Source organism: Taudactylus pleione, unplaced genomic scaffold (genome assembly GCF_031769625.1).
Source record: "Taudactylus pleione unplaced genomic scaffold, aTauple2 ptg000010l, whole genome shotgun sequence".
NCBI classification, from domain to species: Eukaryota; Metazoa; Chordata; class Amphibia; order Anura; family Myobatrachidae; genus Taudactylus; species Taudactylus pleione.
In genome coordinates, this window is record NW_028284413.1 from 8,688,420 (window position 1) to 9,265,135 (window position 576,716).

General features: G+C 43.7%; 1 protein-coding gene and 1 pseudogene across 1 annotated transcript; both read left to right on the plus strand.

Moving 5' to 3' along the window:
- Window positions 1-42,581: 42,581 nt before the first annotated feature.
- LOC148542678 (solute carrier family 12 member 9-like) lies at window positions 42,582-345,263 on the plus strand. Its single transcript, XM_088467466.1, has 13 exons — window positions 42,582-43,087; window positions 75,305-75,439; window positions 124,150-124,287; window positions 125,965-126,261; window positions 129,623-129,730; window positions 131,007-131,118; window positions 160,695-160,852; window positions 189,115-189,197; window positions 231,836-231,960; window positions 296,965-297,157; window positions 312,453-312,627; window positions 339,501-339,647; window positions 340,757-345,263. The coding sequence occupies exons 1-13, from the start codon at window positions 42,895-42,897 to the stop codon at window positions 341,575-341,577; spliced, it is 2,685 nt and encodes an 894-aa protein (XP_088323592.1). The 5' UTR covers window positions 42,582-42,894; the 3' UTR covers window positions 341,578-345,263.
- Window positions 345,264-450,404: 105,141 nt separating this feature from the next.
- Window positions 450,405-450,527, plus strand: LOC148542679 (U2 spliceosomal RNA; annotated as a pseudogene).
- The last annotated feature ends 126,189 nt before the right edge of the window (window positions 450,528-576,716 follow it).

Sequence of the window (576,716 nt, forward strand, 5' to 3'; positions counted from 1 at the left end):
AAACCCAGCGCATGCGCAGCACTACTTACAGCTGCAGTAATTTTGCGTACCCCCCCCTCCCTCCTCCCCCCCGCTCACCTCTCCCCCGTCCCGCACTTACCTGCCCGCGCAGCAGCCTTCGGATCCGTCCTGCTGGTCTGACATGTGTTCTCCCAGCCGTACAGTATAGAAAAAAAAAAAGTTTTTTTTTGTAAAACTTTATTGTGTTCTGCTGGGAGAACACAGTTGTCCGAGCAACCACCGGAGCCAGAGGAGGGAACAGAGCTCCGGAGGGAGCTGTGGAGGACCTGTCCAGCTGGAAGCAGGTAAGTCTCACATGCTATTCGCCACCTCACAGTGGTGGATAGTACAGTACCTTCATCAAATTCCGAAATTGCATAATTTTCGGAATTTGATGAATACCATAATTCCACATCCCCATACTAATGTATGTGGAGTGTGGAAATTAACGCAGGGGGACTTAGCAAGGAGATGTCAGTGTTATCTCCTGTGCTAAGTGTGTTCATGAATACTAAAATAACGGTAATTAAGGAAAATGTCCTTAAAAACTATTTTAGTGTTGATGAATAGGCCCCACAATGTAAGAAAGCTTTTATAGGTTTAATGATGTTTACATCGTGATAAAGGAGACCATGGAATTAATATCACTTCAAGCCAGTGTCTATGAAGATGCTATTGCTTTAGTTTTCATATGGGAGGTTGTTATTCTCTTGGAATATAGTAATATTTAGGAAGTATTTGCACAGAGGAGTAAAAAGAGGAACTTTAAATCTATATGTATTATTTAAATTTATTATGTAGAATAATAACTGTACTCTTTAAGTAAATATTTTTTCTACTGATATCATTATCCCTACTGTAAGCAATCCATCACAATGTTACATGGTACAATATTGCAGAGTAAGTCGCTGCAGTTATTATTATTAACCTTGTATAGCACCAATATATCACACAAAGCTTTTAAATAGAATGTAATCATTCCCATCAGTCCCTGTAGCTTTCAGTTTATATTCTCTATTAAACACAGTAAAATTAATCCAACATTATGTTTTTAGATGGTGCAAACTTTAGCACCCAGAGGAAATCCATCTAACATGGTGAGAACATATAAACCTCACAATATGTTTCCATGTCAGATTGGAAGCCATTGGTCTAGTGTTGTGAGGCAGCAATGCTAGCCATTGTGCCACAAGAATACATGCCACTGACCATCGATTACATTCTGATTGAATCATTGACTGGCCTGTTAGTAAATATGGCATGATGTTGACCACTATCAGTCTGTGTGTAATCTTCCAGCTATAATAACAGGCCCCAAATGTTCTGATCACAAGGCCCAAGCACCAAACAACTGGCCCTCATTTGGCCACCAACCAGTATGGTTACTTGGGAAACATTGTCTGTTTGCACAATGTTAAGGGGTCAAATCAATTAGGTGCGAGTTTGCGAAAGTTAGTTTGTTTCATGTAACTTGCAGACATCGCACGAATGCACGCACCAGAGATATGTGAGATTCAATTAGAAATGCCAATTATCTGTGCTCACAGCAAGGTTGTGAGACCTTACTACAAAATACAACATGAGAGAAGTGCATTAAAAAGTGGAGAAACTATCTTGGACCCCCAAAAATTGACAACTGGGATAGCAGGACCATGTGGAAGGCTTTTAGTGGTCTTATGGAAAGTACTGGAGGTTCTGTGCCAAATTACTGATTTTTACACCTTTTATTTATGGTTGAAAACTGATAGCGAGCAAGTTTTTCAGTAAATTAAGATCTTTCCAGCATTTTGGGCTACAGAAAAATGTCTGTATAGTATTTTTCAGTGTTCTTATGCACATTTGTAAAAAGTTGGAATAAACACTGTTAGGTCTCATCTGTAAGTTCTAAAACCCATATCCCATCAATACAACATCCTATATACCTGTCCCACATCATTTACACCTCCACATACCTGTCCTGCATCATTTACACCTCCACATACCTTCCCCACATCATTTACATCTCCACATACCTGTCCAACATCATTTACACCTCCACATACCTGTCCCACATCATTTACACCTCAACATACCTGTCCCACATCATTTACACCTCCACATACCTACGGGGGACAAAACATGTAGGGTTCCCCTGTATTTTATGAACCAGCACAGGGCTCTGTGAGCCAGTCCTGGTTTTAAAAAACATGGAAATAAAGGCATGGGGTCCTTGTGTTTTTAAAACCAGCACTGGACTCAAATTAACTGGGGTGTAATGCCACAGCAAGGGGACCCTTTCACTGGGTCACCCCGGCCAAAGCATTAACATTCCAAGCTAGTCAGCCCAGGTTGGGTATCTCAGGGGATATGGGGACCTCCTTAATAAAAGGGTCCGCCCTCTCTTGAGCACCCCAGGCCTAGGCTGAAGCCCAGGGCTCTTCCCTGCACCCCTGGCTGATGGGTGCAGAAGTAATAGTGGGAATAATTGGTCTATTATTGTTTTTTTTACAGTGGGACTACAGGTGCCAGCATGCCTGCCCTTTGGCACTTGTGGAACTACAAGTGCCAGCAGGCAGCTGGCACCCATAGCCACACTGTAAAAAAAATAGTAAAATAATGACAATACTCACACACACACACACCATAGTAAAATTTTATTACATGCTAAGTGCACTCAAACATACTTACCTTCTCCCCTGTGATCGGTCCCCTTGTCCAGTAGAAATCCCAGGGTTTCCCTAAAAAATAAATTAAATACTCACCTACCTCTTCTCCAGTAGAGTCCCGGCCTTGAAGAAATAACAAGCCGAATAGCCCGGACCCCTCGGACACTGTAGAGATGTATGTGTTCCACAAATATCATTACCCCAGTAAATAATGGAGACCGGGTGGTTTTCATCATTTGCCGGGCCACCAGCCAATCAGAGGCCGCTCTAGAGTAAGCAGCCGTTGATTGGCTGTGACCTGCATGGCTGTTGATTTAATTAAACATTTTTAAAACCGAGGCAATACATATATCCATAAAATACAATAATATCCATAATTCTACAATATGTTTATAAAACTATGTTGAAAAAAAATTAATTATTTTAAGTGCATGTGTAATATGGAATTGTAAATACAGTTGTTCTCTTGTGGTAATGGATGTCATATGGACCTTATTGGGTTTTAGACCATTCTCATATTGATGATTTGTAAATAATAAATTGTGGAATAGATCAAACAAATTACCTACAAGACTCTATTATGGAGCACTCTTATAGCCTGTATGAGTATTTGAATAAAATATAACCTTTAATGTCTCAAAAAAATTAATAAAAATTAACTTACAAAACAAAACAAAAATGGTATTTGAGATGTACAGAGGGATTAACCCTCATGGGGCGGTAAAAAAATTACATATACAAACACATATAACACAAAAATAATATAAAATACACCCAGGAGCTGAATATTATAATACTATTGTCACTGCTTTCATGAAAACAGGATAAAAATTAAACTCTATTTCCTCTCTGATGATATCTTTGATGATATTGTTCACACAGGTAAGCACTTAAATAGTACTAGTTGATAAGTAGGAGTGAAAGTCAGGGTGTGAAAGACCTGTATTGCACAGTTCTGCTGCTTCCCATCTTACCTAAGGCACAGGGTGGGGAGTGAGAGACATGTAACCCTCACAAATAACAGCCAGTAACGTATCCCTATTACCGCCATTCGTCTCTACTGTTCAGTGTCTTGCACCAAAGTGCATAGGACAGCGAATGAGAAGACTACTGGGCTGTAGGTGGGAGACGAAAGGAGTATGATAGGTAAGTGGTGTGTGTTCAAGTAAAAGTCCTCTGATGCCAGTATCAACTTGTTACATGCCAGTGCAGATATTCTTATAATCACAAATTTATGATCTTCGTTATCCACCCTACAGTTATGTTGTCAAAGTTTATGCTGAGACAGCTATTTCTCAATAATAAAGTACAATTGTGCATTACCTATAGCAGCAAGTATACAATAACATAAAGTGCACCGTTCAAAGACAGTTATTTAGCAGCAATCTTATTCTTTACATAAAGTGCATTATAAAGAGAAATCTCATGATAATATAGAAAAAAATGTATGCAGTATATATTATCTAAAGGTAAAAGCACATTGCATTAACAGTATAGTGAATGTATTATAGCAACAAGGTCATCTCAGAGTAGAGAGATATTAACATGTGTGCAGCGTTATCAGATAAAGACACAGATGAGTATTCTTTCTTCCTAAATCACTGTGGAGTGAAGCATAGATATTTAAGATATCGGAGAATCTCTAGGCAGTAGGTATCCAGATTTAATGGATTCTATGTCTAGTCTAAATATAACAAATCTGCATTCTAACAGCCAAGAAAAAACTCTCACACTGCTGTCTGTTTTAAAAAACTGACAGTCACTTGATGCAGTTTAAATAACAGATGAAAGCATAGATGTATAACAAAAATTAATTAATCAAGAACATGTGTCCACATATAGCCTGGGTGCAGGGTTGTCCCACACTGCGCAGTTGTGGGGCACCCTGGGGACCGACGCGCATTTCGCCTGCGTGGCCTGATCACTGACAATCAGCTACTGTTGCATGTTATTATGGGCTTGCTTCCATATGGGGACAGGGGTTATGCATTCTTGTAATGGGAAATGTCATTTTGGTATTGACTGGAGTCCTTTGGGGCTGTGTGTATTCTTTTGAACATAGAGGGTCTGGAGAGGACATTTCACAGATGCTGTTTTTTACTTTAAAGTTCCTCAAATGTTCATCCAACAAGCTTCAGAAATTAGTAGGGTATTTTTCCTAATCTCACAAGGCGTTGTCCTCAATACATTTACAAAAGCCCTCTTCGTTTATTTATAAAGACCAATTGTAGATGAACCATAGTTTTGATAGCGAGAGCTGTTTATGTCAATGCGGAACAAGGCTTATCCCCTTTTCATGAGAGGGACATTGGAGAAACACAGGATTAAATGGTGCTATAATTGCAGTTTAGCTGAATTATGCTTCTTCAGTGATTTTGCCATCTGGTAGAAGTTGAGAACTTGCATTCTGTCTACTTGAGTTAGTTAGGTATGCTATGAAATGTGAGTTATTTATAATATTTTTATGAAAACACTACAACCGCGGCAGTGTGTTTATTTCTTTCTGTAGTACAGACTGCACTTACTGCGGTCTGCACTACAGTAACCATCGGCGGGCCACGGGGAATGGCTCAGCGGGCCATGGGTTGAAGACCCCTGTCATAAGGGGTCTATTTATCAAGATGTGAAAAACATGGAGAAGTGGAGCAGTGGAGAAGTTGTCCATAGCAACCAATCAGTTCCTGCCTATTATTTTATAGACTGTTCTTGATAAATGCTGCTTCAAAGTTGATTGGTTGCTATGGGCAACTTCTCCACTGGTCCACTTATCCACACTTTTCACTGCTTGATAAATAGACCTCTCAGTCTCAAAAGCTGACACACAGTAGAATATGAGGAACATACTCAAGATGTTGAAGAGGAACTAAGTGAGTCAGCAGGATCAAGAGGTAATAGAAAGTGAAAGTAGCCCCAGCTTCAACTACAGTGACCCTGCTAAAGTGTGATGATAATATGCAATAAAGTTTTGTGGAACATGGGCCAGAACAGGTTCAGCAGTTTAAATTTCCTAAATATACTAATTAGAGAAGATTTTTAACAAATCATTATAAAAGACTTCCCAATCTATATCAAAGGACTCTGTAGTTTGCTTTTGTTGTAAGTTGTTTGTTAGTTACACAAAGCACCATCATCTCCCTCTGTTAAAGGCTCAAAAGATTGGAAGAACATCACAGTAATTCTATCAATGCATGAAAGAGGTAATGCACATTTGGTTAATTTTCAAAACTGGAAAGAGCTTAAAATACAATTGAAAAAACAAAAAAATCAATTGATTAAGAAAATATATGCCTCATTAAACAAAAGGAAAAATCCTGGCAAATCCTGAAACGTCTGATTGCTTTAGGGCTCTATTTATTAACATTATTTTTACTGAAATAAAGTGAAAAAGGGTGTTTTCACACCCTTTTTACATTATTTTAGTATCACCTATAGTTATTACAGGGCAATTGGAGTAGAATTCGTAAAATTTTACTTCAACCCCTAAGTATCACTTATTTTTAGTAATCAGATCGCATTTCCCATAATTGTAATGGGAAATGTGATCCGACCAAAGTTACTAAAAATAAATTGTAAAAAAATACCGGGGAAAGCCCTGTGATAATAACGCCACCTGGAGGTGGCGTTATCCAGGGTCTCCCTCGGTTACCGGACTGCTGCTCTGCTCTAACAGGCAGAGCAGAGCCCGAAGCCAGTCCCAGTGATCAGCTGTGTGGTCTAAACAGACCACAAGCTGATACACTGAAAAAGAAAAAAAAAAAGTAAAGAAAAAAAATTCACTTACCTGAATCCAGGGACCGGTGGTCGGGGCTCCGGTGATGACTCCCCTCCGGTCAGCTGGTCTCCCATGCTGCACTGCGGCCCGGTCATCAGGTGATCGGGTCCCAGTACAGTATGGGATATCAGCTGACCGGAGGCATGGAAGACATCACCGGAGCACCGATGACTGCAGGAAAGTGCTATTAAGGGAGGGGGGGTCGCAGGGGGGTCCATGAACACAGGGGTGGGGCTTAATGACAGGGGCAGGGCTTAGCGCCAGGGGGTAGCAGCAGCGGCCGGCGCTAGCGCAGGGCACTAGTCACGGTATTTTTTTGCGAAAATATCGTGACTAGTGTGCGGAGGGGATTCGCAGGGACAGGGCTTTCTTGCAAGCTCTGTCCCTGCAAGGGATTTGTAGTAAATCCCTGTGATATTGACTGAATTCGCAATGCGAATTCAGTCGATAATATCACACTACGATCTGCATTACAAATGCGGATTGCAGTAAATAGAGCCCTTAGTGAGAGTTCTTGGTACAGTATGCAAAATCTGGCCTTACGTGGAACCAATGAAATATTGCACACTGCTGGAAACGGAAACTTCTTTAAATTTATATAATACCTTGCTTTGTTCCACCCAGTAAAGGATGAACATATCCGAAAAATAAAAGATTAAGAGTCCCATGTGCACTACCTTGGGAAAGATAGAATGAACTGGTTCAACTTTTATCCAACACCATCAAAGAAGAAATTCTCAAATCTGCTCAGGTTGCAAGTATGTTCCATGTATTATTGATTGTTACCCTGATGTAAGCCATGTTGAACAAATTACCAAGATCCTTCGCTTTGTGAACATAGCTTCATTACCTGATGATTGCGAACCTGTACACATAAAGGAAATTTCTTAGGATTTCTCCCACTAAAGGAAACTAGTGATGCTAGTATGACAGACATTATCCTTCACCAGTTAGAAGAGACGTTATTGCCTGTTGTAATTTATAGGTCAAGGCTATGATTACAAAAGCAATATGAAAGGGAAGGAAAATTGTGTACACAAACAATTATGGATGTTAACAAAAAGAGCATTTTTTGATCCTTGCAATGCACATTCTTTGAATTTAGGGCCTGATTCAGAGCCGGACGCTCTGACAGAACGCTCGCTCTGAATCAGGGCCGGCCTTCTGTTTTTTTAGAGTGGCCTCCTGGCCGCTTGCATAGCTGTGGGTGACCACCCACAGCTATTGCGAGCGGCCAGGAAGATGGTCGCGATGGTCAAGACCATCGTGACCATCGGGCTTGCGACGAGACCCTTGTGGTAGGGTCTCGTTGCCGCAAGCCCCAGAGAGCTTTCAGCTCTAACAGAGCCGAAAGCTCTCCCACTGACATCACTTGTGATGTCAGTGGGGCCGGCCCCAGACGGTAGGCGTTCCCATGGGAACGCCTCCGTCTGGCCAGCCACGCCCCCGGCCCGCCCACCAAAGGGGGCGTGCTGTCACTCAACATCGACAGCACGCCCCCTTTGGTACGAGACCCGGAGCGACGGTTTGCCCGTCGCTATCCGAGTCTCGCGCATGCGCACTGGGCCACCATCGACCTGCTTGTGAGCGCATAGCGCTCGCGAGCGGGTCTGAATCAGGCCCTTAGTGTGAATGATGCTGCCAAGTGGTGTTTGGAGGTCAAATCTTTCTTTAATCTAGTTCAAAATGTTTATATTTATGTGTACATCGCAGCATCCACACTTCAATGGGAAGTTCTTATGTGCCATGGGTAAGCCACTGATTGAAACAACATGGAAAAGTCGAATTCATGCCTTAAAACCTCTTTGCTTTCAGTTTGGTGATATTTATGATGAACTATTTGAGCTCTATTATAACAATACTTTAACAGGAGCATCTGGCAACACCTCAAGATTAGAGGCACAAGTAGAGCGGCCCCGGTACTGGGATGAGGCGTGGCTAACTTGGGGAGGTGTAGCCAGAACCCCTCCTTATAAAAAATAAAATCATACCATGCGTGTGGCCGCACGCACTGCACAGGGGGGCACCAGTGGCAGATCTGGTGGGGGGAGTCTACATTCGCTTCCCCCTGCACATAATGCAGGGAGAGAGAGGACAGACTGCTGCTTTTTCTCTCCCTAGCCCAGCACACAGCAGACTGTGGGAGAGAGGCTGCTGCAGCAGCAGTTAGTCCTCTCTCTTCCTGCCCGGAGTGCCGCATCCTTTTACGGAGGCAGGGGGGGGAAGCTTCAGGGCATGGGTTCCCGCTGGGCTCCTCCAAAAGTCCTAGGCCCGGGTAAAGAGTACCTGCCCCCCTCCCCCCCTCTCAAAGAATTTGACATACACAATGCCATTAAAAACTGAACAAATCAAAGAAGTTTCTTGCAGATAAAGGGTTCTCGAAAGTACTGGATGAGGCCCGTTAATGTACTGAAGCAAGTTTGAAGCAGATCCTGTTCATATTAGTACATACTTGCCTACTCTCCCGATTCAACCAGGAGCCTCACAAAAATCAGGTGCCACTCCCGGCCACCAGGAAAGGCAGGCAAGACTCCCAGCCCGTGGCGCGATTACAATATAAACCCCGGCATCATCGTGGCCCCGCCCCCTGCTTCACAATGCTCGGCATTGTAAAGAGGGAGTGGGGCCACGATGACGCGATTGCACTGTCATGTCCCATGCTCTGCCCCCCAATGATGAGTCATTGCCTCATCACGCCCCCTATTGCCGCGACACCCCCCCTTCTGCTGTGAAGGGCCCCCACAGCTCCCTCCTGGAAGGAGGGAGCTAAAAGTCGGCAAGTATGTATTAGTAGAAGGAGGAAGCAGTTCATTATGAAGCAGAGGATGTGCTCATTCAGATTCACACAGATTAATCAAATTAGTTTTGTGTTTCATTTACTCTATAATGTTCACAATTTACAGAATAGAACAACAAAGCAAATTATGGAAGATTGCTGCAAGTTAGAGCAAACTGTACCACATGGGGACTCCAAAGATACTGATGCTTCTGATTTGTGCAGTGAATTACAAAGCATTGCAAGGCAATATACAGAATGTGCTTTTTCACAAGATGTATTACAATTTGTGTGTAAAAATGGTCTGACAGATATTGTTCCCAACACATTTATTGCTCTTTGCATGATACTTGCCAACCCTCCCTGATTGCCAGTGAGACTCCCTGAAATAGTAACAATCTCCCTGACTCCCTGAACAGTCTAGTAATCTCCCTGATTGCACCTTACCCCCATTATGTAGCTGTTATATACTTGGTAAAAAGAAAAATCAGAGATATATACATTCAAATTGTATAATCAGTACAATTTCCCTGCATTAGTTATAAGGCACAATGATCCCTATGTCTACATGCATTTTCATATACGGTTTCTCTTGGATAATTATATGGAACTCCTTGTAAAACACAAGCCCTGAAAAGTTTGTGTGTTTTCAACAACAATTAGATCATACTAACTGCTGTGGGGCTCGTTTACATTTGGATGTAGAGTAAGTAAATTTTATGAAACGCCCCTCAGATGTAGCGGGACACCCTCACTTTATCACCGCGCTCATAGGTGTTGCTCTCACAATCTCCCTGAAATGTTTATTCATAAGTAGGCAAGTATGGTTTGCATCCTCCTGACTCTTCATGTGTCGGTGGCCAGTGGTGAACAAAGTTTTTCCAAGCTAAAGTTGAGTAAATCATACATTCAATCTTCAATGATACAATAAAGACTTGGGGGTATATTTACTAAACTGCAGATTTTTAGAAGTGGAGTTGTTGTCCATAGCAACCAATCACATTCTACTTATCATTTATCTAGCACCTTCTAGAAGATAATAGCTAGTGTAATATGGGGTCATTATGCAGGGCTCCCATTTTGTGGAACACTCAGGGGATATGTCCATAATGGAGGACACCGAGGAGAACCACTCCTGGTTCTAGTGCCCGCCGACTCTGGTACCGTAGAGGCAGCGCAGAGTGCTCCTCACTAACAAAAAGTACTTTACATCAGTGATGTGCGGTCAGGTGAGGCAGAGCTTTTCCTGTCATACTTAGGTATACTCCAGAGTAATGACTCTAAAAATTATAAGAAAAATGTAAAGAAAATATTATAAATATCTTCTTTGTATTATTGCAATCATTTTTATAGTCAAAGCTCTGGAGTCAAAAGTGTATGGTAGGTGAGGCACTGCCTCCCCTGTCAACCTTTCCTGCACATCTCTTATCAAAACTCACCAAATTTCCAGCACTATATACTGCTGCACCTTTGTATAATGCCCACATGAACCCTCTGCTTCATATATGTATCTGTAAATCTGGCTCAGATACTAGCCAGTGCCTCCCCAGCCATTTACCTCACTGCACGACACTGCTTTACACCTGATACACTCCCTTCTTTATACCACTTATGTAACAAGCAATCATCTATTTACAGACAGAATTAAGTATTTTTACACTCCAAACTCCTACATGTTTTAAAAGCTTAAGAAGAAATATTACTAACAAATAAAAATTCCCATCTCAGTTTACTTAAGATACTGTAGTTCTATGGTGCTATGGCAGACGTAACTGGAAAGCAGTAAGTGAATTAGCATGAAAAGGGAGATATTCTTACATCATTTAGAAAGCGGAAAAGAAAGAGGAACTTGTCTTAGCTGCACACGCCATGTGCAAACACTAGAAAATCCCAAGTTGTTATCTTTACTCATTTTTGATTATACAGCAGCCCAGTAATCACTCCACTATTGATTATCACATGCATTATTTTTTTTTCTTCTGTTTTGTGTATTTTGAAATCAGTGGCGTCACAAGGTGCACACTCCCACTCAGAACAGGAGCCGGGTGCTGCACTGTAGCATTAAGTGCGGCACTCGGCTCCTGTCACAGTGAGGGGGCTGGCACTCCACACCTCCGACACCCCCCTAGTGATAACCACGGGCCGTTGTTCGGGCCTCCTGCCCGCGAAGCCACAGCTCCTGTCCATGAGGCCACACCCTCTTTCCATCAGCGCACACTGGGTTTGAGGGATGCCACTGTTTGTAATTAATATAACTTTAAAATGAGCAATGCCAGAAAATGTCACTCTATAAAAGTATCTTTGCATCTAATAGAAGTAGCAAAGAAGCAGTAATTACATACCTCCCAAGGGGTTGGGTACGGGGTTGGCCGGTGGTCGGGATCCCGGCAGTCAGAATCCCAACGCCGTCATTCCTACAGGGTTAGGATACCGACACCTGTCCGGTAAGTATCCTAACCCTCCCCCGTCCCCTAAGCCTCCCTCCCCACACTCTAAACCTAACCCTCCCCGTAGTGCCTAACCCGAACCCTCCCTCTAACCAGGGCCGGCGCTTCCATTAGGCAGCTTTAGGCAGCTGCCTAGGGTGCCGGCCACTAGAGGTAGCCGCCGAGTCTGCCTACCATAAGCATGTCTTTGCTGGAAACATACAGTACTTCATCTCCATGATGCTGGTGGCAGCAGCGGGTGCTAGCAGATGCAGTCACTGCTGCTTTCCCCTGCTCTGCCCTCAGGGCTAGTCACACATGTGCTGTGCTGTCTCTCTTCATACACAGCCAGCCCGGCAGCTCCCGTCCCGTTTCCTCCCCCCCTCACTCCCAACCAGACACAGAGTAGCTCCGCCCCTAGATGAGACACTGAGCCGAAGAGTTGGCCTGTGCTGTAATAGGGGCAGCAACTGCATGCTGAGAGTGACAGGATGGAGGTAAGCAGGGTCGGTTCTACACATACGCTGGTTACGTAGATGAGTAGGGTGCTGCATAAAGGAGGGCACCCTTACCCGGCCGTGACCAGTGAAATGTAGATGAGGCTGACTTGTGGAAGTCAGACTGTGTCACTGTCTGTCACACAGCTGCCTGCACCACGTCATTCTATTACCAGGGGCGGGCCAAGTCTGCAGCTCCAGCTCCCTTCAGTTCCAATGGGCTGGTCTGCAGGACAATGTGACATCATGACGTCACGTCGCACTTGCAGTGCACAAAGAAGGCTGGGGCTGGCCAGCCTGGATCCCTGAGGCCGGCGTACCTGGGGACTCGGAGACTGCAGAAAGAGCATTCTTCAAGGTGATAAGGTAAGTCATGACTCATGAGACTTAGCAGGGGAAGGGGGAGGGGGACCCTGCCTATTTTGTCAGTCCCACAATTTCTGATGGCAGCCCTGCCCATGCCAATGGGCAAACCATTTACCTTCTTGTAGAAATGGAAGAAAGCGCAATGGAATATGAAATTAATATATTTAATATAGAAAAATATTGAATTAAAATAGCTATAGCATAAATGTCAAAAATGAACAAACTTGGACCATATATATGTCCACAATATTAGTACAATATCTGTATAGATAATATGTAATCAACAATACTATGAAAATAAATTTAAACATAAAAATACATATAAAATAAAATAAATATACTGTATGAAGTTTAGTGGTCAGATTATAAATCTGAATATATCTCTGTGGAACATATGTCCTTATACCTCAATCCAATCTTAGAGGTGTATAAATGTTCCCAGATGATGAGAAAGGAAAACTAATGAATAGCTTGATCACTTGTATATATTACACTATGAAAGTTAGTTTGAACGGTGGTATTGTGCACAATACAAGGTGACCTGTTTTTTGACTCCTGATTTTTACTCCAAATGAGAACAGAGGGCAGTGTCCGGAATGCCACTCTGATGTTTATTGTCACCGCACAGGGGGATAGTCTCCTAATGGTGTGATGGAGATGATAAAGCTCCGGGAATGAAACAGTCCGGGATAACCACTAGTAGTGGAGCCGCCTGATGGGAGCCCTCCGACTGGTCTGTGTTTCCTCTCAATAGCCGCAGCAGCTGATAATCATTGCGGTCAGTGATCGGAGCTCCGTGTAGAGGAGAGCCAAAAGGAATGACAAAGGTATCAGCTGGTCTGCGGCTGCTGCTGATCGCTGTGGTCAACGGTCGGAGCTCTGGGTATAGAAGAGCCAGGAGAAAAGACAAGCCGGGTGTCAGCTGGTGTGCGGCTGCTAAATAAGAGCTATATTATTGCTCCATGTTCCGTCTGGAACTCAGCCGCAGAGGATAATAATGAGCTACCATAGTAGATGGTCAAATTATCCTTATGAATGAAGAAATAAGGTGGTCTAACACGTTTCTCAGCCCTCTCCTCAGAGACAATGGGGTAGATGTATTATAGCGGCACTTACCGTGCCGCTATAACGCTACCCGCTTCGCCTCTTTACCGAGGCGAAGCAGGAAGCACTACCGATGAGATGTATAAACATCTCATCGGCCGGAGAGGGGGAGCGTTAACTCCCCCCTCCGGCGCTACGCGCTAGAGACAACAGCGCATCAGCCTATTGCTGATGCGCTGTGTCTCTTCCCGGCCGGCTCCACTGAGCATGCGCGGGATCTCGCAAGTATCGCGAGATCCCCGCGTGGAGCCTGGTGCCGGCAGCCGCCGCAGCAGGGACAGCGCTGTCCCTGCTGTGGGGATAGGCTAGCGCCAGGCTGTAGCTGTCGCCCAGACCCCCGATCATACATCGGGGAGAAGCGGTATCAGCGCATATAATGTGCGCCGATACCGCTTCTGGGCTTCGTACATCTACCCCAATGTTTCATTCCCGGTGCACTGCACCTTAGCATATGTGAGCATAGGCCTGGACATGCACATAACAGAAAATAAGCAAACAAACATAAAAGTAAATGTCCCTTATATTAAGGCTAAATATAAAAAACTAAATTCTCCCATAGAGAACTCCTGAGGAGGGGGGGGGGGGTCATGGTGTTTAAGGGGCTACAACTCGAAAGCTATTGGAGGTACCGGGCTGAAATTTGGCATGGGTGGATAGAACTGTCACTGGGTGCTGCATACCACATTTTAGGGCTAAAACATAAAAATGAGGATTTGGGAGTAATCTACAGTTCCAACTGTCAGTTTTTTCTTACTCTCTCAATTAGGACCACTTTCCTGCTGTTCTCTAAGGGGGATTTTTGGGAAGGCATAACTCAGGGTAGGGGGCAAATTTATACTTGGTGTTTGTTTTATTAGGTAGCCAGGGTAGGTTCTTTTGGGGTTCAGGTAAATTAGAAAGTTGCAGTTTTTAAACTATTACCTCACAAATCCACCATTATACAGATCGGAAGCTTTAACTTGTTGTGCAGCCTCAGTTGCTGCCTTCAGCAGGTGTACTCACTGTGGCTTCACTTGGGTGCACCAAGATGGCTGGTCAGTGCAAGCATTAGTGGCGGAGGCACTCGGGGGAAGGAAGCGGGCATTAGCTGTGGCCATGACCTGGGGGAGGTGGGGTAGTAGGCCCCGGGGAAGGTAGTGGGTGTTAGCGGCGGCGGTGCGGGCGGCAGTGCAGGTGGCAGTGGTGCGGGCTGCAGGACCTGGGGGAGGTAGCAGCAGACAGATGCAGGCTCGGAGACCCAGTACTGGTTGTGCTAAATACTGGGGACAAATGATGTAGGGGTCTCCCGTATTAAGCACAACCAGCACCAGGCTTTTCAGACTCAGGCCTGGTTGAGAAAATTTAGGGGACAAACGACGTAGGGGTCCCCTGTATTAACCGCAACCAGCACTGGGCTCTGAGCCAGTCCTGGTTTCAGAAATACAGGGGGAAAAAAAGCATAGGGTTCCCCTGTATTTACCAAAACCAGCACCGAACCCTTTTTAGTGCGGGAGTAATGCCACAGCCCGGGGAGCCCTTTCACCGGGGCCCCCAGCTGAAGCATCACCCCTGACCGCTAGTTAGCCCAGGCCAATAAAGGGGTCTCCCTCTCCAGGGCACCCCAGGACCAGGCTGATAGCCCAAGGCAATCCCAGGCACCCCAGGCCAGTGGGTGCCCAGTTGATTATGTAAAGTGTGGTGCAAGTAAAAAGTAAAAAATGGAACTAAAGGTCCCAATAAGCCACCACTGCATGCTGGTACTTGGAGAAACACAAGTACCAGCATGCGAAGCATTGCTGGTACCTGTAGTTCCACAGCAAAAGCAATATTATAAAACCACAGACATGCACCGTAGAAAGTAAAATTTTATTAAAACATACATACATGCACACACACATGTACACACACACTATCTCACATACTCAACTATGTATCCCTGAAACCAATCACGTCCACTTGTCCATGTAGCTAATCCATAGGGTACCTGTAATAAAAAATCCATACTCACCTCCTCCTATGCGTGGATCACGTCCTCTTCATTCCAAAGTAGGCAATCCAAGATCTTGGCAAAACAAAAAAAACGCATTTCCCGAGCCACGGACATTAGTACTATCCTCTAAGGACAGTACTACACGAATGACGGCTCTGCCACAGGATTTCGGTATAGAAATCCCGGTGCGGAACGCTCATTGGCTGAGAGAGACGAGCCTTGTGACTCTCAGCCAATGAGTGGTTATAACCATTGACTTGAATGGTGAGAACCGCCGGTGCCCATTTAAAAATGACACCTCAGCGCCATTTGTGAAGTTCAAAGATGGCCACCCCAAGCCAATCATGGCTCGTGACGTCATCGCCCCACCCCTTCGGCTGGCTTATATAAGCCAGCTAAGGCAGCGGCATGGCAGTCCGACAGTGCAGAGGCAGCAGTGAAGACTGCCAAAGAAAGAACACGCTGGGGAAGTCCTGGTTGAGTGGCGGCCATGCAAAAGAGCTTAAAGGACGCCATACTCCATGGGAAGCCGCCATGCAGGGTAATTTCTTCCATTGGCCTTATTGGGCAGTTGCCCAAGGGCCCGAAGCTTGTAGGGGCCCGCCAACATGCCCCCCTGCCAGTTGGTAAATTTGTAATATTTTTATAAGCCGGCCGCCGATGTACTGTATTCTGATCTGACCTCCACCCCCCCCCCCCCCGGTGACGAGTACTCACTTCAGTCCCAGTTTCACTTCATCTGTCGGCTTCAGACCAGTCAGACAGTCTCTCTCTACATGTGTGGGAGGTCATATGGGCATGCAGGAGGGTTTAATTTATTGAACATTTAATTTGTTTTCCCTTGAGTGGGTGGGTAGGGGCCCCAGTAATTGCTTTGCCCAGGGCCTGCACTGCTGTTAAGATGACCCTGCCGCCATGGAAGGAGGTGGCAGCAGCTTAAAGGCTGCCGCCGCCCCCAGGTGAACGTGCAGAACAATAAAATATTCAAACAAATGATTTCTATTTTTTTTTTATATTTCTTTTACAGGGTACTATAGGTACCAGTTGGCCCTTAATACCCCACTTGCTGATACTTGTGGTTCTCCAAGTACCAGCATCTGGGGAAGACTTGCTAGGGCCTGTAGTGCTATTGCAAAAGACAATATTTTAAATCTTTTATTTACACTACACTTTACATAAGCAACCCGGCACCCACTGGCCAAGGGTGCCAGGGATAGCCCTGGGCTATCAGCCTAGGCCTGGGGTGCCAAGGAGAGGGTGACCCCTTTATTGGGTAGGTCCCCAGCTCCCCAAGGATACCCGGCCTTGGCTAACTAGCAGTCAGGGTTGATGCTTCGGCTGGGGGACTTGGTGAAAGGGCTCCCCTGGCTGTGGCATTAGCCTCCTGCTAGAAAAAAAGGTGCTGGTTCTGTATAATACAGGGGAACCCTACGCATTTTTTCTCCTGTATTTCCAGAACCAGGACTGGCTCAGAGCCCAGTGCTGGACGCGCTGAATACAGGGGAACCCTATGTCACTTTTGCCCCGTACTTTGGCAACCAGGACTGGTTCTGAATAGCCCAGTGCTAGTTGACCCTAATATGGGGAACCCTTACATCATTTGTCCGCTGTATTTAGCACAACCAGTACTGGGTCTGCAATGCCTGGTGCTGGTTGTTCTTTTTTTTTAAGGGGGGGGCACACCGTTTTTTCCTTTTTTTAAAAAAAAACACAGCAGCACAGACAGATCTCACTGACCCGTACATGCATCTGTTTTTATTTTTATCACACACAGATGCAGGCATCACGGATATCCCTGATCCGAGTCTGCATCTGTCTGCCGCTGAGTCGCGCCGCCAACTCCCGCTACCCCCCCCACTTTGGCTCCTTCCCATCATTGCTGCTTAATCAACCCCCCTCTCCACACCTATCTGTCCCCATCCGCACCGCTCTGCCTCTTTTCCCAACCACTCCACTCTTATCCCGTCTGTGCAGCTCTATCTTCTCAGACCTCAGTTGCATAGACTGCATGTTTGTATTACAATGAGCACATAATTCTGTGAATTAGCAGCTCCACTATTTTACGAGTGACAGCAATCTCACTCTGTGACAGTGCTGAAACTGCAGTTAACCAAAGGGTGTGATGGCATCCATATCTGTATTGCGCAAGGAACACGTCCATTAAGGCGTCAGTCTTAATGATCGGAATTTCATTGCTTTTTAAAGTTTGAGTGGCACAAATTCAGTAAGTTTTGTGAAATTTCAGATCATGTCTAAGAAGCCTTAATGGGACATGTGAAACCGTATAGTTTTTTGTTTATGGAATATATATATATATATATATATACACTCATTGAATAAGACAGAAGGTTTCTTCCCGTGAAATAAATGTAAAGTTTGTCAATATGTTAATAAGGATAATAATAAGTTTTGGAACTCGACTAATGATAAATCGTGGAAGCTTAAAGGGAAAATGGGTTGAGTACCCATGTTATTTATCTGCTTGACTGTGGTTGCGGTAAGCGCTATGTTGGCAAGACTAAACGGCAGGTGAACTTAAGGGTGTTACACAAGAAATATATTGAATAATGTTAGGACTCATGGTGTCCCAATACACTTTTGACAGTGTTGTAACTCAAGCCTGGATAAATTCACATTTAAAGTCATCGAACAGATAGTTCCTAATGTGAGGACAGGAAATATTCTTAAGCAATTGTCAAAATGGGAAACATTCTGGATATATACCTTGAATACCTTTACACCAATTGGATTGAATGAAAGTTGTGACATCGTTCCATTTTTGCATGGTTGATATTTCCGGAGGTTTGCCTTTGCATTGCAACTGTTGTTGAATATTACACCAGCTGTTGTGCTTATATGTCAGACCTCTTTTTTTTTCTGAGAAAAGTTTTTATTACATTTTCTCTGAGTACATAATATAAGGTACATCCTTAAACATATAAAATCAAACATACAAGTAATATAAACATTGAAGGAATATATCTCTGCTTAGAAACATATATAATACCCGGTAATTTTATAAGGGTTGAGGAAGAACAGTGCAAATAGAAAAGGAAGAAGGTCCACAATAGGAGGGATATTGGGGAGTGTTAGTAAGGGGGAACTGGAAAAGGAAGGGCAAAGAAGGGGAAAGAGGCAAAGAGAGCGTCCATTGAGAAGTCAATCAAATTCAAGACTGTGGGCCTCATTCAGACCCGGTCGCAAGCGCTGAGCGCTCACAACCGGGCCGATGTTTGCCCACTGGGCATGCGCACGTCGGAACCAGCTCCGACGTGCACATGCACGAGACACGGCTAGCGACGGCCACTCCGTCGCTCTGGGTCTCACACCAAAGGGGGCGAGCTGTCGATGTTGATTGACAGCTCGCCCCGTTTGGGAGGTGGGCCGGCGGGGTGGCTGGCCAAACGGAGGCGTTCCCGACAGAACGCTTGCGGTTTGGGGGCGGCCCCACTGACATCAGAAATTATGTCAGTGGGGAGCTTCCTGCTCGATCAGAGCATGAAGCTCCCTGGGGCTTGCGAGTGCCGAGACCCAACCTTAGGGTCTCGTCGCAAGCCCTGATGGTCGTGATGGTCCTGACCATCGCGACCATCACCCTGGTCGGTCACTAAGCTGTGGGTGGTAACCCACAGCTTAGCTAGCGGCCAGGAGGCCGCACTTCAAGATGCAAGTGGCCGCCCTCAATCAGAGCGACAGCTTGCATCAAACGACCGGGTCTGAATGAGTCCATTGTCTCATGGTAAGCTAGCCAAGGGGACCAAATTTCAGAAAATTTACTAGGGCTTTCATGTATTTGACTAGTAATATATTCCAAACTGTGCACATGCCAAATGGAAGTAACCAAAGCAGTGTGGGAGGGAGGGATTGTTTTCTTCCAAGAGGCCGCAATCGCACAGTTAGCTGTGTTAGTAATGTGTCTTATAAGTGTTTGGGTATATTTGTCACAATTATGGATAGGTCTCAGGAGTAAATGATAAGACATGCAAGAGGGGAGAGTAAAATTGGTGACAGAGAGAATTAGGCATTGAACTTTTGCCCAAAATATCTTAATCTTGGGACAGTGCCACCAAATATGTGCAAAGGTGCCCTCCTCTCCACAGCCTCTCCAAAATGCGCTGGAAGCATGAGAGAAAATGGCACAGATACGCGTTGGAACCAGATACCATCTGTATAGCCTCTTATAAGTATTTTCATTTATTCTGAAACATATTGAAGCTTTTGCCACCAGCTCGTGAATTTTGGACGATTCCCTAGGTTCCAGAGACTCCCCCATATCCTTCTCCCAGGCTAACTCATGCAGGTCTTTAAGAGGACGATTGTGAACAATTAATAGATTATAAAGGGTAGAGATAAGGCCTTTAGAGGTAGATCTATGAAGACAGAGGGATTCCAAGGGAGAGTATGACGGATGAGACTTAGAGCCGATAGTTCAGGAAAAGAGATGGTGTATTTGAAGATACTGGTGAAAGCTTCTCATCTGTAAATTAAGTCTGTCTTGCAACTCAGAAAATTCTGGGAACGGACATAGGGGGAAATATCTCTTAGGAACTTAATATTATAGGAAACCCATGGTGCGAAGGTCCTAGGATCTAAGCCCGGTAAAAAACCCTTGTTGTTCCAAAGAGGGGTCATAGGACGTTGGTTTTGAATTAAAGAGAAGGTTCTTTTGCAATAATCCCATATAGATAGGGAGAATCGGAGAGTGGGAGGGATGCAGGAGAAATGGGGTCTGTGTTTATGTTCCATCCAAAAAAGGGAGTATGGAGAAAAAAGTTAAGTAGTTGAGCTTCTAGATCTACCCAGTCTCTAGTGTGTGCAGCAGCATGTGCAAGAACAGTCTGAGATAAATGAACCGCCAAGTAGTATTTGTGGAAATTAGGCAAACCTAAACCTCCCTCCCTGGTAGGATAGCAGAGAGTACGAAATCTAACTCTGGGTTTGCGAATCGCCCAGATAAATCTGGAAACTAGCCGCTGAAGAGAGGTTAAGAAGTTGGAAGGAACTCTAACTGGGAGGGTTACGTTCATTTTGATTGTGTTAACGCGCCCTATCCATGAAATAAAATGTGTCCCCCATGAATTAAGATCACGGCGTATCTTATCAAAAAGAGGTGGAAAATTTGTAGAAAATAATTTATCATAAGAATTAGTTGGATCCCTAGGTACTTCAAGGAATGGGAGCACCAATGAAAATCATAAGAGCTACAAAGTTGAGTTATTGTATTAGGGTCCAAGAATAAAGGCAAAATTTCAGTTTTATCGCAGTTAATTTTGAAGTTCGATAAACGTCCGTATATTTGAATATCATCAAAGACTGCAGGGAGAGAAGATTAGGGTTTAGTCAATGTAAGCAGAACATCGTCAGCATACAAGGCTACAGTGTGATTTGTGTGACCTACTTGGATACCTATAACAGTAGGATTACCTCTGAGCCTAGCCGCTAAGGGTTCCATAATTAGGGCGAAGAGGAGAGGTGATAAGGGGCATCCTTGTCGAGTACCATTTTGGATGTTGAAAGGGGGGGAAGCAAATCCATTAGCTAAAACTAAGGCAGAGGGATTATAGTATAATGAAGCCACTCCATTTAGAAAATCTCTGCGAAAGCCGAATGCGTGTAAAGTGGACCTCAAGAAGGTCCAGTCGACCCTGTCAAAGGCCTTCTCTGCATCTAAGGCCACCAACAGAGTGGGGAGTGATTTAGTGGTAGCAAAATTGATAAGATCAATAATTTTATGTGTATTATCGGAGGCCTGTCGACCCGGTATAAAACCCAGTTGATTTAAATGAACCAGGGAAGGGATAACTAATGCCAGATGGGAGGCAAGAATTTTAGCGAAGATTTTTAAATCAACGTTTAGAAGGGAAATCGGCTGGTAGCTAGAGCACAGGCTAGGTTCTCTGTCTTCTTTGTGTATGACCACTATTTCCACCCTGGTGGTGGCCTCGTCAAAACGGCCAGACAAAATAGAATTGAAAAGATTCAATAATAGGGGAGACAGAGGAGAAATAAATTTCTTATAGAAGGCCGCTGGAAAGCCATCTGGGCCGGGGGCAGAAGAGGATTTCATGGACTTTACAGCGTTTTCAAGTTCCTCAGCGGTAACTGCTTCATTAAGAGCGGATAGTTGCGAGGAAGAGAGATGGGGTAGATCACAAGAGGGGAGATATTCCCGAGTAGCATCCAAAAGGGAGGAAGGCGATAACTCACGATTCCGAAGGCCGTAGAGAGAGGAGTAAAAATCTTTAAAGCTGTTTGCTATAGATTTCGGATCATAGTGAGATTTACCAGCTGAATCTTTAATGTGCATAATTCTATTTTTAGTTCATTTGGTTTGAAGCTTTCGCGCAAGGATGGCGTCAGACCTCTTGTTTTATTAAGTGCAATTGTTGATGTCAAAGCTGGAATTCAGACTACTATTGTGAATGACATCCATCTGTAGTGATGGATGTTGATCGATGTATATATATTGGATAAATAATACGTGTTAATAGAATTGCAATTACTCTTCAAACTAAAAAGTTAATTGTTGTGAGTCCTTATGATTACGAAATAAGTATTTTTATGTATTTTTGTATACTTCTATATTTATATTTTCATGTATATATATTTTTTTCGGTAGTTCTATATTGATTGGTAAAATGAAAGAGCATTTAAATATTGTGAAAATGATGCACAAATGTTTACTTTTTAAGTATGAATAATTATTTGTGGTAGTTACCATATTTGGCTGTCTTTTAATATAGATATATTTTTTATATTCCTATATAGGTATTTCAATCATTTTTTATGGCTTGGAGCAGGCTTAAAGACGAATACTTAAACTTCTTATGTAATCAATTAAGATTGTTTATACTGTAAAATAACTTTTGGAATGTTTTATTGATGTTGATACTGTTGAGATTTATTATCTTTATGTTTTATATGGATATATGTATTTTGAGGAATGTATTAATTTATACTATTGTATTTATGCTATAGATTAAATATATGTTAGCTTAATTGATTAATGAGCAGCTACTGAGTATGGGGATAAAAATATACCTGAAAGACAGAAAGAACCATACCCCCTAACAAAGTATCCTATGACGAAACACGTTGGCCGTGGCTGAAAGACGTGAACGCAGTGAAGTCATCCGCTGCCTCTTGAGCCGGCGTGGATCCTTGGATTTAATCTCTAGCGGCTACCCTGACTGTGTATCAGGACCCGTGTGATCCCTGTGAAGCTAAGCTTGCTGTTTGAAGCTTTTGATGTACGTGAGCTGATTTTTGAGTAAATGTTGTTCTTTTAATACTTCTCACAAGTGCGCTCTCCATGTTTATTGCATATATAATAAAGTATTCACCCCCCTTGGCTTTTTACCTTTTTTTGTTATATTACAACCAGTAATTTTTTTTAATCTGAATTTTATGTGATGGATCTGCACAAAATAGTCTAATTTGGTGAAGTGAAATGAGAAAGAAATATATAAAAAAGAATCTTTATAAATACAATTCTGAAAATTGGCATGTGCATATGTAATCACCCCCTTTGCTATGAAGAGCCTCAAAAGTTCTAGTGAAACCAATTACCTTCAGAAGTCACATAATTAGTGAAATGAAGTCCACCTGTGTGAAATCTAAGTGTCACATGATCTGTCAGTATAAACACACCTTTTCTGAAAGGCCCCAGAGGCTGCAACACAACTAAGCAAGAGGCATCACACCATGAAGACCAAGGAGCTCTCCAAACAAGTCAGGGACAAAGTTGTTGAGAAGTACAATTCTGGGTTGGTTTATATAAAAATATCCAAATCTTTGATGATCCTCCGAGCACCATCAAATCCATCATCAACAAATGGAAAGAACATGGTACCACAACAAACCTACCAAGAGAGGGCCTCCCACCAAAACTCACAGACCGGGCAAGGATGGCATTAATCAGAGAGGCAGCACAGAGACCAAAGGTAAGCCTGAAGGAGCTGCAGAGTTCCACAGCAGAGACTGGTGTATCTGTGCATGTGACCACAATAAGCCGCATACTCCCTAGAGCTGGGCTTTATGGAAGAGTGGCCAGAAAAAAGCCTTTCCTTATGCTGGGCATACACGGCCAGATAAAATGCCTGTCAGACTGACAGACATTTTATCTGGCCGGCTGCCAGCCGCAGATGTCGCCGGCATACACTGTAAGATTTCTCTCACAGCGTATTCGGCAGACATCTGCACTCCGCCCCCAGGGGAGGAGACATTTCCCTGTTCCTTCCGTAGGAAGGAACACAGGAAATGTCTGTCTGTTGGCCGCGGCTGGGCATACACTGCCCGATGCGGCCGACAGTTTACCGGGAAATATTGCATCGGACGGGCAAGCTGGACAATCCGGCATGCCTGACCGAGCAATATTTAACCCTCGGTCGCCCCCCCACACGCTACAATTATCGGGGCGATCTGCCGATATCAGGTAATTGTAGCGTGTAATGATAAAAATAAGAAGACACAATTTCAGTTTGCCAAAAGGCATGTGGGCGACTCCCCAAATGTATGGAGGAAGGTGCTCTGGTCAGATGAGACTAAAATTTTACTTTTTGGCCACCAAGGAAAACGCTATGTCTGGCACAAACCCAACACATCCCATCACCCCAAGAACACCGTCCCCACAGTGAAACATGGTGGGTGCAGCATCATGCTGTGGGGATGTTTTTTAGCAGCAGGGACTGGGAAACTGATTTGAGTCGATGAAAAGATGGATGGTGCTAAATACAGGGATATTCTTGAGCAAAACCTGTTTCAGTCTGCCTGTGATTTGAAACTGGGACGGAGGTTCACCTTCCAGCAGGACAATGACCCGAAGTATACTGCTAAAGCAACACTCGAGTGGTTTAAAGGGAAACATTTAAATGTGTTGGAATGGCCTAGTCAAGCCCAGATCTCAATCCAATTGAGAATCTGTGGTCAGACTTGAAGATTGCTTTTCACAAGTGGAAAACATGTAACATGAAGGAGCTGGAGCAGTTTTGCCTTGGGGAATGAGCAAAAATCCCCAGGGCAAGATGTGGCAAGCTCATACAGACTTATTTAAAAGCGACTTGCAGCTGTAACTGCCGCAAAAGGTGGCTCGACAAAGTGCTGACTTTAGGGGGGTGAATAATTATGCACGCTGAAGTTTTCTGTTATGTTGTCCTAAATGTTGTTTGAGTCACAATATAAAAAAAACCCACAACTTCACAGTTGTAGGCATGTTCTGTGAATGAAATGATGCACACCTTCAAACAATCCATTTTAATTCCAGGTTGTGAGGCAACAAAACATGAAAAATGCAAAGGGGGTGAATACTTTTGCAAGGCACTGTATATATATATATATATATATATATATGTATCTCTATACAGATGTGTCCACATACACCTTTGTGAAAATTGAGCCAAGGCCTGCCATTCATGGCATCAGATAACCAGCCCCGCCAAGATATAACTGTTGGGACATGTGTAAGGAGGCTGGAATATAGTGTAGTACCACTTTTCAGACAGCAGGTGACATTTTTAGAAAAGTGAACTGCAGCTGCGTAAGTAGAAAGCTGGAGAGGAAGATCCTTCACAGTAAGCTGCCTCCCATTGCAGTGACAGACAGGCTTACAAAATGCCCTGCATACTGTATGTAAGAGCTAAAAGACTAAAGGTTCCCACCTGTGACTATTGTGGTGTAGTAGTAATGTTACTACACTTCACAGCAAACAGATATTATAGTTTGGGTTTGATTCTTAGTGTATAAAATTTTTTTGCTCCAAAAATACATTTATATAATTCAATAATATAATAATATCAATAATATTTTTGTAATAACAATAAAACTTTTTAGAATAAAATAATTTTTCATCTAGAGGGTGTGAACCATATACAGTATGTGGGAATCTAAGTCAGTGAGGACGGCATGTGTGTGTAGTGATTTCTTAGTGTAGAAAATATGGCTCCTTATTTCATATACTGAGCCATAAAATCACATTTTAGATAAACATAGAAAATGCTTGTAAATATGGCTCCATATTTCAAATACAGTACTGGTTCTAGACATACAGTATAATTCAAAAACTGGCCATCAGTAATTTACAGTATGTTCTTTTTCAGATTAACCCATTGCTTGTCTCAACACAGTGGGGGGAGGATTTGTAAAGGCTGCACATTTTCCACAGACAACAAATCACGTTTTCATTAGAGATGTGCGCCGACCCCTGTGTATTGGTTTTGGATCTGGATCTCCCCTGGTTTTGGATCTGGATCTTTTTCCTTGGTGTTTTGTTTTTCAGTTTTGGATCTGGATTTTTTCTTAAAATATCATAAAAACAGCGAAAATCACATAATATGGGCCTGTTTTTCTTCCTACAGTATTATTAACCTCAATATCATTAATTTCCAGTCATTTCCAATCAATTTTTACCACCTCAGAATATTATTTTTTTCATCTAGTTAAGCCAAAAGGTTGCATCCAGCTAGCTGGTTGACTAAGCTAAGCGACACAGTGGGCGGCACTAACATGTGGTAGTTCAGCTTCCAAGTTCCAACACGGAAACAGTATGTTGTACAGTGTGGGTTGGATACACCAATAGTGCACTTACTGTGACAGATGGCGGTGTCCTCAATGCGAGAGTGGAAGGAGTTGCCAGCTGCGGTGCTGGCAGTGTCCTCAGTGCAGGGTACAGGTGGTGTCAGTAGAGTGGGGGTGCCAGCAGTGTCTTCAGTGAAGGTTTGCTGGCTGTCTTGGCAGTGCAAGGGTTGCTGACGTTGTCCTCAGTACATGGAATGGCGGTGCTGTGGTGATGGAAGTGTCCTCAGTGAAGAGTACATGCGATGTCGGCAGTGCCAGTGGTGTCTTTAGTGTAGGTTTGCTGGCTGTGTTGGCAGTGTGGGGGTTGCTGATGGTGTCCTCAGTACATGGGATGGCAGTGCTGCAGTGTCCTCAGTGAAGGGTACAGGTGGTGTCAGCAGAGCGGGGGTGCCAGCAATGTCTTCAGTGCAGGTTTGCTGCCTGTGTCGGCAGTGTGGGGGTTGCTAATGATCTCCTCAGTACATGGAATGGCAGTGCTGCTGTGCTGGTAGTGTCCTCAGTGAAGGGTACCAGCGATGTCGGCAGTGCCAGCAGTGTCTTTACTGCAGGTTTGCTGGCTGTGTCGGCAGTGCGGGGGTTGCTGATGGTGTCCTCAGTACATGGAATGGCAGAGCTGCGGTGCTGGCAGTGTCCTCAGTGAAGGGTACCAACGGTATCGGCAGTGTGGGGCTGCCAACGGTGTCTTTAGTGCAGGTTTGCTGGCTCTGTCGGCAGTGCGGGAGTTGCTGATGGTGTCCTCAGTACATGGGATGGCAGTGCTGCGGTGCTGGCAGTATCCTCAGTGAAGGGTACAGGTGGTGTCAGCAGAGCGGGGGTGCCAGCAGTATCTTCAGTGCAGGTTTGCTGCCTGTTTCGGCAGTGCAGGGGTTGCTAATGGTGTCCTCAGTACATGGAATGGCAGTGCTGCGGTGCTGGCAGTATCCTCAGTGAAGGGTACCGGCGATGTCGGCAGTGCCAGCAGTGTCTTTAGTGCAGGTTTGCTGGCTGTGTCAGCAGTGTGGGGGTTGCTAATGATCTCCTCAGTACATGGAATGGCAGTGCTGCGGTGCTGGCAGTGTCCTCAGTGAAGGGTACCGGCGATGTCAGTAGTACCAGTGGTGTCATTAGTGCAGGTTTGCTGGGGGTTGCTGACAGTGTCCTCAGTACATGGGATGGCAGTGCTGCAGTGCTGGCAGTGCCCTCAGTGAAGGGTACCAGAGGTGTCGGCAGTGTGGGGCTGCCAATGGTGTCTTTAGTGCAGGTTTGCTGGCTGTGTTGGAAATGCAGGGGTTGCTAACGGTGTCCACATCATTTTATCATCATCGATGTCCCAATCATTTTAAAATACTACATTATGGGCCTAATTTATTAATGAGTTTCACTGTGTATGATAAATGGTGCTCCAGCCAATCAGCTCCCAACTGTCAACTGTTAGAAAAGTGTCTTTAGTGCAGGTTTGCTGGCAGTGTTGGCAGTGCGGGGGTTGCTGATGATCTCCTCAGTACATGGAATGGCAGTGCTGCAGTGCCCTCAGGGAAGGATACTGGTGATGTTGGCAGTGCCAGCGGTGTCTTTAGTGCAGGTTTGCTGGCTGTGTTGGTAGTGTGGGGGTTGCTGACGTTGTCCTCAGTACATGGGATGGAAGTGCTGCGGTACTGGCAGTGCCCTCAGTAAAGGGTACCGGCGAAGTTGGCAATGCCAGTGGTGTCTTCAGTGCAGAAAAAAAAGGTTCCCTCCAGCTCACTGCAGCAATATCAACAAAAAATACTTAAATCCTACATGATAATAGAGATTCAGAGGTATTAGTTATATACATTTGCAAATATATGAATAAGCACCAGGCCATCGTCAAGGCTTCTCTATACTGGCATCCCTAACATTAAGGGGTTCACATCCGAGAAGCAAGGTACCCCAAAAAATTCCAACAAAGGACCATCCCCAGGGCATCACACGAAAAGGGGAAAAAAGGTGATAGTGAAGTGTAAAGAATAGTTGTGTAAAGATAAATCAATAAGTGTAAATGAAATGAGAAAAAATTAAAATGACATAAATAAAAAACCATCAATTAGAAAAGTGATAAAAAATATCTATGTGAATTAAGTGGTGATGCCCTGAAAAAGGTCCAGCCAGAACAATTCTGGGGGCCACACTCCCAAACGCTCCCCCCAAAATAATTATTGCTACATAATAGTAGCACCCACTCTGGGTCATATAATTACAAATTAGTGTACTGCATAATAACAGCACGTGTATAACCTCCACATGGCACTATAAGGTCCAGCACATCCTCTCAATGCTGGCTTCCTTCATGCCTCTCAAGACTGCAAACAAAAAGTATGGTGGTCGCTCATATCAGCTTAATGACATTGCACAGGTGCTTGTAAAGGGCGGGGTTTACACTGAACCACAGAAAAAAGATTCCCTCCAGCTCACTGCAGCAATATCAACAAAAAATACTTAAATCCTACATGATAGTAGAGATTCTTTTTCCCTGCCCTGGAAAGTGAGAACTAGAAGTAAAGTAAAAAAAGAGGTGGTCATTAAAAAGGGTGAGATTAAGAAGGAGGGAAAAGTGAAAATATTTAACCTTAGTTCCCATTGTCTAAATGATCAGGAAGAATCACTCTTAAGCTGGCCACGCACTAGACCAACTTTCATCCAACCATCCAACTAGTTTATTGGTTAGAATGAAAATCTGGTAAGGAATGGGAGTAAATGATGATCAGCAATTTGCTCCAAAATGCCAGAAAACAGATGAAAATGGTCGTTCAGACAAGTTTGTTAAATGTTTGATCTAAACAATTTGTTCAATCAACAGTTTTTGTCCCTTTTCCGGCGTTTGGGAGCAACTTGCTGATTGTCATATGCTTTCATACCTTACCAGATTTTCATTCCAACCAATCAACAAGTTGGCTGGTTGGATGTAAGTTGGTCTAGTGCAGGGGTCTTCAAACTTGGCCCTCCAGATGCTGTGGAACTACACATCCCAGCATGCACTGCACATAGTTTTAGCATGCTGTTATATAAAAAAGGTGGCAGTGCATGCTGGGATGTGTAGTTCCACAGCAGCTGGAGGGCCAAGTTTGAAGACCCCTGGTCTAGTGTGTGGCCAGCTTTACACAAGGGTCTCAAATATGTTCCATCAGTGAAATTGAATCAGTTTGAGTTCTATGTGAATCTTCAGAAATATGTTTGTAAATTAACAATTAACAAGTTTTTCATGTCCAAAGAAGGGGAGCAGGATCTGTATGAGATGAAGGACGTATCCACGTCCACACTTATACCGAGATCAACCTTGTTCCCAGCTCACTTGAAAGGGGGTTTTATAGAGACCTTTACGGCACAGGTACTAGATGATGGTGATTGACAGCTCGCCCCATTTGGTAGGCGGGCAGAGGGGGTGGCTGGCCAAACTGAGGCGTTCCCGAAGGAACGCTTGCTGTTTGGGGCGGCCCCACTGACATCACCAGTGATATCACTGGGGGAGCTTCCGGCTCTATTAGAGCCAGAAGCTCTCTGGGGCTTGCGGCCACGAGACCCTACCACAAGGGTCTCGTCGCAAGCCCGATGGTCGCGATGGTCTTGACCATCGCGACCATCAACATGGCTGCTCGCAATAGCTGTGGGTGTCACCCACAGCTATGCGAGCGGCCAGGAAGCTAGACAAAAAAAAAAAAAAAACGCCCTGATTCAGAGCACGCGCTCGTTCAGAGCGTCCGGTTCTGAATCAGGCCCACAGTTCTATGCACACTGCAGTTTGTGTAATACAGGCCAAAAAACACCACGAAAAAGGTTTGCCAAGTATTTAGAGCTGACATTCTTCTCTCTGGCCCTGATTCACTTCGGATTGCTATTGCGATCGCAGCAGCGATTACGCACGCAGTTCTGCTGCGAAAATATGCTAATGTCTGCAGCTGCTCACCTGGCATAGAGACGACCACTACCGCTTTCTCACATTCGTAAGACGTCGCAATCCTGTGTATACATCGGTAACATTGAGTAACATCGGCCAATCACGCACAATTACAGCATCTCTGACCTGTCTCAAAAATTGCAACTCTCGGCGCACGCAGTGACTACACAAGCTGCGAATGCCATCGCAGTGGCTAATTTATACACGCCCAGGAAATGGTGTTCAAACGGACAGGCACGCCTGCGATTGCCCAACCACTCCCCCGTCACCACCCCCAAACACTGACATCCCGTCACTCACTCTGTAATGGCTTTATATCTATGTATGTGATCGCAGTGCGATCGCAATACTGGCTGGTGCACGCACACTGCGATGCATACACATGCGAAGTACGCACCATCGACCGATCTGTGTACGTTGTTGCAGTTGCGATCCATAATGAATCAGACCCTCTATACACAATGTACAATATAATTAGGAAACAGTCCTTGGTAAAGCCATCGGAACCGTAAAAATATTTTTTTTTATGGAGAACACTTAGCAGATATATAGAAGCATACTGGCATCAATTCATGCTGCCGCGGGATGCCACATACTGAACGTAAGCAGTAAATATGCAGTTTAATAAAAAAGAACATTCAAATCTATAAAGGTGACTTTAAATTCAATTTACAAAGTACTGTAATGAATCTGGTAGCTTCAGTGACTGGCAGGCTGGAATAGCACTTCCATTAACAAGGGTGTGCTGAAACTTGCAAACAAATGGAAGATGCCTGACAAGGTCCTTTTACTTTTAACACATATAAAAGAGCACAAAACCAAACAGGAAAACCAAGATAGCATCAGTGCAAATATACTTAATAAGTCTATTGTGTATAATGTATTGCTAATTCTAAAGAGCAAGAATTACAAGGAGCAATGCACCTGTAGTTACAGCAGTTTTATCAGTATATCATTTTGTGCACAATAACATTGAGCTTATTTATGGCCCGCCTGTACACCAATGTGTATGATCCAGAGGTGGACGTAGTTGCAGGCGCGATTGCATCTTTTGTCGCAACATTTTTACCTTTATGCAAATGTCACATCCGATTCTCAGTCTACTGAGACGCCCACTGGCAGTGGCGCTATTCCGTTGCGGCACATACTAAGAAGCACCACCGTAACACCATCAGTTGCAACATTGAAGATCGCACCTGACCTATGGCAGGTGCAATATCACCGTCTAAGCATGGCTGCTTGTGTCAGTGCAACTGTGTCTTTAGACACTATCGCCTCCCAGGAATGCCCACTGAGTGTCAATCTCTCTTTGCGCGCAAATTTAATCTTCATCTCACAGCGGTAACCATCGGGACGCATCCGCAGTGTGACTCAGATTCATGTGCAGACTGAAAACATCGCCCGCTTACATCCGACATCACCACTACAGGCCCTGAGTGTCCAACCATCACATTTAACAACATTTAACAACATCATTAACTTACACTTTTCACATCCATGCATCTTCATACCGAATATATATATATATATATTTATTTACAAATGCAGATAGTCCGGCACTCCTGTGTCATAAGCCAAAATTATGCTGTGGTGCTCTCCTAGGATGTAAAGTACATCCGACGCAGGTAGTCCTTTATTGCCGTTTTGGGGACCTGACCTCCATCATGTGTATATCATGTTAACCCCCGTCTTCAGTCCCAGAAACGTCGGCAATAAAAGACTTTTAATATTTAAGTGAACAAGCCTGCAGAGTGCCACCTATCTGTTTTACTACCTATATATATATATATATATATATATATATACACACACAGTCAGGTGCATAAATATTGGGACATTGACAGAATTTTCATATTTTGGTCTCTATTCACCACCACAATGGCTTTGAAATGAAACAAACAAGATGTGCTTTAACTGCAGACTTTCAGATTTAATTTGAGGGTAATTACATCCAAATCAGGTGAACGTTGTAGGAATTACAACGGTTTCTATATCTGCCTCCCACTTTTTAAGGGGCCAAAAGTAATGGGACAAACTAAACAATCCTAAATCTAACTTTCACTTTTTAATACTTTGTTGCAAATCCTGAAGTCTGGAATGCACAGACATCACCAGATGCTGGGTTTCATCCCTGGTGATGCTCTGCCAGGCCTCTACTGCAAATGTCTTCAGTTCCTGCTTGTTCTTGGGGCATTTTCCCTTCAGTTTTGTCTTCATCAAGTGAAATGCATGCTCAATCAGATTCAGGTCAGGGGATTGACTTGGTCATTGCATAACATTCCACTTTTTAGCGTTAAAAAACCTCTTTGGTTGCTTTTGCAGTGTGCTTCGGGTCATTGTCCATCAGGTTTAGGAATTACAACGGTTTCTATATGTGCCTCTCACTTTTTAAGGGGCCAAAAGTAATGAGACTATCAACTCAAAACGTTAACCTTCTAGTCACAGCACATCCCTGCTAGTCACAGGGCATCCCTCCCAGTCGTATAAAGCATCCTATACCGCCAACATCCCTTACACTGCATTTATATGTACAGTACACCATATATCACAGAGCACCAATCATCATCACCATAACGAGCATCCAGCACAGATCATCCCTCCCGTGCACAGACAGAGCACAAGAGCAGAGCATTGCTCCAGTACACAGAGACAGAGCATTGCAGCCTGCACACAGCAGCATTTGGAACACATACAGCATCCTGAGTGGCCTTGGTGAGGGGGGCATCAGGTTGTGGCCACTGCAGACCCATCGGCTCCTCCCTCCCGGTGTCTGACAGCCCCAAGCAAGAGTATGAGTACCTGTCAGACAGCAGGAAGCGGCTGTACTCCTCCGTCTCCTCGGCACAGTACAGCGCATGCGGGAGCCCCTGGGTGCAGAGCTGGTGCAAGGTTTCTTGGCACCCTAGGCATTTCTTCAACCTTGCACCCACCCCCTCTCGGATAGCTACACAAGCCCTTATACAGTGCCCCTTATACAATACCCCTAGTAGTGGTCCCCCTATGCAGTACCCCAGGTAGTGGCCCCCCTATGCAGTGCCCCTTATATAATGCCCCCAGTGGTAGTCCATCTTATATAGTAACCCCCACTCCTAGCCCCCAGCAGTAGTCCTCCCAGCAATGCCCCCAGTAGTAGTCCCCAACCTATGCAGTGCCCCCAGCAGTAATCCCCACCTATGCAGTGCCCCCAGCAGTAATCCCCACCTATGCAGTGCCCGCAGTAGTGGTCCCACCAGTGCCTCCAGTAGTAGTCCACCCAACAATGCCCCCAGTAGTAGTCCTCCCCCAGCAATGCCCCCAGTAGTAGTCCTCCCTCAGCAATGCCCCCAGTAGTAGTCCCCCCCAGCAATGCCCCAGTAGTAGTCCCCCCCAGCAATGCCCCCAGTAGTAGCCCGCCCAGCATTTGCCCCCAGTAGTAGTCCTCTCTCAGCAATGCCCCCAGCAGTAGTCCCCCCACCAATGCCCCCAGCAGTAGTCCTCCCAGCAGGGCCCCCAGTTGTAGTCCCCCCCAGGAATGCCTGTAGTAGTCCCCCCAGCAATGCCCCCAGTAGTAGTCCCCCCAGCAATGCCCCCAGTAGTAGTCCTCCCAGCTATGCCCCCAGTAGTAGCCCCCCAGCAGTAGTCCCCCCCAGCAATGCCCCCAGTAGTAGTCCCCCCCAGCACTGCCCATAGTGGTAGTCCCCCCCAGCAGTGCCCCCAGAAGTGGTCTCCCCCAGCAGTGCCCCCAGTATTAATCCCCCTCTATGCAGTCCCCGTAATAGTAAACATAGTAAACACCCCCCCGCCAGACAGACACAAAAAAAAAAATCCACTCACCATGATCCATGCTCCGGAATCTGCTCCTCCGTCCGGCGTTCTCCCGGGCCGGCCCGCTCTGAATGATTGGATAGACGTCTCTCCCATCACCCACTGCGGAAGCCAGAAGAGCCTGGCTCCGGCAATGGGCGCAAGGCAAGCAGCCGGCGAGAGTCTATCTGACTCTCATCGGCTGCTAAAACAAACACACAGCTGCCGGCGCCGGCGGCTGTGTGTTTGTTATACTAGTAGTGTAGTGCGGACTGCACTTATGTGCGGTCCACGCTACCGCCCTGCCTGGGTGACTAACAGATGCTAGAGGTCCAGAAGGACCTCTAGCATATGTCTCCTCCTAGGCAGCGGCCATTTTTGGAGGACTGTTTTCAGCAGATTTCATGCGGACGTCTAGTCTGCATGGAATCTGCAGCCCCCCCACCGCCACCATGCCCCCAAGCCACCGCGGGGTCTGCGGGGGCGGTAGTTACGCCACTGTGTAGAGTTCCGGTATGCTAAGCCCTATCCCTAACCATCACTCTTGACCCCACAGCCTAATCCTGACCCACCCCCACAGCCTAATTACGGCATTCTGCAGAAAGTTCCCATTTGACATGTCAACATTTTAGATGTCGACATTGTGAGAATACACAAAAGCAGAGCATACAGTAGCGCTACTTTAATATGATAAAATTCCAATAAAATCAATACAAATAAAATATATAATATAAATGCAAGCAAATATCTCACCCTAGTGAAAATCTGCACAAACACAATGCCTGTTCCTATATAAAGATAATTGTACATGGTAGTAAATATCCCTTTCACAGTTTGGAATGGGACTGTCTAGTATATATTTACCAAATCCTTACACAGATAGGGGGGTATTCCTATTGACATAAGAGTTCCATATGCGGCCCTTGGAACCCTCCAAACTTCACGGTGTGGACCTTTATTGTGGATCCAGGATAAGGACAAGTGAAGGCAGTTCCAAACAGTGCTGGTCTTTAAACCAAGGGCCTAATTCAGACCCGGTCGCAAGCGCGTTGTGCGCATGCGCGAGACCCGGCTAGCGACAGGCAATCTGTCGCTCCGGGTCTCGCACCAAAGGGGGCGAGCTGTCGATGTTGACTGACAGCTCGCCCCCTTTGGTGGGTGGGCCGGGGGGGGGCTGCCAAAACGGAGGCGTTCCCATGAGAACGCCTGCCATTTGGGGGCGGCCCCACTGACATCACGAGTGATGTCAGTGGAGAGATTTCGGCTCTGTTAGAGCCGAAATCTCTCTGAGGCTTGCAGCCACGAGATCCTACCACAAGGGTCTCGTCGCAAGCCCGATGGTCGCAATGGTCTTGACCATCACGACCATCATCATGGCCGCTCGCTATAGCTGTGGGTGGTCACCCACAGCCATGCGAGCGGCCAGGAGGCCGCACAAAACCCCCCCCCAAAAAAGCCCTGATTCAGAGCGTCTGGCTCTGAATGAGGGCCTAAATCCGGTAAGTTCGTCCAGGGAAATTAGCAGAAGCCAAGTCGCTGTGTGTGGGATCACTTGATGGGTGAGAGCAAAGGGCTAACGCGTTTCGCTGTACTAAATGACAGCTTTTTCAAGGTAAATGTTGTGTGTCCTGCAGGGCCTTTATATACCCCTGCTAATATCTATGCTTGTTTACACCTGATTGTAATCATCCAGCTCATTAGCTCACATAGTAATAATACAAATAATGGTAAAAAAATTATAAAAAATTCTGAAATCAAATGTCGGAGGCAGACCTATTAGCACTATCTACTTAGTTATATATGAAAAAGCCACTTCTAATAATCGTTACACTTGATATTCAAGATTAATTACCTTACTTTTTCTTCTCGTGGTTCCAATCCCGGTCACGTGATGTAAACATAGTATCACGTGATCTCGGAGCGGGATCCATATCCACGATGTGCGTCTCCTAGTTGTTATGGAGATACACATCCTGTTTTTTTTACTGGTCTAGGTGGTCATTGTGAGCATGTTGACATTCTGCAGATACCGACAATGTTGATTACATAACTGTCAACATTCTGATTAATTTTGAATGACGACATGGTGACTGCATCCCCAGTAGCAGAAGGTACCAAAAGCTTCAAGAACAGGAGATGTTGTATGTTATACTGTGCCATAAAGAAAGAAGTGTCACTCTGGTGAGGTGACTGGAATAATGATTTTTTTTTTCTACTCCCTCTAGTGGCTGGTCAGACCTCTCTGGTTCCTGGTCATACCTTATCTGGAGGCTGGCTACACCCCTTCAGTGGTACTTCACTATATTGTGCGCCCCTATCCCTTCATGCCTTGGTCTGACAAAAGGGTGAACAGATGAGTCTTAAGGTCCCATTTAAAGGCAGGGACGTTGAAGGCATATCTGATTGGGTGCAAGAGGGCATTTAAAAGTTTTGGGATGGTTCAAGAGAGGTGATCAGGCATGAGGAGAGGATGGGAGGCTGGAGATGTAGGGAGAGATATAGTGATTAAGGGCTTTGTAGGTGAGTGAGAGAAATGTAAATTTGATTCCGTAAGAGACAGGGAGCCAATGAGTCAATGGAGCAACTGGCATAGAAGGGCAGCTGAGGAAGAGTGGTAAGAGAGGAAAATGAAGTGGAGAGACAGACTGAAGAGGAGCTAGATCGGAGTTGTGAAGAGGGGTAGATCACAGTAATCTACGAAAGAGATGATCAGTGTTTAATGAGTGTTTTAGTATATTCCAGGATGAGGAACTGCCAGACCCTGGAGATGTTACAGAAATGGAAGTGGCAGGATTGGGAGAGTGACAAAATTAGGGGAGAAAAAGAGAAGGGAGAGTCAAGGATGATACACAGGTAGCAGATTTGAGGGACAGTGGAATGGGAGAGGGAGAATGGGGGTGTAGACCTTGGTGGGAGAAAAGACAATGACTTCTGTTTTAGTGATTTGAAGTTTAAAGAAGTGCCTGAACATCCATGAGGATGATGGATGCCAGAATGGTAAATTTGGATGTTGTCAGCATAGAGCTGGAGTCAAACAGAGCTGATACACAATCGCAGAGGGAACTGGTGTGAGAAGAGAACTGGGCCAAGCCTTAAGAGACATCGATGTGAAGGGGGCAGGAAGGGAGGTGGTGGATTCTAACTCTAAAGGAGGCCCTATATAGCAATCCTGTTCTGGAAAAGGCTACCCTGTATTGGAAAAGGAGTTAATACAGTGCTTGAAATACCAAAGTAACAGTTTTGTTTTCTATTTATTTTTCTTAAAGGGGTTTCACTGTAATCCCTCTGCACTTGATGCCATACGGTCTGCTGAAAATGTAGTTTTGTCTCAACAAACATGAGCTGGTGATTCTAATAAAGGTATTGAACATCTACTTTAGGCTTTGGGCATACAGTCGCTATTTCCCAATATTCTGAGCACTGCTTTCAGGCCTCCATGAATGCAGCCAATTTTCGAATCATTTCTCCTTATATTGTATAAAACAGATTTTCGGTGAACTGAAATGGTACACTGAATGCTACAGATAGAAATTAATTCATGCTGCATTCCTGCTTCTCGCACTTTTGGCTAAGATCAAGTCCAGTTATGTTCTAGGAGGGTTGGGCCCTCCAATAATAATAATAATAATAATAATAATAATAATAATAATAATAATAATACCATGGCCTGCAGCAAGAAAGCCAAAAAAAAAGCCTCTGGAGTAGCAAGCCAGTGGTGCCTGAATATTACTGAGGAAGTGACCAATCCATGGTGACAGAGTACTGCACATTGCATTGTGTGTAATTCACAGTCAGAGCAGCTTTCTATGCCTGCCTCTCTGCTGGCTGCCCTATGCACGAAACGAGTGGCTGCACAGTCCATGTAGATGCCCTCTGGCCCAGCCCGTCCCTGCTGGAAGACCACAAGAATCATGGGGCCCTAGGCATCTGCCTAATGTTCCCATACGTGAAGATGGCCCTGCTTATGGGTTTCTTTCCCGCTAGGGGTGTGTGGCCCAGAGTTCCCTTTGAACCTCTGAAGTCCTTTCTCCAGGGGGAGGGCAGAAGATTTCAGTCCCTATGTGAAGTCCAGGCAGATACCAACCAAAAGGGACCCCAACAAGCCTTGCGTCGAAAGGTGTCTAAAGGCTCTAGCCCCTAAGGCACCCTATTGGTTCATGGGGTCAGGAATAAAGGGGCCCTTCCTCTTTTGAGGAGAGAAAAAAGAGGGTATCCCTGAGCATATTTTTGTGTTTTTACACTTTTTTTTTTGCGCTTGGGTGAGAGAGCACCGTCCTTTTCTTTCAAAGAAAAAAAACATTTGTTTAGATGGATAATGGAGTAGTGAAAAGACAGACAATAGCAACCAAGTAAAAAGAAAGAGTGGGAAAGAAATGGCGCTGGAGTATGGAAAGATGGTATTCAATAAGACAAATGTGGATTTATTTCACGATAATAAAATAATGCACTATTATATCAATAAGCAGCGCAACATGCATGATATAGTATCAAAAAATGTCGGCAACATAATTACATAAAAATAAAATAATACACTACTGTATCAATAAGCAGTGAGATATGCATGATACAATATCAAAAATGCTGGCAACATAATAATATCCATGACATAACATGCACTATGATCCTGGTAATGTAATAACAAGGATGCTTCTTAAGTATTAAAAGTCAATATGAAGGTGGTGTATAACGATAGTCCATGTGAGTCCTAAGACTCTGAAAGTATATTGATAACACACACTTCAAGCTAATAAATGTTCAGCCGGCAGTCATATACTCAGCTATAAGCATAATAGCTGTTTTTAATGCCCATAGTTTTGGGCAACCAAGTGCCTAAAACTATGGGCATTAAAAACAGCTATTTTGCAACAATCCACATTTACTCCCAATTATTCCCAATATTACTTGATTATTTTCTATAGGGAGAACGGTGTAAAAATATGTGGGGTTATCTTGGTTCCTCAGTTGACTAATAATTTCCAATAAATAGTAACCCATGAATAACTTGGCTCCTCACTTTATGGTTGGAGGTCACGCATTCACTGTGGCTTTTATTTCTCAATTATTCCAAGAAGTCCGGAATAAAGACACTTTTGATGGTTCTCATAGTTCCTCTTTAGCTATAAAAATATTTCAGTTTCAATTGGAGTTTGCAAGTTCTCACAAAGTTCCTCTTTACTTAGAAAAGTATATCAGCTTCACTTGAAGTAGTGAACTTGAGAATACTACATTCTGATATACTATACCTAGGCCTGTACATGTAATCTTTACACATCTTATATTCATGACCCTCTATTTAAATGTTTTTGGGAATAATTTTTCTTAGCAACTTTAGTAACTTTTAGATGATATTTTCAAATGTTTCACTAGTGGTTATTTAGATTATTAATCCTTTGCCCACATAAAGACTATAGAAGTTTTATTGGTAATAGTGGTAATTCCGGGCGTACCACCCAATGGTATATACAACACATGTAACTTTGACAAGGAAGATTGCCCCCCCCCCCCTATGTTCTGGGCCCCTTAGCAGCTGCACCCCTGGCACCAATGGTAGTTACGCCCATGGCGGCAGGATAGGAAAAAGTAGTATGGTAAACGCTGTGGGGCTCAAGCTGAATTGGGCGAACATCTGTTTGCTCAGCGTCAAATAATGGAAATTGTACCCACAGAAAAGGGTGTACGCTTATGTTCATATGCAGATCCGACAGTTGTGCCTCCTTATGCTTGGAGGGGTGAAACAGAAAGAGGGAAGGGGCATGCAAAGTCCAAGGGGTCTACTCATCATTACATAATTATCACTTGTGATAATTATATTTTAAACTCACTTCCTAGTCGCCGTTCCCTACATTTTTCATTTGAAATTAAAGAATAATTTTTCACATAAATTGAATATGAATGGTAAAAAAAAAAAGGGAAAAACTGACATTTTGTATCAGCAAACAGAACTTACATCAATTTTTTCTGGAGAAACCAGATAATACGTATCAATATCTACATGGTATAATATAAAGTTCATTGTGATATATCTTTAACGGTTTACAGCTAAGAAAGAGATCGGACGTCCGTTTTTTCATGGACTTGCTTCATTAAAATTGTCACTGCACGGCTGCCTTTTGTCATACATGTTCCATCACCTAAACAAATGCTCTATAGAATAGTGAAAACTGCACAGATGCCTACCAGCGACTTTATATTATACTATGTATAGATATACTAGTGACCCGCCCCAAGTTCACACGGGAGCAATTTAATCTGGTTACAGCACCCTGCATCTCATAACAATCTATGCCATGTCACATAGTCCCCTGCATCTCACAGCAGCCCCCTGCATCTCACAACAGCCTCCTGCATCTCACTTCTGCCCCCTGCATATCACAACAGCATCCTCTATTTCACCACAGCCTCCTCCTTCTCGCTCCTGCCCCCTGCATCTCACAACAGCCCCCTGCCTCTCACTCCTGCCCCCTGCATCTCACCACAACCCCCCCTGCAACTGGCTGGTACCCTGCCACTGGGATGCGCTGGGAAGAGCAGGAGGATCATGGTTGAGAGATTTGTATTGCAGCTACCGTAAGCATTATCAGCATCATGTCCCTGGAGCTGGGGCACCTGTGCATATTTCTGCAGCATCCATGTGCACCCCTCCCTAGCTGCGATGAGCAATGTCCTCTTTGCACAATGTACCCTGTATTTCCCAGGCTTCCTGTTGAGCTTCCTTGCCGTGGTGCCGCTGTTAGAGAACAGCGCTGACTTCGATGGGAGGTGCTACCTGTTCACGTAGGGCATGTGGCTGAGCTGGAACATCATGCTGGAGAGGGAGCACTTCACGGTGGAGGAGTGGTGGCCGGAGTCCGCCTTCAGGTTCAGCGTAGGGATGGACATGATTTTGTTCCAATGGTAGTGTTTTTACCACTTGATGATGGGGGTCCGATGTTTGCCACCATCGAATGGAAATCATTTGATGGTATTCTGATGGTTTTGTTTTTTTAATTCCTGATAGCTATGCCTCCCGTGGCTCCTTCCTGGCTACTGTGTCTACATCAGGGCAACTTCATGTATTCGTTGGATGCTGTCACTCACTCTGTCTGCCTCAGATGTGACCATGCTCAGTCCCTGACTCCCTCCCCTCTCTAGGCTGCTGCTAATCAACAGGGCACATTGCTAGCTCCGATTGGCTCTCACTGTCTCAGAGAGCCAATCACAGTGCAGCCCTCCTCTCTGCAGCAGCAGTCACTCACACAGAACAACAGATTTTTCTGTGACTTGCTTCATTCGAGGACTCAGCTTCAAATGCTCTCTTGCTTCAGCACCATGGGCAGCTCCTCTACAGCAGCTTGGTGCAAGATTTTTTTTTCTGTAACTGCTTCACTAAAATTGTCACTGCTCGGCTCCCTTGTCACAGATAAATGGTTCATAAACCTAAACCTCCCTCGACCAATGCTGTATAGAATAGTGAAAACCCCATCAAGATCCGTCCAGTGGTTCAATAGATTAGCCCAAACGAACAGCTAGAACGCTAAACTGTGAACTTTATTATTATAGAGAGAGAGATTATCAGTAGTATATGAAATAATAAGATATACACTTTAAACTGTGTTTGTCCATCCATGTAAGAATATAATTAAAATAGCGCAGTTTAATAGTTAGAAGACCAAAAGAAGTAAAGCAAATATTAACTATTTTCTCTTTCTGCATTTTTAAAGGCCTTGGGGCTGAATCATAGTTAGGAGCAACAAATGAGCAATATGTTCCTGGAACAAACCATGTTGCAATGCTAGGGGTACAAATGCATTTACTTATTTTTTGCAGTCAGGGAAAATACTGGCTGCTTAAACATGTAGAGAACATATACTGGGCAACTTTGTTTTTACACTGAAATTGAGATGTAAGATAGAACATACCCCTTCCAAATTCTAAAACTATCTGCACATAGTCAGTTCTGTTTAATATATAGTAATACAGTATATAGATAGTAGTAAAGTAGAAACACACCAAAACAAATGATTCTTACCACAGCAGGTAGGAGGCGATGCTGGCCAGCACGACATATGATGGAGCCGTGTTACGGAGAGGTTTACTATTTAAAAAATAACTTATTTATTGATCAGAATACAAAATATTTAAAATGATAATGGCCATATTACCAAGTATACAGATTGTATCACTGTGTATTAAATAAACATTATTAAACAGAAATAAGTGATTTTATTTAACAGTTATGAAGAGGAGTGGGCCGGGATACCATGGCCTAACTGTATGGAGAGGCAAAAAATGTCAGGTTTTGTAATATTATCTAATCCATTGCTATATAACACAAAAATGCTCTAAATTTTAAATCAGCATTGAAAGACGCAATCAAATAATTTTATTTCCAATTACTATATTTGCTTACACTCTAGTTGCATAAAGAAGGAATTTCCAGAATGTTATCTGCAGGGCAGGCTTCTTGTGATAGAGCAGTAATAGTACTAGATGATCATCTGGGCGTCACTGGAATAAACCATGAGATCAGCTGACAGTATGTGAAGTAACATCCAAATACACCCAGTTACTGTATTTTACCTTAGGGCTAGAGAAGAGAAAGAGGGCGGTGTAATGACAGCGTGACTGTAAGAAGCTGGAAGCACCTACACACAGCAGCATTGTATTTCCTGGTGTTCCCTTCCCCATGCTGAGTGCTACTGGGGGTGACTCTGACATGTCATATCACTTCCTTTACCTCCAGGTATATACTCTCTGTTACAGTGTCACACTGACACCAGGACAACATAGACAGCAATAACCACCACGGCGGCGGGGTCACAGCACTTGTCACCTCTGTGTGACTGTCCGTCTCTACACGTGGGGAACTTCTCCTGGCATTATCCAGCCTACAGTACGCCCAGAGGCAGTGCTCCTGCTAAAGCCGGTAACATTAGTTCGGTTGCTCTGCTCATCACAGGAGGTGGTGCAATGGGCGTGAAGGGACAGGGTCTACCTGCTGCTCTGTAACTTACTGTACGGCCGTGGGCTAGGAGCGTGTGTCAGTGGACAGGCGGTTATCAGGGCGGAGAGACACTGAGGGGAAACTGCTCCAGCGGCCACCCAACAGCACCATGGCTGAGCGGAGCCCGCTGCTCGCTTACCGGCTGAACATATCCACAGAGGTGAGTGCGGCCGGGGATGGAGCCGCCCGGAACCCAAGGAAAGCCGAGCAGCGCTCAGGTTCACGGAAACTCTCCACCTTCCTGGGGGTCGTGGTGCCCACATTGCTGGCCATGTTCAGTGTGGTCCTCTTCCTCAGGGTTGGTAAGTTATTATACACAGTACTGTACTGTATGTATTACTGTCCTACTCAGTTCTCGTATTTCTCGTTTCCGCATGTTACAATAGAAAACGCCTCACACATCTGTTTTTCTGCCAAATACTAAGAAACTTTGAGAATTGTTGGTAACTTTTATATGCCTCATGCCAAGGTAAGTGTATATATATATATATATATATATATATACCGTGTATACTCGAGTATAAATCGACCTGAATATAAGCCGAGGTACCTACTTTTACCCCAAAAAACTGGGAAAACTTACTGACTCGAGTATAAGCCTAGTGTGGGAAATGGCAGCAGCTGGTAGTGCCCCCAGTAGTAATTCCCCCTGGTTGTGCCCCCAGTAGTAATCCCTCCTGGTAGTGCCCCCAGTGGTAATCCCCCCTTTCAGTGCCTCCAGTAGTAATCCCCCGCTGGTAGTACCCCCAGTAGTAATCCCCCCTTTTAGTGCCCCCTGTAGTAATCCCCCACTGGTAGTGCCCCCTGTAGTAATCCTCCCCTGGTAGTTCCCCCAGTGGTAATCCCCCCTTTTAGTGCCCCCTGTAGTAATCGCCCCCTGATAATGCCCCTTGGTAGTGCCCCCTGTAGTAATCGCCCCCTGGTAGTGCCCCCTGATAATACCCCCTGGTAGTGGCCCCTGTAGTCATCGCCCCCTGGTAGTGCCCCCTGTAGTCCCCCCCCCCTAGTAGAGAGAGACGTGAAAAGAATAAAAAATAAATAAACACTTACCTTAAACTCCCGCTCCTGGTCCCGCCGCTGTCCGCTCCTCCGGCCGCTTTGCATGGGAGAGACGTCGTCATGACGACGTGTCTCCCATCACCCACTGCGGGAGCCGGAAGATGGCTCCCGCAGTGGGAGCAGCAGCAGCCGCTGAGAGTCTGACAGACTCTCAGCGGCTGCTGATTACACCAAACACGCAGCTGCCGGCTCCGGCGGCTGTGTGTTTGGCAGTGTGTAGCGCTGACCGAACTCCGTCCGGTCAGCGCTACACTTGACTCGAGTATAAGCCGAGGGGGTACTTTTTCAGCACATTTTTTGTGCTGAAAAACTCGGCTTATACTCGAGTATATACGGTATATATATATATATATATATATATATATATATAATTGAATATTTTTATTATTATACTTTATATTGCACCAGAGCTGTAGTTAAACTTTTTGGTGCCCTGTGCCAGAAAGAGCATTGGCGCCCCCCTCATTTTTCAAAGGGACATAATGCACCCAAAAAAGGGCCATGGCTTCATGTTGAAGGGCCAGGGAAGAGATAGGAGAGGCCAGGAGATGCTGGGGATGAAATAAGAGGAAGCTACAAGCAAGAATGATAATAAACAGAAATTTGACAGGCCCAAACAGCACCCCCTGACATATGGTGCACTGTGCGATGGCACCGGCCGCACTACCCTAGCTACGGCCCTGTATAGCACCACAAAGGGTCTGCAGCGCCTAACAGTATGAACGAAACAAGAAAAAGGTGACTTACAGTACCAAACATTGCAGAACATGGACAAGGTTTATAAACATTGCTGCAGCAGCAGTCATCATACCCAAATGAGCAGCAAAACCTAATGTTAGGTACTGTTGAAAGGGCAGTGGGAAGGAGATGATGGTATACGTGACTGAAGGAATAGCACATGAGGGAAGATAGCACTGCTCTTGAGGGCTTACAATCTAAAGAATATATATAATGTATATCCATCTATCTAAATCTATATCTTGAATATCACTTCTATGTCGATGACACCCAACTCTACTTCTCCTCTCCTGACCTCTCTCCCTCCCTCCTCTCTCGGGTGTCCAGATGCCTCTCCGCCACCTCCTCTGCAAGCTTTCTCAAACTCAACATGGCCAAAACCAAACTCATTGTCTTTCCTCCATCTAGAGTCTCCTCTCCTCCCGATCTCTCCCATCACTGTCGGCAGCACCACTATCTTCCCCGTTCACCATCTCCACTGCCTAGGTGTCATTCTTGACTCTTCCCTCTTCTTTGCCTCCCATATTCAATCTTGCTGTTTGAGCTCTGCAACATTGTTCGCATCAGACCTTTCTTTTCCCAGGATGCCACTAAAACTGTTGTCCCCTCACTGATCATTTCTTGCCTTGACCACTGCAGCCTTCTACTTACCGGCCTCCCCCGCTCCCATCTCGCTTCTCTCCAATCTGTCCTCAACACTGCAGCCAGACTCATTTTCATTGCTGCTCCATATCTGCCTCCCCCTATGCTAAGCCCTGCCCTGGCTCCCCTTCCCCTACAGAACCTTCTTAAAAATCCTCACTCTCACATATAAGGCCTTTCTAACTCCACTGCTCCTTACATGTCCCGCCTCATCTCCATACCTAGTCCCTCCTGCCCTCTCCAGTCGGCCGACAACCATCGCCTTTCCTCCATCCCGGTTACTGCATCTCACTCCTGTTTCCAAGATTTCTTCCGCATTGCCCCCTAACACTGAAACGATCTCACCCATGCAATCAAACTTTACCCAAGCCTGCATAGATTCAAATGGGCACTGAAAACCCACCTGTTTGTAAAAGCGAACCCTTCCACCATGTTATCATGCAACGTACTTCATCCTCTAGCTTCACCCAGCCTTACTACTCTTGCCTCCTGCTCTTAAACACACTATCAATGGCTGACTCCCTTTCACTAGCTCACTCCTCATGTTATCCATCTGTCGCCCCTTCCCTCTAGATTCTAAGCTCCTAGAACCAGGGTCCTCCTCCTTCCTGTTCCCACAGCCTACTTCCCTTGCACACCAGCGAAACTCTACACCTCCTCATCTGCTCTAATCCTGTTAGTTGCACCGACATTGGGTACAGGTGTAAACCTACGCTGAATATTCCCTTCCTCCTGTAGCTGTACTGTGTATTTTAGTGCTCATTGTTATTGTTTACTGTAGTGTTCTACTACTGTACCGTTTTACCTGGAAAAGGATTGAAATACCTGTGGCTGTTCAGCCGCCGGTTCAAATCCCAACAGACGTTGCCCAATGGATGAAAATCCCGACTGGGGCAGGTAAGTACCCTAACCCTCCCCTGTCCCCCCCCCTAACCCTAACCCTCCCTTAGTGGTGCCTAACCCTAACCTCCTCTCGGGGGTGCCTAAACCTTACCCTCCCGGGGGGTGCCTAACCCTAATCTTTCCCTGGGGGTGTCTAACCCTAACATTCCCACCTAGGGGTGCCTAGACCAGAATCAGTATGATTTACTGCCGGATGCATGGCCGGCGGTTCGAATCCCGACATCAGCATCCCGTCAGCAGTGAGAATACCAATCGTCCTAAGGTAAGTATTTGCTAACCTATTGTACCCCCTAACCCTAACCCAACCTTATGGGTGCCTAACTCTAACCTACCCCCCCAGTGCCTAACCCTAATTCCCCCTCTTAAGTGCCTAAACCTAACACCCCTTCCCCGCTGTCTAATCCTAATTCCCCTGGGGGGTGCCTAACCCTAACCACCCCCTGGGGGTGCCTAACGCTCACCCCCCCTTCCCCAAGCCTAAACCTAACCTTCCGGGGGGGTGCCTAACCCTAAGTCCTCTGGGAACCCTAAACCTAACCCTCCCCCCCCGCGGCTATCCGCGTTCGGTGCCCGGCGCCCCTTCGATCGGGATGCCGGCCGTCGGTCTTCCAGCGTATGTTTGATGACAGGCGTCGGGATTTCGACGCCTGTCTTTAGACCCTTGCCGGGATTAGACAGTCGGGAAGCCGGCGATCGGGATTAGGTCCGCCGGCTTCCCAACTGCATACCCCTAGACCTAATCTCCCCCCTCCCAAACATAATCCTAATCCCGCTAGACTCCCTAATCCTAGCCCTCCCCTCCTGCTGCTAACACTAAGGGCGCCCCATACTTACCTTCGTTCGGGCTGGTGTCCTCGGTGGTCCGTCGTCGGGATTAACATAGGCGGCGGTATTTCGATGTTAAATCCCTTGCCGGGATTCCGCTGTCGGGATTGGTCTCATAACTACATCCCGTGTTACCTTGTGCTATCTGATTGTTTGCCCTATGTACGGCGCTGTGGACCACATGTGGCGTCCTATAAATAAAATGTAATAATATCTATCTATCTATCTATCTATCTATCTATCTATCTATCTATCTATCTATCTATCTAAATACTTCATAGAAAGTGCCCACTCACATCTATACAATTCAACACAACAACACAACAATATATCCTGTAATATCTGTGTAGATAGTAAGTTCTGATGTTATCAATTCAGTGTTCATTAGGAAACATGTATTATAAGCACATTTTATACTAGATTTGAGTCTGCAAAACTGTTCTTCAAAATATTTACCTCATTCTGCATTTGGCTGCGAAAAGTACACAAGTTACGCAGAGTTTGGCCTCAATTGTTCCCAGCCCTATCAGAACCACACCACACAGAATGAACTGGCCTTCATCATCCTGATGCTCTTCTCCCAATGTACATTATGTAGACAAAAGTGATTGGACACTGGCAGCAAATAGATCAACCAGATTTTATTGACGTCAGTACTTTGTAGATCCATCACGTGCATTGATTACTGAAGACACCCATCTTGGAAAACCGTCCACAAGTTCCTGGACAAAAGCAGGTGGCATGTTTTGCTTTTCCGCCTTAAGTACAGTGACCAACTGTGACACTGAAGAAGGTTTAGTCAGCCTAGAATGTACCAGTTGCTGCAATTCGTCCCAAAGGTTCTCAGTGGGGTTAAGATCTGGACTCAGAGCTGGTCAGTCCATCCAGGTTACCGAATTTTCTGAATACCAGTCCACCGTCGCCCTGGAAACATGACAGTTGGCATTATCATCCTGATAAAGACATTTGTTGTTTCCGTTGAACTGCAAGTGCATGGGCCTCCCTACGAAGTGTTCTTGTCGAAACTACCACATTAGAGGCCATTTGGAACTCGTGTGCAATGGTATACATTTCGCTTGCGCAGGGGTGTCAATCACTTTTGTATACATATTGTATATTATACATTTTATCCTAGATTTGACTTCATGCTTTTATATGGTGACTGATACTCAACGTCCATAAACTACAGTGCATGACAATAACATTAAAATCATTTTATTTATATGGTGCTTTTCTCCAATAGTACTCAAGGCACCTTACACTTAAGGATAACTGTACATAATACAGTGAAAGTGAGTACAAAAATAGTGGTAACAGTGAAAAAGACAAAAAAAACCCAGAACAGTTCAATATTCAAACACCAACTGTCACCCCAAGTGCTGCCAAACATTCCTGGCAGTTGGTTTTACTTTAATCTATCTGCTTGTGTGCTGAATATTTCATCTGATATGAATCCAGTGACATTAAAAAAAGAGTAATGTTTGCTCCCTCATTCTGCTTATTTCCCTATTCACTAGATTTACAATGTAAAATAGTAGGCAGCCAAGAGGGCTTTCCACTTTGTTGAAACAATTTTGCATCACTATACAGAACAGTTAATTAACCCGTATTGCTACATTTAGGGCCGTATTCAATTAAAAGCGAACAGCCGTTTTCGGCGAAACTTTTTTCGCCGATGACGTCATTTTCGCCAATTTCATTTATCCCCGTTTTCAATTTCAGCGTCTTTTTGCAATGCAATGTAATAGATGAAAAAGTTTTGCCTATGAGTGCCCCCAGTAGTAAGCACCCTGTAATGCCCCCTGTAGTAAGCCCCCTGTAGTGCCCCCAGTAGTAAGCCCCCTGTAATAAGCCCCCTGTAGTGCCCCCAATAGTAAGCCCCCTGTAATGCCCCCTGTAATAAGTCCCCAGTAGTAAGCACTCTGTATTGCCCCCAGTAGTAAGCCCCCTGTAGTAAGCCCCCTATAGTGCCCCCCCCACGCGCACGCACACACACATACAAAAAAATGTCAGCGTCTTTTCGCAATGCAATGTAATAGGTGAAAAAGTTTCGCCTATGAGTGCCCCCAGTAGTAAGCACCCTGTAATGCCCCCTGAAGTAAGCCCCCTGTAGTGCCCCCAGTTGTAAGCCCCCTGTAGTACGCCCCTGTAGTGCCCCCAATAGTAAGCCCCCTGTAATGCCCCCTGTAATAAGTCCCCAGTAGTAAGCACTCTGTATTGCCCCCAGTAGTAAGCCCCCTGTAGTAAGCCCCCTATAGTGCCCCCCCCACACGCACGCACGCGCACACACATACAAAAAAAAATACTAACCTTAAACCCCGCTCCAGTGCCTGCTGCCATCCGTCCCCGGCGCCCGCTCCTCGGAACTATGGGAGTGACGTCATTACGTCACTCCCATAGTGCACTGCGGGACCCGGAAGCTGGAGTGAAGGAGCTGGGCGCCCGCTTGTAACACACTCAGCGGGCGCCTGGCAAATGCGACCGCACCCCCTGCACCCTCCGTAGTTACGCCACTGGAGGTGGAGCGCCGATCAGCGGCGCTCCTTCTCTATGCAGCTATGGGTGACAATGGAGCCAGGTGCCCCCTTTAGGGCTGGCGCCCAGCGGCAAATGACTCCATTGTCTACGGGAGTTCCGCCACTGCAGAGGACACTCCAAGCACTTTGAAAAACATGGGCGAAAAAAAATCAAAGTGGGGGTACAAATTCAAAAACTAGCAAAATAGCCTCTGGGCTGGGGGGGGTCTGCAAGTATGGGGGAGGTGTTTTTTGAATCGCAGGTGTTTGCTGAAGGTGCGTTTTTGGCGCTTTTTAATACTTGACTTTAGCAACTTTAAAATATGCTTGCACCCATTTTCATGTACCCCAAATTTGATGGGAATACTTATTTTCACCCAAAAGTTGCAAAATTCTATTCTTCACCACTTGCTGAAAGACGCTAAATAGTGCCTATTGAGACCATTTAAAAACCCCAAATACCTTTAGCAGGGCTATTCGGGGGTACCCATAGTGATCCCCCATGTCAGTGCATCTTTTGGGGGGTGTCAGGCTGATTTCCCCAAAACTGACAGAACTTTCCGTCGATTTCAGTTTCGCCGGGTCCCGTTTTTGCCGATTTGGAAGTGAAAACGGGGATAAGCGGGGATGAGCGCAATACTTTTTCGCACCCAAAACCAGCGATGACGGCGAAAAGTCCGGCAACGGACTTTTCGCTTCTAATTGAATACGGCCCTTAATCTGAAATGTTATTCAACCATAAAAAAACAAATATGCTGAACTGGAAAAATACTTCACCCTCTAGCTAGTGCTATGGCGTTTATGAAAGGCATGTGTCAATTCTAGCTCTGCTCATTTAGCTTTGTCGTAGCTTATATGTGATATAATTGTGACATTGTGAATGTTGGCCTCTGTTTCAAATAAATTTCACCACTAGCCAAACAAACAGTAATTAAAATAGTTTGAATAAAAATCATTGGCATTTATTAACAATTTCTAAACAATTCTGTTTTACAAACACTGTAAATTTCATTACTTTTCACTTCAGTACTAATTTTGCGAGTACATAGTAACAATCGGTTATGAATGTGACAAAAGCAGAGGTGCACTGGAGAAGTCATTGCTCTCTGCTCCCTGCTCAGGTTAGCAGCATACAATGCCAATGATTTCAGAGTTGCATATTTAGAGGTGTCTGGAGCTGATCATCTATCACAGAGAGCTGTAATGAACTTGAGTTGGTGAAGGCTGCTTGGGTCTGGAGATGATACATTAGGGAATCCATAGAGATATCTTGGTCAGGCAAAATGGTCACATTCCCTACCTAGAAAATATTTACTCAACACATAGGATTTTTATTTTTTCACACAGCGCTAATATATTTTTGAGTACCTTCTGCACAAGTACAATTTTCTCAAAATCTTTATTGTAAGGGAAAATGTTCGGGACTTGCTTCAGGATGCCTTGGACACCCCCCTAATGACTAATTATATATATATATATGTATATATATATATATATATATATATATATATATATATTGTGATAGGATCACTGGTAAAGTGGTCTGTGGCAGGTACATTTGTCCCAGATTCCTGTCTTTTGTGTTTTAAACCCCCAGGAGAAAGTCTGCAGTGTAGCAGGCTTGAGTTTCGGCTTTTTGAAAGCCGGTTTGGGACCTGGGGGTTGTGGGTGAGAGGAGAGGGAGGGCTCCACCCACGGCCACTCCAGGTTTTGGTTCTCGCAGCCTGGTAACAGGCTTGATTGGGTTCCCACCTGAGGATGGCCAATATATGCCTAGTGTGTTGAGGGCTGATTGTCTCACCTGGGAGAGCAGACAGGGAGTTTGCTCAGAGACACTTGGATACCTAACTGTGAGTGTTGTGCTGTGCTTTTGTTGCTGGCGAGGGCATTAGGCCCTGCCAGGTTCTGGTAGTGAGGGAACTACCTGTGAAGTTAGTGCCCCGACAGGGCTAGGATTTATATTTATGTTTTCTTTATGTTTCTGACATTGTACAATAAAGACTGGCGCCGACCAGCTTGTACTTGCATCCAGACTGGTGTGCTGCTTCCCTGCTGCTGTGTGTGTGTGTAAGGAAGGAGTCCTCTACCCAGGAGAGGGACCCCCTAACCACATTGTGTCACAATATATATATATATATATATATATATAAATAATGGATTCTTACTTGCCTTGCGGTACTGTTTTTGGAACACACTAGTAATCTCTAAAACTGCAGTAAATATTTGCATCTCAGATTAACACTTCGGGGTCAATTCCATAAGGAGCCAGCGGGGCAAAGTGCCGTTGCAATGGCGTAAAGACACTGGCAATGGTGCCTCTTCTCGCCCCCTTCTCACCCCTATCTCACCCCGGACACATATATTTTGTAAGCTGTTCTTTGGGACTGCAAATAAAAATCATTCAGACCCGGGCTACCTAAGTGCTCCATATGCTTGCACTTACCTGCAGGGTGAGCTGACTCACATCTAATTGAATCGACCCCCTTATGTAAATAAAGAAAACAAGAAAAGGTTTCTTGCTATGCGGCACATAACATAATACCTTTTCTTGCTTTTTGTTTTGATAGTGCTTATATTCATTCCATAATTAGCATCCAGGGTGGCAATCAGAAATATGTGATCACCAGTATTTCTTACTTCTTATTCCAGTGAATATACTACTGTTCTTGTTGGTGTCCAGTATACAAGCAAGAACACATTCTTGTGAATAATGTATAAAGCAGACCTCAATAAGACTAGTCTTTAAAGAGGCCCAATTTGTATAAGAGATAGACAGTGATTAGTTAGACAATGTCTAGATAGACACCTGATGTTAGACAGGGAAAAAAGTTAGACACAAACAAAAGTCAGACACATAAAAGTTAGACATGTAAAAAGTTCGACAGGTACAAAAGGTCGACAGGGTCAAAAGTTCGACATGAAAATGGTCGACACAAAATGGTCGACAATTATTTTTTGTTTTTTTAGCCCTAATCTTCACCCTAACCCTAACCCTCCCCTTGGTGCCTAACCCTAACCCTGGAATCGGTATGAATTACCGCCGGACCCCTGCCCGGCGGTTGGAATCCCAATATCAGGAGGCCTGCAGAGGAGGAAACACCGATCGTCGAAGGTAAGTATTAGCTAAGCTAACCTATTTCTAACCCCCTAACCCTAACCCTCCTTTAGGGTGACTAACCCTAACCTTCCCCCCAGTGCCTAACCCTAACCCCCCCTCTAAGTGCCTAAACCTAACCCCCCATTTCCCAGCCACCTAAACCTAAGCCCCACCCTCCCTCCCCCTAGCCTAACCCTAACCTCCTGGGAGGGGTGCCTAACCCTAAGTCCCACCCGGGAGCCCTAAACCTAACCCTCCCCCCCCCCCCATGGTTGTCCGCAGCGGCGCCCGGCATCACTTCGATCGGGATGCTGGGCGCCGGTCTTCCGGCGTCGGTAAAATGACAGGCGTCTAGATTTAGACGCCTGTCATTTAACCCTCGCCGGGATAAAGCAGTCGGGAAGCTAGCTGTCGGGATTAGGTCCGCCGGCTTCCCAACTGTATACCCTAACCCTCCCTCCTGGTGCATAACCCTATCCTTCTGAGTAAGTGCCTAACCCTAACCCTCCAGTACCCTAAACCTAACCCTAATAAAAAAAAAAAAATGTGTCGACCATTTTTGTGTCGATCTTTTTCATGAACACACACAAAAACCTTAGCCCTAACATGCCAGGGAGCTTGAAAAAGGCTACAGCAGCAGCCGAAACGCGTTGCTGTTCTCTTAAATAGCTACTGGAGTTGCTCCCTAATCAAGATTTCTGTGGCTGACTGACTGATAGCCATTTTACATCCTCCTTTCACGAGACTTGCTCTTATTGCTGAGCCGCGGTTGAGCCAGAGGCGGGGCTTGCCATCTGAGAGACTGCGGGTGCACACCGGATCCCCGTTCACAGTTCATACTGTGATATCACAGTACGGGAGCCAGTACCATTATACCGCTAGTCGGAGGTCCCAGCGGACGTCAGCACACAGACGGAGACTGACAACGACCCCAAAGTCACGGTGTGCTGCAGCACATCCAGCCCTGCCGGACGCCAGTTCACTGGCCTGCTTTGCTGAACCACGCTGAGCCATACAAGGTCTAGTGTCCTGACCACCCAGGGACTGTGCAGATCATCCACAGGTATACCTCTGGCTCTTACTACATCTAAGTTACAGATTCATTTGTGGATTGTATGCTCAGCATTTCACATCTTCGTTTGAGATATTATTTTATTGCTTGGGACTTTGTCATATGTGCTGGACTTATTACTTTAACAGGCTCCAATTATTCATGTTCATTTATTGATGGGGAGAGCTTCCATTTAGCCAGGCTGTGCCTTTGCCTTCGTTATTATACCCATTGCTAAGCACACCTAAAATAGGTTTCTGCATTATCCGGGACCGCTTCTGGTACAGATCATAAATATATTTTTGCACAACAGTGGATTGAGATACTAATATCGGAGCCTGATCAACTCCTTATATTTGTATTCACCTTTTATGTTTGCTATATTGTCCATATTTCATATGGCACATTAGCTGATTACATGTGACTACTGGTTTTTTTATATATGTACATTTTTTATGTGTGTGACATTATTTTTTAAACATTATTTTCTAAGACATTAAATTGTGTTTTATTGCACAGATGTGTTATTCCTATGTTCCTATGTGTTATACCAGAGCGCAGTGTATTCCTTATATCGATCTTTTTCATGTCGAACTTTGGACCCTGTCGATCTTTTGTACCTGTCAAACTTTTTACATGTCTAACTTTAGTGTGTCGAACTTTTATCCTTGTCTAACTATTAACTGCTAAACATCTGGTGTCTATCTAGACATTGTCTAACTAATTACTGTCTGTCTATAGTCCGGAACCCTCTGTATGGTGGGTAGTGTATGGCAGGACTTTCAGTGTGGTGGCCAGTCTATGACTGGACACTCATTGTAGTGGCCATTATATTATAGGACTTTCTGTGTGATGGCTAGTGTATGGCAGGACTCTGGCCCTGATTCAGAGCTGGACGCTCTGACAGCATAGCTATAGCGAGCGGCCAAAAAGATGGTCGCAATAGTCAAGACCATCGCGACCATTGGGCTTGCAACGAGACCCTTGTGGTAGGGTCTCGTCTGCCGCAAGCCCTGGAGTGCTTTTGGCTCTATCACTTGTGATGTCAGTGGGGCCGGCCCCAGACGGTAGGCGTTCCCATGGCAACACCTCCGTCTGGCCAGCCACGCCCCCGGCACGCCCACCAAAGGGGGCGTGCTGTCACTCACCATCGACAGCACGCCCCCTTGTAGCGAGACCCATGGCGACGGTTTGCCCGTTGCTATCCGGGTCTCGCGCATGCGCACGACGGAGCCGGGTCCGTCGTGCGCATGCGCACTGGCCCAACATTGACCCGCTTGCGAGCGTTCAGCGCTCGCGAGCGGGTCTGAATCAGCCCTCTGTGTGCTGGCTAGTGTATGGCAGGATTCTCATTGTGGTGGCTTGTATATAGTTGGACTTTCTGTGTGTTGGCCAGTGTATGGAAGGACTCATAACGTGGTGGCCAGTGTTTGTCAGGACTCTGTGTGTTGGTTAGTATATACAAGGCATGTCAGTGTGGTGGTTTGTGTAGGGCAAGGCTCTCATTGTGGTGGCTATTATATCTACTTGCCATCTGATGGGCTGCCATTTGCTCATTCATAAAGAAGACTGCTGAGAGCCATCAGTACCATCTAGATGACACGAGTGCTAATTTGAATATAGCCTCAGACAGGAAGCTTTTGTTCTTGGAGCTGGTAGATAGAACGGAGAATTCACAAGTCTTAACAATCAGTAACAAATAAACAGCAAAGGGGGATGCAAAAGATTGACATGGAAGAGTTTACACCATAGGGGTTCCCCTTCAACAATGATCTATTTGGCCAAATACACAGTTGCTTTCTGTAACATCATCATGATGCGCTGGCTTCTACCTATGGCTGTGATTCAGGCTCCGACGTCATTGCTATCGCAGCTGCTAACATGGTATCAGCTGCGAAAGCACTATTATGGTAATACAGCATCCTGCTTCCTGCATGCATTACTGATCCGAGCTACGTCCATGGGGTCACTCTAGCCGACCGCTGCAGATACACAAAAGAGGCCAGGAAATCTCTGTCAGTCAACGGAGATCCTGACCTCTTCCCTCCCACCCAACGGCAGCGATACGCCTCCGTTTTGGGAGACAGAGGCCACTCTGCATGTGGGATCGCAGACCCGTACTGCACATGCTCGGTATGGGGGATGCGCTGGTGCAGAGGGATCACGAATCGAGATGTGCGCTAACCAATGGCTAGGCACACACCTCTGAATCAGCCCCTATAAGCAATACTTACATTAATCTTACAGTAAAACTATATTGAAGAAGTCTGTGACATGCATTCAAGGCATGCTGAAATGGATGCACCTAGACATTGCTTACACATGACAGTGTGATTATGAACATGCTCTTTTTCCTTCATTTTTTTCATCTAAAGAACTATCATACTTTGCTGCACTATTCAATGAGGAAATGAAATTGAGACTTTTGAATGTACTGTATATTATGTAAATAAGGGTGTGAGTACTGGTGTATTACCTGTGACTTAAGGGGTTTTCCTGATGCTCTGTGCCACATGGGCATATGCTTGTCATGTAGAAATTCTATTTATTTGCACCAGTATTGTTAGTAGTATACAGCAGTGTATGGACAATACTACAGTGTCATGTTACATTGCATACTGGATAATTTATTATGGGGCTTCAGTTATCCTGGTTGTTATATATACGGGGGAGGTAATACTCTGGCTGCTACACAGTAGGGGGATGAGAACACTGGCTAAAACCATGGGTGGAGGGAACACCCTGGCTGCTGCTATAACATAGCACATTAGGGCCCTGGCTGCTATAAATTGTTGATACTAGCTGAACAACGGCGGGACTGGAATGCTGGCTACTATACTGTATGGGAGGGAGCATTGGATGCTATATGGTCATGCTGATAAACTGGAGAAGTGGCTCTAGCTGTCATAAAGCAAGTGCATTGTGGGGAAAGTATTGTTTGATTTAACTTGGGTATGAATTGGTTAGTATGTAGTGGATGAAGGTACACCAACGATATACATTATTGTGGTGGCTATAGTGTTAGTATTCTGTTGGGACAATAGTGCTGTTCTATTCTGAAGGTAACAGTAGATAGATAGCCAGGTAAACTATGCAAATCATTTGGGCTGTATAAGATCTTTGATGTTTGCACCACAGATTTTATCTATTTATTTTTGCAGTTTATTTCATGAGGGATTTGCATAAATTTAATTATTCTAAGTTTTTGCTCTGTTGCTGCTTTTATTTAGCATCTTATATGTGCAGATTAAAAATCAAGTAAAGCCTTTATTTAACAATATACAAATCAAAATGATTTATTTATATATAAACATCAAAATCTTTATAGTGTTGAGCTAATTAATATATCAGAAATAACATAAGCATTTATATGTAACTAAGGGGTCTATTTACTAAGCCTTGGAGAGAAATAAAGTGAACTGAGATAAAGTACCAACCGGTCAGCTCCTGTCATTTTTCAAATACAGCCTGTGATATGGCAGTTAGGAGTTGATTGGTTGGTACTTTATCTCCGTTGACTTTATCTCCATCCAAGGCTTAGTAAATAGACCCCTAAATTGGTAAAACATGACTGCTGTTGGTTCTATCCCTAAGAGAAAGCAGCCATTGGTTAGAATTTTTCTTCTCTATCCAGCATGAAATAGATATACCACAGAGTTTAGCCATAGTGACTGGATAGTTAATATAAATGCTATACAGCAGGGGTGGGGAACCTCGATGTGATGTCACATGGGGCGGGGCCACAATCGCCAGTGATTACAGCAATGCCCAAAGCATCCTGAGGATGCTCCGGGGAGCTGTAAGGGCAGCGGTGTGACCGTCTGAAGCTTCCTAAGGATGCTCCAGGTGGCATTGCTGCATAGTTTCTGGCTGCAGGGTGCCATTCTAAGCACCCTGCTAGCCAGATGAGGCTAGCAGAAAAAAACTCAGAGGGCCAGAGCAAATGATTATACGGCCCCCGGGCATGAGGTTCCCCATACCTGCTATACAGGATGTGAAGACTTCTGATTGTTGGGTTCATACACAGGGACAGGACATGGCAAACTACCTGACATTTTGTATTTTTTGTTTATACACATTTGTCCGGTTCTATTGGATGCTTGAAAACATATTTAAAAAAACATGAATAGGGATCGTTGTGAATGCAAGTAGACATTATTAGACAACACTTGTATATTCCATCATCCATTATCTGTATTATCTGTGTAGCATAAGCGAGCTGTTTTCCATTTAGATTAATGGACCTTATTTGGATTTCTTATAATAATCAAAATGTTACACAGATCGGGCCACAACAAAGGCTCAGGAATGCCATCGACTACATTCACATGGATATTTTTTAGGTGAACTACATTCAGTAGTCTGGAAAATGATGAATTCATTGCTATTAGATTCACTAGTAGTTGTTGAAGCAGATTTAAAATTATTTAGTTAGGTTAAAAGCCATTCTGTGTGGACATAAATTACAGGTTAAACCAGTTAATGAATTGCCTTAGCAACTGTGACGTCTTCATACTATAATAAACAACCAAGATAATATGCAGGAGCCACAGTGCAAATCAATATGAAAACCTAATATAAACAATGTATTGTGTACTAATATTTATAATAGTCAATAGACACATATGTGTTGTCACACAACATATTAATCATTGTATCTTGATGATAATTTTCCCCTTGACACATTGGGGGAATGAAATGAAATGTGATGTTGAATAGTGCCGGGAATGAGTGCTTGGAGTTATTCTATTGGCAGTGCTGTAAACCTGCGACTAGAGGATTTCTGTTTGCACCTTCCTGAGGTATGAGCAGAAATCCGACTAAACTAGTGCCACGGTGCTAGTTGTGGGCTTATCACATGTGCTAACAGCACTGCTCCCGGCACATAAGTTGGAGAACGTCATCTACCGAGACTAAACCCCTGTCATTAGGCGTGGTAAACTGCATATCCCAACTTAAGTGTCGGCACGTTGCAGTCAATTGAATGCTCCAGGAACTACCTCTATTCAACATTGCATTTAATTGCCTTCCTCCCTTAGAGCCTATCCCAGATCCACATACATACAGCAAAAAATCCTTGTCTTCTTACAGGTGTGCCAGTTTTAGAGAGAGTACTGTTGAGTAATCAAGCAGGAAACTTGGGCCCTCATTCAGAGCCGTACGCTCTGAGCAGAGCGCACGCTCTGAATGAGGGCCGTCCTCTATAACTATGGAGCGTCCTCCTGGACGCTCGTATAGCTGTGGGTCACCACCCACAGCCTATACGAGCGTGCAGTTTGATGGCCGCGATGGTCGTGACCATCGCGACCATCGAAACTGCATACAAAAGCCTGTGGTTGAGTTTTTCAACCACAAGGCTCGGAGTGATTTTGGCTCTATCAGAGCCAAAATCACTCCCACTGACATCACTAGTGATGTCAGTGGGCCGGCTTCTGACGGGAGGCGTTCCCGTGGGAATGCCCCCGTCAGGGAGGCACGCCCCCGGCACGCCCACCAAAGGGGGCGTGCTGTCAGTCAACATCGACAGCACGCCCCCTTTGAAGAGACACTACGAGCGAAGGAAAATCCTTCGCTCGTCGCGTCTGGCACATGCGCACGACGGAGCTCCCTCCGTCGTGCGCATGCTCAGTGCAGAACATCGACCCACTTGCGAGCGGACAGCCGCTCGCGAGTGGGTCTGAATCAGGCCCTTGGTGTGCTAGAGGGGCTTTCCCTTTACAAACTTATACAATACATTCCCACCTTCAGCAACACCATAATTTAAGCAATCAGGTCCTCCCCTTAAACAGACAGTTGGACATAAGTTTTCTTAGATCACAGGTAACCCACCTGGCTGAAAGATTTAAGGTGCATCTGTCACTTTAGACGGTACTGCAACTTAAACAAGGAAAAAATGGAGATTATACAAAAACGTCACATAAAGTATAAAAAATATAAAGTTTCATACATTCCTTAAATTGGATGAAATTCCTCCATGGACTTTTCCCTAGAGTGTTTCTGTTTCTTATTTCATTGGAGTTTCATATATGTAAATAAATGAGTAGAACTGCAATGGTGTAATACAGTATACTGTATATATAAAAGACTTCCATTAGTCAGTGATGGCCCACTGCAGGCATGCAAAAGTCACTGTATAGAGTGATGTGTGTATTTGACAATTCCACTACCAAATGTATCAGAGGGAGAGCCACCAGGAAGCGAAGCTCATATAGTATTGCATTCACAATCATCACACTTGAGATGCACATCTAATGGTTTCTGTAAAAGACAACTCCCTTTTTCCAATACTCTGTAGATTCTGCAATCCTCCAGATATGTATACCCATAAGGAGGGAAAGGGAAAACCATATAGTGTAACACAGCAAAATTAAAAACACAGCCTAACCCTAACCGTCCCCCGTCTGCAGCCTAACCCTCCCTCCTGCAGCCTAACCCTAATCGTTCGCCCCCTGCAGTCTAATCCTAACCAGGTCACATGGTTGTGACATCATAACAGGTCCTTTAACCCACTTGGATCTAGCGGATCCAAGTGGACTAAAGGACCTGTTATGATGTCACAACCATGTGACATTCTTCTCTTTTTTCCTTCTGTGTCATGAGGTTTTTCCCATCAAGTTCATTCACGGGTTTTATAGCTTGATTAGCATTATCGTATTCACATGTTTTAAATTTATCTCTCACCTCTTTCACTTATATTGAAAAGACTTCTCACATACAACTTTCTGGTTATGATAATTGTTAAGGCTATCCTTGTGCACAATTTTTAGGAATCCATTACTTCTTGTTTCAGCATTTCATTCATTGCGAATTGTAAGCAGGTCACATATTTAGAACTATTTATTTTTTTATAAATATCACTAGTCCAGGCAGCACTGTGATCATCTGAGGGAATAATTGACTCCAGGATAACCCTTGCATTTTAATCACAAATAGAGCATTCTTCCATTTAATCCTTCATTCAGTAGTCATTTGTTGATTTATCCAAGTAAACAGGTCAGCATTTGTAACAAGTTACTGTTTTTTACTTTTCTAAAAAAATAAATGTCACAAGTCCCATTCATTGCATTTGCGTTATTGCATTTATCTTAGTTTACCCACCTCTCACAGGTTATTTATTTCCTGTCCTACTGTAATTCACACGTGAGATCATTCAGGTTGTAGGATGTGCACAGTTTGAAAGAAGCATTTGGAAGAAGAATTTAATATGTAGCAGAGAGTTTCTTCAGTAAAGTTATATGACTTTTTAACAGACCTCACATAAATATTAACCTCTGCTGTATGGAGCAGATTTCAAAACATTTCAGGTTTTGATCTTGTTAACGCTAAGTGTGTATTCACTGAAAGTGGGGTAGTTTAAAGAAAAATGTGCTAAAATATTAAATTAGCCTAAAAAATTACCATATTTTATAAAAATAAAGGCATTGGTTATGAGTCAGTGATTTTAAAGTATTTTATTTCATGTCTCAAAATGCCCTTAAATTAGTTCATATTTTTTATATGATTGGAAGAAACAGAAAGTGGAGGTAAACGGTTCTAAACTGCAACAAAATATGCTACAAAATGACACTTTTACCTCAAGTTTATAACTGAAAAGTGGTGGTATATCATTTTTTTAAATAGAATATAAAGTTAATTTACCTCTATTTAAGGACAGTTTACCTCCTTTGTTTCCTCTGCTTTCTATATAACACTACTTTACAGTTGGTGGGTATACACAGATTAAATATGAAAAGAATATGCCAACATCTATACTTATGATAAAGTTGTAATGGTTGTGTCTGTACATAGAATTTTTTTGGAGAAATGTACTCCTTGGGACTGTGGGTCTGATTCACTACGGATCGCAGGATAGCGTATACACACAGTTTTACTACAAACTTATGCTAATCCATAGCAATCGCAATTCCGCACTACATAAGGATGCCCACTTCACCTACACGCACATCCGTAATGTTTAGCAAGACTGCGAAAACATTGGTACAATCGAGTACCATTGAAGCCTCACGCATAGTTAAGACAGGTCAGACCTTACTCAGGAATTGCCTACTTAAGTGCACGCTATGAGGCTTCAGGCTGCGTATGGCATTGCAGTGGCTAATTTATGCACGCCCATGCAACTCGTTGAAACGCACTGGCATGCCTGCGTTCAGCTGACTCCCCCCTCCGTCACCACCCACAAAAGGCACTTCCTGACATTCACTCTGCAATGGGTCTGCATAGTCACTGCGATTATAGTCCTGATCACAGTGGCTAGTTCACGCACTGCGATGCACGCGCAGAACGCAACAATCTGCCGATTACGTGCGTATAAGCAACTGCGTTCCTTGCTGAATCAGGCCCTGTGTATGAATAGAAATATTCAGGCTCCTCAAGTCCAAAATAACTATATGTGTATAGTTTTTGCCTTCCACTGCCTCTTTAAGAACAGTGACAATGGGGGTGACTTTCGGTCACTGTTAAAAGAAAACTGGTAATCAACTGAATGGGGTTCAGGAAGCACTTTCACTTTAATGTCAGCAAAAATAATATTTTCCAATGGCTGACCACATCTTTTTAGAGCAGCACATGTTGACTCTACATGTAGCTTTTGCTGTTTGTTGTATAGAAGACCATGTATTACCAGGATGTGCTATACTGTAGTGTGCTTGATGGATTGTTGGGTTCTGGCCGGGAGGACCTTTTCATTTATCACACATAGATCATAGATATTAGCAAGTTTAGTGAATGTTTCTTATTCTGAATATTCTAAAATGTTTTCAACCTAGAACCTTGGTGCTACATGTTTATCTTTTCACTTTACATATATATTGTATATGGGAATTAGAGCTAGTATGTCTAGACATTAAACCTAATAATATTGCCTCCAGGGGTTAATATGCATGGCAGGATTTGATAAGCAGAACTAGTTAGGAAAGGTATCTCAATCCTGCTCTTCTTCTTCTAATCTTACACAGCTAGAAAATAATTAATTTAACATGGGAGAATTTTCTCAGGAATTATCACTAAGTGAATCCTATATTATTTATTATTATTATTTATTACCTGTTATTAATATTCCGCAGCGCTTTACAGAGAATATTTGACCATTCACATTAGTCCCTGCCCCAGTGGAGCTTACAATCTATATTCCCTATAACATTCACACACACATACACACTAGGGTTAATTTTTGTTGGGAGCCAATTAACCTACAAGTATATTTTTGGAGTGTGGGAGGAAACCAGAGTACCCGTAGGAAACCCAAGCAAGCACAGGGAGAATATACAAACTCACAGGGCCATGATGGGAATCGAACCCACAACCTCAGTGCTGTGAGGTAGTAATGCTAACCATTGTACCGTCTGTGCTATATCTTGGAAAGCCACTGGTTCACCAATTCTTGCCCATAGGTTGAGTGGAACTTAAATTGTATATCTTGATTTTGGACAGCTGTAGTCATGCTCTAAATGCCAAATATATAATCCTAACCCTTTTAACAAATTAGCTGATTAATAAAGGTATCACTTATATGCACACACGAATACACTCCCCACCTGGCTACATGAATTATATAAAAACAGAGAAAAATAAATGTAGACTTACAACTTTACATCAGACTAATTCCTGCTATAATAAAGAAATAATGGACAATAAATGTAGACTTACAACTTTACATCAGACTAATTCCTGCTATAATAAAGAAATAATGGACAGGGTGACAGAGGCCTTTAAATTACAATAAGCATTAAAAGCACCTGGGCAAGACGTTTTTCAATTGTTATATGTTAAAATATTTGCTCCCACTCTGGCCCCTTGCCAGGGGCGTTTCTAGAGAGGAGGGGGCCCGTGTGCAGTCTCCGTCACAGGCCCTCTTCTCTCCACCCAGCGGCCGACAGCGCACTGAGCTGTGCGCGACAAGCGCCGGAGTTATAGACTCTGGGCACTAGAGCGTGCCCAGAGGCTATAATGAATGTACAGGTCACCGGGAAAATGGCCGCGGCAGCCATTTTCCCTGTACTGCATATGCGCAAGCAACGGGAAAATGGCCACCGCGGCCATTTTCCAGTCGTTTTACAGCGACGGACCCCCGCGCCAACGTCGGACTCCAGAGAGGTTAGTAATACTATGGGAGCAGGGTGTGCGGTGTGGGGCCCCCCTGGACCCAGGGGCCCGTGTTCCCCTGCACCCATTATAGATATGCCCCTGCCCCTTGCCACCTTTGTTCAATCTTACCCTCAGTGGAGGTCAATTCCAGCCAGACATTGCACATGGTAAAATCATAGTGTACCGTAAACCAAATAAAGATTTCATAAGTGTTTTAGACTGGATCTGTATTCAAACTGAATAAGATCTTTTATGAAGCTTTCATCCCTCCATTCATAGCACAATACATAAACTCAGATGTCTTGTTCTCAATCTATTCTGCAATGTTGGGAAAGCATTCAGAGGATATCACGCCCTTTCTTGTTTCAGAACCTGGATTTCTGAGAGAGTATTTATACACCTTCATCTGTCCAAAGCTAATTGCTCTTTGCTTAATGACTATATTATCCAGGATTTGACTAGATGTGAATCTCCGTATGTGACAAACCGGAGCACCCGGAGGAAACCCACAGGGAGACTATGCAAACTCCATACAGTTAGGGCCGTGGTGGGAATGGAACCTAATAAGACCTCAGTGCTGTGAGGCAGTAACCATTATGCCATCCGTGCTGCCCAATTTTAATTATTGTAAATAAAATGAATCTCTGTATATTTTGTGGTTTGTAGGATTGATGCCTCGTTTACCATTCAAGACTCTTCCTATCAGAATTCCTGAACAAATAATAAAGGATCTACAGTCACGTTGTAATACATTTCTTTCTAGGATCAAGAAGTCAGTTGTTAGCCTGGCACATTGCCCCTACACAAATCACAGGATACACATAAAAACCTATCTTGTAACGAGTGCTTTGGAATGGTTATCTTAGTTCCTGAAAAACAGAGACTGCTTCAAAGTTTACCACAAACATACTGACTATTTAGAGTAATGTGAGTGATAGTCTCTCTAAGAATACTCACTCACTCACTCACTCACTCACTCACTCACTCACTCACTCACTCACTCACTCACTCACTCACTCGAATTTGGTATCTGTATTAGTTGAAAATAGTCCAGCCTCATTTACTAAATTACAAGAAAACATGTAGCTTCCACACTCATCTTTTTTTTGTTAATTCCTCCACATTTACCACTTTATTCAGTTTAGCTCACTGAAAGGGGCTATTAGGCAATTAAAATTTTTTGAGAATCGTTGCTTATATTAGGGGAACATTAATGGGGGTATTTCTTATCTATAATCAGAGAAGAGTTTTATCTTTGTGCTGCAGGGCTGCATCCCCCACAGTAAACTGTGCCTCCCCCCGCAGAGACTACTTTGCAGTGGTAGTGACTTCCCATTGCCTACTAATCACATGAAGGACAAGCAGTCCCAGGGGGACGTGTTTTCTCCCCTTGGATTGCCAGTCCAGAGTGCAATAGCGGAAAGCACTTCCCATGGAAAGCCTCTCCCCTGTTATACCAGTTGCAACCGATGCAGTTCATAGAAGCCGGCTAGCTTGTTCATTTGTGCGCAGTATTGCTTTAATACACATGCACACATTTACAGACCCCACCAGCCAGCCCAGGTAGGAGTGGCTGCTGTCTATAACCCACTCTAATTGCTTCAAGTTTGTCTAATTTGGAATCTCAATGGGAGGCATACCTAAATATATATCAAAATACGTGGATGTTTGTGTCCATATAAGGGTAAGGATTTTAGAGAGAACTCTTACAAACTTTACATTAACTCAGCAAATTTAGATAGATGTTGTGAGCTTGAATTCACATTCAAACACTTTTGGTGAACATGTAAAATAATCAAAGACAACTGGCAAAAAATCCTAGACTGAAGGCGCATACACACTTAACGGGGTACTGGCAATGGAGCCAGTAGTTAATGGCATATGGTTTGATACCTCCCCCCTCCCCCTGTCCCACTATCACCACACCCATGGCCTTTCCTTTTCTCCTTATCTGACCCACCACATCCTCTGAAGTACTCATTACCCCCTTTCCTGTTTTTTATCGTCTAAACCAAAATAGGAGAGATTCAGAATAAAAATATAGGATGTGCACTTTCCTTATTTGCAGGAGATACTTTGTGGGCGATTTAATTGCTTTGTAGGCAGCCAGTCTGGTTAGGGCACCCAGACTACTGTTTTACGCACATTTTTGCCTGCACCCTCCTGTGAGGTCGAGGAGAAATGCTGGCGGCGGTGGCTCTCTCGCTTGAATGGAGCAACAATTGAATATTTAATATATAATTTAATCGCCCCCTTTGAATGACCAAAAATATCTAAACTATTAGATTTTATTATAAGCTTTGGCAATGTCTAATACTTTTGTAGACATGCTGATTCTATCTCTCTGTTAAAAGAGAAATAATAAAGATACAAAAAATTAACTTACGTTCTAGGACAGGGTCTTCCAACCACGGTCCTCAAGGCACACTTATACCCCTTTCACACTGCCATCAAGTAACCCGGGTTATTGCACATGAGCGCAAAGCATCCCGGTTTGCTGTGCAGTGTCAAAGGGGCATTTCAACTCGGGTAGTGAGCAGGGTTGAACACGAGTACAACCTGGCTCGCGGTGCGGAATGGGTAACCTGGGTCGAGGCGACCCGGATCTCGTTCACTGCATAGGGAGAGCCGGGGCTTGCAGATGAGATCATCTTAAATTATATTTAAATCCTAAGGCAAAATCACTTACACATGGGCACTTTTACAAACCCAGAACCTATTACATTTTCCCCAATATCTTGTAAAAAACATATATTTTTTTTTTTGCTGTATGATGGCCATTTTCTGGGCATCCCATATGCACAGTGATATTGTCCTAATTATCATATAAGCTATTAAACATGCCTATGTTCCTAAATCAATATATATAAAAAAAAAAAACATTCCAAAGGCCTGATTCTGGCTCACACGATATGTACAATGCAGTGGAATAATTTTTGGGCTTGCGTGTAAAGACCCGTATACATCAGCAATTGATTGCAGCAATCGTGCAATTTGCAATCAATTGTGTATAAAAATCTTTCCCTTTTTCTATCGATTGCAGATTGCAAAATTGCTACAATCGATTGAAAAAGGGAAAGATTTTTATACACAATCGATTGCAAATTGCACGATTGCTGCAATCAGTTGCTGATGTATGGGGGCCTTAAGTCACACGGTCCCATGGTGTGTACTCACAGATGCACAGTTGCGATTGATTGCAATTGAGACGCACTTTGGTAGAAATGTACTGTAAATGTGCTGAATGTTCCTGGGTTGTGACTTGGAGGTGGTTATTAAACCGTATGGAGATGGGTTCTCTTATAAGTATGTTATGGAAGTGTCACTGGCATGTCTCTAAAGTGGTTGCATACACAGACGCCTAATTGCTCACATTAAAGGCCATACTCATGAAAAATCGGCACCTACCACAGAGCTGGTGCATTTTTCAACGTGGTATTACAGCATCTAAAGACGCTCAAAGTCCTTGCACAGTCAGACGGCTGTCCACCAGGGAAAGCTTTTACTAGCATTAGTGTAAAGTCACAGGCTCGACTACGGCAAAAGACGCTGAGGTCCATCAGCCCGGCTCCCTCATCTGCGCATATGTCACCAGCCAAATACAGTGCATCCGGTAAGTATTCACAGCGCTTCACTTTTTACACATTTTGTTATGTTACAGCCTTATTACAAAATGGAATAAATAATTTTTTGTCCTCAAAATTCTACACACAATACCCCATAATGACAACGTGTAAAAAGTTTTTTTGAGATTTTTGCTGTAACATAACAAAATGTGGAAAAAGTGAAGCGCTGTGAATACTTTCCGGATGCACTATACTTCCCGCTAGCTCCTGGATACCAGCACCTCGTTGTGAACGTTTGCCTATGGAACTCTGACTGTCTGGGACAGTCGGGATCCTGGTTCCTACTGCAGATCTCATTCATACCAGACTCCTGTATGCTTTAACATCTGTATAGGGGTTAGCCCTGAAAATTTCTACATACCCTGCAGAATAATTTTTTTATTTAGTGTGTACTAACAAATTTCTTCATACTATTACAGAGATATTCTGAATTAGTTTAGCCTGTGGTACATTGTGTAATTGATGCGTTTATGCTCCCGGGAGCTTTTTTTTATTAATGTTTTCATAAATAATTCACTTTATTATTGGTCTCACGTTTATTTAATTATTTTGTAATAATCTATTATTTGGGTAGCGCTCAGTGTCACAGACCCATCCTGTTTTTCATTCTTTTTGTATTGAAGGAAAATTGCAATCCCTAAAGGCCCCCATACATCAGAGATTGATTGCAGCAATCGTGCAATTTGCAATCGATTGTGTATAAAAATCTTTCCCTTTTTCAATCGATTTCAGATTGCAGAATTGCCACAATCGATTGAAAAAGGGAAAGGTTTTTATACACAATCGATTGCAAATTACATGATTGCTGCAATCAATCTCTGATGTATGGGGGCCTTTAGACTGTAGGCTGCTTATTGTGAACCCATAATTTCCACTTGTTAATTAGCAAGGTGCCTGGTGATAACTTTCTGTTTCTGCTGTTAACAAAAGTGCATTTGCACAATGAAAATTTTTTTTTTTTTTTACTGAGCATGTGACAAACCTTTTTGAGTTGAAGGTATCCTGTGCCCTCTTGCAATTGCATTGGTGAAATGGGGTGAAATTACAATATGGGTATAGAAAATTCATGCATAACATAAAGTACAATATGATGGCTCAGTCCGAATCCCAGATGACGCAGAATAATGAGGGCCTCAGTTGACATACAGGGTCAGTAGTCTCTCAACTAATCACAGGAACTTTACCACCAGCCCATTGCTATTAGCCGAAGTATGGGAAAACACTTGTAATTGGTTGAACACTGAAAACTTGCCCAGATCAATTCATTTCATAGTAATCCAGGACTGGCAGTCATGTTGTACTTTATGTTTTTTATTTCCCACTGGGTTACACCTGTTCCATGGCACTAAGATGAGACACGTGTTTTGATTTATATAACGTGGTGAAATTAGGTGTTTTGATTTATTTCAATATTTTTTTCTTACCATTTGTTTCTATTATCTTTCTGAAAATAATTCCACTTCAACAGAGGGGACCTCATGTTTCTCTCTCTGTTTTAGGGGAAAGTAGTCTAACATTGGGGTTGTTTATGAATTTTTAGGGTGTTTAGCACTTATTTAGTTGCTTATGATTATTGTTGTTATTATCAAGGATACAGTGTTCATTATCGCCATATTCTTATGGGGGGTATCCACTTAGCGATACACAAACGAGAGCACGATTGCGACATTGCAATCGTGCTGTCGTTTGTATAGCTAGTGATGTGCCTAGACTGAATGTTCACTCGTTCAGCCCCGGCACATCCCTCATCCCCGCACATGCTAGGTTGACCTGCATGTACGGGAGATGTCTGATGTTAAAAGCGACCTGCGGGCACGCGCATCGCAGGCTGCCTCCGTCCAAAACATGCCCGATGCATGCACGATGCATGCGCGATTTGCAAGCGATTGCCCGATATCGTGCAATCGCTTGTTTAAATTCGCTAAGTGTATACCCCCCATTAGTCATTAAAACAGCTTGGCCTGGCGAATAAGTTGGTGACATTGGCTGCTGTATCATTGCTCCAGATACATCTATATACTATATCAGTGGTTCCCAAACACAGTACGCAAGGCACCTCAACAGTTCAGGTTTTAGAGATATCCATGGTTGAGCACAGGTGGTTAAATCAAATTGATTGAGGGATTAATTAAGTCTCCTGTGGGCAAGCATGGATACCCTTAAAAGCTGGACTGTTAAGGCCCCCATACATCAGAGATTGATTGCAGCAATCGTGCAATTTGCAATCGATTGTGTATAAAAATCTTTCCCTTTTTCAATCGATTGTGGCAATTCTGCAATTGATTGAAAAAGGTAAAGATTTTATACACAATCGATTGCAAATTGCACGATTGCTGCAATCAATCTCTGATGTATGGGGGCCTTTAGGGTGCCTTGAGGACCGAGTTTGGAACCTCTGTACTAGATTTTAAGTCAAACATATTGTGATACACATATTGATTGTAATCAGGAGAATAATAGGTACTGTGAGTAGTTATACTTACTATAGTTACTCAATCCACAGTGGAAAATAAATATATGCCCATAATGCAGTGTTAAGGTTCGTGTGGGACCTAATTTTTGTTTGTATAATTTTTGTTTGTATAATTGATCTGGGCAAGCCTTCAGTGCTCAACCTGTCTGTGCATATTTACAGTCAATTCTAAGGGTTCTATTTGCTACAATCCGCATCTAAAATGCAGTTGTAGTGTTATATTTTCAACTAAGGGCCGTATTCAATTAGACGCGAAAAGCCAAGATCTGCGAAAAAGTACCGCCGATTGTGTGTTTTCGCGTGTCGGAAACTTATCTCTGTATTCAATTCCACACGCTTTTCGCGTATGCAGAAAGTCAATGCAATGTAATAGGTGAAAAAGATTTGCCTCTGAATAGCAGGAGAAAAGAAGTGCAACATTTTTATTTTGGGGTGCAAAGGTGGGGAAACCATTCAGCCCTTGGAATAGCCCTCGAAGGACAACTGTGTCAAATAAATCCAGAAAAAAACTTAAGAACACCCCAAAAAAGTACTTTCATTTTGGGGGCGAAAAAGCACAAAGTGGGGGGGGGGCAACTTCAAAAACTAGCGAAATAAGATTCTGGTGGAGCTCTAAGAAGGGGCCAAGTATTTTTGGGATTGCAGGTGCTTGTATGACAGAGGAATTTCACTTTTATTAAAACCTTAGAGACATTAAAAGATGCTAGCACCCATTTTCAGTTGCCCCAAATGTACCAAGACTACTTATTGTCTCAAAATAATACAGCTTAATGCCATTCTTCACCACTTGTGCAAAGACGCTAATTAGAGGCTATTGAACCAACTTAAGTACCCCAAACAGTTTTATTAGGACTATTCAGGCACTACAACATTGATCCCCAGTGTTAGTGCATCGTTTTGGGTGGTTCAGGCTGATTTCCCCGATTTTGACACCACTTTCCGCCTGTTCTGACTTCGCGGGTTGCAATTTTTGCTTCTTTTGGAATTGAATATGGTGAATAAGTTTCCGCGTCCAATAGATGCGATGTAGGCGAAAAGTCCGGCAGGCGGAACTTTATTGCGGATGCAAAACTAAATGAATACCGCACTAAATTCGCATTGCAAATTTAGGATATATCCCAGGGATTTATCAAAAATCCATTGCAGGGACAGAGCTTGGGATAAAGCTCTGTCCCCTAGAGGGAGACTGTGTCTGCGCATGCCGCCGGATACCGCGACCCCCTCCCATCCTGCTTAGTCACAATTACCTCCGGTGATCGGTGCTCCGGTGATGTCCTTTCGGGCTCCGGTCAGCTGATCTCCCATCTCCTTAACTGTACAGGAGCCTGGAGACCAGCTGACCGGAGCCCCAGAGAACATCACTGGAGCACTGATCACTGGGCACTGGATCCCCGGATCAGGTAAGTGATTTTTTTTTAAACAATTTTTTTTTCAGTGATCAGCTTGTAGTCTATTTAGACCACACAGCTGATCACTGGTGCCGACAGAGCAGGAGTAAGGGAACCTGGGGAGACCCTAGATAACACCACCTCCAGGTGGCATTATTAACACAGGGCTTCCCCCGGTATTTTTTCACATTTTATTTTTAGTAAATATGGGCAGATCACATTTCCCATTACAATTACTTACTGAAAATATGTGATCATTAGGGTCTGGAGTAGAATTTTACAAAAAGGGTGTGAAAACACCCTTTGTCACTTTATTTTATTAAAAATAATGTTAATAAATAGAGCCCTAAATGAGGCCCCTAATATGCAAGGCATCTAAAGAACTTTCAGGAATTATAGTTATCTGCTACTTTTAGTGGGACACTATTTTTTCGATCTGGGAGTATAAGATTAAGCATGTGCTCGAATCAACGCAAGTAAACAAAGATATTTAAAAATCTAAAATCCATAATGCACCAATTAAGGCAGTACACAAATAAAGGCAGTTCAGCTGTCTGATTTCTTTCCAGAGTTACGTAACAGCTAAATGGCCATAAAATTATTATTACAATTGTAGAAAACAGGAAGAGATGAGATTAATGAGGAAGGAGGTATAATAGAAAAGTGGGCTAGGCTTTGACCTCTTTTTACCTTCGACAGAAAGCAAGGAATAGTGGACGGGCAAAAGTGTTTGAGATCATGGACAAATTCTTCACTGTTTTGAGAAAGGAGGATTGTGATTTTCAAAATCAAATTCCATAGCCTACCACTAGATTCACATTGCCAATTTAATTTCTAGTTGTTAATGTGCCCATAGCCAAATTCTCTTATTCTAGTCATTTATGCAGACTCAAGCTCTGTAGTTTTTCTCCAGCAGTTGATTGGCAACAGTAGCTGGGTATACTTGTGTATTTAATCACTGATATACAAATAGATCTGTTATTAAATCGCTTGATGCTCAGGACTATGACTGCATGCCCACTAGGTGCTTTTCTAGACTCATTGGGGGCGATTTAATGTTCTGCCGGCAGCTTTTTTTTTTAAGATGCCCAACAGAGCAATTCAATTGCTGCTCTGTCAGGGCGCGATAGCTGCCGGCACCGACCTTTCTGCACGCACTCAGGAGTGCACGAGCAGAAATGTGTCTGAAACACCCTGGTTAGGGCGCGCCCTAACCAGAAATTAAGACAGGTTTAGCTGTTTTAGACGGCTAAACCTTGTCTTTTAGGCGGCGAAGAGGGCGATAATTAATGCGCGCCCAGAACAATTGAATATCAAACTGGGCGCTCATTAATTAGCATGACCAAAAAAACTGTTGAATCGCCCCCATCTAGTGAGTTTTCCATATTCCACATTTACCGTGAACATATTTATACTGGAGAGTTAACACTAAAACCACACTGCACAAGTTTGTCGCTCTATACTCTTTGCACTATACTAAATTCAGACTGCTACCCTTTTTCAGCTTCTTTTGCCACAGGACTGTTAGCGAGGTAAGGAAGCTGTGACATAGAATGTAAGCTCTTACGAGCAGGGCTCTCTACCCTCTTGTGCTTCTCCCTACTTTAGTTTCATCTACTTACTCACCACTAGGGCACCTAACACTTGGCTGCTTATGCTCTGTTGCTTATCTGGGTGTTATGGTCGCTAATGTAGCAATATATATATTATCCATGTCCTGATCCTGTATTGTATTGTTCTGTAAGTCGCTTGTCTACAACTTCTTTATGTACTTTGTAAGGCGCTGCGGAACATTTGTGCCGCCATATAAATAAATGATAATAATAATAGAGCATCAGCATCTGGGGTTGAATATACAGAGTTCCCGCATTCACATACAGGATGCCTTGTTTCTGTTATCTTTACCAGACAGATAGCACATTGAAAAACAACAATGTTTTCTTGCATTGTATAATAGGCAAACATGACAGTAGTATATACTGCACCATTTATATGAGTTGTTATTTTTATTGATGATATGACCTGCAGGCTTGTGGTTCTAATTCCAATAAACGCTGGCTAAATAATTTTGAAATTAAAACTGGTGACCCGCCCGGAAACCGGTGATACATGCTGAATTGTTTTATTGGCGTTCCAGCACAGTGATACAGGAGGCACCATCAGTGGAAGATGATAGTAGATGAACTAGAACAAATATAATACTTTTGAAAGTATAAGGAAAAGTTTCTGGAAGTGCAATAACACAGTTACTGAAACAAAAAATAGAGGAATAAAACAGCAAAGAAAGTGTATTGTATTAATCTTTTATATGTGGTGATGGCTTGCACCTCATTGATCAGCATGTCGACATTGACCACATCAGCATACATCATGTCAACACTGATGAAATGTTGACATGATTAGGATGTCGATAAAACATCCCTGGTGGTCTAGAGGGACTTACCTGGTATGGCAGCTCTAGCTGTGTGTTCTGGTGGTAATTATGGCCAGTGCTAACCCCTAACTCCCCTAGTTTCTAACTCTAAACCCTCTCTCCCAGCCTAACCATGTCCTTATGGTTATTCATTCATTTTACACATATTTAAAAATACATTTTATATTATATACACATATACATACACACATATAATTTCTTATATTTATATAATTCCCTATACACAGATATACTCTAAATGCTTACATATAGCTTATATGCTTACTGATAATTGTTTTTATCCACTTGATATTATGTGTTTAGGGCCACTATCACACCATAACATATTACACAGAATTTTCAACACACAACTCTCCACAACACTACTTACATTCCACTTATCTGTGGGCATTGAGATCCCATATTCTATAGTAATGACACATTGGGACAGGTCCAGCAGTGGACGCAATGCCCATGTTTATGCAGACCGAGTGACTATTTGGCATTACGCATGTGTGTTGCACTGCACGTGTGTCTCAATTGCATTCTGCAGCATGACATCACTAGCGACATCTGCAGTAGTGTCAATGGGCGATGTCGCTAACAACCCAAGGGAGCGCACATATCATGGGTACACACTAGATAATGTACCCGATATGTCGCTCTGATCCGCGGGATCGAACGACATATCGTCTACTGTGTACCCACCTTAACCTTAACCCTCCGATGCCAGTCTATGCAGAATGTCGACATTTCAGATGTCAACATTGTGAACATATCAACAATGTTGACATTCTCAATTCCGACATTATGACCTCATCCCCCCTTTAATGTATATTGAAGCATCCATTATGTTTAGGGTGGCATTTTCCTAATCCAGAGCTGTGAGCAGACATCAGATAAGTGTATCCATCCACAAGTATTACACAGAGATTAATTTTCTTAATGCAACACTTGTCAGGCAGCAAATAAATGTTCTACATTGATTTTTATTTTCTTCTTTATTGGTTACTTAAAGTAAAGAGGATATAGTAATTATTGTGATTTTGTACACATGATAACTAGAGAATAACTTCTCTTGGTTCACATTATTTGTAAAAGGGGACTCCCCTCTCTTAAACAATGATACCCATGAGAGTGAGGGGTCCAGGTTGGGGGAGGTATCCTGGATATTAACATTTCTGCAATGTTTGTCCATATAGCGGTCATGCTTGATGACATCATCACTGCCTGCTGTCATGACTTTATCAAGCCCCTCAACTTCCTTAATCCAAATGACAGCAGCTATAAGGGGAGAACGGGATGTAGTTGGCGTGCGGGATGGCGACGGTCTAAATACCGGCGCTGAAATCCTGACAGGTCTAGCCAATCACTTACCATTAGTTGTTGTGGGTGTCAGGATTCTGGCTGTCGGGATGCCGATATCTGTATTCTCACCAGCATACCAACAGCCGGGATTTCATACCCAACCCAGGGGGAACTTTCAGGTAGTACAGGGCTAAGGGGATTATGGACATAAACAGCTAAGATTAAGTATTGATTTTACATAATCATTTGTCTGTCCAACTTCTGCTCACCTGAATCGCTAGCAAAGGGGACATATTATGAATTGAACATTGTCATCCTTTACATTTAATGTACGCATACACATGTACGAACACCTCTGGTATGTCTCGAATAACCTTATATGCCATTTTCCTTGCAGGGTTCGTGGTGGGACAGTCTGGCCTGTACGAGACGGTGGGCATGCTAATCTTGTCTTACTTTATTATCGGTATGACTGTGCTATCAGTCTGCGCAATTTCAACCAATGGTGCCCTCGATGCTGGTGGAGCTTACTGTATCCTTTATGAAAGAGCAACTGATCATTGAGCCAGATTACTGGTGAGACTGGAATAATAAACTGATGTAAATATATGTAAATATATGTATTGCATTATGCTTTCAACAGGACAAAACACAAACACTTTGGGTCGTATTCAATTAGATGCGAAAAGCCTTTTTTCGGTGAAACTGTTTCGTTGGTGACGTCATTTTGCCAGCGGAAACTTATCCCCGTATTCAATTGTGGAGATTTTTCGCTGGTGCGAAAACTCAATGCAATGTACCCATTGGAAAAGTTTCGCCTATGAATAGCTGTTTAAAAAAGTGCAGAATTGCGGTTTTGGGGTGCAAAGGTAGAGAAACCACCCTTCACCCTTAGGACAGGTCCCCAAAGGTTAACTGCTTCAAAAAAATCCTAAAAAAATTAAAGAACACCCAAAAAAATTACTTTGAAAAAGGAGGCGAAAAAGTACAAAGTTGGGGTACAAACTTAAAAACTAGAGAAATAGACTTTGGGGGGGGGGGATCTGCAAGTATGGGGGAGGTTTTTTTATTGCAGGTGCTTGCTGATGGTGGGTTTTTCACATTTTTTAAAAACCTCACTTTTGCGATTTTAACCATGCTTGCACATGTACCCCAATATGCTGGGACTAGTTATTTTCACAAAAAAACTGCTAATGCTGTTCTTCACCACTTGTGCAAAGACGCTAATTAGCAGCTAATGAGAGCATTTAAGTACCCCAAATAGCTTCAGCAGGGATATTTGGGGATATCTACCCTGATCCCCAATGTTAGTGCATCTTTTGGGGGGGTGTCGGCCACTGCGTGTATATGCTAAACAGTGCATACGCACTACAACGGCAGCATAAGATGCAGACCCCCAGCACTACACAATGCCGCCCACTTCCCTTTAATCAAAGCCCGAGTAGTCCGCAAGACAGCAGAAACATCGGTAATATTGAGAACCATCAGAACCATACGCACAATAGAGGTTGACCTGTTGTCGTGCAGGATTATGGTCACTTCCTGCGTGCATCGAGTCTTCTGTCTGCGTATGCCGCCGCACTGCCTTAATTATGCATGCCCCTATAACGGCGTCCCAACGCACAGGTACGTCTGTGTTCGCACTACCACCCCCCCGTCACAACCCACAAACGGCACTTCCTGCCAATCGATATCGGTAGGGTTTGCGTACACACGGCATGTAGTTTGCGTACCCTTACACGATCACACTGGCTAGTTCGCACACGTGAAGTGTGATGCATGCGCAGTTCGAAAACATCAGCCGAGTGCGTGCGTTCTCTCACTTGCATTCCTTGCTGACTCAGGCCCTTAGTCTGCAGAGTTTACACTGCATTCAGCATAAAGATATAGGGGTAAATGTAATAGGCTGTGGACTGCAACCATTGGCGAGTTCTGTTGCGAGACTGCCCGATGTTTTAAAGTAGCAGTCATTTAAAAGACAAGACCAGGTTGTTATTGCCTTTTAAATGACTGTTACTTTAAAACATTGGGCAGTCTCCCATGGAACTCGCCGATGCCTGCAGTCTGCAGCCTGTTACATTTACCCCATATACTTTATATAGAACTTTGGCCCTGATTCAGAGCCGGACGCTCTTTCAGAGCTCTCGCTCTGAATCAGGGCATTTTTTTTTCTTTTGGAGCCGGCCTCCTGGCTGCTCGCTAAGCTGTGGGTGACCTTGTGGTAGGGTCTCGTTCCCGCAAGCCCCAGTGATCTTCCTGCTCTAATAGAGCGGAAAGCTCAACTACTGACATCACGAGTGATGTCAGTAGGGCCGCCCTCAAACGGCAGGCGTTCCTTCGGGAATCGCCTCCGTTTGGCAAGCCACCCCCCCCTCCCCGCTTACAAAACGGGGCGAGCTGTCAATCAACATCGACAGCCACCCCATTTTGTTCCGAGCCCCGGATCGAGTAATTTCTCGTTCGCTCCGGGGCTCGCGCACGCAGTGCGTGCGCACTGCCCGGCCATCGACCAGCTTGCGAGTGCATAGCGCTTGCGAGCGGGTCTGAATCAGGCCCTTTGTCAGATATACAATACATGTTCTATATTCAGATACAAAACTCTGCTTTCTACCTAATATGAGACATTAAAACATTAATTTGTTAAGTAAAAGTCCCAAGTTTAACATGTTGATGTCCAATCAAAATAAGTCCTTTTAAATTTGATTTATTTCTAAATAAATGTGTTACACACTAATAGGTGATAGTATGGTCACTCAATACAAAACACTGGCAAGTTAAACCCTAAAGGCATTGCAGTATATTTTATTCCTATGTATATATTGAGTTTTATTGTTGGGCTCATGCAATTATCAGCAAATATTACAAATGGAGTACAGTTCACATTACCATTAATGCACAGTTATTTGATCGCTACATCGCTTGGGATATTCTATAATATGCAGCACTGTGCCTAAATAATACTCAATTGTATAAAATATCTGTGTCCACACGCTGACACTTGGCATTCCTCTCCTCACTAAAGCTGGGCATACACTATACAATTATCTGTCAGATATCTGTCCAATCTGGCTGGTTGGAATGATAACCTGGTAATGTATGGGAGCAAATGACAGTCGATCATATGGTTTTAAACACTGGAAAACGAACAAAAAAAAATAAATTGTTAAAATTGGTTAAATTTGTGTGTTTTAACCAATTTGTCTGAATGACCATTTTTGTCTGTTTTCCAGTGTTTGTGAGTAAATAGTTGGTTGTCATTTGATCCCATACATTACCAGGTTTTCATTCCAACCAGCCAGATTGGACAGATATCTGACAGATAATTGTATAGTGTATAGTGTAGTGTATGCCCAGTATAAGCAGTTCTCACAGTGATTTTAGCACGTAGCTCGTGATGATTATATTTGTCACAGAGCAGCTGCAGCAAGAATTCACCTTTATCCTTCTGAATATTGAGTTTCTGGATAAGAGAAAACATTCCTAAATTTTAGTAAGTAGTAGTATAACTTAAATGATGTCTCTCTTCTAATTACAATGGAGTACTGAACCAATGTGTTCTGAACCAGTATTAGAGAGAATGCATACAGATGGTGTCAGTGACATCACTGAGGCTGGAAGCATTGGTTCTTTATGAAATGATGGGTACCTGTTGGTACAGTCACAGCTTCCTGTACCATCTCTAGGCGACAGACACTCTTTAACTAAAGAGATTCACTCTTTTTTGTTTTGTTATAAATCACATACTGCAGTATATATGTATGTCTGTCATTACCCAATCTAATTTTTTTCCCAATTGTAAAGCACAGCGCAAAAGGCTTTAAAAAAAAAAAAAGCAAAAATACTGGGGTAAAAAAAAAATCAAATTTGATGGTATGAATTGAGCGTTGAATTTTCCTTTTTCTAGTTACAGTCTAATAATAACTGTCTAAATAGTATTCACTCTTCCAGCCTACCATTCTTGTTGCTCTGCATGGACAATAAATAAATATATATAATTAATGGTTACTTTCTTTTAGACTGACACTCCATCATCTATTCTCTGTGGCTTGTGTGAAAACTATTTAGACAGTTATTATTAGACTACAACTAGCTTGACAGATATGGCAACTGCAATATAAAAGAACATAAAATACAGTATTTGTAAGCCTTGGGTTTCTCATGTATGAATTGTCAGGGGGATAATTCTGCTAAATAAATCTATATTAATAGATCTAAAGATGGGTACACACTAGACAATGTTTTAAGCGATTTTCATAAATCCCGATGGATCAGAATGACAAAATTCTGTCGGCCGGTGCGCGCTCCCGTGAGATCGTCAGCTGCATCTTCAGGTCGGCCCTACATGCAGGCCAACCTGACGATGTGACTGACGACCCCATGCAGAGAGATGCGGCAGGAGACGTCATATCAGATGGTCGAGCACCGGATCATCTAGTCTGTACCAGCCACCCGATATGTTGGCCCACCGGCAAGGGGAGTCGCCGGTTGCATCGCTGGGTACACAGATCGTTTAGTGTGTACCCAGACTAAAACCTAGTAAGTGAGACACTGCTGAAGGCAAAGATAAGGGAGTAATGATCAAGAGACAGCCCTAGGAAGTGAATGATAGCAATTCTCTCCAATTGTAATACAAATGTACCTGAAATCACCTGTACTGCAATGGAGTAACCCTCTGTTTAGTGAATAACTGCTCCATCGCTGTGTGCGTACACGGAGATACATGCTTATATCACATAAATGCACACAGACTCACATGTATTCCCATGTATAACTATATACACACAGAACATGTACATATTACACACATACATTTCCCATGATCTATTCCACCCTACATACCCTCTGCCCTCCTTAATAGACACATTAAGGACCAATTCAGCTGAATACTGACAAATATACTCAAACACTACCACGGACAGGTGTAGATCTGAAGCTCCACCTTCAGTTTGTGAATTACTGTAAAAGTTATAAGGCAGGGACACATTTTATAAGCCAGCAATTCTAATTTAAAAATATAGTTGAGCATATTGCAAGGGTTGACATTTACGCAGGGTTTTTATCTAGTTGTAAAGTAAAATTACCAGAATATTACACAGCCAATACAGTACATAATATATCATACGCTCCTGGGCATTATTTACCATTATCTGCCACCCAACATCATATGTCATATTTTCCTAATCCTGCAGACTCTGCCATTTGCAGGCTGACTCTTAGTCACGCGGATCTCTGTTCATGGATGCAAAAGGCCCAGATGCCAATTTATGCATCTTTGTGTATATCCTCCCTGTTGTTGGATGCAACTTAGCCGGATCTGTCTTCTGTGAAATAGGGTATTTCGGGGTGGGAAATGAGCGGTGACAATGCGATCATACGTAACCACCCTGACCTATGTGTGGTGTCATGGGCGTGTATCACAAGCTCCATGCGAATGCTGAGTTCGTACCGGAAAGAGAAGCCTGTTTCTGACAGATCTCTTGAACCTGGCATGGAGCTGGTGCAAGTGCTGATACTAATGATGCTGGTTGTGGCAGCTGGTGTAAAAGCAGTGGGCATTAAACCCCGCATTAGTTGAACAGATACTCACATTAGCATAAGATAGTATATCAGGCTTCCGGTTCTGCCCAACACTACAGCCACTTTGCGTGTGACTCAGTGTCAGCCCCTATGCCACGTGCTCACTAAACTAGGCACGTGAGGCACGGAAGCTTACTCTTTTAGTAAATTATACTGTGCATATTTTGAAGGACATTTCCTTTAATATTCTGTTTGGCTTTCTAAGGACATTAAATCCTTAGGAACTTATTGTGATCAGATACATGTAATCTAGTACTTGTACTTGCTAGAATTCCTCTACCCGTGAAGCTGTTAATATCTCATATTTGTCCTGCATCACAAACTAGATTGTAAAAAGCATTTGTCTCAGAACATTATTTTGTATGCTTTATGTGCTTTAGTGGGAGATGTTCTAAGCAGAAAGATAAAGTGAATGGATATTGTGGGGCTCATTTATCAACGACTTTTATCATGCGCAAAGAGTTTTAATACTCGTTGCGTATGATAATGGTACTCTAGCCAATCAGCTCCTAACTGTCGTCTGTTTGAAAAATGGCAGTTGGGAGCTGATTGGTTGGTACTCGGTGCGTATGATAATAGTGCTCCAGCCAATCTGCTCCTAATTGTCATCTATTTGAAAAATGACAGTTGAGAGCTGAGCACCATTTATCATATGCAGCGAGTTTTAAAACTACTTGCGTGTGATAAAACTTGTTGATAATTGGGCCCCGAAGTACCAACCAAACACAGCCTGTAAAGGGACAGGAGCTGATTGATTGGTACTTTATCTCCATCCATTTGTCTCTCTCCAAAGCTTAGTACATCTACCCCTCAGTGACAAACATGATAACAGTAAATACTTTGGGATATAATGAAATACATAATTTGAAATGAATTGCTTAAGTATAAATCTAAGTAGGTTCTAAGGGTCTGATTCATCACGGATCGCAATTGCAACAGCGTTTGCAGATTGGCCGATGTGAATACTGCGCATGCACCTCAGTGCGCGTGCGCCGGCCAATATTGCGATCACGTACATAGATACCAAGCCACCACGCTTGGGGATGGTGATGGGGGAGTGCTTTATGCAAGCCCATTTTCCTGGGCTTGCATAAATTAGCCACAATGATGGGATTCGCAGCTTGAGAACTTACTGCGTGCGCCGCGAGTTGCAATTTCTGAGACAGATCAGAGCTGCTGTAATTCTGCATGAGGGTCCGATGTTACTTGATGTTACCGATGTATACGCAGGATTGCGAGGTCTTACAGATGTGATAAAGCGGTAGTGGGCGCCTCTGCCGGGTGAACAGTTGCAAACATTAGCATATTTTTGCAGCAGAACTGCATGCGTAATCGCAGCTGCGATCGCAATAGCAATCCGTAATAATCAGGCCCTAAATGTCTGTTCTAAAGAGCTTGCAATCAGTGCGGTTTAAGCCATCTAACTGTGCTTGTACCTTCCCCTGTGTTGTCTCCAGCTCCGACTGTTTCTCCACTCTGTGTATTCTTGCAAATTGTAAGGAGATGTCTACTCTGTGTAATATTATCATAGTTCAAAGAGGCTGTGTGGCATAATTAAAATGCCAACACCGGGTCAATTATCCAAGGTACACATGCACACTGAATGTAAAGTAGCCTTCACTTCCATTACTGGGGCATGTCAAGATAATGCTTTTTACCATGCTGCATTTAATTAAAATAACGCAGCACTAATTTCTCTTTAAATGTTTAATTCCTGCCTAGATGGCTTTTTTGTATCTGTGTGTTTTTTTATTCTTATGATGGATGGTTCATATTCTGATTTACCTATTGAAGAGTAGGAAATATTAATTAATTCATACCATTATTTTGTTTAGAATGAATGCTAAATGGATTGTAGCACATGGCTCCTCTGAGTCTGGAGTAATTCTAATAACCTTTCTCCTAACTACCACAACTATAGTAATTTATTCAGTAACTGCAGGCATATCTATTCTTTTAATATGTCTGACCACTAATGCTGGGGCGGAATGTAGTCATATTGTCAGTATTTATGTAGACATCCATAATGTCGATACCACAATGTCGACAGTTTTGTTGTTGACATTGTTGAATGACATTGAAAATGTCGGAATTTGCAGAATGTCGACATATTTACAATGTCGACTTGATAAATTTGAACATTCTGCAGGGACTGGAAGGTTGGGGTAGGCCATGGCAGTAGATAGTTAGTTTACGCTACGGGAGGGGAGGTTAGGGTCAGGCACTAGGAGGAGGGTAAAGGTTAGGGTTTAGCGATATACTTACCGCCTGGAGCACCACAGGATCTGCCAGAAGTCATCAGGACGTCTCCACTGGACCGTAAAAAGACATTGCTGGACCAACCAGACCAGGTAAGTCACCACTAGACCACCAGGGACATTTTGTCGACATTCTAATCATGTTGACATTTCATCAGTGACGACATGCCACACGTCAACATTACAAACTGGGCGACATTATGAATGGTGACAAAATATACCACACCCTGATGTGACAAGTCCTTCATTTTTTTAGGTACATGATGTTTTACTTCCGTTTTTCAACATATATTTCTAATGAGAAATCCAATGTCTTCATCTTTGGGATATGCTCCACAATTCCTCTCTGTTGGAGTGCCATAAGGCTGAGCCATGAAACCCCACCTTCATGGTATCCTAATATTCTCTTATGAATTACAGTCTGCAGATGATTTTTAAAAATAAATAAATCCCAAATTACGCAAATATAAACAAGCAGCCTACCACTGGCCGAGGAATTTGACCACATCCTCAAAGATACAACATAAACAGAAAATAATGGCCGTGGAATGGCGCTCTTTTATCATTATCTCAGGCAAATAGACATACATTTGAGAATAAATATCTTACATTAATTCACAGATATCAAAAGAGTACATCCAGTAATAGACAGTAATTTCTTTTCTGTAATCTGGAATCTTTATTAAGGGCGAATGATAAACCAGTGTTCTTTCACTTCAGTTGACCTTGTTCTTATGAGGTAATTATCTGGAGGTACCCCAAAACTCTCCAATATGGCACTACAAAGACCGCACTCCCTGTCAGCTACTGATGCCATATATGCCTCTCAAAACATTGATATATAAAATGCGTTTTACACAAATTTTACCCAATCACTCTTGTAGTTCATCCAGATGTGATCTATTACTCTCCTCTTCCTTAATATTCTCTGACTCTAATTAATGAAGTCTCCAAACTTTGCTTTGATTTACATCCTTCACAACTTTCCGAATTTTTAATTTGTCCTTGAATGATTCTCAGTGTGACCATTCTATTATACATCACCACTGTTTGACCTAAAGCCGTAATCAGTTTTCATTTCCCATATTGACCTTTTATGGTGGGTACACACTACACGATATGCTCCCTGAGCGATATCGTGTAGTGTTGTCCCCGGCAGGCTGTGCTCAATGTCGTTCATGACATTGAGCTCAGCCGCTGAACGATATCATTAACGATATCGTTCAGCGCCGGGCTCTCTCCCCCATTCCCTGACATGCAGCAACCTGACGAGATCGTTATGTTGGCCTGCATGTCAGCCCGATGAACGATGATGACGAACGACCCGCGGGAACGCGCGTCGTTGTCATCGTTCATCTTTTTGGGGTTAAAAATGGATGATAAAGTGGACGACTGAACGATAACAATATCATTATTGTTCAGTTGTCCACTTTATCGCCCAGTGTGTACGCACCATTAGCCTGTAGTATCTGATGAACAGGAGCATATCCAGGGACTTAACCGTGCATCGCCGCGCCCCATAGCAAAATGTGGTTGGTGATCCTTACTGTGCCGCTTGACCCCTTATAGGCCACCGGGTCTACTATGTAAAGATCTTTACTCTTTTCAGAGCAGGGGGCTTACAGAGGAGGTCTGGTGCTTCTGGGGAGCATGATGATGGGTTCACTCTAGGTCAGACCCACTGACCTATCTGATGATTGGTAAGTACATATAAACTTACCAATCGTCCGCTGGATGTGTCAGACCTGACCACAACTAGGTGGGCATTTAGATTAAAATGCCCGCACAGTTGAGGGTCCCTGCAGCATGTGTATGGGCGATCAGCAGGTCGCTCGTAAACACCAGCAGATGCACTGATATATCTGCAGATATAACGGCCATTTGCTGTGCTGCACCTGGGGACGCGCTGGCGATATATCGGCCGATATATCGCCCAGTGTGTACAGCCCCCTGTACTTATACTGCCATTGAGCAAATTTCCAACTTTTGTCTACTTGTAATTGTAAATCAGTTTGCATACTTATGTCGATGCCTGTTATTTCCGAAGTTAAGCTGGGTACACACTAGGTCAACCTATCTAACGATTGGTAAGTGTATACACACTTACCAATCGTTTGCCCGATGTGTTAGGCCTGACGTCACAACTGGGTGGGAAGTGTGCCCGCCCAGTTGAGCTGTCACTCACCGCCGTGTCCCTGCAGCATGTGTACAGGCGATCAGCAGGTTGCCCGTGCACACTAGCAGATGAAATTATATATCTGCAAGATATATCTTCATCTACATTGCTGCACAGCAGATCGGATGCCTCTGTGAACGATGTCGTTCACAGACATATCCGCTGTACACACCAGCAGATGCACTATATTATTATTTATTTATTACCAGTTATTTATATAGCGCACACATATTCCGCAGCGCTTTACAGAGAGAATATTTGTCCATTCACATCTGTGAATAGATACTGTACTATAGATACTGTATATCGCTCGTTCAATGGAAGGGACGATATCGCTATCAGTGTGTACCCTACTTTATGCATTACTACCGATTATATCATTTGCTTCACAAAATAAGTGATAATAATAATAATAACAATACTTTGTTGAATGAAGCAGTCTTCAGTATGTATTTCTGCATACTTAATACTGGCAGTTCAATTGCAGTTACCTGTATATCCCACTGGATGGCAGACTTGTATTTTTTTTGTAGTGTGTCTTGTGTACTCTTGCAAGCCATTTTATCTAGAGATAATCATTTAAGGCAGTGGTTCCCAAACTGCGTGCCGCGGCACCTTGGGGTGCCTCGGGACACTTGCAGGGGTGCCTCAGGTAGGTGGTCCAGCACCAAAACAAATTATTTATGGTCAATGTAATGTATATATGTGGACAAACAGAAGCTCAAACCTGTCCACCACCACATAACTGACCCTAAGGATGACAGGTAAGCACAATTGACTTCACTTTACTACTTTTACATTCTTTCTGAATTTCTCAATAACAAACGTTTCGCTTAGGAGTGCCGTAAAAACAATGCTGATACTTTAGGGCGCCGTGATTTTAAAAAGTCAGGGAACCTCTGATTTAAAGTATTATCAAGTCACTATTTAACATATGGTAATTTGTTACTGAGACCATTCAATACAGTATTAAGATCAAATTAACATTTAGTATCTAAAATGAATATGTATATAAATGCAACAATGATTGTAAATACTTCAAAAATTAATAATTAAATCCATCAATAACTGTTAAAAAAAAATAAAAAATACATATTAATTGATATGTATTACATAAAAATATAAATTTATTGAATGAATAATATACATTTAACACAGACATACTTTAAAACATTTCATAAACAATAAATGACATAGATGGCGCAGTAGGTTCAATACTGACTAAATAAATCAAATCATGTGTGGAAAGTGAAAATATATGTACAGTAGAATGGAATATATAAGAAAAGTATAAAAAAATCTTAGGCGCATCATCAGCGACATAACGGGTACACACTGGCCGATGTGGCCGATATGTCGTACGATCCGCCGGATCAGACGACATATGGGCTAGTGCAGGGGTAGCCAACCTCGGTCCTCGAGAGCTACTAACAGTTCACGTTTTCCAGGCCACATAGCTGGTGCTCGGGTGTATTCATTACTCACTGACACATTTGAAAAGATCCAAAGGTGGAGCTAATTATTTCACTTGTGATTCTGTAAGGAGACCTGCAAACATGCACTGTTGGTAGATCTCGAGGACCAGGGTTGGCTACCCCTGGTCTAGTGTGTACCCTACTTAAGACTGCACGATTCATTCATTGATAAGCCTTGGAGAGAGTTAAAGTGGAGAGAGAGAAAGTTCCAACCAATAAGCTCCTGTCACTTTACAGGCTGTGTTTGAAAAATGACAGTTAGGAGCTGATTGGTTGGTACTTTATGTCAATGTACATTCTCTCCAAGGCTTAATACATTTTCTGCTTTGTTCATTCCGCCTATATTACATTCTACATATATTTTCACTTTGTGCACTTGATATTTCGTTTACTTTCTTGTTGAACCTATTGAACCACATATTTAATATACTGTATATTAAACACCAGGGTGGAATTTTCCCACCTGTTATCTGAGGTTGGCAATGCCAGTAGATAATATAGAAGATAAAAAAAAATAGTTTATACATGCACAGGCCTGACAACATTTTAACCCTGTTTGAAATTCCAAAATTGCATACCTTGATGAAATAAATTAAGAGGATTGTATTAATGTTTTGTGTAATACTTTTTTTTTCTCTCTCAATTATTGTCCCCTTAGTACAATTATTGTTACCTAATGTACTTTTAGCGGTGAGAGATGTAAGTTCTTACTGTTTTTTTACTAGTCAGAATGGGATTTTTAGTAAATACTAATATTAATAAAATAGTTAATTCTAGATTAAACTAGTTCTTCAAATTAGTATTGAAGAAAGTGCTGTTTTGCCTCAGAAACACAAGAGTTACATTGCATGATACGATTCAGTACTCAGAAGTATATATCTATATATACATCCTTCAAAAATTCACACTATAGATTTTTGTTTAAAGTGTAAATTGTATGCATACTTTAAATCTCAAAATGCATTATTTTATATTTCTTTCCAATTGAACCGTCATTTACAAAACCTAATATAATATTTTCTCTTTCATCCACTAGGGGACACTGGAGGTGCTTACGCTTGGTATAGAGGCGTGGATAATTGGAGCCGGCACTTTAAATAATTTAGAAGTGTGAAGCTCCTCCCCCTCTATGCCCCATCAGCCCTCAGTTTAGAAAATGTGCCTCTAGGAGCTGGTCACATTATGCTGTGCTCCAGCATATACATTTATTTTATTTAATTTTATTTTATTTTAAGCCATCTTTTACACACCTATAGACCCTTCGCCACCTATCTAAAAGGTGGGGTCCGGGTACCTGGCGCCCTGGTGTTTTAGCAAACACCAGGAATGAGTGCACAGGGCTCATTACAAGAGCTCCTGACAGCTCCTTAGCGCCACAGCTAAGTCTTCACACAAGAAGAGAAGACTCTGCTGACCTGCCGAGAGAAGCCTCCGGGGACACGCAGTGAGTAACAAGCTGCGCATCCCCCGGGTCCTGCCCCCGCTGCTCCGCGCTGACACAGCAGGCTGCGCTGTGTTGCTGTGTGCATAGCTAGACAGCGCTAAAAGGTCCCGATGTCAGCGCTGCCCTGCGCTGTTAGAAATACACAGCGCTACACGCTGCTCCCTGCTTCTCCCCTCTCCCCGCTGATACACGCGGGTAGCGCGGAGGGGAGGGGGGGATTGACATAGCAGCCATATTGGAGCCCTTAGGGCATGAAGAAGGGGACGGGGCCTAATTAACGCGGGCTCTCTCTATATTCGGCAAGCGGCTGTAGATAACAGCGTGGCTGCCGTTTATTAACTCTTAACTGCCTGCATCTCTCCTTTATACAGGAGAAGTGCAGCAGAACTGAAGGCTGGATTCTTTGGCTCCCCATTCCTGGCTACAGCAGCTACAATTTAAGCAGAGACTGTGCATAATACACTGGGGGTGCAGGGAATCTTATCTGTGGGGTGTGCTCCTCCTCTGTGTCCCAAGCCAGCCTTCTGTTTTTTGTTTTCTTTACTTCTGTATATACTCTGTCCTTCTGTGTGTGGTGACTGTGTGTATCCATGTCAAACAGAACAAAAGCGTCTCAAAAGATGTTTGTTTGCCCTAGGTGTAACAACAAACTATCCAAGCCGCATGCTGCTGGGTCCACGTTATGTGATGCTTGTATAGCAATTGATCCACCTGTGGCTAATACTGCCTCACCTGCGCCTACATGGGCCGCTGACATGGTAGGAGTAATGACGGACTTAACGTCTGAGTTAGCTGAGGCACGCAAGTCTCAGCCTCCCTGGGTTGCTGGGCTAACCAAGTCTCTAGACACCCTGGTACAGGTAATGGGTACAGCTGTGTCCGCTCCCTCCACTTCCTTACAAGGACCGACACAAAAGCGTCCTTTATCGGCTATTCTCCAGTCAGAAGAGTCTGACGAGGAATTCCTCACTACGGAGGATACTGAGGAAGGGGAATTGGAGGAAGCATTACAGGACGATACCCCTCTAGTGTTAGAGTCCACCTCTCCCGGGGTGGAATCTTTAATTTTGGCGGTCAGAAAAATCCTTAACTTACCTGAGGATATTATTCCTGCATCCCAGGAGTGTGAATTATTTCATGAACAACCAAAGAGTTTGGCGGTTTTTCCGTTCTCACTGCATCTTCAACAGCAGCTCTCAGTGGCCTGGAAGCAACCGGATAAACGGTTCCAAATTCCGCGTCGGTTTCCTTCTAGCTACCCTTTTCCATCATACATGATGGAGAAGTGGGAAACACCCCCTCCAGTAGATGCGTCCATCTCCCGTCTTTCTAAAAAACAACACTCCCAGTACTGGGAGCTACAGTACTAAAAGATCCTTCGGATCGTAAATTGGAGACAACGCTAAGATCTATTTATACCGCAGCGGGTGCTCTACTTAGGCCCACCCTTGTTACTGCTTGGGTTAACAAACCGGTGGTTTGCTGGGCTGACCAGTTGATTACAGGTTTGGACTCTGGTACTTCTAGAGCAGAGTTACGCTTACTAGCTAAACACATCCGCGAGTCTGCAGTTTTCCTGGGAGAAGCGTCAAAAGATATCATTCAGATTAGTGCTCGCATATCTGCTTCTGCTATTTCCGGCCGCAGAGCCCTCTGGTTGCGCGCCTGGCATGCGGACGCAGAATCCAAGCGTGCGGTGGAGGGTTTACCATTCAATGGCCCGGAATTAGACAAATGGATATCCCAGGCCACGGGGGGTAAGTCTTCCTTCCTCCCGTCTACTGCACCGGCTCCCAGACGATCTTATACTGGACCTTCCTTTCATTCCTTTCGTGCGCCACATTCCTTTCATAGTAGAGCCAGAGGTGCTTCCTCCCAAGCAAGAGGCGGCAGAGGTAGAGGTCGCCCACACTCGGTTGCATGTAGACAGGAGCCTAAGCCAGCTGAAAAACAGGTGGCATGACGGTCTTCCGTCCCACCTGGGACCACCTACAGTGGGAGGCCGCCTGCACAGATTTCAACAAGTTTGGAACCAGACATCTCCAGAGCCGTGGATCCGCAGACTAATTTCCCTGGGGTACCGAATAGAGTTCGAGGTCCCCCCTCCACCTCGGTTCTTCACTACAAGTCTGCCCATACCTGCAGACAAGGCCAGGGTTCTACAGGAGGCTTTCCAGTCTCTACTAGTATCATCTGTGCTAGTCCCAGTTCCAGAACATCAACGAGGTATGGGGTTTTACTCAAACCTGTTTGTAGTACCCAAACCGGATGGATCGGTCAGGCCCATCTTGAACCTCAAGTCATTGATGTATCAATTCAAAATGGAGTCTCTGCAGTCCGTTATTGCGAGCTTGGAACCAGGAGAGTTCCTATTATCCATGGATTTCAATGATGCTTATCTCCACGTTCCCATTTGGGAACCACACCAAGCCTTTCTGCGTTTCGCCATATTGAAGGATCATTATCAGTTTCGGGCATTGCCGTTCGGGTTATCCTCGGCTCCCCGCATCTTCACCAAACTCATGTCAGTCATGATTGCTCTCCTTCGGTCATCGGGAGTGAACATAATCCCTTATTTGGACGACCTGTTACTCAAGGCGCAGTCGGTATCTCTTCTTACAAGTCATGCCTTACTGACATATCAGACTCTAATCCAACACGGTTGGATAATAAACTTCAAGAAATCAAATCTCAATCTGTCCCAGAAGCTCCTGTTTCTGGGCATAATCTTAGATACGGCATCAGAGAGGATCTTCCTTCCAGTAGACAAGGCCCGGGATATCCGGTTGTTAGTTCAACTGGTCCTCAGACCAAAGAGGGTGTCCCTCCTTCTTTGTCTGCGTCTCCTGGGGAAGATGGTAGCGGTCTTCGAGGCAATACAGTTCGGGCGGTTCCACTCCAGGGTGTTTCAGCTGGACCTACTAACACAGGGGTCAGGGTCTCATCTGCTCCTACATCGCCAGATCCGTCTGAGCCCAGCTACTAGAGTGGCCCTTCTCTGGTGGACACAATCCAACAATCTTCTTGCAGGCCGGAGATTCGGAGTGTGGGACTGGATCATCGTAACAACAGATGCCAGCCTTTGAGGATGGGGTGCTGTAGTCCTTCGATTATCATTTACAGGGTCGATGATCCCCTCTAGAACAAAAGTGGCCCATAAATGTGTTGGAACTCAGAGCGATCTACAATACTCTGATAGAAGCAACAGAGTTTCTAAGAACTTGTCCGGTAAGAATTCAGTCTGACAACGCGACGGCCGTCGCGTACATTAACTGCCAAGGAGGGACTCAGAGTCGCATGGCCATGCGAGAAGTAACTCAGATTCTCAGGTGGGCCGAGAGTCAGTCAGTAATCCTGTCGGCCGTATTCATCCCGGGTGTGGACAACTGGGAAGCAGATTACCTAAGCCGACAGGATATCCCCCCCGGGGAATGAATGCTTCATCCAGACGTGTTCAACGCACTGATACGTCGATGGGGATGTCCTCAGGTGGACCTCATGGCGTCACGATTGAATCGTCAGCTCCCGGTATACGTGTCAAGAACTCGAGATCCGCAGGTAGTGGCAGTTCCATGGAACTACGACTTGGTTTACCTCTTTCCTCCGATTCCACTTCTTCCTCGACTGCTAAAAAGGATAAAACACGAGTCAGCCTCTGTCATTCTCGTGGCTCCGAACTGGCCTCGGAGGAGTTGGTTCGCGGACCTTCGGTCCCTATTGTCAGACGATCCGTGGCCCCTTCCTCTGCGCCCGGATCTGCTACAGCAAGGTCCTTTAGTACACCCCAACCTAACGCAACTGTGTTTAACGGGGTGGCTCTTGAAACCGATATCTTAAGACGCAGAGGAATCCCAGACTGTCATTCCCACCATGCTACATGCCAGGAAACCAGTTTCGGCTGCGCATTATCATCGCATCTGGCGTTCTTATATCTCGTGGTGTTCCAGTCGGGATCTTCCATCTAGGACTTTTCGGTTGTCCCGGTTTCTGCTTTTTCTTCAGACGGGTCTGGATTCTGGCCTTCGGCTTGGAACTTTAAAAGTGCAGGTTTCTGCCCTTTCCATTTTCTTTCAACGGAAATTGGCCCTCATTCCTGAGGTGCAGACGTTTCTTCAGGGGGTCTTGCGTGTGCAGCCTCCTTTTGTACCTCCGATTGCTCCCTGGGACTTGAACTTAGCGCTTTTGTTTCTTCAGTTGTCCAGGTTTGAACCTTTGGAAGAGGTTGATATTAAGTACTTATCTTGGAAGACTGTCCTTCTCATGGCTCTAGCTTCGGCTCGTAGAGTTTCGGAATTGGGTGCTCTGTCCTATAAGCCACCTTACCTTGTGTTTCATGCTGATAGGGCTGAACTCCGGACGGTAGCCGCCTTCCTTCCCAAGGTAGTGTCGGCTTTTCATATTAATCAGCCTATTGTGCTACCGTCTTTGGTGGAGGACTCTGGTGGTTCTTTTACCTTGGATGTGGTTAGAGCTCTCCGCATCTATGTTGACAGGACTGCTTCCCTCCGTAAGTCTGAGTCACTTTTTGTCCTCTATGATGCGGTTCGGAGGGGTTGGCCAGCGTCTAAGCAGACTTTGGCACGTTGGATCCGACTGACTATTCATCAGGCTTATGTTGGTGCTGGACGCCGGCCTCCTTCGTCCATTTCGGCTCATTCCACACGTTCTGTGGGTGCGTCCTGGGCGGCTGGTAGGGGAGCCTCCACGTCACAGTTGTGCCATGCGGCCACTTGGTCTTCTGTGCACACGTTTGTCAAGTTTTACAAATTTGATACGTTCGCGGTTTCGCCATCCCGTTTTGGCCGTCTTGTTCTGCAGGCCCCGCAGAGCGCTCCCGCCCGTGGAGAAAACTTTGGGACGTCCCCTGCGTAAGCACCTCCAGTGTCCCCTAGTGGATGAAAGAGAAAATGGGATTTTGGTACCTACCGGTAAATCCTTTTCTCTGATTCCACAGGGGACACTGGACGCCCACCTCTGCGCTCTTAGCCTGCCTGTTTGGTTTGTTCCATATGTTGTATGTTTTGATTATTGTGTGTTCTCTCCCTTTTTACTCCGCTTGTTCTCCATCTCCTCTCGGTCTTCATTTTCTAAACTGAGGGCTGATGGGGCATAGAGGGGGAGGATCTTCACACTTCTAAATTATTTAAAGTGCCGGCTCCAGTTATCCACGCCTCTATACCCAGCGTAAGCACCTCCAGTGTCCCCTGTGGAATCAGAGAAAAGGATTTACCGGTAGGTACCAAAATCCCATTTTTCTTGCCAGTCTGAAAAAGAGTAATACCCGTTTTCCACTGCACAAATAACCTGGGTTATTGCCGGGAGCTACCCGGGTTGCGGTCCTTCAAAAACTAACCCAGGTTGAGTGACCTGGGAATCTGACCCTGGTAGCTACTAGGGTTGAATCTGGCAGGAACCCAGGTAACGGTGCCATGTAAACAGCAACACTTGGGTTATTCGACCCAGGTCATGCAAAAAGCCTCTGATTGGAGCTTCAGTGAGCAATCATCACCCACTTTTTATGACCTTCTCTTTGTGAGCCTGAAAAAAAAACATTTCTAATGACATACAGAGGTTGTGCAGGGCAGACCCAGATTCCGAGCCGTACGATGGCCAGGCCCCTAGGCTTACAGGTATTTCGGGCCTCCTCTGGCACTTCAATCTTTTACCCCACTACAGCTGACAGCCTGACCCTGGTACGGTAGTGTTCTATTGTCCATGTTCCAAATAGCGGTGATATCTCCCGGTGGTGTGCTTGGAATGGGATGTGTAAGATGACTCTTGCTGGGGAAGGGGGAGTGGGCCTCTACCAGTTTGTTGTGCACCCCATACGTCTCCCTCAACCTGAAGGTGGTCATCAGGGTTTTGGATTTTCGTGTGTGTGTGTGTGTGTGTGTGTGTGGTGGTGGCGTCTAATACTATGCACTTACCAGTAGACTGCAGTGTCCGTCCTGGTGTGTGCCATCCGGATCTTCAATCCAGTTCCCTCCACCCCTATGATGGGATATCCTTGCTCTGCACTTGGTGATGGTTCTTTAGTGGGCAATCCCCATAAGTCCTGCAGAATCTTCAGTCCCTGTGTGTGCTGAGGTATGGAGAAGAGAGAACTTCCTCCAGGTAGCTGAGGTCACGTATCCTCTCATGGAGATGTAACAACCTTGCCGCTAGTGTGTTGTTGGTCCGCTGTCTCCACCCCCCCATTGTACCAAAACAAACCTTAGATGACTACGTGTGTGCCGTGCAACTTCTCCCTGCTGGGCCCCCAGGCATGCGGGTCCCTAGACTTCAGCCTTGTCAGCCTCATGAATAATACGGCCCTGCCCTGGTTCAGTGTAAATAAGACCAACCCGGGAATTATCTGGGTCCATGGTGCAGTGTAAAAGGAGTCTGACCCGACTCTGACACAGGTTGGAACCGTGTTCGAAAACATGGGTTGGACCTGGGTTTTTATTGGAAAAGAAATATAAATCTTACTTTGACATCTATTGTATAATGGAATATTACAAGGACATTTGTCCATCTGTCTGTACATCTCTATTCTTATTATGTAACCTGAAAAATAGGCACTACACAATTAGGGATGAGCGGTTCGGATTCTGTGGAATCCGAACAGCTCCGAACATTGGGGATCCGAGTCCACCCGAGCCATGGCTCGGGTGTTCCTGTCTGACGGATCCCACTGTGAGGCCGAACGTCATCCTCCTGACGTCGGATTCTTGCGAGAGTTCGGCTCTACATAAGGCGCCGAGACCGGGACTCAGAACCATTTCTCTCCCACGCTCTGCACTGCGCTATACTCTGCTGATTAAGTGGCTGTTTAAGGGAGCAATTAAGTGTCTGTGTCCAGAGACTCACAAGTGGCTGTGTTGGAAAGTGACTGTGTAAGGGGGCACACTGCACGCTGATGTATGCTGCGCTATACTCTGCTGATTAAGTGGCTTTTCCAGACTCACAAGTGGCTGTGCTAGCAAAATGACTGTGTGTAGGGGGCACACTGCACGCTGATGTACATGTGGCGCTATACTTTGCTGATTAAGTGGCTGTGTCCAGAGACTCACAAGTGGCTGTGCTGGTAAAGTGACTGTATAGGTAATGTAGGTGAGCATGTGTGAGTGTGTATGTATGTATTAAAACTTTACTATCACGGTGTGTGTGTATTGTGTTTATTTAAACATTTCTTTACAGGTGAACTACAGGTACCAGCGGGCCCTTAATGCCCCGCATGCTGGTACTTGTGGTTCTCCAAGTACCAGCATGCGGGAGAGACTTGCTGGGACCTGCAGTTCTACTGTAAAGACAATTTTTATACTCTTCTTTTTTACACTACACCTACACTATCAACCCACCACCCACCGCCCAGGGGTGGCAGGGATAGCCCTGGGCTATCAGCCTGAGCCAGGGGTGCCCTGGGGAGAGGGACTCCTTTATTTGGGGGGTCCCCAGGGATCCCGTTCTGGGCTGACTTGCAGTCAGGGTTAATGCTTTGGCTGGGGGGCCCGGTGAAAGGGCTCCCCTGGCTGTGGCATTAGCCCCCTGCGAGAAAATTTCCGGTGCTAGTTCTGGATAATACAGGGGGACCCTACGCATTTTTTCTCCTTGTTTTTTCCCCTTATTTGATCCTGTCCGTGCATCTGTGTTTATTTTTTTACAGACAGATGCATGCATCACGGATATCCCTGATCCGTGCAAGCATCTGTCTGCTATCCTGCGCGATCTAAAGAACTTTGTGTGCTTTGCTGCACATCGTGTTCTGGATTGCCGGGGAGAGTTCAAGGGAAATTGCTCGCGATATCACATCGGGCGCACATCGCGTAGTGTGTAGGCACCTTCACAAGTGGCTGTGCTGGCAAAGTGACTGTGTATAGGTTGCACACTGTACACTGATGTATGCTGCGCTATACTCTGCTGATTAAAGTGTCGAGACTCACAAGTGACTGTGTGTACAAAAAAAAGTTTAAAAAAGTAAAAAAAACTTTCAAGAAAGTTAAAAGTTAAAAAAAAACAAAAAAACTTTTTTTGGTGCTGTACCCCACTGTGTATACAAGCACTGTGACTCAAATGAGCAAAAGCCCTCTGTGTGTATAAGCACCATGACTCCTTTGGCAATAGCCATCTGTGTGTATAAGCACCGTGACTATTTGGGCAATAGCCCTCTGCGTATACAAGCACCGTGACTCCTTGGGCCGTAGCCCTCTGCGTATACAAGCACCGTGACTCCTTGGGCCTTAGCCCTCTGTGTGTCCATAACACACAAGTACTGTGACTCAGTAGTGGCAATGTTTCATAGATGTGCTTTAAACTGCGGTATCTGTCGCTTAGTAACCAGCCAGCTCACTGCAGCCTTTGGCCTTTAATGGTGAAAACAATATTATGAGCTGTGAGGTGGTCTAAATTGACTGTAAAGTACTGAAAATTAATATTATTGGGGTTAATAATAATAATACAAAAAAAAGCCCAAATTATGTAATTTTAGTTTTTTTTTTTTTTAAATTTTTGTAAAAAAATCCAAACCCAAAACCAGTCATGGCAGGTTTTGCAAATCCAAATCCAAAGCCGGACGATGAATCAGAACCAAATCCAGCAAAAATGGTCGGGCGCACATCCCTATACACAATAGACATTGGTTCACAATATATGCATTGCTGCACAAGTCAATATTGGGTTAAAATGGGGCATCTCATTGTCATGGTCTGATATAGGGGCAACAATATATAAAGTTTGTTTGCAGGAGCATCTTGGTGCCATATTTATGGATGCATTTGAAAGCGGGTCGATGTTGGCCCAGTGCGCATGCGCACGACGGAGCCGGCTGCGCGAGACCTGGATAGCGACAGGCAAGCCGTCGCTCCGGGTCTCGTACCAAAGGGGGTGTGCTGTCGATGGTGAGTGACAGCACGCCCCCTTTGGTGGGCATTCCGGGGGCGTGGCTCCCATGGGAACGTCTACCATCTGGGGCCGGCCCCACTGACATCACAAGTGATGTCAGTGGGAGTGCTCTTGGCTCTGATAGAGCCGAAAGCACTCCAGGGCTTGCGGCAACGAGACCCTACCACAAGGGTCTCGTCGCAAGCCCGATGGTCGCGATGGTCTTGACCACCCACAGCTATATGAGTGGCCAAGAGGCTGCTCTAAAAATGAAGAAGGACGTCCCTGATTCAGAGCGAGCGCTCTGTCAGAGTGTCCGGCTCTGAATCAGGGCCTCTGTGTTTAGACTTGGGTCCCATCCCCTAGAAATTTCATTATGGTATGCATATATTCCAAAATACAGAAAAATGTGATACCCAAAATACTTCAGTGTAGGTACATCACAGACTGACAAACGATTGCACGATTACAATGTCGTAATCGTTCAGTCTTTTGCCTGTCTTCTAGTGGATGGGCACTTTTAACCTGTAGTAAAAAAAAATGCATAAGCATCCTCTTTCTTCCATGGCACTGAATTCTAGCATAATAGATCAAAAGTTTGATTAGTGTGTGCCTTAGAATGATAATAATAATAATAATAATAATAATAAATTAGGATAATATTAGTGAAATTGTATGGCTGGGTACCATTTTGCATTATGCCTTCCCTAATCTCCTCAATAAAATGTATTTTTTAATCTTTTACTGTATATAACACATTTATCTCCTAAAGCCTTTGTCTATAGTCAAAGTACTTATTGTACTGATCATATGCTTTTATCATAAAACCTTGTGAGAACAGAGCTCAACAGGATCACAAGTATGGCTTAATGCAATGAGTCTTTAAAAGCTTTCAAAGACATACAATATGTGTTTTGTTAATGCTGTATACAAATTAAATTGCCTGTTTTAGAGTGGAATGCTGATTTAAAGAGGATATGTTTAATTTACATATCAAAGGATTTAACTGCTTTTTTTAAGCACCTCTATTACCCACATTATTTATTACCTAACTTTGATGCTACCATTTGCTCAATTCAGCAATGAATGGTACTTGCTACTTGGGGGCATTCTTGCTGGCCAGCCTCTGGAGTGATGTGTGAGTGGTGGAGGATCCAATGCATGACCAGAATAACAATATGGCACTCCTGCAATGAGTAGGCTGTTCGTTCCATCCAAATGTCATATCCCTCTCTCCTTCTGTGCCCTGAGATCATTATGGAGGCTGACCAATGATCCTCAAGTAGAATAAGAAATGAATTACCACTGTACTGTTTCTCCCCTTTGTCTAGCTTTAATAACTTTATTAAATATAACAAAGGCGATAAAAACGATATATATATAGAGAGAGAGAGAGAGAGAGAGAGAGAGACTTAAAAACCATTTGACTCCAGAAGCATAAGGAATAGGCAAACGTTTGACTTCCTATGAAACATTGTGGTCCTGATTCAGAGGTGAACGCTGCTTCGTCCACTGATGCGTCTGTTTGCGAAGTTGTGGGAGTGATAATATGCCAATGCTAGTTTCAGTTTTTAGCTACGTGCAATGCTGAACGCAGATTCCCGATTATTGTAATTGCACGTGCGCAGGACCCTTTCTGCAAGTGTGCAGATGGGTCCTGCGTGATCTCATGCAGACCCTTCTATGCTTCTGCTTGATTGATAGACAGGCATTTATGGATTTATGGGGCAGTGTGGGGGCGGGGACGGCCGGTGTTCCCGGAAACGGGGGCGTGTCCGCCCCATTTTTTGGGAATGGCAAGGCCAGGTTTCCTGGCCTCGCAAGCCGGCCAGCCTGAGTAAGCTGGGGCTTACTCAGCTGGCCGGCGATGGTGATCACGACCTCGGTCGCAGTGCTGGGATCACAAATGCAGCAGGGGAGTGTCACACACCTCCTGCTACATTTGCATATTTACATGGACGGAATGGCAAAGCTGCCTGCGTGCAGCTTTGCAATTCTGTCCGAAGCTGAATCACCCCATATGACAATAGGCATTTATACTGTCGTCAGGTTATTTTATGTCATTTTATTTACTTATTGTATTTTATTCATTGAATATCACTTGAGGTTGAGCTCAATAGACTGATTGTATATTCAATATGTTTTATTAAATACATGTTTCTACATCAGGGTCCATAGGGTATCCACAGGATACCTTGGAGGTATTGGTGATGACGTCAGGCATCGGGCACCACAGAGTTAAATTTTTATCCTCCCAGGATGCACTGGGGTCCCTCTCCTATACCCTGCCCCCGAGCCAAGGCATCTCAGTTTCGTTGGTGTCCGGCCAAGAGTCGGATCACTTGCAAGCAGAGTGGGGCTATATTGGCCCCTGAAGTTTTCTACAAGCAGCTGTGGCTGCACAAATGAGCTCAGTACTGACGTCCATGCTGTCGCTCCTACACCCCGCCGGACCAGAACGCCGGTACTGATTCGGGGATGCTGGTAGGTATCTGGGGTCACAGTTAGCAGTGACCCCGGATTACCTGGACTGTGGCTGGATTCAAGGGGGCAGGTAAGTGGCGGGGTCCCGCGGAGGGTACCCGCCAGTAACACAGTCCTGTAGGTCTCCAGGCAGGGGGCAGCCTGGGGACAGGCTGCGCGTGGAGCCAGGTGTTAACCTGCACTTCCACTAGACCATCAGGGACAGCGGGTCGCAGCATGTGCGGTACAGCACGGTGTCCCAGGGGTTAATAGCATGCCAGGGGAGCGCGCCTTCCCTGTCTAGCAGCCGACGCCTCCCCCGCTGCACAGTGCCTCTCCACAGCGGTCTGGCGGGCTGTGTCAGCGCTCCCCCCCGGGCCTGCCTCCTCTCTGCTCCTCGGCGGCCATTTTCTAAAGAAGTGTGCAAACGCTGTTTGAAGCTGATACAGGTGGCATCGTGGTCCGGGTCCCCCCTCATACCTCTCTTCCAGAGTAAGGTCAGAGTATGCTGCACTGTTTCCTACCAGGCTGTGTGTCTGCGTAGTTGATCTCAGTGCTGATAGTGCAGGGATTTACTTCTGCTTTGTTTGTGACTTAATGCTAGCGCTGTCTGCCTATACTTTCACTTCTGACTGTCAGCCATTTTACTATCCCTGTTCTTCTTCTGCAAAAGCCCTTGCAGTGCGGTGTTGCAGGGTATTCATTGCCTCACAGTAAAAATACTGTCTGTGAGGGGAGTCACATACACTCCGTTACACTCATCATGTCTGAGAGTGAACGTGAATTTCCTCTCCAGCTAAAGTGTATCGCATGTACTGTACCAATAGCGGTGAGGGGCACACTGAAGGTTTATATCGGGCATGTTATATAATTTCACGCCCACTTTCTGTAACTGTGCCTGTGCAGGAGCCGCCCAGGGCTTGTTTTGCTAAGGCACTTACAACCCTTGTGGGCCAGCTGGCGACGCCCCCTCCACAGGTGGATTCTCATGTCACACGCCTAGTGAGGAGTGCTACATTGCCCATGCCCTCCATGTCTTCCTTAAAGGATGCTATGGATCGCAGGGGCCAAGAAATCTGCCAAGCCAAAGAAGCAGGCTTGGAGTACAAGACGTCCAACTCCCAAGTCGGACGATAAGCCCTCAGCCTGATGATATGGGCCTCCAATTGGGGAACCCCAAAGTGGAAAGCTGGCTTCTTCAGTTCGCTCAGTGATGGTGTCTCACAACCGTAGACACCTAGGTAAGAGAAGTGGTCTCTCAGGGGTACGTCCTCTCCTTCCGGGGGAGGCCTCCCAGCCGGTTTTTCACCACGGGCCTTCAGTCAGACCAAGACAAGGCCCAGGAATTCCGGAAGGTGATCCACTCTATGCTCCAGGCTGGAGTTATAGTGCCGGTCCCGTTGTCCCAGAGAGGATCAGGGTATTACTCCAATCTTTTTCTGGTACAGAAACCCAATGGGTCTTACAGGCCCATCCTCAACCTCAAATCACTCAAGTTCTTGAGGGTTCCTCGGTTCAGGATGTAGACCCTGCATGCCATCATTTTGGTGATGGAGCCGGGGGATTTTATGGTGTCGCTAGATATTCAGGATTCTTACCTGCATATTCCCATTGTCTCAGCACACCAGCGTTTCCTCAGGTTTGCAGTAGGAGATCAACACTTCCAAATTCAGGCACTGCCCTTTGGTCTGGCCACAGCGCCTTGAGTGTTTACCAAAATCATGTCAGTCATTGCAGCCCACCTGCGGATGCAGGGGGTCCGCTTGTTGCCCTATCTGGATGACCTTCTGCTGTTGGCACAGTCTTCAGAGATCCTTCAGCGCCATCTGCAATGAACAGTCTCTGTGTTGCGGGCTCACGGCTGGCTGATAAACTGGAAGAAGTGATCCCTGGTGCCTTCACAGAGGATGCTCCATCTCGGAGACCTGTTGGACTCCCAACATCAGAGGATCTTTGTGATGGAGGAAAAGATCTCTGCATTACACGTAAAAGTACGCAGTTGCCTGCAGAGTCACCGGGTGTCTATTCACTCGGCGATGAGGTTACTGGGTTCCAGGTGTCGATGTTCGACATGGTGGAGTTTGCCCAGTTTCACTCCAGACCTCTGCAGAAGTTGATCCTCTCCAGATGGAATGGGTTGCCTCACCGGATAAAGACACAGACAATGGTGCTGTCACCGGAGGTACGTCTGTCGTTAGCCTGGTGGCTGCAGACTACTCACCTGAACAGGGGCGGCCCTTTTGGATTGCGGACTGAGGGCCTGATTCAGAGCCGGACGCTCTGACCAGAGCGCTCGCTCTGAATCAGGGCCCTCCTACATGAAAATGGAGTGGCCTTATGGACGCTCGCATAGCTGTGGGTTACAAGCCACAGCTTATGCGAGCGTCCATGATGATGGTCGCGATGGTCAAGACCATCGCGACCATCGGGCTTGCGACGGAGACCCTGCGGTAGGGTCTCGCTGCCGCAAGCCCTGGAGTGATTTTGGCTCTATCAGAGCCAAAATCACTCCCACTGACATCACTAGTGATGTCAGTGGGGCCGGCTTCAGATGGTAGGCGTTCCCATGGGAACGCCTCCGTCTGGCAGGCACGCCCACCAAAGGGGGCGTGCTGTCAATCAACATCGACAGCACGCCCCCTTTGGTGCGAGACCCGGAGCAACGGAGAGCACGTCGCTAGCCGGGTTCAGTGGGGCAACATCGACCCGCTTGCGAGCGTCCTGCGCTCGCGAGCGGGTCTGAATGACCCCCTGAGTCCTTCTGACGACGGACGCCAGTCTTCGAGGTTGGGGAGCAGTGTTGCGTTTACACTTCTTCCAGGGAAGGTGGACGCCAGCAGAGTCTGCGCTTCCAATCAACATCTTGGAACTAAGGGCAGTATTCAAAGCTCTCCAACAAGCAAGACATGTCCTCCACGGAAAGCCTGTGTAGGTGCAGTTGGACAATGTCACCATGGTGGCTTACATAAACTGCCAAGGAGGAACCCGCAGTCAGGCGGCCCTGACAGGGGTGTCCCGCATTCTAGCGTGGGCGGAAGGCAATCTCCCTGCAATCACGGCAGTGTTCATACAAGGAGTCCTCAACTGGGAAGCAGACTTTCTCAGCCGTCAAGACGTGCGTCCAGGAGTGGTCTCTTCACCAGGAGGTGTTTCAGCTACTGGTGAACAAGTGGGACCTTCCAGAGATAGACCTCATGGTCTCCCGACACAACAACAAGCTTCCTGTGTACGGGTCAAGAACAAGAGACACAGAGGTATAGATGCTCTGTCGGTCCGGTGGACCTTCCAGTTTGCGTACCTCTTCCCTGCGTTCTCCCTTCCTCAAGTGATTCGCAAATTCAAGCAAGAAGACGGCATGATAGCTCCAGCGTGGCCCAGACGGCATTGGTACTCAGATCTCAGGAGCCTATCCATAGACGCTCCGGTGCGGTTGCCTCTACGTCCGGACCTGTTGTCTCAAGGTCCTTGCCATCACCCGGGCCTGGGCCATCTGTCTTTGAAGGCGTGGCTGTTGAGACTGCCCTCTTGAGGTCAGTGGATTTAAAATGGCTCACAGCTAAGACTGTGTTTTTTCTGGCCATTGTTCCCAATCGAACGCCTGCCGTTTGTGGGTGGCCTCACTGACATCACCAGTGATGTCAGTGAGAGAGCTTCCGGCTCTGTTAGAGCCGAAAGCTCTCTGGGGCTTGCGGCCACGAGACCCTACCACCAGGGTCTCGTCGCAAGCCCGATGGTCGCGATGGTCTTGACCATCGCGACCATCATCATGGCCGCTCGCATAAGCTGTGGGTGGTAACCCACAGCTATGCGAGCGGCCAAGAGGCCGCAACTTAAAAACCTAGCACCCGCCCTGATTCAGAGCGAGCACTCGCTTTTTGCGAGCGCCTCTGAATCAGGCCCATAGAACTATAAGGCAGGCTGCATACAAGAGGAGAGACAGAACCCAATTATGGATTAGCGGAGGAACAGGATGGGTTAAGATGTTCGTTATGATATTCAAACCATGGGCTACATTTACCTAAAGGTGAGGTGGAAGATATAGAATATTTGAAGCCCAAAGTTTCCATTTTGTAACTTCTTTGAGTATTGGCAGTAATCTTAGAAAGGGAAGGGGGATCCAAACATTTATAGTAGTGTGCCAGGGCTGCGCGCCGTCGTAGCAATGAGGATATGGCTCGTGACATACTTGAAATACGATGGGAGTTGTGGGGGATGATGGTGAAGAAGTGCAATTTCCGGATGGGTGGGAACCTTAACCCTTACGACCCGTTCCATCAAATAAAACTCCTCAGCCCACAGGCATTAGACAGCTGATTAATTATATTGCTGTCATGCAATAAAACACAGATCTGATTTGCAATTGTATCCATTATTAGCTTTATGTTGTAACCCATGCATGATGCTATAATGGTATGGCTAAAAAGCATATTAATGAACAGTGACATTTTAATGACATTTTAAGGCTCAATCGCTCCTTTGAATTTGCAGTCAAATATCAATTTTTCTTGTCTATACAGCATTGAGCAGCAACTGGAATGCCTTCTAAAGAACACAACTTAATTTTTCCAATGAGGGTTGGGTATCTATAAAAATTAAGTTAAAAATCAAACAGAATTTTATGTGTAATGCAGGAAATTATTAACTTATATTAAATGAAAGAAAGATACACACTTGTCCTTGCTTCCAAAATGTGTATGCAATCAGCGCCATGTTGACAATGACAGTGTAGGGCTGGCAATGAATATTTACATCAATACATACTAAAGATTAGCAGCCCTGCCTCCTTAATTTTATATCTTGCTTCTACCATTCCTACCATGTTATTTTGCTCTGGAAAAAATGCTAATTATTATAAAAATACATATTTATTAATGATTAAGAAAAATAGATAATGTCCACCAGTTATGCAATTGTTTATTAAAGTTTTATATGTTTTATTTAAATGACTGCAGCATTAAAGCATTAAGCAGTGATGTGCAGAGAGGATTATGATACAAACAAATTACATAATTCAAGGGCATAACTAACATAGGTGAAAGGTGGGCAGTTACTATAGAGCCCGGGGGGGCATTCTCCTTGTCAAAGTTGCATGTGTTATACTGTATACAGTTTTCATCATTGTGTACATGGGGACTCCTAACAAACTTTTGCTATAGGGACTTCAAATACCTAATTACGCGCCCATTTGTGGAATTGCAATTGTTGCTCTGTTGCATACTTTGCCACTCCTGGCCCCCTGCAAGAGTAGGCAACTCCCCCGAAATGGCTGCCGCCCCCCCATGCATCCCCCCCCCCCCCGACAAAACTGGGCGGTTTGGGGTACGACAATGCATTTTGCACTAAATCGCGTCATGGTAACCTCGCCCCTGCTTTATAATGCTGTAATATAAAGCAGGGAGCGGGGACCCGATCGCGCCGGCACGTCCCCGCACTGCACACTTCACAGACCCCACACCTCCTTCTGCACCGATCTGGCAGACCCCTCCCGGAGCGGCCTACCAGAATGTCGGTAACTATGCTGTATGGGTGATACATGTTCATTGATAATAGGCGCTATTGGTGATTATTGGCACTGTACCAGTGTTTGCCTCCCACCATTTGATAATTAATGGCATCTGCTAGTTTCAGCCTTCAGGCAGTTGGTGAGTACTGACACTGCTGGTTTCTGGGCAATGTGCAAACACTGGCATGTTCCATTTTCTGGCTTTGGGCAGTCAGATTGCACAGTCACAGCGCTAGCTCATTGCTCCAGGCATATGGTCATATGGTGATTGCTTTCACTGTACTGGATCCTGGCTCCAAACAGCTGCTGATCACCTGCACTATGCTAGTTCCTGGCTTTGGGCAGCTTGCAGTCACTAGCATTCTGCTAGTTCTTGTACTATACCTACAATTGTTTTCAGTTCCATGTTCTACATCCCCCACCCCATCTTCATTTTCCCTACACAGTACTGTACTTACCTGATGGTGCTGTCAACCTCTGATCTTCTTGCCTATTTCCTCTCCAGTTGACTTCTCTCTGACTGCTCGACAGCTCCTCTGCATTGATAGCACAGTGACTCGCGGGACGTCATCACATGACCACCGCCACCAGCATGTGTCTGCCACTCCATACTTGTGCATGTGGAAAAACACAGCTTCTAGGGGACTGCATTAGCTGCACATTGTAGAGGCGCGGTAAGCATGGCAAGATCAAGAGTAGCGGCTTCACATTGGAAGCTCTGTGATAGGGACCTTTTTATCAAATAATATATGCAGGATATAAAGAAAGCTGTTTTCAGAGGATACCCACAAATATTAAGTATCCCCCGAATGTACCATGGAGGGACAGCAGTCCCTCCGTTTCCAAAAGCAGACAAAGGTTTCTATGGGGGGGGGGGGGGGGGCTGCAAAGCTGTCAGATTTTTACCATTTGGTCCCAGATGGTGTTACCCTATAGTAGCCTATGGGTCACTGATTTGCAGATTTTTATGGAGAGGAAGCCCCTGTTGCCTCCCTCCCTTTGCAACGCATGTTATCTGCTGCCAGCTACTTTATATGGCTTGTCACAAAGTGCCTGAAGCCAAGTTATTACTACCCAATTGTCGTACCGAATGTTGCGTGAGTTCACTTTACATGTGCCTAGAAAGTTCACTTTACATGTGCCTAGAACAGTGGGCATGCACATAAGCGACCATGTAAATTTGTGGGATCCTGGGGAGAGATTTATCTAGCCTTCTAGTGGAGAAATGGACGTGGAGAAGTTGAGCATAGCAACCAATTAGTTTCTAACTAGAATTTATAAAGTATAATATATAAAATGATAGGTAGAAGCTGATTGGCTGCTATGGGCAAGTTCTCCACTTGTTTACTTGTCCTCTCTTTAGAAGGCTCAGTACATCTGCCCCTCTGTCACTTACGCCTGCTTGCATCTTGATAGGGGATCGAGAACAGTAAATGAGTGTTCAAACAGTTGTGGACAGATGAAGACCAGGATAAAGGCACATATACACCTGACTAAGCTGCATTATTTGTGGGTGGTCGGGCAGCTGCAGATAGCAGATGATGACTATGACAGTTGCCAGCACTAGAAACACCTTGTGATTGGCTGTTTGTGAATTGGCTCTGATGGGTGATTTGTTCAACGTTTGGCCACATATAATTTGTTGAGTCATTTTTTTATGAGATAGGGCAGTAGTTCTTGCTGTAGTACTAAGGTATTCTAAGTTTAATTATGGCATACGTATAAATTATTTTGTTGCACATAAATATAGTTTAAAACATGAGCAGGAGTGGAACATAAGTATTGTTGACATGTGTCTGCCATAAGCCAAGCACATACCGTGTCTCCCCGATAATAAGACACTGTCTTATTTATTTTTTTGGGCAAAAAAACTCCATAGGGCTTATTTTCGGGGTAGGGCTTATTTTAATTAACATTGACAGCAATTTCAATAATGCAATACAATTCTTTACTTACCTTTATTTTTTTTCCTCTTTTTCTCTCCTCCACGGCTCTGCTGTAAATGACGCTGCCATGCACGCCAGCTGCCGCGTGCTCACTGTGAGAGTGAGACGCTGCAGCTGCGATTGGATGCCACTGTTAAATCTTTAACAGTGGCATCCATTTCATGCGGGGGGAGGAGCTGGGGGCATTTTAGTGTTGCGCAGGCAGGGACCGGACAAAATGGGGATTTTGTTAGGTCTTATTTACGGGGTAGGGCTTATTTTGGACCGTTTTCCAAAAGTAAGGGTAGGGCTTATTTTTCGGGGTAGGTCTTATTATCGGGGAAACACGGTATGCTAATGTTGCCAACCTGCATGCACCTTAAGATAGTTGCCACTTGACATACTAGATGGTCGGAGTTGCAGCTTTTTTAGTGAAGGTAAATTGTGTCTGCAGTTTAGTGTGCAGCTACTGATAACTGTACTTTAGGTTCATAGTTTTGCATTGTGTGAAATGTATGGTCTTCCCAGTGGCGGATCTATGGAGAGGGCGATATCCCAACACTAGCAGGGGCAGACTGCCTCTAGCCACACACAGCATACAGTACAAATGTTTTTCGGCCAAGAGCCACACAGAAGATTCTGCCCAACTGCTCTAAATGTGTTCCTCTGCATTTAACAACTAGCAGCCATTGGCTTTTAGCAGTGTTTCTCAACCTCGGTCCTTAGGACCTCTAGTTCACATTTGCCAGACCTTCTAGCTGGTGCACAGGTGTTTTTCTGTCACATGTGACCTGGAAAACATGAATTGTTTGGGTTCCTGATGACTGGTTTGAGAACCACTGGCTTACAGTGTCTCCTGACTTGCATTCTCGTAATGTATTTAGCCTATCAATCCAGGAGCAGATGAGCGAGAGAGATTCAAGTTATATGCCAATAGCAGGGAAGCATCCTTTGTCATGGATGTCTTCACACTGGGAATCCTAAAACTCTTTCTGCATGCTTTGTGAGAGATGTACAGTGTCAAATATTTAGAGGTAAAATGAAGAAATTGCCCTTAGAAATTAATTAGCTTCTAGCTATCATTTATGTAGGACAGTCTATAAAATGACAGTTAGAAGCTGATTGGTTGCTATAGTCAACTTCTCTACTTTATAAGGTTTGATACATCTGACACTGGGAGATTTATCAAATCTTGGAGAGATATAAAGTGGAGGTTGTGCATAGCTTCTAACTGTTATTTATCAGACAAAAAGTGATTAGTTGGTACTTTATCTATCTCCACTTTATCTCTCTCCAAGGTTTGATAAATCTCCCCCTTTATGAGCAATGAGTGGAAAGGAAGTTCTCAGTCAGTGAGACAGTGCCTGTGAGAGGGGGATCAAGGGCTGAAGTCATTAAAACTTCCTGTTACATCTATGGGGCATACTCCCATAGAGTGTAAAAGGGGCGGGGATTTTAAGAGTGAAGGGGGCTCGTGTGCAGCGTCTGTTTGGACCCCCTCCTCTCTGGCAGCGGACTGAGGGCCTGATTCATTAAGGATCACTGTTGCGATCGCAGGTCCGTAATCGCAAGCAAGTTTGCTGCGAAAATATGCTAATGAATGCTATTGCAGTGCCAGCATAGAGACGCCCACTGCCTCCCATTACCGCTATCTCACATCTGTAATACCTTGCAAGCCTCCATAAACATCTGTAACATCGCGTACCATTGGCTCCTCACGCAGAATTGCAGCAGCCCTGACCCTAATTAGAAAATTGCTAACCTCGTAGCATGCAGTACTTAAGCTGCATATGCAATCGCACTGGCCAATTTATGCACGCACATGCAACGGTGTTCAAACGGACAAGCCTGCCTGCGTTTCGCCAACTACTCCCACGTCACCACCCCCAAACACTCACTGCCTGTCAATCACTCTGCGATAGCTCTGTGGTCTGTGTGTTCGCAGTGTGATCATAGTGCTTCCTTCGCGTACGCACACTGCGATGCTTGCGCAGTACGCAACAATCGCTTGTCTGCGTATGTTTTAGCAGTTGTGATCCTTAATTAATCAGGCCCTGAGCGCAGTAGATTCTGGCTTATTCCCTGGGACAGCTTTTGTGCACATGCGCGAGTCACTAAGAAAATGGCCACTGTGTCTGATCAAAGGGGGCGTGCTGTCGATGTTGATTGACAGCACGCCCCCTTTGGTGGGCGTGCCGGGGGCGTGCCTCCCTGGCGGGGGCGTTCCCAAGGGAAGGCCTCCCGTCAGAAGCCGGCCCACTGACATCACTAGTGATGACTAGTGATAGAGCCAAAATCACTCCGGGCCTTGCGGTTGAAAACCTCAACCGCAGGCTCCGGCACGCAGTTTCGATGGTCGCGATGGTCACGACCATCGCGGCCATCAAACTGCACGCTCGTATAGGCTGTGGGTGGTGACCCACAGCTATACGAGCGTCCAGGAGGACGCTCCATTTTTATGGAGGGCGGCCCTCATTCAGAGCGTGCGCTCTGCTCAGAGCGTACGGCTCTGAATGAGGGCCATAGTCCGAGTTCGGAATCACTTTGGGTACCAATTCCCGATTCGTATCTTCCCGCAATTCAGAACTCTGATTTAAAAACTGAACTCGGGTTTTGAATTGCATGCTTACAGGTAAATATTACGTCATTTCAGTTTTTTTTTTTTTAATACAGATCCAAAACGAAACCAAAACACGAAGATGAATCCGGATCCAAACCCAAAACACGGGGGTCGGCGCGCATTCCTATAACTTACATTATCATATAATGCCATACAAACGGATCAGAAGGTTTCTGAGCAGAACAGTGTTGGAGGGTGCACCTTGCCTGGCATTTTATCATGCTAATAAAGTGTATTCACTTTTATCTTAGCCGCTTGCATGGGGATCAGGTACAAAAAAAAGACAAATCACAGATGCACCACTCCAATTACTAAATATATATATATATATATATATATATATATATATATATAAATACATTTTCAAATAAAATTTTGCAATAAATAGAGGTTTTTAAGCAGGTTATTATTATTATCAGTTATTTATATAGCGCACACATATTCCGCAGCGTTTTACAGAGAATATTTGGCCATTCACATCAGTCCCTGCCCCAGTGGAGCTTACAATCAATGGCCCTCATTCACAGCCGTACACTCTGAGCAGAGCGCACGCTCTGAATGAGGGCCGCCCTCCATAATTATGGAGCGTCCTCCTGGACGCTCGTATAGCTGTGGGTCACCACCCACAGCCTATACGAGCGTGCAGTTTGATGGCCACGATGGTCGTGACCATCGCGACCATCGAAACTGCGAGCCGGAGCCTGCGGTTGAGGTTTTCAACCGCAAGCTCCGGAGTGATTTTGGCTCTATCAGAGCCAAAATCACTCCCACTGACATCAGTGGGCCGGCTGCTGACGGGAGGCGTTCCCGTGGGAACGCCCCCGTCAGGGAGGCACGCCCCCGGCACGCCCACCAAAGGGGGCGTGCTGTCAATCAACATCGACAGCACGCCCCCTTTGATCAGACACAACGAGCGAAGGACTTTCCTTCGCTCGTCGCGTCTGGCGCATGCGCACGACGGAGCTCCCTCCGTCGTGCGCATGCTCAGTGCAGAACATCGACCCACTTGCGAGCGGACAGCCACTCGCGAGTGGGTCTGAATCAGGGCCTATGTTCCCTATCACATGTGCACACACATACACACACTAGGGTTAATTTGTGTTGGGAGCCAATTAACCTACTAGTATATTTTTGGAGTGTGGGAGGAAACCGGAGTACCCGGAGGAAACCCACGCAAGCACAGGGAGAATATACAAACTCCACACAGGTAGGGTCGTGGTGAGAATCGAACCCATGCCCTCAGTGCTGTGAGGCAGTAATGCTAACCATTACACCGAGGATATGGGCCTATCCACCATATCCAGGTAACCTCTGTAGGGTAGGTCCCTAACATACAGGGGTTCAAATCCAGGGCACAGGGCACCCCCAAACTAGCCCAGCCGAGCCACCCCAGGGCATCGCTCTAATAAGAAAGGTGAAGTGAAAAGTAAAATAGACTACAGCTGCATGTATAGAGTAGAAAAGTGAAATTACATATATAATAAACAAACAGTTAAAGTGTTAAAATGTGCAAAATAGGAGAAATGTGTTATAATGCGATGCCCTGAAGCAGACCAACCAAAGCAATCCAGGGGACCCACGCCTCAAAAATCAACCCAAAGCTGTACTACCGTATATAAATTGTAGGACTTACCTATATTGTGCCTAATATCAGGTACACAAGCTGAAATTGCTCCAAAATTATTACAGTTGAAAGAAAACACTTATATATGGCTTCGGAATTACAGGGTTAGCAAATAAAGCTATACAATTGGAGGTGAATGATTTGTTTTCAGAGCATTTGTTAAACCCTATACTTAGGGAAGCTGTAGATAATTCACAATATTGCTTATAGACCCTGTGGCTACAAATGGGTTAAGCTGGACTTTTTTTTTCCCTTTAAATCTGCATCAATTATTTTCTGCCAGGGCACTGTGCATGTTTGATAGAAAACTGCACACGAGACAATGGGTCCTTCATATCATATTCAGAGTGCAGAAATGTGCAGAGGATTTATTTCCATGATGCTCATTTTCCATTCTGCCTTTTAAGACGCACCCCAGAGGGAATGGAACAAAGGAGACCCGCAGCGTTAAAACTACACCACACTCCGCACAATGGAACATTAAAAAGGGATTTTAGCCTTTCATTTCCTAAAAGAAGAACTGTTCTTGATACCATTATCCAAGGCTTTAAATTGAGCAGCCCACACATTTATAATGTGTTACATGTGTCAGTAATTATAGAGCCTCAGAAGAAAACTGACCAGACATGGACGGGAGAAAGTGTGCAGAGGTCACAGGGTGCCCAGTGTACAATTTCCCAGCCAGCTAATCACTGTAACTACTATCCATTTTATCCAACTTTCCTGAGAAGGCATTTTGTTCAATTGTTACATTTATATAGCTGACTATTGTAATATTTTACATTGAATATGTAGTTCTGATATTAAAAACATTTAAAATATGGAGATATCGGCAAACATATGGTAAGCCAACTTAGCTCATCAAGGCATATCTGATGCCATGTTTAAAATGCAGATCCAAACCTGGTACCAAGACAAAATATGCTGAGCCATTTCTAGTGCGAAACCTAATGTGGAGAGCAGCACAGATGGTGTAATGTTAGCATTACTGCCTCACAGCACTGACCATTCCTCTAACAGTGTGTGCAGTTTTTATATTCTCTCCGTGCTTGTGTGTGTTTCCTTCGGGTACTCCGGTTTCCTCCCACACTCCCAAAGTATACTGGTAAATTAATTGGCTCCCAACAACAAATTACCCCTAGTGTATATGTCCGTGTCCATGTGGTAGATTGTAAGCTCCACTGGGGCAGGGACTGATGTCGATGGCTAATTATAAAGTGCTGTGGAAAATGTGTGCACCCTACAAATAACTGGTAACAAAGGTGCAACTAAGGCGGGGGCATGTGCCCTCAGCGCCGTCACAGTCCAGGCAGAGGGGGGCACCACCAGTGATAGCAGATGAAGTGTCCGCTGCTGTTTACTGACACATTGTTCTCTCACCGCTATGTCATGAGGTGAGGAGGTAGCCGCCGCTGAGCCAATAAGAGTAGGTTGGGGCGGGGAAGTAGCCAGAGTTAGCGTCATTGGGTGGATGGGACATGGCTGTTGGAGGAGTCATAGGTTTGGATGGGTAACCTGGCTGTATTTGAGAATCCGATTCCTAATCAGCAAGGTTTGGCCTTCGACGCCCCTGCGTAGTGAGTGGGGCTGGAAGCGTGACAAGGCAGGGGTCCTCCATCACTGCCTCCTGCTACAGCAGCAGTACGTATCGTCCCCTTCCCCCCTTGCAGAGGGAATGCCTTGTGAGAAATGACAGGTGAGAGTGGAAGGTATGTGCCTCCAATATTTCTGTGTGCCTTTATTTTATCTATTGTCAGCCAGCAATGATTATTTTAATTACAAGGAGCAGGACAACATGCATAGGTGTTTGTATTAGTGGTGAAAGGAATCAATTACCAATCACAAATTATTCATAAGGTCACTGCTGCTAATATACTACTGTATATGTGGGTCAATGGAGGCATTTTTACATTTGAGACTACAGAAAGATTACTATTTGTGATAGCAATGAAGGCTTATATACCTGAGGGTTGGGGAATATGTGGTGTTATTGAAATTTGGTTTTTGGGGTAGGTGGAGAATCACGGAGGCAGTCGAGGTTATGTAGGTCGAGGTTATGTAGGGCAAAGAAGGCATGGGGTCAAAGGAAGCAGGTAATTGTCAGTGTACTAGAAGCTGATATAGGTGAGAGCCCTGGAGGATGGGGTAATGTGGATGGTCTGTCTGTTGTAATATGTTATAAAGTCTAAGGCACTGTTAGCATTGTAATGTTATAGTTATTTTCTAGTGTGGATGTCTCTACTCAGTTAAGATGGAAGGTACATTTAAGGCTGTGTGGTCATTTGATGAGCAGGGATTACAGACGCCAGATAATTATCAATTATTATTAATTGGGGGCACTACTGTGTGGCATACTATGACTTGGGGGTACTACTGTTTGGAATTGTATGCATTGGGGGTACCACTGTTTGGCATACTATAAATTGTGGGCACTTACTATGTGGCATACTATGAATAGGGGTACTACTGTGTGGCATGCTGTGCATTTGGGGCACTATTGTGTGTCATTTTGTGAATTAGGGCTACTACTATGTGGCATACTATGAATTTGGGGTACTACTGTGTGGCTTACTCTGAAATGGAGCAAGGGATGGGCATGTGATATGATCTAATGGGCACTTTTGAGGTCTGAGCAGCACGTGGGGTGATCTATACATGTTTTCATAAATTTTGACTGGGGAACATGGTCTGATGATAAAAATTAACATCTGGGTGGTGATTTATGCAGAAGTGCTCCAGCACTGAGAGCTATGTCTCTTTTCATGCTGACCTGCATCCTACTCAGGTTTAGGTCCTGATGCATTCACTCTAGCCTGCCTGCCCCACTCCAGGCTCATACAGGCTTTCTGCTACCACTCTAGGCTGCAGCCTCAGCCTACTTACCTTTCTGGATCTGCCAGCTGGTTTCCTTAATTCTCAGATCCTGCTGCCCACTATTGAACAGGACTTTGCCTCCCATCACTGGACTGACTGGATTATGCTCCCCGCTGGATTAAATGCTCTGGTCGTGCTCTTATCCTATGAATTGGGACTAGTTACTAGACTGCCTTCTTCTGCTAGCCTAGCATCCCATTCGGCTCGACTGCTCCAGCTTCAAGCCAACTGCTTAAAACACGGCCTGGCTCCTAGAAGAGGATGCTGAATCATTGCTTCAGGATAAAAGCAGCAGACATTATCCTTTTCAGAGGGTCACAGATGAGATACCATAGCTTGTAGCTACTTTTTTTCAAGGGCCCTAACATTTAAATCTCAGCTGGTGACAGGAGTGTTAAAAAAGCATCTCAAATTATTTTCACACTGAAATCCCTAAAGCGTCTGGGGGCTTTCAAGGGACTCCAATGTTTTATTTGCCCTGGACACCATCAACTCTAGTTACGCCTCTGACTTATAATAAATAAATAATAAGTTCATTTGCAAAGTTGAAATGGCTGTGCAGTCCTCAACACTAAGAGGAATTTTCCCTATAGGTGGACCTTCAAAAAAGATATAAATATAATATAATATAAATATAATTTATGACCTTTTCTGCAAAACTTGGTATAACAATATGACTAGTCTGTAATCACTGGTATCCGGATGGAAGATCTACAGTGTTTAGATACAATCAATAGATGGACACCAGATGGTCGACAGACAATAGGCTGACAGGGCCAATGGTCGACACAGAAAAGGTAATTATTTCTAGGTTAGTGTTATGTTTAGGATGAAGGTTAGGCACTTGTAGGAGGGTTAGGGTTAGGCACTAGGGGGATGGTTAGGGTGAGGATTAGGGCTAAAATAACAAATAAAAAAGTCAACCTTTTTGGTTTAAATAATTTGTGTCGACCTTTTTACCCTATCGACCTTAGTCCATGTTGACCTTTAACTATCGACCATTTGACCCTGTCCACCTTTTGACCCTGTATTCACTGTTCACATAGAAGATCACGTGGTTTGGAAGGCACCTGTTTTCAAAGGAGTATAACCAATGTCATCATCATATAGCAGAAGTTCGACCAGATAATACATAGTAACAGACGTTTTGATGCAGGGAAAAATTATGAACTTCCCTGATCAAACAATTTTATATTATTATACAGTATTTGCTAATTTGTAACCATTTGTACCAGTAATGTTTCTTTAGAATGAAGATTACTGTCCCTAAGCCTTTTCCTGCTAATCCTGCCAGTTGTGGATAATCTCCAGCCACTTCCCCCCCGCCCCCAGTTCTCTTCAGCCTCATCCCCCTTTGTGTCTCTCCAGCCTCCCTGTGTATCTCCAGCCTCATTCCCTGTGTCTCTCCAGCTCCCTTCTGTCTATTCACCCTGTGTCTCTCCATCCCTGGGTCCCTCTGTCTCTCCAGCCCAAAATGTTTTTCCAACCCCACAGTGTCCCTCCAGCCCCAGCATCTCTCCAGACCATAGTGTCTGTCCATTCCCAGACCTCTTTTGTTTCTGCAGCTCCACAGAGTCACTCCAGCCCCCTCAGTGACCCTCCAGCCAGCCCCCTGACAGTGTCCCCCCATCCAGCCCCCACAGTGTACCTCCAGCGACCACCCAGGTCCTACAGTATGTTCAAGCAAAATCGATTCCATGCTGACTGCAAGAAAGATGCATATGTTTCTTGTTTGAAAGCTAATCACTTGGCAGGAGCTGAATCCCTGGTACAAAATGCAAACTGGTAGTGATGACGTTTTGCTGCTGCTTCTTGTTGAATGGTCCCATTTAAGCCAATACTAGAGTAATGTTGCTGTGCAGAGTCATCTCTATCCATCTATCCACACAAATGCAAACACATTCAAATAGAATCTGTAAATATGTTTCTGTATAGTCCTTATTGTGCTCTCATCCCTCATATGTTCTGTATTGTACTCACCCTTTTCTATATGATCTATGCTATATGTGTCTGTATTGTATTTGCTAGGCTCCTCATCACAAACTCCCACCCCACCTTTGTGCATACTTTCCCTGAGCGTGCATCCTAAACTCCCCCCTCCCATCTGTAAGTTCTTAAATGCACTTCACTACCCCATCTGTACGTTCTGCAATGTTCTCAGCTCTTCATTTATCTTATTTCGCCTTCTTGTTCATTCTCCGTCTCTTCTCTACTGGCTGGCTCCTCTGACAGACAGTCATCACGCTGCCGGGAACAGAGTACATGAAAGGAGCTGCTGGGAGCAGGGATCCTGTAGCGGTAGCCTCTCTGGGTAGTCAGGTGTTAAGAAAAGGTGCCATATAGTAGATGCGGGATACATTCGGCATCCCGGCGGTCGGGATGCCACCGCTTACATTACCAGCACCGACGCCGGTCAGAATCCTGGCTCCAGCACCCCGACCGCTGGGATTCCCAAGGTAAGTAGCGGGGTTGGGGGGATGGTTAGGGGTTAGGATTAGGCACTAGAGGGAGGATTAGGGTTAGACACTAAAGCTGGCCACACACTAGACCAACTTACATCCAACCAGCCAACTTGTTAATTGGTTGGAATGAAAATCCGGTAAAGAATAGGAGTAAATGATGATCAGCAATTTGCTCCTAAATGCTAGAAAACAGATTAAAATGGTCGGTCAGACAAGTTTGTTAAATGTTTGATCTAAACAATTTGTACAAACAACAGTTTTGGTCCATTTTCCAGCGTTTAGGAGCAAATTGCTGGTTGTCATTTGCTTTAATACCTTACCAGATTTTCATTCCAACCAATCAACAAGTTGGCTGGTTGGACAGATAATCTTTAGATGTGTGGCCAGCTTAAGAGGGGGTGGGGTTGGTTTAGGGTGCGGGCAGGTGGAGGTTAGGTTTAGGCACTAGGGGGGGGAGGTTAGGCACCAAAGAGGGAGGGTAGGAAGAGGGGGAGGGTTAGCATACCGACCAACCAGTCTCGGTATGTTAACCCTGTCAGGATTTCGGCATAGGGATTCTGACCGCCATGATCCAGACTGTCGGTATTTCATACCGATCCCAATGGATGTCTATGGTAGTTCTGCCCCTGTTGCTACGGGATGTAGTCAGAATGTCGACATTCAGAATATCGACATACAAAATATGGTAACTGTAATGCCGACATGTTCAAAATGTCAAAATTATGAACGTTATTCACAATGTCGACATAATGAACAGGTAGATATAATTTCAGTGTAGTCATTGTGAATGCTGACATTACAGTGTCGACATAATGTCGATATTCTGAATGGGGACATGTCATACCACACTTGTTGCTGTCTCAATCTATTTGCATTATTACAGTAATATTAGCAATGGGTTCGCAGAAATAAAGCAGGAGAAGGCGATCAATGTGTGTATTGATGAGAATCTAATAAAAACTAGAACATTAGGTTGGCGTCATATTCTAACTTACTTTGCCATGGTGAATGCGACTTTGTTAGTTATCAATAACTGTCCGGAGAAGAAGAATATTGTGTATGAATTGCATACTACATTTTTAGAACTAACTTCTACCACTGTAAAGTCACATCTTCTGGCGTAAACCAGGGACATATACTATTGTTCTTTCCAGAAGTAAAGCAGACACTTGGGGCATATTCAATTGGGTGCGTGAATAGCAAAAATGCGCACTTGCGAGGTTTTACCTGCAGGTGCGGGATTTTTGCTATTCAATTAGGCGCGTGTTTTTTGCATTTTTGTGCCCCGGGAGGTTTTTTTCACGCACCTCCAGAGCAAGTCTGATTCTTCCCGGCAGCGAGGACTACTTATGCGATTGGAAGTATCCAATTAACTTAATTAGTCCATAATCACTCACCTGCAGGGTGAGTATGTCAGTGTGTGTGAGTGTTTGTAAGTGTGTATGAGTGAGTGAGTGTGTGTATGACTGTTGTGTGTACCCCCCCCAGTGTCTATGTGTCCCGTTTCCCCCCGGGATGGGCGCTACATCTCCCAGCAGCCCTTGCCCCTCCCACCAGCCCCTGGAGCCTACCAGCAGCCCCCGGAGCTCCCAGCAGCCCCCTCTCCAGTGAGAAGATGGAGAGGAGGCCACCAGGAGTCACGGAGACCACCGGCCAGGTAAGTGAATTTTTTTATTTATTTTCTCGCGCCGCAGGGTTTGGATGGATACCGCGGGTATTGGGAGCGTGCATACCCGCGGTATTCCAAAATTGGGCGTGAGGGGAGCAAGGTTTTTTACCTCTCTAAACCTCGCTAAAACTCGCGCCCAATTGAATATGCCCCATAGGCTACAATATTTAAATGTCCAGCTCAGCAACTAGCAAAATGCATTTTTTGGGGGTACGCCATATATACGTATAATTTAGACGCAGTTTCCATCCAATTCTACATGAGCCCCTTAGTCCTAAAGATTTGCTGCTCCTACATGTCTGCCTTTTATTCACATGTGAGAATTTATAATAACTTTTAGCTGAAACACAATATAAGTTTCCAACCATTTACTAATCAACCCACGCTTGCTCTTCCCAATCATCTTGACCAATCTCTGTAATTCATTATCTTCTTCTTATCTCTTACATTATAATTTCTTTTTATCTGCTTAATTTAAATTTTGTAAAATTATATTTCTCATTCACTGCCCCTGTAATTTTGATCTAAAGACATATTTTTGAATACTTTCTAAAGACAAAATTTGCTACAGTGATATTCAACTGTGAAAAGTGTTTGTTTTTTCGCATTACATTGTACAGATTAATATATAGACTATGAAAAGAAAATAATATATGGCATGGCTGCATACAGTGAGTGGCTTTATCCCAGCATATCCTGTCTGGCTTGTGCTGAGGAATCCCTCTCATGCCGACCTCATCTGACAGCTGTACTCTGGGTACCCACATTTTTGGGCAGGGAAGTCTAAATGCAATATGAAGCTGCATACTAGAGTAGCTTTATATGATTCCATTGAACTATGGGCCTGATTAAAAGTTGTATGCAAACCCGATGATTTGCGTGCAACTCTGATTGTTGCAGATCTGCGCACGTGTAGGTCTCTTTCTATGACTACGGTCACAGTGCCACAGCAGTTTGGGGGCGGGGAATGGGCCAGCATTGTACCGTAAGGGGGGGGCGTTGCTACAGTTTTCTGGAAGGGCCGAGGTCAGTGTCTGTGTCTTCCGATGCAGATTTACTGTTCCTGGCTACGGAGCTGCGATGGCCATTCTGAGTGGCCTTAAGCCCACTCAGATGGCTGATGGTGTGACCAAAGGTCGCGATGGTGATCTGATACTGCGTCTTCAGATGCAGCACTTGGATTTGCAATGCCTTCAGGGGGCATCTTCTGCCCTCAGACGTCTCCTACGGTATTAGCATATTTTAGCATTGCGATGCAATCAGACCCTTTATGTTCACTTGCAGAATGCTGCACAAATATCACGAGGAAAAAGTGTTAGCTAAAGAATAAAGAGAAAATAATAGCTCTAACTGATATAACTACAATGACGACAGTGGGGATGTCTAAAAGTGAACATCTATCAAATTTAATCTGCAAATCTAAGTGTCACCAAAATATATATTTTAATATTATATTATGTATTTTGTAAAAATATATCACTTTTAAAATAGTGATGATGTGAAAAAATGTGTATATTCATTTATTCTAAAACATATGATTGGTAGAAATAAGCGACCAGAGTATCTATCTCTTGCCAGTTTCTGTTTCTATGATTTTGTTTTGTTGAGGCAGAAGTCATTGAAAAGATATAATTTTCACTATTACGGTGTCTTAAAATGTGGAAGAAATATTGTTCCCTCTTGGAGAGTAGAACATTGTTACTTACCAACAGAATGATTTACTCTTCAAATAAAGAGTATCAGGTTGAAGTAATTTCCCTTCAGCGAAAGCCAGACCTTTTGCACATTCTACAATTTGCTGTGCTCAAGATGGGCCTGTCATCCAGAAAACAAAGGGCAAGTTAGCAGTTTTTAACTGCTAAGAGCTCCACAACTTCATAAAAGTATATAAATTTCCCATTTGCTTAACATGGGAGGCCCAAATAGAGTTTAAGAAGTGCTACAAATGACTTGCTGACTTGTTTTGGTGCAACAATTTGCACAAGTCTTGCTATTACCAAATCTTTGACAGAACACAAGTGTCAGGATTCTGCCTGGGATCGGCTGTTACTTACTACAGCGCCGGCTTCCCCTCACTAGCGAGAGCAGTAAGATGTCAGGTGCAGCGGTAGGTGACTTGCTGAGTATTCTCCCCGGGGTCCAGGTGACTTCCACGCAATTCTCCGTATCGGAGTTCCTGCAGCGGTGGCCATGGGCGCAGCCATCTTGGCTGAATCACCTGATAGATCCTTATCCAGTGGTAGCTGTGTCAGTTCTCAGCTGACTTGCTCATCCAATGGACAGCTACCTGGGGGTATAAACAGGATTCCAGGTAACAGGAAGTTGCCTGATCAACTTCGCTGTTTCCTAGATGGTTGCTGTTTGCTTCGTTCCAGGCTTTACACGCAATCTTCCAGAGACTCTTCCCAGCATTACTTCCAGTGTATACTCAGTACATCACCTATGTACTGAGCCCTAGAGATTAGTTACAGCGCTTACCCTGCACTCGGATTTCAGTCTGCTCTGCAAACATCTCCCAGTACAGATTCCCAGAGCACCACTCTGGTGCTTGCCCTGCTACAAGAACGCCAGAGTGTACTCAGTATACAGCACTTGTAAAAAGTCTGAGCACACCCCCTGATGTGTGTATACAGTACAGTATACACACATTAATCGATGCTACTTATCAAGTAGCCATTATAGAATACTTTACACAGTACCCGGCTTTATGAGGCAGCAGCAGCAGCTCCTTGGTTAGTCTGGGGGCGGAGCTTATGAGTGTGAGTGACAGGCTCAGTTAGGACCCCGGATATGGAGAGAGCTGAAGCGAGGGGTGGCCACCACACTGCCTGCACGGATCTGCAAGGGACTTCTGGACTCAGGTGAGAGTGCTGGAGCCGGAGGACGGCTGCTGGCAGTCTGTGACAGGAAAACGTTTTTTTCCTGTCAAAACCTGGAGCTGCAGCTCCATCCATCCCATTGTTAATCCGGCCCTGGTGTGAGTGAGAAGTGATCAGAAATAATCGAACATTATCAACGTGTGATTGTGCTGCTTTCTTACGTTCCAAATTGTCAACATGTTTCCTGAAAGCTCCAGTTAGTCAAAAATGGCCAAAAAGAACTGTGAGTTAAGTGTGGAAACACGTGCTCAAATCATTGTTTTGAGAAAAGAAGGTTATTCTTAGCGGTAAATCCACAAACGGTTGAAAGTATCCATTGGGCCGTGCGTCGGGCTATTGAACAAAAGTCAAAAGCTGGTCAAAATTTTACAAGAAAACGAACCGGTCATCCAAAAACAACAACTGTTCATGAGGACAACTTCATTGTGACTACTAGCAAGCGTAACAGACCTTTGACCGCTCCGGAATTAGGAAGGGAGTTGCTGAAAAGCCGTTCCCAGTCTGTGTCCGATAGGACGGTGGCTAGGAGCTTGCAGGAATATGACCTTAGTGGTAGGGTTGCGGTAAGAAAACCACTTCTACGTGCTACAAATGTAGCAAAAAGGTACGCATGGGCTAAGAAGCGTAAGGATTGGACTGAGGAAGAGTGGAAGAGGGTGCTTGGGACCGACAAATCGAAATTTGTACTTTTTGGCTCGCATCGCCGGGCTTTTGTGCGTTGTCGTCCAGGTGAGTGCTTTTTCCCAGACTGTGTAGTGCCAACAGTTAAGCATGTGATGGTTTGGGGATGTTTCGCGGGCAACCAAGTTGGTGACTTAGTCAGAATCGACGGAATAATGGATCAAAAGGTGTACAACAACATATTAGTGCATCATGCGATTCCCTCCGGAAGGCGACTTTCCAACAAGATAACAATCCAAAACATACGTCCAAGTTGTGCACTAATTATTTGCAAATGAAAGAAGACACTCAAGTCGTAACAAAAATGGAATGGCCACCTCAATCACCAGTTGTTTCACCCATCGAGCTGTTGTGAGAAGAACTAGACAGGGAAGTCCGAAAACAGATGCCTACCAACACTGAGGGCCTCTGGGAGGCTCTTCAAAGGTGCTGGAGTCGAATGGCTCGGCCAAAAGCTGGAAAAATTTGTAATAAGGATGCCAAAGATATGCAAAGCGCTTAACAAAGCTAAGGGTCGTCACTTCAATGAAAGCAGACTACCTAAAATTACCTAAATAAACTTGCCTTAAAGTCAAAACAAGTATTTTTTTTGTTTCCTTATTGTTCAAACAGTTGTTTATTTTGTAAACATAGCCAATAAAACAACTGTGCAGTTAAATTGAGAAATCTTTAAAATATACTGGTGTACTCAGACTTTTGAAAGTACTGTATAACCTAAGTACTGAGTCTTAGTGGCTAGTTACAGTATTTACCCTGCATTTGGATCTTCAGTCTGTTCTTGGAACGTCATCTCTACTGGTGCATACATACTGTGTATTTTGTACACACGATTGTGTACAAACACTGAACCACTCCCTGGTGTGTCTAGATTCGCACGCTGTGTATTCTGTACGCACGATCGTGTACAAACACTGAACCACTCTCCGGTGTGTCTGGATATGCATGCTGTGTACTCGGTACGCACAGTAGTGTACAAGAACAGATCCTCATTCTCCTTCAGTGTCAGCAGCATAGCCCCATTCTCCTCCAGTGTCAGCAGCATTGCCTCATTCTCCTTAAGTGTCAGCAGCATAGCCTCATTCTCCTTCAGTGTCAGCAGCATAGCCTCATTCTTCTTCAGTTTCAGCAACATAGTCTCATTCTCCTTCAGTGTCAGCAGCATAGCCTCATTCTCCTTCAGTGTCAGCAGAATTGCCTCATTCTCCTTCAGTGTCAGCAGCATTGCCTCATTCTCCTTCAGTGTCAGCAGCATAGCCCCATTCTCCTTCAGTGTCAGCAGCATTGCCTCATTCTCCTTCAGTGTCAGCAGCATAGACTCATTCTCCTTCCGTGTCAGCAGCATAGCCTCATTCTCCTTCAGTGTCAGCAGCATAGCCCCATTCTCCTTCAGTGTCAGCAGCATAGCCCCATTCTCCTTCAGTGTCAGCAGCATTGCCTCATTCTCCTTCAGTGTCAGCAGCATTGCCTCATTCTCCTTCAGTGTCAGCAGCATGGCCTCATTCTCCTTCTGTGTCAGCAGCATAGCCTCATTATCCTTCAGTGTCAGCAGCATAGCCTCATTCTCCTTCAGTGTCAGCAGCATAGCCTCATTCTCCTTCAGTGTCAGCAGCATAGCCTCATTCTCCTTCAGTGTCAGCAGCATAGCCTCATTCTCCTTCAGTGTCAGCAGCATAGTCTCATTCTTCTTCAGTGTCAGCAGCATAGCCTCATTCTCCTTCAGTGTCAGCAGCATAGCCTCATTCTCCTTCAGTGTCAGCAGCATTGCCTCATTCTCCTTCAGTGTTAGCAGCATAGCCTCATTCTCCTTCAGTGTCAGCAGCATAGCCTCATTCTCCTTCAGTGTCAGCAGCATGTCCTCATTCTCCTCGTGTCAGCTGCATATCCTCACTTTTCTCCAGTGTTAGCTGCACAACCTGCTCCTCAGTGGATTTCCTTTCTCTGTTCTCCCACATTACCACTTCAGGAAGCATTTCCATTTTGCTTACTCTGTACTATTGGTACAGAGATTATACTACCTGTGGGCCATAGCGGTGTGTCTTTCTCTATTCCCAGTCGCACCTAACCAAGGGACCGTGAGCTGCCTGCCGGGTGCAGCTGAAACCCATATCCCTCTTAGAGGGGTCACTGGTGAACACCTCCCGGCAGGTTTGACTCCACACCCTTGGTCAGGTCTCGTCAACACCCGATGCTTGTCTTCGGGGAGAATGAACATCTAGGCCCCTCGCCCCTGAATCCTTCATTAACCCAGAACCACAACTTTCAGCCCCTTAGTACGGGACTCCATGACGCCAAGCATGACAACAAGCTTGTGGAGTCCAGTCACTTCTAATACAACTGAGCAGCAGGTTATACTGCACATTCCAGTGTTGGATCACATCATTACCTTTTTTTTCTTTAATTTTATTGTCACATGAATTGTCTGACTTGATAATATCTCATTATATTATCTTAAAGCTAAAGTACACCATAAATCCAGATTGTTGGCATTATCCATGTAATTTGCTTCATTATGTAGCTGGCTGAATAGGGGGTACCAGGCAGGACAATTAATTACACATTACATTGCACGCCTCAGCTAACAGTTTTTCTTAAATATGGTCTGTAAAGCATAAAACTAGTCTATGTGCCAATTAATAATTAAATATTTGTCATTATAATACATATGGTGCATTGTACAATTGTATTGTATTTCTCTATAAAGCTGGCTTCACTGTGCATATCTCTATATGATCCTTGATGTAGACTCTCAGACATGATTAGCCGGGCACTTGGACCTGAGTTTGGCGGCAGTATTGGTATAATGTTCTTCTTGGCTAATGTGTGTGGGAGCGCTCTGTACATTCTTGGCCTTGTAGAGACCATCATGGCCATGTTTGGAATCCCACCAGGTGAGGGACGGAAGTATGGATGTGCTACTGTGCTGCATACAAATGTACATGAATAAATCACAATTTACATATGTACATTTATATATATATATATAATATTTGTATACTGTATATTTTTCTATAAATGCTACTTCTTCAGTTTTAATAATTACAATATGCATTTTTCCCACTTTCCTACAACATAAACGGTATAATTACTAGCCTTGGGGACTTTTAAACATCTTATTGTTCTTTAGTAGCGACAACTCTTGCCTGGAATTTTATTTTTGAACATGTTGCTATTCCTTAAGGGGCAACGGTGGGGTCTCATACTTTGGAAGATGAAACAATCATGATGTTTTGTATAATTCTTAGTTTGATCAGACATTTCCCTTCTCCCAGCTCCCATTCTCTTGTTGCAAGCTCCTTTTTCTGGGCTCCTGATGCTCTTCAATTTGCATGAGCAGGGAAGTCTCCCTGAAGTGAAATTTGAAAACTTGCTACTGCTGCCTCTGCTCATCAGTGATTCCTCTGCCTTGATGAAGACGCATGAGATAAACACACTCTCTGCCTCTTTTCCCCCGAGACACAAGTACAGAGCGCTCTGATCTGCTCTCGGAAATCACGGCTCGCTGTCCCTTCTTAAAAATGTTGTTTACTTCTAATTTTCCACTCATTTCACGCCAATCTAGAGATGGACGGAACGTAATCATGAATATGATGCTGAGATGGAAGCAGCGACGGTTCCGTAGTCATCAGAATGAACCTTGTATTTTTTAACCCATTCTTTGTTGACTTCTGTAGTTGTTGCACACCACAATTGGTCATAGCTCTATAGTCACATTTACTGTATATGTGCACTACAAGTTCTAATAATGCAGAAGCTGATGGAGAAAAGAGGATGCGGAAAGTTGCAGCACTAAAGCTGTAGCTTCCTATTGCTTTCCTGGTTGCCTAATTAATATAGCAAAAAGAGAATATAACCTGACTTAGCAACACAATGCAAATGTGACTTTTAATAGTGTTATAGTAAATGTATTGCTTCTTATACTACATTCTCTGCAAATGCATTCTCTAATGGAGCTATAAAAATCTTGCTGTCCGGACTACCATTTACCTCAATAGGTATTGTATAGGCTATTCTCGGGTTCTCTCCCTGGTTCAGCTCATACATGCAAGCAGCACTGTTTCTTTGTAGCATATGTGTTTTCCATTACTTCCATGCTCAGTGATAGTTCTTTTGCTCCATAGAACACAATTGTCAGAGTTGGGCCAAACATTTGATACAAACAAATGGTAATATTTTCTAATAATAAATTCCTTTTAATATATAGACTCACAGCTCCTATATAGAATGGCTCTGTGGCTGCCTCTGGTGAAGATTTAAAGTATTATTCATTCCAAAACAAAGCACCATTGTTATGAACCTGTAATTATTACCATACGTATTCACCATTGATTAGTGCATGAGGAATGCAACTGAGATCTGTACAACTCTAAATCACCCGTAATTGCTATAAGTTGCATATGCAGGCCCCAACACATGTGCAGTGTGCTAAAGATCCAGAGATCCATCTGCAGTTGGACTTGCGTGCAACTCAAAGCCAGGCCCATAGCGTTTATATGTTTGCGTTTTAGTCTGTTTTCATGTAATATGCTTATAGCTCACATGATAACTGATAACTCTTTTGTTTCCAGGTCAGGACAGAAGTGGAAACCATATTTTTCCTCAGAGCTATTGGTTTGAGTTTCTCTATGGCACTGTCTTGCTCTTCTTGTGTCTCCTTGTTTGCCTAGTTGGAGCAAGCATCTATGCCAAGGCTACCTTCCTCATTTTCATTATAGTTATGGTTGTTCTCATCATCGTATTTATCAGCTTCTTTGCTGTGAAAGAAAAAGTTATCGCCATCATTACCACAGATGACAATGGAACGCATTCTCACAACGGGACCTTTACCGGTTTCAAGTTTTCTACACTCAAGGCCAATGTGTACCGTAAGTAACCAACTTAATATGCTGTTTTCTAAGTGTGTCAGGGAAACAGCTGTTCTTAGAATCCATCTAGTTTCAGGGGCACCAAGAGTCCCGGCAACATCAGAGGGGCCCGGCGGGGTCCTGGTGAGCTGTGGAGGAAGAGAAAAGCCCCCTCATAGCTCACAGCACATGCAGTGTTTTTCATTGTATTTTTTTTCTTTCAAGGGGCATGGCCACACCCCCATAATTTTCCCACTCCCCCTGTCTCTCCGAAGTCTGCACTTTGTCTCGGTAGCAATGTTTATTTCAAGGGAACAATTGCTATGACTGTGAAAGCTAGTTGTGTTTTTGTAAAAATAAATACAAAAAGAGCAAGTAACTGCACCTTGGTAAGACCATGTTGCACTGCAGGTGGGGCAGATTTAAAATGTGCAGTGAGATTTAGACTTATGTGGGTGGTGCCGAACTTATATCTAAATTGCAGTGTAAAAATAAAACTGTTTAGTATATGTGGGCTACATGCAAAAGCAGCCAGTATATACTCTGCATGCAAAAAGAAAGTAAATGAATATACACCATTTGCTTTGCAAAATGGTTTGTTCCAAGTACAAAGTTACTTTTTTCTTTGTTCCTTACTCATAATCAGCTCCATAGAGTGACTGTAGTTCTTAATTCATCCGAAGTGTCTTCATATGTGTTACTATACTATGTTCCCCACAAGGCTCTATACTCCTTTCAGATATTATCAACTGGTTAAACCACATTGCAGCATCTGAACCACCTCCAGTCTCTCTATGGCATTTGTGGAACAAAGAGCTAAATTTCATTTCCCTGATGAATCTTACATTATGGCAGTGTAAAGGTCAGCAGAAAATGAAATTAGGAGTCCACTGAGAGATACTGGCAAGAATAGGAAAGATTCAGTAATCATCAATTTATTACAAAAAAAGGCTGATATCACTTATCCTGTGAGTCGTCTTGACCTGTAGAATAAGGACATCTGTAGGAAGGAAAAGCTGTATTCTGAATTATATGACAGGGAATATCTTGAGTTTACATTTGGTTTATTCCTTCCTGCCGGTTCACATTTCACAGTGAAAGCACTCAGTCATGCGACATTGGTTTGTATCAATGTTAGACAATGCAAACCAACAATAGATGCAAGTGGCATGTCTGCTGTGTGATGGTGAACTGCTATTTATACATGTCCTGCCCAATGCCTATATGAAATTACACAGCTGTCATCATTATAATATTTCTGGAAAGTTTCCAGTAGTTCAGGTTTACACACTATGGGGGGAATCCAATTAGCAGTGAGATTTTCCCCTTGGTTAATTGTCCGCGCCGCGTGGGGAAATACTATTCAATTAAATAGCATTCTCCCAATGTAGTAAACTAAACTAAGTATTAACACTCGCTAACCCAGTGATTCTGCAGGAGCTAAACTCTGCTAATTGAATCTTTCGGTGTGAGCAAACCTTATGGCTAATTGGATAACACCCTATAACAATACCAGAGTTGTACGCATTTGAGTTGCGTACATTTGAATGGCATCTCCACTTGCAAATGAGTAGGCATAACCGGGCTGTAATGGGACGTTCTCACCAAGACAAAGATCATTGAGGGCGACGCAGCTGGTTGCTATGCAGAGTTGACTGTTAGCCTTCTGGTTCAAGGCCTTTAATTTGCACCAAAAGCAATGCAAGTGCGCATTGATGATTATGATGAAGAGTAGCTGACTAAGCAAGAGGGCTGACTGCAAAGATGCATACAGCTCTGCATACAGAGATATATGCATTTATGTGCATGCAAGCGGGAGCATATACGGTCTATTTGCTTTCAACTCTGAATCAGGTCCACTGTGTTTAAATAAATCATCAGTGTTTTGGGACATCTAATATATATGATCATGGGTCTATTAATCATCATTTAACATATACAAAGGCAGATGAAAATTTACATTTTCAACTACTTTTGTATAAATTAAATTAAGTATTGGGCTATTCATTATAAAGGTAATGCAGGAGACATCATTGATATCCCCTGCTTACCTTTCAGCTCCGATCTGGCCCGCTGTCTATATACACTAGTATGGGGACCTAAATTCTTCAAGCTCCAAAAATACAATATTTATTTTTTAGCTTGATTGTGGGGACATTTGCCATCTTCAGGAGACGTTTGCTCCCGCACCCTGCTACTTCCTCATTTCACACAGGCAGACTAGCAGTGCTAATTTTCACCACTATAAAGTAACATGTACACTGACATTGCATTGGAGCAATGATGAATTGCTCCGGTGCTCGTGGCAAGATAGAATATTAATTATCATGCGCCGTCCAGCTCCCAATAATTAACATAATGAAAAGTACTGTTGGGTGCTTTAGATAGTGAAGTCTTTTACCAATTTTGCAAGGCTTAAAAGCATTTAATATGCCTTAACATATAAGAACAATCATCTCCCCTGGCAGTTTATTTAAATATCCCATCCTGCACATGCAGTCTGCCTTGCAAAAGTGAGAAAAACACATGAGCTCACAATTCTCCTATTCAAAAGTTACTCATTTAGCAGCACACATTCATGGAAATTCCGTAGAAGTCTTTGGACTGTTCACAGATAGATTTTCAGTAGCATTTGTGGGAGACTTGTGCAGTGCCTGATTGGTAATTAACACTGTCATAGTGTGGGGACATACAGTATCACATTAGTCAAGGAAACGTGACATGCCCCTGTCCAGCACTTTGAGTGCCCCCAGCCTTGTACTCTATAACACCCTTTCAAAGCCATTGCGACCATTGACATCCGATGGTTGCGATGGTGATCCCAGCCTGCGACCTCCATCGAAGTGCTGGGATCGCAAATGCAGCAGGGGGTTTCATACACCTCCTGCTGCATTTGCATAATAGCAAGGAACGCAATTGCAAAGCTGCCTGCATGCCGCTTTGCTTGCGATCCTTGCTGAATCAGGCCCTGTGTTCATATTTACTCCCTTTGAATTGCAGTATTGTTACTCACACTTTGCAGATTTCACTGGAAAGTTGTTTGTATTCTGTTGTGCTGTGTCATGTGCTTATTACCTGTTGCAGATTAGGCTTCTCTGGTCAAGTTTTATATACGCAGGAAAATATTGCGGGATAAACTCAACTGCGACCAATAGGAGTAAAAACTTAATAACTTTTAGAATTAGCAACAAGATTCTAGTAGTTTCTAGTAGATACTGCACTGTAACAGCAAAGAGCAAGTATTTTAGTGGCAATTTAAGACACAATGCTTCCTACTGTCCCTTCAGTACAGTTTCTCAGCCTGCAGCTGTTGCTATACTATACTTAGCAGATGACTACCACTATCTTTGTATTTAAACATCTATATATTTTTCTATCATAGCACAGTATGCCACAGACTATACTACCGGAAGAATGATGAGTTTCACTACAGTCTTTGCTGTTATGTTCAATGGTTGCACTGGTATTATGGCAGGATCAAACATGTCTGGTAAGGACAGCGTCTTCTACTGTGTTTCCTCATGTTTTGTATTCCCATAGTTTTAGTGACTACATGCTAATAAGTATGAAAACTTGATGTCATTTATGTGGGACAAACCTAATTTTCCTCACTGGAAATATTTTATTCAGAATGGTCTGACTGACCGGAGCATGATGCATGTATATATCATAATGTTGGGACTCTGCTTAACCTTTATTGCTGTAACAAAATATGCAGTGTGGAAGAGGCCTTATCTCCAGGGCTGGGGACCACTGCAGTACATTAAACACGTTATGTCTAATATATGTAAATAATAAAAATAGCAGCTCAGGCTTCAATAAAATAGTTTTTAAAAAAAACCCTGAAGTATAAATGGAGTATGCAGCATAAGCAGTGGGCGCTGCAGCGTAGCACTTTGTATATAGATTTAGATATAAGTGTAGCATATTAATGAATCAGTGCAGTCTCCTGGTGCAACCTAGTCCCATCACATCGCAATTAAGATGCATTCTCGGCAAAAAGACGTCTGGCACTAACAGACTCACATGGAACCTTATAGAATGTAAGCTCCTATGAGCAGGGCCCTCTACCCTCTTGTGCTTCTCCTTACTCTACCTTCATCTACTTCTTACTCTCTACCAGGGCACCTAACACTTGGTTGCTTTGCATCGTTGCTTAACTGGGTGTTATGGTCGCGAATGTAGCAATGTATATTATCCATGTCCTGTAATGTATTGTATTGTACTGTACTGTAAGTCACTGTAAATCAATCTGTTTGTTTATGTACTTTGTAAGGCGCTGCGGAACACTTGTGGCGCCATAATAATAATAATAATAATAATAATCTGCTGAGAGAGGCTGTTTGGCGCTACTGCAGCAATAATGAATGAAGACACATCTGTACTTCTCGTGTCATTTTTAGTAACTCTGATAGGCTCAATGCATAAATATATGCACAGGTAAATAAAAATATTTAAGCATTTATGTTAACCTCTGTAGTATTTTGTACTGAAGAGTACTGATATAGTAGAGAATAGATAATTCGTAGAACAAATTGGTAATAGCAGCTTTAGTTGCCGTGCGCCAGAGGAAATGGTGCTATGAATTACACTGTTATACTATTCTTTCTTGAAAGTACTGCATATATTTTTATTCTGTACAGTACAGTACAATGGTAGATACGATATAGTATATTAGCAATTTCGGGAAATGTTAAAAACAATGCTTTTTGTTGTTTGTATACAAACATCCTTTGTTCAAAGCTTAATGTTTTCTTTCTTTCCAGGAGATTTGAAGAACCCAAGTTACTCTATACCCCGAGGGACAATCACTGCTGTAATCTTCACTTTCATAATCTACACTTTGCTTTCCCTGATGGTCAGCTGCACTTGTGACAGGTAGGTGACAGTAGCTATTGGTCAGATCATATAATATAAAGCAAGCAGCAAATGTGAAAAATATTTCCAATTTTATTCAGTTACTGCTGAAAGAGATGTGATGTCACAGCATACAATATGTCTGCATTCTCAGTTGTTTTTGCCTGCCCCACACTTCATAAGGGGGAGATGTATTAAACCTTACAGAGAGATAAAGTGGAGAAGTTGCCTAAAGTAACCAGTCAGCTTCATACTGTCATTTATCTAGCACAGTCTATTAAATTACAGAAGCTGACTGGTTGCTATGGGCAACTTCTCCACTTTATCTCTCTCCAAAGATGGAAAATTTCCCCCAAGGACATGGGAGCTCATTTAGAGTCGTCGTGAGCGCTGAGCGCTCACAACCGACTCGATGTTGCCAGTCGGAACGCTTGCCGTTTGGGGGCGGCCCCACTGACATCATTGCTGATGTCAGTGGGGAACTTCTTGCTCGAACAGAGCAGGAAGCTCCCTGGGGCTTACGAGTGCCCAGACCCTACCCTAGGGTCTGGTCGTAAGCCCCGATGGTCGCGATGGTCTTGACCATCGCGACCATCACCCATGTCGGTCGTTAGAGCTGTGGGTGTTAACCCACAGCTTAACGATCGACAAGAGGCGGCCGTTCAGGATGCAAGCGGCCGCCCTGATTCAGAGCAACCGCTTGCATCTAACGACCGCCTCTGAATGAGGCCCATTGTCCTAAAGGAATGGGAGGGGATTCTGTAAGGGTATTGGAAGGTAATAATTTACCATTTTATCAGGTTTAGGCTGGCAATGTATAGTCTTTTCATGATTTCTATTTGAAAATATTTAATGTTGGGGATTAGTGGTCATTTTAATTTTATTTGTTGATGGCCAGGGGGCATAAAAGAGTAAAAGTTGTTTTACATATATAAATATGTAAAAATGTAAATTAAGAGATAAAAGGTATTTTCTAAAAAATAAACATTGTAGTTTACCTAAGGCTGGGTACACGTCAGTAGACCGATCTGCCGTCAGAGCGGCCAATTGGTTACCTGTACACACTTACCAATTGGCCGCTCAATGTGTTTGGGCTGACATCACAACTGGGCGGACATTTAAATTTGCCCACACAGATGAGATGTCAGTGTTGGCGGTCCATGAAGCCAGTGTATGGGAGGGTCGGCGGGTCGCCTGTACACACATGTAGATGCACCAATATATCTTTCAGATACCGTGTTTCCCCGATAATAAGACCTACCCTGAAAATAAGCCCTACCCTTACTTTTGTAGGCCGGTCTAAAATAAGCCCTACCTCGAAAATAAGACCTACCTTAATCTCTTTGTGAGCTAGGAACGCTGCAGAGACCAGCGTTCCCAGTCATGCAGTGCGCAGATGACGTCATGACGTCACCCGCGCGCTGAGGATCCTGTGCGGCCGCGCCTGCTGGATCATGTTAGATCCAGTCAGCGCGCAAGTGAGAAGGACATCCTGGACGGCGGCGACGCAGGTAAGTACCGTACTGTACTGGTGGGGGATCAATTACAGGGGGGCTTGCACTGCAATAAAGGGGCCTGTATAAAGGACACTGCTACAGGGGGGGGTCTGCATAAGGGGCACTTCTACACAAGGGAGGCTGCATAAGGGGCACTGCTACAGGGGGGGGCCTGCATAAGGGGCACTGCTACAGGGGGGGCCTGCATAAGGGGCACTGCTACAGGGGGGTCCTGCATAAGGGGCACTGCTACAGGGGGGGCCTGCATAAGGGGCACTGCTAAAGGGGGGCCTGCATAAGGGGCACTGCTGTCAATTTTAGTTAAAATAATCCCTACCCCGAAAATAAGCCCTATGGTGTTTTTTGGAACCAAAAAAAAAATAAGACAGTGTCTTATTATCGGGGAAACACGGTATATCTGCATCGGCTATGCTGCAGGGCCGGCCTGATGTGTCTGTGAACTAGGTGTACATAGCTGCCGATGCACTCGCGATATATCGCTCATGGCTAGAATGAGTAATATATCTCCAAGTGTGTACCCAGCATAAAGGTAAATCATTTTATATTTATGTTGCATTATGGTGGGTAGTCTTTTCCCCTGCACTAATCTAGAGCAACCATTATTATGTTTTTGTTTGTTTGTTTGTTTTTTTCATATATGACCCATTCCCGATATTCTGCTAGGGTTTTGATCACCAGAATAATATATGTAACATTTTATAGTCTGAAAAATATTTTGCTAGTGGCAGAATATCATCAGGAAGCATTATGTAGCTAATTATAGTTGGACTGTGGCAAGTTAAGTACATATTATCCATAAATGTATTACAAGATAGAAGATGCAAAGCTCTTACTGGCATCTAGGCACACACTTGCCAATGACCCACACTTGCCAGTGACTTCAAATGACCCAATCCAAACAAACCATGAGAGAGCGCAGTCAGAGGTAAGGTGATTATCTAACCTGAAGGCAGACACTCTGACCGCACTTCTTTTCTTTATTCTTCTATATTAAAATATAAGGTGTGATGTCGTTTTTTCTCATATAAGACCAGTCTCATAGCCAGAGTGTGACTGTGGTGTCAGAAAGCTCAAACAGGGTTGTATTGGCTGCTATTACCTTTCAGACTTATATTAAGTAAACTGGTCATACCACCAACATGAGCTTAGCGGTTACAAGTCACACTACAACCAGGCTTCCATAATCATTTCCAAAACTATTCCAAAGTGATACAGAGAGAAACTCTTTTGGTCTAATGGGTTTTGCTCAGATTTAGACAAGCAACTGCTGATTGACTGCAGACACCATTGGCCTTGTACAGACATTCTCAGCACAGTATATGTCGTATTCACCTTGCTTTGAATGTGAAATATGTTGGATTAGCTTTTTTCTTTTAATTCCGTTTTCTATGTTTTGAAACTTCCCAGTGCAGGCAGACCTGACATTTTGCAAATGACACTCAGATACAGTTTTTACACATACTTCATTTATTAGCTGCCACTTCCTATAAGAGGTTCCCGGCAGAGGTATCCTGCTCTTTTCCTGTAATCTGACTTGTTTGTCAGTGCGTTGCTCGTGGGCAGGCATATGGAACCAGCATGGCAATTAAAACTTCAGCATCATTTAGCTCTTCACTCATCAGCTGATTACATTAAATATGATAATTCTTTTTAGGCATTTCTTCACCAAGAGGACACATTCAACAGAACAAATATTAACCTCTTTCACAGTATGGTGGGAAATAATCAATATAAGCCTTGGTTGATAAGCAACCCATGCATTTCTCCATTAAGATGCAAGAGTATATCTGCGTCACTGCACTGTATGGTGAATTGTAATACTGTAATAGCACAGAGCAGCTTTGTACATTGTTCCATACAGACTGGTGTAGTATGCATCATGCCGTGTGTCATGCAGGACATTTTGCAATCACCTTTCCTGGTAGGTAATTCAATTAGTACAGAAAGTACCAGAATTGTGTTATTTTAATTGCCCAGAGTGTCAAATAACCTACAATTTTACTCCAGTCTATAGTCTGGTTTTGTACTATAGTGTGATAAGTGAAAACAAATTTATATTTCCAATATTACTCAGTACCAACCTTATGTCATTCTGAGAGCTGTGATATTAATAAATAGGAGAGGAGTAAGGGCCAATGTCTTACTTGAATATCTCACCATGAGGTTCTGGGTGTCAATTACTTTAAAAGAAGGGTAAGGACTGGTATACACATCATTCCTGGAGTATTAAAAAATTAGCTTATTTTTGTGGTGCCAAACATACACCACACCCTATAGTGAGTATAGTGCGTCTAGCCAAAAGCTGTAGGAGTAGTCTAGATGTGTCACTGTGGTAAGATTTATGGCAAATTTTAATTTCAATGCCCTATACTCCAGTATGCACGGCACAGCCCACCTCTGGTGCCCCATAATATATTGCATTGTCCAGTAATATGTTTCTGAGACCAACAGTGGTGTCCAGTAAATATAATGTAAAGTCAAAGGGTCTCATTCAGACCCAGTCGCAAGCGCTGAGCGCTCGCAACTGAGTTGATCTTAAGGCCCTACGCACGCACAGCGGCCGCACTGCGCGTGCGCAAGCCCCGGAGCGAGAGAGAAATTTGCTCGCTCCGGAGCTCACTACAAAAGGGGCGGCTGTCGATGGTGATCGACAGCTCGCCCCGTTTTGTAGGCGGGGCGGGGGGTGGCTACACAGAAGGATGCGTTCCTGACGGAACGCCTGCCGTTTTGTGGGCGGCAGCACTGACATCAGCAGTGATATCAGTGGGCAGCTTCCTGCTCGATCAGAGCAGGAAGCTCCCTGGGGCTTGCGGTTGCCGAGACCCAACCTTAGGGTCTCGTCGCTAGCCCCGATGGTCGCAATGGTCTTGACCATGTTGTATCAGTGACCCATTGTGACTGGGAATTTTGTCAATTTAGTTGATGAAGAGGAAATAGCAGGCAAATAGCACTGGGAAAAATTTGTTTAACCCCGATTGGCTACTGGGGTTTATTGAAGAACTTTAGGCAGGACTGTTTTTATTGGCAAAGCATTGGGTTCCAGTGTGGCCTGCACTGCATCTCTGGACCAGTGATAAGGGATAAAGATGAATTACAGGTGATTGGGGGCCACATGGAGCTGGCTTTTGGCATTTACCTCTTTTGCTCCCCTTCTTCTCTAAAGTGCTGCACTGGACTTAGAGTAACAAGAGCAGTGATAAAATGAGTCTTTGTAGAATTTTACAGCTTAGTACATAGTTGCCACTATATTGTTTATATTATATTAGAAAAATGAAAGGGTTGTACAAAGCGTGAAAATATCACCAATTCATGTTGCACATGCCAGATATCAATACATTTATTTTATTAATTAGATATTGACATATTTTACATTTATCTCTCAAGAATAGGGTGCCCATTATTGTTACAGGCTCTGTGCTAGTCGCAGGCATCAAGCATGTAAAAATTACAGGTACAGAGTTTACCTTATTTTTATGTTTCATGACACACCAGGACTCTTATGGCACAAAAAGGGAAATAAAACTTTGTTGCCTTTTCCTCTGTGTCCTATGAATACAGATGCGCCCAGTTACATTGTGGCCGATTGCGCCACAAATGTGCGAATGCATCGCGCCATCCGATTCCCTGCTACTGCATACGCGACGGTATGCTATGGCGTGCACTGCGATCACACCATGCATTCCTATGGAGGCGCTGTCACGTACGCAGTGCGCTAATCTGCTCGCGGGCGCGCATCTTGCACTATGCGTGGCACGATTTGGCGCACTAGCAGAAAGAATATATCTGGGCATATCTGTACAATGCCATCATTTCTAGGGCGCAAGGTGGCCTCCTACAAACCCTAATGCCTCCCAGTCTCCCCCTTTTCTGAAATTGCTGTGTTCTTTCATTAGCCACTTTTTATAGTCAGCCACTAATCAGCGGGCACAACTTGCTATATGAAGGGCTCCAGTCTTTTGTAACAGTAAATGTTACTTTGTGCTAAAAAGTTAACATGCCTATATAAAAAAAGAAGTAATAAGATATAGGGGTCTATTTACTAAGCTGTGTTAGGAGATAAAGTGAACGGTGATAAGGTGCCAGCAAATCAGCTTCTAACTGACATGCTACAGGCTGTGTTTGAAAAATGACAGTTAGGAGTTGATTGGCTGGTACCTTACAGAGTCTTGTTCACTTTATCTCCTAACACAGCTTAGGAAATAGACCCCATAATATTGAACTAGACCACACACTGAAATTTGGATTTAAAGCCTTATAACAAATAGCTCCCTAATTGCACTACCTTATGCATTGCCATAATGATTGTATATTTGTTTTATTAAAATTGCAAAGGTCATGATTTTACAGTATTTCTTTCACCATTTCATACTTTATGTAGTTTATGTAATAATTATTACCTCTTTCTGAATGCTCAGTACTGGCCTGTTAATGGGAAGCTTATTTGAATGTTATATCCTGTTGATTAGTGCAAGTGTACTTGATTATGGGAGATACAGATGTGGCTACATATACTTAGCCTCCTTGCGCATTAAACAACCCTTCTGTCTCGGTAGCGCCGACTGTCTTTTCATGCGACTTTTTACCTTCCGATGCATCTTATTTACACAGCAATGTGAATAGTACGCACAAGCAGTTGCACACAGAATAAGCTGCTTGAGAGTCCTATTCACATCACTGTGCGAATAAGACGCATCGAAAGGTAAAGAGTCGCACGAAAAGACGCTCAGTTCTACCGAGTCACAGAACACTCACGTGTTATGTGTAATGCGACTTGTAGCGCAGGGAGGATAGATGGATGTGAACACATCTGTATACTATGAGGGAACTTAGCATTCCCTCTAACAATGGGTTACAGCACCTGTCCACAGCCTGCACCTGCGGTGGGGACAAAACCCCTCTACACCAAGTGCAGTCTCATTGACATCATCTGAAAATTGCAAACGATATTATCTCTTTAGTTTAAATCACAAGAAAGATACAATCATATAGGGAACATATAACAGCCTGAGAGGTGCAGGCATCTGCGAGTTTACGGTGAGTCTGCCTGATTTTTTTAAAGGGGCAATTATTTTAAAGACAAAACGAGGTGGGTTTTGCCTTTTAAATTATTGCTGCTTTAAAAATTGGGCAGACTCACCGGAAATTTCGCCAATGTCTGCGTCTCACAGGCTGTTACATGTACCCTTTACAATTTACAAGAAGAAACACAATTGTTTTCTTTGAAGGGTTAAATAAGATAATGTTGGAGAATATGGTTCCTATACAATATGGCATTTTGATATAAAAGTGACATGGAAGAATGTATGTAGGAATGTAGTACATTGACAGATGTATTGCAGCTAGTAAAGATTGTCTTGTTTCAGTCGTATACATGCGTCTTTAGCACTCGGGAATGGATGAGATTTTCAGCTCAGTTTTATGAGAGTCTATTGGATTCACAGTTTATATTTTACTGCAAGTTGACTTTATCCATACACCATTTCTTTTAACAACCTATTTGTACAAAGTGGTATCAGTCTGACCCATCTGTCATTATTAGATGTGGAAACATCTGTTCATAGTCTTCAGGTAAGGGTTACGTTTCTTGTAGAAGAGAACAAAGTTATTCTCACAAAAGTATGCACATTTTTTCCTTCCCAATTTGCCCTAAACATGTATTAGTCAGTGAGTAAATTCATGAGATAGTATTAGTTAAATTAATTATTTTTAACTCCTCAACTAACCAGCAGTTTCTTAGAGGGTATATTATTAAAATCCTAAACCAGAGCACATGGAGGTAACCGATGCAAACTCAGGGAGAACATACAAACTTCACACAGATGGGGCCTTGGTTGGCAACCGAACTCCCTAGTCCCTATGCACTAAATAGTATTCTAAGCTGGTGCTATGGTTTGCATTGTGTGGGCACAGGCGCGATTCTGGCAAAACCAACCTGGTTAACTAACTCATCTGAAACGCTCCCGTACAGTTCCTAAGGCCCGAAGTAGGAAACAAAACCATATATACATGTGAATATTCATTTGTAGTTGATATTATTATTCTAATTGTCATTAATTTACAAGGCGCCAAAAGGGTTTCGAAGCACCATTCAAGTTCATATGAGCAAAGCTTACAGGTAGATTTCATTAAAGGAAAGCACTATTGCTGGTGATAGTTGCTGATTCTGATTTGCATGTAATGCAGTAGCAATTCTGAGTCATAAGCATCTATGCGATCACACTGCCCTCAGGCCATGAGTTCAGCCATCATTGCCACCTACCCCATGCTAGGTGCAGGAGATATGACTGAATAGGCGCTCTGACCCTAGGGCCACCGCACACTCACAGAACGTTTCCCTTACGTGCTAATGTCCTGTTGCCAGCCAGTAGCACCCATTCAGCGGTTGCAGAAAAAAGACTTAGATGCGTACCACTCAGAATCATAATGATGCCTGTGCGGCCTCACGACTAAAGATCACTAGATGCTGGCGCATTTGAACATGAAACAGGCCCTCTATGAGTAAATATTTTTTTATTTCTAAAATGTAAAATAAGAATTAAATATGCATATTTTATTAATCTGCTTTTAATTGATTTTTCTTTTGCTTCATCAGTATTTTTTTTCGTTGATAAATTGCAGTAAAAAATCAGCCTTATCCCCGAGGTTGATAATTATGCCTCTAAATGACAAAACATGAATACGGTAATCTGCATATGTTATCTCAAATTTTGCACAATTTTATTGCCAAACAAAGTCTTTTAATTCTCTAAAGATCTTCTTTATAAACAAAACCATACCCACAACGTTCTTAAGTGAATACACACAGCACTTTTGGCCCGATGTGGCCTGGTCGAATCGTCTGAATATTTAACAGTACATAAGATGCAATCCTTCCATGTGACCAGTTTTCACAAAACAAAACATGAAGCTGCGTACACACTCGTCCAATATCGAACGAACAGCTCGAAATCTAAAGAACGGCCCAACGCTTGTACAGGTGTGTACCCAGTTTTAGTGGTTAAAATAGCAGTTCTGCTACATCTGCTGCAAATTAATAAACACAAAACAAAGAGTAATAAAAAGTGTAATTACTGTAAATAATATACATGTATGAAAGACACAGTCTAAAACAGTTTGAATATAACAAAATAATTGTCAGCAAGCCCTAGGTGGCGCTATGATGTCTAACAAATGCATTCCAGTGGTGGCTGGCTGCTCCTCTGTTTTTGTACTGTTTGAGAAAAATATTGTTTGGTACTTACTTATATCCCTCAGTAAGGTAAAGAGACACGAGTCATTTCTTTTACCACTTTCTTTGATCTTGCATTTTGGCACTTATAATGTATATAGGATGTGGTTGTATTGTTAGGATATGCATAAAGACATTTTAGGTCTTATATGATTGTACATTTAATATCACACATGCAATGTACAATGTAGTGTACAGTAATGTCATTTTTCTTTCAACGTAATAGCAATCTGTATTGTGATACACAATTTCATGTCTTTTGGCACACATAGTTTAGATGGGGACACCAGTGCTGCCACATAAATCCTTTGGTGGTTGCACAAGACATTCAAAGATAAGTAGCTTGAATTGTAGTTATATTGTACACTTGTGTTTCTCAGGCTCTATTTTGAGTTGCATATATCTTAAAATACATGAAACTCTAAATGTATTAGATACATACATCCTACGCATAATAGCATATGTAAAAAATCAGTATCAGATTCATCTCTAAGGGGTTTGGTAAACTTGTGTCTGTTTCCCTACTGTACTGTACATACAGATAGATGCCCCCAATCTGCCTCTGCAAGTGCAAGGGGCCACAAAGTATAAGATTCACTGAGCACAAATTGTACAGGGTGACGCTTTTTACAAAAGTAACATTTTTAAAAGACGCAAATAGCTTATGTTCAAATCTAAATCAAGGCTTAAGGTGTATACAGTAATGTAGCCCCTATCCACCCCTATAAGTGGTGTGAAGGCATATTCCCTGGAATTTACTCCTGGAGATTCTCTGATTCGGTATGAAGGTCTAACTAAGGGGCCTATTTATCAATGAGTTTTATCATAAGCAAAGAGTAATAAAACTTGTTGTGTATGATTAGGGTGCTCCAGCCAATCAGCTCCTAAAGCTGGGTACACACTAGACGGTATGTCCACATTGGCCAGTGTGTACCGGCTACTGTGCACCAGCTATGTTATCAGGTCCGACGGGCGATATCATCAGCGGGGGCCATGTTGCCGAATGCAGCATGGCCCCTGCCGTCGCTCCCGGCATCGGCAAGTGTGTACACACTCGCCGATGCTGGCACCCAACCGCGACCCTCTGCGCGAGACATTGCGCTGGGTATACATCGTTTAGTGTGTACCCAGCACAGCTGTCATCTATTTAAAAAATTACAGTTGGGAGCTGATTGTCTTGAGCACCACTGGTCCTGGTGCTTACTTCCCGGGTACAGCAGTGCTGGTCGGCCGTCATGCAGCGGACAGGGAGTCCCCGGCATCTGCTGCTGAAGTCCCCGGCTCTGCTTCTGCTGCCGGCTGCAGTTCTTCCTCATGGCCGCGACTCCATAGGGCAGCATGCACCGCTCAGAGACAAATTTAAGAGGACAGGCACGCCAATACTGTCACTATATAAGGAGGAGCTTGGACACTTCTCTTTTGCCAGAGTACAGGCTCCCAACCTTGCCCCAGCGTTCTTATTACTCCTGATTATTACCGTGCATTCCTGAGCTTGGCTTCATTCCTGACCTGTTTCTGTCTGACCCCTGGTACCATTTTGTACGTCTGGTACTGACCTGGCTTGTTGACTAGGCCTTATGACCAACCTCGCTACGCTTCAGTGTACACCTGCACCTGTACTAGGGAACCAACTCAGAGGGCCGTTACTTGCGTGTCAGACGCAGCTAAGTCCAAACCTCCTTGCAGGGGCCCCTTGTGAATACAGCCAGCACGTTAGACTCCGCACCTCTTTACTGGGTCTTAGTCAACCCCAAAGTACAGGCAAGCATCTACTATCCATACGTGAGTTTGCAACACACTCTACCATGGGACTCCCTGCAATCAATCCATCATTCCCACGGAAGAGGCCATGACTTCCCACTCTTGCTCTGTTTCTTACTCACCCTTTGGTGCACACCTTCATAACCTGGGGGCATAACTCTTGATGGGCAATACATTTAGGCCATAGCACCTTTTATCAGATCAGAATTGGCCATTGCACTGTAAAAAACTGCATCATGTTATGAGAAAACAGACCACATTTGTTCACTGCATAATGTTACCAGTAGAGGGACCTACAGGCCAATTCCTCCCTTACAATGCACACTGTTATATGTAGCTATGTCTACAGTCTCTCCTTGAATAAATTTAGACAGATACAAGAGTTCTCTGAGATCTGATTGGCTGTTTAGTTTCAACTAACTTCCAATGGCGTGCCAAGCTGCTATGCCCATTTTTCCTGAAAGTGCTGCTGCCCACAACAAAACTTCCTGCCAGTCCCAAGTCCACACTTGAGAACTGACTTATGGTGCGTACACACTGGGCGATTAAAGTGGACGACTGAACGATATCGTTATCGTTCAGTCGTCCACTTTATCGTCCATTTTTAACACAAAAACGAATGATAACAACGACGCGCGTTCCCGCGGGTCGTTCGTCATCATCGTTCATCGGGTTAACAGGCAGGCCAACCTGACGATGTCGTCAGGTTGCTGCATGTTGGGGAATGGGGGAGAGAGCCCGGCGCTGAACGATATCGTTAATGATATCGTTCAGCGGGTGTGCTCAATGTCATGAACGACATTGAGCACACCCTGCCGGGGACACACTACACGATATCGCTCAGGGAGCATATCGTCTAGTGTGTACGCACCTTTAGTTCGTCTATAATGTCAGCCATTAAAGGCTGTTTCATATTGGATTATAATTTTCTGTTATAATATAACTAACTACACATCAAGATGGAAGTGATTAACAGAAAAATTATGAATGCCTCAGACTAAATTTAGTGGGGGGAAGTGGATTATTTCCACTGTTCATAAGTAAGACTACAGTATAGCAGCATTTCTCTTCATGATGCCCGAATTAAAAATAAATAGGTAGATTGGAGAGCGCCGTATGCCTCTCTGTTTTCCCATTTCTGCTGAATTCTGACACCTTGTTTAGGAAGATGTATTGTCCATAAGAATGGGCACTCACAGCAATTTTAAGCAAGCTTTTAGAGCTCTTATTAAATATTCAGCATGCCCATCGCTGGCTCCTATTAATACAGAATACATCTTGTTTAATGGGGTCTGCTTTGTTCAAGGTTTCTCCTGGAAGGAATGGTGTTGCAGAATTTTTGTTTAAAGTTATTCATAGCGGGCACTGAATTCCTACTGCTGTTTGAGGTCTTCTCAGGGTCATTTTAAAAACGACAACAATAATTACTAATTTGATTCTCTTAACTTTTATTGGGTAATGTGAAAGAGTTAAAAATTAATTATTCTTAAAATCAATTAAGCTGGACTACATACAGTACACAGGACAACTGTTCAGTCATACCAAAGTGGAATAGAGAATTCCCATACCACACCACTCAGAAATGAGGATATAGACAACATAACGCAGCTTGTATGTCACTGGATAAATTGGAGCCACACCAGAGATGTCCATTACTTTGTTACACAGTCTTCTTTAGACAGTTATACAATAGAGTTAAAAATCATCCTTTTACTAGTAAAAGCTTGTAAACAATTGTGGGTTGGAATGTTTTGGATCCGATGACTCCATATCCCCTTTTTTCTGCTTTTGGGATCGGAAGAAAATAAATATCTTCGATTTGATGCATTATAGAGGTGCTGAATGATTATTAGTAATATCTTCAAACTATCAAAATATTCTACAACTGTACCAAATTGCATACAAACATAACATTGAATGTGTAGATATAAAAACAGAAAGATGACCCTGGGAGAAAGGAGAAATACAGTATGAACAGATTCAATTACCCGCGGTTTGTGCCACGTGGTCTCTTCTCATGGGTAAAGCGCCTGAAGCTATTCAGTTAGACACCTGTGATCAACCCACGAACAGTCCCGAGTCAGCAGTTAATGATTATTTCTTCTTGCTCCTCCGGATGGTAAATACCCACGGGTGATTGAATCTACTTCTACAGAGCTAATATTAAAATTAGAGGTAGTAGGGACCTACTGTATAGAACATGTGACAGAGCAATTCAGGAGTCTGAGTGGGGAGGGATGGGACTAGTTTGGATGCAGAAGAACAGGCCAACCATTCCCTGAGTGTCTCCACTATGTCATCAGGAGCTGCCTAACACACCGACAGCGGCGTAACAGGACTGTATCCTGCCCTGTGCCGGCCCCTAAACATACTGATGTCACACACAAAGGGGCGGGGCCATGAATTGGAGCATTGCCTGGAGCCCTTGGATACTGAGAACTGCTCTGCAATAGCGCTAGTGGCTGCAGAGCAGGGCTCCAGGCAATGCTCCAATTCATGGCCCCGCCCCTTTGTGTGTGACATCAGTATGTTTAGGGGCCGGCACAGGGCAGGATACAGTCCTGTTACGCCGCTGTCGGTGTGTTAGGCAGCTCCTGATGACATACTGGAGACACTCAGGGAATTTTTGGCCTGTTCTTCTGCATCCAAACTAGTCCCATCCCTCCCCACTCAGACTCCTGAATTGCTGTTGCAGGCACCCTGAAAGCCACATGCAGGTGCTGTGGGGCAGCAATGGTGCCGAACACAGATCCCTGCGCTCTGTATGGCAGCACCGCTCACACACCACTAGTTACAGGCCTACAAACAGCATGTGCTCGTTCAGTAGGTCTATGTCCCAGTCCTTTCTGTGTGTCCATTAGTCCTGTCAGTAGCCCCTGTACAAGCATGGTTGTTTTTATGATGCAGCGAGGCAGTTCATCATCAGGCATTGGTATGTGCAATATTGGCTGTGATTGTATATTTACAGTATTAGTTTTAAGGGCTGAAACACACTAGGAAAGCATAAAAATATAAAACAATTTAGTTGCAGTCTAGTCAGCGGCATCTACCACATGGTGGTTCCAGCAAGAAGTGCCGTCTCTTTCCTGAATGTATCTTGCTGCATACTTACAGCAGCCTGGACGTACCTGAAATATGTTACCCTGCGTGGTGGATGCAGCTAACTTAATTTCAGGTTAAATGTTATTTTATAGTGTTAAAAAGCACGTTACCCTTTTATATGTACTCTTAATCTCATATTAAGAGTGTATGAATAAGCAATCCATCGACACTTAATCATATGTATATGAAATTATTTACCTACAAGTATCCTCATCATTGGGTACTTTCACCTGCCCTACATATGCCTGCTAACAGTCGTGTATATATATATATATATATATATATATATATATATATATGTATAGATATATATATGTGTTCCTTCATGTCTGCAATAGCCACCTGTATTGCAATTGTCCTATTTTAGAACGTCTTTTCTCTCCCCTTCCCTCCTCTCTAGGTGCAGGTGTACATAAGTGGCAGAAAGGTACATATACATGTGTTGGCATTCTGAGCAAAATCACGCAAGAAGTGCATCCCAAACTGGCATAGTACTCCCTCTGTGTCACTCCCTCTGTGTCAGTCCCTCTGTGTGACTGTTGGTAAGCTTTATGTGCAACATGGTAGGAAGCCGAAGGGTTAAGGGACATCTCCAGAAGCAGCTCCTACTTCCCTGGCTGTATATCAGTCTCTGTCTACTAGCTGTGCCATAATCCACAGATCAGCACAAGCAGATGGCAGCAAGTGCAACTCATAGGGGCATTTTTGGGCCTGAGGCTGAGCTAGGTGTGTAGGGGGCAAAGAAGCAGTTTGTAAGACCACATTTACTTTCCCATATAAATCTTATGCAAGGGAGGGAAAGTGTCAGCGAGAATTGGGCATAGTTTCACCCTCTGCATACCTCTCTTGCATGCTTGCACATATTATAATTCACAATTCACAACCGTTATAATTCTTATAGTACGTAACTATGGTTTCAATAGTCCAACTCTTACTAACTCATTTTCTAAACATGTTGCTTTATTGTCTGCACATCCTATGCATATACAAAAGGTCTGGAAATATTAATTCTGCTTTGTGATTTTATTCAGATGGCATCACGCAGTGCTGGGCCAGAGAGAGTCAATATCAGTCAGGAAAAAGCTGCTTCTTCTTAAATTGAATTCGCTGGCAATTTAGAATAAGTAATTTTGGCCTCCATATGATTGTGCGTGTGCATTCACCTACTAAACACTCTCCCACAGACTCGGCTATCTCTTTGCTTGTTTTGGTTATTATTCTGTAGATTGAAATCCAACAACGCTGTCAAACGCAGCATCTGCTGGCTGGCTGAGCAGAGAATTAATTAGGGGAAGTTGACTCTTTGGGCAGAGCTGGGTAACGAGGCAGATATTCCACGATTCACATTTTTGGTCATGTATTCATTTTGTGTAAAAGTAGTAAATTTAGATTCTCTTGTGTAGTTTACAGTGAGAGCGGTAACCCTTTAGCTCAAACTGCAGGACAGTTTTCCTTTGAAGCAAATATAATGTTTAGAGCAACATTTAACCACAATACCAGCACATACTATCAGGATGAAATGGGTGCACATAACCCCAGATTCCAAACAGCCCAGCAAAGAAAGGTTTTATATGTGTGCCTGTATAATATATGTACAGTATGCTTATGTGTGTATCGCTCTCCTTATTTCACATTAAAGAAAAATGTTACATAGAATATTTTCACTTTATACTGTAGGAAAATAATCTTTAACCCCACTGATTAAGAAAATGTGCTTGTCTGGTCCATGCTCACTACCATCCTGTGCAGGAGAATGCTGATTGTGCAGAATGGAGATGAACATAATAAGCTGGTGGAAGTGTACACCTTCTAGGTCTCCAGGAGCGTACACCTGGAAGATTATGTTTATACAACGAGCAGATTCAAATAAATTAATTGTTTTGCATCAAAACACGTTTTATGATAGCATGCTAGTTATTATTTCTACTAGACATAAATCATGGGACTTTCTTATTCACATGGAGAAGGTACTATTGGTGTTACTGATTACCATAAGTAAAATATGTGTGTATACTAAAATATTCTCCTTTAAAATTGATATAATGTCAATTTACTTAAATGGTTTATCTTTCTCCGACACTACTGATAATTTAAACTAACGAGTTCCCTTCCACACTGTTACTAAAGAGAAGATCACCCAGAGGCTAACAGTAGAAAATGGATCTTTAGCAGAACATATTTAGAATGAGATTTTATACCGGAAATAGAACTGCAAACAGTTTATTAGCAAGTAGCTAGGATGATGTACAGTAGGCTGACATTCTGCGCTTGGCTGTCTATTGGAAATATCTTTGCTGAAGCAAGATAGAAAGCAGAATCATAATGCACAAGTACCTGTATGATCATTTAGTGATTTTTCTTTTGTCAATAGAAATCAATTGTAATATTCCAAAATATATGATTTTCAATTAATCCTATTTTAGCTTTGCTCATATCTAAACGTCTTTACATTTAGCATGACAATAGAATGATCTTTATTTAATGGTACTCAGCTTGTGAATGCATGTGCTTACTGCAGACTTTGTAGGGGAAAATGGAATTGGTTATTTTATAGAATGTTTTCCCCTTTGTATGTCCTTTTATGCTTCTGGTAACTGAAGCCTTTCCTGCATTCAGCGTCTTCCTGTCTATATAGATTAAGGGCCGAGTGCACCTGCTTCTGAATCGCAAAACATGGTGTGCGCATGCATTGCAAGTAGGTACATGCGTGCCATGTCCCGTGCATACAGAGGCCAGTGTGAATTAGGTGTCACTGGGAAGCAAGTGTCTAGACCACAGGTTCTCAAACTCGGTCCTCAGTACCCCAAACCGTGCTTGTTTTCCATGTCTCCACACTGAATCAAGTTAAATAATTAGCTCAACCTGTGGACCTTTTAAAATGTGTCAGTGAGTAATGAATACACCTGTGCAGCTGCTAGGGGACCTTCAAAACGTGAACTGTGTGGGGTCCTGAGGACCGAGTTTGAGCACCACTGGTCTAGATGAACGGAGTGGCTATTTCTGATGGAAGTGTTGAAGGTGTGTATGTACTGCCAGGTGCAAGAGTGCAAGAGTGGTGCATACTGGAAAGGGTAGCCTGTTTCTGATGGATCTCTTGCACCTAGCATGGGCCTGGCACAAGTGCCAATACTATGATGACATTTGCGTCTTCAGACACTACAGTGGACGTGATAGGCTTGCACTTCTAGACGCACAGATTTGCAACTTAGTTTGGCCGATTAGCGCATTAGCATATAAAACTGAGTACATTTCCCATAGGGAAAAGGGCCCGTCGAAGCGTGCGACTCAGAATCAGACCCTCACTTACTTTGGGAGGTTCAGTGCGACTCAGAATCAGACCCTCACTTACTTTGGGAGGTTCAGTGTGACTCTGAATCAGACCCTCACTTACTTTGGGAGGTTCAGTGTGACTCAGAGGCCGCAGCACTAAAAAAGCTGTTTGAAAATACTCTAGTGTTAATTGCTGCCTAGAAAAGCTTGTATGCATATTGTATTAATAGATTCTAAACGGGAAGACCTGCAAATTAAATATTATTAAAAATGTATGACTTTATTACTGAATTTAGCAAATGCTATGGGAAATATATTTTATTCTGTACAGTACTTGTATTTTAAACTAGAATTGAAGAAAATGAAGTCAGGCAAAGTTATTTGGTATTAAAAGTGGCGCATACAATTTGTATGAAAAAAAAACCTGATCAGGCAGCCTGGAGCTCTCCAACTCCAAGTGCTGATTCCTGGGTTCATAAACAAGAATGTCTGTATTAAAGGCATAACATTTTATTTACTTATTAATAGTTGTTTGTATAGCGCACACATAGTCCACAGCACTTTACACTATGCTTAATTTTCCTGTCAGAAGCCAGTTAACTTACCAGTATGTCTTCGACACCCAGAGGAAACCCACGCAAACATGGATAGAAATACAAACGCCACACCAATGGGCCATGCCCGGGAATTGACTCATGACCTCAGGGGTAACCAAAGGCTAACCACTACACCATCTTATATTCTATTGGTTTTCCTCCAAAACTGATTCTAAACAATATAGAACTTCCATTATCACCTTTGGTATGTTGTTAGGATAATAACAAATAAGTGATTTACCATTATCCTGTTTGTAGCCTTTAAAGTATCATGTAAATACCTGTATTAATGCTAAATAGCTCTATTGTACCATACAAGTATAACCCCCCACCCCACAAAAAAAATCCCCCTGACTGAGTGATGTAGAATGCTTATTAAGTAAAGATCACCTAGAATACAGCCATTCCTGTCACATCGCTTCAAGGCTGGCTGACTTTCATGCAGATAATCACAGGCTGTTTAACAGCTCTTGGTCGATAAAGTGACTTTACCATCAGACAAGTTGCAGCATAAAGAAACAGCAACATCACATGCAGAGGGAGGTTAAACTAAATATTAGATAGCAGATAGCGAGAGAGGGGCGCTAAAAGGAAGGTAGGGTATAGAACAGAACCAGAACATACCTGGACTTTCTACTTCAGGGTCCATAGGGGTCCACAGGGTGACCTTGGGGTATAGCTGGATCCTGGATCCTCGGGCACCACGGAGTTAAAGCTTTCAGCTGCTCCCAGGATGCACTTGGGTCCAACCTCCCCTATACCCCGCCCCCGAGCCACAGGCACCTCAGTTTTAGATGGTGCCTGGCCGGAGTCGGGTCACCCTGCGGGGTGGGCTGCTGGAGCAGCCCCCTAAAGCTTTTAATTTTTTATTTAACTTAGTTAAATTTATTTATTTATTTTTTACTATAGTTTTTCTACAGAGCGGCAGCGCTGGGCTGTCTGTAAGACGCCCACGCTGCCGCTCCTTCTCCCTGCTGGCGCCGCGACGCCAGCACTGAACTGGGGATCGCGGCGGGGGAAGCCAGAGTCTGTACTAGCCGGACTCTGGCTTCCCCAGGGACTGCTGCCGGAAGACGCCGGGGAGATCAGGTAAGCCGCGCACCGCTGATTAGCGGCGGTGCGCGGGTTCCTTTCAAATGCAGTCCCATGCCCCCGGTCTAGGGGACAGACCGGGGGCGCTAGCGGTGGCGGCGGGCCCCCCCCTCCAGCGGAGGCATACCCCGCCAGACCACTAGACCACCAGGGTAAATTAAGCGGCAAGCGGGATGCCGGCAACCCGGGGGTTAAATATGCTAGCCAGGGGAGGAAGCCTTCCCTGTCAGCGGCTCCTCCCCTCAGCTCAGCGCGCCTTTCAGCTCGTAGTCTGGCGTCGCTGAGCTGCAGCTACACGGCCACTCCTCCTCTGAGGTCTCCAGCGGCCATTTTCTCTGTGGCAGTGCGGATACTCTCAGGGAGCACGCGGACCGGTCCCCCTGTGTACCTCTCCCCTGCAGAAGGACAGTGTACACAGCACTATAGCCCTCCCAGACACTGAATCTGGGCAGGTTGATTGTAGTGGAAAGGTGCAGTGAGTATATCTTCCTGCATGGTATGTGACTTTTGCTAGTGCTGCCTGTCTGTGTCTTTTTTCTACTTACTGTCAGCCTGTACCTATCCCTTTCCTTCTCCTACAAGCCCTACAGGTGTGCGGGGGAAGGGTGTTTCTACTGACCTCACCTATATAGATCACGTATTTGTGAGGTCCGTCACATACAGTTGTGTGCTACACGGTGCCATATTGTGGGCTGTTGTTCAACACACTGGTGAGTGCGCACGTTTTCTTCCTAAGTCATGTCTGAGGAGGAGATTGAGCACTCCGGGGCTCCAGCATTGTTCTCCTGCAGGCGCTGTTCTGCAGGAGTGGATAGGGAGGATTTGTCACAGGACGGCCTGTGCGGATGGTGCCAGGCGGTCCCTGGTACGTCTAAACCTCCCATTTCGCAGGAGCCACCATGGGCGATGTTTTCCCAGGTGCTGGTGTCCATCGCGGACCGTCTGTCGGTCCCGACTGCCGCCCCTACTAGGGCGTTGCCCCAGCCTGCCATCCCCCATTCCCCGGGTGTCCCACAATTATTGCAGACTCCCCCGGGGTCTCAGCCTGTTGGTCCCTATGCGGGGTTGCCAATGTATATTCAGTCCACCCCTGTGGCACAGCCGGCTGTGGTGCCGTTTCAGGCTCCTGTGACAGCTCCTCCACCCTGGGTGGATGCGCTTTCCCACACTGTCCAAGATTTGGCGGCAGCATCTTCGGCTTTTCAGTCGATGTTGCGCAGTGACGTGCCCTCCAGGGCGTCTAAACGCTCAGTCATGGCACAGGCTGCGCATCTTTCGGATTCTGAGGGGTTCTCGGATGATGGTGAGGTACAGGATGACTCAGCCTCAGATGCCTCAGTCCAGGAGGTAGACACTGTCTTCCATCAATGTGCGGGCTCTGGTTAAGGCGGTGCGGGCTATTCTTCTGATTGAGGATGAGGCACCCGCTCCCAAGTCAAGGTATCCTAGTTTTAAAAAAAAGCTAAGGTTACTTCTACAGCGTTCCCCTTGTCTGATCAGTTGACTGATCACATGGCGGTGGCCTGGCAGACGCCCAGTAAGCATTTCCTGCCACAGAAACGCTTGGCGTCCAATTATCCATTCCCGGAAGCGCATTGTAAGAAATGGGAAACTCCGCCTGCAGTCGATTCCCATGTAACACGCCTCATCAGGAGTGCTACTTTGCCATTGCCGTCTATATCCTCGCTGAAGGATCCTACGGACAGGAAGGTGGAGACTTGTCTAAAGTCTATTTATTCTCTCTCAGGGTCTGTAGCCCGGCCGTCCATGGCCATCTCCTGGGTGGCCAAGGCCATTGAGGGGTGGGCCAACGCCTTGGAGGACACGTTTACGGATGAATCTCCGGACGTCCAGAGGGCGTTGTTAGGACAGATGAGAGATGCCGCCTCCTACATTGGAGAAGCATCTTTGGATGCTAGCCTGTTGACCTCTAGGGTTTCGGCGGCAGCAGTGTCTGCTCGTAGATCCTTGTGGTTGCGGTCTTGGAGAGCAGACGCGGATTCAAAGAAAGGCTTGGAGGCCTTACCTTTTAATGGGGAATTACTATTTGGTCCGGACCTGGACAAAATAGTAGATACCCTGGCAAAATCCAAGTCAGCCTTCCTCCCTTCAGCTACTACACCTGCTAAGGTCCGGAGCTCGGCGTTTCGTTCCTTTCGGGTTCAGGGCAAGGCAAAGGGTCAGTCCTTCCCGAGGCAGTCCGCACCCAAGACCGCCTCAAAGCCAAAGAAGCAAGCCTGGAGTGCTAGGCGCCCTTCTTCCAAGCCAGAAGATAAGCCTTCTGCGTGATGGGACGGGCCTCCCTCTGGGGGACCCCAGAGTGGGATGCCGACTTCTTCAATTCGCCCAGTGCTGGCACAATACCACCACGGATGCCTGGGTGCGAGAAGTGGTCTCCCAGGGGTACGCCCTGTCTTTTCGGCACAGGCCGCCTTGCCAGTTTTTTTGCACAAGTCCTTCTCAGGACAAAACCAAGGCCTTGCAGGTTCAGGAAGCCATAGAGGCCTTGCTGACGGCGGGGGTCATTATACCCGTACCACAGTCTCAACGTGGGATGGGGTATTACTCTACGCTGTTTCTGGTGCAGAAACCCAATGGCTCTCATCGCCCCATCCTCAATTTGAAGTCCCTGAACAGGTTTCTCAGGGTTCCCAAATTCAGGATGGAAACTTTGCGTTCCATCATACTGGCGATGGAACCAGGGGATTATATGGTCTCCCTGGATATCCAGGACGCCTACCTCCATGTGCCTATAGCAACATCGCACCAACGGTTTCTGCGGTTTGCTATTCTCCACAACCACTACCAATTCAGGGCTCTACCCTTTGGTCTCTCCACGGCACCAAGGGTATTTACCAAGGTGATGGCGGTCATGGCGGCTCACCTTCGGAGCCAGGGGATACGGTTGCTACCGTATCTAGACGACCTCCTCTTGCTGGCAAGCTCCCCGGAGGTACTGATCCAGCATCTCCACCTGACGGTCGCTTGTCTACAGGCGCACGGCTGGTTGATCAACTGGAAGAAATCCTCCCTCATCCCATCACAACGGATGGTTCATTTGGGGGCCCTGCTGGACTCTCGTCAGCAACGGACTTTTCTGACTCCAGAGAAGGTCTCCTCCTTACAGCTGCGGATTCACAGTTGTCTGAGCAGTGGCAGAGTGTCGGTGCACTCAGCGATGAGAGTTTTGGGGTCCATGGTGTCGGCATTCGACATGGTGGAGTTTGCCCAGTTCCATTCCAGGCCCCTGCAGGGGCTGATTCTTTCAGAATGGAACGGATTGCCACACAGGATCCGCTCTCAGATGCTGGTGTTGTCCTCGGAGGTGCGTCTGTCCCTAGCCTGGTGGCTGCAGACAGCGCATCTCCTGGAGGGGCGCCCCTTTTGGATCCCGGAATGAGTTCTGCTCACGACAGATGCCAGTCTCCGGGGTTGGGGGGCGGGGACAGGCTCCTTGTCACTTCAGGGTCGTTGGTCGGCGGAGGAAGCGATTCTTCCCATCAACATCCTGGAACTGCGGGCAGTATACAGAGCCCTGCAGTCGTCCGGCACCGCTCTTCACGGAAGGGCCGTTCAGGTGCAGTCGGACAACGCCACCACGGTGGCGTACATCAATCACCAGGGAGGGACTCGCAGTCGAGCTGCGATGTCGGAGGTGTCCCGCGTCCTGGCTTGGGTGGAGCGCTATCTTCCAGCTCTCTCGGCAGTTTTCATCCCAGGAGTCCTCAATTGGGAGGCAGACTTCCTCAGCCGTTACGATGTGCATCCCGGGGAATGGTCGCTTCATCCAGAGGTATTCCAACTACTCGTGGACAAGTGGGGGCTGCCAGAGCTGGACCTGATGGCGTCCCGTTACAATCACAAGCTGCCTGTGTACGGGTCAAGGACAAGGGACGCAGGCGCAAGTCTGATAGACGCGCTGTCGGTGAAATGGCTGTTTCAACTGGCTTACTTGTTCCCTCCGATATCTCTGCTGCCTCGGGTCCTGCGCAAGTTCAAACAGGACGGAGGCACACTGATCCTGGTGGCCCCAGCGTGGCCCAGAAGGCCGTGGTACTCCGATCTGCGGAGCCTGTCCATCGACGCTCGTACCTCCTACCTCAACGGCGGGACCTGTTGTCTCAGGGGCCCTGTCTTCGCCCAGATCTGGGTCGACTATCTTTGACGGCGTGGCTCTTGAGACAGCCGTCCTGAGGTCTCGGGGCTTTTCTAGCTCCGTTATTACCACCATGCTGAGGGCGCGCAAGCCTGCTTCCGCGAGGATCTATCACAGAGTGTGGCACACTTACTTTCAGTGGTGCGAGGCCAGAAACTATGATCCCCAGGTGTTCCGAGTTTCGCATATTCTGGCTTTCCTTCAGTCCGGTTTGGACTTAGGATTACGTCTTTCTTCACTGAAGGTACACGTGTCTGGTCTGTCGGTGTGGTTCCAGCGCAGGATCGCTGCTATGCCGGACGTACACACCTTTTTCCAGGGTGTTTTGAGAATCCAGCCTCCCTTTGTGCCACCTGTGGCCCCGTGGGATTTGGCGGTGGTTCTTAGGGCCTTACAGGGTCCTCCTTTTGAGCCCTTGGAGTCAGTGGAGCTCAAGTGGCTAACTTTTAAAACTGTTTTCCTCTTGGCAATTGCTTCTGCCAGGAGGGTTTCAGATTTGGGGGCGCTTTCTTGTCGTCCCCCTTTTCTGATTTTTCATCAGGACAGAGCGGTGCTTCGCACTCGTCCTGATTTCCTGCCTAAGGTGGTTTCCAGGTTCCACATTAATCAGGAAATTGTTGTACCAGCCTTTCAGTCACCTGATCTTTCGGCTGGGGAGACTTCCTTAGACGTTGTAAGGGCACTCCAGGTTTATGTGGACCGGACTAGTTCTGTGAGGAAGTCGGATTCTTTGTTTATCCTCTTTGGTTTTCACAAGAGGGGTTGGCCTGCCAACAAACAGACTCTAGCCCGTTGGCTTCGTTCTGTTATTATTGAGGCTTATATGCAGGAGGGTTTACCTGTTCCAGCCTCTGTTAAGGCTCATTCCACTCGGTCCGTGGGCCCTTCTTGGGCTGCTAGCCGTGGCGCCTCTGCTGTTCAGCTCTGTAAGGCGGCCACCTGGTCTTCCATTCAGACCTTTTTGAGGTTCTATGCGTTTGACACCTTTGCCTCTCAGGATGCATCCTTTGGGCGCCGGGTTCTCCTATCAGCACAGGAGCGTCCCCGCCCTTAGTTGGACTGTTTTGGGACATCCCCAAGGTCACCCTGTGGACCCCTATGGACCCTGAAGTAGAAAACAAGAGATATGGTAAGAACTTACCTTTGTTATCTCTGTTTCTACGAAGTCCATAGGGTCCACAGGGCACCCGCCCTGACGCACCTGGCTTCATATGGGCTCTGTGACTGGTCACCGGTTTTCCGTCTCCCATTTCTGTGAGTATGGTTCTTGTGTGTTCCAGTCTTCCTTCTCTCTGTTTCGTCTCCTCCTCCGGCCTGGGCTGCTTACCAACTGAGGTGCCTGTGGCTCGGGGGCGGGGTATAGGGGAGGTTGGACCCAAATGCATCCTGGGAGCAGCTGAAAGCTTTAACTCCGTGGTGCCCGAGGATCCAGGATCCAGCTATACCCCAAGGTCACCCTGTGGACCCTATGGACTTCGTAGAAACAGAGAAACAAAGGTAAGTTCTTACCATATCTCTTGTTGTTAATAGGCAATAGATACAACTTGTATATGATATGTACCAATCACCAGTAATGCTTTCTACTGTACTGTTACGTACTGTAGGAGTGTACAGAACACAGTAACATTTATTATTTCTGCTTAATTGACATCTGCATACAAAGTAATTAAAAATAGCACTTGAGAAAAGCAATCTTTATTCATAGCATAGGTTCATTGCAGAGCTAAATTTCCAATGGAAAATGTAATCCCAAGGGAAATTGGAACTGTAAATGTCTTAGATTAGTATATGATCAAGCTTTCCATACTTTATTCACTATAGATAAATAGGACTTGTATCTGTCACTGTTTTCTGGGACCCTCTGATTGTATCGTTAGCCCACTCCTCATTTAGGGCCCCATTCAGAGGTAGACACATGCAGCCGCGTCTTTTTACTCAGCGTGACTGCGTCATTATGCTAATGCCGCAGCCGATAGGATTCATACAGAGACGTCCACCGTCTGCATCGCAAATCCGCTACTTTGTGTAAAAAGTTGCATCATCGAATGCACATCAGCCGCAGTATCAGATGATGCTCAGTATGTCCATGGGAACATGGCTGCCAGTACCAGTGCAACCGCGAAAAAAGATGCAGTCTCTGGTGGCGACACGCCCACGTTTAGCTAGCCACCCTGGAAGGCCCAATGAAATTGTCTCTATCTGTCCAAATTCGTTCTGCGTCCACCAACGGTAACCATCGGAACACAAGCACAGTGCAACTCGGACGCATGCGAAGCACAATAACATCGGACAACTGCACAGACATGGACACTGCGTCCACCTCTGAATCAAACCCTTATTTTCTTGCTTGAAGCGAAAATAAAAGAATAAAACTTCCTGATTCAGTAGACTCAGTAAAGCTAAAACTAATTCCTTAAATCCTAATTTTATTCCCAAACAAACATCTGGGGCCAAATGTAATAGACTGAGAGTTTAGTAAATGGGAGAGTAAACTCTCACACTTTTTAAACTGGGCCAATGTAATAGAGTCTGAGAACATGCAAACTCACATGGTTTTTTTTAGACTCAACAAACTCTCACGATTTAAACTCTTATCCAGATGCTTCTTATTTTGAAGAAACAACCCGGCCAATGTATTAGTGTGAGAGTTTACTGCTAAGTGCTCACATTTTCTAAACTCTCACCCTATTACATTTGGCCCACGAAGTCTGACAAATCTTTTCTTATTTTTTGTCATTTAAGAGTAGGGGAAAAAAGTGTTTGAGCGTGGCAGAAATTATAAGATGCTTGCGAGAAGACTAAGCAGTAAAATGATAGACATCAACAGGTAATCTCCTGCTCACAAGTGTGGGGTTGAGAAAGCCTTCAAGTTGAAAAATGATTTATTGTTCAGATAACTCAGAGCGCCTTTATCACTAGTAATATAGGAATGTGTGTGTTTTGGGTCTTCTGGGCACAGCATCTCATAGCCTGACATGCTTTTGGTTAACCCTTTAACTATCATTTTACTAATTGCTGGCTCTTCAGTCAAGGATATTGTCAAGCTGGGTACATTAACCCATATTGGCCTTTTTGGTTGAAACTAAAGGACATATTGACTGATTTATCAATGGGTGAAAAGAACTAGGGGCATATTTAACAATTATTGTGTTTTAGACCCAATAATTGTAATTTCTTATTGCTACTATTCGTGGCAATAAGAAAATTATTTTTTACCGCCCGAATGTATCAAAAAACGCATGCAGGGACAGGGGTTCCGAAAGGAGCTCGTCTCTGCGATGTGTTAGTAGTGAAGTGACCACTTGGGAACCCTACACCAGAGCCCTGCGCTCTGTGCAGGTGGCTCCACTCTCACACCCAAAGTTACAGCCCTGCCTGTCATCCTTAGATTAAGTTACAGGTACTCAGTGCGTCACTGCGGCACCCAGTGTGGGACTCATTGATACAGGGCGAAGTGTTAGAGCTGTGTGGATTGGGGCTCTAGAGAGTTTGTCCGGGGGGATTGTTGCACTAGGGGAAACTGTTATAAAGTAGAATAGCGTTTAACTGATGTGCAGGAGGTATGTTAAATCATCGGTTGAATCGGCTGCTCGTAGTTACAGAGCGGCACTTCCCTGACTGTGATGACTTATAAATAAAATATAGTCCGGATTGAATGCTCCATCAAATATCTTACCACAGCTGTTACTTTATAGGCTTCAGCAGACGAGTAAGCTTCCCTAAGATCAAAATATTAGGCTCAGTGGGTCCATCAGCCGAAAAGTAAATGCAGCACCAATTTATCATTTATCATATCACTGTATATCCAATACATCCCATGATAGCAACATTTACTTGCCAGTCTACTGCAATACTACACAGCAATTCTGCTCATGTGGACGAGGCCTTAGGCATTGGGATGAACAATTCCTTGGTTGTCTCAAATCAATAGCACTTTACATGCACCTGCTTTCTCTGTACCATGCATCATGTGCAAGTGTTGTAAATACAATCTACACAAACAGAATGACAGATGGGCTGGGAATATACTGCTAGTTAGACACCACTGGATAGGGTCTGGAAGTGGTACCTATGTTGTGCCACTACTCTGACCAAATTTATAGCATTGAAATGTGCTGCACTGAAGTGATAAATTGGCGTCTGCATCATATTACGCTATTAAGCAGTTACTTTTTTGCAATATCTTTTATCACTGTCCATATTCACAGTGTACAGTATATGGCACAGCATAGGAATCATTAGCTCCCTTGCTGTCAGTATTTAGCAGGCTGCATACATGTGTTATATTCCATTTGGAACACAAGTTTTCTGCTCTCATCTGACTGGACTTTTATACTTATGTGGCTAGAGTGATCCTATTTAGTTATCTAAAATCATACAGTTAAAGCCAGCTAGGGGTAATTAACCTCAGCTTGTTGTCTTGAAGTATCACCCATGGCTAGAATCCCTGTGTTACCATGCACAACTTTAGTCAGCTGGCTGATGGGCTTGGAAAATTTTACTATATTTGCTTGTAGTAACAATGTTGTTCTTATGGGTATCTTAAACTGAGGTTTAGGGCAAAATGTAATAGGGTGAGAGCTTAGAAAATGTGAGTTTAGCAGAAAGCTCTCACGTTGGTCGAGTTTTATCTTCAAAATGGGAAAAAATCTGGATGACAGTTTGAATCGTGAGCATTTTTGGGGGCATATGTATCAAAGCTTGATGTGAGATAACATTGTGAAATATCCTATATCACCAACCAATCAGCTCCAAACTATCATTTCTTAACACAGCCTGCAAAATGTAAGTTAGAAGCTGATTGGTTGGTGATATATATCTCACATCAAGCTTTGATACATATGCCCCGTAGAGTCTAAAAACATGGGAGTTTGCATGTTCTTGGACTCTATTACATTGCCCAAGTTTAAAAAGTGTTACAGTTTACTGCTAAACTCTCACATTTTCTAAACTCTCACCCTATTACATTTGGCCCTTAGTATTAAAAAACATTAAATGTTTTCATTCCAATATAATTTTTTGAGCTTCACTTGCCTTGGGGACAGGCTGATGTGAACTTCCACCTACAAGGAGTTAATTGGTAGATAAAAAATATATACGCATAGTTTCATGTAGCATATAATGAACAGGTGTGTCCCTGACTGTAGTTTATTTTACTGTGTACTGTGAGTAAATAGCTATTTGCATGTCAGGTCATGGAGGATCTTGTGTGAGATCTGTAAGCTTGTATCATTTTAAGTAGTTTCTATGTCATTTTCTCTCTTGTTGGTCTCTACCATTATTTTCCTACCTCCAGTGGAGGGGGTCATGAGTGGGCGGTGGAGGTGTCAAGGGAGGGGGCCTTTCTCCCCCGCTAGTTTCCAGAGCTGGAAAGTGTACTCATAAATAACATTTATTTCTGCACTTTTGATTAACAAGAAAGGGACTGAAATGTGTCACAATTATAGCTGTCACATCCTAATATCTTAATGCAAAGTAATAATTCACCAACACGCAAGGACTTGTGTGTCATTCATATTTATATTTGTGTTAGTAGTAAAAGGTTTCACATTTTCTTGTCTTTAACCTTTTACCTGCAGAAAGGGGCCTTGAGTTGGGTTTAATGGTTAATACAGTGCAGTAATGTGCTCTTGCTTTTACGATTTCTTCTGTAGATTATATTAAATAGAAGCCTGCCTTAGCCCTTACATTAGACCTAATAGTTGAAAATGTATAGTCCCTGCAAGGATTGCTACATAATTGGATGGGATAACCGGCAACACTATCTGGAATTTGACACTTACCATAAGAAATTATTCAGCATACAAATCACATTTGGATTCTCAGAAACTGTTATGGTGCCTTCTCATTCATAATTTTACTTGTAACTACATAATCTGACACACTAATTCACCAGTGCTTTTGGGTTTACATATAAGGGCTGTTTTGGAGTTAGGATATCAACTAGTTACTGGGAACCAAATATTACACCTAGAAAATTACTTTTGTGTTGCAGATGATATCACAGTCTGATAAAGAGTTGTGAGGGAGGTGCTAGCAATTATCATCATCTTAATCACCTGCCAATAATGCTATCCATTTGACAGGTTCTAAATGTCGACAGGTTCTGAATGTCGACAGAATGTTCACATGGTCATTAGGTTGACAGTCAATATGTAGACATGCATTTACGTCGACATGGTTAAATTGTCGACACTTTCAGAATGTCACAATTTAACATGTAGACCCTAAATAGTTGCACATTAACCATGGCGACCTTAATCTACATATTGATTGTCAACCTAATGACTATATCCATGACATTCTAGGGTCAGCCTTCTGAATGTCGACAAGACATACCACACTTGTTAATAACATGCCCTTAATGTACTGGCCTAGACGCTACAATGTTCCCACCCCATTCTGCCCATCCAGGCGCAGTCACGCGCCAGTGGCAGAATCTTGGAGATCTGCATGGACACATATTTGTATGCCCTGTATACCAATGCATGATATGTCACACCACCTTATATACTCTTCACTCTGCCTCAGTTCATTAGGCTCCATCTACAGGGACTTTTTATTATTTTGGAACAAGCATGCTTAACAGTGTGTAGACTTATTATATTAAGGTGTTAAGAAGTAAAGAGCTTGATGCAGACTTTCTTACACACTTTTGGGCGACTTATTTATACATAGTATGATAAATGCATTTAGCAGAATTTTTGGAGGTCTTGTGTATTGCGGCTTGGTAGTTGCTCAAAATGCTCCCGAAATGTGCTAAACAAGCGTTTGTGTGGACTTGACTATAGAGCTATAGAACTTTAATTTTAAGCTGTAAAATGATTCTAATAAGTCATCTAAAATAACTGTATATCTTGTCATTCTCTTTCTAGGATTCTCTTGCAGAATGATTACAGTTTCTTACGGGATATTAATGTATGGCAGCCCCTTGTCACTATCGGAATTTGCTGCTCTACCCTCTCAGCTTCCATGAGTAATTTGATTGGAGCGTCCCGCATCCTCTATGCATTGGCAAAGGATGAGCTGTTTGGTAAGTGCCCTTTGGCTGTTTCTACAGCAATTTAATCCACACTCTGGAAAAATGAAGCACCTGAATAATAAAGAATAGCTTTATTCCACTGTCCTTACTGATAGGTTTTTTGGGCTAAGTGCCTTGTGGGTGCAATTTCATTATATTGCAATACCTTCTTCTATTAGCCCGTAGCTGGTGGTATGTGCTTTAATACTATGCATTTTTTAAATATATCATATAGCTCTCACACTTAAAAAAAAAAAAAATACATTCATAATTAACTGTACTTCCCCACTATTATTCCCTTTGTGTTTTTATTTATTTTATGAACTACATTTTACTTTTTAGCTGAGTTTATTTTAACGTGTTTAAAACTTTAGCATGGTGAAATCTTTATTAATTGCTTGTGATGGAATAAAAATAAACTAACAGTTAAGCTTGGTGCTTTTTTAAAAAAAAATACTAAAAGTTTGACTCTTCTAAAACTGAGGCCCTCTCAGCGGGGTCTGTCTGCCCAGATGAGTTCTTATTACACAAGAGGAAATTAGTTATACTCCTTTTTAAGAGCAAGCGTTGATAATAACACAGCAATGCGTCTCAACTTCTTCAGACCTCTCATTCTGATTAGAGTACCCTCACCAAGATTACCTCCGAGAGATCCTGGTTTTTAGATTTGTGCTTTAATTCCACATACAGACGGAAAAAAAAGTAATGATCTTCCCAACACTGCTAGTATATTCCAAAAATAGATGTTTTTGAGATTTTCTTTTTTATGTTTACACATGTATATAGTCCATTTGTAATTTATATGTTGTCACTATAATTATCAGGTTCCTTATGACAGTGTTTCCCAAACCCAGTCCTCATAGCCCACTCACAGTCCAGACATTAGTGATATCCCTGCTTCAGCACAGGTGAATAAATCAAACTGAGGACCCGATTAAAGGTGCACGCACCTGCGTCTTCATGCTAATGCCGCAACTGATTCTGTTCATACTGAAATGCCTACATGCAGCGGTACTAATCCATCTTTGTGCCCTGAAGACTGGATTTGAGAAGCATTGCTATAGATTGTAAGCTTGCGAGCAGGGTTCCTCTTACCTCTTTGTCTGTCTGTTATTACCAAGTCTTGTTTTATTACCGTTGTGTTTCCAATTGCAGAGCACAATGGAAAATGCTTGTGCTAAATAAGTAAATGATGATAAATTTGCCCTGGCCAAAAAGTAGACAGTTTGCATGGGGGTACCCAGCAAAGACACCAACACAATCAGTTCTTACCAGGCAACCTTCAGTTGCCTGGTAACTAACTTAAGTTCTCCTGTATCAAAGTCTCGCCCCCCCCTCCCCACTCAGTATCATGGACAGAGGAACATATATCACACCCAGGCAAATATCCAGTGATATATAGTTAATGTGTGTTAATAAAAAGTGCACTAACAGTGAATAAAGCAAAGTGAGAGCTGTAGGTAAATACATGCACATCAATTATAATGCTTTTAGGAAATGGATAGCAAAGTTATACTGTGGTGAACATAGCAGCAACATATAAGACATACATGTACAGCATTATACTTGTCCATCAGTGGCGACCCTTAGGTGTCTAAACCAGATTTGCATATTTATTTGTGTACTGATGACATAGAAGCAATTCCAATGAAAGTGACGTTTGGGTGTCAGACCACTACCATCTAAAATGGCATGGAAAATCAAGTGATGTTGTACTTTCAAAAAGGCTAAATCTGACACAAGTGGATCTAGACTTTTTTGTTTAGTGGGGTGGTTTTACAGTTTGACCCCTTCCCCTTTCTATTCCTGACTCCTCCCAAATTGCTAGTCTGCATTCCTGTGTGTTCTACAAAAGTAGGTAAAAATTAGTACAGCATAGGCATGTGCATCATACCCTTGTATTAAAATAAACATTCCACAGCTCTTCCTGCATGGTGTTTATCTTGTGAGCTATTCATACTTAAGTAGTATGTGTTTGCACTAGGTTAGTAATAAACTTCAGTAACTCGATCCCCTGTATTTTACTTCATATTTTTTGCTATGGCCTACTTATACCCCTTTTACCCATAGCCTAAATACCTGGGTTTCTACCAGTGCACACACACCGACCCGGGTCTAGACTATGGGCCTGATTCAGACCCGGTCGCTCTGACAGAGTGCTCGCTCTGAATCAGGGCCGTTTTTTTTTTTTTTTTAGAATGGCCACCTTTGCCGCTCGCATAGCTGTGGGTGACCACCCACAGCTACAGCGAGCGGCCATCAGGCTTGCGACGAGACCCTTGTGGTAGGGTCTCGTGGCTGCAAGCCCCAAAGAGATTTCGGCTCTAACAGAGCCGGAATCTCTCCACTGACATCTCTCGTGATGTCAGTGGGGCCGCCCCCAAATGACAGGCGTTCTCATGGGAACGCCTCCGTTTGGGCGGCCACCCCCCCAGCCCACCCACCAAAGGGGGCGAATTGTCACTCAACATCGACGGCTCGCCCCCTTTGTTGCGAGACCCGGAGCGACAGAGTGCCCATCGCTAGCCGGGTCTCGCGCATGCGCACGACGGAGTCAGCTCCGTCGTGCGAATGCGCTGTGGGCCACCATCGACCCGGTTGCGAGCGCTCAGCGCTTGCGACCGGGTCTGAATCAGGCCTTATGTTTGAAAGAAGCCGACCCGGGTTGGAGTCCTGTCCCCACCTGCTCTGTACCAGGGTCGGTGACTGAGAATCGGGAAATTCACGGGTTGAAAGACCCATGTATTTACTGGGTCGTCGGTCTGAAAGGGGCATTAGTTTCTGTTACTGTGTTTTTATTGCATGTTATGTGATGTATTATCACATTTGTTTTTCCTGTTAATAAGAAAATGTGCAGTACTCCCAGATGGGGATTTGAACTTAAGTTCTCCTGTATCAAAGTCTGACACTTAGCTTGTGGACTATCTGCAGTTCTTTGTTGATGCTTTACACCTGGTTAATAATTATCTTCAATTTGATCGCACTGGATTAGAACACACAATACATAGCACCACATGCAGAAGACTCAAACACCAGGCTTAATGTATCGTAGTCAAACACTAAGCAATTTTCTACTACGATGCAACCTTACTAATTCTAACTATGTTTAAGCTATTTGTAATGCTTTGAGGAGGCTGCATAATGCTCAGGCGTATAGGGTTCTGGTCTTCAGTGTAATTCCCCAGTCAAGCCAATTCGCATCTGGCCATTGAGATGTCGTCACTTCAGTGTTCATTATGGAAATTGTACATAATTATGAGGCACAATTCACTATAAATTATTAGGGACATAAAAAGTCCTTCTTATAAAACTCTGGACCTGCATTTTGTGTCGTCTTCTAATGTGCCAGGGAAACATTGCTTCTGATCTGCTCCTTCACTCTGAGACATTGCAGATGAGAAAACACACAGTTCCTCTATCTGAAAGTTCGAAGAACTCTCACTGAGCTATGTGGTGCCTAGGGATCACCACTTCCATCATGCTGCATGCTTAGGTGCAAGAGAAGCCAAGCCAGCCTGAGAAGAATATGCACCATTCATGATAAGGTGTCAAACAATTCTACATCCACCTCTGAAACACATGAGACATTGATATGGTCAATGGAAACGGAAACAGCATCTCTAACAATTGATATCACTATGCACAGAAGCAGCAGCGCTTTCATTTTGACCTTTAAGCACGCCTGCGTTCTGAATTCCACTCCCCGTTTTCAAGCACCCTCCCCTGTTACCACCCACATACGCCTCCTCCTGTCACTCAAAATAGCAGACATTCGCTATTTTGCGAACAAACGAGTTTCGGCCGCACTGACTGGTTCGCGCATGCATAATACAATCCGTACGCATGCGCAGTTGTGCGAACATCGCTCAGTGCGAACGAGCGGCCGCTTACGAGCGGCTCTGAATCAGACCCTTAATTTGCAGGGAGCTGTGGGAACGGCTTGCAGAACCCAATTTTCACCTAATTGATTTCACCCCATGTGTCAATATTTCCAAGATTCTGACTTTCTTGAGCCATTTGGTCAGATGATGTATTGAATTATTCAATTATCAATTCAACAAAAATTGCTACAGCACAGTTCCATTATGGGCCACAATTTTCATAAGGTAATAAATAATAAAAAAATATAAAATGAAGATAAATCTGCAAAATGAACCTGTCAAATCCCCACACCGTCCCCACCCGCCCAAAAAAATGGTGTTCACACAACTAAGTATTAAATACTTAATGAATGTTTATAAATGATTATAGGGGTTTATGATCCTTTACTACAGCTCATGTTTAACATTTTAATAAATAATGTTTGCCTGTTTCTCCTTATCTATAACACAAAAATATTGGATCATTGGTTGCCATGAACAGTGTTGTCATCATTATAGTTGGGAGACCACACAGCAGTAGGGATTGGGGAAGGTATAGCAACATGGAGGCATATAGGCAAAGAAGATGTACATGCATAGACAGAGTATGATAGTTGTAGCAATTAGGGAGCTGAATGTGTATTCTGAATAAGATGGATGTATGGGGTGAGAAGGATGTTGGAACCCAGTGATATTGTTGTGGTGATCCAATGGGAAGATTGTGGCCACTGAGTGGGATGTGGGAGCCACATAACTGCTCAGACCTCAGTTGCATAGACTGCATGTGTGTATTCCAATGAGCACACAATTCTGTGAATTAGCAGCTCCACCATTTTGTGAGTGACAGCAATCTCACGCTGTGAAAGTGCTCAATCTGCAGTTAGCCACAGGGTGTGATGGCATACCATATCTGTATTGCGCAAGGAACACGTCCATTAAGGCGTCAGCTTTAATGATCAGAATTCCATTGCTTTTTTAAGTTTGATTGGCAGAAATTCTATAGGTTTTGTGAAATTTCAGATCATGGTTCAAAGTGCTCTATAGTGGTCCGCGCTATAGGATTGTAATTTTACCTCTAGCTGCTATACACAAAAGAGGTATCCCAACCTCATATAGATAAATAATAATAACAAGCAGGGGTGCTAGCGCTGTGAGGTAAAGCTGTGATAAATCTGATAAACGACTAGGTGTTTATACTATTAATTGATTATTGGTTGTCTTACACTAGGACGTATGTAAATTAAACTGCATGGTGAATGTAAGACATGGTGTAAACCACCTATTATACTGTAGGGTGGGCGTTCTTATGATAAAGTCTAATGTCCTTGAAATATATAAGGGGTCTGGGTTTGCAATAACTTTAGGCAGGATGTTCTTATACAGCCAGTTGTCAGTACTTCTAATGAAAGTCACTGATGAGGTACTCCAAACAAAATGATTCCCTTTATCCACTGGTATATTTCAGTTTTTATACTTAGGGACTCAAATACCCATTTTAAACAACCGGAACCCATCATCACAAAAAAGGAAACTAAACACAGTAGAAGAGGCTGTAGGGGAGGGAAAAAAATGCAAAAAAGATCAAGATCCCAATCCAACGCCGAACACCCAATAGGAATCTTTAACCTGAGTAGCAAAACATTGACACCAACTCAAACCTCAGTGCTCAGTAAAGGATTAAAATTCGCCCCAAGTAATAAGATTGATAAATTCTCAACATACATGGACATAAGGAATTTCACCAGAAAACTCAGTTTAAAAAAAATTTTTTGGGATAAACCAGCTGGTTTGAATAATAACCTGAATAATGACAGATACAAGCAAACTACACTGAAACCACAGTCAAAGTTTAATCCAAGTCATTTAAAGGGCCCTTATGTCCATACCTTTGAAAAGGCAGTTATGAACGATATCGATAAAATCAATACTAAATCAAAACGCAATACATACAACCTGATTAAATTAGAGATTAAAGCGCTCAATGATTTAAAGAAAGACACTAAAATAGTCATCAAGCCGGCAGATAAGGGGGGGGAATTGTTATTCTCAATCAGGAGGACTATCAGAATGAAGCCATGAGAATCCTAGGAGATACCAACACCTATACCAATTTAAAAGGGGACCCCACAAAAAATTACCATGAGGAGTTAACATCACTTTTGAAAGAAGGATTGAGAATAGGGATCCTTAGGAAACAGGAGTTTGAATTCCTAAATAACCCCCACCCTGTGATCCCTGTGTTCTATTATCTCCCGAAATTGCACAAGGATTCGACAAATCCACCGGGAAGGCCAATTACATCTGGGATTAATTCCCTAACTGCACCATTGTCCCAATACATAGATCAATTCTTACAGATATATGTGAAACAACAAAAATCACATTTGAGGGATAAAACATTGGGACCATTACAAGGGGCAACACCATCTTGTAAAGAGTGGAGATCGATGGAAAAACAGTTCCAGGTTGAGTTACATCTTGATGACAGTAGCAGAGAATAAGCAGTGGTTTCAGTCTGCGAGATGCTGAGAGAGACAGCTGTCATAATCTGAGAAAGATCCTCAGTGTGAGAAAGAAACGGACAAACAAGTTGCAGAGAAGTGATACTGTAAGCTGCAAAATTGTGTAGAACCACCGACTTTCCTTCTGAAGCTGGAATTCGAGGGGAATCAGTGGGGAAGCTGACCCTATGACATGCTGCTTGGTGAGACAGAATCCACCTTGCACCTTTATTTCAGACAGCGCTGTAACTGTTCTTGTTACTCTGCCAACGTTTACTATGCACCGACCGGGCTGCATTGAGTACTCTAATACTTTATAGTGAGAGACTATTTTTTGCATAAATATTGCTAATTTGCTATTTTTGTGTGTAGGATCTCTTTGCAATTAAATTGATACAGTACAGGATGAGCTGTAGTCCTTGTAGAGATCAGCGTAGTTTGTGTTGAAGGTGTAGAATCTCTAATATGCAAGTGTATTACTTTATTATAGATACCATTAAGTGTACAGTATATTGTGCATATTTGAGAAAAAACCTTGTTCTACCAAAGTGTTACTTACTGTAATTCTATACAAAACCATTACCAATAAGACTATATAAGACTATATTGTAAGTGTAGAATAGAACTTTTTTTATTGACATTGTGATTGATTTAGACCTTATACAAGATCGCAGAATAAACCTTGTTTTCCTTTTGCATGATATCTGTTTCCCAATCTCTAATAACCTGGGAGGAAAACCATCTTATCTGCAGAATACAGTAGGAAAGTATTTCTAGTAGAGGACGATCTTATATCAAGGTACCTCCACTAGCATCCACTCCAAACCACAAGCCACTGGGTTATCACAGTATGCTAGAAACTCTGGCATTTGGACTGTATAGCAGATAGCATATTTGGATAATGTGGTGAGCTCTAAGGTCTATTGTGGGACAAGCTAAGATTCTGATTCTCATTCAAAGTGGCTGTAGTTGCAGGCAGCACCTGAAGCCTGAATTACTACCCTATGCTAATGCCACAATCCGTAGGTCTAATGCGGGGGCTTGTGCATCTGCAGATGGAAAACTGTACCACCCATTCATCTTACTCCATCCGCCGTAATTGTCATCATTACTATCTGCATTTGCATCAGCCCCTGGTTAGGTGCAAGAAATCCTTCAGGAACAGGCTTCCCTAACCTGTACGCATGACTCAGAATCGCGCTGCTACCATTCTGGGTGGTAACTTACGATTACATCAAGTTCCCGCCCCAAAAAGTCCTATTTCACGGAAAGACAGATCCTGACAAGTTCTATCTCACTCAGAATAGAACGGACCTATTTAAAAATGCGTACATTTACTTCTGAGTATGCGTTATATGCATAAACTCACCATTCGCGTCCAACTGAGGCCCTATGTGTGTAATATTATACTTTATTTACATTGCACATACTCATATTACACAGTGCTTTTCAGATAATTTTTATTAAATCATTCATCAGTTTATGCTCCAGAGCTTACAATCTAAAGTTTCTATGAAACAAAGTGTTTTTTTTTTTTTTTTAAATCATAGCACCTGTAAAAAACCCACCCAAGCAAGAGGAGAACATAAACACAAACTAAAACCCATAGCTCCAGCATTGTGAAAAAGATGTGTGAGCCACAGCGCTACCATGTAGTGAATACTAGGGATGATATCATAGGTGTGACAAAGCTATATGATGCCAGAGGCCAATCACATTTTTATTTGTGCATTTATTTAGGTGGGCTGAGCTGAATTTTGGGTAGGTGGGGACACATCGGCTTGGGGCAGGAATTTCTTTAGAAAGTACTAAGCCGGCCCTCAAATTCTCCCTTTCTCCTTGAAATGCGTTGTCAATCCCTCCCCAGGGACACTCTTCCTCGTAGTCCCTGCAATCAGGACATAACACCAATCAGCCATAACATTAAATCCACTTGCCTAATATTATGAAGGTCCCCTTCGTTCTGCCAAAACAAGTCTGACCCATTGAGGTATAGACTTCACAAGACCTCTCAAGGTTTCCTGTCAAATGTGGTTCAATTGTGTCACCCCCATACGCCTGTCGGCTGCCCACGCACCATTTCAACACGCACCCCCAGGAAGTGCGAGCTGAAATGGGCGAAAATCTACCTGTTTGGGCGCTCAAACGGCACTTTTCGCGATCGCACCCAGCACTTTGATCAGGGGTAGCCGCTTTACGTGGCTAAACGCGACCTCTAGGGTCGCGATCAGCCTGATAACAGGCATAAATTGAATAGCGCCCCGCGATCGCCTGTCACTTTAGGCGGGAGATCGAGCATGCTATAACAATTGAATAACGCCCTTTAAGTCCAGTAAGTTGCGAAGTGGATCGTCCATGGCTTGGACTAGTTTTTCGGATTGAGATCTGGAGAATTTGGAGGCCAAATCAACAGCTTGAACTCTTTGTCATGTTCCTCAAACCATTCCTGAACAGTTTTTGCAATGTGGCAGGGTGCATTATCCTGCTGAAAGAGGCCACTGCCATCAGGGAATATCATTGCCATAAAGGGGTATACTTGATCTGCAACAATGTTTAGGTAGGTGGTATGTGTCAAAGTGAATGGCAAGACCCAAGGATTCCCAGCAGAACGTTGCACAGAGCATCACACTGCCTCTGCCGGCTTGCCTTCTACCCGTAGTGCATTCTGGTGCCATCTCTTCCCCAGGTAATCGACGCACATGCACCCGGCCGTCCACATGTAAAAGATAACATGATTCATCAGACCAGGCCACCTTCTTTCATTTCTCCATGGTCCAGTTCTGACGCTCAGAGACAAATGTAACAGTGTGAGAGTTTAGCAGTAAACTCTCACACTTTTTAAACTCTGACAATGTAATAGAGTCTGAAAACATGCAAATTCGCTTTTTTTTTAGGCTCAAAAAAACTCTCCCGATTTAAAATCTTATCCAGATGTTTTTCCGTTTTGAAGATAAAACTCGACCAAAACTCTGAAAGTAGGCGTGCCAGTGCGTTTGAACGCCGTTGTATGGGCATGCATAAATTAGCCACTGAGATACCAGACGCCTCCTGAGTACTCATAGCGTGCGCAGAAGTTAGCAATTCCTGAGTGAGGTCTGGGCTTCCTTAACTGGGTCTGATGTTACTCGATGTTACTGATTGTTTAGCTATGTTGCCCTAGTGTACGGATGTGAGTAAGGGGAAGTGAGAATCCATATGTCAGGCTGCGTACGCAATGTGAATGCATACATTTAAATAGCACCGCTGATATTAGCAATGCAGTTGCGTGCGTATAAGCAGAATAGTGATCCATGGTTTGTTTGGCAAGAAGAAATAAATTCCTCTATTTTCAAGATCCTGGCTTGGATGTCGGCCAATGAATCAGGCAGTACAAGGCAGTGGAAGGGGCAGTTTTAAATAGGGAGAGTACTAGTACAGAATGGCAGTAGGAATAAGTGGTTATACATAATCACACTTAAGCACAAAGGGGGTCATTCAGACCCACTCGCGAGCGTCAGTACGCTCGCAAGTGGGTCGATGTTCCCCACTGCGCATGCGCACGACGGAGGGAACTCTGTCATACGCATGCGCGAGACCCGGCGAGCGACGGGCTTCCCATCGCTCCGGGTCTCGCACCAAAGGGGGCGTGCTGTCGATGTTGATTGACAGCACGCCCCCTTTGGTGGGCGTGCCGGGGGCGTGCCTGCCAGACGGAGGCGTTCCCATGGGAACGCCTACCGTCTGAAGCCGGCCCCACTGACATCACTAGTGATGTCAGTGGGAGTGATTTTGGCTCTGATAGAGCCAAAATCACTCCAGGGCTTGTGGCTGGGAAACCCGACCGCAGGGTTTCCTTCACAAGTCCGATGGTCGCGATGGTCAAGACCATCGCGACCATCTTGTTGGACGCTCGTATATGCTGTGGGTGGTGACCCACAGCTATACGAGCATCCAGGAGGACGCTCCATTTTAATGGAGGAGGGCCCTGATTCAGAGCGAGCGCTCTGGTCAGAGCGTCCGGCTCTGAATCAGGCCCAAAGTTTTTTATTAAAGCAAGATGAATAACAGAAAGTTTGCAACTAGGAAAGGGAGTGTGGAGGAGTGATAATGGATTGAACATGAGCTATAAATGAGCAAAAGAAAAAAATATGAACATTTTCAATAGGCAGTTTTAGGTAACATGGGCAGCAAACATTTCAATATCAGTATCCAGGCATTTGCCTAAAAGAGGATCAGGAGACTGAAGGTAACAGGAGCTATAAGAAGACTGTGAATCAAGCATATAGGTTCTGATTCAGAACTGTACGCAAACCCGATAGTTTCCGTACAACTCTGATGTTTAATGTTTGGCGCATGCGCAGGATCATTTACTGAGACGCTGGAAAATTGACATGTTGCGGCCTGTGGAGGCAGGGGCGGGACGGCACTACTTGTGTTCCCAGAAAACGCTATTTGCTTTGAGTGCCGAGACATGTGTTTGCGTCTGCTGATGGTCGCAATGTCGATCCGATTTTGTATCTTCGGATACAGTACAACTCTGAATCAGGCCCATAGGCATCATCAATAACCTGATAGTAAATATGTTTACTACCACTGATTAAACATTTCTTGCACTGTGTAATCTCTACCACATGTACAATAGCCACTATGCATCTACTATATAGCTGCCATTGCATCCACTGCAGAGCTACTACCATATCCACTGTGTAGCTATTTGTATTCTGCAGAGGCACTATGCATTCACAGTAAAGCTACTACAGAATTCACTTTATGTCCACTGTCCGCACTCTGAGGCTGATTAATAGATGGATGCAGTGTGGATCGGTGCCTTTTCGGCCACAGCATATCTGAGCATATATGCTAATGTCACAGGTGGCGTCTTTTGTGGCTTCTCATATCAGCTGCCTGTTTCCAAAGATGATGCAGCAGCGGAACCACAGCGTGAATATCGCCGTCTCTTCAGACATCCTCAGGTTACTCAGGATGTCCAGCTAAACTACACTGCAAGGGCCAGTGAAACAGCGTCCGAGGTCACTGGCTACGGCATGCCCAGAAAACGTGGATAACACGTCCCTGTTTTTGGCAACGCTTCTTGTCTAGTCAATCATGCGTTGGCTCTACTGGGCCTATGCAACCTATGTTGCAGCTGTATGGAGGCAGCGTACTGCATCTCTGATACATGCGCAGTCCTCCATCCATCAGGAAACTCCGTAAAAATCGAAATAGCATCCATCTCTGAATGAGCCACTCTGTAGAGCCACTATATATATGCACTAAATAACCAGTACAATATACATTACATCAATAAGCCTCATGACTCGGAGGAAATGCACATGTGCCAAAGCAAAAAAAAATCTGCATTACATTTCCAAAATAAGTGTAATTTGCATGCACTTCAGCATAACAACAGATATCACACACCCACAACATATGAAAGTGGGATGAAAAGCATCTAAGCGTGACTGAGTGTTATATACTTGGAGACCTATGTATGATAATAACATTGTATGAGTTGGAGAGCTGAATGTGCCAATGTGCTCTGATTTATTTAGCACATATGTTATTTTCAGACTTCTTTTTCTTTCCTGACACTTTCTAATTAAAGTTGTCTCCGTATCTGTTCTTCCATTTGAATTAATTTCTCCCATCCTCTCCAAGTGCAGCTCACTCATCCTGCTGGACGTCTTTGTCAAGTCCTCTCTTTCCTTGGCAGAGTTTCCCAGCTATCACCGAAGCGATAGGAATATCAATGCTTTTTTGTCTGGATTCCGTAAGGCAGCCCTGTGCAGCGGAGTCCATCTTCTGGCCTTCTCTCTGACTGCCTTTTGCTGAAATCCTGTCTTGGCTGTCAGTGATAATGGGAAAAATAGAAGGGATGCATTAGTGATAAGGCTCCCATTCTTTGTACAGTTTTCTAAGCAATGGTGAAAACATATCACAACACTGTTATCCCAAGCTGCTATGAAATGTCTTTTATTAGTTTTTTGGGGGTTTTGATATTTTTTTTTCAGCAACAACAAAGAGTGATGACATTTCTGACTCTGTGAAACGCACTGAGTAATCACACTGCTGACTCTGAAGCACACTCACACACTAAGTAGTGTCACTTCTGCCTGTGAAGCACACTCAGCAAAGGCCTGATTCAGCAAAGGAATTGCAAAGCTGCACACAAGCAACTTTGCAATTCTGTCCTAACTAAAATGCAAATGCAACAAGAGATGTCTGACGATCCCAGTGCCGCAACCGATGGTCACAGCCTGGGATCACCATAGCGACCATCGGTTGCAATGTTGGACGGCGCTGGTCAGCTAAGTAAGCCTCAGCTTGCACAGACTGGCCGGCATGCGAGGCCAGGAATCTGTGTCCACGGATGCAGATTCTGGCCTTGCCACGCCGGGAAAACGGGGGCGACACGCCAATGTTTTCGGGAATGCAGGCCGTTCCTGCACTGCCCTGTAAAGGTCTCTGCCTGTCAATCAGTCAGTCCCATATGGTAGCCTGCATGCGATCACGCTGGACCTGTTCTGCACATGCGCAGAATGGGTCCTTCGCTCTTGCAGATTCCCGATATTCAGAAATCTGCAATCAGCAGTGCACTTGTGTGCACTGCTGAATCAGGCCCACTGAGTAATAACACTGCTGAGACTGTGAAGCGCACTCGCACACTGAGTAATAACACTTCTGAGACTGTGAAGCACACTCACACACTGCGTAATAACACTTCTGACTCTGTGAAGCACACTCACACACTGAGTAATAACACTTCTGACTCTGTGAAGCACACTCACACACTGAGTAATAACACTTCCAACTCTGTGAAGCACACTCACACACTGAATAATAACACTTCTGACTCTGAAGCACACTTACACACTGAGTAATTACACTTCTGACTCTGAAGCAGTGCACTTGTGTGCACTGCTGAATCAGGCCCACTGAGTAATAACACTGCTGAGACTGTGAAGCGCACTCGCACACTGAGTAATAACACTTCTGAGACTGTGAAGCACACTCACACACTGCGTAATAACACTTCTGACTCTGTGAAGCACACTCACACACTGAGTAATAACACTTCTGACTCTGTGAAGCACACTCACACACTGAGTAATAACACTTCTGACTCTGTGAAGCACACTCACACACAGAGTAATAACACTTCCAACTCTGTGAAGCACACTCACACACTGAATAATAACACTTCTGACTCTGAAGCACACTTACACACTGAGTAATTACACTTCTGACTCTGAAGCACACTTACACACTGAGTAATTACACTTCTGACTCTGAAGCACACTTACACACTGAGTAATTACACTTCTGACTCTGTAAAGCTGGGTAGAGAAGGACTTTCTTTTACCAGTCACAAGCAAATCTAACCTTAGAACTTAACCAGACCCATATTTACCAGATCCACATCAGGATTACTCTATATTCAAGTTCCTGGCTTGCTTGGGCTACTTGTTTATATGATGTATTATTTATTTATTATTATATTTCAGCAATAGTTTTGACAGAAAGTCATCACAACATACCATCTGATTGTATTTGCACAGCTTGGACAAGAACAGCTAGAAACAAATCCTGTACACAAACATTATACTACGGTCTTGTATATTATAAAAATAAACCTAATGTTCATCTCAGCGACACAACTGGGATGCTATTTAACATGATGAGGATACTACTTATTAATGCACATTCCAGTAAAATAAGTGCTTAAAATACATATGTATTAAGCAGTAGCCCATTTGGAGTCCTAGGAGAACAGCATCAGACGGAAGACAGACGTGTCAATTGCAAATTCCTACATCGGGGACGGAGGATTCCTGTTTGATCGGGTCATTAACTCCGCTGATTTTGTTTCTTTATTTCTGGGGAAATATGACTTGAAAAGTATAATACAATGGTTTTGCACATTATACTGTCATTTAGGTTAAAAAGCACGGATATAAAAACCAGACGAGCAGAACATTGAATCAGGTCTATGAGTGGTTGCAGAAGGCGGCATTGGGTAACTTATAAGGGAAGATAATAAACTCACCCTTTAAAAAAAAAAAAAAAAGTAGTAGGAAACATCTGGCTTCTCTAGGATTTTCTGAACAGCATTCCCACTGAACTATACACCAGACTCTTTCCCTTCTGGTCAGGGAAAATCTTACAACCATGAACAGTGATCATTGGGCCTGATTCAGAGATGTACACAATGCTGATGTTTTCGCAAATGGAGCAAGTTTTTGCCTCTGCGTATGCGTCTGAGTCGCACCGTGCATGCGTCAAGTTACATTATTCACAATGTGATTGACAGGCAGGGAGTGTTTGGGGGAGGCAACAGAGTGTGTCTGCTAGAAATGTAGGCGATTACTCAGCACTTTCTTTGCCAAGGTAAACAGACTCCATCTTCATGCCCCCCCCCCACACACACACACTTTTCCTCATCCCTAGAGATGGACCAGGCATCGACCCTGGCCACCAGAGGAGATATTCACACTCTTCAAGCACTGATCATGGACCTCAAGGACTCCTTTACCACCTTTAGAAAGCTGCAGGCAACCTAAAATCTGAATTTTGGCTACTCACACTGCATCACTGGAAACACGCCTGGAAAAGCAGCAGTAGGTGAATGACGGTTCATACGTGACATGGACTATTTTAATAGCGGGTTGGAGTTCCTGAGGGACAAAAACAAGTATTTTAAGAACCGGGAGAGGTGTAACAACCTATGTATTCGTAACGTCCCGGAATTGGTTATGCCCATTGAACTGGAACCCTATCTTCTTCGGCTGTTTACCCACTCCCCTCGTTAGAAGCATCATCCATTCTGAAAGGGCCCTTCTGCCTAAACTGAAGGACAGTGAACCACCTTGGGATGTTGTATGTAAGCTTCCCTCAAACCAAAAACCTGATAACCTTAAGCTTGCATCTTTTTCGAATGCTTGAAACTCTATATTCTTCAGGATTTGGCCTCCCCTACAATTGCCAAAAGAAGAGACCTGCATGCAGTGACTGCGACCTTTTCAAATCATAGTTACAAGTATAAATGTGGTTTTCCCTTCCACCTGCTGGAGGAGGTTAAAGGGAGGCCTCACATAGTGAAGTCTAGCCCACGGGTAGAACCTCCTCCATAAGCTTAACCTCCCCTCCTCATCTGACCAGCTCCCGAAAGGGTCTGATCAGGACTTTTCAACTTGATGGGACTCCCCAGTTACCTGCTATATCCTATTTGTTTTTCCCGTTATAGCTATATTTTCTTTTTTCAACTAGTATTTGCATTTCTCAGGTAATATGCCCGATCTATTACTCTACTCTTCCGTTTTGTCTCATTGCTCTAAGAAGATTGGTTTTATAGTATGTGAAATGTACAGTATTGTTCTATTTTATGGTCCTTACTCTGTTTAGTCTATTTAGTTTTACCCACTATTTGCCGTATAATGTTGTTGTATTGCCCTGGGTGGGAATCCTCTGTATCTAACCAAGCGACACTGCCCCCATTTTTGTGATTATTGTTTTTATAACTACTAGCTCAGAGCTAATTTAAAGTAGCTGAACACTGTGTTGTGTTGTGGCCTTAGCTACTCACCCCATCTCATGTTTGTATTTTTTCCTACCTTGTTTTTCTCCTTCCCCATTTATACCCTTCCCATTAGCAGAGTATGTTACCTCCCATACCTCTTGGCAGCTTGACTGCACTCTGTATCCCAATATTAACAGAATGGTGTAGCTACTGTATCTTGATTCGAGGCACTCTGCCATGTGTGATGTCTGAAACTAAGGATGACACGGAGGGCTGTTATATAATGCTGAAAAGTAAGATAGGACATGAGCAGGTTACTTTGGCAAACATATACACCCCTAACTCAGGTCAATCCCTTTTATTAAAACCATTTTTTTGTGAACTGTCCATTTTAGAGCTGGTAAAACACTGGTAGGGGGGCAATTTTAATACAGTCTTATCCTCTTGGGCAAATCAGACAGACCTTGTTCGTTGACTCCGACTCCCAGTTCAGTAGCCTTCCAGAAACATATGGCTAAGGATGGTCTGCTCGATGTCTGGAGATCCGTCAACCGGGATTCAGTCGGGAAGCCGGCTGACGTAAGCCCGACAGCCGGCTTCCCGATTGCTTTATCCCGGCAAGGATTAAATGACAGGCATCTAAATCTAGACGCCTGTCATTTTTCCGACACCGGGAGATCGGCGCCCGGCATCCCGATCGAAGGGATGCTGGGCGCCGCGAGCGACAGCCGCGCGGGGGGTGGGGGGTTACGTTTAGGGCACCCGGGGGGGACTTAGGGTTAGGCACCCCCACGGGAGGGTTAGGGTTAGGCTAGGGGAAGGGGGGGTTAGGGTTAGGCACCCCCAGGAGGAGGTTAAGGTTAGGCACCCCCCCGGGGGACCTAGGTTTAGGCAGCGGGAAAGGGGGGGGGTTAGGATTAGGCACTTAAAAGGGGATTAGGGTTAGGCACAGGGGGGGGAGTTAGGGTTAGGCCCCCCTAAGGAGGGTTAGTGGGGTTAGGTTAGTTTATACTTGCCTAGGGGCGATTGGGATTTCCAACTCTGTCGGGCTGCCGCTGCCGGGATCTCTCCATCTGTCGGGCTGCCGCTGCCGGGAATCGAACTGCCGGCCATGCGTCAGCCGGTGCTTCATACCGAATGCCGTCGACCCTTTGGTCAAGGACTACACCTTTTACTCAACCCCCACGATGTATACTTGTGTATTAATCTGTTTCTGTGCTGTGAATCTTTGTCCCAGACAGCAAGCCATTCATCTATCCTCCCAAATTCATGGTTCGACCACTACATGTTGGCAAGTATGGATAGACTGTCCTTAAGGCTGAATGAAATGTTGCTGAGTCATATGCGCAAATTCAAGATATGCTCACAGTGTTCGCAAATACGCGATATAGCGCGTATTTTACCCAATATCGAGCACTGGGGACTCACTTTTATAAAGTAGCCGGGTCCCCGGGCACGCGTTGTGCTGTGGCCAATCCCTGACAGCTGGCTGCAGCACAGCGCATCCCCCTGAGAAAGACACAAGGCTGTCTGTTATAGCAGCCAACGAGAGTCAGATAGACTCTCATTTGCTGCTGTGGAAAGCAGGCTGGGATCAAGTGTCTGATCCCAGCATCGGCACAGCATCCGTGGCCGGTGCTGGGACAGTGTGTTTGTTCCCAGCGCCGGGTAAGCCACTGCGGCGAGGGACTGCCTGGTCCCTTCCACCAGCGTCGGTGGTAAAGTGGCGGTGGGAGAAGCTTGGCTCCAGGCGCAAGCTAAGCGGAGCTCGCTGCCTGGAAGCCAAGTAGCGGCGGCGGTTGTTTGGCACTGGCCGCGAGCCAAACACTGCTCAAGGTCCAGCAGCCAATAGGAGGCAGATGCGACGAGGCTATCGCAGCTTGCTGCGTCATAGACCCGCCCACTCACGGCATCTTGATTAGACGCCGCTGAGCGGGAAACTTCAGTACCGGTGACGGAGGGGAGGAGTGAAGACCTTCCAAAGAGAAGAGCATCACGGCAACAGTTCCGGCGGCCGCGCAAGAGGCCAGAAGACGCCGTGATCAAGAAGGAAGAAAGGAAGAGGCGGCGCCGCTGGCCAGGACGGGCCAGCGGCAGAAGAATGAAGCTGAGAACTGGAGAGGACTGCGGGGGTGTAAAGAAAAAGAGCTAACGAAGCTCTCCCCCCCGCCCCCGCAGCCTCTTCCACCATACAGGTAGGTGGCCCTGGGCCACCGTTATTTAACCCCTCCCTAGACCACCAGGGTTGTCGGGCACTAGGCCTGTGGCATAAATTCAGGCAGTAGGCCTGTGGGTATGTAGGTGGGCACAAGGCAGGGCTACATAGGGGGCATTAGGCCCAATTGAAGGTATCTGCCCCACAAATAGGTGGGCCAATACTGGGGCAATGCATAGAGGGTCAACTACTGGGGGCAATGCATAGGTGGTCAACTACTGGGGGCACTGCACAGGGGGGATTACTACTGGGGCAACGCATAGGGGGACTACTAGGGGTAATGCATAGGGGGATTACTACTAGGGGTATAGCATAGTGGGATTACTACAGGGTGCAATGCATAGCGGGACTACTGGGGGCAATGCATAGGGGGACTACTAGAGGTAATGCATAGGGGAATTACTACTAGTGGCAATGCATAGGGGGTCAACTACTGGGGGCAGTGCACAGGGGGGGACTACTACTGGGGCCAATGCATAGGGGGATTAAAGGGCATTAATGTGCAGCATAATGTGAAGGCCGAGCATGGCTATTTGGCATCATTTGTAAGGGGCATTACTGCGTGGCATAATGTGTAAAGACCAGGCATTAATGTACGGCATAATGTTTAAAGGCTGGGCATGGCTGTGTGGCAAAATGTGTAAAGACTGGGCATTACTGTGTGGCATAATGTGTAAAGGGTATTAATGTGCGGCATAATGTGTAAATGCCGGGCATGGCTGTGTGGCATCATTTGTAAGGGGTTAGGGGAGGACTGAGAGTTATATGGGGAGCTCTAAAGCATAAATTATGATGGGACCCAGAAATGGTCAGGAAGGACCCCATTTTTTTTAAAGTGGAGGGTCCCTGGAACCCACATATTTTGTCACTCACCGCGATCACTGTGGTCATATGATTCAGTTTGCCTCACTTCACACAATAATATAAGGCTCTTTAAGAAATGGAGGCTCCCTTTGACTCACTCGCTCACCTCCGGGTGATCCGACAATATCTGGAATCTTCCGCTTTCTCCACCATCACTGAGTCTTCTACCTGATCTTTGAACGCAGATGTCACAGAAGAGGAATTTGACTTTGTTCTTAAGTCACCAAAACCACCCAAAGCCCCAGACCCCAATGGTTTCTCTATAGCATACTACCATACATTTGCATTGTAGCGATCGCCTTAGATGATATGTCTTTTTAATGTGGTTTTACATGGGGCAACATTCCATCTTGATTCTGCCACCTCCAGGATCACTGTCATACCAAAGCCCAGAAGTCCCTCCTTATGCTCCAACTATCGTCCCATTTCCTTGATCAACACCAACCACCAATTATGTGCTAAAATTTTGGTTAATAGGCTGAATGGAGTGCTGAGCTCTTTGATTCACCCAGACCAGGTGGATTTCATCCCTACTCGTCAGGCCTCGGACAACAATAGACATATCATCATTATGATACATCATATTAATACTGGCAAAATTCCCTCTGTTGTCTGGCCTTAGACGCTGAGAAAGCATTTAATCACACATCTGTTGTGAAACTCCTGCACTATTAGATAAGACCCCTAGAGTCCTTCTATGGAGAGTCTTCTGCCTATAACAACCACCTATTGTTCCCTTAGTGTTAGACGGACACATCGATACTTAGGCGGCCGCCAGGTCTTATACCTCCGAACAATAGGGGTTTATGCACCAGACAGGAGCTCATTAGGTAATAAATGGAGTAGTAGTGTATACTGAAGTACTGACTCTAGTTTTGTCCAGTATACTGGAACAGATAGTAGCAAGGGTATAATATGCAGACAGGATATGGACCCATGTAGAGTAATGCAATTCTTGAAGTGCAGCACAGTTTTTAACCATAGGTGAAATGTAAGTAATAGTACACTCATATCTGCACTATAGTTCTTAATGCAGTAGCAATGGTTAAACACAGTCACTATTATTGCAGCAGCATAGCACAGTAACCCATTATAGAAAAGCAGGGATATTTAAAACAGTGATTCCAGCAAGGCACAGATGGATTGCTGGTCACACAGCAGTATACTAAGGAGTATGTTTCAACTAGGGGTGTGCACCAGCCACTTTTCGTGTTTTGTGTTTTGGTTTTGGATCTGGATTGGTTTTGCCAAAACCACCCTTCCGTGTTTTGTGTTCTGGGTTTTGTGTTTTGGATCTGGATTTTTTCTTAAAAAATAAAAAAAAACGCTAAAATCACATAAAATGGGCCTTTTTTTGTTCCTACGCTATTAATAACCCCAATAACATTAATTTCCACTCATTTCCACTGTATTCTGAACACCTCACAATATTGTTTTTAGGCCAAAAGGTTGCACCGAGGTACCTGGATGACTATGCTAAGTGACACAAGTGGGCGGCACAAACACGTGGCCCATCTAGGAGTAGCACTGCAGTGGCAGACAAGAAGCCAATCAGCGTTATGGTGCCCATTTGCATGTAGCACGGACCCGGGAGATCCGTGCTACATGCATCTGTGTGATTGGCACAGAGCAATGACAGGTCCGTGAGACCCGTCTGTGCTGCTGTGGTAAAAAAAAAAAAAAAACCTGTGTAAAAAAAGAAAAAAATGATTGATTGTGTGGTGTGGTGTAAATAAAGAATATCAAACATTGTCTTTACAAGTAGAACTGCAAGTCCCAGCAAGTCTGCCCCGCATGCTGGTACTTGGAGAACCACAAGTACCAGCATGCAGGCCATTAAGGGCCCACTAGTACCTGTAGTTCACCTGTAAAAAAATGTTTAAAAAAACACAGGACACACACACCGTGACAGTATAAGTTTATTAAACATACATACACGCACATACACACACACATATACACATACTCACCTATGCCTACTTTGGAACGAAGAGGACAGGACCTCGCATAGGAGATGGTGAGTATGTTTTTTTTTCACAGGTCCACTATGGATACTTTACCGGACAAGTGGACCGATGCTACAGGGTTACATCGGTGAGTATGTGTACATGTGTGTGTGTGTGTATGTTTAATAAACTTATACTGTCACGGTGTGTGTGTCCTGTGTTTTTTTAAACATTTTTTTACAGGTGAACTACAGGTACTAGTGGGCCCTTAATGCCCTGCATGCTAGTACTTGTGTTTCTCCAAGTACCAGCATGCGGGGCAGGCTTGCTGGGACTTGCAGTTCTACTTGTAAAGACAATGTTTGATATTCTTTATTTACACCACACAATCAACCCGCCACCCACCGTCACCGGGCTATCAGCCTGGGCCAGGGGTGCCCTGGAGAGGGTGACCCCTTTATTGGGGGGGGTCCCCAGCTCTCCAGGGATCCCCGGCCTGGGCTGACTAGCGGTCAGGGCTGATGCTGCGGCTGGGGGGCCCGGTGAAAGGGCTCCCCTGGCTGTGGCATCAGCCCCCCGCTAGAAAAAGTTCAGTGCTGGTTCTGGAACATACAAGGGAACCCTACTAATTTTTTTCCCCTGTATTTCCAGAACCAGGACCGGATCAGAGCCCAGAGCTGGTTGCGCAGAATATGGGGAACCCCTACGTCGTTTGTCCCCCGTATTTTGGCAACCAGCGCTGGTTCTGACTAGCCCGGTGCTGATTGTGCTTAAGTACAGGGGACCCCTACGTCGTTTGTCCCCTGTATTTAAGCACACCCAGCACTGGGTCACTAATGCCCGGGGCTGGTTGCTCTTTTTTGGGGGGGTGCACGCCACTTTTTTCTTTTTTTACACAGGTTTTTTTTTACCACAGCAGCACAGACGGGTCTCACGGATCCGTCAGTGCTCTGTGTCAATGACACAGATGCAAGTAGCACGGATCTCCTGGTCCGTGCTTGCATCTGTGTCATTGAAATACACAGCAGCACAGACGGGTCTCACTGACCAATCTGTGCTCTGTGTCAATCACACAGATGCATGTAGCACGGATCTCACAAGTCTGTAATACATGCAAATGAGCACCATAATGCTGATTGGCTGTGAGCCGTGACAGACGGCTATGTCAGCCAATCAGCACTTTGCCCATTAAAGGCAAAGGCATTTTTTTTAAATGGCTGCTCGAGGCAAAACCTCGAGATCCGACAGCAGATCTCGAGGTTTTGCCTCGGGAGAGGGATCCGGGGCAGACAGGGAGATCCGAGCTTGGGCTCGGATCGCCCCGGATCCCCGAAGTCCGGTGGGTTCGGTTCTCAGGGAACCGAACCTGCTCATCCCTAGTTTCAACAGAGGTAATGCACAGTAGTAAAACACTTAGCTGAGTAAATCCTTCAGGAAGACAGCTAGGATATCAGGAACAGCAACCATGAACAGGGTCCAAATGACAAGGCTCCAAGAAGAACTATCACCAGTTTGGAAGTGTGGAACTGACTGCCTTTTAACAGCACCGAAAGCCAATCAGCACTTTAATTAACATATTAATTTTTTTCTACAAAGCCAGGATCCAGATTGCACTGCGACTGCAAAGTGTCCTGGTTGCCTAGCATCCACTGGAACCACCAGATAATGCAGCTTGCATGATGCGGCGTCCCAGTCGTTTAGCAATGACCAGGACCTGCGATGGAAAAGACCCGTGACGGCGGCTTGTAACAATATCATGGCCTTTTATATTCTCTATTGTCTTTGTTTGGTCTCCACAATAATTATTTACACGTAATTCAGGCCCTTTACTCACAGCCCTCGTAATTGGTTATGAGGAATGGCCTGTACTTCTCACGTTTTTGACTGGGAAATGGAACGAGACAGAGTTGCCCCCTTTCTCCACTTATCTTTGCTCAGTGTATCGAGCCACTAGTGGTCAGGATTTATTGCCAACCCGGACATAAGAGGGGTCAAAGTGGTAAGGAGGCAGTACAATTTGTTTATTTTCACTGACAATATCCTTCTTACACTATCTAAACCTTTTGTGTCCCTTTTCAACCTAAATAAAGTGATGATAAAGTACCAACCTCCTAACTGTAATTTTTCAATTGTAAACTGGCAGGAGCTGATTGATTGTTACTTTATTCTCGGCCACTTTATCGCCCACTTTATCACTCTCCAAGGCTTAGTAAATTTATTTATTAACAGTTTCTTATATAGCGCAGCATATTCCGTTGCGCTTTACAATTGGAAACATTGATAGAACAAAACAGGGTAATAACAGACAGACATAGAGGTAAGAGGGCCCTGCTTGCAAGCTTACAATCTATAGGGAAACAGGCATTGATACACAAGGATAGGTGCTATATATATTGCAATTTGGTCTGGCCAGAATGCAGAGTTTCTTGGTGGGCTGCATGATCCAGTCACACAGGAATGTCGGCAAAATGTCAGGAGTATGTGAAAGAAAGACAATATGTGAGGTTATGTGTGGACTGTGAGAGGGGATGTGATAAGACATGGAAGCTATGAAGGTTATGTGGTCGGTTCTGGAATCTGATAAGCTTGTCTGAAGAGGTGAGTTTTCAGGGAACGCTTGAAGGATTGAAGAGTAGAGGTAAGTCTTATTGTGTGTGGTAAGGCATTCCATAGAGTGGGTGCAGCCCGAAGAAAGTCCTGTAACCGTAAATGGGAGCAAGTAATGCGTGGGGATGAGAGACGCAGTTCTTGTGCTGAGCGGAGAGGTCGGGTTGGGAGATATTTTGAGATGAGTGAAGAGATGTATGTTGGTGTAATTCGGTTAATGGCCTTATGTGTAAGTAACAGTATTTTGTATTGAATACGGTAGAAAACCGGCAACCAATGGAGGGACTGACAGAGCGGGGCAGCAGACGATGAATGTTTGGCAAGGAAGATAAGCCTCGCAGCTGCATTCATAATGGATTGTAATGGCGATAGCCTGTTTTTGGGAAGACCAGTAAGGAGACTATTGCAATAGTCAATGCGGGAAATAATGAGTGCATGGATTAGAGTTTTTGCAGTGTCTTGTGTGAGATATGGTCGAATTTTGTATATGTTTTTTTAGATGTATGTAACATGATTTTGAGACAGATTGAATGTGGGGAACAAAGGACAATTCAGAATCAAGGATGACACCAAGGCAGCGAGCTTGTGGGGTGGGGTGGATTGTTGAGTTATCAACAGTGATAAAGAGATCAGATTGGTAACTGTTATTGGCCGGTGGAAATATAATTAATTCTGTTTTAGAAATATTAAGTTTCAGGTAGCGAGATGACATCCAAGATGAAATGGCAGAAATACATTCAGTGACACGGACCAATACAGATGGTGATAAATCTGGAGAGGATAGGTAGATTTGAGTATCATCCGCATACAGATGGTACTGAAATCCAAAAGAGCGGATTAGTTTGCCAAGAGAGGTGGTATAGATTGAGAATAGCAAAGGACCTAAGACAGAGCCTTGCGGTACTCCAACTGATAGAGGTAGCGAAGAGGAGGCAGAATCAGAAAAACGAACAGAAAAAGAGCGATCAGATAGGTAGGAAGAGAACCAAGAAAGGGCTGTGTCCTTAAGACCTAGGGATTGTAATGTTTGTACGAGAAGAGAGTGGTCAACAGTGTCAAAAGCAGCAGGGAGATCTAGAAGAATTAGAAGTGAGTAATGGCCTTTAGCCTTGGCAGTGACCAAATCATTTACTACCTTAGTCAGTGCTGTCTCTGTGGAGTGCTGGGAACGGAAGCCAGACTGAAGTGGGTCCAATAAGTTGTGGGTGTTAAGAAAGTGTGTGAGGCGGGTGTAGACAAGTCTCTCCAGTAGCTTGGAGGGGCATGGGAGCTGGGAGATAGGACGGTAATTAGAGAGAGTGTTAGGGTCAGAATTTTGTTTTTTCAGAATGGGAGTAATCACTGCATGCTTGAACAGTGATGGAAAGATGCCAGTAGAAAGAGAGAGATTACAGATTTTAGTTAGGGTTGGGATGAGCACAGGAGACAGAGCTTTACTAATTTGTGAGGGTATAGGATCTAGAGGAGAGGTAATAGAGTAGGAGGATGAGAAGAGTGTAGATACTTCATCTTCATTTGTGGGGTCAAATGAAGAGAATGTGCCAGAGGGTTCAGGTAGGGAATTGAGTAGGTCACTAGCTGAGGAAGAGAATAACATTTCATTTCGGATATTATCAATCTTGTCCTTGAAATAGGAAGCAAGATCTTGTGCACAGATAGTAGCAGGTGGCTTGGGTGAGGGAGGGGTAAGAAGCAGTTTAAATGTATTAAAAAGTCGCTTGGGGTTAGAGGCTTGAGCAGAGATTAGAGATTGGAAATATATTTGCTTGGCAGTGTCCAGAGCAGTACGATAAGAGTTGTAGATAGACTTATATGTGAGGAAGTCACTTGGAGTGCGAGACTTTCGCCACTGACGTTCTACTTTACGTGATCCCTTTATCACAACTAGGCTGCACTAAGCATTCATTGCTCAATTTGCCCATGTCTTTACACCAGAACACCATGCAGTCTCCATACAGTATAACGCTTTAATCCCTCCATCCGCCCATAAATGATAGCTACGATCTGATTGGTTGATATGGTCTCCCAGTGAGCATCCTCCTGACCTTAGCTTAGTGGCAGCTCTTTCTTTGATAAAGTTTGCTTTTTATAACCATGCCCCAAATATCTACAATTGTGACAATAAAAAGGAAAGCTAGAAGCTTTTAAAGCTCCCATTGCTGTCCCCTCTGGTGTTTCAGTGTATGAAATATTGCCCACTTTATGCACTTAATGCACAACAGTATTCCTCAGTCTCATCCATTTAACCATTTACATAGTATTGTTTATACCAGAAAGCGTCTAGGACGAGAAATGAATATAGTGCAGTATGTGCAGTTTATCCTTTCTGCATTTACCAATTGCTGATTTATCACCACAAAGCAATGTAAATTACCCATCAAACACACTGTGCATCATTACAATTAGGAGGATTGTTATTTTGCTCCATTCTAACGCTGGGCCAAACTAGTAATTTCTGCTTTTAATAGCTTTCGGTCCTATTATCATGTGTTCTTGTTACTCTACTTAGACAATAACAGCTTTGTACATGCTAATCACAGCTGATATTGTAAAACATTATGCAATATATTCAGCTGTACTTCTGCGGTAGTCCTGTTTATTTTAATATCTGGCAGCTCTAAAGGCAAAAAGGTCTTGTCTTTAGTATAATGTTTACAAATGTATCTGGATGAAATAGTAAATTAAATATATGTTGTATTAGAAAAGAAAATCAACAACAAATCAGTACGTTTACAATGATTAATTTAATGAGATATTATCCTTCTCATTGTATTACTTTTTTATGAGACTCATACTTTCTTTGTACTCCATAGCTTTTCTTGCTCTATTAAGCATTTCTGCCTCTTCAATACTTCTCCGGCTTCTCTCCAATTTAGATTTGTTGGTACAGTTGCCGATAGACAAAAATAAGTGATTGAAAAATTAAAGCCTCATCCACACACATACACACACCACCACTCCCCTGGGAAGCTTTTCATTTGCATTGTTGGTCATCTGGTGTCAATTGTGTAACAGGGGTGGTTACAGACAACCTAGGGCCCTGGGCTGAATGTATGCCATGGGCCCACACTCCTGTCACATATCCAACCTATTCTGACTCATTAACTAGGCTGTAAGTGTAAGGCCCCTGAGAGATCATTCCTCTGTGTATATCTGTATTGAACCAGTACTTACACCAAGAGACTTTGTCAGAAAGTGTCAACTCAACTAGTAAGGCATGTATGAAGAATCCAGATGAGGGTTTATTTCAAGCTGGTATTCTTGTATTTATGCATAACATAGTAGGTGAAAATATGATAGTTTACCAGAGCTCAACAGGAACAACTGCAAGCTTAAAATGGCAGACAGACACACTGAGCTACAGACAGGGAGAAATGAGGGCTGATGACATCAGACCCTAGCTACAGAGAATCAGAAAGGACAAAATTAACAAGATGCAAAGCCTTGCAATAATAACATGACAGAAACTAACAGCATATGAAACATATATATAGTGGGACATGACGCAACCCATCCTTGTCATATATAACCCCCACCCTCCCACTCTTTGTTACTTATGCCCCCACTCTCTCCTTGTCGAAACTATTTCTGGACTCCAGCTTATTGTCAAATATGCCCTTTTCACTATCCTCTTGTCATATGCTCCAAACCCTTTGCCACCATATTCATCTAATCCTTTCCTATCACCCTGTGCCCATTCCTCCATCATCATTACCACCACACTACCATAGCCCTCATACAGATTGACTAATGTAGTGTCCACTGGAGGAGGACTCTCTCTACCACACAGCAGCTCACATCAATGGTGCTGTAGTGGTGTCACAGGGACTCTGCACAGACTTCCCATATGGACCAATAGTGTTAGTGGACAAGATAGTGGAGGAAGTAGTTTCCCAAAGTGTATAGTATTTCTGACCACTGCTGAGATAATAAGGCAAATAGATCCAGAGCCGTGAGACCTATACTATTTTTAGCCCCTAGTGGTCACCCCATGCATGTCAAGGCTGAAGACGAGCTCTTGGTCTGTTTTGTCTCCTGCTCTTTCTATTACTCCACTTGTGAACTAGAAGTCATATGCTAGTGGACATTGATGAGATTAAGAGACAGAGCCATAATATAGCTTGCCTTGCAGCAGGCTTTTCATTTAGTGGACCAGAAGCCCAGCAGTGCATAGTAGGCTGTGGTTAATTGTGGTTAGGGGGTTAAGGAAAACAGCCACTGATAATGACCTTATTTTGAAATAAATAAACTGAACCCGATTACAAGCAGACATTTTATATTAGTTTGAAAAAGCTATTATCTGATTTACCGCTACCGACTATAACAGATATGTGCTATTTACTGAAGTCCTTTTGAACGGTATGTTTATTCTTTACTAAGCTGTCTGTTCCTGTGATTGTTACCAAGTCTGCCTATGTGTGCTTGTTTCAGAAAGTCATAATATAATAATAGACATTTCTTTTCCAAAAACTATAAACTACTAATATTAAACTATTTTATATTTAGTGTGATTAGCCATAGTTAGATGTCAGATTACAGAAATGTGTCAAAAACTGTAAAACAAAGAACCTCTACCCCTCCTTTCCGTCTTCTTCCCCCTTTTATTTCATTTTGTTTTAGGTATTTTATATTGATTGGTTTATAATAATATTGGATGTACTTGGTTAAATGTATATTGTCTATATGTGACGTATTTGTGTTATGTACATCTTTAAAAAAATAATATATAAAATAATAATAATAATAATAGTAATAATAATAATGTGTTTTCTATTTTCTTTAAAGGGAAGATCCTAATACCAGCAAGAAAGACATCAAAAGGAGGTAACCCCTGGGTGTCTGTCATCATGTCCTGGTTCTTGGTTCAGGTAATGAACAGTGTAAACAATGTAGAATTCCTCATATTGTTGTAAAAAAATGCATCTCAGTTGGCAAAACTTGTGGCAATGACACATTAATATGTAATTCATACTTACTTTGTTACCTTGTATTGCATTCTTACCATACTTACATAGAATGGGGAATATAATACAAGGAGTTATCATCACTTTGCTCAACAAATCATATTTTCTATCTGCTTACTTAGAACTCCATTTATAAATACATGGAATAGTAAAAATTTGCTTGCTATGTCGATGTGAAATAAGATGCAATCCATAGATTCCAATTAATGTTCTACAAAATATGTCATGGGGTTTCATGCTCGGGGAACAGACTGTTTGGGAGATACTTATGTCACTTCCTCAATGCCTTCCTTGCACTTCATTATTTTACAGCGATAATGATAGGAACGTTATAGTTAAAATCTGACAGCTTATCGTACCGCGTGTACGCAGCATTAGTGATTGCTTTTTTTAAATATTAAAAGATCAGAGATTTTAAACATATCTGATCATTTGAACAAGAATCATCTAGTAGAAATGCTGTACTGTATGTGTAATAGACTAGTTCTGTTTCCAATCACTTCTATCAGCAGTGTATCAGAGCCAGTGATGCAATGACCTAAATGAACTGATCTTTTGAAATACTCTTTTGAGTGAACTAGATCATAATGACCTAATCACCAAAATGAACTAGATGTCTCGTCACTAGATTGAAACGACTGCCCCCCCCCCCCCCCCCACCAGCGCCGAAACACTGCCCTAGACAGTGCGCAGCCTCAAGGGTGCGAGTCGCGAGACTCACAACCACAGAGTCAGTGCTGCTGGTTAATGGTCCCGCCTCCAGCTCCACACCTCCTCCAGCTTCTGTCTGTATCCGGGCACAATGCTGAATGCACTGCTTGTTCCTGATGCTCTCTAGTTAGATCACACAGGATTCGGAATTGTAGAAGGTTAGCGCGTGACAGCGGCTTCTGGGCCAGGCAGGAAGCAGCTCTGAGGTAATTAACTGTAATTCGTAGGCTACACATTTGGATCCATGAGCGAGAGCGTCTCCACCTCCCTTAATTATAACTTCTCTATCCCACCAGCTTAGGTGACGTCCGAGCTCATAATCCTCCCCTCACCCTGCCCCCCTCTGGTATGTGTACATCTCAGGTATCAGTGGCACCAACAATTGGAGTTGAGGGGGAAATAAATATATATATATATATATATATATACATACACACATACATACATACATACATACATACACATATATGTATATGTACACACACACATATGACATACATATTTATATATATACATATATATGTCTGTATATATATATATATATATATATATATATACTGTATATGTGTGTGTGTGTGTAATCAGTGTGTTTTGAGTTAAATGGGAATTCACATCAAGAGCTTGTACATTGGTGCTTTCAATGCACCTGTGCACAATTTCATTAAGGTGTGCTCCCACCAATAATAATAGGGTAGGTGATAGGATAAGAAAAAGGAGGTCCTAGTTATTATCATTAAAGCACCCCCCTAAATGAAATGTCTAGATCCGATCCTGTTACCATGCAGAAGTTGCCCAGTACTCACGATCTAATCTTCTTTATGCTCTGCTCATATTTGTGCGTATATATAGAACCGGGGTGTGCCCAGACACACCTTAATGTTGTACGTCGTGCATGTCAGCAAAATGTACCTCTGCTGCCGGCATTCCGATGAGCCAACAGTAAATCACTCAGTGACTCACAAGATGTAGCGACACACTATAGTACAGGCCTGTCCCACCTATGGCTCTTCAGCTGGGGATACAGTCCGGAACCCGACTGTCAAATCCCGGCAGGGTACTAATGACAGACATCGAAATCCCGACGCCTGTCATTAGACCTACACCGGGAGCCCGACGCCCGGCATACCGAACGAAGGTAAGCCGGGCGATGGCCGCGGGTGGGGTGGGTTAGGCTTCAAGGCTGCCGGGGGAACATAGGGTTAGGCACCCCCCCCACCCCACCCCGGGAGGGTTAGGGTTAGGCTAGGTAAAGGGAGGGTTAGGGAATGGCACTCCCGGGGGGAGGTTAGGGTTAGGCACCCCCTCGGGAGACTAATGGTGGGTACACACTGGGCGATATTACTGAGCGACTGCAATCGTGCAATCGCTCAGTAATCGTGCACAAATCGTACACTTTTATGTCGGAAACGACCAGCGATGCGCACTCCCGCTGGTCGTTTCCGACATTGTCCATCGCCTGAACGTGCAGGCCAACCTGACGACCTCGTCAGGTTGCTGCATGTTGGGGAATGGGGGAGAGAGCCCGGCGCTGAACAATATTGTTAATGATATCGTTCAGCGGCTGTGCTCAATGTCATGAACGACATTGAGCACAGCCTGCCGGGGACACACTACACGATATCGCTCAGGGAGCATATCGTGTAGTGTGTACGCACAATTAGGCTTAGGCTGTGGGGACGAGGGGGGGTTAGGTCTAGGCACTTAGCGGGGGGTTAGCCACTAGGGGGGAGGTTAGGATTAGTCATCCCTAAGGGAGGGTTAGGGGGTGGTAGGGTTAGCATTACTTCCCTGTCCGCTGTCGGGATCTTCACCGCTGCCGGGCTTCCAGCATCGGGATTTGGATCACCGGCCATGCGACCGGCGGTAATACATACTGATTCCCTTCAGCTGTTGTGAAAATACACATCCCAGCATGCCCTGCCAGAGTTTTAGCATTCCCTAATAGCAAAACTTTGGCAGGGCATGCTGGGACTTGTAGTTTCACAACAGCTGGAGAGCCACAGGTTGGCCAGGCCTGCTATAGTACATCTACAGATTTATGCACATGTACAAATCAGTACAGTTTTATGTGCATGTACTATATAAAATACAGCCCTGGGGCTTTACTTTTTAGCATTACAAGAACTTGGAGCACTTCCATTTGACATAATATGAAAATGGGGCACTACTGTGTGGTATGGTCATAGGCAAGTGAGGGGAGGGAGTTGGGAGGTTATGATGATTTATAGGGATTGGGTGGGACCTGATATGGAGTTAGACTGGGGGACACGATGAAAGTGGGAATTGATTACATGAAAATAGTACTAGATAAGTGCAGTATTTCCCTCTGTGGATTTCCCTGAGTGCCCTCCCTAATGAAAAGTGCTGAGCATGCCTATGGCTGTGCTACATTCAATCTAATTTAATTGTGCCACAGTAACAGAAGGAGCCAGTCATCTTTTCAGATAGGCTTCCATGGACTCTATTATTATATATAATTAGAAATGTTGTTGTTGGTCAATTACACTGAAACTTTCCTGATATATTTAATATAGAATTAGGTTAGGAGATACTGGGCCTGATTCAGCAAGGATCGCAGTTGCTAATACGCTTGCAATGGGCCGATTGTTGCAATCTGCGCATGCGTTTGCATCGCAGTGCGCGTGTGCGAACTAGCTACTGCGATCGGGACTGCGATCGTGATTGACAGGAAGTGCCGTTTGTGGGTGGTGACGGGGGGTGGTTGGGGAAACGCAGGCGTGCCAATGCGTTCACACGCCGTTGCAGGGGCATGCATAAATTAGCCATTGCGATGCCTTACGCAGTGTGAGGTCTCATAGCGCGCGTGATTGTTCGCAATTTCTGAGTAAGGTCAAAGCTTGTGCAAGTGTGTGTGAGGCTGCGATGATACTCGATTGTACCTATGGTTTTGCTATTCTGCTAAACATTACGGATGTGTGTAAGGTAATGTGGGCGTCCTTATGTTATGCTGAGTTTGCATTGCGATCGCAGTGGATTAGCTTGCTATCACAGTTGAACTGCATGCGTAGGCCATATTGCGATCTGTAGTGAATCAGGCCCTTTGATACAAAAGTGACAGGAGGTTGGACTTTGACATTTACACTTCTGACCAGTGCAGAGAGGAGGTGTCTCCTTTGCTAAGTGCACTATGCAAAGCCAGGGTGTTTTGCACTGTGCATAGGCTGTGCTTGGTAAATAACCTTTAATTAATGGTAACATGCAGTGCGACTCCAGAGGTGGGGCTGCAGCGCAGTCCAAAATTGAAATTGGGGAGCCGCATCAACTGCCATTTCAAACACAGCCAAACATTACCGGCCAGGACATGGCAGTTGGTGTGGCTCCCCTATTTCAATTTTGGACTGCGCTGCAGCCTCACCTCTGGAGCCGCCACTGGTAACATCTGCAAAATAAAGATTCATTATTGATTAATTTAACCGATGAAAGTACACAAAAAGCCTGCCAAATCAGGATCCTGATTACCCACTTTAAATAGCATGGTAGCCCACTTCATCAGTATTAACCCATAAATAAAAAAAACTATTGCATTATGGTATAAAATATATAAATTGCTTTTAAAATGTCACATATGGTTCTTATGCTGCTGTCACACTGGAATTTTATGTGTATACCAATACAGGTAAGACAGATAGGCACATTTGTCCAAATAGTAAAGGCCCCTGCACACTACATGATATCTTGAACGATTTGGCGATTCCAACGCATCGGAAAGACAAATTGTTCATATCGTCCAGTGTGTACGCATGATGCCGATGCGTGCTCCCGCTGGTCGTCCATCGCATTCTCAGATCTTTTATACATGCAGAAAGGTCTGATGATGTCTCTAGCAATCCCATGCTGCCGAATGCAGTAATGACCCCACTATCCTCCCGCCGTTGCTTCGTCGCTGCCATGATCGGCAAGTGTGTATGCACTTGCCGATGCCGGCACTCCTGGCGGGTCCCGTCGCTCACAAGATCGTGCTGGGTACACATGGTCTAATGTGTACCCAGCTTTAAACGCTGCACATCCTAATGCTTTCAGCTTTTGGAAATTACAATTATTGGGCTTTCTCAGGGCAGCCCTGAACATTTCCAGTGTGACTCTTGGCCTCAGAATGGGGCCTAAAAAAATGGATCAGGATACATTCAGGATCAAGGGTGTAGCTACAATAGGTGCGGCTGCTACGGGGCCCAGCCCTCCACCTGCGCCCAGTTATGGCTTTTCTATTCTAAGCAGTGTACTGTTACAGGGCAGCTCACCTGCTGTCACGGACCCTGCCGGCTCTTCCTCCGTCTCTCCTCACTAGGAGGAGGCGTGGCTGTGTATGGCTACAAGTTTTTTTACCCATTCACTCATGTCTGCAAGGAGTATAACTACCAAACTAATTTATCAGTGAATCGTAGCCTTCTTAAATAACACTTTATATCAGGGATGGGGAACCTTTTTGTCTGCCGTTGGCCATTTTGATATAAATAACATTGTTTGCGGGCTTGGTGCAGGCCACACCTCCTCCGTGTGATGTCACACAGGGGCAGGGCCACAATCGCCGGTGATTACAGCAATGCCCGTAGCATCCTCAGGATGCTTCGGGGAGCTGTAAGGGCAGCGGTGTTACCATCTGAAGCATCCTAAGGAGACTCCAGGTGGCACTGCTGCATAGATTCTGGCTGCAGCGTGCCATTCTAGGCACCCTGCTAGCCAGATGAGGCTAGCAGAAAAAAGCTCAGAGGGCCAGATCAAATGGTTCCGTGGGCCTGAGGTTCCCCATCCCTGCTTTATATTATACAAAATTAGGATTAGGGTGACTATATCATTTTTTTTAAATATATTTTTTCATTTATAATACTAACTATGTTAATCAACATTCATTTAATTCTGTATGTTAACTAAGCAAGAAAGTGCAAACATTAGATCATTTACAATCATAAAACTGCAAAATATATGCTAATTATTTTGCTGCTTATCCATTATTATTTTTGTTTCTTCTGACAACCTAGACCTGTTATCTGCACCCATGCTAATTGCTAATGTTGATTATTTCCATTGTACCTCTTGCATCAGTGGCTTTGTTTAGATTTGTAGTGCTATTTGTTACTTCTGTTACTACTGTATTGTACTGTACAGTTTTACCATGCACTGTCTTATTGTTTTGCCCTGTACAGCACTTGTTGCACCCTATAAATAAAGTTTATTATTAATAATAATAACAATAATAATACTTATGGGGCTAGCTCTCTAAGGGGGACATGTATCAAACCCTAAAGAGTGGAGGAGTGGAGAAGTTTTCTACAGCAACCAATCAGCTTCTACCGATCATTTTATAGAATGTACTTTATAAATGCTACCTCAAAGCTGATTTGTTGCTATGGGCAACTTGTCCGCTGGTCCACTTCTCCACTCTTTAGTAGGTTTCATGCATTTTCCCCTAAACAGAGACACTTACAAGTTATGTGCTAGCACTGTCTGCAGTACCTGTGCATGGGTGTCAGTTTCAGAATGTTGCATCTTTTTCCCTTTATTCAGATTAAATATTTTTGTTGTTTAGTAGATAAAATTGGTTTCAAAGATCGCTTAAAACCAGTGTTGATTTATTTATCTGTTAAATAGTAATTATACCTGATTAACGCCTGTCTAGATGTCCACCGCACTCAATCCACCCTCCTTGCTACGGGTCATTGTGTGCCAAGTACAGCTCTATCACTCACTACGCTCATCATTTACCTCCAACAGCCTAGCATCCATTACCTAGATCAGTGATGCTCAGACAGAGTGTCGTGACAAACTTGTGGTCACACTGTCTTCTACAGACCGAATGTAAAAAGGGGGATGCTTAAAGGGCTAAAGAAAACACAGTTAAAAATGAGCTGAAATTGAAGTGAATAGTAAAATGAAATAGAATATCTCAAATCAGCAGCTAGCTACAGAGGGAGAAGCTTTATTGGAAAAAAATGCTAATGTGTGGAACTATGTTATTTTATTGTCTGGCTGCATTTACAGTATCCCATTTAGATTATTTATTCCCTTGATTATATTTTTATTGTAATGCTTGTAATATAAATAAATAAATCCGCTTGTACCTGGTGGCACTATACAAATAAATAATTTGTATGTGAATACAACTATTACCCTGGAACAGGAGCCTTAGATGTGAATGCAGTAGTAGTCAAAAACACTCTTATCTTAGCCAGACTGCCACATTGGGACACTGTATGATTTTAAAGTATCTAAATTAGGGATATCTTGATGTTGATTACATGAGTTTGGTACTGCTTTGTCCATTAAAATATTTACAGAATAACAAATATTACATATGTTTATCTACTCATATACTACTGTAAAATATCCCACATTTAGCTATATATTTGCAGTGATGCAAGCAGATATATATAATTGCTATATTTGGATGTGCAGTAATGTTTTAAATTCTGATTTTAAGCACTTTACCCCTAAATTCATATTTTCTGCTATGAGTGAATGTTATTTATTATTATTAACCTGATTATCCTCTGTAGCTGTTTTAAAATGTAAAATATTACCTACCCTCTTCATTACACATACATCTCTAGTCCAGATGCTACCCCAACGGTGCGTGACTTAATTGAAAGATGACTTTGCAGCAGTCTATGGGGTAAATTTTGCTAAGATTCGAGTCTGATCGAGTTTGTTTCTTTTTTTAAACTCGATTAGCATCGCCGAAACTCAGGTGATTTTCCCGTTTTTAAATTCGCAAATTTACTAAGAAGTGAGTTTAGCTGAAAGTGAGTTTTCTGATGGTGAAGCAGATCGATATTTCTCCCCCGAGTAGCAAGTTTAGATGAGATTACTCACACGAGATTGCAGTGTTTCTCGCTGCAAAACTCTCCTGAGCAAGCAGCCTGCACTCATCAGTGAGATATGTGAAGGCTGCTTGTGTCTTATACCTGTAAAAGAAGTGTTAAATCTTTAAAAAAAATTACTTAGGGTCCCCCCCAAAAACATAACCAGCCCTGGACTGGTCAGCCAGTCCTGGTTCCAAAAATTATGGGGAACAAAACAAGTAGGGTTCCCCAGTAATTTAGGAACCAGCACCTGGCTGCAGGGCCAGTGCTGGTTTTAAATATAGAGGGAAAATAATTGCCTAGGGGTCCTGCTATATTTAAAACCAGCACTGGACCCAAACCGACCGGGGTGTAATGCCACAGCCAGGAGACCCTATTACCGGGTCTCCATGGCCAAAGCATTTGCAACCCAAGCCGGTCAGGCCAAGCCAGGGATCTCAGGGGAGATGGAGACCCCCCAAAAAAGGGGTCCCCCTCTCCCGAAACCCCAGGCTTGGTCTGAAGCTCAGGGCTTTTCCCTGCACCCCTGGGCTGTGGGTATGGGGGTAATAATGTGTAAAATAGTTGAAAACTATTGTATTTTACAGTGGAACCGCAGGTGCCAGCATGCCTGCCCTTTGGCACTTGTGGAACTACAAGTGCCAGCAGGTGGCCGGCACCCGTACCCCCACTGTAAAATAAATTGTTAAAAAAACCACAGTACACACACACTTTATATAGTAAAACTTTATTACATACAACTATGCCACTCACAAATACTTACCTGTGCCAGCTGTTCTGTCCCCTTGTCCCATGTAGATTCCCCATAATTTTTTGAACCAGGACTGGCTGACCAGTCCGGGGCTGGTTATGTCTTTTGGGGGGGGACACTACGTAAATTCTTTATAATATAAACACTTTACATCAAATACACATGCAGAAACATACACGAATCACAATGATCTGTGTATGTTTCTGGCAAACTCGCAGCTCAGGAGGTGGAGTGTTTGAAACTTAAATTTCTCTGTGAGTTTGCTCTAATCTCTCCCGACATTGTAATCTCGAATTTTAGTAAATTCGCAAACTGCATCTTTTTCATGAAAAGTACTTCCGAGTTTGCCCGATGGTGAGTTGATTCGAGTTGAGATCTCACCCGAGTTTTACGAGTGAGAAGAGAGAACTCTCTCCCAAACTCACCCGAGTTTGCCTTTAGTAAATTTGCGAGATGAAAAACAGGCCTAAACTCACCCGAGATTGTCATCTCGACCAAACTCAAATCTTAGTAAATTTACCCCTAAATCTTAGTTTGTTGATTTAGATGAGTTTTGACAGATTGGGCTATGGTTTGGTCAGACTATAGGTGACGTTTATTTTGACTCAATTTTGCAATGCAATTAGATGCTTCAAGTGTGGGAGTGGGGCTTATTGTGACAGGTATAGATGAACTAGAAACCTTATCATACTGTGAAGAAGTTATACTGCCCCCTGGCTGTGAATGCATTGATGCTAAACAATACCAGCCGTACATATGGTAAATGAAACGGGCCACACTGGTCAGACTCTTGCCCCTGTCTTTTCCACTTCAGCGCCCACATCAGCTTTGTGTGAAAACCTGCAATTGATAAATGGTATTCCCTGTGTTAATGCACAGACCCCAAAGGATAGACTCAGCATGTATTATGTTGTACACCTGTTTGTCAGTGATTCCAGCAGTTTACAAAAAAATTCTTGTATAGCTATAAAAATGACAGATGTGCATTACAAGAACATAAAAGAACAGTAAAAGAAAAAGCAATTGAAGAATAAACTATCAGGGTGTCACTATGTAACATGTCTTTGTAGCTCTGTAGCTCTAGGCCTCCCACGGGAAGTATACGCTTCTTGTATTGTAGCCTCCAGGTGAGTTTAATCCTCCGTTTCTAAATATGTATTGAACTTAGAGTCAGAATTCTCATTGATTAGAGATAGGAACATCCAATTGCCTGAAGCACCTGCAAAGTGGTAGGTGGCTTATACAAACTTTAAAAATGACTCAACTGATTTTTCCTTTATTAATTTCTTAAATGCAGTATTCCTGTTGCTAATATGTTATGGTTTGCCAAATCTCCTTATGTGCGTATTCTGCTAGTTAAAAGTGGATATAGCAACTTAACTTGCATTTTTATACTTTGTTGCATTGACTATGCATTTTGCCATGCACCTATGTCTTTGTGACATACAAAAAAAGCTTATACAACAATAAAAATTACAGATGTGCATTATAAAAGGCATAAAAGTTCATTTCAAAAATGAAAGTAAAAAAATCAGAATTTCAGTACGTACCTTGTATTACACCCATAGTATAAAGCTGTTACCGCTTTATACAGAAAGAAACAGACTATTTCAGTTTGTTTGATACTTTATTCACAGGTTTTTGTATAAAAATACAAATAACTCCCTCTCTTCTATCTGTACTTTCTGTCACCATTTTTTTTTTATTTACAACATAAACCAGTTAATTCCCTGGCTACTGATACAAGTAGCTAGTACAATGTGACTATGATGAACTCTATTAAATAGTCAGTCAAGACATACTATTAGTAATATGTATTATGCTTCTATTTCCCCTTGCATTAATACAAGCCATGGTGACTGTATGCTTCTGTGACACAGAAAATGAAGGCATCAATATACATCTGTACATCCAACTGTAAAATACATATATAGGTATATATTAATATTTATTAATAATCAAAAGCATATTAACTTAAAATACACTGATATAAAATAACAATTTAACTATCCAATACTTCCCTTTAAAAAATGTTACAAAAAAGGAAAGAATTGTACAGTAGTCTGTGGTCTGTGGATTTCAAGACTAGTAGTGAATTATTCACTTAGGCTCTCATTCAGAGTTGGATGTGAACACAAATGCATCTGTTCGGGTACTCCAACCTTGGTGCAAGTTGTGAACTGATGATGATGTTGGCTACAGGTTTGTTATATCTAACACATAATCCATTTATACATTAATCTGCTGCAACTGTGATTTAAGAGCAATATTACACCTGGCACCTTATTCAGAGGCGGACAGAGGTACTGCACATAGCATAAAGTACAGATGTTTGCTACTTTGCACTTGCGCCGGACTCGTACTGCGCATGTGCAGTACGAGTCTACAACGTAGGACACAGTGCGGCATCAGTCTGTCAGTGATTGACAGTTTGATTTTGTTTTGGGGCAGCGACAGCCTCCGTTTTTCAAAATGGGTGCATTGTCACCGCCGTTGTGTGAAAAAGACTAGGCCAGGATCTCTGTCGGAGGACGGAGATTTCCTGGCCTCTTTGTTGTATCTGCGGCGTCCGGCTTGCACGACCCCATGAGTCACGCAACTGGCCCATGATGTCGCAGATAAGCCAATGCTGTGTCCTAGAATACAACTCGGATCACTAATGTAAGCAGGAGATGTGATGCCTCCTGCTGCATTACCATGTTAGAGCTATCGCTGCTGCTTCCATGTAAACAGCAGCGATAGCAACTCCATCCACATCTGAATCAGGCCCAGTGTGCTGAATATTTGTGTTACAAAAAGAAACTATACTACTCTGTTTGAGAAGGGAAAGTCTTCCCATATGTTTATTAGTATTGACTTTAATATAATAATTAAAAATATACATATTTTTGTCCTGTTAGATTAGCATTTCACATGCTACAACCACCTTTTGTGTTATTTTCTGCACCCTCAAGCCATTTTCTATAATGTGTATGCATTGTGTAATGCGATTTTTAGCATCTTTTGTACTCACAATGAAGCCACACCACCTATCATTCGTGGCACACCTACTCCTTTTTTGTTTTTAATCAGTTATTTCTTTATTAAATTTCACATAAAAAACAACCAAAATACACCCAAGATAAAAACCAAATTCACGACAAAAACATAACGTTTAAAGCAAGATGGACATTGTTACAATGGACTGGTTGGTGCTCCAGAACCAGATCTTCAGAAAACACATAATCGGCAGCCAACTCACTCTCATGAACCTCCATTCTTGGTCTTCGCTCATAGACATTCAACTTGCACCTCTCTATTGTGCTCAGACAACTGCTACCTTAGTGGTGCAGCCCCGACCTTCCACATACCTGGGAGCCGCGGCATTCCAGCTTTGATCGCACATCTTTCATCAGTATGGCCCGGCAATCATTCTGATCCTGCCGGAGATCGGACACTCATCTTGCCCTGCTGGCTTCAAATTCTGAAAGAGTGAACCTGCCACTGAGGAGGCCTGTTCATTGCACACTCCAAAGTGCTACCTACATGACATGATCAGATGAATCTTTCATGGCTGTGAGCATTCAGCTGAGATTGTGATTCGTGACCATGCTCAGGTTTCCCACATGTTGGGTCTGTGGCCACAGACTTGAGGCCACCACTCCCGTCTCTGACTACAGCACCCTTCCTGCATCAGCACCCTTGGTGTACTGCAATCATAAGGGCTAATTTCTACCTGCATACCTACTACCTGAGGTAAATTTGTGATACCCTAGTTCTGACAGGAACCAATGTATGTTGCAATATAGGATGCTGCCACCAGGTGGAAAAACTGAGACAAGTCAGCAACAATACAGTGTGCTTGTGGTTGCACATGCTCTGTGGAAACCGGGAGATGCTAAGGAGCTGAGTACAGAGAGGGGTAAGCTGCCGCAGGTCTGCTGTAAGGGACAAGAGTCTGGGCAAGGTGTTATAGTTGAAGTCGTAAAGTGACAGAAGCCACTGAATACCCACTGGTAGTGCACTGAGTTACCGCTGCAGAAGCACCAGCTGAGTCTGGGAGCCGGAGACAGTGTGTCAGCACTTGGAGCTGCAGTTGAGATCATGGAAGCTGTAAAAGGGAGATGTCTCTACGAGCTGCAGCTCTGCTGAGAATTGTTTAGGAGCTATTGAGAACTGTTTGAGGGCTACTGAGAACTTTTACAGAGCTATTTTGAGAGTGTTTGAGAGGCACTGGGAATTATCAAAATATACTGAGAATTGCTGACAGATACTTATATCTGCTATATTTCAAGTACTGTGTAATCCTGACTTGTGCAAGAGTCTGCTATTCGTCTTGTTTGAGCTACTAGAGAAACAGTGCTTAATGTCATTGTAAAGAGTGGAAGCCATTTTGTGTGAATATTGAGCTGAGTTAAAGAGCACTTTAGGACTGAGTTATTGCTACTGTGTAGTGCTGAAGATAATTGGGATATATTGCAAGTGGAACTGTGGAAAGTCAAAGCTATTGCTCTCTGTAATCAGGAAAGATCAGCATTAGATGCTAAGCTTATTGCTATTATGAATTGTGTATTACAAATACATGCATGTTTTAAGTCAGTGATTATCTAACAACAGAGTACTCCACTGACAGAACTTTGGGTCTCATTCAGACCCGCTTGCGAGCGCTGAGCGCTCGCAAGCAGGTTGATGTTTCCCAAATGCGCACGACGGAGGCGCCTCCGTCGTGCGCGAGACCCGAATAATGACGGGGTAGCCGTCGTTATGGGTCTCGCACCAAAGGGGGCGTGCTGTCGATGGTGATTGACAGCGCGCTCCCTTTGGTGGGCGTGCCGGGGGCGTGGCTGCCCAGACAGAGGCGTTCCCATGGGAACGCCTACCGTCTGGGGCCAGCCCCACTGACATCACTAGTGATGTCAGTGGGAGTGATTTTGGCTCTAATAGAGCCGAAATCACTCCATGTCTTGCGGCAGACTAGACCCTACCGCAAGGGTCTCGTCGCAAGCCCGATGGTCGCGATGGTCTTGACCATCGCGACCATCATCATGGACGCTCACATAAGCTGTGGGTGGCAACACACAGCTATGCGAGCGTCCACGAGGCCGCCTCGCAAAAAAAAAAAACACGCCCTGATTCAGAGCGGGCGCTCGTTCAGAGCGCCCGGCTCTGAATCAAGCCCTTTGTGTGCACTTTATAGTAAAATACTGAACAGTGTTGAATTTGTTGCTAAATCTGCTGAGTAATAATCTGTGTTGCTATTAATGTAAATCTGTGTTTTGCAAAAGTTAATGTGTGTTTAAAGTGTAGTATATTGAGACAGATGAGAAATTGCCCTTTTCCTAGTTATAGTCAAAGAGGTGCTGCAGCAGCAAATATAAAGAATCCTGTTTAACTATTGGAAATAGTTATTGCCCATTTCCTAGTCACTACTGCATTCCTAACTACTGTTGAAATTGCTCTATTCCTTTTTGTGCTGCAGTCTCCTGTCCTATGTATGGTGATCATTATCTTCATGCAGTGACCGCCATGGATCTATGGGGGTCATTCAGACCCGGTCGTTAGCGCCGATACGCTTGGACCGGGTCGATGGCCCCCCACAGAGCATGCGCACGACGGCGCCGGCGCCATCGTGCGCATGCGTGAGACCCACTACGACCGACAGCGCCGGTCGTAGCGGGTCTCAATCCAAAGGGGGCGAGCTGTCGATGTTGATTGACAGCTCGCCCCGTTTGGAAGGCGGGCCGGGGGGGTGGCAGCATGGGAACGCCTACCGTTTGGGGGCGGCCCCACTGACATCACTAGTGATGTCAGTGGAGAGCTTCCGGCTCAGACAGAGCCGAAAGCTCTCCAGGGCTTACGACAAGGGAGATCCTACCCTAGGGTCTCGTCGTAAGCCCCGATGGTCGCGATGGTCTTGACCATCGCGACCATCACCTTAGGCGGTCGTAAGGCTGTGGGTGTTAACCCACAGCCTTACCACCACAAAGGAGGACGTCTTGAAAATTCAGGACGTCCTCCCCTCATTCAGACTGACCGCACGCTCTGTGCGACCGGCTCTGAATGAGGTCCTATGTCCTCCTACTATCCTTTAATACATCTACTTGATTATTCTGTTTACCATGACTGTCACGTTATGTCATTATACTGTGTGTATGGGGCTAGCTTCTCTGCTACAGACTGAGGTGAATAATGTTTTTGGAGTCATTGCCAAAGGAGAAAGAAAATCTACTGGAGCTGGAATCTCAGCTGTAAGGTACCATCTACACCTAACTTATCTGTACCCATTAAACCACCTTCAGGTACCAGAAATTTACCCTGCAATGAGAATAAATCAGGCTGCAACCATCTGTCCGCAGGCCTCTGATAATCTTCAGATCAGTTGATGGAGTGAGTACCTTCCATCAACACCATTGCACAGAGGCTGCCACATATCTACTGTTAATTACAGCACAAGTGTACTCTGCAACACCTTTCCTACCGTTGAACCTTGTACTTAGACCACAAAGACCACTCTTCTTGGAGGTGCTGGCTTGCCATGCAGACTATCATCATGTCTGTCTTCCTATTCTACGATCCACCCACACATATATATTTGCTGCCTGTTCCTCCACAACCATGGACTCCACCGAAGCATTACAGCCAAGAGGGCTGCCCCATCCTCCTATGCCTATTGTCCCATAGGCTCCTCCTGTTTCCTACTACATCCTCCCTTTAGAATGTAAGGTCTCACAGACAGTGTCCACTACCTTAAGAGTCATGTCTGCCCACTCCCCGTCTTCCTTTTGTGTCCCTGACATGTCTTATGCTGATACGGCTTTGTATCCATTATTTTCATGCTGCAACCTTTCGTCTTATTCCGTGTAACTGTTATGTTAATGTCTGTCCTGCCTGTCTCCCTTGACTTATACCAAATTCTTCTGCAATTACTTGTATTTATCTACTAAGAATTTCCTCAAGTGAAATTGTAAAAAGACAACTCATCAGGCAAATGGGCAAGATACTGTGAATTGAGCATGGAGTAAGGGGACAAGATAAATTACCTTGAGCCCAAGCCCAGAATGAGAGTCTTGAGCAGGAAAATAGATACTTAGTGGTGAGGGGGAGGGGCACTGATATGGGCATGCCGAGCCTAACAAAGCTAAAAGTATCTATAGAAAAGGGTACAGTATGTGGGAGTTTAAATTCCAGCTTGAACTGTCCAAAAGTGGAGAGGCCATATGAAAGCCAAACTTTGTCCAAATGAAGCTTGCTTAGTTTGATGAAGGCAGCGTTAAACCACAAAGGGGCGTCAGAGTCAATGCCAGCACTACCCAGGAGAATGTGTACAAACCACCATACTAGAAAGGCATGCAAGAGAAGTGTTGCAACTGCAGTATCTCTATTTTCTGGCAACAGAGCCTGTAAAAAGGCCAGAGGAGATCCCATCTGCTCAGAAACGAAGTCAACTAATGTACAGTACTACCCTGCGAGCCCCACACCCCATCCACCAGATGTGCAAGTTATGAGACCATATAATAAAGCTTAAAATTAGGCAAAGCCAAACCCCAGAGGCATTAGTTCTGCTCAGAGTAGCGAGTTTATGTCTAGCCTGCCAGTCCCCTGAGACAAAGGTGGAGACAATATGATTAAAGAAGACGCTATTAGGGATATAGGGCCTAATTCAGCAGTGGACGGAATTGCAAAGTCACACACAAAAAACTTTGCAATTCCATCCTGCTGATCTTCAAATATTGCAGAAGGTGTCTGAACTTGAAGTGAAGACGCTTCCTGTCAAAATCTACGATCTCAGCACTGCGACCAAGGTTGCAGCTTTTGATCAGCATCGCAATCATCGGTCGCGATGTCTTGCTGCACCTACCAGCTGCGTAAGCCTTAGCTTATGCAGGCTGGCCAGCTTGCAACACCAACAAGTCAGTGTCCATGGACGCAGACCATAGCCTCATCCATCCCGGAAAATGGGGGCAACACGCCCCCGCTTACAGGAACATCGGGCGTCCCTGCCCTCGCACTGCATCCCATACGCCTTTGCCTGTCAATCAGGCAAAGGAATGGGGCCTGCGTGCGACCGGCAGGAAGGATTAAAACTTTGTAGTCATCTGAGGGGACAGGGCCAGATAAAGAGCCAAAAATATCTACAATCTGAAAAATAGAATCCATCAAACCACCTACATCAGTCAAGAGCAGAAACATGTTTTCAGTGTAAAGAGATCTAGGGCTAAATGTGCCGACGCCACTGCTGGAATACATGCGAGTATGCCCGTATTTTTAAAGCAGTAAGCATGTTAAAGGCTTGGTCTAGCCTTTAACATGCTTGGTGCTTTAAAAATATGACCATACTCATATGTATTCCCGAAGCGGTGCCGGCTCGCAGTCTATTACATTTAGGCCCTGGTATCCAGAGCATCAGCCGCTTGTAAACCATGAATGCAGAGATCGGCATGTTAGTGGCAATATGGTCAATGCAAACATTGTGGGGAAGAGCTTGCAGCCCTGCCAAGTACTACTACCAAACTGAAATAGAGCAATAGTATGAACATTAAGCATACTTGCCTACTCTCCCAGGACGGCTGGGAGCCTTCCGAAAATTTGCGCTTCCGGCCCCCTGGAAAAGCAGGCAAGTCTCCCGGTTATGCACCCCACTACACCCCTAATGTTGTGTAATATCCCCAGCCACGCCCCCCCCCCAGCTATGCCGACCTGGCTACCCCCTCCTGGGGGGCATTTAGAATGTCGGCCACCATGACATTAAGACATACTCAATCTTTGGGAGCTGAGTACAGCAATTGGACCCATTGGATAAAGTGAAGTACCAGGCGAAATTTAGACATGACCTCCCGCAAATAGTATCACTCCACCAAGTCAAAGGTCTTGGCATCATCAAAGGACACCACCACAGGCCCTTCCCCAGTATCACCATCAGAAGATAAGGAAACAGTCTACCGAGATTTTGGGTGGTAGATATCCCTGGCATACACCCAGTTTGGCCAGGGTGCACATGGTGTCCTATGAACACATTCTGTCTATTGGCCAGACCTTAGTCAGGACCTTGTATAGTGTAGAAAACAAGGAAATAGTTCTATACGACTCTGTCAGAAGGGGATCTTTGCCAGGTTCAGGTACCACTACAATCACTGCTTCAGACATGGATAGGAAAACAGAACAACCACTCTCAAACTAAACATTTTTCAAGAGGACAAAAGATGGTAATCTGCTCCTATTGCTGCCATGTGGAGAGCTACATATACACTACCTATACAGAGCTGTTTGCATCTTGCGCATGCAACCAACTCAGAATTGATCACAAAATACAACATTTTTTCCAGACCATTTTGTTATTATTATGTTTGCGCCCAAACTCTGAGGTCCTTACTGAGGGAAAATTGTTATACTGTATGATGGACTTTCATAAAGGTATCACACATTGGCAGCCCATGACTCTATAGCTGTCACATGAGTTCTCAAATCTAATGTATAGTTGAACAACAGCACCCAACAGTTTATCAGATAGAGTCTACATATCCTGTGTGTTGCCCGATGAATGTGGAGAGAGGATGTTTGACTACACTTCTATGCAGGTTATCTCTTGTCTCTCTTCTTACATACTGTATGGCTCCCAGTAGTAAGGTGTAATTGACCATATATATCTTGTCAACCTCATTTCAGTGCAACTGCATTGTTATTTATTTCATATTTTTATGTAAAGCTGCCTCACTTTACTTGATAGAGTGTTAAACATATTATCCATCAAGGGCAAACTGACATAAGACAAGCCAGTGGAGAGACACAGTAGTAATAATCAGTGAGAGTGAGGGCTTTGCATTTGTCAATCCTTTAACCATTGGTTACACATATCACCTCTGTGGATAAAAAATGTAGAGCATTGCAAAACTCAGTGGGTGCAATATAATCTAATGTAACAGGAGAAATGAAGATACATGGATGAGAGAGTACAAAGTGACATATAATAAAATGTTTTTTCATCCATATTGGATACATTATCCAGATCTTAGGGAGACACCAGAGGATTTTTACCCCAAATGAGATGAAGGTAGCAACTTGAATGCACTGATCCAATGAGCTGCACTATTCTCGATGCACCCAAGACATCTGCAGTACGTTGTGCTATGCCTGATTCCTCAGAAAAAAAAATATTAGCAATAACACTTAATTTATCAACATACAAGCAATATCTTTACCTTGCTAATATACCCATTTCAGACTATCTTTGCAAGGATTCTAATGGTGCATACCCACGGTCAGAATTTTCTTCAGATCTGAACGATAACGATTTAAAAAATCGTTCATATCTGAAGAAAAATCTGACATGTCTGAAGGATGAATGATGTGGTTCCCGATGGTCAGATAACGATATCTGACATCTGATGTGTTTGCAGTCAGACTTTGACGATTCCATTCATTTTACTGCAGTCAGAAATCGTTCAATCGTTCAAATCGTTGGTAAAATCTTTCAAATCGTTCAATCGTTCATCTGACACATCTGACAAATCTGACCGTGTGTATGCACCATTACTCAGGAATTGAGTACCCTTTGGCATTGTTTGTTTTCTTACTATTATGTTAGGGTTAATGTATTCATAATATGCAAACTGATATGAAAATATACTTCAGATATGTGTATCCACACTCTTCAGGGAGGTTTCCTATAGTACAGTGTGCCACATCACAGGTTTTCATGGGTGAATTATGAAATGGCAAACCAAATGAATCAAAACCGCCCGAAGTAATACATTAATTAATTAATATATACAACTACTATATATATATATATATAGAGAGAGAGAGAGAAGCGTGTGGTTTGGTACTCATATAAAAACTGTAGAATGCATAAACAGCATCTCCTTGGGAGCCAGGAAAGCCCCAGAACAAAAGAAAGAGCCGCACTCCAATGGTGTCGAAAATTCGTATATTAAGATGACAACATATACACAAAAATGTCAACGTTTCAAAGCCTCCAAAGGGCTTTTTCTTCAGGACTTGTGTATTAAAAAAAAAGGAGACGCTGTTTTTATATATATATATATTTATATATATATATATATATATATATACACAAGAGTCCCGGCTCTCCCTTCCACTATGTGTATACAATCGGCCGGGTGCCTTCACAAATGCTTGAATATATGCCATATAACCCATCGGTGCGGCACTCCTGGTCAACACATCTCATTCAGACAGCGGCATGTACGACAACGTTTCAGTGCCTATTTATTAGTGTGGCACCTGTGCCATGTGATAACCTGATGAAAGTGCCACACTAATAAATAGGCACTGAAACGTTGCCATACATGCCGCAGGATGAGTGAGATGTGTTGACCAGGAGTGCCGCACTGATGGGAAGTGTATATATATATATATATATTCAAAAAATGGGGTAGTACACGGCGCTGAGTCCTGAAACAGTTAATGTGATTCCAAAGTAATATCAGTCCATCAAAAGTCGCACTCCCCAAACGTATAGGGTGGCTGCTCCTACTCCCATATACTGCTGCCCAAGCAGCGTCAAAATCTGTAAAACAAAAAAGGGTGGAGAAAAGAGCGCCTCTCCAGGGCAGGTCTTGTAGATTCACTTTGGTCTCTATGGAGGGAAAAGCCTGAGGGTTTCCAGAAGTTGGACAAATAAGGAATCATTGTGATTGTTCTTGCTGTTGAATAAGTGGTGAATTCCACTATATAAGGTACACCCCCATCTACACAGAGGGTGATTATCTTTGGTGATGGTTACATCATTTACATATTTAATGCACTAGGAGGTGCTCTTTTCTCCACCCTATTTTGTTTTTTATATATATATATATATATATATATTATATGTACAAAGATGAAAAAAGCTCCCGTCCCCCATTTTCTCAGCATAATCAATTATTGGGCCACCACATCTAGAGAATACTGGCCCAATTCTAAGTAGCACTGGGATCTTCCTGCTATCCCTGGCTGTTGGAAGGCTGCGTACCAGCCGCCCGATATGTCGGGCCGTCGCATCGCTGGGTACCCGTCTTAAGCCTAACCTTAATTTCATGTGTTGACATTCTAGCTGTTGACTTTCATTATTTTGACAAAGTTGACATGACAGTGTTGACATTCTGAACATGTTGACATCCTAAATGTCAACATTCAGACCAGGTCGACATTATAGTGTCAGAATTTTGAATGTTCACATTCTGTCTACTTCTAAGCTGTCCAATATATGTGGGATACATGCAAAAGCAGACAGTACTTACCCTGCATGCAAGACAATACATTTATTGACCCCCCCTTGTATTGCAAGATGCTTTATCCAGGTGTAAAGTTACTCCTTATTTTACTTTTGTCCAACTCAGAATCAGCCCCATAATAGTAGTATAAAAAAAAAGTTGACATGGCAAAGTTTGACTAAAATAAACATACAGTATATAACACTGTCTCATTACAATCACAAATATTTACAATAATAATTAGTAATGTAATGCTTTCATCTTTATATCTTGTATCTTGAGAATTCTCAGTACAGAACCATAATGATTCCACCAGTTCAACACAAATAAGCACTTTGGGCTGAACCAGTGAAGCAAACCAGGTTCTCATTACTAACACATGCATGGGAAAATAGTGTGTTTTCAGTGATACACAGAGCTGTACACCTCATGAAACGCGGTTGCTTGTGTGTGTGTAGCATATGCGCAGGGTTTACAGCAAGTCATCATCATCTTCTTATCCTTACATACGCTCTATACTAGGTGTATTTTTGTTTATGTACATGTCCCACGTATGCGTGAATGCACACTCACTGAACTTTGTCTACATTAGAGGAGACCACTGAGTGGTACTACACCAGACTACCACTCAGCACAGCTGCATGCTGCATTTGTATACGTCATTTTCTGAGCAGTGTGAAATAACACAAACAGTCATGCATTCTACTGCTCTGCATCAGCCCCCCAGTATCTATAATACCTAAGCAATCATCACAGAAATGTCCCCACTAGAACCCATACTCTATACAATATTTTGTGTTTGGTTACATTTCAAAGAGTTCTTTAAATGTAGTACGGTAATTAAGATATCTCCTCCTGTCAGGTACTTAATGAACATATTGCTCTTTATCAGGGCACTCACTTTACCTTCCTGGAGAGAGAAATTCTATTTCTCCACAAATCCCAGTACACTGGAACTGATTCTATGAACAAATAGGATTGTGAGCAGAGGGAGAGCTGGCTTTATTCTGATAGATGGTGTCTGCTCTCCATGCTCTGTTATTCAGTTAAAGAGTCATCAAAATCCAGGATGATACTCTCAGACTGAGGGCCAAAATCTGCGGGCGATGGGTTATGGCCATGAACCTCACAGATAAATCACCAGTGTCAACTTTACTTAAATAAGTCCATTCCTCCAAGCAGAAAGTGACACTGCTATCTTTTTTCATTAATTTGTTTATTTATCCAGGCATTTTTCTCCAATGGTTCTCCAGATCCCTGGAAATGTCAGTGTGCAGCAAAACTCTGCCATTAACCCATTTAGGTCTATTTAGGAACCACGCTACTCCCAGACATTACAGAGTATTGCATTCTGTGAAATAGTATGATTTTTTGCAAATCATTGTCAATCTCACCCTATGAAGCATGTGAGAAGATTTGTCTTCCAGTTAGCAAACACTTCAGGGTAAATTTACGAAAGGTCTATTTTAATCGTTTTCAATCGATTAAAAATTGATCAACATCGATGTTGTGTTTGAGGGGCTAAATTGCACATTTACAAACACTTTAAAATTGTTTTAAAAATCATCTGTCAGTAAATGTGTGATTTAGCCTCTGAAAAGCAACATCAATGTTGATCGATCTTTAATCAACTAAAATCAGCCTTCAGTGAACTTATCCCGTTGACTCTGATAAGTCGCACAGAAATAAAAAATTTAGGTAAGTTTGGTATTGCAAAGTAGTTGATGTTTTTTGTTTGGTATGTTTTGTTTATATATATATATATATATATATATAACAAAAAGTGGAGAAGGAGCGCCTCCTAGTGCAATATCATAAACCTTTTTTTGACCCTTCACCAATATTAATCACCTATGTGGTGGAGGTGTACCTTTAGCAGTGGAATAATCCACAATTATATCAGCATAAAAGAATCACAGTTCATTCAGGGTTCTTCCTTCCTCATCCAAATAAGGGGACCCAGTCTTTTGCAAATCAGTCTCAGCAGTATATGCAATTAGGGTAAAGAGGAAAGGACCATAGTGTAGTATTTTACACAAACAGTTTAATCACACATAAAAAACAGAGTAGAATGCCCGTACAATTTAAAAAGTAGAACAAGCTTATCTGTAAGTGATCACATCACAGGTACCCCGGGCAGTGGCTCACAACTGAAAACCTCAACGCGTTTCGTCCATTAAAGATTCATAGGACTTCATCAGGAAGATAAGAAAGATCATATCAGACACTCTTATATACCCTAAATAATTATTTGATACATGGGCGTGGGTAGCGCCAATTCCGCAATTGAAATTGCGTTCCACAGGCCGGAAGTGAACCGGAAGTGTGTTCCACTTCACCGGAAATAGAAGATCCAAAAACCATTCTTCGGTTCTAATAAAGTTTTAGTTGCCCCTCTTAGAAGCGGATACCCCTCTCCGAGCACACCGGCATGCCAGATAAGCGGCTAGGGTCGCAGTGCCCCCCGCACCAGCAGCCGCGTGTAGCTCCGGCGAGCTTTGCTTCTAACATAGCGGCGGCCATTTTCTAGTAGCGCATCCTCTAGTAATCCCTCTAGTGGAGGCTGGCGCCATTTTGCCATAGTCTCCATACAATTATACAAGTAAGTGATTGCTCAGGATGATCGCAAACATCACATGTAAAATAAATAGATAATTAGCATATAATAACGATAGAAAACAATATCAGATCATCATAAATATATATAAAATGTATATGAAAAATATATGAAATGGATAATTAAAAACCTCTAAGAATCATAAAATCATTAATAAGACAGGGACTAAAAAAATACATAAAATGAATACATTAGCAGTATAGTGAGATTAATAGCCAATAACTCAGTCTAAAAATGGGGCAATTTCATAGTTATCGTTCAAACCATTAGGAGCCATAGTATTAAGACAATAAATCCAAAACATCTCACGTCTAGATAATTTATTATCTAAATTGCCACCTCGTTCTCCCATCTTGACGTGTTCTATGGCTTTAAATTTGAAACCATTCAATTCTGAATTGTGGAACTGCTTGAAATGCTTTGGTACACTATGATTTTCCAGTTTGTTTTTTATACTACGTACATGTTCCTGTATACGCATTTTTAGGGGACGTTTCATTTTGCCAATATATTTCAGTCTGCAAGGACACTAACATGTAGATTACCCATGTTGTTATACAATTCATAGACTCATAGATAGGAAAACTTTTTGAATTATCAAAATTCATAAAACATTTATTCTGCGGATGAATGTATTTACAGATGATACAGTGGCCACATTTAAAAAAGCCTTTTCTTTGGATCTCCCATTTACTCTCATTTCTTTGAGATTTCACCTTCAGTTGACTAGGAGCCAGTATACTTTTCAAATTCTTGGCTTTTTTAAAAACAATTTTTGGTCTATTTGGTAAAATTGTTTTTAATACAGCATCCATTTTCAAGATATCCCAATGCTTGGTCAAGGTTTTCCGTTTCCTTTTCTCCTCTTTATTAAATGTAGTAATGAAGAGGACTTCATTATCATTGGTGCTTTTCTTTTCTTTATATTTTAATAACTCAGATCTGTTCTTATTTATAACTCTTATTTTAGAATCATTTAACAGGTTAACAGGGTACCCCCTATCCTTAAACCTCTCCGAATACAATTTGAGTTGTTCCTCACAAATATCTTTTTCACTGCAATTACGTTTAATTCTGCAAAATTGTGAGAATGGTATATTTGTTTTCCATTTATCCACATGACCACTTTTAAAGTGTACATAGGAGTTAGTATCCACAGTTTTAATGTAATTTTTAGTTTGGATGATATTATTAGTACTCGTTAAAACTAAATCCAAATATTCGACCTGATGGTCATCAAATTTAAACGTGAAAGATAAATTATAAGTATTTACGCTGATAAAATCCATAAAATCATCAAATTCAGATCTAGAGCCTTTCCAAACAATTAAAATGTCATCTATATAGCGCTGATACAAGATAATGTTATTATTAAACACATTGTTCCCATAAATGAATACGTTCTCCCAGCTCCCCATGTGCAAATTGGCAAAACTTGGTGCAAAAACAGTCCCCATTGCTGTTCCACAAATCTGTAGGTAAAAATCACTTAAAAATTTATTGTGTTTCAATATAAAATCCATTAAGATACAAATAAAATTCTTATGTGATTCGCTTAGCATGGGAACTATAAGTAAAAATTCTTTACATGATTCTATTCCCTTTGCATGATCTATAGACGTATACAATGATTGGACATCAATGGTTACCCAGTGATAATCCTCCTTCCAAATTAATTTCTCCAAAATTTGTAAAATGGCTGTGGTATCTTTAGTATATGACCTCAATGCGCAAACATATTTCTTCAGAAATATTTCTACATACTCTGAAATATGTGCTGTTAAGGAGTTGATACCTGCTACGATTGGTCTCCCGGGGGGGTTTTCCAGGCACTTATGGATTTTAGGGAGGAAATAAAAAATAGGTATCACTGGGTTATTCTCAATTAGATATTGAAATTCATCTTTCCTAATGATGTCCTGTCTCAGTGCATCTACCAAAATAATCCTGAGTTTTTCCACAAACCCTTCTGTGGGATCTGTCTCCAATTTTTTATAGGAAACAGCATCATTTAACAGTCTGAGACCTTCAACTTCATAGTCTTTCCTGTTCATGATGACCAGTCCTCCCCCCTTATCGGCTTGTTTGAGGACTATCTCATCATTATTTTTTTACTTTTTGATGGCGTTTTTTTCAAAGTTTGTTAGATTATCTTTCATGCCTATTTTCTGGGTAGTAATATTAGTATCACATAATTCTTTTTTCACCAATTCGTAAAACATCTCTGCATCACTGATGTTCTTATAAGACTCTAAGTGACATTTTCAAGGACTAGCGCCATATACCACTATTTTCTTGCTGAATATATATATATATATATATATATATACAGTCAGGTGCATAAATATTGGGACATTGACCAAATTTTAATATTTTGGCCTCTATTCACCACCACACTGGCTTTGAAATGAAACTTACAAGATGTGCTTTAACTGCAGAATTTCAGATTTAATTTGAGGGTAATTACATCCAAATCAGGTGAACGGTGTAGGAATTACAACGGCTTCTATATGTGCCTCCCACTTTTTAAGGGTCCAAAAGAACGGGACAAACTAAACAATCCTAAATCTAACTTTCACTTTTTAATACTTTGTTGCAAATCCTTTGCAGGAAATTGCAGCCTGAAGTCTGGAACGCATAGACATCACCAGACGCTGGGTTTCATCCCTGGTGATGCTCTGCCAGGCCTCTACTGCAAATGTCTTCAGTTCCTGCTTGTTCTTGGGGCATTTTCCCTTCAGTTTTGTCTTCATCACGTTAAATGCATGCTCAATCGGATTCAGGTCAGGGGATTGACTTGGCCTTTGCATAACAGTCCACTTTTTAGCCTTAAAAACTCTTTGGTTGCTTTTGCAGTATGCTTCGGGTCATTGTCCATCTGCACTGTGAAGCGCCGTCCAATGAGTTCTGAAGCATTTGACTGAATATGAGCTTATAATATTGCCCGAAACTCTTCAGAATTCATTCTGCTGCTTTTGTCAGCAGTCACATCATCAATAAATACAAGGGAACCAGTTCCACTGGCAGCCATACATGCCCACGCCATGACACGACCACCACCATTCTTCACTGATGAGGTGGTATGTTTTGGATCATGAGCAGTTCCTTTCCTTCTCCATACTCTTCTCTTCCCATCACTCTGGTACAAGTTGATCTTTGTCTCATCTGTCCATAGGATGTTGTTCCAGAACTGTAATGGCTTTTTTAGATGTTGTTTGGCAAACTCTAATCTGGTCTTCCTGTTTTTGTGGCTCACCAATGGTTTACATCTTGTGGTGAACCCTGTATATTTACTCTTGTGAAATCTTCTCTTGATTGTTGACTTTGACACATATACACCTACCTCCTGGAGAGTGTTCTTGATTTGACCAACTGTTGTGAAGGGGTTTTTCTTCACCAGGGAAATAATTTTTCTGTCATCCACCACAGTTGTTTTCCATGGTCTTCCGGGTCTTTTGGTGTTGCTGAGCTCTCTGGTGCGTTCTTTCTTTTTAAGAATGTTCCAAACAGTTGATTTGGCCACACCTAATGTTTTTGCTATCTCTCTGATGGGTTTGTTTAGATTTTTCAGCCTAATGATGGCTTGCTTCACTGATAGTGACAGCTCTTTGGATCTCATATTGAGAGTCGACAGCAACTGATTCCAAATGCAAATGTCACACCTAGAATCAACTCCAGACATTTTACATGCTTAATTGATAATGAAATAACAAGGGAATAGCCCACACCTGTCCATGAAATAGCTTTTGAGTTGATAGTCCCATTACTTTTGGCCCCTTAAAAAGTGGGAGGCACATATAGAAACCGTTGTAATTCCTACACCGTTCACCTGATTTGGATGTAATTACCCTCAAATTAAATCTGAAAGTCTGCAGTTAAAGCACATCTTGTTTGTTTCATTTCAAAGCCATTGTGGTGGTGGATAGAGGCCAAAATATGAAAATTCTGTCAATGTCCCAATATTTATGCACCTGACTGTATATATATATAATATATATATCCAATCGAATCTAAAAATCGAATCTAAAAATTAACAAAATAGAGGGGGCACCCCACAGTGCATCATAAAGATATTTTAATGAGCAGATAAAATTACATATATTGAGAATGCGTACCAATGGTGGTTGTCACAAACCACTGCAAGTCAAAGGAGCATGAAGTATAAACCATCCTTGGCAAATACAGCTGATCCTCGAGCGGTCATCAATACGCTAGACTACGACCCTACGCATTTTGTCACGGAGGCTTCATCAGAGCAGTCCACGCCCCCTCCATGTGACGTCACACTGGTGGGCCACAATCGCCGGTGATTACAGCAATTCCCGGAGCATCCTGAGGATGCTCCGGGGAGCTGTAAGGGCAGTGGTGTGACCATCTGAAGCGTCCAGGCGGCAGTGCTGCATAGATTCTGGCTGCAGGGTGCCATTCTAGATGAGGCTGGCAGAAAAAAGCTCTGAGGGCCAGACCAAATGATTCCGTGGCCGTTATACGGCCCCCGGGCCTGAGGTTCCCCATTCCTGCTCTAAACTGAGGAATCCATCAGCTTTTGTGAAGCAGTTGAGTCTGGGACTTATTGTTCCATGAGAACACTTGTGAGGAGGATCAAATCTAGCGCACTGATTTATTTGTCCATTTATATATATATATATATATACACAGTATATATACATTTTGAGCCTGGCACGACTTAGACGCTCTGCCATGTGTAGCGATTATTCACTTTATTGGCGCATACAAATTTGCTTATAGTGTACTAGGTGTTTAGGATTATTATTTTTGGCACAAAGGAATTGGTGTAAAGTAGCAGTACAAAAAAGTGTTAATAATCTGGGCGCTTCACGTATAAGATGGAAATGCTTCAACAGGTTCAAAGAGGTGTACACCCAAATTACACCACAAATACAACAAATGATACACAGGTGAACCCTGCGCAAAACCTTCAATGGAGGCAATAACCTTTAAAGTGGTGATATATTACTAACCACTATTCAAGTCAAACAGTAGAGTCCAAAAAAAATATTGCTATATGCAATTGTCTAAATAGAATAGGTTAATGCTTCTGAATCCTCTTCTTAAAATTAAACCAGTCTACCCAAAACGTCCAAAACGTCACGACACTGTAGTGCCTCTTTGTTCCTAATAGATATAAAGAGAGACAAAGGAAGGCCGCAATAGTGTGATACAGTTTTATTTACTGACAAAGTGTTAAAAAATAATGAGGCTGCGTACCAGACTCCAAGGTGTATAATAACACCATCAAGCACATTGAATTGTAACAACAGGGTACCTCCTGGGCTCAAGAATCCACCCCTTTTCAGCCTTGGTCTGGAACAGCTACTCCTTTAAATGATCACCAACGCGTTTCAGCTAACAAAGAGCCTTTGTCAAGGTGTGTTTGGGCTAGACCATAGATTCTCTTTATATTCCCTCCCAAATTATTTGATTGGTTACTATAGTTTCTCCATACTTAATGTGGATATTTCTTAATTCTAAATACATTCAGCGCTAATCGCTTCTTACACAATACTGCATATAGGTTGTATGTTCCACGAATAAACGCTAAACTGCGCATGCGTAAAGTTCGCAATGCGCGTGTGCAAACTAGCTCTTACGATCAGAAATATCTCTCTCCTTGAACACAGCCAGGTCATTAGTTTGAGTGACAGAATGAGGCGTTTGTGGGTGGTAACAGGGGAAGGTGCTTGAAAATGGGGAGTGGAGATCCGAACGCAGACGTGCCTAATTATGCGAACGGCGTTTTATGGGAGTGCATAATTAACAAAGTAGTGTCATAGCACACGTGACATGGGAGGTTTTTACACCGACATGATCGTAGTGCTTAGGAGAGGGTATGGTCAACCTTAAGCTCTACGACCAGTTTCGATGGTTCCCGATGGTCTCGATTAATCCTTATATGCCCGGAGATGACGTGTAATGCGTACGAGAAGGGGGCGTATTTTTTTTCTTCCGGCCGCATCCTCCCCTTGAACGTCCAGCTACCGATCCGATCTTAAGGACGCAAATTGCGAGTGCATCATTTGCATATCCGGCCCCTTTTCCCTTACGACCGTGCGGCCACAACGACCGACTCTGAATGAGGTCCTTAATGTGGATATTTCTTAATTCTAAATACATTCAGTGCTAATTGTTTCTTATACAATACTGCATATAGGTTGTAAAACATAGAAACCCGCATTGAAAATACCAATAAAGTTGAGACCAAAATCTACAATCTTAAGTACACACACCCTTTCTCAAGATGAAAATTCAGCCCTACAAAAGGGATTAAAATTTGCTCCAGCCTCAAAACTGAACAAGTTTGAGACATATATAGATCTCCAAAAATTTGTGAGAATTATCTCCCTAAAAAAGTATTTTCTTAACCAACAAGGAATTGAGAACGGTAGAAAATAAATTTTTAAACCAAAATCAAGCTTCAATCCAACATTCAATCGTGGATGTTTTATCGAAAGCTTCTAGAAAGCAATCTGTGAAGAATTAGATGAAATAAAACCAGTCTGGAGCAATATTAAAAATAATCTAAATAAAAAAGAAAGAGAAGCCATAGAGAGTTTAGAAAAAAATTAAATGATTACAATTAAACCCGCCGACAAAGGCGGAAGCATTGTGATTATGGACACAAACAAATATGAGAAAGAAATTCTTCATCAACTACAAGATAAAACCACCTATAAATTGTTAAAAACGAATCCAAGTGATCGAATTGAGAAAGACTTGGGCAGGCTAGTGGATAGATATAAAGAAAATAATACCATCACAGACTATGGCCCTCATTCAGAGCCGCACGTTAACAACAGTACGCTCGTTGCGTTCCGATGTTGACTAACCGCGCATGCGTCGGTGTTACACTGCGCATGTGCGTACGGCAGATTGCGAGCTTTTTTTCTCTCGTTCCTAAAATAGCGTACAGGAAGTGACATGTCAAATGTGATTGACAGAACAGGGCGTTTTTGGGTGTTGACGGGGGTGGAGATGAAAAAACGCAGGCGTGGCGAGGCGTTTTTGGGGCGTACATACATTAGCAGATGCGAACGTCAAATGTGTTCGGACCGTCTCATACGTCACTGGAACATCCGCTTTCCCTTCAAAATGCTCGCACAGCTTAGGGTCAGGATTACTCGACCACATTGGCGATGGCCTTCTCCTCCGTCCCGGGGCTCCACGATGGTGCAGCGATTAATCGCGGCTGGTCAGTAAAGTAATTAGTGTTGGATTGAAATCCGGCTTGGTATGTGTTTGGAAAGCAGTTTATTGGGATAGCACAAAAGCGTACGCAGGTGGAAATCAGAGCTGCTAATGTCATGATTACACAATCAATTAGCGTACATTTTTGGGGTTTTATTTTGGCCACAATTTGGTGGTTATGGCCTATTGTAACAATAATGTCATCATCTTTTAATTAACTCCCCTTTTTTTTGGTTTACTGTGGAATTTGCATCGCTATGTGATTTTTTAAACGTTCCTTAAAGAGGCCTTTTTTTTTTTTTAAGAGGGTCAGTTTTTGCGTTTAAGGCCAGGATTAAATGTAACCCATTTGTCCAATAATGTCACAATACAATGTCAGTGTTTTGTTTTTAATTTATTGTTTACACACAAACAAATTGGCCTAATATTGTATTGCCTTTTTTTGTGGCCAAGATATTTGATCCAAAAAAAAAAATAACATAACTACTAACATAAGCGTAAATACAAATTTTAAAAACATTTCACAAGAAAGGAGAGGGAAGTTTTGACCAGAAAGGAATATGAGCCAAGCACAGAAGGAGTGTGGGAAAAGTCGCCATTGCTGTCACCGTTTTCTCGCCCGTTTGGCTGGGTGAGGGTGGGCGCCAGACCGGGTCCGGGATGCCATCGGGCTGGCCTGTCCAGAGGCAGATGTTGTGGCCTCTGGACTAGGCACAGGGCTAGGCACATTTGGAGGATTGCCTGATGTTGTGCCAGAGGTGGAGGATCCGGATGTTCCGGCAGGAAGGGAGGTCGGCTCCACCATGTGCTGGCGAACGAGCTGCTCCAGGGCATCGGCGATGCGGATGTTGGCCCTGGTATTTTCCGCCAGGGCCTGACCAATGGTCACGTTGGCCGCAGCATTTTGCTCCAGGGCCTCAGCCACCCGTATCAGACTGGCGTCCATCCTCTGCAGAATCTCCGTATGGCAATCCGATTTAAAATTGAGTTCTGTGAGGAGGCCCACTGCCTGCGAGGGGGCACGCCCTGGACTGGCTTCTGCAGGGTCCTCAGCCGGATGTACTGGTTCTTCCCCTGCAGAGTCAGCAGAAATTCTGCGGCCAAGGCTCCCCTCTGGAGCAGACTCATCCGCCTCTGTCTCTGTTAGGAAATTGGAGAAAAGACTCACATTAGAATCTACATATTGGCACAATAGCATTTCTGAGTTGGTGACATCACAAGACTTACCTTGGCCAACATGAGGAGCCGCAAAGTCTGGCATGTCCGTATCCATGTTGGACACGCCAAACACCTCCACAGCCTGCACACACCCCTGTGCCATCTCTTCTAAGTCTGTCAACTCCAATGACACAGGGGTGGGACCCCCACCTGTCCCCCTTGCATGCCTAGCCCTGTCGGCAAGTTTTTGTTTGAGACGATATTTGAAGTCTGCCCATCTGTGGAATGAATTTGGAACCATTATCCTTTTTTTTACAATGGGGTTTGTTTATAGGATGGGAAAGTGTTTACTTACCGCCGTTTGACATCCCGGGCTAGACGGACATAATCACCCACCCTATTGACAGCAACGGCGACCTCCTCCCACATTCTCCACTTCTGGCTTTGGCTCATATTCCTGGCTGCCTGGGGCAGGATGTCAACGCACTTCTGGATCAAAACCTCCATCTCCTTGCTTGTGAAATGTGGCTGCCTTTTTTTTTTGGCAGCTTTGGCGGGTTGACTGGGGCCAGCAGTCTCTTCCATGTCATCCTCCTCACCTATTTGGGTAAATATGCAGATTTAGCCACTTCACAACTTGCACAATATTATGTTTTAAAAGAATCATTGACACAAAATGCATGAAGGCCTTACCGCCGCAATTTTGACCATTGTTTCCCTGGTTTGAAGCCATGTCTCTGCTTCCAGCATGAAATCATCCAGAAATTCTATGTGATTTCGTGACGTATTTATACATGCGTCCTTAGTTTGCGGCCGCATCATTGATTGTGCGTCCCTATGATTCTTCCTTAATTTGTGCGGGAAAATAAACACTATTTATGGCTTGGTGTGTGTGGATTCGAGGTGGGGTTGTTGGAGTGTTGTCGGTTAAGTGGTTTGGATTTGGTTGGTTGCGTTTGGAGGATTTTGCAGAGTTGTTTTTTTGTTTGTTTTTGCTACATTTCTTTTGTTTTTCCGTTCGCATTTTTTTCATTTTTTCAACATCCTTTCCTGATTTGGTAAGTTTTGTGCATTCAAATTTGTGGCCAATTGGTGTATTCTTCTGTTTTGTGGTTCGTTAATTTGTTTAACACTCATTTCATCTTTTTTAGTTTTTTTTTGTTTTCGGACCCAAAGAAGTTTTTTGTGGAAATCTTATATATTCGAGTTGGGTAAGTCCATTTTTTGTCTTGCATTTGCGAATTAATTCCCGCATTTTTGACTGTTGGTGTAGTGGCTTGCATTTGCGAATTAATTACCGCATTTTTGACTGTTGGTGTAGTGACTTGCATTTGCGAATTAATTACCGCATTTTTGACGGCTTATTCATCATATAATCCAGTTTTGCTTTTCCCTTTTCCATTTTTTGGGTCCATTTGAACCCTATTTGACGTACGGTGTGCAATGTAGTTTTCATCGATGGCCAAATGTGTTTTTCCGCTATTTTCTGTGTTGGCTTGCAACAATTTTTAAACAAAAAAAACACCCTCTAAATTTTTGAAGTCTCATTGTTGGCTTTTTTACAGTTTATACGTATCATGACAATACCCCGGCATGTAAGCAGCTATGGATGGTATCAGAAAGCTAAGTTGTTTTTTCTTACTTTTGGGGTGGGTCAAAAGCCTTACATTGTAAACTTTGAATTTCAGGTAGATCTGGGGCGAATTGTTCTGGCCCTGCTCCCGGAAGACGACCAACCTCAAACTCGTCCCAGGCGTAGGCATCGTAGGCATGCAAGGCCCCAGATATTTCGAACACGTGTCACCCTTTTTGGAATGCCCGATGATGAGGTTTTAAGACGCTACCGTCTACCTCCCAAAATCATCATAGACACTCTCTCAATAATAGAAAGTGATCTTGAGCGGCAAATTGACAGTCCAACAGCAATACCACCACTGACGCAATTTATGGCGGTGTTACATTTCTGTGCCTCAGGATCTTTTCAAACAACGGTTGGAATAGTGGCGGGCATCTCCCAATCCTCCTTTTCCCGGATCCTGAGGGCAGTGATGGAGGCACTTTTCAAGCACCTCCATCATTTTATTAAAATGCCTTTGGATATGGGTGCCCTTAGTGTGGCCAAGGCCAATTTTTACCAAATAGCTGGCTTCCCACACATCATAGGGGTTGTGGATGGTACTCACATACCACTTCAGCCTCCAGCACGGCTGGAGGCAATATTTAGAAACAGGAAACACTATCACTCCATGAATGTAATGGTGGTATGTGATGCCTCCCTCCAGATCCTGTCCCTGAATGCTAAATTACCCGGAAGTGCTCATGACTCCTTCGTCATCCGGCAATCAGGGATATGGCAGAAATTAACCAACCTACAAGCTGGTGATGCGTGGCTTCTGGGTAAGTGGAGACCTTTAGTACATAACAATGTTAAGCTTGATACACAGTGTTCCTGATGTGGTCTATTTTTGTTCACAGGAGACAGTGGATACCCTTGCATGTCCTGGCTGCTCACTCCTTATTTGGCTCCCACACCAGGGCCACAAAGTGCGTATAATTCCGCACTTACAGCCACCAGGCAAGTGGTGGAGCGCTGTATCGGCCTTTTAAAAGGCCGATTCAGATGCCTCCACCGCTCTGGTGGCGAGCTCATGTATGTGCCGGATATGGTGTCGAAAATTGTGGTCCTGTGTGGGATATTTCACAACATTGCCATAAGGAGTGGTGTCCCAATGCAGCCAGAGGATGCCTTACCTGAGGATGGCCCCCCCGAGGTTGGTCGAAGGTCAGTATGTGGGGGGGCCATACGCGATGATGTGGTGGCCAGATTTTTTAGGTAAGTTTGAACAAAACTCCAGTGTTTATACCTAATGTGTTTGTGTTTTTTGGCGAACATCTAATTTATTTTTAATTTTCTCACCATCTTCTGTTTGTTCACATAATCTTTGGCACTCCAACGCTCACTACTTCCTGCTACCCTTACCAAACCTGGATCTGGTCCTTTTGGGCATATATTCTTGAACCCATATCGCAACGCCATGTTTGTGGAATCATGTTGGCATGGTCCTTCGTCAACCAGTTCTTGATTTTGTGTTTTTATTTAATTATTTCTTGGTATGTGTTGTATTTGAATTTATCACTGTGTATTTTTTTTGGGAGTGACCACTTTGTTTTCTCTGTTATGTTGTCAATAAATGTTTGAAGAGTGAAATGGTCTTCCTTTTTTGGGACGTTAACAGCAAGTGTAACCAGGTTAACACAAGTTACATTTGACTAAGGGGTAAACCAGTACTGACGCCAGTTGAGCAAAACTGAAATATGTTTTCAGCTTCCCAATCCACACCAAAAGGAAGCCTGGCCCAACCTTGGGATTTGTAAGATTGGCCTAAGCAGCTTGCGCACCAAGTAGGAACCTGGAAAATGTAGAAATCTGAAATTGACACTACACCCAAAAAGGGAAATGACATTGTTACTGTTATGTGTTTCTGGTGTCTGTTTGACATACAAAGACAAAACACAATCTAACTTTTAAAAAAGGGAAATCCTTGCAGGAACTTATGTCAGGCTAAACTATCTTGGTTTTGGTTTTTAAAAATGAGCCACAACGTATATTTGTCTTAATAAATTTATTTGGAAAATAGAAAAAAAAAAAAAAACTAATGCCGAAGGAGGCCAGACAGCCGGTCGAGGGCCACCAGAAGGCCGATTACATGGTGGCGCATCTGCCCCACAACATCCGCCACCTCTTGCCGACGCCTCTGTTCCTCTGTGGGTGAGAAAAGTGTGTGGGTTAATACAACAATAGGGACTCCACAGAAAAACATTAAAAAAAAACCAAATCACTCCTAAACCCAAAAACAGAAATAAAAAGGGTGGGCTGGCAAAAATACAAGGCCTAGGTACAAATTCCCACAGGTATGATATGTGTATGCTTAAATCACCAGGAAGAGGTAAAGGCAAACCTTCACAATCAACAAAAGTCAAGCCACAAAAACACGAAGAAAGGCACGACACATGATTACATACAAACAGTTTGTGCTTTAAAAAAAAAAAAAAAAAAACATACCGGGAAACAAATCGGGAGCTCCGGCCAAACCTCCATGATCCTCCTCGGAGGATCCGTCATTCCCCAAAGAATGGGGCGGAGTTATGGTGGACTCCGGGGAGGGGGTAATTGGAAGAGGGGTGGGTGGAGGAGAGGGGGAAGTGGGACGGAGGGGAAGGAGGCCCGACATTTCCGGGAGAGGGTCTGGGAAGGATGGGGAGGAGTGGGGAATAGGGGAAAGATTTGGGGTGGAGTGTTGGCTGGGGGTTGGGGAGAGTGGGCGGGAACGCCGACGTTGACGGCGGAGTCTTGGCTGTCCCCCTAAAATATGTCAAATAAATTGCGTTTAGTTTATGGACAAATCCGGGCAAACAAAAAAAAAAAAAAAAAAAAAAAAACCCCAAAAAAAAGCAGTAGAATTAAAAAATCAGAAAAAGAGGGGAAACATGCAGACGCAGATATGAGTACAAATAATAAATAGAACAGACAGGAAAACATGCACACGCAGATATGAGTACAAATAATAAATAGAACAGACAGGAAAACATGCAGACGCAGATATGAGTACAAATAATAAATAGAACAGACAGGAAAACATGCAGACGCAGATATGAGTACAAATAATAAATAGAACAGACAGGAAAACATGCAGACGCAGATATGAGTACAAATAATAAATAGAACAGACAGGAAAACATGCAGACGCAGATATGAGTACAAATAATAAATAGAACAGACAGGAAAACATGCAGACGCAGATATGAGTACAAATAATAAATAGAACAGACAGGAAAACATGCAGACGCAGATATGAGTACAAATAATAAATAGAACAGACAGGAAAACATGCACACGCAGATATGAGTACAAATAATAAATAGAACAGACAGGAAAACATGCACACGCAGTTTGCCCCACAAACACAAACATGAAAACCACAATACATAACACTTACTTGCCAGGATCTGCATGCGAAAGCATGCCAGCAAGCGGGGCGTTCGCCGTTGCAGGTCGGACCACCTGCGCTCCAGCTGCCCGATGTTTCGGCGTGAGCCGAAGGACCGCAGGCGGGACCGTACCTCCGCATATGCGGAGCGCTTCTGCCGGTTGGTCATGGGTTGAGGCTGGCTGGTGATCCGGCGATCCATGACCTCCGTAAGCACCAGCAGCTCACGCCTGGTGAATGCGGAGGCTCTCATGATGGCAATGGTGTTTTTCTTAAAAATCATTTTTGATAAAGTGTGTAAAAATTTTCTGATTGGCTAATGTATTTTGGAAATTAACAGGAGCAATTTTATTGGTTAGTGTATGAGTCATGTGTTCGACAGGGCCAGAAATCTCTGGAGAGTTAGGATAGGCTTGATGCAGTGACATGCGTAAGCAAATTTAAATAAAGAAATGAACCCAGGGAAATATGCGGGGATCCACAGCAATAGTACAATTGTTTAATTGTGGTTCACATGTTTTTTGAACAATAAAAGCGAATGTTTCATCCGTACGTATTCTGCGGGTAAACACAAACACGGACAAGAGTAAAGTTTCTTGCATTGTGTTGAAAAAAAACAAACAATTAAGCTAATTGATACATTGATTGCCATGATACGATTGATGGAGGTAGGCAGAATAAAGGAGCAGGTAATCGACATCTGACAAGGCCACTTCCTGTTTATACGTGTGCGTTCCTTTCAAGCCATTTCGGGGATGTACGCTCGCTATTTCGTACGCTCGTTAGTTAGAGGAGGGGTCGTCAGAGTTTAGGGAGGAATTTTAGATGCGAACGAAAATACGAGCGAGCCATTGAATTTAAATATTTTTGTACGTACGCCTAACGTACGTGCGCCCGCTTGCGAGTGGGTCTGAATGAGGGCCTATGAGGCTAAATATATCATCAATGACAATCCCTCCTTCCCCGTCTTTTACATATTGCCAAAAATTCATAAAAGTTTAATTTACCCTCCAGGGAGACCAATCGTGGCCGGTACGAAATCTGTGGCCTCCAATCTGTCACACTACACTTACAACCTGAAGTAATAAAATTAAAATCTTACATTAGAGACACTACTGATATCCTTACTAAAATTAAAGATCTGGAGTGACAAGAAGACTATATTCTAGTAACAGCGGATGTCAGCAGTCTCTATACGGTGATTGTGCATAAAAAGGGTATAGAAGCCACAAAATTCTTTTTAACCCAGAGCATTATGGGTGAAAATAAAATTGATTTTATCCTAGAGAGTATTAACTTTATTTTAAATAACAACTTCTTCTGGCACGGTGGCACTTTTTATGAACAGAAGAGGGGGACCGCCATGGGAACACGTTTTGCCCCTTCATATGCTAACCTCTTCATGGGTTTGTGGGAAGAGGAGAATATATGGACCAATAACATACATATAGACAATTTAAAAATATGGTACAGATTCACAGATGACATCATATTCATCTGGAAAGGTAATGAAGAAGAATTAACAACCTTTTGTAATAAATTAAATCAAAATGATTTCAATATCCATCTTTTATTTAATCGCAGTAAGACAGAAAACATATTCCTAGATTTAAATATCTACATCAAGGAGAACTGTATACACACTAGAAATCATATAAAACCAACAGACAGCAATTCGTACATAAGCATGAGGAGTAACCACCATCCAGTTTGGCTCAAAATTATACCCAATGGCCAAATCAAGCGAATAAGAAGAAATTGTACGGAAAAAGAGGTATTTTTGGAACAAGCAGGTATCATGCAAAAGAAATTTTTGGCTAAAGGTTTTTCTAATAGTGAGTTAGAAATCCCCATAAAAGAAATGGAACAAATTGAGAGAAATTCCTTGTTGGTACCAAAAATTAAAAACACAAATCAAGAGAGACTGAAAGTACCTTTCATCACTACTTTCAATGGACAATATAAAACTATTGAAAAACTGATAAAAAAATATTGGTACCTGTTACAAAAAGACCCGGTCTTAAAACCATTAATTCTGAACAAAGCCTCCTTTATATACAGAAAGGCTGGGAGTCTAAAAAACAAACTGGTGAAAAGTGCGATCCCACTTAAAAGACCGAACAGGATCAAATCAAAAGGCTACTACCGTTGTGGGATGTGCCAAATGTGTAGGAACCATCTGACACAGCCTAACAAATTAGAACAGTATTGCTCAAACAATTCTGGAATGGTGTATGACATTTCGCAATTTATCACATGCAACAGCACGAATTGCGTATACCTAATTGAGTGTAAATGCGGCCTTCAATACATAGGCCGCACCACTCGTTCCTTGAAAGAAAGATGGGCCGAGCATGTTAGGAATATTAAAAAAGGCACTGACAAACACTCAGTCTCCAACCACTTTAGGGAACATCATGGTAGTTCTATTCAAGGAATTAATAAAGTAATGGGTATCAAAATAGTAGAAAAGCATTGGAGAAAAAACAAAATAGATAACAATCTAGCTAAAACAGAAATGAAAATGGTGTACGAGATGGGAACGCTCCACCCAAAAGGAATGAATATGGACTTTGAGCTTAAGTGGTTTTTATAAAAGATTTTTATAAAAGGTTTTATATGATATTTATACATAAGCAATTTTATTGAAGTTTTTATACCTATTTATATTTTTATGAAAGCCACCATATAATCTGTTCGCCTTGCTGCTTAGCCGACACACCATCCTGTTTTAATCTGTAGGCTTTTAGGTTTCTTATGCACTGTTTTCATTTTTAAAATATTTTTAATATATTTATACATAGCCATGCACTTTATAATTGTAATTGTATGTCCCCAATTACTTGGCTAAATATCAGCCCAATTTTTACCATGAAATGAGGCTGAGGAGAGAGGCTGAAATATCACTCACTTTCTGATTTATACATATTGCCTGTGGCGATCGCGTCACCATGACAACGCAATAATGCCCAGACACATAACTAAAAATCTAAGCACTCCACTCGGTGGAGGGGTGGAACGCAGTAGACATGCAGCGTCTTCAGAAGGCTAGTATTAGAGATACACATTCAGCGGAAACCGGAAGTGTATGCGTTCCACCTGGGAACCATCGGTGAAACGTATTACAGAAAGCAGGAACTGACTTCCGGATGTAAGGACCGGAAGTATGTACGTTCCACGCGGAAACAGTGGTGGAACGCACGCGAATTAAAAGCCTTTTTTCCAACGATACGGTGGCCAACCGTTTTGTCCAATTAGTATTCGTGGGACATACAACCTATATGCAGTATTGTGTAAGAAGCGATTAGCGCTGAATGTATTTAGAATTAAGAAATATCCACATTAAGTATGGAGAAACTATAGTAACCAATCAAATAATTTGGGAGGGAATATAAAGAGAATCTATGGTCTAGCCCAAACACACCTTGACAAAGACTCTTTGTTAGCTGAAATGCGTTGGTGATCATTTAAAGGAGTAGCTGTTCCAGACCAAGGCTGAAAAGGGGTGGATTCTTGAGCCCAGGAGGTACCCTGTTGTTACAATTCAATGTGCTTGATGGTGTTATTATACACCTTGGAGTCTGGTACGCAGCCTCATTATTTTTTAACACTTTGTCAGTAAATAAAACTGTATCACACTATTGCGGCCTTCCTTTGTCTCCCTTTATATCTTTGAGGAACAAAGAGGCACTACAGTGTGTGTGAAGAGTTCTACAAGTGACGTTTTGGACGTTTTGGGTAGACTGGTTTAATTTTAAGAAGAGGATTCGGAAGCATGAACCTATTTTATTTAGACAATTGCATATAGCAATATTTTTTTTTGGACTCTACTGTTTGACTTGAATAGTGGTTAGTAATATATCACCACTTTAAAGGTTATTGCCTCCATTGAAGGTTTTGGCAGGGTTCACCTGTGTATCATTTGGTGTAAAGTAGCGTGAGCCATGGTGCAGGACAGTCATATTGGAACTCCCATCTTTTGCCTTTTTACCCAGGTTAGCAACTAAGTCGCACACAGAAGCTACATGAAATGCCATTGCCAGTATACAGGGCAACCTTGCATTTTGTTGCATAGATAAAAATAACAATAATCCAGTAATAATTATTGTGGTCTGTGCCTCAGAAATGTATCGTTATGCCTACATATATCTATAATATATAGTGAATGTACTCGTGCGGGCAGTGTATCCTGATGATGGGAAATGAATGGTTTAGGGACCATCTTGCATTTTGTTGCATTAGTGATGCAAATAAGAAACATACTTTGTCAAAAAGTATTTTGCTGGAAACTTGGCACAGCTAAGTAGCAAAGTCTGCGTCACTCCAAACTGTACTATTTGGTGTAATTTGGGGAAAGGTGTATGTGGACACACACACCACACCTCCTTTTACAGTTTTTATTGCAGTTTAAACAATTCCAGTGCAGTGAATAACCTGAAATGGTACAAAGGTAAAGGCTAAACTCCTAGGGATAATAATAAATAAGCAGTGAATTTAGAATGGAGGATTGCACCCTAAAGTCAGCACACACAGCCCTCAAGTACATTTCTTCATTATAACCATGGGCTGCAGTGCTGAAACATTATTTTGGTCCTTGAAAAAATGGTGAATAGCATCTATTGTAATACAGTATATCTCCAATAGTGTCAGAATGGTGTTTGCAATTCCCACCACTAAAGGGTGGAGCGATATGCACCTTGTGATGCGACGGCCAACATATCGGGTGGCCCCACCCACGGAGCGATCTGGTGGCTGACCACCTGATATGCCGGCACCCCCCCTCCCCCACCCGCATAGCGCTGCATGGGATCGTTCGTCGATTGAACATGCAGAAAGATCTGGAGGAGCAACGGACGACCCCACAATTTATCCAATAGGTTAAATATTCTGTGAAATAAGAGAACTGTAACATCACCTTCCCCCCTGCCAACTTCCTGGACAACCAAGCCTGCTCACTTAATTATAAACACAATGGCAAAAAAAGGGAATATAGGAGCGCTTGTTTCTGAAGGTGGACAATAAAAGATGTAATAAAAGTTCAGACCGTCCTTAACTAGATGCTTTAAGGACAAAAATGGATGTGAATGTCCATTTCATATGGAAACAATGGACCTCATTCAGAGGCGGTCGCTCGGGAGCGATCGGTCGCACCCAAAGTAACCGAGAATATGCAAAACGAGCGCTCAGTCGCAAAGCACATCGTAAGCGCGGAAACACCCACAACAATGAAAGCACACCTCCTATCTCTACGGCCTAATTCAGAGTCGGTCGCAGGCGGCAACCTACGTCAGCACGATTAACACCTGTTACATTGTTAATTGCCTAGAAACATCGGTTGAGGCAGTAACCATCGCCAGCACTCGCAATGCTTAAGGTAGACCCTGGGCTACCCTTAGCTCTGCGAGCAGTAGCGTCGTTATTGCAACGAGATGACGTGTGTGATGACTCGCTCAGTAATATATGCACGCCATTAAAACGCCCTTTTTAAGGTCAACTACGCCTGCGTGCGCACCACCACACCCCCGCTCACAAGCACCTTCCCCTGTAAGCACCCACAAACGGCATGAAATGTCAATCACAGCTACGACCTCGTACTGACTAGCGAGCAAGAGGATTGCAGTCGGGAAGACAGGCTTGCGCACGCGCTCTGCCAGGTACACGCATGCGCATTTGAAGAAAACATCACTCGCTACGTTCAATCGCTCCATGCGACCGCCTCTGAATGAGGTCCAATGTTCCAAAAGAATAAATGAAATCCTGATACTGACAAGAATAACTAACAATGTATCTTCTTAACGTGGAGATGATTCTCAAAATGTAACAGCACCAGTACTGATGGAGTGACTACCGCAGGGAGCCGCTGGCCAAACAGAAACAAATGAACTGTCCCGCAAATATACAATCCAATAGTTATAGAGGAGTGAAAACTCTTCCGCTTGTTAGCGGGAGTATAACTTGCATATGTGTGATGATAATTACCGTCTCCCTCTCCTATGTCCGTAGCCCACTTGTGATTCAGGCCCATTGCCTTTATTTTTTGTTTAGTAACTTCACATTGTTTACCTGGCTATTTTACCTAATCATTTTTTTTTTATCTTCCAGCTGGTGCTCTTTGCCGGAAAACTAAACACCATTGCAGCAATTGTGACAATTTTCTTCCTTCTGGTGTATGCTGCTATAGGTCTTGCCTGTCTGGCACTGGAATGGGCGTCTGCACCAAACTTCAGGTATTATACCTTTTATAGTTTTCTTCAATCTTTTTTTACTGTCTCTGTGCACCTGTGTAATAACCCCTGTATTTTAGGTAGATGTCCACTATTTCGGAAAGCTAACTTATCTCTGAAAAGTAACATTCCTCTCAGCAAATTTCAAAATAACTTTCAGAGCACGTTAACAATGCTGACATGCCATGCGATCACTTTCCTCCTGAGATCTGACCTGATTCAGCTACAGCGCATGTGCCGACGTCCATCAGTGAACGTGAGAGCAGTAATTAAAAATTCAGCACAAAACAGGCTATAATGAGCTAACACCATCTAACGATAGCGCTAGCTTACAGGGCCAAGCTCCAGAAAGCTAATCTTTTCAGAGCTTGGTAAATAGGGATTTTTCGCAGTCCCCATAGATAGCTATGGGGACTACTTTTATAATCATAAAGAGAGGGACCTTAGCTCTGCAGTACACCTAATTAAACAGTTATTATACTAAAGCATTTTTTAGTTTGATAAATCGATTCTGAAATGTCTTTTATTCAGTTTGTTGTAATGCAGTAGGCTGCTGCTTAACCTCACCATTTGTGGATCTATCCCAAAGATCCAGAATAGCGTCTCCCAGTAAGTTTTCTGTTAGACCCAGAAGAACTTCTCTCCCATTTAAAAGGAAAAATAGGAGTCAACCCAATCTCTGCTTAGTGAGTTCGGGTGCGCTCCATACACTTTTAATTTATGATATAATTTTAACTCTTTTGAGACTGGTCTACACATTGTGGCATATTTAATTTTTATTTTTCATGTTGTAGTGCAGTATCTGTGCAGATGGGCAGGAGAATGTAACTAGCAGCTCTGTGTGAGTGAACATGTGCAACTGATCGTATTGGTAGTGGCTTCAGTCCAGTCTTCAACCACATTCAGTGCACACCTCCATCCTAGCGACTGTTTAATCAGTCCTGACCAAGCTTTCCTATACATGCAGTGTCATACACATGGGAACTGGGAGCCAAATGCTGGTTAAAATGGCCGGTAACAAAGCACTACATACTGTATTACTGGCGGAGAACTGTGGTTGTTCATGTTATGTTTGACCCTTTATTTTAGTAACTGAGCCAGACAATGACATATTTCTTCAACTCTTTAGTACAAAACAGAGCAATGGACAAAATGGACGTCACATGATGTAACTGATAGTCACCTGACATCAGTAACTAATATCACAAACATCACACTCCTCCCAAATAAGCTAGACACTAACAGGTATCTGAAAATTATAAGTTTATTCTCCACTATTTTAGAAGTCTAGTCTAGCTCTATGAATTCGGACTGGGTTGTGTTGTTGAATTCCATGAAGTATGGTCTAGGGTTCCAACACTTTCTCTTTCGAGACCGGGTCTAGTTCAACTTCCAAATTCTCTTCTGATTTAGAGGGAACATTACCAGACTCTAAAACAGGTTCTGGAGCTATGGGTTTTTACATCTCCTCCACTGCCAATTCTTCGTTTGGTGTTGTGGCTGGTAAGGTTGGTTCTTCCACCCACTGAGTTTCACAGGCTACATTGCCCTTGGTCTTTTTTAATGGACTCTGCCTCAACCATCCACATCAAAGGTCCTGTTTTTGAGACTACCATGTCTGCTTTCCATTTATCTCCCTTGCAATTATGAACAAGCACTTCTTGACCCACATTCAAATCTCAAATGGATCTATTATAGCTTTGTTGAAGCTGTTTGTCAAGTATGTGTCTTCTCACAACAGGCTTCAATAAGTCCCATTGAGACCTCAAACATCGATATAAAAATTGCATGGCCAGTGATTGACAAGTGAAGGAATGCTCAGTGTTGCTGTATATAAACAAAAAGTTATTAAATTTTATGTTGTAATGACACCCTTTATCCAGACACTGCTTTAAAAGCTCTTTTATTAAATGTTAGTGTAAATCTTTTGACCAAGCCATTAGTGGCTGGATGGTGTGGATCCGACGTGAAATGTTTCATACCGTTCTCTGTCATAAATCATTGAAATTCATCTGACTTGAATGTAGGTCCATTGTCACTGCAAGTTTGTTCTTGTAATCTGTTTCTAGCAGAAATAGATCTCAAAACAGATATAGGGGGAATGCCATCAATTTTGAAAAACTAGTTATTTTTCGGCAACTTTGTACATATTGCTGCCTAATTAATTTTCTCTCCTCTTACAAACACACATGAGCTTTTAAATTATCTATACACATTGACTATAACATCCACAACCTCTCACCATAAAAAACATTCAGACAAATCCCACAAATATATTTATATCTCTCTCCTGTTGCTTCTATTAGCTGGTGACATATCACCAAATCCAGGCCCAACCCACATGCCACACCCACAGCGAACTATATATCCAGCTAACCTCATAAACATTGCGTGCCTCCCTTCACCCTCCAAGTCACTAAAATGTGCCTTATGGAATGCATGCTCTGTCTGCAACAAACTAACATCCATCCATGACCTCTTTTATTTCAACTAACCTCAACCTTCTGGCAATAACAGAAACATGGCTTACACAATTATTATTATTACCAGTTATTTATTTAGCACACACATATTCCTCCGCAGCGCTTTACAGAATCAGACACTGTCTCCCCTGCTGCACTTTCACATGGTAACCTACACTTCTCACACACCTCCAGGCCTGGTAATAGTGAAGGAGGTGGGGTAGGAATCTTAGTCTCCCAATCTTTCACATTCACAGTTCTCCCACATGTACCTTCACTTACATTTACATAATTTGAAGTACATTCTATCAGGACTTTCACCCCTTTCTCTCTGCGAGTTGCTGCTATCTGTCGCCCACCTGGGCCACCTCAACAATTTCTGGAACATTTTTCTGCCTGGCTCCCTCACTTCCTATCCTCAGACATCTCCACCATCATTATGGGTGATTTCAATATCCCCATTGATAGTCCACAATCTCCTTATGCCTCCAAACTACTCTCTCTAACCTCCTCTCTTTGCCTCTCCCAATGGACTGACTACTCTACTCATCAGGAGGGCCACTGCCTTGATCGTGTATTTACCAGACTATGCTCGGTTTCTGATTTCACTAATGCTACTTTCCCTCTCTCAGATCACAACCTTATCAACTGCACACTCCTCCATTACATCAACCTCAATGTCAGTGAAATCAACCAAACCTCCTAAAACCCGCAGAAATATTAATGCTATTAACTTTCAACAACTATCTACCTCTCTACAACAACGACTCTCACCAATTTCTACACTCACTTCTCCTGAGACTGCTGCATCACACCTAAACCAGATTCTAGTAAAAGCCCTCGATGAAGTAGCTCCAGCTACCCATCACACACTACGTAGACTTAGACGTCAACCGTGGCATTCTAACTTAACAAGGCATCTACAAAATCTCACGTAAAGTAGAATGTCAGTGGCGAAATTCTCGTACTCCATGTGACTTCCTCACATATAAGACTATCTACAACTCTTATCGTACTGCTCTGGACGCTGCCAAACAAACATATTTCCAATCTCTTATCTCTGCTCAAGCCTCTAACCCCAAGCGACTTTTTAATACATTTAAACTGCTTCTTACCCCTCCCTCACCCAAGTCACCTGCTACTATCTGTGCACATGATCTTGCTTCCTATTTTAAGGACAAGATTGATAATATCCGAAATGAAGGAGGTCTTCCTCAATTAGTGACCTGCTCAATTCCCTACCTGAACCCTCTGGCACATTCTCTTCATTTGACCTCACAAACGAAGTATCTACACTCTTCTCATCCTCCTACTCTATTACCTCTCCTCTAGATCCTATATCTCACACAAGACACTGCAAAAACTCTAATCCATGCACTCATTATTTCCCGCATTGACTATTTACAAATCAGTAAAGCTCTGTCTCCTGTGCTCATTCCAACCCTAACTAAAATCTGTAATCTCTCCCTCTACTGGCATCTTTCCATCACTGTTCAAGCATGCAGTGATTACTCCCATTCTGAAAAAACAAAATTCTGACCCTAACACGCTCTCAAATTACCGTCCTATCTCCCAGCTCCAAAGCCCCTCCAAGCTACTGGAGAGACTTGTCTACACTCACCTCACACACTTTCTTAACACCCACAACTTATTGGACCCACTTCAGTCTGGCTTTCGTTCCCAGCACTCCACAGAGACAGCACTGACTAAGGTAGTAAATGATCTGGTCACTGCCAAGGCTAAAGGCCATTACTCCTAATTCTTCTAGATCTCCCTGCTGCTTTTGACACTGTTGAACACTATCTTCTCATACAAACATTACTATCCCTAGGTCTTAAAGACACAGCTCTTTCTTGGTTCTCTTCCTACCTATCTGATCGCTCTTTTTCTGTTCGTTTTTCTGATTCTGCCTCCTCTTCGCTACCTTTATCAGTTGTAGTACCACAAGGCTCTGTCTTAGGTCCTTTGCTATTCTCAATCTATACCATCTCTCTTGGCAAACTAATCCGCTCTTTTGGATTTCAGTACCATCTGTATGCGGATGATACTCAAATCTACCTATCCTCTCCAGATTTATCACCATCTGTATTGTTCCGTGTCACTGAATGTATTTCTGCCATTTCATCTTGGATGTCATCTCGCCACCTGAAACTTAATATTTCTAAAACAGAATTAATTATATTTCCACTGGCCAACAGTTACCAACCTGATCTCTTTATCACTGTTGATAACTCAACAATCCACCCCGCCCCACAAGCTCGCTGCCTTGGTGTCATCCTTGATTCTGAATTGTCCTTTGTTCCCCACATTCAATCTGTCTCAAAATCATGTTATATACATCTAAAAAACATATACAAAATTTGACCATATCTCACACAAGACACTGCAAAAACTCTAATCCATGCACTCATTATTTCCCGCATTGACTATTGCAATAGTCTCCTTACTGGTCTTCCCAAAAACAGGCTATCGCCATTACAATCCATTATGAATGCAGCTGCGAGGCTTATCTTCCTTGCCAAACGGTCATCGTCTGCTGCACCGCTCTGTCAGTCCCTCTATTGGTTGCCGGTTTTCTACCGTATTCAATACAAAATACTGTTACTTACTCATAAGGTCATTAACCAAATTACACCAACATACATCTCTTCACTCATTTCAAAATATCTCCCAACCCAACCTCTCCGCTCAGCACAAGATCTGCGTCTCTCATCCCCACACATTACTGGCTCCCATTCACGGTTACAGGACTTTCTTCGGGCTGCACCCACTCTATGGAATGCCTTACCATGCACAATAAGACTTACCTCTAGTCTTTAATCCTTCAAGCGTTCTCTGAAAACTCACCTCTTCAGACAAGCTTATCAGATTCCAGAACCGACCACATAACCTTCATAGCTTCCATATCTTATTACATCCCCTCTCACAGTCCACACATAACCTCACACATTGTATTTCTTTCACATACTCCTGACATTTGACCGACATTCCTGTGTGACTGGATCAAGCAGCCCACCAAGAAACTCTGCGTTCTGGCTGGACCAGATTGCAATATATAGCACCTACCCTTGTGTATCAATGCCTATTTCCGTATAGAAGTAAGCTTGCAAGCAGGGCCCTCTTACTTCTATGTCTGTCTGTTATTACCCTGTTTTGTTCTATAAATATTTCCAATTGTAAAGCGCAACGGAATATGCTGCGCTATATAAGAAACTGTTAATAAATAAATAAAATAAAAAACTTTCCGGTGAGTTTCAAGTCAGGGACACTTGCGGGACACTTGCAGGCGTGCCTCAGGTTGGTGGTCCAGCACCAAATCAAATTCTTTAAGGTCAATGTAATGTAAATATGTTCACAAACAGAAGCACAAACCTGTCCACCACTATATAACCAAACCTAAGGATGACAGGTAAGCACAATTTACTTTACTGTACTACATTTTTTTCTGAATTTCTCAATAACAAACTTTTGGCTTAGGGGTGCCGTGAAAACAATGCTGATGCACTAGGGTGCCATGATTCAAAAAAGTTTGGGAACCACTGGACTAGAGACAAACTCTGAAGAAGTCAGCCAGGATCACTCTCCACTGTGTACAAGTCTCTGGGCAGAAAATAACAAAGAGCCACATTAAACATACATGTATGTATTACTTTAAGTGGCCCCAAAAAATAATAAATATCTTGATGGGCCATACTGTAGTTAACTAATTATTTTATTATTAGGGAACTAGTGTTAAAAAAATAATATTTTAAATTATGAAGATAATGATATTTTTATGTTAATAGAGGGCATCTTAATTAATGATATAACTACATCCATCTTTGTACTTGTAGTGCTACAAGGTTGTAATCTAATTGGCGCTTCTAACATTATTTATTTAATTAATTTTCCAAATTAACAGAAAAAAAATTTGTACCATAATTTTAAATGTTATTATTTCTAAACATTATTTCACCCAATAATAAAATCTTATTAAGTATGGCTCATTAATATTTTTTTATTATTTTTAATAATTTCTTTAATTTAGTATTAATTAATGACAAAGTAATACATATGTTTAATGTGGCTCATTATTATGTTCTGTCTGGATAGATAGCTCCAAAATGCATGTAGAAAACAAATTACACGCTGCGCTGTGCCAACTTGAAAATATAAAATTATAACAATACTTTAAAAGTGCATCCTTTAGTCACTCAAGTCAATCCTCCTTAGCCATAGTACCTGGCAGATGGCAATGTGAAGTAAAAATGAGAGGTATGTTACGCACAGCTACAGATGTGTCAACATACATCTTCAAGTCGCGTTAAACATAGTGTGAGCGCCATGTCACTCGGTAGCACTAAGCATCTTGTTGTGTGAATTTTTACCGTCAAATGCAGCGAATAAGCAAAGCGATGCAAATAGGACGCACAAGCAGCTTCTGCCTATACTCTGTGTGTGACTACGGGTATTTCTGCATGCGAAATGCTACGTTACGGTGACACCGTAAAGTAGCATTTCGCATGCAGAGACACCAGCAGTTGCTTTGTGAATAAGATGAATTTGACAGTTAAAAGTTCAAGCATGGCGTGACTAGAAGGGCTGTTTAATGCACAGGGAAGTAATGTGTATATGGACACATCTGTAAGTAGATTTACCAATCCGCGAATTATATATTATTGCATCCTTTTAACGAAGAAGGACAATGCCCATTGAAGTTTGTTCCCCTTTGTTGCGCTGTCCAGTTGTTGGAACATACCTCATTTTACTTCACATTGCCATCTGCCAGGTACTTTGGCTAAGGAGAATTGACTTGAGGACTGAATTTACTGTATAATTTCCAATTTGAACTGGATATAAAACTTCTATGTTAATAGATGCTAGGTTGTGCACCAAAACTGTCATTAATATAAATGCATTTTTTTGCACTAATATTGTGTGTTGTTCTTAAATTGTTATTATGTTTTTAGCTTAACTTCTATTAAATGAATGATTTTGTACTTTACATTCCATCCAATATATTAGTTTATTATACACTGTAATTGGGATCAATATCATCTGAATGCAGAGATTATTAAGTTTAGTGTGAGCGCTGTATCCATCCCTCCTTTTTGCCAATTGGCAACTGTGGATCAAAATGGGTCAATACCATATCCAAAGTAATCAACTTCTTGGTTTCTAACAATGCCTGCTCACAGTCTTTTGACCAACACCAACATACAATTTTCTATAGTAGTGCATTCAACAGATGTAGTACTGTAAAAATTGGCAAAAACTTGCAGTAGTTAACTAGACCCAAGTATTATCTTAGTTGAGTCACAGTCTGTGGTCAGGTGCCTGAAGTACAGCCCCAAGTTTATAACTTGAATTATGTAGACCAGAGGTTCCCAAATGCGGTCCTCAAAGCTCCTCGACAGTTCAGATTTTAGAGATATCCATGGTTGAGCACAGGTGACTTAATTTAGTACCTCAGTCAGTTTGATTTAACCACCTGTGCTCAACCATGGATATCTCTAAAACATGAACTGTTGGGGAGCCCTGAGGACTGTGTTTGAGAACCTCTGATGTAGACCGTTTCTATTGATTACTTGCCCACAGTAGGATATTTGTTCTTTGAAGACCTTGCACTTGTTCTTATTTACTTTCAGGCCTTATTTAGCAATCTGTCAAATACTTTAGATTGATTGTTAAGATGTTCTTCTAAATTTTTACCAGTAACTATGATATCATCAAAATAGCATTGTGTGCCTGGTATTCCTTGTAATACTTGTTCATGGCATTTTGCCAAAAAGCCAGAGCCTGCCGTAGTGCAACAGGCCTTTATGTGTGTTAATGGTTAAATACTTTTTAGAGGCCTTGTCAACTTCTATTTTGAAATATGCCTGTGTCATGTCGATTTTTGAAAAATGGCCATAAAGATATCTTATATTTTGGGCAATGGGTTGTGCACCATATGTATGACAGAATCACTGGTTGTTTTTATATTTCCACAAATTATGATACTACCACTTATATGTTTCGTCACCATAGGGACTATTGGGGTAGCCCATTCACTACATTCTACAGGAGAGAGTAGGCCATATTCTATCAATTCTCTAGCACCTCCTCCAACCCTGGGTGAATTGCGCAAGGGGCTGGTCAAGATTTAAGGAATTTAGCAGATGCATCTGCTTCCAATTCTGTACGTGCCTTGATCTCTTTTAGTGAACCTATGAATATTTCGAATATAGACTGCACCTTTTTCAGCAGTGATGCCAAACCATTTTCAGCAAGGTCAGTCCATCAAACAGCAGGCTTTAAACTGCGGATGGATCGCCAATCAAAGTTGATTTTATGTAACCATTCATGCCCAAGCTAGGCATGTGATAGGATGTCCATATGTAATTTTGTATCCTGTCTTTGTATTTGACATTAACTTTTATTTTCCCCACTGGAAGAACAACAGCACTGGTGTACACTTGTAGTTCAACAGGAGTAATCTGTGATGGAATGTGAAAAAATAGGCATTTGTAATCTGTAAAGTTAATGACCGTTAAAGCAGCCACACTGTCCAATTCCATTTTCAAATTGAATTCCACCACATCCAGCAAAACACAGTTCGCTTAGCAGTTTGTTGTCTCGGTTATGCAGATGTACTGTAGGCGTGTTAGGTCACTTTTAATACCAGCATTTTTATCAGCATCAGCCTAAAATTAAACTTTTTGAAAGACCCTAGCTGTTTTGAATCTGTTAGTTTTGGATTTTCATCTTTGGTCAGGCACTTTTACTGAACGGCATAGACATTCTATGTGGCCACATTTGTACCGATTGTAATGCTTGAACCAGCAGTTATACGCATCATGAGAGTTTTTTCACAGCAGGAACATGGTGGACCTTGTTCTAATTACAGTTTATGCATTAGGCATTCTGGACCCTTTTGTTGCAATTATGCAGAGTCTTTTGCTGCAGCTTCTATAGATCTGGCAATGGAAAGTCAGAGGGAGCGGCTCTGCCTGGGCAGCATTGCTGGAGCAGCCACCAATTTGCTATTGTCAGTAGGTTCTTTCCCCCCGCCCCACCTCATCCTTCTCCTTTGCTCCATCTGGCCTGTCCTCTTCCCTTGAAGTCAGTGTGTGAGGTCCCCTCTCTCCGCTCCTTTCCCAAGTCCCCACTACTCCCTTTCCCTTCTCTGTCCCGCCATATCCTCCACTGCAGCTGGAGTGTGAGGTCCTTGCCCCCTTTCTGAGCCTCCACCCCCTTCCTTTCCCTTGCTCTACCTGGTCTGTCCTCTCCTGCAGAGTGTGAGGTCCACTCTAGCCACCCCTTCCTGGGTCCCCACACCGCTGGTGTGTGAGGAAGGACCAAGCCTTCTGCAAGTCTGCTAGCAGAGGTAAGTACTTGAGAAAGATTGTGTTTTATTTATGTAATCTAGGCGGGTGATGTTAGGTGGTGTAGTAATATTTCTGGTGGGGGTATATATTAATATTATCTGATGGGCATGGTGGGTTGGCAGGTGTAGAAATGTATCTGGGCGGGTTGTATGCTTATATTATCTGGGAGCTGATGTGGGTTGGGAGTGTAGTAATGTATCTGGGGGTGTATGCTTATATTATCTGGGAGACAAGGTGGGTTGGTGGGGAGTAGTTTTAAATCTGGGGATTTATAGTAATATATTTGGGGTGGGAGTTTGTGGGGTGTTTTAATGTATATGGGGGCTATACTAATATTATCTGGGAGGGTGAGGTGGTTTGGGGGGATGTAGTAATTGTATGGGAGAAGTATACTTGATTATCATCTTGAATTCACCATACTATAATATATCAGTCTGAAAGAGCCTAGCAATATATCAAACATAAAAATATAGTGTTCATTAGCTTATATATAAATTAAATATCCTTATACGACTGTAGTGACCAATTTCTGCTGCTTGATCTGGTAATTTTTACTCCCCAATGACTGTTCAAAATGAAACCGAAAAATGCTCCTTTTTATCTAATAGCCTCAGGCAGGGGTGTAGCCAGAACTTTGTGGATGCCGTAGCAATATTTTGAAGAGGCCCCCGCCCTTATGGTTCTAGGAGACACCTCTTTTCATAGCGTTTGTTCATTTCATGCCCGATAGAAGTGCCCTGGTTAAGTTTTCCTTTAATTTGTCACTTTATCTGCAGACGGTGATGCTTCAAGTGCTCCATCCTTATTGGCAGCTATTGAATCTTACATTACAGCCCCAGTTCTGCAGGGCCTTCAGAGCTACAGTAAGAAGATAGCAGTTTTCAGTGAGTGCCAATACAGGGGAGGAGGGATCGGGGACCAACTAGAATTTCCTTCTGTGTGGTCTGAGTATGTCTCTGATGGTTACTGATCTGTGCATGCGCAGGATCTGTACTGTGAGATTGGAGCCGGTGGTGATGGTGTATGCCTTACAAGGAGAAAACTCCTCTATCCGGGCCCCATGTGACATGTTGTCATCATTGCTTAAAAGACGGGAGTCCCCATAGAAGCTATTGTCTGGTGATCACTGCCGACACTGCAGAAAACTATCTCCCTCATCCTGACCTCTGACAACTCAGGGGCATCAACATTATCTATAGGGGAGTTCACCCTTTCAAATGATGTAAATTAGTGGTTATTGTGATCACCAGACAATAACACCCTGTACTGTGGAAAATATAACTTTTCCAGAAATGGGTGGAAGGCACTTCAGTGCCGCATCCCCCTCATGATGGCAAATACTCATTCAGGGATACCCTCTTTCAAACAATATTATTATTATAAATTATTGTCTACTGATCAGATGTACCACCCAACACTATAGAAAACATTTAAGTTTTCCTGACATGCAAGGGTTTTAATATCCCTTAGATCAATGGTGAGGGAATAAACACTGTTTTAGGAGCATGTATCTGATGCACTGCAAAAAACGAATTAAGTGAATGTGATACTGACTGCACTGTGGACTTATATGAGATGTTCTATTGAATGCATCTTGGACTTTTACCTGAGAAGTGATAAAGTGTGTATCTTGGACTTTATAGGTTTGGATGACAACCTTGCTCAATTTTGTGATCTTTTTTTAATCTCCTGCCAGGGTTTTGTTTGCTGTGTATACTCTCTATTCCTAAGTGAATACATCTATTATGAATGAATGCAGTCGCTAAACTAGCTTTTCTCATTAGGTTGCTCTTAGATTGCGTCCGTACAGTGGTTGCCAGTGCGTTCCAGAATCCAATCAGTTAAAGAAACGTATCTAGTAAAATTAATTCAGCATGGGATAAGTCTGATTAATGGGGCATGCACATACACACAATATATGCATCTCTCTACAGCACATACACTTTTCTCAGTTATTACTTATTCACCATAAATATATCAATACCAACACCCACATCTTAAGATGGATCATCTAAGCATACACTATACCATTCACGCTCACAGGAAACCCAACCACCCAATAGGAATACAAGGGGAAGGATAAAACATGGACAACCACCGCAGCTCAGTAATTCTTTGAAAAAGGCATGTGTTCGAAGAGCTACCTACAGACCCCACTCTAAGCATTTGAACTTGCACTAAGACTCACATATAACTGCTGGCACAGGCGCAATTACTTCCATACATTCGCAGAGCGGCCACTTCCACCAGCGGCTCGTAACAGCTGAAAATGCCGGCAGTTGACAGTGACAAACAGCACTCACTGCCATGCAAGCTGCACCACAGGAGGGAAGAAAGGAGCCAGGGCGCTGTGAAAGCACACTACCCACCACTGTTCGGATAAACTGAGGACGCTCATAGCCAGTGTCCTCAGTCACAGTAACTACTGCAACATAGGCAGGGGCCAGAGAGCTGACTATCAAGTCACTCCCTCTACCTTCACCTTCTCCGGTACCATCTGGACACTACACCCAATTGGTGTTAGTGATTCATACTGCGGTACGCCACACAGCCAGCACACCAAAGTATCCCACTCAAAGATGTTCATCTCAAAGCTGCATAATAGCTACCCCTAGGGACATACATCAAGGCTGGCTGGACCAGGAGGTGCTCCATGCATGATTCAACTATACCCTAACTCCTTCAACCCCAAGCAATCGAATCTCAACGTATCTATTTATTATCTAGAGCATTGTGTTTCGCATATAGATTAAATAATTTCAAACATAATTGGGACTCTGTCATATTTCATATTTTACATTTCAGATAGACAACTACACAGACTTGATAATACATCAACACACATTGTTTGCAGCTCTCTAACCAACCCCCCATCTACCACAATCTGTACCAGGAGGATGAACACCTCTGTTTAGAGCAGCTCCCCATCCCACTGGAAGACACCTCTGAGCACAGGAACAACATTTCCTTCCCGAATCCAATATAAAATGCTTCTACTGACATTAAAAAGCTGACAACAAAACTGCACGAACATACAGTACATGTTTGCACTTGACTCAAACTTATTTCCCAGCTTTCCCCCTCCCTATGCTAAAGATTTCATGCAATTTGAATGAGCATATATACGGGACTTTACCCTGTGTACAGAAATTCAATTTTTCCATAGATTGTAGGGAGGCGAGCAGGTCCCTCTTGCCTCTTTGTTAACAGTCTTGCTTTCTTACTGTTTTTGTTCCCATTTGTAAAATGCTGTGGGATGTGGTGGCGCTATATTAGGAAATAAACATAAGGTAGTGTTGTAACACTTACATTCCTCCTCACAATAAAGTATAAATGTCAGCGACAGTATCCTGTACTGCATGTGTGTAACATGGGGACGGGGCTTGTATAAATATTACAAAACCAATGAGCTAGTGTCTGCCTTTTGTTAAGTTTTCTTCTTTGTACCATAAGTACCACCTAGGTCATTGGTTCCCAAACTTTTTTCAATCCCTAGTATACCAGCATTGTTTCCATGGCACCCCTAAGCCAAAAGTTTGTTATTGAGAAATTCAGAAAAAAAATTATTAAGTAAATTGTGCTCACCTGTCATCCTTAGGTTCAGTTATGAGGTGGTGGACAGGTTTGCGCTTCTGTTTGTCCACATATTTACTCTACATTGCCTTTAAATAATTTGATTTGGTGCTAGCCCACCAACCTGAGGCACCCCTGCAAGTGTCCCGAGGCACCCCAGGGTGCCATGGCATACAGTTTGAGAACCACTGACCTAGGTTATTAATACTGTATCTAATTTTGTGTCTTCCTTGTTGAATACAATATTACTAACCCAGGTTAAACTTTTGTGGTATGTGAAATTTATGCTTTACAGATATATATTCATCAACAGTGGTGTCCCTCCCCATGATGACAGCCGTTGCGGATAAGATTGTAGTGCGCTGGCAAAAGGGGCGTGGCCTTTCGGGGAAAGGGCATTTTAGTAACTCCATAGGTCCCGGAGATATGCACTGCCTCCAGGGACCAGCCGGTATGCAGTGCCGGCTCCCTCACTGTGTCAGGATCAGAGTGCTGCATGTAATGCTACAGTGCAGCACCCACCTCCTGTCACTGAGGAGGAGTTGGCACTTTGGTGTTACCCCTTCGGCGGATGACACCCGGATGGGACCCGCACCCCCCTTGTGACGCCACTGATTAATAATTGTGAGTTTATATTGTTTGACTGACCGTATGGAACATTTTATGGTTAACATATCAAATATGTATTTTGTTTTATATATTTATAGTGAGTAACATTTCAAGCAACATCAGAACCATCTAAGCATTTTCTTATTGTGTAGTTTTATGCCCTGTTGAGCTACCATATTATTCCTTTACATGTTGGCCCTGATTTAGAGTTTGTAGCAATTCTGTCTGCATACAGATCTTGTGATTTCCTACAAACTGCACATGCAGAGTTGTTACGGATCTCTGTCACATCTCCACTTGCGGCTAAATGGATGTAACTGGGTCGCAACCAAGCGTTCGCAAGTAGGATAAGTCTGTCATGGCTATGTAGACGGATTTGCAGGCTATTCAGAGGTGAGTGTATGCAGAGATCCATGTATATCCAGGATAGGGCTGATAATGATGATGACAGCTGCTTTCATCAATGAATGGATGGGGGTGGAAGAGTTGTAACTAGGTAGGTTAGCTTATGGAGGTTATGTGGGTGGCTCTGGAAGATGATCAGCTTGCCTGATCAACATACAGCAATATCGCCATATACAGTAGTAACAAATAGTAATGACAATTAACAGAAAATGTCATATAAGCGAACCGGAAGAGCAGACATGGAGGTAATTTGGCTGCTTTTCAGTACAACAGAATCTTGTGATATTTTGATGTTGGATCCACATAAAAAGTGCCAAAATAGGCTTGGCAGAAAAGGGTTTAAACACATACCACATCTTAATGACTGTAGTCCAGATGTCCCCAGAAAATCAGAATTATTTTAAGACATATTTTAAAGGGTAGAATTTATTTTTAGTAAAAAAAATCAAGTTTAAGTTACTTCACTGTTTATAAAGAATATTAGCTTTTATTAAATGTCCCTCTTTTTTAAAAGTGTACCAAATTAATAACCATTTACTGATCAGAGGTCCAGCATCTATCAGAGCCAAAATCACTCCCACTGACATCATTACTGATGTCAGTGGGGCCGGACTCAGACGGTAGGCGTTCCCATGGGAACGCCTCCGTCTGGCAGTCACGCCCCCGGCACGCCCACCAAAGGGGGCGTGCTGTCAATCAACATCGACAGCACGCCCCCTTTGGTGCGAGACCCGGAGCGACGGAGAGCCCGTCGCTATCCGGGTCTCGCGCATGCGCACGACGGAGCTCCCTCCGTCGTGCGCATGCGCAGTGGGGCAACATCGACCCGTTTGCGAGCGTCCTTTGCTCGCGAACGGGTCTGAATGACCCCCTAAGACAGTTCTTAAGGGAGCATGTATGTGTTCATGCCCCCAATACACTTCTCCAGGTGCAAGAGGCTGAAAGAGCACTGATGTATAGAAGTCCTGATTTCAATTCCATTTGGAACCTTACATATACAGTAGTAGACACTGCAGCTGTAATCAGTTTTCTCTTGGGGATAGATTTCTGTGTTATCACATTATCACTCTCACCTTGGAGGAAACATTACAGTATTTTTGTTGTTTTCTTGATAGATTGTTGATGTTTTAATGGTAATTTTGGAACATGCACTTACAATTACGTGTTTTGGTTTTGGATCTGTATCTCCTTGTGTTATGGATCTGGATTTGGTTTTGCCAAAACCACCCCTTGCGTGTTTTGGTCTTGGATCTGTATTTTTTTTCAAAAATTTATAATCACATAATTAGTTTTTTTTGTTCTTATAGTATTATTAACCTCAATAACATTAATTTCCACTCGTTTCCAGTCAATTTTGACCACCTCACAGGTCACAATATTGTTGGTTTGGGCCCAAAATTTGCACCAAGCTAGCTGGTTGACTAAGCTAAGCGGCAGCAGTGGGCGGCACACGTGGCAGTTCACCTTCCAACATGGCACGTATGTTTTCATTAATCAAGAGGCCTGAGGGAGTTGGATTATGTATGTAGTTGAAGGCAGGGACAGGAAGGGTTGATTGGTATTAAATTTAATTTCATTTTTTGATTCCAAAGCAAATTTACGAGGGAGGAGGGGAGAGCATAGGTGAACAATATGTCCCATGTTTTGTCCACAAAATCAACTTGGTGGTTCAGAATATTTTTTTTTAAATAAAGGGCCATGCAGATGCTGTCTGTTGCCATAAACATTTCTGGACATTTTTGGCATTCAGCAACCGCATGTCAAAGATTGCAGCAGCAGTGGCAATTCAACTTCCAACATGACACATCAGGAAACAAATGTTTTTATTATTCAAGAGGCCTGAAGGAGTTGGATTATGTATGTAGTTGAAGGCAGGGAAAGGAAGATTTGATTAGTAGTAAACTTAATTAAAAAATTTTTATTCCGAAGCAAATTTATGAGGGAGTAGAGGAGGGGAGGTATTTACACAAAATATTTGACTCATTCACATCAGTCCTTGCCCCAGAAGAATCCTTGAGCACTATGCCTGCTGCTGGTAGTGGATTTTCATCCCAGAAGGGGACCAGTAAGACTACTAGTAGGACTTTAAAAAGCAATTGACTGTTAAACAATCCTTTGCATGGGGGAGCAAGTATGACAGCAGTCACCCAGTTGCATAGCGGATCACTGACGCCATAACATCTATGCTGGTATTAGATGTGCGTCCAATATCTGCCAATAATTCAGTGGGTCTTAGACAGCTAATTGAGGTCCTGTGTGCCCGCTACCAAATTCCATCAAGATTGCACTCCACTAGAAAAGCAATTCCCAACCTCTACAGGGACATAAAAAAATACTTAATTAGTGGCCTCCAAAATGCCATTATACCCACTGTCCACTTAACCACAGATATGTGGACAAGCTGAACAGAGCAAACGCAAAATTTAAGATATAAGGTTTAAGTCATATGTTGTGTTCTTCTTCCCAGCGGACACAGATCTGAAAAGATGCAAAGAGCTGTTGGTAAGTAATTGTCAGCTTAAGTGGCACGTGATGCAGCGGTGGCTTCTCCTTCAGTTTCTCCAGCAAGTGCATCTGCCGAGAAAACACTAAACTTTCCCAAAAGACCCACTGGTGATGCAGATGAGTCAGTACAAAACACAAAAACTTTTTGGATGGATGCGCTGCAGATGACGTAACAGGGAGCAGATTCCTAGATGTTTAAGGTTCCTACCTCTACTTACTCTGGCTTTACAAAGGGTACAGATGACTTGACAATTGATGTCCGGATTTGAGTAGAAATAATTCCACACATAAGATCTGGATTTTTTTGTCTTGTGCCCTGGCATGACAATGGGCTTTTCTTTATCATGGGCAATAACTGTTTCTTCCACTGGTGTCTGATTTACACAAACAACATCCTCATCAACAACATCCTTATTAGCATCAGCTACACAAATATCCTCATCCTGGTGCACTTCCACAGAAGCATCCTCGATTTCTATGTCAGCATGTTCACTTGTGCTTACATCATCATAAAAGGCAGAACGACCAGTCATAAATAAAGGCCAAGGCCTTAGCCTTTCCTTGCCACTTCATGTGGTGAAAGGCATATTGACAATTTTATGTCTTTCTGCAGCAAACTTTCCCTTTTGATGTTTTTTTCTTTACCACTGTAAAAGATTGGTTCTTTGAGTTTAGATGCCCTGACTTAAGCCCTGTATGCCCTTGGCCATCGGCTTTAGTAGATGTAGATGAATTAGTATTGTCATGACTGGCACTGGCAGCAGTTCCAGCACTAGACTGTGGTTCCTGCTCTCCTCTCAACTGATTGTTCTCCATATCAACAAACACGAATGAAGTGGGGTACAGAACACATGTCAATTTGTACCAATTTTAATATTACACTGCGGTATCAAGGACCTACAGTGTCACAATATTTTTTTATGAATAAGAAAAGAATAACACACTGCGGTCTTGTAGTCGGCGTGTAATCTAATAATTTATTCACGATTGAAGAAAGAAGTGAAAAGTTGAATATTAGACTAAGCTACCACTTACAGTGTCACAAGATTTTTTTATGAGTAAAACACTGCACTACCACTTAGTGTCACAAGATTTTTTATGAATAAGAATAACACACTGCGCTATGACTTACAGTGTCACAATACGTGGACAATAAACTGCGGTCTGGCCGGCAGTGTCACCAAACAATAATAGCGCAGCTAAGTTGCTAACGCACACACACAAAAAAAGTACTTTTTTGGACACTGGGAAGAGCACCCCTGAATGAGGCAGCAGCACCTTGATGAACAACACAGACAGAACCCTCTTTTATGGACAGCAAAGCACCTCTGCCGAGTGCAGACAGACCACCTGCAGAGTCACAAATACGTGGACGATAAACTGCGGCAGTATCATCGAACAATAATAGCGCAGCTAAGTTGCTAATGCACACACACACGAAAAGAGAAAAATAGTACTTTTTTTTTTACACTGGGGAAGAGCACCACTAATTGACAGAGCACCCCCCTTGACAACGCAGCACCCCTTTAGGGACTGCAGCCCTAGCCTGATGGACAGGACAACAACACAGAAGCAGCCACAGTTAATTGACAGGACAAATGACACAGCAGTTGCAGCACCCACTGAAGGAAACCCCCCTTTATATACTGCAGCCTGAGCCCCTTTATGGACAACACAGCAGCAGCCTTCAGGCCAAGACCCCGACTAGACACACACTGAGTGACTGACAGTGACTCACTACATCTGCTAGCTTCTCTCTCCACAGCCGGAGTGGAAATGGCGCATATCGCGGGGTCCTTTATATAATCTAAAACTCGCGAGAATCCTACAGCAGGAGGATGACAAGTTTTACCTCGTTTTCGGATCCGAGTAGGTGGGAAAACTCGAGACTCTGATCCCGCCTCAGAACACGAAGTTCAGGTGGGTTCAGTTCTCGGAGAACCAGACTCGCTCATCTCTACTTACAATACTTTCTGATAAATCTCCTTTGAGCTAATGACAGTACTAAGTAGACTGAGAATGCCTTGTCTCTGGTTTGCTGGGCATAGATAGACAATAGGCAGAACGCGCAGTGGGATGGGTTCATTCACAAAATAACTGCCATAGCTGATATATCTATAGTATCCTTCTGTTGTCTGACCTGATCTATACAGTGTTGTAACCATAAGCTGACAATTCTACAATTGTTAGATTACAGTATCATTTATTATAGTTACTAAGAATTTCATAATGGGAGTTGTAGTCCAGCAGCATGCAACAATGCAGATTGTCTGTGAGACGTCTGTTCTACAGTAGCTGCAAAGCTTGAATTAATGTTTTGTAGGAAAATACAGATTTTATCACAGTGTGTAGAAAACGAGCTCTGTATAGTTCATCCATATGCAAACTAGAACCATGTTATAAATCAAATAAAAGATAGGAAATTAGTCCCTCCTGCCTCCCCCCGATAAGCCCTGGCATGGTCTCCCTTCTCTGAGTGTGCAATTTCTTTGTTCTTTTGCATTTGCCCTTCAAACAACATCTACATATATATATATATACCACTCCCCTGACAGCGAGCTCTGAAATTGATACTTACACTAAATTTATGAAACTTTTCCCAACTTGCCTCTGATTTTCCTGGCAGTCTGCCAGCAATCCCTTTCTTTCCATTAGTGGTAATTAACTAACAAGAAAAGGACAGAACAGCGCTAGGCAGGCAAATATAGAAAAAGATTTTGAGGCACTGCTACACAATGTACAGTATGTGCTTATATTGCTTCCATGGGGTGGGGCTCAGAGACTGCTCTTTACAGTTATGCAAGGGGCATATTGTAATGTATTTATTATGAGGAAACATTTAACCACTTATCTGAGGAATACTAGCAGACTCATGCAGCATTATCCCATCACTTTTGTTGCCATAGTCCTGTAGCAAACTGACCCTCCTGTCAGGGGCGTCTTTAGAGAGGAGGGGGCCTGTGTGCATCCCCTGTCTCGGGCCCCCTCCTCTCACCCCGGCAGCCGACTGACGCAGCTGGCCGGCCACTGCAGAATCAGCGCATGCGCAGATCGCCTGGGAAATGGCGTGGCCACCATTTTCCCAGTGATTTCTTCACAGCGCATTTGCAAAACGCAGGAAAAATGGCCGCTGCGGCCATTTTCCGGTGTTTCGAGCATTCGCTGAGAGACCAGACACAGGACCTCGGAGAGGTAAGTTTTAGATAATATGGGTGTAGGAAGTGTGGTGCAGGCCCATGTGCACCGCACACCCTGCACCCATTATAGATACACCCCTGCCTCCTGTAGCATCACCCCATAGTGTCCATATCGCCCCATTGTAGCATTACCCCACCCCCTGTGTCCATAGGTCTCAATTGTAACATCACCCCCGACCACCCCATTTCAGTCCCCACCCCTGGGGCATTTGCTGCCACAGTCTTAACCCCAGTCAGCCCCCAGTAGCAAAACATCACCCCGGCTCCCCAGTGGTAACAGATCACATCCAGTAACATTAGCTCGTCTCCATCATGCAGAGCGCAGTAGCGCCCACTAGCGCACGTCATCTCCAGGAAGTGTATGTAACCAACGGTACATCAGGTACCATCGGAAGCGAACGCAGCGATTGAGGTAGACTATACCCTACCTCAAGCACTGCTATAACTTCAGTGTGAAATACAACCAGGTGACGTGTACTATGACCCTGCTTCTTAATTATGCACGACTCTGAAATCCGTTATTTCAGTCAGGCACGCCTGCGTTCACATCTGCACTCATCCGTTTCTAGTGGCCTGCCCTTGTTACACCCACAAAGGGCTTCTCCTGTCACTCACTCTTCTGGATTGTCTATGCTGGGCGAGCGTACACTTCCTGATTGCTCGGACTAGTTCGCACACACGCAGTGCGATGCATGCGCAGAATGCAAAAATTTGCCAGCTACGAGCGAACGCTTCTTAGCGTCCGGATCTGAATAGGGCCCTGTGTCTCCCCCTGGGCCAGATGTACTAAGCTCTGAAAAGTGATAAACTTGAGAGTGATACCGCCAGCCAATCAGCTCTCAACTGTCATGTTACAGGCTGTGTTTGAAAAATGACAGTTGAGAGCTGATGAGCTGGTGGTTAATCACTCTTCACTTTATCACTTTTCAGAGCTTAGTACATCTGGCCCCCTCTCTTTTAGCAGCAGCAGCCCCGTCATCCAAGAGGGTGGGAGCCTCTGCTGGTTCCCCTGCTGCAGCTGATCTCTACACTTACATTTTGTATTTGAATTTCATCATGGCAAAAATTAAAGAGAAAATCCAGGGGGTATATTTATCAAGCAGTGAAAAGTGTGGAGAAGTGGACCAGTGGATTAATTGCCCATAGCAACCAATCAGCTCTTACCTATTATTTTATAGACTGTACTTGATAAATGCTCCTTGACAGCTGATTGGTTGCTATGGGCAACTTCTCCACTGGTTCATTTCTGCACACTTTTCACTGCTTGATAAATAGACCCCCAGGTGTTTATTTATTTTTTTTTTTTAAAGGAAGCTAACCAATTTGAAACTTCTCACCACAGCATTCAAATATAAATATAAATTTATCAAAGTTAGTTACTGTACTTGCATTTAAGGGTAAACATTCTGATTATGGGGGAGGGGGGCTCTTAACAGAAACAGTTCTTAATAGAAAATCACATTTGAGGGCTAGTAAGAAAAATAGGCCCAGAGGGGTAACTAACCTCTTTCATTGAACTTGCTGTCTAATATAAATTAAACAAGAATAAAAACATACAGTGTAGTATTTCGACCTCTTTTTATGTTCACACCGTGTGTTTTCCAAAGACGTAGTTCAAAATCCCACTCAAGGAAGGTTATAGTCAGAAGAATCCACTCTCTTTTGTGATTAGTCCTACTAAAAATAATATAATTTTAGGCATATCATCAAAACTGGACAGACAGGAAACTTCATAGAGAAACCATCTCCTTTTCTTCAATAAAAACTTTCCAACAATGGTGCAATATTGTTTTGTAAATGTATTTAAAATGTATTAACATACAGATGCACACTTACATAAAAGATAAAATTCAGGCAGCATATCAAATAAACCACAGTGCCTACCAGATAGCAATGGATTTAGGGCATAATAAGAATCAAGAGTCCCGGAAACCCATGGTTCTTTATATGAATCCTTCCCCCACTGGTGATGGGCTGGAATGGAAGCTGGAAACACAGGATGCCGCTTAACACATTTTGATCACTATATTTTGCCAATGCAGATATGGTATACACAGAAAGTCCCTCTTTTTTATATTGTTTTCTCCTTTGACATACAATATCACCATCTCTTGCGGTATTTCAGTAACACTATTACATTGGTGTTGTAAACAGCAATCCGGGTTATGCGTTCCAAGGAGCAGAAATTACATGATATATAAGCGTTCAATATGGTCTGCGCTTTTTTTTCTTCTTTTCATAACTTCCTAATATTTAATCTCTTTAGGAATTGATATAGATTGGGACGGGATTTTCCATTCCACAGACAAGTCAGCTTTTATTCCAAGTGCAGCACAGCAAAGCATATCCATTTCTCACAACTGTCATTCTCTGGGCGTAACCGTCCCACTTTCTCTGGGAGTCTGTTCCTCCTTCCCACCCGTGGGCCGCAGTGTCCCGTGGGAGGGGGGTGGAGTTGGGTGGCACATTTTCACCGCAGAGCAGTGAGTGACTAGATGCATCTACACAGTGCGAGGAAGAGCCTGGGAGCAGCACACCCACAGAGTGATGAATACGGGGGCATACAGTGAGGTCACGCGCCTTCTATATTAGACCATGCACTACTCCGGAGCGCACACAGAGTCCCTCTTGGAAAATCTGAGATGTTGGGAGGTATGGCATATCTAATGCTGGGCATACACTATACAATTATCTGTCAGATATCTGTCCAATCTGGCTGGTTGAAATGAAAACCTGGTAATGTATATGCCCAGCAATAGAGTGAATAAACTGTCATATAAATGTCTGGCATACAGATTGCCATTTTATCTGACATCCTGACACCTAACAGATATTGTGGCCATACACTGAGATAGCTGCTCTCCCCATTCATCACCTGTGAATGAACAGGGAAAATGTCAGTCCCTCAGCCTTGGGCAACACATACACTGCCCGATGCGGCTTACTTGCAGCTCACAAATTATCGGATCAACCATCTGTACTATCTGATATATTGGCCAGATGGTTGTATAATATATGCCCAGCATTAGTTGTTTATTAGACACAAATAGAAGGTGTTTCTGGTCACATTGCCTTTCACTTGTATATTTATACAGTTCAAATAATATATATTTGTATGCAAAATGCAAAGATTAACATAGTTGCAGTATGTGATAGACAAAAGCAGTGCAACTTAAGTAAACATACTTGTGGCTCTTTCTGTTTAGTGTAACGGACTATCTGGAAGAGGCACAGTTTGTCCTTTGCTCAAAAATAGACCCCTGCGATATGGATACTTAACAATCGTGGATCTGCCACGATTGTGAAGTATCCATATTGCAGGGGACATTTAAATTTTTAATGAAAATATCCCCCGCTATGTACAAAGGGGAACTCGCAGGGGCAGCGGTTGTGGTAACTGCTGTCACTGCGAGTTATATCCCCTGCAAATTGTAGAAGTCTTTCAGATGTTAGCTTGGCCCCCAAATTCCCCAGAACTCAATCTGATAGAGCATCTGTGGGATGTGCTAGAAAAACAAGTGCGAGCTATGGATAAATGATCTGCTAACATATTGGTGCCAGATACCACAGGACACCTTCAGAGGTCTTGTGGAGTCCATTCCTCTAAGGGTCAGAGCTCTTTTGGCAGCACGAGGGGGACCTACACAATATTAGGCTGGTGGTTTAATGTTATGACTAATAGGTGGATAGCTTCTTGATATTTAATTATGAAATTGACTTTAAGCGTTTATTTAATAATAATCTAGCACAACTGCAGGAGGAAAATAAAAAGAAAACCAAGGAGAAGGTATTTTAATTTTGGGGGAAATGGGTAATGTTGAAAGGTCTGCGAAATGGGTCATGTTGAAAGGTCTGCTGTTAGTGACAGATGAAAAAAGGTACACTTTCAAATTTATGTAATCTATCTGTCATATTACATGAGATGAATATGTTTTGTGCAAGGCTCTGGTGAATGTAATTTGTATTCAGCTGTAAGCAATGCTCTACAAATCATGGTCAGTAGTGATGGATTTTCTCTTGCTGGTTTATAAAGTGTCTTTATTCTATTTAGTAACACCTGATTGAAAGCTAAAGGGATCACTTAACATTTTGCTCTATGGGAGCAGTAAGCACTCGGGTCATGAAGCAGTTAACACAAGGAGCTCAAAAATCACAAGTATAGTTTCATGAATTGAGTTGAACAAATTACATAATGTATTGATTACTATTGATTGCAGCTACTGCCTTGAAACAATCAGATTTCAGTGCCATAACAATACTAGAGATGAAAAGCCATCAAGATGATATTCTCATGGGACCTATTATTTCAATAATTTGGGGCCTTCAATGTTATTATCTATGAATGAAATGTTTAACTATATATCTCTGTGAACACAAACAAAAAGATCATAACTACCTCTATATTTTTTTTTTTAGTACAGTATATATTTATTGGTATTTTTTTTTTAAAGAACAATCTATTATGCTGCCCATCCACTACACGACATAGAAATGACAGCACGATTACGACATTGTAATCGTGCTGTCGTTTCTATGTCTGTGATGTGCCTACACTGAACGAGCAGTCGTTCAGTGCAGGCTCACAATCATCTGGCAACATGCTGAACCTGACATTATCATAAAGGTTGACCAGCTTGTTTGCCCAACGATAGATGTCCAATACGACCAGCGTGCACGCGCATCGCTGGTCATTTTAGACATTAAACTGCACGATTTGCGGGTGATTACAAAGCGATTGAGCGATAACTACGGTCGTTATTGCTCAATTGCTAGGTTTAATCGCCTAGTGAATGGGCAGCTTTACAAGTACAGCATACATTCAGTTGCATAACATAAGATATAACTTACATATAACAAATACTAGGTAAAGAAATAAATCCACACCATAACAACAGTAATCAAAAACAAATAAAAATTAAATAAAAATCTAATCCTCCGCTAGTGCCTGATGGTGTGGGGCTGCTTGGCGGGCGTTCCGGTGGTGAGCGTGCACGCTGATCCCCGTCGGAGAGACTGGTAGACACTGGAGTCCGTGGAGTAAGTTGAAAGAGGGGAGGCACACTTTTTGACTTAACTACTATTTGTTTACCATCTTTACACTACATGCCAGGAACTGGACTACTTACTTTTTAATCAGTGCACCCTTGTACATATATGTTTGTTACATGATCATTGTTTTAATATGTGCATTGTACTATGCCCTTATTACATTATACATTATTGCTTTTAAACTATATTATTAAACAATTGCATATACTTCACTGCACATTGATTTATCAACTTCTTGCTGCGCTGTTAACTAGACACAAGCTACCTAAATTACATATCTCTACTCTGGTGACAACGGGATAAGTCATCCGTGTCTATAGCTGCAGCATATCCCCTCCCCATATTTTCCCCACATCCTAACCCCCAATAGCGCACCACACCATTATATATACTTAAGAAAGGAAAAACAATACAAATAAAGGAGGGAATATGATTGGGAAAAAGGGAGGGGAGAGTTGGTGACTCATAATTAGAAATGGGAAAAGTTTCCTAAAAGGAACAGCCTTCAGCAGAGAACACTTAGATTAGATTAGAGATAACAGGGAAAAACAGGGTTCACAAAATACGAGCGTTTTTACGAGCTACAGTAAGTTGGGGACCCAGTTTTTAAAACTCAGCGGGTTCTGTAGGACGCGCTGTGTGTGCGGTGTGCAGTGCCGCAGCAGCCAATCATCACCGCCGGTGGCGTCTCCTCAACCAATCACCGCCGGCAGATTCTCATCAACCTACCCCCCCATCCCCGGCTACATACATACTTACCCCTGGTGTTGGACGATAAGTCCATCATCCTGTCGCGGTCCCGACGTTGGGATTAGCATAAGCATCGGCATTTCGATGCCTACGTTGGATCCCTTGCCGGGATTATGCTGTCGGTATTGAGACCGGCGGGCATGCGTCCGCCGGTCTCATAACTGTATACTGTTTAATCTGTCTGAAATAATTTTTCAGCACGATTTGGATGAATGTAGCCAGGCTGCAGTTGGCACTTATATTACTCTATTAGAAGAGAAGTTTGGCAACGTTGGAAGATTAAGAAGGTAAGCTTGTACTTTCCTCTCTTTTTAGCGCCCCATTTCATCAATTTCTTACAATCAGTTACCCATAGCCTATGTATATATGTCCAAGGAACTGTCTTCTATTCTGTGCCACCAGGGAATTAATTGACCCTGCCAATCAAGCTTTACGTTCTTAAGGTTTGTTTGACTACTGTCAGAGCATTTTTTTATTATCAGTCTTCATATTCTCCATCGTCATTTGTCCCCAGTTTTGAAACTAGCGAGTATAGATGATACTTGCTGACTTTTAGGACCTCTTCACTAAGAGTGCCCGGACTGGAGGTACATGTGGAAAATGCAGGGAACATGGCATTGCAATTTGCGTCATTATGGCTCCTGCACAATGAATAGGGACATCAAGCCCTCCACCTAAATCACTAGGGAAGTTGGTGGGATCCGTGAGTGTTCCTTACTCTCCCAGTATTCAGTGACAACTCCCTGAAATTCTGACATGCTGAGAGTGTAGGCAAGTGTAGTTTCATTTGTTATCTATTAGATGAGGATGTTCACAACAGCACGGAATTCAGTACTTCAGTAGGAGAGTGTTCTCATTTTGTGTAAGGCCATGTTCCTCCACTCCTTGTGTTGTGTAAGTGTGAACAGGTGGCATGTACTGTAATGACAGAGTTTATGTTGTTGGAAGCTGCTGTTCAAGTGATGCTTAAAGATTTTTGTGACAAATGCACCTCTATAAAAAATTAAGTTCGTGCTGTAAATTCAACTTGTTAAATAAACCTACAAATTCTCTATGGATGCACAGTTTTCTACCAAACACAGATCATTAACTCACCAACAGCTAAAGAGTTGATTTATCCATGAATTGTTTGTCTTATGCAAAGTAATATAATTTCTGGTTACAAGCTTTCTAGAAATATTAAATACAACAAATGCAATCATTTGGTTGATATATATTGCCTTTGTGTGAGAATAGACTGTTCTTTCATATGGGCTGATGCAAAACTTTAACTTCTTTGTTTTATCCATTGAAAATTGTACCTATTGTGGATTAGGATAGGGAACTACACAGCCATTTTAGCACTATTCTTTATGTAAAGTGTATTAGTTTTTTCTTCTCACAACATGGTTAGCAGACCCAAAAATATGTTTATAAAGGAATGAAGCCAGAGGTGATGGGCACTGGCTGGCAAACTGTGCCAGGCTCCCCCACTGGGCAGCATATTGTGTCAGGCTGAGCCTCATTCGCTTCTACCGCTGCGGCCCTTGACGTGTGAAATAAAAGGGATTTTAATTACCTTTCTGCAAAAACAACAATTAGAGAAAATTACAGCATTTACTCCCGCCTCACACCGCCCGCGTCATTTACCCCTCCTACAAACCCAGCTCACGCTTAATGTGTCTGCAGCCTTTCAGGAGCTAATCAAAGCCTCGACCAAATGCTAATATCCAAATGCATTACAATGTATGATAGAAACTCATTTTTACTCCTTCACTGCCAGCCATTTATTGTATATCCTGAGGCACCGTATACAGAATGTAGAATGTTAATCATTTTATTATGCCCAATTTTTCATTACCGGTCTATGTTAGTAATTGTAGTAATGGTCTGTGTCGTATTTATATAGCTTCCAAATATTTTTGTAGTCCAAACTTTTATTTATTCAGTTGTGTTGTTTTATACTCCTTATTGGTTAAATGTGAGCTCTTTGGGCTCTGGTTTCCTCTAATGAGATTCTAAGTGCTACTGCTTATCTACACCAGATCATTACTACATAAAACGAGAAGGAGAAGTTGATAAAAGAGACTTACTGCTGAAATAATTTTCTTTTTGTCTGTGTTCCTTCGTGATCTCCTTGTTATCGTTTTGTTTGTGAAGTAATCCAAGTGTTCAATGGAACGCAGGAAAAAGGAGAGACTGTAACACATCCATACTAGACATGCTTTTAAAATAATTACTTCTGACCCTTTGTAAGCCCTCTCTCCACAGATACTTTACATCCTTCCCTTCATACACCCCCACTACTATGTCAGCTGCCTTTTCCCTCAGGGCCTCACACACAATAAAAAACACAAGTCTTGAACATGTTGTAAATACGATATGTCTGGCTTTGCTCCCATACTTATTTTTATTTACATCATTTAAGTGATACCTGGCAGACATTTGGTTACCCCCATGATCTGTTCTGTACAATTCCAGTACCAGTACTGAATACCAGATACACAGTAACTCCCATCTTCAGCTAGCAGACATATACAGATGTTCACCTCTCTACTGCCCCCTCATCCCCTCTCCCTTCAGTCGCTTTGTTGGAGGGTAGGGCTAAGCGAGAGAAAAAAGAGCAGGCTTTTAAGTGGCTTGTATATTTTCCCAGCTGGGTGCATTAATGACGGAGGGGGCTGCTGATTGGAATGGTAATTACCAGCTATGGACCTTGCCGGCTGCATGGTATGATTAGGAGATATTAGTGAGGAAGGTACATAGTGGAAATGAGGGGGATGTTTTCACCTGCGGGAAGTAATGTAAAGATGTTTGCAATATTATATTTTATTTACAGAGCACAGCTTCATTTCAGAGAGTTGTTTCTTTAACCTATTAGTTGCCAGATAAGTGAATTTAATAAAAAAAAGACTGTGAAAAACACATTTACTGTATTTCGACAGTAATAGTACTAAATTATATCCACTATTATCTGTATGAGGGACAGAGCACTAAAGTAATTGATCAAAGCAAAATATAGCTTATCCAAAAAATGTAGCATCATTGTATGAAACTAAGTTATGTAACTGCTATAAGGATTGATGGATAGTAACCAGCCTTGGCAATATCACCTATTACGGAGTTAATACCTATATTAAGGCTACCATGTTGATCTTATTTTCCCAAAACTTTTTCTATTTATGCACCAAGATTATGGAAATTAGATTAAATAAATCTATATTATTGCTTTAATGTATTTCACACCCAAGCCAACCTCAGCTTTATATAACAATACTTAAATTCTATGTTCTGAAATTTATATTACAAATAACATTTTATGTTGCAAAATATATCAAGAGTTTGAGATAAATATTAACTATTAATATTAAATAATAAAGCAAACAATAATACAATATTAAGGAAGATAATTAGTAGAAAAAATATATTAGTAAGAAAGCAACAGTAATGCCAAATCTCATATTATCCAGTACTGTACTTATGGTTTCATATAACTGCTTCAGTCTCAGGACTCCCAAGTACATACACTGTACAAACCACGGCACCGTTTTATGCTCAGCTATGCATTAATAACTCTTTAGGTAAATCAGAATTTGCTTAAGTCAGGGAGCAAATTTACTTATTTTAATAAATAATAAATGTTAAGGCTTTATTTACCTATAAGCTGGTTTACAATTTGCCAATTTTAAAGCAGATACAGATATACAAGTGTGTCTACATACACTTAACCCATGCTTGGCAACTTATAGATTCCCCTCCCCAGGAGAAGCCTGGGGAGAAGAAGCAGGTGGGCGGAGTTGGAGGTGGGGCTTACCAGGTCGCGTTAATAAGCCATGTCCCCTCACTGGAAATAACTGTGAGCGCCGGATATTTAAAATAGAGGCGGGCCTTAATAAAGATAGAATTGCATAATTAGGGCCCGCCCCCAATGCACAGACCTGCCGATCTCCGGTAATATTCTCCCCATTCTGCCCACTTCACTAGGAAGTGGGCAGAAAGTGGGAGAAGTGCCTACCATTCTGGGGGTGCGTGGAGTTACCCAAAACATAGTGTGCCTCCCGCGACTTCTGGGAGGGTAGGCAAGTATGACAACCTCAAATTTCTCCAAATAGCCCCGTTTGGCATGCCATGGACTTAGTGGCTTATAGGGCCGTATATAAATTAGCGACGAAAACGGATGTTTCCCCCCCCCCCCCCAAAAAAAAATGGGAATTTTCAAAAAAAAGCAAGCAAAAACAGCAAACAGGCGAAAATGAAGAAAAAAAACACGAGAAAAATTTTCTGCATCCCAGAGCTGGAGAAAAAAAAATGCAAAATCCCTATTTTTGGCTAAAAATGTGTGGATTTATTTCAGAATCCTTTGGTTTCAGTACCTAATTATAAATTACCACAAAAAATTTTGTAAGTTGCGTACTTTGGTGAAAACGACTGCACAAATTTTGAGTGGGAAAAAAAATTGTTGAATATAGTTTTAACGTATTGGGTTTGATTTTTCGGGAGGCGGCATGGATGCCTTAAATGTTTGAAACATCGCTCGCGGTCTCAGCAGGTGGTTTCTTAATGGTTATTAAAATTGCATTTTTACGACACGAAAATATACTTGCACCCATTTTAACGTAGCCCCAATTTACGTGGAACAGTAAATTCCTGGAAAAAAATAGCTTTCTATCATTTTCAAAGATGTATATATATTTTTTTCAACCAAAATTTGCGCAGCCGTTTTTCACCAAAGTACGCAACTTGAGATAAATATTTGGGGTAATTTATCATTGGGGGGGTCCAAAGGGTTCTGAAAGAGATCCCCCCAATTTTAGCCAAAAATAGGGATTTTGCATTTTTATTCTCCTGGTCTGAGATGGAGAAAACTTTCTTCCAGTTTTTTTTCTTCATTTTTCGCCTGTTTGCAGTTTTCGCTGTTTTTTGGGGCAAAAAAAATAGCTATTTTTTTTTAAAAAAAAACTGTAGTTTTCGCCGCTAATTTAATATGGCCCTTAGCTGCGTCAAAACACTAATCCTAAATATCTAGTACAGTATAAGCAAACTTAGATTGAGGAAAAAGTACAAACATTTAGGAAAAAGTACACAATCTAGGATAAAAAGGCAAAAGACAGGCCCAATATGAGTACAAAAATACCTTTCCTAAGTACCTAATACACTATAAGCAAAGTTAGACACAAAATTGAGGAAAAATTATGCAGTCTGTATAATAAAGTATAGTTATGCTTTATATGTGACTTTATACTAATTCCTTTGGGGCTAAAAATAACTAAAATATGTAGTACACTATATTATTATTATTATTATTATTATTATTATTATTATCCTTTATTTATATGGCGCCACAAGTGTTCCGCAGTGCCTTATATAGTACATAGAACTAATAAGTGAACAAGAAACAAGTAACTTACAGTGCATTACAGTGCAGGACAAGGACACGTTTTATATATGTTACCCATTCTACAAGCTGCATAGTCTAACTAGTGCTTTGCAATCACTCAGATCAGCTGTTTGGATTTTAAAAAGTATGTTACCCATTCTACAAGCTGCATAGTCTAACTAGTGCTTTGCAATCACTCAGATCAGCTGTTTGGATTTTAAAAAGTATGTTACCCATTCCCATCTAGCAAGCAACATATTGCTCTTACATTTCTGCATAATGGAATTTATTTCTGTTAGCAAAGATTTAGATGTAATGACTTGATTGTATTTTGTATTACCTGGGTGGGGGATGTTGTTCAGTGATGCCTAGTTTATGGTAGGATACTGCTTGTGTTTACACAAACCCAGTGCCAAATTTCTTCATTGATTAGTTAGCATTTGTGGTCAGCTGTAGCATGTCTCAATCAGACTTTCTTTAAGTTTAGAATCAGTATAGAGGCAGCCGTGGATGTCGATGGCAGCCGTGTATTATAAGCACTAAGGGCCTGATTCAGAGCCGTTCGCTATTTGTGGTCGTTCGTTCAAAAACAAGGGGTGGCTATTCAAATGATCCGTTCGCAAATTGCAGTCTGTTCCCACCTCTAAGTCTGAACGAGCGAGCAAAACATACGCTCGTTTATTTGATAGAAACGCCCCCTGGCCGCACGCACCATACGTCATGTCCGCTATTTATTAGATTAATCGAGTACATCGTACAGCGTATGAACTGCTCGCTATTCTTGTGGTTGGTGTTTTCAACCGCTATTTTGCGAGCAGTTCTGAGTTAAAAAAAAACAAGTGAAGTGGTCAATGACGCTGCTGTATTAATTATGCACTCCCTTAAAACGCCCGTTTTGACCTTTAAGCACGCCTGCGTTCGGATCTCCACTCCCCGTTTTCAAGCACCTTCCCCTGTTACCACCCACATACGCCTCATTCTGTCACTCAAAATAGCAGGCCCTCGCTATATTGCGTACCAACGATTTTCGGCCGCACTGACTGGTTCGCGCATGCGTACTAAAAACCGTACGCATGCGCAGATGTGCGAACATCGCTCGGAACGAGCGTACTGCCGCTAGCGAGTGGCTCTGAATGAGGGCCTAAGTGTGTTATAACACAAAGTGTAATTATATAACAGTTAAAAAAAACAGTTGAACAAACAATGAACAACATCTACAACAAGGTAATTACAATATCATTCCTTACCAGTAGTTTGTGTGTTGTGCATTATTGAATGTATTGCAAAAATGTATCAAAAACTTCTATTAATGATCTCACTCCATGGAATCATCTCTAAGACTACTACATCCTTTACTCTCCCTGCAGCTCATCCTTTTGTACATATTGCTGCCTCAGTACTTTCCTCTTCTCTTACAAACACATATGAGCTTTTAACTTATCTAAACACATTGACAATAACATCCACAACCTCTCGCCATAACAAACATTCTGTCAAATCCCACAAATATATTTATATCTCGCTCCTGTTGCTTCTATTAGCTGGTGACATATCTCCAAATCCAGGCCCAACCCACATGCCACACCCACAACGAACTATAAATCCAGCTAACCTCATAAATATTGCATGCCTCCCTTCACCATCCAAGTCACTAAAATGTGCATTATGGAATGCACGCTCTGTCTGCAACAAACTAACATCCATCCATGACCTCTTTATTTCAACCAACCTCAACCTTCTGGCAATAACAGAAACATGGCTAACACAATCAGACACTGTCTCCCCTGCTGCACTTTCACATGGTAACCTACACTTCTCACACACCGCCAGGCCTGGCAATTGTAAAGGAGGTGGGGTAGGAATATTACTCTCCCAATCTTTCACATTCACAGTTCTCCCACAGGTACCTTCACTCACATTTACATCATTTGAAGTACATTCTATCAGGACTTTCACCCCTTTCTCTCTGCGAGTTGCTGTTATCTATCGCCCGCCTGGGCCACCGCACCAATTTCTGGAACATTTTTCAGCCTGGCTCCCTCACTTCCTATCCTCAGACATCTCCACCATCATTATGGGTGATTTCAATATCCCCATTGACAGTCCACAATCTCCTCATGCCACCAAACTATTCTCTCTAACCTCCTCTCTTGGCCTCTCCCAATGGACTGACTCCTCTACTCATAAGGAGGGCCACTGCCTTGATCTTGTATTTACCAGACTATGCTAAGTTTCTGATTTCACTAATGCTCCTTTCCCTCTCTCAGATCACAATCTTATCACCTGCACACTTTCCTCCATTACATCAACCTCAATGTCAGTGAAATCAACCAAACCTCCTAAAACCCGCAGAAATATTAATGTGATTAACTTTCAACAACTATCTACCTCTCTACAACAACAACTCTCACCAATTTCTGCACTCACTTCTCCTGAGACTGCTGCATCACAGCTAAACCAGATTTTAGTAAAAGCCCTCGATGAAGTAGCTCCAGCTACCCATCACACTCCGCGTAGACTCAGACGTCAACCGTGGCATTCTAACTTAACAAGGCATCTACAAAAACTCTCACGTAAAGTAGAACGTCAGTGGCGAAAGTCTCGCACTCCAAGTGACTTCCTCACATATAAGTCTATCTACAACTCTTATCGTACTGCTCTGGACACTGCCAAGCAAATATATTTCCAATCTCTAATCTCTGCTCAAGCCTCTAACCCCAAGCGACTTTTTAATACATTTAAACTGCTTCTTACCCCTCCCTCACCCAAGCCACCTGCTACTATCTGTGCACAAGATCTTGCTTCCTATTTCAAGGACAAGATTGATAATATCCGAAATGAAATGTTATTCTCTTCCTCAGCTAGTGACCTACTCAATTCCCTACCTGAACCCTCTGGCACATTCTCTTCATTTGACCCCACAAATGAAGATGAAGTATCTACACTCTTCTCATCCTCCTACTCTATTACCTCTCCTCTAGATCCTATACCCTCACAAATTAGTAAAGCTCTGTCTCCTGTGCTCATCCCAACCCTAACTAAAATCTGTAATCTCTCTCTTTCTACTGGCATCTTTCCATCACTGTTCAAGCATGCAGTGATTACTCCCATTCTGAAAAAACAAAATTCTGACCCTAACACTCTCTCTAATTACCGTCCTATCTCCCAGCTCCCATGCCCCTCCAAGCTACTGGAGAGACTTGTCTACACCCGCCTCACACACTTTCTTAACACCCACAACTTATTGGACCCACTTCAGTCTGGCTTCCGTTCCCAGCACTCCACAGAGACAGCACTGACTAAGGTAGTAAATGATTTGGTCACTGCCAAGGCTAACGGCCATTACTCACTTCTAATTCTTCTAGATCTCTCTGCTGCTTTTGACACTGTTGACCACTCTCTTCTCGTACAAACATTACAATCCCTAGGTCTTAAGGACACAGCCCTTTCTTGGTTCTCTTCCTACCTATCTGATCGCTCTTTTTCTGTTCGTTTTTCTGATTCTGCCTCCTCTTCGCTACCTCTATCAGTTGGAGTACCGCAAGGCTCTGTCTTAGGTCCTTTGCTATTCTCAATCTATACCACCTCTCTTGGCAAACTAATCCGCTCTTTTGGATTTCAGTACCATCTGTATGCGGATGATACTCAAATCTACCTATCCTCTCCAGATTTATCACCATCTGTATTGGTCCGTGTCACTGAATGTATTTCTGCCATTTCATCTTGGATGTCATCTCGCTACCTGAAACTTAATATTTCTAAAACAGAATTAATTATATTTCCACCGGCCAATAACAGTTACCAATCTGATCTCTTTATCACTGTTGATAACTCAACAATCCACCCCACCCCACAAGCTCGCTGCCTTGGTGTCATCCTTGATTCTGAATTGTCCTTTGTTCCCCACATTCAATCTGTCTCAAAATCATGTTACATACATCTAAAAAACATATACAAAATTCGACCATATCTCACACAAGACACTGCAAAAACTCTAATCCATGCACTCATTATTTCCCGCATTGACTATTGCAATAGTCTCCTTACTGGTCTTCCCAAAAACAGGCTATCGCCATTACAATCCATTATGAATGCAGCTGCGAGGCTTATCTTCCTTGCCAAACGTTCATCGTCTGCTGCCCCGCTCTGTCAGTCCCTCCATTGGTTGCCAGTTTTCTACCGTATTCAATACAAAATACTGTTACTTACACATAAGGCCATTAACCGAATTACACCAACATACATCTCTTCACTCATCTCAAAATATCTCCCAACCCGACCTCTCCGCTCAGCACAAGAACTGCGTCTCTCATCCCCACGCATTACTTGCTCCCATTTACGGTTACAGGACTTTCTTCGGGCTGCACCCACTCTATGGAATGCCTTACCACACACAAAAAGACTTACCTCTACTCTTCAATCCTTCAAGCGTTCCCTGAAAACTCACCTCTTCAGACAAGCTTATCAGATTCCAGAACCGACCACATAACCTTCATAGCTTCCATGTCTTATCACATCCCCTCTCACAGTCCACACATAACCTCACATATTGTCTTTCTTTCACATACTCCTGACATTTTGCCGACATTCCTGTGTGACTGGATCATGCAGCCCACCAAGAAACTCTGCATTCTGGCCAGACCAAATTGCAATATATATAGCACCTATCCTTGTGTATCAATGCCTGTTTCCCTATAGATTGTAAGCTTGCAAGCAGGGCCCTCTTACCTCTATATCTGTCTGTTATTACCCTGTTTTGTTCTATCAATGTTTCCAATTGTAAAGCGCAACGGAATATGCTGCGCTATATAAGAAACTGTTAATAAATAAATAATAAATAAATATACATTGCTGCAATAACGATTAAAGCACTCACCATAAGCAGCCGAGAGTTGTCAGTCATGTGTTAGGTGCCCTTATGGGTAGTAAAGAGTAGAAGAAAATGTAAAGAGAGGCACATGAAGGAAGAGGTCCCTGCTCTTGAGAGCTTACATTCTAAACTATATGTTGCAAACTAAGATGAAAAAATTAGGAAAAAGTGCACAGCACAGGAATTGCGTCATGTGTCTTGCGCCATATGGTACAAAAAGGATAGGTGTATAAGGACATATCTGTATTTTGCCTTTTTTTAAAGAAAAAAAACTGATGCTTTCAATTCCTTGGAAAAACAACAGATTGGTAAATAATTCTCTCGAAAATGAATATAGATGCTTTTAGCATTTCCCTTTGGGGCTGCAGATGGCTATGCTGGATATATTTGCATAATATGTGTATAAATATGCATAATGTCAATAGCCATACCCAGCAACCCAAAACTGGCACCTACAGGTGGCATCATTATCATTCCAGTGAGTCAGTACGTACTTTAACATGGCTCTTCTATATAATCTTCTCTGTCCTACACCTGCAACATATCAGTATGGACATCTCTTCTCCAAATACAGCCATGGCCAAAAGTTTTGAGAATGACAAGTATTGGTTTTCACAAAGTTTGCTGCTTCAGTGTTTTTAGACCTTTTTGTCAAATGTTACTATGGTATACTGAAAAATTACAAGCATTTCATAAGTGTCAAAGGCTTTTATTGACAATTACATTAAGTTTATGCAAAGAGTCAGTATTTGCAGTGTTGACCCTTCTTTTTCAAGACCTCTGCAATTCGCCCTGCCTCTTCCAGCATGATGGAGCACCTTGCCATAAGGCAAAAGTGATAACTAAGTGGCTCGGGGAACAAAGCATTGAAATTTTGAGTCCATGGCCAGGAAACTCCCCAGACCTTAATCCCATTGAGAACTTGTGGTCAATCCTCAAGAGGCAGGTGGACAAACAAAAACCCACAAATTCTGACAAACTCGGAGCATTGATTAGGCAAGAATGGGCGGCCATCAGTCAGTATGTGGCCCAGAAGTTGATTGACAGCATGCTAGGGCAACTTGCATCATGTTTAGACATGTCTGGGTCATACAGGGACTCTGTGCTGCACACATCAGACACCAGCAATAGTGAAATACCCAGGCTTTTCAGTCATGCTGTCTGTCATGTTATCTTATGTATAAAGGGAGTCAGAAATGTGCGATTCCAGCATAATGACTGAGATTGTGTCACATGGTCTGTGACCAGATTCCTGATCTACAGTGCTCATTTATTTATTTTTGTAACATTAAGGGCTTCATTTAGTGATGGACGTAATGCCGATGTTTGCGGAGTTGAGTCATTTTTTTTGTACTTCATGACAGTCAGCGGGCAGGTAGAGGGGGATGGCTAGATGAATGCAGGTGTGTCCTGGCCATTTTGTGGGAACGTCTTTGCCAGCGACTGCATATGTGTATGCAGTTGCATTTGCTTCTGTGACTTTCTGAGCAGCCATAGGGTTTCTCATATGTTCGATGGTGTGACCAATGGTGCGTTTTTGTATGTAAGCAGTGGGTAAGAGACACCGCTAGTGGAAGTCTCTACACGAGTTGCAGCAGCTGCGGCATTTGCTTATTTTCACAGTACCGCTGCGTACGGTTCTCAGTGGCAGTGGGATTACACCCACCTCTGAATCAGGCCTTAACAGACTGTTTTGCCTTCTGGTGTATTGTCATCTACTGCACTGTTCCTTACATCCCTATAATACTACTGTATGCTTGTAGTTAGCAGGGACAGTAGAAGGGGAGTAGAGAGCTGTAGATACAACAGCTATCACCATTCCTGCTTCCAGTGGTTTGCACATAACAAACATGGCAAGGGAACAATTGGCATGAGGCTATATATATCGTATCACTCTACAGCCATGGCCAAAAGTTTTAAGAATGACACCAGTATTGGTTTTCACAAAGTCTGCTGCTTTAGTTTTTATGATTGTAATTTGCATATACTCCAGAATGTCATGAAGAGTAATCAGATGAATTGCAATTAATTGCAAACTCCTCTTTGCCATGATAATGAACTTAGGGCCTGATTCAGAGCCGGACGCTCTGACAAGAGTGCTCGCTCTGAATCAGGGCCCTCCTACCTAAAATTGGAGCTGCCTCCTGGCCGCTCGCATAGCTGTGGGTGACCACCCACAGCTTATGCGAGCAGCCAAAAAGATGTTCGCGATGGTCAAGACCATCGCGACCATCGGGCTTGCGACGAGACCCTTGTGATAGGGTCTCGTTGCCACAGCCCAGGAGTGCTTTTTGCTATATCAGAGCCAAAAGCACTCCCACTGACATCACTAGTGATGTCAGTGGGGCTGGACCCAGACGGTAGGTGTTCCCATGGGAACGCCTCCGTCTGGGCAGCAATGCCCCCGGCATGCCCACCAAAGGGGGCGTGCTATCACTCACCGTCGACAGCATGCCCCCTTTGGTGCGAGACCCATAGCAACGGCTGGCCGTCGCTATGCGGGTCTCGCGCATGCGCACAACAGAGCTCCCTCCGTCGTGCGCATGCGCACTAGGGCACCATCGACCCGCTTGCCAGCGCTCGCGAGCGGGTCTGAATCAGGCCCTTATTCCCAAAAACAAAATTTCCACTGCATTTCAGCTCTGCCACAAAAGGACCAACTGACATCATGTGAGTGATTCTCTCGTTAACATAGGTGAGAGTATTGACGAGGACAAGGCTGGAGATCACTCTGTCATGCTGATTGAATTAGAATAACAGACTGGAAGCTTTAAAAGGAGAGTGGAGCTTGAAATCATTGTTCTTCCGCAAAAGAAAACACGTGCAGTCATCATTGCTTTGCGCAAAAAGGGCTTCACAGGCAAGGATATTGCTGCTAGTAAGATTGCACCTAAATCAACCATTTATTGGATCATCAAGAACTTCAAGGAGAGAGTTGTGAAGAAGGCTTCAGGGCACCCAAGAACGTCCAGCAAGCGCCAGGACTGTCTCTTAAAGTTGATTCAGCTGCGGGATCGGGGCACCACCAGTGCAGAGCTTGCTCAGGAATGGCAGCAGCCAGGTATGTGCATCTTCACGCACAGTGAGGCGAAGACTTTTAGAAGATGGCCTGGTGTCAACAAATGCAGCAAAAAAGCCACTTCTCTCCAAGAAAAACATCAGGGACAGACTGATATTCTGCAAAAGGTACAGCGATTGGACTGCTGAGGACTGGGGTTAAGTTATTTTCTCTGATGAATCCCCTCTCAGATTGTTTGGGGCATCTGGAAAAACACTTGTCCGGAGAAGGAACGGTGAGCTCTACCATCAGTCCTCTGTCATGCTAACAGTAAAGCATACTGACACCATTCATATGTGGGGTTGCTTCTCAGCCAAGGGAGTGGGTTCACTCACAATTTTGCCTAAGAACACAGCCATGAATAAAGAATAGTACCAAAACAACCTCCAAAAGCAACTTCTCCCAACCATCCAAGAACAGTTTGGTGACGGACAATGCCTTTTCCAGCATGAAGGAGCACCTTGCCATAAGGCAAAGGGGTAATTAAGTGGCTTGGGGAACAAAACATCAAAATTATGGGTCCATGGCCAGGAAACTCTCCAGACCTTAATCCCATTGAGAACTTGTGGTCAATCCTCAAGAGGCGGGTGGACAAACAAAAACCCACAAATTCTGACAAACTCCAAGCATTGATTAGGCAAGAATGGGCGGCTATCAGTCAGTATGTGGCCCAGAAGTATATTTACAGCATGCCAGGGCGAATTTCAGAGGTCTTGAAAAAGAAGGGTCAACACTGCAAATATTGACTCTTTGGGCAAAATTTACTAAGCGGCGGGTTCTAATCCCCGGCGGTTTGGCGGCAGTTTTGCTATCCGCAGATTTACTAAGGCCAAAACCGATGCAAAAGTGCCGTCAAAACAAATTTTAGAATAGAATAGAACAGTGCTGTCATTTAGAAACCGCCTTCAAACCGCCATGAAACCGCCGGGGTTTAGAAACCACCACCAGACCGCCGGGGTTTAGAACCTGCTGCTTAGTAAATTTTGCCCTTTGCATAATCAATGTAATTGTCAATAAAAGCCTTTGACACTTGTGAAATGCTTGTAATATTACTTTAGTATACCATAGTAACATCTTACAAAAAGGTCTAAAAACACTGAAGCAGCAAACTTTGTGGAAACCAATACATGTGTCATTCTCAAAACTTTTAGCCATGGGTGTAAATGTTCAATGGTTTTATTTGGCATATATACTATAAGGAAGACATGCTGTAAGGGCATATTGACAATATAAGGCAAATTAACTATATTGACAGGAGAATAGCTATAGTCTAAATAAATTTATTCTGATCAAAAATAATAATAATCATCATCATTATAGAATAGCCTTAAAAATGGTAAATAAATATCATGACTGCCAAACTATCAAAATACCAAAACCATCAGATATTTAAAATTCAGTTATCTTTGGGAAATTATTAGAGACACCAAATCAGTGCTATTCTAGGCCAATGTTAGCAAGGCTATAGTTGGCAATGTCTGAACATGTATCCACCCAATTTTAATTGATCAATCAAGTTAAGTTAACAAACATTCTAAAGTTTCTGAATACATGTTTCAAAGGAGTCTCCATCCAACATATATATATATATGTATATATATATAACTATATGGTGCTTGGGAGACCAATAATAGAAGTATACTTACCTTCCATGCTTCCCTCTCCCACTGCATCGTAGCTCCTCTTCACCATAGTGAGCCTGTTGTGGCTAATATGCCTGTAAAGTATATTAGACAAAGACAAAACTCACCTACAAGGCTGCAACATGTCCCTGCATTCTATTAGCACAATCTGCTGTAGCAAGAATTAGTCATTCTTGTGGCATTACAGAAGATGCCAACTACTGCCATTAGCCTCCATCATTTAATGCCTGCGCTCCATGAGGTCTTTTCAAGGGCTACCACTTCTACAAGCTGCTGTCTTTTTCACAGAGGAAAATGACAGTACTTAATATTCACAAATGGAACTGAGCTTATTTAAATGTTCTTTTCTAGAGCGATGTACCAAACAATATAGAAACAAGACAAAAAAATGTTGGGGTGCCCAATAATGAAGTATTGCCAAGTTAGATAAAAGGACCAAATCAGCAATTTTGTCCCCATAAAGCACCTTTTCTATGCTTCCACTTATCACCCCCATACAGCCCAAATTCTTATAGGTCAATATGAACTATGAAGTGACTGTAAGTCTTAGGCATGTATAGATTGTACACGTGATTAATAACATTCCAGTCCCATATGCCAGACAGGAGAGTACTGCCATAAGAAATAAAATTGGTTACATAGATAATTGTAAAAAAAGAAAATAATGATAAAAAGTGCAATGAAACCACATTTAGATATCTGCAACTTATAAGCAATTGTGGTTGGTTGCTCCCATACACATCCACCGGATATCCAGCAAGCCAGTGTGATCACCACTGAAGCTAGGCATTTGAGATTAGGCACTTCATTGGACTAACTGTCCGTAATATAAAACGTGTCATAGCAGCAGGACGCAGCACCTGCTCAGCGATCCCCATCACTATTGGCAGGGCCACTTATAATAATTACGTACCCACTGGCACATTTTGATTCTGGGCTTCCCTCCCCTTAATAGATGAGTTTGAATAATGTTTTATCTGCAGACAGCATCGCAGACGCAACATCATATCGGTCACTATGGTCACAGCCATCGGTCATCTGAGTAAACCTAAGCCGGAACTCCTCTGCCGGGGTCAGGAAATCTGTGTTGGAAGACACAGACACCTACAAAGAGGGGTGACACATTCCCATTTTGTAAAATGGTCCCGTGACCGCCCCCTCCCTGACCCTGAATGGTGCTGCAGCTTATGGGACACTACATGTGACGATGCAGGACCCATTTTGCGCATCCACAGTAGGGGTCCTGTGCACACGCAGTCCTCCCACCATCTTAGTTTTATGCAAATTATCGGATTTACGTACAACAATGAATAGGGCCCACCGTCAATATGTAAAAAGAAAAAATAATAGAAAAGTTGTCATCACTTATAAAAGCAATTATCATCTAGCTAAATTTTAGCATATAATTTCCCTTAATAATAGAGGTTTGTCTCTCTTTGTTATTATACTGCACTAGCAGAGATATGTGACTTTAATCATAATTATCTTTCTTCATTTTTAATAGGCAAGTGAATGGACGGTGCCTGTCAGCATTTATGTTGTTGATTTCTCTTCACTGCCTGCTCGTAGCTTTCTCTCCACATTCCAAATGTGCCATATTCACGTCTGTCTCCTGTAATCTGACTGCACCACATGTCCGGTACACTCTCCTGTCCTCCTGTCAGTTGTGAAACTAAACTACAGACTCACACACTGTGCAAAAGTAGAGTATATCTACAGTAGCTTTTGCTTTCTAATTAATCTACATTATGTTGAAACCCTTAATATTGTATACGCCACATGAGGAGGTATATAAAAATAATGACCTAACTTCTTATGGATGATATTCCAATTTTTCAGGGATGTAGTTCATTTCATACAAATATAAATAAAAGACACATTAGAGTAATATTGTTTTGAGAATAAACACCCCACAAGTGTCCAAACAGTATATGGAGGATGGTGTATAGATCCCTTTCAAAATCCAAACGGTCCCACTTCCATTCTATGTCACTCCAATGTGATGGACAATACTCACGGTGCAAACTCTTACATGTACAGTATGCTTACACGAATCAGAGTGATGGAAAGCCGTAAAGGTGTCTTTAAATGCTTCTCTGGTCCACTCAGGGGTCACCATATAATAACGTTATCTCTTCAGTGGAAGTATAAAACATAAAAATAAAAGCTATAATGCAATGGATAGCTGCAAATAAAAGCTTTTATTATTAAAACAAAGGGGGACTATCCATACCATATAAATGGTATGGCGCAATTTGAATTTTTCACCGGTCACGAGCCAATCAGAGCTCGCAGACCGGCAGCAACCACTGCTGAATTCAGCTGGCGGGCCGGCACCAAATCAACACCTCTGACACTCAGGCCCCCCACACCTAGGGCCCGACATGTCCCATGGGGCCCACTTAGGGGTCCCCAGAAATCCGTCCCTGATCATCTGGCAAGCTCAGTTGCGGACATATTGGCGGTGCAGCTGGTGCATTGACTGGTGCCCTCCGTACCCGCTGCAATGACAGCAGTGATAATAATGAGTCACAGTGACTCATTACACTGCGGCCTGCCATAACAAAGAAGGAGGAGGCGGTCCAGCACTGCTCTTCTCCTCCCCTATTGTCTCCTTTCCTTCCCTCCTATTACTTCAACCTCTCTGCGGTGAGGCGGCCAGTGTCTGAGGGTTCGGGGGTTTTAGAGGCCGGGGTTTGCGGGGTCTGAGCGGGCTTAGGCGGTTAATGAGCGGCGGGCATTGTCTCCGGTGCCCATTCCTCTTCTGCCGGCGCCTATACTACCCTGGGGTCCAACGTCACAATCTAGTGACCGGCCTCGGTGTGAAAACCAGAGGAGAGGAGCTCTACAGCAACTACACTACAGTCAGACTGCGTGACAGGTCAGTTTTTCACTCACAGTTAACTCCTGATTTTTTCATTTCTTTTTTTTTCTCTCTCTCTCTCTCTCTCTCTCTCTCTCTCTCACTTAACATACTGTACCATTTGCCTCTACCCTTTGCCTATCACTCACTGCTTCTCCTTGTAACCCTCTTCCCCTCACACACTCTCTCTCCATCACCCACTGCCCGTCACCCTCTGCCTCTCCCTTTCACCCTCTTTGTCTACGTTACCCTCTCCTTATTACCCTCTGCTTGTCACCCTCTCCCTGTCACCCTCTACCTGTCCACCTCTCCCTGTTACCCACTGCTTCTCCTTGTCACCCTCTCCCCGTCACCCACTGCTCCTCACCCTCTTTCTTTCACCTACATACTCTCAGTCACCCTTACTCTCTCTCCGTCACCCACTGCTTCTCCCTATCACTCTCTGCTTGTCATCCTCTCCCCGTCACCCACTGCTTCTCAATATGACCCTCTGCTTGTCACCCTTTCCACTTCACCCTCTGCCTCTCCCAGTCACGCTCTTCCTGTCCCCCTCTCTCCATCACCCTCTGCCTCTGTTACCCTCTCCCTGTGCCCCTCTCTCTCTCCCCATCACCCTCTCCTGTCACCCTCTGCCTCTCCCTGTCACCCTATGCCTCCTCCGTCACCTTCTACCACCCCCTGTCACCCACCGCCGTAGGGGCACATTGTGAAATATATATATATATATATATATATATATATATATTATCCTTCATTTCCACAAGGTTTCCACAGAGCCTAACAAAGTACATGAATTGTTTGGGGGAGGGTGGGCCCCAAACCAGTATCTTGCCTAGAACCCCATGATGTCTAAATCCGGCTCTGGTTACAGCACTGTTTGCATGCATGTTAGCAAACAGTGGGGTCCTTTGCAGGATCAATGGCATGGGGTTATAGGTGAGGACAATGTAAACAAATAAAGGCTGCAGATGTACTTCAGGATCCAGTCATCAACCCGGACAATGCCGGGTATCCCAGCTAGTACTTAATAATATTAAGTAACCTTTCACCATTTGTATCAAAAATTCACCTCTGTCTAAATCCTAATTTTTCTTTGTCCACTTGTTCTCTCCCAGCCATGTCTCAGACTTGTTTCTCTACACATCCTTTGTTATGTGACTGAAATGGTTAAATTGTTGTGTTAGCTTCTTTGTTTTCCTCCCTATAATTCCCACCTGCAAGATAGACCTCGTTTAGACTACTAACAATACCACTTTCCTCCTCTGCAATTACCTTCCTAATAGTCAGCCCTGCTTGCCACCATGTCACAGACTCCAGCAGAGGTGTCATACTGAAGAATAAGAGCTGTCGCTAAAACAGCAAAAGAAAAATATAAAGGGGAGCATATTATTTCATATGCCATTGTTCTAAAGAACTATTGATAATAATAATAATAGAAAGACAAACAACAATGGTAATTTGCATTTGCTAAGTGTTTTTTATGTTAAATTGTATACAGAATTATGCAGCCACATGTGGAAAGATCAAAGGTGCTGATTTATACATAGGAAAAAGTAGTCACTAGTCACTTAGTGTCAGAAAATTAGAAATACAACCTAGTAAGGTAAGGGCCATACAATTTTGACCAGGGGTGGTCAAAATTTGGCTCATGCCAATTGTGTGTCTATCTCGACACTCTGGGCCTGATTCTTAGTTAGATGCAAAGTGGCTGTATTTGCCCATCTTACCACCTTCTGCTAAGTATCCGTAAGGCTAATGCAAGGATCTGTACAGCCATAAAGTGGGAACCAGTCCTTATGAAGAGTGAGTATAGGGCATATTTAGAAACTAATTTTGCGGAAATCCCCTGAAAACAGATGTTTTCAATAGAAATACTTAGGGGATACTTGCAAAATGTAATCTCCCCAGGATGTATGACTGGGCTTCCGCAGCATATATCGCTAATATCTACTTCAGTTCCCCGGTGTCCATTCGCAATAGCAGAGAGGTAGGCGGGGGCTGACCTCTCTCAGCCAATGAACTCTCAGATATGGCTCTACAAAGGCTAGAGCCGCGTCTGAGCTTTTCATTCGGGAGGTAACAACCATCGTGGTTGTTACCTAGTTCGTGGTTCGTGTTTATTAATTTTGTTGTTTTACCAAGATCATGGTTGCCAAGGGAGAGAAGCGGACCAGTCCAGGTAACGTAGTTGAGTGTGTGCGTGTGTATGTATGTATTAAAACTTTGCTTTCACGGTGTGTGTATTGTATTTATTTAAACATTGCTTTACAGGTACTAGCGGGCCCTTAATGCCCCGCATGCTGGTACTTGTGGTTCTCCAAGTACCAGCATGTGGGGGAGGCTTGGTGGGACCTGCAGTTCTACTGTAAAGACAATGTTTATACACTTCTTTTTTTACACAACACCTACACTATTAACCCGCCATTCACCGCCCAGGGATGGCAGGGATAGCCCCGGGCTATCAGCCTAAGCCAGGGGTGTCCTGGAGAGGGGGACCCCTTTATTGGGCGGTCCCCAACTCCTCCGGGAACCCTGGCCTGGGCTGACTAGCGGTTAGGGCTTATGCTGCGGATGGGGGGCCCGGTGATAGGGATACGCATTTTTTCCCCTGTAATTCCAAAACCAGGACAGGATCAGAGCCAAGTGCTGGCTATGCTAAGTACAGGGGGAACCCTGCGCATTTTTTTCTCTGTACTTACACAACCAGGACTGGCTATGAAAAGTCCGGGGCTGGTCCTGTTTTAGGGGGTGACCCTATGTCATTTTTTTTTTTTGACTTTAACTTTTACTAAGCTTGTTACAGTAAGATACATGCAGCCATCTCACTGTGATGTATGCATGTGTCTGTGTGAAAACTAACTGCTCATGCTGAAAATGAAAGCATGAAGCCGTTCTGTTCAGTCGGGGATTTGCAATTCATTTTGAAGTGGGATTTGCAGTTCGATTTGTACATGAACATGCCAAATCGAACAGTAAATCACTGTTAGAAAGCCGAATCAAATCAAATTCGATTTAGAAAATGCTTCTAAAATCAAATTTAAGTAAATGAGGGATTTGAAGAGGGATTTGTACTTTAGATTTGATTCGATTTTATGTGAGCTAAATCGAACATCAAATCGAAAGTAAAAACGAACTTTGATAAATATACCCCCTAGTTTTCTTATACATGATTCTTTTCTGGAACAAGTATCTCTGACCTCACCACCTATCCTACACAGTACTTGCAGACTTTATGGCAGCTCCCTCCAGTAAGGCACAGCACAGTTGGGAAGTGCGGGTGGGGTGTCGTGATTAGCTTCATTATAAAGTGTGGGGCGGGTCTACGATGGTGCGATTCAGTGCAAATCATGCTATTGGCTGCCCGGACTGTCCACTTCACTTGGGAAGAGGGCGGTGCTGGGCAAATGCGGCCAGGCTCCTGGGAGACTTGCCTGCTCTTCTGGGTGGCCAGGAGCACCACTTGAATTTCAGGAGCCTCCCAGCGGTTTCGGTAGTGTAGGCAAGTATGTCCTATTCTGCCTCTCTTTTTTGTGAACAGTTCACACTGGAATGCAACTTGTGATTCTCAGTTGTTCTCATTCGTAAAGAGAGAAAAATGTTATACAATCTCCTAATAAAAGAGAAACATGACATACAGTTTTATCCCTGGTGCTTTATTAAACAGTAGATGTACACTTTGGGCCTGATTCTTAGTTAGATGCAAAGTGGCTGTATTTGCCATCTTACTACCTTATGCTAAGTATCCGTAAGGCTAATGCAAAGATCTGTACGGCCATAAAGTGGGAACCTGCACTTCCCAATGTTTTTCCATACACAGCTGCAATCGTCATCATTAGTTCCGGCCAAGATGCATCTGACTCAGAATTGGCTGGAAATGGCTACAAATGCACAAGTTCGCTTTAGCGTATGCACAGTTTGCAGAAACTCGCTATTTGTAGCTGTGTAATGAGCTGCATCCGACTCAGACTGAGGACCCTGAGAATTGTAGCAGCTGAATCTTTCTGCAGGTATAGATAGGAAATAGAGAGAGATGGAAGCACTGGTTACACTGTATAAGGTACAGCAGATAATGTCTGCAATGTCTCTGGACAGTACTTTGTACAGTATGGTATGATTGAAACTATGGACATCATTCAGAGGCGGTCGATAGTTGCAAGTGGTTGCACTGAATCAGGGTGGCCGCTTGCATCCTGAACGGCCACCTCCTTGTCGATCATTAAGCTGTGGGTTACCACCCACAGCTTAACGACCGACCAGGTTGATGGTCGCGATGGTGATCACCATCGCGACCATCGGGGCTTACGACCAGACCCTAAGGTTGGGTCTGGGCACTCGTAAGCCCCAGGGAGCTTTCTGCTCTTATGGAGCAGGAAGCTGCCCACTGACATCACTGATGATGTCAGTGCGGCCGCTCACAAAACGATAGGCGTTCGTAAAGGAACGCCTCCGTTTTGGAAACCACCCCGTCCAGCCCGCCTACCAAACGGGGCAAGCTGTCGATCAACATCGACAGCCGCCCCTTTGGTAGCGAGATCCGGAGCGACAGAGTTTCTCTGTCGCTCCGGGCCTTGCGCACGCGCAGTGCGGGCGCTGCGCGTTCGCAGGACAAACCATCGAGTCGGTTACGAGCGCATCGGCGCTTGCGACCGACTCTGAATAAGGTCCTATGGGCCTGATTCAGAGCCACTCGTAAGCGGCAGCTCGTTCGCTCAACTGCGCATGCGTACGGATCGTTATACGCATGCGCGAACCAGTCGGTGCGGTCGAAATTCATGTGCTCGCAAAATAGCGAATGCCTGCTAATTTGAGTGACAGAATGAGGCGTATGTGGGTGGTAACAGGGGAAGGTGCTTGAAAAAGGGGAGTGGAAATCCGATTGCAGGCGTGCTTAAAGGTCAAAACGGGCGTTTTAAGGGAGTGCATAATTAATCCAGCAGCGTCATTGATCATGTCACTTGTTTTTTTTTTAACTCAACTGCTCGCAAAATAGTGGTTGAAAAAACCAACCACAAGAATAGCGAGCAGTTCATACGCTGGTCGATGTACTCGATTAATCTAATAAATAGCGGACATGACGTATGGTGCGAGCGGCCAGGGGGCGTATTTTCCAAATTTACGTTCGCATGTTTTGCTCGCTCGTTCAGACTTAGAGGCGTGAACAGACCGCAAAGTGCGAACGGTTCATTTGAATAGCCACCCCTTTTTAGAGAACGAACGACCGCAAATAGCGAGCGGCTCTGAATGAGGGCCTATGTCCTTTAAAAATAAAGTAAATCAACAAGTTGTGATTTAATATATAGTCTTTTGGAGAGTGACATAAAGCAGTGATATGTTCCATGTATTTATTGTGAAAGCCTTGCTATTAGGGCCTATTGCTACAGTAGGTCCGCATTAGTCTACTGTATACACACAACACAAATAAAGTCAGTTTCCCTATATTTGTGTTAAGTATGAAGCTGACTGCTTGTTCTCTTAGATTGGAGGTTCCCAAACGCGGTCCTCAAGTCTCCCCAACAGTTCAGGTTTTAGAGATATCCATGGATGAGCACAGGTGGTTAAAGCAAATTGACTGAGGTACTAATTAAGTCACCTGTGCTAAACCATTAATATATCTCCAAAACCTGGACTGTTGGGGAGCCTTGAGGGCCGTGTTTAAGACCCTCATACATCAGGTGTCCGATCTCGCGATCCTACGATCGGATTGGAAACGCTGATCGGTGAAATTCTAAATGTTAAATTTCACCGATGTGCCAATCATGACAATTTTATGATCGTGATCGGCATATCTGTGAAATCCAACATGTTGGATTTCACCGATAAAGCAATGCCGGATTGCAGGATCGCAGGAATGTAGCAATCCGTCACTGATGTATGGGGGCCTATAGATTCACTTTTCAGATAAATCCCACAACTATAACAGTGCAGGTAATTGGTAGTATGATGTGATTAGTATTCTGATAGTTTTGCTAGATTCATAGTGCTCATATTTACAGCCTAGAGACGTGCATACGGTGACACAACCACACTACAGTAAGCTAAGAACTATTGACTATGAGGGAATATGATGCAATATAAAGCTGTTTAGGCTATATGGAGTAAATTTAGCATCTGGGGGGAGGGGGTTGTTTACTTGCATATGTTTTAATTAGGGATGTGCAGGCTTGGATTAGTTCGGATTTTCCCGCCAAATTCGGATTTTTCCCGCCAAAAATCGGGTCTCAGAAAGAGAAAAATGTCATCTTTCGTGGACAGACATCATCATTCCTGGACAAAAGTTCATCAAAGATGATGTGTGTCCATGAAGCCGTCTGACTACATCCCGGCGTCTAAATCCTGACGCGGGACTAAAGACAGGCGTCGAAATCCCGACGCCGTCTAGATCCCTACGCCGGAATCTAGACAGCCGGCTTCCCAAACGAAGGTAAGCCAGCCAGTGTTAGCGCTTAGCCACGGGGGGAGGAGGGTTAGGCACCACCCCGGGAGCTTTAGAGTTCGGGGAGGGGGATTAGGGTTAGGCACAACCGGGGGGAGTTTAGGGTTAGGCACCACCACAGGACGGTTAGGTTTAGGGTGTGGGGAGGGGGGACTAGGTTTAGACATCGCCGAGGGGAAGTTAGGGTTAGGCACCACTAAGGGAGGGTTAGGGGGGGCAGAGGGGAGAGTCAGGGTATTTTTATCTAATGGTGTGGTAATTAAAATGTTGCCACTAATTTAACATTTTGCAGTTTTTTTTATGTCGATCATCCAGTAGAAAAAAACTGAATATGCTGACCTGGAATTATTTCTGTTCATTCAGAGATGAGTCCACAAAATGGAACTTGATTTATCAGTTAGGTTATGTGTAATGTGTCTAGGTTTATGTAACAAACTAACTGCTAATCTGGCAAATTGTATGTGTACTGGGTAACATCTAGCCTTTTTTGTGTGTACAGTATATGCTTATTACCTGAGTCTAGTTGGCTGTGGTTTGTCTCAGCATGCCTTCCCTACATGGGGAACATCATACTCAGTGTAATCCCATTAAAGTCTTGATCAAAGACAGGTGAGAACCACAGGACCAGGGCAGAATTAAGGGGGGGCGACAGGGGCAGTCGTCCTGGGGCCCCCACTAGCAGCGGTGCAGCCAGTGGCTTGCACCGGGGTCCGCTGTCTGCACCCACCGCTAGTGTAGTATAGACTGCTTTGAGCGCGGTCCACACTACACAGTGGCAAACACACTGCCGGCGGCAGCAGCTGTGTGTTTGTTATAGCAGCCTATGAGAGTCAGACAGACTCTCATTGGCTGCTGTGTCAATGGAGGGAGCCGGCTGGAGCTCACTAATGAGCTCCGTCTTCCGTCTCCCCCCGCAGCGGTGATGGGAGAGACGTCATGACGTCTCTCCCATAGTGCAAGAGAAGAGTGGGGACTCGGAGCGCAAAGCGGCGGTTGCGTTAGGAGCGAGGATTCAGGTAAGTTGTTTTTTTTTTGTGTAAGGGGCACTGGCACTGCATAGAGGGGGCTGCTATAGGGGTGACTGTATAGGGGGTCCACTTCATGGGGGCACTGTATAGGGGGGGGGGCGCTTCATGGGGGCACTGTATAGGGGGGGTTGCTACTAGGGGCAATGCATAAGGGAACTACTACCTGGGGCACTGCATAGGGAGGGACCACTACTGGGGGCACTATATAAGGGGCACTACTGGGGGCACTGTATAGGGGGGACCACTACTGGGGGCACTGTATAGGGGGGACCACTACTGGGGGAATTTTATAAGGGGCACTGCATAGGGGGGACCACTACTGCATAAGGGGCACTACCACAGTGGGCACTGCATAAGGGACACTGCATAGGGGGGACCATTACTGGGGGCACTGTAAAAGGGGCACTGCTACTGGGGACATTGCATAAAGCACACTACTACAGTGGGCATTGCAAGATGGGCATTACTACTGGGGGCATTAAGGTGAATAGAAAGAAAAACTTTCCTAGGGTTACAAGAAACGGTGGTATATAGGGGCTCCCACAAGTTTGGACTTTGGGTCAGAGGGCCTGATTCAGAGCCGCTCGCTGTTTGCGAGTGCTCGCTATGATTCAGGGCGGGGTTTCGTTTTTTTTTTCGGCCTCCAGGTCGCTCGCTAAGCTGTGGGTGACCACCCACAGCTTTTGCGAGCGGCCTGGTGATGGTCGCAATTATCGCGACCATCAGGCTTGCGAGGAGACCCTGTGGTAGGGTCTCAGCTCTCGCAAGCCCGAGTGGATTTCCTGCTCTAATAGAGCAGGAAGACCACTACTGACATCACGAGTGATGTCAGTAGGGCCGCCCACAAACGGCAAGCCTTCCTAAGGGAACGCCTGCGTTTGTGCAGCCACCCCCCCTCCCCGCCTACAAAACGGGGCGAGCTGTCAATCAACATCGACAGCCGCCCCGTCTTGTAGCGAGACCCGTTGCAACGGAGCTGCTGTCGCAATACGAGTCTCGCGCATGCGCACGCCGGAGGCGGCGCATGCGCAGTCGGGTACCATCGACCCGCTTGCGAGCGCTGTGCACTCGCGAGCGGGTCTGAATCAGGCCCATAGCCCTCCCCCCTTAGTACCTAACCCTAACCCCCGCCAGTGGTGTCTAACCCTAACCTCCCCCCCAAAAAAAACTTTTTGCCAACCCTGCTAACCCAACACCCCCCCCCCCTCCCCACCACCGCAGCTACCACTAAGGACGCACCGGACTTACCTCGTTCAGGGAGCTGTCCTCCTGTGTTCCTGTGCCGGTATTCAGATAGGCGTCAGTATTTCTACGCCTATCTTAACTCCCTTGTCGGGTTTCTGCCGTCGGAATTTAGAGGCCGCCGGTCTGTTGACTACATTCCTTTATGGGTATGTGTGTATATACATCCCCAACAGACCCCACATATTGTAAATAACACAACTACAGTATATGTATGTGTATTTTGTTTTATTAACAAGTAAAACTGAAAACCTAAGTTGATCCTTGCCGTCTTGTTCCAGTATTGCCATTGCAGCTAAGAATTCAGTCAGTTAGGGATGTGGGATGGACACAAATACAAAATATGGCAGTAATCAGTGAACAATTTTAGATGTTTTTTTTATTAATCTAAACTATTCTAGCATTCAAGCAAAGGCAGTTTACACAATACACACCCATTCACAAAAAAAAAACAATATTTTGGACCTTATTTATCAACGAGTTTTATCACTCAAAACGAGTGATAAAACTCACTGTGGGCGGAATGTACTAAAGGAAAAATGCTGTAAAAACCCAGTTTTCGGGGTATTTACCGCATTTCCATATGTACTAAGCGCCCGCCACCATATTATCGGTGCGGAGGGTAACTCCAGAAAAACCTGGCGTTACCCTATAGAAGCCTATGGGCTTCTTACTGCATCCCGCACCCGACGCTTTGCCGCCGCCCCGCAATCGCCCAGCACTGGCCTCCACTCACCTGAGTCTCCTGGTTGCCGGCCCATGCTCCTCCTGGGTCCTCCACCTCCTCCTCTTTCTCCAACTAGGATCTAGCAGCAACCCAGGCCACACACCCTGTGCTGACCAAACCCACACAGCGCCGGCCATGCTCCCACATCACTAGTCACACCGCCACAGGGCTGGTCACACCCCTGCAGTGGCTTACAATAGGCCCGTCATAAATTTCAGCTCCAGGCCCGTGTTGACCTTAATCTGGCACTGATTTGGGGGCATGCTCGCATAGCACGCTTCCCGTGTAACGTCAGGCTGGGGGCGAGCCCAGCACTCCGTCACTAGCTGGGCTGCCCTCAGCCCTCTCCCTGCACTGAATGGATGCCGCGCACATGTACACAGCATCCATTCAGCTTCTCCAGGGTCTGGCATCGCCGTACAGCTGTGGTGGTGGGGGTGCCCGACCACCCACGGGACACTTCAGCCCATGGGTGGAACAGAAAAGTGGAACTGTCCCGCTGAAATCTGGATGGTTAGGAGGGGTGCGCGCACTGTTGCACGCACCAAAGACGCGGGCATGAAAACAATTAGTGGGGCATGGGCTCGAGGAATAAGCTGTGCCTGGTGGTCACTCAGTGAGTGCAGGCAGCACTAGCACCACACTCTCCAGAATCTATTTGCTGTATTTACTGTGGATGTATATACACATATATATATATATATATATATATTTATCCATATTTATTAATATATACCCATATAAATATATGTAATGTGAATATGTATATATATATATATGTATATATATATCCACAGTAAATTAGAGATGTGCGGGTTCGGTTTTACTCGGGTTTACTTGGTTCTTTTCGCCAAAATGATCGCAAGTTCGAATTTATTGGCTATCCAAAACACGTGATAGCCGATGGCCAATAAAATGCAGTTTGTGAGATCCGAACATATCCGAGTAAAACCGAACCCGCACATCTCTACAGTAAATACAGCAGAGAGGCTTTGGGGAGTGTGGCGCTTGCAGTGCCTGAGTGACCACCAGGCCAGGACCCAGGAGGGAGTTTTTTAAGTAACTTACTCTTGGAGCCTGCTGATGGCCATGGCGCCGGCCGCTGCAGTCTCCGAGTCCCCAGGTACACAGGCCGCAGGGATCCAGGCTGGCCAGCCCCAGTCTTCTTTGTGCACTGCCAGTGCGACATGACGTCATGATGTCACGTTGTCCTGCAGACCCGCCCATAGGAACCGAAAGGAGCCGGAGCCGCGGACTCTGCCTGCCCCTGGTAATAGAATGGAGCGGTACAGGCAGCTGTGTCACAGACAGTGACACAGTCTGACTATCACAAGCCAGCCTCATCTGCATTTCACTGGTCACGGCCAGGTCAGAGCGCCCTCCTCTATGCAGCGCCCTACTCGTCTGCCTAACCACCGTACGTGTAGAACCTGTCCTGCTTACCTCCATCCTGTCACTCTCAGCATGCAGTTGCTGCCCCTATCACAGCACAGGCCAACTCTTCGGCTTGATGTCTCATCTAGGGAACGGAGCTACTCTGTTGCTGGCTGGGAGTGAGGGGTGAGGAAACAACAGAGGACAGGAGCTGCCGGACTGGCTGTGTATAAAGAGAGACAGCACAGCACATGTGTGGCTTGCCCAGAGTGCAAAGCAGGGGAAAGCAGCAGTGACTGCATCTTCTAGCACCCGCTGCTGCCACCAGCATCATGGAGATGAAGTACTGTATGTCTCCATCAAAGGCATGCATTTGGTAGGCGGACTCAGCGGTGTCCTTTAGTGGCCGGCGCCCTAGGCAGCTGCCTAATGGAAGTGCCAGCCCTGAATATAAAATCGGGCACCGGATCGCCCGATATATGTTGGCGCTGGTATCATGGATCGCATCGCTGGGCACACAATCATTTAGTGCATACCCAGCTTTACAGTCGGCAGTCACCGCAAAGTAGACTGGGCGGAGTTTCAAGATCCTGCAGGGACTTGTGGAAAAATTTCCCTCTGTTCCTGCAGTTGTTGGGATAATTAAGGTTTTTCTTCATATAGCGCCATTCTGAGATGGTGTTATATAAAGTAATGACTTCTAGAGTAATTTAACGCTTTTTACTTTGCTGAATAGCAAAAAGCATTAAAGCACTGTAGAGTTCAATGGCTTGCTCCCTACAGTGCGATACTCTGCGATATGGGAATTAATGGAGAAGATAATTGCGTTATCTGCTCCATTAATCCATTTTTGAATTGTGGAAATACTTACAAAATTTGGAAATTGTAGTTTAAGTAAAAAAATCATTGCTGAATAGACCCCATAGCAACAGTACCATGTTAACGTACATTTTTGTGTGCAGTACATTAGTAATCCTGATATCTTACTGGTTGGTATAGGCTTCATACCCCTTTCTATTATTTGATGCATGTTGATATATGACGCTAACAGATCAAGAGGAAAGATGTATATTTCTTTGAAATTAGTGACCGAAACCTCAAAATATTACATTATAAACTAATACATTGCCACACTAGCAACGGAAACACTATAGAGCTAAAAGGGGCATGTGGATGCGACCAAAGTAAAGTGAAGACATGTTATGGGCATGTTGATGTGAATTTCAGCCAAAATATCTGCTACAAAAGTGCAAATGTATCTGTTTGGAGGACATGACCTGCGGATACTCAAACCTTGGTGCAAGTTGCAAACTGACGATGATGGTGGCGGCACAGGAGTGGAACTGCACCGGGGCCCACCGCAATGCAGGTGCCCGCAGCCAGTTGATTGATCAGCAGTACTAATAATGAGTCAGCCTGACCCACTATAGTATGCTGTGGCCGGCCGCGGCCCGTAATGAAGGAGGGTTCCTCCCCTGATGTCATCTGTTCATCCCTGTGCCTGTGACTCTGAGCAGTGTGAGCTAGGGATGACCATCGATGATTCATAATCATCGATGTTTTATGGCCGATATCGAATGCTTTTGCCATCAATGGGGGAAAACCAGATGGTTTCCTTCCATCGATGTCTAAGCATATCCAAATGTTTTTGTTTTTTTTAACAAGGTGCCGAGACACAGAGCATAGCTCTGCCACCCGCAAAGCCCTGCCCCCAGGTTCTGATTGGCACACGGGCCAGTCAGTCAAACAGGGATGACTATCGGTTGGTGAAACCATCAATGGTCATCCATTGCATAGTTGGTAACAGTCAATTGCTACTTGCTATTTTGCCATTGGTGGTAACCACATCAATGGCCATCCCTAGTGTGAGCACCTGTTGTTGCTGCTGGCAGAGTGCCTTGACAGAGCCAGTGCTTGCTAGTCATTGGCTGGCTTCAGCAGTGTGGCCGGACTTAGCAGTGGCAATGTCACATTGTGCGCCTAAGTGGCCAGGCAGACTTGCCATTCATCTATCTTCTCCACTCCCTGCCATGAACCGCTTCAGCGCAGGGAAGCTAGTTGTCTTCACAGCTTGCATCCACCAGGGGAGGGAACAGGAAGCCAGACGCAGTCTGATGGAGAAGTTTGGTGTCTGTCTTGTATTTCAATTATTTCTTCATCTGTTTTCAACTATTACTCTTATTATAATATTGTAAAGCAGAATGTGCATACGGGGCACTACTGTATGGCATAATGTGAATATGATGCACTACTGTGTGGCATAATGTGAATATGATGCACTACTGGGGCATAATGTGAATATGGGGCACTACTGGGGCATAATGTGAATATGGGGCACTACTGGGGCATAATGTGAATACAAGGCACTATTGTGGCATAATGTAAATTCGAGGCACTACTGGGGCACAATGCGAATACAGGGCACAACTGGGTCATAATGTGAATATGGGGCACTACTGGGGCATAATGTGCATATGGGGCACTACTGGGGCATAATGTGAATATGGAGCACTACTGGGGCATAATGTGAATATGGGGCACTACTGGGGCATAATGTGAATACGAGGCACTACTGGTGCATAATATGAATTGTTGGCACTACTGTGAGGCATAATGTGAATTGTGGGCACTCCTGTGTGGCATGACGTGAATTGTGGGAACTATTGTGCAAGGGGCACTTCTCTGTGGTGTAATGTGAATTAGGGGCACTACTCTGTAGCAAAATGTGAATTAAGATCACTATTGTGTGGCATGTGAATTTTGGGAACTATGTGTGGCATAATGTCATTTGGGGGCATTATATTACAGTGCATACGTAACATTGATTATATTAATGTTCCATTAGTGATGTATATCTAATTGTACACATCAGCTCCAATGATGCGACCAAAATTTTGCCCTTCAAAATTAAAATGTACCCTCCTTAGCGTTCAGCACCCTGCCCTAAAAATCCTAGAGTGAACACTGGGCCTGATTCAGACCCGCTCGCAAGCGCTGAGCGCTCGCAAGCGGGTCGATGGTGCCCTAGTGCGTATGCGCACGACGGAGGGAGCTCCGTCGTGCGCCTGCGCGAGACCCGGATAGCGACAGCCAAGCTGTTGCTCCGGGTCTCGCACCAAAGGGGGCGTGCTGTCGATGGTGAGTGACAGCACGCCCCCTTTGGTGGGCGTGCCGGGGGCGTGGCTGCCAGATGGAGGCGTTCCCATGGGAACGCCTACCATCTGGGGCCAGCCCCACTGACATTACTAGTGATGTCAGTGGGAGTGATTTTGGCTCTGATAGAGCCAAAATCACTCCAGGGCTTGCAGTCACCGAGACCCTACCGCAGGGTCTCGTCGCAAGCCTGATGGTCGCGATGGTAACCAACAGCTATGCGAGCGTCCAAGAGGACGCACCAAAAAAAAAAAAAAAACGCCCACTGTGTGTATGTGTCTCTGTGTGTACAGCCATGGCCAAAAGTTTTGAGAATGACACAAGTATTGGTTTTCATAAAGTTTGCTGCTTCAGTGTTTTTAGACCTTTTTGTCAGATGTTACTATGTTATACTGAAGTAACATTACAAGCATTTCATAAGTGTCAAAGGCTTTTATTGACAATTACATTAAGTTTATGCAAAGAGTCAATATTTGCAGTGTTTCCAAACACAGCTAATCATCGCTGGCTGAGACTCACTGGCAGTTGGTGTGGCTCCCCTATTTGAATTTTGGACTGTACTGCAGCCCCACCTCTGGAGCCGCCACAACTGCTATATAAAAGTTTAAAAAATATATATACAGTTTTATATTATAGAATAGGTGGTACTGTGGAGAAGTCAGCATGTCAACATAACATTCCTGGTAGCCCAGCGATCACTTACTTGGTCCCGACGGCTGCATTGGCTACAGCACGGCTTCCTGGTCCCAGCGGTCCTATGACTGTCACTTCCAGCACAAATGTCTGACAGAGCAGCGGCTTGGGTAAATGTTGACATTGTACCTGTCAACATTTGGTTGTTAATATTTTGTACCTGTTGACATCCACATTTTGACTGTTTTAAAATTTTGAATGCTGAATAGTGTTGACATTTTAACTCTACATTTTTATTGTCAACATTGTGACTGCATTTTCACATATTGGCTGCTTTGGCATGTGGCATGCTGGACAGATTTATTTATGCACTGTACTTTAGAATTGACATACAATGTCCTCCCAAACCTAAATCTGTGCACACATTTTAAATTTGCACCTTCTGCATCAAAACATGCCTGCAAAATGTACACCTTCTAGCTGAAATTAATTCTAACTATAAATGAGTCCCAGAGTGTGCTTTGTACATACAGTCCATTAAGTGCTGTTCTATCTTGATGATGCAATCCTTATTTACAGCAATTAGTTATACGTCTATTGTAATGACTCCACCACAATATACATACGCGCATGATTCAAATTGTAAAGCGCAACGGAATTTGCTGCGCTATATAAGAAACTGTTAATAAATACATAAATAAATGTTTTTCAGACTCAAAAAACTCTCATGATTTAAACTCTCATCCAGATGTTTTCCCATTTTGAAGATATAACTCGATCAATGTAATAGTGTGAGAGTTTACCGCTAAACGCTCACATTTTCTAAACTCTCACCCTATTACATTTGGCCCAGAATTGTAAAAAGAAGAATTGTACTGTGTAGTTATGTCACAGGGGGGTGTGGGCCGCACCGGGTGATACCATCAGAAGCGGTGACACCAAAATCGCAGAGCTCCTCTGCTGTCTTAAGGTCGCCCCCTGGGATGGTGTCACTAAGCAGTGGAGATTGTGGTGATGGATGATGAGCAGTAAGTCACCAGAGTGACGAAAACGGGTGTAACACAGGGTCACGTCCCTTACAATGGAGACATGACGTCGTAGGCATGTGCGCCTTAGGCGCATGTAAGGAGTCCAGATATAGGGGAGACAGGATGAGTAGGCGCACTGGGTGACACCAACCCTAGTGACCACGAACAGTTCTAGTCTTTGTGGAGCCCAGGTGAAAGTTGGCGCCCTGAGTTCAGGGGACGTGGCCTGATCAGGCGTGGCCATGGGTGCAATAAAAAAAAAAGACATAAAGAATATACTACAGTAATTGCGGGGCTGCCATTTGCCAGGTGGGGAAGCCATTTGCCTGGGGGGGGGGGGGGCGTTTGCCTAATTCTTACCTTGTGAAGGCAGAAGGGTCCCTCCTCCTTGCTACTGCTTCTCAATCCTCTCTCGCTCCCAGATTGCCATGCGCAATGACGCGGTGTGACATTGCCATGCTCGCCTGCACCTAGAGTCGCCACTGCTAGTGACGCCACTGTGTAGCTGATGAGATATTGTAAAACAGGGATTATTCCAGGGACATATTTTTAAAACTGATGCCCATACATGCGAATTAGGAACATATAGCATATTTTTTTTATTATTTTCCTAAAAAGCATTCTTTCTATACTGTATATGCAGGCCATACACTTCTCAAAATGATTGTAGAACCTGGTCAAAGTCTGATCAGATTACTGATCATTGTTGGTCAAGATGAGTAACGATATATATAACGATTGATATAGTATAATGTACAAAGTGATCTTCATTGCAAAACTGTTCAATTTAGTTTTTTGTCATAGAGATTTTTGTACAATTTGGGCTGCATGTCTGCATTCGCAATTACCTTTCTGACATTAACTTGTAGCTTGCAATATTAATGATAATTTTTCATGGTTACATGAACCAAACATTTGAAAGAGTATATTAAAATGGACATCTCTGATATATTCTGTGCAGAAAAGCTTCTTAATTCTGAGCAAGCAAGCCTTGAAAGAAATATACAGAAGGGTCAAATTATATCAGAATTAAAAAGAGAAAAGAAAAAACATTTAAAGATGAGTCTTAATTATATAATCATGAGATTATTGCAAGCACTGCTGGTGCTAAAATATGCAAATCAAGGTTTTATTATCAGACTCCATGTGAAGTGCAGTATTATTACTCTTTGCAAGAGAATCACATGCTGTGGAAGACTCCTCATTTAGACTAGTGATGTACTTGCGAGAGAAAATTCAGTTCATATTTATTTAGTACCAGAAATCTATGCACAGTTTTTAGGGAGATATGTGACACAGATGTACTAAGCCTTGAAGAGTGATAAAATGGAGAGAGATAAAGTACTAACCAATCAGCTCCTGTCATACTAGTGTATGGGGACAGCGGGCCATTCCACCAGAGGAAGGTAAGCAGGATATATCTGTGATATCTCCTGCTGTTCTTCCTTGATGAATGGCCCAATAACTTAATTTTTACAATTGCAGGTAAAAATGTTAATTTTCACCTGCTTTTGTAAAAATTAAGTGATGATGAATAGACAGACCCCATATGTGTTAACATATTGGTGTAGATGTATTAAACTCTGCAAAGTGATAAAGTGGAGAGTGATAAACGACCAGCCACTCAGCTCCTAACTGTCGTGTTACAGGCTGTGTTTGAAAAATTACAGTTATAAGCTGATTGATTGGTCAGTTATCGCCATACTTGCCAACCCTCCCTCCTTAACAGGGAGACTCCCTGTAATAGCAGCAATATCCCTGTCTCCCTGAAGAGTCTACCAATCTCCCTCATTTCACGTTACCCCCATTATGATACTGTTTTATAAAAGAAAAAACAGAGATATATACAGTCTAATGGGATCATTAGTATAATTTCCCTGAATTTACCCGGCACAATGATCCCTATGGCTACATGCATTTTCTGAAAAGTATCAGTGTGTTTTCATCAACAAATAGATGTTAATAACTGCTTTAGGGTTCATTTACATGTGGATGTAAGTTTAACGCGCGCTCGTAGATGTTGCTTTCACAATCTCCCTGAAATGCTTTTTCAAAAGTAGGCAAGTATGGTTATCGCTCTCCACATTATCACTTCCCAGAGCTTAATACATCTGCCCCATTGGGCCGTATTCAATAAGAGGCGAAAATCCGTTTTCGCCTGTTTTTTGGCGAAAATATTGCCTAAAAACTTTTCGCCTAATTCAATAGTATGACGATTTCGCCTAAGCAGAAACTTGATGCACTGAATTCAGCAAAAAAGTTTCTCCAATGAATAGCAGGTGAAAAGAGATGCAAAATCTTATTTTGGGATGCAAATGTGGGAAAACAACTCAGAACCCTTGGAACAGCCCCCAAAGGACAAATCTGTAAAAGAACCTAAAACCTAAGAACACCCCAAAAAAGACATGTCATTTTTGGGGTGAAAATGTATAAAGTGGGGGGGACAAACATAAAAACTAGCGAAATAGGCTTCATGGGGGGCTGCAAGAATGGGTCAGGTGTTTTTGGGATTGCAGGTGCATGCAGCTGGTGGATTTTTCAAGTTTTTAAAAACTTCACTTTAGAGACATAAAAATATGCTATCACCCATTTTCAAGTACCCCAAATTTGATGGGACTACTTATTTTCACCAAAAAATACTGCTTTATGCCATTTTTCAACACTTTTACAAAGGCGCTAATAGCAAGCAATTTACACAACTTAAGTACCCAAAATAGTCTTATTAGGGCTATTAGTACACCTCTATATTGATTCCCTATATTAGAGTATCATTTTCTGGGTACAGACTGATTTCCCCAATTCTTCCAGTACTTTTCACCTGTTCCACATTCGCCTATTTCCGTTTTTGCCTGTTATGCAATTGAATTAGGCAAAAATCGGGGACGCGCACAGAATGAATTCGCCTCTGAAACAGGCGAATGAGGCGAAAAGTCAGACAGGCGAAAACTTTCTGACTTTTCGCCTCTAATTGTATACAAAATGTTACTTTATACTTGCCGTCTTTGCAGAACTTCTCCCTGGGAGCAGCCCGGATTGGAAATTCTGCAAACATCTTTGGGGTTGGGGCCGGACTGTAGACGTCATTGGGCCCCACCCCACCACAGGAAAAGACCGTGATTCGCAGGTCCGCAAGGAAGGAGCTGGGCGATTAACGTCATTTTAGCCCCGACCGACCCGTGATTTCCTAGGAAAATCTCCCCATCCTGCCCACTTCACTGGGAAGTGGGTGGGATGCAGGAGATCTGCCTACACTTTTGAGGGTGCAGGGGGCTACTCGAAAATATTAATACACTTTCTGAAATCTTTCTCTGTGGTATAAAAGTTAATGTTAATATTTACACTAGGGGGTAAATTTACTAAAGTGAGAGTTTTTAAAAGTGGAGAGATGTTGCCTATAACAACCAATCAGATTCTACTTAACATGTAACTAGCACCTTCTAGAAGACAATACCTAGAATCTGATTGGTTGCTATGGGCAACATCTCCACTTCTAAAAACTCGCACTTTAGTAAATTTACCCCCTGGAATATATTAGGATAATGTACAATGCAGGGATGTAGAGTGGAAGCACCTTTCCATCATTCCTGGAAATTGTTGTAATTATGCCTAGAGAAGAACTTTCAGCATACTTGCCAACTCTCCCTCATTGTCAGGGAGACTCCCTGAAATAGCAGCAATCTCCCTGTCTCCCTGAAGAGTCTACCAATCTCCCTGATTTCACCTTACCCCCATTATGACACTGTTATATAAAAGAAAACACAGAGATATATACATTCAAATGGGATCATTAGTATCATTTACCTGCATTGATTATAAGGCACAATGATCCCAGTGGCGTAAATTCATCCCAGATGCCCGGAGGCAAGTTATAATTTGGTGCCCCTCCCCCCCATCACAGCCGCTGACACTGTAATGTAGCAATTTGCATGCAGACAGGCTATAGATACAAGAAGGTAGCAGCTGATGGTCTGACATGGAGCTCTCCACTAGTGTATGGTGGCTTCTCAGGTGCCGGAAGAGATGCCATGTATTGGGCGGCCGTGATGGTACACTCCGGGTACATAGTTACAGCCATAAGTGGAGTGAATATGTTGTGGACAATGGAGGAGGTGCCCCTTCAGAGCTGGAGCCCGGCGGCAGGCGCCTCCATTGTCTCCCATAGTTCTGCCCCTGAATGATCCCTATGGTTACATGCATTTTCTGAGAAGTATCAGTGTGTTTTCATCAACAAGTAGTTTTTACTAACTCCTTTGGGGCTCATTTACATGTGGATGTAAATCAATTTTATGACACGCCTCTCAGATGTAGCAGTACACGCCCACTTTACCGCTGGGCTCATAGGTGCTGCTTTCACAATCTCCCTGAAATGCTTTTTCAAAAGTAGGCAAGTATGACTTTCAGGTTTGCATTAGAGCTTCGGTTGACCTTAGTTGATGGTCAGTAATTCTGAAATGCTTGTGCCCGCTTCTGTGAGATGTCGACATGATAATAGCTGTCTGGTACAAACATTTCACCTGGTATACAGAAAATATGCTATATTTAATGCTGGACTTCACCCCTCCTCAGCCTGTAGTTAATGGAAGCAGGAAAACTGTTAAGTCCAAACTCAAATATTAAAAACATATATTCACATATTTTGATGTGTCGGCCTGTTATATAGATGCATTCAGTATACATAAAAAGAAGACACTTATATACAATAATTTATTCTTCCCAAACCAATACAGATGTATCCACATACACCTATCCTCAAATTGCGGCAATTGGATTTGCCGACTTAGCTGCGCCAAAACACTAAATCTAAGTACCTAGTATACTGTAAGTGCATACATTCTGGAATAAGAGGGAAAAATATATGTCATATATGAATGACCTGTGCCATGCGTCGTTATGCTTTATTTGTGACTGTATAGTAATTATTTTGCTACAAAAACACTAATCCTAGGTACCCAGCAAAGTAAGATGCAAAATTCACAAAAAAGAGCACAGCAGGCGTTTTGCGTTATAGGGTGCAAAAGGGTAGGTGTATGAGGGCACATTTACAGTATAGAGGGGATACGGTCAATTTCCCGGCAAAGGGTATGCCGGCACTTAGAATACGCGCCGGAATCTCGATACCTGTCAGAATCCCGGTGCTAGCATCCTGAATGCCGCCATCTTGAAGGTAAGTAGAGGGGTTAGGAGGAGGGTTAGGCACTAGGGTTGGGGTTAGGCACTAGGAGTTAGGTTTAGGGTGTGGGAAGGGGAAGGTTAGGTTTAGGCACTAGGGGGGAGGTTAGGTTTAGGCATCGGGGATGGAGGGGTAGGAGAAGGGTTAGGATACCTACCGAAAGGTGTCAGTATCCTAACTCTGTCGGGATACCGGTGTCAAGATTCTGACTGCCAGCATCTGGTGCCCAACCCGTATAGAGATACCAACTACTGTGTAACATAAATCAGATCTGGACAAATCCTTGGACCCAGGTAGACAATGTTCCTAAAAAATTACTGCTAATGCCCTATTTTTTGAGTGACTTCTGATGTGGTCTGTAGATGCACATACAGTTGACTGTTTCCTAAATTTTACATAATTTTGTCTACCACAGACATTAAAGGGAAATCACCATTAAAAATATAGGACTGTTACATGCTATTATTATTTTGTTATTTTGAGATCTATGATGAGATCCTTGTAACATGTTCTCTTTTCTCCACACACAGGCCAACATTTCACTACTTCACGTGGCACACCTGTATTTTGGGGATTTTGGGTTGTTTGACCATGATGTTCCTTATTCAACCTATCTATGCCTCTGCCAGTATCGCCTTCATGTTGGTCCTGCTTCTGTGCCTACATTACTTGTCTCCAAGTCATAGTTGGGGTTTTATATCCCAGGCCCTCATCTTCCATCAGGTGAGATTAAAACAGTCTATTACGCTTTCCATAATCTATGTGTATTTTCTTCTGGTCCGTCTACAGTGAAAATATATTTCAAATGTACTAAGTAGAACAGGACAAGATAAGTAGGCAACATGACTGATGGTGAGTACAACTACTGCTTCAGTACTATGGAAGCCTCACTGAACAGCATATCTTTTCTTAGGCAAGTATCATTGCATACTTAAATGTTTGCTTTATAACATTAACATCATAACAAACAACTATGCTATGGATATTGGATAGACAGAAGGGTGAATCATGTACAAGTTGAAGATTAAGAATAAGTTTACACATTTATGGAAGTGGAGTAATGAAACTGGAGTAAAATATTTAGTTATTTAAGAATCCCGTCATCACTATTTTTGAAGCCTCAGGAAGTATCAGTAGCTCATTTCTTTCTCCAGTTTTCTTTATTCACTTTCATGTTCCCCATTCTAGAGTGTAAATGTGCATTTAAATATGTTGAACGAGAGTGCTTGGATGTGTCTGAATGAGAAAAATGAACTGTGTGGAGCTAAAAAGGATATTGAGAAACAAATATTAAACATGCAGCAAAAAGTATAGAGTATAGAAAAATTTTCCATTGAGGTCCTCGTATAGGATGATTCTTTCTGACCTTATGTTTTGACTCTGTAACCTATCAACAATGGGCCTGATTCAGCAAGGGCTCCTTGCAATAAATCAAATGCAGCAGGAGCTGTATGACACCCCCTGCTGCATTTGCGATCCCAGCACTGCAACGGAGGTCGCAGGTTAGGATCACCATCGCAACCATCGGTGGTTAGTGCCAGGCGGCCGGCCAGCTGAGTAAGCCTCAGCTTACTCAGGCTCGCCAGCTTGCGAGCCCAGCAGACTGCATACGTCCACGCAGTCCCTAGGCTGGCCACTCCCGGAAAACGGGGAGTACATGCCACATTTCCGCAAATGCTGGACAACCACGCCCCCTTGCGTGCACTGCTGAACCATGCCCAATGTCTGTCTGAGAATGTAAAAGTCTCACTTGAAACTTTTCAACACAGCTGCTAAGGTGGTTATTCTGGTCCACTGGTGCTCTTCTTCCTTTCCAACTGTGTCAGATTGGTTCTCTAAAATGGACTTATGGGTATGGATAACATTGTTTCCCCCACAAAAGATACATATAAATCTTTCCAAGACACTTGGGTCCTCTTGTTTGACTTTAAAGAGTCTCCATAAGCACTAATCTCTTTCTCTGAAACCTGTTCTGCTTCTTGGTTTTTCAGCCACCTAGCTCTGCCTTGATTCATTCCTCACTTAGCGTACACTCCAACGATTCGCTCTTACATAACTGATTGATAGGCTGCAACTGTTTGGGGGTAGGGAGTGGGTGGGGCTGGCTAACGTTCGTGAAAATAGGAGCTTGTCACCACAGTTTTCTGGGAGTGCCAGGGTCTGCTTCTTCTGACACAGATTTCCTGGCCTCACCAACAGTTACTGGGTTACTCAGAGGGCCGATGGTCTGACATGTGATCTGATGGCTGGATCACACAGGATCCGTGCAGGAGGCATCTATGTACACTTGGCACTTCCTGCTACATTAGCATATGTTAGCAGCAGCGATGCTAACAGTGTACAACTCCGATCAGGCCCATAGTACACTTCTTTTAATGTTTTCTCAAACACATGGCGAGACTGGTCGCACCTTCTCTGTCTGTGATGTTCAGTTTTATTTATATCCAGTAGGTTACTCTGTTTTTGCATCAATGTGTATTCAGCTTTTGTTCACATTTAACCTTTTGGTCAGGGCTGTTTATGATACTATACTATATATGCTTTTGTCTTACAAATTAATTGTTTCTCCTTTGTGACCAACAAAGAAAAGTTGCACTAAAAATGAGCATAGAAATAAGCAGTGATGGGAGAAGAGACCAGTTAAGACTAATGAAATAAAACTTGTAAATATCAGTAAATGTCCTCATGTTATACACAAGAGATGAAATATATGAAGAGCCTGCCATGTAACGTGAGTGAAAGTGCAAAATAGCAAAACACATATCTACAGTACATGTACACACATGGCCAGCACTGGTAGAGTAACAGAATGTGCTATGAAATGTACCTAGTTTATGCACTGTCTGCAGAACCCCATCGGGAATAATATCTTCTCTATTCTGTGCTGCTGATAGTGGGGTCTCATTGTGCAGACACAAAGCCCACCACCTGTTCCATCTCTGCGGTGAAATCACACGCATTAGACTCTAATGTAATATTATTACTGAGCTCACTTATCTTTTCATAGCTGGCTTTCTGTTTAATACAAAGCTTTTGACACTTACCAGGGAGAATGCTGTTTTTACATAGCTTGTTAGCTGTCCATTTCTGAATTTCATCATTGTATTCTAGCTTGTTAACTATTCAATGTCTGCAAGACATTTTAGTCTAAGGTTTAACAGGAAAGTTGTAAAATACAAAGCCTCTCAATGCATGCATGTTATTCTTCCTATAATTTGAATTTTAGTTACTGTTTTAAAAAGAGGTTATATTAAAACCAATCTAAGAGCGAGTCCGTAGTGCTGGAAAATGTGGCAGCAGATTGCTACCAGCTCACCCATAACATCTTACACAGGTTCATCTATGTAAACCCTCAGTGCTGTTATTAGATTCTAGTGTTTCTTTTATATTCAGTCAAACTCTCCTTTCCCAGGCAGCTGTAGTTTATAATATGCAATTTATCCTTTCAGTAGCTACTAAGACAACCTAGCTAAATAGACATATTATATTATATATAGTGTCTATACTTGAAATTAGTTCAATTATCTATTTGTATACATAACGATTACCCAAATATATATATTTACATTATTTTGTATTTACAATAAATATATTTACAGGGTAAAGCTATTATATTATGCTAACCACGTGTTGCAATTTAATCATGTGTCCTAAATACAGTGTGACCAGACCTATGATCAGTTTGGCCCCACAAATTGATGGCCATTTTGAATAATTTCAAGCTGGCTGCACATGCTTTCCTGTTCATCAGGTAAAGCTAGTAACACACATGCAGGTTTGGTTGAACAACTCCTTTGTTCCAGATCAAAATCAATTGCATCTGATATGAAAGATCCAAATCCAGTCTGGTTGGTTTTGATCAGGCAGCGATGAAAATCAGATTGGCCGATGACTTCCATCAGTGCATTTTTTACGATATCGGCACAAACATCAGTTCAAACGAAATTGCTTCATCAGAGTGTCAGCCTTATGTGAGAGTTTTCACTTCCTAACATTTGTTTTCATTGATCTATTCAAATTTAGATGGATTTCAGTTATTTTTATGCTGCAGTTCTCTGGTTGATCCGTCAGATATTGGCAGATTGGCCAAATAATTGTACAGTGTACTTCCACGACTGACCACAAATTATTGGTCTGTCGCATATGCCGAATCGTCCAGCATGTCCGAAAGATCCGATAATTTGTGAGTTGCAAATCTCCGCATCAGTGTATGTGCTGCCCTTGGCTGACCTCCTGACAATTCCCATGTTCCTTAACAGAGGAGGAACGGGGAAATGTCTCCTCCTCAGGGAAGGAACGCAGATATCGTGTGGCCATGCACTGTGACATATCCCACGATATCTGCTGGGTTACAGGATGTCACATAAAATGTCTGTAGGTTTGATACACATTTTATCTGAGAGTGTATGCCCAGCATAAGTCATCTTTGGTTTGCTAAAATGGTCTAAATCAGACAAATTTCACAAAACAATCTGTACATGTGTGGGTTTGTTTAAGTTTAGTATATAGACATGGAGATTCAGTCATTTCAAAAATGATTAGAAACGGACATTTTTTATCCAGCCATATGAGTCTTTGCATACAAACACATATACAACATCCACTATCAGAAGGTGATCATTTTATATTGCTTGTTTGTGACTCTCCACTCACAAAGATATTCTCCAGCTTCCACAGTACCAAGATCATTAGTAAATGTCCCACTTTAGGATGAATATGCCCAGACGAATTGACGGATGAAAACAACAGTTTTTAACAATCAATTTTGAATCTGAATCTATCTTTTCCTCAGTATACATGTTTCAATAATCATGCAGGCCAATCTTTTCTATGTGTTATTAACAGTTATTTCTATAGCACACACACTTTACGGAGACTATGGGGTAAATGTACTAAGAATCGTGTTTGGTTGTGAAAAACCCTCTGGGCATCACTCAGACTGATGTGTGCTGTGCTTTTCACGCTCAAAAAACACGGATTTACTAAGAATCGTGTTTGCCTATCTATTTTGATTTGATGGTGATACTTATCATGTTGTATCGTGTGCGAGTTTAGTCGTATTTGCCCCTACTAAATAGACCCTGCTGATTACTGCACAGATCACTGTGATATGTGCAGTGCTTCTGTGTGTACACTGTAAATTAAGGGTTAAAAAGGTTAACATTAGCATGGGGTCTCCTCCAAAAGCATAACCAACCCCAGACCTCTGAGCCAGTTCTGGTACTGGAAATTCAGGGGAAAATGGTGTGGGGTTCCCCCGTTTCCAGTAACAACTAGCAGGATGAACCAGCAGGGGATCTTACACTATAGCAGGGAAACACACAGTGTGCGGTCCACCTGCCATAATGTAATCCAGCCCCAAACTATTTAGCTCTGGACTGGCAATCCTCCCCTGATGGCCATGGGCGCGGGGCCAATTATGTAGGATAAAGAAATAATATTGGTCTTTACAGTAGACTACAGTGCCCAGAAAGCCTGCTGTGGCACTTGTAGAACCAGGCCCCTGGCATCTGTATCCCCACTGTAAAGAAAATATAAAAAAGAACACAGTACATAGTCAGCAAAAGATTAATGGCTTTATTACACTTTCACTCACACTGCATACTTACCTTCTCCCTGGCGGAGGTAGAATCTCAAGTCTTCTTAAAACAAACACATCAACGTTTTGCGGAACGGAGACTGGCAATACCCCCACCCCGCCCCAGCAGCATGTCAGGGGGCACTGCATGCAACGACACAGGATACATTTTGCACAAGTGCAGGCGCTCCAGCATTGGAGATGTACGGGAACCATCAGGTTTGTGTACATCTCTGAATGAGGCCTGTGCACACAATTTAGTTGCAATAGATTGTCACCTCATTATTGAAAGCACTTGCAAGCTACAATGTAATTAATTATCTAATTGTATTATCTCAGAGCGTTTGTTGGGATTTTTGAGTGATTGGAGACAGAATAACCTGTTGTAGAGATAGGGCCCTACACAGTGAGCTGACATACAAAAGGTTTTCATTACAACAAATGCGTCTTAGCTCTGCTTTGTAGGGAGGTTTATAAGGTGGCTGATACCAGTACAGTTGCCATTAAATAAGAGCTTATTTAGAGAATGGAGTTAAAATATCTACAAATATTAACAAACAACATAAACAAACACTACACAGATGGAGCACTTATTTCCCAATGTGGTTATTCCTTATAAGTATAGTAGATTACAGCATAATGATTGATATTGTTAAAAAAAACTGGGCAGTGTCCGGAAATTAAATCATCTCTGAAGTGTGAACGTTTTTATTGACAACGGACATCAGGAGAGCAGCTTTTATTTATAATGTTTCCTTCATCCCAATGATAAATTAATTCAATTTATTTGCTCTCTGACCCTGTTAGACAGTCAATTAAAATCAGGCATGAGTGCTCAACATGCAGTAAGGCAATGTGGTATAAACAAGTAGGAATAAAGCATCTACTTCTTAACACCCTGTTTTAAGAAGCACCCTCAGGTGTGGAGAAAACATTCTGAGCTCTCCTCAGCTATGGAGGGGTAACAGAGCATACACCAATAAGATTACAGCTTCCAGAACCATCCACTGCAGCCATTTTAAAGTGATGAAAATAAATAACTCCCATGGCTATCTGCAAGTGCAGCTTTATAAACATTAGCAAAAGTCATGTGAAATACTATGGTATCAGCAATCAGGTGGATACTTTTGAATTCCTAATGGACAGATAATTGTAAGTTAAATACTGATGTTACTTTCCTGCTGTAGGAATTCTATTTTACTGTGTATGCTACGTGGCCTTTCCCACAGTGACCTGCAATCTCACCCTCTTCCAACAAGTTGGCCTCCTCCACTCTGTCCCCAATTCATCTGCACGAGGCTAAAGCACAACCTTTATTAATAGCTCACAGTTTCCTCTGAGTGCCTGCACCTATAATCAAGTACAAAAGAAACTGCCACTTATAAAAACAGCAATTATGTCCATGCGGTTGAGCTCACCAGCCTCCGAGAAGGAGAGCGCAAAGCATGGTGTACTCACTGATCCTGTGCTCTGTTTGACAGCATAGAACAAGAGCACAATGCATGACAATTCTCCTATTACCACTACTGTCTGACTTTCATACACATTGTAACACCCATATACAGTATTTAGCCGCCTTTTCATCCTATTCTTATGTTTTAATTACCGTATGTAATGGGCCTACTGCCCTGTGTAATGTCATCTATATTACTCATATACATTAATATTACTGTACATATTAAATACACACACACATATATATATATATATATATATATATAAAATAAATGCTAAAGAACAGTTCCAGAAGTGAATGAATACTGTAACATTTGACTAGGCATGTTAACATAACCTCATAGAACCATCGGGGCTGATGCTGAGACTGACACAGCTGCTTAGATGGGCAAAAATAGCGAGTGTTTGCCCACTGTGAATGCCCAGAAATGCATGTGTGGATTATTGCATATCTCTGGGCAATTCTCAGTCAGATGGAACTTGGCTGAATTGGGCATTCCTGTTTCGCACGCAAGAGATCTGTCTGGCTGGGGAACATCGTTGGCATGTAGCTAGAGTTCTGTGCTATTCTGAGTCACAGGTACAGCAAATGGAAGTCTGCTTCTGATGGATCTCTTGCACCTAGCGTGTTGTTGGCGCAAATGTTGATACTAATGATGACAGTTGTGGCTGTGGGCAGAAAAACAGTGGGCAATTCTCACATTAGCCCTGGGGAAACTCACTTTAGCATAAGGTAGTAAGCAGTTTATGTATCAAAGAGTGAAAGTGTGGAGAAGTGGACCAGTGGAGACGTTGCACATAGCAACCAATCAGCTCCTACCTATTATTTTATAGACTGTACTTTCATAAATGCTACTGTACTTCAAAGCTGATTGGCCAGACTATAGCCATCACGGGGCTACATACGTGATTGGTATCATTTAGCCCATCCCCACGGACTCGCACATTTCTCGGAAAATCTTCCCATCCTGCTCACTTCACTAGGATGTGGCCGGGATGCAGCAGATCTGCCTACTTTTTCGGGGGTGCGTGGGGTCACCCAAAAGATCGAAAGCCTCCCGCAACTCCAGGGAGAGTAGGCAAGTATGGGGAATTCAGTTAGCCATGGGATATGCTCTGCAGCTAACTGATCATGCCTTGTGGGGAAAATCTATTAAATTAATTCTCCTTTTCCCCGCGTGGTAAACCAGGGGTTAACACGCACTAACCCATCACGCACTAACCCATCGATTCAGCATAATGTGTGGAGTCAGTGGGTTTTCCCTGCATGTTAAACCCCAGTGGCTGTCTTCTCTCGCTCACTTTTCCTTGCAATTGCTAAGAAAAGTGCACCTCTGTGGTTTAACATGTAGGGTAAATTGAATCAGTCGGCGCGGGATATTAGCCACGGGGAAAATCCTGCGGCTAATTGGATTGCCTCCTAAATGTACTATCTGAATAAAAGCTTAATTACATTATAGTATTAAAACATACAGCATTATAGAGAAAATAAGTTTTAAAACTACCACTCGCTCTCTTTCTGGGACTTAATAATAAAGGACATTTGAGATTAAATAAAGGAGCTGTGGGAATGGGCTGAAGGTCCTATAACACTAATTTCATTCATAACCAGTCTGGAGCCTGTATTAACCTGTAGCATATTTCCTGCAGTTTGTTCACGTCAGGAGCACAGAAAGCATTTTACTGCCAGCAATACTGTACACTGGGAAAACTAGTCATTTGGTATTGGGTGGTCCCAGACCCAATCCCAGGGCAACCGAGATATCTTGCAGATCCTGTTGCTAGAGAGGGAGTGTGACAAAACAAGAGGCTTAGAAAAGATTCACTATGATGATTGTACTTGCTGCTTTCATGGTTAGTCTGGGCGAATCACAAACAGTAGTGCCTACAATTCACATTATGCCAAATAGTAGTGCCCACAGTTCATGTTATCCCAAAAGTGCTGGCCCATTCATATTATCCCAAATAGTAATCCCAACAATTTACAATACGCCAAGCAGTAGTTGTCACAGTCTGGTAGGAAAAATATCCTACTATCACTATATGAACCACAGTGGCAGGTATCAGTTATACAATATATGAGCAATAACAGTAAGATGTATTGATCACCTATTTCAGAGTCTGTAAACAACTGTGGTTAGGCAATCCATATCTGACAGAGCTGGATATCCAAATAGTATTAATGGAAGTAGCTCTGTAAAATATCCAAATTTTGTAAACAGTTGTCTCAGAATCCAAATACAAGCCAGGTCAGTACAGTACCCAGGTTATCAGCCCTTTCAGAATCCAAATGCAAGATGGCTGGTGCAGAATGGCGGGCAGTGCCCACACGCCATCCTTCCCACATTCCCCCTGAAGGCACCACAGAGGACAATTTATATGTTATGTTAAATGTTAGGGAGAGAATTTTCTCCCCCCGCCACTACTGTATCTTTCTAATGGGCGGCACACCAGACCACCCTGTAGTTTCACCTATGGTACCATACTGTATCTAGTAGCTGGGCACAGCTGTCAAAGTGAATGACTTGACTGACTTAAACTACTTGTTGCGTTACAATGTTATGACAATGCACTTGCTGCGCTTCTGGGACACAAATATCATAATATCATAGAGGCTACGTGACAGAGCCAGGAGCTCAAACCCAGAAGGCAAGATTGGAGTATTTTAAGTCAAGTCTTCCCCAGCGTAATGCTTCCACAGGCCCCCCAAGGTTTACAATTTGTTTGTGACTAGGCATGGTCGCGCCCACCACTTGACCAGCGCCTCTGGGGAGTTTCATCTTGGCCAACCATTAGTTATGGCCCTACCTGTCAGTAAATTGACTATTGTAACTTATACACATGGCAATGTATACATGTCCAGATGATGCCTATTCTCATGCTGGCATGTACAGTGGTGAACATGGTAGAAACTGTGTGGCTGTAGCAGACAATATATATAACATGATTAATTAGGAACACATTTAAGTTATCTGTTTTATGTGTATGTGGCAAAGTAGCATGTTATCTTAAGCTGTAATAAGCCTTTCTTCTTCAGGGTCCATAAGGTCCACAGAATCTACCTTGGGGTATGTAGTTGGAGAGATCCATTGCACCACACAGCTACAGCTTTACAGCTTCCAGTATGCACTGGTCCTCCTCCCTACATACCCCGCCTCAAGCCACAGGCATTCAGTTTTTTTGTTTGGTGCGCAGCAAGTATCCAGACGCACCTGTTTAAGAACGGGACTGCTTGGCAAGTCCCAGGCTTTTTTCTTTTATGATTTACCTTAGTTTTTGAACTTCTGAGTTGAGCGGTACTAGATGCCGAATAGGACACAGGTACCGGTACTCCATCTACCTCCACTGAAACATCAGTCCCACTATATGCCCTGGGGATTTCGGCGGGCCTCAGCGAGGCTTAGCTAGCGACATCGCTGGGGTCCGGACTGCAGTCGGATTCACGGAGATGGCAGGTAAGCGATTCCTCGTGAGGGGAACCGTGTGCAACGCAGACTGGTCCTCCGGTGTAGGAGACGCGCCAGAGGCGGCTGTGGGTGAAGGCCTCATGTAAAGTGTACTCACTAAGGCGACTGGGGCCATGTCGTCTGTCGCCGGGGATGGGTAGTAGACGTACTAGAGCGCACTAGTTAGCGTCTACAACCGTGAGGCCAGCGAACCCGTGATGTCAAAATCACAGCTTATGGAAGATAGGCGCTCCTCCCCTGACCCAGACGCAACTTCGGGTTATGGATTCCCGCCTCTGGGTTGCTACTTCTGACCACCTCGTGGGTGAGACGCTCGCGGTTTGCAGTTGTGTGTACTGCTGCAGGCTGGTTGTCTCAGAGGCTGGTCTGTCTCCCTCTATACCTCTCCTCTGGGTCTGGTATCTAGCACTCTATATACACCCAATACGCCGGCGGGGCTGGTCAGTTGATTTAGAGTCAATTTGCAATAGCAGTGTTTGTATTTATGCATTGTATGTGACTTTCATGCTAGCTGCTGTATATATACTTTCTTTTGTTTTCAAACTGTCAGTTATATCTATCATTGTGTTTCTCCTCATCCCTCTGAAAGGTGTGTGGGGGTTTTCATATGTGAAGTGGGTCACACTGCATTTATACTGTACAACTTATACCAATCACACATTTGTCATGTCTGAGGATAAAGGTGAGAAGGCTGAGCCTCCGGTGCTCAAGTCATGGAAATCCTGTTTGGCAGGCCTGTCTGAACAGGATTTTGTGCAAGATGGATTGTGTAGTGCCTGTTGTAAACAGCCACCTTTCCTATCTGGTACACCTGCATCTACTCAAGAGCCATCTTGGGTGGTGTCTCGGTTGCAGGTGTTGTCGCATATGGTGGACAAGGTCACAGCGTCGCATGCTCCTACCATGATATTGCCTCCTACGGTAGGATACCCACAGCAGTTGCATCCTTCTATGTACATGTCCACTGTGAATCCCTGTTGGTTTGATTTTTCTGCTCACTCTAGTCAGAGTATGTTACCATCTGTAGCCCTTCAGCAGGTGGTGCAGGCGAATAGACCAGTGGCAGTAAAGAAGCAGGGGTATAAGAGAGGTTCTCTTCAGACATTGCCTCAGGATTCTGACTCAACCATCACACTCTGATACTCACAGTTCTTACTCAGTGGAAGAAGACCATCAATCCTCTGTGGATGTCCCCTCTCTGGTGAAAGCAGTTAGATCTGTCCTCAGTATAGAGGAGGAGGAGGTGCCTCCGAAAGCTAAGGCTCTGGTCTTTAGGCGGCAGAAGGTGGCTAGAGATTATTTTCCTCAGTCTGAGCAACTGACGAATCTCATGTCTGAAGCATGGTCTACTCCAAATAAGCATTTCCATGCTACAAGGAATTTAACCTCTCGATATTCATTTGCTCAGGGTAAATGTAGCAAATGGGAGGTTCCTCCATCAGTAGATGGTCATGTGACTAGATTGATCAAGAGCTCTACGTTACCCATTCCTGCGGCATCCTCTTTGAAGGAGGTTACCGATAGAAAACTTGATAACTATTTAAAATCAGTGTTTTCATTATCTGGAGCTAATACCAGGCCAGCTATGGCTGTAGCCTGGGTAGCCAAGACTATGGAAGAATGGACAAAGTCTCTGGAGGATAGCATGACTAATGCTACCAGAGAATAGCTGTCTTACCTTGGTCAGATGCGAGAAGCAGTTATATATATGGGGGAAGCGGTCATTGAAGCAGGTATCTTAGCGTCTAGGGTATCAGCAGCTTCAGTTGCAGCTCGAAGAACCCTTTGGCTAAAAACCAGGAAGGCGGATACAGGTTCCAAGAAAACCCTGGAATCCTTGCCTTTTGTGGGGAAGGTACTGTTTGGACCAGAGCTGGATGGCATAGTGTCTTCTCTGGTGACATCTAAATCTGCAGGGTTGCAATCTACGACTACCCCTAAGTATAGGCAGTCGTCAGCTCGGCCCTTTCACCCACAGACAGGATAATTCCCACAGGAGACGGCAGACCAAGAAATCCTGGTCAACCAAGCATCCTGATTCCAAGCTGGATGGTAAGCCCACTGCCTGAGGGGGTGGGTACTCCCCTGGGGGGTCTCAGGGTTGGAGGCATACTCCTACAGTTTTTTCAGGCCTGGCATTAGACCACGACAGATGCCTGTGTTCGAGAGGTGGTCTCTTAAGGTTATGCCATCACTTTCCTGAGGCATCCCCCTCAAAGGTTTGTTGGTACAACCCTGCCTTTAGATCCGGTCCTCGCTCGGCCTGCCGGGAGTCTATTGTGGCCTTCCTGTGGTCATGAGTCATAATCCCCGTTCCTGTGATGCAACAGGGAAGGGGTTATTATACAAATTTATTTTTGATTCAGAAACCAAATGGGTCAAATCGCCCTTTCCTGAATCTGAAGTCTCTCAACAGATTCATCCATGTGCCCAAATTCCGTATGGAAACCCTATGGTCAATTATGCTGGCAATGGAGCCTGGAGATTTTATGGTCTCCCTGGACATACTGGATGCATATCTAAATGTTCTGACTGCACGATCCCACCAAAGATTTCTAAGATTGGTGGTAGATCAGCAACATTACCAATTTCAGTCTCTACCCTTCGGGCTGGCCACAGCCCCTCGGGTGTTTACCAAGATAATGGCAGTAATGACGGCTCATCTCAGACGACAAGGGGTCAGGATACTGCCTATTTGGATGACCTCCTGATATTAGCACAATCGCAGGAGTTGTTACAATGTCATCTTCAGATGTCCATTGTCTGCTTACAAGAGCACGACTGGATAATAAATTGGAAAAAGTCCTCTCTTTCTCCAACTCAGCAGATGGTGCACTTGGGCGCTGCTGGACTCTCTGGGCCACAGGATTTTCCTACCAGAGGATAAGATTGCGGCACTACAGTCTCGTGTGTGCAGTCTACTCTGCAAACAAAGTTTGTCAGTTCACCTGGCAATGCAGGTACTGGGCTCCATGGTATCCACATTTGATATGGTGGTGTATGCCCAGTTCTACTCCAGGTCCCTGCAGCAATGGATTCTGTCTCATTGAGATGGTCATTATCATCGGATAAAGTCTCAGATGATCCGCATCTCGTCAGAAGTTCTGCTCTCCCTCACTTGGTGGCTGGAGACAACTAATTTAGACAAAGGTTGTCCGTTATGGGTCCCAGACTGGGTACTCCTCACCACTGATGCAAGTCTGTGAGGATGTGGAGCAGTGACAGGGCGTCATACCTTTCAGGGAAGGTGGATCACTCAGTAAAGTAATCTACCAATAAATATCTTGTAGCTTTGTGCAGTGCACAGAGTGCTCAGTCTGACGCAGGACCTTCTTCACGGCAGGCCTGTCCAGATTCAGTCCAACAACATGGACACAGTGGCCTACATCAACCATCAGGGAGGCACACGAAGTCCGGCAGCCATGAGGGAAGTGGGGAACAATCTGCTGTGGGCAGAATGCCATCTTCCAGCAATCTCAAATTCAAATATTCATCCCAGGAGTCCTGAACTGGGAAGCGGACTTCCTAAGTTGTCAGGACATACATGCCGGAGAATGGGCTCTTCATCCGGATTTTCAACTCCTGGTGGACAGGTGGGGACTACCAGACGTAGACCTCATGGCCCACACCACTACCACAAGGTCCCCAAGGCTCCAGAATGAGGGACCCCTCAGCCGCCTTCATGGTCGGTCTGGCGGTGAGGTGGAACTTTGAAATATAATTCTACCTGTTTCCTCCGATATTCCTCCTTCCAAGAGTCGTCAGAAAATTAAAACAGGAAGACGGCAGGTTAATACTAATAGCTCCTGCCTGGCCCAAGAGACATTGGTTCACCGCCACTTTCACTGCCTCTACGACCGGATATGCTAGTGCAGGGTCCCTGCCTATATCCGGATTTACCTCAGCTTGCTTTGACGTTGTGTTTATTGAGGCATCTGATCCAGATGATGATAAGAGCAAGGAAGCCTGCTTCAGCCCGCATCTATCACAGGATTTGACATTCCTATTTTCGTTGGTGTTCCCAAACAAAATATGACCCTAAGGTTTTCAAGGTTTCAAGAGTACTTGCTTTTCTGCAGGCTGGGTTAGACTTAGGTCTGTGCCTGGCTACCTTGAGGGTTCAGGTTTCTGTTTTGTCAGTTTTGTTCCAGCGCAGAATTGCGCCCCTGGCAGATGTAAGAATATTTTTGCAGGGGGTTCTCCGACTGCAACCTCCGTTTGTCCCTCTGGTAGCACCATGGGATTTATCCTTAGTTCTCAGGGCGCTGCAAACTCCCCCCTTTGAACCCTTGGATAAGGTGGACTTAAGACAATTGATAGTGAAGACACTTTTTCTCCTCGATATCTCCTCAGCTCGAAGAGTTTCTGACTTGGCAGCACTGTCATGTTGCTCTCCATATTTGATTTTTCATCAAAATAGAGCTTTCCTTCGTACTAAGGCAGGCTACCTTCCGAAGGTAGTATCCCATTTCCATATGAATGAGGAAATTGTAGTCCTGTCTTTTCAGTCTTCAAACCTGTCTACAGGTGAAGCTTCCCTGGATGTGGTTCGAGCCCTTCGTATCTACGTGGATCGAACTCGCTCCATCAGGAAATCAGATTTGCTCTTTGTGTTATATGGGTTTCACAAATGAGGCTGACCAGCAAACAAACAGACTTCGGCCCGCTGGCTGCGTACGACTATTGCTCAGGTCTATACACAGGCTGATCTCCCTGTTCCTAACAAGGTGACAGCACATTCGACTCTGTCTGTCGGACCATCGTGGGCGGTTAGACATGGCGTCTTGGCTGAGCAGCTGTGCAAGACATCCATACTTTTATCAAATTCTATGCATTTGATACTTTTGCCTCCAAGGATGCTTCCTTTGGGCGGCAGATTCTCCTCTCTGCTCAGGAACATCCCCACCCTTAAGGGAACTGCTTTAGGACGTACCCAAGGTAGATTTTGTGGACTCTATGGAACCTGAAGAAGAAAATTAGAGTTATGGTATAACATACCTTAGTTAACTCTCTTCTTCGAGGTCCATGGGGTCCACAGAGCACGCACCCTGACACACCTGGCCTCAGTTGGGATTTGTTCTTTGTTTTTTTTGTATCACTGATTCCCTCTTCGTATTTTGAGAGTGTTTCTTGGGTACATTGTACTCCCTTCTCCACTTTCTGTCTCTTGCCGTTAGGCTTGTTTACAAACTGAATGCCTGTGACTGGAGGCGGGGTATATAGGGAGGAGGACCAGTGCATGCTGGGAGTTTTAAAGCTAGAGCTGTTTGGTACAATTGATCACTCCAACTACATACCCCAAGGTAGATTCTGTGGACCCTATGGACCTCGAAGAAAAAGAGTTAACTAAGGCATGTTGTACCATAACTCTAATATTTGGCAGTTCCAGTCTTTTTAACACAGTTAAAGAAGAAGAAACAGAAATAATAGGAAGTCTATTTCTTTTGACTTATTGCTCATGCAGAGTTTGCTGAATTCTCCATGTGATGTAAACGTATGTAGTCTCTCTGTTGTACAGGTGAGGAAGTACTTGCTCATGCTGGATGTAAGGAAGGACCATGTCAAGTTTTGGCGCCCACAGATTCTCTTGCTTGTCTCCAATCCACATAACCACAAAAGCCTGATTACATTTGCCAACGATCTGAAGAAAAGTGGCCTTTTTGTACTGGGACATGTGAGTTTGGAAGAGCTGGGTAAGTGAACTCCAAAAGACACTCGAGTCCAAAAACCCAAGTTGTCTTATGTTTTGTTAGGTGTTTAATAGCATCCTGCCTGCCAACATTTAAAATACAAACACGTTTCTTTTTTTTAAGATTTTTTTACAGTGTTTAACTCCTATATTACACTGTACTGTGCAGAGCATCCTCTCTCCTCTCTGTCCTATTCCTTTACTTGATCTTGTATCTGTATTGGTAATCTGATCAGCTACTGTTTTAGTGAGATATATACATGTAAATAATTAGAACAAATCTCTTTGGCCGGGAAAACAATAATTACACCAATACACAGCACTCCCTAGTGGATACATTCACATAAAAGCCTGGGGTATATGCATCACTAGTGCAGAAGCATACAAAAAATTTTATATAATAATCACCAATATTAAATATCTGTATTGTTCCAAATGACTTTGAAGTAATTAGGGTCTTAAATCAAGGTTTCTTCTCACATTCCTCGTTTATCTGAAAAAATGTGTCTCCCCTTTCCTATGTACTTGTTATGGAAAAGTGTCTCACCAGATAAGGCAGGAAAACTTGGTTTGTAGAGTAGCCTGTGAGGAGGGCAGGATAACTTGATTAGATGAGTTGCCTGCCAGGAGGGCAGGATTTCTTGGCTAGATGAGTTGCCTGCCAGGAGGGCAGAATTTCTTGGCTAGATGACTTGCCTGCCAGGAGGGCAGGATAACTTGGCTAGATGAGTTGCCTGCCAGGAGGGCAGGATTTCTTGGCTAGATGAGTTGCCTGCCAGGAGGGCAGGATTTCTTGGCTAGATGAGTTGCCTGCCAGGAGGGCAGGATTTCTTGGCTAGACGAGTTGCCTGCCAAGAGGGTAGGATAACTTTGCTAGATGAGTTGCCTGCCAGGAGGGCAGGATTTCTTGGCTAGATGAGTTGCCTGCCAGGAGGGCAGGATTTCTTGGCTAGATGAGTTGCCTGCCAGGAGGGCAGGATTTCTTGGCTAGATGAGTTGCCTGCCAGGAGGGCAGGATAACACAGGCTGAAAAAAGTTCAGGTGTAAATGTACAGTTTGATTACACACAGTAGGGCTGAGAAAACTGTAGCTGCTGATTATACAGAGGAAGCACGGACCCAAAGGCTTGGGCCTGCATGCACTGAGCACAGCATGTGGATGGTGAATAGTTCAGGTGTAAATGTACAGTTTGATTACACACAGTAGGGCTGAGAAAGCTGTAGCTGCTGATTATACAGAGGAATCACGGACCCAAAGGCTTGGGCCTGCATACACTGAGCACAGCATGTGGATGGTGAAAACAGACAGTAAGCTAACAGCAATCAGAGCAGAGTGGAACAACAGTCTTGAATAATTGAGCTACCTGCTGAAGCCTGGAAGGCAGCGTGGAGGGAGACAGAGAGTGGTAAATAGAAGCAGCGGCTGAAGTGTAGACAATCATGGAGGATAGCTGGAACAACCAGACCGAGCTGTAGGAGGAAACTATATAACCGGCTAGGGGGAATGAATCTGGAAGCTACAAATAAAAGGAGCAGCCAATCAGCAGCATATGGAGTATGAGTTACTCTCTGCAGCATCCCCGGTGCTTGGTAATCAGCGGAACCGGATTCTGAGTCAGTGTAGGTCCCGAGCCATGGGAAACAAGCCGCTGCCACGGCTTGTGACAGTACCCCCCCCTTGACGCGGGGTTGAAGAACCCCCAGAGCCTGGTTTAAAGGGAAATTCCTGAAAAAACATCCTCTTCAACCTGGGAGCATGTAAGGCATCTTCTGGAATCCAGGAACGTTCTTCCGGACCATAGCCCTTCCAATGGACCAGAAACTGCAACCAACCTCTAGATACTGTAGAATCCAGCACTTTCTCAACCACAAACTCCTGTTGACTGTGGACCACCACCGGAGCAGGCCTAATAGAACTCTAGTTTCCAAATCTATCTGACTTATGGACTGGCTTTAATAAAGAGGCATGAAAAGTGTTGTTAATCTTTAACGAATTTGGTAGTTGGAGGTTGAAAGCAACTGGGTTAACTTGAGAAATGATCCGGAAAGGACCAATAAACCGAGGACCCAATTTGTGAGAGGGTTGCCGGAGTTTGATATTTCTAGTTTGACAGCCACACTAAGTCCCCCCTTTTGAACGTGCAAGGCCTCCGATGTCTATCTGCCAATTTCTTAGAATGGAGAGATGCCTTGAGGAGATTATGATGCACCTTGGCCCATATACCACGGAGTCTGGAAACAGTCCCTGCATCAGAGTATCTGGAGAATGATAAATCAAATGAATTAGCCCGAGGATGTTGGCCCGTCACACAATAGAAGGGTGAAACTGAAGATGCAGAGTGACAGGAATTGTTAAAAGCAAATTCAGCCATGGGAAGATGAGACACCCAATCATTCTGGAATTTTGAGACATAACACCGTAAATATTGCTCCAGGGTTTGATTAGCACGTTCTTTCTGCCCATTAGACTGTGGGTGATATCCTGAAGACAAGCTGAGACTGATACCCAGTGCAGTGCAGAAACATCTCCAAAACCGTGAAACAAATTGCGTCCCACGGTCGGAAACAATGTCACAGGGAAGACCATGCAAACTAAAAATATGTTACAAGAAGAGGACAGAAAGTTCTTTGGCAGATGGCAATTTGGGCAGAGGAATAAAGTGCGTCATTTTGCTAAAGCGGTCCACGATAGTCCAAATAACTGAACAGCCAGCAGAGCGAGGAAGGTCCACAATGAAGTCCATCGCAATGTGTGTCCAGGGTCTTTTTGGTGTGGAATGAGGAAGCTGTAATCCTGATGGTGGGGTACGAGGAGTCTTGTTACGAGCACAAACCTCACATGCCAAAACAAACTCCCGAACGTCCAAAGCCAAAGACGGCCACCAAACCGCACGAGACATTAATTCAATGGCCTTATTGATGCCTGGATGTCCGAAAGCCCGTCTCACATGGAAGTCCTGTAGGACAGCTTTTCTCAAATTTACAGGAACAAACAGGCGATTGGACAGTCTACCAGGAGGCGAATCCTCTTGAAACACATACAGATCCTCAGCCAAATTTCGAGATAAAGCCACCTGGATACAAGATCTGGGAATGATGGATTCTTTGAACACAGTATCCTGTTGGACAGGAGTGAAACTCTTAGACAATGCATCAGCCTTGATGTTAGTAGATCCGGGTCTAAAAGAAATGAGAAAATTAAATCTGGTAAAAAATAGTGCCCATCGTGCTTGCCTGGAGTTAAGCCTCTTGGCCGATTCAATGTATGCCAAATTTTTGTGGTCGGTGTGGACAGAGATCCGGTGTTTGGCTCCTTCAAGCCAATGTCTCCAATCCTCAAAAGCTAACTTAATGGCAAGCAGCTCCCTGTTCCCAACGTCATAATTACACTCGGCTGAAGAAAAGTTACGTGAAAAAAATGCACATGGATGGAGTTTGCCATCCAACGGATTATTCTGAGAGAGAATAGCTGCTGCCCCAATCTCAGAGGCGTCCACCTCAACTACAAAAGGCAGATCTGGATCCGGATGTTTGAGAACAGGGGCGCTGGTGAAAGCAAGTTTGAGATGTTCAAATGCCCGAACTGCCTGACTAAGCCAGTTAGAAGCATCCGCACCTTTCTTGGTTAACTCTACTATGGGGGCAACAATGGAGGAAAACGAGCCAATAAATCTCCGACAGTAATTGGAAAAACCAAGGAAACGTTGAATGCCTTTCAATGTAGTAGGCTGAACCCAGTCCAATACTGCTTTAACCTTTCCAGGATCCATGGAGAACCCATGAGGAGAAATAATATATCCAAGAAAAGATACTTGCTCCACATGAAACTCACACTTCTCCAACTTGGCAAATAACAAATTCTCTCTCAATTTAGATAGGACCTGACTGACATGCTGGACATGCTGGTGCATGGAGTGAGAGTAAATGAGGATGTCATCGAGATAAACAACCACAAAAATGCCAAGAAACTCCCGGAGAACATTGTTGATAAAGTCTTGAAAGACTGCTGGAGCATTAGCCAATCCAAACGGCATAACTAAAATTTCATAGTGCCCCGTATGCGTATTGAACGCCGGTTTCCATTCATCTCCAGTCTTGATCCAGATCAAATTATAAGCTCCACGGAGATCAATCTTGGAAAAAATGGATGCTTGCCGGAGCTGATCAAAAAGTACCAAGATCAAGGGCAAAGGGTACGAGTTTTTGATGGTGATTTCGTTCAATGCCCTAAAGTCAATGCAAGGACGTAATGACCCATCCTTCTTCTGGACGAAGAAGAAACCAGCCCCAACCAGAGAGTTAGAAGGACGGATGAATCCTTTAGCCAAGGCATCCGCAATATACTCCTCCATGGCCTTATTCTCAGGTATAGAAAGAGAATAGAGACGACCCTTCGGTAACTTGGCTCCTGGTAACAGCTGAATGGCGCAATCATACGGACAATGAGGTGGTAGAGAATTGGCCTTTGATTTAGAAAAAAAATCTGCAAAAAGATGGTATGGAGCAGGAAGTGCTGGAAGAGACTCTGAGACAGCAGAGATAGCCGTCCGGATGGGTGTAGATAAACAGCAATTTTGACATGCTGGACTCCATTTGACAATATCCCCCGTAATCCAATCAATGACGGGATTATGGGTCATTAACCATGGAAACCCCAAAATGACGGGAGCAAAAGGACACTGGAGTAGCAAAAAAGAAATTATCTCCGAATGCAAAATTCCAACTGAGAGACGAAGAGGTGGTGTCTTGAATTTGATAAGACCATTAGCCACCGGACCACCATCTAACCCACAAATAGGAACCTCTTGAGGTAAAGGAACTGCAGCTAAACCTAAGGAATGAAAAAATGATAAGTCCATGAAGTTCCCAGCAGCACCGCTGTCCACAAACGCCGATACGGAATGGACGGATTGCGATAGATGTACCACCGCAGGAACTAGCAACGAATTTTTTGAGGAAACAGATGCCAGGCCTAAATGTAACTCCTCTTTTACATTCAGACCCGATCTTTTACTGGCCTATGTGGGCAAGATTTCAGCGGATGACCTCTAGCTCCACAATATAGGCAGAGGCCTTGAGATCATCGTCTTTGTCTCTCTCTGGGCGATTGCCGGAAAGCTCCCAGTTGCATGGGTTTCTCAGAGTCCTCCGCCAGCAGCCTGGAAGGTGACTGAGGCGACTGTACAGAAAGACTGCGTTCTCGTTTTCGTTCTCGGAGGCGACGGTCAATACGAATGTCTGAAGAGATTAAGGGCCTGATTCAGACCCGTGGGAATGCCTACCGTCTGGGGCCGGCCCCACTGACATCACTAGTGATGTCAGTGGGAGTGCTTTTGGCTCTGATAGAGCCAAAAGCACTCCTGGGCTTGCAGCAGCGAGACCCTACTGCAGGGTCTCGTCGCAAGCCCAATGGTCGCGATGGTCAAGACCATCGCGACCATCTTTGTGGCCGCTCGCGTAAGCTGTGGGTGGTCACCCCCAGCTATGCGAGCGGCCAGGAGGCTGCTCCAATTTTAGGTAGGAGGGCCCTGATTCAGAGTAAGCGCTCTTGTCAGAGCATCCGGCTCTGAATCAGGCCCTAAGTCGTCAAGGGACTCAGGTGATAGATGTTCGACCAAAATGTCCTTGATGGCATCCGAAAGACCCAAGCGGAATTGGCTACGCATTGCCGGGTCGTTCCATCCTGAATCCACTGCCCATCTCCGAAACTTGGATTCGGCCAAAGAACTACGGTCAGGATCTGCATATAATAATCCAAGAGCATTAAAAAAGGCATCTACTGATAAAAGCGCAGAATGTGTTGAAGCAAGACCAAATGCCCAAGTCTGTGGATCTCCTTGTAAGAGCGAAATCACTAATCCTACCCGCTGTGTCTCGGATCCAGAAGATAAAGGTCGGAGACGAAAATAGAGTTTACAACTCTCACGGAAGTTCAGGAACTGAGTACGGTCTCCAGAAAACCTATCAGGGAGATTCATTTTAGGTTCCTTGGGAACGGCTCCAGGAGTGGATGCCCGAACATCCTCAGATCTTATAGAGAGCTCCTGAACTTTTTGGGTAAGCACTTGGATCTGTGCGGCAAGGATTTGTGCAGGGTTTTGAGCCTGCTCCATAATGAAGGACACGGAACGCACAGACTTAAATACAAAGTTGGCCAGTTATAATGTTATGGAAAGGTGTCTCACCTGATAAGGCAGGAAAACTTGGTTTGTAGAGTAGCCTGTGAGGAGGGCAGGATAACTTGGTTAGATGAGTTGCCTGCCAGGAGGGCAGGATTTCTTGGCTAGATGAGTTGCCTGCCAGGAGGGCAGGATTTCTTGGCTAGATGAGTTGCTTGCCGGGAGGGCAGGATTTCTTGGCTAGATGAGTTGCCTGCCGGGAGGGCAGGATTTCTTGGCTAGATGAGTTGCCTGCCAGGAGGGCAGGATAACTTGGCTAGATGAGTTGCCTGCCAGGAGGGCAGGATTTCTTGGCTAGATGAGTTGCCTGCCAGGAGGGCAGGATTTCTTGGCTAGATGAGTTGCCTGCCAGGAGGGCAGGATAACTTGGCTAGATGAGTTGCCTGCCAGGAGGGCAGGATTTCTTGGCTAGATGAGTTGCCTGCCAGGAGGGCAGTATTTCTTGGCTAGATGAGTTGCCTGCCAGGAGGGCAGGATTTCTTGGCTAGATGAGTTGCCTGCCAGGAGGGCAGGATTTCTTGGCTAGATGAGTTGCCTGCCAGGAGGGCAGGATAACACAGGCTGAAAAAAGTTCAGGTGTAAATGTACAGTTTGATTACACACAGTAGGGCTGAGAAAACTGTAGCTGCTGATTATACAGAGGAAGCACGGACCCAAAGGCTTGGGCCTGCATACACTGAGCACAGCATGTGGATGGTGAAAACAGACAGCAAGCTAACAGCAATCAGAGCAGAGTGGAACAACAGTCTTGAATAATTGAGCTACCTGCTGAAGCCTGGAAGGCAGCGTGGAGGGAGATGGAGAGTGGTAAATAGAAGCAGCGGCTGAAGTGTAGACAATCATGGAGGATAGCTGGAACAACCAGACCGAGCTGTAGGAGGAAACTCTATAACCGGCGAGGGGGAATGAATCTGGAAGCTACAAATAGGAGGAGCAGCCAATCAGCAGCATATGGAGTATGAGTCACTCTCTGCAGCATTCCCGATGCTTGGTAATCAGCGGAACCGTATTCTGAGTCAGTGTAGGTCCCGAGCCGGTGGGAAACAAGCCGTTGCCACGGCTTGTGACAGTACTTTAAAGCAACATCCGTTGGGGAGAACACATCGAAAAGCATAGGGAGTGCAGAAATCCTTTTTAAATCCAGAATTTAATACAATATTGGACTTACAAAGCGTTTTATACAGCCCATCAGTGGCACACAGCAACGGTAGGTGTTATTCTAGATGGCCAAGAATGTTCAGTAAATGAGGGTTCTGGATATCTTCGTCCACATTAGGCACACATCTATACAGTACGTCTGGTCACCGGGAGTCCACTCAGCAAGAGCCACAGCTTAACGCGTTTCTGACCTATTGGTCCTTCATCAGAAGCATGGCTATTGGCCTTGTGTGTGTGTGCTCCTTTTTACACTGAACTAGCAGCACCGTAAGGTTATTGTTCACCTATTCTAAGTTATATTTCTTTGCTAAATCTCCTTGGCCGCAAAAGTCAAACATGCCCCTTTCTACCAGGCACAAAATATTATGCTCCTGGACTTTCCTCTTAGAGCATTTTGTGGTGGAAGGGATCGTGTTGGTCTTCTCACTCACTGATCGCTCTAAAACATTCACTATAAGGATGGTATATTTTATTTCCTTTCTGAGTAAACATTTTAATATAAACACCAATCGAAATAAATGTAGCCAGGGGCGTGGCCTCTCAGCCATTCGAGGAGGGCATGTGGTATCGGCTCCTGGCCTTTCTAAATTATATCCTCTATATTCCTCCCTTGCCTGGCCCCTGAGACCTTGCCAGTGCTCTACCTGAGTTTCTCATCAGTTACATAGCAGGCAGTAGTGATTACAGAGCTTGGGGAAGCTTCCTGCCTCCCTAAAGATTGAGGCCTACTGTCTTCATTGGAGCCGGGACCTGGATTTTTGCAGAGGCCCAGGCACTCTTTGCTGTGATCCCTGGCTCCACAACTGCCTGGAATCACTCAGGAGTGAAGACCCTGCACTTACCTTGCAGCTGCTGGGACTATCCCTGCTTTGGATCCTATGTACTGGGTCTGGAGGAGCCGATCTATGGAGACAGTGGGAGTAGCCATCTTTAATTTTATTTCACTGCACTTCAGGCAGTCCTAACAGTTCTTATTTTTATAATTTGAGCGCCCTCTTGTGGATTTTTGCTGTAAATGTGGGACATATTAAAAGCCTAAGGATTCTGTATTTGAACCTCTATACGCTCCTGCCTATACCTTCTAATATCCTTCCTATAAACCTCTAAGGATGACGCTATTTTGCGTACGCAGTCATACAGTAAATAAAGACTCCATACCTTGAACCTGTGGTTCCAAAGCACAAAGTATTATTCAAGTAAAAGTACAGTCAGTTACACGCTATGATCTAAGTACAATTTAGTGCAAAGAAATTATACAGACCCAAGTACAGTTATACATACGCAAGCGCTCTGGACCAGATCCCGGCATCAGCAAGATAACCTCCGTCAATCAGCAATCAGCAAGAAGACTAGCAATCCAGGGACTGAGCACACATATTTATACCCCCCCAGAAATAGACAACACAATAAAGGAGTTTGTTGCTGATCCCATTGGTTCCCAGTGCGGGTGCATTTGTTACAGGGCATTTAACAGGTTGGTTCAAATGGACACAGAATAGCCTCTAACAGCTTGTTGCCTCCTCTATTTCCCCTGCATGAACAAAAATAAATTTTGGTTCTTTATGTCTTTACGGTCCATAAGTTGCGAACGCATGTTCTGATCTTCACACCGTTGATACCGGAAAGCTGTGGATAAAGTGCGGATCAGTATAATATCAAACACGGGTTACTTATCATGTATTAAACCTTAGATACCAAAATAGTCTTTATTTCACAGCATTTGTAATAGATGAATAAAACTTGGGTCTTTTACTTTATAGCTATGGAACCTTTTGTGTAAGTGTGCATTATGTAAGTATTAGGGATATGGGAAAAGACGCTAGTTAGGTTTATCTGATTTGGGGCAGATGTGCATGCATGCAGCTAATAAACAGCGTTCGCATGCAGGATATTGTGCATTCGCTACTGAGCGTCATGTTAGCAGCTCAACTGTGCGTAATGTGCGGTGTTTATGCATGCGATTCTATCTATGATGGACTTAACAGATACATATATATATACATGTATATACATATATACATATATATATATACATACACACACATATGTCATTCCTCACTCACAGTTTCAAACTGCAATGCAAATATGTTACCCCCAGCTGTGAAGCCGGGGCCATTCTGTCTCGGTGTGGGACTAAAACCTGTTTAGGATTCAGACAAATTCAATTGTGTAGATCAACGTCTGGGTTATATTACAATTGCCACAACTATACTTGTCTATATACAGGGATTCCCAAGTTGTATGTAAAACACTCACAGTATTCTGGTGTATTGTCTATTCTATTTACTTTTCTCAGGGGCTGTTTTTCTAGTTGTTTTGGTAGATTATCAAAAACATTGCCATCTGTAACTTAAAATGGTGCTGGTCGCAAAATGGCGTCTTGCAGATTCTTGTTTCTAAAATGGAGTCTAGCTGCCATTCACAAGATGTCGTCGCGCACGCTAATTTTTACGCTGATTCCGTCTCAGCCACTAATCCAGCTTCGACAGTCCACCCTTTGATAGCGAACAACATGCTCTCACATCCTGATGTTAAAATTAATTTTAGGCATACATACATATATTAATGTTATTAGGGTATGGCACAAGGTGGTTCTTAATCCATCAATAATGTGTCTCTAGGAGGGGACATAAAACTACCATTATACGCACACCGCGGACCTTCGGAGATCATGTGAAAGATGTGGGGATGCACCAGTCCTATAAAGGCAGTCTTGAAGGGAAATTGAGACTTTACATTATCTGATGTGTTTCAAAAGTAACATTTCAATAATACATTCTATGCACGTCTAAATATAATACATTAGATGATGGTATTTCCTAGTTCAGGGTTGTAATGCAGTCCTATATTTACCCCAGTATTCATATTGCCATTACTGACCACCATCATAATTTCGTTCTTTCATCTTACTCTATTTTTACATTTTCCACACTTCAACACAATAGGAACATACCGGACACATAGGCCAGTTACTATGACGACAATCAATATAAGGATCAAGAATTTGCCTATGTTGGCGACCACTTCCTGGACCCATTCCCCTAGGCCTGAGAACCATTTCACTGGGTTCAACCATGAGACCCATCCTTCTATTTTCTCCCCTACTTCAGCCACTGAAGCATTATGGTTCTTGCGAAACTCCCATTTTAGCTGCAGAATTTCGTCCATCTTCCGGTCTATCACCTCTTTGGGGTCGCTGGTATCATTGGTGACATAGGTGCAACACTTCACTCCAAATTGGGTGGCCAAAGTTATGCAATACCCTCCAGTAACAGCAGTTAAATAATTTAACACTAGTCTGTGTTGCACTAGTTCTTTCTTGTATGCTTGCAATTCTCTCCCTGTATACCTGAATGTGTCATCATACATCTCGGTGATATTATCTATTAATTTAGCAAGTTCCTGAATATATCTAAAATTTAAAGTACCCCGAGCGATTCTGGTGGGATCCAGTGCGACTAAAACTTGGAAGCCAGTTGTCTCACTAATTAACTGAGTTGCTTTATAAACGTCACCAGGTATCATATTTTGTTTGGCTCTGTGTTCATACTGCATGTGAAGATATGGTGATGGTGTGTTTTTATGAATACCAAGCATTTCACCATGTGTAAGGGTCATAATTTCTGGAAGTAGTCTTCCCAAATAACATAACAATTACGGTACTAAGATTGGTCAGACACTCCCCTGATTTGGCATAGCACTCCTCCTCCTGACTCCACTCCATCAGCTCCCATCTCCTCTATCGGTCCTCCATCACAGAAACTGGGTATCCCCAAACAAACCAAGATGACGGGAACTCTGGAAGAAGAATACAAAAATGAACACAGCAGAACAATCCCTTGCTGCGACACTGATCTACAGTTTTCTTTTAGCTTAGATTTCTCACTGTCACCTTTTTAATCCTCCCGGCACAAGCTCGCAATCCACAGGTCCACGTTATCGGCTTCGTCTCCACCTTGTATCTCCATCGGTTGGTTAACCTCCCTGTAGTGAGTGGAATGGACCCACGTATCTTCCCCGGCCACCCTTTGAGGATGTGGTACTTTGTCAACAACGTCAGATACGGACCTTTCCACCGATCAGTCAAACAACCTGTGCTAAAATAAATTTGGATCATAACAAATTCTCCAGGTTTAACATCATGAGAGTTTGCTTCAGTCATGTTAGTTAATAACATTTTCAATTTCAGTTGTTCTTACTCATCTTCGTGAGACACTGCACAGTAGCCTCATTATCATATTTTCACATGAGGCTGCCTGTTAAACAGTATCTCAAAGGGGGACAGGTAGACAGATGGTCTGGGATGATCTTGATATTAATACCCATCACCTTACACAGGTTATAGAAGACATTACTTGTGAAATGAGTATCCCTCCTATATTCAATTATTCTAGGGATACTGTATTTGTACACAAATTCCTGCAATTTAAATTCTGTTATCAATATCTACTGCTCTAAATATTGCCTGGGCCCCTGGGTTGGACAGTATTCCGAGTATTTGACCTTAGCCTGGCATGGCTGCCATTTGTCCTTAGCGACCTTGTGTCCTGTGTGTGAGAGATAAAGCACAACAGTTTAATATCATTTAAACATGACCTAATTACAACAATAAAAAGTCCACATTTTACATTAGAACAGATCCATTGGCAGGTTGAAAAGATTGTAAACAGTCATATAAGGCCTGGGAGAAGAAACTGGGGTTGTCTATGAACCCATGGGACACTCGTGTCCATGTGTAGTGTACACCTCCCCCTAGGTGGGAAAAGAAAAATACTGACAGTCAGGGTGTTAGGGCACAGGGAAGAAAGCAGAACAGAGATTGGGTATCAGTTACATCAATTACCATTACCAGTTTTTCCCTAGTACTTCCCGTCAACCTGTCTATCCTCAGACCACAAGTATGACCCGACTCCTAGCGTTGGCTCTCACTCTCCAATAAAGCATTAACGGCCACAATTGGAGCTGGTGCCTGTTGGACATTTGCTGGTCTCTGTGCATATCCCTTATGGGGATATCCAGGTACTCCCTGGTTTGGGGGTCCTACCCTCTTTGCCGTGCAGCTCTTACTTATGTGTCCTGGCTGGTTGCAATTAAAACACTTTAGTGGGAAGGATTGTTGTGTGGGTTGAGCAGGAGAGAAAGGTGGTGGGTATGGGTAAGGATATTGAGGAAAAGGATATTGTGGGAGGTATGGAGCTTGTGGGTAGTATGGGACTTGTGGTTGTGTAGGACAAGTGGGATAAGGCTGTGTTTGCTGTGGTGTAGGATTAGTGAGGGCGTATAACTGTTCAGGTGCGGGTGTGGGTGCAGGTGTGTCTGCTGGCTGTGATGTTACCGTCACTCCTTCCAGAGCTTGAATACTGACAGCCATTAGTTTCTCGCTCTGTGTCTCTCTCTTCTTTGAGATGTTTTTATCATGTTCTATGGCGGATTCTATGAGGGTATTTATTGTGACTCCCCTCCAGCCAGGCTGTGAGGTCTGAACCCGGGTTTTTAGGTTCTCTTTAAGGCCATCCATGAGTATGGTGACAATCATTTCCCTGTGGTGAATGCTATCTTTAATATCCTCTAACCCAGTGTACTGGGTGATAGCCTGCAGAGCCCGGTCGCAATAATCTTCTGCAGATTCACTCTCCTTTTGCTTTATGGTGAAAATTTTGTTCCAGTTAACTACCACTGGAAAATATATACCCAATTTAGTTACAATGCGGGAAATGTTACCTTGGTTTACTTGGTCTGTTAAGGGAACATCACCATCCAATACACAATCCGTGATAAATTTTGTCAGGTCGATATTGCGTGGTAGACAGGCCCTTAACACCACTCGCCAATCTTTATTAGTTGGCTCATGAGAACTACCCAAATTCCTCAAAAATCTTTGACATTTGGCTAGTTCCTTTTTGGGATCGAGGAAATCATTTATGATGGAATTTATTTCTGCCCTTGTCCAAGGACAATGCATTACCACTTCCCTCGTGGGCACTACACCGTTCGCATTTGCATTTCCATTCGGAACAGTTATCGTCCGAATGGGATGCAGACCGGCAGCGCTGCTACCTTTGACCTTGTTACCTGGCTGGGGGTTTATTCTGTTGCTGCTACGTATGGTATTAACAACTTCCTCTACGGGTGCAGAGGGTGTTAGCACTTCCCTTGCTGTAACCGATGGAGATGGCGGCACCACTCGGGATTGTCATGGTACAGCATCTATCATTTGCACTGCATGGGAAATGGCAGACATTACAATAGGCTCATCATCCACATCATGAACATTTTCTTTATGGTTGCTTAAGAGAGGGTACAAATTGCTTGTTACATTTTTGTTTTTTTTTCGATAACTGTACTTGCACCCCCATCCACATAAGGTGGCGGTGGTGAACTGCTGGCAATACCTTCCGCAACGCTACCTTGCCACACGTGCGCGCCATTTTGCGGCTCGCACGCATTGCAATCCAGCGCCGTGGGTGTATTTGCTGGCAAAGCGCTCGCAACTCTAGTTTGTGTCGCTTGCACATTTTTAAGCCACGCATCCCCTTCATGCTGCCACAATTTTAAACATTCATAATATTTTACCTTATTACCTTGAGACCGCATCAGACTGATGTGGTCCCGGACATTATCCAATACATCTTTATCAAAACTACCAATTCAGGGAAACGGTCTAACACTCTTCATCGTTATTTTAAACCATACGTCACAATACCTTATTGCATAAGTACCGTACTTAGTATGAATAATACGACGGGCCGATCCAAGCGGCGCCTCCATTAGCAGTACATCATTGTCTAACATCTCTATTGTTTGCATGGCCCCCATTCTGAGACAACTCCTACGTTTTTCAATAAAGATTTAAACTGGTGAAAGACAGTCAAGATACTTTCACTTACCTGCGGACGCCTTTGAAAAAGTGTGTATCCACCAAACCCTATGAAGGACCTCTAGATGCCTTCACTCACCTTTGGAAGGAAGCTGCTCCCATACAATAAAATCCCTTTTTGACTACGTTTCAACTGCTAGGGGGCAGCTAAGTACCCTTTGTGCTCCAGTTGATTTCGTCCACCATCCCACCAGCTCACAATCACAATCTAGCCAAGATTATGCGGTTCAATTATAGTGTTCAAATAAGTCTAACAGATCACACACATTGATTACTGAATGTTATAATCACGCTGGGGGCCGAACCCTAACAAAAATAACAAACCATACACCTGCTCTGTGTAAAAGTAAACGGTATGCTGCTACCGAGTCACTAGGCCACCTTCCTGCGCCTAGCACTTAAGGGTCCTACAATACCCTTAACATTTAGGTCCCGTGTTACACCCTAAACAAACACTCACAGTTACACACTTTTTTCCTGCGCAGAAAAATACATGTTAACTCAGTTATTGGCAACAATTGAAAAATGTAAACCTCAACGGCTTTGTTTAAACACGTGGCAGCACAACCGGAAATACGTATACGCTGTTGTGCGACTACTACACAATCGTATGACTTACCCTTAGCTGCGTATGCAAAAGTGTGTCTTTACCGTGCGCGCAAAACTGCGACTCAGCCACGTGCGCAATACTGCGGCGCCCCCTTTTAGCGTAAAATACTATCAACAAAGGAAAACAAACTTTTTCCTTTCTTGTCCCTGGATTCTAGTCAGCGTACCTTGACTCACACGATAACGGATAGCGTACTCTCAGCATAGAGTGGTTGCAGGGAAAACTGCGTGTGGCCACTATCCACCCTTTGGTGAGATATCGATAACCGTATTTTATCGTGTGAACAGGTAAGTGACTTCACTATGAGCCCCCAACTAAGGATTCTGGATTTGAACCTCTATACGCTCCTGCCTATACCTTCTATCCTTCCTATAAACCTCTAAGGATGACGCTATTTTGCGTACGCAGTCATACAGTAAATAAAGACTCCAGACCTTGAACCTGTGGTTCCAAAGCACAAAGTATTATTCAAGTAAAAGTACAGTCAGTTACATGCTATGATCTAAGTACAATTTAGCGCAAAGAAATTATACAGACCCAAGTACAGATATACATACGCAAGCGCTCTGGACCAGATCCCGGCATCAGCAAGATAACCTCCGTCAATCAGCAATTAGCAAGAAGATTAGCAACCCAGGGTCTGAGCACACATATTTATACCCCCCCAGAAATAGACAACACAATAAAGGAGTTTGTTGCTGATCCCATTGGTTCCCAGTGCGGGTGCATTTGTTACAGGGCATTTAACAGGTTGGTTCAAATGGACACAGAACAGCCTCTAACAGCTTGTTGCCTCCTCTATTTCCCCTGCATGCACAAAAATACATTTTGGTTCTTTATATCTTTACGGTCCATAAGTTGCGAACGCATGTTCCGATCTTCACATCGTTGATACCGGAAAGCTGTGGATAAAGTGCGGATCAGTATAATATCAAACACGGCTTACTTATCATGTATTAAACCTTAAATACCAAAATAGTCTTTATTTCACAGCATTTGTAATAGATGAATAAAACTTGGGTCTTTTACTTTATAGCTATGGAACCTTTTGTGTAAGTGTGCATTATGTAAGTATTAGGGATATGGGAAAAGACGCTAGTTAGGTTTATCTGATTTGGGGCAGATGTGCATGCATGCAGCTAATAAACAGCGTTCGCATGCAGGATATTGTGCATTCGCTACTGAGCGTCATGTTAGCAGCTCAACTGTGCGTAATGTGCGGTGTTTATGCATGCGATTCTATCTATGATGGACTTAACATATACATATATATACATGTATATACATGTGTATATATATATACATACACACATATCTCATTCCTCACTCACAGTTTCAAACTGCAATGCAAATGTGTTACCCCCAGTTGTGAAGCCGGGGCTATTCTGTCTGGGTGTGGGACTAAAACCTGTTTAGGATTCAGACAAATTCACTTGTGTAGATCAATGTCTGGGTTATATTACAATTGCCACAACTATACTTGTCTATATACAAGGATTCCCAATTTGTATGTAAAACACTCACAGTATTCTGGTGTATTGTCTACTTTATTTACTTTTCTCAGGGCTGTTTTTCTAGTTGTTTTTGGTAGATTATCAAAAACATTGCCATCTGTACTTAGCTCGTGAGTTGTAACTTAAAATGGCGCTGGTCGCAAAATGGCGTCTTGCAGATTCTTGTTTCTAAAATGGAGTCTAGCTGCCATTCGCAAGATGGCGTCGCGCACACTAATTTTTACGCTGATCCCGTCTCAGCCACTAATCCAGCTTCGACAAGCCTCAGAGCATACTACTATTATAGCACTCAAGGTCCTCCGATTCGCCCCAAGATGCGACTAGCTCTTATGCTCTAACACTGGCCGAGTACATGGTGGCCTAGGCCACTTTTCACTGGGGAATGTGACCAGCAGTCGCCTCACTGCTGTCTAAATATACATCTCATCATTTTAAGAAGAGTGTATAACTTATTTTTATTATATTTTTTTGTCCTAACTAATTTACTGTGAGCCATGGGGAAGATTAAAAAGCATTCTGCCGAAAAGGACGCCTGTCCTCCTCCTCCTACTCCTTCTAGATCAGTCCTGCGACAATTCCTTAAGCCGACAGTCCCATCACCACTCAGTGAAGACTCCTGCTCCTTGCCTTCACCAATTCATGAACCTGTGGCTGAATCTGACCCTCCTGCTGCTTCCTCTCAGTCCGTCCAGACCCCTGATGGAAATGATTTCACAAATACTCAGATTCTTGCACTCTTTACCTACCCGCCAAGACTTTACCTCTCTAGAGCGTAATCTTCATGCCACTATCCATTCAGAACTAGCGGAAATTAAAGCAGACATTTCACACCTGGGCAGGAGGGTCTCTCAATGTGATGAATTTCGGGACACCTCAATAGATGCTTATAATGGTCTACATGAAGTGGTGGTCCGCCAGGCATCTTTGATCACTGCCATGTCCCAGCAGTTGGAGGACTTGGACAACGGAGGCAGGTGCAATAATCTTAGGATTTGGGGTGTGTCGAAAGATATCCCTGCGAATAGTCTGACTGATTATTTCACCAGAATCTTTTAACGATATCCTGGGTAGGGATCCAGAATCTTCAATAGCCTTTGATAGGGCACACGGGGCGCTAAGGCCTCGAAGTGCAGCGGGAGACCAGCCTAGAGACATTATATGTCACCTACATTATTTTACACAGAAGGAGGAGATTGTACGTAAGGTCCGTAATCAAGACTCCATCGAGATAGATGGCGAGAGGATCCAGATTTTCCAAGATCTGTCGTCTACTCTCCAGAACCGCAGAGCCCTCAGACCTCTTATGGTGGAACTACGTAATTTCAATTTGCGCTATAGATGGGGCTTCCCATTCAGTCTACAGGTAACGCACCAGGGGAAACAGCTCATCCTTAAAGCTCCCAGATTGGCAAGATTGCACAACGGGCCCTTTTCCACCTGCGCTTAAGATGGATGACGACAGATGGCAAGTTGTTCAACACCCAGCAAAGAGTCCCAAGCGTCGTAGAAGACCATCCGATAGTCGGGTGACATGAATTTCTTTTGGTCTGCTCTGCCTTGTTAATCCCATGGACCTGGGTTTAGCCGGCCTATATATTACAGGGATTTTTTTGGATAGTTATCTGTTTTATGGAATTATCACACTGTTTGCCATCTGCCTTCTTTACAGTTAGAGATTGTTATATCTCCCCTTTCAACTGTGAACTTACTGCCTGGACTCATGCTAACCCAGTGGTTTTGTGAGTATTTCTCACTTTTGTGCCTTGCATGTTTGATATGTTTTCCCCATGTTCTTTCAGTCTATATATTTTGACAGATTCTCTACACTCTTTTTTATTTTCCATGTTTTGATGTTCGATTGACATGTTTTTGGAAGTATTATATCTTAGGTCTACCTTAGATTTTATAATATTTTGAGACTGTAAATGCTTTGGTAGTTCTCTACTCTGTTAGTTTACTGTGTTTTTGTAGTTTTGGCAGCTGCTGTCGCTGACCCCCGGTGTCCCCCCATACCGCATATGCTTGTCCTTATGTTAGGTTGTGTACGTCACACCCGTGTGGCTAAGGAGCGGTTTTTCAATGTTCTCCATTATTGTTGTTACCTATTTGTGTCTTCTTTTTTTTTCTTTGTATTTTTTTTTTCTTTTCTTGTTTTATTTATATTTATTTATATATATTTTTTTCAGATCATTATTAGTATATGATGGCGACCAGTTCTAGGAATACAACCCTTATGGTTGTCTCAATAAATGCAAAAGGGCTAAATATCCCTGAAAAATGATCCAGGGCACTGCGTGAATTATATGCCATTAAGGCTGATGTGGCTTTTATCCAGGAGACACACTTTAAAGCTGGTGCGGCTCCTTCTTTAAAAAGACGCAATTTTCCTAATACTTTTTATATAGTAATAATAGGGATGGTAAAACCCTAGGAGTAGCACTTTTATTCTCTCGTTATCTCCCTTTCACAGCCCTGGAGCGCTTTTCTATAGTTGATGGTCGGGCATTATAAGTTAAGGGCACTCTCCATGGTCAGATTTACACCTATGCATATCTACGCATCTAATACCAACCAACCCTCATTAATAAAAACAGGGTTAGACAGTATTGATGCCTTGAAAGAGGGCATCCTCATTCTTGGGGGCGATTTGAATTGGCACTTCATCCTGAAGTGGATACTTCCATTTCCTCCTGTAGTTGACCCTCTAAAACATACCAAAGTGTTAGACACACGCTACACGAGCACCAGTTGATCGATGCGTGGCGTTTACAACACCCTACTGACCAAGACTATACATTTTTCTCTTCTCCACACAACTCTTATTGTGGATTGGACTATTTTTTTTTTTGCCCTATAGGTTCTTACATCTCTTACACCATACCTCTATTGAATCAATGACTTGGTCTGACCGTGCCCCGAACACTCTTACACTCTCTACCAGTCTTCTTTCTCCTAAACCTTGCATTTGGCACTTAAATGAAAGCCTTCTTTCGGATGCTTATTGTAAACCTCAGTTGGACCAGACTCTCACTGACTATTTTGAACTAAATGACATTCCTGAGGTTTCCAGCCTCACTGTTTGGGAGGCTCACAAATATGTATTGAGGGGGAAATGGATCCAACTGGATTCTTATATTAAAAAACAACAAGAGGGTCGTAAGCTACACTTGCTCCAGCAAATTAGATTGTTTGAATTGAAACACAAAGCCTCTTTGTCAGCTGCAGATCAGAAAGCTTTATCCTTGGCCCGATCTGAACTCAATAAACTATTGAATGAAGGGGTGAAAATAGATTTTCATTTATGTAAAAATCTTTATTTTCAATGGGGCAATAAGCCAGGTAAATTATTGGCACAGGCCTTGCGGACTCAGAGAGGTGGTCAAGGATGGGACTGGTAGAGATTGTAGTTTGACCCCCGATATTGCCTCAGCATTTCATTGTTACTATTCGAAGCTGTATAACCTTTCGTCCTTGGGCTCTCCCGCAGAGGTTGCTGCTTTTCAGGAGACTGTATCTAATTATCTCCGAAAGGTTGTTCCCCTCTATCTCTGACGAGGATAGAGACTGGTTAGACAGCCCATTTACGTTGTAGGAATTGGAAGCAGCTCTAAAAAACACCCCTACTGGTAAAAGCCAGAGCCCTGATAGTTATACAGTTTCGTTTAATAAAATGTTTAAGACCACTCTTATACCCAAAATGTTGTCGGCTTTTAACTCTGCATCTGATAAGATAGGTTTTGCATCCCAGTCCCTTGAAGCCCATGTTGCGGTTATCCAAAAGGACGGTAAGGACCCGGCCATGTGCTCCAGCTATAGGCCTATCTCCCTGCTGAATACAGATATTAAACTATTTGTGAAGCTTATTGCGAACAGACTGAAGTCTTTTCTTCCTGCGTTAGTTCATTCAAACCAGGTTGGTTTTGTCCCGGGCTGGGAGGCACGAGACAACACTACCAAGGTAATTGACCTGATGCATCTTGCTGTAACGGAAAAGTCCCCAGCTCTTCTGTTAGCCACTGATGCAGAGAAAGCCTTCGACAGAATACATTGGCATTTCATGAGGGGTTTATTGCACACATGGGGTTGGGTCCTGCCTCCTTGCATAGGATCCTGGCTTTTTATTCCACACCTACAGCACGTATTAAGATAAATGGCGCCCTTTTTGACCCAGTGCGGATTTTAATGGCACTAGACAGGGATGCCCCTTATCCCCCATTATTTTTGTTTTGTGTATGGAGGCGTTGGCTAGGGTTATCAGATTAAACCCTGACATATCTGGGTTGTTTGTAGATGGCCGTGAATGTAAGCTGGCCTTGTTTGCCGACGACCTTCTGGCCGTCCTTACCAACCCCACTATGTCTGTATCTAACTTAGTTTCTGAGTTCCGGGACTTTGGTGCTCTCTCTAATTTCAAAATAAACTACTCTAAATCTATAGCAGTTAACCTTTCACTCCCCCCCCCCACAGTGGTGGAAGGTTTACAGGCCTCTTTCCCCTTCTCCTGGCATCTCTCAAAGCTTAAATACTTGGGAATTTGGTTGAACCGTGACTTATCCAGGTTGTATTCAGATAATTGTTTAACCCTTTTGACAAAGATCAGAAGTGAACTTCGGGACTGGCGTCGGGGTACATTCTCGTGGTTGGGTAGGGCGGATATAATCAAAATGAATATACTGTGCTTCCTAGAATAATTTATCTGCTCCAGACCCTCCCGATTTACGTCCCTAAGAGCTGGTTTCTTAACTTTGTGTGGGGGGGAAGACGGCCTCACTTTAGACATTTCGTTCTCTTCAGACGTAGACACTTGGGGGAGTTTTAGTTGCCCCATTTCTTTACTTACTATGAAGCGGTGGCCCTCAGTAGAGTCCTCAAATGGACCGACCAGATTCTGACAGACAGTGGGTGAGGCTTGAGAGCCACGGTCTCCCAGCATGCCTTGGATTGACAGCGTGGTTACAGGCCCTTCCCTCTATTACCCACCCCACTGTAGGCCCGACTCTTACACTTTGGAAATCATTAAGGAAAAGACCATGTGTTTCCTCTACAATCTCTCCTATGACCCCACTTTTTCATAATCCAGAACTTCCCACAGGGGTGATTTTCTCCACATATCGACATTGGATACAGGTTGGGGTGACACGTGTCGGTCAACTGGTGTCCTCATCTGGGGTGCTTTCTTTTAACCAAGTTCAGGAGACTTGGGATCTACCGGCCTACGAGATTGGGAGATATCTCCCTATCCAACATTTTCTGTCTAGTCAATCGATCCGAGAGGCTGCTCGTAGACTTTTGACTTCTTTTGAATCGATGTGTCAGTCCCAGTCCCGTCCCCAACATTTTCTCTCTAATGGATATAAATTACTCTTTGAAGACACCTTTTCCACATTGCCACGCTTCATAGCTGACTGGGAAAGGGATCTGGGTATACAATTAGTCCCTAAAGATTGGGATAAGATTTTTCAGACCACTATGTCCTGTTTGGTTAGCTATTCAGTAGTGGAGACTCAGTTCAAAGTTTTGGCCCGCTGGTACAGATGCCCCTCAGTCCTTGCTAAAATGTACCCTGGTGTTTCCGCTACATGTTGGAGATGTGCCTCAGCTATTGGTTCCCCTCTCCATATATGGTGGGAATGTGCTTCTTTAGGCCCCGTCTGGAACTCAGTGATCTCTTTAGAGATTGTAGGCCAGGACGTTAGATCAGAACCTGATTTCTGGCTCCTCAATAAGATAGAGGGACCTGTGTATTTATATAAAAAAAATGATTATGAAACACCTCAACAGTGCTGCCAAGGCTGTAATCCCAGTCCACTGGAGATCACCGAACCCCCCAACTATAGCTGAGTGGTTCTCCAGATTGGATTTCTATATGTCTATGGATGATCTTATGATGTCTGCTGCTACTAGATATAGAAAGTTCAGTGACAAATGGGGACCATGGTTTCTGTTTAAAGATTCTCCCTCCTATTCAGGCCATATCAGTGGAACTTGTTGACTCAGTTGATATTTTAATTACTTTTTAGGATATTATCTCGGGTGGTTCCCTTCTCATTCCTCCCCCCCTCCTTTCCCTTTATACCCTATGTTCTGTTCCAGGCTTTGTTGTATATTTTTGACTTGTCTTATATTATTTGTGATTTATTTTATGTTGTATAATAATTGAATATTGTGGAATACTGTGGATGTGTTTCTTCTCTTTTGTTGATTTAAATAAAAACTTTGAATGCAAAAAAAATAGAATAAATGTAGACTGTAGACATGTTGTATTTACCATATGGGAGTATTTAAGTTGGACAGTCATTTTTATTCTGACAGGAAAAAAGAGATTTCAGATTTCTCAAGTTGCCATGGCAACATTATAAGGTTAATAAGCAGTATAATTCAAAGAGAACATTAAAAGGGTAGATTTGTATGTCATAAAGTGCTTTTCATTTTGCAATCACACTCACCTTGTCATTAGGCAGAGTTGGCACTTTAAGGAGCAAATTACAACAACTATTTAACAGAATATTCCCAAGAGCCCACTTAATGAACAGGTAGCATAACAGGGACACAGATTGTTCCAGTAATACTGTGCTCTCTATAAATGAGTGGAGGGACTAAAATGCTCACTGAAGTGGCAGGTACATCATGTGTCCTTGGTATGACCGACTGATATCCACAGCTGAAGGGGCTTCTGTACAGTGTTGTAGATGCTAATGCTATGGTTCTAATTCTCTGACCAGGTTCCATATACAGTATATGCACTGTGTGTCCTTTCTAAATACCGAAGCATTGCTTCATACTAGGAAACCAACCTTTCCCAAATCTGACTGTATATATTCTCGATCAGGTGATGTGTGATGTGATCTGGCCTTTATGGTACATTTATATTTATTTAAATAAGATTTATATTTAGATATATTTTTAATGCCAAGCACTCCTTCCTCTCCCATGTTTCTCCTTTATGTTGGTAATATATACTATTCTGTCATTACAGTAATTTCTTTACAGCAGGCATACCTATAGAGAACACATGATACTAACACAAAACTATCAGTGCAGAAGACTTCTCACCCTACAAATGGTCATTTCTTCCTAAAGTAAAATGCCAGAATAGTAGCAGTGGAAGGAGCTCACCAACATTCTCTAACATATTATTTCCGAAGATATTTTTGGCCAATGATGCATACTATTACACACAGGGACATCTTCCCAAACTTTCTTGAATCACAGTGCCCTAGAGTAGCAGCATTTTTTTTTTTTGAGGGCACCACTAGACCGAAAGTTTCTTATTTAGAAATTCAGCAAAAATTATTAAATTAAGTAAAATGTGTTCCTGTTAGCTGTAGGTTCAGTTATTTGGTGGTGGTCAGGGTTGCGCTTCTGTTTGTCCACATATGTTATGATTGGCAGCCACCACCACCGGTTTTATGGTCACATGGATCATAAATAATTAGATTTAGTACTGGACCACCAACCCTGCAAGTGGCATCCAGTTTGGGAACCACTGTTTAAGCCTAACTTCGGCATATGAAATATTTACATAGTTAAAATGTCAACAATAGAAATGTTGGGGTTTGTCTTAGGGTTAGGTTTAAAATTGGGTGTTAACATTATGTACCAGTTGACATCGTGGCTGTTTTTGAACATGTAGGCATTTTGTTTGTATCGACATGTTGCAAGTCAACATTGTGGTTGCCAACATTCTCAACATTTTGTCTGTCACCATAATGTATGTGTCTACATTATGGTGTCTAAATATTGGGTGTCGACATTGTGATTGTCAACAAATCATACCGAACCAGAAAAAAATACTCAACACATTAGCAGGTTTTCCTATGATACGTAATCCATACCTGAACAGAGGTGAGTTCACCTATTTCATCCAGTCATTAGTTACCCCAATTGCTGTTTGCTTAAATATGTGCTTCTTGATATATGAAAAATTCATCATCCACTAGAACATGACTAAACATACTTCTTTCCGTACTTTCTACTAACTCTAAGGGGTATATTTATCAAAGTTCGTTTTTACTTTCGATCTGATGTTCGATTTAGCTCGCCTCAAATCGAATCAAATCAAATGTACAAATCCCTCTTCAAATCCCACATTTACTAATATTCGATTTTAGAAGCCTTTTCTAAAATGAATTCAATTTGGTTCGATTTGGACTTTGAACAGTGATTTGATGTTTGATTTTGCACGTACAAATCGAACAGCAAATCTCACTTCAAAGCAGACTTCAAATCCCCAAATGAATAGAACTGCTTCATGCTTTCATTTTTAGCATGAGCAGTTTGTTTTGACACAGATACATGCATTAAACAGTGAGATGCAAGTGTTCATTTTATTTAAAAAATGATGTGGGGTCCCCCCTAAATACACAACCAGCCCTGACTTTTCATTGCCAGTCCTGGTTGTGTAAGTACAGGGAAAAAATTGCATTGGGTATCCCTGTACTTAAAACAACCAACACCAGGTTCAGATCTGGTCCTGGTTCTGGAATTACAGGGGAAAAAATGCGTAGGATTCCACTGTAACTTCAACTACCAGCAGCGGACCCTTTCTACCGGGGGGGTAATGTCACAGCTAGGGAAACCCTATCACCGGGTTCCCCAGCCGAAACATTACCCCTGACTGCTAGTCAGCCCTGGCCGGGGATCCCTGGGGAGTTGGGGACCACCCAGCCCGGGGACTATCCCCGCCAGCCGTGGGTGGCGGGTTGATAGTGTAAGTGTAGTGTAAAAACAGATAAGTGTAAACATTGTCTTTACGAGTAGAACTGCAGGTCCCAGCAAGCCTCCCCCACATGCTGGTACTTTGAGAACCACAAGTAACAGCATGTGGAGCATTAAGGGCCCGCTGATACCTGTAGTTCACCTGTAAAGAAATGTTCAAATAAGCACAATACACACACACACACCGTGACAGTATAGTTTTAATATACATACGCACTCACAACTACTCACCTACATTACCTGGACTGGTCCACTTCTCCCTGTAGGCATCCTAGGTCTTTGTAAACTAAAAAAACGATAAAACCCGAACCACGCAACAGGTAGCAACCACGATGGTTGTTACCTCCCGAATGAAGAGCTCAGGCGTGGCTTTTCCCTTTGTAGGAACGTGTCTGAGCGTTCATTGGCTGAGAGAGGTCAGTCCCCGCCTCTCTCAGCCAATGAACGGCTCCCACCATTGAAGTCAATGGTGGGAACCACAGAATCACCTTGCAGTGGAAACTAGAAATACAGTAAATGTAAAATTATCTACCACATAATGGTCAGACACCAACAGAAGAACACTGAACAAGTTTCTCATTGTGGAAATGTTCTTGAAATGTGCTTACAGATGGTGTTCCGTACATCAAAGCATCATGGACTTCTCTATCTTAAACTAGTATAACACTAGTAGGCGCTCCTCTTCCTCCCTTTTTCCCCAACATACTGTATATATAGAGAGAGACAGAGAGAGAGACAGGGATTGTTATAAAGTAGCAGATTAAGTATAACGATGCGTAGGACCTCTTTTGCTTTTTTAACCAGATTACATTCTAAGGAACTTTGCGTCTTAATTTTCTTAGGATTGTTATTTTTTGCCTAAAAGGAATTGGTATAAAGTAACTCATTAAGCACAAACATTTGAAAAAAGTTGCATGGCACGGCTAAGTTGCAAAGTCCATGGTGTGCCAAATTGGGCTATATGTCGCGATTTGATTATAGGTGAATGTGGACACATCTGTATGTTTGCTCTACACTCTCTAATAAATACATTTGAAAATAAGTAGGGACTTTTCATATCTGTCTACAGTAGAAAGTGCCATGTTTGTATTTAACATAATAAAATACTAAACAAGTTTTCAGTGTACCCCCATTTTTACTAATATAAAAGAAGAAATGTTAGCTAATATACGCAGAGAATGCATGTAATTACTAAATTGCCGAAAGAAAAAAGATTACATGTTCCAAGACTGTCCCAGTTTCAACCAATGATAATCTATAATTTTGTATAATGTTTGTTTGGGTCCACTGGCCTAATGCATTTGGACATATTCCGATTTGTAGGAATAGAAAGTTTTTATACAATAGAACTGTTCTTATCACCCAAGCAAAGATGGTTGGAATTTTGTCACGAGTACGGCCGAACTTGACAGTTCCGGCTGTTAGGCACTTTCCAGACCCTAATTTGTATGTTTTACCAATAACACACTACACACTGCTAGATTAGGGTTATCATCCAGTCACATGCACCACCAGACATCTTAGACCCACGCATGCAGAGAGTTGCAGAGCTGCAGCCAGTTTAGTTTAAAACAGCCAAATGGGCAATCCGATGTGCATCATGTGTGGACAGTTGCACATGTACAATACCGAAAGGTGCTTACTTAATCTTGTTTCATTATTTTTACATCTATGGTTGTGTCTAGTAGAAATAATTTTTCTCACATTTACATCTTCTAAACTCAATTGATACACTTGGCTCACTCCACTGAAATGATTTCCTTCTCTGGCAATGGAGACATAGCAGCACTCAGTATATTAATGGGACTTCCTTTCGTTGCAGATGTGCTGCCGTCTGACCCTCTGCAAACACAGACGGACTCCTGGCTTCAGCTAGTTGATGAGCTCAACATCAAGGCCTTTGTCAACTTAACATTGTCTGAGTCTGTGAGATACGGTGCCCAACAGTTACTCTTTATCTCTGGATTAGGTAAAAATCACTGCTTTAAAGAATTGTTTGTGAAATATGCATACTCCTTCAAAGGTCTTCTTGTAGACAATTGAGTATAAAGCAAGTAGACATGAAAGTCTTTCTTGTATTTATTTATTTTTTTAAAAGGCAGAAGTATAAAGTCTCAAAGATAGTATACCTCTTGTATTAATAGTCCTATGTTATAAATGATAGCTATCATTGGGCTGAATTCAATTCAGTGCGATGATGAATAGCCGAGGGAGTGAGCTCCCGCAGCTATTCAATACACCGCGCTGTTTGGGCACCTAAAGGATTTCTTCTCGCACCCCCCTGGGGATTCGAGGAGAAATCCGACAACAGTGCTGGGCACACAGCTGCTTGCCAGCTCAGCACAGCGCTAACAGCCACGCGCCCGGCACTTTAGTCAGAGAATGCCGGTTACCACGCCTTAACACCCATACAATATGGCATAGCCTCATTGTTCAGGTATGTCCCATTGCTGTTCAGTTTCCTGGTCTCATAATGATAAATGTTGTTATGAGGCTCAGGGATCCATTTAAGAACAAGCTTAGCTTACTGATGTTTGTGACTGTACTTCTTTTGCCATCTATAAATGGGGTTAGGAGTATGGTGCCCAGACCCAGCAAAAGCCTTTTCCCACTGGGTTACCATACTGTGTGAATGTGCAGACAACCATCGCTCAGGCATATTGGTCATTAGGCTGCCAGCAACTCAGGAGGAGGACACCGTGGGACCATTTTGCCGGGCAGGTAAGTGATGATAAAAAGAGATCCAAAATGTAATACGAAGCTGGCAAGTAGGATTGTTATTAAATTGAGCCCTTAGAGTTTTCTTCCACTTTTTAATAAGATTCCCCAACCAAAAAATTATTGTATTCAACTGCAAACTGCCTAATGGCTGCCATGCCATAATAAAGGAAAGTAGATTTAGTCATCCATTTGACATTAACAATTGCCTGTGTGGTTATTTATAACAGACAGTCTTTTTCAGAATGTATAACATATTGCAGCTAACATGCCAGCTAACATACCTGTAAAAAAAGGTTATGCCAAATCTGCTGCTTTCAATAACCTAGCATTGTTATGTTGTATTATTGTGTTTTGCAGGTGGAATGAGGCCCAATACTGTTATCCTGGGGTTCTATACCCGGTCCTTACCAGATGATTTAATAAAGAATGAGTTTGAATCAGACCAAAATAGGAGTGCTCAAATTGCACATAGCTCAGCAGGCAGAAGACCATCTGCTCAGAACTTCACTCCTTGGGAATATGTTGCCATCATATCAGATTCTATTAAGATGTCCAAAAATGTGGTGCTAGCAAGGTACTTCTCAGAGTTTGACAGAAGTCGTGTCTGTACCTTGCGTGGTAAAGAGACTTATATCGATGTCTGGCCATTAAATCTTCTGCGACCAGATAGCGCTACTTACGTGAACACTTGTAGTTTATTTCTTCTTCAAATGGCATGTGTGTTGAACATGGTCAGGTCTTGGAAAAAAGCTAAGTTGCGTCTGTTTCTTTGCATAGAGAGGGACAGTGGCTTGTGTGGCCAAGAGGTAAAACTAAAACAGTTACTAAAAGACCTCCGCATCAAGGCTTCCATCCAGACTATTGAATGGGACTCTGTAGTTGCTCTTCATTGGCATAAACAGTTGGAAGGTAATTCGAGTACTGAAGAAGAAGCCTACTTGAATTTCCCAAACAACTCCATCCGGATATCAAATGATTATTTGGAAGCTGTCAATCAGATGATCCTGGGTCAGAATCCTATGTCTCCTCCAGCTGTCAGGTTCTTGTATCTCCCTTGTCCACCTGCAGACACAGCTGTCTACAACAGGTTTCTTCACCAAGTAGAGAAAATAAGCAGAAATTTGGGACCGACACTGCTTATCCATGGGGTCACTCCTGTCATAACCACTGAGCTCTGATACATCTGTAGAATATGAGCTGTTCAAGAACTGGCTAGGCACTTTATAAATAAACGTGTTTCATGCACTTCTGTCATTGCCAAGAAACCCAGACTGACCTCACTGTAATGCAGGCAGACATATTGTACATATTCGGAAGTTTGATAATTGAAATGAATAAGGGATCAATTTTGTCTTATTCTAGTGCCAATCACTGTAATATGAGGCTACTATGGATGTGGATAGCCTTTGGTTACCTCAAGATTTAACGTAACATTCTCACCAAATGTATGAACTCCAAGAATTTGAGCAAGTTCAGTTCTGTAATAAAGTACTACTGTGTCTAAAAGATACATGACACATCACCTTAAAAGTAAATGTGATGGTGGTTGATTGAATTTGTCGCCTGATCATAAGTATGAATGTGTCGTACGGGCCAGTCACCATTCAACACATTAGTAGATGTCCATGGCCAAATCTCTTGAACATTGTACTTATTCAGATTCAAATGCGTAACACGTAGCACAAGTAAATAGCTTAAATATATGTAAAAATATCAGCTATGGTTCTTAGCTACAGGAATGATCAGAAGATACTTACACAGGCTGGGAGCATGCAGCATATAACCTTCCTTTACTAGCAATGGCATGGTAAAAATGTTAGCCCTCTGTGCATGTTCTTTGAAGTGGTTCTAAGCGTCAGAGAAACAGATTCATCTCCCATAACCTTATGCTGGATTGAAACGTAATGCTAGTTTAGGTACTGCCTGCAACAGACTCATCTTTTATTGAATGTGATGGTGCTACTGCCTCCTTATGGGCCAATTACATTCCCATACAAGCTTTGGTAATATGTTCCCTTAGTTTCATTAATGTCTCTTCCGTCCTCTGCTAAATCGTTTAGAACTTTGTAATACAATACAATTACACCAGCAAACTTCTTTCTGTTCTTTTCCATCCATAATTTGTCACCATGAATTTAGCTGTTTCCTCCATTTGATAATCATCTCTTTTTATTACCCCTGGATGGGACAATTTCACTTATTGTACCAAAGAATAAAGATATCATGTACCAATGATCTGAAGATTCAGGGATTTTTATAGTAATTCAATTATTATCTGTGCAAGCAAAATAATTCCTATGTATTTTAATATGTATTATACATTTCTACAAATAATGTGTGCTAGTAAGTCTCATTTAGAAGTAATGCTATTTTCTCAAGTCATGTTCCTTTTCAAGCAAATACACACCTGTTTACACCGGTAACTGCGTGGATAAGTTGCTTTCTTCATCTGATGTGAGTAGTTGGGTGAGATAGGGGACATTGCTTGTTGAGTATGCATTATACCCACTTTTGCACCAATATGCAAAAAATAAGATCTTATTTTACAGTATGAGATTTTTTCAAATGAGATAATGGTGTGGACTGGGCAGGTTTACGTAATGTACCCTATTTTACAGGAGCTAGTCTCCCTGCAGATAGGCCTCCTGTACATGCATGCACTTTCCAGTTGCATTACTGCAGAAACCACGTGTCATGGTACACTGTCACTAATGTAACCAAATGTTCAAACACACACAAATGACACCTGTATTAAAGAAAGTCAAAATGCCCCCTAAGGCTCATGAATAATTTAGGACATAAATTAGTCTAAACTTTGCAGTATTGTATAAAAAAACAATAATAAATGGAGTAGTCACAAATGTGGTAATACTTTGAATTGGCGTTGTGCTGTTTCAGCCATGTGCATTTTAAAGCTCATACATAAAACTTTTCGCAGATTAATTTTTCAAGAGCAGTTCAAACAACTTGGAAGCCACTTGGCATGGGCTAGACCAGTGCTTCTTAAATGTAGTGAACGGGAAACTATAACAGTGCATGCTTTCAAAATCTCCTTGAGAATCACAAAGTAAATAAAATCACCTGTAGATCTTTTTAAAATGTGTTATAAATGCACTCGTGCTTCACCTAGGTGATACTGATATTGGGATCCGTGCAGACTAGATTTGAGAGAGGCTGATCTAGGCAAACAGGGTTACTTGGACCTACTTTTTACAGTTTGTACAGTACTCTTATTTATTTCCTTATAAACAAAAAATTATCTGCTTAAACCAGAGGCCACAAACTCCACCATTACAGTCCATGTGTTAAGGATTTCCATGCTTAAGCACAGGTGACTTAATTAGTACCTCAGTCAATTTGAGTTAACTATCTGAACTGAAGCTTGGATATCCTTAAATACTGGACTGTAATGGCGGAGTTTGGGAACCCCTGGCTTAACCACAAAATTGGTAGGGAGGGTTATACTTTATAGCAATATATAAATATACACGTTAAAAGACAATATTTTAAAGTGTATATTCTTGTTCTTATATACGTAATTTTTATTATGTTGGAAACATTTCACTGAATAACAAGGTAGTTATAAATTTGATTTGGAAATTCTTATCTTGGCTTGTAAAATAAAATGAAAAAATCCTTTAAGACTATTATAATTTGAGAAAATAAACTGACCACAAATGAAGGTGACCAAATTAGACACAGCCAGCTGTTTAGTACTCCGTCCATAAACTGAATCAAATAAGAGCCTAATTAGTATAATGTAATTAATTAGAATAATGTTCAATACTCCATATTGAATACATACACTTCATATTGAATGGTTATGAGATGAATGATTATGTTTTTGTATGATTGTAACTTTGATTGATTGCCTAATTAGTATATTGTCGTATTTATTGGCCTACAAATTCTTACTCTATAAGTACAGTTGATCACTGTTTGTGTTGGTCTATATCTGTCAAAGTGGGCAACAAAAACAGTGTGTGTGACCTCAGCTTTACACATTATTGCATAGCTGCTAACATAAAAGACATGTCTGTCTTGCTAATTTGTATACTTGCTTGCATAATAAATGAACTGTGTACATTGCAGTAAAATAAACAAATTATGATAATCTTTACGTAGAACTCTTTCTAATTTTCTATTAGAATATATTCAATCTCTTGTTAGTTGTGTTGTTTTAAAGTAACCTCTCAAACTTGGTGAATATACCCAGTGGAGGACTATAATGGGAGCATTAGGGGGACGTTTTGTAAGTACAGGTCCATTGTGAGGGGGAATAGATCTTGGGTGGATCATTATATTTACTATAAGCACAAGTATAAATTTGAGGCTTGCTGTGTGCAGTAGTACAGCTGGTGTGAGTGGCTTACTGTGTGTTTTAGTGAAAGTGTAAACTGAAAAGTGGTCTGTAACCATTAAACAGAAAAAAGCCATAAATTCAAAATTGCACCTGTGCGAAGCCGGCGTGGGTCGCTGTTTTATTATAAAAGTCTACACAGGTAATATCACATGAACAAATCTGTGTCTCTGTTAGTTTCCAAGTCTTAGGTTATGCTGAAAATTGCGCTACTTACACACAGTGCAAGCCCTCTACTGATGAATGTGTACAAAATGAATGCAGACATGTACTAAAATCTAATTCCTCTACATGTTTTATTTTCAAATGACACTTTTATTCCTCTGCATTTTTAATCATTAGTGGATCATGAGTGGGATATTTTAAAATGTATTTTAATTGGTTTGAATAAAGGGTCTCTTTAGAAAACATCTGGTTGAGATGTGATTCATTAAACATATGCATTCATACATTGTGGGGAAGTTCCTATAAAAAATGTTTTTACTGTTATAATAAAATTTTATTTAAAAAAGGCATAGATTAACAGAAAAAAATTAGTTTGTGTGTTTCATTTTACCTTAATACAAATACTGGCCTATTAAGAGAGAAAAGTTACAAATTATTTAAAAAGTAATCAGATTACCTTTCAAAAATGTACATTTCTAGAGAGCAGTTTAGGCTTAGATATGAACATGGAGAATACACACTTGAAATCGGAGATAGGCAATTCTTTCTATTTGGGTGCCAGATGTTCAACATTACAAGTCAAAAAGAAATACATTGTGCCACCACCATTATAACATATACAAACACTTATTAAAATAAAAGATGAGTACTAAAAATTCAGGGCATGTATCACCAAGGACCGCAATTGCAAAGCTGCACGCAGGCTATAGATATATGATGTATGCACGCAGGCTATAGATATATGATGTATGCACGCAGGCAGCTTTGCAATTGCGATCCTTGCAATTAGGGAAATGCAGCAGGAGGCATCATGCCTCCTGCTGCATTACTTATTCGAGCTGCGTTGTCCAACACAGCATCAGATACTGTGCGGACCATCAGCCGGCTGCGTGACCCATGGGGGTCACACATCCGGCCGCCGCAGATTAAAGTAAGATGCCATGAAATCTCTGTCAGTCGACAGAGATCCTGGCCTCTTCCCTCCCCCCCAACGGTGGCTATGAACTCCATTTCGGGAACGGAGGCCATCGCCGCCCCCTCCCTGACCCCAAACGGCAGCAGACTGTCAATCACTGACAGTCTACTACCAGTTTAGGTGCGGGCTCGCAGACCCGTTCTGCACATTCACACAGTGGCAATTCTAGGGGTGGGCTAACAGGGCAGTCGCCTGGGGCGCCGGCCCCTAGAGGGCGCCACTGAGTCCCCAGAAGGTACCCGGCTCCCTCCCTGCAAAGGCAGCCGAAGCTCACTCCAGAGCTGTGGCTCCCGTACAGACCGGACGGCAACGGACGCAGGAGCGGGGCCTAAGGTAAGTATTGTGTTTGTATTTTTTATTTTTCAGAAGGGAGGCATGGGGGCATTACTACTATGGGCATGTCTATAAGGGGGCATTACTACTGGGGGCATGTCTATAAGGGGGCACTACTACTGGGGGCATGTCTATAAGGGGCATTACTACTGGGGACATGTCTATAGGGGAACATTACTACTGGGAGCATGTCTATAAGGGGCATTACTACGGGGGCATGTCTATAAGGGGAATTACTACTGGGGGCATGTCTATAAGGGGCATTACTACTGGGGGCATGTCTATAAGGGGCATTACTACTGGGGGCATGTCTATAGGGGGGCATTACTACTGGGGGCATGTCTATAAGGGGGCATTTCTACTGGGGGCATGTCTAAGGGGGCATTACTACTGGGGACATGTCTATAAGGGGGCATTACTACTGGGGACATGTCTATAAGGGGGCATTCCTACTGGGGCACTACTAAAGGGGGCACTAATGGGGGCATTCCAACTTTGGGCACTACTATAGGGGGCATTCCTACTGTGGGCGCTACTATAGGGGGCATTATTACTGGGGCACTACTAATGTGGGCACTACTATAGGGGGCACTACTACTATGGGCATTGTATTAGGGGCACTACTACTCAGTACTGTGGACCTTGTGTATAAGGGGCACTAATTTGGGCATTGTGTAAAAGGGGCACCACTGTGTGTCATAATATGAATAAGGGACTAATGTGTGGCGTAATTTGAATTGGGGATACTGTATTATAAAGGGAATTACTGCATGTGGCATAATGTGCTATACAGGGCATTACTGCATGTGGCATAATGTGTTATAAAAGCCATTACTGCATGTGGCATAATGTGTTATACAGGGCATTATTGCATGTGGCATAATGTGTTATACAGGGCATTACTGCGTGTGGCATAATGTGTTATAAAGGTCATTACTGTGTGTGGCATAATGTGCTATACAGGGCATTACTGCGTGTGGCATAATGTGCTATACAGGGCATTACTGCGTGTGGCATAATGTGTTTATAAAGGGCATTACTACATGTGGCATAATGTGTTATACAGGGCATTACTGCGTGTGGCATAATGTGTTACAAAGGCCATTACTGCGTGTGGCATAATGTGTTATACAGAGCATTACTGTGTATGGCATAATGTGTTATACAAGTCACACTAGCATTCTTCAGTCTGAAGAGCGTTGTGCATCTATAGTATGTGAGAGAAGGAGGTGGAGCAATGTAACAGTATGCATAGTAAGGGAGGGAACTGGCAGGGGCTGTGCTTCTACTAAGCTGCATCATCAAGTGTGTTGCACTTCTGGGACACAACATAATGGAGGCTCCATGATGGAACCAGGAGTTTGAAGCAAAAGACAAGGCTGGGGTGATATGCACAAAGCCCTCACAAGTGTCAGGTGGCCACAGGCCCCCCAGGACATTAAAGTTGTGGATGTCTGAGTCAGGGTGTGCCCTTCTTGAACTGCTCCCCTCGCAAGTGCCATCTTGGCCATCTGGTATTTACAACCAGGGCCGGCACTACCATTAGGCAGCTGCCTAAGGGTGCCGGCCACTAGAGGGCACCGCTGAATCCACCAAAAAGAAAAGAAAGGGATGCCTCTTTCAGTCCCCGCAAGCCTCTGGATCGCCCCTGGCACTGTAATCTCACCTGTCAGTGCGGTAGAGTCAGCTCCCTCTCAGCAGCAGTGGTGGCAGCCATTTCTCTCCCTGCATTCCCCTCCTTCCCCCCGTTGCAGCCAGCCTGTCACTCACATAGGAAGCTCCGCCCCCTAAGCAACACGAGGAACTGCTCCTACAGCCGGATGGAGCCAGGTAAGGTGTGTGTTATGCCTTTTTGTTGGGAAAGATTTAATGGGTGGGTGAGTGTGTGTGTGTGTGTGTGTGTGTGTGTATGAGTGTTGACAGGTTAGTGACAGTGTGTGTGTGTGTATGAGTGTTGACAGGTTAGTGACAGTGTGTGTATGAGTGTTGACAGGTTAGTGACAGTGTGTGTGTGTATGAGTGCTAACAGGGTTAGTGTGTGTGTGTATGAGTGCTAACATGGTTAGTGTTTCTGTGTGTATGTATGAGTGGCTGATATGTTAGTGACTGTGTGTATGAGTACTGGCAGGGGGAGTGTGTGTGCATGAGTGCTGGCAGGGGAGTGTGTGTATATGAGTGCTGGCAGGGGGAGTGTGTGTGCATGAGTGCTGGCAGGGGAGTGTGTGTATATGAGTGCTGGCAGGGGGAGTGTGTGTATGAGTGCTGGCAGGTGGAGTGTGTGTGTATGAGTGCTGGCAGGGGGAGTGTGTGTATGAGTGCTGGCAGGGGGAGTGTGTGTGTATGAGTGCTGGCAGGGGGAGTGTGTGTGTATGAGTGCTGGCAGGGGGAGTGTGTGTATGAGTGCTGACAGGTTAGTGACTGTATGTACGAGTGCTAACAGGGTTAGTGCGTGTGAGTACTAATGGAGTTAGTGTGTGTGTATGAGTGCTGGCAGGAGGAGTGTGTGTGTGTATGAGTCCTGGCAGGAGGAGTGTGTGTGTGTATGAGTGCTGGCAGGTGGAGTGTGTGTGTGTGTGTGTATGGGTGCTGGCAGGTGGAGTGTGTGTGTGTGTATGGGTGCTGGCAGGGAGAGTGTGTGTATGGCTGCTGGCAGGTGGAGTGTGTGTGAGTGCTGGCAGGTGGAGTGTGTGTGTATGCGTGCTGGCAGGTGGAGTGTGTGTGAGTGCTGGCAGGGGGAGTGTGTGTGTATGGGTGCTGGCAGGTGGAGTGAGTGCTGGCAGGGGGAGTGTATGTGTATACGTGCTGGCAGGTGGAGTGTGTGAGTGCTGGCAGGGGGAGTGTATGTGTGTATGGGTGCTGGCAGGGGGAGTGTGTATGAGTGCTGGCAGGTGGAGTGTGTGTGTGTGATTGCTGGCAGGGGGAGTGTGTGTGTATGAGTGCTGGCAGGTGGAGTGTGTGTGAGTGCTGGCAGGTGGAGTGTGTGTGTGTATGGGTGCTGGCAGGGGGAGTGTGTGTATGAGTGCTGGCAGGTGGAGTGTGTGTGTGTGAGTGCTGGCAGGGGGAGTGTGTGTGTATGAGTGCTGGCAGGTGGAGTGTGTGTGAGTGCTGGCAGGGGGAGTGTGTGTGTGTATGAGTGCTGGCAGGTGGAGTGTGAGTGCTGGCAGAGGGAGTGTGTGTGTGAGTGCTGGCAGGGGGAGTGTGTGTGAGTGCTGGCAGGAGGAGTGTGTGTATGAGTGCTGGCAGGGGGAGTGTGTGTATGAGTGCTGGCAGGGGGAGTGTGTGTGTATGAGTTCTGGCAGGAGGAGTGTGTGTGTATGAGTGCTGGCTGGAGGAGTGTGTGTGTGTGAGTGCTGGCAGGGGGAGTGTGTGTGTATGAGTGCTGGCAGGGGGAGTGTGTGTGTGTGTATGAGTGCAGGCAGGGGGAGTGTGTGTGTGTATGGGTGCTGGCAGGGGGAGTGTGTGTATGAGTGCTGGCAGGTGGAGTGTGTGTGTGTATGGGTGCTGGCAGGTGGAGTGTGTGTGAGTGCTGGCAGGGGGAGTGTGTGTGTATGGGTGCTGGCAGGTGGAGTGTGTGTGAGTGCTGACAGGGGGAGTGTGTGTATGCGTGCTGGCAGGGGAGTGTGTGTGTATGCGTGCTGGCAGGGTTAGTGACTGTATGAGTGCTAACAGGGGTAGTGTGTGTGTGTGTATGAGTGCTGGCAGGGGAGTGTGGGTGTATGAGTGCTGGCAGGTATTAGTGACTGTATGTATGAGTGCTAACAGGGTTAGTGTATGTGTACGAGTGCTGACATTGGGAGGGGGAGTGTGTGTGAGTGCTGGCAGGGGGAGTGTGTGTGTGTATGAGTGCTGGCAGGGGGAGGGGGAGTGTGTGTGAGTCCTGGCAGGGGGAGTGTGTGTGTTTATGAGTGCTGGCAGGAGGAGTGTGTGTGTATGAGTGCTGGCAGGGGAAGTGTGTGTGTATGAGTGCTGGCAGGGGGAGTGTGTGTGTATGAGTGCTGGCAGGAGGAGTGTGAGTGTATGAGTGCTGGCAGGGGAAGTGTGTGTGTATGAGTGCAGGCAGGGGGAGTGTGTGTGTATGTGTGTGCTGGCAGGGGGAGTGTGTTTGTATGAGTGCTGGCAGGAGGAGTGTGTGTGTATGAGTGCTGGCAGGTATTAGTGACTGTATGTATGAGTGCTAACAGGGTTAGTGTGTGTACGTGTGTATGTGTTCTGGCAGGGGGAGTGTGTTTGTATGAGTGCTGGCAGGTATTAATGACTATGTATGAGTGCTAACAGGGTTAGTGTGTGTGTATGAGTGCTGGCAGGGGGAGGGGGAGTGTGTGTGAGTGCTGGCAGGAGGAGTTTGTGTGTAGGAGTGCTGGCAGGGGGAGTGTGTGTGTATGAGTGCTGCAGGGAGAGTGTGTGTGTATGAGTGCTGGCAGGAGGAGTGTGTGTGTGTGTGAGTGCTGGCAGGGGGGGTGTGTGAGTGCTGGCAGGAGGAGTGTGTGCGTGTATGAGTGCTGGCAGGGGGAGTGTGTGTGTGTATGAGTGCTGGCAGGGGGAGTGTGTGTGCTAGCAGGGGGAGTGTGTGTGTATATGAGTGCAGGCAGGGGGAGTGTGTGCGTGTGAGTGCTGGCAAGGGGAGTGTGTGTGTGTATGAGTGTTGGCAGCGGGAGTGTGTGTGTGTAGGAGTGCTGGCAGGGGGAGGGGGAGTGTGTATGAGTGCTGGCAGGAGGAGTGTCTGTGTAGGAGTGCTGGCAGGGGAAGTGTGTGTGTATGAGTGCTGGCAGGGAGAGTGTGTGTGTGTATGAGTGCTGGCAGGAGGAGTGTGTCTGTGTATGAGTGCTGGCAGGGAGAGAGTGTGTGTGTGTGTGTGTGTGTGTGTATGTGAGTGCTGGCAGGGGGGGTGTGTGTGAGTGCTGGCAGGAGGAGTGTGTGCGTGTATGAGTGCTGGCAGGGGGAGTGTGTGTGTATGAGTGCTGGCAGGGGGAGTGTGTGTGCTAGCAGGGGGAGTGTGTGTATATGAGTGCAGGCAGGGGGAGTGTGTGTATGTGTGAGTGCTGGCAAGGGGAGTGTGTGTGTGTGTATGAGTGCTGGCAGGGGGAGTGTGTGTGTGTGAATGATGGCAAGGGGAGTGTGTGTGTGTGTGTGTGTATGAATGCTGGCAGGGGGAGTGTGTGTGTATGAGTGCTGGCAGGGGGAGTGTGTGTGTGTGCTAGCAGGGGGAATATGTGTGTATATGAGTGCTGGCAGGGGGAATGTGTGTGTATATGAGTGCTAGCAGGGGGAGTGTGTGTGTATATGAGTGCAGGCAGGGGGAGTGTGTGCGTGTGAGTGCTGGCAAGGGGAGTGTGTGTGTGTATGAGTGTTGGCAGCGGGAGTGTGTGTGTGTAGGAGTGCTGGCAGGGGGAGGGGGAGTGTGTATGAGTGCTGGCAGGAGGAGTGTCTGTGTAGGAGTGCTGGCAGGGGAAGTGTGTGTGTATGAGTGCTGGCAGGGAGAGTGTGTGTGTGTATGAGTGCTGGCAGGAGGAGTGTGTCTGTGTATGAGTGCTGGCAGGGAGAGAGTGTGTGTGTGTGTGTGTGTGTGAGTGCTGGCAGGGGGGGTGTGTGTGAGTGCTGGCAGGAGGAGTGTGTGCGTGTATGAGTGCTGGCAGGGGGAGTGTGTGTGTATGAGTGCTGGCAGGGGGAGTGTGTGTGCTAGCAGGGGGAGTGTGTGTATATGAGTGCAGGCAGGGGGAGTGTGTGTATGTGTGAGTGCTGGCAAGGGGAGTGTGTGTGTGTGTATGAGTGCTGGCAGGGGGAGTGTGTGTGTGTGAATGATGGCAAGGGGAGTGTGTGTGTGTGTGTGTGTGTATGAATGCTGGCAGGGGGAGTGTGTGTGTATGAGTGCTGGCAGGGGGAGTGTGTGTGTGTGCTAGCAGGGGGAATATGTGTGTATATGAGTGCTGGCAGGGGGAATGTGTGTGTATATGAGTGCTGGCAGGGGGAGTGTGTGTGTGTGTGTATGAGTGTTGGCAGGGGGAGTGTGTGTGTGTGTGTGTGAGTGCTGGCAAGGGGTGTGTGTGTGTGTATGAGTGCTGGCAGGGAGAGTGTGTGTGTATGAGTGCTGGCAGGGGGAGTGTGTGTGTGAGTGCTGGCAGGGGGAGTGTGTATGAGTGCTGGCAGGGTTAGTGTGTGTGTGTGTATGAGTACTGGCAGGGGGAGTGTGTGTGTGTGTGTGTAGGAGTGCTGGCAGGGGGAGTGTATGAGTGTATGATTGCTGGCAGGGGGAGTGTGTGTGTGTATGAGTGCTGGCAGAGGGAGTGTGTGTGTGAGTGCTGTAGGATTTTATTTTTTATGGGTATAATATTAAATGTTAATTTGTTTTCATTGTTTATTGATATTATTGTCAAGAAGTGTCCTAGAAAAAGTTATTTGTCTTCCTGCCTCAGCTAATCTATGTAGTTCATGTCTACAAAACGTCTGGGAGCACCACTAATCGTGTATGGTCCAGCATTTATTTGGATGTGACATGTCTGTATATTGGTCTATTAACATACACCGCAATTCTTTTTCAACTCACTAGTTCGGATTCAGGGCCTGATTCAGACCCGGACGCTATATGCAGACGGTCGTTCAAAAAAAGGGGTCGGCTATTTAAATTGTGCGCTTGCTCATTGCGGTTTGTTGACGCCTCTATGTCTGAGCGAGCGAACGAAAAATGCGCTCGCTATTTTGTAAAGACTCCCCTTTGCCGTTCGCATCACACGTCATCTCCGGTATTTATTTGAATAATTGGGTACATCGAAAGGCATCTGAACTGCTCGCAGTGCTTGTGGTCGGTTTCTCCTACCGCAATCACTGCGAGCAGTTCAGGCTAAAAGACAACCAAGTGACGTGGTCAGTGATACTCCTTTACTAATTATGCACTCCCATTAAATGCCCATTTCACCGTTAGGCACGCCTGCATTCGGATCTCCACTCCCCTGTTACTACCCAGAAACGGTACATTCTGTCAATCAAATTAGCAGCCCTTCATTGTATTGCGAGCGCTCGATTTCCGACCGCAATGACTGGTTTGCGCATGCGCATTATGACCCATACGCATGCGCAGTTGTGCGAACATCGCTCACAGCGAACGAGCGGCCGCTTATGAGCAGCTCTGAATCAGGCCCACAATTCCTTTTGAATAATATATTGGAGCACAGATGTGTAGAATACATATGTATTGGGGCACTGATATGTGGCATAATGTATTGGGGGCACAGTGTATGGCATATAAAGAATTTGTGGCACATGTATTGGGGTCATTGTATGGCATAATTCACAACTGGGTGACGTATAATGAATTTGTGGCACAGCTGTGTCGAAGCTGGATTATTGGCTGAGACAAGATCAGTTTAAAATTGAATCGCAGCGACACCATCTTGCAACTGGCTGCAAGATGCCATCTTGGAAATGAGATCGCAAGATGCCATTTTGCGAATGGCCGCCTAAGCGCCATTTTAGATAAACTCACACTTTAGTACATGTGGCGATATTACTATTAGCATCATGCGATTGCATCTGTGACCATCGCCATAAGTTACGGCGATTCACCAAAAGCCCATTTCATGACTTTACGTAGTTTGGGTGCACTGGATAAAGTGTATATTATTATAATTCCCTTAAAGGATATATTTCAGAAATGGCTGTACAGTATGTCAAAATTGGATTGCATTAGCTAAACAGACCAAATGGCCACGTGACAACTGGCCTGTGTAGACAAGCTTCATGGACATAATGTCTGCTCTCACTCCAGGTGGCCCTGCTCAAATACAGCAAGAGGGTCGTTTGTAGCACCTTACATTAGCAGGCTTCCTACAATAAAATGCCTTCAAAGCCAACAGTGTTATCTGAGGTTTGGGTCTTGTAGCTGTGCTAATTTGCATTTACACAAGAACCTGGGAGAACAAAGGACTGTACTTTTGAGCCTGGGAAGGGTGTGGGCTGCTGAGAGAGGGGGCGTGTGGAACTATAAGGCTCAGCATTCCACACTGCTAGGTGTTCACTTAGTTTAAGTGAGATTTAAGTGCACCATTTCTCATACACACATTAATATGCACAATTGCGCTGTTAACTAATCGCATATTAGCGAATGCATAAGATCCTGTATGAAAACGCTGTTTATTAACTTCATGCGCACGCATCTGCCCCAAGTTAACTAGCGTCTTTACATCACACCCCACATACTTACACATTACATATTCACATAAAAGGTTTAATAAGCTTTAAAGTATAAGATTTAAGTTTGTTCATTCTGTGAAATAAAGATTATTTGGTAACTAAGGTTTTATACATGATAAGTAAGCCATGATTGGTATTGTACTGATGCGTACCCTTTCAACAGTATTCCGGTACCATCGGTGTGGAGATCGCATCGTGCATTCTCAACTTATGGACCGCAGAGACTTCAAGCAACAAAATGTACATAATATGAACAACTGTTAGGATGTTGCATGAGGCAGGAAACCAGAGACCCCCAGTTGTTAGAGGCTGGGTTGTGTTTATTTGAATCAACCTGTTAAATGCCTTGTAACATATGCCCTCTCCTTTAGGACCAATGGTATTAGCAACAAACTTCTCTATTGTGTTGTTTATTTCTGGGGGTATAAATATGTGTGCTCTGACCCTGGGTTCCTAGTCTTTGTGCTGAATGCTGATTGACGAGGGGTTTCTTGCTGATGCCTAACATCTGGACCAGAGAGCGCTGCGTATGTATAATTGTACTTGGGTCTGTATAATCTCTTTGCGCTAAGATTATATGAGGATCATAGCGTGTAACTGCTGTACTTTTACTTGAATAATACTTTGTGCTTTGGAACCACATGTTCTAGGTCTAGAGTCTTTATTTACTGGATGACTGCGTATGCAAATTAGCGTCATCCTTAGAGGTTTATAGGAAGGATAATAGAAGGTATAGGCAGGGGTATATAGAGGTTCAAAGGCAGTATCCTTAGTTGGGGCTCATCGTGAAGTCACTTACCTACTCACACGGCACATACGGTTATCGATATCTCAGCAAAGGGTGGAGTGGCCACATGCAGGGTTTACCTGCAATCGCTTTGTGCTGAAAGATCGCTATCCGTTTTCGTGTGAGCCGAGGAAGCTGACTAGAATCCAGGGACAAGAGAGGAAAAAATTTGTTTTCCTTTGTTGATAGAACCTAACCTTTAAAGGGGTGCCGCAATATGGAGCACGCGGCTGAGTCGCAGTTTTGCGCACAGTAAAGACGCACTTTTGTGTACGCAGCTAAAAAGTTGTCATACGGTTGTGTGGTAGTCGCATTATTGTGTATGTGACTGGTTGCACAATAGCGTATACCTACTTCCGGTTGTGCTGCCACATGTTTAAATAAAGCCGTTGAGGTTTACATTTTTCAATTGTTAGCAATATCTGGGTTAACGTGTGTTTTTCTGCGCAGGAAAAAGTGTGTAACAGTGAGTATTTGTTGGTAGGGGTAACATGTTCCCTACAGTTAGAGGTACCATATGACCTTTAAGGGCTAAGTGCTAGTCGCTCGGTAAGCAGCTTACCTTTCTATACACAGTAGCAGGTGTACATGTTGTTTTGTTGTAGAGAGGTGCGTGGAAGTAGCCGACTTAAACTTCCATAGGTGTGGAAGTTGCCTTACTAAATCTTATCCAGGTGTGGAAGTTGCCTATTTCAAATCTTATCCAGGTGTGTGGGCGCTGCCATTTAAATCGTCCACAGGTAAGTGAAAGTATCTTGATTGTCTTTCACCAGTTTAAATCTTTATTGAAAAGCATAGGAGTTGTCTCAGAATGGGGGCCATGCAAACAATAGAGATGTTAGACAATGATGTGCTGCTAATTGAAGTGCCGTTTGGATCGGCCCGTCGTATTATGCATACTAAGTACGGTACTTATGCAATAAGGTATTGTGATGTATGGTTTAAAATGACGATGAAGAGTGTTAGACCGTTTCCCAGAATTAGTAATTTTGATAAAAATGTACTAGATAATGTCCGGGATCACATCAGTCTGATGCGCTCCTGAGAGAAAAAGGTAAAATATTATGAATGTTTAAAGTTGTGGCAGCATGAAGGGGATGCGTGGCTTAAAAATGTGCAAGCGACGCAAACTAGCGTTGCGAGCGCATTGCCAGAGAATACATCCGCGACGCTAAATTGCAATAGGGGCGAGCCGCAAAATGGCGCACACGTGCAGCAAGGTAGTGTTGTGGAGAGTATTGCCAGCAGTTCACGCTCACCACCTCCATGTGGATGGAGGTGCAAGTACAATTACCAAAAATACCCATAAAAATGTAACAAGCAATTTGTACCCTCTCCTAAGCAACCATAAAGAAAATGTTTATGATGTGGATGATGAGCCTATTGTAATGTCTGCCATTTCCCATGCTGTGCAAATGATAGATGCTGCATCACCACAATCACGAGTGGTGCCGCCATCTTCATTGGTAACAGCAAGGGAAGTGCTAACACCTTCTGCACCCGTAGAGGAAGCAGCAGCAGATTACAGGTAACAAGGTCAAAGGTAGCACCGCTGCCGGTCTGCATCCCATTCGGACAATAACCATTCCAAATGGAAATGCAGATGCAAACGGTGTAGTCATAAATGATTTCCCCGATCCCGAAAAAAAACTAGCCAATTGTCAAAGATTTTTGAGAAATTTGGGTAGTTCTCATGAGCCAACTAATAAAGATTGGCGTGTGGTGTTAAGGGCCTGTCTACCACGCAATACCGACGTGACAAAATTTATCACGGATTGTGTATTGGATGGTGACGTTCCCTTAACAGACCAAGTAAACCAAGGTAACATTTCCCACATTGTAACTCAATTGAGTATATATTTTCCGGTAGTTGTTAACTGGAACATAATTTTCACCATTAAGCAAAAGGAGAGTGAATCTGTAGAAGATTATTGAGACCGGGCTCTGCAGGCTATCACCCAGTACACTGGGTTAGAAGATATTAAAGATAGCACTCACCACAGGGGAATGATAGTCACGGTACTCTTGGACGGTCTGAAAGAGAATTTAAAGACTCGGGTTCAGACCTCACAACCTGGCTGGAGGGGAGTCACAATAGATACCCTGATAGAATCTGCCATAGAACATGATAAAAACATCTCAAAGAAGAGAGAGACCCAGAGCGAAAAACTAATGGCTGTCAGTATGCAAGCTCTGGAGGGAATGACGGTAACATCACAGCCAACAGACACACTCGCATCTGCACACACACTTACACCTGAACAGTTATATGCCCTCACTAACCCCACGCAACAACAAACACAGCTCTATTCGACAAACCCTATACAACCACAGGTCCCATACTACTCACAAACCTCATATCCCCCACAATACCCTTACTCTCCCTATCCTTACCCATATCCACCACCTTTACCCTCTGCTCAAATCTCACAACAACACTTGTCTTCACCCGATCCACGAACATGTTTTAATTGTAAACAAACAGGACACTTAAGTAGAAACTGTACAGTAAAAAGAGTAGGAACCCCAAATCAGGGAAGACCTGGACATCCCCATAAGGGATATGCACAGAGACCAGCAAATGTCCAGCAGACACCAGCTCCAATTGTGGCCGTAAATGCTTTCTTGGAGAATGGTAGCCAACGCTAGGGCTCAGGTCATACCTGTAGTCTACAGATAGCCAGGTTAACGGGAAGTACTAGGGAAGAACCGGTCATGATGGTTGATGTAGCTGGTACTGAATATCCTTTTCTTGTAGACACAGGGGCGACCAGGTCAGTGATAAAATCTCCCGTTAATTTACAGGTGACCAACGAGACAGTACCAACAATGGGTGTAACAGGTAAAGTGGAACATTATCCTTTAACAAAGTCCACAGAGGTTACTATTGGGCCGTTGCATACCAGGCATTCTTTTCTCCTGGCTGCTGCGACTTCTACTAACCTGCTGGGTAGAGACTTGTTATGTAAGATGGGATGTGTTATATATTGCTCCCCTGATGGTGTATTTTTAGACATCCCAGAGAGAGTTGCACACGAAGTGCGGGATATGTTGGACACTTCCCAAAGGATAATGTATCACTCTACAAGTTTAAATGAAAATCCATCTCAGGTAGATGAAATGTTGTCCCAAATTCCAGATTCCCTTTGGACTAAGGATGGACAGGACACTGGATTAATGGCAAACGTAAGCCCTGTAATGGTAAATTTAAAAAGGGGTAGGCAAGCTCCAAAAATTCCCCAGTACCCACTAAAACAGGAGGTAGAATTAGGGGTTTTTCCAATAATTGAGCGATTATTGCAACAGGGAATTTTAGTTCGTACAGCTAGTGTATCCAACAGTCCCATCTTCCCGGTGAAGAAGAGTGGTGGGAGGGGTTATAGGCTGGTCCAAGACCTTAGAGGTGTTAATAAGGTAGTAGAGAGCCAATTCCTTGTAGTGCCAAATCCAGCTGTCATCCTGATGCAGATCCCACCAAATGCAACCCATTTCACTGTCATTGACCTCTGTTCTGCTTTCTTCTCTGTGTCTCTCTACCCTGACTGTCAGTATCTATTCGCATTTACATACAGAGGTATACAATACACATGGACACGGTTACCCCAAGGTTTCATAGACAACCCCAGTATCTTCTCCCAGGCATTGCACGACTGTTTACAATCTTTTCAACCTGCCAATGGATCTGTTCTAGTTCAATATGTGGATGATTTATTGCTATGTTCTGACTTGTTTATGTCATGTTTGAATGATACTAAACTTTTGTTGCTTCATCCCTCGCATACAGGACACAATGTGGCTAAGGACAAACTACAGCCGTGCCAATCCAGAGTAAAATATTTTGGACACTGCCTAATCCAGGGGTTATGACATCTTACAAATGATAGAATCCAGGCCATACAGAACATGACACTGCTGCAGAATCAACAGCAAATTCGTACCTTCTTGGGAATGTGTGGATACTGTAGAATGTGGATCCCAGGTTTTTCTATTTTGGCCTTGAATTAGTCTCTTCCTCAAAGCCCAATCGTGTCATACACACAGAGGAAACAGAGCAGGCTTCTCTTAATCTTAAGGATAGTCTGACAAAAGCTCCTGCATTGGGAATACCTGATTATGAAAAACCTTTTGATTTGTATTGTACGGAAGCCGATGGTTGTGCTGCAGGTGTCCTTACACAAAAACATGGTGATGCCAGTAGGCCTGTAGCATACTACAGTGCCCAATTGGACACTGTGGCAAGATCACTCCCCACTTGTTTGAGAAGTGTAGCAGCTACCGCTTTATTGGTGAGTAAAAGTTAGGACGTAGTATTGGGTCATGATATGATTGTCTACACTCCCCATGCTGTATCTGCTCTGTTGAACTCAGCTCAAACCAGACACGTCTCTTCAGCTAGGTTTACCAAATGGGAACTAGCTCTAATCGCACCCGCAAACATCACTGTTAAACGTTGCAGCACGCAGAATCCAGCAACGTATTTACCATATGTACAACATGATGTACAAAGGGTGGAAGGAGGCGAGTTGCTGGCGGGAGGTGAGTTCAGCGGACATAATGATATGCACTATTGTATGGAATATCTGAATCAGACCTTTATTGCTAGACCTGACATACATGACACACCTTTAGAGAATGTGGATGTGACTTTTTATACGGATGGGAGTTGTCATAGACAAACAGACACAGGTGAATTATGTACAGGTTATGCTGTTGTAAATGACACAGACATCATAGAAGCTAAACCTCTTGGTCCTCCTCACTCAGCCCAGGTGGCAGAGTTAGTAGCACTAACTAGAGCATGTGAACTGGCAGCAGGCAAATCTGCTAACATTTACACTGACTCGAGGTACGCTTTCGGGGTGTTGCACGATTTTGGGGCTCTATGGTGTCTGAGAAATGTTATGACAGCAGCAGGCACACCAGTTGCACATTCCCAACACATAAAACATCTTTTAGAAGCAATCCAACTGCCCAAAGCGGTGGCAGTAATTAAATGCAAAGCCCATACATGTGAGGATGATCCGGTGTCACTGGGTAACAACAGAGCCGATGAAGCTGCAAAATGGGCAGCAGGGTTAAAAATGTTTTCTCCCACTGAAAAAATTATGTCTTTCCAAACAATTTATATGCTGAAATTAATTGAGATGCAAAATTTGTGTTCAATTCAGGAAAAGTCCATTTAGAAGTCCAAGGGATGTGGGCAAGAGTCCTCCGGGCTCTGGAGTGATGGACAAGGTAAACCAGTAGCCCCCAAGGTATATTACCCCAGCCTGGCTGAGGCAGCACACGGTCTGACTCATCTGGGAAAACAAGGTATGTGCAAGTTGGTGAGAGCATACTGGTGCGCACCAGGTTTTTCTTCACAAGCAGAAAAGATAGCAATGTCCTGTCTGACCTGCTTGAGGAAGAACATAGGGAAAGCGATCCCTACCGAACCGTCCCACATTCCACCGACTGATGGACCTTTCCAGGTGATACAAATTGATTTCATCCAATTACCACCCTGCAGGAATCTTAAGTATGTATTAGTGTGCACTGATGTATTTTCTAATTGGGTTGAGGCCTACCCAGCAGCCACTAATACTGCTGTGTTTACTGCCAAGAAAATAGTTCAGGAATTTGCATGCAGGTACAGTATCCCTAAAATCATTGAGAGTGACAGGGGTACTCATTTCACAGGTGATGTTTTTCAAAATATGTGTAAGCTGATGGGTAGTAATAGCCGACTTTACACCCCCTACCGACCGCAAGCCAGTGCCAAGGTAGAGAGGATGAACGGGACTATTAAAAATAAGCTAAGTAAAATCATGGGAGAGACTGGACTAGGATGGCCAGAAGTGTTACCTTTGGTCCTACATAGCATAAGGACCACTCCTAGACCCCCTCTAAATCTGTCCCCATTTGAAATACTGTTCGGTAGACAACCTCATTTGATTATAAGTCCACAGGAAGACTTGAAGGGTAACAACGAGGGTAACTGTAAAGTATCTTATATCAATGAGCAAGCAGTCAAAGCAACAGCAGCAGAAACTGAAATTGTTGTCCCGTGATATGCCTGAAACTAATTGTCATGATTTTGAACCAGGAGAATATGTTATGATCAGAAATTTCTTGCATTCAGGTTGTTTGACTGATCGGTGGGAAGGTCCGTACCAGGTGCTGCTGACAAGTACTACATCTTTGAAGGTGGCTGAGAGAGATACCTGGGTCCATTCCACTTACTGCAAAAAGGTCAATTAACCGGTGGAGAAACAAGTCGGAGACAAGGCTGATAGCGTGGACCTGTCGCTCGCGAGCGGGAGGATTGAAAAGGTCGTAGTGAGATACCTGAACTAAGAGAAATTTGCAGGTCTTGTTGTGACAATGGACGGGGCTGCTGTGTTCATTTTCATATTCTCTTTTAGAGTGTTCACCATCCTGGTCGGTTCGGGAATATCCAGTTTCTGTGATGGGAGATCGATTGAGGAAATGGGAGCTGATGGCAGTGCTGATGGAGTAGAGTCAGGAGGAGTGCAATGCCAATCAGGGGAGTGTCTGACCAATCTTAGTACTGTTATTGTTAAGAGAGCTGTTATTCCGGATACTCGGGGACGGTGTGGAGGTTTATTGTCTGAAGATTTCTGTATTTGTAAGCTTTGTGGGTCCCTAGTTGATGAGAACTAAATCCAACGGTGCCAACCTAAATATAACCTGTACTGGGGTGGGTATCCTTTAGAGGATTATCATAGCATGGTAGGCAAAGTGTTAAATCAAACTGATTGCTGGGTGTTTTCAAATGTGCCACAGGGACAGCATAATGTAGGGTTGGTGCCATTTCCACTGAATATCATGGAAATTTTAGAATTACAGAAAGGGAAAACATTGGATGGAAAATTTCTCTCATCCAAACCACCTCATTTCAAACTATATCAATTCCAAGTAGATAGATCACTTTTGTGTTTAAACATAACCAACTCCAATAAACCCGGGAGTTGGGAAGTGACGGGGAATAATCAGACGATGACCTTCTCACAAATAGCTGATAATGAGTCCATAAACCATGATCTGTTACGCTCAATTAAATCTAGTGGGAAACATTTTAGGTGTCGGTATACATTGAGTTCCACCAAAGAAATTATTGGTAAGGTGCCATATGGTTATTGTGCTAAAATAATACAGCCAGAAACTTGCATGTACCAAATGGAAGACCCACAAATAGGATTGTTTGCAAGGGAAATGTGCTTAATGATAAAGATGCATACCATTCCTTATGTTCTCCCTGATAATGTATATTTTATATGTGGAAGAAAAGCATATAAGTGTCTCTCCCCGTGTTCCGAAGGTTTGTGTTACCTGGGAAGAGTAGTCCCAGAAGCTATGACCCTCACACATGTTGAAATGCTTGGTATACATAAAAGCACACCATCACCATATCTTCACACACAATATGAACACAGAAGCAAACTAAATATGATACCTGGTGACGTGCACAAAGCCACTCAGTTAATTAGTGAGACAACTAGCTATCAAGTTTTAGTCGCATTGGATCCCACCAGGATCGCTCGGGGTACATTAAACTTTAGTTATATTCAGGAACTTGCTAAATTGATAGATAATATCACCGAGATGTACGATGACACATTCAGGTATACAGGGAGAGAATTGCAAGCGTACAAGAAAGAACTGGTGCAACACAGGCTAGTGTTAAATTATTTAACTGCTGTTACTGGAGGGTATTGCGTAACGTTGGCCACCCAATTTGGAGTAAAATGTTGCACCTATGTCACCAATGATACCAGCGACCCCAAGGAGGTGATAGACCGGAAGATGGATGAAATTCTGCAGCTAAAATGGCAGTTTCGTAAGAACCATAACGCTTCAGTGGCTGAAGTAAGGGAGAAGATAGAAGGATGGGTTTCATGGCTGAACCCAGTGAAATGGTTCTCAGGTCTAGGGGAATGGGTCCAGGAAATGATCACCAGTATAGGCAAATTCTTAATCCTTATACTGATTGTCATCATAATAATTGGCATATGTGTCCGGTGTGTTCCTATTGTGTTGAAGTGTGGAAAATGTAAAAATAGAGTAAAACGAAAGAACAAAATTATGATGGTGGTCAGTATGAATACCGAGGTAAATACAGAACTGCATTACAACCCTGAACTAGGAAATACCATCATTTAATGTATTATATTTAGACATGCATAGAATGTATTATTGAAATGTTATTTATAAAAACCTCAGATAATGTAAAGTCTCAATTCCCTTTCGAGACTGCCTTTATAGGACTGGTGTATCCCCACACCTTTCACATGATCTTCCAAGATCCACGGTGTGCGTATAATAGTAGTTTTATGTCCCCACTCAGAGACACATTATTGATGGATTAAGAACCACCTTGTGCCATCCCATAATAACACTAAATAGTATATATATGTAAGCCTAAATTATATTTTAAATTCAGATTGTGATAGCATGTTGTTCGCTGGATTATTGGCTGAGACAAGATCAGTTTAAAATTGAATCACAGCGACACCATCTTGCGACTGGCCACAAGACGCCATCTTGGAAATGAGATCGCAAGATGCCATTTTGCGAATGGCCGCCTAAGCGCCATTTTAGATAAACTCACACTTTAGTACATGTGGCGATATTACTATTAGCATCATGCGATTGCATCTGTGACCATCGCCATAAGTTACAGCGATTTACCAAAAGCCCATTTCATGACTTTATGTAGTTTGGGTGCTCTGGATAAAGTGTACATTATTATAATTCCCTTAAAGGATATATTTCAGAAATGGCTGCACAGTATGTCAAAATTGGATTACATTAGCTAAACAGACCAAATGGCCACTTGACAACTAGCCTGTGTAGACAAGCTTCATGGACATAACGTCTGCTCTCACTCCAGGTGGCCCTGCTCGAATACAGCAAGAGGGTCTTTGTAGCACCTTACATTAGCAGGCTTCCTACAATAAAATACCTTCAAAGCCAACAGTGTTATCTGAGGTTTGGGTCTTGTAGCTGTGCTAATTTGCATTTACACAAGAACCTGGGAGAACAAAGGACTGTACTTTTGAGCCTGGGAAGGATGGGGGCTGCTGAGACAGGGGGGTGTGTGGAACTATAAGGCTCAGCATTCCACACTGCTAGGTGTTCACTTAGTTTAAGTGAGATTTAAGTGCACCATTTCTCATACACACATTAATACGCACAATTGCGCTGTTAACTAATCGCATATTAGCGAATGCATAAGATCCTGTATGAATACGCTGTTTATTAACTTCATGCGCACGCATCTGCCCCAAGTTAACTAGCATCTTTACATCACACCCCGCATACTTACACATTACATATTCACATAAAAGGTTTAATAAGCTTTAAAGTATAAGATTTAAGATTGTTCATTCTGTGAAATAAAGATTATTTGGTATCTAAGGTTTTATATATGATAAGTAAGCCATGATTGGTATTGTACTGATGCGTACTCTTTCAACAGTATTCCAGTACCATCGGTGTGGAGATCGCATCATGCATTCTCAACTTATGGACCGCAGAGACTTCAAGCAACAAAATGTACATAATATGAACAACTGTTAGGATGTTGCATGAGGCAGGAAACCAGAGACCCCCAGTTGTTAGAGGCTGGGTTGTGTCTATTTGAATCAACCTGTTAAATGCCTTGTAACATATGCCCTCTCCTTTAGGACCAATGGTATTAGCAACAAACTTCTCTATTGTGTTGTTTATTTCTGGGGGTATAAATATGTGTGCTCTGACCCTGGGTTCCTAGTCTTTGTGCTGAATGCTGATTGACGAGGGGCTTCTTGCTGATGCCTAACATCTGGACCAGAGAGCGCTGCGTATGTATAATTGTACTTGGGTCTGTATAATCTCTTTGCGCTAAGATTATATGAGGATCATAGCGTGTAACTGCTGTACTTTAACTTGAATAATACTTTGTGCTTTGGAACCACATGTTCTAGATCTGGAGTCTTTATTTACTGGATGACTGCGTACACAAATTAGTGTCATCCTTAGAGGTTTATAGGAAGGATATTAGAAGGTATAGGCAGGGGTATATAGAGGTTCTGTGTGGCATATTATGAATTGGCGGCAGTGTTATGAGCTGCATTATGATTTTAGTGCTCTGGTGTGTCACATTCAATATGTGATATTATAAATTGGGGACACTACTGTGCATGTTATAAACTGGGGACACTGATGCATAGCATATTTTGAATTGGACGGATCAAGGGCGCTTGGTGAAATGTTGCTTAGGGTGCCCGGAAACCTTGCACCGGCCCTGTTTACAACCCTAAATGTGTGTGCCACTCAAAACATTATCTGGTGCCATCTTGTGGCACTAGTTCCAAAGATTGCTTACACTTGCTTTAAACCAAAGGGACTTTTTTATTGAGATTTTGCAAAATAAAAATATAATGAGGATAAAAGTGTCCAATAATAACAATCCCACAAGAGTGACAGCAGCATAGAATGCATTCTATAATTGCATATAATGTCTGGGAGACTACCTTGGGGAGCTCACCTGGATTCCTGAAAGAGTAGATCTGCTTCTCAGATCCACCTAGTTCCCTAGTGAAGTGGGCACTCCAGAAGATGCACTTCATAGTGAATTGTGTCATTGTTGCCAAATCTTCTGCTGCCCGGTGCCGAAAATCGCAGCATAACGTATTGCATGAGCAAATTCTAGAGCAAAGGGGCGAGGGGCAATGTGTTCACCCTGTCTCCACATGCCATCACAGAGCCAGACTATAGACCATAAGAGAGTGAAGGGTGGGGGAGATATAAGCTGCAGAACAATTAGCAGAAAAGTTATTTATAATACAAGTAATGTGATCCCTCTTGTGAAAAAGAACAAACATTCTCATATAGTGCATTAAACATTTTGCCTACCTATATCATACTTACTGACATTGCTAAATTCCTTTCCGGGAGAGGAGATGATTCTGGCCAGTTCGGGGGGTGGGGTCGGGCTGTGTACATAATTAGCCCCTGCCCCTTTCCCAGGAAAGCCTGCTGGGAGGGGGTGAGACTAAACAAAGCGATTTGCGTCATCATCAAGAATTAATGGATGAATTATATTAATACATTTGAAAGAAAGAATGTCCCAACAAGCACTTGTCTTAACTGTAAACTGGGCCAAAATCCTGCAGTAATGTATGGCTCAAGTTACTGACTTGATCCCAAATACCAATGCTTTTTTGCTGATGGTACTCAATGGTACGGGGTACCGGCAACTTTGTTTTGTATTAATTTTAATTCTTATAACTAATTCCAGAGACGGGAAAAAATCAGCAAAATTATTTCAGAAATACATTAAATAGGTATCTGAAGTCTTGTTCAGAGGGTGGAAACTACTATAAATCTTGTATCAATCTAACTTTAGGTGGGTACGGGCACCTGTTTTTTCATAGAAAAAAGGCACAGCAATTTCCTATAAGGTAACCATCATATAGGGTCTTATTCAATTGGGTGCGAGAATAGCAAAAAACCCTCACCTGCGAGGTTTTTCCTGTAGGTGCGGGTTTTTTGCAATTCAATTAGGTGAGGTGTTTTGGTTTTTTTTGCACGCCGGGAGGTTTTTATTCTCGCACCTCCAGAGCAAGAGTGATTTTTCCTAAAATCGTTAATTTTAGGAAAAATCAGTGGGACTTGCTCTGGCACCCAGCGAGCACCCCCCTTAGGACTATTTAAGCAATTGGAAGTTTCCAATTAGCTTAATTAGTCCTTATTTACTCACCATCCAAAGTGCTGTCTTCTGCATCCAGCATCGGGAGCCGGCTCTTCTGTAGCAGGGTGAGTATGTAGTGTGTGTGGTGTATGTAAGTGTGTATGAGTGACTGTGTGTGTGACCTCTGGTGTATTTGTGGCCCCCCAGGAATGGGCGCTGGCAGAACTACATCTCCCAGCAGCCCTTGCCCCTCCCACCAACCCCTGGAGCCTCCCAGGAGCCCCCGGGACTCCCAGCAGCCCCTTCAACTCCCAGCAGCCCCCTCTTCAGTAAGAAGAGAGAGGGGAGGCCACCGAGAGCCGCAGAGACCACCGGAGACCAGGTAGGTGAAGAGTACGATCTGTGCCACCTGTATACAGCGTTCTCTAAAACAAGTACCAGATACAGTATGTTATAAAAGACTTCTTTAATATTTCAACAGTCCAATACCAGACTTGAGTATGTTTTTGCCTCACCTATCCATGCCCTATTGGTAGAAAACATAATGGTGGGTACTTGTCCATGTGAAAGCATCTTTTGATCCTTTATTGAGATGATCCAACGTATGTCAATTTCATGTGATTACCCAGAATCCACATTTGTTTTGACCAAACAGTAAGTGTGCTGAGAGCAGTCTGACACTGTCATACCTGCACTTCTCTGAGACAGTGAATTAATATCTCTCAGCTCTAACATGAAGCAAAATGTAATTGTAAATAAAACAATGTATGAGAAAAGTGGAAACTTACTCCAAGCTTTTAACAAAAATGCACATTTGAGACATTTGCATGTGCATTAGCATTATGTGGCAAGTGACAGAAAATCTAAAAGGTAGCTTTTTAGAGCGTTTTAAAGTGGTTTAGGTTTTTTTTACTCTACTTTTCCCTCAATTTCTAAAGCATCTTATTTTTTGACACAGTTTTGCCCAGGACTCAGCTACAGGATTTAAATATTTGCCATTCAGTTTGACATCTACAGTAGAAAATGTCCTGGAAAATCACTAAAAAACAGTTCATACCAAGAAACACATCACTACCGGAAAATTTATTTTACAGTGTATATATTAATCCACAGATTGCCTTGGTGACCCGGTCAGCACCTTGACATCACATTTATTAACCATTTTGTGTATTGTTACCCAGAAAACATAACTTTCCCTATAACAGTGATTGGCAACATGATATTTATACTTCTATGTAATCCATTGACAGCGGTTACAGTTTTAAAAGAGACATTTCTCTGAATACTGCTATTCTAACCTTTATAATATCACCATATAATTTTCCCATAACAAATAAAATAAATGAAAGCGTGGTTAATACATATTGTTTAGTAAACAAAAAAGTAACCACTAACCAGTTGCGGAATAGATTGTGTGAATGCATAATGCAGACATGTTTCTATGAAGATGGAAAAATACTGTAGCTAGTGATGGCACATGTGCTTCCTGGGTGGCCGCCCATTATCTTTGCCCTCATGGGTTAAAGACTTGTAAATAGCGGGGACAACACTCTTAGAATAAACACAGATTAGGACAACCGACTTTTCGACGATTCAACATTTTCATCAGGGTTACAATTGATAACAGACAAACTTACCTTCTAAGCATGTATCCCATCACCACGTGTGTAAGAGGGTGTATTAGTACGTGTGTAAGGCTGTTCACACAACATCAGATGTGTCAGCGTCGCTTCTTAGTCAACAATGGGATTTCGATTCTTTGAAAAAGCCTCAGTTGATGAGGCAAAACATGTCAGATCCGTGGTGTTGCTATTCCAGTCCGACATCCAAATGCTCTGAATCCTAATTACTGCTGGGACCCCTTGCTGATTGCTGTTACTTGCTGCATACGGAGCTCAGATTTCCATGAGTGAATGAGGATGGGCACTGCATCACTTGTGCAGATTCCATCAGATTGCCAACTATCCAATGTTGGACCTGTTTGGGACTTCCGATTTACTAGCCCAACAATTCTCTGGACAATTTGTGTAGAGTCCTATGTTTGTCCAAAGCATCTGCTACATACATCTCACTTTGTATCATCATATTGTTCCAGATTTCCAGTGTTACTATCACCTGGGACAATGTGTCTCATTACTGAAGGGGTTGGTTGCAACCATGGTTATCCAACAGTACTAAGGGCAGGGGTGTATCTAGGGATCTGAGCGCCCCTGGCAAGGTAATGGACTGGTGCCCCCTCCCCCCCTTCCACAGGAAGTGCCCCCCAGTAGTAGTCCCCCCTATGCAGTGTCCCCAGTAGTAGTCCCCCCTATGCAGTGCCCCCAGTAGTAGTCCCCTGTATGCAGTGCCCCCCGTAGTAGTTCCCTGTATTCAGTGCCCCCAGTAGTAGTCCCCTCTATGGAGTGCCCCCAGTAGTAGTCCCCTCTATGCAGTGCCCCCAGTAGTAGTCCCCCCTATGCAGTGCCCCCAGTAGTAGTCACCCCTATGCAGTGCCCCCAGTAGTAGTCCCCCCTATACAGTGCCCTCAGTAGTAGTCACCCTTATGCATTGCCCCCAGTAGCAGTCCCCCTTATGCATTGCCCCATTAGTAGTCCCCCTATGCATTGCCCCCAGTCCCTATACAGTGCCCCCAGTAGCAGCCCCCCTATACAGTGCCCCCAGCAGTGGCCCCCCTGTACAGTGACCCCAGTAGCAGCCACCCCCCCATAACATGCCCCAAGTAGCGGCCCCCCCTATACAGTGCCCCCTAGTAGCCACACACCCCCTGTGCTGTGCCAGAAAAAAAACACACACAGAAAAAAAAAATAGTAACTTACCTGATTCCCGCTCCTGCCGACGTCTGCCGCTGTCCACTCCTCCGGACCCGCTTTCGCTCTGCACTATGGGATGGGAGAGATGTCATGACGTCTCTCCCATCACCCGCTGCTGGGGGAGCCGGAAGGCGGAGCTCATGAGTGAGCTCCAGCCGGCTCCCTCTGTGGACGCAGCAGCCAATGAGAGTCTGTCTGACTCTCATTGGCTGGCTGCTATAACAAACACACAGCCGCCGCTGGCAGCTGTCTGTGTTTGTTACTGTGTAGGGCAGACCGCTCTCACTGTGGTCTGCCCTACACTTGTGGGGCCCGGAGGACTAGCGGAGCTAGTTCAAGCCCTTGGGGTAGTCCACCTATTGGCTGCTGGTGGCACTGCCGGATGGCACCCCGCCTTTGAACGGCGCCCCTGGCGAGTGCCATCCTGGCCAATGGGTAGATATATGCCCCTGACTAAGGGGTAGATTTACTAAAGCTTTTTAAACAGACAAGTGGAGGTGTTCCCCATAGCAACCAATCAGCTTCTGCCTATCATTTTCTAGGAAGCAATAAGGAAATGATAGCTACAGTCTGATTGGTTCCTATGGGCAACACCACCAATTTTCATTTTCAGAAACTGTAGTAAATCTACACCCAAGACAGTATATGTTATATATGCATTTTTTATTGATACTAGCTTGTATCTTTTTTGTGCTATTTATTTATAAATAGTTTTTATTGTTCTTTTATATTAAACTGTTTGGGTTCTTTTTCTATAAAATTTCCTACTTATCTATAAAACGTGTCTCATTAATTAATGTAAACTCTCCCATTATAACAAGTTTACTATTGCAGTATCACAGTGTTCTATATTAGTATGTTTTTGTTGATTAGTAAGCGATACACACACTACTATTGAAGCTGCTGCTTCACCTCTATTCCTTATATAATTACAGTATATCACATTCATTATTTACAGTATATACAGTATGTTAGTACATTTATTGTTAATTGGCGACTGGCTCTTTTTGTGATAATTTTTTTAACTTTATTTACAAGTGGACAAATTCTGGATGGAATTCTTTCGTTCGGTTATAAAGATCTTTGCCAGATTGTCTTGCTTGAATCTGCTCCTGGCATAAAAAATCTTTTGCCTGTCATCCCAAACTGTGTTGTAGTGGCTGAACACCCAGAACCTCAATAGAGGACATCCCGGCTACATTTGGAATTAGACAGACCAGCCTCCAAAGATGGGAATGGTAGTGTACTTATCTCTATGATTTTAGGGGTTCTGGTCTCAGGAGGAGACCTTGATACCCTTTAATGTATTAGAATTAAGAGCATGTCAGGTCTGGATTATTTTTTGAACCCGGAGTGGATGCAGGAGAAGAAACAGGAACAGGGTTTGTAGTATTGGAATGTAGCAGGTTTTATAGGAGTATTATTATTCATGAAATGGTAATAGATAATAAACTGGCAGAAAATAAATCTGGTATGTGAGAATGAAAACAAATGTCTGGCAGGGAAAAAAACAACAATGTCCAATAATGAAGCTGGGAACTGGTATCTGGCAGAGAAAAAGAAAATCAAATGGAGGTGTGACTGAGGAACAGAGGACTGTAGTACTGGAGTGGGCTCTGAGTCCGGAGAGCTGGAGGAGTCACAAACAGTGGGGTGAGTAATGGGGTATAGCAGGGTAGATGCGGGTATCCGGGAACAGCCTGAGGTGGAGACAGAGCAGGAAACGGAGGACTGCTGGGACTGCAATAATCACACAGGCTAAGGAGCACAGAGAACTCTCTCACATCTAGCACTGTGAACACGTTGCACTGGCAGCTAGAGGGCGTGCTGAACCATGGGAATGTGCATGATAGGCTTCTGAGAGTTCACACACGATCCACTAACCTGATTGGTCCATTCAGGTCACATGCTCAAAACCAAGATGGTGGCACCAAGTAATTCCCTGCGCACTTCGTGCCAACCTCCAGAAACCAGCACCCCCACTGGTAGGACCACGCCACAGCACAGCACCCGTACAGGTAGAGACCACAACTTGCCAGGTATAACAGCTTTGGTCGTGACAAAGCAGTTCTAAATGCTCCACAAGGAGCCTTAATGATAGCCCTGTCAGAATACAATTGGACAATGCTACAGAGGTAGCATATATCAACCACTAAGGAGGGACAATGAATCATCTAGCCATGAAGGAGACTACTAAGATAATGCATTGGGCAGAATATCATGTCTCTCCAATCTTGATGACTTTCGTATTGGGGGTGGTAAAAAGTAGACTTCCTAAATCATCAATAGATCCATCCAGGAGAATTCTCCCTTCACCAGGAAGTATTCAGGCAGATAAATGATATGTGGGGACAGGGAGGGATTAATCTTACTCCCTCTAGATGGCATCCCAAAGTTGAATGTTAGTGTGCAAGGAGCAGAGATCCGGAAGCTTTCCTGGTGGGTACCATGACTGTGCCATGGAAGTTCAGACTGGCACATTATTTCCCCTCTTTCACATGATTTCTCAGGTGCTCAGAAAACCTGGAGACAATTCCTCCAGATTGGCTATGGAGAGCTTGCTATGCAGCTCTTCTGTGAATGGTGACAGATCCACAGTGGACAGCGGACAGCACAGACGGTGTAATGGTTAACATTACTGCCTCACAGCACTGAGGTCATGGGTTCGGTTCCCACTACGGTCCTAACTGTGAGGAATTTGTATATTCTCCATGTGCTTGCGTGGGTTTTCTCTGGTACTCTGGTTTCCTGCCACGCTCCAAAAATATACTGGTAGGTTAATTGGCTCCCAACAAAATTGAGCATAGTGTGCATGTTGGTGAGCATGTGGTAAGGAATATAGATTGTAAGCTCCACTGGGGCAGGGACAGATGTGAATGGTAAGATATTCTCTGTAAAGCGCTGCGGAATATGTGTGCACTATTTAAATAACTGGTAATAAATAATAAAATAAATAAAATTAAGAAAAGATCTGCTAATTCAAGGACCCTTTTTCCATCAAGATTTGGCCTAAGTTTCAAGATTTGGCCTAAGTTTAATGGCATGAATATTGATGTCATGTTCCTCCATGCAAAGGGTTGACTGAAAAGCAGTGGTGTAACTAGGGTACATGGAGCACAGGGCAAATTAAAAAAATGGAACTTCCCCCCCTGTGCGGCACACGCGTCAGAAAATGGTCGTGGTCACAAGGGGCGTGGCCACTTAAAAATGGGGCATGTCAACATGACACACACCCCTCTCTCATCACTCTGAAAATTCCTTTCCACTCCAGATGCACCTTAATGCAGTGCCCCCAGTAGTGGTCCCCCTTATGCAGGCCCACAGTAGTGCCCCTAATACAGTACCCCCAGTATGTCCAACGTAGTGATCCCTCTTATGCAGGCCCCCAGTAGTGCCCCTTATACAGTACCCCCAGTAGTGGTCCCCCTTATGCAGGCCCACAGTAGTGCCCCTAATACAGTACCCCCAGTATGTCCAACGTAGTGATCCCTCTTATGCAGGCCCCCAGTAGTGCCCCTTATACAGTACCCCCAGTAGTGGTCCCCCTTATACAGTGCCCCCAGTAGTGGTCTCCCTTATGCAGGCCCCCAGTAGTGATCCCCCTTATGCAGTGCCCCCTGTAGTGGTCCGCTCTATGCTGTGCCCCCAGTAGCGGTCCCCCTTATACAGTGCCCCCAGTAGTGCCCCTTATACAGTGCCCCCAGTAGTGCCCCTTATACAGTGCCCCATGTAGTGGTCCCCCCTATGCAGTGCCCCCTCAGCTTGAAAAAGTCCCAGGAACGGGACGAAACGCATTGCAACCCATTATCTGACCACGCTGATTTGTGCTGTAACCGGTCCCTGCACGCTGTTTCCAGTGCCTGCCCCTGTACAATTGGAACCACTTCCAGCATCTCCCCCAGCTCCATCCATCTGGCCGGCTTTCTTTACATCTAAGCCTGACAGGGAGCCACTGCACCGGAGTATCCTCAGCAGCTTGAGACCTCAATGCTGGTCAGTAATTACATTATAATTTTATCAAGCACTGTGGCACCCAACGGGGTGATACTCAGATATATTCAAACACGGTAGCTTGTGTTCTTTACTCTACACGCTGCATACTCCATTTTGATACTACAGACGGACACAATTGTTACAGTACGGTGGATACACTGTTGCCGTACACAAGGTATCATTCATGAACCTGTGTCAAGTGTTAACAACTGATGCACTTGAATTGCCTACGAATTTATTGATTGTCCTTTCATTATCCGGATTACAGCACAGCTCCATCCATCATTCAGCTATTAGCAACATTATCCCTATTTTTCATCTGCCTATATCATTTATATTTATATGTTCTTTATTTATTTTCCTATTTTTGTAATATTTACTTGTCTTGCTATTCAATTGGTTATGTATCTTTTATGATTCATCAATATTTATTACATTTATATATATATTTATATTTTTATATTTATTTCTGTGTACCATTGTGGTATATCTTTTGTATTTAGTGCCCCCAGTAGTGCCCCTTATACAGTGCCCCCAGTAGTGATCTCCCCTATCCAGTGCCCCTTATACAGTGCCCCCAGTAGTGCCCCTTATACAGTGCCCCATGTAGTGGTCCCCCCTATGCAGTGCCCCCTCAGCTTGAAAAAGTCCCAGGAACGGGACGAAACGCATTGCAACCCATTATCTGACCACGCTGATTTGTGCTGTAACCGGTCCCTGCACGCTGTTTCCAGTGCTTGCCCCTGTACAATTGGAACCACTTCCAGCATCTCCCCCAGCTCCATCCATCTGGCCGGCTTTCTTTACATCTAAGCCTGACAGGGAGCCACTGCACCGGAGTATCCTCAGCAGCTTGAGACCTCAATGCTGGTCAGTAATTACATTATAATTTTATCAAGCACTGTGGCACCCAACGGGGTGATACTCAGATATATTCAAACACGGTAGCTTGTGTTCTTTACTCTACACGCTGCATACTCCATTTTGATACTACAGATGGACACAATTGTTACAGTACGGTGGATACACTGTTGCCGTACACAAGGTATCATTCATGAACCTGTGTCAAGTGTTAACAACTGATGCACTTGAACTGCCTACGAATTTATTGATTGTCCTTTCATTATCCGGATTACAGCACAGCTCCATCCATCATTCAGCTATTAGCAACATTATCCCTATTTTTCATCTGCCTATATCATTTATATTTATATGTTCTTTATTTATTTTCCTATTTTTGTAATATTTACTTGTCTTGCTATTCAATTGGTTATGTATCTTTTATGATTCATCAATATTTATTACATTTATATATATATTTATATTTTTATATTTATTTCTGTGTACCATTGTGGTATATCTTTTGTATTTAGTGCCCCCAGTAGTGCCCCTTATACAGTGCCCCCAGTAGTGATCTCCCCTATCCAGTGCCCCTTATACAGTGCCCCCAGTAGTGTTCCCCCTTATGCAGTCCCCAAGTAATGATCCCCCCTATCCAGTGCCCCTTATACAGTGCCCCCAATAGTCCCCCCCATGCAGTGCCCCCAGTAGTAGCCCCCTCCCCATTAGTGCCCCCAGTAGTTGGTACCCCCGATGCAGAACCCCAATAGTAGCCCCCTCCCCAGTAGTGCCCCAAGTAGTGGTCCCCCCTGATGCAGTGCCCCCAATAGACAACACATGAGTTTAAAAAAAATAGCACTTACCTTAATCCCTGCTCCTGCTCCCGCTGCTGTCCACACCACGGTAGTGGTGGCACGCTCTGCATTATGGGAGAGATGTCATGCTCTGCATTATGGGAGAGATGTCATGACGTCATGATGTCTCTCCCATTACCCACTGCAGGAGCTGGAAGACAGAGCTCATGAGTGAGCTCCAGCCCGGCTCTTGCAGTGGGCACAGCAGCCAAGCCTGTCTGACTCTCATTGGCTACTGATTAACACACACGTAGCCTCCGGGCGGCGGAGATGTGTGTGCAGCAGCAGCCAATGAGAGTCTGTCTGACTCTCATTGGCTGCTGGCTGGTTAACACACACATCGCCACCATGCTGGCGGCGATGTGTGTGTACATACCCCAGCCGGAGCCCGCCTTCCACCCTCCGCCTGGTGCTATTGGGTAACTGCTCAGGGGGAGGGAAAGGGGGAGGCTGTGTGTGCAACACAGGACCGGTGCTGGGTGCAGGGAAGCCTAGCACCGCTACACTGGCTATCTAGGGCAGGCTGGTACAGTGGTCGGCAGCACCCCCCCCCTGCGTCACCGGTCCCACGGCGCCCAGGGCACTTGCCCCGCTCGCCCTGCCATAGTTATGCCACTGCTCAAAAGGTCATTCAAACTATGATTCGGCACTAAAACTGGTTTCATCAAACATTTACCACAGAGTATGAAAAACATATATTTATTTTTCAGCAGAAACAGACATTATCCCAGAGGGTCAGACCTTTTTACAAGGACCTTTCCATATTTAACCTCCTTACATGCTAACTTGATCACTTTGGGATCTTAACTTAATGCTTAAGTCACCATTTGAGCCTCTTTAATCAGTGTAACTGGAGGATTTTTCCTTTGGAATCTTTTCTTCTGACCATTTTGTCAGCTTTCACGAAGATAGAGCAGTTCTTCGGTCAAGGCCATGCTTCCAGCCTAAACTTATTTGCAAGTTCCACTTGAATCAGGATATTGTTTTTCTAGCTTTTCAAGTGGAACAGTTGCCAGAGACCAATCGTTTTCTGCTAGATGTGGTGAGAGTATTACAAATCTATGTGAACAGAACTTTTTCTTTCCAAAAGACTTTTATATGATATGATGCCAATAAAAGAGGTTGGCCTGCCTCTAAACAGTTGGTTTTACAATAGATTACAGCTACTATTCGCCGGGACTACGTTACGGAAGGTGCTTCGGTCCCCGATTGGGTCATGACTCATTCTACCAGGTCAGTCAACACCACCTGTTCGGCATGGTATTGTGCCTCAGTGGAACAGTTGCGCTGGGTGGCAGTGGCGTAACTTCATCCCAGGTGCCCGGAGGCAAGATAAATGTTGGTGCCCCCCCCCCAAACTAAAATGTACCTATGCCCCCAGCACCTATGCCAGCCCCTGCTGCCGCCGCCCCCCTTATGCAGTTCCTTTTATATAATGTCCCCAGTAGTGGTCCGCCTATGTAGTGCTCCCCAGTAATGGTCCCCCTATGCAGTACATCCAGTAGTGAGCACCCGGTAGTTGCCCCCAGTAGTGAGGCCCCTTGTAGTTGCCCCCAGTAATGAGGCCCCTTGTAGTTGCCCTCAGTAGTGAGGCCCCTTGTAGTTGCCCCCAGTAGTGAGCCCCCTGTAGTTGCCCCCAGTAGTGAGGCCCCTTGTAGTTGCCCCCAGTAGTGAGCCCCCTGTAGTTGCCCCCAGTAGTGAGGCCCCTGTAGTTGCCCCCAGTAGTGAGCCCCCTGTAGTTGCCCCCAATAGTGAGGCCCCTGAGGTTACCCCCAGTAGCGAGGCCCCTGAGGTTACCCCCAGTAGCGAGGCCCCTGAGGTTACCCCCAGTAGCGAGGCCCCTGAGGTTACCCCCAGTAGCGAGGCCCCTGTAGTTACCCCCAGTAATGAGGCCCCTGTAGTTACCCCCAGTAGTGAGGCCCCTGTAGTTACCCCCAGTAATGAGGCCCCTGTAGTTACCCCCAGTAGTGAGCCCCTGTAGTTACCCCCAGTAGCAGGCCCCTGTAGTTGCCCCCAGTAGTGAGCCCCTGTAGTTTCCCCCAGTAGTGAGCCCCTGTAGTTTCCCCCAGTAGTAGGCCCCTGTAGTTGCCCCCAGTAGTGATGGCCCCCACCGCGCGCGCACACACAAAAAACAAACAAACAAACACTTACCTTTATTCCCCGCTCCAGTGCTGCTGCCGTCCATCCCTGGTGTCTGCTCCTCGGCACTATGGGAGTGACGTCATTACGTCACTCCCATAGTGCACTGCGGGACCCGGAAGACGGAGCTCACTCCTGAGCTCCATTGTCCCCGGCGTCCGCTCCTCAGCACTATGGGAGTGACGTTATGACATCACTCCCATAGTACACTGCGGGACCCGGAAGACGGAGGAAGCTCTGTCCTCTGGCTACCGCCAGGAGGATAGGAGCCGGGCACCCGCTGGTAACACACTCAGCGGGCGCCCGGCAAATGGAGGGTGCAGGGGTGCGACCGCACCCCTTGCACCCTCCGTAGTTGCGCCAATGGAGGTGGAGCGCCGATCATTGGCGCTCCTTCTCCATGCAGCTCCCGGGGACAATGGAGCCAGGTGCCCCCTTCAGGGCTGATGCCCGGCGGCAAATGACTCCATTGGCTGCGGGAGTTCCGCCACTGCTGGGTGGTACTGTGGTCTTTTTGAACGATTTAACTAAAGCAACGTCGCTATGGTTCAATTGTTGAAAAATCATTAAGTTTTTGAGTTATAACGATGAACGATTATTGTTCATGTGCGTTCCCATTTGTAGTTTGTAGTTCATTCTGACTGACCAACTGAACGATTTTCATTAAGGGAAGTTCCAAAAATCGTTTGTAGTTCAAAAAATCATTCATTACACTTTAAAAAATCGTTGGTAACAAAATCGTTACGTGTGTATGCACCTTTTGTGTTCATAGCATATGTAATGATCCTTATTGATGTTACATATGAGTCATAATTTTGTGCCAAGAGGATGTGACCACTCTGAGCTACAAGTGTACAAAGCTATATGCATCCTTTTATCTTTTGTCTCCTGCAGCATTAAACAGAAGTGAAACAGAAGGAAAACCACCAATCTGCAATCAAACAACTACCCAAACATGAATTGGACAAAGTGGGATCAACAATTGTGAGTTCACATTCTCCAAACTACAAGATCCTGTGGAATACATAACCAGGACTTTCATTACTGAACTCCCTGTTTGGTGGCTACATAAACCTGGTGCCTCCCTTGTTACTATCTGTGCTTTACATATAATCTTAATGCGTACTTATCTGTGTTAATGTCAGCTTACCTCTATAATAATGTTATTGTACCTTAGCTCTTTTTCTAATGATGCCCATCCGCTACTAGATGCGGGGACGACTGCACGATTAGGACATAGTAATCGCGCCGTCGTCTCCCTAGGGGTGAAGTGCATACACTGAACGTTCAGACGTTCAGTGTATGCAGATCAATCATCCCCGAACATGGCAACCGGATGGCGGTCGTCAGGTTGACCAACATGTTCGGGCGATGATAGATGTTAAAAACGACCAGCGGGCGTGCGCATCGCTGGTCGTTTTTAACACTTTACTTCCCGATTTGCGGCCAATTACCAAGCAATTTAGCGATAACGATGGTCGTTATCGCTCAATCGCTAGGTTTAATCGCCTAGTGGATGACCACCTTAAGTCTTATATCATCTAGTTCCTACCACTGTCTAGTTTATTATTTAATTTCTGCCCCCACCAAAACTCCACTTTTATTATACTCAAAAATAAACTTTTGTTGTACAGTTTTCTCACATTGTACTACTTCTTGCATTTCTGGAAATCTGCACTCTCACATTCTTTCTTTTTTCCTAGTTTCAACTTTTTCTTCCCCTATTTACCTTATCATTACCATGACCATGTTTTCTTCAACTCCCACCTTCACTCAGTGTCTACCTAATCTTTTGTTCTGTCCCTTGCTTCCACCTTTATCCTTTCCCACTGGTCTCCTCCACTTCCTCCTCCCCTTATCTCCTCTCCTCTACCTTCCTCCCCATCTTCTCCCATTACTCCACTTCAGTCCCATTAGTCCTACTACCTCACTGCTAATCCCTCCTCCCACCCCCCTCTCCCTATTACTTCACCCCACCTCCATCCACATATCATGAATCTCCCTCCCTGCCCACCTTCTACTGGCTCCCCTTCTAGCACTGGAGACCGCACCATTAGAAAGCCTGATCACTGGCTTGCATGAGATTACTGAGAAATGTACTGAGAATCGCTGAGAAAACCAGGAACTGATTAGCACAGCAGCTCAGGGACATGAGGACACTGGCAGGTACTGGAGTTTGCTAAATATGCAGGTGCTGGCTGCACAGACAAACACAGAGCAGAATGGACAAATGCTTATTCTGGGAAAACTAGAAATGCTGGTGCTGAACAAAGGCAAAATACTGGGAGAGCTAGAAATGCTGGTGCTGGGCAAAGGCAAATACTGGGAGAGTGCTGGGAGGTCCAGCTGTGAGCTAACTAGTGATTAGCACAGTGAGACACAGAGAGGTAGACAGGCTGGGAATGCTAAAAGGTGCAGCTGGGAGCTAATAGTAATAGCAGGTAATCTGACACCTCAGTGACACAGGGTAATAGCCACAGAACTAACAGCACTTAACAAGACACACAGACATAGAAAATATGAAAGACAGGATACTGGGAGAGAACTGATCTCTCAGATTGAGAATAGCATGGAAGCTAATACAGGAAACTGGAGAACTGTGAGCAGGCTGAAGCAACACGCTGAAGGATATAGCACAGAGCAACAGTGGGAGTATCACAGGCACTGGAATAACGAAGTTGAACAGCATCTTCCTGAAGTTCTGGGGGTGGATTTATACCCAGGGGTAGCAGATTATTGGAGAACAGCGACAGCTGACTGAGATCATGCTACCATTGGTAAGGAGGACTGTCACATGAAAGGAACTGTCATGGCGGCACCCATGATGGGAACTCAGATCCCCAAAATACACAGCCGACCATGGAAGTCCACAAAAGCACCTAAGGTAGAATACTCAGCATCTCACCCCTCACTGCACCAGGCGTCTGACCACAAGGAAGTCAGGGGAAGCCGGCACGGAGGTAAGAGATAGCCGATCCTAGGCTGAACCCTGACACCCACCCATGATCTTTTCATCTCCAACTCCCTGAATCTCCTAGCCATTACTGAAACCTGGATTTTACCCTCTGACACCACTTCCCCTGCAGCTCTCTCCTCTGGGGGCCTCACCTTTTCCCACACCTTTTGATCTGGGGTCACCAAGGTGGTGGTGTTGGGGTACTTCTATCCCCCGGTTACTTATATCATCCCTTACATTCTCTACATTTGAAGTCCATGCTATACGCCTCTTTCACCAAGTACACCTCAGAGTAGCTGTTATTTACCTTCCCCCTGGCCCTCCCTCCAAGTTCCTTGACAACTTTGCTTCCTGGCTCTCTCACATTCTCTCCTCAGACCTTCACACCATTATCCTAGGTGACTTCAGTGTTCCAATTGATATCCCCACAGAATCCTCTGCCTCCAAACTCCTCACCCTCACATTTTCATTTGGCCTTTCTCAATGGACCTCCTCACCCTCCCATGTGAGTGGCCATTTTCTTGATCTGGTCTTCACTCACCGTTGCAATATTTCTGATTACTCCAATTCCCCATTCCCCCTCTCTGACCATCATCTTCTCTCTTTTAACCTGTCCCTCTCTCTTTCCCCTCCACTACCTCCAAAAGCCACCATCACGAAGCGTAACATTAATGCTATCGACACAGTTTCCTTTTCTTCCCTGCTTGACTCTCTTCTCTCCCCTATTCTCTCTCTCTCTCCTGCCTTGAACAAGCCACTTCCCTATACAATGCCTCCCTTACTTTTGCTCTGGACTCTGTTGCTCTGACGATCACTACTCACACTTGCAGATCTATTCCTCAACCTTGGCATTCCAAATGCACCAGATACCTGAAAAAGTGTTCAAGAACCGCCGAGCGACTGTGGAGAAGATTGCGCTCTAAAGCAGATTTTCTCAATTTTAAATGTATGCTCTCATCCTATAGTACTGCTCTTTCTCTCTCTAAACAGTCACATTTCAAGAACATCATCTCCTCTCAATCCTCCAATCCCCAGCATCTCTTCACCACTTTCAACTCCCTCCTTCGCCCACCCCCTCCTAGTCTCCCCTCCTTGCTCTCGGCCCTTGACTTTGCCACCTACTTTAAATCTAAAATTGATTCCATACGTTAGGACATCATATCCAACCAGTCCCCCAGCTCTCCATCTCCTCCTTTCCCAGATCACTCCTCCCCATCAACTTTACCAGCTCTAACATCCTTCTCCCCTTTATCTGAGAGAGGAAGCCATGGCCACATCCGGTCCCCCCCTTCCACTTCCCCCTTGATCCTATCCCCGCCTGCCTCCTCCGCTACCTCTCTCCTTCTGCCTGCTCCCATCTTGCCCACCTCATTAACCTCTCCCTCTCAATAGGCACTGTTCCTTCTGCATTCAAGCATGCCCTTGTCTCCCCCATTCTTAAAAAAAACCTACCTTTGATCCTAATCTTCTCTCTAACTAATGACCCATCTCTCTCCTCCTTTTTGCCTCCAAATGCCTTACCACTTTTCTTTCTTCCCACTCCCTCCTTGACCCTTTTCAGTCTGGCTTCCGTTCTCTCCACTCCACTGAAACTGCCCTCACAAAAGTCAGCAATGACCTCCATGCTACCAAATCCAAGGGCCACTACTCCCTACTGATTCTGCTTGATCTCTCTGCTGCCTTCGACACTGTGGACCACCCTCTCCTGCTGCATATCCTTCACTCCCTTGGTCTACGTGACACTGCCCTCTCCTGGCTGTCCTCCTATCTCTCTGACCGATCTTTCTTGGTTTCTTGGTTTCTGCTCATGACTCCTCTTCCCCCCACGGCCTCTTACAGTAGGTGTTCCACAAGGTTCTGTTCTTGGACCTCTCCTATTCTTCCTCTATACTTCATCTCTAGGTGAACTCATCAGCTCTTTTGACCTCCATTATCATCTGCTGATGATACTCAAATCTACCTTTCCTCCCCTGATCTCTCCTCCTCTCTTCTGACTCGTAACTCCAACTGTCTCACTGCTGTCTCTTCCTGGATGTCCCAGCGATTACTTAAACTTAATACGTCTAATGCTGACCACACATTTTGCGATATTTTACCCGATCTGGCCGATTCTGACACATTGGAATGACAGATCGTGTAAAATATGGCCAAATCCTGAGTAAATCGTGAGTCCCCACTCACGATCATGATACGATGCACGTTCCTGCTGGTCGCACATCGCATTGTCAGATCTGCCGTGCAGTAGGGCAGATCTGACAATCTAGGAGGCGATGCACTGTGAAAGTCTGACTGCAGGAGAGATCGTATGAAGATTGGACACCAAATTGTGTGCAGATTGTGTGGAGATTGTGTGCAGAGCTGCCGGGGAGAGTTTCAAGGGAAATCATACACATCGGCTGATCGTGTGTACATTGCCATGTGTGTGGCCAACTTTAGACAGAGTGTCTTCCCACCCTCCCACATAACCTCACTTCCCACTATTTCTTTATCAATTGATGGCATAACTATTTCATCTAGCCCCAAAGTGAGCTGTCTTGGAGTTATCCTGGACTCATCCCTCTCCATCAAACCCATATCCAGAACCTTTCGCAGTCCTGTTGTTTCCATCTCAAAAATACTTTTTCGCCTGCAAAACAGGCTAAAGGAGGCAAAAAGTCCAGCAGGCGAAAAGTCCGGGTTTCCGGCTCAAATTGAATACGGGCCTTAGTTGCTTATGCTCTGTTGCTTATCTGGGTGTTATGGTCACTAATTTCGCAATATATGTTATCCATGTCCTGGTCCTGTATTGTATTGTTCTATAAGTCAATGGTCAACAATTTGTTTATATACTTTGTAAGGCGCTGCGGCACACTATAAATGAATTATAATATATACTATCATGCATCTCTAAGTACATTCCAAAAGGGAGTGGGTGAATATTGACCTTGGACTATCCCAAAATAGTTTTACAAGTTTCACCCCTCTTTTACAAATAGTTTGCATCACACAGCGTTCGAAAAGTTGTGTTTTTCCCGTGAGTCATAAAAATGCTTAGTTTAAATGCAGAGCAACGTGTTAACATTTTTAGATAAACTGAACAAAACGTCCCCCGAATCTTTCTATATGCTAACCCAGACTAACAGGGCAGATTGCATGTCACATGCCCGTGTGTTTGAGTGACACAAAAGGTTTAGTGACGTTCGTGAGGATGTCGAAGATCATAACATGGTTTGGGTAAAGGGGTTTGTTGGGAACAGATTCTGCACAAGAGAAATATACAGTATATGTATATCAAAAACCAACTGTAATAATCGTTAGGGAGAGTAGCTACTCCCTTCTCTACTAGGATGTTGGTGGTGCTCCGAGTGGTCCAAAATTAGTCAAATGAAAAAAAGAATTCTAGCACAGGCAGGCCAAGAGAACTCTTTTTTGGGGCACTCTATTATATATTATGTGAAATGTGTAAGAAATGATTAGTTGATTTAAAACATTAATATTTTATTAATACTCCTTAAAATATTAGTGCCAAGACACACTGTTATCTAAGATGAAAAAATGTAAATAATCAAAATATAATGGAATATTTTTACACAATATTAGATTCGATATTCAAAAATATATATTTTTTTATATTATTTTTAAATACTTTCATCACATCAGAAGAGATCAAAATTGTTCTTCTATGTTAGGATAAGATAGGGCGAAAATATTTAAAGGGCAATGAAGTTGCCAGCAGTCACAGGCAGACATTAATCAGGTTTCAGAAGTATATCATACATTTTTGAAAAAACAAGCAATATAAAGCTAATTTTAAGCCTTTAATAGATATACTTGTAAGTTCATATACAGACAGAAAAATGTTTCTACACTGGGTTCAAAATACAGTCTCATCTACCATTATTGCATATATATCATACGTATATACACATAGGCAAATACCTGATACTTAAGAAAATAGAGAAGGCGATCAAAAATACGGACAGACCATTAATTAGTATAGAAATGCTTATAATGGTATTTCATCTAAGATATTTTTATCAATTGTGTCACTAGTCAATGCCGACTTAATAATAGATGAAGAAAGATAAAAGTAAGGCACTTAAGTGTCTCTCCACTTCTGCTTTCACTTACGCTATGTGTAAGCTGAGTGAGGAGACCAGTGTCTATTGAAACAACAGTACGGTAAGTGTTTGTTAAAGATCTGATAGGTGTTAGGTGATACCTGTTACCATAAAGGCATTGCAGGGATCAAATGTGCCAAAGAGCAGTCAAACTGCCACTGGAGGGGATAGAAAGTAAATACCTGTATCAGAGGAAGTGATGTTCTAATGTGGAAATAGTCTACGTTCCTCAGACAGACAAATACATGGAGTCCAATAGTGGGTAGCATGGTATCTGAGTCGTGTCGCACAGTCGCAGTCAGCTGACTGGGTCCTGGATGACGCGTGTTTCGCCCGGAGGCTGGTTCACAAGGAGGATTGCCCAGTAACCAGCGTGCTCAATGCGTCTGTATTTACCCACGAGCTAGCCAATCAGGTTACTTTCCCTATAATGGAGTGGTCCTAAAGCCAATCCTAGGCTAGCAATTATCAACCAATCCTCAGATGTCATTCGTGATTGACACGTGTTTCAGCCAATCATGTTTGCTGCATGTCAATCATATACTGAAATACACTTCTCGTTAGCTCAACATTAACATTATTGATAGTTAAATAACTTCCTTTATATTGTTCTCATATAGCAGTGAAAATATAAGTATATAGAACCATATGATTATTGTTGTCATTTGAAACATAATCGTTACTTTTAAGTGCACCATGAAACTTGCAGTGTGTATCAAAAAGATCCATATTCGTTTATTACTCAGATACACAGAAATCATTTAAACCTCTAGATAGATAGATATATAGACAGATAGATAGATAGATAGATAGATAGATAGATAGATAGATAGATAAATAAATGACAAATAGATGATGAACATATAAATAAAAACATTTCAATGGTGAAATGCATGCAATTGGAATTATATTGTATCACTTTAGTAGGATAATCATGTGACAGGTTTAGATCCGTAACTGCCATTGTGATGTCAGACTCCTTTGTTGAGTCACTGCTTGCTCGGCTAGTCATGTGACAGGGTTACATCAAAACAGTCAATGTGATGTCAGATTGGGTATAAATATCACTGCTTTGGAAAAAGCAGTCAGTTGGGGGGAGGGAGGGCAGAGGGAAGATGGGTGGGAGGAGGGAGGGAGGGTGGGTGTTAGGGACTGGGGGTGGGAGGGAGGGTGGGTGGAGGTTAGGGAGTGAGGGTGGGTGGAGGTTAGGGAGTGAGGGTGGGAGGGATTTAGGGAGGGAGGGAGGGAGGAGGGTGGGTGGGTGTGGGAGGGATGAGGGAGAGAGGGGTATGGGAGTGGATGTGGGTGGGATTTTGGGAGAGAGGAGGGATTCAGGGAGGGTGGGAGGAAGGGAGAGGGAGGGTCGGGGTTTGAGGGAGGAGGCAGGGTAGTTGTTAGGGAGTGGGGGTGGGAGGGACTTAGGGAGGGAGGAGGGAGCGTGGGGGTTAGTGAGTGGGGGTGGGAGGGAGTTAGGGAGGGAGGGTTTGGGAGTGGGGGTTGGAGGGATTAAGGCAGGGTGTGGCTTTGGGAGGGATTTAGGGAAGTTGTGGGGGTTTGGGGGTGGATGTGGATGGGATTTTTGGAAGGAGGAGGGATTTAGGGAGGGAGGGTGGGTGGGAGTTTGGGAGTGGGGGTGATAGGGACTTAGGGAGGAAGGAAGGAGGGTGGGGGTTAGGGAGTTGGAGGGATTTTGGGAAAGAGGATTTGGGAGTGGGGGTGGGAGGGATTTAGGGAGGGTGTGGGTTTGGGAGTGGGGTTGGGAGGGATTTAGGGAAGGTGTGGGTTTGGGAGTGGAGGTTGGTGGTGGGATTGAGGGAGGGTGGGGGTTAGGGAGTGGGTGGGATTTTGGGAAAGGGGGTTTGGGAGTGGGGGTGGGAGGGATTTAGGGAAGGTGTGGGTTTGGGAGTGGAGGTTGGTGGTGGGATTGAGGGAGGGTGGGGGTTAGGGAGTGGGAGTGGTAGGGATTTAGGGAGGGAGGAAAGGAGGAGTGAGGGTGGGGATTAGGGAGCTGGGGTGGGAGGGATTTAGGAATGGAGTGTGGGAGGGAAAGAGGGAATGTGGGAGGTAGGGTGGGGTAGATTGTGGGAGGGAATGTGGCAGGTAGGGTGGGAGGGAGGGAAGAGGGAGGATTGGTGGGAAGAGAGTGAGAGGGAGGATGCTGGTTAAGGGGTGGGATGACAGAGGGTGGGAGGGATTTAGGGATGGAGGAGGTAGTGAATGTGGGAGGTAGGGAGTGTGGGATAGAGGGTGGGAGGGATTTAGGAAGGGTGGATATGTGAGAGGGGGGATAGTGGGCAGATTGGAGTGTGGGTGGAAGGGATGGAGGGAGGGTTAGAGATAGGATAGGAGCATGGGTGGGTAGGGTGGTGGGAGGGATTTAGGGAGTGTGGGAGGGCTGGAAAGGGCAGGATGAAGGGGGGTTTGGGGGGTTTTAGGGATGGAGGGAGGAAGTATAGAAAATAGTGGGCAGGAGGGATTTAGGGATGGAGTGAGGGATGGAGAATGAATGGATGATCCCAGAAAGAAAACACCAATAATGAACTGGATGACAAAGTTTAAAAAAAACATTAACTGCGATAAACATATCATAGTAACATTAGTTGCTAGAAAGCAGTGAGTGACCAGCTGCATCTTCTGCTGTGACATCTTACAGTGTAAGGTAAGCTTATGTTAACTTAAATGTTTCATGAAAATAATATTGAATGGGTAGGTATAGATATTGCAGAATAGGGGTCTTCAACCTTGGCCCTCCATCTGCTGTGGAACTACACATCCCTGCATGCACTGCCACCTTTTTGATATAACAGCATGCTAAAACTATGGCAGTGCATGCTGGGATGTGTAGTTCCACAGCAGCTGGAGGGCCAAGGTTGAAGACCTCTGCTGTAGAACATGGACGGCCACACTACAGCCTCCTGCTAAAATCCGGCCTACTACCTGAATTCAGCAGCTTTGTCTGGAGGCTGCTTAATCCTTGATGAGTGGTGTATGGGAACTGCAGTGGGTGAGGTTCCAGCGACATCACTTTGAGCACGCACCGCCAGACTGGCTACGTCTGCTGCTTTGCCTATAACTACCCTCTTCTGAACAATCCTTCAGGCTGCAGGTGTGACTGGAGTGATGTATGCTTGACAACTTTAGAGTAGCATCTTAGTTAGTGAGGCCATGAGTTGGAAAAAGTTGAAAATATCTGCATTATGAACATAGCCGTTGCTTATGTAGAATATATTTCACTATTTTATTTAGCAGCTGTAAATTGTATTTTTTGTTTTTCAGTTAACTGTGACCTACAGTACTGTATGAACTAACTGCACATCACACACATCATGAATGAGGTTCAAGTCACAACTCCACTGTTCACAAAAATATGTTTATTTCAAGATACAGATAAGTCCTCCTTCATCTAGCCTCAGGTTAGGGAGTGGGGATGGTTGGGATTTGGGAGTGGAGTGTTTGAGATTGAGGGAGGATGGGGGTTAGGAAGTGGGGTTTAAATGTATCTATCTATCTATCTATCTATCTATCTAGAGGTTTAAATTATTTCTGTGTATCTGATTAATAAACGAATATGGATATTTTTGATACACTGCAGGTTTCATGGTGCACTTGAAAGTAGCGATTATGTTTCAATTGACAACAATAATCATATGGTTCTATAGACTTTCACTGCTATATGAGAACAATATAAAGGAAGTTCTTTAACTATCAATAATGTTAATGTTGAGCTAACGAGAAGTGTATTTCAGTATATGATTGACATGGCGCAAACGTGATTGGCTGAAACATGTGTCAATCACTAATGACATCTGAGGATTGGCTGATAATTACTAGCCTAGGATTGGCTATAGGACCACCCCATTATAGGGAAAGTGACCTGATTGACTAGCTCGCAGGTAAATACAGACGCATTGAGCACGCTGGTTACTGGGCATTCCTCCTTGTGAACCAGCCTCTGGGCGAAACGTGCGTCATGCAGGATCCAGTCTGCGGACCGCAACCACGTGACCACGACTGTACAACATGACTCAGACACCACGTTACCCACTGCTGGACTCCATGTATTTGTCTGTCTGAGAAACGTGGATGTGGAGCGCATACCAGCTGACTGAGAACTCTAATGCAGAACAGAGCGTACTGTTGTTTCAATAGACACTGGTCTCCTCACTTTCTCATCACGTAGCGTGAGTGAAAGCAGAAGTAGAGAGACACTTAAGTGCCTTACTTTTATCTTTTTTCATCTATTATTAAGTCGGCATTGACTAGTGACACAATTGATAAAAATATCTTAGATGAAATACCATTATAAGCATTTCTATACTAATTAATGGTCTGTCCACATTTTTGATAGCCTACTCTATTTTCTTAAGTATCAGGAATTTGCCTATGTGTATATACGTATGATATATATGCAATAATGGTAGATGAGACTGTATTTTGATCCCAGTGTAGAAAAATTTTTCTGTCTGTATATGAACTTACACGTATATCTATTAAAGGCTTAAAATAAGCTTTATACTGTTTGTTTTTTCAAATATTTATGATATACTTCTGAAACCTGATTAATGTCTGCCTGTGACTGCTGGCAACTTCATTGCCCTTTAAATATTTTTGCCCTATCTTATCCTAACCAGTGGCAAACGCAGGATTTCTAGAGGGGGGTTTCCAAATGCTTGATTTTAGAGTGAGTGTGGCCTGTCCATGAAGAGGGTATAATTACCACTTATCCAGCTTTAATATGCATCATATAAAGTATATTGTGTTGCATAATTCCAGCATATACAGGACCAGCGATCACAGTAAGCCATTAGATAGGGCAGAAGGTCCATCCTGTGTGAGCAGAATGTTTTTTTTCAGATGTGGGCATCATTCCAGAGCATTGGAACAAGTCCGTGAGTCTGGGGTAGCAGCATAAGAACCTAGCACTGCCCTGGACATATATGTACATATTGGTCTCCTTATGTACCAGATAGTGTATTATTATACAGTAATAATAATTAACCCTATTGATGGTCTATAGCAGTGCACCCCTAACAGTGCATGTTTTCCACATCTCCTAGTTAGTGCACAGGTATATTTATTACTGGCTGACACATTTTAAAAGATCCCCGGGTGTTGCTAATCATTTCATTTGTGATACTGAGAAGAACATGCAGCACTAGTAACATTGTATTATATTACTATTTCTATTGTGGTCATGATGTGTGCTTGGGATGGGGGTTTCCAGGCAGACAGAAACCCCCCCTGCGTTTGCCTATGCTAACATAGAAGAACAATTTTGATCTCTTCTGATGGGATGCAAATATTAAAAAATAATATTAAAAAATATATTTTTGAATATCGAATCTACTATTGTGTAAAAATATTACATTATATTTTGATTATTTTAATTTTTTCATCTTAGATAACAGTTTGTTTTGGCATTAATATTTTAAGGAGTATTAATAAAATATTGATGTTTTAAATCAACTAATAATTTCTTACACATTTCACATAATATATAACAAAGAGTGCCCCAAAAAAGAGTCCTCTTGACCTGCCTGTGCTAGAATTCTTTTTTTCATTAGGATGTCAAAGATGACAATCAAAAACAAATAAAAATGTGGAAACATTTGAGAAAAATTTTCAAATTGACCATCGACTCTGAATGATTGCAGGAGAACAAAGAAACTGTTAGGCAAATTTTTCATCAAGATCATAACATGACAAAAGTTTGTGCTAAGATGGTTCTCATTGCCGAGCAGAAAGCAAATCAAAAGCAAATTTGTACAAACATTTTGGAACAAATTCAAGCGGGTTCACATTTTTAGTTATTACCTGTGATGAAACATTGGCCCTCATTCAGAGCCGCTCGCAAAAAGGGAGCGCTCGCTCTGAATGAGGGCGGCCGCTTTTGTTTTAAAAGGCAGACTCTTGCCGCTTGCTAAGCTGTGGGTGACGACCCACAGCTTTAGCGAGTGACCAGGTGATGAGACCCTTGCGGTAGGGTTCTCGTCTACCGCAAGCCCCAGGTAGCTTCCTGCTCTAACTGGTGATGTCAGTAGGGCCGCCTACAAATGGCAAGCGTTCCTTCAGGAACGCCTCCGTTTGTCCAGCCACCCCCCACCCCGCCTACAAAACGGGGCGAGCTGTTGATCGACAGCCGCCCTGTTTGTAGTGAGCCCCGGAACTAGTGAATTTGTCACTCGCTCCGGGCTTGTGCACGCGCACTGCAAGCGCTGCGCATGCGCAGGCCCTCACCATCGACCCCCTTGTGAGCACATAGTGCTTGCGAGCGGGTCTGAATGAGGGCCATTGAGCTTCCAGTACGATCCTGAGACAAAATGCCAGTCCATGTACTGGAAAACAAAATCATCACCAAGAATGAAGAATGGCAAATTCAAAATCATGTTAATTGCTTTCTTTGATATCAAGAGTGTTATTTTTGGAACACCATGTACCAGAAGGCACAACAGTGAATAAACATTACTACAAAAATTTTCTAGCAACTTTGTAGGAAAGAATTAGAAGAAAGAGGCCAGAGTTGTGGAAAAATGGTTTCATCCTCCATCAGGACAATGCACCAGCCCACACAGCTAGAACACCCTCCATACTCTCCAGACCTAACATCATGTGACTTCTTTTTTTTCCCTAAAGACAAATCTATACTTAAGGGAACCCGTTTGGCATCAGTTACTGAGGTAAACCAAAAAAATTACAGAGTTGTTGAGGCAGCTAACAGATAATAAGCTACAGCACGGCTTTGACCAATGAAAAATAAGAATGCAGTGGTGTGTGGATGCAGAAGGGGAGTGCACTGAAGGGGGAACAGAGTTACAATGTACTTAATATAATTAAACATAAATTATAACGTCAGTGTCATTATTTAATAGCCACACCAGCAGGGCCGGATTTTTCATTAGGCAACCTAGGCGCCTGCCTAGGACCTGCTGGGTTCCAAGGGGCCTGTGGCCAGGCCCCCCCGAAATCCGACCTTGGAGAGAACCTACTGCAGTGCACACACACTGGCAGTAGAGCAGCACAGCAGCAACACGGTTGTATCCACGATACCTGTGCACTGCAGCAGGAGCCACTGACCACTTCACCTGGCACGGCGTGTGCCATGTATGAAAATGGTGCCTGCAATCTGACACCTCCTCGGTGACTGAGGACAGCAAACCAGGTGTGAGGACTTTGGAAAGGTAAGTAATGTACCCTAGGGGTTCTGATGGGAGGCGGGTCTCACTACACCCCAGAAAATATGGGGGGACATTGTTATTATGGGGGGCAGTGCCAGATTAAGGTCTGCATGGGCTTGGAGCTGACATTTGAGAAGGGCCTATTGTGTGCTTCCACATGAGGTGTGACCCACAATGTGATGCGGAAGTGTGACTAGTGAATGAGGGTGTGACCACTTCTGCATACATAGTGTAGCGTGTTGAATATCTTTGCAGAGGCATGCTTTTTTTGGGGAAGCTATCATCAAATACCGGCAGCCGGCTTCCCGACTGTCTCATCCCGGCATGGGTAAAATGCCGGGCGTCTAGATGTAGACGCCCGCATTTCCCCGACGCTGGGAGACCAGCGCCCGGCATTACGATCATAGTGATGCCGGGCGCCGCGAGCGGACAGCCACGGGGGGAAAGGGTTAGGTTTAGGGCTCCCGGGGGGGACTTAGGGTTAGGCACCTCCCCGGGAGGGTTAGGGTTAGGCTAGGGGGAGGGAGGGTTAATGTTAGGTACCCCCGGGGGGGACTTAGGGTTAGGCACCCCCCGGGGGACTTAGGTTTAGGCAGCGGGGGAGGGGGTGGTTAGGGTTAGGCACTTAGAGAGGGGATTAGGGTTAGGCACTTGGGGGGGAAGTTAGGGTTAGGCACCCCTAAGGAGGGTTAGGGTTAGGGGGGTTAGGTTAGGTTAGTGGATACTTACCTATCCACGATCGGGATTTCCAGCGCTGTCGGGCTTCTGCTGCTTCGAACTCTGCTCCTGTCGGGCTGCCGCTGACGGGAATCGAACCGCCGGCCATGCGGCCGGTGGTATATCATACCCATTCCCTTTTTTTGTAATTGTAAGCTGAAACTGGTCATATATAAATATATATGTTAGAAATATACAATTTGTATATACACACACACATACATATATATATATATACATATATATATATATATTAGGGGTGTGCAGCGGCCACTTTTCGTGTTTTGTGTTTTGGTTTTGGATCTGGATCTTTCTTCGTGTTTTGGATCTGGATTGGTTTTGCCAAAACCACCCTTACGTGTTTTGGGTTCTGGGTTTTGTGTTTTGGATCTGTATTTTTTTTAAAAAAAGCATAAAAACAGCTAAAATCACAGAATTTGTGTGTTTTTCTGCTCCTATGCTATTATTAACCTCAATAACCTTAATTTCCACTCATTTCCAGTCTATTCTGAACACCTCACACCTCACAATATTGTTTTTATATCCAAAAGGTTGCACCGAGGTAGCTGGATGACTATGCTAAGAGATACGAGTGGGCGGCACAAACACGTGGTCCATCTAGGAGTGACACTGCAGTGGCAGACAGGATGGCAGTTTGAAAAATTAGGCCCCAAACAGTACATAATTCAAAGAAAAAAAAGAGGTGCAAGATGGAATTGTCCTTGGGCCCTCCCACCCACCCTTATGTTGTATAAACAGGACATGCACACTTTAACAAACCAATCATTTCAGCGCCAGGGTCTGCCACACGACTGTGGCTGAAATGATTGGTTCGTTTGGGCCCCCACAAAACAAGCTGGCAATTAATCTGTCCCTGCACAAACTGGCTCTACGGAGGCAAGATGTCGTCCTCATCCTCCTCATCCACCGATTCCTCACCCTCTTCAGTGTTGTGTACATCCTCATCCTCACAGAGTATTAATTCGTTTTTATTGTTTGTGGAGCACACTTTGAGGGTTACACCACCCTTTAACAGACGCACGCTTGTCGCTGCTGCTTTAAGGATGCAGGTGCGGCTACAGCCCACACATTTCACAAAGACAGAAAAAAAAAGAAGAATATTTTTATAGTTTGTGGAGCGCACTTTGAGGGTTACATCCCACTGCTCTAATGGCGGATACCGGACGCACGTCTAACACCAACATAGCAGTCAAGGCCTCAGTTATACGTTTTGCTTCAGGATGACTGCTGTCGTACTTCATCCTCATCGCTAGGGACTGTTGGAGGGTCAATTGTTTAGTAAAAGTAGTGGTGTTCCTACTTCCTCTCTGGGATGATGAACAACTCCCAGCAGCAGCAACAGCACTAGGAGGAAGTGGTTCTTGATCTTTCCCTATTTTATTTTTATCGGAGAAAGTTTGGTCCTCCATTTATGTTATATTGATATATACGTGCGGCTAAGGCGCACACAAACACAGAAAATATTTTTTTATTTTTGCTGGAGAGTAGTGCACTTTGTGGGTTACACCACCCTTTAAGAAATGAGCCAGCAGGCTCTTTACTTATGGGACACAGGCGCACGCTTGGCGCTGCTCCTTTGTTGATGCACGTGTGGCTACTGCGCACACAATTCACAAACACAGAAAAAATGTTTTTATTTTGTTTGGAGTGTACTTTGGGGGTTACAGCACCCTTTAACGGTCAAGCCAGCCGGCCCTTTACTTATGACACAGGCGCACGCTTGGCACTACTTTGTTGATGCACGTGCGGCTACTGCGCACACAATTCACAAACACAGAAAATATTTTTTTATTTGGTTTGGACTGGAGTGTACTTTGGGGGTTACAGCACCCTTTAATGGTCAAGCCAGCCGGCCCTTTACTTATGACACAGCCGCATGCTTGGCACTACTTTGTTGATGCACGTGAGGCTACTGCGCACACAATTCACAAACACAGAAAATATTTTTTTATTTGGTTTGGACTGGAGTGTACTTTGGGGGTTACAGCAACCTTTAACAGTCAAGCCAGCCGGCCCTTTACTTATGACACAGGCGCACGCTTGGCACTACTTTGTTGATGCACGTGCGGCTACTGCGCACACAATTCACAAACACAGAAAATATTTTTTTATTTGGTTTGGACTGGAGTTTACTTTGGGGGTTACAGCACCCTTTAATGGTCAAGCCAGCCGGCCCTTTACTTATGACACAGGCGCACGCTTGGCACTACTTTGTTGATGCACGTGCGGCTACTGCGCACACAATTCACAAACACAGAAAATATTTTTTTATTTGGTTTGTAGTGTACTTTGGGGGTTACAGCACCCTTTAACGGTCAAGCCAGCCGGCCCTTTACTTATGACACAGGCGCACGCTTGGCACTACTTTGTTGATGCACGTGCGGCTACTGCGCACACAATTCACAAACACAGAAAAAATATTATTTTTTTAGCACTTGGGGGGAGCACCCCTGATGGACAGAGCACCCCCTGGACAACACTACAGCACCCCTTTAGTACTGGGACACTGCACTGGACTTTGGAGTGGACACAGCCCCTATGGAGAACTGACTGCACAACACAGTCCAGCCAGCCCCTATGGACTTTGAAGTAGTGGACACAGCCCCTATTAACAACAGCAGCACAGCACAACACAGCCAGCCCCTATGGACTTTGAAGTAGTGGACAACAGCAGCACAGCGCAGCACAGCACAGCACAACACTACTCTGCACTACACTACACTACACAGCCCAGCCAGCCCTAACTCCCACCCTCCCTCTTCACTGTCCACAGCCGAGTGAGAAAATGGCGCCGACGTGGGTACCTTATATAGGATCCAAAACCCGCGAGACCCGGAAGGCGGGATGATGACGTTTTGCCTCGATTTCAGATCCGAGTCAGGCGGGAAAAGTCGAGCCTGACTCGGATCGGCCTCGGAACAGGGGGGCTCGGGGGGGTTCGGATTTCAGAAATCCGAACCCGCTCACCCCTAATATATATATATACAATATATATATATATATATATATATATACAGTATATATATATATATATATATATATATATATATAAATCAAGGGTGTCGGAATGATTTTATGTTGGGTGGCAACAAAAAATCGTTATAGCACCCCTTTTACTCTCCTCTCCTCTCCTCCCAATCTCTCTCTTACCTGACTGAGCAGCAGGCACCAGGCACAGACGGTCCGGGGCTGTGCTTTATAGAAATATGCTGCACAACCTCTGCACCCCACAGAGGAAGAGATGTAATGTGCTGTGTTTTAAGTTAAAGACCACACAATACACTTCGTCCTCCATGCGGTGCACAGCCCCTGACTGTCTGCCTGTCACGTTTGGGGGGAGGGGGCGAGGCGCCCCTGAAAAAATGTTCAGGTGCTGAAATCCCATAATGAATAAATATAACAATATCCCGCTGTGACAGGAAAAAAAGACCAGCACACCTCTTATTATAAACTTTGTAATCACTGTGTGATATGTATCAAAAAATAACAGCTTGGCAAATCCAATAATGCATGTCACAATGTACACAGGCAACATGTGTTTTACATATAATGGGGTAGTTGTATGATAGCGGCACTTAACGTGCCGCTATAACGCTTTCCGCTTCGCCTCTTTACCGAGGCGAAGCAGAAAGCACTACCGATGAGATGTAAGAACATCTCATCGGCCGGAGAGGGGGATCGTTAACTCCCCCCTCTGGTGCTACCTGCTAGAGACAGTAGCGCTTCAGCCTAGTGCTGATGCGCTGTGTCTCTGTCCCGGCCGGTTCCACTGAGCATGCACGGGATCTCGCAAGTATCGCGAGATCCCCGCGTGCAGCTCTGGAGCCGGCAGCAGCCCCAACAGGGACAGCACTGTCCCTGCTGTGGGGATAGGCTAGCGCCAGGCTGTAGCTGTCGATAACGACAGCTACAGCTTGCCGAACGGTCATGCAGTATGACCGTTCGTACATGGCCCTGCCGCTCGGCACTGCTATCTTGTAGATAGCAGCGCCGATAATGACAGGGGCGCATAACGCCCCTGTCATTTACCACCCAGAGCGCCGATCATATATCGGGGAGAAGCGATATCAGCGGACATAATGTGCACTGACACCGCTTCTGGGCTCCCCAATAAGAGGTGTGCTGGTCTTTTTTTTTCCTGTCACAATGGGATATTGATTATATATATATATATATATATAAATATACATGCATGTATATATATATAAATATACATATATATATGGAAAACAAAAGGTGAGAACAAGCGCCTATATAGTGTAGTATTATATGAAATATACAGCACACTCTATTTAAAATTGGCATGCGTAACGTAATGACCCAGAGCAACAGGCAATAATTATGAGTCCTTATTCGGGCTTCACCAAAGTAGTCCTCTTATATTCCCCAAACGTAGCTTGTTACATACTGTATAATGATAATACAGCACCAAAGTCTGCTCCATCTGTATTATACCAACACTGGCATCTGCTCCATCTGTATATTGATATTGCAGCACCTGCAGGAATAAGCAGCAGGTGATGGTATTTATTGTTATTATACAGGGGGAGCAGAATGTGGGGCCTCATTATTATCATACAGGTTGAGCAGTCCACGGTGTTGGTATACTCCAGGTGAAGCAAATCTATTTGTTACTAATATACAGCTGGAGAAGACTCTGGTGCTGCAATATCAATATACAGATGGAGCAGATGCCAGTGTTGGTATAATACAGATGGAGCAGACTTTGGTGCTGTATTATCATTATACAGGATGTAACAAGCTACGTTTGGGGAATATAAGAGGACTACTTTGGTGAAGCCCGAATAAGGACTCATAATTATTGCCTGTTGCTCTGGGTCATTACGGTACGCATGCCAATTTTAAATAGAGTGTGCTGTATATTTCATATAATACTACACTATATAGGCGCTTGTTCTCACCTTTTGTTTTCCATAAACCTTCCTGGATCACACAACAATTGATTCTCCTGGAGAACACACAGCAGCCACCACAAAAAACGGGACTATAGTGGACTATATTATTCATATCTATAGAGATTAACTGCATATACTGAGAAACTTATGGGATTGAGCGCTGTTTCAATATCTCACCATATTTTATACATATATATATATATATATATATATATAGATATATATTGTATATATAGATATATCATTTGTTTTTGTTATAAACAATAGTTTTTCCAGTAACTTACGTTTTCACTTGAGTGCAAGTAACCACCACTCCATGGAGCTCACCTGAGGTGGGGGGCTGGCGTGGCTCAGAGTGGTTAGGGGACGTTAATGAGTCCTGCGGTGACCATATCACATTACAGTGGGCTGTAGTGGGCAACTTGTAGGCTGGCCAACAACTGCCGTGCTGTGCATATTGCACATCAAAGTACCGAGGTGGATGTGAAGAGAGGAGCAGGAAGCGGAGGGCGGAGCCCCGGGGACTGTCAATTTTCGGCAGTGAGTAATAACTAGTTAGGGGCTGCCCGATCCCGGCCGCCTGGGCTAGCGCTGATCACATTTATTTTAGCGCGCCCCTGCATGGCCCTACAGTAAGGAAAGTTGTCGCACATATGTACCGCCACTGGGCGGTACTTATGTGATATCACGTGGTGCAGGGAGGGAGGGCTTGCGAAGCCCTTCACTGACACTGTACACTGTTTGTAATGCCCGGCCGTGACATGATTGCCGAAAACGGAGAAGCTTTCCTGGGCGGGCAGGGGTGGTCTGGTGGTAGGGTTTGTAACTGCTGGCAGCCGTGACAGGAAATAATTTTTTTCCTGTCAACGCTGTCAGTCTCCTGTGGGCCTATTTTCATGGGGAGGCCTGGAGCTGAAGCTCCACCCGCCCCATTGTTAATCCGGCCCTGATGGGGGGACCCACCTGATGAAGTCACCGTGAAGTGGTAGGTGGGCAAACATCTTTGGCCAAACATGTACTAAGAATCTCTATATAAAATCATGTTAATTGATAGTTTATTATATATATTATTGATAAATATTAATCTTAGTACTTAGAGTGGGCATCAGCTTCCCCCCTTTCTTCTGCATTAGAACTACAGGTCTCAGCGTGGTAGCACCACTTATAATATTGTAATTAGGATGTGCAGCCCATCCTCCCCTTTGTTATTATTATAGTAAAAGTGGCAATATAGGAAAAAAAAAGTGGCAAAGATTATTAGAGAGGGACCTTACATTTATTATTATATGGTTGGAGACACTTTACAATTAAAAACTGCACAGACTATGGCTATTATAATTTAAAAAAGGGCACAGATTATTACTAGTTTATTACTAGGTTAACTAAAACTTTAATGGAAGGGGGCACAGGTTATTACTATTTTAATAAAAAGGACCCAGATTATCACTATTTAAATTTTTAATAAAAGGCATTACCACGACTATTGATATTATAATAATGTGTATTGGCCACACCCCTCCAAATGATGACCACATCTACCCAATGGCTGGTCACGCTCCTTCAGCAGGCCCGTGCCATTGCATTCCCCTGTGGGCCCTTGATGCCCCAGTCCAACACTGGTTATGCAGCACAATGGTCTTCTGCCTATGAATTAAATCAGGGGCTGCAACATGACACAGCACAGACAGAGATGGCATTCTGGGTAAGTTTAACTGAAACTGTTTTCTTATAGGGCGGAATGCACCAAGCCAAGAAATGCGGTAAAACTCTAAAAATGCGTGGTTGACAGCATTACTCCTACGCACCAAGTCCCAGAGTGTGAAGCACTCCGGGACTTGGATGCATTGGGTAACACCATCTTCCTGATGGCGTTACCCATAGAAGCCTGTGGAGCTTCTCTCCTCAGAGTGCTGATATAGGGATCCAATCGGATCCCTCCCAGCACCCCCCACGGCATACGCAGAAGGATGCCAGCGGGGCTTCTGGTTCATAGACCAGGAAGCCCCTCCACCACAAAGGGCTGCTCTTACCGACAGAGCGGTCCTTTATGGGGATCGTCATGCATCCCGCCCATACTGTTAAATAACATAGCCCTCTCAACCTGTTTATATATATATATATTAGGGGTGAGCGGGTTCGGATTTCTGAAATCCGAACCCCCCCGAGCCCCCCCGATCCGAGTCCGATCCGAGTCAGGCTCGACTTTTCCCGCCTGACTCGGATCTGAAATCGAGGCAAAACGTCATCATCCCGCCTTCCGAGTCTCGCGGGTTTTGGATCCTATATAAGGTACCCGCGTCGGCGCCATTTTCTCACTCGGCTGTGGACAGTGAAGAGGGAGGGTGGGAGTTAGGGCTGTGTAGTGTAGTGTAGTGTAGTGTAGTGCTGCTGTTGTCCACTACTTCAAAGTCCATAGGGGCTGGCTGTGTTGTGCTGTGCTGCTGTTGTTAATAGGGGCTGTGTCCACTACTTCAAAGTCCATAGGGGCTGGCTGGACTGTGTTGTGCAGTCAGTTCTCCATAGGGGCTGTGTCCACTCCAAAGTCCTGTGCAGTGTCCCAGTCCTAAAGGGGTGCTGTAGTGTTGTCCAGGGGGTGCTCTGTCCATCAGGGGTGCTCCCCACAAGTGCTAAAAAAATAATATATTTTCTGTGTTTGTGAATTGTGTGCGCAGTAGCCGCACGTGCATCAACAAAGTAGTGCCAAGCGTGCGCCTGTGCCATAAGTAAAGGGCCGGCTGGCTTGACCATTAAAGGGTGCTGTAACCCCCGAAAGTACACTCCAGTCCAAACCCAAAAAAAAATTATTTTCTGTGTTTGTGAATTGTGTGCGCAGTAGCCGCATGTGCATCAACAAAGTAGTGCCAAGCGTGCGCCTGTGTCATAAGAAAAGGGCCGGCTGGCTTGACTGTTAAAGGGTGCTGTAACCCCCGAAAGTACACTCCAGTCCAAACCAAAAAAAAAATTATTTTCTGTGTTTGTGAATTGTGTGCGCAGTAGCCGCACGTGCATCAACAAAGTAGTGCCAAGCGTGCGCCTGTGTCATAAGAAAAGGGCCGGCTGGCTTGACCGTTAAAGGGTGCTGTAACCCCCAAAGTACACTCCAGTCCAAACCAAAAAAAAAATTATTTTCTGTGTTTGTGAATTGTGTGCGCAGTAGCCGCACGTGCATCAACAAAGTAGTGCCAAGCGTGCACCTGTGTCATAAGTAAAGGGCCGGCTGGCTTGACCGTTAAAGGGTGCTGTAACCCCCGAAAGTACACTCCAGTCCAAACCAAAAAAAAAAATATTTTCTGTGTTTGTGAATTGTGTGCGCAGTAGCCGCACGTGCATCAACAAAGTAGTGCCAAGCGTGCGCCTGTGTCATAAGTAAAGGGCCGGCTGGCTTGACCGTTAAAGGGTGCTGTAACCCCCGAAAGTACACTCCAGTCCAAACCAAAAATAAAATTATTTTCTGTGTTTGTGAATTGTGTGCGCAGTAGCCGCACGTGCATCAACAAAGTAGTGCCAAGCGTGCGCCTGTGTCATAAGTAAAGGGCCGGCTGGCTTGACTGTTAAAGGGTTCTGTAACCCCCAAAGTACACTCCAAACCAAAAAAATATATATTTTCTGTGTTTGTGACTTGTGTGCACTGTGGCTGCATGTGCATCAACAAAGGAGCAGCGCCAAGCGTGCGCCTGTGTCCCATAAGTAAAGAGCCGGCTGGCTCATTTCTTAAAGGGTGGTGTAACCCACAAAGTGCACTACTCTCCAGCAAGTACAATTGACCCTCCAACAGTCCCTAGCGATGAGGATGAAGTACGACAGCCGTCATCCTGAAGCAAAACGTATAACTGAGGCCTTTACTGCTATGTTGGTGTTAGACGTGCGTCCGGTATCCGCCATTAGTGCAGTGGGATTTAGACAATTGATGGAGGTAGTGTGTCCTCGGTTCCAAATCCCGTCTAGATTCCACCTGCATCCTCAAAGCAGCAGCGACAAGCGTGCGTCTGTCTGTTAAAGGGTGGTGACACCCTCAAAGTGTGCTACACAAAGAATTAAAATATTCTTCTTTTTTTTTCTGTCTTTGTGAAATGTGTGGGCTGTAGCCGCACCTGCATCCTTAAAGCAGCAGCGACAAGCGTGCGTCTGTCTGTTAAAGGGTGGTGACACCCTCAAAGTGTGCTACACAAACAATTAAAATATTGTTCTTCTTTTTTCTGTCTTTGTGAATTATGTGGGCTTTAGCCGCACTTGCATCCTCAAAGCAGCAGCGACAAGCGTGCGTCTGTCTGTTAAAGGGTGTTGTAACTCTCAAAGTGCTCCAAAAAATAAAAAATTTTTTTTAATGTGTTTGTGACTTGTGTGCGATGTAGCCGCACTTGCATCCTCAAAGCAGCAGCGACAAGCGTGCGTCTGTCTGTTAAAGGGTGGTGACACCCTCAAAGTGTGCTACACAAACAATAAAAATATTCTTCTTTTTTCTGTCTTTGTGAATTGTGTGGGCTGTAGCCGCACCTGCATCCTTAAAGCAGCAGCGACAAGCGTGCGTCTGTCTGTTAAAGAGTGGTGACACCCTCAAAGTGTGCTACACAAACAATTAAAATATTGTTCTTTTTTTTCGGTCTTTGTGAAATGTGTGGGCTGTAGCCGCACCTGCATCCTTAAAGCAGCAGCGACAAGCGTGCGTCTGTCTGTTAAAGGGTGGTGTAACTCTCAAAGTGCTCCAAAAAATAAAAAACTATTTTTTTAATGTGTTTGTGACTTGTGTGCGATGTAGCCGCACTTGCATCCTCAAAGCAGCAGCGACAAGCGTGCGTCTTTCTGTTAAAGGGTGGTGACACCCTCAAAGTGTGCTACACAAACAATTAAAATATTGTTCTTTTTTTTCCCGGTCTTTGTGAAATGTGTGGGCTGTAGCCGCACCTGCATCCTTAAAGCAGCAGCGACAAGCGTGCGTCTGTCTGTTAAAGGGTGGTGTAACTCTCAAAGTGCTCCAAAAAATAAAAAACTATTTTTTTAATGTGTTTGTGACTTGTGTGCGATGTAGCCGCACTTGCATCCTCAAAGCAGCAGCGACAAGCGTGCGTCTGTCTGTTAAAGGGTGGTGACACCCTCAAAGTGTGCTACACAAACAATAAAAATATTCTTCTTTTTTCTGTCTTTGTGAATTGTGTGGGCTGTAGCCGCACCTGCATCCTTAAAGCAGCAGCGACAAGCGTGCGTCTGTCTGTTAAAGGGTGGTGACACCCTCATAGTGTGCTACACAAACAATTAAAATATTGTTCTTTTTTTTTCTGTCTTTGTGAAATGTGTGGGCTGTAGCCGCACCTGCATCCTTAAAGCAACAGCGACAAGCGTGCGTCTGTCTGTTAAAGGGTGGTGACACCCTCAAAGTGTGCTACACAAACAATAAAAATATTCTTCTTCTTTTTTCTGTCTTTGTGAATTGTGTGGGCTGTAGCCGCACTTGCATCCTCAAAGCAGCAGCGACAAGCGTGCGTCTGTCTGTTAAAGGGTGGTGTAACCCTCAAAGTGCGCTCCACAAACAATAAAAATATTCTTTTTTTTTTCTGTCTTTGTGAATTGTGTGGGCTGTAGCCGCACTTGCATCCTCAAAGCAGCAGCGACAAGCGTGCGTCTGTCTGTTAAAGGATTACATCGGTGACAGCATCCAAGTAGGCATGTCAGACAGTCCGTACCTGTACTGGCAGGAAAAAGAAGCAATTTGGAGGTCCCTGTACAAACTGGCTCTATTTTACCAGAGTTGCCCCCCCTCCAGTGTGTACTCCGAAAGAGTGTTTAGTGCAGCCGGGAACCTTGTCAGCGAAAGGCGTAGGAGGTTGCTTCCACAAAATGTGGAGAAGATGATGTTCATAAAATGAATTATCAACTCTTCCAGGGAGACCAGCCTCCAGAACGTACAGAGGGACCTGTGGTTCCAGCAGGGACGAATTAATACTCTGTGAAGATGAGGATGTACACACTGAAGAGGGTGAAGAATCGGTGGATGAGGAGGATGAGGATGACATCTTGCCTCCGTAGAGCCAGTTTGTGCAGGGACAGATTAATTGCCAGCTTGTTTTGTGTGGGCCCAAACGAACCAATCATTTCAGCCACAGTTGTGTGGCAGACCCTGGCGCTGAAATGATTGGTTTGTTAAAGTGTGCATGTCCTGTTTATACAACATAAGGGTGGGTGGGAGGGCCCAAGGACAATTCCATCTTGCACCTCTTTTTTTTCTTTGCATTATGTACAGTTTGGGGCCTAGTTTTTCAAACTGCCATCCTGCCACTGCAGTTTCACGCCTAGATGGGTCACGTGTTTGTGCCGCCCACTCGTGTCGCTTAGCATAGTCATCCAGCTACCTCGGTGCAACCTTTTGGACATAAAAACAGTATTGTGAGGTGTGAGGTGTTCAGAATAGACTGGAAATGAGTGGAAATTAAGGTTATTGAGGTTAATAATAGCATAGGAGCAGAAAAACCTACAAATTCTGTGATTTTAGCTGTTTTTATGCTTTTTTTCAAAAAAATACAGATCCAAAACACAAAACCCAGAACCCAAAACACGGAAGGGTGGTTTTGGCAAAACCAATCCAGATCCAAAACACGAAGAAAGATCCAGATCCAAAACCAAAACACAAAACACGAAAAGTGGCCGGTGCACACCCCTAATATATATATATATATATATATATATATATATATATATATATATATATATAACCAATTCAGACAAAGTGGCACTCACAGAGTAGTAGATCATGAAAATAAGCCCCCGTCATCAGGACCTGATGACGGGGGTTGGACCCCGGAACGTCGCTTTACTAATGCAATAAAGCATTAGCTTATTTTCATGATCTACTAGTCTGTGAGTGCCACTTTGTCTGAATTGGTTATGTCAAGGGGATTCTGTACCCTAGGGTGAGCACCACAGCAAGACATTTAATGCTCAAATCATAAGGAGTGCCGGTAATATGGAATTTATATATATATATATTTATATATATATATATATATGCACACACCACAAACACACATATATATATATATATATATATATATATATATATATACACACACACACACATATATATATACACACACATATACATAGGGGTTTATTTTCTACTCTGTTCCCTCACCTTCTCCCGTCTCTATCTGTTCCCACCCTTTCCTTCTGTCTCACCATGTTCTTCCCCGTTTCCTCCTGTCGCCTTCTATTTGCCCACCTTTTCTCCCATCTCCCTCTGTTCGTCCCCCTTTCTTCCCATCTCGCCCGATTTTTCCCCCTTTCCTCCCATTTACCTCTGTTCTTTCCCCTGTGTTCTCCTGTGACATTCCAAGTGGGGTCTTCTTGTGACAGCCCGCAGCTTGTGTTGTGGTGGCGTGCACGTGCGCTGTGAAAAGGCATGAGCTGTTGTTGTTCTGGAGGCGCGTCTCCCATCAGATATATAATGATGTGTGTATCTTGCTCCAGCAACACCTACTGTGATATATGCACAAAATTGTTTGAGGCAGTGGGGCCCCAAACCGGTGTTGTTCTGGAGGCGCGTCTCCCATCAGATATATAATGATGTGTGTATCTTGCTCCAGCAACACCTACTGTGATATATGCACAAAATTGTTTGAGGCAGTGGGGCCCCAAACCGGTATCTTGCCTAGGGCCCAATGAGTTCTAAATCCAGCTCTGCACACCAGTGCCCCACATCATAGATTATGTCACACTACAGTGCCCCCATATCACAACATTGTGCCACACTTCAGTGCCCTCATATCACACAATGCCTTCAGCCCCGAAATGTGTGTGGCGGGCCCTAAGTACTGCTTACCATGCTGGCTTGCCTGCTTGAGTCCTCTCTGCATTCTGCAATTTACTGTCTGTGAAGTGGTGTGCTAAGTGCAAAGAACAGTCTACAAAACAACTTTGTTTGATACATGTAATGAACACTGTATTGAATAAATTAGTATTGTGGTGCACAGTTTGTAGCCTGTCTACTTCTGTATTCATTACACTGTGTAGTGTAATAAATGCATGGATGACCTACCTCGCAGCATCCAGTGATTGACTTGTCAATCGCGATTGACTGTTTGGTACACAATGCAATGCTGTACAAATGATTGATGCAGGATAAATTACAGAAACATTAATAATAATGAGGAATTTATAAAGTAGGAAACGCTAAAATGTGACATTAATATATATGACGTGCTCTTTTAATCTTTGTAGGTAATAATTGGAGTGTTTATACTAGGAATGTGCAGGCTCGGATAGGTTCGAGTTTGCACGCCGAGTTCTGATTTTTCCCTCCAAAATACGAGACTCAGAAAGAGGCAAAACGTCTTCTTGCATGGACAAACATCATCATTCCTGGACTTTTGTCCAGGAATAATGATGTTTGTCCATGCAAGATGACATTTTGCCTCTTTCTGAGTCTCGTATTTTGGAGGGAAAAATCAGTGACATTAATATATATGACGTGCTCTTTTAATCTTTGTAGGTAATAATTGGAGTGTTTATACTAGGGATGTGCAGGCTCGGATAGGTTCGAGTTTGCATGCCGAGTTCTGATTTTTCCCTCCAAAATACGAGACTCAGAAAGAGGCAAAACGTCTTCTTGCATGGACAAACATCATCATTCCTGGACTTTTGTCCAGGAATAATGATGTTTGTCCATGCAAGATGACATTTTGCCTCTTTCTGAGTCCCGTTTTTTGGAGGGAAAAATCCGAACTCGGCGTGCAAACTCGAACCTATCCAAGCCTGCACATCCCTAGTTTATAGTTTATACCTAAATAAATATGTTCATCATGTTCTCTTTCACATCTCTGCAGCAGGTTTACATGTTTATCCTAAAGATGGGTATAATTACTACAGTGGCTGCCCGGCCAACTTCTGTTGGGTCCAGGAATTATGGGCGGCTGTGACTGCACATTCATCTGCACCAGAGGCCCATCTTCTGCTCTGTTGTACATGCACTGGGCCTCCAAAAATCTTGTTTTGTTTTGTATATGGGACCTGGTGAATGCTAGTAACGGCCCTGCCTAAATATGTGGGAGGAGCTTCAGCTGTCACTAACAGGGTTTCACTATTAGGGTTGTTTAGTCTTTTAAAAATTCCTGCTTTTATCTGGTTTCAGAATAATTATCTATAATAATCGAGAAAGCATGTCTGTCTGTCTGTCTTTTTGTCCTTAATGCATGGGCAGAGTTTTGGACCTAGCTCCACCAAATCTGGCATTGTGGTGCAGTTTGACCAGGATTAGGTTTTTGCCTAGGTTTGAACTTTGTCAGGGCCACACACTGTCACACAATCGCTAAAAATGGGAACACTCTTAAATGACACATGTTCCGGAGCTGGCTCCAAATGTTTACTGTTAATATTTAGAAAAAAATTTATGTGTGCAAAAAAATGACAATGTAAATATTGCATGTTTTCATTTCTATCATTGTGTAAATGATTTTTTTTTTTTGCAGAAGACAGTAATCATTGATGAACGGCGTCATAAGTGCATTTTGTAATGCTCACTTACAGTATGAGTGCATTGTCTCTGGGACCCCCATAAAAAGGGCTGGGTGGAAACAATAAAATGTGACTTCAAAATCCAACCTACTACAATTTTAGGATCAACCTCTCCAATAGTTCAACATTTACCATTTTTCTCTAAAAATGCTGCTTAGTTATTCCAGTCCGGGAGTCTCCTGAATCTCGGGTGGTACTCCCGGCTGCCCGAAGAGGTTTCAAGTCACCCGGAGCTGCACAGTCTACCCGGCGCCGCTTACTAACTTGGGAGGCCCAGGTGGCTGGTGACACGATTTGCATCATTGTAGCCACACCCACGCTTTTCAGTGGCAGTAATCCCTGCATTGTATTGCGGAGTGGGTCCATGATGACATAATAGCGGTATCACATCCCTGCATCGCCCACCTACGCTCCCCAATGTGCTAACCAGAAAGTCAGCAAGTATGGTTTATTCCCATTTATGGCTTAAGCTAATTATGAAAATGAAGAGACTGTCTATACTACATGTCATTTATGAAACATACTGTAATTCTTACAAAGTTAAGGTGGAAAGTATGCGCCATCAATCAGTATAGTAAGGAGACGTCTTCCCCAACTTCTCCCTATGGCCTGATTGAGTGGGAGCAAAGCAAGTAACTTTGCGTCTTTGCAAAACCATGGTGCACAGCAGGTGGAGCAGATTTATAATGTGCAGAGATCTGAGAAGAGGTGACCAGGCTGGTATCTAAATTGCAGTGTAAAAACTAAGCTGTCCAGCATTTGTGGGCTATTTAAACATAAATGTATTTGCACCCTTTGTATTGCAACATGGTTTGTCCCAGATACAAAGTTACTTGCCTTTCTTTTGCTTTGTTCCTAATTCAGAATCTGCCCCTTAATGTACAAAAAGCCTTTCTGCATTTATTTATTTTTATCATCCTAACTCCATTAGATAAATCATATGTAAAACCTTTAAAGTAATGGGATTAGTGTTCTCTTAATATTACTCAACACTTCATGAACAGATACTTGTCAGCCAACAAGGAGCGCTTGTCCAGCATACAAAGAAACACCAATCATTGCAATTAAAAGTGTCACCATGTCACAATTGTCTTTTTTTCCTTCTGGGGTTTCACTTACCTTATCATCCTATTTAATTGCAGCTGACATCCTGTTACATTACATGGCTCTTCAGAGCTTAAACACATTATATTAACTTTCCTGTGAACTTGTCCTCTGGCAGAAGTGAGCAATATCTCCCTCAGAAGACTTGAATATTAAATCTACAGCTGTAATTGGATCTAATCACACAGCAAATTCCCTTCTTAAAATGAGAGGATCACCTGCTCTATAAAAGTGTTGTACACCTCTCTCATTCCGTCATGTCCTTGTTCATTCAATATTTAAGGTTATATAGCAAGACTTTAACTATTTTTCCTTTTTATTTGCCCCAGTATATCTAGGAGAACACACGAAGCAAAACAGTCATATATGTTGTATTTAGAACATTGAACTAAATTTTTTTACTTTTTTTCATAACAATACATTAACCTATAATGAATGACACAAATGCTATAAATAAAAAAGGGATTTGTTACGGGACCATCAAACTTTTAAACTCTTTCCAACCTCCAAGGTGCGCAGGTCTCCGGCTGAGTAGGTGTACATTTAAATCCGACCAATATTTCCCAAATACAGGGCCAGTAGTCAATGATAGCCCTTACTGTACTTCCAGGGCAGTGATAATAAATTGTTTATGTACAAATGTGTCCACATATATCTATCCTCTTTGCGTGTTAAACGGCCCTTCTAATCACACCATGCCATGGCGTGACTCAGTAGCGCCAAGCGTATTTACGTACAACTTTTCCCCTTCCAATGCGTCTTATTTGCACAGTGATGAGAATAGAACGTGCAATAAGCTTCTGCTTAAAATGATATACAGCATGCCTATATGTTGTGTGCGACTGAGGGTTCATTTGCATGTGAAATGCTACGTTACAGTGTCACAGTCACTTGACAGTGTAACGTAGCATTTTGCATGCAGATACACCCGCAGTTGCACACAACATATAGGCATGCTGTATATCATTTTAATCAACAGAAGCTGCTTGTGTGTTATATTTGCATCGCTGTATGAATAAGACGCATTGGAAAGGGAAAAAGACGTTCGGTTCTACCGAGTCACACTGCGCTCATACGCTATGTGTAGCGCAACTTGCAGCGCATGGAGGATAGATGTATGTGGACACATATGTAGCTTACTCATTCTTCCCTACTCTCCTGGAAGGTGCGAGTGTCTTCGGATTTTTCGGGTAGTCCCCTTCACCCTCGGAAGAGTGGACAGATCTTCCACATTCCACCAGGATGGGGAGATAATTGCTGGGAATCGCAAGTCCGTAGAGAGGGAAGGGGCTAAAATGCAGCAAATTAATATGCCCTCTCCCCACGGACCAGTGATTCTCAGCATTTTGCTGTGATGGGGAAGGGCTGATTAACGTGAGAGTCCGGCCCCGCTCACTAAAGTGGTCAGCCGCATCTCCAGCGGGCTTCTCCAGGAGAGGAGAAACCAAAAGTAGGCATGTATGAGTTTACTATATGGCCAACAGCACACCCTATACACCACTAAATGTGAGTGCTATAATGATCACAGGAAAGTTCACAAGCAATAAGTGAAATCACTCTCAGAAGAAAATAAAAAGTCTATTGGAGAGATGTGTCAAGCCTTAGAGAGAGATAAAGTGGATAGGTTGTCCAAAGCAGCCAATCAGCTTGTAACTGTCATCTCAAAGACTATGGGGCCTCATTTATCAACGAGTTTTATCATTCACAACGAGTGATAAAACTCATGGCGTATGATAAATGGTGCTCCAGCCAATCAGCTCCCAATTGTCATTTTTCAAACAGATGACAGTTGGGAGCTGATTAGCTGGAGCCCCATTATGATATGCAAAAAGTTTTATCACTCGTTGTAAATGACAAAACTCGTTAGATAAATGACAAAAGCTGATTGTTTGCTCTGGGGAACATCTCAACTTTATCTGTCTTCAAGGCTTGATACCTCTCCCCCTATGGACGAGATGCATCAAGCATCGCATGTTGCATGCAATGCAGCCCGCAACTAATCACAAGCATAGGGCTGGTTAGTAACACTGTACGCTTGCACAATTGAAACTAAAATTGTTGGTTTCCCGATAAGAGAGGTCCTTTGTGAAATAAAGACTTCCGTGTTTATAACCCATGAGTCCTTCTGGCATGTTCAGACGTCGGCCTATTGCATGCGCAAGCCATGGGGGACACTGGGAGAGATCCGATTGGATCCCTATCAGGGAACAATGGGTCTAGAAACCTATAGATTTCTATTAGGCTATTCTTCCTCGGGGGCCCTATGGCGCCTGATGATTAAGTATCCACCTTGCCACGGAGGTTATTTATCACCAGAGCAATTCAGCATTGCTCTGGTGCAGGGACAGTTGAGTAGCTGTCCCCGCAATAAGTAACACTGCTATAGAAGCAGCTGCGATACTTACCTGTCCCCATCACTGTCTTCTGTGCATGTGTGACCTGAGGTCATGTATACGGAAAGCCGCTGGGGAGGCAATAAGGAGGAACCCCAGTACTCTCGGAGCGGGGCTCCGAGAACAAGTGCCCTCTTAAGATGGTGTTTGTTCTAGCAGGCAAAGCTGAAAACTTTGAGTTTTCAATGTTTGCTGAATACCCGGTGGTCCTATTGGACCCCTGATGATAAATGGCTGTTACCTTAAATATCAAGTCATGTGAGAGAAAAAGAACACTCTTTGTCAAATCTGAGTTTTTATATATCAGGACATAATTAACAATCATCTAGTCCACACTATTGGGGCTGAGTCTGAGTCACACGCAAAAGCAAACGCAGCAGCATGTAATGGCGGTCGCCTGTGTGCGAGTTTATGCAAATGCTGCTGCAAACACGTTCCCTTGTTCCCTGGTGCACATACGTTTGGCAGAATATGCAACGACTGAGATTCCCACTTGTAGCATCTGTGCACGTTGTATTACCGATTATACACCATTATGGGTTGCACCATCGTACCTTGCACCAGCCCTCTGACAGGTGCATTTTCTCCATCTGTGCACGCTATAATACCGATTATATACCACTATCGGTTGTCCCATCGTACCTTGCACCAGCCCTCTGACAGGTGCTTTTCCTCCATCTGACCACAGCTGGCTGTGCTTGCGGATGTGCGTCTGTGTACGCAGTTGCTTTCACTGACAATCCCATAACACACCCACAGAACGGATTATTCTTACGTGCACTAGCAGCCACCTCCCAGTCACCGGCCAGGAACCCCCATCACTTTTCTGCCACCTTTCTGATACCGTCTGACCGGATTGCAGTTGCACCTTTGTGCGTACACTATGTAACGTATGCGCCGTAGGGGTTTTCAGAATTTTTGTACAGAAAATTGTTCAACTACGCAAACATCCTAAAGTCCTAAATTTTTATATATCTATTCTCATATAAGAAATACGCAGGCCATAACATATTTTACTTCGCAATTACTCTTCAACAAAATAAGACAACATGAAGAATCCAAGTGTGAAAAAGTAATTACACCCCTCGATTCAGTAACTTGTGGATTTATCTTTAGCAGCAATTACAGTCGGGTGCATAAATATTGGGACATTGACAGAATTTTCATATTTCACCACAATGGCTTTGAAATGAAACAAACAAGATGTGCTTTAACTGCAGACTTTCAGATTTAATTTGAGGGTAATTACATCCAAATCAGGTGAACGGTGTAGGAATTACAACGGTTTCTATATGTGCCTCCCACTTTTTAAGGGGCCAAAAGTAATGGGACAAACTAAACAATCCTAAATCTAACTTTCACTTTTTAATACTTTGTTGCAAATCCTTTGCAGGCAATTACAGCCTGAAGTCTGGAACGCATAGACATCACCAGACGCTGGGTTTCATCCCTGGTGATGCTCTGCCAGGCCTCTACTGCAAATGTCTTCAGTTCCTGCTTGTTCTTGGGGCATTTTCCCTTCAGTTTTGTCTTCATCAAGTGAAATGCATGCTCAATCGGATTCAGATCAGGGGATTGACTTGGCCATTGCATAACATTCCACTTTTTAGCCTTAAAAAACTCTTTGGTTGCTTTTGCAGTATGCTTCAGGTCATTGTCCATCTGCACTGTGAAGCACCGTCCAATGAGTTCTGAAGCATTTGACTGAATATAAGCATATAATATTGCCCAAAACACTTCAGAATTCATTCTGCTGCTTTTGTCAGCAGTCACATCATCAATAAATACAAGGGAACCAGTTCCATTGGCAGCCATACATGCCCACGCCATGACACTATTACCACCATGCTTCACTGATGAGGTGGTATGTTTTGGATAATGAGCAGTTCCTTTCCTTCTCCATACTCTTCTCTTACCATCACTCTGGTACAAGTTGATCTTTGTCTCATCTGTCCATAGGATGTTGTTCCAGAACTGTAATGGCTTTTTTAGATGTTGTTTGGCAAACTCTGATCTGGTCTTCCTGTTTTTGTGGCTCACCAATGGTTTACATCTTGTGGTGAACCCTCTATATTCACTCTTGTGAAGTCTTCTCTTGATTGTTGACTTTGACACATATACATCTACCTCCTGGAGAGTGTTCTTGATTTGGCCAACTGTTGTGAAGGGGTTTTTCTTCACTAGGGAAATAATTCTTCTGTCATCCACCACAGTTGTTTTCCGTGGTCTTCCGAGTCTTTTGGTGTTGCTGAGCTCTCCGGTGCATTCTTTCTTTTTAAGAATGTTCCAAACAATTGATTTGGCCAAACCTAATGTTTTTGCTATCTCTATGATGGGTTTGCTTTGATTTTTCAGCCTAATGATGGCTTGCTTCACTAAAAGTGACAGCTCTTTGGATCTCATATTGAGAGTCGACAGCAACTGATTCCAAATGCAAATGTCACACCTAGAATCAACTCCAGACTTTTTACCTGCTTAATTGATAATGAAATAACAAGCAAATAGCCCACACCTGTCCATGAAATAGCTTTTGAGTTAATAGTCCCATTACTTTTGGCCCCTTAAAAAGTGGGAGGCACATATAGAAACCGTTGTAATTCCTACACCGTTCACCTGATTTGGATGTAATTACCCTCAAATTAAATCTGAAAGTCTGCAGTTAAAGCACATCTTGTTTGTTTCATTTCAAAGCCATTGTGGTGGTGAATAGAGGCCAAAATATGAAAATTCTGTCAATGTCCCAATATTTATGCACCTGACTGTACATGAGTAATCATTTTCTGTATGAGTTTATCAGCCTCTTGCACAGTATATAAAGAATTTCTACCCACTCCTCCTTACAAATTTGTTCTGTTTTCTGATGTTTGCTATGGGGCCCCATAGGTCTTACTATGCCCCTGATTATTGTCCTGCTTAACTTACTGAGTTATTAAAGTAACTATGGGAACAATCATGAAAAGATGTAACGTACAGTATATATCGCATTTTTTTTTTAAAAAGAGGTGCGAACAGCCCTGTGTGCAGTGCCAGCTCCCTCACAGTGGGCCTGATTCAGACCCGCTTGCGAGCGCTGTGCGCTCGCAAACAGGTCAATGGTGGCCCAGTGCACATGCGCACGACGGAGCCGGTTCGGTCGTGCACATGCACGAGACCCGGATAGCGACGGGCAAACCAAAGGGGGCGTGCTGTCAATGTTGAGTGACAGCACGCCCCCTTTGGTGGGTGGGCAGGGGGCGTAGCTGCCCAGACGGAGGCGTTCCCATGGGAACACCTACCGTCTGGGGCCAGCCCCACTGACATCACAAGTGATGTCAATGGGAGTGCTTTCAGCTCTGTTAGAGCCTGAAAGCACTCTTGGGCTTGCGGCAACGAGACCCTACCACAAGGGTCTTGTCGCAAGCCCGATGGTTGCGATAGTCTTGACCATAATCATGGCTGCTCGCTATAGCTGTGGGTGGTCACCCACAGCTATGTGAGCGGCCAGGAGGCCGTTCTGAAAAAAAAACAGGAGACCGGCCCTGATTCAGAGCGAGCACTCTGTCAGAGCGTCCGGCTCTGAATCAGGCCCAGTGTCAGGAGCCGAGTTCTGCACTTGATACTACAGTGCAGCGCCCAGCTCCTGTCACTGTGGGGGAGTCTGCGCCTTGGTATCATCCTTTTTGTGACACCCGGTTATGGCCTGCACCCCCCTTGTGACGCCTCTGGTTCGGATCTCAAAAACAGAATCTTATTAACTATCTGCCTCTCACATAGTTTGGTTAGCCAATAAGATAAATCAGTATGTGCTCTACTCTGGCCAAATGTCAAAACGGAATCGCACATCTCTAATTTAAATATGTGTAATGCACTTAACATAAATAGACACATATTTCACTACATTAAAAAAGACAATCCTATACTGTATATTGCAAAAACGAAATGTGAAACAAAGCAGTTAAAAATTATTTCTCAGTTAAACAAGCAAACAGAGAAATTGTGTACTGTGGTCTGGTAACAAAATGTAAAAGACTCTGAAAATGATCAGGCTAATAAATTCACCTTCCATTATGATCATTGCAATTTATATATTTATGCTACACATAGCATAAAACTAGGGATGTGCGCTGACCCCCGTGTTTTGGTTCTGGATCTGGATTTGGTTTTACAAAACCACCCTGGCATGTTTTGATTTTGGTTTTGGATCTGTATTTTCTTTTAAAAAATCATACAAACAGCTGAAATCGCTTAATTTGGGCCTGTTTTTGTTCCTACTGTATTATTAACCTGAATAACATTTATTTTCAGTCACTTCCAGACAATTTTGACCACCTCACAGCTCACAATATTGATTTCATCCAGCTTAGGCCAAAAGGTTGCATCGAGCTAGCTGGCTGAAAAAGCTAAGCGACAGCAGTGGGTGGCACTAACATGTGTCAGTTCTGCTTCCAACATGGCATTGAGTGGCATTGCAGTGGCAGACAGGAGCAGATTAATAAACTATAAAATTAAAAATGTCAGACAGCAATGCCCCAAACAGCACATAATGCAAAGAAAAGAGGTGCAAGATGGAATTGTCCTTGGGCTATTCCACCCACCCTTATGTTGTATATAGTAAACAGGACATGCACAGTTTAACAAACCAATCACTTCAGCGACAGGGACTACCAACTGTGGCTGAAGCGATTGGTTTGTTTGGGCCCCCACAAAACAAGCTACCAAGGGGCAACTGACAGTGCTGGCAATGATCTCTCTGCTCACAAACTGGCTTTACAGAGGGAAGATGTTGTCGCCATCATCATCCGATTCCTCACCCTCATCAGTGTGTATATCATCTTCACACAATATTAATTCATCCCGCTGGAATCCACCATTACAACTTTAGGCGTCTCTGTAATTTTTGGATGCAATTGGCGGTAAAGGTCTTCCTAGTGAAATTTGTAGCTTATTTTGATGAACATCATCTTTTCAACATTTTTTTTCCTTCCAGTAGTGAAACAGACTGTCTGAAATGCCTATTTGGGCGCTATCATTAAAATAGTCCTCAACCATTCTTTGAATGGTGACCATATCAGATGGAGTTACGGTAGTGGTCTTATTAATTGTAGGCAATTCTTTTAGACCCGACCAGATGTCAAAACTTGGTTGTGTTGACTCATCTACATCACCAGGGGGTCTTTTTTAGGGAAAGTTTAGTTTTTTCCTGGCAGCCACACTTGCAGATAAAACTGAAGGAGGAGCTATTGCTGCATCACGTGCCGCTTGAGCTGACAATTTCCATACCAACAGCTATTTGCATATATTCCGATCTGTGTTCGCTGGGAAGAAAGACACAACATATGACTTAAATCTAGGATCCAGCATGGTCGCCAATATGTATTGATCCGATTGGAAGATCCTGACAACCCTTGGATCCTGGTGAAGTGAATAAAGGACTTGATCTACAAGTCTGATATGCTCAACGGAATTGCTTCATTTCAGCTCCTCCTTCAGTTTCTCAAGCTGCTTTTCCAACAGTCTAATTAGGGGAATTACCTGACTCAAGCTGGCAGTGTCTGAACTCACTTCATAGGTGACTACTTCAAAGGATTTCAGCACTTTGCACAACACGGAAAGTGTTTTCCACTGAGCTTGAGTAAGGTACATTCCCCTCCTCTTCCTATGTCATAGTTCGTTGTGTAGCTTTGGATGGCTTTTTGCTATTCCTCCATCTGCTGAAGCATAAGGGTGGAGTTTCACCTTGTAACTACCTCTTGCTTCAGCTGGTGGCAGGGCAAATTCAAAATTTCTTGCAGGTTCTTCAATCTTCTACATGCACCTGCTGAATGTTGAAAATGTCCAGACATTTTTCAGGCCACAGTGAGCATCTCCTGCATGGCCCTGTAATTGAAAAAAAAAATTGCACCACCATATTGATTGTGTGATCAAAACATGGGACGTGCTGGAATTCACCCAGCTGCAATGCTCTCACAATATTGGTGGCATTGTAAGAAATCACAAATCCTGAGGAGAGTCCAAGCGGGGTAAGCCATTTCACAATGACTTCCCTGTGTATTTCTGAGAGGTTGTCAGCAGTATGCCTCTTAGTGAATGCTGTGATACACAGAGTAGCCTGCCTCTGAATGAGCTGCTATTTCTTAGATGCTGCTGCTGTTGTTGGTGCCACTGAAGGCAATACACCCATCTAGTGGGATGTTACAGTTATGTAATCTTGCATTTGCCCTGTTCCGCTTGTCCACACATATGTGGTTATGTGGACAGTGGGTACAACAGATTTTGGAGGACACTAATTAAGTTTTTTTAATGTCCCTGTACAGGATGGGATTTGCTTGTTTAGTGAAGTGGAATCTAGATGGGATTTAGTAGCGGAGACAATGGGCCTCAATTAACTTTCTAAAAGCCACTGCATTAATGGTGGATATTGGACGCACATCTAATACCAGCATAGATGTTATGGTGTCAGTGATCCGCTGTGCAACTGGGTGACTGCTGTCATACTTACTCCCCCTTGCAAAGGATAGTTTAACAGTCAATTGTTTTTTTAAACTACTACTTGTAGTCTTATATATATGTTTAGGGTAAGATCTAAGGCGATTCAGACATATACATCAAATAAAACAAAGCAATATATTCAAACCAAACGGTTGTCAAGACGACTTCTCCAATATGCGAAATATGAAATTTAAACACAAAAAAGAAACACATGTGAAGTACTGTTAAGAATACACAGATGGATATATCCCCCTTGTGTTTAAGGAAGATGAAGGTGATGAAGATGTTCCTTCTATCCAAAGTGTATATCAATCGGAACAGAAAAGGACCTCACCACCACTAATTCTATGGATAGGCATACCATAAACTTACTTAAGGAGTGCGTGGGAAATATGTGTAAAGGTTTCTTTCCATATATTTCACCATGTAGCACTAAAAGGCATAATAAGAGATTGTACCCCAACTCACGTAAACAGTGGTTGGGATCCACATGTAAAGGTATCTTTAGACTTGTCGATATGATTAATTTATCTCAAATAATCGATGTAGAAAATCAACAATACTTTATTCCAAGCAGCATATATTAAAAACATGGAACCAATAGGTACAATCAAAAGAGGATCTCAATATGCACATCAAAGTCCAAAGTCAGTTATAGATGAAAAAATGGAGTATTACTAGCAATATGTCCACTTGCAGGTTAAATGGTCCGGACTTAAACCTACATCAGATTTATTGCATACCTCCAAATAAAAGTCCAGGTCTCTGTGATTGTCCTATGGCTGCCCAAAGTTCTCAACACCAATGCCATTTCAATCCTCTTTATCAAGGTGTGATTAGAGAGTAGGCTAATACTGATATTTATATCTCATGATCTGGAAGTGATGTAACGAGACCATATCTGCAATGCATTGTGGAAAATAAATAATAATACCTTTTTTGAAAACCTTCTTTTAAAAAACATGCACTTACAAATATTAAACATGATATCCCTATAAGCGTCCACCAAGGGACGTACAGTTGGGCGCATAAAAAGGGACTGAAATATGGTATTAAGATGTACGGGGATGCAAACCGGAAGTTCCAAATTCCGTGTGCGTCCCATGGCCTCCGGAAATGCACACACTCTATTGATAACTGCACAAGAAGTATTCACAGTGGGAACTGTAATTCAGCCCCACCTTCCACATGCGTTCCACATGTGTTCCGCCTACCGGAAGTTTACTAAACTATGACAATCCTGTACCTCAGAGACGTGAACCGGAAATTACGCATTCCATATGTGTTCCACCCACCGGAAGTGTGCTGCATTGTAGTACTCCGGTGCCTATGATCAACTAGAATAAAGTTCCGCCATAATAAAACTAGACTGAATAAGTTCTTAACAATTCAGCAGAATAAATTAAAGGCAACTAACCGCATAGGGTATGTATCAAATTAGACTCACTTTATAAAGTGCATGCATGCAAATAAAATCCATGTCTAGATAAATACAGTGGTAAAATTCAAAACAGATGTATAGATAAAAATACATTTAAAATACAATTATGTAATGTACATTACATAATTTATATGGAAGGTAATAATATGTATAAATACAATTCTAATTTAAAAAACATTTTAATTCAAAGTCTGAATTAAGACCTTCCGGTATTAAACTCTTCAATTTAAAAATCCACTGCATTTCACACCTAGCTAAGTTCCCTTCCACATCACGATCTCTCCAGTTGGATTTAACTTGTTGTATATCTATAAATTTACAATATTAGATGTGGAGCACTTATGTCTTTTTAGGAAGTGTTCTGATAAGGTATGTGTGGTAAGGCCTTTTTTAATATTCCATATGTGCTCCACTATTACGTTTTTAAAGGTCTTCCTGTTCTACCTATATATACAATGCCACAGTCACATTCTATAAGGTATATTTAATTTGTCGTATGGCATGTAATAAAGTATTTTATCTCATAATTAGAACCTTTTATAGTAAATCCAATGATTTTAGACTCTTTTGAATGAATGGTTCTGCATGCAACAGCGGGGGAATCATTTTGATCTCAATGGATTGGGGGATTGATATTGTAGGGAACTTCGTACAAGCTTGTTCTTTAAGTTGGTCCTTTTTCTTTATATAATTTTTGGGTAACTAGGGATGATATCCTTCAAGACTGGATCTCTTAACAACAAGTGCCTATGTTTATTTATTATTTTTTGTTGTTCTCTATAATTAGTTCCAAACTCAGATAAAAAAGCCCATTTGGAGATATTCTCATTTCTTTTGCATTTCTCTGTCAGGACATTGGCTCTTTTGATCACATTGAATTCTTCCTTAGTATAACCATTGATGAAACATTTATTATGCATAGTTTTTACTTGTTCCTTGTAATGAATATCTTCACTACAATTTCTTTTAAGTCTAAGGAACTGTTCCTTTGGTACTCCCTTTAGCCAATTAGGATGGTCTTGCCTACTAAAGGGAATGTAACTGTTTGAATCCATAGGTTTTGTATACCCTTTGGTACGGATGGTGTCATCTTTTATATATAAAGTTAGATCTAAAAAATTAACTTCAGACTGACTGATGTTGAACTGTAAGGTAAATATTAAAATTATTCAAGTTCAACTTATTACAGAACTCATTTGGATCTTGCCGATGACCCCTCCAAATAAAAATAATATTGTCTATGAATCTAAGCCAAGACACCAAGTTCGCACCAGCTGTGGGCACCCCCCCTGAATCATGCTCCCATCGAGACATGAAAAGGTTAGCATAGCTTGGTGCGAACTTGGTGCCCATTGCTGTTCCTATCCTTTCAACATAGTAGTCCCCTTCAAAGAAAAATAATAGTTTTTTAGGATAAATTGAATCCCTTCCAAAATAAAAGTCTTATCCAGTCTAATTTCTGTTTTTTTTCAAGGTGCCACTTCACTGCATCCAAACTGTCTTTATGGTTTATAATGGTGTACATGGATGTAACATCTGTTGTAACCAAAAAGGTGTTGTCTTCCCATTTGATGTTTCTTAATTTGTTGATGGTATCAGTAGTATCCTTTAAATAGGACTTGCCCTTAACTACCAGGGGTTGAAGGAAAAAGTTAATCATTTCCAAAAGATTAGTGGTTAATCCTCTCGAACCCGAATTAATGGGTCATCCTGGTGGGACTACAGGGTTCTTGTGAACTTTTGGCGAGATGTAAATCATTGGGGTATTTGGGTTTTGGACATGCAGAAAATCAAACTCTTTTTGGTTATGATCCCCTTCTCAAGGTATTTGTTCAGGAACTCGCAATAATTCCCTGTAATTCTTGACATGGGATCATTTTTTTATTTTTTATATGTTCCATCTTTATTCAACTGGGATGATATTTCCTTAATATATTCTGTTTTGTCTTGAATCATAATTCCCCCCCCTTCACACAAGGTTTGATAATGATACTTGTGTAATTTTTCAGAGACTTAATGGCTTCCTTTTCTTTTTTAGTGATATTAGATCCTTTGTTATTTTTTGAGACTACTTCGTTCATGTCTTCTACCACTGCTTTGGTGAAACTTTCAATCATACACCCTTTTGCATGAGCTGGATAAAATTGTGATTTTTTTTTTTCTAAAGGGAGTTTCACTATTTTCATTTTCTACAATAGGTGTCTCAGTCTTTTTCATAGAAAAAAACATTTTTAATGTTATTTTTCTAGAATATTTATGTATATCTATATGTGTCTTACATTAGTCAATCTTAGAAGAAGGGGCAAACTTAAGTCCCTTTTTAAGAATTCTCTCTTCATCTATTGATAAAGTTCTGCAACTTAAGTTAAAAATTATAACGTCACTATCAAGTTCATTCATATTGGGTATTGTATTAATTGGATTTTTCTTTTTTCTTTACCTTTTTATGGATCCACCCCTGTTATGTCTTTTATTTAGAACCGTGGATATCTCTGGTGATTTTGTTGCCCTAAAAAAGGCTGATAATTAAAATCGAAGTCATTAAGGGTTTTGTACTGTTATAGATAGTGTGGTTAATCAGACAAGAGTTGCGGAGGACTACTGCCAGTTAACTAGTTGGGGCCAAGTGTAGAATATGCGATGCAGCCTGTGAGCTGTAGGAGCAGCCTTGAGGGCTGGTTGTGGCCTTTATAGTCGTGGCCAAGGGACTGGTGATCCAAAGCAGCCTTGGGGCTGTTGGAGCAGGCCTGGTGGCTGATTGTGGCCTTTATAGTCGTGACCAAGGGAGTGTGGATGTGGAGCAGCCTTGGGGCTGTTAGAGCAGGGTTGGAGGCTGCTACCAGTGCCGCTGGAATGACACTAGTCACCAGGTGATGACAGATGCTTCTGGGGTAAGAAGCGTTCCGTGCTGCCCAGATGGTACAAGCAGCACGTGTGGATGAGATGCAGGTGGAGCCGCCTAGATGGAATAAACAGCCCAAACAAAACACAGCTAGACTGTTTAAAGAACTTAAACTGACATGCATGAGACAGGAACCGGAAGTACGAAAGAACTTCTATCACCGGCATAGAGTTCTGGACTAACTGGAATTTAACAGAGACAGAGTCCTATCAAAGCAAGTCTCCCTAAATGACAGACTACTGTGCACCTGGGCTGTGTCCAGACAGGAGAGTCAATTAGTGCACCTGACACTGCACAAAGAAGACAGTAATTAGTGCAGTGTCTTAGTAGTAACAAAGGCTGGAACTCCAAGCAATATGATCTGCTTAACTGCAGATCCTAACATGTACCTATTTTTGGTGTCAACTTGTTGTCCTCTTTGCCATCTGTTAATTGTGTAATTGTTTCTATAAGGTCTCTTAGGAGGAATCCATCTATGTTGTTCATACAAGTCTTCAATGGGACAACTTTGTGAATGCGGTTATGGATATTCCGATATTTAAAGGTTTGTTTATTTTCTTTATAGCTTTCATCCTCCAAGGATTCTTCTATCATCCTCTTGAAAGTGTACTTGTTTTCTGTTTGTCTTATTATTATGCCTTTCTATCGATGAGTGGCTCATCTCTTTCACTTCCTTTCTTTTTTCTTTCTATTTTTTGATTTTTTTGTAAACAAGATGTGTACTTCACCATTCCTATAAAATTTGTGGTCTCTCTTTATTTTTTTCTGTTTCATTTCTACTAGATCTTTTGTATGTTTATTTATGTTTAACTCTAGATCCTTATCAAGTATTACAAATTCAGGAAATTGTTGGAAAGGTTGTGTTAATGTTTGTAGAACCTTGATTTTCTCATTTACTGTATATCTAATAATTTATCTATTCTTTCTTTTATGATTAAATTAATGAGAGAGATGGAGCAAATCTCCCAAATTATTCTCTTTTAAATAATTCACTGAAGGTTGGGAGTTTTTCATTCTTAAGCCTTTTGGTTTTGTTTATTAAAATCAGATTGCAACAATACTACAGAAATATAAAGTATAATGCATATATATAGATATATAAATTGCACATTGTTGCATAATAAACAATATCAATTCATAACTTTTTATATCCTCACACATCACCTCCCACCCTACCCTCCTATTGGACCCACACAACAATAACAAAAGAACACACTTCACAGCCAATACACCCCACACCACACTCCCTCCCCCCTCACAAACCACACCTAAACTAGCCCTAAGTAGCGGAAACTTAGGTACAGCCATCTAGATGTATGTACAGCATTCCTCTAAATTTTACTCAACACCATTCCTGTGACAAGACAGCAAGCCTTAAAGATTTGACAAGAAATAAGATTTTTGCTGCCCAATCAAGGGGGCCTCAGGTGGCTCGACAACAGGGACCAACTGACTGCGCCCATCATCTTCTTGTTAATGTCCATCATCCGTCTCACCTCATGCAGAATCTCAACCACCACCGTCTCACAGAGAAGGACTTTAACCCGAATCATAATATGACACCGTGCGCTTCACATGCAAAACCTAACTGCTAAGTTAACTAAAAAAGTAGTGCACAAATCAAACCTTCCATATTTTTACCCATTCAGGGTAACTCAGCCCTGAAAGGCATGGGATGCGCAGAGCTCACTAAACTTTTTTATAATCCTTTATGTTAAAGGGACACTCGCAGAAAAAGTGGTCCATGGTCTCCTCCTCCCCTTGACACTCCTCCCATGGGCAACTACGACCATCAGCACTCTTCCATACGAAATTCCCTCTCACAGGAAGCCTTCCATGAAAGGAGAGCTAGGCAATGTCTCTAAATTTCAGGGGGATCTTCTGAGAGTTAATCAGAGTCAACCCCTCTGAACACATCTCACCCAGGCAGTCCTTTAGCGACAGCAGGACATAAAAATAGGCCTGCAGAATACTCAACCCCAACTCCCTCCTGATTGAGTTTCTCACATCACCCATCTCCAGTCCTCACCATCACAGCCTTTTGGTATGATCTCATCCACGAGATATTTCTCCAAAGTGGCTACCTCCCACCAAAGGGAATTCTCTTTTATTAATTTACTATAAAAGGGTTCTAATTATTAAATAAAATACTTTATTACATGCCATACAACAAATGTAACATAGCTTATAGAATGTGACTGTGGCCTTATAGGTAGAACAGGAAGAGGTTTAAAAACACAAATAGCAGAGCACATATGGAATATTAAAAAAGGCCTTACCACACATACCTTATCAGAACACTTCCTAAAAAGACATAAGTGCTCCACATCTAATATTGTGAAATTTATAGGTATACAACAAGTTAAATCCAACTGGAGAGATCGTGATGTGGAAGGGAACTTAGCTAGGTGTGAAATGCAGTGGATTTTTAAATTGAAGAATTTAATGCCGGAAGGTCTTAATTCAGACTTTGAATTAAAATGGTTTTTAAATTAGAATTGTATTTATACATTTTATTACCTTCCCTATAAATTATGTAATTTATTGTTTATTTTATGTACTGTATGTATTTTTATCTGTACATCTGTTTTGAATTTTACCACTGTATTTATCTAGACATGGATTTTATTTGCACGTATGCATTTTATAAAGTAAGTCTAATTTGGTACATACCCTATGTGGTTAGTTGCCTATAATTTATTCTGCCCAATTGTTAAGAACTTATTCAGTCTAGCTTTATTATTGCAGAACTTTATTCTAGTTGATCATAGCCATCGGAGTACAACAATGCAGCACACTTCCGGTGGGTGGAACACATATGGAATGCGTAATTTCCGGTTCATGTCTCGGAGGTACAAGATTGTCATAGTTTAGTACACTTCTGGTAGGCGGAACACATGTGGAACGCATGGCTTCTGGTCCGTGTCTTTAAGGTGGGGCTGACTTACAGTTCCCACTGTGAATACTGCTTGTGCAGTTATCAATAGAGTGTGTGCACTTCCAGATGCCATGGACTGCGGAACTTCCGTTTTGCATCCCCATACATCTTAATACCATATTTCAGTCCCTTTTATGCATGCAACTGTAGGTTGGATACTTCTGAGGAATCCAGGATAGGGGAGGTCTAAGTTAGCCTATCAAATTGGATGCAGAACTACTTCTGATCATAATTGAGGATATTGTTGATCAAGGTGTTGGTGGTGAAGATGGCATGTGCTTGGATCTATCAGAGAAAACGGAGCTAGCTGACGCTGGACTGCTTGTTGTTACTTTTTTAGCCAAAGTTTCTGAATTTGGCAAAAACTTTGGATGGATGCGCTGCAGATTATGTAACATGGAGCAGGTTCCTAGATGGTTAAGGTCCCTACCCCTACTTACTCTGGCTTTACAAATGGTACAGATGGCTTGACAATTGTTGTCCGGATTTTGTAGAAATAAGTACCCATATATAAAGTTTATTGTTTTGTCTTATGCTCAGGCATGACAATAGGCGTTTCCTTATCATGGGCAACAACTGTTTCCACTGGTGCCTGATTTACACAAACAACATCCTTATCAACATCATCCTTATCATCAACATCTTCATCATCAATATTCTCCTCATCCTGGTGCACTTCCACAGCAGCATCCTTGATTTCTCTGTCAGCATGTTGACTTGTGCTGCTCATCCTCACATTTGCAGAGGACGGACAAATGGTGTAAGGAGGCTCCTCTTTGAGTACAGTATTGGAAAGGTCAGGCTCACACATGGCACCCGCCAACACTTAGACTCTCCTCAGGGATTTGTGATATTTCTGAGTGCACAGCTGGTTCCTGTGCCTTAATGATTTTCATTTTTGATACGTCTACACGGAGAAGGGCTTACATCATGATAAGAGGCAGAACCACCAGTCATAAATAAAGGTCAAGGCCTTAGCTTTTCCTTGCCACTTCGTGTGATGAAAGGCATATTGCCAATTTTATGTCTTTCTGCAGCTAACTTTCCTTTTGATTTTTTTTTCTTTACCACTGTAAAAGATTGGTTCTTTGATTTTAGATGCCCTGACTTAAGCCCTCCTTGCCCTTGGGCATCAGCTTTAGTAGATGATGTTGACGGACTAGTATCATCACTAGTGGCAGCAGATCCAGCACTAGTATGTGGTTCCTGCTTTCCTTTCAACTGATTGTTCACCATATCAACAAACACGGATGAAGTGGGGTACAGCACACACCACAAATTGTACCAAAAATGTAAATTTTTAACCTTATTTTAAACTTTGTTCACAAACGACACTGCGGAGTCACACTGCTTATGTGTAAGCACTGGGGTAAAACCTACAGCGTCACAATATTTTTATGAATATTATATTACACTGCGGTATGAATGACCAACAGCGTCACAATATTTGAATGAATTTTACACTGCCATATGACCTACAGCATTACAATACTTGTAATATTACAATATGGTATGATGAACCTACAACGCCACATTAATTGTATAAATTTTTCACTGCGGTATGATTAACCTACAGCGCCACATTACTTGTATGAATTTTACACTGCTGTATGATGAACCTACAGCGTCACAATACTTTATGAATTTTACACTGCAGTTTGATGAACCTACAGTGTCACTCACAATACTTGTATGACTTTTACACTGTGGCATGATAAACCTACAACTTCACAATACTTGTATGAATTTTACACTGCGGTATGATGAACCTACAACGTCACTCATGTTACTGCCATAACTTACTGCCTACAGCGTTACGATACTTGTATGAATATTACAATATGGTATGATGAACCTACAGCGCCACATTACTTGTATGAATTTTTCACTGTGGTATAATGAACCTACAGTGTCACTCACAATACTTGTATGACTTTTACACTGTGGCATGATAAACCTACAACTTCACATGACTTGTAGGAATTTTACACTGCGATATGATGAACCTACAGCGTCACAATACTTGTATGAATATTACACTGCGGTACGGATAGCAGCGTCACAATATTTTTTATGAATATTACACTGCAGTATTACTGACCAACAGCGTCACAATACTTGTATGAATATTACACTGCGGTATTACTGACCGACAGCATCATAATACTTGTATGAATATTACACTGAGTGACTGACTGCATCACAATACTTGTATGAATATTACACTGCGGTATTACTGACCGACAACGTCACAATACGTGTATGAATATTACACTGAATGACTGTCAGCATCATAATACTTGTATGAATATTACACTGCGGTATTACTGACCAACAGCGTCACAATACTCTTATGAATATTACACTGCGGTATTACTGACCAACAGCATCACAATACTTTTATGAATATTACACTGCAGTATTACCATGGCCGTAACTAGAGTGGTGCGGCCAGTGCCACCACACAGAGCAGTTGCGTAAGTTCATCCCAGACGCCCGGAGACAAGTTATAATTTGGTGCCCTCCGTCACAGTCACTGATACTGTCATTTAGGAATTCGCATGAAGACAGGCTATACATAGACGAAGGCAGCAGCTGATGGTCTGACATGGAGCTCTCCACTAGTGTATGGTGGCTTCTCAGGTGCCGGGAAGGGGTGCCATGTGTTGGACAGCCGTGACGGTACACTCCTGGTAGTTACATAGACAGCCCTAAGTGGAGTGAATATGTTGTGGACAATGAAGGAGGTGGCCCTTCAGAACTGGAGCCTGGCGGCAGGCGTCTCCATTGTCTCCAATAATTCTGCCCCTGGCACAGAGTGCAACAGCCATAAGGGCGGAATACAGACCGCCCACCTCACTCTCTCTCTCTCTCCCTCTCTCTCTCTGCTGCCTGCTGGCGATGGGCGGTCACTGCTTAAAGTGCGATGTGCGGTCGCGGCGCCCAGCAGTGTACAGGAGTGGAGGACAGTCATCCCACCGCAGCCTCCCCCATGTGACACTGTGATTCAGTCTGAGTCTCAGCCTCCCGAGTCCCGGCGCCGGCAACTTAAAGCCCTGGCTGCATGTATTGAGATGGGAGAGAGATGTCATTACGTCATGACGTCTCCCCGCCCAAAGCTCCCACAGTTCCTTGAGTGAAGTTCCTCCTGATGAGTTGCTGCCGTTGGCGTGGCGCTTTGTGGTCAGTGGATACTGGACAGAACCTGCCAGGTGAGGTCACCCTCAACCCTGCATTGCTACTACAACATGTGCAGCAGTAGAGGCAACAAAGGTGTGGGACTATAAGTCCCAGCAGCTTGCCTTAAGCCTGATCTGCACACAACTCTATGAGAATAAGCACAGCTAGCAGACACTCAGCCACGAGCTCAATAGTGCTCTGTATTAGTAGCCACGTAATAAGCACCAGGGCCGTAACTAGGGTGGTTAATTACTACTGTGGTCATAATGTGTAAGCAGCATTACTACTGTGTGCGCATAATGTGTGAGGGGCACTACTACTGTATAGCATAATGTGTATAATGTACATTACTATGTAGTGTAATGTGAATAAGGGGCACTACTGAGTGGCGTAATGTGAACTGGGGTTACTATAGTGTGGTAACACCAGCAGCGCACACTATCTCTGTTTACTATATGGGGGTGCACCAATGCTCTTTCTGGCACAGGGAACCAAAATGTCTAGTTACGGCTGTGGGTATTACTGACCGACAGTGTCACAATACTTGTATGAATATTACAATGCAGTCAGGGTAGTCTAAAGAGAGGAGGGGGTCCGTGTGCACTCCCCGTGTGGGGCCCCCTCCTCTCTCCCCGTTGGCCAGCAGCCGACTGACGCGGCTGGCCAGCCACGGGAGCATTAGTAGATTCCGGGCACTAGAGAGTGCCCGGAGTCTACTGCACATGCGCAGAACACCGGAAAAATGGCCGCGGCGGCCATTTTCCGGTGTTCTGAGCAGCGCAGACAACCGACGCGGGACATCGGACAGGTGTGTTTAAACTAATATGGGTGCAGGTTGTGCGGTGCGGGGCCCCCCTGGACCTAGGAGCCCGTGTGCCCCGCACACACTGCACCCATTATAGATACGCCACTGAATGCAGTATTACTAACCGACAGCATCACAATACTTTTATGAATATTACACTGCGGTCTTCCTGACCAACAGCGTCACAATACTTATAGGAATATTACACTGCAGTGTTACTGACCAACAGTGTCACAATACTTTTATATTACACTGCGGTATTACTGACCGACAGCGTGACAATACTTGTTTGAATATTACACTGATTGACCGACAGCGTGACAATACTTGTATGGATATTACACTGATTGACCGACAGCGTGACAATACTTGTATGAATCTTACACTGCAGTATTACTGACATACAACGTTACAATACTTTTATGTATATTAAAATGTTGTATTACTGACCAACAGCGTCACAATACTTGTATGAATATTACACTGCGGTATTACTGACCGACAGCATCACAATACTTGTAAGCATATTACACTGAATGACCGACAGCGTCACAATACTTGTATGAATATTACACTGCGGCATGAATGAGCGTCACAATACTTTTATGAATATTACACTGCGGTATGGCCAGCAGCGTCACAATACTTTTATGAATATTACACTTTGGTATGGCCAGCAGCGTCACAGTGCTTATATATTGATACACTGGGGAAGACGTCACACAGCATCACATTGCTTATATGGATACACTGAGGTAAAGCACAAACAAAAATCTTTTTAACTTTTTTTTTTTTACTTCTATTTTTTTTTTTTTTACTTTTAGTTCTTTTTTTTTTTTTACAGCCCCTGGACAGAGCACAGCACACCCCTGTTTTGAATAACAGCCAGAGCACAGTGACAGCACACCCCAATATTGGTCACATAGCTCCCCCCTGGGCAGAGCATAGCATCTGGGCCGCCATCAGGGGTGGACTGCCGGCACTGGAGTGCCGGGCCCGGAGACTGACAGACCCGGGGGGGGCGGTCTGCTCCCACTGCCGCTGCACAGCATTTAACCCCATACTTCCCCCTTGAGTGAAAGATGTGGGCCACTACTACTGTCCGCCACGACACGGCACGCACTAAAAAGGAGCCTGGCCTGCTCTGGCCGCTACAACCTACATGCCGCACTGACGTCCGCCAGTTCTTGTGATCAATAAAGTTTATTTTGCAGTCAGCGCGTGTGTGACGTCATGACGTCACGTGCGCCGCTGGAAGGGAGAAGTCGAAGGAGCTGCAGCGCGAGAGGAGCAGCTCCAGGGTTTGTCAGAGAAGAAGCCAGAAGAAAGGACTCGGAGCCTTCTTCATGTAGAAAAGGTAAGTAAATCATTAATTTAATAAACCAGGGAAAAGGGAAGTGGGAAAAAGAGCCAGGCAGAGGAGCACTGGTACATATTTAATAATCCAGGGAAAAAGGTGGCATGGTAGGGGCAGGGGGCCCCAGGGAGGAAGGGGTGGCATGGGGGCCCGGGGGCCCTGCCTATTTAGTCAGTCCCGGGTCCCACAATTTCTGATGGCAGCCCTGCACAGCACACCTATTTTGGACAACAGCCAGAGCAGTGACAGCACAGTGGACGGAGCACAGCACACAGAGCATAGTCTGGATTGTACAACAGCCCCCTTGTCACACAGCCCACCCTGGAGTGGTCTGCAGAGTACAGCACAACCGCACAGCCCGGGACTCATCAAGGAAGTGGCGCCGATCACCACGGGGAGGGACTTATATACAAACCAAAACCCATCAGAATCTGCCAGCGGGAGGATGACGTTTTTCTTCGTTTTGGATTCATAGGTAGGTGAGAAAAGCCGAGCCTGACTCGGATCCTGCTCGGATTACCTAAGTGCTGGACATTGAATAGAAGGTGGCTAAACAGATGCATGGAGATGGTCCGACTTATGGACATGTTATGGGTGTGTCACAGGCATGTAGATGAAAGTGGTTACATACACAGATGATTTATCACAATGGAGTCCATACTCAGATGGAAAATCTGCACCTACCATAGGGCTTATGCAAGTTTCAATGATGCGACTAATGGTGGCGTCTAAAGACGCACCAGGCGGTATTACAGCGTCTACAGACATTCAAATTGTGCATTTCAGTCCTAGCACATTCATACACATGAATGTGCACCAGGGAAAGTATTTAGACAGCCAAAAGACTCATCCATGGCCACTTATGTGTCCACCTCTAAATCAGCCCCAATGAGTTCAAGAACAGCTATCAGCTGCCTGACAGCTACTCAGGTTCTTGCTGACATTACTATAGTGAGTGCTGGGGGTGCAGTAGCTAATGGGCTCAGAGGTTTAGGCCGACCACCTCCCCTGCACCCAGCTCACATCGGCATCATTGCCGAATGCTGCTGTTAGAGACACTCCAGCATTCCACTGACATGACCTAAGTCTCTGTACATATGTAATAAGAAAATAACAACTGTATATATGATATTAAACAGAACAAGAACTACACCCAATGTTATTACAATAGTAAAGACCTACAGTAATTTGCCTCAAGGATTTACCCTGCATGGTAGAGATAATAGGGGATCATGTAAAGAACTAAGGTCTAGGCTGTAAATAACATGAGGATTGTATATTACCTATTGGCAGTTGTCCAGGAAAATGACAACTCATCTTGTTCTTTCCCTTCCTCCCTTTCCCTCTGACTTGGCCCCTCCCTTCTCATCTGTACATAAGTGAGCGAGAGTTGAGCATCAATCACAGCCTCCTTATACAATTCATTTTTTTCCAATTAAAAATCCATTCATGCTAATGAATAATAGATAGGCTACAAGCTAGTATAAAGTAGGTCTCTGTGAGCTCCTGTCAATCATTTGCCAGAGAAGTACTGGTCATTGTATTTTCTGGTGACTCAGGAGACATTGAGATGACAGCCCACTAACCCACTCTACAATACAGCATTAATTGCAGAACTTTGTAAATGGTTACAGTATGTTTGATCATTCTAATCACTTCAAACTATCCACAGTTATAAAGTAGTTCTGTACAATTAGTTATTAAGAGTTATAGGTATATAAAATAATTACTTCACCATGGGCTGAATACTGTTAAAAATAAAATATTGTCTTATGATAAGGGTGGTAGGAGCCAGAAAAAAAAATCTCACTGGCCATCATTCAGACAGGGAAGAATACTCCCTGGGAACAGAGGGCCTAATTCAGACCCGCTCGCGTGCTGAGTGCTCGCAAGCGGGTCGATGTTGCCCAAGTGCGCATTGCGCACGACGGAGGCGGCTCCATCGTGCGCATGCGCGAGACCTGTGTATGGGTCTCGCACCAAACGGGGCATGCTGTCGATGGTGATTGACAGCACGCCCCCATTGGTGGGCGTTCCGGGGGCGTGGCTGATGGTCTTGACCATCGCGACCATCATTTTGGCCGCTCGCTATAGCTGTGGGTGGTCACCCACAGCTATGCGAGCGGCTAGGAGGCCACTCCAAAAAGGAGGAGGGACGGCCCTGATTCAGAGCGAGCGCTCTGTCAGAGCGTCCGTCTCTGAATCAGGGCCATACTGAAGATGTGAAGCCCTGTTTGCTTGTGGGTGGTATAGATGCATATGCTGTCAGAGCTACCTCTGCAGGCTTCTGTTGTTCACCACCCATGTGTGACTCTTCACCTTTGGATACAGTGAGCAAAATGTACATCGGTACATGTAGGTTTGATGTCAACAGCAATGTGTATGAGGAACAGATGCAGTCATAGTAGTAGTGTTAATGTAATGGGTGCCAGACATTCTCTATTTGAAGCATCTTCATTATATCCTCCATTTTACACTCCAGCACAAATGTAGGTTCAGTAATAAAAGATGATAACAAAAACTCTCTCTCCTTCTACTCTCACACTATTCAACTCTGTGACAGGTCAGATGAACACTCTACATAATCAACTACATTGAGAACTTGTCTCCACTCTTGCTATCACTGGGTTAATGAGCCTCTCTTTTGGAACTCAGGCTCACTGGCACTCTCAACTCCTGATAGCCTCTACAACACCACTTGCTAACACTGGTTTCCAGAGCGTCCTAGGAACTCCTTCCTACAGTATCACTGGATAGTTTGCTACAATCAACATCTCTTGTCTCAACTACTATCAAATTAAATACTAACATGTATCCCAAAAGTAAGCTTTGTAAGCCCGAAGGTTAGGAAGGAAGTGAAGCTTTCCCTGGGAGAATGTGCTCCTCTTTCTGCAAGTCTTCCTCCTTTCATAGAGTATTCCCCAGGCACTGGAGTGGGTATTTAAATAGTTCACATTTATTGACCTTGATACCTTTTTAGAAGCAATTAATCAAACTAGAAAGCCAAACTAGAGTGCTATTGCCAAAACAGTACTCCTAAACCTATATCATAGAAGACATTCAGTTGCAGAATGTACAGCACACTTTTGCATATGAGTGGATGTATTGGCAGAGTTATCTGTGACAACACTCTGACCCCATAACCTATTGACAGAGTATAGAATTAACACAATGCTGGTGATCTGAGCCTATGACCTGTCAGACAGATTGCTATGTCAGGATATAATATTCTTGTCAGATCTGGGTCTGGTTGTGTTCTCGGACTGGGGTCCTGGACAGGAGCTGGAATAGGAGTTACGTGCAGAAAACTGGATGGTTTGATGAAATTCCTGTGGACGAATTAGCGAAGAGGAATGGACTAGGCTCAGGTTAAGTTCGGTAGTGCTAGGAACTGGATTGGGGCTGATAATGCTATACTCTGAAACCAGGCTGGGACCAGTAAATCATAAGTCTGGAACCGGCCTGGGACCATTAAAGCAACTCTCTGGAACCGGGATGGGATCAGTAATGCAAATATCTGGAAATGGGCTGGGACTGGTAATGTGAATCTCTGGAACGGGGACGGGAGAGGTGATGCGTAACACTGGATTTGGTGTCACTGGGAACCGGTGTCGCTGGTGACCAGACAGGAACCGGTGTTGCTGGTAACCGGACTGGAAGCGGTGATGCTGGTAACTAGACTGGAACCGGTGATGCTGGTAACTGGACAGGAACTGGTGATCGTGGTGACCTGACTGGAACCGGTGTTGCTGGTAACTGGACTGGAAGTAGTGATGCTGGTAACCGGACTGGAACCGGTGATGCTGGTAACCGGACAGGAACTGGTGATGCTGGTAACCAGAACTGGAACCGGTGTCGCTGGTAACCAGCCTGGAACCGGTGATGCTGGCAACCGGACCAGTGATGCTGGTAACCGGACTGGGACCGGTGATGTTGGTAACTGAACTGGAAATGGTAACGCTGATAACCAGACTGAGACCATTGATGTTGGTAACCAGACTGGAAACTATGGCCCTGATTCAGAGCCGGACGCTCTGACCAGAGCGCTCGCTCTGAATCAGGGCCCACCTCCATTAATATGGAGCGTCCTCCTGGACGCTCGTATAGCTGTGGGTCACCACCCACAGCATATACGAGCGTGCAGGATGATGGTCGCGATGGTCTTGACCATCGTGACCATTGAAACTGCGAGCAAAAGCCTGCGGTTGGGTTTTTCAACCGCAAGGCCAGGAGTGATTTTGGCTCTATCAGAGCCAAAATCACTCCCACTGACATCACTAGTGATGTCAGTGGGGCCGGCTTCAGACGGTAGGCGTTCCCTTGGGAACGCCTATGTCTGGCAGGCACGCCCCCGGCACGCCCACCAAAGGGGGCGTGCTGTCAGTCACCATCGACAGCACGCCCCCTTTGATGAGACACTCCGAGCGAAGGAAAGTCCTTCGCTCGTCGGGTCTCGCGCATGCGCACGACGGAGCTCCCTCCGTCATGAGCATGCGCAGTGGGGACCATCGACCCACTTGCGAGCGGACAGCCGCTCACGAGTGGGTCTGAATGAGGGCCTATGTCGCTGGTGACAGGACTGGAACTGGTGGAATTGGCAAGCGGCAGAACAGGGATGTATGAATCCTGGAATATATGCTACTGAGCCATTGAAAGATGGCAAGGAAACACGTTGTATTGGCAACCAGCTTGTTCTCCAGGAGGTGCTTTTTTGAGGGCTGCTGGTTGCCCATTGGAGGACTGTGTCATGTGTTCCTGGGCAATCACACCATTGGTGGTACAGTGGTCATCTAATCCAAACAGATGGCACTGCCCAGGAGATGGAGCTGGCAGGAGCAGCATGAGAGGAGATGATAGAGCAGCCTGCGGAATACTGATGCAGGCGATGGCAGTGAGCAACACTGAAGCAACAGATGGCAGCTGGCTGACAATAGACCCCAGAAGACCCCCGCAGGAGCCGCGAGAGGTACCGGAGAGGTAAGTGCCAAACGGGACCTGGGGCTGTGATGATATTTGGCCAAGGTACATGTGGTGTTGAGTATGTAATTCAGTTGTTGGTGCTGGTGGTGGTAGTCTACATGTGGAACAGCTTAACCAATTCTAAGATTTATTGAATCAGGTAGCACAACAAGTAGCATAAAGGTGGGTACACACTGCACAGATATATCTACAGATCAAGTGATCTGTAGATATATCTGTATATGATGGTCGTTCATATACAGTGAACGACCATCATCTTCCAGACAGCAGCGAATCCCGCTAGGCGTGGGTCGCTCCGCAACAACCCACTCCCCACAGCTGCATGTGTACAGGTGATCGGCTAATCGCCCATACACACTTGCCAATGGACAGATATGTCTGCCGATATAGTGTATCTGTCCATTGGTTGTGCAGCACAGTCGACGCGATATGTCTGTGAACGACATCATTTACAGGCATAGCGCTGGTACACACTGGCCGACGGGCTCCAGATATATTGGCCGATCAATTGATCGGTCAATATATATAGCAGTGTGTACCCAGCTTAAGACACAGCCAGGATATCACAGATGTAACAGCGATATGCAGATATATACGAGGGCTGATTGAAAAGTAATGAGACTGATTTTTTATTCAGAATCAGATGACTCCACAGGATCTGAACATTTTTTTTTTCAAAGTTGCATCCTTCACATTTAATACAATTTTTGCAGCCTTTCAACAATGATTTAAAGACGTGCAGTAGACTGTTTTGTGACATCACTGTTAGTGTTGCAGCTGTGGCATTATTCACTTCATCATCTGTTGACAACCTCTGTCCGCGCAGTTGTTTTTTCAGGGTTGGGAATGCCCAGAAATCACAGGGCGCTAAGTCCGGGCTATATGGAGGGTGTTCCAGTGCTGTCCCATTAATTTCAGTCAGTGCTGCCAATGCAACAGCAGCAACATGTGGTCGGGCTTTGTTTTAGAGCAAAAACCACTGTTTCTTCAGCAAATGTGGTCTTTTTTTCCTCATGGCTCCACACAAATAGATTTTCAGGACGTTTGCATAGTAGTCACCATTAATTATCTGTCCACGGGGAACCCAGTGTTGTAGGATCATCCCGTGCACATCAAAGAACAGCAGAAGCATCACTTAACATGCAGAAAGAATCACACAGAATTTTTTGGGCCAAGGCGAATTTGCGTAGTTCCATACACTGCACTGTTGTTTGAATTCCTGATCATAATCAACGATTCGTCACATGTCACAATTGATGTCAGGAAATCGGGTATCCTCTCTGACATTCGGATGGTGTTCTTGCACGAGTTAACTCGTCGTCGCATCTGCTTTTCTGTGAGATTTCTGGGTACCCACCTGGCACATACGCGATGCATTTTCAGTTCCTTTGTCACAATATGATGAACCTGTTCGAATGGGATGCCAAGTGAAGACGAAAGTTTGCATAAAGTTAACCCTCTGTCATTTTGCAACATCTTCGCAGTTTTGGCAATGTTGATATCTATAACCGCGGTGGATGGTCTCCCAGAACATGCTTCGTCAGTCACTCACGTATTACCCTCTTTGAAGTGCTTCCTCCACCAAAAGACTGCAGCACGACTAATTGTTTCTTCGCCGTATGCTTGCCGTAACATCTCATGAGTTTCATTTTTGCATTTTCCAAGTCTAACAAAAAATTAAATCACACATCTCTGTTGTAATCTCACAGACACACCTTCCTCATCCGCCATGATGAAACGTACGAAGATCTTCCACTTGATGTGACCAAACAAAGAAGACTACGGCAGTCCAACTGTAGGCTCAGACACATCGATGTATGAGCTTCACAACAACCAGCATACAGTTCTGCGCAGCTTCATTGTTGCTCATATCACAGCAAATTGCGCTTTGCCTGGCGCGAGACGCCCTTCCGCGATCGGGGACGCGTATAGCATCTCCATTCAGTTCTATGGAGATGTACTCCTGCGAACGGGGACGCGCTATATCTATGGGCAACCTCTCCTCTTCTAAAAACTCTCACTTTAGTAAATGTACCCCTTAGAGTCTGTGATGTTTGGTCCACTTCAGCAACTGAATGTGATGATACAACAATTCTTTTCTCTGTCCTCAAGTTAGAGGAAGCAATGAACCAATTAATATTTTCTCACATCTTGTTATTACAATTAGTGGCTGGATTTCTATTGAAAATACATCTGCTCAATATAACAAAGGGGAATGTCAGGCAAGATAAACTCTGGTTTTAATGGAAACTATTGCTGGTACACATTTGAACTCGAGTTCAGTCAGTCATTAAACCTAGCTGTTGGAATTACTATTTCTTTCTAATCCATTAACTGTGTTGTTTTGTGATTGAGACAGACTACATCAGTAATGTCTTTCAAAAGTGATGGGTGGTTACTAGGAGGTGGCTCAGTGCACACACTGAGATGCTTTGCCTTATGGGCGTGTTATGGGAGTGTCGCGTGTCCCCAATTCCTATTTCAGTGTGTACGGATGATGACGATAATCAGCATGCAAAGAAAAAAAGAGTTATGTTTGGTCAATAGTCACTATTTCCACAGTGACTATGTGGACACAAGAATCCTGGCACCAGTATCCCAACACGATTATAATACTACTTATATAACTTTAAAGTTTAAACATGCTAGTAAAGTGACATGTTTAAATTTATAATGCTCACATGGTTAAAATGCTTTAAGTAGCATTACAACCCTGTCAGTTGCCCATAAATCATCTCTATATATATATAAAATAAAGTTCCTGGTTCAGGGGTCTATGTGCTCATTTGGGCTAATCTCTTGAACCACAGGACAGATTTTGATGGGGTTTTCACTATTCTTTACAGCATTGGTCGCTGAAGGTTTAGTTGTATGAACCATTCATCTGTGACAAAAGGGAGACAAGCAGTGATTTTAGTGAAGCAGTCACAGAAAAAAACATCAAGGTTCTATACAGGAACTGCCCATGGTGCTTAAACAGTTTTGTGTGTGAGTGACTGACTGCTGCTGCAGGGATGAGAGCTATGCTCTGATTGGTTCTCTGAGACAGTGAGAGTCAATTAGAGCTAGAAATTAGCCCTGTTGCTTAGCAGCAGCCTAGAGAGGGAGGGGAGTCAGGAACTGAGCAGGGTCACATCTGAGGCAAACAGAGAGTGAGAGACAGCCTCCAACAGACCCATGAAGATGCCCTGATGCAGACACAATAGTCAGGAAGGAGCCAGTGGAGGCATAGCTATCAGGGAACTCTCCAGCGTGATGTTGCCGCTCAGCCACTCTCCCTTGGTGAACAGGAGGAACCTCCCATGAATGTCAGCGATGATCTTGGACAGGGGCACCATGATGAGGAAGCTCAACAGGAAGCCCAGGAAATACAGGGTACATTGTACAAAGAGGACATTGCTCATCACCATATTCAGTAGCTGGGGAGGAGTGCACATGGAGGCTACAGAAACATGCAGAGGTGTTCCAGCCCCTGGGACATGCAGCTGATAATGCTTATTTTAGCTGCAATACAAACTCTTATTCATGATCCTCCTGCACATCCCAGTGGCCTTGTCCCAGTCAGCTGCAGGCCAGCAGCAGGGGGGAGGGGTTGTGATGACACTGGTGTGATGCAGGGAGCCGGAGTGAGATGCAAAGGCCAGTGGTATGATGCAGGGGTTGTCGTAAGAAGCAGGAGTGAGAAGCAGGGGCCTGTGGTGAGATGGAAGGGGCTGTGGTGAAATATATGATGTTGTGGTGAAATGCAGGGGGCAGCAGTGAGAAGCAGGAGGCTGTTGTGAGATGCAGGGGCTGTTGTGGGATGCAGGGTGACATGTGACTGTGGTGACATGATGTAGGTTGTTAAGAGATACAGGGGGCTGTGGCGAGATTAAATTGCTCCCATGAGAAGCCAAGGCAGGTTGCTAGCAAGTATTAAAATTGTGTTTCTATTTTCCTCAAAAACTTATGCAATTTTTATACTTATATATTTAGGGAGGCATTGGGGCTGGTAGTATAGGGAATGGACACCATCTTGATAAAACTCATCGCTGTTCTCTGTGGGCCTGATTCAGCAAGGAATGCAGTTGCTAAATACGCATGCAATCGGTCGATTCATTTGCATTGTGTATGCATGCAGTGCACGTGTGCGAACTAGCAATTGCGATGGGAAGTACATTTGCAGAGGCTACACAGACCCAGAGCAGAGTGATTGACAGGAAGTGCCATTTGTGGGTGGTGACGGGGGGGGGGGGTGGTAGGGCGAACGCAACCGTGCCAGTGTGTTGCAGGGGCATGCATAAATTATACACTTTGCGGCTATACACAGCATGAGGGCTCATGGCGTGTACTGAAATTTGCAATTCCTGAGTGAGGTCTGACCTGCCTTAACTGTGAGTATGGGTCCGATGTTACCGATTATTTCGCTATATTGCCCAAGTATACGGATGTGTGTAAGGGGAAGTAGGCGTCCTTATATTAGGCTGTGATCTCAATGCGAATGCAAACATTTACATATCACCGCTGATATTAGCAACTGCGTAGCTTGCGTATTAGCAGAATAGCGATCCTTGCTGCATCAGGCCCTGTGTCTTAATACTGCTAACAGCTGGATTGTACCTACCCACACCTTGTCCTCTTTTTGTTACTGAGAGCCCTCTGTGTGTGTTTCTGCTCTCCGATGCATGGAATCTGACTGGGAGGTTCCTCACAGTTATTGAATATATCACACAGTGGGACATACCTGTTACAGGGATAGACCAGCTGAATAATCTTCCAGTATTCTCCAATATACAATTGGAGTGTGAGCATAGGTGGAAACAAGTTGTATGCTGAACTGCGGGCCACCGCTGGTTCCATTGAGCTGGACATTCAGGATACCCGTGAGTGAAGCTGGTAGTATACCAAATACAACAGCTACACAGAGAGTAATTATACAAGAGTGCTATTACTATATTGAGATCTATAAGTGTGGCTCCCACCAATATTCAGACTTTTCTTATTCAAACAGAACATTCTTCGGTACACCAACAATACATACGGGTGTACAGAGCCAGCTGTTGGTGATTGTCCTAAGCATTGCGAGTTAGGTGCATATTGTTTTAGAACTTTACTGTTGGCAATATACAAAATATAGTTTTGTGACTTCCTTTTAAATGGTGAACAACCAGACACTCTTTGCAGACATTTTATCATTAATTAACAAGTTTGAACTTTGGGCCTGTTTCAGCAAGGATCGCAACTGCGATTACACATGCAAACGGATGATTGTTGAGTTCTGCAAATGCGTATGCACCGCAGTGCATGAACACTCCACTGCGATCGGGACTGTGATCGCCGTGGCTACGCAGACCCATTGCAGAGTGATTGACAGGAAGTACCATTTGGGGGTGGTGACATTGGGGGTTGTTAGCAAAACGCAGACATGCCAGTGCATTTGAACGCTGGTACAGGGGTGTGCATAAATTATACACTGCGATGCCAAACACAGCTTGTGTACTCACTGCGTGCAACGAGGATAGCAATCCCTGAGTAAGGTCAGAGCTTGTGCAAGTGTGCGTGAGGCTGCGATTGTATCGATGTTACCGATGGTTTCTCAGTCTTGCTAAGGATTACGGTTGTGTGTAAGGTAAGGTGGGCATCCTTATGTTGTGCTGCAATGGCATAGCGATCGCAAAGGATTAGCATGTCTTCGCAATGAGACTGCGTGCATAATCACTATTGCAATCACAGTTGCATTCCATACTGAATCAGGCCCTTTTATCTGCAATTTTATTTCTTCAACTACCCGACATATATATGCTGCAGCAATATTCCGTTACATTTATTAAGATTGCTACTTATTTACCTTTTTGTCATATCAGATGTTACATTTGTTACTTATTGTAATGTGCATTATTAATATGTGTGAGTACCAACAGCTGTTTTATTCATGATTGCATTTGGTTCAGGATTTTTTTCAGATAAGGGTGTAATACCTATTGTTTCTATTATATTTAATTTACATTGGATCTTTGTTGGTATATGAGTGAAGGTACATTAAACAAATAGTATCTACATTTTTAGCTATTATCACATGCATGTTATGGTTTAATAGATGTTAATTTATATATTATCTTGTATGTAAGTGTATCACATGCAGCATGTTGTGGTTTAATAGATATACATTTTTTATATATTATCTTGTATGTAAGTGTAATTTCTATCACGCCAGCGCAGATTCCTATATATTTATAGGGAATGGACACACTCACATGGCACTGGCCACACCCACACAGCGCTGGTCACAGCTCCTCTGCTTCTCACCAGAGCCAGATTAAAGGGAGAGCACAGAGGGCGAGTACCCCATGCCCTCCCCCCTTCTCTGGGCCCGGCCGCGGCCAGAGCTGCGCTGACAAGACCCAGCAACAGGTGTATAAAAGGGACCACAGTCACTCTGTGACCCGTGCCAGTCTGGTAGTTGTAGGTCCTGCGCTGCTGCAATAGTAGGAGGAACTGTTAAGCCCCTTCACTAGCATCTCCCTACCAGGTCAAAAAAGTTGTTTGTTTTTTCTTCGGTGCATAGCGCGTGACGTCATGACGTCGGCGCACTGCCTGAGTGAAGATCAGCCGAGTCACGAGTGAGGAGCTTGATGCCGCTAAGCAGAGGATGCCGTTTAGGCAAGTGTGTGGTTATGAGGAGACACATGTAGACTGTTTTTGCTCCTTCAGAGAGAGGGGGGGGGGGTGTACTGCAAAGACACAGGGGAGTGTTTGTGGCTGGTGCTCCTCTAGAAACCCGGGGAGGGGGAGGGGAGGAGGTGGCCACTGCTGCTACTGCTGAGAAATTGGACGGGGGGATGTGGCTTCGGCTACAGAGACACAAGGGGGCTAAGACTGCTGCTACAGAGATATATGAGGTGAATCTTAGGCTATGGAGAGACACAGGGGGAACTGAGGCAATGGAGAGACAGGGGGGAACTGAGAATTACAGGGGAGAGCTGAAGCTGCTGATAGACATGGTGGGATGAGACAGCTGAAGAGACACAGGGGGAAGGGGTTGTGGCAGAATAGTCTTCATTAAGACACCAATTAAAAAAAAATATAACCTTGGTTGTATGATGATGACATTGGTTATATTCCTAATTAAACAGACATCTTCCGGGCCATGCCATTGCCTACATGAATAGTGAATACCGTCTGAAGCTATCGTCTTTCCAGGGAGGATCCATTTCTTTAGCGGTTCCCCCATTGCAGAGGTTAGAAAAGACTCAAGCCGAGCGGTCTGTACTAAGAGGAGAGAGATGGGGTGGGAGCAAGAAAAATTAGTGTGGTGGACCCCAAGGTTTCTGTTGCGGCTCTAGCTTTATCCCAGCTCTGGCACTCAGCAGCAGCAGCACTCCACCTGCAGCGCGGCAACAGTTGCTGAGCTGCTCCTGGGAGATCTACTGCTTGTTGCAGAGGCTGGAGATTAGCAGAATCAGTCCCCGCATTGACCAAGAGGGGGCTCCGGAGTCTGCCCCCCGCTGCAGGAGTGCAGGCATGACCTGTGCTGCTGCCTCATGGAGGTGTGGGAGGATGTGGCGCACACAGCTAGGGGGGCATTGCTGACAAGAGGGAAAGGGCCCCCCTGTCTTAAGATCACCGGGCTCCCCAAAGGCTTAATCCGGCCCTGCTTCTCACAAATCTCACTTTATCATTTTCAGTCCAGGCCCCTATAGCCCTTGCCACCCCTAGACAGTTTTTTTTGCAGTGCTATGTAGAGCTGAGCTAGAACACAAAACCCTTCCAATGATCTGTCCACACATTTTAAATTCCCTTTCCACAATTGTTTAGTGGAAAACTGTATCTTAAAACTGCCTCAGAGTGAAAGGTGGAACAACACACAGCAATAGAAAAAGTATTATGGTCCCAAGTTCTCAAGTCGGACCACTTCCCGGCGGGTTGGCGATAAATTTAAATCGGTACTCACAGTCAGGGTAAAGCACATTGGGATTTACATTGACTGCAAGTGTCTTTACAATTTTATGTCTAACCCGGCGGGAAGCTTCGTAAATAAAGGCCCTTGTCTTTAGAAAAGAGATGCTGCTGATCCACACCCAGAGAAAGGTGAGACTACAAATAAGCCAGACAATTTTAAAATATATGGTGCTTTTATTGATATAGAGACAATAATGGGCTTGATATGAAGAAATATAACACACTTACTACTATATATGGTTTAGGGAAATAAACCCTCAATATACTATTTGCTGATTTATTCAATGGTAACTAATAATTGTGTTCACATTATTACCATTCTTATCTAAGCCATCTAATACTATATAAGCAATTCAAATGTGCTACTGTGCTTCACTTTAGAAGACTTATTAAACAACAAACAAATGACCTTGTCTATGCAGTTGTTATTCTGCACATTGGGCCCGATTCAGACCAGCTTGCTAGAATGCATTCGCACGCAGCCAGCCGATTGTTTTGGAGTAGAGGTGCGAATGTAGGCGTGCCTGAGCGTCTTAACGCCGTTTCAGAGGTGTGCATAATAAAGAGGCAGCATCATAGTACACGTCACTTGGTTGTATTTCACACTGAAGCACTCGCAGTGCTTGCGGTATTGCTTCTGATGGTACTCGATGTACTGATGGTTGCATATACTTGCTGGAGATGATGTGCACAAGTGGGCGTCTTGACACAGGCTGGTGGACGTCTGCATACACAATGCAATCGCACGCTAAGACATAGTGGGCGTGCTAATGTCTTGCCGTGCGATCGCATGCCTAGCCGAAATTTGCATACACATCTAGCATGCGAACGCATCTAGCGAGCAGGTCTGAATGGAGCCCAATGTTCACTCTTACCTCACTATTATCACCACCATTCCACAGTGGTTCCCATATGGATCCTTGATTGGATTTTTATTATGCATCAGCCTTGTTTTGGGACCAAAATCGCCCATTATTGCTGTCAGTATTGCAACAAATGTGGCCAGTTTTAAAGGAAATGTGTAATGTAATAAGGGAAGTAAACAAAATAAAAGCAACAGCAGGTAATATTGTTATTAAACATTTGTCAACTTAAAAATAAATTGTGTTTAATTTTGAATTTGGAAGGCTTTTAATTATTCAATATGTTCCAGAACTTACAAAAAGTTAAAAGACTCTGGGCCTGATTCAGACCCGCTCGCGAGCGCTCGCAAGCGGGTCGATGGTGCCCATCGTGCGCATGCGTACGACGGAGGGTGCCCCATCGTGCGCATGTGCGAGACCCGAATAGCGACAGCCAAGCCGTCGCTATGGGTTTCGCACCAAAGGGGGCATGCTGTCGATGGTGACTGACAGCACGCCCCCTTTGGTGGATGTGCCGGGGGTGTTGCTGCCCAGATGGAGGCGTTCCCATGGGAACGCCTACCGTCTGGGGCCGGCCCCACTGATATCACTAGTGATGTCAGTGGGAGTGCTTTTGGCTCTGATAGAGCCAAAAGCACTCCTGGGCTTGTGGCAGCGAGACCCTGCATCTCGTCACAAGCCCGATGGTCGCTATGGTCTTGACCATCGCGACCATCTTTTTGGCCGCTCGCATAAGCTGTGGGTGGTCACCCACAGCTATGCGAGTGGCAAGGAGGCCGCTCCAATATTAGGTAGGAGGGCCCTGATTCAGAGCGAGTACTCTTGTCAGAGCATCCGGCTCTGAATCAGGGCCTCTGTAACTAAATCTATTGACTTGGGAGATCAAGGGAGTTGTTACATGTTAACCTTGTGCCTGACAAATTTTGAATAAATATATATGGCATATAAAATTATATATGGCATAAGTGGGAGCTCACTCGCACTGAGAACTGGCTAGAGATCCTGGTATGACTTTGTCTCAGTGGAGCAGGGAAACTTTTCCTGAAACATCTATCTATGTTATTGCTATTTTATGCTTATTATATGATGCTTTAAAGTTCAGTGATAAAATATGGTCCTCATGGCATTCCTACCCTTAGGTAAGTTCAGGAACAATGTTTAGTTGCACATTAAAATACTGCAGATCAGTGAACTGTGATGTAGCTCACCCTATTATTACAGCATGTTGTAGTGTATGTATGTCACACAAATAAACAGATTCTATGAAAGAGTCAATGTACCAGCCCATTTGATAAATAAATGTAACCACAGTATTTTCTTCTACATGTGTATTTGGGTGTTAACAGATGTCCTGGCTGTGTTGCGGTTGACACATAGGGCCTGATTCAGACCCACTCGCGAGCGGCTGTCCGCTCGCAAGTGGGTCGATGTTATGGACTGAGCATGCGCACGACGGAGGGAGCTCCGTCGTGCGCATGCGCCAGACGCGACGAGCGAAGGAAAGTCCATCGCTCGTTGTGTCTGATCAAAGGGGGAGTGCTGTCGATGTTGGTAGGTGTGCCGGGGGCGTGCCTCCCTGACGGGGGCGTTCCCACGGGAACGCCTCCCGTCAGAAGCCGGCCCACTGACATCACTAGTGATGTCAGTGGGAGTGATTTTGGCTCTGATAGAGCCAAAATCACTCCGGAGCTTGCGGTTGAAAACCTCAACCGCAGGCTCTGGCTCGCAATTTCGATGGTCACGATGGTCTCGACCATCGCGGCCATCAAAATGCACGCTCGTATAGCCTGTGGGTGGTGACCCACAGCTATACGAGCGTCCAGAAGGACGCTCCATTTTCATGGAGGCCGGCCCTCATTCAGAGCGTGCGCTCTGCTCAAAGCGTACGGCTCTGAATGAGGGCCATAATTCAATACCTAGGTACACCTGAACAATATGTTAGTTACACTAATGTACAAGCTGACTCACACTGCGCTCTAGAATACCACCAAAATCCACTCTTCAGAGAGGAAGAGATGAGCCACACTTTTGCTATAGACAGGTGTGATGGACCTTCCTTCTATAGACAGGTGTGGGACCTTCCTTCTATAGACAGGTGTGATGGACCTTCCTTCTATAGACAGGTGTGATTGACCTTCCTTCTATAGACAGGTGTGATGACCTTCCTTCTATATACAGGCGTGATGGACCTTCCTTCTATAGATAGGTGTTATGGACCTTCCTTCTATACCCAGGTGTGATGGACCTTCCTTCTATAAACAGCTGTGGGACCTTCCTTCTATGAGACAGGTGTGATGGACATTCCTTCTATACACACTATACACAGGTGTGATGGACCTTCCTTGTATAGACAGGTGTGATGGACCTTCCTTTTATAGACAGATGTGATAGACCTTTCTTCTATAGACAGGTGTGATGGACCTTCCTTCTATAGACAGGTGTGGGACCTTCTTTCTATAGAGAGGTGTGATGGACCTTCCTTCTATAGACAGGTGTGGGACCTTCCTTCTATAGAGAGGTATGATGGACCTTCCTTCGATAGACAGGTGTGATGGACCTTCCTTCTATAGATAGGTGTGATGGACCTTCCTTCCATAGACAGGTGTGATGGACCTTCCTTCTATAGAGAGGTGTGATGGACCTTCCTTCTATAGACAGGTGTGATGTTACTAGGAAAGGACATATACATAGAACCACAACCACAATCGTGCATAAAATGTGAATTGTGCACGTGAGGTAAATATTTTAACTGGAATATCTTGATGTCACAACATGCTATTGATAGAAGTGTACATAATATTATTACCTGTCATGTTATTTTTTATAAAGAACTGACTAAGCAGAGTATCATTTAGTTTTCCTATAAGACACTTTTGTAATTTAGAGTAAATGTTCAATTTTCCTATGTCAATGACCTACAGAAATATTAGGGTCATTGCCCTCACGTGTTTTCCTGTGTAAGCCACGCATTTGCTAATTACTTGGCAATCATCCAGTAAGATTTGCATTGTCATTCCTGGAATTATTGAAATCAATTTCTCTGCACCATCACAATGTGGATGAGAGAACAGTCATAAAAGACCTGAAGGGTTTTATTACTCCATAGGGAAATCAGTGTTCTTTGTGCTGCTTTCCCCTGAAAATATTGGGGGTCTGATGATGTTGAGTGATTTTTTTTCCCCTTGGTAATAAGGCAATTGTCAATGAGCCCTGTCTACAGTACATATGCGTAATCTAAATTTCAGAGATGAGAGTTCTCTTTGGGTTGTATAGCGGACAGAGGTGTAGCTTGGAACAATGGCGCCTGGAGCAAGTGCATGCGGCAGTCACCCTTGGTGGTAGCACATATCACACTGCCTTAGCTATGGCTATATATATAGTATAATAGGTTTTATTTTGCTATGCATTTCAAGTAGCGCATAATTATTCAACTGCAATTTTTGAGTTGACATATACTCCACAATTCTTTATTTGCTGTAATTTCCCTCCACCCCCTGACTCAATACCTCACCCACAGAAACACCCCTTACTCACCACCACTCCCTGACCCCATATCTCACACACTAATATCATGGGCATATGCAGGATTTGTAGGGGGGACTTTATGTACTGTATATATATGAGAGATGTGAGCTGACCCCCATGTTTTGGTTTTGGATCTGGATACATCTTCAGGTTTAGGTTTTGGTTTTGCAAAACCACCCTCATGTGTTTTGGTTTTGGATCTATATTTTTAAAAAAATGTGATAAAAACAGCTAAAGTAATGTAATTTGGGTCTGTTTTTGTTCCTCATTAACACTCATTTCCAGTAAATTTTTACCACCTCACAGTTTACAATATTGCTCACCAATATTGTCCAAAGGCTGGCTGGCTAAACTAAGCAACAGAGCAGCGGCACAAACACACAGCAGTTTAAAAAGACTATAGCACATCTATGGAACATTGCCACACAGCAGTAGCAGACAGGATGGCAGTTTAATAAACTATATGACCCCATAAAAACCATGTTTTCATTAATCAAGAACTAGATCAGAGGTTTGAAGACAGTACAGGGAAATGGAGGTGGAATTTGTATGTAGTGGAAGGCAGGTAAAGGAAGGAAGGCTTGATTAGTCAGTTAATTAAATGTAATTATTTGAGTGACAAAGAAAATGTACCGTATGAGGGTGGAGGGGGAGGAGTAGTATGGCCAGAAGGTCAGACTCCTAATATTTGTGACGTGTTTTCTAAGCCTTGTTGGGAATCCTTGGTTATTAACATTGTATTATTATTATTATTATTATTATTATTATTTTCTTTTTAAAGATGTGTAGTATTGAATTAGAGCAATAACCAATCAAAATGTTTGTCTATGTAAAAAAGACTGTCCCCAATGCCCCCCAAAAATATGCAGCTCGTTATGAAAAGAAATGATGTGCAAGTTAGAATTGTTCTTGGGCCCTCCAATCTACCCTTATGTTAGATATTAAAAAGGACAAGCATAGTTTAACAAACCAAGCAGGTATACATAATGGAGTATAGATGGGTGATGAGTGGCACTTTAAATTTTTTCATGTGTGTAGTTGGCTCCCCTCTATACCCCACCCAAACCCAGTTTAGATTAAGTTCCGAGGGAGCACTTCAACAGGCAGACTGCTGGCTCGCCAGTCTGCTTGCATCATAGGAGCTGATGGCGGGGCCTGTCACAGCTGTCTGCGGCTAGTGTCTGGGTTCCAGGGGCCACAGGATCAGCAGACCCTGGGGAAACCCACCACAGCTGCATGCGGCTTGTGTCAGGATCCCCACATGCCCACCACGCTCCGGCCGGCTATGCAGTGGTAAGTATGTCCCAAACCCCTTTGAGTAGTAGGGGGGTGGGAGCTATATAAGTTTATAAGTTGCGGATCCCACATGGCGGCCTTGGCAGTCAACAGAGTTTGTGTTGCTGGCCAGTAAACCTGACTGCAGAAAAGAAGCTAATAAAGTTTTTACTTAAATAGTAAATGAGTAAAATAATTTCATTTTCTTATGCAGCTCCCCAGACTCACAGCTTATACTGTGTGACCGGGAGTCTGTCTGATGAAGCGCTGCCGTCTGCTGCACCGGGTCTACCGGCTGTCAGGAAGGAGCAATGTGGAAAGGTAGCACGCTGGGCCAATCTACTGCCCGCAAGGCTGTCTTAACAGCACTGTAGGTCCCTGGGCAAAGCAATGCATTGGGGCTCCTATTAAACAAGTCTCTGCCGGGGATGGGATGCTATCGGTGGAGGGTATGCCGGGGGAGGGGGGGGGTGGCTATCGGCAGAAAAACAGTCATTTACAGGAAAAAAACACAAGTCACAGTCTGAACATGTACAGTACAACAAATTTCCTATGCAGTGCTCCCAGTAGTGCCCATTATACAGTACCCACAAAAGTGGTCCCCTCTATGCAGTGCCCCCAGTGGTAGTCCCTCCTATACAGTGCCCCCAGTGGTAGTCCCCCCTATGCATTGCCCCCAGTAGTAGTCCCCCTATGCAGTGTCCCCAGTAGTAGTCCCCCCTATGCAGTGCCCCGAGTAGTAGTCCACCTAAGCATTGCCCCCAGTAGTAGTCCCAAGCATTGCCCCCAGTAGTAGTCCCCCCTATGCAGTACCCCCAGTAGTAGTCCCCACTATGCAGTGATCCCAGTAGTAGTCCACCCTTTGCAGTGGCCCCAGTAGTAATCCCCCTATGCATTGCCCCCAGTAGTAATCCCCCCTATGCAGTGCCCCCAGTAGTAATCCCACCTATGCAGTGCCCCCAGTATTAGTCCCCCCATACAGTGCCCCCAGTAGTGGCCACCCTCCCCATAAAGTGCCCCCAGTAGCAGCCCCCCTTATACAGTGCCCCTAGTAGCGCCTCCCCCTATAAAATGCCCCCAGTAGTGGCCACCATCCCCATACAGTACCCCCAGTAGCGGCCCCCCTATATAGTGCCTCCAGTAGCGCCCCCTCCTAAGCTCTGCAAGTCCATGTGGCCCCTTACACACACACACACACAAAAAAAAGCAACTTATCTGATCCCTGCTCCTGCCGACCGCCGCTGTCCACTCCTCCGTGCCCGCTCTCACTCTGCACTATGGGATGGGAGAGACGTCATGACGTCTCTCCCATCACCCTCTGCAGGGGGAGCCGGACGGCGGAGCTCATGAGTGGGCTCCAGCCGGCTCCTTAAGTGGACGATGCAGCAGCCAATGAGAGTCTGTCTGACTCTCATTGGCTGCTATAACAGACACACAGCTGCCGCAGGCGGCTGTGTATTTGTAAACTGTGTAGGGCAGACCGCTCTCTCTGTGGTCTGCCCTACTCTTGGGGTCTGGGGGACACTAGCGAGGGTGCAGCGGCAACAATGCTGCACCACAGTGGGCCCTTGTGCAATGCATCGTCGCTAGTTCCCACCCTGAGCCGGTACCCGCCTCTGCCTCCTCCCCATGCAGGACTATCAGCGGTGGCAGCTATTCAATGGGGGGTAGGGGTGCTATTGGCCACGGGCCCTTGGGCAACTGCCTCCTACATGCCTGTGCTATATAGCACAGAGAGATGCTAGCATAGTGAGTATTACTCTCTATAGTACAGGTGTCACTGATTAACCGCATGCAGTCTATTTTTTCTATAGCACAGTTAGCGCAGTGGTTAGCATCTATATGGAAGGTAGAGCTGGCGCATAGGTGAGAGTACCCTTCAGTTTAACACCTACAGCAGCATCATACCTTGCCTACAATATATATGGGTCTTCATATGGGTCCAAGCTTCGCATTGTTTCTATCAGACTGCTAAAACAGTATAGGTTCCCCTACTAAGGAAATTATACCGTATTCCTCTCTTCCCCTATCTTCTCTGATCTAAGAAACTGAATAATACTGACAGGTATATAAATGCAAGCTACTGATGAACTTACTATGTCGGTTTAGGTATTCATTTTATAACTACCATAACTACAGCCTACAGCCAAGTCCAATGAAGTAGCAAAATTATATCTCTACGATGACTTGGAACAGAATAGGTGTGTATATGTATGTATGTATGTGGATGTCTATATACATGCGTGTGTATAGGCATAGATATGTGTCCAAGGGCACACTTACTCAATGTACATCACAAGATGCTGTAATGGTTAGAAATACTGCCTCACAGATCACTTCTCTAACTTTTGGCTAGAATCAAGTGTAATATCTGTTGTTATCAGTTTAATATCTGATACACCCTATTTCTGAGGTCTTGAGTTCATTCTTATGTGAGTTTTCTTGGGAAACCCAGGATAGTACACAGGTTATAAGACAACCTAGGTTAAGCAAGGCTTACCTGGGCAAAATTTGCTGTAAGATAGCTCCGCTTACCACTCTCTACATACTGATGAGAGAGGCATCTTCCCTCATATACCGTGACCTCAAGTCTCTGGCTGACAGATACACGATTTGGGTTTGTACTATAAGGATAAACTCTCTATCTCTCTTAGCACATAGATGGCTTTGGGAGACCACCTTGTCGTGTATAGGTACATATCCATATATCTGTAAATGTACATTCCCTATAGAGCATTCTCAGGTTATGGGAATGTGAAGTCAGGTCTCTCCCTGACTCAGTTTATTAGCTGGAGAGTTCTTTATCCTCCTATGGGATGCTTGTACTTGTGCGGTGGTGTTCTGTGAGTTATGAACTGTGGCCCCTTTGTGGGACCATACATGTCTCCACTAACTGCTCTGCTAGTCTTTTTACACAGGGCGGAACTTTTACAGAAGTAGTCCAGTCTCAAAACCCCCAAAAAAGAACGTAGAGTCTCAGATCACCTACAGAACTTATTGATACTCTACCTGCAAGAGGGTGTTAGTGTCTGCGACATTGACTAGAGGTCAGTAGAATCAATGAAGGTACCAGACAGCTCCTGGTCGCTCGCAGGTAAGGAACTTGCTCCACATTCGTAGGCAGGCACTCTTGACACAGATCCCTTTACAAGGGTAACTGTCACAATTGACTCAGGAGGATCTCCTACTGAGGAGCTGAAAGCTGAGGTCTGGGGTTGAGAAAGAAATCGGAGGCGAGGGGCCTGGATGTATGACCTCCTCATCCACAAGTATCGGATGTTGGTGAGACCTGACCAAAGGCACGGAGTCTAACCTGCTGGGAGGTGTTCACCAGTGACCCCTCCAAGCGGGATATGGGTTTAAGCTGCACCCAGCAAACAGGTCGCAGCCCTTTGGTCAGGTTTCCAATACAGGTGGGAAATGGAGGGAGATAACACCGATAAGGCCCAAGAGAGTGTACTTCTGAAAGAAGCACTAGCAAGGATTCTGTACTTGGATGTTGTACTGAGTATGCGGGCAAGGTATCAGATGCACCGCTGGCACAGGAGAGTGACACTGTAATTGTACTTGAAGGATGTACAGGGTATGCGGGCAAGGTATCCAGATGCATCGCTAACACAGGAGAGTGACTCTGTGGTTGTACTCAGAGGATGTACAGAGTATGCAGGTAAGGTATCAGATGCACCAATGGCAGAGGAGAGTAACACTGTGGTTGTACTCAGGATGTACAGAGTACGCAGGCAAGGTATCCGATGCACCGCTGGCACAGGACAGTGACACTGTGGTTGTACTCAGAGGATTTTCTGAGTACGCAGGCAAGGTATCCGGATGCACCGCTGGCACAGGAGAGTAACTAGAAATGACTCGAGAGTAGAACAGCAAGTGAACCTGGAACGAAGTGACGGCAAGCAAACACTAGTAGTAACGACTTTGCACGGGCAACTTCCTGTTGTCCAGAACCCAGTAAAATACCCTAAGGTAGCAGTCCATTGGAGAGCAGCATCGGCTGACAACGATCAAGCTTACATTTGACGGAGGGTCAGTCAGGTGATGAAGACTGTCATGACTGCGCCCATGATGGCAACCTCGGTAATCAATCACGGAGCAGCGCATGGATGTCAGAGTGCACCTAAGGCTTAATCCTCAGCACATCACTCGCCTCTGCACCTGACGTCTGACCGCACGAGAAGTCAGGGGAAGTCATCGCTGTGGTGAGTAACGGCTGATCCTAGGCCGAACTATGACAGGTAACAAGCTCTCAGGGCGACAACACACACATGCCATAGTACCTAACAAGCTGTAAAAGCAGACATCTGTCCTTATAAGGTACCTTTTTCTCATCAGTTTGACACTATAGCCTAAAACAAAAAACGTTTCTACATTCGACGATTATTCCTTATACATTGATGCTCACCCTGTTCTGGTGACCAGAACCTATTGCATTAGGTTGCTCTACTAGTTTCTATTCCCCTAGGGCATATAGACCTGGTCAGACTAGCAAGGGTTTTCAGTTTCTGTATCTGCTATATATATCCTTATGGTGTTGTATCCAATATAGGATAGTGTATAATTATCTATATTAGATTTATCCCTTCTTAGCTCATCTCTCAGCTGATGGGCCTTCTTAGGGTACATAGGCGTCCATGGTCCTACTTCAGCCTTTAGCTTTCCTTCCTGGAAAAATACACATTGTCAGGTGTACTCTTTGTCTTTTGGATCATTCTTCCAGTTTTACCAGTGCAAGGCACCCTGCTGGGGTGCGTGTGGTCCATGAGGGCTGTGTCAACCATGCTTGCGATTTCCGTCATTACTCCACCTGGGGAGACAAGTTTTCTCTGTCAATTATCATTCTTTAGTTTATCTGCAATAATGTACTAAGGTGTCCAAACAGTACACCTTGGTGGCAGAGCAGTAGTACTCGCATCGTAGTATAGTGAGCACGCAGTATTGCTTCGCTTCTAGGGGGGTGCTGTTAGTTTTTTTTTTTACTGTCTGTTTCCTTTTTTTCATCAATTATGATGATTTTGAAGGTGTTGGTTTTTATTCTGGCTCACCTCCCCTGGGTTTCTCTGTTTTGTACCTTTTACACTAAGGGTCGTTCAGTTCCTTACTTGGTGAATTGTGAATGCATCCTGTCTTCTTCCAGGTTTAGTTGCCCTCTGGTATGGTTTCTCCAATTGTGAGGGAGAATTAGGATCTCTGGGCTCCGGCCACTATCTGGTCTGCTCTAAGTTACATGTCATCCGTGGGGGCATAATTTTTTTTTTTACCACACCTTGTTATTGTTGACCTTGAGAGTTTTATTAATCCTTTCCTTGATTCCCTCTGGGGACAGGTGTCATTAATCTTTTTATTGGGGCACATGGGATCCTAGTTGACAGGTGTCACCATTATCAATCCTTTTATTGGTGCAAATGTGATCCTAGTTGCGGGGGTCATTCTTATTTTTATTGGTTGCAGATGTGATCCTAGTGGGTATATACTAATTAGCCCTGTTCACCCCCAGAGGTCTGGTGGTATAGACTCTCGGGCCTCTCCACGCCAATCTTACTAGTGACTCTGCTTTGGCCTCACTGAGTATGGTGCTTGGCTTTCCAGTTGTTTTTGCAAGCGACCCGTGACCATCTCCATGATGGCTGGTTCATCTTTACCAGGTTCTGTTCATATTCTCGCACATAACACTAATGGGCAGCCTTAGACTCTTCTCAGGGATTGTGACGTTTCGACTCACAGTGGTGACATTCAGTGGCACGGCACCTACTGAACATAATTTTTTTTACCACAGTGCCTCTGTCTGGCCCTGAAAACACAAGTTTTAGAAAAAAAAAGCTTTTCATTTTTTGACAACTTCACACTGCGACTCCCAGTTATTAAAGTTGGCACGGCATCTACTGTACATTATTTTTTAACATGGCACCTACTGAACATTATTTTTTAACACAGTGCCCCTGCTTGGCCCTGAACTCACACAAGTTTTAGAAAAAAAAGTTTGTCCCTTTTTTTTACCAAATGACAACTGTGAGTCACAATGCTGATATTAACGGTGACACAGTACCTACTGAATGCTATTATTTGATAGTTGTTTTTTTTTAACATTGTATCTGCACTGAACACTGGAGCTCATTCAGACCTGGCTGCTAAGCTGCGCTCTCATGCAGCTAAAAGGGTCCGGGTATGCAAATGGCACGATCGCACTGTCTGGTGTTGGACGCCTTCTATGTCTTAGAGAGCGACGGCTGTGCGAACCCATGCCGGTATCAAGACACCCACTTTTCTCTCTTAACACACGTCATCTCCAGGAAGTGTGGGAGCAATTGGAACCATCGAGAGACATCGGAGCTGTACGCAGCGCTTGATGTAGACCTTACCCCGCCGCAAGCACTGCGATCACTGCAGGCTGAAAAACAAACAAGTGACGTGTACAATTACGCATGTTTGCTAATTATTACAGGTGTGCGCCGACCCCCGTGTTTTGGTTTTGGATCTGGATCTCCCCTGGTTTTGGATCTGGATTGGTTTTGCCAAAACCTCACCTCCGTGTTTTGTTTTCGTGTTTTAGTTTTGGATCTGGATTTTTTCATAAAAAATTAAAAAAAACTGCTAAAATCACATAAAATGGGCATTTTTTTGTTGATACAGTATTAATAACCTCAATAACATTTATTTCCACTCGTTTCCAGTCAATTTTGACCACTTCACAGCTCACAATATTGATTTGTTCATCTTGTTTAGGCCAAAAATTTGCACCAAGATAGCTGGCTGACTAAGCTAAGCTGCAGCAGTGGGCAGCGCAAACACATGGCAGTTCAACTTCAAACATGGGACATCAGGAAACACTTTCATTATTCAAGAGAGGCCTGAGGGAGTTGGAGTATGTATGTAGTTGAAGGTAGGGCAGGGACAGGAAGGGTTGATTGGTAGTAAATTTAATTTTGCATTTTGATTCAAAAGAAAATTTATGAGGGAGAATGGGAGGGGAGGAAGCATTTACAAAAAAAATGTGATACAGTACATTTACATTAGGCCTTGCCACAGAAGAATCCTTGAGCATGGCTGCTGCTGCTGGGAGCTGATTTTCTCATCCCAGAAGGGGACCAGGAAGAGTGCTTTCCAAAAAAAATAAACAATTGACTTAAATAATGCTTTGCAAATCTTCTATAAAGGCATTTCCCAACCTGTACAGGGACATAAAAAAACATAGTTAGTTAGATGCCACTTAACCAGCATAGATATGAGGACAAGTGTAAGATCTATGATTTAAGGGCAGGGGTAACCAACCCTGGTCCTCAAGAGCTACCAACAGTGCGTGTTTTCCAGGTCTCACAGAATCAAAACTATAATAATTAACTCCACCTGTGGATCTTTCTAAATGTTTTGGTGAGTAATGAATACACCTGTGCACCAGCTAGGTCGTCTGGAAAACATGAGCTCTCGTGGACCGAGGTTGGCTACCCCTGATTTAAGGCCTTACGTTGTGTCTTTCTTGAGAATCCTGTGCAGGTAGGAGTGGATTTTCATCCCAGAAGGGGACCATGAAGAGTGCTTCCAAAAAACAATTGACTTAAATAATCCTTTGCAAACCTTCTGTTCTGTAACAGAATTTTCCAACCTGTACAGCGACATTAAAAAAAACAGAGTTAGTTAGTGGCCTTCAAATTGCCATTGTTGACACTGTCCATTTCTTAGATATGTGAATAATTAGAAATGTAGAAGGCCAAAAATTGGGTGGACCACACATGGCTGATTGATCAACCATGGCAACTGGATTAGTGTCATAAGGAAGAGGAGGCTGCAAACTGGGTGTCATGTTATGAGTTGGCCATATGGGGTATGTTGCTGTTAAGGAATCAGGCTGCTTATCAGTGGACACAATATTATAGTTGTTTTTAATTTGGGTTGCCATCTCCTGAAGGGTGTTTACCAACAGACAGAGACTACCTACCAGCTCAGGCATAGACACTTCCTGAGGAACAGAGCTTTGTTCTTTGAAGGGAAGCCAAATAGGTGGGATACCCTGTTCCAACATCTGAAGCTCTTATCTCTCCACATCATCTATTATAGATGAAAAAAAAATTTAATCGGGGACATCTACCTCCTCTTTCTGTACCCTGCTCACCCTTTTTGGACAGGAAGTCCAGGATGGATGGTTTGGAAGAAGAAGGCCTAGCAACAGATGGGGATGGTCATTATCAAGACCTGGTCCCCCCAGTGGGTGTAGTTTCGGAGGTATTGGTTGGCATGCAGGCAGCGGAATAACAAAGGCCTCTATGTTGTCTGTGCTTACTATTCCATATTTCAGTTTGCGATTCAGGTAGGAATAAATAAAGTCGGCTACAGAACAATGTGACAGAATCAATGGATGTCTTAGTGCATTCAGGACAAATACGATCCATGAATTCCCAGACAGATTACGGACAGGTGAATCCTTTGTTTGTAATAATCTTTGGTAATTCCTGGCAAAGGTGGGTGTTATAGCCAGACACTTTGAAGGCTGTAACTTTGAACTGCTTTATAGAAAACATGTGAATGAAACCTTTCCACACTGCAGAACATGATGGAGAAATCCCTTGAAGTTCACCACCTAGAGCATCTTTTTTCATGTTCTCTAAGGCCTCTCCTGACTTTTGTTTACATTTTTGAATAGAACAGTTTTCGAATTTAGGATGTCTACTCTATATAGGTTTGTAAATAAATATAGGCTTTAGTTTTTTAGAGCATATTACTTTATAAGCTGTTAGGATAACATTTCTGCTATGTTTAAAATAAAAAAATAAAAAACTTTTTCTAACCCAATAACTTAAAAAGTTTTCATTACAATATTCATGCAGCCCCTTGACAGACAGCAGCACAGCACCCCTGCGCACCTACGCTGATGACAGTGACAGCCAGGTGTGGCTGACACGCACGCATAAAAAATTTGACAAAAAAAAAAAGACAATTGATTTTTATATGCTCCAGAACTTGGGCCCAGAGCACAGATTGATCATGACTGGAGTCGGGCAGCACTAGGTTGCGTTGCGACTTGCTAGATCTTGTGCGGCTAAGCTTAACACGCACGGACACACACAATTATTAGAAAAAAAGACAATTGATTTTTATTTTTTTTCAGTTCCAGAACTTGGGCCCAGAGCACAGATTGATGATGACTGGAGACGGGCAGCACTAGGTTGTGTTGCCGACTTGTAGGATCTTGTGCGGCTAAGTCTATCATGCACAGACACACAGACAATTATTAGAAAAAAAGACAATTCGTTTTTATTTTTTTTCAGCTCCAGAACTTGGGCCCAGAGCACAGATTGATGATGACTGGAGTCGGGCAGCACTAGGTTGTGTTGCCGACTTGTAGGATCTTGTGCAGCTAAGCCTAACACGCACTGACACACAGACAATTATTAGAAAAAAAGACAATTCATTTTTATTTTTTTTCAGCTCCAGAACTTGTGCCCAGAGCACAGATTGATGACGACTGGAGTCGGGCAGCACTAGGTTGCGTTGCCGACTTGCTAGATCTTGTGCGGCTAAGCCTAACACGCAGACACACAGACAATTATTAGACAAAAAGACAATTTGTTTTTATTTTTTTCAGCTCCAGAACTTGGGCCCAGAGCACAGATTGATGACGACTGGAGTCGGGCAGCACTAGATTGCAATTTTCATTGCTGGCTGGATCTTGTGCGGTACTGCGGTTAAGCCTAACATGCACGCACGCACACACAGAAAAATATAAATGACACTTTCATTGATTATTATTTTACTATATATTTTTTTTCTTGAGTCCAGAACTTGGGCCCAGATGGACACAGCACCAGCCCAGATGTATCTGCAGTTCTGCACCAGCCCAGATGGACACAGCAGACAGCAAAGAACCAGCCCAGAATGGATCAGCACCACCAGCCCAGGACACAGCAGACAGCACAGACAGCCCAGATGGATCAGCAACAGCCCAGATGGACACAGCAGACAGCACAGTCTCCCAGCCCTACACTACCCACCCTCCCTGTTCAGTCTCCACAGCCGGAGTGAAATGGCGTCCGTCGCCTGGTCCCTTATATACTACATTGATCATAGAGACATTGATCATTTCAGACTCTATAGTTTTGCCTCGGTTTGAGATCTGAGTCAAGCGGGAAAAATCGAGCCTGCTTGGATCCGAGTCGGATCTGCTTAATTCGGGTTTGCTTGGATCTCTGAAATCCGAACCAGCTCCTCTCTACTAATTATGCATAACCATAAAACGCCGTTTTGATGCCCAGACACACCTCCATTCACAGCACCACTCCCCCGTTCACAAGCACCTTCCCCTGTTACCACCCACAAACGGCGCTATCTGTCACTCAAAATAGCGTCCAGACTGTGTACTATGAGCGCACAATTCCCGATTGCACTGAATGACGCACCCATGCGCATATTGATGCATACACATGCGCAAACGGGCGACTATCACCCAAAGCGTGCATCCGCAGCTTAGCAAGCGGGTCTGAATCAGGCCCACAGTGCCTCACAGTGCTGCACCCCACAGCCACAGCAGTAGTGCCACAGTAGTGACTGCACCCCACAGCCTTTCACTGACATAGTCTTCTCAGTGCTGCAGGTAGCCTATAGCCCTTCACAGTCTGCCACAGCACTTCTTAGTTGCACCCCACAGCCCTTCCCTGGTGCTGCAACCAACATCTCTTATATACTGTTTTCTTTGCCCCCACTCCCACCCAATTGTAAATTATCCAACTGGGAATGGTGAGTGCAGGTTTGCACCCCAAATCTATGAGTGGAGAATGCGATGGATCTAGGTCTGTTTAATCGGTTAATTTGTAATTAACATATTTGTGATCACAGCTTTCTCCTGCACCCCTGTGTAAACTCATTATTTTAATCTTTATCAGCTGTTTTCTTGGTAGTATTACAACAGCCATATTTGGCGACTGTGTCACCTTTAACAGCCATTTTTGTGATCACAGCTTTCTCATGCACCCCTGTGTAAACTCATTATTTTAATCTTTGTCAGCTGTTTTCTTGGTAGTATTACAATACAACAGCCATATTTGGCGACTGTGTCACCTTTAACAGCCATAATTTAGTTTGCAGGCGAGTTTTAAACCAGTGTTATAGTAGTTATCAGGTTTTCACAATCATGACTGACAGTGTAGGACCTGCAGAGAAATGGGGTCCAGAGAAGTGGGCTGCAGGCTTCAATGCATTGATCAATACATGAACCAAAACCCCATTATTCATGTACTATGGTGAGTGAGTTTATGATGGCGAGTGCTGAGTTTTATGCTTTGTTTATTACAGGAATGTGGTCACATGTAATTTCGCAGGCTTTGATCCATCACCTCTATTTGATTACAATTCAAGAATTCCTCCATGCTCTGTAGGCCGCTTTCATGGGGGATAGCTGTATATAAACTAAATACCTCTATCGTATAAAGTAGTACACCTTCAGGAATATTACCTAGACTGTCCAGTAAAAGAAGCAGATTGGTGGTATCTTTCAGAAAAGTGTCCAGTTTGATAAAATAAGCTTGAAGAATTATATCTAATAATTGTGACACTGGTTGAAATAGTGACCCCCTGGCAGATATAATTTGCCTGCCAGGGGCATCCCTGACATTTTTGTGGCTCTTTGGTAACATATGTACCGCAGGATAATCTTTAGTCAAGGCCTTCCACACTTTTGTAGTGATAATATTTTTCTTTTTTGCTTGTCGTAGAACCTCATCCAATTTTTCTTTTGTTACAGTATATTGGTGGTCACCCAACTGTCAATCCATTTTCTTCAAGTAATCAGATAAATTCTGCACCACTAGCGCGCCCCCTTTATACGAAGGGCGGATTATTATGTCTCTATAGCTGTACAGATTTTTTAAAGCTCTCTTCAGCTCTGGATACATTATAATTAACATTTTGGATGACTGCCACATAGCAGTTAACTGAGTAGTTTAGTAAGCTGGTAAAGAATTTTAATGAGGGGTTGGTAAATGGATCGAAATTTGAGATTGATTGTAAACCCAAACATTTGTATTAAGGCAGAGATCCCCAAACTTGTCCTCCACGCACCTTAAGAGTCCAGGTTTTAAGTGTATGCATGCTTGAGCACAGGTGCTTGATTTGATTTAACAACCTGTGCTCAAACATGGATATCTCTAAAACTTGAACTGTTGGGGTGGCTTGCGGACCGCATTTGGGGACCTCTGTTATACGGATTATTCTCTATGGCCTAGGCGGTATGTTGAAAATATTCTTGGAGACTCAGTTTACATGAAAATGTAGATAAACTTTCCATTTGAAAGGATTTCTTCTTTTGGGGTTGGGTATGAAATCACTGCTGTTGGGCTGCCGCTGTTCAGAATACCGACAGCCAGAATCCCGATACCCAAAGGAAGGCGCGTAAGTAATTTCCCTACCCCCTAAACCTACCACACCTTCCTAGTGCCTAAACCTAACCTCGCCTTCCCGCACCCTAAACCTAAGACCCCCTCCCCGGTGCCTAAACTTAAACTCCCCCCCTAGTGCCTAAACTTAACCTCCCCGCACTCTAATCCTAACACTCCCTCCCCGGTGCCTAACCCTACCCCTAATGCCTAACCCTAACCCCACTAGCGAACGCTAACCTCCCCCAACACCCCGATACTTACCGTCGGGATGCCGACGATTGGGATACTGGTGCCAGGATCCCGATATGTCGGGATTTCGGCGCCAGTATTTGGACCATCAGCATCCCTCCTTATGATATATATGAATACATCTGCATCCTGTAGTAACCCTCGACTCAATGGTGCTGGATTCCGTAGCTCCTATGGAGCATATAAACTAATATGCTGCATATCTATGCTATATGAAAAAATAATAAATGTATTTGCACCCATTACATTGCAACATGATTTGTCTAGGTGAAAAGGTACAAAGTCCCAAAAAGTGATGCCTAAATGCTCATAACTCAAATTTTGTTATAGATAAAGATTTCAAAATTTGCAGTACAATACTTTGAAGTCTTAGTAACAGAATGCTTCTACTCAAAAAATGTACAATCTGCCCTCAAACATTTTCTCCACCTCTCAACCCAAGCTGTTAATCCACCTTGGAAAAATTCCAGTGGTTGGTGTTTTAGACGCAGGAACGTATGGCGTTTTTAACAACCTCTATGGTGTATATTCAACTGGGCATGAGGTTTAGCGAGGCTAAAACCTTGCGCCCCTTGCGGCCAATTTCGTAATCCTGCGGGTATGCGCTCTCCCGATACCCACGGGATTCAATTAAAAAAACGGTGGATGCAGGGTTTTTATCACTGAAAACCACACACCGTGTAAATTTTAAAAAAAAAGTCACTTACCTGCCCGGGTCTCCACGGCTCCCGGTGGCATTCCCTCTCTCTTCTTACTGGAGAGGGGGCTGCTGGGAGTCCCAGAGGCTCCTGGGAGACTCCAGGGGCTGGTGGATGTGGCAAGGGCTGCTGGGAGATGTAGTTCTCCCAGCACCCATTCCAGGGGGGGCCACACTAGCACTGCGGGGGCTCACTGACACCGGGACACGTACACACACACACACACTTATACACACATACACCACACACACTGACATACTCACCCCTGCTGCAGAAGAGCCGGTTCCCGATGCAGGATGAAGAAGACAGTGCTGCGGAAGGTAAGTAATTAAGGACTAATTACGCTAATTGGATACTTCCAATTGCTTAATTAGTCCTCAAGGGGGGTGCTGCGCGGGTGTCAGAACAAGTTCCAGTGATTTTATGAAAAATCACGCTTGCTCAGGAGGTGCGAGAATAAAAATCTCCCGGCGCGTGTTTTAAAAAAAACATGCACCTAATAGAATAGCAAAAAACCCGCACCTGCAGGAAAAATCTCACAGGTGCGGATTTTTTGCTATTCTCGCAGCCTATTGAATATGCCCATATGTCTTCAAAATGTTGACCCCGGAGACAGTATTTAAGAGGGCCAAACAGATGAAAGTCAGAAGGGGCCAAATCAGGACTGTATGGTGGATGTGGCATTATTGCCCACCCCATTTTGGCAATGGCCGCAGATGTTGCCATCGAAGTGTGAGGTCTGGCATTTTCGTGGTGTAAGACGACATTTAACAGTGGAATTATTGACCTTTTTTTTCCGGATGGCTTCTTTCAGCTTCTTAAGTGTAATAATGTATCGATCACTGTTGATTGATTGGTTTGGTTCCAAGTAATCGACCTCGGCAATCCCAGAAGAATGTGGCCATGACTTTGTTTACAGATCGCTTTGATTTAAAGTTTTTTGGCCTAGGTGAACTTAGGTGTTTCCATTGCTTTGATTGGGCCTTTGTTTCTGGGTCATAAAGGAATACCCAAGTCTCATCTCCTGTAATGACATTTTTGGGTTGGCTTCAAAGTTGGTCAAAAGGTCATTGCACACTTTCACCCTCTGTGTCTTATGATACCTGGTTAATTGCTTTAAAACCCATTTAGCACACATTTTACGATATCCCAAATCATTGTTTAGTGTTTCTACAATGCCATGGCTACATTCAAGTTAATCACTGATATCTCTGATGGTCACACGAGTCTTTCTGAATCATGGCATCGACTTTGTGTCGGTTGTCTGCTGTAACTGCAGTTGATGGTCTGCCACCACGAGGTTTGTCGCACATGGACGATTCTCCCGATTGAAAATGCTTCATCCACCTTCTGAAATTGCTATAGTCAATTGTAAGCTCACCATACACTTTTCTCAGTTTTCTGTGGATTTCTGTAGCACTGCAGCCTTCTTTTTCTAGAAATTCAATGACGGCTCTTTGTTTCATCTTGATTCCATGGTATTTCTTGGACTACCCAAACAAAAATACATATATAGCTAGCAGACATATTAAACTACAAACTGACAAAGTTTCAAATAAATGTTGCATATTATTTCAGAGTTATGAGCATTTAGGCATTACTTTTTGGACAACTCTCGTACTTGCTTTTTTGCTCTCAACTCAGGATCAGCCCCAGAAGACAAGTCATTTTTCAAGATATTAGTAGTCAATTATCTAAAGAAGAACAAACGTTAAGTATTGGACACATTATAGGACTATAACACATTTCAGTTAAATCGACTAACACTTCAAAGTGACAATGGATGTAAAGGACACAAAATAGAGAACTTCTTAAGACAACACATCACAGAGCATATAAAAAAATCAATTTATACCATTGCAAAATGTTTAAAAGGGGTGTTATTTTCTTATGGAACATATTCCGAATGATGTTTACATGGCCCACATGGCCCACACTGTCCACTAGCTGTTTCCTCTCACATACCCATGCCCACTAGCTTTTCCCTCACATGCCTCTCAACTGCTCACCAGCTTTTCTCTCACATAAGCCCCTGCCCATCAGCTTTTCTTTCACATGTACCCCTGCCGACTAGCTTGCCACCAACATGCCCCCATTTCACCAACTTTTGTTTACTACATTCCACCCAGTGCCCTCTAGCTTTTCTTTCAGATGCCACCCATGCCCACCAACTTATTTGTAATATGCCCCCTAACCTCCAGTTTTTCTCTCATATGACCCTCTGCTACCAACTTTTCACTCACCTGCTCCACTTCTCACCAATTTTTCTATCACATGCAACGCCCTGCACACAAGCTTTTCTTGTACATACCCCCTTCTTATCAGACTTTTTCACTTTTCACCCATGTGCTCCATATTACCACTTCTTCTAACCTGATTCTGTTATATTGCTTTCAGTTACACAGGGAACATCAACATTTGCAGCAGCCATCTGCACTGTGTATCATGTGATTGCAACCATAGGAGATAACTTTTCAAAAAAGACTGGGGTACCAAGTTAATACAATGTTACCTCCTCGTAATACACCATCACCTTAGTATTAACACATAATTAAAATATCACATGGATCTTTTCATAATAACGCAAGTGCAAAAAAAATGGGGTTTACGGTACATATAAAAAGGAATGACATTGGAAAACATTGTTTCATTTAGTACTAAATATTAATGGGTGTACCTTAATTCATTACTGGCCAAAAGTTTTAGAACACCCCCATTGTATCAGTTTTTATTAAAATGTAAGCATTGAATAACTTGAACTTTTGCAAAGGTAAGCAGTAAACTGCTAGAGGTTAAAAAAAAAACTTTAGACTGAAAAAACTTAAAAAAAAATACATTTCAGTTATTTAAAAGAAAAGAAGCCTTTTTTCAGGGAATAACTAATTGGTTAACAGTTTACAAATGTTCTGCAGCAATTAAAAATAGGCTCTTCTGGGCCACAAAACACCACCAGTGGATTACTGAAGACTGGCTGATGGTCTTCTAGATTGATGATTAAATTTTTTAAATCTATGGATCATCACACAGGGTTTTCATACACTGTCGAGAAGGCAAAAGAAGGTTCTCAGTGTGTGATGTTTATTTACCAAACAGCGACTTACACAGAGTGACTGGTACCCTGAACCAATAGGTTTGTCACGGCGGAATCGGTATGACATACCGCCAGACCTAGGCCCAGTGGATGAAATACTGACGCCGGAAGTCCGGCAGATGAAGATCCCGACGGCACCTGGTAAGTATCCTAACCCTCCCCTCTCCCCCCCTAACACTAACTCTCCCTTAGGGGTGCCTAACCCTAACCTCCCCCCCAGGGGTGCCTAAACCTAACCCCCCCCTCTCCGCACCCTAAACCTAACCCTCCCGAGGGTGTGCCTAACCCTAACCTCCTATGTTTGGTATGCATTTCTGGGAACTTCTACAACAGTGTTGGGAAGAACTTCCTAAACAATATCTGATTTCTATTGTAGAAAGAATTCCACAAGTGTGTTGGTAGTTATATCTGCACAAGGTAGCTTCTTTAGATTACATCTTATTGAATGATTCTGTGATTTCATTCTTGTCCCCAATTTATTTGTACTATACTTTAATTTAAGACTACATTGAGACATTAGACTGCATAAATTTCAATAAAATTTGGAAATGGGGTGTTCTAAAACTTTTAACCAGTAGTGTATATTCATTTAAGCACATTTTTTTTTCTTTACGAAAGAAAAGTATATACTCTAACCTACATAATACAAACATAATATTGGGGAGAAGTGACAATATGTAATAAAAATAAAAAAAACCCCACTTACCTGAAACCCCCGCTCCTGCTCCTGGTCCCGCCGCCGCTATCAGCTCCTCTGTCCGTCCTCCCGGGCCGGGCCACTTTGCATCATGGGAGAGACATCATGTCGTCTCTCCCATTACCCACTGCGGGAGCCGGAAGATGGCTCCGGCAGTGGGCGCAGCAGCTGATGAGAGTCTGACAGACTCTCATTGGCTGCTAATCAAAACAAACACACAGCTGCCGACACCGGCGGCAGTGTGTTTGGCACTGTGTAGTGCTGACCGAACTTCGTTCCGGTCAGCGCTACACACGCGGTGCAGCTGTGTCACAGAGATACAGACTGCCCGCGGCCCGCATGGTACGCAGCTGAGGTGCCCTCCACTATGAGGCACCCTACTCAGCTGCGTACCATGCATAATGGTAGAACCGACCCTGACAGCACTAGGGAGAGGATGACGACAGGGAGAGGGTGACAACACCAGGTGACGGAGAGGGTGACGACAGGGAGAGGGTGATGACAGGAAGAGGGTGACAGGGAGAGGGTGACAGGTAGAGGGTGACAGGGAGAGGGTGACGACAGGGAGAGGGTGACAGCACTAGGTGACAGGGAGAGGATGACGACAGGGAGAGAGTGACAGGGAGAGGGTGACAGCACTAGGTGACATGGAGAGGATGATGACAGGGAGAGGGTGACGACAGGGAGAGGGTGAAAGCACTAGGTGACAGGGAGAGGTTGATGACAGGGAGAGGGTGACAGGGAGAGGGTGACAGCACTAGGTGACAGGGAGAGGGTGACAGGGAGAGGATGACGACAGGGAGAGGGTGACAGGGAGAGGGTGACAGGGAGAGGATGATGACAGAGAGAGGGTGACAGGGAGAGGGTGACAGCACTAGGTGACAGGGAGAGGATGACAGAGAGAGGGTGACAGGGAGAGGGTGACAGCACTAGGTGACAGGGAGAGGATGACAGAGAGAGGGTGACAGGGAGAGGGTGACAGCACTAGGTGACAGGGAGAGGATGACGACAGGGAGAGGGTGACAGGGAGAGGGTGACAACACTAGGTGACGGAGAGGGTGACGACAGGGAGATGGTGACAGCACTAATTGACAGTGAGAGGGTGACAGGGAGAGGATGATGACAGGGAGAGGGTGACAGCACTAGGTGACAGGGAGAGGATGACGACAGGGAGAGGGTGACAGGGAGAGGGTGACAGCACTAGGTGACGGAGAGGATGACGACAGGGAGAGGGTGACAACACTAGGTGATGGAGAGGGTGACGACAGGGAGAGGGTGACAGGGATAGGGTGATGACAGGGAGAGGGTGACGACAGGGAGAGGGTGACAGCACTTGGTGACAGGGAGAGGGTGATGACAGGGAGAGGGTGACAGCCATTGCATGACAAAAAGAAAGTAATTAAATTGACTTACTTGGGGTGAGAACTGCAGCGCGTGGATGGCTCTTCCCCTTCCTGACCTTGGAGTACTTAACGCCGGGGACGGTCACGAGATCGTGACATCAGATCCCCGGCGTCCAAGCAGTAGCACAGAGAGAGAGAGGAAGCTGGGGTTGGAGGGGAGGAGCTAAGGAGAAGGGTTAGCGAGGTCCCTCCTCCCTCTCCGGCGGGCAAAGACTCCTGTACGCTGAGTCACTCCGGAGGGGAGGAGCTGAGGGGAGAAGAGAGTGGCCACTCCTCTCCCTCCGGCCATCCCCGGCCTGTCATTAATGAACTCGTGGGCCAGTGTGAATGACAATGAGTCACACTAACTCCTTTTATGCCTCTGCACAGCCAGTCACAGCCGTTCAGGCTGTGGCTGGCTGCGCAGCAGCATAAAAGGAGCCAGTGTGACTCATTGTAATTAATTTCCGGCATCTTTGAGGGACAGTGGGGGGACTCTGCTGCCCTTATAACTTAGCGCTGTACGCGACTGCGTACCTGGCGTAATGGGCCGGCCGGCCCTGTGTACTTGGATGATGCATTAAGTACACACACTGGCTTCAGATGCTGAACTGGTACAGGAGAATGGCACTAGGTGTTTGTACTTGGATGACATACTAAGTACACGCGCTGTATCTTCAGATGCAGAACTGGCACAGGAGAATGGCACTAGGTGTTTGTACTTGGATGACATACGAAGTAAGCACACTATGGTTCCAGACGCAGAACTGGCACAGGATGATGACACTTCTGAGATAGTACTCGGATGACGTACTGAGTACACACACACCGTGGGTAAAACTAGGAGAGTATCACTGAAAGAAAGGCGTTTGGAACCTGGAACACTGCAACAGCAAGTATACACTGGAAGTAACAAAGTTGTACAGGCAACTTCCTGTTGTCTGGAGCCCGGCTTAATACCCTAAGGTAGCAGTCCATTGTACAGCGTATGGTGGTGTTATTTTCTTGAGTCCAACGAATTGCAAGGACGGCATAAATAGAGCCCCAGCTGGGTGAATTAACATCTGCTATCCCGAGGAAGCCTTACAGGCGAAACCCGTCGATTGCAGAACAGTCGATCCCAACACGGGCCGTATTACTCCCATTGCGGCTGCCCTAGGAAGTCTGCCAGCAGACCACCAGCTCCACGGGACTCTCAAGGGCTGCATTCAGGTACCGCACCAGAGAGGGACTGCACACGAAAGACTAAGGTAACTGCATGCCTAGCTTAAGGATTACAAGGCACGGGCATTCCGATCACACCAAATCGGAGCCTTACTCAGCATCTCCACGGCACTGACCACACCATTACACGCATGCTATAGGAATATCTGATGCAGTGGAGAGGATTTGCATAGAGTGACATCAGTCACACCAAGCCTAGTCCGTTCAGAACTTTTACAGACTTTACCTCTATCCTATAAGTGGAGTGAGTAAAACGCTTTCTAGCGTATCGCTCTGAACACCACACAAACTGTGGTTTTATTGAATTGTATGTCATGTTAAATGTTGTTTCTACATTGTATACCGGTATTAGTATCCCTAAGTAACACATGCACATTGGTACAATTGTATTGATCTTATACCATTGTTTTTATTATACAATAAATGTTTATGATTATTTATCAGAGTCTAACCACTCTCAGTGTATTTATTTGACACACACTGTGTATGCCTATGTAACACACACTGTATCACGGGTTTAATACCAAGACTGTATTTGTATTTTATTGACCTTATTAATACATTTATCCAACTAAGTATATACCATATATCATTTCATTGTTTCAATATACATTTACGGCTACCTATATAGGTCTTGACCAGTTCATTCATCACTTAAGGCCTCTATACGCGCTGGGTGTTTCCCCCCTCCTTTTTCACTTTTAAGTACACATTCAGTGAAGATCTGTAGTGCCCTCACTAAACACCCAGCAGCTATAACCTAAGCTAGGTCACTGCGGATTGGTGCATCTCTTCCCTATATATTATAACATTGGAGGATAGTGTCAGCTGACAGCAACCAATGCTACAATTGGATAAAGGGCAATCAGGTGATGTAGACTGTCATGGCTGTGCCCATGACGGTAAATGCTGGAACCAAATCACAGAGCAAGAGCACATGTTACAGAGCAGAGCAAGCACATGGATGTCCTAGCAGAGTGTCCTAGCAGAGTGTCCTCAGCTCATCACTCCCTGCCGCACCTGGTGTTTTACCACTCTAGAGGTTAGGGGAAGCCGGCATTGAGGTGAGTAATGGCCGATCCTAGCACGCAACCTGACAGGGTGGACTCCGGACACCCACAAGGCTTATCAGGAATTTTTTTATGAAAAGCTCAAACAAGCTGTGGAGCATGGACATCAGACGCCTTGATCCATGCTCGTTCTTCAGGTCCATACCCCTTCCAATCAATGAGATACTGAAACTGATTCAACCAATGCCAAGAGTCAAGGATCTTCTCAATCTCAAATTTGACTCCCAATTGAGTATGAACTTGAGGTGTCTTGGGTGGAGAACGCTGGACATGATTAAGAATTAATGGTCGTAGAAGAGAAACATAAAATGTGTTGGAAATCTTCAACTGAGGAGGTAGCTCCAATTTATACACCACCAGATTGATGACTTTAAGAATACAATACAGTCCAATGAAAAGTGGAGCAAATTACATGCTTGGAACCTTCAGTCAAATGTTTTTAGTTGACAGCCACACCCTATCTCCAATCTTCAGAAGAGGATTGGCAAGATGAGGAGGAGTGAATGTTTTTCCATACATCAGAAAATTATTCCACAAGATTTTTGATGGCAGGTACTTCCATGGGTAGTAAATCTTGGAAATCTGGAACACGCGGATGTCTTCCATATATTGCAAAGAATGAAGTAGAATTTGAAGAGGAGTAGTAACTAAAATTGTGGGCAAACTCTCCCCAAGGTAATAAATCGACCCAGTCATCTTGAGAAGAAGATACGAAAAGTCTAAGAAATGTTTCCAATTCCTGATTCACCCTCTCGATTTGGCCATTTGTTTCCGGGTGTTAGGTGGAAGAAAACTTCAGCTTAACTCCACAAGAGGCACATAAAGCCCTCTAGAATTTGGCCACAAATTGTACACCTCGATCCAACACTACCTCCTTGTGTAGTCCATGATGAGAGAGGATGTCATGATTAAACATTTTGACCAACTGTGGAGCTGAAGGAAGTCCAACCAAGGGAATAAAATGGGCCATCTTTGAAAATTGATCTGCTACCACCCAGATAGTATTGTGTCCCTTAGAGGATTGTAACTCAGTAATAAAATCCATCAACAGATGAGTCCAAAGAGACCAGCAAGCTTGTCTGGCATTCAAATGATGAGCTGTCTTTAGATAAGGAGATTCTTATGATCGGTGATGATTGTAATAGGGAATTAAGCCCTTTCCAAACAGTGTCTCCATTCCTCTAGTGCCAATTTCATAGCCAACAATTCTTGATCCCCAATGGCATAATTCTTCTTGTCCTAGGCAAATTTACAAGAAAAGAAACCACAAGGATGATTCTTACCATCTTCAGCCACTTGAGACAGTACAGCTCCCAATCCTACCGAAGAGGCATCAACTTCTAACGTGAAGGGTTTCTCAAGTTGTGGTTGAGAAATAATTGGAGCTGTGGAAAAAGCTGTTTTGAGTGCTTGGAAGGCAGCCAATGCAACAGGAGGCCAACTAGATGGATTAGCACCGTTCTTAGTGAGAGCCGTAATGGTGGCCATGATAGTAGAAAAGTTTAAAATTAATCTCCTATAATAATTAAGAGAAGCCAAGAAACCATTGGATGGCTTTCAAGAAGTTCTGATGGGGCTAGTCTCGGATGGCTCTTAGCTTGTTTGAATCCATTTGAAGGGAATTTCACGATAAGATGTGCACTAAAAATGTCATGAAAGACTGTTCAAAAAGACATTTGGAAATGTTCGCATACAGATGATGACTTCGAAGACGGGACAAAACCTCTCTCACATGTAGACAATGGGATTGCAGGTTCTCTAAAAAAATGTAAATGTCGTCCAGATAGACTACAACAAATTTGCAAAGGACATCTCGGAAGATTTCATTGATGTAGCTCTAAAAGACTGCTGGCGCATTACACAAACCAAAAGGCATCACCAAGTACTCATAATGGTTGTCTCGCATATTAAAAGCAGTTTTCCACTCATCCTTTGCATTAATATGGATTAAATTATGTGCTCCACAGAGATCCAATTTAGTGAAAAGGGATGCTCCACGAACTTTATCAAAAAGTTCAGAGATGAGTGGCAAAGGATATCTCTATTTTTTACAGTGATTTGAGTCAGCCCTTGATGTCTATGTAGGGTCTGAGACCCTTGTCTTTCTTCTTGACAAAGAAGAATCTGGCCCCAGCAGATGAGGAAGATTGTCTTATAAACCCTTGGCCAGGTTTTCTATTATGTAGTTGGACATTGCAGCTGTTTCTGGAACCGAAAAAGGGTATATACGGCCATGAGGTGGCATCTTCTCAGGGATTAGATCGATGCCGCAGTCCCAAGGGTGATGGGGAGGCAATTTCTCTGTAGATTTTTCACAAAAAACATCAGAGAAATATTGATATGGTTTTGGCAGACGAGAATCTGGTTTAGAAGTCAATTGATCAGATGTAGGAAGCTTCGGGGTAGATTCAGTAGAGACTTGCTGGGTTTGTACTGGAACAATATGAGGAAGACACTGGTGAAAACAATTGGATTCCCAAGCCAGTACATGCATGGTGGACCAGTTCAGTGTGGAGTTATGAGCCTTAAGCCATGGTAGACTTAAGACTAGAGAATAGGAAGTTTTAGGTAGAATCAATAATTCTAACTCCTCTTGATGTAGGCATCCTACCCAAAGTGAAACAGGTAGAGTCACTGAATATATAACATCTCCTAGGATAATATTTCCATCTACTCCAGAAAGTGCCATCTTGCTTGGAAGAGGAAGAACCAGGATTTCTAGTTCATGTGTTGGAGATTTACAAATAAAATTCCCGATGGCTCCTGAGTCCACCAAGGCTTTAATATTTTTGATTCGAGTCTTGAAATGAATAGACATTAGTAAAAGACTATCCAATGAATGGGAAGACTTAGTTAACACACCCAACCAGACAATCCTGAAACCAGTTAGGTCTCTCGTTTCCCAAGAGGAGAGGACAAACTTTGAGAATATGATCAGGGTCTGCACAGTAGAGGCAAAGCTTGTTCTGAAATCAACGGGTTCGCTCAGCCATAGTCAAACAAGACCTGTTGACCTGCATAGGTCAAGAACGTGCAGTTGGCAAAAATCGATTCTTGAAATGACCTTCAAGCCCTTTACTAGCCTGCCATTCTGTGTGGTGCAAGTCAATATTAATACATAAAGATATTAAATCAGATAAGGACTCAGGAACATCTTGAGAAGCTATATACACAAAAAGAAGAAATACAAGTGCACAACTCCAAATTAACTGTTTATATAAAAATAAATACATTTTTGCAGTAAATAGTTTTGCATAATCTTGGCCAAGGTTATGGGCCTACCCACCACATTCGGGTAGCCTCTTTAGGGTAGGTCCCTAACATATCCAGAGCGCAGGAGACCCCCAAACTAGCCCAGCTAAGCCACCCCAAGGCACCGCTCTAATAAGTAAAGTGAAGTGTAAAGAAAATAGTTAAGAGCAGCCACAGCTGCATATACAGAATAAAAAAAAAAGTGAAATACATACAGTATACAAAAAACAGACAGTGAAGCGTTAAAATGTGTTATAATGTGGTGCCCTGAAGCAGATCAACCAAAGCAATCCAGGGGGACCCACACCCCAAAAATGAACCAAATCTGCACTACACAGTCTAAATATTTGCAGGACTTACCTATATTGTGCCTCTGACTGGTGTGCATAGTACAATGCCAGACTCCATGCTCTAAACCAATGTGGTATGGATGCTAGTCTGAGTGGAAAGTGCCTCAAGCTTTCAGTTGTGCAAAACAATGTACTGATTGGATTACATAGAAAATGGGCCTCAGACTGCAGGGTGTGCAGTCTGAGGCCAATTATCTTGAGAAGCTAACTCACCTTCATACTCTTAGACAATCCATGAAGAAATGCTGCTCTAAGCGCCTCATCATTCCACTTTAACTCGGAAGCGATCATCTGTAATTGAACTACGTACTGGCCCACTGTACGTGTCCCTTGTCGAACTCGCAGGAGATCAGAGGAAGTCGAAGCAGTCCGGCCTGGCTCATTGTTAATTCTTTTGAAAGAACAATAAAATTTTCATAATTAGAGGATCAGCTCACTCCCATAATGGAGAGACCCAATCCAAAGCAATTCCAGATAGTAAGGAGATTATGTATTATTATTTATTATCATTATAATTTAGGGAGTGGGAGGAAGTAATCAATTGGCATGAAAGGCAGCATGTATTAAGTGAACGAAGAGGGCGGACAGGAGAGTGAAGGGAGATGAGATCAGAGATGTAAATGGGAGAGGAAAGGATGAGGGCTTTGTAAGTTAGTGTGAGAACCTTGAATTGGATTCTGAAAGGGACGGGGAGCCAGTGGAGGGCTTGTAGGAGAAGGGAGGCAGATGTAGAGCATTTGGAGAGGAAGATGAGCCAAGCAGCAGCATTGAGGACAGACTGGAGAGGAAAGAGATGGGATTTGGGGAGGCCAGATAGTAGTATGCCACAGTTTGACCTTGGAGTGGGGAAATTCTGGGTTAGGCACTCGAACTGTATCTCGCACTGATTGATGAAGCCCCGACAGCATCTGGGGTTCCCATCAAAGCGCTCAGGAGAGGCCAACTGTAGACAAGAGTTTTGAGTTTCTGCTACGGGAGGAGTAACTGGAGCAGATCCAGAGGGAACAGGAAATATAGTGGCCAGAGTCAACTGAATGGAGAGTAATTAACTGGAGAGTTCCTGGAGATATTGAACCACCTGATGTTGTGCTGCCTCTTGATTCTTGATGTGATAGGTGAGATCTTTTAATATCCCTGCACCCTGAGATCCTACAGCTTCCATTGGGACAGTACAAACTGTCACATTTGGGATATGGTGGTCCTCTGTAGAGGGATTAGAAGACATGGACCCAGGTTGAGAAAGGAATCTGAGGCGAGGGGCCTGGATATATGCCTTCCTCATCCACAAGTACCAGATGTTGGCTAGACCTGACCAAAGGTGTGGAGTCTAACATACTAGGAGGTGTTCACCAGTGACCCCTCCAAGTGGGATTTACTTAGATGATGTATTAAGTACACACAAAGTGGCTTCAGATGCAGAACTGGCACAGAAGAATGGCACTAGGTGTTTGTACTTGGATGACATACTAAGTACACGTGCTGTATCTTCAGTTGCAGAACTGGCACAGGAAAATGACACTTCGGAGATAGTACTCGATTGACGTACTGAGTACACACACACCGTGGGTAACACTAGGAGAGTATCACTGGAAAAAAGGAGCTTGGAACTTGGAATGCTGCAACATCAAGTATACACCGGAAGTAACAATGTTGTCTGGAACCCAGCTTAATACCCTAAGGCAGCAGTCCATTGGAGGATAGTGTCAGCTGACAGCAACCAATACTACCGTTGGGTAAAGGGCAATAAGGTGTTGTAGACTGTCATGGCTGCGCCCATGACAGTAACCACAGGATCCAATCACGAAGCGAGCACATGGATGTCCTAGCAGACCTCAGGTATAATCCTCACCGCGTTACTCACCGCCGCACCTGGCGTCTGACCGCTCGAGAGGTCAGGGTAAGCCGGCGCTGAGGTGAGTAACAGCCGATCCTAGGCCGCAACCTGACAGTGAGATATCTGAAACCACAGCTATCTTGTATATCATTGTGAAAAAAAATAAAGAAAATACCTTTCTAAATGGGCGGTCCGAGACCTATGAAGGATATGAATTTTGTGGTTCCCAGTCCAATGACCAGGTGGCACATATTAATTTATTAAAGTGTCATACAGTTCTTTTTTTTTACCCTGGTACCCACAGGTAGGGGTAGCATGATTAGTATTATCGTTTATTAAATAGATGCCATAAGGGTTTATCTGCATTGCACTCAGTACACGGATCTACAGATAGAATAATTAGAGCACAACTTATAGCTATACATAATTACATCTGCAGATTATGTAATTATGTCGTTTCAATGGGGGAGAGCGGGCACTACTCACAACAGCTTACATTCTAGAGGGGCTGTGTGTGGACACAATTGGGGAGTGGGGAAGGGACCACTGCTAGTTTGGGTATGTTTGTGGCCCTCCAATAAATGACAGTGCATTTCGTTAACCCACCAAAGTTTTGGACTAAGCTGCTGCTGATTTAGGAGTTTCAAATCTGATACACATTGCTGGCTGTTTCACTGTTAAACCTAAGTTACCTCCAAAGCGCATGAAACACAAAAATATATGTATGGCATGCAGAAATAATATATATGCATGATGACACACACAGAGGAATAACATATATGAATGACACAGATACAAGAGCATGCAAGTCTGTCTGCATGGCGTAGTCCACAGGGCTCTAGCTATGGGAGGGGAACCTTAATAAAATATTTTATCTAGATGTATCTTTTTAAATATACAAACTGTGTGGAGTTTGTATATTCTCCCTCTGCTTGCGTGGGTTTCCTCCGGGTGCTCCGGTTTCCTCCCACACTCCAAAAATGTATTGGTAGGTTAAATGGGTCCCAACAAAAATTAACCCTAGTGTGTATGTGTGTGAGCATGTGGTAGGGAATATAGATTGTAAGCTCCACTGGGGCAGGAACTGATGTGAATGGACAAATATTCTCTGTAAAGCGCAGTGGAATATGTGTGTGCTATATAAATAACTGATAATAATAAATAAATAAATAATTTCATTCCACAAAATAAAATATTTTTTGTGCAAGTGAGTAGGAGCACTCACACACCTAATCGAGACTCAACAAGGGAAGCCCCACTCTGCTAATCTCCATATTTTGCACCAGTCACGGATTCAGCAATCTCCACTCACAAATCGTTACGTATATTATAAAAACCAGATGTTTGAAAAAATAGATCTGAAAAGAGCATTTTCTCTTTTTTTTACTGTAATAAATACTGTAAGTCTTAAGAAAAGCTAAAGTCTGATTGTTTGTTATGGCATTAGTGCAGATCTTTACTTTTGAGCAATGATTGTAAAATTAAAATAACCAGATTGTATTATGTAAATAACCTTTGCTGTGTAAAAGGAAATTCCCAAGATAATAATGTTTAGTGACTTTACTTTTGTAACTTGTTAGTAAGTAACTAATACATGTGGTAAATAAATAATAACAAAACATTACAGAGGACTTTCGTGTATAGGGGACAAATAAGGGCACAGATGTGCCTGGAAAATGAATGAAAACAAAATCTAATTAATAACTGCAATTCCAAGTGACAGCCTCATAGCCAGGACATGTGACTGGGTTTGTCAGTCTGACATAAAGGTAGATTGGGAGGTTCTCTTTCCTGTGAGATATTAGCCATCAATGATCTGCATGTAATGCACTCTGCCCTTGTAAGATTGATGTCCTTTAGTTGACTCATTGTACTATAACCAGGTTAGAGACTGATGGTGATGTAATCTTATCTTCCCTGTGTTTTTAGCATTGCATGTGGGGCTGCTAATTTAATCTTTATGAGAAAGGGATTCAAATCAACTTAATGCATTAAATTAATCTTCTTGGTAATTTACTAAATCAAAACAATACTTCCCATGCAATTCCCAGTTTTTACCACAAACATACTGTATATGTAAATTAAAATAATAATACAGTCCTGTAGTATACATGTCTTCTTGTGAGACACACTTTACAAAACAAAGTGCAAATAGGGACACTTTTACTGGTAGACATCTTATACTGCAGTGATGGCATATACTGTAAGCTATATGATTCAGTTTGTGTGGTTACAGCTTGTCTTGATGTTGTCGTAAAAAAAGCCCATGGATCTTACGCCTCTCTGCTATGAGACTGAGTCTGACTCAAGCATGTAGTAAATGGGATCCAGGAACTTCCATACTGTATATTACTTTTTTCCAGTGAGCAAAATTAGAGCTGAATCTCTCTCTATATGCACTGTCTTGGGACAGATCCATTTCTGCTTATGATGAAAGTGACTAAGGTCAAGATTCAGAGTTGTACACAAACCAGATGAACATACAGTATATATGTTAAACCCTACAAAGCATTAATGTAGAATACCTCCTAATGCTTTATTTGTCGGACAGCCCCCGGTAGTCAGAGCACTGAAGAATTGTCCCAGCACAGTGGTAATGTGATTAATTCCTTGAGCTGGACCTTAATCAAGAAGAATAGGATTAGTGACAGCACAGAATATAAATCCTCTGCCAGGTCATATGTGTTAGTGGACAGTTTTATGACTTCTCTCCAGGGGAAGAACAGCCGACTCTAATCTTTAGTACACAATAGATACAGCATGTCATAGCAAGTTTATTTGGAACTAACAACACTTCTAGCTAAGAGGCCTTATTGTTTACTTATGCTGCTATAATTTCCAGGTTTAAACGACTTGTCCCTTGAAATGTCTACATTTTTTTTTTATTCAGTCTTATTGCCCCATACAGCATATTCTGTGTATTAAATGCACCTCTCACTATCTAGCCTTTATTCTCTGTCCTTCATATATTATTATTATTATTATTATTATTATTATTATTATTATTATTATCCTTTATTTATATGGCGCCACAAGTGTTCCGCAGCGCCTTACAAAGTACATAAACATATAATTTGACAACTGACTTACAGTACAAAATAGGACAAGGACATGGATAATATACATTGATACATAAGTGACCATAACACCTAGATATGCAACAGAGTATAAGCAACCAAGTGTTAGGTGCCCTGGAGGGGGGTAAGAAGTAGGTGAAAGTAAAGTAAGGAGAAGCACAAGAGGGTAGAGTCCCTGGTCGTAAGAGCTTACATTCTATATATACTGAATGTCAGTTTTTGAAATTATAGCTACTTTAATAAACATGTAGCCCGAAGGGAGCACATCCTGACAGTGGCTCGTAAGTATCCTAACAGTACCCTGTCCCCCCCCTAACCCTCCTTTGGTAGTGCCTAATCCTAAAACTCCTGGAGTTGTGCCTAACCCTAAGTCCTCCTCAAGGGTGCCTAAACTTAACCCCCCCTTCGTGCACCCTATACCTAAACCTCCCTGGGGGTGCCTATCCCTATCCTCCCCCCCGGGGGTGCCTAACCCTAACCTCCCTTTACCTTAGTCTAACCCTAGCCCTCCCCGGGCAGTGCCTGACCCTAATCTCCTCCCAGGGGTGCCTATCCCTAAACCCCCTTCCCCTAACCTAACCCTACCTGGGGGTGCCTAACCCTGAATCCCCCCCGGGGGTGTCTAAACCTAACTCCCCCCCCCCTCCCCAGCGGCTACAACCTAACTATCCCTGGCTTACCTCGTTTGAGATGCCGGCAGTTGGGATTTCGGCGTGGAGCTAAAGATAGGCATTTTGATGCCTATCTCTAGTCCCTGGTTGGCCTTCCGCCGTCAGGATTCCGGGTGGCAGTAAATTAACCGCATCCCAATGTGGATTGCAGTACAAGAAGGTCTTGCTAAGGCAGCAGTGTGCATGTTATTAAAACGTCTGCCCTACAATGTCTCCCTGGAATTATTTTAGAATTTTGGTAATGAAATGATTCTATGTACCACAGCATAGTGTACAACACAGTACATGCTATATAGTACACCATGCTTGTGTACTCTCCCAGGAAGCCCGAGAGGCTCCTGAATCTCAGGTGGATCACTTGGACGCCCCAAAGAGTAGTTAAGTCTCCTGGAGGCTGCCCATGACTGTCTTGGTGACCGATGACACATCATTGTGGCCCATTCCTGCTTTACAATGTCGGTATTCACAGCATTTTATAGTGGGATGGAGCCACATTGACTCAATCGAACTGTCTCACCCACGCACTGCCATGCCAAATGCCTCACCAACCTGGCTGCCCCAAGAGCAGACAAGAAGTTGGCAAGTGTGAAATACACTTGTTATCGGAACAAAACACTACTAAACTGACAACTTTGTGGAAACAGCTTATCTTCATCAGAAAACTCCAAGAATAATATTAAATGTAATAGTGTGACTAATTTGTAATTCTAGTCATAGAACTCGTGTCTATATGTGCGCCGATCACTTCAACCCATTCCATTGGGATTTATTTAATAGCAGTGCAACATGCGACACACAGTAAGATGCGTTTTTCTAAACGATGTCTCAATAATAAAAGCTTCATTCTCATTGGTTACAGTGGATTACATCACATTGCAAGGTATTAGATAAACCTGCATGCATTTCTTGGCTTACTGAGTCTTTGATTTTATAATGGATTGATTTACCATCCTTGCTGATGTGATTTTATTTTTTTGAACAATAGTAAGGATTGCTTTATAGTCTCAACATACAGGTCAGTCCTTGCACCAGTAAAGTAATAATTATAGTTGCTGACCCTAACTAGCATTGTCCCTGGTGAGTTGTTACTGTGTTTACTGCAGTAAGTCTAGCACAAAGCAATTATTCTTGGTTAAAGGGCTTATTACAGAATCCCCAGTAAAACACTCTCCCCCATGTCAGAGGACACTGCAACTGGTGGAAATGAGCAGGATTTATCCACAATAAATCTTACACAAAGACAGTTGAAGGACCCTGAAAATGAAACTGCTTCATTCACACTGAATGCCAGAGCACAATGGTCTAGCATCTGTTCATTTATTGCGCTTGGGGTCATTAACAGGCCGCGGTATAACATTATTATCATCTATTTACAAACCACTAAAATATTCTGCTGTGCTGCTAAGATAGCAGCAGATAGCTTGTAACAATAAAATACCACTATAAAATTAATAAAGTCTCATCAGAAAATTACAAGAGCTCATATTCTAGAATATACAAAGTTGATTTAGAAGGCGAAAGTAAAATATACCCAAATCCCTGGTGTTTTCATTACAATTGTTATGTATAACACTGGCAGGAGAGTGACATAACTCCAGCCCACTACCTAATATTACCCTTATTGAATTTCCTTGTGTTCTGTTGGTGCTGTGACTGTAGTTCCATTTCCAAGTAAACTACATTCCCCAAGGTAGAATTATATGATCCCATAAATACTGTAAATAGAAATAAGACAAATGTATTATCTGTGCTGAATAACTGAGTTCAATATTTTAAACTTCTATTAGATTACTCTTTTCTATCCGTTTTACCACACCTCCTAGCTGAGCACTGCTTACTGTATATTGGCATAAAACGGTGAAAGGAATATTTGCACCATTGGGACCCACAATCAACCATTATACTTTTTGTTGGAGAAGAGCGCTCTCCTCTAAGCCGCTGGGACTAAACAGTACAAGTGATTCAAGTGTCACAAGGTGGGACATAGGACCTCATTCAGAGGCGGTCGCTAGAAGCGATCGCTCTCTCTGAATGAGGGTGGGTGCTTCTTTTTTTTGGTGCGGCCTCTTGGTCACAAGCTAAGCTGTGGGTACCACCCACAGCTTAGCTAACGACCAGTGTGATGGTCGCGATGGTGATCACCATCGCGACCATCGGGGCTTGCGACCAGACCCTAAGGTTGGGTCTGGGCACTCGCAAGCCCCAGGGAGCTTTCTGCTCTGATGGAGCAGGAAGCTCCCCACTGACATCACTGATAATGTCAGTGCGGCCGCCCACAAAACAGTAGGCATTCCTTAAGGAACGCCTCAGTTTTGGAAACCACCCCCCCCTGGCCCGCCTACAAAAAGGGGCGAGCTGTCGATCAACATCGACAGCCGCCCCTGTTGTAGTGAGCTCCGGAGCGAGAGAGTTTCTCCCTCGCTCCGGGGCTTGCGCACGCGCAGTGTGGCCTCTGCGCGTGCGCAGGGCTACCCATCGCCCCAGTTACGAGTACATCGATGCTTGCGACCGGGTCTGAATGACCCCCATAATGCCTAAAAATGTAGAGCAAGTGAACTAAGTGGTACTTCATCATACAAGTGTGACCGAAGAAATGAGTCAGCACTAAAAGTAGCTGACAGTCACCTCAAAGATTGCTGGTACATGAACATCCCAGAAAGACAAGAATGTGAAAGTTGCATGCAGGGTAAACAAGCCAGAGCTGTGCGCAGACTCCAATGATTTGGTTTTGGCAAAACCACCCTCAAGTGTTTCAGTTTTGGTTTTGGATTTCTTTAAAAAATTATGAAATCAGCTAAAATAATCTAACTTGGACCTGTTTTTGTTCCTATAGTATTATCATCAACAACATTAATTGCCAATCAATTTTTACCACCTCAGCCACAGTTTACAATATTGTTTTCACCAATATAGGCCAAAGGCTGCAGCTAACTAATGTAGCTGGCAGTGAGAGCAGCGGCACAAACACACGGCAGTTTAAAATAATATATCATATATATGAAACACAATTGTAAGTACAGCTCACTTCAAGTTCACTTCTAACAAACATACACAAGAGCCTATTTGCACTGGATTGCAGGTGCAAGTGTCTGACAAACATACACAGTGACCAGGGTCTGATGAAAAAACTGTGAAAGAGGTCCTAAAAAAGTGGACATGGCCAAGTGACAAGGGGTGTGGCCTGTGTTATGACATGCCTGTAAGCCACTCCCCCCGTTTTATAAATGCTGGAGGCATACCCACCATTCCAGGAGCTGATGGGCATGCCTACAGTCCCTTTCTTCAGTGAATAAGCACAGCAAACATGTGAATGAGTACAGCAATGGCCAAAGGTTTTGAGAATAACACAAGTATTGGTTTTCACAAAGTTTGCTGCTTCAGTGTTTTTAGACATTTTTGTCAGATGTTACTATGGTATACTGAAGTAAAATTACAAGCATTTCATAAGTGTCAAAGGCTTTTATTGACAATTACATTACATTTATACATAGAGTCAATATTTGCAGTGATGACCCTTCTTTTTCAAGACCTCTGCAATTCGCCCTGGCATGCTGTCAATCACCTTCTGGGCCACATACTGACTGATGGCCGCCCATTCTTGCCTAATAAATGCTTGGAGTTTCACAGATTTATGGGTTTTTGTTTGTCCACCCGCCTCTTGAGGATTGACCACAAGTTCTCAATGGGATTAAGGTCTGGGGAGTTTCCTGGCCATGGACCCAAAATTTCGATGTTTTGTTCCCCAAGCCACTTAGTTATCACTTTTGCCTTATGGTAAGGTGCTCCATCATGCTGGAAAAGACATTGTTTGTCAGTCAGCAAACTGGTCTTGGATGGTTGGGAGAAGTTGCTCTTGGAGGATGTTTTGGTACCTTCTTTATTCATGGCTGTGTTCTTAGGCAATATTGTGAGTGAGCCCACTCCCTTGGCTGAGAAGCAACCCCACACATGAATGGTCTCAGGATGCTTTACTGCAAGATCTGTTATTTAAATTTGAGATCTGAACTTGGCAATAGGACCCGACCTGAGCAAGCTGAAAGATGGAGTACTCTGTATTTGTCTCTGTCACAGTCTCTCTCCATTTGTCATTAACCCTCTCTCGCATGGCTAGGCAGCCCAGGAAGAGAATGATGTATGATACACGTGAGAATACCTACTCAGAGGAGAAGATATTTAAAAGGAAAAAGCAAACGCCCAGAGTGTCTAAATAGATAAGCTACTTGGAAATATACAGCTTAAAGTCTCTGATGCAGCAAGCAGACTATTGTTGGTTCGTGTCAAAGCCAAAATGAAGGGGTTTGGCTGTTTCTTAGACTCCTTAGTGGCATCCAAGTCTACTATCCTAAGAGTAATTCATTGGGCCACTTTAGCGATTGGCCAGACCTTTGATTTTACATCTAACAGAGGGTTCTATTCACTAAGCCTTGGAGAGCGATAAAGTGGAGAAAGAAAAGTACCAACTAATCAGCTCCTAACTGTCATGTTACAGACTGTGTTTGAAAAATGACAGGAGCTGATTGGTTGGTACTTATCTTTCTTCACTTTATCTCTCTCTAAGGCTTAGTGAATAGACCCCATTGTCCACTGGCTGGCTAGGGAAAGTCTGACAGATATATTGATCGGCCAATATAGCTGGTGCCCGTCGGCCAGTGTGTACCAGCGATATGTCTGTGAACGACGTCGTTCACAGACATATCGCGTCAGCTGTGCTGCACAGCCGATGGCAGATATATCTGCAGACACATCTGTCCATCACCCAGTGTGTACGGGTGGTCTGCCAATCGCCAATACACATGCAGCAGAGGCCGCGGGGAGGGGGACGGGACACGCCTCCTGGCCAGTGGGACCCACGGACAGAAGAAGATGATGGTCATTCAGTGCATATGAACGACCATCATCTGCAGATATATATTTGGTTTCAACAGCAATGTACTATATTATACTGTTTCCATGCTAGCAGCATCTAGGGTTGATCAGTATTTTTTCACTTAGGTACATATGAAAAATATTAATTGAAAAAGTTCAATGGATCCATGCATCAGCATATACCAGTCTCAGTATGTAAAGGTAACTTATCTTGAAAATATAGGAGTTAGCTAAATAAAATATATAATTGTTTCTTGTTTTTGAAAAAAAAAAAGTGCAATACGTATGCAATGTGTAGCAAATCTGTATAAAATAGTAAAACCAAGGCGTGATCTCACCACTTGGGGAAAAAATTATTTTGTTTGTGACCTGTATGTCTCATCCGGTGTATAGTTCATATATATATGTACTGGTCTCTGTTACTAGGGGGGGTGTTGATATCCTCCTTGTATCCCAGTATATCCCACTCTTTGGCCATGTAGGGTAATGTATAGAAGACCGTGTTGTGTTACTGCTGCTTCTAAGCAAGATGGCGTCGCTCCGATCTAATTTTAAAACTGATTCTGTCTCAGCCAATAATCCATATTCGACAGATGTATGTAAAATCATGAAAGACAGGTCGAGATCTTTCTGCATGTTGAAGAGATCAACGACCACGAACAATGACCAGCGGGAACTCGCATGGGCATCATTATTGTGCCTACACAGGGCACTTTTAAACCATTTGTTGTCCCAATTGGTCGAAAACGCAATATTGTTTAAAAAATTGTACCATGTGTAGGGGCCTTTAACCACTTAACTGATGTTTTTTTTTCAAAAAACCGCTCCAAAATTGTTGTTTTTTATGAGTGAATTAAGTGAGGAACATCCATTTTAACTTATCCAAAATGGTTTCATAAAAAAGATTTGTAAAAAAAAAAAAATCGTTTTTTAAAATAACTGAACAACGGAACCACCATCGGAACATCAGAAACATCCCCACCATCGCGACATTCAATTAGAGACCGGATACAGGAACCAGGTATGTCAGGGGGAGGTTAAACTTACTTTTCCCCAGTGGCTGCTCAGTTCGGCAGGCACTGGGTAGGGGGTCCTGCTTTGCTGACCGATCAGCAGTGATCGGCAGCACAGCAGACAGAGGGGGAGTGGGTGCTGACAAGCAGAGGGACCGTAAGGTACCTCTGAGAGCAGCAGCTGTGGGTTGATTCTATTCCTGCAGCCGCCCTCATGTTTATCTGTCTGGATTAAATTTTACATCAAGTACAGATAAAGAACTGCCTGGTGTGGACAGAAAATTACGTCCATGCCAGGCAAGTTGTTAATCTTATTTGTACTAGATCTTACAAAGCTTTAACTCTACCTCTGTTCTCTCAAAGTCATTTTATTGTCTCGACCACATTGTCCACATTACATGGGAAAATTAACCCTCCTTGTTTTTTTAACCACCATCGATTCCACTTTGTCTGGTTGTCTAGGAAGTTAGCATTTATTTTAGCTTTAGCTTTGTCACTAGGGGTGATTAACTCACCTTAAATTTTACAGACTCATGGATGACCCAGACCCTACTGAGTTTCCACATCATTCTCAAAAGTCACACTAAGATCAATTTTTTAGACAACCCATTAGTGAAATTTTATCTAATTGAAGATCATTCAAACCCTGATCCTTTGTCTGGTTGCATGCCTATCTTCTTATCTGACCTTCACGGCCTTCATTCGCTGTGACATTTCCCAACTCTTCATCACCTATTCCCTATGTGGGAATATATTATAGATGAGTGTTTGGTTTGCAGAAAATCAAACACAACCAAACTTGGGGTTTCCATGAAGAACTGAGGCCCGGCTTTTGTCTTCTCACCAAGTTCAGATCTAAAAATGAGGCAAAATATTATTTTTACAGAAATCTTGGATCTTGCATGTTTTGGATTGCATATATGAGTCCCATCCTTGTGATCAGGCACCATTTCACCAGGAGAAAGTATGGAGAGGGTGTGGGCTGTAATTGTGCTTCAAAGAAACGCCATTAGAGAGCGTTGTAGGTAGATGGGGTAGTAACAGAATGCAGGCTTCTCTGTCACTGTGTACGCTTGTCAGACACTAGTAGGAACTGAAATTTGCATGAAAACAGGCTAGTGTCACAGTCACTGTGTTTGTTTGTCAGACACTAGTAAGATCTGCAAGCCAGTGCAAACAAGCTCTTGTGTATTTTTGTTAAAAGTGATCCTGAGGTGAGCTGCACTTGTTTACAAATGTTTTTCACAAGGATATCTATCTACACTGCAGAATTTATTGTCACTTGTGAATGAAGGCAGATATGTGGACAAGCGGCAGTCGTCAAACTAATGATTACATGACTGTGACAGAACACTGGGTGGGTGTATCCGCTTCAGCAGCATCAGCAGTATCTAACACACAATGCTAGTTCATTCACAAGCAAACTACTCTTTGTATCAGTGTCTTCATTAAGCTACATACCGGTGTTAATCTGTTGGAAAAATCTCAGGAATGTGATATCAAAATTGCTTACCTCGCTAAGACTCTACTCAGGATATGTCATTTCCGATAACACAAGTAACATTGTGTGAGCATTACAATTGGGTGAATTTCAACACGTACCATGTTTTGTGCACACAATAAACTTGGTAGTTCATTTTTTTTTTTTTAAATGACAGGTCTGTAAGGAGATGACTGTGGCCCATAACATTTTTGGGCATTTTGAGTATTCAGTCACAGCATGTAGAGATTGCAGCAGCTGCAAGAACAGTTTAATTTGCCATGACATAAACTGAAGCAAGAGGTAGTAACCAGGTGGAAAGACTGATAGAAGAGCCTTAGCAAATATAATGCCCAGCTGAGACAGATGAGAGATGTATTTGGGTCTTGTACCCAGTCTAGAGTAAATGGTGGCACTTGACTATCTGAGGAAGCCGCCGACAGGCCTGAGAAGCGGAGAAACGCGTTATTAATACTGCCCATCTGTGGAGACAAATGGGCTGCTGTTTGATGAGATTCCCTGGTTTAATGAGACACATTGGGCTCGATTCTTTTCTGCGCAAAGTGAATACCCCAGGGAATCAGCTCCCAGAGCTATTCAATACACCACGCTGCTAAGCCCAACTAAGGATTTCTTCTCGCACCCCTCACAAGGCTGTTTTCTGCCCTTCATGCCTGGAAAACAGCATTGCGCCGGGAAGTTAGGTCGGGGAATGCCCGTTCTCGTGCCTTAAACAGGGTGTTTAGTCGCGAGAATGGCCATTCTCCGACTAAACACCACGCAGAATAGAATAGCTCCGGGAGCTATCTCCCAGCGCTATTTACATTGCGGGCAATTGAATCGAGCCCATTGTGATCTGCTGGACTAAGAACATTGAGACCGGGTAAAAAGCTTCTGTTTTTTTAACCAAAAAAGATTCTAAATACAAGGAATACCATCAGGGATTGAGCTGCGGGATTTAAATATAAAGTATTATGGCCCTGATTCAGAGCCGGACGCTCTGACCAGAGCGCTCGCTCTGAATCAGGGCCAACCTCCCTTAATATGGAGCGTCCTCCTGGACGCTCGTATAGCTGTGGGTCACCACCCACAGCATATACGAGCGTGCAGGATGATGGTCGCGATGGTCTTAACCATCGTGACCATCGCCACTGCGAGCAGAAGCCTGCAGTTGAGTTTCTCAACCGCAAGGCCAGGAGTGATTTTGGCTCTATCAGAGCCAAAATCACTCCCACTGACATCACTAGTGATGTCAGTGGTGCCGGCTTCTGACGGTAGGCGTTCCCTTGGGAACGCCTCCGTCTGGCAGGCGCGCCCCCGGCACGCCCACCAAAGGGGGCGTGCTGTCAATCAACATCGACAGCACACCCCCTTTGATCAGACACTACGAGCGAAGGAAAGTCCTTCGCTCGTCGCGTCTGGCGCATGCGCACGACGGAGCTCCCTCCGTCGTGCGCATGCTCGGTGCATAACATCGACCCACTTGCGAGCGGACAGCCGCTCGCGAGTGGGTCTGAATCAGGCCCTAAGTCCACAGTTAAAATACTTCCAACTGGAATAATTGATACAATCTTCTGTTGGAACTGCTTTTCGAGCTACCTCAAAGCAACATACTAACCATATTTGTTTTGAATTTTTACTGCTACAAGCAGATTGTGATAGTGCTACATGGACTTCTTTACCAAAAAAGGATACAAATCATAATATCCTCTTTAAATGGAGCCACACTTGGACACTCTGACATTTTGTCATCTTTATTTTTCTTTTGGTATTTGGTATACAGTATGTTACTTTTTCCATTGAGGAGTTCTGCATGTTGCTATGTGAAGTTATACACTCTATTCATATAGTACTTATGTAAATATCCAGAGATTATATGTGGTACATGCTGGCTATTTAGGCTTTTTTGTTTTGTCTGTCACTTGATATTAATTTGATTTAATCTTTTTTATGTCTTATTATTATTATTATTATTATTTTCTATCAAGTATTTAGGCATTACTAGCTATTTATCAATTTTTATAATGAAAGATTTCTTATTATTGATCAGCGCCTCACACTATCTTTCCTTTTTCTGACCTTCTTGTTTTTTGGGGGATATCCAGTATCTATGTGGAGGGCGATCCGTCAATAAGATATTGCTAATTAAACAATAACAAGTTAGATAGATTTGTTTAGGAGGTTTAGCGCCTGGTTGTTTGTGTATAGTGCACAGCCTGGAGTGGGAGCTGATGTTGAAGTGTGCTGGATGAAGTGCACAGCCTGGAATCAAAGTCTGAGATTTACTGAATATACAGTAGTACATGACTGAGCTGTAACAATGCTAGTGACTGTGAGCAGGTAACAGGTGCTGTCAGTAATGCACTACTAGGAGATAGTAGCTGGAGCAAAACACAGAGGGCCTGATTCAGACCCGCTCGCGAGCGCTGAGAGCTCGCAAGCGGGTCGATGGTGCCCTAGCGCACATGCGCACGACAGAGGGAGCTCCGTCATGCGTATGCGCGAGACCCGAATAGCAATGGCCAAGCCGTCGCTATGGGTTCGCACCAAAGGGGGCGTGCTGTCGATGGTGAGTGACAGCACGCCCCCTTTGGTGGGCGTGCCAGGGGCGTTGCTGCCCAGACGGAGGCGTTCCTATGGGAACGCCTACCGTCTGGGGCCGGCCCCACTGACATCACTAGTGATGTCAGTGGGAGTGCTTAGGCCCTGATAGATAAAGAGAGTATTTATTCAAACTTTCGCAGTATAGTCAAGAAATAATTTCTACAATAAATAATACACTTTTAACATGATCAACTACAATTTGTTACACACATTTGAATCAGAAAACTGCACTGGGATCCGTAAATTTTATTAATACCGGAACTCTGGATTCTCGTTCCAACTGTGGGAGGGAATAGGTTAATTGCAACCAAACATGTAATGTCACACTCATATGCAATAGTGCAAACAGAAAAATATGACCCGTAGGCCTACGACTGTATGCTCGAGATTAACTAAATAGTATTTAGTCTTTGTAAACGTTGCCCGGGTTGAAGAATGTTGGTGAATGAGTCGACGTGTATTCTTCTTATGCAAGGTCCTGCACTGATATTTTGTAAATAGTTTTAGCTACCTGTCTCTGGTATTAATGTAACACTGTATTCCTTTGTGAGTGATCCTACTGCGTGATGTTAGTAGCTTTCCTGCACACAAGGTTTTATGAAACCCTCTTCCTGTGAGCACACAGAAATGTAACTATATAGGCTTTAGTGCAGTTAATTGCAACAATCTAGTGGTGATTTCTCCTGGTTAGTCTCCCTGAGATCTGAAGAAAGGTGGGGATGCTGAACTGACGCTGATGCTGACTCTGTCACTGTCTCTTGAACACTGCAAGCCCGGGCCTGAGAGTAAATAAATGTATCCACTGAAGATGATCTAATACTCCTTTTCAAGTCGCCCAAGTCTATGATACCCTTGCTGAAGAGTAATCTGGGATTTGCAGAACGCTATTCTATGTTAGGGCTGGTGAAAAGATGCGATTCCGTCCTGGCACACTGGCAAAGTGATTCTGGCTCTAAAGTAATATGCGAAATCTTCTCACAGTTTATCAGAAAGGCTTAAGTTTCGTTAAAATAATTGCAGGATGTGTTAACATTACTTTTCAGGCTGGGTAACTTCACTGTACTGTCTTTGACTGATGCGGACAGGTTAAATACATTCATTCGCCTCAGAACCTTTAGATATACTGCGAATAGTCTATTATTCCTACATGACTGGAATTAGCTGTGACAGGTATAGTGGCTTTATAATATCTCAGTCTGTTTACCAGCCTAATGTGGTGCGGAGATGTAATTGGAATGCAGTTGCACAGACCTGCTCTCCGGCGTCTAGCTCCAGTACCCAGGACAGCACTCTCCTTTCCAGACCAGCCCCCCGGCTGTCCGTCACTCCGACGGGGAGGGCTTAGAGGCGGCCCCCGCTGACGCTGCTTCCTCACAGCAGTGTCTCCTTCACAGCTCCCTGCCCAGCAGCGGCTCCTCACACCTCCGACAGCTCAACACCACTCGTCTAGTGCTGCTCTGCCACAGCGCCTGCTGGTAAGTCCCACACTTTTCACCGACAGATTGTCCCTCTGTCCTGTCACCTCAGACTCTCTGCAGCAGCCCCTCAGGTCTTCCTTATATAACCAGCGGTCGCGCGCGGGTCAGCTTCCCGCCGACCGAATGCGCCGCTCTGTTTACTGGCCACCTATGTAGGCATTGGGGGTGAAGGCGTTCTCCCCTCTGTTATGACTGGTCTGTCCGACAGCTGACTTCGCGCCCATCGACTCCCCATGTCCAGAGCTGGGCAGCCAGTTCCATTTGCTCCCTTTGAGGGGTAGGTCGCTCAGTTGTTCCCAAGGAAGGGGTTAACATGTTCAGATGTACTGGATATAGATCCAGAGACACGGCATGTATAAAGCAACCAGTCCTTGAATCTTACAAGGACATTTCCAACATGCACCACTTTTCATTATGGGCTTTGCCAAGAATGTGTGTGTTTGACCTGCAGTGTATATTACTGTACTTTGGGCCTGATTCAGAGATGTACGCAGTGCCAGTTTTTATGCAGAGCAATTTTTTGCTATCATTCATGCGTCAAAGTCGCACTTTGCATGCGCAGCGATTGTCCTGTGATTTCGCACACAGAGAACCCATTCATAAAGTGAGTGACATATAGTCAGCTTTTGGGGGAGGTGACGGGAGGGTGGTTAGAAACATGCAGGTGTGTCTCACTGTTGAAACGCTATTACATGAGCATGCATAAATTAGCCATTGTGAACTAAGCAGCATGAGAGCTCTCTAACATGTCAGGAGAGCTGCTGTATTTGAGACAGGTCAGACCGGATGAGAACACAGCAATGGGCGTCCCTATGCTCGGGTAAGCTTTGGAACTATTAGCATATTTTCACAGTTGTGGACCTTGCGAAATCTCAGCTGCAAGCGCATTAGTGTCCATCTTTGAATCAGGCTCTTTACTGGAACGTTCATCTTCTTTTGTATCTTACAATGCCATCCATCACCAGCTTCTCATTGAGGCGTATAGGCCCCGTTTTCTGCAGCTTCTCAGCAGATACAGCGTAGTATCATCAATTCATATAAGTATTAATTATTGACTTTGACTAAGCTGTTACTCTGCCTTGTATCCTGTGGCCTATGATTTGCAGTTTGGATTCAGTTTCCACTTCAAAAATCTCATTAAGATTTTGGATGCTTGTTTTGTAGTAGTTTGTTCCATGTTTAAGATTTTTTTTATATAGTTATATTAGTACTGTAATCAGTCAATTAATAAATAAATGAATCAATCCATCTCATTGGGATTTTGGACACTTGTTTTTTAATAGTTTTTTCCATTTCTCAGATTTTGTTTTTCTTCCATCATGCACCACTTTTCATTATGGGCTTTGCCACGATTGTGTGTGTTTGACAGGCAGAATATATTATTATTATTACTGTACTTTACTGGGGCTTCTGGCCCTGAATCAAATTTATATTAATACAAAGCAAAATACTGACCGCATGAAGACAAGGTTGCAACTTACAAGTCTTCACATGATTATCCCCACTATGCTCCGTACAATGAATGTGAATAGTGATGGAGACAGTATGAATACTTGTATGTAAACTATTATAGTAAATAAAGAACTCAGCGGATTATCTCAGCTAAACCGAATTTATGACAGCAAACATCTCGTTCTGTACAGCTACTATATTTAGGGCCTGTTACAGAGTTCTACACAGCTGTGGATATGCGAAGATATGCTAATGCAACCTCAGCTGGGACTTGTACTGAGACGCCTGCCTGAGCCATCGTAGCTGTCCGCAACTGTGTACACATACGCAGCATCGGACTCAGATCAGGCAAATATCCATTCCTTTAGTGAGTCTATGGTCATTCAGAATTGCTGCCGTAACTGAGATGCCACAGCCATGTTTCCTACATATTGGATCGCAGACGCAGGATGTGACATGCCCCCGAAACAGGGGCGATTCAAAATGATCATATACAGTATTATTATAGTTATGTAATTCTATATTTATGGTACACGTTCTTTTTATTACATTAGATCATTTAGTATTGTGTAAATTGAATAGGACAAATGCTAATTTTGCCCTGCCCAAAATTTCTGTTACTATGTATTATGTGATTCAACCCTTGTTGTACAGTATAATGACGACATTGGTTACTATATACAGTATATATATATAGGCATCTTCTGGACCATGTTATCTCCTACATGAATAGTGAAGACACTGTGTGCCCAGGAAGGATCAATTTCTTCCGTGGTTCTCCATTGCAGAGAAATCACCATATAGTTAAGGTGTATTTTTATTTAGTAAATACAATAACAGTAATGTGTTTTTATGTTTCTTTGTGGGTTTTTATTTTAAGAGGGGGTGCAAAAGGGACTTTTTTGCCCTGGGCTCCACTTCGTCTAGAACCGGCCCTGCCCCGAAACGGTTGAGATACGCCTACATTTCTGAATCAGGACCTTAGTTACATGCACGCAATGTGGAGGCAATTATAGGTGACTTGCCCTCTGTAACTATAATTTCATTATCAATCATTATTTTTCATTGTGTCATTGCATTTTAAACTGTCTCATAATTGTAGTAGTGGCTCTTGTGAATGCAGGTTATAATGGGATTTGCAGCCACCTACTTTAAGTCTGTGGCAAGGATGGTACGTGTTCACCTTGGTAATAAGACACTTTGCTATTGCACTTTGTCCCAGAGGCTTCCAGACTTAAAGCTGCTTGTTTTAATTAGCACGATTCAATCAGCCATACAATAGAAAGAAGGCTGGCAGAGTAATTGAGGTTTGTCAAAGCCAGTTTTTCATTTTAAAATGCATCTTCCACTCCTCTCTCCTCCCACTCCCCTGTCTTCCAGCTATGACCTGTTAGAAGGATAGGGTTTGAAGCCATTAGAATTTGAACAGCTGCCAAGCAGCATTTAAAATGTAAGACAAAATCAAAACAATAGAACAAATAAGTAAACAGACTGGACCTCCCCAAACCTGGGACAGCAAATGCAGTTCAGTGTCCATATCAGTAATTATATAAAGAAAGTAAAATGTGTGTGATAGCAGGGCAAACATCAATTCATAGGAAGGTGGCACCCTGCACTGACAAGTCTTATCACTGATAGAGTCCCAATGCTTGTGGTCTACTTATTATGGTGGAAGCCAGCCCTTTATGCCTAAAGCTGGGGGTTGTAGAGGATTTGGCGAGGTGGGAGGCATTTATTTCACTTACTGAATGTAAGCCAAATTCACATTTTTGTACAATTGTTTCCTCTTACATGTAATAACCCTTTTGCTCCACTTATTTTATTTTTCTCTTTCCTAGCTTTCAACTTCTGTAACTGTTCTCTTCCTGTAGCATTACAGGAGTAATACTATGGTACAGCAGGGTATTATTTAGTATGGGTGATGGGATTTATATGTACACCACTGACTTCATGCCATGGAACATTATCAAAATTTAACATGCTACAGACTCTCAGTAGAAACATAATAATGATAGTATATAACAATAGCCTAGTTGGTGTAAAATAACTTTTTGATTTCAGCTTTTCTTGTCCCTTTTGAATGTAATAACATAAACAGTGATAACAACATCCTGTTTGCACAAGAAAGCTATGGTTGAGACTTAGGAATTCAATTAGTCACAGTAATTTACCGCAGACTAATTGATTCTCCAAGGCTATTCAATTAGCCCTGAAGTGAGGCCGCCGAAAGCACTTATCTGGGGTTTTGCACAGGCAGCAGAAATAAAATCCCTGATAACTAGGTGTTTTTTTACGGATTATACAGAATCCGTGAATCTTTGACGGATTCTGTGTGTTAACGCCTGTGTAACCCCTGTGAAAAAGGCAGCCTAACTGAATAGCTCTGGGTGATAAAGCCCGAGGTTATCTCCCTTTTTCACTCCCGTTAAGTTATCAGGGCTAATTGAATTCCCCCCTAAATATGAAGGATAATGAATATAAGTAAGTTGGGCACTTTTGTGAAAGTCATCTGTGGATCCCCATTATGGACTGTATTATTACGTAATAAATATTTATTCTATTCAAAATAGTGTTTACTGACAGAAAACTATTGTTTAATTATCTCACTTTTTATTTGTTGTTATAGTGTTGTACTCACATTGATTGTTCTTCGTGATATCATTTTATGTATTTATTTTTTATATATTTCATAGTCATATTGATATAGTGCACAATAAACAAAATAGTTTTAACATCTATTATCACTTTTATATATTCTGCATTGTATTTATTTTGCTCCATAGTGTTGTCACTTGTCTAATATAGCCCCATCTGCCACCCATTATTCCCATTACTTTGTTTGCCCCCCACCTCCCCTTTATGTTGTGTCTGCCATCCCACTATCACAGTAAGACTCTCTTATGCTGGGTAGACACTGGCTGATATATTGGCCGATCAATTGATCAGCCAATATATAGTGCTTCCGTCGGCCAGTGTGTACAGACGATATGTCTGTGAACAACGTCATTCACAGACATATCTGTCCTTGGCAAATGTGTACGGGCGATCAGCCGATCGCCCGTACACAGGTACTACTTACCTGGGTAAGGCACAGCTCCCCATCCACGCTGCTATGTGCTGGGCTGCACTGGGAGACTGTCTGAGGCTGCCAAAGCTACAGCCCGAGCAGTCTCCTATGCCAAAGGGGGGAGCGATCATGCTGATCGCGCCCCCCATTGGCTGTGCACCAGGCTGAGGGGCACACAGCGCCCCCCCTTCTCAGAGTGCAGCACTGCGTCGTAGATGTGTTTTTTTTCCATGAAGGGGACGTGGCTACGTCTCCCGTGTTTAGGCCTCACCCCCTACCCGCCCCCAGTCCGGCCCAAGCTGCTGCAGCATGCAGATGATGGTCGTTCAGTGTGTATGAACAACCATCATCTGCAGATATATCTGCAGATCACTCGATCTGCAGATATGTCTGTCAGGTGTGTACCCACCTTTAGTGTATGCTTTATTGTCTTGTGTTCCTCTGTTTACTTTGAGACTCATTCAGATATGTACGCAAACCCGATGGTTTGTGTACATCTCTGATGGTGGGGCGCATGCACAGAACGGATCCTGCGTCATTGCACACAGTGGGCCTGATTCAGACCCGCTCGCGAGCGCTGAGCACTCGCAAGCGGGGCGATGTTAGGCCAGTGCGCATGCGCACGATGGACCCGGCTCCGTCGTGCACATGCGCGAGACCCGGATAGCGACGGGCAAGCCGTTGATATGGGTCTCGCTACAAAGGGGGCGTGCTGTCGATGGGAACGCCTACTGTCTGGGGCCGGCCCCACTGACATCACAAGTGATGTCAGTGGGAGTGCTTTTGGCTCTGATAGAGCCAAAAGCACTCCAGGGCTTGCGGCAGACGAGACCCTACCACAAGGGTCTTGTCGCAAGCCCGATGGTCGTGATGGTCTTGACCATCGCGACCATCTTTTTGGCCGCTCGCTATAGCTGTGTGTGGTCACCCACAGCTATGCGAGCGACCAGGAGGCCGCTCTAAAAAAGAGAAGGAGGGCACTGATTCAGACCGAATGCTCTGAAAGAGCGTCTGGCTCTGAATCAGGCCCTGTGCCCCCTGAGCTAAACCTGATTCTGTGTGCCTACTGTGTGCAGTAGTTACATCATGTACCGCCACATAGATAATGCGACAACACTGCAGCATTCATGTCAGAAAATATGAGTCACTTTAACATATGGCAACACTCTCAGAACATATACATTTTGGGTTAGGGAGATATTCCAAAATTTGGTGTATGATTTTTAAAGTCATCCTAAAAAGGTTGTAGTAGCAGGGTAACTTTAAGAATTATCAGTCTCTTTCATTCTGGAAATGTCCAGCGCAGGAGTCAGGGAAGTGGTCTGTGTTATTGATTGTATATTTAGTGCATATTTCTGTCTTTCTTGCTTCTTGATTTACTTTTTCAACCTCTATTCCTTCTCTCCCTTCTCCTCTTGCTTCCTTAGTCTGCTGTTATTTCATCCTCTCATTTGATTTACTGCTGCCTTTATTCTTTCCCTTTCCCTCTCTCTTTCCTTTACTCCTTTCTTTTGTCTCTTCCTTCCTTGCTATTATTATCCCTTCAGCATGCCCCACCGTCCTCAAGCTAAACGGCTTTCCCGCTCTGCTTCTGCTGCTAGAGCAGGGCCGGAGGACAGCCGCAGGGTGATCGGTAACGTATCCCGCTGTGAAGTGGGACATGGGCAGTGACCGCAGCGCTGGGGTCGGAGGCTGCTTCAGTGACCCCGGCTCCTGGCGGTGTGCATTGGCAGCGTGCCCCTTCGTGCCGCCTTCTAATGAGACGTGGCTGTGGGCATGTCTCAATCACCTGCCATGAACATGGCGTTGGGGTTGGCGTTCTTCGGCTCTACCCCGCCATTAGTGCAGGGCCAGGTTCACTTGATGCGGCCTTGGTTGCCGCTGACTCCGGCTGCGGTCAGCGGCATTCTGGGCGGGGCTTATATGGCCAGCTAATACTGTTCCCTGAGGCTCCGAGGCAGTGAGGGGGCATGGTGCTGCAGCGTCTGCCGGTAATGGGTGCTTACAGGCACCTGTGATGCAGCCTACTGCTCAGGCTGGCTCCAATTTTGCAGGTGTGGCCTGCTGCTGCTCTGCAGAGCGCTGTGATGGCTTCCCACAGCCAGCTAGGTCAAACTCCCCCTTTATATAGTGAGGTTGTAGTTGCTGGGTGAGCGGCGTTTGCACAGGGGTGAGTATTGCTGGGAAATCCATCCACCCCTCCATTGGCGCAGCATGTCAAGCATGCACGTTTGTGTAAATCTCATATTTTTCCCAGGCGGCTTTCGTTAGGTACTATTGCACCTATAGCACAGCAGGTTCCGTCGGCTCCCTCAAATGCCACAAATACAGGGGTCTCCTCTATGTTGCCACCTTCCCTACCTACGGTGACCTCGGACCCACTGGCGACCACTAATGCATTGGTGGCTTTGGCAGGCGCTTTGACACTGTTGTTGGCAACACAGTCAGTGGTGGTGTCTGGGCCCCCGGCAGCTTCGTAGCCATCTTCGCAGTTGCAGGAAGCTTTAGCCCCTCTGACGGGACAGCTTTTGTGCGCTTTAGGTATGCAGGGTTTTTCAGGTCCCGACACTAGCCTGCCAGCTTTCACCCCTACAGCTGTGAATGTAGTAGAGGATTCTGTGCCTGTTATTCCTCTTCAGTCCTCTGCAGGTGTTGCTGTTGGTATGAGATGCAGTGACCAGATCGCTGACGCAGTGGTGCAGGCGGACGGTGACCCATCTGAGACTTCAAGTAAGTCGGGAGTGGGGGTGGCTACAGCTAAAGCAACTAGTTCCTCCTCCTCTACATCTTCTGATGATGCATCCTCTTCTGAGGCTGTGCCTAGATTAGCGAAGCGGGCGAGACGTAAGTCTCGATGTAGGTCCTGTAAGTCCAGATCGAACATGACTAGCGGTTCGGAGGCCAATACACAACCTGAAGAGGGTGTTGTACATTGTGACACTACAGCTATATTGCATGGCTTGCATTGGCGTATGCGGGATCATATTATTAAAGGGAAATATGTAGATGTTTCGCACTCATGTCCAAGTCCAAAAAAAAACTTAGAGTGGCTAAGCGAAAAGGGGGCATTGGGGAAGAACTTTTCGGTCTTATACTAATTGGCTTGCGGGGATGTATACATATTTTGCCTTCTATTTGGATACTAGACCGGCAGAGCAACCGAATGTTCTTAAATATTTGCACATGATTCATGGGATGTCTCGCCTCAATAAAGGGCACATGTGGCATATCTATGATGAAAAATTTTGGAAGAAACAATAGGGATTGGCCATCATAGATTTTGGGTGCAAGGATGTCGTGGTATGGCTGAAGGTTACACAGCCATCTCCAGGATACGCATCCCTGGCAACAGAGCCTAAAGCCCTGGTTAGCACACGCTTCCCAATCGGAGGGGGGCAGGGTCGTTGTTATGCTTTCAATGGGTCTTTCTGCAAGTTTGGTACATGGTGTCACTTTTGGCACATTTGCCTCCATTGCGTGTGACAGCATTCAGCAAAAGAGTACAGCAGGGCCAGTGAAGAAACCCCTTCCGGCAGGCCAAACAATGGGCGTGGAGCTAAGTAAGGCACTATCCCCAATTCGCATCGCACCATTGTTAAAATGGCTGGCCATGTACCCAGATAAAAGCGAGGTGGAATTTCTGCGCGCCGGGATTTTGGAAGAATTTTGCCTTCTCATTAGAGGTCAGGTATCGTCGGGTACCCTTGGGAATTTAAGGTCTGCTTTTGAGTTGCCTCACATAGTTCATGAAAAAGTTTTAAAGGACGTTAAGTTGGGCTGCATGGCCGGCCCTTTTATTTTGCCTCATTTGGCAGAGTTTGTGCTTTCTCCGGTCGGTGTGGTTCCGAAGAAGGCACAGGCTAAATATCGGCTGATTCAACATTTTTCTTTCCCCTACGACAGCTGTGTCAATGACACCATTCCAGAGGAATTGGCTGGTGTAAAGTATCAGGGCTTTATTCAGAGTCGGCCGTACCGTCTACGACCGCACGGCCGCCTCGATGGTTGTCCAGTGCACATGCGCATGAGGGAGCCGGCTCCTTCATGCGCATGTGTGAGACCCGCTACGACCGACAGCGCCGGTCGTAGCGGGTCTCTTTCCAAAGGGAACGAGCTGTCGATGTTGATTGACAGCTTGCCCCGTTTGGAAGGCGGGCTGGGGGGGTGGCAGCCCAAACAGAGGCGTTCCCATGGGAACGCCTGCCATTTGGGGGAGGCCCCACTGACATCACTAGTGATGTCAGTGGAGAGCTTCCGGCTCTGACAGAGCCAGAAGCTCTCCGGGGCTTACGTCGTAAGCCCCGATGGTCTAAGATTATCCCGACCATCACACTAGCGGTCATTAGAGCTGTGGGTGTAAACCCACAGCCTAACGACTGAAACAGAGGCGGTCGGTCAGGATGCAAGCGGCCGCCCAGTTTCTGAGCGAACGCTTGCATCCTCTGACTGCCTCTGAATGACATGGTTGACCTGGTTCACATTTCTGGGGCACGGCTTTACTTGTGAAGATAGATGTTGAGTAAGCTTTCTGTATTTTGCCCCTAAATCTGGATTCTTTCCGTTTTATGGGGTTTCAGTTGCATGGGGAGTACTTCATAGTCAAATGTTTGCCTATGGGGTGTTTCATCCCCTGTTTCTTTTTTGAACGTTTCAGCACATACCTACATTGGTGCGTTTCTGCCAGCACAGGGGAAGTGGGTCTGGTTCACTACCTGGACAACTGGACAATTTCCAGTGTATTGGCCCGGCGGGCTCCCCCCGGTGAGGGCATTTGCTATTTTCAGTGCAGGCATTGTTTGCGGAGCTAGGTGTCCCAATTGCGCATGACAAAATGGAGGGTCCAGTTACACAGCTTTCCTTTTTGGGTATAGAAATAAACACCAAAGAGGGTTGCTGTCAGCTTCCAGGTGATAAAGTGGATAAATTGAGGGTGGCCATTGCATCGGGGCAGGCAGGGAAGGTGACGTTGCGTCAGGGGCAATCTCTTTTAGGGCTATTTAACTTCACTTGTAGGGTAATTCCTATGGGTAGAGTTTTCTGTCGTATAGTGGAAAGAGCCACGTTGGGTTTGTGGAAACCACATAATTTCCTCTTCCTGTCCGCAGAAATAAAACATGACCAGGGTGTCTGGTCCGTTTTTCTGTCTGATTTTAATGGGGTTAGTATTTGGCCGCAGCCAGCACGCAGCAATAGGGACTTACAGCTTTTTACAGACACCGCCGAGTCATCTGGTTTCGGGACTTACTTAGACGGGTTGTGGCGTGCTGCTCCTTGGCTCCTTGGCCATCGACATGGGTCAGGGAAGGTTTGACCAGGAACCTACTTCTGCTTGAGCTTTTCCCAATCATACTGGCTATGGAGTTTGGGGTGAGTGTCTCTTTAACTCTAGCATAATTTTTTGGTGCGGCAACTTCGGCGTAGATCAGGCTGTTAACCATCAGCGAGCGTCCTCCTTGCCGGTTCTGCGGTTGCTTGCTAGGTTAGATTTGCGTTGTTTGGTCTGCAATGTCAACTTTCAGGCTAAGCATGTCCCTTGAGTCGATAATACCATTGCGGATGCGCTTTCTAGGTTTCACTGGGTAAAATTTAGAGAGTTGGAGCTGAAGGGAACACTGGAAAGTGATGATTGTCCTACTTACAGTATGTCTGGCAGGTCATCAGGCTGGGCTGGAGGAATTAGCAAGGTGATCTGTTGCTCCTGGGACTTTATGCTCATACAAAGCTGGCCGGTTCGAGAAGATCGTCGGTGTCTCATTGCTATTAATTTGTTGCCACATCTATTGACGGCAGTCGAAAATGTGTGCTACTCAACATTTGAGGTTTCTTTGTTTAAATTGGCCTTTGCAATGGCTTTTCACGGTGCATTTCGGGTTAGTGAGTTAGTGGTGCCGGCGTGTGATGCTGGGTCGTCTCTTCTTCATTGGGACGTATTGTGCAATTGGTGATGATCTGTTGTGCAAAATACGTCATTCCAAGACTGACCAGATTGGGTGGGGTCATTGGATATCTTTGAGGAAATGTCTGGACAGCCGGACCTGCCAGTGTCTTTAGCACATGCATATTTAGAGTGGTGTGCTGCGCATGGGGTAGCGTGGCTTGTGCATGCGGATGGATCCCCAGTTACTAAGAACCAATTTGGTCAGGTCTTGAAATGGTGTATTGCGGCTCTCAACCTCCATTTGCATGAATATGGCACTCATTCATTTCGAAATTGGGGCTGCCACTTCTGCAGTGGCCTCTAGGTTTTCACTATCAGAGATTCAGGCTCTGGGTCGATGGAAATCAGGGGCTTTTAGTTGTTATGTGCGACCGTGTAAGGTGATTGCTAGCGCTTTTTCAGCATGCTAACAGAGGCTTAGACTACTTGCTTTTTAGGGGTCTGGAGGGATTTTTAATTTTTCCTACGGAGGTATCAAGTAGATTTAATATACAAATATAGAAAAGATCCTAGTAGGTTTTTTGTTTTTTACCTCCAGTCTGGTTTCCATGCTTGTGTTTGTCACTAACATTGTTATTGTTGTCTTCATATTCATGGTGAATGTGGTTCCTGTGTGCGGATGATGTGAAAGGGAGTGATGCCGGTTTCAAACAACTTTATTAGCAAAATTTTATCCTGAATTTACAGGATTGAACGTTGAAAGGCCTATATGGATTATTGGTCACTCACTCATTTATTGGGCTGCAAAATCAGCTGCAGTGCATGACTCTCGTTCTTTTGCTTCTGTACATAGCCTCAGGTGGTTAGGCTTTCGGGGGATGCTATGGCATGAATTGAATGGGCACCTGTTGTCTGCTGTATGAATGTTTGGTCGGCCTAAGGTGTTGATTGTGCACCTGGGCGGCAATAATCTGGGCAAACGTACGTCCTTGGACCATAGGTGGGCTATTGTACACGATTTTGAATTGTTACATAGAGAATGGCCTTTTTGTATTTTGGTTTGGTCTGCGATAATTATTCGCCGCAATTGGCATCCCAGCAAACCAGGTACAGTAATGGAGGAGGTAAGGCGGAAAGTGAACACTGCAGTGGCCTGGTTTTTGTTGTCAGTGGGTGGCCGAGTCGCGGTCCATAACTTGATTCGGTTTAAGGACATGCATTTGTTTTGGCCTGATGGAGTACATTTGACAGATGTCGGACTGTTTTTGTTTGTAGAGGCTTTGTTTGGGACGCTGGTGGAGTTGGTTTAGTTTGTTTTGGTGGCGGGCTGCGGCTTTAGTGGCCTTGCTTTGGTGGCAGGCATTTAGAGCTAGCCTATAGGGTTCCTGGGGGGCATGTCTTTGTTCTAATATTAGGGCTGGAAAACCAGGAAATCAGTCTCTTTGATTCTGGAAATCCCTCTTTCCCTCTCTTGTTTTTTTTTTTGTTTGTGTTATGCATTTTGTGGCAGAAAGAACTGTAGTGTGCTTTTTATTTGTTATTAAGTTAGATGGGTGCGCTCTCCTTATTCAAACATAGGCCAAATCGTCCCTACAGAGAAATGACAAAGCCCGCCCGTGCGTGCTCTCCTGGAGTGTCCGTTCTTTGTTGTTTGCCACCATACTAACTTTAAGTTCATAACAATCAATTTCAATTTGCAATATCTAATTCGAATATTAATTCGATAATCAATAATTTAATAATTAATAATCTTGTGTCAAAGTAAAATTTTACCTTATTTTGATTCCAACTCCTGTTGCCCGTGTGTTTATTTTAGATAAGTTTTATTTGTTATAAGTCTTTAAGGTGCAATATGGATATCAACCATTAGGGAGTTTATCACAAATTTCAAACTTTAGAATTGGGGTGACAACCAATTCAAGACTCAATTCAAAACTAAACTAATTCAGGCATCTGTGATTATTAAATTACTCCTGGTAATAATTTATATTTTAAAAAATGTGTTTTCTTTTTTTCGGTTAACAGAAATTCATGAACTAAGGGCCTGATTCAGCAGGGATTGCAATTGCATCCGCCTACGCAGATTGGCCGATGGTGCGTACTGTGCATGCACCGCAGTGTGTGTGCAGCGACAGCATTGTAATAGCACTGTGATCATGCACGCACATAGAAAGCTATCGCAGAGTGAGTGACTGGACATCAGCGTTTGGGGGGTGATGATGGGGGAGAGGTCGGAGAAACGCAGGTATACCTGTCCGTTTGAACGCTGCTACATGGGCGGCGTGCATAAATTAACCACTGCAACGGCATATGCAGCCTGAGGACTCACTGTGTGTGACGACACTTGCAGTTTCTGAGACAGGTCAGAGCTGCTGTAATTCTGCATGAGGGGCCGATGTTACTCAATGTTACTGATGTGTACGCAGAACTGCGTGGTATTACGGATGTGAGAAAACGGTAGTAGACGTCTCTATGGTGGCTGAACGGTTGCAAACATTAGCAAATTTTCAACTCTGAATTGTGTGCGATTACGCAGCCACGATCGCAATAGCCATCCATGTTGAATCAGGCCCTAAGTTTCCTCCCTACCTCTTATATACATAATGAGACTTGGATTTATGGAAAAGTCTCCTAGCCTTTTGTTATCTGACCATATGTTTTATATAAGCCTGTTAGCATGACCCATAGAACTATTTCTATTATGCTTTACTACTAGTACACTAATTTATTTGACATAGATGGAATTTGGGCCATTTAAGGGGCACATCCAATAGACGATCTACTCCCTGTCCAATCTCTAAACGATTTTCCCTTGATTTTTTCCCTTGAAATTTTATCTTTCAGTCTGAACGATTTGCAAACGATCTTTAATAGATCAAGTGAAATTGACCTGCATGTTAGGTCGACTGACGAGACGATCAAACGACCAGCGGGAGCGCGCATCGTTGATCGTTAACGACCAAACACTGCACGGTTTATAAACGATTTTTAAACGATTGAACGATAACGACGTCGTTATCGTTCAATCGCCTGCTAAAATCGTGTAGTGGATGCCCCCCTTTAACATTTGCAAACCTAAGTGATGCCTGTAGAGTGGTGCTGAAAGGGGTTAAACTTGATCCTAATAACATTAAGAATTATTAACATTTTCTTTTATTATTTAGATGACTGGAAAAGTGAAGGTAGTAATGATATATGATTGGAGCTGTTACTGAGATCCTTTTCCATAATGTTTCATGGTAATCAGACAATTGTAATATGCATTAAAATGGTCAGTAAATAGCAAACAATGCAGGCCAGGTGATTTGTATGTGCCATCACCTTCCAAATGGAATAAAAGAGATAAAGAAGCAGCAAAATTGATTAAAATGTTTATAAACTGGAGCAGGACTGGTTGCCAATAAGTTAAGGTGTGAAAATATTGAAGCAATTTAATGAAGCAATTACATGGGATTAGTGAGCCTTTTCCAGCTGCTAAAAGTCACTGCTGCTTGGCTGATCCTGTAAGTGGATATTTCACAAACAATATTTCTATTACTCTTTCTTTTAATCTTAAATATCTTCTTTTTCCTTTTTATAAAAAGATCCAGCTTTTTAAAAACTGTGGGAGATTTTTAATTAACTTTTTCTTCTCTAAGTGGTAAGAAGGACCCTGCTGATGTGAATGAGTTTGGAGTATAGTCGTGCGTGAAATTCGGTTTTTAGACAATATGTCCTCTCTGTTTCACATTTTTTTAGCCGGAGAAATTACTGTTATGAGGCAGGACACAGCTTGATTGGAATGGCATAAAATGGTAAAGGCCCATGTCATTAATTGAATATTTGTAAGGTTATTAAATAATATTATACGGTGTGAGAGCGAGTCGGGTAAATACACAATGGTTATATCAATAGATGACAAAAATCACTAATAAACTACAGAAAGTGACAAAATAACATGCTTTAACTGGTCCTGTGTTTTAATTGGAATTAAGTTTGTGGGAGGATGCGATAATATATCCAACATGATGTTGAATACAGAATTTAAGGCAATGAGAGAAAACGATTATATGCCCATAGAATGTCTGAGAATGATTCTTAAATAAAAATAATAAGAACAAGATAAATCCATGACAAATAGAGATGGGTAAATCTTCTTATATTTTTTATCCTCGCATTTCTAGTGAATTTCCAATAAGTTTTACATGTATCCGAAAATTTGGAGCACAAACAAGGTTTGTAAACAAACAAATGCCTCCATCCTAACTTGGGCTAATTATCTTCCAACAAACCCTCTGAATTGCACTGCTGTACAGCTCCACACCGGTGCTGCAGAGCTGGAAATTGAAATCTCCGGAAAGGTAAGTATAATTACCTATGGATGCAGGGTGTGTGGGTTTGCACCCATTATAAAGACGCCCCTGGGGTAGCGCATGTGTCTAATCCGGCCCCCTGATATGGCAGACTTGTTTGTTTAGCCTTTCCACTTCATTACCAAAAGTGTATGAATTATTAGAGATGTGCACTGACCCTCGTGTTTTGGTTTTGGATCTGGATCTCCCCTGGTTTGGAATCTGGATTGGTTTTGCCAAAACCTCATCTCCATGTTTTGTTTTTCGGTTTTGGATCTGGATTTTTTCTTAAAAAATCATAAAAACAGCTAAAATCACATAAAATGGGCCTTTTTTGTTCCTACAGTATTATTAACCTCAATTACATTTATTTCCACTCATTTCCAGTCAATTTTGACCACCTCACAGCTCACAATATTGATTTTTTCATCTAGTTGAGGCCCAAAATTTGCACCAAGATAGCTGGCTGACGAAGCTAACTGCAGCAGTGGGTGGCACAAACACATGACAGTTCAACTTCAAACATGGCACATCAGGAAACACTTTTTATATTATTCAAGAGAGACCTGAGGGAGTTGGAGTATGTGTGTAGTTGAAAGCAGGGCAGGGACAGGAAGGGTTGATTGATAGTAAATTTAATTTAGTTTTTTGATTCCGAAGAAAATTTATGAGGGAGAAGGGGAGGGGAGGAGGCATTTCCAAAAAATGTGATACATTCACATCAGTCCTTGGCACAGAAGAATCCTTGAGCATGGCTGCTGCTGCTGGGAGTTGATATTCTCATCCGAGAAGGGGACCAGGAAGAGTGCTTTCCAAAAAAAATAAACAATTAACTTAAATAATCCTTTGCAAACCTTCTATAAAGACATTTCCCAACCTGTACAGGGACATAAAAAAAACATATTTAGTTAGTGGCCTCAAAGTGCCACTTAACCAGCACAGATATGTGGACAAGTGTAAGATCTTTGATTTAAGGCAGGGGTAGCCAACCATGGTCCTCGAGAGCTACCAACAGTGCATGTTTTCCAGGTCTCCTCACAGAATCACAACTGTAATTATTAACTCCTCCTGTGGATCTTTCTAAATGTTTTGGTGAGTAATGAATACACCTGTGCACCATCTAGGTAATCTGGAAAATGTGAGCTCTCGAGTACCGAGGTTGGCTACACCTAATTTAAGGTCTTACATTGTGTCTTTCTTGAGAATCCTGCACCTGTTTCTGCGGCTAGGAGTGGATTTTCACCCCAGAAGGGGACCATGAAGAGTGCTTCCAAAAACAATTGACTTAAATAATCCTTTGCAAACCTTTTGCAAAGGCATTTTCCAACCTGTAGAGGGACATTAAAAAAACAGATTTAGTTAGTGGCCTTCAAACTGCCGTTGTTCCCACTGTCCACTTAACCATATCAGATATGTGAATAAGCAGAACAGAGCATTAAATGCAACATTTCAGATTGAAGGTTTAAGTCTTACGTTGTGTCTTTATTGGGAATTCTTTCTTGAGCGCCATGCCTGCTTGCTGGGAGTGGATTATTTTCATCCCAGAAGGGAACCAGGAAGTGTGCTTTTCAAAAATAGATAACAATTGCCTTAAATAATCCTTTGCAAACCATCTGTTCTGTAAAGGAATTTCCCAACCTGTACAGGGACATTAAAAAAAAACAGAGTTAGTTAGTAGCCTTCAAATTGCCATTGTTCCCACTGTCCACTTAGATATGTGAACAAGCGGAACAAAGCATTAAATGCAACATTTCAGTTTAGGGTTTAAGTTTTACGTTGTGTCTGGAGATCATTTAGAAAGCAGAAAAAGAGCTCCACCAAAGCAGCAGATGACTAAACTCACACACAAAGGTATAATTGAAATAGATACAACACCAGATCAGATGTTTACCCTGGAGGATCTGTCTGATTCATCATGGTGCCCCCAAGACCAAGATTGTGCAAATTCTGCCAAAAAAGAGACTGACACCATGGCTAAACATAAGAGTCACCTTCTGGATGTGAATTGTCTCATTTGCATGGGGAAAACCCAACCTTCAGATGAGATGGATCTCAGCCAGTGGACAACATTGAAACCACCATTAAAAAGTCACAATGGCAGACTACAGTGTGGAGAATCTTTCTTCACAGTCAAGAGAGGCCTCAGAGAACACAAAAAAAGATGCTCTAGGTGCTGAACTTCAAGGGATTTCTCCATCATGTTCTGCAGTGTGGAAAGGTTTCATTCACATGTTTTCTATAAAGCAGTTCAAAGTTACAGCCTTCAAAGTGTCTGGCTATAACACCCACCTTTGCCAGGAATTACCAAAGATTATCACAAGCAAAGGATTCATCTGTCCGGAATCTGTCTGGGAATTCATGGATTGTATCTGGCCTGAATGCACTAAGACATCCAGTGATTCTGTGTTCTGTAGCCGACTTTATTCCTACCTGAATCGCAAACTGAAATACGGAATAGTGAGCTCAGACAACATGGAGACCTTTGTTATATTCCCCTGCCTGCATGCCAACCAACCCAGCCTCAGCCATGTTTGGTCCACCCAATTTTTGGCCTTCTACATTCTTACATCATAATAACACACTATAGCACACTAGACTTATAATATTTGCTTTTGTTTATGTTTTTGAATAGAACAGTTTTAGAATTTAGAATGTCCACTCTATATAGGTTTGTAAATAAATATAGGCTTTAGTTTTTTTAGACCATATAACTTTATAAGCTGTTAGGATAACATTTCTGCTATGTTTAAGATAAAAAACCCCAACTCTTTGTAACCCAATAACTTAAAAAAAGGTTTTCATTGCAATATTCATGCAGCCCCTCGACAGACAGCAGCACAGCACCCCTGCGCAGCTACGCCGATGACAGTGAAAGCCAGGTGTGGCTGACACGCACACAAAAAATGTGTTTATTTTATTTTTTTTCAACACTGGGGTGAACCCCTGAAAAGAGGCAGCAGCCCCTTGACCGCAGCACAGCACCCCTGCTCTGATGACTAGTGTGGCTACTGGCTATTATTTTTACACTGGGGGTGGGTGAAGAGCACCCCTGAAGAACAGAGCACCCCCAGGACAACACAGCACTACAGCCAGCCAGCCCATATAGACAGGACAAGTACAACAGCCAGCCCCTATGGACAGGATAACGACAGCTAGCCAGCTCCTATGGAGAGGACAACGACAGCCAGCCAGCCTTTATGGACACGACAACAGCCAGCCAGCCCCTCTATAGACAAAAGCCAGCCAGTAACAAGTATTATGTATTGACAATATAACAACAGCACAGCACAGCTCCCAGCTCCCTCTCTCTTCACTCTCCACAGCCGGAATGAAAAATGGCGGCAAATCGCGTGACCTTTATAGAGTCCAAAACCTGCAAGAATCCGACAGTGGGATGACGATGTTTTGCCTTGTTTTCAGATCAGAGTCAGTTGGGAAAACCCGAGCCGACTCGTATCTGCCTCGGACCCCGGGTGGGTCCGGTTCTTCTGCAGTGTTCAGAACAAAACCTAGCAGGCTGATATAATATATATATATATATATATATATATATATCTGTATAGAAACGGTGAGTTGTGGTGTCCTTGCTTCTTTGTAATCAGCCCGTGGCCTATCAGACACACATGCTGATCACACCTAAGTAGGCAGGGAAGGTTGAGCTGGAGTAGTTAGTTAGTGTTATTATTGCAGGGCTCCCACCCAATATTTTTTCACAATTTCTTTTAGTACATTTGAAACAGATCACATTTCCCATTAAAAGTATAGGAAATGCGATCTGCTTACTAAAAGATCTGCTTACTAAAAGAATGCAAATTTAAGAACCTGGAGTAAGTTTTTACGAAAACTGTTCCAAAAACCCTTAAATAAATTTAAGTGATACTAAAATAATGTGGAAGGGTGTGAAAACATCCATTTTCACTTTATGTTAATAAAGATAATATTGTTAAATATGCCCGAAAGAGATAAAGTGGAGCAGTTGCCCAAAGCAACGAATCAGCTTCTAAACGTCGTTTCAGTAATGTGCTAGATAAATGACAGTTATACTGCTTTTATACCTAAATTCTGGGTCTGACCCGGAGGTTGGAACAGGGTTCCAAACTGGATCAGACTCGGAATTTATCCGGCACCGACCCAGGAAATTCCCGAGTTGGCGCTGTTCACACCAGAGCTGGGTCTGCAGTGACCCGGATCTTCCGGCGTGGAAGTGGACACTTGGAGATGACATCAAGCCGGCCAATCGGATGACATGCGGCACGCTCCATGTCCTCGTGGCCCGGATCGAGCTGTTTACACTGCAGGGTTTCACAGGTTGTTCCCGTGTTACACCCTGTAAGTTACATTGGTTGGATTGCTGGGTCACTCGACCCGGAAATCCAACCCTGTCCCCTTTTACACCAAGGAGCTGCATGGGTTAACCATGCAATAGCCTGGGTTTTAGCTCTGGTGTAAAAGGGGTACAAGAAGCTGATTGGTTGCTCTGGACAACTTCTGCACTTTTTCGCTCTCCTTGGCTTGATACATCTCCCTCGGTTTCTGTTCTAATTACAATAGTTGCAATCTTGCACATTTGTCTAACTCACAGGTTCTCAAACTTGGTCCCAAACGGTGCATGTTTTGTAGGTCTTCTCACAGCATGACAAAAGAGATATTAGCTCCACCTGTGGATCTTTTAAAGTGTGTCATTGATTACTGACTATACCTCTGCAGCTGCTGGGTGACCTGGAAAACGTGACCTGTGTGGGGTCCTGAGGACCGAGTTTGAGAACCCCTGGTCTAACTTATATACAGTACACAGTATTTTTACTTTCATTATTTTACAAATCATATGTCTGCCTGGGGAAATATGTTATGAAGACACATTAAGTTGTGTTTTAGGGCACATTAGGGCTTATTCATCATTGGGGGCCGTATGGCCCCCGATGAGTAAGTAATCATCTCGCTGTGAGGGACGTATCCAACTTGCAGTGGAGGAAACATTACACTGGAGCAATTCATTATTGCTCCGGTGCAGGCACAGCTACAGAAGTAGCTGCGTTACTTACCTTTCCCCCATCTGGGTGGCTACGCATGCGTGACCCAAGGTCACGCTTGAACAGAGCCGCCGAGTCAGTGAAGGAGGGATCCACTTGGACCCCTGATTATGAATGGCCTGGTAACCTAACTAGCGTTTCCGCATGGTTACCGGGCTATTTATCGTTTGATGAAGAGACCCCATTGTCTCCTCTGTAATAGGGCCTCATGTGCTCTTAGGCCAAATAATAGTTATATGGACTGCTATGGCTAAAGTTACATCTTCAAACAGGGACGGACTGGAGCTGCTGAGCAGCCCTGGCAGTCCCCCTGTGCGCATGCCTGCAAAAGGGTTGTGGTTACATTTCATGGGGGCAAGCCGCTAGTCACCGGGGCCTGTCAATATCCCAGCCGAGCAGAACGAAGGGAGGTGGAGCTGCTAGGCCAGGTTTTAAAGCCGGCCCAGCCCATCTGGCAGTCCAGCCCTGTCCTCAAATATGTATGGTTTCATTTGGTACAATGGTCTATTTCCACACTCATGTACTCGTACTTAACTTGCATTTGAAATTTATCTTAATTTCTTCTCTGACCTGGAGGTAGCGGAACTTGGTGATACAACTTGGTGATGCAAGCAAGTTGCTTTCAGGTATAAAACTGAATATAGGTCAGGAAATAGGGTAGAGGACATTAACAGTGCTCTACCTCCCCCAGCCTAGCACACATCGGCTCAGAAGTACATTTGTTTAAATAAGGTGTGTCCCCTCTTTCAAATAATTTGGCCCCTGATAAGTTTGCACTAAAGGAAGTCACTACATTGCAGAAAACATAATGAAGTCCATGGATGGAGGAGTATTTCCCCTATCCTTCAATCAATTGAGGTGCACCCTTCTTTGAAAGAGAAGAGTCCCCTATTTCAAATTATATTGCCCCTTAGTGGTTATTATCTATGTTCACCTGTAATTACCAGACAACATCCAGCTGCGCTGCTGATGGGGAGGGCACTAAGGGGGAAATTAATTTAGACCCGGTAATTTAAAGGGTATAAAAAAAAGGGTGTTAGTCTCGGGCTTTAACGCCTGGGGCTATTCAATAAGTGTCCCTTTTTCACCCAAGACCCTTTTTAAACTACGTATTAATGGAAATAGCACATGTTATTAGCATTTACACATAGAATCCATAATAAGTTCACGGAGCTATGCGATAACAATGTCTCTTTACCCGTTAACAGCCTATTTATCTGGGATTTCTTGTCGAGACTGATCAGACCCCCCCAAAAAATCCCTGTTAAGTGCAGCCTGAGGGCTGCCTTCGGTGCTAATTTCATAACCCCCGGGTGATCAATTAGCCTGCGGTAAATTACAGTGGCTGATTGAATTCCCCCCTTAATGTGCAAATCTACCCCAACCAGGCACATACAGATGTGTCATCATACATCTAGCCTCAATACACCATGTGGTGCGAGACGCATGACGTGAATGAGACCTGGCGTCCCATGTGGCTCTGCTTGCGAATGAGCGTCTTTTTCACCATTAAATAGATCTTGTATATCTGTGTGCATCTAAAGTCTGTAAATGAAGCACATCAGGGCTTGGAGAGGAAAAAAGCAGAGGCCACTGCATCATAGCACTTCCTATAGATTCAGAGACTCAGTTGCATACAGACATACAAATGTCACATTATCAAATTAATTAGTGCAGTCTCCTGGTGCATCCTTGTCCTAGTCACATCACATTGCAACTAAAGCGCATTTTTGGATGAAATAGATGCAAAGGTTCAGCAGAGTTGCACTGGACCTAGCATGCCAAGAGGGACTGTTTAGTGTGATTGCAGCAACAATGTATGAGGACACATCTGTACCCACTGAAGAGCATGCTCATTTAAAAGAGATGAGTTTCCTCTTTAAACAATGTTCCCTCTTAGTAGTTCTCTGGTGATCACCAGACATTAACACTCTATACTACAGAAACCATCAGGAAATTCAGTGGTGATGTGTATGTGTTTATATGCTACCCCCTTCTATGGTAAAAATATGCCCCAGGATACACATATACTATAGGATAGGGGTAGAGTCAGGGGCGTTTTAAGAGAGGAGGGGGCCCATGTGCAGCCTCCGTTTGGGCCCCCTCCTCTCCATCAGTGGCTCAGCACGGCACTGAGCACTGTAGATCCTGGCTTCATGCCAGAATCTACAGCACATGCGTGGGTCTCCGGGAAAATGGCGCCCACGCCTACTTTCCAGGGGAATATCTTTTCTGTGCATGCGCAGAACACTGGGAAAATGGCCACCGCCATTTTCCCAGTGTGTGTTTGCTGCTCTGCAGCGCCAGTCCAGCGCTGCGGAGCAGCACTTCCGGCATCGGCAGAGGGGTAAGTATGATTACCTATGGGTGCAGGGTGTGCTGTGTGAGCCCCCCTGGACCCAGGGGCCCGTGTGCACCGCACACCTTGCACCCATTATAAAGACACCTATAGGTAGAGTGATATGTCTGCGAGTGATTGGGTTCTGTCAGAGAAAGAGGGGTTGGGTCCAAAGAGGTATATAAGAGCTGTTAGCACAACTGACAGCCAGTCTGCTGTTCCCTCCCTCCAGTGATCACACCTCCCTGTGTCCTCAGCAGCCACTGAGTAATAAACATCGGGCTGTAAACAGGCTGCCAGGCACAGGGAGGGGTAGGGGTGGGGTTTGAAGCCAGAGTGGGAGGAGCTGAAAAGTTTTTGCTAGGCTTCCTGACAGCTGGCAGCTGGGGGAGTGGAGCCTGTGTGGGTGTTTATAAGCGCCGGTGAGGGTGCTTCCAACTGAAGAAGAACAGCTGATCAGGCAGTAGCAGTCATGGAGCACAGCCAAACAGCAGAAGTTTCTTGCTGAGTGAAGGGAGAGCTGCTGTCAGAGGGCTGATTAATCACTCTGATGGAGAGAGCCTCCCTAGCATCTATACTAGCCAGGGGGCAGAGCTGGGGGAGAAGTTAACCAGGTGCAGCTGAAGCTGATTTAGGAGCTGGAAGATGACTGAGAGGTCTGTAAGCTGAACAATGCACCTCCACAGAGGCACTAAATAGCCCATTTTAGTAAAACTTTGCAGTTTCAGCTAGACTGAAAGGTGACATATGATGATATTGAAGTACAGGGTGGTCCATAAGTGTGGAAACACTCTTATAAAAAGACAATGAGTAAGGAAATATTAATCTAGTGTCTGCACATATGATACTGGAGTGGGGAAAAACTTATTAGGGTATGGCACCAGTATGGCGGCCATCCTGTGGTCGGCCATCTTGGATGCAACTCTATTTTTTTAATTGGGAAGGTAGTCATGTAACGATATTAAAATGAACCTCTATATACCCCTGCCTGTACCTTCTAAAATCCTTCCTATAAACCTCTAAGGATGACGCTAATTTGCATACGCAGTCATACAGTAAATAAAGACTTAGACCTGGAATCTGTGGTTCCAAAGCACAAGTGTTATTCAAGTATAAGTTCAGACAGTTACACGCAATTGATCCAGACACAATTTAGGCACCAAAGCAATTATACAGACCCAAGTACAGTATACATACGCAGTGCTTCCGAACCCGAAGATAGACATCAGCAAGAGACCCCTCGTCATTCAGCATTCAGCACGAAGACCAAGAACCCAGCGTTTGAGCACACATATTTATACCCCCCAGAATAAACAGGACAAGAGAAGTTTGTTGCTGATGTCATTGGTTCCCAGGGGAGAAGCATCTGTTACAGAGCATTTAACAGGCTGGTTCAAATAGACTCTCCCTGCCTATAACAGCTGGGGATGTTTCCCTTCCTGCCCCCTGCAACATCCTAACAGTTGTTCATGAAATATACATTTTGTTGCTTGTAGGCTCTGCAATCCATAACTCGAGAATGCATGATGCGATCTCCCCACCGATAGCACCAGAATACTGTAAAAAGAGAACGCATCAGTACGAAACCAAACACGACTTGTTTAGCATGTATTAAACCTTAGTTATCAAATATCTTTATTTCTCAGCATTTAAACTAACTGAACCAACTTAAATCATATACTTTAAAGCTTATTAGACCTTATGTGTGAATATGTAATGTGTGAGTATTCGGGGTTTGATATAAGGACGCTAGTTAACTTGGGGCAGATGCGTGCGCATAAAGCTAATAAAACAGCGGTTTCATAAAAAGTCCTATGCATTCGCTAATATGCGACTAGTTAACAGCGCAATTGTGTGTATTAATGTGTGTATGAAAAATTATGAAAGATGCAATCGCATGGTGCTAATAGTATTATCACCACATGTACTAAAATGTGAGTTTATCTAAAATGGCGCTTAGGCGGCCATTCGCAAAATGGCGTCTTGCAATCTCATTTTCAAGATGGAGTCTTGCGGCCAGTCGCAAGATGGCGTCGTCGTGATTAAATTTTAAACTGAACTTGTCTCAGCCAATTATTCAGCTTCGACAGTCCACCCTTTGATAGCAAACAACATGCTATCACAATCTGCTATTAGAATTTAATTTAGGCTTACATTTACATATTATTTAGTGTTATTATGGGATGGCACAAGGTGGTTCTTAATCCATCAATAATGTGTCTCTGGGTGGGGACATAAAACTACTATTATACGCACACCGCGGATCTTGGAAGATCATGTGAAAGGTGTGGGAATGCACCAGTCTTATAAAAGCAGTCTTGAAGGGGAATTGAGACTTTACATTATCTGAGGTGTTCTATAAATAACATTTCAATAATACATTCTATGCATGTCTAAATATAATACATCAAACGATAGTATTTCCTATTTCAGGGTTGTAATGCAGTTCTATATTTACCTCGGTATACATATTGTCATTACTGACCACCATCATAGTTTCATTCGTACGTTTTACTCTGTTTTTACATTTTCCACACTTCAACACAATAGGAACACACCGGACGCATATGCCAATTATTATGATGACAATCAGTATAAGGATTAAGAATTTTCCTATGCTGGCGATCACTTCCTAGACCCATTCCCCTAGGCCTGAGAACCATTTCACCGGGTTCAGCCATGAAACCCATCCTTCTATCTTCTCCCCTACTTCAGCCACTGAAGCATTATGGTTCTTACGAAATTCCCACTTTAGCTGCAGAATTTCATCCATCTTTCGGTCTATCACCTCCTTGGGGTCGCTGGTATTATTGGTGACATAGGTGCAACATTTTACTCCAAATTGGGTGGCTAATGTTACGCAATACCCTCCAGTAACAGCAGTTAAATAATTCAGCACTAGCCTGTGTTGCACTAATTCTTTCTTGTATGCTTGCAATTCTCTCCCTGTATACCTGAATGTGTCATCGTACATCTCGCTGATATTATCTATCAATTTAGCAAGTTCCTGGATATATCTAAAATCTAATGTACCCCGAGCGATCCTGGTGGGATCCAATGCGACTAGAACTTGAAAGCCAGTTGTCTCACTGATTAACTGAGTGGCTTTATGTACGTCACCAGGTACCATATTTCTTTTGCCTCTGTGTTCATATTGTGTGTGAAGTGACGATGTGTTTTTATGTATACCCAGCATTTCAACATGTGTGAGGGTCATATCTTCTGGGACTACTCTTCCCAGGTAACATAAACCTTTGGAACTCGGGGAGAGCCATTTATACGCTTTTCTTCCACAGATGAAATATACATTATCAGGGAGAACATAAGGAATGGTATGCATTATTATAATTAAGCACATTTCCCTTGCGAACAATCCTATTTCTGGTTCTTCCATCTGGTACATGCAAGTTTCTGGCTGTATTGTTTTAGCACAATAACCATTTGGCACCTTACCAATAATTTCTTTGGTGGAACTCAATGTATACCGATACATAAAATGTTTCCCACCAGACTTGATGGAGCATAACAGATCATGGTTTATGGACTCATTAACATCTCTTTGTGAGAAGGTCATCGTCTGATTATTCCCCGTCACTTCCCAACTCCCGGGTCTATTGGGGTTGGTTATGTTTAAGCACAAAAGTGATCTATCTACTTGGAATTGATGGAGTTTGAAATGAGGTGGTTTGGATGAGAGAAATTTTCCATCCAATGTTTTCCCTTTTTGCAATTCTAAAATTTCCGTGATATTCAGCGGAAATGGCACCAACCCTACGTTATGCTGTCCCTGTGGCACATGTGAACACACCCAGCAATCAGTTTGATTGAACACTTTGCCTACCATGCTATGATAATCCTCTAGAGGATACCCGCCCCAATACGGATTATATTTAGGTTGGCACCGTTGGATACAGTTCTCATCAACTAGGGACCCACAAAGCTCACAAATACAGGAATCTTCAGACGATAAACCTCCACACCTTCCCCGAGTATCCGGAATTACAGCTCTCTTAACAATAACAGTACTAAGATTGGTCAGACACTCCCCTGATTGGCATTGCACTCCTCTTGACTCCACTCCATCAGTACTGCCATCAGCTCCCGTTTCCTCAATTGGTTCCCCCATCACAGACACTGGATATCGCCGAACTGAACAGGATGGTGAACACTCTAAAAGAGAATATGAAAATGAACACAGCAGGCCTGTCCATTGTCACAACAAGATCTGCAAATTTCTCTCAGTTCAGGTATCTCACTACAACCTGTTCAATCCTCCCGGAACAAGCTCGCGATCGACAGGTCCACGCTATCAGCTTTGTCTCCGACTTGTTTCTCCACCGGTTGATTGACCTTTTTGCAGTGAGTGGAATGGACCCAGGTATCTCTCTCGGCCACCTTCAAAGATGTAGTACTCATCAGCAGCACCTGGTATGGACCCTCCCACCAATCAGTCAAACAACCTGAACGCAAGAAATTTCTGATCAATACATATTCTCCTGGTTCAACATCATGACAGTTAGTTTCAGGCATATCATTAGACAACAATTTCAGTTTCTGCTGCTGTTGCTTTAACTGCTTACTCATTGATATAAGATACTTTACAGTTACCTCATTGTTACCCTTCAGGTCTTCCTGTGGATCAAATGAGGTTGTCTACCGAACAATATTTCAAATGGGGACAGATTCAGAGGAGGTCTAGGAGTGGATGCTATGTAGGACCAAAGGTAACGCTTCTGGCCATCCTAGTCCAGTCTCTGCCATGATTTTACTTAGCTTATTTTTAATAGTCCCGTTCATCCTCTCTACCTTGGCACTGGCTTGCGGTCGGTAGGGGGTATGAAGTCAGCTATTAATACCCATCAGCTTACACATATTTTGAAAAACATCACCTGTGAAATGGGTACCCCTATCACTCTTGATGATTTTAGGGATACCGGGCCTGATTCAGAGCCGAACGCTCTGACCAGAGCGCTCGCTCTGAACCAGTGCCCTCCTACATGAAAATGGAGCGTTATCCTGGACGCTCGCATAGCTGTGGGTGACCACCCACAGCTTATGCGAGCATCCATGATGATGGTCGTGATGGTCAAGACCATCACGACCATCGGGCTTGTGATGAGACCCTGCAGTAGGGTCTCGCTGCCGCAAGCCCTGGAGTGATTTTGGCTCTATCAGAGCCAAAATCACTCCCACTGACATCACTAGGGCATGCCCTCGGCATGCCCACCAAAGGGGGCATGCTGTCAATCAACATCGACAGCACGCCCCCTTTGGTGCGAGACCCGGAGCGACGGAGAGCCTGTCGCTATCCGGGTCTCGCGCATGCGCACGACGGAGCTCCCTCTGTCATGCGCATGCACAGTGGGGCAACATTGACCCGCTTGCGAGCATCCTGCGCTCGCGAGCGGGTCTGAATGACCCCCACCGTACCTGCATACAAATTCCTGAACTATTTTTTGGGCAGTAAACGCAGCAGTATTATTGGCCGCTGGGTAGGCCTCAGCCCAGTTAGAAAATACATCTGTGCACACTAATACATACTTAAGGTTCCTGCAGGGTGGTAATTGGATGAAATCAATTTGTATCACCTGGAAAGGTCCATCAGTCGGTGGAATGTGGGACGGTTCGGTAGGGATCGCTTTCCCTATGTTCTTTCTCAAGCAGGTCAGACAGGACATTGCTATCTTTTCTGCTTGTGAAGAAAAACCTGGTGCACACCAGTTTGCCCTCACCAACTTGCACATACCCTGTTTACCCAGATGAGTCAGGCCATGTGCTGCCTCAGCCAGGCTGGGGTAATATGCCTTGGGGGCTACTGGTTTACCATGTCCGTCCCTCCAGAGCCCAGAGGACTCTTGCCCACATCCCTTGGACTTCCAAAAGGATTTTTCCTGAATTGAACACAAATTTTGCATCTCAATTAATTTCAGCATATCAATTGTTTGAAATTACATAATTGTTTCAGTTGGAGAAAACATTTTTAACCCTGCTGCCCATTTTGCAGCTTCATCAGCTCTGTTGTTGCCCAGTGACACCGGGTCATCCTCACATGTATGGGCTTTGCATTTAATTACTGCCACCGCTTTGGGCAGTTGGATTGCTTCTAAAAGATGTTTTATGTGTCGGGAATGTGCAACTGGTGTGCCTGCTGCTGTCATAAAATTTCTCAGACACCATAGAGCCCCAAAATCGTGCACCACCCCGAACGCGTACCTCGAGTCAGTGTAAATATTAGCAGATTTGCCAGCTGCCAGTTCACATGCTCTAGTCAGTGCTACTAACTCTGCCACCTGGGCTGAGTGAGGAGGACCGAGAGGTTTAGCTTCTATGATGTCTGTGTCATTTACAACAGCATAACCTGTACATAATTCACCTGTGTCTGTTTGTCTGTGGCAACTCCCATCCGTACAAAAAGTCACATCCACATTCTCTAAAGGTGTGTCATGTATGTCAGGTCTAACAGTAAAGGTCTGATTCAGATATGTCATACAATCGTGCGTATCATTATGTCTGCCGAACTCACCTCCCGCCAGCAACTCCTCTCCTTCCACCCTTTGTACATCATGTTGTACATATGGTAGGTATGTTGCTGGATTCAGCGTACTGCAACGTTTAACAGTAATATTTGCAGGAACGATTAGAGCTAGTTCCCATTTGGTGAACCTAGCCGAGGAGACGTGTCTGGTTTGAGCTGAGTTCAACAGAGCAGATACAGCATGGGGAGTGTAGACAATCATATCATGGCCCAATACTATGTCCTCACTCTTACTCACCAATAGAGCGGTAGCTGCTACACTTCTCAAACAGGTGGGGAGTGATCTTGCCACAGTGTCCAATTGGGAACTGTAGTATGCTATGGGCCTACTGGCATCACCATGTTTTTGTGTAAGGACACCTGCAGCACAACCATCGGCTTCCGTACAATACAAATCAAAAGGTTTTTCATAATCGGGTATTCCCAATGCAGGAGCTTTCATCAGACTATCCTTAAGATTAAGGAAAGCCTGCTCTGATTCCTCTGTGTGTATGACATGATCGGGTTTTGAGGAAGAGAATAATTCCTGTAAAGGTAAGGCCAAAATAGAAAAACCTGGTATCCACATTCTACAGTATCAACACATTCCCAAGAATGTACGAATTTGCTGTTCATTCTGCGGCAGTGTCATGTTTTGTATGGCCTGGATTCTATCTGTTGTAAGGTGTCATAAACCCTGGGTTAGGCAGTGTCCCAAATATTTTACTCTGGATTGGCACGACTGTAGTTTGTCCTTAGCCACCTTGTGTAGTGTTTGTGAGAGATGAAGTAACAAAAGTTTAGTATCATTCAAACATGACATAAACGAGTCAGAACATAGTAATAAATTGTCCACATATTGAATTAGAACAGATCCATTGGCAGGTTGAAAAGATTGTAAACAGTCGTGCAATGCCTGGGAGAAGATACTGGGGCTGTCTATGAAACCTTGGGGTAACCGTGTCCATGTGTATTGTAAACCTCTATATGTAAATGAGAATAGATACTGACAGTCAGGATGGAGAGGCACAGAGAAGAAAGCAGAACAGAGGTCAATGACAGTGAAATGGGTTGCATTTGGTGGGATCTGCATCAAAATGACAGCTGGATTTGGCACTACAGGGAATTGGCTCTCTACTACCTTATTAACACCTCTAAGGTCTTGTACCAGCCTATAACCCCTCCCACCACTCTTCTTCACCGGGAAAATGGGACTGTTGGCTACACTAGCTGTACGAACTAAAATTCCCTGTTGCAATAATAGCTCAATTATTGGAAAAACCCCTAATTCTGCCTCCTGTTTTAGTGGGTACTGGGGAATTTTTGGGCTTACCTACCGCTTTTTAAATTTACCATTAGAGGGCTTTCGTTTGCCATTAATCCAGTGTCCTGTCCATCTTTAGTCCAAAGGGAATCTGGAATTAGGGACAACATTTCATCTACCTGTGATGGAGTTTCATTTAAAACTGTAGAGTGATACATTATCCTTTGAGGAGTGTCTAACGTATCCTGCACCTCGTATACCATTCTCTCTGGGATATCTAAAAATACACCATCAGGGGTGCAATATATAACACAACCCATCTTACATAACAAGTCTCTGCCCAGTAGGTTAGTAGGAGCTGCAGCAGCCAGGAGAAAAGAATGCCTGGTATGCAACGGCCCAATAGTAACCTCTGTGGACTTTGTTAAAGGATAATGTTCCACTTTACCTGTTACACCCATTGTTGGTACTGTCTCGTTGGTCACCTGCAAATTAACGGGAGATTTTATCACTGACCTGGTTGCCCCTGTGTCTACAAGAAAAGGATATTCAGTACCAGCTCCATCAACCATCATGACCGGTTCTTCCCTAGTACTTCCCGTTAACCTGACTATCTGTAGACTACAGGTATGACCTGACCCCTAGCGTTGGCTACCATTCTCCAATAAAGCATTTACGGCTACAATTGGAGCTGGTGCCTGCTGAACATTTGCTGGCCTCAGGGCCTGATTCAGAGCCGCTCGTAAGCGGCCGCTCGTTCGCTCCGAGCGATGTCTGCCCAACTGCGCATGCGTACGGATCATTATACATATGCGTAAACCAGTCAGTGCGGTCGAAATTCATGTGCTCGCAAAATTGCGAATGCCTGATAATTTGAGTGACAGAATGAGGCGTATGTGGGTGGTAACAGGGAAAGGTGCTTGAAAACGGGGAGTGGAGATCAGAACGCATGCGTGCTTAAAGGTCAAAACGGGCGTTTTATGGGTGTGCATAATTAAAACAGCAGCGTCATTGACCACGTCACTGGGTTATTTTATAGCCAGAACTGCTCGCAAGATTGTGGTAGCAAAAACCAACCACAAGAATAGCGAGCAGTTCATACGCTGGTCGATGTACTCGATTAATCTAATAAATAGCGGACATGACGTAGGATGCGAGCGGCCAGGGGGCATATTTTTCCAAAAAACGACCGCAAGTTTCGTTCGCTCGTTCAGACCTAGAGGCGTGAACAGACCGCAAAGAGCGAACGGTTCATTTGAATGGCCACCCCTATTTTCTGGACGAGCGAGCGCTAATTGCGTCCGGCTCTGAATCAGGCCCTCTGTGCATATCCCTTATGGGGATATCCAGGTCTTCCCTGATGTGGGGTCCCTACTCTTTTTACTGTACAGTTTCTACTTAAGTGTCCTGTTTATTTACAGTTAAAACATGTTCGTGTATCGGGTGAAGACATGTGGTGTTGTGAGGTTTGCGCAGAGGGTAAAGGTGGTGGATATGGGTAAGGATAGGGTAAGGGTATTGTGGGGGATAAGAAGTTGATGGGTAGCCTGGGACCTGTGGTTGCATTGGGTTAGTGGGATAGAGTTGTGTTTGTTGTTGCGTGGGGTTAGTGAGAGCACATACTTGTTCAGAAGTGAGTGTGTGTGCAAGTGTGTCTGTTGGCTGTGATGTTACCATCAATCCCTCCAGAGCTTGTATACTGACAGCCATTAGTTTTTCGCTCTGGGCTTCTCTCTTCTTGGAGATGTTTTTATCATGTTCAATGGCGGTTTCTATGAGGGTATCTATTGTGAGTCCCCGCCAGCCAGGCTGTGAGGTCTGAACCCGAGTTTTTAAACTCTCTTTCAGACCGTCCACAAGTACCGTGACTATCATTCCCCGGTGGTGAGTGCTATCTTTAATATCCTCTATCCCAGTGTACTGGGTGATAGCCTGCAGAGCCCGATCACAATAATCTTCTGCAGTTTCACTCTCCTTCTGCTTAATGGTGAAAATGTTGTTCCATTTAACTACTACTGGATAATATATACCCAATTGAGTTACAATGCGGGAAATGTTACCTTGGTTTACTTGGTCTGTTAAGGGAAAGTCACCATCCAATACACAATCCGTGATAAATTTTGTCACGTCGGTATTGCGTGGCAGACAGGCCCTTAACACCACACGCCAATATTTATTAGTGGGTTCATGTGAACTACCCAAATGTCTCAAAAATCTTTGACATTTGGCTAATTCCTTTTTGGGATCGGGGAAATCATTTATGATGGAATTTAGTTCTGCTCTTGTCCAAGGACAATGCATTACTACTTCCCTCGTGGGCACTATACCGTTTGCATCTGCATTTCCATTTGGAACAGTTATTGTCCGAATGGGATGCAGACCGGTAGCGCTGCTACCTTTGACCTAATTACCTGGCTGGGGGTTTAGTCTGCTGCTGCTATGTATGGTATGAACAACTTCCTTTACGGGTGCAGAGGGCATTAACACTTCCCTTGCTGTTACAGATGGAGATGGCGGCACCACTCGTGATTGTGGTGATGCCGCATCTATCATTTGTACAGAATGGGAAATGGCAGACATTACAATAGACTCATCATCCACATCATGAACATGTTCTTTATAGTTGCTTAAGAGAGGGTACAAGTTGCTTGTTAAATTTTTATGTGTATTTTTGGTAACTGTACTTGCACCTCCATCCACATAAGGTGGGGGAGGTGAGCGTGAACTGCTGGCAATACTCTCCACGACGCTACCTTACCGTACGGGCATGCCATTTTGCGGCTCGCCCGTATTGCAATTTAGCGCCGCGGATGTATTTTCTGGCAATGTGCTCATGACGCCAGTTTGCGTCATTTGCACATTTTTAAGCCATATATGTCGGCTACTCTCACGCACCTCTCTACAACAAAGACAACATGTACACCTGCTACTGTGTACAGAACGGTAAAGCTACTTACCGAGCGGCTAGACTAACCCTTGCACCTATCCCTTAAGGATCATACGATACCCTTAACTTTGTTCAACAAATATTCACTGTTACACACTTTTTTCCTGCGCAGAAAAATAAACGATAACCCAGATATTGTTAACAATTGAAAAAGGTAAACCTCAACGGCTTTGTTAAAACACATGGCAGCAGAACCGGAAGTGCGTATACGCTATTGTGCGATCAGCCGCATACACAATAATGTGACTACCACACAACCGTATAATAACTTTTTCACTGCATACACAAAAGTGCGTCTTTGCTATGCGCAAACCTGCGACTTAGCCGCATACTCAGTACTATGGCACCCCTTTAAACGTAAGGTTCTATCAACAGAGGAAAACAAACTTTTTCCTCTCTTGTCCCTGGATTCTAGTCAGCTTCCTTGATTCACACGGAGATGGATAGCAATCTTTCAGCACAAAGCAGTTGCAGGCAATCCCTACATGTGGCCACTCCACCCTTTGCTGAAATATCGATAGACGTATGTACCGTGCGAGCAGGTAAGTGACTTCACTACGAGCCCCCAACTAACGATATTAAAATGAACCTCTATATACCCCTGCCTGTACCTTCTAAAATCCTTCCTATAAACCTCTAAGGAGGACGCTAATTTGCATACGCAGTCATACAGTAAATAAAGACTTAGACCTGGAATCTGTGGTTCCAAAGCACAAGTGTTATTCAAGTAAAAGTTCAGACAGTTACACGCAATTAATCCAGACACAATTTAGGCGCAAACGGAATTATACAGACCCAAGTACAGTATACATACGCAGTGCATCCGAACCCGAAGATAGGCATCAGCAAGAGACCCCTCGTCATTCAGCATTCAGCACGAAGACCAAGAACGCAGCATTTGAGCACACATATTTATACCCCCCCAGAATAAACAGGACAATAGAGAAGTTTGTTGCTGATGTCATTGGTTCCCAGGGGAGAAGCATCTGTTACAGAGCATTTAACAGGCTGGTTCAAATAGACTCTCCCTGCCTCTAACAGCTGGGGATCTTTCCCTTCCCGCCCCGTGCAACATCCTAACAGTTGTTCATAAAATATACATTTTGTTGCTTGTAGGCTCTGCGATCCATAACTCGAGAATGCATGATACGATCTCCCCACCGATAGCACCGGATACTGTAAAAAGAGTACGCATCAGTACGAAACCAAACACGACTTGTTTAGCATGTATAAAACCTTAGTTAACAGATATCTTTATTTCTCAGCATTTAAACTAACTGAACCAACTTAAATCATATACTTTAAAGCTTATTAAACCTTATGTGTGAATATGTAATGTGTGAGTATTCGGGGTTTGATATAAGGACGCTAGTTAACTTGGGGCAGATGCGTGCGCATAAAGCTAATAAAACAGCGGTTTCATACAAAGTCCTATGCATTCGCTAATATGCGACTAGTTAACAGCGCAATTGTGTGTATTAATGTGTGTATGAGAAATTATGAAATATGCAATTGCATGGTGCTAATAGTATTATCGCCACATGTACTAAAATGTGAGTTTATCTAAAATTGCGCTTAGGCGGCCATTCGCAAAATGGCGTCTTGCAATCTCATTTTCAAGATGGCGTCTTGCGGCCAGTCGCAAGATGGCGTCGTCGCGATTAAATTTTAAACTGAACTTGTCTCAGCCAATTATTCAGCTTCGACACATGTGACATATCAGATGCCGAATTTCATAAGAAAAATGGTGTTCATTGTTTTAACGTATCTTAATTCATTCTTGAGTTTTAACTGAGTTTTATTTTGTAGGTAGTGACATTAATTACAATGGCACTAACACTAACAGATTGTGCTGAGATTGTCCTAATGTGTGCTATTGCAAATTATTTCAACCAACGTCACCCAAATAAGCCACCCATTACTCACAGGGCAGCTTCCAAATTTAAAGAAACCTCAACAGTTGTAGATAAACCAAAAAGTGGATGAACAAAAACTGTTACAGATGAAGCAACAACAACCTCTGTGCTGGCATCATTTTCAAAGAGCCCACAATGTAGCACTCGTCATCTGTCTTGTGAATGCAGGGTTAATCGTATGGCCATTTTGAGAATTATTTCTACATATAAATGGCACCTCTACAAGATTCAGATGTTGCAACACCTGACTGAGGATGACCCAGACTGTTGGGTGGAGTATGCACACTGGGTAACACAGCAACTTCAACTGAACCCTCATTTTCCACACCAGGTATTGTTTAATGATGAGGCAAATCTCTTTGTCAATAGTAAGGTATACAAACAGAATGACAGGTACTGGTCAGAGACAAACCCTCACTGGTTGGATGCCTGTGGGGTTGTAGCCTCGGCAAAACAGTTGGTATTGTGTGGTTTGTGGGGTACCTGTATTGTGGGACCATTATTCATTAATGGAACATTAACAGCAGCACGTTACAAGAGGTTGTTAGATGTAGAGATTTTTCCCTCATTGTTATCAGAGGATGGGTCATATCCTAATTTCTTCCAGCACGTTGGTGCCCCACCTCATTATGGACTCATTGTCAGGGGATATCTTGATGTGCAGTTTCCCCAAAGGTGGATTGGCCGTAGAGTCCCCAGATTTAACTCCATTGGACTTATATATGTGGGGTTACCTGAAGGAACATGTTTATGCTGTGAAGATGCAAGATCATTATCATATGAAACAACAATTTGTTGATGCTTGTGCTCAGATTCAGCCGGACATCTTGGTCAAGATTCATCAGGAATGGGAAAGAGAATAGCCTTAACACAGCAACATGGGGGACAGCGCTTCGAACATATCCTATAAACTTTATGTTAAGACGCAAGAATGAATAAAGATACATTAAAGTGAAGAACACCATTTTTTTTCTTATGAAATTCTGCATCTGTTTGATCACATGACTACCTTGCAACCAAGATGGTCGCCGTACTGGTGACATACCCTAAAAAGTTTTCTCCCACTCCCATATCATACGTGTAGACACTGGATTTATATTTCCTCACTCATTTCCTTTTTATAAGAGCGTTTCCACACTTACGGACCACCCTGTACTTATCTAGGAGCAAGTACAGGCATCTAGGGACATAATAATAATACAGGCAAACTGTGCAGCAAATTAAAGTCTGTCAGCCCAGATCACCAGTGATTTTGTAACAATCATAGGTTTTGGAGAAAATTGTAACTAAAGGTTACATTTATATTTTCATATAGTAGACTGCATAAACAGATATTTTTAAATATCAATTAACATTCAGCTGTTTGAACAAAAAGCAAAGCCCTTCTACTATACAATATTCCTAACTCCTCATAAGGAGTTGCTGGCAGATCTTATTCTTCTCAGTAAATCTGATTCCATTGAATATGGAGAGATGAGCACTATTCTGGTTAAAGAAAAGACATGTGTGGAGCTTCAGAGAGGTAGATAGATTATCCAGTACCGAGTATAAAACTTTAACATCTAACTATGCTCAGACAATTTGTTCTACTAATATTAGAGGTAGACTGTATAAAGGCGAAAATTTATTTATTCCAACATTGAATTAAAGCTCCTATGAGGGAATGAACCTTGTTACTCCTACCACAGTTGGGAGTAGGGAGCCAGGTTCACTAAGCAGCAACACATACTGTAAGGAGTTAATTAATCCCAAAATTATCAAGGACCACAAAAGTGCACTAACTTAACTGCAGTACAGAGGGCCTGATTCAGTGCCGGACGCTATTTGCGAACGGTCGTTCAGAAAAAGGGGCCGGCTATTTAAATTGAGCACTCGCTCTTTGCGGTCTGTTGACGCCTCTATGTCTGAGCGAGCGAACGAAACATGCGCTTGCTATTTTGTAAAGACGCCCCCTGGCCGCTCGCATCCTACGACATCTCCGCTATTTATTTGATTAATCGAGTACATCGAAAGGCATCTGAACTGCTCGCAGTGCTTGTGGTTGGATTTTCCTACCGCAATCATGCGAACAGTTCAGGCTAAGAAACAACCAAGTGACGTGGCCGATGACGCTGCTTTGTTAATTATGCACACCCTTAAAACGCCCGTTTTGACCTTTTGGCACGCCTGCGTTCGGATCTCCACTCCCTGTTTTCAAGCACCTTCCCCTGTTACCACCCACAAACGCCTCATCCTGTCACTCAAATTAGCAGGCTTTCGCTATTTTGCGAGCACACAATTTCCGACCGCACTGACTGGTTCGCGCATGCGTATTACGACCCATACGCATGCGCAGTTGTGCGAACATCGCTCGGAGTGAACGAGCGGCCGCTTACGAGTGGCTCTGAATCAGGCCCAGAGTCTTTAGTCCTGTATACATGAGCCTGTGTATTCACTTGTATATTATAGTGTGAGGCAGATCTCCTGTGAAACTAATGAAGCTTAAGGTACAGGGCCCCTAACCCCGGAGGGGCCCTGAAGCAATTTTTTTTTAATGAGTGAATTTTTCAACTAAATTGATGGAGTTTTTTAAGTGTTTTTTTGTTAAAATAATGTTCATCCCTCATCTCATCCCCCTAATTTAGTATAGTGAGCGCTAGGAATCCCAACTTGTAATTCTAATGTTATTTTAGTGATAGAATCATAAGCCAATGGGTTGAAGTACTTAAAATTTATCTTAGAATATGCTTTATAGTACTGGTCTGCAGACACTATCTACAGCTCTGACCAGAGGATGGCTCTTATGAGCCAGCCGGGCGCAGAATAGAGAGCTGCTGTCAGTGTCACTGCTGAGCGTAGTACTATCAGGTACCACTAGAGCTCCCACCTCCATTTGTGCTGTCCCATGTGCCAAAAGTCAGCCCTGCAGTGCTGACCACAAACTGAAAGTTGAGCTGACTGACGGATGGCATGTAGCGCAGAGGTGGGAGCATGCAGTGTGGTGGACAGACCTGATCCACAGAGGAAGTGAGTACGTTTTGGTTTTGCATGTGATCTTCTGACGGTCTGTCTCTCTCTCTGGGGGGTTTCTACATCTATCTATCTATCTATCTATCTATCTATCTATCTATCTATCTACAGTCTCTCTCTCTCTGGGGGGTTTCTATATCTATCTAGTTTGTACATCTATCTATCTATCTATCTATCTATCTATCTGTCTCTGACTCTCTAGGGGGTTTCTACATCTATCTATCTATCTATCTGTCTATCTATCTATCGGGTTTCTACATTTATCTATCTACAGTCTCTCACTCTCTTGTCGGTCTCTACATCTATCTATCTATCTATCTATCTATCTATCTATCTATCTATCTATCTATCTATCTATCTATCTACAGTATCTCACTCTATGGTGGGTTTCTACATCTATCTACAGTCTCCCACTCTCTTGTGGGTCTCTACATCTATCTATCTATCTATGTACAATCTTTCACTGTTTGGGGGGCTACATCTATCTATCTATCTATCTATCTATCTATCTATCTATCTATCTATCTATCTATCTATCACTCTCTGGGGGGTTTCTACATCTCCACCATTTGGGCCTCAATGTCCTTGCAAGCCCTTTGGACCTTGTTGGATGTTGCGCTATTGTTGCTGGTTACAAAGGGCCCCCCATAAAAATTCAAGCTTCAAGGCCCAAAAAAATGTAGATCCGCCACTGGTGTGAGGTATTCCAGTTCACAATGAATGTTCGCCTATTGGTAAGTTAATATAAAAGAGGTAATGAACAGTAGTGAAATATAAGTACATACCGTAATGTAAGGTAAAACTTTGAAGACTTTTTTTTAGAATATCCTATGTTTAAAGGTTTTTCTTGTGCTTAAATTGTGCTGAGTGTTTACTTACGTGCAGTGGATTCAGCTTACTAGCCCTGAAGAGTTCCTGAAAATAAAATAAGTAATACATAACTGTATGTGTCAGTAACTGTATATACAAGTCTAATCACTAAACTACATAATTTGGAGACGGATGATACAATAGTATGTAGATTATGTTTACTTAAGCAGGCCCAAATAAAATAAATTCAGATCTACATAGACCGGAGACTAGCTTGGATCTAGCCACTGTATACAGGTATCTTAAGGAGGGGTTACAGCATGAGGCACAAAGGTAATTAGTAACCTAGAGGAAGTAGGAGGATCGGTCCCTTTAGAGGTAAAAGGGGGGTTACATGTAGAATCCAAATTTGTGCTGGAAATTGCCAAAGAAGGTACACAAAGTATTATTGGTGGTAGTTAGAAAAAAATATACACACAATTGCTTTAATTAACTTTCTGGCAATGAAAAAAATGACTTTTTTGGCTATTTTGGGTACATTGGCTTTTGAAGTGCGAGAAGAAATAAGCAAACGATTGCTAGTTTAGGAAAATCAAAGTATAGAAACACAATTTGCATCTTTTTCCTGCAAATTGTGTTATTTTTTGTCAATTGCGTTTGCTTTTCCATGCTGACAGACATGCATATTGCTCTTAGAAACCCTTGAGCTAACAGTTAGAGGGTTGGAAGAGTATAAACAGGACAAGAAAGACAGATACACATGCGCCTCTAAAGAGGCAGATCATTTGCAAGAGCTCGGCCCCTGGTGCAAAATGCAAATTTATGGTGATGATGATCGTTTGGCAACTCTGACTGAATGCATCTCATTTATGCTAATACTATACAAAAAATGTGGCTGCTGCTATCTACTGTATTCGCATTATTACAGTGACATTAGCAATCAGTCTGCAGAAAGAAAGCAGATTTCAATTTGAACTTTTAAAAGGGAACGTGGCAGATGTGTGCATTGATTTGAACTTAAGTAATACTTTCCTCTTGTATTTGCTTCTGATTCTAATTTCCTTTTACATAGTAGCTTGGACTTTATCAGTTATTTATAACATTGTTCAGTCATTTACAATATTGTTCACTGTAGCTCTAGCGTACACTACTATTTCTGTCATGCCACATCTCCTATTGTAAACCAGGCTCATATACAACATGTGCTAGCTACACACCTTCTGATGACGGGCAGCTCTGCAAGCTAAGCAAAATACACCTTTCTCTGGCCACATTCCGTCCAACTCTACAAGTACATATCCTAAAGGTAGAAACCTACTTTCACTTGACCTGCAATCATCACAATTATTGTTGTTATTATTATTATCCTTTATTATTATGGTGCAACAAGGGCTTTGCAGCTCCTTCAAAATTAGTTAAAAAAAATAAAAAAGAAACAGACATAGTACAAAACTATGAAGGACAAGGCCATGGTTTATAAACATTGTTGCATTAGCGATCATAACACTAAAATAAGCAGCAGCAACCAAAGGTTAGGTGCCATTGTAGAGAGAAGGGCCGCCATCAGGGGGGTACTCCTGTACCGGGCCCGGACAGCTGAGGGGCCCGGCTGTCGGCAGAGTAATTGCTACAGTAATTCATCACCCTCACACAGGACACAGAGAGAGTTCCAGGAATGAGTCATCACACACAGGACACAGCTGAGCAGTGTGTGATGATTCATTCATTAATTAAGTCTCCGGCCAGCGCACTGCATGATCAGCACATACCTACCCGGCACCAATATCCTGCTTCTGGTACTGTGAATCAGGAGCAGCCGCAGGAGGACCATCTTATAATAAAGTTAGGAGCACTGGGCTCCCTCTTACAGACAGGTCCCTCTCTCAGGAGTCAGGACCCCATCAAATAAGTAAGTAGTATCACCTCTGCGTGTCTGCCTCCATACTAGTTGCTCCACCCTCAGCTCTCCTCCTGTCCTCCCCCCTGCTCTCATTGGTGAGCTACTGCGTGCACTTCACTGAGGAAAGAAACGTGAGAGAGCAACTGCGGTGCACACACAGAGGTGCCTCTGCCCCCTCCCACCCTCTTATATAGTCTATCTGTCCCACTGTCCCCTTTACTATGCCTGAATCCTGCCTCTGCCCCCTTCTATACAATCTGCCCCACTGTCCCCTTTACTATGCCTGAATCTTGCCTCTGCCCCCCCTCTCCAAATCTCTGTACTCTCCCGATGTGTCTTTACTCCCCCATATCTGTGCCCCTGTTCCCCCATATCTGTGCCCCTGTTCCCCCATATCTGTGCCCGTTCCCAAATACCTCAGCCTTAGCCCCCTCTCCATATCTATGCCTCTGTCTGCTTCCCATTTTTGACTCTGTTCCCTTCCTATCTGTGTCTTTGTGTCCTTTACCTAAGTGTGCCTCTCCCTATTTGCACCTCTGTCCCTTTGACCAAGGTGTGCCTCTCCTCATGTGTGCCTCTGCCCTCTTGCCATGTCCGTGCTGCGTTCCACACCACAGTAACTGAACCTCCGGATGGCAGGTAAGCAGTTTCCTGTTGTAAATCATTAGGCTTTTCTCACTTTAAAAAAAATCCTTTATTCCTTTTTAATCTTTAAAGGCAAATATCTTACATATTTTAATTTAACTGTTTAACTGTTTATTTTTGTTATGTGTAATGTGTTTAATATATATATATATATATATATATATATATGTCAGTACTGTGGTGGGAGCTCATTGCATGCACATGCTCCAGGTACCAGACCTCATCCTCACACCTCTGCATCCACTAATCCTTTAGGGTGTGTTACCAAGGAGGTGGGGGGCCCTGTTTTTTTCATTTGTACCGGGCTCCACGATTTCTGATGGCAGCCCTGGTAGGGAGTATAAGATAGTGTAAGTAAGGGAAAGAGGGCTCTGCTCACGAGAGCTTACAACGGTCAGATTTTTCTTCAGATCTGAACGATAGCAATTTTAAAAATCGTTCAATCGTTCATATCTGAAGGAAAATCTGACATGTGTGCAACGATGAACTATGAACGATGCGCGTTCCCGTTTGTCAGATAACAATATCTGACATCTGATGTGTTTGCAGTCAGTTTTGGATGATTTCCATTCATTTTAATACAGTCAAAAATCGTTCAATCATATGCAAATCGTTTGGAAATTGTTCAATCGTTCATCTGACATATCTGACCTTGTGTATGCACCATAAATGGGAGGGACAGATAGACAGGGGTGACAGATGGGGTAGATAGTGAGGAAGAATCAAAGGCCAGTAGGTTAGGATGACAGCTGGATGGCTTTGATGAAGCAAAGAGTTTTGAGAGCCCTTTTGAAGCTTAGTAGAAAGGCGGAGAGTCTGATAGGGAGAGGGAGAAAGGTCCAAAGGTAGGGAGCAGCACTGAAAAAATCTTGGAGGTGGGAGTGGGAGGAAGCAATCAGTTGGCAAGAGAGGCGTCATGCATTTGTGGAGCTAAGTGGGCGTCAGAAGTGTGAAGGGAGATAAGGTCAGAGATGTAAATGGTAGCGATTGGGTGATGGCTTTGAGTGTGAGAATTGGGTTCTAAAGAGGAGCCAGTGTAGAGCTTGCAGAAGAGGTTTGGCAGAGATTGGAGAGGAAGATAAGCCGGGCAGAAGCATTGAGGACTGATTGAAGTGGAGAGAGATGGGAGTGAGTGAGACGAGATAGGAGGAGGTTACTGTTGTACAATCATGAGATGACAAGTGAATAGATGAGGATCTTAGTTGCCTCCAGGGTAAGAAAGTGTCTTATCCTAGAAATATTCTGAGATGGAAGCGGCAGGACTGCTAGAGGTATTGAATGTGTGGTTTGAAGGAGAGGAAGGAGTCAAGGGTAACTCCAAGACAGTGCACTTGGGGGCTAGAGGAGATGGTTGTGTTGCCAATAGATAATTGCATTGTTGGAGGTGAGGTTATGCGGGAGGGTGGGAAGATGATCAGCAAAGTCTAAGAAAGTGCTGGGACATCCAATGCTTTGGATAGAATGCTCACAATGTTTAGGATAGAATGCTCAGGATAGAATGCTTACAATTCTCAGGATAGAAGGTAAAGGATTTTCTCAAAGCTTCCAGGTATATGAACCTCACAGAAGTGACAGTTTCAAGAATTTATATTTTTAATTGCCCTAGGGGGAAGTTTTTACATTAAGCTTAGCATTTTTCATTTTGTCAGTGTCATTCACCTCTATAAATTGATTCATCTAAAAAAAAGAAAGACAAAAAGAAAACACCTGTCCTCTACAATAAAACAAAAACCTAAAAGTGGTTACAAATCTATTTTGGCAACAGCAATCACAAATGTTCTTTTGAGTATGCAATGTCAGACTAATGGAACACTTATCATTCACGCTCATACATAAAGCAAGTAGCCTGTTTAGGAAGATGATGCCATGTATCTGTATATAGAATGATGGGTTTTCAGCAGAGGCAAAGTTGAGCACTACGCCAGCCAAATACCTTTTTAGTGTCCAAGACACAGGTACGGGGCCAGCTCTGTGTTTTTGTTCTGCAGATTAAATACTTACAAATAAATAATTTTCAGCTGAAAAAAATAATTGGAAATTGGGAATGAGGTGAAAAAGAAGCTTTCCCCAATGTGTTATGTCATACTAAAAGATCAGGCATTATTCATCCATCAGGCAAGGGCAACGCAATTTTCATTTCCATCCATCTCACTTGGTGCGCTGAACATCTATTGAGCTTATATGCTATATTTATAAATCCAGGGTAGCTGTGTATTCCTATACTGTGCATGCTTTTTGGAAACTTTCTGATTCTGTTTATTAGCCTACTTTCTTGTACTTTATTCTAAACCCACTGTGTGTGCCAGTGCGTAAAGTCTGTTTCTTATGTGCCTGTTAATTTCCCCTCTACCTGTCTTGAAACAGATCCAGCAGCTTGTATATTGCTGAACACTTTGCTAGGCTCCTGCACTGACAATATTCATTTTCATATTGAGCTGCTATATATTGATTAGACAGGACAAAGAAAAAGGGAAATTGCTTCAGTGACTGTTGATAAATATACAGCCGCCTGACACTGCCTGATGAGATTCCTGGACCAAAATATGATGGATTGTTTCCTATTAGCCCCAGAGCAGGTGAGAGCTGTATGGAGAATGAGCTGAAGGTAGATTGCAGGTGTAAGCAATCACTGGCTCCCAATGCCAGAATACTGGGGACCTACACTTAACCCCTTCACTCTCCCACATCCTCAGTACTTGTATCTCTGCTACCGGATGGTACCAGACACTTTACTGTTGTTGTTATTATTAATAACGAGTAGTACGTTTTCCGGACTGACCACTCATATAAAACTAGGTTTGCAACTTCAAACATTCAAAAGGGAAAGGCATATAAATGACACCTGTACATGTCAATGGATAAGATGATTTCTAATGTAATCTACCATATAAGTAACAGTCATGGATGTCCCAGAAAGCATGAATTTGGTCAGTATAGTCACGAAATATGAAATATACATGCTGCATTCCTACATAGTAATCATAGTAATCAATTGGAAGGCATCCAGTTTACCGGCGTCCGAAATGCCAGACGTCGGAATGCTGATGCTGAAAGCCTGACTCTTTACTAAAGATAGGCGTCTAAATACCAATGCCTATCTTTAGCAGATGCCGACATCCCGTACGAAGGTAAGAAGGGGACTGTTAGCTGCAGAGGGGGATGGGTTAGTCTTAGGCACCCCCTGGGGAGGGTTTGAGTTAGGCTAGGGGAAGGGGGTGTTAGGGTTAGGTGGCACTGGAGGGAGATTAGGGTTAGGAAGGGGAGGGTTAGGTTTAGGGTGCAGGAAGGGGGGGTTAGAGTTAGGCATCCCTGGGGGGAGGTTAGGGTTAGGCACTATTAAGAGAGGGTTAGGTTTAGGGGGGAGTGGGAGGGTTAGGGTATCTACCAGCCCCAGTCGGGAACCTGATGGTTCGGGCTTCCAGCGTTGGTATTTAGTCAGTCGGCATTACATTCGGCGGCATTACATACCGATTCCCAATTGGAATGGGTATCACATAACAGCAACAGTTAAGGCAGGGGTGGGGAACCTTTTTTCTGCCGAGGGCCATTTTGATATATATAACACTATTCGCAGGCCTGGTGCAGGCCACGCCCCCTCCTTGTGATGTCACATGGGGAGGGGCCATTCTGGGCCCCTTGCTAGCCAGATGAGGCTAGCCGAAAAATGCTCAGAGGGCCAGACCAAATGATTCTGGGGCCTTATACAGCTCCCAGGCCTGAGGTTCCCCATCCCTGATTTAAATATAATCAAATTTAATGGCCATATTCCTCATTGGGCTTGTAAACTTAACTATATATCCGGCTTGTAGGAAGTTGCGATGACGGATACTAAACTGCTCTGGTGCTGGGACAGCTGCTTCGAAAAGCAACCGTCCCCATGAGCACTCTCACTAACACTTTCACTGCTAATTACTCTGTCTCTTACAGCTCCTCTTGCAGCCTCACTGTAATGGCCAGCAGTCCCCCATTTGCCTAGTTAGGGAACTTCTTCAGGGGCCTCTGGACAATTCTGGGGACAACTCACTCACAGATGATTCCCTGATTTCTTAACAAACTTGTGGCGGCTCGTGGCAATTGCCATGCACCACCCCTTCTCCCCCCCCCCTGAAAATGGTGTGGGTTACCTTGGAGTACCTAACTCCCTTCCTTGGTAACCCATCAGTGGTGTAACCAGGGGTTTGCAGGGGGAGCCACTCCTCCTCCAGCTGAAGACCAGCACCTAAATGGCGCCTATGCCAATCTCAGCAGTGCTGAGTTCCCAGCAAGAGCCACGAGCATCAGCACTGCAAAGGACTGGAGGACAGCTGAGTGGAGGCAGACAGGACTGAAGGACGTCATGCATGAGGTTAGTTAACGCAAGTGTGTATGAATGTGTTTTTTTTTAGGGGGGAGAGCACAGAACAAAACAGACTGGAATGGGGGAATGTGGACAAGACATACAGATGGGGGGGCAGCTCAGTACAGGACATACAGATGGAGGAATGGGGCACAATATAAAAACACAAATGGGGGTGTACACTACAGGACATACAGATGAGGGGAGGGAAATGGCACAGGTACAATACAGAACATACATTCTTGGGGGGTTCTAGAACAATACAGATATAAAAACATAAATGGGGGTGTACACTACAGGACATACAGATGAGGGAAGGGAAATGGCACGGGCACAATACAGAACATACATTATTGGCGAGTTCTAGAATAATACAGATCAAACATGTGAGGTGCGGAGAGCACAAAACAATATGCAGAATGGAGGGAGCACAATACAGATAGGGGGGGTACAATATAGTACATATAGATTGGGGGAATCACTAAAGAGGACGTACATATAGAAGGTGGGGTCTTTTAGGTCTTATAAGGGCACATGGAAAACACCTAAAGTTGGGAAATCTATTGTTCTTTGTTCACTCCCTCTCATGTTAAAAGTAGAGATGAGCGGGTTCGGATCTAAGAGATCCAAACCCACCCGAATTTGGGGGATCCGGGGCGATTTGAGTGCAACTCGGATCTCCCTCCCTGCCCCGGATCCCTGACCCGAGGCAAAACCTTGCGACCCCTCTGTCGAGTCGCGAGGTTTTGTTTTCAGCGGGCTTAACGCTGGTTGGCTGAGAAAGCCGTCTGTTACGGCTCTCAGCCAATCAGCGTTAAGCCCATTAAAAACAGCACAAAAGAAGAAAAAGAAGATGGCACCCATCATCCCCCGCCGCTGATACCCCCACTGGCAGCATCCCCCGCTGCCGACACCACCACTGCCGACACTCCTGCACTGCTGCCCAACGTACTGAGGACACCGTCAGCGACCCCCACACTGCCAACACTCCCACACTGAGGACACCACCAACACCCCTGCACTGCCGACACAGTCAGCAAACCTGCACTGAGGACACCGCTGGCACCCCCGCACTGCCGACACAGCCAGCAAACCTGCACTAAGACACCGCTGGCACCCCGCCCTGCCGACACAGCCAGCAAACCTGTGCTGACACCACTGGCACACCCGCACTGCTGACACAGCCAGCAAACCTGCACTAAGACACCGCTGGCACCCCCGCACTGCCGACATAGCCAGCAAACCTGCACTAAGACACCGCTGGCACACCCACACTGCTGACACAGCCAGCAAACCTGCACTAAAGACACCGCTGGCACCCCCGCACTGCTGACACAACCAGCAAACCTGCACTAAAGACACCGCTGGCACCCCCGCACTGCCGACACAGCCAGCAAACCTGCACTAAAGACACCGCTGGCACCCCCGCACTGCCGACATCACTGGTACCCTTCACTGAAGACACCATCAGCAACCCCGCTCTGCCGACACTGCTGTCACAGCAAGTGCACTATTGGTGTATCCAACCCACACTGTATAACCCACTGTATCCATGTTGGAAATTAGAAACTGAACTGCCACATGTTAGTGCCGCCCACTGTGTCACTTAGCTTAGTCAGCCAGCTAGCTGGATGCAACCTTTTGGCCTTCACTAGATGAAGCAAATAATATTGTGAGGTGGTCAAAATTGATTGGAAATTACTGGAAATAAATGTTATTGAAGTTAATTATACTGTAGGAACAAAAACAGGCCCATTTTATGTGATTTTAGCTGTTATGATTTTTTAAGAAAAAATCCAGATCCAAAACCAAAACACGAAAACAAAACACGGAGGTGAGGTTTTGGCAAAACCAATCCAGATCTAAAACCAGGGTAGATCCAGATCCAAAACCAAAACCAAAACATGAGGGTCGGCGCACATCTCTAGTTAAAAGCTGGCTACGCTACTGGTTCCCAGTAATATGGCATCCCCTTTTGCATGATGAAACCAGAGTTTTAATAGACTTTGATTCTGGTGTGTGACCAGCTAAGGTCTTTCTCAGCCCTCCCCCAGGCTTTTATAACAGCTACAGAGATGGAGAAAAATTTAAAAGGAGAGGGAGGGTGGAGTCTGAGCTAGGGTTGGGCTACATGGCACTGTACAGTCAGTGGTAGCAGCATGGGAGAGACTAAGGGAGAAGCAGCTGCAGACAGTGGACAGTGGATTCAGACCTGCTCGCTAAGCTGCGGCCGCTCGCACTGACCGATAATTGCCCATCTGCGCATGCGTATAATTCACAGTGCGCGTGCGCAAGCCAGTCTCAGCGATGGGGAATTGTGCGCTCGTAGTACACAGACTGCCCGCTACTTTGAGTGACAGAATGTACTGTTTGAGGGTGGTAACAGGGGAAGGTGCTTGTGAACGGGGGAGTGGATGTGCGAACGGAGGTGTGTCTGAGTGTCCAAATTGAGTTTTGTGGGTGTGCATAATTAGCAAAGATGCATCCTACTACATGTCACTTGGTGGTTTTTTCCACTGAAGAGCTCGCAGTGCTTGCGGGAGGGCAGAGTCAACCACAAGCGCTGTGTTCACTTCCGATGGTCCTTGATGTACCAATGTTTTAAGACACTTCCTGGAGATGACATACACTAGTGGGCGTGTAAAAACACGCTAATGGGCGTCTACATTGACAAAGTGATCGCTCGCCAAGAGATAGTGGGAGTGCTTATGCCTTGGCGTGCGATCGCTTGCCATGCCGTCACTAACCCGAATTTGCATATGCTAGGAGCGAGCGGCCGCAATTAGCGATCGGGTCTGAAGCAGGTCCAGTGTACCAAATGATAATGTAAGGTAGTGTAATGCAGTGTAGTATAATACAAAACCCTGTAATCACTTTACACAGTCCAGTGCTAGCTGCTACCTCTGCAGTCTCTGCCCTTGTGCTGGATTCTGGAAGTTAGCTGCTGTACTTACAGTCTTTGATAAAGCTGACAGATTTAACTCCCTAACTACCCATATCCCATTATAATGTGCTCTACGGTTATAGCACAATATATTATAAGCAATACTTTATTGCATCATGATATACAGTAGTACATTAATCTCCGTTATCAGTATCAGGGGAGCTGAAAGAAGCTGCAAATTGGGAACTTTATCAAACCCATGAAGTATTAGTAGTGTCTTCTGTTAAAATTAACTACTATAGAAGGGGGATGGGATAGGTAAAATAATTAGTACTACTTTATTTATAACCTAAAGTAAACAATACAGGGTTATATTTAGGACCATAGGAATGAGAACCTGTTCAAGTTTACAATTTATCAAAAGGTAATGTAGTTTATTCATTTAAATATGAATTCTTCAGTGCTGAGGTCCATAAAATGTTGTGGAATGAACCAAGTGCCAGATGTGTAGGCCTGGGTCTGACAGAACACAGCAGCAGAAGATTCAATAGGGTCAGGGGTGGGCTGGCTGAACAGAGGTTTTAAGTCCAAAGTCAAGTCTCTATTTTTGTAATACACTAAACTACTCTACAATAGCACATTTGTTGCACCTGGGCTCACCAGTCTCTAGCTTCGCCACTGGAATCTGCACCTGCAATTGTGTTTGTCATGTGTGCCACTGATTATGGTACCCACCGATAGAACAAGCTTGCACTCTTGATAAAGGGAAAGACAGAAATTGTGTATAAGTGAATCCAATTATTTATTGCAATAATTAGAGATGAGCAGGTTCGTATCTCAGAGATCCGAACCCACTCGAATTTCGGGGAGTCGGGGCGATCCGAGCCAAGCTCAGATCTCCCTGCCTTCCCCGGATCCCTCACCCGAGGCAAAACCTTGCAATCCCGCTGTCAGGTCGCGAGGTTTTGTATTGAGCAGGTTTAACGCTGATTGGCTGAGAGAGCCGTCTGTCACGGCTCTCAGCCAATCAGCGTTAAGCCCATTGAAAACAGCACAAAAGAAGAAAAAGAAGATGGCGCCCATCGTCCCCCTGTAGGTTAAATAAAAAATAGATTAAAAGTTTTCAAAACAGCTAAAATCATGCAATTTATGCAATCCAAAATCCGAATTCCGAATCACAAAAAGATCAGTACCGCGACCTGGATTTACCCGGATTTCCTCAGGAGATCAGAACCATGACTCGGATTTACCCGGATTCACGAAATTCGGGTGGATTCGGATGTCTGGAGAACTGAACCGCACATCTCTAGTTGACAGTGTATTGTTTCTGCGAAACTGAACTGTCGTTCACAGTTTACTATTTAAAAGCAGGAGCTGAATAACTGCTGTGTGATTTTTTTGGATCGCAATTGTGCATATTCCAAGTACCAATCCATGTTATTTCATGACATATTTCTTGCTGATATTAATTTTTTGCATACAGTAAAATCGCTTAAAACACACTTGCCTACTCACCTGGAACGTACAGGAGGCTTTTGAAAATCAGGTGGCAGTCCTGGCCACCTGGAAAAACAGACAAGTCTCCGGGCCGGCCTCCTATCCCTGGACACATCGCATCGTATCATCGTTGAGCCAATGACGCGATTCACACTGAATTGTGTCATCAAGGCCCCGCCACCTGCTTTACAATGTAATCTCGGCATTGTGTAGCGGGGGCGAGGCCACAATGATGTGATCATGCGTTCACGTCCCTGCTCCACCCCCTAATGCCGGGTAATGTCCCTGGCCATGCCCCCATGTTGAGCCACGACCTTGCTACGGCAGTCCGGCTTCCCCTTCCCGGACACATGGCCATGTACCCTTTTTGTATGAATGCTGAAGGCACATACATAGGGACCCAAATCCCAAATGTTACTCTTCAGACTTGGGGGCAGATTCAATTAGCCACGATAAACCATTTTTGGCGAAAAGTTCTCGCCGGTGACGTAATTTCTACAGGTGAAAACTAGGGGTGAGCGGGTTCGGATTTCTGAAATCCGAACCCCCCCGAGCCCCCCCGATCCGAGTCCGATCCGAGTCAGGCTCGACTTTTCCCGCCTGACTCGGATCTGAAATCGAGGCAAAACGTCATCATCCCGCCTTCCGAGTCTCGCGGGTTTTGGATCCTATATAAGGTACCCGCGTCGGCGCCATTTTCTCACTCGGCTGTGGACAGTGAAGAGGGAGGGTGGGAGTTAGGGCTGTGTAGTGTAGTGTAGTGTAGTGCTGCTGTTGTCCACTACTTCAAAGTCCATAGGGGCTGGCTGTGTTGTGCTGTGCTGCTGTTGTTAATAGGGGCTGTGTCCACTACTTCAATAGGCGCTGGCTGGACTGTGTTGTGCAGTCAGTTCTCCATAGGGGCTGTGTCCACTCCAAAGTCCTGTGCAGTGTCCCAGTCCTAAAGGGGTGCTGTAGTGTTGTCCAGGGGGTGCTCTGTCCATCAGGGGTGCTCCCCCCAAGTGCTAAAAAAATAATATATTTTCTGTGTTTGTGAATTGTGTGCGCAGTAGCCGCACGTGCATCAACAAAGTAGTGCCAAGCATGCGCCTGTGTCATAAGTAAAGGGCCGGCTGGCTTGACCATTAAAGGGTGCTGTAACCCCCGAAAGTACACTCCAATCCAAACCAAAAAAAAATTATTTTCTGTGTTTGTGAATTGTGTGCGCAGTAGCCGCACGTGCATCAACAAAGTAGTGCCAAGCGTGCGCCTGTGTCATAAGTAAAGGGCCGGCTGGCTTGACCGTTAAGGGTGCTGTAACCCCCGAAAGTACACTCCAGTCCAAACCAAAAAAAAAATTATTTTCTGTGTTTGTGAATTGTGTGCGCAGTAGCCGCACGTGCATCAACAAAGTAGTGCCAAGCGTGCGCCTGTGTCATAAGTAAAGGGCCGGCTGGCTTAACCGTTAAAGGGTGCTGTAACCCCCGAAAGTACACTCCAGTCCAAACCAAAAAAAAAATTATTTTCTGTGTTTGTGAATTGTGTGCACAGTAGCCGCACGTGCATCAACAAAGTAGTGCCAAGCGTGCGCCTGTGTCATAAGTAAAGGGCCGGCTGGCTTGACCGTTAAAGGGTGCTGTAACCCCCAAAGTACACTCCAGTCCAAACCAAAAAAAAAATTAATTTCTGTGTTTGTGAATTGTGTGCGCAGTAGCCGCACGTGCATCAACAAAGTAGTGCCAAGCGTGCGCCTGTGTCATAAGTAAAGGGCCGGCTGGCTTGACCGTTAAAGGGTTCTGTAACCCCCAAAGTACACTCCAAAACAAAAAAATATATATTTTCTGTGTTTGTGACTTGTGTGCACTGTGGCTGCACGTGCATCAACAAAGGAGCAGTGCCAAGCGTGCGCCTGTGTCCCATAAGTAAAGAGCCGGCTGGCTCATTTCTTAAAGGGTGGTGTAACCCACAAAGTGCACTACTCTCCAGCAAAAATAAAAAAATATTTTCTGTGTTTGTGTGCGCTTTAGCCGCACGTATATATCAATATAACATAAATGGAGGACCAAACTTTCTCCGATAAAAATAAAATAGGGAAAGATCAAGAACCACTTCCTCCTAGTGCTGTTGCTGCTGCTGGGAGTTGTTCATCATCCCAGAGAGGAAGTAGGAACATCACTACTTTTACTAAACAATTGACCCTCCAACAGTCCCTAGCGATGAGGATGAAGTACGACAGCAGTCATCCTGAAGCAAAACGTATAACTGAGGCCTTGACTGCTATGTTGGTGTTAGACGTGCGTCCGGTATCCGCCATTAGTGCAGTGGGATTTAGACAATTGATGGAGGTAGTGTGTCCTCGGTTCCAAATCCCGTCTAGATTCCACCAGCATCCTCAAAGCAGCAGCGACAAGCGTGCATCTGTCTGTTAAAGGGTGGTGACACCTTCAAAGTGTGCTACACAAACAATAAAAATATTCTTCTTTTTTCTGTCTTTGTGAATTGTGTGGGCTGTAGCCGCACCTGCATCCTTAAAGCAGCAGCGACAAGCGTGCGTCTGTCTGTTAAAGGGTGGTGTAACTCTCAAAGTGCTCCAAAAAATAAAAAACTATTTTTTTAATGTGTTTGTGACTTGTGTGCGATGTAGCCGCACTTGCATCCTCAAAGCAGCAGCGACAAGCGTGCATCTGTCTGTTAAAGGGTGGTGACACCCTCAAAGTGTGCTACACAAACAATAAAAATATTCTTCTTTTTTCTGTCTTTGTGAATTGTGTGGGCTGTAGCCGCACCTGCATCCTTAAAGCAGCAGCGACAAGCGTGCGTCTGTCTGTTAAAGGATTACATCGGTGACAGCATCCAAGTAGGCATGTCAGACAGTCCGTACCTGTACTGGCAGGAAAAAGAAGCAATTTGGAGGTCCCTGTACAAACTGGCTCTATTTTACCTGAGTTGCCCCCCTCCAGTGTGTACTCCGAAAGAGTGTTTAGTGCAGCCGGGAACCTTGTCAGCGAAAGGCGTAGGAGGTTGCTTCCACAAAATGTGGAGAAGATGATGTTCATAAAATGAATTATCAACTCTTCCAGGGAGACCAGCCTCCAGAACGTACAGAGGGACCTGTGGTTCCAGCAGGGACGAATGAATACTCTGTGAGGATGAGGATGTACACACTGAAGAGGGTGAGGAATCGGTGGATGAGGAGGATGAGGATGACATCTTGCCTCCGTAGAGCCAGTTTGTGCAGGGACAGATTAATTGCCAGCTTGTTTTGTGGGGGCCCAAACGAACCAATCATTTCAGCCACAGTTGTGTGGCAGACCCTGGCGCTGAAATGATTGGTTTGTTAAAGTGTGCATGTCCTGTTTATACAACATAAGGGTGGGTGGGAGGGCCCAAGGACAATTCCATCTTGCACCTCTTTTTTTTCTTTGCATTATGTACAGTTTGGGGCCTAGTTTTTCAAACTGCCATCCTGTCTGCCACTGCAGTATCACGCCTAGATGGGTCACGTGTTTGTGCCGCCCACTCGTGTCGCTTAGCATAGTCATCCAGCTACCTCGGTGCAACCTTTTGGACATAAAAACGCTATTGTGAGGTGTGAGGTGTTCAGAATAGACTGGAAATGAGTGGAAATTAAGGTTATTGAGGTTAATAATAGCATAGGAGCAGAAAAACCTACAAATTCTGTGATTTTAGCTGTTTTTATGCTTTTTTAAAAAAAAATACAGATCCAAAACACAAAACCCAGAACCCAAAACACGGAAGGGTGGTTTTGGCAAAACCAATCCAGATCCAAAACACGAAGAAAGATCCAGATCCAAAACCAAAACACAAAACACGAAAAGTGGCCGGTGCACACCCCTAGTGAAAACTGATCTCCGCATTCGATTCCAAAGACTTTTAGCCTATGCGGAAAGTCATTGGTATGAACCCAGCGAAAAAGTTTCGCCTATGAATAGGGGTAGGAAAAAAGTGCAGAATTGCGGTTTTGGGGTGCACACTTCTGAAAACCCCCCAGCACCCTTGGGACAGACCCCCAAAGGTAGACTCCAGGGGGGGTCCTGAAGTATGCCGCAGGTGTTTTGGTGTTTTTTTTATTGCAGGTACTTGCGGCAGGTGGAATTTTTACTTTTTATAAAACTTCACTTTAACAACTGTAAAATATGCTAGCATTCATTTTCATGTACCCCAATTTTGCTGGGACTACTTATTTTCACCAAAAAATAATGCAAAATGCTATTCTTCACCACTTATGCAAAGACGCTAAATAGCAGCTATTGAGATCATTTAAGTACCCCAAATACCTTCAGCAGGGCTATTCGGAGGTATCAATAGTGATCCCCAATATCAGTTAATCTTTTGGGGGGTGTCAGGCTGATTTCCCGAAAACTGACAGCACTTTTCGCCTGTTTGACTTTCGCCGGGTCCCGTTTTTCGAATTATTTGGAATTGAATTGGGCGAAAAGCGGTCATGCGCTCGAAAATTATTTTCTCCAAAACAAACGAATTAGGCGGAAAGTCCGGGGGGCGAAACTTAGCTGACTTTTCACGGCTAATTGAATATTGCCCTTAAGTGCCAAAAGACCCCAAACCCTTAATCCAGCTCTGCATTTGACACATTCTAGGCATTGGCTCCGACCTCTTCCAATGATGTGGCTAGGTTGCAATTGCATCATTGGCACCAAATTTTCTGCCTTCCTGGTGACTCCTGCAGAGGTCACTGGAGGATATGGCCAAAACCCAGCAATACCGCTACGCTTCAAAATACATTCTGCACTCCAATGAGTTAGAAGGCAAGAGTCCCAATCCCAGAACTTCTGTAATTATTGGAACTACTCCTGACAGCAGTTACACTAATGGATATATTTACTAAATTGAGAGTTTTTAGAAGTGGAGATGTTGCCCATAGCAACCAATCAGATTTTACTTAACATTTAACTAGCACATTCTAGAAGATCATACCTAGAATCTGATTGGTTGCTATGGACAACATCTTCACTTCTAAAAACTTTCTCTTTAGTAAATATACCCCTAGGACTCTCAGCCCTGCTGTTCATGTAAACTCCTGTATATGCTGCTTAGCAATGCTATTAATAAGATGCGCTGACATCTTGCATTTGCAGGAATTTTGAACGCCACATCTTGTGGCTCATGCTGCACATAAGGGGGTGAAGGGGAGAGACTAATAAACTTAACATAGTTTATACCTTCTCTGTAGGAAGTCTAGGCACTCAATTGTCAACCTTCTCTTTGGGACATGTCGAGCCACAGTAAACTTGTTTCTAAACAAGCAATGTATTTACTGTGGAATCCTTTTGGTAAGTTCTCAGATTATACCTTTGTTACTACATGTGCTGAATAATATACACAATGCAAACAACTCTAGTATCATTACATATGTCCATTAGGGATGTAGTCATATTACCTACAATCGGAATGCCGGCAGGCAAAATCCCAGCGCCGGAATCCCGACCTGTGGGCACCACACTGGCGCCGGAATCCCAATCATAAGTATAGCGGCCGGGAGTGGGTTAGGCACCCCCAGGGGGGTTAGGGATAGCCACTAACCGGTTGGGTTAGAGAGTGAAGGAGGGTGGGTTAGGATACTTACCTAGCCCCTGTCGTGATTCTGAGCATCGGCATCCCGACTGCCGGTCTCTCATACCCAACTCGTCCATTTATACTGAAAATCTCTTCTATTAAATACATTGCAACTGATTGATTCATTCCAGTTTACATATAGTGTTTGGGAACAGTTATTCAACCCACACCATCATCATCATTGTAAATTTATAGGGCACCACGGATTACATAGCGGTGGACAATCATTGCACAGATATGACATACATGAATATACTAAGCAAACATAACAGATATTGAATACAATTAGGTATACTTTCACATACAGTACATGACTACGATAATACAGGTTAGCAATGTGAGTTACAAATAAGAGTTATGCTCAAACAATTATAACTAGCATATAAACAGTATGAATACAAGTAAATAAGCAGCTAAATTAGCATAAGGTATGATAGGGACATTCAGGGCCGGTGCTAGGGTGTTTGGCACCCCCCTGCATACTATATATTTGCGCCCACCTACAAATATGTCCTTTTGACTTGACTCATATTTACCCCTTATTCACGTTATGCCACACAGTATAACCCCTTATACAGTACACATTACGCCACCCAGTAGAGCACTTTATGCCACACAGTGGTGCCCCTTATACACATTATGTCACACAGTAGTACCCCTTATACACATTATGCCACACAGTAGTACACCTTATATACATGATGCCACACAGTAGTACCCCTATTGTCTGCCTACTGTAGGATGCAGGTACACATTTACTTGTGGCACAGGAAATCTGCCTGCCTAACATGTCCCACAAGCCTGTGGCCTGATTGTACCCACGGACCTAATGCCCAACAACTTGTGGTTTAGGGAGTGGTAGTGGTAAATTACCGGTGACCAAGACCACCTACCGATAATTTTGTCATTTTGCAAACACAGCCTGTGAGAGGACAGTTGGGAGCTGATTGGCTGGCATCTTATCACTTTTCACTCTGTCTCCTAACACTGCTTGGTAAATAGACACTTATGTAACACAATTCTCTGGAAGTGCACCTGGCCAAATAAGGGACATGAGTGGATATAATCATATTCGCTCACTAGTCTAACTAGTTAAACTCAGCTGTTTCTAAATGTTTTGGAGCATTGTGTTAAGTTCTGCCTTTTCCAAATGAGGTAAAATATAAAATAAAACTCATACATAGACTTACCCTACTAACCCTTTACATTGAGGTTCTGTGGCTGGCTGAATTCAAGCCTGGATTTCACCTGGTTCTAATCAGCCACAGAACATGTGTAATTAATGAGTGTCCCAGTTTAAAAGGATAGTATGGTAAGCCTACTCATACGTAAACGCCAGTGGAAAAGTGCTTGTACTGTAGTGGTATTCTTGCTTAGCATTACTAAGGAATAATTGGTAAACATATAAGTTTCATACTGTTAGTCATGCAAATGCTCTGTCTAGGGCTGTTGACCAGTGGACATGGGTGAGGACAGCAGGACCTGCTGGCAGGAATGTCATGATTATTGGAAATTGGGTGTGGCTCCACTGGAATGTGTGAGTTTTGGGAAATATTTTGAGTGAGGACTGTTTTGTCCCCAATTTCCTTTACAAATATTAGGATGATTTTAATTTTGAGAGTTTCAGGTTTATAAATGGCATAGTTCCCTTGGGATTGAGATACTTCATATACTGCTTAGACTGAGGCTGACAGTTACTATTACCAAATTATTTATTACTTATTATTTAAATCATTTTTAATTGAGTGCTTCATGCAACAAAAAATAGTTAAATATTTATACTACAAAATAATGCATGTTTGAATCTAGGCATTATATAAAATCAGTAATGAACAATGAAATCAGACTTTGCATAAACAAATTCCTAAAGTATATTTAGAATTTTGTCCACACTGATTCTAGTTTATGTTGTATTAAACTCTCTCCGTAGCATCTGCCTTGATAGGATTTTAAAGTCAGATATTCTGTGAGTGTTTCATGTATGGAGTATTTATTCTTTTAAATAATGCACAAATTCATAAATTTATTTTGCTATAACAGCTCTATTAAATCTATGAATAATTTTCAATTTCATACTGTTTGCCCTTTCAAAAATGATTTGGCCTTTAACATACAAATATCATGTAGGCTTGCATCTTCTTGGGGTTTGGAAGCAGTCAGTTTATTCTGTTACTGTTTCAGTATAATGACCCTTTAAAAAATATCACTTAAACATACTGCTAAGTTAATTGTTCAGTCTTACAGTGCTACACACAAACATGCTTGCTGCCGTGTTGCATCTATTTAAATACATCCATACAGAATAAAATGATGTTTAGGAGGATATCTGGTCACTATATATAATTCAGGCATTTTGGATGAATTGTTCGCTGAGGATATCCCATATTTAATCTCTGCTGCTCTGAGGACAGTGGAATATATGACTGTTTAGGCATTCCATTAACAGCACAAGTTCTGCTTTAAAAATGTCACCTCTGGAGTTATGTGAGGTGCAGAGGGAACAGAACAGGTCACTGCAGGAAAACCCATTCAGGGATATATAGCTAATGCTTCACTTCACTACCTGAGGTATCATAAGGACATCCTCTCAACATGTAAAGCAGGTATAGTGAGGAATGGGCTATACTGCAGTAAATAACAAGCATGGACACTAAAAGCTATGATAATAAGGAAAGAATCTGACAATATTTAACCTGGTTAAATGGAATCTGGGGGTCTGTACTAGCACTCTGTGGGAGCAATAACACACAGACAGAGCTGGATTCCAAGTTCTTGTTGGAAGGAGTGCACTCCTGCTCTGCCTCCCTCCATCATGCTGTTAGTTACTCTGAGCCAGCAGTCACTAGCACCCACCGGAGCGCAGACAGAAGGGGTCAAACCTCTGAATCCATGAGAACAGGACAGACTCAGAGACTCGACTCACCTTAGCCAGAGCCATATGACCGCTCAAACATAACTGCAAGTACCCTATATCACCACAGATATACAGTAGCGGGCTACTATACGTCAGTGCATTCACCCAGCACATGGCTGGCGCACTACAACTCACAGAATGACCCTAAGATCCAGGCTGCTATATTCCACACCGATTGCATACCGCTGTTACACCTGTGATATGCCTGTGTCATTTGTTACTTGCTGTTCTACCAGATTACAATAAATCTAAGCACTAGTTGAGCATACAGACAGTACCACGTGTGGACTAACCACCACCAGCACCAACACCCGCGTTACACACAGAGTACCATCAGTACCTTGGCCTATACATGTGTACCTGGGTTTAACTTCTTATTTGGAGGACTACTACACTAAGCATGCATATCTGTGACCAGGGGGCATATTAAGAGAGGAGGAGGCCTGTGTGCAGTCTCCATCCGGGGCCCCCTCCTCTCTCCCTGGTGGCCGGCAGTGCTCTGAGCACAGCAGTACATTCTGGACAGGCACTAGTCTGTGCCCAGAGTCTACTGCGCATGCGCAGGTCCCTGGAAAAATGGTGCAGCAGCCATTTTCCCAGTGATTTCCCTAATGCGCATACTCAAAATGCCGGGAAAATGGCTGTGGTTGCCATCTTCCAGGCGATTTGTACGGAGCTGCTACTGCTGATGTGGGACTCTGGAGAGATAAGTATTAAATATATGGATGCAAGGTGTGTGATGTGGCCCCCCCTTGGACCCAGGGCCCCTTGTGCACCACACACCCTGCAACCATTATAGATATGCCCCTGTCTGTGACAGCTTTACTCTGCTACTGCTATCTGCTTTCACTGAACAGCTCTGTTACTACTATCTGCTGTCACCATACTACTCTGCTACTAACATCTGTTGGTCACCTTACTACTCTGCTACTGCTATCACCGAACTACTCAGCTACTACCATTTGCTGTCACCATACTACTCGGCAACTACTATCTGCTGTCACCATACTACTCTGCTGACAGTTCTGTCTAGTGGGATATACTACTCCTATGCTAACTGCAATGGTGTATCCATGATGGGTACATGGTGTGCGGGCAACTGAGTCAAGGGGGCCCAAATCGCACATCCTGCACCCATTGAGCCATGCACATGTAGCTTACAGAAAACCCATGGAAAATAGCATTGGCCCATTTTCCCAAAAATATGTGCATGTGCAATGAACTGTAGCACAATGCCAGAGTCCTCACTTCGCAAGGGCCAGCACGGAGATTGCACACATGACGCCTCCTCACATAGAATTCATCTGGTTAAGTGCTACACAATGGGGTCAATCCTATTATGTGTGAAGGGTGCGAGTTGCCGTTGCAACGGCATTAAAACACCGGCAACGGATCTGCAACTTGCACCCTTCGTGCTCGCTCCGAGCTCGCATTCACTACATTTTGCTTGGAGCCCATTAAGGCTGAGAGCAAAATTCAGCAAATCCGGGCTGCCTTAAAGTGCGGCCATTGCCACGATGACTTGCACCGGCAAGGTCATTCGCGGCTAATAGGATTGACCCAATAGTCTCATACCGAGCATATTTCTACACCAGGTTTGTGTTTGTACTCTTGAGTGCTTTCAGCATGCCCCTTTTGTTACATAACAAACTTTTTAAAATTATAATACGTACGGGCATAACACAGTTTTTCCTTATCTCTGAATTGTATGAAATTGAACATTGCTACAAGACAATTATTATTAATACATTACCAGCCTACAGTAAAAATTAAGTTAATTAGTTGAAATTGAGAGCAAAAAGTAAGACTGGACATTAACACACAGACAGAGAGGTAAGAGGGCCCTGCTCCCAATTGTACAATTTCTAGACTATGCCAAACCTTGCTGGTTATGAATTCTACAACATAAATCCCCACTACATTCAGATTCACTTTATATAATGACACTGATAACCTACAATAGATTAAAGATATAAACATGAGATCACTCTTCCCCAGTCCAACTCCTGACTCACCTTGCCAACCCTGGGAAAATTAAGTGGATTTTTATTTAGATTGCTGTATCTGTTGGGTAATCGTCATAATGTTAATTATGGCAACATAATTAAAAGTCCATAAAATGACTCACAGTTCATTAAATTAGCACTCTGGGCTTTGTAAATATATGAAATAAGCAGCTTCTCCAATGAGTAGAGTACCCAGTAGAGTCAGGGGAAAGGATGGACAGATTAACTTCTTCCCTGCCGCTGAAGCACTGCACACTGTCGCCAACCAATGCTCTCTGTGCTATTAAATAAAACAAGGGCAGTGTAAGCAGCACAAGAAATAACCTGCGGATTTATGACCCCGACACTGAGACTCTCAGACTGGAATTAGTGATTTGCTGATCCCTGGAGACCCCCTCATCACAAGAAAGTGAGAGGCAATTACATGATAAATCTTAAAAAAATATCTTATTGTACAAACACTTTTTATTACTGCATTTATGGTAAATACAGAAGAACATGCCTATGGTGCTGTATAGGAAAATAATGTAAAAGCAAATTTTCTTTTGCTACAATTTCATTATTTTTGTGTGAAGGTTTCCTTTTGTTTTGTGTCCCATTCAGAAGTAATTAGGGAGAAGAGAAATCAAATAGGAAGATCATATATAAACAGTTAGAGCATTATGTCAGATTGGCATCAGTCTTGTCTCATCAAGGGTGCTGTCAAATCTCAAACTGCAAGATGAGACAGCTGTGCACGGTTTATGAGGGTTTAATTTGAGGCTTACTCCACCAGCACTTGGAACCAGGGCTGGATTAAACCATTAAGCAAATAAGCACATGCTTAGGGCATCAAGGGATTAGGGTAGGGCCGTAACTAGGGTGGTGCGGCTGGTGCCACCGCATAGTGCACAGAATGCCCTGGGGCAGAACCGGAAGGGACCACAATCTCTATTTGCCACTTGCAGTGCATCCGGCTCCTAAATCAGTGTTGGACTTGGACATGAAGGGCCCACCGGGGGAATACAGTGATAGGGGCACATGCTTAAAGGGTGTGGGTGTGGTCATCCACCAGAGGGGGTATGGTCAGCCACCACAGATGCTTGACTAGCCAATGGGAAAATCTTGGTGTAGTTTCTATAGAAGAGAACCAAGCCCCCATGCTGATCAGTGTACCTGGTAACTGACCATCTAATAGAGTAACAATCTATAATTTGAGGTCTGGAACCTGACACCTACAGGAGGGGTGGGCCCACAGGGAGTGGGGTCCACCGGGGATTTCCCCTGTTGCGATGTGGGCCAGTCCAACCCTGGGCTTCTTAGATGCAGTCCCGAGCTCCGCCACCCAGCCAGATCCATGGGCCAATGGCAGCAGCAGGGAAGTGGGGCAGAGGTCAAAAGCGGTAGGGGTGGGCAGGGCAATGGCTGACTGGTTGCAGGCATGGAGTCAAGGACTGGAGGAGTGTGAGCGGGCAAGGCAGTCACAGAAGAGGAGGACACTAGCAACTTCTGCAGCGCAGTTAATGGTTTCTACATTCCCCCCCTCCCAAACAGCACAGCAGTACCTTTAGTATCTTCATGCCCACACCCCCCCTCGGAGAGCAGTGCGTTTAGCATATCCCTGCCCAAATACCCCACCACCACTGCCGCATTCATGGCCCTGCAGCAGCCCTTCAGTATTTCCCAACCACACCTCCCAACTGTTGAGACCATTTACAAACTAAAAAAAATGGGCCAGCATGGTGCATACTTTTTTTTACAAATGCACCTACTGTATTCTACACCAGACAGATTTACTTTTCTGCAAGATGAACTGCATCTATACTGACACTTACCTGACCACATGCTTGAAAACATATTTTTTTGTCACTTAAAAGTCCTTCCTGTATATTTTCTGTACTCACTGGAATCCCAGTAATGTCTTAAATATGGAATAAGTGGTCTTTACAGTGTTATTCTCATTTAAACATTTTCCAATATATGTCCTCGTTGCACTATAACCTTATAATTATGGTCCTGGTAGCACTAAAGCCCAGAGTTATTATGTTTTCTTTATATTACACCAGTGTGTGACATTATGTATATAAGGAACACTACTACTACTACTACTACAGTATGTGGCATTATGTGTATAAGGGGCATTACTACTGTTTGGCAAAACGTGAATAAGGGGCTCTGCTGTGTGACATAATGCAAATAAGGGGCACTACTGTGTGGTGTAACGTGAATAAGGGTCTCTACTGTGTGACATAATGCAAATAAGGGGCAATACTGGGTGGTATAATGTGAATAAGGGCTACTGCTGTGCAGTGTAATATGAATAAGGTTGCACTACTGTGTAGTGTAATTTGAATTGGTACTACGCTCCCACTCGCTGTCCCTGTTTAAAGTATATGTGGGGGCTTTAGTGCTCTTTCTGGCACAGGGCACTAAAATATCTAGTTACGGCTCTGGATGAGGGTACCACAGAAATTTTCCATTGCAAGATTTACCATGGACCATATGGTACAAAACTGCAAATAGTACAGCTGAACCAGGTTCCACAAAAAGGGGCTATATACAATAATAAAAATAATAGTAGAATAGTAATAGAGGTTAATGACATACATTACATTACATTATACAATGATACACATTAATATTGGGAATTCAACAAAATTAGAATCTGGTAACTGGTAGGTTGCCAAACGGTCCACCAAGACTCACGTGATCGTTCTTGTCTTGGTCATGTTGGCTGTCTCACTCAGTCGTCCACTGAGAGATTTGGAGGTTTTTTAAAGGCCTTGGCGAGAATTTGGAGATAACTTTTTTGGGGGGGGATTTTTTGGGGGAGCAAAATATATATGGGGGGCACCAAAATCTTTTAAGTGCTTAGGGCCTCTAAAGATCTTAATCCGGCACCTGCTTTGTAATTTTGAGAGCTAGACTTTTACATTTTCTTTAACATACCCTGTTTTTGTTTACATTTCATATACAAATGTGTTACATATTTTAACAGATTAGTTTTAAAGTTAACAAAGCAGCAACTTCGTGGAGAAACATTTAGAAAGAAACTTGATGGTGGTTTTAATATGACATTAATTCTTTATTTTAATTAACAACCTTAAACTAAATACCCCAAAATTATAAATAATACATAACTAATTGGACACAGAAGTTTGGCCAAACAGGTCACAGTCTTAATTTATTGATCTAATTGAAATTTAATTAAGTAGGGTGGTAGAAAAAACAGTGCTCCCTCAACCATATAAGATATTTAAATAAATAAATTGGGAAAGCACCCAACCCAGCACAAAAAGGGTTGGACAGCACAACTCCTCTTCAATTGGTATAGCACTGACCCCTCCCTGATTTGGAGGTAGTGACAAAATCTTCTGCTCTCAAAGGGGAAGTGCCACTTAATCACTCGTGCATCATAAGAGGCTGCTGAGGTGCACAACTTTCCGCAAAAGCCAGGCTCAGAGAACCCCGTCCCGCCACGCTAATGTGACCTACTAATTTATGGTAAATACTCCAATATTACCTGTACTTTTAAGCTTCTAGTGGATCTGAAGTGCAGTATTGAAAAAAGTTTTGGAAAATGCTCTAATACTGCCTGTACCATACTTGCCAACTTTTTAGCTGCCTTCGCCGGGAGAGGCAGCCAGGTTGGGGCAGAATGGGCGTGAAAGCATCACAGAGATTACCGACATTGCAAAGCAGGGGGTAGTGCTATGATGACGTGCTTCATATATATTTATATCGTTTTACCAGGTTCGTCTTCCAAGTCTACAACCCCTTTCTTGAGTTCACCAACACTGTTGTCAAACCAAGGTGCTTGACGGTGTGGTATGCGGGGTCGTATATGCACAGGGGCGATAATATCCATTGCAGCTGTCACATCCCTGTTATAGTTACAGACAAGGAAACTAGGATCTTCACAGGCCCCCCATTACTGGAGAGAGATTCAGGTTTGCTGCAAGAGCCTGGGGAGTCATATCCCTCCTTGGACAATACCTGGTCAACTCCATGGGTAAAGTTCTATTTGGAGGGGTTGCAACTGATAACCGAATTGAGTGGCAGTCTGACCATGTGACTGGGTTTATTTTTAAGTCAGAGACTTCTCTAATGCAATCTGGAAAACAAGATCAAGAGTGTGACACCTAATATGTGTAGGAGCAGAAACGACTTGTGTGAGGCCCAGAGCATTCATCATGCACAGGAGGTCTTGGCCAAGGTGAGAGAGCACATCATCAACCCATGCATTGATATCCCCAAGGACCAACCATCCTTGATGCTCCAGAACTAGTCCAGCTACAATATCTGCAAATTCTGGGTGTGCGTATATACACACTTCTATATTAGGGATGTGCGCCGGCCCTCGTGTTTTAGTTTTGGATCTGTATCTCCTTCGTGTTTTGGATCTGAATTTGATTATGGCAAAACTGCCCTTGTGCGTTTTGGTTTTGGATCTGTATTTTTTCTAAAAATCATAAAAACAGCTAAAATCACATAATTTGGGCCTGTTTTTGTTCCTACAATATTATTATCCTCAATTACATTAATTTCCACTTGTTTCCAGACAATTTTGACCACCTCACAGCTCACAATATTGTTTTTAATCAAATTTAGGCCCATAATTTGCACCAAGCAAGCTGGCTGACTAAACTAAGTGGCAGCAGTGGGCGGCACAAACACGTGACAGTTCAACTTCAAATATGGCACATACAGTAAGGAAATATATGTTTTCATTAATCAAGAGGCCTGGGGGAGATGGAGTATGTATGTAATTGAAGGCAGGGAAAGGAAGGATTGATTCATAGTAATTTAATTTAAGTTTTTGATTCCAAAGCAAATTTATGAGGGATGGAAGTGGGGAGTCATTTTCAAAGAATATCTGACTCATTCACACCAGTCCTTGCCCCAGTTGAGCTCTTGTGGTGGTCCAGTATATTTTTTTTAAATAAAAGGGGGATGAAGGAGATGCTGTCTGTGGCAGCACACAAAATGAAAGCTCTGAACAAGAAGGAGGAAGAGGGATTTTTAAAGTCTGGTACTAAACATCTGTTATCATTGTGCTTCTGAGATTATGGATGGAAAATATATTCCTATTGGGGATTGGGGACAAGGGGAATACTCCTGCACCAGTGGGTAATGACTATCACTAATTGAATAACCCCAGTTTCAATTGTGAGTTATAATTACTTTCATATAGTTCTGCGGATGCTGCCAGAGACTATAAGTACAGCTAAATATGGAAAGAGAAAAAAGAATGTCTCTTTGTTGGCACACTAAAAAATATAATATTAAAATATAACTTTTATTATTTTCAATAAAATATAATGCCTCCTGAGTAAATATTAAAAGCAATTGTTAAGTGAATAATATGTGAAAATGTAAATAAATAAAATGTGTGTATTTGAATACATAAAATGATCTCGCTTGCCGACTCTTTAGTCCACAATATTGTTCTGATGTGTTCTGGTTAATTTATTTAATTGTTTCACTATAAGTGGAGTAGAGCTCCTTATCGCAGTCCCAGTGTATGCGATACACAGTAAGATTACTGAAGTCCAATGTCATCTTAAATGATTCATTTCACTATTCATTCACTTATACACCCTATATTAATTATCAATATAGTAATCTCACATATATTATTATCAGGGTATAGGTTTAGAGAACCACCATTTAGAATATTTAGAACAGATTAGAGATACAGTGATGTATCTTTTCTTCATAGAGCATTGGTGTTCCTCATACACACTACTTATGGTGAGGTTATAATAGATATAGTCCCAATTAACTTATACAATGTGACTCAAAACCACTTATATCATAGGGCAATTAGAGTTCCAATAGAATCATATGTGCAATTATAGGTGTATTCCCTTACAGCACTTAGTATTCTTTTAATGGTTCATATAAAGGCATCCATGGAGAGCCATTGCCATTTGCAGATAGCGCTATATTTAATAATGCTCACAAATATTACTATCTTTCTCTCTCCCAAGAATTGAACACAGAAAAAAGAAAATTGCCCTCCAGCACACTGCAGATAAATCAAAAATACTTGAATCCTACATGATAATAAAAATTCAGAGGTATTGGTTTACATACATTTGCAAATATATGAATAAGCGCTGGGCCGTCGTCAAGGCTCCTCTATACCAGCGTCCCTAAAATTAAGGGGTTCACGTCCGAGAAGCAAGGCACCCCAAAAAATTCCAGCCAAGGACCACCCCAAGGGCATCACATGAAAAGGGGAAAAAAGGTGATAGTGAAGTGTTAAAGGATAGGTGTGTAAAGATAAATCAATAAGTGTTAATGAGATGTAAAAGAATTAAAATTACATAAATAATACACAAACGCATAGAAAAGTGAAAAAATATTCTATGTGAATTAAGTAGCAATAATTATTTTGGGGTGAGCGTTTGGGAGTGTGGGGGCCCCAGGATTGTTCTGGCTGGACCTTGATCATGGCATCACCACTTAATTCACATAGAATATTTTTTCACTTTTCTATGCGTTTGTGTATTATTTATGTCATTTTAATTCTTTTACATCTCATTAACACTTATTGATTTATCTTTACACACCTATCCTTTGACACTTCACTATCACCTTTTTTCCCCTTTTCGTGTGATGCCCTGGGGGTGGTCCTTGGCTGGAATTTTTTGGGGTGCCTTGCTTCTCGGACGTGAACCCCTTAATTTTAGGGACGCTGGTATAGAGGAGCCTTGACGACGGCCCAGCGCTTATTCATATATTTGCAAATGTATGTAAACCAATACCTCTGCATTTCTATTATCATGTAGGATTCAAGTATTTTTGATTTATCTGCAGTGTGCTGGACGGCAATTTTCTTTTTTCTGTGTTCAGTGTAAACCCCGCCCTTTACAAGCACCTGTAGTATATTAAGCTGATTGAGCAACTACCATATTTTTTGCTTGCAGTTTGGAGGCATGAAAGGAGTCAGCATTAGGAGGAGGTGGTGATCCTTATAGAGCCATGTGGAGGTTTTTTGGGGTACCTCCAAGGTAAGTTAGCTCTCAGCTCATACATGTACTGTTATCATGCAGTACATCAATTTGTTATTATATGACCCAGAGTGGGTGCTACTATTATGTAGCAATAATTATTTTGGGGTGAGCGTTTGGGAGTGTGGGGCCCCCGGGATTGTTCTGGCTGGACCTTGCTCATGGCATCACCACTTAATTCACATAGAATATTTTTTCACTTTTCTATGCGTTTGTGTATTATTTATGTCATTTTAATTCTTTTACATCTCATTAACACTTATTGATTTATCTGTACACACCCATCCTTTAACACTTCACTATCACCTTTTTTCCCCTTTTCGTGTGATGCCCTGGGGGTGGTCCTTGGCTGGAATTTTTTGGGGTGCCTTGCTTCTCGGACGTGAACCCCTTAATTTTAGGGATGCTGGTATAGAGGAGCCTTGACGACGGCCCAGCGCTTATTCATATATTTGCAAATGTATGTAAACCAATACCTCTGAATTTCTATTATCATTTAGGATTCAAGTATTTTTGATTTATCTGCAGTGTGCTGGAGGGCAATTTTCTTTTTTCTGTGTTCAGTGTAAACCCCGCCCTTTAAAAGCACCTGTAGTATATTAAGCTGATTGAGCAACTACCATATTTTTTGCGCTCTCCCAAGAATTAAACAGCAGCTTTTATTCCACTGTCAAATGTTTTATACTGTGTGCTTCCAGATAGACCAATGAAAATGCTCTTGAATTACAATATATCTCATATAAATCTGAGACTCCTTGATTTCAATTATTTGGCATTTGTATCTAATCTTATCATAGGAATTATTCTATGGATAAATCAAATAAAAAATAAAATTGTGGATTTATCATATTCCACAATTGAACCCCTATATTTTATTCAGCACATATAATAATGGTTCTATTTCTCAGTATGCATTGAGACTTGGTTACATGTTACATCATTTCTCAGGATTTAATCATAACATATATAATCCTTCAGAAGTTAATTGGTTTGTACCCTCCTAAAAGGAACAAAAGCTGTTTGTAAAGTAATACTGTAGTAGCCATTTGTAAAGTTACAGCTGCATATCTGCTGCATTGAAATCCCTAAATAGTATTTATACTTAGGCTGTGGGAGCACCACCAACAATTTTTGGATGTATAAATTATTCACAGACACAGATGGTTGGTTATAGCAATTCTAGTTATGTTTCTGTGCGGAATCCTCCCTGTTCACTTCTGCAATCCCTAAATAGTGTCAGGATTAAAGTGGGGTTTCCCCTGTATGATCATACTTGCAATAAACAATGCTTGATTAAGATAAATTAGTAAGATTTATTGTCATACAGGGTGGTGCAATATTTAAGCAGGAAGATAAGCAAACAGGTATGCAATGTTCACATAGACATTTCTGAGGGGTGTAGACTCATGCCCGGCGGTTCAAATCCCGACAGCGGCAGCCCCACAAGGATGAAAATCTCGATCATCCCCAGGTTAGTAATCACTAACCTATTCTACCCCATAACCCTCCCTTAGGGGTGCCTAACCCTAACCTTCCCCCCCCCAGTGCCTAACCCTAATCCCCCCTCTAAGTGCCTAAACCTAACCCCCCCTTCTCCACCACCTAAACCTGGTGGGTGCCTAACCCTAAGTCCCCCCCGGGGTGCCTAAACCTAACCCCCCCTTCCCCGCCACCTAAACCTGGTGGGGTGCCTAATCCTAAATCCCCCCCGGGGGTGCCTAACCCTAACCCTCTCTCCCCCTAGCCTAACCCTAACCTTCTGGGGGGGTGCCTAACCCTAAATCCCCCCCGGGAGCTTCTAACCTAACCCTCCCCCCACACTGCCCGTGCTCAGCGCCTGGCATCACTTCGATCTGGATGCCGGGCGCCGATCTCCTGGCATCAGTAAGATTACAATTTATATATATATCATTTAACCCTCGCCGGGATTAAGCAGTCGGAAACCGGCTGTCAGGATTAGGTCTGCCGGCTTCCCGACTGCATACCTTTCTGAGTAACTGGTATGCAATGAAAATACAGTCCAGGATAATGCAGGGATTAGAAAAAAAATTGCTGGATGAAGTATATGGATACACAAAGTCCTGGTTGACAAATAAAATGAAGTGTTGACTGAAATGTCCAGAATATAAGGTAAAGTGCAGGTACACTAGGAACTTGATTAAACAGAATACATAGGTGAAAACAGATGATTGGAGGGTATGATCTAGAATGCTGCAGAGCAATTACAGAGAATCTGAAAGGCACTAGTAATTCTGAAGAATATGCCTTGGCAAACACACTGGATAGCAATACAACACAGTCCCGGATTGTAAGTGCAGTTTGTCAAGCAGGTGAAACAATAACTGGATAAGTCCTGGATAGTGGAGCTCTGGTGAGGCAGATAAATGTCCCAGACAACTTACATGAGATACAAGAGGATACTGTATCAGGTTGCAGGGACCAGGAGTTAGAGACAAGAGGAAACACAAGGAGTACTAGCTGGTAGCATAATCCAGAGTGCAGACACTGAAGCAATCTTGGCTAGATGAACTGGCACCATGGAACTTGTGTGACTGGTCTATATAGGAAGTTCAGGAGCAGCTCACAGCTGCTGCATCAACTAATTGGTCAGTTGATACTCAGACCAGAGTGCTGAAGCACCGTGGAAGAGAGCGACACCCCAGGCAGGGAAGAGAAACTGCACAGATCATGACAAATAGTTTCTCACAGCCCTTCTGTTTCTAATCTGTTATATATTGTGTACTCAATTATATTTGTAACATTGTAGCTGTTTGAAAAGTTACAGCTGCATCTCTACTGTTATGAAATCCCCAGTTGGTTTCTCAAAGCCCTTTTGATTGTAATCTGTTACTTATTATTGTATGCTCAATTATAGTTGTAACAATGTTAACCAGCAAATGCAGTAATAATCATAATTATATCATAGTGGAGGCAGCGAGGAACACCGACGTATGTTTCACTAAATATAGTTTTGTCAAGGCAACCTGATAAGGACGCACAGGGCTGCTTTATTGACATACAGGATCCAATCATCTCACTCCCTCTGGTCATGTGACCCGCTGAGCCAACCATAGCAGGCTCTTCTCATTAGCCTATCATATCGCTACTTACTACCCATTTCCAGGAGATTTATACCAATGTGATCTCTAAGGCACTGGCAGATGGAGGGATAAGTAAAAAGTTCAGAATAATTAAACACCACCACCACCTGGTCATTCAATCGTCTCTGGAATAGGAAGTTTGACAGAAAAGGTCAGTGTATTTGTAGATCAGTATCTAAGACAATACGTGCTGACACTGCCTTATATGTTAGAGATACCATGGATGTCCTAACCAAATTACTGGATAACACTGTGAATCCAGGCGCATGGTTAGCAACATATGACATTGAGAGTCTGTGCATGAATATTCATCACAGTAAAGGACATGAGGCAGTAGAAAATGTTCTCAACATGAGCAGACAGCAAGAAATTAAGACCTTTTTACTCTCCCTATTGAAATTTATACTCACCAAAAATTACTTTACTTGTAATGACAAGTTCTACCTCCTGGTTAGAGGGACAGCTTGTGTCCCCATGTACTCTAACCTCTGTCTGGGGTGGTGGGAGAGAGAGTTCAGAAAACCATGAAAAATACACTGACCAGGTCTTCCTATACCTTCGATATATAGACAACACATTCTACTATTATGGGAAGTGGAGAAAAAATTCTTCTTGATGAATCTATAACTACTCTGAACAAAAACAATGTAAATTTGAGACTCACAGGTGGAGCTAGTCAACAAGAAGTGATTTTCTTGACTTAACAATCAAAATAGAAAATGATGGACATATCACAACTGATATATTTAGGAAACAAACAGCATCTTACACCCCGAAAGTTCCCATCTGCCAGCAACAATAAAGGGAATTCCAAAAGGAGAATTATTAAGGACCAAGAGAAATTGCTCCGATGAAAATATCTATTGTGAGAGAGAAAATCAACTCTGTGATAGGCTAAAACAGAGAGGATAATGCAATAGAATCATTAAAACTGCCCAATCCAAGGTCAACATGTACTCAAAGGACTCCCTTTTGACTCCTAAAGTTAAGATCAGAACAGAGGAACAGGTGAGGTACATTGGTACTTTTAACAGCAAATGGCATGAAATTAACAATATACTTCAGAAACACTGGCCTATCCTGCAGATCATGATTTGGAAAATACAGTATACTTCCCAGTAGAGTTCAGACAAGCTGGAGATGATATAGGAATCTAAGGGATAGATTAGTAAGTAGCCACTTACCATATCTGAAAAAATCTAATTATCCTATTAAAGGAGCTTACAGCTGCAAAGCCTGCCAGTTCATGGTACCCAAAGAAGACTTATATGACAAGTATGGCAAGAAATGGGTGATCAATCACTACATTAACTGCAATTCTGCAGGTGTGGTGTACCAATTGGAATGCCTATGTGGCCAAAAATACATCAGTAAAATTATCAGACCACTGAAAATCAGGTTATTAGAACACATAAATAACATCAGGAATGCAAGAAAAGATAAGAATAAGTTTAAAACATTGACCTCAGTGGCAAACTGTTTCTTACACCACCATGATGGAAATCCAAAAGGTCTACAGGCGTTTGGTATGAAGCAGATACAGCTTGGCATTAGAGGCAGGGGATGTTAACAAAAAATTAGTGAAATTTGAGACAAAAATTATTTTTCTTATGAAAAGTTTATATCCAGAAGGACTGAATCAATACAATAGTTATCTACCATTTATATAGGACATCAACAGTGGCACCACAATGGCTCTATAGTTAGAGTTGAATATATCATCTACTCTCCCCCTTTTTTTTTCTCCCCTCCCCTTTTTTTCCTCCTTCTCCTTTCATCTTCTCTTTGTCTTCTTTAATTTTGGAATTTGTCTTTCATGGATTGAGCGCTGATTTCTCTGGAACACTGAAATATAACGATATCCATTATTACTGTATATACAGTAAAATAGGTCCTGCATAGGATATTGGTAAGACTATAAATGATGTGATAAGGTCTATGATGCGTAAGTGATAACATTGACTGATACTTATTATTATATATGAGAATGATAGGATAATTTTAGATTATTATTGATATTAACATTCAATAAATTAATTCTCTATGTTGACTATCATAATGTGAACCTTATATTTATAATTTCATTACAAGAAATTTAATTACTACACAGTGCATTATATTAGTAATTTATATGAATGGACTCTTAATGACTGTATTCTCTTATATATTTCTTCTTTTTGATGGGTTTTTCTTTTTAACCATGATAGAACAATAATTTTTTCACAAACACATTACACGATTATTTGTCCTTTACTGAACCTGAATATTTTTCACATAAGTTAACACTTAGATCTCTTTACACTAGGATTATTATTCATTAGATAATGAGCACCATTAATATAGGAGGATGGTCACTAATATATTTTGAATACATTTTTTATCTTCATATCACTTAATACTTTATCACTTTGGGTTTCATGATATAAGTAAATCACTTTATTAATTCAGTTATTTGACAATAATTAATTTATTATTTATTATCATGAGTACATTAGATGCTATATTATATTAGAGCTATTGGGATTATAATATGGCTAATCATTACACATTATATCAGGATATATATATATATATATATATATGGGAACGGTATGAATGACCGCCGGACCTATGTCAAATCCCGACACCAGAAGACCGGCAGCAGTGAAGATCCCGACAACGTAAGTAACTATCCCTAACTTTTCCCACGCTAACCCTTATCCACCATTAGGGGTGCCTAACCCTAACCTCCCCCCTAGTGCCTAACCCTAACCCCCCTGTAAGTGCATAAACCTAACCACACCTCCTCGCAGCCTACACCTAACCCTCCTGGGGGGGTGGCCTAACCCTAACCTCCCCCGGGGGGGTGCCTAACCCTATGTCCCCCCCTGGGTTCCCCTAACCTAACCCTCCCCCCGCGGCTGTCCGCGCACACCACCTAGCTTACCTTCGTTCAGTATGCCGGGCATCAGGCTCCCAGCATAGGGATAATGATAGGAATCAGGATTTCGACGCCTATCATTAGTCCCCTGTCAGGAGTGCACAGTTGGGAATCCGGCAATTGGCATGGCATTTCAACCGTCGGCTTCCTGACTGCATCACACACATATATATATATATATCCTATACACATTAGTACTGTTTAGGAGAATAGAATCTATAATAAACTGTTTTATAATATAATTGTTCACATAAGGGATTACATACTAGGAATCCTATGGGCTAAGGATAGCTCTTATTTATTGTTTATTATTATCTCTAAGAATCATTTTACTAATTTATACAATGGATGTTTATGTATGCTAATGAGATTACTGGGAATAACATAGAACCTTACACACCTATGGAGATGATTGGCTGAAAGATATTCATGCAGGGAGATGGAGATCGTGGATTCAGCCCGACTTCCAGCTGACTGATTAACTCAACCACTATTGGCCAAGCCGGTCACATGGGTAGTAGGTAGCGATATGATAGGTTAATGAGAAGAGCCTGCTGCAATTGGCTCAGCGGGTCACATGACCAGAGGGAGTGAGATGATTTAATCCTGTAAGTCAATAAAGCAGCCCTGAGCATCCTTATCAGGTTGCCTTGACAAAACTATATTTAGTGAAACATACGTCTGCGTTCCTCGCTGCCTCCACTATGATATAATTATGATTATTACTGCATGTGTTGGTTAACATTGTTACAACTATAATTGAGCATACAATAATAAGTAACAGATTAGAATCAAAAGGGCTGTTAGAAACCAACTGGGGATTTCATAACAGTAGAGATGCAGCTGTAACTTTTCAAACATCTACAATGTTACAACTATAATTGAGTATACAATATATAACAGATTAAACAGAAGGGCTGTGAGAAACTATTTGGAAACGGCTACTATTACTTTACAAACAGCTTTTGTTCCTTTTAGGAGGGTACAAACCAATTAACTTCTGAAGGATTATATATGTTATGATTAAATCCTGAGAAATGATGTAACATGTAACCAAATCTCAATGCATACTGAGAAATAGCACCATTATTATATGTGCTGAATAAAATATAGGGGTTAAATTGTGGAATATGATAAATCCACAATTTTATTGTTATTTGACTTATCCACAGAATAATTCCTATGATAAAATTAGATACAAATGCCAAATAATTGAAATCAAGGAGTCTCAGATTTATATGAGATATATTGTAATTCAAGAGCATTTTCATTGGTCTATCTGGGAGCACACAGTATAAAACATTTGACAGTGGAATAAAAGCTGGTATTTAATTCTTGGGAGAGAGAAAGATAGTAATATTTGTGAGCATTATTAAATATAGTGCTATCTGCAAATGGCAATGGCTCTCCATAGATGCCTTTATATGAACCAATAAAAGAATACTAAGTGCTGTAAGGGAATACACCTATAATTGCACAAATGAGTCTATTGGAACTCTAATTGCCCTATGATATAAGTGGTTTTGAGTCACATTGTATAAGTTAATTTGGACTATATCTATTATAACCTCACCATAAGTAGTGTGTATGAGGAACACACCAATGCTATATGAAGAAAAGATACATCACTGTATCTCTAATCTGTTTCTAAATACTCAGAAAGGTGATTCTCAAAATCTATACCCTGATAATAATATATGTGAGATTACTATATTGATAATTAATATAGGGTGTATATGTGAGTGAATAGTGAAATGAATCACTTAGGATGACATTGGACTTCAGTAATCTTACTGTGTATCGCATACACTGGGACTGCGATAAGGAGCTCAACTCCACTTATAGTGGAACAATTGAATAAATTAACCAGAACACATCAGAACAATATTGTGGACTAAAAAGTCAGCAAGCGAGATCATTTTATGTAATCAAATACACACATTTTCTTTATTCACATTTTCACATATTAGTCACTTAACAGTTGCTTTTAATATTTCACTCAGGAGGCATTATATTTTATTGAAAATAATAAAAGTTATATTTTAAAATTATTTTATCTAGTGCACCAAAAAAAAAAAGACTTACTTTTTTCTCTTTCCATATTTATTACGGATGGGAAGGTTGGGAGGGGAGGAGAGAGAACACCTCTAGATACCATCACAAAATAGTCTTTACATTTGGTGTTTGAGTTGCATCTGACCAAACATGGCTGTTATGATCAAGGAAAACCAAGCCCACCAGGTTGGTATTACCAAATCAAGGTTGAAAAATGGCATAAGAGTATTTTGCAAGTATACCTATTTGTGATTTTACTTGAAATAAATACAGTATGAAACTATAAAAAAAGTAAGCTTCAGAGCAGCAGCTCAAAAGCTTGGCAGTTTAAAAAAATATAGGACATCTATTAATCTTTTGCAACACAGCAGTGGCAAACAGGATGGCAGTTTCATAAACTATAAAATTTAAATGTCAGGCAGCAATACCCTAAACAGTACATAATGCAAAGAAAAAAGGTGCAAGATGGAATTGTCCTTGGGCTCTTCCACCCACCCTTATGTTGTATATAGGACAGTTTAATAAACCAATCACTTCAGCGCCAGGGACTGCCAATTGTGGCTGAAGCAATTGGATTGTTTGGGCCTTTACAAAACAAGCTAACAGGCAGCTGACATTGCTAGCAATGATCTCTCCGTGCACAAGCTGGCTTACCGAGGCAAGATGTTGTCACCATCATCAACCGATTCCTCACTCTCAGTGTGTACATCATCTTCACATAATATTAATTTGTCCCCGCTGGAAACCACCATTACTGCCTCAGGTGCATCTGTAATTTTTGGATGTAATTGGCTGTAAAGGTCTTCCTCATGAAATTTGTAGTTAATTTTAATGAACGTCATCTTTTCCACATTTTGAGGAAGTAGCCTCCTATGCTGATTGCTGACAAGGTTCCCGGCTGTGCTGAAAACTTTTTCTGAGTACACACTGGAAGGTGGGCAGCTCAAGTGAAGCAAAGCCAGTTGTGCAAGGGCCTTCAAAATTGCCTTTTTTTTCTGCCAGTAGTGAATTGGACTGTCTGATATGCCTATTTGGATGCTATCATTAAAATAGTCCTCAACCATTCTTTGGTGAACATATCAGATGGAGTCACGGTAGAGGTCTCATTAATTGTAGCCAATTCTTTTAGACCTAAGAAGATGTCAAAACTTGGTTGTGTTGACTCATCTGCATCACCAGTGGGTCTTTATTTGGGAAAGTTTAGTTTTTCCTGGCAGCCGCACTTGCTGGAGAAAGTGAAGGAGGAGCCATCGCTGCATCACGTGCCGCTTGAGCTGACAATTTGCTTACAAACAGTTCTTTGCATCTCTTCAGATATATAGTCCGTTGGGAAGAAAGAAAAATGTATTACTTAAACCTGAGATCGGGCCCGGTTGCCAAAATGTATTGCTCTGATTGGAAGGTCCTGACAACACTTGGATCCTGGCAAAGAGCATAAAAGACTTGATCTACAAGTCCAACATCTTAGTGGAATCATTTTGTTTTAGTTCCTCCTTCAGTTTCTCAAGCTGCTTTTCCAACAGTCTAATGAGGGGAGTTACCTGACTCAAGCTGGAAGTGTCTGAACAACATCCTCATCATCAGCATCCTCATAATCAACATCCTTATTAGCGTCAGCTACACAAATATCCTCCTCATCCTGGTGCACTTCCACAGAAGCATCCTCAATTTCTATGTCAGCATGTTGACTTGTGCTACTCATCCCCACATTTGCAGAGGATGCACAAGTGGTGGAAGGAGGCTCCTCTTTGAGTAAAGTATTGGAAAGGTCAGGCTCACACATGGCACCCGCTGACACACTTAGACTCTCCTTAGGGATTTGTGACATTTCTGAGCACAGTTCCTGTGCCTCAATGATTTTTTTGAAACATCTACAGAGAGAAGGGCTTACATCATCATAAAAGGCAGAACCACCAGTCATAAATAAAGGCCAAGGCCTTAGCTTTTCATGGTCACTTTGTGTGGTGACAAGCATATTTCCAATTTTATATCTTTCTGCAGCTAACTTTCCCTTTGATTTTTTTTTCTTTACCACAGTAAAAGATTGGTTCTTTGATTTTAGATGCCCTAACTTAAGCCCTGCATGCCCTTGGGCATCAGCTTTAGTAGATGATGTAGATGGACTAATATCGTCATGACTGGTGGCACTGGCAACAGCTCCAGCACTAGTATGTGGTTCCTGCTCCCCTCTCAACTGATTGTTCTTCATATCAACAAACATGAATGAAGTGGGGTGCAGCACAAATGTCAATGTGTACCAATTTTAAATATTACACTGCAGTATCAATGACCTACAGTGTCACAATATTTTTTATGAAGAAAACAATAACACACTGCGCTACCACTTACAGTGTCACAAGATATTTTATGAGTAAAACACTGCACTACCACTTAGTGTCACTATTTTTTCTGAATAAAAATGAGACACTGTGCTACCACTTACAGTGTCACAATATTTTTTATGAATAAGAATAACACACTGCACTACCACTTACAGTGTCACAAGATTTTTTATGAATAAGACACTGCGCTACCACTTACAGTGTCACATATTTTTATGAATAAATAACTTATTTTTTTTTTACACTGGTGAAGAGCACCCCTGGATGAGGCAGCAGCCTCTTGATGAACAACACAGTACCCCTTTATGGACAACAAAATACCACTGCGGAGTGCGGACGGGCCACCTGCATCGTCACAAATACGTGGATGATAAACTGCGGCCTGGCCGGCAGTGTCACCGAACAATAAGAGCTTATCTAGTTACTAACAACTACTTAGCACACACACTTTTATTTGTTTACACTGAGGAAGAGAACCCCTGGATGACACAGCACCCCTTTATGAACTGCAACCCTAGCCACTTGATGGACAGGACAACACAGCAGCACCCCTTTATGTACTGCAGCCCAAGCCCCTTCATGGACAACACAGCAGCAGTCCTTTATGACCTGCAACTCCTGCCCCTCGGTTGACAGGAAAACAGTGAGTGACACAGCAGCACCCCCCACTTTATGTACTGCAGCCCCAGCCTGACAACACTGCACCCTTGAACAAATAGTGACAAGTCATTGACAACAACACTGACTGCACCCCAGAAGAACAGAGCACCTTTGCTATGTACACTCTCCAAAGCTGGAGTGAAAATGGTGCAGATCAACGGGACCATTATAGAATCCAAAACCCGCGAGAATCCGACAGCGGTAGGAAAACGTTTTCCCTCGTTCTCAGATGAGTCATGTGAGAAAACCGGAGCCACACTCGGATCTCGCCTCGGATAACAATGTTCGGGTGGGTCCGGTTCTTGGAGAACCAGACCAGACTCATCTCTAACAAGAGTAGACACGATCTGACTGTCTGGTTGTGAACTATGGCCCTCATTCAGAGCCGTACGCTCTGAGCAGAGCGCACGCTCTGAATGAGGGCCGCCCTCCATAATTCTGGAGCGTCCTCCTGGACGCTCGTATAGCTGTGGGTCACCACCCACAGCCTATACGAGCGTGCAGTTTGATGGCCGTGATGGTCGTGACCATCGCGACCATCGTCACTGCGAGCCGGAGCCTGCAGTTGAGGTTTTCAACCGCAAGGCCCGGAGTGATTTTGGCTCTATCAGAGCCAAAATCACTCCCACTGACATCACTAGTGATGTCAGTGGGCCAGCTTCTGACGGTAGGTGTTCCCTTGGGAACGCCCCCGTCAGGGAGGCACGCCCCCGGCACGCCCACCAAAGGGGGCGTGCTGTCAATCAACATCGACAGCACGCCCCCTTTGATCAGACACAACGAGCGAAGGACTTTCCTTCGCTTGTCGCGTCTGGCGCATGCGCACAACGGAGCTCCCTCCGTCGTGCGCATGCGCAGTGCACAACATCGACCCACTTGCGAGCGGACAGCCGCTTGCGAGTGGATCTGAATCAGGCCCTATAATCTCTAACTAAAGTTTGTGTGAAATTTCAGGGCGCAGAATTGTATATAAGCAGCACAGTACACTGAAGTCAGATTGCTCACTTCCTTCAAGAAACTTGTTTTGGAGCTCAACAAAGGCCACTGGAGAGCCATGATCTTCTATGACTATAAGAGTGGTCTGCGACAGCAGGAGGCTATTGACCAACTGTGAGCTGCTTTTGGGAGCATGCACCGTCCTAACCACTGTATTTGAGTGGTTTGCAGAATATAGGCGCAGAAGTCGGCCCCTGGAAGATGAGGAGTGTTGCATCCGACCTGTGTCCGCCATCACTGAGGACAACGTAGCTGCTATGCGGGCCATAGTTGAGGTGGATGCCAGCATGACCATAGCTCAGTTAGAGAAGGAGATTGCCATCTCATCGGGAACCAGCTGCTTGATACTCCACGAAAAGCTTGTGTCGAGCAACGTTTCTGCACGCTGGGTGCCTTAATAGCTGACTCAAGAAAAGAAGGAGGCTCAGATAACTTGGAGCCGCAACCATTGCCGCGAGTAGTGCATATAGACATTTCTAATTAAATCTCGCATTTCTCAGGAGTGCGTGTTCAAGCAATGTTTGCGAAGTTTCATAAAACAAACTTGCTTTTGCAAACCCGCACCTATTGGACTGACCTCCTTGGTGTCATTTCTGCAATACAAAGCCAAATCTGTTTCCAAACTAAATATACAAAACCATAGAAAATGTCAACATCAATATACTGTATGCAGCAGAAGCGATATGTAATACTGCTGGCTGCATGGCCGGGAGTTCGAATCCCGGCAGCGGTAGGCAGATAAATGAAGAAATCCCGGCAGCGGCAGCCCGACAGCGCTGGAAATCCCGATCGTCCGTAGGTGAGTACTTACTAACCTAACCTAACCCCCCTAACCCTAACCCTCCTTAGGGGTGCCTAACTCTAACCTCCCCCCCTGTGCCTAACCCTAATCCCCCCTCTAAGTGCCTAACCCTAACGGGGTGGTGCCTAACCCTAACCCTCCCTCCCCCTAGCCTAACCCTAACCCTCCCGGCGTGTGGGTGCCTAACCCTAAGTCCTCCCCGGGAGCCCTAAACCTTACCCTCCCCCCCCGCGGCTGTCCGCTCGTTCCGCCCGGCATCCCTTCAATTGGGATGCGTCGGAAAAATGACAGGCGTCTAGATTTAGACGCCTGCCATTTAACCATCGCCAGGATAAAGCAGTCGGGAAGCCGGCCGTCGGGCTTATGTCAGCCGGCTTCTCGATTGCATCCTGTATGCAGCTATAGTTGGTGTCAAGTGTGAAATGCAGAACCATAAGTGTTGCAGCTTGTTACCTGATGTTAAGCTTTATATAAACAACCAGAACAATAATAATAATAATAATAATAATAATAATAATAATAAACAACATGCAGAGCCAGATTTGTTGCCAAGACTTTAGGGGATTACACACTAGACGATTTGAGTACCCATCGATATCGGCAGTGGCGGGACCTGGCCGGGGTGCAGGCATCGGTAAGTTCATACACACTTGCTGATGCCGGCAATGACGAACGACAGCAAGGGTGGGGAGAGGGGCCATGCTGCATTCAGCAGCATGGCATCGCTAACGATATCCCCAGATTGTACTGCAAATACAGATGACTGGGGATATCGTTAACGACCTGCGGGAACGTGCATCGGTAACAATATAGATGATTAAACAAAATTGTCGTAACGGTGTGTCGTGTAGTGTGTACGCACCTTTATGCTGAACTGTATCTGTTGTAAAGTAAAATATGCAAAGTCATATTTGTTGTCAAGTCTAAATAGAGAGCTATAGCTTGTGCAAGTCTAGTTTCCTCCTTCTGGAGAAAAGTGCTATATTTATAAATAAGTAAAATATTATTATTTTGTATGCAGAGCCATACTGTATCTGATATTTAGCCAGCCTATATTCAGAGTAATGTCTGGTGCCGAGTATATACTCAGATCTGTATCTGGTGCTGTCTTTATGCAGAGCTATAATGACACACTTATTATTTCCTCTTCCAGGGTCAGGTGAATATAAGTATCACAGTCATCTTATTTTTTGACAGCACTTTTTCCCACCCACAAATGTTGGGAGCTCTCAATCAACTTCCTGGTAAAATAAAAACCTATATTGAAAGCCTCTGGGATCATTGGTATTCCAGAGGGACATGAGAAAAATGTTTCAATGCTTTCTTCGCCAAATGAAATACAATTTGAAAAAAGGAAACAAATAATTAGCCCAAGTAGCAAATATGAATCTAATGCAAACTTTAATACCAGACTTACAGTAACTGTAGCCTATGAATTAATCCAAAATTATGTGTTATACTTCTAAAGATCCATATACTGTACTTATTCCCTGTGGGGTTGTTTTTATCCCAAAACTTATTTTGTTTCCATAGATTGCCATTTATATAATGTTTTGAAGTATTGCTATTGTGTGCATGCGCGAGACCCGGATAGTGATGGCCAAGCCGTCGCTATGGGTCTCGCTACAAAGGGGGCGTGCTGTCGATGGTGAGTGACAGCACGCCCCCTTTGGTGGGCGTGCCGGGGGCGTGGCTGCCCAGACGGAGGCGTTCCCATGGGAACGCCTACCGTCTGGGGCCGGCCCCACTGACATCACAAGTGATGTCAGTGGGAGTGCTCTCGGCTCTGATAGAGCCGAAAGTACTCCAGGGCTTGCGGCCACGAGACCCTACCACAAGGGTCTCGTCGCAAGCCCGATGGTCTTGACCATCGCGACCATCTTTTTGACTGCTCGCTATAGCTGTGGGTGGTCACCCACAGCTATGCGAGCAGCCAGGAGGCCGCTCTAAAAAAAGAGAGGGAGGGCACTGATTCAGAGCGAGCGCACTGAAAGAGCGTCCGGCTCTGAATCAGGCCCACAGTCATTGACTGAAACAGCTGTGTAGGAGGCTTTAAACTGGGTGAGGAACAGCCAAACTTTGCTACAAAGGTGAGACTGTGGAAGACAGTTTCATGTCAAAGGTCATACACCATGGGAAGACTGAGCACAGCAATAAGACACAAGGTAGTTAGACTGCATCAACAATGTCTCTCCCAGACAAAAATTTCAAAGGAGTTTGTAGATTTTCTCTGTGCTGACATGGGTTTCATACCACAATCCAAAAATATACTGGCAGGTAAACTGGCTACTGACATACCTAGTGCGTAAGTGTGGGGCAGGGACTGATGTCAATTAAAAATATTCTCTGTAAGCACTGCAGAATATATGTGCACTATATAAATAACTGGTAATTAATAAATAAATAAATAAATAAAGCAGACTTAGGTTTCAAAAATGTGCTGTTCAAGCTTGTTTGAAAAAGCACAAATAAACGGGCAACGTTGATGACCGTAGATGCAGTGGAAGGTCAAGGAAATTTAGTGCATCAGATGAAAGACACATAATGCATACTTCCCTTCGAAATCGGAAGATGTTTAGCAGTGCCATCAGCTCAGAACTGGCAGAAACCAGTGGAACCCAGGTATGGAATGGGTGTATTAACAAATTGTACTGTTTACATTGTATGTAATATCTATTTTCTGTATGAAAAATGACTTTTAATTGTGTAGCTGAGAGGTAATTGACTGGCTAGTGTTTACTTATTTGGAAAAGGAAATTATGCTTAGCGCTACACCTCTGTAGGGTATGTGTTGAATTGTATTATGTGTTACTGTGGATGGAAATTGTTTTTAATAACTGTGTTACACTATCACACATGTAATGAACAAGTTATTTTTACATTTTTTAATTTTTGTGGAGTCACAGTTCTCCTGGAATTGATAAATCCTTCAAAATTAAGTAGGTATGCACGGCATGTGCTAATGGTGAACACATAGGCACAGATCACTACGGAAAGTGGCACCCTAAAGGAGCCTACTAAACACCCCTACCTATACCCCATTCAAAGAACAATAGATACACATAATGAACAATTTATTGATGAACTATATATGACTAATCAACTTTGGAGCACTATTACATTTTATCTTCAATCCAACTAGTGTTTACTTATTGCACTAGGCTCAGTTTACAAGCTGTTAACATATGTGGTTTTCTCACTTGAAGCACTGATCAAGACTGGGGTCTGTTTATAACCCCACAGGGGGTCAGGCTTACAGGCCAACAAGAGACAGACCGACCAGCAAGGTGTCAAATCTTTCTCCTATCCAACTGTAAGAATTGTCCAGGTCTGTTGACACATGCCTAATCTCTGAGTTTCAAACAGGATGGAGTGAGCAATTGCCTAACTCCTGCTCAGGTGACCAGGAGAACCTGTGTTACAGTCACCTAAACAATGGAAGAGTTAAACTATCCCAAGGTGGGGGGGGGGAGTGACCCAGAGCAGAAAAATGTGTGTTTGATATGAAACACTCTTCATTCTGCATGAGGCTATTGAAGGATACAGATGATCCCTAATTCGTCACTAGAAGGGTCTCATCCCAGAACCATTTAATCTAATGAGATCTGAATGGTTTGTTTCTCCCTTTTTATTATTTTATTTGAGTTTCTGGAAAGTGTGAGTAACTGTGTGATTCTTTAACATTATTATATTCTTTGTAACTTTTGTACATAAGCTTTGAAGAAATTCTTGAATTAAACATTAATTCTAGTTCCGGATCTGTGTTTTTATAACCCAAGGCATCATATGGCTCATGTTACCTATTTTTCTAAGTATCGATAATTGTGTATGCAGGTAGAAGCAGAAGCCTACCTTATGCTTTAGCATTATATTCTTCTTCTGCTGGTGGCAGTTACCAGGTTTAGTTAACCACACGTGCTGAGGTAACCTGTAAAAGTCACGGGCGGCGATTCTCAGATTGGCGTATCTGGAGGGTTGGCCCGCAGGACCGTGACAAACCAGTGGGACCCAGGTACACCGATATACTGTTGGCTAGGACTTGGAGAAGTCTGGCTTGACATGGTCTTCATGGAAGAATTGCACCCAAAAAGCCATACCTTCGACATGGAAACAAGGTCAAGCGACTCAACTGTGCATGAAAACATAGGAACTGGGGTGCAGAAAAATGGCAGCAGGAGTCAAAATTTTAAATAATTGGCTGGGACAGAAGGCAGTTTCTTCGCAGAAGAGCGGTACAATAATGAGTGTCTGTATCAGAATTGTGGAGTTTTGTGTTCCTGACCATTATGCTGGTGGCTCAGTGGTGGAACTCGGGACCAGAAGACTAGCGGGTCTTATATAGGTTTTGCACATGTGCAGACACAGGAGCAGATGGAAAGAAGACAGCAAGGTAATACATTAATTGAACTCTAGGAATAAGCTAGGGTACTTGAGCCTGGCAATAACCAGGACTATGGAGGAGGAACACAAGAAGACTGGACTCAAGAGATAGCACAGACTGACACGACTCAGAAGGCAGCACCGGTTGAGTGGTCTCAGAAGACAGCACTAGTAGACTGGACTCGGGGGTCTGAGAACTAGATAGATTCAAGGAGCTGGCTAACACCATAGCCAGGGGCATGGAGTCTAAAACACACCAGTGGTCTTCTCCAGGGAACCCTGCAAGGAGATTTGGATTTTGCTGTGTCTGACGTGCAGGTCGCAGCCCACTGGTAGGGTCTCTCAAGGACTCTAACTAGAGCTCTTCGCAAATACTGAGGCTTAAGCCCCAGATCCATGGACAAAGATAATTGATATAATAGCAGCAGCCGATAATGGAGATCCAATGATTCTGGTAATAGCCGATAATAGTGGAACTGATGGTTCTGGATAAAGCTGGTAATTGTGGAACCGATGGTTCTGGTAATACTGTAGCTGATAATATATAAGAGCCGGTAAAGCTGGTAATCGGATAGGTACTGATCATATTAGATTTGGATAGGATGAATATCGGATAGGAACCAATTATGCTGGTATCGAATAGGGACCGATGGTGCTAGTATCGGATAGGGGCCGATGGTGCTGGTATCGGATAGGGACCGATGAAGACAGTATTTCCACAACAGCAACAAGGGAGAAATCTGGAGCCTAGTAACGTAGCATGGGAGTGAGATGTATTGTTCAAGGCACTGACTGCTAGTCAGTGGAATCCTTATATCTCCCCTGGGCTGACCTGGTTGGCTGACAGGATCAGGTGTCCGCTGTAGTGAATACGATTGGAGGAAGAATACTCCACACCAAGTGGAGTAAAGAATTACATGATCGCCGCTGACAAAGGAATTGGAGGATCAGTGGTCAGCTGACCGCAGGTGTCATGGCAGCGCCCCCAGGCCCGGAGATGGCAGGAACACTAGCGGGGTTCCAGCAGCCAGGGGAAGATTGGGTACACTGCGGACAGCAGAGCAGAGCAGAGCAGAGCAGAGCAGGAAACTGAGAGTTAACGGGAATAGATGACCTGCGCAGGCCAGCATACCAGCGTGAAGGTGAGATCAGCAGCGCTGTAACAGGATTCCTGATAGTCTGCAGTCAACTGTGAAGCATGGTGGAGGTTCCTTGCAAGTTTGGGGCTGCATTTCAGCAAATTAAGCTGGGTATTTGGTCAGAATTATTGGTGTCAATGCTGAGAAATACAGGCAGGTACTTATCCATCATGTAATACCATCAGAAAGGTGTCTGATTGGCTCCAAATCTATTCTGCAGCAGGACAACGACCCCAAACATACAGCCCATGTCTTTAAGAACTATCTTCAGCGTACAGAAGTACAAGGAGTCCTGGAAGTGATATGGCCCCCACAGAGCCCTGAGCTCAACATTATCGAGTCCTTCTGGGATTACATGTAGAGACAGAAGGATTTGAGCAAGCCTACATCCACAGAAGTTCTGTGCTGTGGCATCACAGGGGGGGTGCACCCGACTCCCCCTCAGTAACAGGAGCCGGGTGCTGCACTCTAGCATTACGTGAAGCACTTGGCTTCTGACACTGAGGGAGGGAGTCAGCACTGCAAATACACTGGTCCCAAGGGCGGTCCACACCTTCGGGACCCCCCTGAGAGAATAAAACATGGGGGGTTTCGGCCCACGTGACCAGACCCCCTATCCCTGAAGCCACACCCCCTTATTGTGAGACCACACCCCTTTTTGTGGGTGTCACCAAGTGTAGTGATGCCACTGGATCTGTGGTTAGTTCTCCAAGATGTTTGGAACAACGTCCCTGCCGAGTTCCTTCAAAATCTGTGTGCAAGTGTACCTAGAAGAATTGATGCTGTTTTGAAGGCAAAGGGTGGTCACACCAAATATTGATTTGATTTACATTTCTCTTCTGTGCATTCACTTTGCATTTTGTTAATTGATAAAAATAAAACTATTAACAGTTCTATTTTTGAAAGCATTCAGACTTTGCAGCAGTTTTTCCACACCTGCCTAAAACTTTTGCACAGTACCTGTACTGTGTATTAGTTTTATTGTATCTAAAAGTTTGTCTCCTCCATACAAGTGTAGGGAATTATTTTGAATTATTTGCATTGTTTTGTTTCTTTATATCTGGTGATTTTTCCTAATCACTTAACACTGGGACAAGGATTTTATATATTTTTGTATGAGAGATGAGTGTTTTGGTTTTGCAGAATACTGAACACGCCCGAGTTGAACCGAGTCCTACCTCAGATCACTTTGGGGTTCAAATTGAACTTAGGGTCTGATTCAGAGCCGGACGCTCTGACCAGAGCGCTCGCTCTGAATCAGGGCCCTCCTACCTAAAAATGGAGCGGCCTCCTGGCCGCTCGCATAGCTGTGGGTGACCACCCACAGCTTGTGCGTGCGGCCAAAAAGATGGTCGCGATGGTCAAGACCATCGCGACCAGCGGGCTTGCGACGAGACCCTACGGTAGGGTCTCGCTGCCGCAAACCCAGGGGTGCTTTTGGCTCTATCAGAGCCAAAAGCACTGCCACTGACATCACTAGTGATGTCATTGGGGCCGGCTCCAGACGGAAGGCGTTCCCATGGGAACGCCTC

Coding starts and splice junctions, on each gene's coding strand:
- LOC148542678 (XM_088467466.1), top strand. CDS start 42,895: ATGGCTGAGCGGAGCCCGCTGCTCGCTTACCGGCTGAACATATCCACA. Junction 43,088..75,304: donor GGTCCTCTTCCTCAGGGTTG/GTAAGTTATTAT, acceptor TTTTCCTTGCAG/GGTTCGTGGTGGGACAGTCT. Junction 126,262..129,622: donor ACTCAAGGCCAATGTGTACC/GTAAGTAACCAA, acceptor TTTCTATCATAG/CACAGTATGCCACAGACTAT.